At 36.8% G+C, this 576,716-nt stretch overlaps 1 long non-coding RNA gene across 1 annotated transcript; it reads left to right on the top strand.

Moving 5' to 3' along the window:
* The first annotated feature begins 240,453 nt into the window (after positions 1-240,453).
* Positions 240,454-551,812, top strand: LOC136358130 (uncharacterized). Its single transcript, XR_010743010.1, has 2 exons — positions 240,454-240,975; positions 551,742-551,812. It is a non-coding gene; the product is annotated as an uncharacterized lncRNA (long non-coding RNA).
* The last annotated feature ends 24,904 nt before the right edge of the window (positions 551,813-576,716 follow it).

The raw sequence follows: 576,716 nt of genomic DNA, 5'->3' as shown, positions 1-576,716 counted from the left end.
AACTGGTGAAAAAGTTACTCTTTTTTATAATATCTTCAATGAGAATGTTGAAGCAGTTGAAGCATTCAAAAGAAAGAGGGAAAAGAAAAAGAATAATTTATTGGGAATACCTGAAACATTCTTGAGGTGTTGTGAGAAAGGGCAACAATATAAAGAATATTTAAATCGCAACAATGAAGCAGACAAATGTTTAATGTCCATTTAGCAATTAAGAGGTTTTTATTATTATTTTGGCAACGAGTTTTTATTTTGCTAGTCCAACTTAATGAACACCATGGTGAACTTTATAGCAAATAAGAAGAGAATGATATAAATATTTCCTGTTATACAATTAAATTGGTTGCTGAGATTTACTATAGAGGAATAAAAATTATTTTCTCCAAATTTGTTGATTTGGAAATTAGGAAGATCTTGTATCACTTTCACTTTGGACCATCAAAAATTTTGAAGATGCATTTTCCTGGCTAATGTGACTTCCCTCTGTCATAAGGCTGTGGGAGGAGTCTAAGTCTAACTTAAAAAAGAAATTTAAAGACTTTCAGAAATATATATGCACATTCCTTTTCACTTTTAAAGGCTGCCTTAAAACAGCATCATTCTGTCTATATAAAAAAAAAAAAAAGAAAGTATATTAATACAAAAATATTACTTGGAGGATGCTATTTTTGCAGTGATATTCTATATTTTAAAGGCTGTAGTTCATGTTTTATTCCTGCTGCTCAGCCTGTGCAAGGTGACTTTCATAAATCTGACTTAGTTGAAATGTTATTCATGTTCCATAAGGCACTGCAAAGTTGTAAGTGTTGATTCCTTTGTAATTTAATATTCTCTTCTGATTTCTGTGTCATTTGCTCAGAGTTAATTAGCAAAAGATTGGAATGGGGAATTCATAGAAGTTTTTATTAAAATTATGTTAAAGGGTTAGAAAATTCAGTGGAGACCTCCTCAAGTGCACAATATTAGCGTACAGTAAATATATTTCTCCATCAGGTTTTAATACTAAAATTATTCATATGTAGAGTATTGATTATCTATATGTTCAATTGCTAGAGAGAAAAATTCTTTTGATGTATTATTTAGATGTGATTTGTAGTGGCCCTGTAATATAATTTTAAGACTCTTAAGCCTTAATATATTGTTTCAGTTTCAAGCAAATTTTGTGGAAGGTTCTTCTGTTTATGGAGAAAAAGAAAAGAAAAGAAAAATTTCCTGATGCAGAACAAGTCTCAGGTAAAGTGTTACTAGTCTGAGTCTGACTCATTTTCTGAGTGAGGCTTTTCAGTTAGCGTCCTGTCCCATAAAGATAAATAGCCATTGATAGTGGCTGCATTTGATTATTTTGTCAGACAGTAAAGAATTGCTAAAAGTTTCATCTGATTCATTTAAATGCATATGAATCTTTGGTTTATTCTATACACATAAGATATCTATCAGATTTAAAACTCCTATCAAACCTTCTCATATTTCTCTTGGAATTACAAAGGACAGAAATTTCCAAGATGCCCATTTTCTCAGGTTGGATATCGTGAGTAACACCAACCTTTTCTGTTCTTCTTGTCTATGTTGTTGTTCTATAGTCTTCTTCTATAGTCATCTTTTTATTACAGTAAGGGTATTTTTTAAATTCTTATAATTGTGCATCATGTAATTTGGTATAATTTGGTGGGGGTTTTTTTGTTTGTTTGTTTTGTTTTTGTTTGTTTTGGGTTTTTTTTTTCCTAGGTCACTTACTCTGAATAAATATTGCCAGTCTAAGTAATAGTTTTCAAATTGCTGTAATAAAAAGAGAAGGGCAGGTAAAGATGACAATATCCTCCAGAAGACAAAGTAGGGTGAAAGGATCCAGTCTGCGGCTTGCAATTTCTCTACTCCATAGATAATCCAGTGATATGTATGTGTCCACTCTTCTTCCAAGCTTTGAGTAAGGTGGAAGTTCTCAAACAACCACTAATTAGAACTGAGAGAAAACTACACTGCCAGTATAGTGTAGTTTATATATATAAACTACATATATAGTATATGTACATATATACATATATATATACTATATATATATGTATATACACTTCCCTTTAACTTTTTTTCCCCTCCAATAAAGTAAGCATTTAGAAATATAGCTGAAATGCATTTGTTAGGATAGGGTTAATAATTTCGGTTACCAGAGAAGCTGGGAATAGAGTCTCCGCTTCACTGCAACCAGGTGTTGCTTTCATTGTTTTAACCAAATCAAGTATAACTCTGCCTGGGTAATCGGGATGGGGGGAGAAGGAGAAAATTGGGACGACATGTAGTTGGAAACTAGGTCGGGTGAAACTGTACCTAATCATCATAAGATAGATGATCGAATTGTAATGATTTTTAGTAGCTGAACATGATTATTATTTCAAACCAGAATTGTAAAGAAGATATTTACAAAATTCATGCTTGGATGTATACAATAGAACAATGTAGGTTTAATGATTAACATGGAGTTATGTAACGGAGGGGTATAATATTGGGGCCTTCTTGGGTCCTCATTGGAGTTGGATTTGGGTTTGTACCCCAGCTCCCAGAGCTCTTCAATAAAGCACCTCATAACCATTCCGATGGTTATGCGTTTTCCTTGCTAACACATTGATTTGTGAGAATATCACTCAACAACTGCATGTGCAATGTCTGATGCTGCAAAGGCTATTTAATTCACTCTGAGCTGATTGCAAAGCTTAATGTTCCTTCCAGGATTTTATTCAAGAAAACACTCCCTGGTGAATCTGGATGATAATATGCTTTCTCCCTTCTGTGTAAGACCTAAAACATCTGTGACTGGGCTAGACTCAAGGCTGATCCCAATCTGTACTGTCCCTGTCAGTCCAATGTAAATGCCTGAGGAATGGTGTAAGAACAGGTACAAACTAATTCAGTTGTATTTCTAATTGCTTAATTTCCTTCCCTCCCTCCTTCCTTCCTTCCTTCCTTCCTTCCTTCCTTCCTTCCTTCCTTCCTTCCTTCCTTCCTTCCTTCCTTCCTTCCTTCCCTCCTTCCCTCCTTCCTCCCCTCCTTCCTTCCCTCCTTCCTTCCCTCCTTCCCTCCTTTCTAAAAAATTCTCGGTATTTATGTTTGCCATAAACTCACCAGAATTAAATGACATTAACCTGAACTATTCTATATTCAATTATTTGAAATTTATCCATCAAAACCTGTGCATTTTTTCTGCCAAAAAGCTTGAAGGATGATCCATTTTTTGCAAAGTATTGCAGCTTACCTGAGGAATTCTACTTTTCCTGTGTTGTGGCAATGTGTTTGAGTTTCACTGGGTGTCTGGAAGTGTTAACGAGGAAAACGCATAACCATCGGAATGATTATGAGGTGCTTTATTGAAGAGCTCTGGGAGCTGGGGTACAAACCCAAATCCAACTCCAACGAGGGTCCAAGAAGGCCCCAATATTATACCCCTCCGTTACATAACTCCATGTTAATCATTAAACCTACATTGTTCTATTGTATACATCCAAGCATGAATTTTGTAAATATCTTCTTTACAATTCTGGTTTGAAATAATAATCATGTTCAGCTACTAAAAATCATTACAATTCGATCATCTATCTTATGATGATTAGGTACAGTTTCACCCGACCTAGTTTCCAACTACATGTCGTCCCAATTTTCTCCTTCTCCCCCCATCCCGATTACCCAGGCAGAGTTATACTTGATTTGGTTAAAACAATGAAAGCAACACCTGGTTGCAGTGAAGCGGAGACTCTATTCCCAGCTTCTCTGGTAACCGAAATTATTAACCCTATCCTAACAGAAGCAGTCTGAGCCTGAGAGAAGTCGGGCTGCATACAGCACCTGGTTATAAGTGAGTCTTTAGACATGGGACTACTTACAGCCTGTGTTTGTACTAATGCTAATTTGGGAACACCTTCCATCATCCAGCAGATTATGTCTTTTGCTGTCCTCGGTTTTCTGTTGGTTTTTTTTCCCCTCTGATTTTCTCACTTCCTAAAACTGCCTTATGCATGTTTGAAAAAGCTGAAGAGGTCTGTTAAAGTTTGCCAATGAAATTCACTGAAAATGGTGTCTGTTTTACATTGTGGAATTTGGCCAAGACTTTGCTTCCACATATGAATCTGGCTTTCAAGATGCCAATGCTAGAAGAAAACATTCATAAAGACAACCAGGAGAGCTACTGCTCTGACAGTGAGGAGTGTGTCTGTGGAACGTGAAAGATGAGATCTGTGAACAAAGGAGAGCTGCGTGGCCTGGAGGGGAAGAAGAAAACAGGCTGACACTCAGAGTAAGGAATGGAGAAGAAGCAACATGAGCGTGTCCTGTGGTGAGAAGGGAGATGAGAAAACTGGAGCAGAAGGGAGTAAGTATGGCAGAAAATGAGAGCAAAAAACTGGGATGACTGGGGAGGACAAGAAGGCAAGGGACAAATGAGATGGATGCACCCTGAAAAATTTATAAAAATATTGTTGGGAAGACAAATTGATTAATGTTTTATAAGTACCAGCTGTTCTGGTAGAGAAACTCGTCAAAAATCAAGATGTCAATAATCATCTTTCAGTGCAGAGTTAAGATAAAGTGTGGTAAATAAACTCCAGAGTCACATATTGAATGATAGGAGAAAAGAGAAATATTGAAAATTTGTCTAAGGTGTAAGCATGTGCCCTGAGTCCTGTGAAAGAACTAAAGATTGTATCAAAAAAATTAAAGATTATATCATAATGTATGCTCATAAAGGTTAGCAAATAAAATTTGCATGGGCAATCTTAATTCTGACATTTTCTAAATCTGAGGGTTTGATTTTGCAATCTTAATGTTCTTACTGGCATTAAAATTAGAAAACAGTAAAGCTGGGTTAAACATAGAATCAATGAAATCTTAGCTGCAAATGCTTCTGCTTCCCAGATGGTTTAAAGCTATTGGTATACCTAGCTCAAACAAACAAATGAAAAAAGATATTACTTTATTCCTTAGATGTAAAACACCGATGTTTTGAAAATAAGCACAGCGTGAGGAGTTCTACTGAAGATCTAATTAGTCTCTGAAGTTTTAAATCTGTCTTATGGTGCTTCATATTTCTGTGCAGAAACTCAAGAAATAATAGCATTGCACTCAGTTTGCTTCACTGCCTTCAGAAATCTTTATTTCATGCTGCAGAGTTAAACTGTCATTAATTTGATTCACATCATGTAACTACACTTCAGGAAGAATAATACAAACTTGATCTGACATTCTTATTTTCTTTTCCAGCAATTTCCTTTTTTTTCTAGCTTTTATAGTCCTCTGGGCTCTTGTGCTACAGGATATTCTGATTATATCAGTTTTTTGACCCTTTTGGCTTTCAACTTGACTTCCTTAAGACATCTAAATAGTGGGTCTATAAGGGAAATTAGCTAACTTTCCTTGTTAGCTAATTTCCTTTCTTTCTCAGGTTCTGATTTTACCCTCTGTTTCCATTCCTTCTTGAAGAAAACAACCTCATTCTTAAGAACAGCAATGAAAAAAGGAATTTCAGAGACCATTTATAATGACCTCCCTGACATATGTAATTTTATGTTGTAACTAAATAGGCAACTCAGATTTTTCAACTGCTACAGCAAAAAAGTAAAAAAGAGAGAAAATGCTCTTTGAACAATCTGATTTTGATGCTTTGAAATGTTGAACTAAGGAAGGAAATTAGTGGATTTGGAGATAAAGAACTTTTTAAATTATTCCTTCAATCTCAAAAAATATTCCCCAGCTAATCCCTAAATGAGCCCATAAAACTACTTGTAAACAACATATCTCTGCAACATATTTTCTTGTCTATCTTTTACAATAGCACATTTTCCAGTGTGCAGTGTAGTATGAATATTTCACCATATTTTCCAACACACCACTAAAAAATTACTATCTCTCAATAAGTAACAGAACTCTTTGTAATTTCAAGCCTTAAATTCCAAAATGCCCTTTTATCTTAGTTAAGTGAATTATGTATTTGAAAATACAACTCTTCAGTCCAACTGTTCATTTGTATCACTTCCAGGAAATCTCTAACTCCACCAGTCTACTTGGTTATAATTCTCAGTGTGCAAAAAGAAATGTGATGAAGAGAGATAGAAACTTTATATTACAAGATATCTTTCTCATAATAAACTAGTTATTAAATTTCCATGGACTAGGAAACATTTTGAGCCAAATGTTTAAGAGGAAATCCCCTTAAGCCTTGGAAAGAGAAAAGAGCCATAGAATGTGTGGCAAATTATATTATTTTTAGGGATAGTTATTCATCATTCCAATAAGTAAAGATTTAAATAAAGAGGCTTACTTAATGCTGTTTCAAATTAAAATGTGTCAGCAATAATCATAGGGAAATAATACAATAAAACAACCACTAATACAAAACTTGAGAAAAGCAAGAACGAGTTCAAGATGGTTACTGAGGTAGTGAAGAAATTTTCACTGAAATATTGATGTCTGATATGGCAAATGATAATTGCAACATTTTCACTTTTACACACATGCATATGTTGAATGTCTTGACAATGGAAATTGCTGTGTTAGCAGGGACCAACAGAATGGAATTAAGATGGAATGGAAAATAATTTTTTTTATATAATGAAATTTTATATTTTTATTTTATAATGAAACTCAAAAAAAATGGTATATAATACACTTCAGATTAGCATTTGGCCAAACCTAATAGCTATGACATCTTGTAGAAAAGGAAAATTTGTGTTGGATGTTTAAACAGGCACACAAAAATACTGAGAATTAAAACTCACAAGCAAGTTCTGGTTTTCTGTGGGCTCTTTTATATCCAATAAATACATCCTAAAATCTCATTGGGCTTGGTACTTTCTGTCCTAAGAAATATAACAAAAATAGCAAGCAAGTGCTAAGAGTGTATTGTCACTTTTTCTGACAGGAGGTAATGAAACTGAATATGAGCAAAATGAAAATGGCTGTATGAGAAAGAAAAGAAGTTCATGAGGAGGATTACCTGGCATGGCTACCTGGTTATCTGTGCTAAGAGGCTTTGGGTTCCAAGAGATCTCTTTCAATGAGGTTATCATACACTGCCAAATACAAATTTGGAGGACAGAGTTAGCAAACTTTTTGCAGAAAACAGATTAGAACACAAATAATGACCGTATTGAACTGTCCAGTTAAAAACCACTTTTCCAACATATCCATAATATAGGTCAAATATCCCTCATACAGTCAAATAGAACTAGCTTTATTGCGTAAATGGATGTGGTAGTTCAAATGAAAATGCGGGCATGAGAAACCTGGAGATGAGCAAAGTAAAGATTCACAGAAAGTGTTGATAAGGATTCACAGAATATTCTGAGTTGAAAGAGACCCACAAGGATCATCAAGTTCAACTCTTAAACAAATGGCCTGTAACAGGAATTGAACTCACCACCTTGATATTATTAGCACCATACTCTAACCAACTGAGCTAATCTCAGGGTGGTACTAAATGGGAAAAGAAATAGGGAAGAGAAGAGAAGAAATAATAAAAAGTAAAGAACAAAGGTAAGAAAATTAAAACAGAGTAAGATTTTGTGTCTTATGTGAAATGAGGCAAGTAATTTTTTTTTATCTCATATATAAGATGAAAATCTATTTAGAAAGTGGTACAGCAATAAACAAAGTCTGCTAGCAAACTACTAAATCAGAATTCAAGATGTTTTGGAACCTTTTGGACCAAAGGGGACAGGTGAATATAGTACAGTCCAATGTATAAGAAAGGAAAAGTACAGGTTTCACTTATTGATGCCTACTCAATTCAGAATTCAGAAGCAGAATTCAGACTGCCTTACAAAGGAAGTCAGCTTCATTAACAATTGATGGTTATGTCCATTGGAAGATATTGAAACTTTTAAATCTTATCTGCTGGATTCCTTAGGTACATCATGTAAGCAGCATTATTAATTTATTTGTGGTGCTCTCTAACTGATTTTTCTCTGCAGATTGAATATTGCATATTGTGTCTACTCCTGTGGGCTTTCATACTGTTATTTGTTCATGCCACTGAACAGGAACAAAACAAGAGAGAGAGGAACAAAGACAGGCACCTTTTTTGAGATCCTATGCTCCCTGGTAGAGCAAAGAATGGTGAAATGAAATAAACTGCATCTTCAAAGATGCACATGTTACTGAGAAAAAGGTGTGCTTGATTATTCCATTCAAAAGTGTCCAAGAAGATGACGGCAAAACTATCAGCAAATAACACCCAAAAGAACATATCATGGTGATAAAAAGGAAGCTATTTGTTGACAGAACTACTATAAAAAGGATGTCACTGAGTCCTGCCAAGGATATAAAAAAGTGTCAGTGACATTTTAAGTTAACTAAAAGGTAACTAAAATCACAGCCAGTTCTTACTGCATTTGTAAGCAATACACAGTCTAATAGCTCTGAGAGATGGTTTGAAGGACAAGTGATGAAATTTTATGTTTCATAGTTTAACTGAATGCCTTTTAGGCTTAAATCCTCTCCCTGACAGAGGGTCATTGCTCTGTTTCCAAAGCTAGCAAGTTTAGTGTAGCAAAAGCTTTGAGATTTATAAGCTTTAAGTTATAAGAGAGATTTGACTGTGGAAATCAAGTTATTTTACAGTTAGTAGCCCTTTATCAGATTTATGCCTATATTCACGCTCAGTGTATCAAGTGTCATTAGTTCCCCAGGTAGTCCTGGAATGTGCCAAATGTTCTGTGCACAGATGTGAAAATGGACTGGCTTGAAACAACAGATAGATGTGAGGCCAGGTCATTGACTGAACTCCAAGACACATACAAAATTAGGTATTTGTTTATTTCAAGAAGGTCTCCATCTGGGAATTTTGAAGAGTCTAGAGAATCTCCCAAGACTGTCCATAGGTCAGCTTGCATGCTTAAATGCATTGATTAGCACCCTGGATAATTAATATGACAATTCCCTCTGGGCACTCTCCTAGTCATTTCCTCCTGTAAAATTGATCAAACTGTATAGAAATAAGAGTCAGGTAGTGATCCAATAAAACCTTGTAGATTGTGGCTGGATGACAGGTGCCCATCCAAGCTACTCTTTCACTGCCATTATATGGCCAGTGGTGTTTAAAAAAAGCAAAAGTCTTATGGGTAAGGACAGTGGGAGTTCACTCCCCAGTTACCATCACAAACAAAACAAACTTCACTCTGGGAAATTAGATTAATTTATTACCAGCGAAATCAGGGTAGGATAATGAGAAAGAAACACAATTTTAAGCAACACTTTCTCTCCACCTCTCCCTTCTTTCTGAGCTTGGTTTCACTCATGTCTTCCCTACTGACTCCTTCACAGAAGTGCAGAGGGATGGGGAATGGGAGATGTGATCAATTCATCATATAATTCTGCTCCTGCCCCTGAGGAGAGAACTCCTCAAATTTTTCCATGCTCCAGCATAGGGTTCCTCTCACAGGAGTCATTCCTCCACAACCTTCTTCAACATGAGTCATTCTCCTGGGCAGCAGTTCCTCTTTAAGAGCTCCAGTGTGTGTCCCTCTCATGTGGTGCAGCCTTTCAGGAGCAGCCTCCTCCAGCATGGGCCTCTTGGGGTCACAGGTCCTGCCAGCAAACCCACTCCCGTGTGGGCTCCTCTTTCTGTTGATCCACAGGTCCTGTCTGGAGCCTGCTCCAGCACAGCTCTCCCATGGGGCCACAGGCTCTTTTGTGTACCCACCTGCTCCGGCACTGAATCCTGCCCAGGCTGCAGGTGGATCTCTCCTCCACCAGGGTTCTCCATGGATGCAGGGAGCCAGCCATCCTCACCATGGTCTGCACCACAGGCTGCAGAGGAATCTCAGCTCCTGCTCCTGGGGCACCTCCTGCCCCTCCTGCTTCACTTGCCGTGGTGTCTGCTGCTCTCACACATTCTCACTCCTATCTTCTCTGGTTGCAATTGTTGTGCAGCAATGCTTTTCCTTTCTTCAATATATTGTGTTTTGCTAATTGGTTCAACCCTGGCCAGCAGTGGCTCCATCTTGCAGCCAGCTGGAATTGCCTCTGTTGCATAGGGGGGGGAGATTTTCAGCAGCCTCTTACAGAAGCCAGCCTTGTAGTCCTCTTCCTCCCAGACCTTTCCACACAAACCCATTCCTGCAGAAAAGGTCACACCTTTTCCTGATAGTTAAGGGACATTTAGGAATTATTTTGCATTTAGTTCCGATAATCAGTAGAAATAAATACTGTATCTACAGGAGAACCATGGGTCAACTGTATTATAAGAACTTATCAGAAGAGCAGCTTGGGTACTGTCATACAAACCAGATAAAGATGCAGACTCCTATTGTGATCTGGGACCATCCTGTTAAAGAAAATTGATTTGATCTGAAGATTTTATTTTTATTTTGACAATCGCTATTTGTGAATGCCTGTCCAATATCAGTGTGAAACAGTCAGGGTAGTAAAAAATATGGTGTTATCAGAGCTTACTCAATTATTTGAATTATGCAAGTCCTTGAAGAGTCATTCTCTTCACTGTCTTATTGGAGTGTCTTCCAATCACAGGTAATGAGCATTCCCTTGGGGCTTGTTGTTCTCGGGCTTTATTATCTCAGCAGCAAACTCTGTGTTATTTAGAGGGGGGTGGTTAATTCCAAGTGATCACGATAATATTTTACCCACTAAGTTATTGCTCTTGTGAGGTGTGTGTCCCTTTCATTCTTCAGTTTCTTGATAGTGTTGATGAAATTGTACCTTCCCCATTTCCTGTTTGAGCAATTCATATCTATCAAAAAGTAATCATATGTTGTTACAGAAAGTACTGGAAACCCTCTCTACTCCATTATAAGTAAATGCCCTACCCACCAGAAAGTAGAACTCTTCCTTCCCCTCATCCCACCCTTGCCCCAAATGCGCCATATTTTTTTCCCTTTCTTTATCCTACTGACTTAGCTACATATCAAAATTAAACAGTTCCCACTGGAGGGTTTGTGAAAAACACAAAGCAAGCTTTACAAAACAGTGGGATCCAGCTAGTAAAGACAGAAATATTAGTTAAAACCCTGTTTCTAGACCTGATAAGAGATGAACCTAGATATTTCCTGCAAAATGTTAGTGCTGCAGTTAGAAAGAAAAGTGAAGGGCACAGTTGACCCATTTCTCCATCTGAAAAGGCAAAAAGCTGTAGTGTTCAGCTCTCAAAATGGTTTGCAAAATATTTTCAAAGATCTTCAAAACCTCCTATATAAAAAGTATGGCAAAAATCAACAAAATTAAAAATGGAAAAACTAGCTTTTAACCAGTTCTTTGATATTACCTAGAAGCTATTTTAAAAATACTTTATCACTGTAAATGGTAAAGGTGAAGTGAAAGAAATCAAAGGTCATGGAATCACAGAATCACTGGGTTGGAAGAGACCTTCAAGATCATCAAGCCCAACCCCAGTTCTAACACCTCAAATAAACCACGGCACCAAGTGGCACATCCAGTCTTTGTTTAAACACGTCCAGGGATGGTGACTCCATCACCTCCCTGGACATAACATTCCAGTACTTTATCACTCTTTCTGTAAAAATATTTTCCTAATATCCAACTGATGTTTCCCTTTGCACAGCTTGAGATTGTGTCCTCTTATTCTGTCAGTTGCTGTCTGGATAAAGAGACCCACCCCCAGCTGTCTACAAGCACCCTTCAGGAAGTTACAGAGAGTGAGAAGGTCACCTCTCAGTCTCCTTTTCTCCAGGCTAAACAACCCCAGCTCCCTCAGTCATTCCTCACAGGGTTTGTGTTCCCAGTACCTCACCAGCCTCGTTGCCTCCTCTGGTTGCACTCAAGAGTCTCAATGTCCTTCCTGAACTGAGGGGCCAGAACCGGACACAGCACTCGAGGTGTGACCAGTGCTGAGTACAGGGGCAGAATGACCTCCCTGCTCCTGCTGGCCACACCATTCCTGATCCAGGCCAGGATGGAATTGGTGCTCTTGGCCACCTGGTCACACTGCTGGCTCATGTTCATCTGCTGTCAGCAGAACCCCCAGGTCCCTTTCTGCCTGGGCACTGTCCAGCCACACCATCCCCAGCCTATAACACTGCAGGAGGTTAATGTGGCCAAAATGCAGAACTCAGCACTTGGACTTATTTAATTTCATCCTATTGGATTCTGCACATCCTTTGGTCCAACCAACCATTCCAGATCTCTCTGCAGAGCCCTCCTCCCTTCCAACAGATCAACACACACTCCCAGCTTAATGTCATCTGCAAATTTACTAATGAAAGACTCGATACCCTCATCCATGTCATCAGTAAAAATATTGACCAGAACTGGCCCCAGCACAGACCCCTGAGGATCCCCACTGGTGACTGTCCCCAGCTGGATGCAGCACCATTCCCCACCACTCTCTGGGCCCAGCCATGCAGCCAGTTCCTAACCCAGCAAAGAGTGCTCCTGTCCAAGCCATGGGCTGTCAGGTTTTCCAGGAGTGTGCTGTGGGAGACAGTGTCAAAGGCCTTGCTGAAATCCAAATAGACAACATCCACAGCCATTCAAGGAAACTCACAAGAAAACAGATGATTTCTGTCAGCTGGGAATCCTAAAAGGGTGAACTTCCATCCTTTCCCCTTGAAACTCCAGGTTCAACATGTCACCATTGTTACTTGATTCCTCTTCTTGTTGGAATAAAATTGATATCAGGTTCTTGTTTGAAGCCAAGTCACTGAATAGCCCTCCCTTGGTCAGGGGTTCAGGAGATGCTAACTGGGCTAATTCAGTGGCAGCTAGGTTGCCCATTCACCTACAATGTGGTTTTGTATGCACAAAAAATCTGTGTGCAGAAATTCACATAATTTTTTTACTAAACTTAAGATCTAGTGACTTACAATGCCAAGGGCAGAACAGTAATAGATACCAATACTTAAAATGGAATCTTCATCTCCCGTTAAAGGAATTCATATAGGGGAAGTAGAGCATGAATGTCAGTACATCAGGGAGACATGGCTAAATTCAAGCAGATATTATTTTAGTCATGACAATCAGGCATATTTAATAAATAAATGGGGTCAGGACACATCAGCAGTGGGAACAGAGGAAGTGAAGAATGGAGAGAAAAATCAATAAAGAAACATCAAGAACTCTGGGATTTTTTTATCACTAATTTAATTTTATTTTACTTCCTGCAGGGCATAGTATGAATTCAGGCATAATTGCAGAGAAACACTGAAGTACTACTGGGCTATGAACTGCATTTGTAAGGAAACAGAAGGTCATGACTCTTAAATGGCAAACTTGCCAGGCCACCAACATGAACGCTGTAAGCTGTGTCCAACCTAACCCTACACAGCCAGTAACTGTTTACATTGTTAAACAACAACAATAACAAAAACATTAACAATAAAGCAAACAAACCCCCCAGATCCGTTCATCGCAACACAATTATAGAGCGTAGAGTTTTCTTTCAGAAGTAACAAGTGAAACAATTCGCAATGTACCCAGAGTTCAGGTGGTGTATATAGAGCATGTTCTAAAGCTGGCAAACTATAATTTTGCTGAAAGAAAATTAGCAAATTTTTTTTTAATTTCTCTGCTGTATGAGTTTATTCCCACTGCTTTTTGCTTTTCCACACATCTGTATACTTACATTGCCACAAGAATTTAGGACTGTATTGTTAATTCTGTGGGAAGAAATGAAATTACCTCTTCCAGCACTTTCTGGAACATTTAAAAAAGTCTGTCTTGTCTGACTATTATGGAATCTTACAGAATTCAGACAAATAATATACTCAAATGAGATCCATTTTATTGGATGGATTACCATTTAAACCAGTTTAACCAGATAAACCGATTAAAGTTCTGTCAACATTTGACCACAAATTCATGATGACAAATGGAAGTGACACTGCCCAACTGATTCAACAGTTCTCAGGATTTCAGCAAGTGTAACCCAGGATGCATCATCACCCACCCAGTCAGGGGAGGGCTCTCCAGAGGTTGCCTTAGGCAACATCCCAGCCCAAGGGGAGAGACCCCAGCTGCAGACCCACTGTTCGGAGGAGGCAGACCCCGGTGCCCCCCTGCTCCAGCCGGGCTCCAGCAGTACCACCTCTGACCATTGCCAACACAGGGTCGTGTCACTGTCACACTGTCACTGCCTGGGGTCAGCTCTCATGCCCCACAACACACACCCTGCAGATGTGATGGACATTGGCCTGCCCGAGGTCAGTCACAGGTTACTCTCTGTGATATTTGGCACTCTGACACGGTTGTATTGCTTCTGATTACAGACCAGGCATGACTATGCAAGGTCTCAAGGTGCTATGATTCATCCTTTGCATTCTGAAATGCACAGGGCAAATGGAAACACTTTGCTCCAAAACACTTCTGTGCTATAACACCAGCTCTTATGCAAGTCCTTCAGAGCAAAGAGACAGTGAACTTTGTGTGTAACCTCCAAACCAGGGCTGCATCTACTGAGAAAGGTTGCAACTAAAACTCTTTCATTACATTAGTGTTTCAAATTCACAATTTTTTTATGAGACTATTTTTTATGTATACACCAGTCATTGCAAAAAAGAATCAGGTTAACTTCTACTGTTAAAACATTTTGTGTAAGAGCTGAAAATACGTGAACAGTGAAAAACCAGTTTAGCTTCATTGTTAAATAAATAACACATGAGATATTGCACTATCTGCATTCTTGATTTTTTCACTCAAAAAATTTAAAAGACACCACTAAAAATTACTCATTTGATGACACCCCCACAAAAATTCAGATGCTGAACATGATTTTTTACAATCCAAGAACAAAGTGAGGAGTTAGGGTCCAAACTGACTGTGAAAAGCAGCAGTGCCACATTTTATATACACTGTTGATTTGTTTATCACATAAAATGTAGACAACATAATCATGATGGAATCTGAGAACTCCTGCAAATTGCACTTCCCAAGTCCAATAACAAATGCACCATCAGGAGAAAAAGTCATTGAAGTGTCTGTAGAGTACTGTTCTGGATATTTGGCATTACAATGGATATGCTGCTGGCTACTCTTTGTCCTTCCTAAGCTCAGGTTCATTAAAAAGATATTTTACAGCATCAAACAAACAGAGCTGTGGCTAATGAGCATGTGTGAGTTGACACAGGCAGCTGGAATAGCTACAAACTGGCAGCTGGAATGTGAAGAGTGAATTTATTCCATTATCTCCAGAACTGAGGGATCCCTGAAGCAGCACCTGGGCAGGGGAATAAAACAATGGCTCTGTTAAACTCTGTCCATGTCAGAAGATCACTGGCCTGCTGTTCACATGGGCTTGTCAAGAGTTTTCCCCAGCTGCAGTGTCATTTAAGTGACTTGCCAGTTTTCCACTTTTTAACCCATTCCTCCCAATAAAGCAGTAAAAATAAAGGCCCATCTCAACTACCCATTGTTGAAAAAAAAAAAAAAAAAGGTGTATGCATCTTCTAAAGTACTGGTGGTCCTGGAATTTATTTCTTCACATAGTATTTGCTTATGCACAGTCTAGATAAAAACAAAGATGATGTTTCTGTCATCATGGCAGGCACAGAATGTTTCTGAGGTCTTGGATAAATTCTCAAAATACTTTCACTCTATTTCACTTCTGACAAATATATTCCATAAATAGCAATATATGATAGGATAAAGTAAATAAAATTCTATATTTTAATATATATGTGTGTGTGTGTGTATTTATATATATAAATTATATGTATTTCTGGGAGAAAATAGTTTTTTAAGAATGTACAGGCAAATAGAAAGCTGTTTAGGAAATTGTTATGGCAGGCACATATTTTGAACAAGTACAAGTTTTCTTTAAGGAACCTGAATGTTTTAAATAAAGTTAATATATTCAAATGTAGATTGCAAAATGCTCTGAATAATGTGGTCTTCATTATCAAAAATTATTTCTTGGACTTCTGGTTCCACACATATGAAATTTACACTTTTGCTAAGTACACTGACCAAAATCTGGAAAAAATCATTCCTAGAAGGCCAAGAGAAGTGGTTTGGTTTGGTTTAGGGGGTGCGTGTATGTGTTTGGGGTTTTTCTAACAGGACCATTTGACCACCGTTCTTGAACTGAAAGAATTCTTGAAGAAAAAACGTGATCTGGTTTTAACAGCCAGAGGAAGAGGGATTGTTTATCTGCTCTGATCTGTCAGGCACATTCTCATCCACGGAGTAGGGGACCCCCATCCTTAAAGATCTACCATTCCTTCTTCTACACAAATATTTTTCCTTGACTTTGGGTTGAACAAATGCATTCATGTACTCTGATAAACTGCAGTTGAATTTGTTGACCTGAAATCTCTAAATATGCATTATTATAGGAAGCAGTACCATGTGTGGATAAAACCTGGTAATTATTGAGTAAAGTCTGTAAGTTCAATTTATCTTCTTAAGCAGTCTTCTGAATGCTTCTGCTTTCTCTCAGTGGCTGTCTGGCAAAGACTACTTTTTGATCAAATTAATGTCTTCCTAAAAAAGGTAATACTGTGCTTAAGTAAGGTTTGTAAGCCCCTTTTAAAGTTTAAGAAAACCTAGAAAAACTTCTTAAGAAATGCATTAAGACACTGTTCTGGTTATTCTGGACTAATGAAATATCATAGTCAAAGTAATATTCATTGACATATAGTCTTAAAATAATTTATATGGCAGAATGATACCCTGATAGCCTTGAGTTTATATAGAATTTTTGAGATAATTACAAGATATTGGTTATAGTTTTGGCTTTTTTTTCTATTTTCTCTCCTCACAGCTCTTCCTGTCTTCTCCAGCCTAGATCTTTTAGTGGGTGTGGGTATCTCTGCTGTTACAGAAATTATGGAAAACTATTTATGTCTTCCTAGCACAGAATCCCCTGAATAGATGCTAGCTGGGGTGAAATATGAGTAAATTACATCGTTTGAGAGCTTGATGAATTTACTGAAAGATGAAAAATGCATTGGTTTAAAAATATGAATTTTTCCTTCACCCATTTATAGATTCAGTATGTTTCCATAAGGCAGCTGAGATAGAAAAAATAACAGAACTTATGAAATTTGTTTATTACAATTCATTTTTTCAGCAATTGCATGCTACTTTCATAGCCTCATAAAAATTCAGTCAACAAGCATTTTTTTTCTATTATACTCCTGAACATAATGCAGTCTTACAGAGGTATGTCATTAAATGCAAACATTTTTTTTAAACTCAAATAGCTGCTGAATTTGTTTAAAACACTTATTTTAACATGTGAGAAAATGATTCTTTTTTCACAAAAACGGCTGAACTACTTTTCCAACACCTGAGAGGCAGTTTTCTTTCAAAGAGAGCACAAACTTGGTGTATTTTAAAAGAAAATGTAACAGTTGTGTATGACTAGAAGCCACTGAAAAGTGATTATTGGAATAAGAACCTGTAGGCAACCTTAACTACAGATGTTTTTATTGACCCTGCATAGGAAATCACATGGAATCAATTAATCAGATTTTAAAAAATTCCAAAACAACTCTTTCCTTATAAATGAAAACAGATGGAAAAAAATGCAGCAGCACTTTTCTTTAGTTTTGTTCATATTTTGCAGTAGAAAAGTTGTTGAAGCAGAGAAAGAAACAGAACTGGCAATTTTTCAGTGATCATGATCATAGGCAACTCGGAAAACTCTAAATCTGCACCTGAATGCTCCCCAGCATGCACATGGACACTGTGTATAAATGTAAAAAGAAAGGAATTTTCCAGACACCTTTTCAATATCAGCAAACAATATTAAATGCTTAGGACAATATCTTTATGTAGGTGTCGATAAGAAAGAACATTATAAGGCTCTCTAATCTATAAAGTCCTCTTTCTATTCCAAGACTGATGTGGTCACTGCTAAGGAGTTGAATTTGGCAGGCACAAGACAAAAATAATGCACTTCAAATTCTTTTCTAGCAGTGGCAGCTGGGTTTTGTGCTGACTTCTGGCTGATTCTGCTTTCAATTGTTATGACAGATACAAATAGTTATTGGCTGCTGAGAGTTTACACCATTTGAAGAACACTTTTTCAAATCTCACTCTATACATTTTGCTACAATGTTCAAATAAGGGATTTGCTGTAGATAATCTAGATATTCTTTAGATATTCTAGAATAAGCACAAGAGAGCTGGTTTCCACTACCTATGACTGTATTACTATTTTCTGAAAGAGTATTCATGCTGGTTGAACTCATTTTTTATTAGTAATATGTTTTGTGTCTTCTAAATTTCTTTAGAATTAAAATGTCTGGTAACTAATATAATTTGATTTGTGTCAATATGTAGGTTGCATTGTGTTTTTATGGGTTTGTACATAGGTTTGGGTTTATTTTTTCTGTTTGTGTGTAACCACAATTTTTAAATTATTTGAAAATAAATGTCAATGAAAATTACTTCTAGTTTAAAATGTCCTTTTAAAAATATGTGTATCTTTCTTCTAATGGGTCAAAATGGTTTTAACAGACACCTGAAAAAAGTTCCACTAATACATAAAGGATGTGGTTTCCCCCCACATAATTCTCATTAGACATTTTCCACTACTAGTAGTGCTGTCAGTCAGATCCTAATATTAGTATTATAGAACCATAGAATATTTTAGGTTGGAAGCAACTTTTAAAGGTCATGTAGTCAAACCCCTCTGGCAGTGGCTGCATGAAGAATATCAGGGCCATCTGATACAACAAATGACAATCACAAGGCCTCTCAATATATTATATTCAGTTTTATACTTACTGTTACAAAAATTTATACTTCCAAAGTGTCATTTTTATATGCCTCTGTCCAGGATCTGAAAATCACAGTTTGTGAGTCCAAAGTATACCTAATAGGCTGAGTTAAAATTGATAACTGTAAACAAAGTTATTTAAGCCAAAATAAGGTTGCTTGGTCATCAATGATTAATTACAGAAGAAACTTAAGTCCTAAGGGCTGCATCGTTTTAAGGACAAAGGCTATCTATAAGGAAACATTACACATTGAAACAGCATGAGAAAACTTAAGACATCTATGAAATTCTTTATGAAGATCTGCAAGAAGCTGTCATTTTCCCATCCAGTCTTTGATGCCTCTGGAGCTGCCATAGCTCAGACTTTGCCCCACTCTGCCTTCTCCTCCTGGGTTGGCCCCAAGTGCCAGCCAAAATCCCACCCAACTCATTCTCTCTGGCTGACCTCAGAAGGTTTGGGGCAGGAAATAGCAAGAGCAGTAAAAAGAAACTCCAGAGATCAAAATGTGAAGTAGTACATAAATTGCCAGATTTTTTGAAAATAATATTTATTGGGAAAAAACAAAACAAAACAAACAAACAAACAAAAAAAAAAACAAAACAAAAACAAACAAACAAAAAAACCAAACAAACAAAAAACGAAACACTCCAACATTAAAAAGATTAAAAAGTATGGGAGACACCTTTTCTCCCCCTTTCCCATGCTCATTTTTATTCCAGCCTCCTCTCACTACTGTGGCAGGTCACCCTCAGTCCTTTCAGAGAGGTGAGACACAGCACAGGACAGGAATATGTTATGGTCAGAATGTGGTGATTTCTTCCACTCCTCGTTCTTTTCTACTGCTCTTTTAAGGGCTTTCCATGGGTTTCAGTTCCTTCAGGAACATCCATCTGCCCTGGTGCTGGTCCTGCACTAGCTGCAAAGAGCACCTGCTCCAGCATAGAGCACCTTCCTCTCCTCCTCTGACACTCGTGTTCCCTCTGCTGGATTTCACTTGGTGGTTTTTTGGGGGGGGTTATAATTTTTTTTGTTTGATTGGTTTTGGGGTTTTGTTGTTTTGTTTTCCTCTCTCCTGTAGTACTTTTGTCCATTAAGTACGTTTTCACAGTTGGCCCCAGCTTGTCTGAAGGACTCATCCACGTCCTTTGAAGGCGGCTGGAAACATCTGTGTCCAGGGAAGGGCAGTCCATGCCCTCTCCTTGCAGAGGCCACCAACAGCTTGACTGATACATGCAAACACAATCCTACCTCTTTTTTAACTCAAATGCCCTCAGAAGAAGTAGAATTATCAGGGATACTGGAAGATCTGCTCTAGCTGAAATGATAGAATATTTATATACAGCTTTGAAAAAGAGATGCTTTATTGAATTGTTTAAACTTGATATTCATAATCTATTTTCAAAAACCTTAGGCATCTGAGAATATTAAAGGCAACAGCTGAACAGGATGCCTCAAATGCAATTGTGTGGCCATGGAAGTATTTGTGGCCATCCTCTTGGGTAAATAATGCATCAATATTAGATCTGCCTTTGTTTAGCCAATTACTAGAAGTTCTAGATCAATTTTACTTACTTTAAGTAATATAGAGTTCATTAATATTAATAATTTCTATAGTAATTGTGCATTCCATGAAAATATTATTGTGTACACAATTATTTTAAATGTATGTGTATATATATATATAAATTGTTTCTTCCCTGTACCTTATAAAATTGTTCTTTTTTTTGTTGACTTTAATTTTTAAAAGAAAATATTATGAAATTGACTACTTATAATAAGGCAATGATCATGCTATAAAATGTGCTGCCTCTACTACCCTTGTACTTGCCCTTCTTACTGCTTACAAAACAGCCAGTTCTCTGTTTGCTGTGACAGAGCTTACAGGAAATAACTTTGGAAACTTCTTTCTCTTGCATTTTTAAATGTTGTACCTATTGTCTCTAAATAGAAGACAATATATCTCAAAGTATGTAACATGAAGTAATGCATTGAATTATACTGCTATGCCACCTACAGCCACATGTATGCATTTCTGCCAGAAAAGCTTTTTCCTTAGGTAAAAATAATTACACAAAAAGCAATCTGATCTAACCATGCAGTGTCTTGTGTGTGTTCCCCTTTTTCCATGCAAACATATCACTGATGAAAACATACTGAGCTCTCAGTATTTTATAGAGGAAAAAGTATTGATCGATTTGATTATCTTTTCAATCACAAAAGCCTGAAAGAAAAAATAAAACAAAAGCTCCCTAAATATACTAAAGACTGCTTCTATATTGTTTTTATGCAATGAATTAAGTTTTAAGGCTTTAATGTTGTTGTCTTAAAACTGGTTATCTTTCCAGTGCTCATTTACCTGGTGCATGAGATGGGTAGAAAAAAATAGAAAACTTCAAAGGTTTATAAACTGTGTGCCATACACACTTTAAATGAGTGATGTCTAAATAAATATGTGGAGTAGTTGATATATCAGATTTTTTTCCACATTTACCATCTTTTCCCTGTTGGATGTAACATTAAATGTTATGTAAAGGATTTATTACACCAATTTTGTAGGCAATTACTTTTAAGACATTTTCTCCCCTTAAAATATAATTGCCTGAAGAAAAGTGCAGCCTAGAATAATACAAACCAAAAGCAGCATTCCTTACAATTTCACAAAGATGGTCACTCTCTACTTAGCAACGAGACAGAGCTCGAGCTATCCTAGCATTACTGCCTGTTGTGATTCTCATGAGCTGCTGCTAGTGCTATAATTTCTCTTCCTCAAAAGCCCTGAAAAACACTCTCAAGCTTGAATGTACAGTTCCTTAAAAATATATTTGTTTCCTTTACAAAAATAATGTGTCTCTGAATATGAAATGTTCATAATTTTGCAAGTAGTGGATTACAAAGGAACATTTTTGGCTTGAATAAGCTCAGTTTGCAGCACTGCAAAGATATAACCCTTAACCAAGGTGGGGTTTGGAGCTTCCAATTTTTATTTTATTAAAATTTCCAGGATGCATTTTCACAGTATGCTGTAAAATACAAAATCCATTTTTCCTTCCCTCCTCCCTTCCTTCTGCCTTTTTAGCTCAATGCATGGAGCATGAGAGCATCTTTAATACTCTCTCCTTACGACACAGATTTAGAGTTGCTGTGTAAGGAAATCCTGAATCTCCACATCAAAGAGAGAAGGCTGATAGCTTTAAGAAACTGTCAGTGTAGCAGTGATGTACTTTAAAGAAGATGTGGTGGTACCACACCCATGTCTTGAGGTCCCAGAGGGCCTGGTAAATGGCTGGGAAGTGTCACTCAAGCTGGGAGCTGCAGCCAGACAAGAGCCAAATGTCAGCACTGTTAGTGCTGTGCTGGAGAAGATCAGCCGGGGGAGCAGAGTTCAAGCATTGCTTAGGGCTATTTTATACTACCTGTGGAAATAGTCTGGGGAGTTGCTTTCAAACCACTGCAAATTATACCTGTTGAATGAAAAAAATTCTGGGGACCTCTACAAGCTAATGACATTTAGGGAGTTTGGCTTGAAGTGAAATAGAAAAGCTTTTGCAGCAAATTCGAAGATGAGACAATGAGTAGGGAAAGAGGGAGAAAATCATGCTCCTATAAGACTCAGTTATTTTTTGAGCCACAGATACTTCAGAGCTCGTTGCTGGCACTTCGTGTTTGAGAAGCTGTCCGAGGGACATAGAAATATGGAGTCTTCCAAAAGTGAAAAGAATGTGCTATGGGAATAGAAGGGAATACAAAAGATTGCAAATGAAGAAAAGCCAGATACACTGGTACATCTCTAAGGAAAAGGAACTGGTACAAAATACAAGTGAGGACAAAAGAACTGCCAACAGGTGTAATAAAGGTGAGACAAATCACAGCATTACAGAAAGGCTGGAGTCAGAAGGAACCTCTGGAGATCCTCTATCCCAATCCCCCAGCTAAAGCAAATTCACTAAGAGCAGTTTGCAAAGAATTGCATCTAAGTGAGCTTTGAGTATCTTCAGAGGTGGAGGAGTCTCTTTGCACCTCTTTGGGCAGCCTGTTACAGTGCTCTGTCACTCTCCAAGTAAAGATTTTTTTACCTTCTATTCAGATTAACTTCTGATGTTTCAGTTTGTTTCCATTTCCCCTAGTCCTGTCACTGAACACCACTGAAAAGAGTCTGATTCCATCCTCTTGATACCCACTTCTAAAATATTTGCATGCATAATGCTCTTGAACTGCTGAATGTAAATTAAAAAATAAAGAAGATATAAATGCTTCTCATAGAGGAAACTGAATGATCAAGCTTTGAGGATGTCTGCTGTTAAAAACAGGAGCTCCAAAAGAGCTCCAAGCAAGTCACCAAGAAAAATGCAGAAATTCCCTGACTGTGCTGCAGGTTGGGATCTGAGGGCCTGGGAAGCCAATCTGCAGAAAAGGGCCTGGATCACCAGGGCTTGGAAGCTGAGGTGAGCAGCATCAACAAGAGCAGAGTGGCCAGCAGAGCAAAGAAAGGGATTTTATCACCCTACTCAGCACTCCTGAGACCTCACTGAGTGTTGAGGTCCCCCAGGACATGAAAGGCATCATTAAACCAGAGTGAGTTTCTGTGGAGACCACAAATGCTGTGGGAATACAGCCAGAGAGCAGAACTGAGAGCACTGCTCAGCTCAGGACAGAAGGGGACATGTCAGCTTCAGTGGGCAGGGAGCCCTGGCATCCGAAAGCAGAAGGCTGAAGGAAGCAAGAGGAAAAGGTGTGCTTGGGTGTGCTTTGATATGCAAGTCTGTACATGCCTGTGCAGATCTGTGCTAACTTACAGTTCAGCAATGTTATTAAGAAACCTAAATATGGTTGTTATGGTTATCATTGCTTAGGCTAGGAGTTATTTTTAGCTACGTCTGAAAAGGTATAAATACAGAGCTTTGGAATCAATAGATTGGCATCATGCATGCAAACCATGTAGTCCATGTCTCTCAATCACTGTCAGTGCACTTTCAGGTAATGTATATTTTGCAATAATAGTCAGGAAATAGAGATGTTTTGTCCAGAAATATTACAAGGCCAGGTATTCAGCAGTATTTCATAGTCATGGTAGGACTTGGGAAGCAAGTCAGAATCATCAGTAAAGCTATTTCCAGGCCTTCAGATTCTGAGATAATGAAAAAACTGGGAGATTAAGACATACAGATATATCACTCTCTTTTAGAAACAAAAGTTCACAGCTTCATCTTCGAAGTTGAATAAATATTTAGCTTTCAAGAGCAATTTTTTGACATATCATCTTAATTTGAGATATAAAACTCACTGAAATAAAATATCTTTTACTTCAAATGGTAACATTTTTGAGGTTCAAACTTTATAAAGTGTTCTAACCACTTCATCTCTCTTAAAGGACATGAAAATCTTCAGTAAAGGATAGAGCATGGAGTGTGCCTATGGAATGGTACTTTTAGCAAGATAAGGTTAGGAGCAGGAGGAACAACGGATAGAAATTTTATTCCAGTAGAATTAAATTATATATAATGGTATTATTTTTTTTATCATGTTTCCTTCTTTCTTTGACTTAAATCATAGTTTCTGGCTGCCTGTGGGTAAATTTGAAAACTTGTAAGCTCTTTTTTTCATCTCATGTCAGGAAAAAAATTTCATAGGGTAACTTATCCTATTACAAAACCTGTGTCTGTCTTCAATGTCTTTCATAACTTTCTCTTGGGCATGGCTCAGAATCAATATTCCACTCTTGCTTTCCTTAGTCTATTACATGACCTTGAGCCCACGAGATAGTCTTTTATTGTTAATTTTGTCTTTCTACTAGGTTCTATATTTTTGTCCTATCCTAATTCTGCTACCATTTCAAGAGGATCTTTAAATTCTACTCGAGGTATCCCCACAATTTCTGCAATAGATCATCAAGATTTTTTCTGGAATCCTGGATTCCTTTCCATCATCATTTTCACTTAAAAAAAAAAATCACACAGTTCCTCTCCTTTTCTGGATCTGACTCACTGTGTCTGAGATAAAATTTGCATGTGTGGTCAAACTAAATACCTAAATTTCATTTGAAGAAAGCTCTTCTCCTTCATTTCACAGATACTGTGAATACAATCAACATCTTGTCAATCTGAAATTACTGCTGAGATATTACGTGCAATTTCTTCAATGACTGAAATTTTTCTACATATCATTAATAAAATGTGCATTGTCATCGTCATCTCTCTTGCCCTTTCAGGCCTTTATTATCTCACATTTCAATTTATATTCTCTCTGCTCTTGTCTGAGAAAAGTTTAATTGTACCTAGAGCCATATATCAATTGTCAGCAGTTTATCAATGCCCAGCTGTTTTCCTGCCTTTCTGATGTTCCAACAAGTACGTTAGTGAGATTTTCCTTTTAAATACTCAGATAATTGCTTCCTTGACTTATATTGTGTCTAAATTCTCTCTCTTGATATGATATCTATATGGACTCTTCCATGCTAACAGCCACAGAGAGAGGATAATAAGATCCTTCTCTGACAATTTAATTTACTGTACTTTGCCATATTTTAATTTCTTTGCTGTAGCAAGCTGTTACCATCCCTTCATATTGAAATTATTAGTTAGTATTTTCCTGAGTTTTTGGCAAATATTTGCATTATGTCTAACACAGCCAACATTTTTGTAGCATAAATAACAAGTAACAGCACTATTGCTATTACCATTAATAACACTATTAGTCTATGGTATAGATTTACAGAAGTAGAGAAAAATAATTTTCTGAGCAACTTATTACATTGTGGCTCTGTTTAGAAGAGGTTAGAGTGTGTTCTTTTGTTACCCTGCCATAGAGCAGAAAAGAATTACCTCCATTTATCATAAGCACCAATCTACAAGCAACAGAAGGTGGTGAAAAATAAAGTAGATGAGGAACAAGAAAAGGAAAGAGACAGGAGAGAAAGAAGAGAGAGGATCAGAGAGAATCTCTTGATAAGTTATTCTGACATGTTCTAGTCATTCCAAAGTGCAGATGGCATTTGACCCCTTACTTATGCCTACATTATTAATTCTGAGCAGACATATTTGAACTCAACAGCAGAAAACCAGAAATGCCATCCTGAGAATTTTTTTCCTAATGTTCATTTAATTCTAGCAAACATTTTTTAAATTACATTCTACTTCTTCAGCTCTTAAGAAACACAAAATAACAACCTTCATTTAGAATTAATAACACATTATCTTGAAGTAAACCCACAAATGTCTAATGTCTGAGTGCAGCACAAATTCCAATGTGTTTTCTAAATCAATCAAAAAATGGATTCATAGACCATCCACATGAGGCATTCCAGTGATAACTACTGGATTAGAAGGATTTCTTTCTTTCATGGCTTTGGTGAAGACCTCCACTTTCTTACCCATCTGTAATCATTCCAGCAGGAATATCCTCTATGAGGATGGCAATTGTCAGAACATTTGCTGATTGAGTTAGCCTGAAGTGTGTTTCAATAAAGGTAAAATCATGCATTATAACATTCTTCATTGTATTCATTGTAATTTATTGTGTAGACTCTCTTATGTTATTGCCTTTTCACCCATGATCTAGTAGTTTGATATAGATGAAAGCTTTGTTTTTAACCGTGGCATGTAAGAAATGTCAAGGGAATGAATCTGTAAAAGAATTATTCAGTTACAAAGACATCTCTGAAACTAAAATGTCTTTTTGTCAGGGGACATATTAGTAAATCAGTATATCTGCTGAATGTCCTTCAGGGATAGAACAAGACATTTATGCTCTCCTAGGGATTATATGAATTCACTAAATAGTCTAACACTATGTATTTACATATGACTAAAATGAGGGGACAAAAATTAATTTACAACACAGAAGTCACTTACACCACAGCAATTTTATGAGATTTGTCTTAGCAGATCATGGTACAAACATATGCCAACAAAAAAATCTGTTGCTAATGTGAAAAATACACTTGAAAAGGGAAGTTAAGAAAAAGAGAATATAAACCCACCCTTTCTTTCTGTTCACTGTTCACCCTAAGAAGCTGATCTGTTTTTGGTCCACAAACACCCGTGTGTTGAAACACAAGACTGAGCCCCAGTGAGGAAGTGAATGACTTTTCATCAAAGCCTGTTCCTGGCAGTTACAGGATGGTATCAAACTGGGGAGAATGCTGAAGAGCACCTTATTTCCAAAGGAGACACAACATCTGCACAAAGGCAGCCTCAGGTGTTCTCAGATGAAGTAGGCAAAACAAGCCCATCAGCTGGATTACATAAAGAGCCTCAGGGGAGTAGCACTGATTCCAGAGGAGCAGAAGGGTAGTGTTTACTCCTTGGAAAATCCTGGTGTATTACTGGGCCCTCTGCACAAGACCCTCTGAGTGCCAGATACAAATAGATCAGAATGCCTGTACAACCAGGCATTGCTTGTCTTTCAAAGCTTCAAAGCAGTACCTTTGAGAGAGAATAATGTCAAGGAAGACCTTTCTTCTGGCCAGGGACAGAAATCCAGAGAGGTGTGGATCAGGGCTGATGGCTTTTGATGCACACCTGCAGTCCCCTAAACACCTTTGTGGAGATGTTGGATTGTGCTGCTGTTAGGGAGAAAATGGAACTCTTGCTCTTGAATTCAGGAGTTACTTTATTTTCAAAATCAGGATGTTTGCTTGTGCTTCCATGCAATTATGCCAGTTACTTGTTTGTATTTTGGTGGATTTTAATTTTAAAAAAATCAGCTACAGATGTGTACAGACGTTCTGTGTCACAAGGAAAGTTTATGCTTTTGTGAAAATGGGAAATTAAATCCACTTACTCTTTCCAAAGAGAAGCTACTATAGGAGATATTTAAGATGGCTTAAATCATCTGTCTTTTTCAGCAACTACCATCAACAAAGACATTAAGACATCATTTGCAAGTTTTATCTTTAATGTAAAATGGCAGCAATTGATATTTAAAACTGACTGATAAAAACCCCTATATGATAGGAGCAGAAGCCACAATAATCTCTTAGGTGGAATGAAAACTTATTTCTTTCAGCCAAAACTAAAAAGGGTTTTAAAAATGTGTGCACTTTTTAGCTTGAATTTCCAAAACTGTTGCTTAGGGGTTAGGTATTTTATATTTTTTATTGTGTTTTATGAGATAAAAGGGAGTTGAAAACAGGGTAAGATGCTCCTTGTCCCAGTTTATTATTCAATAGAGGCTTTTCTTACAGTGTAGAGAACTTATAGCAAATAGTTTTAAAACTACTCACAGATTAATTTTATTTTCCTTTATATGATTAGATTTGAATCATTACTGTTTCCAGCATGAGCTGTCAGTATGGCCAAAGAAAATCCAGGCCAATGAGTTTTTTGTTTGGTTTATAAGCTTACTCTCATAATGATCATGGTTACAGTTGATACTTAACAAGTACAGGTAAGAAGATATTCATCAGTGATCACACTTCTCATTAAAAAGTAGTGATAGTTAAGCTGTTGTAGTGCAGCTTTCTGCTCTTCATAATCAAGACAGAAATGCAGCTGTAAGTGCTGAACTTTTTTTCCTTTTCTTTTTGATTTGTGCATTTCTTTCCTTAATTAACTGCTTCATCTTGATGTTTCATGAGCTTGCCTGTGTGTCTGTGTGTGGCTGTGTCCCCTGTTTGGAGCACAGGACTGATAACAGCAGCTGCTCAAAGAGAGCATTCCACTGCATCGATTAATGTTCCATGTTAAATAAGAAACCTCTCCACCACTGGAGTTATTCTTGTTATAAAATAATTAATTTGATTCAAATGCTAAATTAAGTATGGCAAGAAGGTTCTTGGAATAAAGGAGGAAGTAGACTGCAGCCTTGGGAAGCCTAGAGCATGTTTTGTACTGCACCTTGGAGCAACCAGCTTGACTAAAGAGTAAGTTAGTCCATTTCTCTGATGGCTGTATTACCAAGGCAAAGTCTTCAGGGCCTCATGAGGGCTCAGTGACAGAGAATATTGTAGTAGCTAGATGTAGGACACATAGAATTTAGGCTTTTTGATCAAGTTGTAATAAACAGCTTTAATTAACTGGGCTTCCCAGAGGGGATTAAAGAGCAGTGAAGAACTCTTTGTTTTATTATTTAAGATTCAAACTATTGCTTCCATTAGGCATATTCAGAGTTTACAGCTAGGATCCAGTATGGGTTCATTGCAGTGGAGATTGCACATGCAGTATACCTGATATATTTTCCTTCTCTGGCTTGGTAAAAATAAAAACCTTCAGGTTCCATCTGTGTTTCAGAATAGCTATTAAGTAGTCATGCTCTTCTTTCCCTTCAGACACACATCTGTTGACTCATAAGTAAAGACAAGAGAAAAAGGAAAAGAAAATAAGCATTTGGTACTGGTGATGTGCTGTATTCCCATTCTGAAATCTGTTTTAATTTGAATTTCTCTTCTGCTGGGTAACCAACCACTGGTCAAAGAAACCACAGGAGTCTGATCAGAAATGATGCTGTGAGTTACTAGAGCACACAGAACCAACCCATCATTCTCCCAATGAACATGTAAAAGGCAATGCAATGCTGTTGCCTTAGCTAATCAGTGTTTCAAAATGATGTTTCACGGGTCTCTCCTAGGCATCACTCCTCACTCATTGCCTCACTTTGCAAGTACAGGGGTACTTAATTTTGCATGCATACTGATGATTAAATAACTTGAACTATGGTCCTGATAGCAGCAATATCTTTTAAGAACTAACAAGCTGACCTGTCTGCTAGAAAGCAAAAAAAAATTCCAAACCTTTTGACATTATTTCATGAATAAATATTTGATTAAGCTGTTTTAAAAGTATTTGCTTTTTAAACACTAAAAATTGAAATTTACTAGGTAGTATGGCTAAACAGAGCCTGAAATTGGGGACTCCAAGGTGCTTCACCAGATGTCGATTGACCAGCATTGCTAGACACCCTTAAAGTCTCCATCAAATTATTTTCAAATGTGAAATATGTTAGAGTAACCACTATCTCCCTACTTGAAAAGAATTTTTGAAGCTAAAGTAAAAGGTTAAAGTATGCAGAGGAAAAAGAAATAAAGAAACAAAAAGTAGACTTACAAACATATTGCCAGTCACATTTCTTTAAAGGCATAAATTCAGTATGAAACGTCAAAATAATGGATCAAAATATTGATCCTACAGGAGTTTCCAAATGCTAATGAGGAATTCTCTCCCAGCAGAATTAGACTGTTCAAACACAACAATCAAAAAATTAGGTAGGGAAGGTAAAAAATTTTAACAAAAAAAAAGAAAAAAAAATAGAAGGTTTTATTTTATAGTCAATCAGAAAATTTAAAAAACCCCACACCAATACTGATCTCTTAATTTACCACAGAACAATTTAATTTATGAATGAGGAGTTTCTTACAGTAAAAGCTTTGATTTTTCAACACGTATGAAATTGTTTCTCTTTTAATTATGAAACAGCAGCTTGGGGGACTTAATGGGACTAAACCTAGTTAACATATGGATACAAAAAATCAAAAATAGGTCACAATAAAATATACATATTAACAAAAGTCAAGGTAAAAATTCCCTTCTTAATATTGTATTTTTGATTTTGAACTGTGATTACTAGAGATTGGTACTCATTTAAACCTGCTCTCATTGAAGTCAAAGGGAAAACCTCTTCCTGGCTCCAGGAGCACAAAACAAGTGAGGAGCACCCAGAGACTCACTAAAGGAACATGAACACTTTCCTTCTGTGTGGTGTTGGTGGTTTTTGATACTGGAATTACAGCATGAGAAAACCCACTTGTGGTTGGTATCTTTACAAAGAAAATTGGGACTGGAAAACAGAGAGAAAGTGACTTGCTCAAAGTCTTGAAGGAAAGCAGTGGAAGACGTGAGAAAGATCCTGAGCAATGATACCTGCTGGCCAACACAGCCTCCTTGAACCAGCCCTCACAGTTGCACATGCTCCAAAATAGGGGTACCAAAAACACAGACTGAGATGAACTGTAATCCTGAAAGAGGAAACTGGCATGATGAAATGTCAGTGATGAAAGGAATAGGGCTTACAGAGTCAAAAATTTTTGTAGCAGTGATGTCAGACAATCTTGCAAAACAAAAAGCAATGAGAAAGTTATTTGGCCTGAATTATTTAATGTTAAGCAGAATATTCAGAAGCCTTTCTCGGTTAAATTCTACGAAATAATTTCACAGAATTTATTTTTTTTTCTTTTTAAGATTACAAAATCTATCTACATATACTTCTTGACAGAGTCCTTCCATAAATGAGAATATAGAGAAACCAATATACAATACATTAAGAACTGCAAAATTTTTAAAATATACACATACTCCTGTTAAAATTTGAATATAGAGAAAAAATCATTAAATGGGCTGTATTATTTATTAGAAAAGACAAATACAGAGGAAAAAAGTTGTATAACAGTTCAAAGCAAATAGATAAATTACTGTCTTAATTGTAACCATTATGACAAAATAAAAATAAATATCTTTAAAAAATAATGCTAAAGGAAAAATGAATGAGCATATTGATCAGGAAGAAGGAGCTTTTTACTAGAATCATAGAAAAAGGGAAAGGCATCTAATGGCTTTACAGGAGAAAAAAAAAAAGGAAACTAAAAACTGAAAAGACAATGCAATTAATAAAAACCCCACTCCCCTCTCCTCCAATTTTTTTCCAAAAGGTCATCTTCCTTTTTTAGTCAGTTTTTATCAGAAAGGAAGAATAATTTTGTGATTTTAAGATGGGAAAAAAACCCTATCAATAATAAATACTCGCTTTGCCAAAAGTCTACTCTAGGAGCTTGGAAAAGTCATTTAGCTTCTTTTTGATTTAACTGCCTGGTGTATTAAATAAGAATGCTGTGTTCTCCTATTTGGAGTCCTTCAGAATATGGGGAAATAACCACATGCAATGGAAGAATATTGCTTAAAAAATCACCTTTCCAAGGATAATTTAAAACATATATAGCCTCTATATATTCATCAACAGTATTGTAAAAGAGATCTCTGTTTGAGATGTAATATGGAGTCAAGTAGAATAAGACAGAATTAAAAATCATAAACCATTTTTACACTGTTTAGAAGAAATGGTTTAGATGTGGAAATGGTTGGTTAATGGATACAAACAAAACAAGGTTTATATTAGAAGATGATGTCTTTTTTTACAACAATTTGATGTTTTTGAAGAAATATGCAACAAACAATCTTTTCAACCTGGAAGCAAACTTGTGTGACTGTTTTCTCCAGTCACTTTAGATGGTGTCATAAAAACTATTATCTACTCCTGCAAATCTTTTCTCTTTATAAATCTTGGTCAAACAGAATTCCTGAAAAGATGTTTTCAAGAGATATTAGACAAACTTCCATAGGAACTACTAAACAGTCAAGCTTGCAGATAAATCTATTCAGAAATAAGTAGAAACTGACAATAAACTCACAAGGTTATTATTCAGAAAATTGTATTTCTTAGGTCTGAAATAAATCAACAGGACCACCAGAAACTTCAGGTCTGTGCTAATGGTGTTTATATTTTACTGGAAAGCCTCTAAGCCCCGTGAACAGCTGATTAGAACTAATGTCCCTTTGTTTATTTAAGATTTGATGAAGCAGTTAACTCTTTCCTATTTGCAAATCTGGTTGCCACAATCTGTTTTTTTTTTTTAAAAAGTACTTATGGTTTTTTTGATAAAACCTTTACTGCATGCTTTTTTTTTTTTTTTTTTTTTTTTTTTTTACTTTCAGGTTATTTAGGAGAGCAATGTCCCTTTAATGTAGAGATGGCAATTGGCTGCTGCCTGTCTCCATCCAATGGAGAAAATTGCCTAAGAAAAATATGAGAAAAATGCAACTTGTTACACTTGTACATTTTGTGACATTCCTATTGTAAAAAAAAAAAAAAAAAACAAAAAAACAAAAAAACAAAAACACAAACAAAAAAACCCCACCCCAAACAATCACAAAATGAAACAAAATTTAGTATTTCATGGTTTAGTTTTGAAAAAGGCCAAGGATTATTTTGAATCTACCATCCAATAATCTATCAGTGATTAATTATGTCACTTTCTTTGAGAAAATTTTGTGTTAGGTATTTTCTTATTCAATCTGTGTGACAAAGAACCAGTCTTGCTTTCTGGTGTGAGAAATGGAGGAGAGGCAGTGTTACAAGCACAATGAGGGACATTCCAAAGGTATTGTCCAGTCTATACAGATTGTCTCCAGCAACAAGCTGTCACATTCCTGTCCTGAATCCCCTCATCCCGGGAGTCTGGGTCTCTGAGCTGTGTTTTCCACTGCAAACTTATTTCATCACAATCCATTTGGTTGTAGTCACTCCATTTCCAAATTGTGTTTTTTTCCAATTGCATTTTATTTTATCATATCGCCTTTTCAGAGTGTTTCTTACACGTTCTTCTCTGTTTTCAAGATTTCAATGAAGATCAATTCAGCAAGCTTTGGTCCATTTTCCAGCAGTACATGTCATGCCATACCATACCATATTATTTTATTATTTTGTTCTCTTCGGTGCAGAATTTTTTTTTTTCATCAATTTCATCTCCATTCTTCATTGACTTCATTCCCTGATTTTGGAATTTCACTGAAGTGATTTATGATAAGTTTCAGACTTTTTCACTGCACCTCGTTTCTCTGCACCACATTTGGCTGCATTTCCCTAACCCTAAGTGTAACCCTAACCCTAAGCAGACATTAAAAAGAGCCTTTGGCTGAGGCTGGAGCCAGGCAGAAAGATGTGGAGGGAGCAATGCTGGGGGCACTGCCATGTTCCCCTTGGCATGCCTTTAGTAGTTTCATCATCCCTGGATCTCTGAGTTTTTTGTTTCCCCATCCCTAACCTTAACTCAAAACAAAGCCATTTGCTGAGGTGCCAAGTACATGAGTGGTGCCAAGCAGAAAGGTGTTAAGGGAGCAATGTTGGGGCAGTACCAAGCTCCTTTTGGCATGCCTTTTGTAGTTGCAGTGTCCCTGGAACTCCAGCTTTGTGCTTATTTCAAGCCTAATCCCAAGTGTGTGACTAACCACACAGGGAACAGTAAAAGCAGCCTTTTGCTGAGGTGCCCAGCACAGGGGTGTTACCAAAATATCAGAAAATTGTATAGCAGTAGTTATGCTAAGGCTTCTTGGCTAGCATTAGGGCACTAGGCCTTGGGAAGGTAGCCTGGGAATATGCTGGGTCTGTTGTGGTTAGATAGGGACAGGCGGCGCGGAAGATTTCGGGCTGTAACGGAGAGGAAAAGAGCAAGCCCCATCCCCCTCTCAAGATAAGCTACCCCTGAAAGGAATGTAGACCCTCTACTAACATGTGCCAGTACTTTTCCACTCCAACTACTAACCCAGGAAGTGTGGCAATATCCTGTTTGACGTAGTAGAAGACCCGAGGGTATATAACCTGAACCTTTTACTTAATAAACGTCTTTTGTAACTGTCTGCCATATTGGTACAATGCGTCTGTTACAAGACCCGACCCACTCATGAAAGCAAAGTGGAAGTCGTGCTGTATGTCTAAATACCAGAGCCTCCACTGTGGCAGAAACAGCGGACTGCTACAAGTGGTGCCGTAAACCCGGGAACGATTACCTCGGAGGACGGGAGCTACGCTTTGGAAAAGGCACAGCGGGTAGGAGTCGGCCGGTCCGAACTTCTGCGGAGGAGAAGGAAAAGGGGGGACGCCCCCAGGACCCCGCGGACAGCATGAAGCCCGTGACGATGGTCGTGAGTTCAGTTGCGGTCCACTGGAAACAGCGAGACCAAAGGGAATTATTTCTTGCTATTGCAAGATTATCGGATTTTGGCGTTATAAAACGCCCAATATATATATTAAATTCAGAGGGGTGGGACAAATATACAGTTGCCCTGGCGGAAGATACAAAAGCCACCGGCAGCGGAAAAGTTTTAAAAGCATGGGGAAAAGTTGAAAAAGTGTTGCGAAAAGCAATGGAAGAACAGGAAGCTTGGAACGCTGCAAAAACGTGTTTATTCACGGCTAAGCAGCCGGGGAGAGGGGACCGAGGGGGCGCAGGACCCTCCGGAGAAGCCCTAGAAGAGACGGGGGGGGGGGCGCAGTGCGGCAGAAACCCCAGGGGAAAAGCGGGAATCAGACGCGGTAACCCCCTCCACAAATGCATGCATAAAAGCCGCGGAGCACGCGGAAAAACCCCAAATCCCCCCGCGAGAGCCCCCAGATCCGAACACCCCCGAAAAAACCGCGGCTTCCCCGACCGCTTCTCCTTGCCGCGTCCAGGGTCCGAGCGGCGACATTGCGCTAGGACCGGCGGCGGCGCCGCCCGCGCGGAGCGGCGGCGGTCCGGCGCGGTCCGAAACGGCAGTCTCTCCGGGCGCGGAGATGCAGCGCGGGCGGGCGGAGGAGCGTACGCGGTTCGTCTGGGAAGAACTCGCGCAGCAAGCGCGAGACACCGAGAGATTGGCCAATACCGCGGAGGGAATACACCCCCCGCCATATGGCCAATATGGTGCCGACGGTCCGGCGCGGGGGCGGGGCGGCCAATCGCCGCTACGCCCCCCACCATGTGGCCAAGATGGCGCTGGCCACGTGGAGCGCGCGCGGGGGAGGGCGCCACGTGGCGATGCGAACCCGGAAGTGCAAAACCCCGCGATCGAGCATGCGTGGGGGGTCGGAGGAAATCCGGAGCCACCGACCTACATGGCGCATGCGCGGGAGAGCGGGGGGGGGGCGAACACGCGGACAAGGTCCTTTACCAATGTCATCTACCAAGCGCGGGGGCGAGCAAAAAGGGGGAACGTGGGACTACCCCCGCGAAAGGCGCCGGCGTCACCCCCGGTCGGAAGGGGGGGGCCGGGCGCGGGAGGCGGAATGGAGTCAAAGTAGAGGGGATATCCGAGCCCACCCGCGGAAGGCGGAACGGGGGCGGAGTCCGACGAAAAAGCATAGCAAACCGGAAGCTTACCACCAGTTCACTTCCGATACGGAAGGGAGTTACAGCTCCACGGCGAGCTCTACAGAAAGCTCCGAGTCCGATTCGGAAACGGAGATAACAGATTTTATAAAGTTTACAGCGAAACCGAGCAAAGCCTTTAACAATGTAAGGGAACAAACTCAGTGCAAACTAACCGATTTAAGTTTGTTGCCAGAGGAACGAGACACACCACCAAGCCATCAGAAAGCACCAGAAAAAACCCGCGCGGGCGAGATCCAAGCACCAACGATATGCCTGTGTGATTTTGTTGCTGGGGTTTGTCGCCAGAGGACAAGCCAGCTCAGATTTCTACCCACACCAGCCATTCAGGTGGGTCATGAGACATCTTACCAGCGGTAAGGTGCTCAGAGACATCACCACACCAAACAGTCCATCCTTCGTGTTTCGTATTATCGATTTGTTTCCAGGACAACCAAAGGTAGACCCTCATTCTCCATTTTCATCACACACATACCTATCCTATTGGTGCCCAGCTTCAAACGCAGGAAAAAGCTATTGTAATAACCCCGGCTGGGGATATTGCGGACATTGGGGATGTGAGACCATAGTAACAGACGCCAGGCCGTCAGGGCCTGGGTGGGACCCACAAGAACCTGACAAATTCCTACAGTTCACCTGGGCACCTGCAGGTTGTAAAACACCTCTCTCTGTACACAAGAATTCCTATCGATATAGCTACAAAATCCCAAAAATCCGAAAATGCATATACTATAACATGACAGTTTTGCAACCCACTCATCCTAGCTGGACGGTGGGCAAAACCTGGACAGTGGTCCTTCAAGGGTCAAAAAAGTGGGTGAACGTGCAAATTACCAAGTCTCAACCCTCAGAACCCAGAGCTGTGGGGCCCAACAAGATAATTAAAAGCACACAAACAAAGAGAAATATGACCTACCCTAGGGCTGCACCTACAGGTGTCAGCAGAACCCCAACTAGTGATGCAAAAGCCTTTCAGATGGACAAATTAGTTAGGTCAGATCCCGATCCAATCTTTCGTATGTTAGAAGCTACCTTCCTATCCCTGAATGAATCTAACCCTAACCTAACCAATTCCTGTTGGCTTTGTTATGATGTCCAACCACCTTTTTATGAAGGAGTTGCTTTAAACACCCCATTCAGTTACTCCGCCGCTGATGCACCCCAGCAGTGCCGATGGGACACACCTCGCAGAGGCATCACCCTAAGCCAGGTCTCAGGCCGAGGCAAATGCTTTGGTAATGCAACCCTGGCTGAGCGAAAAGGGAATGTCTGCACCAGAGTTGTAAAGCCTAACAGAAAGAATAACAAGTGGGTAATCCCTGCTACATCGGCAATGTGGGTTTGTCAGAGGTCTGGAGTAAGTCCGTGTGTATTTCTTCCCAAGTTTGATGATTCTAACGATTTCTGTGTCCAAGTTCTGATTGTTCCTAGAGTCCTGTACCACTCAGAGGAAGAAATGTACAGCCTTCTCGAAGAATCCAACAGGCTCCACAAAAGAGAGATATTGACAGGTGTTACCATCGCAATGCTACTCGCCTTAGGAGCAGCCGGCACAGCGACAGGTGTCTCAGCCCTGGCAACACAACACCAGGGTCTGTCTCAGCTACAAATAACTATAGATGAGGACCTGCAAAGGATCGAGAAGTCCATTTCCTACTTGGAGAAGTCAGTCTCTTCGCTTTCAGAAGTGGTTCTACAGAACCGGCGTGGACTGGATCTCCTGTTCATGCAGCAGGGAGGTCTGTGTGCAGCCTTGAAAGAGGAATGCTGCTTCTATGCAGACCACACCGGAGTCGTCAGGGACTCCATGGCCGAACTCCGAAACAGACTGGCTCAGAGACAGAAAGATAGGGAAGCTCAGCAAGGCTGGTTCGAATCCTGGTTTAACCAATCCCCCTGGTTAACCACTTTAATTTCCACCTTGGTAGGCCCATTGGCAATGCTACTTCTAGCAGTTACCTTCGGACCATGCCTGCTGAACAAGATAGTCTCATTTGTCAAAGCTCGCCTAGATCAGACTAACATTCTGTTCATAGGCCAACATGAGATGCTGTGAATTTAAAATTGCCAGTCACAAGATTTCCAAACTTGCCTGGCAGAAATTTACTCAGGTTTCCAAACTCCTTTTTCCCTTGTTAAATCCTAACCTTCTACCTCATTTAGTGCCTATATCTATATATATATATACCTATAACTACCTCGTTCTTTTGTGAGGGGGGGGGGGGAGATGTGGTTAGATAGGGACAGGCGGCGCGGAAGATTTCGGGCTGTAACGGAGAGGAAAAGAGCAAGCCCCATCCCCCTCTCAAGATAAGCTACCCCTGAAAGGAATGTAGACCCTCTACTAACATGTGCCAGTACTTTTCCACTCCAACTACTAACCCAGGAAGTGTGGCAATATCCTGTTTGACGTAGTAGAAGACCCGAGGGTATATAACCTGAACCTTTTACTTAATAAACGTCTTTTGTAACCGTCTGCCATATTGGTACAATGCGTCTGTTACAAGACCCGACCCACTCATGAAAGCAAAGTGGAAGTCGTGCTGTATGTCTAAATACCAGAGCCTCCACTGTGGCAGAAACAGCGGACTGCTACAGTCTGTGGAAACAATAATCAAAGGGATTAGCAAAGCATGAAGAACATGCTGAAAGGGAACACCGTCTTAAAGATAAAATTTGAAATATTACTAGGAGGGGGTCTAGTGATGGGGGGAAGGTAAATTTTGGTAATTAACCTATAGTTTTAAATAAGACAAGCATGTAGAATTTATTACTTTAGAAGCCTGTTACCTAGTAGATGAATGTTTTTGCTTTGATCAAAGAATTTTTCTGTTTGTCATGTAGTATGATGAAGTAATCTTTGTAAAAAGGTATAAAAACCTGAGTCTTGATGAGGGTCTTTGGGAATCCTGATTTGGGACGTTGGTCCCCAGGTCCCCGGGCCCCGAATAAAGCACGACATAAACTGACTCCTTGTTAGTTTGTGTTTTAACTTCGTTCCGGGCAACAGGGGTGGTGCAAAGAAGAAAGGTATGAAATGTGAAGAGAGCACTCCTTGAGCAGTGAGGTGCTCTTTATTTGAAGTGGATAAAACTTTATTAAATTATAAAATTATACTTAGTAAAATCCCAAAATCAGGGAACAAAATCAAGGGAAAAGACAGGAGAAGAAATTGATGAAATGAGATGCTAAAAGACAAAAATTCTGCACTGAAGGGAAAACAATAAAATGGCCTGGGAGGACATGAAGTGCAGGGAAATAGAACAAGGCTTGACAAATTGATCTTCATTGAAATTGCAACATTTTATTTACTTTCATGAAGGGCCAGAGACCAAGACGTTAAGCATGTCCTGAAGCAAGTTTCCATGAAGTGTATCTGTGCAGCCAGGGCATAAACTTCTGAGAGTATTTCTAGAGTGGGGGAAAATAACTGCTAGAAAATCTGCAGAGTGGAGCAAGGAAAGGTTAAGAAAAACAGTGAGAGTGGCAGACAGTATCCTGACTATTGAAAATAAAGCAGTTCTCAAGACAGAGATTCAATAAGTACTATCAGAAAATACTTATAGTGGTAAGGAATCTGGATCCGGAAGACTGCAACTTAGCAACACTAAGGATGTGTTGATGCTAACCCATTCCCACCTGAATGACAACTTCCTACAGAATAAAACCATTTTGTGTGCTATAATGGACTTAAAGAAACATCTTAGTATTTATCATAGTTGTTCATTCTTCCTTAATGTCTATTGCCTGTATTATCCAATAATTACTTCCTACTTTTAACTGGGTGGCTTCTGCTTTCAAACTGTCTGCAAGCAGTACAAGCTGTCTGAATTCACTGCCCCAAACTGAAAGAGGAAGAAAACAAGCCACCTTCTTTTCTATTCTACAGAGGTGGGAGGATACCATGCTGTTATTATTGTCATTTGTCTGTTATCCCCTGCTGCTGTCCTGCTAGCAAATCGTTCCCATTACAGAACAGCTGCAGTGCTGCACTGAGGGTGGAAATAATATTCACACAGAGCAAAAGGCCAAGAGAAATTGTTTAATTTCCCTCCTCCCTGCAGATCCATGTGTTGGGAAGATTTTGGCACAGAACTGGAAAGAGGTCAGGGTCACTATGGAGTGCAACACCTATGGAGTCCTACTGATGACTAGAAAATTAAATACCGCTGATGATCAGTAAAACATCCAGGTGTTTGTTAGAAAACCATCAGGAAGCCATTTTTCCCATATGTTGCACAGGAGTGATTTTTGCTGTCCTCTTAGACAAAGATTCTCATTTATTGTGAGTTTAGTCATCAATCAGATCAGGGCCACTGCCCTGACTGAGGCTTCTACATGCTAATAATGTGCAAAAGATAGAAAGATAGAGGTGTTATTTGATGTTTGTCTCTGCCTTACAAAATTTTTGTGAACACAGCAGATATAAGCATCAGTCAGGCCACCAGGACTCACTGAATTAAATTGTTTGACATTGGAACTCCACTCCTTTTAGTGAGTATTGCACAAATGGTTCAGTAGCAGAGTATATCCTGGCATATTCAAAACACCAGATTTAAGTGGGTTTTTATTTTGAAGGGAAAGCTGTTGAAGGAGAGTGCATCTTCCAGATCTCTTTTGAGAATTACAAAGTAAAAAAAAATTATTCTGTAGATTGGATAATTTGAAAATTTCTTTTAAAATTTTAGGGACATGTTTTTGATTTTTTTTCTGAATGGCTAGAAATATTCTTTGCCACATGTAACTTTAATTGCTGTAATATTTTTAAAAATCGTCTTCTTTGAGTTTTGTGTCTAAATACCACCAGAATCCAACTGACAAAAGCACTATTAATGGTATTTATAAATTGTTTTAGTATTTCAAAATAAAATAAGTAATCACCAATATTTCCAGAAGAGAAAAAAGTTCTTGTATGGTCATCTAATGGTAAAGTCAATACCAGTATTAAAAAATACCACCAAAAATATACATGATTCATAATGTGAAATAAAATATTACTTCCTACACACCTTTCTTTTCTTCAGCAACATAAACACTCAATTTTTGTAGTGCATTACACAGAATGTGCATAGCAAGGTGTCAGAAATAAATATCTGTCAATAACAGGAAGATTAAATTGATTCAAAAACAATATTTAAAGATGTTTAAAGTATTTATCACTTCAACATCCCACTCCTAATATAGTTGAAAACTAGAATAGTACAGCAAATATTAAATAGTTATTTTAGGCAAAATAATGACTAGCATTTAAGCAATTTCTTAAAAAATCTTTTAATAGGAATGTTTTTTCCAAGGTACAAATTGATGTTTAAAAAAAAAATTGCTGAATGGGCATATAAATTAAAAATTTAAAATGTAAATTTTTTAATAATATAAAATATGACTGATAGTTTGACATTTAAGTTCTGGTTTCTAGTCAAATATTTTGAACTAGCTCTAGTGAAATAAAAGAATATATAGAGTGGAATAAATTTTTTGGTTTTAACATCGTAAAAAAAAGTTAAAAATGATGAAGAGAGGCTTTGCAATGACATCAGCAGCTCTTTGATGATTCTTGGGTGAATTCCATCAGAGGCCAAAGATCTGTAGGGATCTAACTGAAGGAGCAGGTACTACTCCTTCAGTTAGATCCCTACAAAGTTCAGGATCAGCTGGAAGTTGATCAGTCTCACAGTCTTGGTCCTCAGGGCACTGAGGCTTCCTTGGTCCACCCTCTGTGTTGAGGATGGAGGCAAAGAATGTGTTAAACACTTCTGGCTTCTCCATGTGCCTGTTTGTGAGGTGGCAATCCCATTCTGTAATGGACTGATGTTATTTCTCCAGTGCCATTAATATATTTGCAAAAACTCTTTTATTGTCCTCCTGGTTCTTTCCAACTTCAATTCCAACTGAACTTTGGATGCCCAATTTTTTCCCTACCCTGGCAAACAACATCTCTGTATTCTTCACATGTCACTTAACCTTGTTTTTATTTGGCATATACCTTCCTTTTCTACTTTGCTTCCAAGAGAAAATCCCTGCTCAGCCAAGCTGACTTTCTGCCTTGTCTGCATGACTTCCAACATTTAGGAATTTCCTGCTCCTATTCCCTTAGGGAGTAATTAAAAACTGACCAGCACTTACAGGCCCAGCATATTCAAAAATATTATCTTACTTGCTTACTAATTCTGTGAGAAGCCTGAAGTTTCTTTTTCCTCTTGTCCAGAGCTGAGGTTTTGCTGCACTTTTCCTCCTGTAAACAGGGATTTTAAGCTTGGTCACTTCACAGTTGCTGAGGCCAAGGTGGCCACCAAACTCCACTTTGTTCACGAGATCCTCTCTGCTGACAAAAAGATCCAGGAGGGCATTCTTGTGTGTTGGCTCCCTTGATACCCCTTCCATCAAGCTGTCATCTAACTTTTTAGGAATCTACTGGCCTGGTTTGGGCCAGCTGTGGCATCCTCCCAGTCGATTTTATCAAGTTGAGGTCCCCTGTTAGAACAAGACCGTTGAATTGGAAGTTTCCCTTGGTTCCTCAAAGTCTGAACTAACCAGAAATAATTTATTTTAAAATGCATTATTTGTTAACACCCATCAACACCTTTGAATAGGTACTTTTTTCTTTATGAGCCTAGAAGAATACAAAATTTAAATTAATGGAGAAATTTCTAGGAAAAAAACCCCAGTTTATACAGAAACTATATAGTTTATATAGCATTTTTAATGCTTTTTTAAATAAAACTGATCAATGTATATTTGTAAATTTGTTACAACTGATAATAATAGCTAGTAAGGGCACAATTTAAAATATGTGGTATCTCAGAATCGAGTGCTTTTCTAAGTTTGCAAATTATATGAAGGCAAAATTACAAACACTTTGCCAATAAAGCCTTATACACATTCATGAGGAACAAAATAGAAGTGTCTTTTATGTTAGGTTATCTACAGCTTGGGAAAAGTTGACTTGATAACTGAAGAGTTATAACAACCAAAATGAAAAGCAGCTGTGTCTGACTTTCCCTTTCTTCACACCTGGTAGGCTTCCAGATGACACCTGCCATCCTTGGCTCCAAATCCAGAATTCAGAGGTCATCTTGAGAAGGTTCATTAAGAGTGAGGAGCAAGTCTTCTATGCAGGAGAGTTCTCTCAGAAAGATGATGCCTAGGGATATTTACTTGTGTGACTTGTCAGAACACTCACCTGCTGGCTTTGAATGTGGTCTAAGAAGGAAATAGCAAAGACAATAATGGACAGAGAGTTAGAGATTTAGGAAACCTTCAGTTAACAAAAGGTGACACACCCTGCTTAGTTTCTAAACATAAGGAACTGGTAAGCATGGATTTGTGGCTGAGGCCCACTGAAATCCTGCTTGAAAGAACTTTTTCTTTTTTATTTTCATCTTCATTGAGAGCTTTTTCCTACTCTTTTATGAAGTTATTTCTGCTTTGAAATAATTTTAAAGGCTTATACTTCACTAGCAGATTTTTATACACACACATTTGCTAAGTTTGTTCTGGGAAAAGAACAAGGGACAGAAGTATCAGCCCTAAGGATAATCTGCTGCAATAACTCCAATGTTATGGAAAAATCAAATCAAGCCATTGTATTTCAGATGACTGCCAATGACCCGTGACAGTGAAAGCTTGATTATAACCTCACACACAAAGGAGTTCTCTTACTTGGGAGCATCAAATTATTAAATACTCATCTATCTCAACGTGGGTGTTGCTGATGCTTCTTCATTCTGTATTTCTGCTCTGAATAGTCTTAATCTCCTAGACTGCCTTCTAATAAAGCTTGTAGATTACCAAATGGATGGGAGGGATCATTATTCCTTACTCATGTAAGAATCCTAACAGATGTTATTCCCTTTATACTTCTGTAACACTTTGACAAGATCATCAAACCAATAACATTTCATGAAATTTAATTCTACTGAAGAACTTTGAAAAGATTTAGTAGAACTTCATTTTTGGTAATTATTTTATAATGAGGCAAACATCATACAAGCTGTGTTTTACCATTTTAAAAATATCTATTGTGTATTTTAGAATATGTGTTTGTTTAAATGAACTATAGCTCAGTTCATTTAACAGTTATTATAACAGTTATAATAGTTTTAGCTGTTAACTTAAAATTAAACTTGTGTATTGTTTTGATCTGATTTCCTGTGGAGAACAGTTGTAGATTTTTTGTCTACAAGACTCAGAAATAAAATATTAAAGACTTTATTATGCTTTGATGAAAAAAGCACCACAATTTGAAAGCAAATTATTCTCATTATTTAAGTCCAATATGCATTTATACTTTATTATGTAATTCATTTCTTTCAATCAGCTTGCTTATTGAATCCATCTGCTCTCTTTCTGAGGAGCTATGCTAGTTGAATAATTATAGAGAAAGAGAGCTCAGAAAAGGAATCTCAGGGAAAATCTTAGATTTAGAAGTGATGAGCGTAATGCTTTTTCATCAGAATGTATATCAGGTTTTAATGGGGTATGGAGATACGTCTATGAGTTAAAAAATAAAGAGAGATTTTATTTTTAGTCTATTCTTACTATTTCCTCTAGAAATTAAATTGTGAAGGAAACACTGTTTCTACAGAATCTTCTTAAAGGATTTTAGGATAATTTGCAGAAAATAAAAATGAAAAATTTTGCTCTTTTTTTTCTAATTTTGACACAAATTTAACTCTACTTATATAAGAACAAGCTTTGACCCACATGAGGTGTCTGAGTTGTAGAGGGCCTATATCTTTAAAAAGAGCAGGTCTAGATCCTGCTCTTGTTGAATTTTTAAAAGCTCTGTCCAGTTAAGTGTGATAGCAGTGTGGGAGCTGGAATCTTCAAATATATGAACAAGCAGAGTCTATTTTTTTCCAAAAAGATGGAACTGAAGACTTTGAGGACAAAGGAATGTTGGAGAGAACTGTGCAGGGAAGAAAGATAGAGGTTTGTGCTTCCATTGTTATATTAGGAGTCTGATGAGTCTAATATAACCAGAGGATAGAAAATAATTAGAAAGAGGAAAGACCATTACGGTGTAGTAGGTGTCTTGAATATTGATCTAAAGAGGAGGAGAAAGCAGGACAGAGAAACAAAATCTTCAGAACCATGGATGGGGGAAACCTGCATCCTGTGTTAGGAGCTCTCCCCAGGCTGTGACCTGGGGCTTTCCAGCTATGCCTGCAAAATAGTGCTGAACAAGTAACACTTGAAAACATGTTGTGTTTTCCAGACATTCTTGAGAAGATAAGTGCTGTTTCAAATATTGATTAATTTTCCAATGTAGCTGTTTCCAGTAGCAGATAGTTAAAAAATGAAGCCTGCAGTATCAAAAAAAAAAAAAAAAAAAAAAAGGTTTCTAGTACAGAAAGCCAGGATTTGAATGGAATTAAACTGTCTATAAGATGATTATTTGACTCTAATAGCAAAAAAAAAAAAAAAAAAAAAAAAAAAAAAAAAAAAAAAAAAAAACCCAAAGAAATACACTGAAAATCAGAATAATTTTATTTTCACAGAAAATACCAGGGAGATGAAAATATAAATCTATACTGTAGTAAATACAATTCTTTCTCACATCATCACTGCATTCAGATATTCTATTCTTTCTTATACTGAAGACAAATGATGGTAAGGGAAAACAGCTTGAATCTATCACAGAAAGCAAATATTTTTCTCTCTGGGAATCCATATGCAAGCTGAATAACTTTATTCTGTTTGCAGTCAACAATTAATATGAAGATTATAACCAGAACTTGAAGAGCACTGAAAGCCACAAGCTAATTAGTAAAATGATAGTGAATTACAATATCTTTCTAATGAAGACCTCTTTGTCATATATCACACATCACTCACTTTAGTGTAAATTGAGGAAATCAGAGCAATCAGGATAAAGCTTTGGCTCTAAACTGTTTCTTATGATGAATGTCAGCTCTAGTAACCACCTACTGTTTCTCTACTTCCTGCAGCTACTAAGAACTCTATCTCCCCGGCCTCTTTTTGTTTTCCCTTGGTTCAAAACATTGCAGTAGCACAGCAGGCTGCTATGAAGGTGGGCTGAAAGTGAGGAGAACCTGCCCAGTCACTTCCACCCTGTCTATGCATTCATGTGCCAGAGCCTGTTCACATCCAGTGACAGTGTCAGTGCCTGCCTGCTCTGGCAGCAGAGACATCTGTGTGAATACAAGTGGGTTGCCTTTGTCAATACCACCACAATTTCTTTCTCAGGGCTATTTCCTTGACAGGTTGCTTTCTCAGCTGATGACAACATCCTCAGTGTTTTCTCTTCTGTTACCATGTTTCTGCATTTACTGTTTGAGAACAAAATTATGTTTAATGAATATGACAGCAATGTGTTCTCCTCACATTTGTGGATCATAAGTATTTTTCATGGTACAGCTGCTCTTTGTATTCCTCAAGATCTTGGTGGGAAGCAGTATAGGAATAGCTGTTGTTACAGTCATTATAATTATTAATAGTTCATTTTGCAGTTTCTTGTTTTAAGAAAACCAACCAGACAAACTGCGACAGAATAAAATCATGGACAGAAAACAAATTCTGATATATTTAAAACTAACCATTTTAGATTGTTTCATAAGCTCAAGAATACTGCATACCTTGAGGGGATAAAAAAATTACATGTGCATCTTAATTGCTGCATAGTGTACCAATACTCTTTCTGCCACTGTTCATACCAAGGTAATCAAGGAACTCCATTCAATATATCTATTTTTCCACTCACAGATCTGTTTTAGCAATGTTACTGAGCAGGAAGAGGAAACAGAACACTGTACATCCAGAACCCTGGATGAAGTAAAATTTAGTTTCTTGTCAAGACCAAAATATACCCTGGGTTTGCATTGTTTCACCCCTGTCCTACAATAACCTCCAAAGGGAAATGTGTTGTCCTCCTTTTCCACAGTGCTCTTCCCTTTCTCCCCCAACTTCCTCCACCTCACTCTTATGTATGCTTTTGAAAGGTTAAAGTAAATAAGGTGTAATGAAGTTTTTACATGATAATGATGGCCAGAAATCTCTTGTGAGATGAAGTCCTTAGCAGAAAATCCAATTAACTCACAGGAGATTTGACCCGCCTGACATCAGCAATTCTTTTGATTTGGGAGCAGATTGAAGTACAAATATAAATTTCAGAAACAGGTTGGTTTCTTTTATTTTCCTTTCTTCTTAGAACTACTTTTGAGCATTTTTATGTCAATATAAGAAAATTATTTCTAGTTCAAGTTGTATTTAAAATGTCTATTATTGTTGTTATTCTAGCTTTCTCATAGCATAATTAATAACGTTTCAGTGATTAAAAAGAAAAACGAGCAATTACAAAGAGTTGAAAATCATATCTTTAGCTGAAAAGCTCTATGATGAAATTATTTTCTGAAAGTGCAAATTATCAAGTTTTTTGAAAGACATGTTAATTCCCAATAGCTAAAGGAGTAACATTGTTGAGATACTGTTGCAATACATTGTTGAGTTAATAATTTTAGTTCTGTAAATATAAAAGAAACATGATTTGGTAAGGCTTATGTTATGTACTTAAAAATAAAACTAGCTTGTTTTTCAGTAGTATCCATCCTAAAAGCAGCATAAATCCTTAGTTTGATTGGCTTAGATTTGGCGAAGTACATTAAGGAGAGCTGAAAAATGATGAGAGAAATTCACTTCCTATCAAGAAGCAGCCAGGTAACTGAACTTTCACTAAATGCAGTACTTTCATACTCTTGTTCTGATCAGTGTAGACATGTAGTACTGGCTTCACTTGTAAATAACAATTTATGGTCTGAAAAAGGCGATGTATATCCATGTGAATTATCTCCATATGGGCCCATGGAAAATGGCAAAGTTTTAGTTGGATTTCCAGATTATTTTTAACAGGATCTTCAAATTATCTGGCATTTTCATAAAGAGGAGTTAAGAAAAATCTTGGTTTTAAATATTGTTTAACATATTATTCAACTTATCACAAGATCAGACCCAGCATAGGCTAACAAAACACTCTGCTCTCCAAAAACACCTCTCCTATGAAAGGCATAAGAATAAGAATTCCTATTGGAAAATATTGCTTCCTAGACAATAGAGCCCTGAAAGTTTAAGACCTGACTTTTAAAAAAGTACTGCTTCCTCCAAACTCCTTTAGAAATCCAGTCTACAAAGACTCCTGTGGTAGTGATGAAACAGCCTAAATTCACACTTCTGAATTCTTTAATTAAACACTTGAGTTTAATTTGCCTTTCCCAAAAAAAAGTGGATTTCCCTAGAAAGTGTCCACTTGGCACCACACAGTGTGATGTTTTCTGCGTCTGGATCCTCCCTGCATAGCTCCAAGGGAAAAGTGATGCCAACCCTCAAGAAAGAGTCATCAGCAGGGTCTGTACCCAGAGAGATCTGTGTATTTTGCTAGATCATCACATGGAGTTTTTTGTTCTTTTTAAATTCTTTTTAAGAATTTTCCTCTTCTCCTTTGTCATGTTTACCTAATAATCAGTCCAGTATGAACTAATAATTTGTAGTATAAAATTGTATTAAAATATCTGGTTAACTCATTTTTTCCGTATGTCTTTAGTGTGCAATTAGATGCATTATTATTGCACCTGTCAGAAAAGCATCTCCAACCCCCTTTACATCCCACCATTTTGTATCTGTGTACTATTTGTACTTTGTTCCTTACTCTTTGACTGTCTCTCTCCCACAAAATTGTCTATGTTGACATAAACATTTACTTGTGTTCATTTGATGACAGTGTAGAATATCTGCAATCTCTGATGTTTTTTCTTTATTATATATTTCCTAACAGTGTGATTTTTATTATTGAAAAAAAGAGTTGTAAATTGGGAAGAATTGAAGAGGAGTTAATATTTGTTAATTTTTAGTAGTACATAAGGTTTTCTGAAAGCCTGATAGTGATTGATGCCAAATACATTTAGGGCAAAATAAAAATGCAACTCCTTTGTGATCTCAAAGTATGAAATATACTATTGCAGATTAATTTTCCTTGCTTTCTTTTTGTTCTATTTCTGTTAGAGGGTGGTGCATGTGGACTTACATCATGAAAGAGAAAGAACAATCAACACCTGAATAAAATCCAATGCCAGACATAGCATGGCATTACAAAGCCCTTCAAATATATTACAAAATATTTGTAACCAATATAGATTCCCACCTCCTCTCCCTGACAGCTGGACTTTTACTTAAGGCTGTGCCAGACAGACCATACCCACTCCTGTCCAAGGGTAAAAGCTAACATTTTTTCAATATTTAGGTGGCTGACCAGCTGAGAATACTGAATACTGATGATTAAGGCACAGTCAGTATTACAGTGCCTGTGCCTGGTCTGGATTAAGTGCCTTACAAAATTAGGCCTTCTTTATGCCATCATTAAGAAAAGCAGCACAGCATTTAATGATGAACAGAAAATGAGTAAAAGAAAAAAGGCAAAAGTCCTATTTTTCTAGAAGTTAATGGAGTTAAATACAGTCCAGAAACAGCTATTTAAAACTGAAAACTGCATTACCAATAAAATCATTAAAAATATCTTATTTGAAATCAGAACTCTAATTGTTTTCCTTAATACTCTGGGATATAAAATGATTCCATTTCAAATTCAAGTAGTTGATGCTTGAAGCTAAAAAAGAGCTATTTTCATATGCTAAACTTCCTGTAATGAAGAGAAAATTTGAGGAAAATAGAGATTATTTGAGTTGCAATCAAAGTCTTCTCTATATATTTTCTCTATTCTTGTCTGAAATAATTTTTCACTAATAGAGATAAAAGAAGTAAGAAAGTGCAATTTTACTTCTTATCAGAAATACTTAATTGTTTTTAGCACTGAAGAAGTTCAAGCAAAGCAATAGTCTCACCTTCTTCACTCAAACGAGATATGAAACAAGGAAAACAACTGAGATGGAGAAGCTTTTAACCAAGGCTCCTGAACTTGTGTCTCCCACATAATTTACATGAAGTAAGCATCAATAACAGTATTTCTGACCTTCTTCATGGGATATGACTCATGCTTCAAGACCCAAATTCACCCTGTGAAGCTACTGAAGCTACTTATTAGATTTGGAATTAGTCTGTTTCAGTACAATGGGTGGAGAAAGACATCCTCTCCCAGCTGCAGCTGTGCTGACTGCTGCCGAGATGAGTGATGCCACCCTCGCCCCCATCTGATCTTTCCCACCTCCCCGGTGGAAGTAACCACCCCTTTCCTCCCCATCTGCCGGATGAGCTGCTCCAGTGAACAGCTCCTTTCCATTTCCACCAAAATTAGCTGAGTTTCAACACTTCTAACAGTGGATTCTCTTTAAGAACCTTCATCCGGGCTGAAGCAGGACAGGCAATGCAGAAAGGGCACTTAATATAAACTGAAGACCATATCCCACTCAGAGGAGGATGTCAGACCTGAGGGGTGCCAGACAGCAACTGTTCAGCCCCAACATTGCAGATTCAGGGAGATATCTCTGCTGCAGGGCTGTGACTGCTCTAGGATTTTTTTTCCCAGGAAAGTGGCAGTGTATGGGAAGTGGCAGAAATAAAAGGCTGTGCCATGTTCTGCCTTGACACACTTGGTTTAGGAAGATCCCCACCCCAGCACAGACTCCTCCTCACCTCAGAGCCCTGCATCACCCCACTGCTGAGTAAGTGCAAAGGATTCTGGACAAAGAGGAAAGCTACCTTTGTGGGGTGGTGTGAGTGTAGTTTTCTCTGGCATACATTGTTCTTGAATTTGCTGTCAGCCCTGACCAAAGCAGTGGTCTTTTCCCTCTTAGACACTGATTCTGCAGCACCAGGATGAGTTCCCATCATGAGATCAAATGAGTGCATTTCATCTCACAGTCTGCAAATTTGAAAATAAATAATTTTCTTATTTTTTTCTCCCCAGTAATATTATGAAACTGATCCTACACCTTGAACATTGTTTTGGAGAACAGTCAGAGAATAAAAACATGCAACAGGAATGAAAGGTGCTGGTATTAGTGGTGCTACTGTGCTTCAGCTTAACATTTGAAGAGTTAAGACTCGTGCACTTCATCCAGTGTAGGAATAAATGTTTGAGATGCCTGCTTACTGAATGACTCCTACAAAAGCTGTCACCATTAAAATCTTAAAAAGGTTTGCTGGAAGTTTTACTGACTGTATTAATAATAAAAAAAATTAGAGTAGTACCAAGGACAGAAATACAAGTTTCAGTAGGGAGTTACTGTGAGAATGAATCAGAAGTGTGAAGTGAAACATCCTCAGACCTTTAACAGATATGTGATAAGTCATTAAGGCAGAGAAACCTAATGTGAAAGGCAGAGGAAGTTTCCATGACAAAGGATGTCCTTTAAACTGTAAACCACAGCATCTGTTGGCTTATAAAGGCAATGATTATCCACACTCCAAGTGTGTGACTAAATGTAAGGTGAAGTCAAAAACAGTTTTCATTTCTACCAAAATCAGAGGCAGTTCTTGTTCAGAAGCGAGTTCTTACTCAGCTGACTCCAAATATAAGTGAGCTGTCATAGCACATTGATTGGTAACACTGATTAATGGCACCACATATTTTTAAGCAATCCAGCCAGCAGGGCTGGTTATTAATCAGCTTCTGATCATTCAATTCTGAGTTACATTAAAATGTGCTGGTAAATCTCTGGTGAAAATCTAGATTCCTGGTCAAAATCCATTTTTCCAGAACATCTTTTTATAAAGTGCCATGTATAAAGTCATCAGGGCACTGAAAGATTGAGAGCAAAAGGAAAGATGTTCTTTACAGGGATTTTTGTGCCTTAACTCTGGGTCCAAATTTATTCGTGCATCAAAAATCAAAGTTTGCAGAAATACATGGTCAAAAGCAGAATAGCAAACTCTAAGCAGATTAGGACATTTAATTTCTAGTATTTTCCCTCAATTATTCCAATAACTAGGCAAGTTTGAAATTAAAAATGATGTGTTACTGAGGGATGATTAGTTTAGAAACATTCAAATAATGGGAATACATTGGAAAAAATACACTAAAATACTACACTTTGGTGTTCCTTATCCCTTATATTGTATGCAATTCAATTAGTTTTAGCTGCAAATCTAATATTCATAGTCATACTTTCCAGAAAGCAATTTATGACCTCTGGACATCTTCAGAAGCCCAGAAAAAATCATAGGCAATAATTTTCTGTATTTGCTCAACTCACATAAATTATAAAAATCAATTCTTCATTTATTAGTGCAATTTAACTGTGTATACATTTGTACAATAGTTTATTGCTAACAATATTCAGAATCTAATGTAACTATATTTTACAGGAAAAAGAAGACATGGATCTCTAATACTGTTGTGGAAGAGAATTATTTTAAAATTGTACCCTTGGCAATCATGTTGTACAAAGTAGTTATAATGGAGTATTGTCTTTTGTGTTCCTTTCTCTCTCTCTATTTGTTCTCTGCTTGCTGCCAGAATTGAGCACAAAAAGCAATACTAAGTGAATGGCTCTCCAAGGCAAACCAACAGGTCACTGCTTCAGTGACATTCCTCAGGAGCAAGACTACAGAGGGGAATGTATAACACAGAAATCATCCTTTCAAGTTGTCATGGGTAAGGGGAGTTTTATAGGCTGAAAGTCAATTTTCTAGGCAAGACATATTTAGTCATCTGACCACAGGGATAAGCAGAACTGGTTTTACAGAACTAAAATATATTAGCAGAGTCTAATAATAAATTCTGCACTGAATACCAGCAACAGTTAACCTGTAAAATTCACATATGCTGTGAATTGAAGAAAAAAAATGTCTTCAAGCAGGGTATGTAATGTATCTAAGTCCAAGATGTGTAGAATAAACTGAGCAAATAGAACAAAGAAACACAAATGTTTTACTGGCCTCCCCTGACTCAAGGGATGGATGAGAAAATGGACACCCAAAGCATCAGCATCTCCTCTCTGCACTTCTTGTGTGCACTAGCCCTTAGAAGTATGGAAGCTGTCCATTCTATTACAAATTTGGATGATTACCCTATTTTGTATGATTTCAAAGGGGTCAACACTAATTTATGTAGTCTGAGCATCAGAGCTATTTAGCAAATTTATAAAACAATAAAGCTTGAACACACTTCAGAATGATTTCAATAGCTTCAAAAAATTTTAATAGCTTATGTTTTCATGAAATCCACAAGTTAGTGATATCATGTACTTTTTTTCTTTCAGCAATTTATCTGTGTACCCCTACCTGCAAAACTGTGCTGAGTATATCCGTGGTACACAGAAGAAGTAGACAGGATGGCAGCTCCACCTCTACCACAGTTTTTTATGTCTATGCAACTGGTCTGAAAAAATTCCCTTTTTTATTTTTTAACAACTTATGGCTTCATTTATATTGATATATATTTTGCTACAGATTTCAGCAAATCAGAATTTTACCATTAACAACATACACTCAAATGTTTGAATGATATATTTATGTTAAATCCTTCATTCAAAACAGAAGATCTGGGGTTTCAGGTGCAACTTTGCACACCTGGCTATTAAAGATGTATGAAAAACACTTACTATAGCACTGCTAGGCAAATTCACTGGTACTGAACTCTGCCTATTATTATGATTTTTGGATTAATAAATCATTCTTTCTTTGCATTAAATAATTTATTTTAAATTTAAAGTGTGTGGAAATACATTGTCTTGTTGTTGATTCTAAATTAAAAATATATTAATTGGAATTATCATACTGATTAACATACTGATGAAGTAATAATGACCTGTCTTTAGCAATAAGCATTTCAAAAATCTGTGAACATTATGTACTTCAAATCAGAAAGTATTAAACAATTTTTTTTTCAATTTACTTGGAAAATAAGAGTCAGTTTACCATAAACTCCAAAATAATTTTATCTTCTCAGGTCATGAGATCAATATCAACATGAGATTAATGACAAATCTGGAATTTGATTTCCTTATTTACAATGAAACATCTGTATTAAAGTTACATGAAAATATACTATAGATAAAAATGTGGTGTAGATGGACAAATTTTCATTGACTTCAGATGGAAATCTTGGCAAAACATTGCTTCTAAATTTCTATGCCCCTCCTGCACTTTGACAATTGCTATGAACCCCATTACAGATGCCATTTTCTGTGTATGCATATTCTCAAATGTTTGTACAGTAATTTGCTTCTATACTACCACATTATACTCTAATGAAAGTTTACTTTCAATTATTTCATAATCTGAGTGGCAAAGTTTAGAGTGAAAGATGCTGCATCAGCTCCTTGATGTTGTAAGTGCAGCTGTCAGCTTTCAGGTGATAGCTTCTTGAAGTCTAATGTCAACACTGGATTAAAAAAAAAAAAAAAAGGAAGAAAGAAATGCAGATAAACTTAGACAATTTGGAACCATTATGTGCTCAGCAAATTTGCATCAGACACAGAATACGACTATCATAAAACCAAAGCTGTATCTCCTTGTAATGAAACCTTGCATTTGACCTGGGTTCTACCTGTCACAAAAAGCTGTGCAAGGAATGCTAATAAGGGGAATGTGAAACTCATTTCTGTACTAAGCCAAAGCCTCAGTGAGGTGAGGGTTTGCCTGGTTTCAGTGTAAATAGCTGATCTGTGCTCACAATTGCTGAACCTCACATAAATTAAGCAAGCAAAAAAAGCTTGATGCCAAACTTAATTTCCATTTCACTGTTACTGACATTACTGCAGAATAAGACTGAGCAAGTGAATCTACTACAGACAAAGTGAATGATTCAATTTAATCACTCTTTTATTTTATTGATTATTTCTGTTTCAGGGTATTTCCTAGAGCCTCAGCTGCTGCTCCCGTATTGTCTCTTTTACATTAAAACTCTCCCTGAAGTTGTGGTCTTAATGTTTGAGTGCATTTGAGGGTAAGACATGTAAAAACTGTAAAAGAAAGAGGTAAATATACAGAGGAAATATAAAGGGGGTAAATTTAAAAGAAAAAAAATAGCACAACATTGTTTTTCTTTCCAAAGTCTCCCACCATTAAAGAGAAAATATACAGTAAAAAAAAACCCTGAGAAGTAAAGAGGGAAAAGCAAAAATCATATTTCCATTCATTTTGATAGATGAGTGACAGAATATAAATAGGAACACATAGACTTTTTCTATTTAAAGAAACAAATGATGGATCCTCTAAAAATTCTGCCCTCCTAAAAATCCTGCTTCATGATGTGAAGTTTCTTATTTTCAACATATAGGTCTATTCACAACAGGATATAGCTTTTCCTTGAGAATATCTCAAATTCTGTCTCTTTTTTTCCCCCTTTGTGATCTTTTTCTTCTATTCTTCTGTCTGTGATAGGCTGAATTCAAAGAACTGGTATGTAAGGAACTTCTTACCACAGTCTAGAGGATGTGAAGTGCATATTGCTGACTGATCAAGAACTTAGTCTGGATGCAGATGAGTACAGGATTGTGATTTATGGGGATGGATTTGAAAATGCCAGCAGTTGTACAAGAGCTTTATCCTACAGAACTGTCTCATGTGAGGAGGAGTTTGTCATGCAGACAGTTCCTTTACCTCTGGAAATGACACAATTCAGTATATCCCAAGGGAGAATATAAGCTCCTATTTAGTTGTAATGTTGCTTTCAAAATAAAGCTAAGAGCTGAGCCTCTGTTGCTACAAATGCATTCAAACTTCTGCCAGCCAATTTAATTATTGAAGAAACAGGAGCAATTGCTGCTCAACTGTCTCTCTTGAAAATAGCTAGCATTTAAAAGGTTTTTGTACATTCATCTGCTAAAATTTAAATTATCATTATTACTGAAAGCATTACTTAGCACAGCATAACTTAGTGGAAACTTATATTTTGAACAAGATTTTCAAAGATATTTTAACCCAGAAAGTTATCAAATCTAAAATAATTTTTCCATAAGCAACATCGACACTGTTTTTAGACTATCCCAGGAGAACACCTTGTCTCCTTCCATCTCTTTCCTCCTTCCTCCCTTCTTTTCCTACTCACACTCCTTTGTTCCTTACCCCACTCTTTGCTTTCCTTCTGCTCCCTTCCCCTCTCCCTTTCTTTCTCTCCATACACCTGAGGCGTCCAAAATAGGAGAAACACATAAAACGTTCTTCTGCGTTTCTTTGTTCTCTCTTCCAGGAACATAAATAAAACCAAGTAACTGCAAGTGCCTTCAAGACTGCAATTGGATTGCCCTCAAGTGCAGCACACATAAAATGTGCTGAAAGTACACCAAATATAACACAGAACAAGATTGAAAGTTACTTACATACTCTCTTCACAGGATTTGGAAAGTAGGGGAGAGTGGAGAGGATAAAGGACAAAAAGAAGAAAGGTTATTTTCATAGCTGACATTTTGATATTTGAAAAATCTTGGAAAATTGAAACATTGGACGTTGGTTCTACCTTGCAAATAGCTGAGGCTGGTGCAACTAAATAATCTGTCAATTCATTAATCTAAAAATATATGTCAAATATTAAAACCAAAATGTATTAATGTCTGTCATGGTATAAGCCATGATTGATTATGATTGGATGGTCAGATGAAAGAGCACTTGTTTTTACAGAAAAAGACTACAGGGAACAGAACACTGCCAACATATTCACATGAAGGAATTATATAATTAGTGGAAATTCTGACAGTTTATTTTCTGCTTGTGTAGTTGCAGCAGCAAACACCGCTTTTATTTGTCTAATAAAATTTAATGGAATTATTGGAAGACTGATTTTCATGGGCTCTTTTGCCTAGTTGGGTGTCTGAAGAATGAAGTAGGCAGAGTACAGGATACTCTGTGTCCTGTGCAGAACACTCGAATATACTTTTTGTGGCACCTTTGGTGTGAAAACATATTTCTGTTGGAACCTCTACCGACACTAAATAAATAATTTATTGATTTAAAGAAATAAATTACTAGGATGTAGAGTTATTTTAATGTGAGAGTCTAGTAAAAATAAAACTTATGGTTACAGAGATCCAAGCAAATGTCTGTCTTTGAAGACAAGGAAATGGTAGTTCATATTAATGGGATACCAATCTGGTGCTGAATACTCATCTAGTCATTCTCACCTCCTACGTTTCTGTCATCCTCTTTAATGGCATATTCAAGGAAAGGATTATATAAAAGCAGTTTATTATAAAATAGGATAGAATGAGTCACCAAAGGATACTTAAAGTCAGCCTGTCCAACAAGGTGGTAATGGTGTCCTACTTAATTTGCTTGCTTATGAATTATATGTCTTCTGTGCTAAGAGGACAAGCATAATGCAGTTCCAGCTTTATGGTGGTAAGTCATTCTATATTTACTCCACTCCCAGATGTGCAGGTAACACTGGATGCTCATCATTCCTTAAAAAATTAAGGTCTTAAAATAGTGGCTCTGAATCAACACTGCACTCTAGCAAAACTGAACTTTGTAAGTGGAAGTGACTCACATATTTCAAGTCAGGAACACACTAAGCATTATCCTTTGATCATGGTCTTTGTCAAGGAGTAGTTCTTTGCTTCAATCAGAATTCGATGAAATTAATTTTCCTTTTCTATGTATGGGTTTTGTCTTTTATAAGTGAAAATTGTGAGCAATAAAAATAAAAGTAAAACATGACTCTTGCTTCATTCATTGTAAAAATTTAACTTCATACAAGTGAGATGTGAAAAAGGGATGTCAGGGTAGGAATCAAAGGATGACATTTGTTTAAGAGATCAGATTTTCTGGAATAACAGATACAGTCTGATGCCTATAATCAAGACAAATACTCCTCATTGGTAAGGAATTCTAGCACAGTTGGCATTCAGTTAAAATTTTATAAGCACTAAATATACTTTCAGTAAGTCAGAGGAGCATCAGATTTTTCTTTTGGTTACTCCACTAATTCTTTGTGACACTCTGCTCTTGATAAACATGATTTTGTTAAAAAATATAAATTCATACTGGACCTATGGAACTCGATGCTTATTTAGAAGGGTTCAATCGTTATTTCATTGTGAATGATATAAGTAAAGTTATATATATATATATCAATATGTATACCTTCTTAAAGGCATAGATTATTATTCTTCATAGCTTTGAATATTCTTTAGGGGCCTTGCTTTTGCTATCCACTCCTGTGTCTACTCAAGTAAGAAAATTTTCTAAAGCAAGTTATAGCAATTATATTCTTATAATATTTGCCTTTGCTGAAATGAACGACTTATGTAGGTACTTCGAGTGGATGGAGAACATTTTTAAATACAGCTGGTTAATTTAATGGACTCTTCTCCTTTGGAAGGGTGATTGTCTCGAATTTGGCAGTTGCCAAAACTTGTTCAGGAAACATTCAGCCAAATAAAACAGATAAAATAGAATGTCATTTATATATACAGGCATTTCCAACAGGAATAGGCCTCTGCATCTATGATAGTCACACATATTTTAACTGTGTTTCAATGTTTATTATTATTCTAAGAGATTTCCTTTCTCTACAGAAGCTCTTAAAAATATCTTCTGTTCTCATATCCCATGACAGAAAATAGGCTCCAAAATAGTCTAGGTCAACTCTGAATAGGTCTGGGGAGATATTTTTTCTTTTTCTTTTCTTTCCTTTGGATAATTTGCAGATACTAGAATAAAGCTACTTCAGGCTAACATGCTTTGATCTAAATTTCAGGCTGAAAATTTAACAGGAACTGAAACACTTCTGCGTTTTTTTGGGGTGTTTTTTTGTTTTTTTTTTTTTTTTTGGTCAAACAGAATATCAAAATCCAAATGTGCACATCCTTTGAAAGAAGACCACTGCTAAATCTGTAAGAAAATTTATTCCCCCTCATTTTGCCTAACTTCCCATATATTGAGATGGGTAAAACCTCAATCAAATGCCATCTGGTGTTTCAGGAAACTACAGTTAGTAGGCAATTGACTTTTCCCTCATAAAGATTTTGGCACCTGAAGATATTTACTTTGCCATAATGGTCTGAACATTTAGCACATAATTTCTTTAAAATCCTTCAACAAGGAATCTCCCAAGTCACCTCCAATCCAGACTGGCCCACATGAATCACAAAATTAGTCTGGGAGCTAAAAAAATGAGGAACTAAACAGAAGGAAAACCTCCAATCCCCACACAAACCACACTATTAGATATAACTGTACCTATTTTCTTAGTAAGGATTTAGTAGCCCAACTGGGATGTGGGAGAAAAGGTTACCTTCTCTCCAGTGACAGAGGGAATTAGAATTCTTATTCCCTAAGAGACAAATGCATGTCACCACATTTTCTGTGGTGAGACTCAGTTTTTCCCACTGTAGTTCTTTTATTTCATACAACAAAATGAATATTGTTTGGTAAAGACAGATGAAGTCACACATAAAAACTATTTGGTTTCATTTGTCTCTGGCATAGTACATGAAAAATGCTGATTAAAATACTTGATACAGAAGGAAGCATAAAATGATGATAGGTCTTATACACTCCTAAATAAGCCAGAACAGCACTACTTAACTGAAGAAAAAAATAGACCAGAAGAAGTTGAAAGGAGTTTGTAAAATACTATTCAAAGATATTTCAGTGCAAAGAACACAAGAAACAAGAACACAAGGAAAAAGCAAGTAAAGAAGATGCTCTTTCAGGGGAACTAAGTATTTCACGAGTGGAACATGTCATCATTATAAACTCATGCATTTCATTAAATGTAGGCAAAAAAATAATTGGCCAGAATAAGACTCCTAAATTCTTATGAGAAAAGAGCAGGTTTTATCTGATCCCTTCACGGTATTTAACTATGTAGCATCACAATATATCTATGACAAAATCCAGGATATAAGCTCAACTCATTCATGCATTGCATACCTTGTTTTGATAATTAGAATTGTGATTTGGGAATTTTTTAAATGGAAAAATATCTACAAGTTGGTATTAAAATATTCAGTATTTGCTTACAATCTGTCTACTGTTTACTCACAATACTGGATAAAAGATGAAAATTTACATTTTAATTAAACTCATAAAATATATTGTATGTTAAAGAAAAATATTAAAACTGTTGTAGTTTATAAACCCTCAGAGAAGTAAATATCTTTATTCAGATTTTAGATGATGGTTTGTTTATCTATGAAAATATTTATGAAACAGAATATTCACAAAGACAATCTTTATTCTCATAATTCACAAGTGTGCTTCAGGTATTCCTTTTACATTATTATTCTTTCAAAAAAATCTAAAGTTGGACTAAGAATAAATCATATATCTGGCAAAGCAGATACTGTAACTTTGCTCTTATATATAGATTATCTTGTGTATACAATATATATGTGATTAAAATAACTATATGTGATGAATCTTCTATACACCAGGAATTTTTGCAATTGTTCTTTATAATCCACTGTTTATAAACAAAGAATTTCCAAATGTAAAATAGGGAGGCCGTTACTGAGATAGGAGACACATTTGTAGCAGTTTTTGTCAAATTCTTAACAGATGTCACTAACGGTAACCAAATATCACAAAGGCTACAATGAGATTAAATCTTACTAGAAGATTATTTAAAACAGGAGAATTTTAAATAGACATAGAAAAAAATAGCTTTCTGTCACAAATCAAAATTCTGTTAAAATTCTTACTTTAGCACAATGTGTTATGAGGGATACACAAAAAATCAGAGAGGTTCTGGAAATCATTCATTACTTTGGGTAATTCTGTAAACAACTGTGGCATGCATAAGGACCCTAAGATTGTAACTTAGATAAAATATTTGTGAACACTGAAAGAAAAACTTTACAGGGAGAAAAGGAAATAACATAAGTAGATGACTCCCCCCTAAAATTCCTACAGATTCCTTTCCAAAGGATATATCTGTAGAATGAGCATGTATAATAGAAAAGCAATTTAAAGCAAGGAATTAGATTGGTATCAGATTCAAATTCATCTAAGTAATGAAATTCATGAGGACTAGAAATTTGAAACCTGACAGGTTTTTTGTACAAGTTCAAGATAAAAGACATGGAAAATTTGACCTATATATTTCATCTGTCCATTCTGTCTTGAATATCTGAGATGACAAGTACATTTAAGAACAAGAGATTTAAAAAGATTAAAATCAGGGATACGCTAATCATCTAAGGTGTTGGAAATTCATTGAAGTTGTAGTTACAAACTAGTGATGTATTTAGGGTATTTTAATAATTCTTTGTAAAAAAACACTCTTATACCAAACTCAAGAATACACATCACCTGTATTTCTGAAAGAAGGTCATGATTATTAATATGCTTCATTAAACTATTTCACTTCAGGAAAACTTAAAAGATTTCATCCTGAAGAACTTTATTGGAAACCAACAAACAATAAACAAATCCCATAACACTAAAAATAAACATAAGATGCCAAGATTCATTTTATGATAATGGCTTAAAAATAAAAAAAAAACCTCAAAACGAACCTACAATGTTTCCATAGCTTATCTCAGTGAATGTAGGACAAAGATGTGAAAACATTTTATAAGACAGACTTTGAAGTTTATGTTTTCATTATCGTTCATGAGAATTACAGATGTGTCATCAGTATAATAGGGGCATTCAGAATGATAATGTAGATATGGTAGTCAGAATATCTATTCTGCTCTGAATAAGAGAAATGTTCTTCACTAAAACAAAAGTTGCCACCATTTTGATGGTCTTGGGCGCTACTAATAATAGTCTCCATGAAGTAAGATATATTCTTTGGGAGCTGTGTTTAGGAGTGTTAATTTGGAGAAGTACAGTGTCTTTTCAAGATTTTGACTGTTGGAGGTGCTGTCTTTCTGTTTCAATTCGTTTGTGTGGGTGTGCATGGGTGTATGGGTGTGGACATCTTCTATGGCAGTATACCATGAGGAACACACTGGTGTCCAATGGAGTGGATGTTTCAGAGAAGCCAACACCAGTCTGGCTCTTTTCCCATCAGACACATACACATTGTATCACAGAGAGTTCTTAAAACAAAATGCTAAAAGAAACATGTTGCATCTTGCAACATCACCGTAGTGTTTTGTGAGCTAGATAAAATTATCTGCTTGAAAAATACCAATTTGTGGTTTTTCTTATGGTAAAATAAGACATTATGCCCTTATTCCCATAGCAAGAAAAACATAATTCATAAATAATTTCCTTGGTTCAACATAGATATGTCAACATAAATGTTCAATTCTTCATGAATCATGAGTATGTCTCATTAAATATTTTAGTAGAATAATTTTATTCAATTTCAATTTCATTTTTCCTGCCAATATCCTTCCAGAGCCTTCCCTTCTGACTTCCCTTTGCCACATTGACTTGAAAAGATTGATTTAGTCAGTATATATCCTTAAATTTTCATTACTCCTGTCCAGGTGACAGTTGCAATTATGCCTTCACTGAAGTGATAGATACAAATATATTTGTTGAGATATTGATTTCAATTATTTAGTGTTGTCCCAAAGCTGAAAGTCAACACTGGAGTACTATGGTACCATGTCAAAGTCCCTTGAAAAGGAGAAATCATTGTGGTTGCAATATTTCTTTCTTCTTAAGAACAGCTGTAAATTTCTAACTGCTGTTTCAAACTCCAAAGATCATCTAAGTATGTAGGGCATCGCCTAGTGTCAAGAAAAAATGAAAAATAAAGCAAAACTGAAACTATCCCATACCTGAATCAAATCACTTCTAGATCTGTTTTTCCTGGTATCCTTATGCAAATGAAGAACCACAGGAAAAGCTGGTGGACTGTAGCTGGCAAATGTTTTATACCCACTCATGTAGCTTCTCCTAAAAGGAATAATAACAAAATTAACTCAGATAAAACACAACCATATAATTGTGTACAGCAGAATTGAATCATGTTGAGAAAGGACAGAGACAAGAGTTATGGTATGGGTAATGCCTGAATATACAACATTACAGATTTTAGTCAAAAGGACTGAAGAGAAACAATTTGTAAATCTGAGTCTAGTTCAATGTCTGCAAGAGTAACTCTGTGAAATCTGCTCTCCAGTTTCTTTCTTTTAAGTACTTTCTTGAAAGGTGATAGTACTGAGGATCATTTAAACTCATTATATTTGAATAGAGAACAAACTATAATGAACAGACAGATCTTTAGGCACTTTCCTTTTTTTTCATAAAGCTTTCTGTGCCTGAGCATGCACCACAAGTGCATACGTGAAGAGAATATGCAAAGCCCTTTGTGCATTTTAAGTTAATATTCTTCTGCTGCCCTTATAAACAAAGAGTCTCTGTAAACAAACCCAAATGCAGAGGATATTCATTTTTCCTATGCTTTCTTGGCTTGACTCATTCAGCCTCTTTAATAAGAATCTTTGCAGTTTTTCCCTGTTTCCACAGTTTGCACTTAAAGCCACAGAGATAAAATAAGAACAGGCAATGGAAAGTTTATGTTTTAAAGATTTCAATAACTGTAAGGCTAACAAACACAGTGAAGTGTTCCTGCTATTAAACATGTCAAGTTCAATAAATGTCACCTATTTGCATAGGCCCTGAAGTCCTATTTGTATTCAATTGCTGTCATACACTTTGTCACTACTGGACGAATCCCTCTCATGAGAATGTTCAATACAGCCTTCACCTAGAGATCTGAGGAAGTCAGATAACACATTACCAGCAGAACCGAACACGTGTTTTTTAAGACATCATTTACAAAAATCAATGAAATTATTGTTTGGTTGCTGTGTTGAGGGGTAGATTATATTGCAGTGTCCTCCTGGATAATGGATGTTCTTTCCACTCCTATGTAAGTGTACAGAAGGCCACTTAACCTCTGATTCTCTTATTTGATTTACAGTGGAGAAGTGAAAGGAGCTTCAGCTGTTGATGGCTTGTAAAATGTGTAAGAACAACTGCTGAATGGGCTGATGAAAACCTGAGAAAATTACTGTCAAAACTTATTTTTCACAGTGGAAAAAAGTGACTACCAAATTTCTTTGGAGTGATGAACTGAGAAAACTGGGCTACAGGACTTTGCCCAGTAGTATCTTGCAGGAGATGAGGACAGATTTTCAAGTTACTTTAGAAGTAACTATATGAAGCTGGAGAACTAATACTTATTTGCATTTGTTTGGGTTTTTAAAATTTAATTAGAGAATTGCAGAAGAAACAAGTAATTTGTGTAATTTTTTTCTTTTCCTGTAGTAATTGCTCACTTTCTTAATGTAATCCTGGGATGCATTACAGAAAGAGGACAATGTGATTGACCATTCTTGAATCTGAGTACTGTGCAGTTTGCTGTACAACCATGAATGTGTATCTATGAAATCAGATTTCTGCTCTTAGATGTGCTGTTCTGGCTACAGACATTCTCTTTATCATCAGAAAAGATCGAAAAGATACAGCACAGTCAGCATGCATTTTTAACCTTGCAGAACACGGCTACTTAAGTGATTTCTAGATGGAAGAAGAGCAGTATAATTGGACTGAGTTTTCACATAAATCACTTCCAGCAAAAATGTAGCTCTCTTACTGATAATATACAGAATGTTGGTGAAAGTAATTAATTATTCCAAAAAACGTGTAGAGAGACATACCACTAGGCATAGATTTAAGAATATCTTATTTGCCTTCAAAGTTACTTGTCCAGTGTTAGAAGGAAATTGTTATGATCCTCCTTAAGTATTTCATTATAATAATCATATTTAAAGGGATAACCCATCAACAACATTGTGGTGAATGTATTATGTATGTTTCCAGGGCATGATGTAAATTTATACACACACACACAAATAAATGTATCTGTTTATGAAAATGCATGTATTTTAACTAATATTTACTAATTATGTTAGCATTAAAATATTGAAAAAAATTAAATAGAAAATTATATCTTATATATTTATATTTTTATATAATTGTATATATTTGATATATAATTATATATAAATATACATACACAAAATTATATCTTTTATATATATAATTATATATAAGAAGACAAGTGTAAAGAGTTAGGTAATATACACCTTGTTAAAATTATCTTCATGGCCATTTGCTGGGCTTGCTCCCCACTGTCCCTGCCTGCCTTGTCCTGCAGGACCAGCACAGGAAGCTGCTATGGCACAGAGGGTATGACAGGGAGGAAGGATGATCTCTCTCAACCTGCCAGTGATCCTTTGCCTAATTTGGCACAGGATGCTGCTGGCCTTCCCTGCTGCCAGGACATATCTCTTGCTCATGGTGCACATGGTGTTCACCAGGTGAATCAGAATCAGAATCAGAATCACTATGTTGGAAGAGACCTCCAGGATCATCAAGTCCAACCCAACCCTAACCTCAACTAAACCATGGCAGCAAGTCCACAAAGTCTTTTTGAAACACATCCAGAGATGGTGAATCCACCACCTCCCTGGGCACACCATTCCAATACTTTATTTCCCTTTCTGTAAAAAACTTTTTCCTGATATCCAGACTGTATTTCCATTCACACAGCTTCAGACTGTGTCCACTGGTTCTGTCGGTTGCTTCTCTGCAAGGATGCTCTTCAGCCGAGCTGTGGTGGTGCCTGGCTTTATTCCTCCCAGGGGCAGGACTTGGTGTGTGCCTTTGTTAGAGTTCTGGAGCTTCCTACTGGCACCTTTTTCCAGCCTGTCAAGGCTCCTCTGAATTGAAAGACAACCATCTGGTGCATCAACTAAATCTAATTTTGTAACATCTGCAAATTTGCTGAAATTTATTCATCAAATTTTAAAGGTGGAAGTTACTAAACCTATGCTTTTTTATAATTTATCATACAAATCTTCATCTTGCATTCACTTTGAGTAGTATTATGTATTAAAAGGCCTCCAATAAATTAGTTACATTACTTGGTGAATAAAAAATTGGGTGTTATTCATTATGCACAAAGGTTTCAGAATTTGACTGTACATTATTCATTCTCAAAGTACTTCCAGATACTGAAAGTAAAATTTGTTTCTACCTCTCCTATATGGTCATTTATTTGACAAACAATAATGTGTTTTATTCTAAACTGTAACTGATATTACATTCTACAAGAAGGGAAACACTGTGTGAGGTCACCGTAAGAAATATAGAACTTCAGGGCAGTTTAGGTGGACATACCCTGTTTTGGAGAAGAAGCAAGTGAATAATAGTATAAACATGAGACATTTATTGACATTAAACAATGCCAGGGAACAGCCTTGGTCACATTTAGCTTTGTACCATAAATGAAAAAGCCATGGAACAGGAATCCCATTATGGTGAGCACCAAAGTAGGCACAAATTCCATTGTTTTCATTGCCCAAGTCAGAGCAGCCTTACTTAAGACTGGAAAATCCTGTTGGTTTGGACAACTTCAGGTTTAAAACATTGTATGTAAAACCTGGAGACATGTTTAAAGGGGCTTCAGGCCTCTAGAGATTTGAGAATGAGACATTATATCAAGTAGTAATTATGCAGTAATTATTTCAACAATTAATAAATCAGGCAAATAAATAAATACATTTATGCTTCTGTTGCCATGTGAACTCCATTTTTACCCTTATTTTTTAGGATTTTCCCCCCGTTTTTCATGCCTTTGTTTTCATGCCTTCTGTCCTTCAAAAGGCCTCTACACTTAACAAAAAATCCAAATCTAATAATAAATTATCTCACAGGAATTCAGATTCCAACTTAGGGATTCTCAGGAAATCTCCTATTTCATTTTTGAATTGTGGCATCATTCCCAGGTCCTGCTTCCTGTCATTTTACATTTTTCTTTTTCTCCCCAGAACTGAACTCTTTGGATTTAGCCATTTGGAGAGAGCTTAATGTCTTTCTCGCACATAAATTTATACATAAACTTTCCTTCAGTTTTAGATGAGCACATAACACACACTGCATTGCAGAAAAGAATTGGAGTTGTAGGAGTTATTTTTCCAATTAGAAAGTACTTTAGTCACTTTCCAAGATAATAAAAGAAAATTTGCATTTTATAAAACTTATAAAAGGCTGAACAGGTTATTGCTTAAGAAAACATGTAGTTGATTTTCTGTGGACACTTCAGGGAATGATAATGATACAAATATGACAAAAAACACTAGGTGATACATTTTCTTCTTTAATTATGGAAACATTTCTAAGATAAATATTAAAATTTTTAATTCTTGATATATTCATCCTGAATATTGACTCAATATAATCCTCTTCCAGACTCTGATTCACCTAGAGTTGGGAATGAAAATCTAATAGCTGAAGATGTTTTTGCTTTGATGTGTGCATGCTTCTGCACTGATGGCTGTTGCTTTTCAGTGACATCCCTAAAGAGTACTGGCAGATCCCAGCCACCACCTTTCCACCTGCTGTATTAACAAAGCTGAAGATCATGGGGCAGGAGTGGGGTGACTCCAGTGTTGGCCAGGCAGCCCCTGCCCCTGTGAGCATCAGCAGCCTCTGCCATGCACAACCCAGAGGATCCAAGTGACACCTCAGGGACAGGGGTGGAGACTGTCCCTGCTGTGGGACAGGGGCTGGTGTGGGGTCCTGGACTGTGGGGTGAGTGGGTGAAGCCCCAGGAGAAGACCCAAGGGAGAGCTGTCCGGCAGCAACCCAGCTAGTGCTTCCAGGTCCCAAAATTTTGCTGTTTTTCAAGTGAGAGAAAGTTAAACACACTTCATAATTTTGTGAATAGGGCATTTGGTTAGTCATAGTGATGTGTTCATGCTTTTTTTTTTTTTTTTTTTTTTTTTTTTTTTTTTTCCCTTTGAAAGTAAATGGAGATGAACAGAGGAAGGAAGTAGGTTAGATGAATGTTTGTATTATCTCTCTCTCATAACACTGAAAATGTTTCCATCAGAAATCTGTAACTTTGAATTGGGGAGACGAAAGGCTTAAAAATCAGTGTTCCTCTTTTCTAGGTGAGCATTCTCAAATCTTTGTCTGCACACTTTTTCAAAAGACAGAAGGAGAGAAAGAGAGAGAGAATGACAGAAAGAGAAAGAGAAAGAGAGAAAGAGAGAAAGAGAGAAAGAGAGAAAGAGAGAGAGAGAGAAAGAAAGAAAGAAAGAAAGAAAGAAAGAAAGAAAGAAGAAAGAAAGAAAGAAAGAAAGAAAGAAAAAGAAAGAAAGAAAGAAAGAAAGAAAGAAAGAAAGAAAGAAAGAAAGAAAGAAAGAAAGAAAGAAAGAAAGAAAGAAAGAAAGAAAGAAAGAAAGAAAGAAAGAAAAGAAAGAAAAGAAAAAGAATGAAAACAGAAAGCTCCTCATACTTTTGTTACCCACAGAGGCTCGTGGCAGTTCAATTGTTTCAATCCAAGAGGAATGATGGAAAAGAAAATGAGGACAGCTCAGGTAGAAAGCTGTAAAATGGATGTGTTATGATTTATATATCAATAATTAGAAACTGGGCAGAGCAGATGACAGAATGGTCATATGTTAAATGTCAGACAGAGGAGAGTGCTTCTTTTGTACATGCAAACAAAGGTACCCTTATTCTGCTACAGAAAAAAAAAAAAAAAAAAAGAAAAAGAAAAATAACTTCTGTATAAACGAGTATTACTCAGGAAAATTGTTAGTTGAGGAGAGAACTTGAGGATGCAAATTATGACAGACAAGCACAGGGCCAGAATATTCACGGTTTAAGGCTTCTTAAATTTGCCTAAGCAGCAGAGCTTCAGCTGAAGCCTCATTTTCACAGTATGCCTGAGGTTATACTGAATGAGCAGGAAACCTGCACATAATGCATGAAACAGGAAAGCCCAAGGATGCCAGGAGAGACTGGTATTCAGAAAAAACCCCTGTTTTATGAGAAGAATTTACCCCAGTATTGCTGCACCTGGTTCTAAAGCTTTTGCTAGAGCACAGAAGCAAAGATAATGGCAAGAACTAAATATGGCAAGGAATCTCTTTTTTCACCTTTGATCACATTTGCTCCTTTTAAATCATAAAATGATGTAATGAGCAACTCAGAAATATAATTATGATTTCTCCAGTATTTCTGGAAAAAATTAAATATGGTAAAAAACAATATATTGGGGAAAGATAAAAGAATAGAAAAGAAAGTTAGTGAATGTAAGATCTGATAAAAGGAATAGCAGTGAGGGAGAAAGACGAGACAATTTAGAGATGAAATTTGATTATTCTAATTTTTATTAGTCCATTTCTGGCCACTGAAACTTATTATTAGTGGAAAAAAATGAGGAAGAATACTACAACAGCAGTTTGCTCCTTATTATTAAAGAAACCTCTGAAAAGGCAACTTAAACTATTTACAATATACAAACTGAATGTTGTCTAAAAATTAGTTACAAGTAGAATTTAGGAAAAAATAATTGATGAAACATATACATATTTTAAGAAAAAAAATCTCATTTTTCCCAGATCTGAACTTTTATTTTCAATGCTTTGAGTTCAGCTGTATTTTCCATTGCTCTAGCAATTTATTTTAGTAACATTTATTTTTTCTGGGTTTAGAGCTAATATTTTAACATAAAGTTGTAATTATTGCATATTAACAAATATAATTTCATTATTTCCGATAGTTTCTATAGAAGAATTTGACTGTGAGAAATAATGATATTCTGACTTATCATGCAAACTGGAACAAAAGCATATTTTGGAATGAAAATTTTTATTCTAGGAAAATTATTCCAGGCCCAAATATTTTCTGTGCTATTCTAAAGTTTTTAGAGTGCTCATGGAAATTCAAAGTAGGTGGATAGGGTTAAGGATAATGTATATTAGTGTAGGAAATTATCAGATAGAAAATAATAACTGTCTTGCCTGCTTTTAGACAAAATTAATTGAAATATTTTAAGATGTCCAACCAAGAAGTGCTCATATTAGAGGTAAAGGCTGTCAGTCATCAGATATTAGCATGAGTGCATGTATGAATTTTGAACACAAAATGTGTTTACATTCTTTTGGAAGACAAAGTATCAGTGCTAGTGAGAAAAAGAGTGATGCTGTATAAGAAAAATCAAATAGATTCAAGAAAGTGTAAGATAAACTTTATGTGTGCAAAATTAAAAAAAAATTGAGTTAATATTTCTTAACAAGCAGAAAGCGTATTTATGCATTCATTTATAATTATTTTATTTAATTATAATTTGAGTCATTTGGGCTTCTGTGTACTTCAGCAATAGTAACTTAAATGAGCTCAGTCACAACTCTTTCAGACAATAGGAAAAAAAAATCCTGCCTTTTCCTGTGGGTTTAATTAACTCAGCTGATCTCTCCAAAACACTAGTGGATGCACTGTCAAAAATGGGTTTAGAAATTTATAAATTATAGTCCTCAGAACATTTCAATGGAGTTTTTCTTTCTTTATTTAAGAGTTTTCATTTAGAATCCTAGCTTTTCTAGTCACTGAAGAAGAGTTATTCTGACTAGTAATTTTAAGTTTGTATGATTGCTTGAGGTCTAGCCTGATGCTCTTTCCTTTCTTGCTGCAGGCAAGTTCAATCACCTAAGTAAAAGAACACTGAATAATAATTGCATTTGGTGAAATAATACTGGGCCAAATGGTTGAAAGTTAATTTCAGCTCTACAGCTCCTCTCTGAATTCCATTTTGGATTTTAACATCAAGGAAAAAATAATGAAAATGCTGAATCATGTGGCTCTTTTTAATAGACTCTTTTTTAAGAAAATGTCACTAGTATTTCTATTTCAGGTACAACTTTTTCACGGATCTTAATTGCTCATAAATTTAAGTCTATGATGTTTTTTCATTCTATACTTTGTGGAACTACACTGTCCTGAAGTAATTAATATTCCTTTGGGCTGAAGTATTTGCCCTTCATCAAAAGAGACAATAATTTATTTATTGAATATCCATTAGATTGACAGATATATAAATTTCTTTAATTTATTTATCTGCACATTTGTGAGGAAAGATTATTTTCCCATGGTAGGTTATCCAAAATTATATTTCTCTTTTCACCTAAGTGTATATCACAGTCCCATTATAAGACTGGAGAACTAGTCAATCAAGAGTTGATGAAATATGAAGAGTAAATAACTTTGAATGCTTGGTAGGGTTAAGTCTTTCAGGCTGAAAGGTTAATTAAGGCTGAAATTAATCATAAGCAATTGGTTTATTTTTTATTATGCAGTGAATGACTATGTATTAGTCATTAGTAGCCATGACTATCTAAAGAAGTTGATGAGGTCTTTCCATAATATTATGAGTTTATAAAGGGAAATATTCTGGAATAAGTTTAGGATGAGAAGGGCTGACACTTCATGTCACTTTCAGTGGCAGCATTGCAATCAAGCAGGTGCTGCCTATACCAACCTTGCTTCAGTGAGAGAAATCCACTGACTCAGGTCTGTCACATCCTAACTGTCCTCTGGAAAATCTGGAACAAGTATATTAAACTTCCTACTGATGGAAGGTCAGGATGACATGACATCCTTTCTGTACAATGCTGCACTCAGTGGGGACTTTCAACCACTTTTAAGATGGAAAAGACAATAAAAAAAAGATAATAATCTCCAGCAGCTCTGGTCTATGAACACTTCTAGAAGTGCTAATAGAATATTCCGGTAACTGGAGCTTCTCCTTTTGACAAATATGGATTCTTCTGCTTTAATCAACAAATTAAAGACTTATTTTAAGCAAAATAAAACCTATATTTTTTTAGACTCTTTTGTATGCTTTACCATCTTGAGATAATGGGTAATCTCAGGAGCCAGCTTATTTAAGGAAGTCACTTAAATTTTCATTCACTTTACACTGAGAATAATTTTGGAAATTGCAAAGTGAAAATAAATATAATAGTGCATAATTATATACATATAAAATTTGAATATATGTAATGGATATGATAGAACACTTGCAATGGATATATAATAATTATATTTTATTAAGTAAAATACCTTGGTTATATACATTACATATGTTTTGTCTTTCAAACACTAATATGAACTCATATGCATTTGTTCCTGTATGTGCAATGTCTACTGTAAAAAGCTGTACTGAACAATAATTTGAAACTATTCATTTCTTTAGTAGAAGTCTTATTCTAAAGGAGAATATGAGATAGTGAATCACTGGCTTTACTATCCATGGGAGTGTTATGTTCGTAATTTTTCTCCTGACACATGTCATAGTCTTAGCCTCAAAGTAAAATGCATGTTTTATCTTTGTGTTTAAGAAAATGAGCTGCTGATTTTTGCCAATACATCTTGTCTCAGCAAACACAAGCAAAATCTCATTAACATCTTGCTTCTGCTGCCTCTTACAAGAGAATTGTTCATTACGATGAGATTGGAAATACAATTTGGTGAAGCTTGTTGCAATTCTTACAGATTCATACAATAAATTACTGAAGAAGGAAGGTAGAGCTCTTCATGTCATATTAAAGTTAGCATCTGTCATATATTCAGCTATGCAAGAAAGTTATGTAACAAAACTGGGGGAGCAACAGGCCTATTAGATTTCAGTATCATTTTAAGACCAAAAGAATAAAGGACTCTCAAAAAAAATCAGAAAGATACATTTTTATTTTATGTAATATCACTATAATTACTATTACTACTAGTAATATTATTATTAACACTAATTTTATAAATATAGATTGGTTTAATGAAGATTTTACATAGTGAAACTGTAATAGAAATCACACTTATTCTGGAAAGGGGGTAGAAAGCATCAACTCAGAAAACCTGTTCTAAATAGATTTTATACAGCATGAATAACTTTAAACAGCTGTTTTGCCTTCCTGAAAGCAGTTGAATGTAAGAATTAATACAATTTTTAACATGCATTTTATTATACGCAAATAACAAAGTATTTTCTATAATTAGGACTGTAAAAAGGTGATTTAGTTATATCTTGATTTATTGCAATTCTGGGAAGATATGGTTAATTTGCTTTTGAATATCTTGCTCATTAAAATAAAACAAAACAATTTGTCAATAATAATAATAATGGCAATTTCAAAAAAACATTACCGTTACATGCGTAACTGGTGAAGAGTTTAGCAACTTTAATTCCTTATCTTAGAGTCAAATTGCTAGAAAAAAGGAATGAACTCAAGAAATGTGTCTTCTGATTAAGTTCTGAAGTGAAAATTTCAACAGTAGTCATCAAAATTATACTATATAATAATGAAAAATAGAACCTCCACCACTTCATAGCTTCAAAATATGTCTTCATTATGCATTTACAAAGTTTAGCCCCATTTTATTTTTCTCTTTTATTTTCTCTTAAAAATATCCATGCTTTTTTTTGAATTCAGGTATTTCCTTACAGATATTCTAAAGTCCTGGTTCTAAGTGACAGGGACATCAATCCTCATATTTTTTCCCATTAACTTCTGTTGGAAATTAGTACTGTCTTTAAAACTTATCTGCTGAAATATGGAAGTGCTTTTCCTTATTAAATACTCAGGAATGAAACTAATTTACTCTATAAATTTGTTAGAAAATAATGAAAATATAGTTACAAGCATGTTCTCAGATTTATTAACCTTGAAGTGGCAGAGTTGTCAGATATGTATACTAACAAGTATACCAAGAATAGAAAACTAACTCTCTATAGTTGCTGAAACTATCTAATGCATTTCTTAAAAAAAAAATTCTCTTACAAATTAAAAGTAATTTATTATTAGAGGAAAAAAAAAAAACCATTGCTGGTAGCCTATATTTTTAAAGCCTCTCACCAGAACAGGTCTATCTTTGATTTTAGATTTGATAATACTCTTTCCTGTTGGCAAAGCTGCAAATTAAAAGGCCAAATCACTTCATGGTCTTTCACTAGATCATTACAACTTTTAGTCGCCTCACACAGATGTGCTTCTATCAATTCCACTGAGAGTGTGCCTGTTCCAGTGTTTGGTATTCCATGCAGAAACTCCTGTTTCCTTGTGTACTGGTTTGGGCTGAGTTATTTGCCATGTGCCAAACCAACGGTGTCACATGGCAAAACAAAAGAGGGACAAAAGAGAGAACAACTTAATGATATCCTGGCCTTGGTAGGATACAGGACATGGGATAAGCATCACAGATATGAGAAGAACTGGAAAAGCAGAGCATCTGCAGATATCAAGGTTTTTGAAACCATGTAGTTTTGTAAGGCTACTGAGTAACACAAACAATAGGCTAATTCTGTAACTAGTGAGAAAATCTTGCTTAAGGATGTTACAGAGCTGTAACTGCTTGGAACTGTAACAGCATATAAGACTGAACTGAGAAGAGAATAAACTGCTTCAACTTTGACTTCAATGACTTCAACTCAGACTTCGACTTCTTTTTGCTTTCACTTCTTGCTTGGTCTGTTTCTTGCACCCCTCGTTTGAAGCTCAAACTCTCAGTTGTGTGGCTGTGCCACATTTTGGGTCTGTGGCCAAGCCAGTGCTGATAACACAGCGATGTTTTAGTTATTGCTGATCAGGGATTGCACAGGGTCCAGGCCTTTTCTGCCTCCACACCATCACCACAAGAAGGGGGGGGCTGGGACAGCTGAGCCCAGCTGACCACAGTGAAGTGTTCCATGCTGTCTGGTGTCATGCTCAGCGTGTAAACAGAGGGAAGACAGCAGAAGCAAGAGACATTCTGAGAAGTGATTTGTGGCCTCCTGCTTCCCAAGTCACTGTTAATTGTGATGAGGCTCTGCTTTCCTGGAGATGACTGAACACCTGCTTGCCCTCGTTAAGTGGTGAGCGAATTTCTTCCTTTGCTTTCACAGAGCTTTTGCTCTGCCTGTTAAACTGTCTTTATCTCAATCCACAAGACTTTTGCCCTTCTGGTTGTCTCCCCATTCCGCTGTAGGGAAGTGAGTAAGAGGCTTCACAGTTGTGAGCTGCTCACTGGCATTAAACCACAACAACTCAGAACTAATTGCAACAGGGTGTTGCTGTGAGGGACACAAAAGAACAAGCGGGCAGCAGAAAGGTCAGCAGGAAAAGCTCCCTTTGATTTTCTGACTCCATCTTATATACATTTTGATGAGAAGGGAAAAGGCTCGTGAGCATCACCATCAATCATCTTTCTCCTCCAGGAGGAGAAATATGTAAACAAAGTAGATGAATTCAAAAAATAAACATAGTTTTCTTGAAGCTGCATGAGAATAAATTACAAGCAATGAAAAAGCAGGCAAACTCGGGGTGACAACAGGGTTTCTTGAGGATGGAGAAGGAGTTAAACTAAATGTTTAGCAATTATGCTTGTAGGACTAGTACCTTTACAGGCATGAAATCTAAATATAGTGAGAATCTGTTAAAAAATTTAGGCTTTTTAAAAATTTTAGAATTGTTACTCCTCTTTTAGAACTAACCTGTGTTCTACTGTAACTCATTTTATAGAAAGAGTAGAGAATGAAATAATTTTAGTTAAGAAAATTATTTATCTAGAAAAAGAATGAAACTGTGAATTGATCTTTCCTTCCATGAGAATTACATTGATTTTTACTAGTAAAGTTTACCAAGGTATTGCTCGTGCTAGTTTATCTAAGTTATCTTCAAGATTTTACCTCCACGAATATTGTATAAAATAGAAAAATTTTAGATATCTAGCATAAGGTTTCTTCTTAGTGAAGAAAGAATATTTTGTAGAATTAAAATTGGTCATAAATACATTAAATAACCCACTATTTAATTCCCCACCTCAGGAAACTGGAAGTAGAAAGTTTTCAACTCATAAAAATAATCAGAGATATATCTTTCATTACTATATCTTCAGGAGCTGTGGTACTTAGGAATAATACACTTCCTTTGTCATCCTTGCAATTCCACAGGCTTTTTTTCCCAGTACTCATGAATTTGCTAGTTAACTTAATTTCCATCATTTGAAAGTCACCTTTTGTATACACTGTATGAATTTTTTTTTAGTGCTCTGAAGATTGAATGTATTTGTATTTCTCACTGTTTATTTGATTGTGAGGGAAAATTTACACTCATTAAATACAATGAATTCTCCGGATCTATCCATGCTGACAGTCTTCTCATTGACATTGGTTTAGATACATGATTATTACTGCTCTGCAAAGGAACTATATTTTTTATTATTATTTTTAACCTAATAAAGTATTCACTATATTGTGTGCAGCTGTATCTCACATGTATATTTATACAATCTCACCAAGCAGCTAGATTACACTGGAATCTGAGCCATGAGTATTAATCTTTCCCAGTCAGCTTTCAGTATGTCTTTTTTTTTTCTCCTAATATCCTCTTTTTAAGTCTGGGTAACTTGAAGTTGAATAGCTAGAGTTTGTTAAGTCAATGCCTTGTGAAATGCTTTATTTCAATTGAATGCTGCTTTAAAATTTGCCAAGTACCTTTGTTTTGCAAACTTTTACTCACAAAGATTGTTGCACAACCTCCTGAAAACGTTGTCACATGTACTGTCTCAGGGTATAAAACCCCCTAAGCTCCTTTAAAAGATCTCATTAAGCAAGTCCTGCCCTTTACATCTTTCTTTTATTTAGAAAATAAATTAAAAAAAAAGTGTTATCTTACCATTTGCAGCATCTGCTGATATAGCATCCGGTAGTATATGTGGACTCATCTTGCAGCAATATGTTATCAAAACAGGAATAATCATTTACCTCTTTGGGTTGAGTTGGAAAGTGTCAAATCAAAGAATTATTTAATAACAATGATGATAATTTTTACTTATTTAAAAAATAAACAAAAAATCTCCAAACAGTAGATTATTTTCATATGGTTTGTACTTCATTTGGAATGCTTGCATTGTTTCTGACACATTTCTACTATTTGTTATGCTATGAATATTTTTATTAATAATCTGGATTTGGCAAAGGCAATACTAGAGTAGCATGGTTGAGAGCAGAATTGCCCAAATGTCAATATTTTGGACAAGCTACTTCATTATTTAACTTTGCATTTCAAAAGAATATGTTTGGAGTTGAGCTTATTCTGCAGCACACACGGAAATTTCCTGCATTCCAATTGTTTACCAGCTGTACTCCATCCATTCTCAAGGTTATTTTTCACTTTCACAAAATTTGCTTTTTTTCGTGTCCAGCCATTCTTGAATATTCTGACTGCTCTCTAACAGGACTCCTGTACTGAGGACACAATTTATACCCAGCATTTGTCTTCCAGAAAAGTTTGAAACAGCTGCATTGTTGTTAAATTCAGATGAAAAGATAAACAACTTGGATTTTGTCTTTGTCCCAGAAAAATGGAAAAGTTCTTTCTACTGTGTACACAAATTTTCACAGCCTTAAAATTAATTTGTGTTTCTCATTACTGCTCTACATTTTCTGTTACAGCACTAAAAACCCTGTGACACTTCAAGCTGCCTTGTGGTTACAAAATTCTCTTTGAAAGATTTAGAAAGCGAAGCTGGGGGGTCAAATCAACATTGTAAGTTCAGAAAAGATAAAATACTGTTGATTTTGCAAAGGATGCTGTCTGGCAAACAACCCGCCCTTGAGAGTCTCTTTTATGTACTCTATCATATCTATGCTGAGATCTATGAAGCATGTTCTCTTCCTAATTTTTTTTTGCCTATGCAGAAAAATGAGAGGGAAATGAAGCAGAGAGAAAACCTTGAGGTGTTTCATTTCTTCAACTAAAAATGTGGCAAGGGAGGCATCATTTGGTTAAATCAGCAGATTTTTAAATTACCTGTTATTTTTCTTCATTGTGTATTCATTTAAACAGAATTTTTTTTAAGTGCATTTTTTGTTGTAGCATTTGCAATGAATCAGTTTTATAATTAACTCTTCAGGGCAATTTTTACAAGCAAATGTAGCAACAGTGGAAGGATATCTATCCATCTGGCAGGAACATCACCATCAACTGGCATTGTACATAATACAGCTAATACATAATCCCTGAAAGAGGGTAAAATAGATCATATCGTGGACTATTACTAATTCCACTACCATAATTTGATTAGAATGCACATGCATCTAAATATAGGCTAACAAAAAACACCTAGACCACTACGCCTCCAGAATCCCCTTAAGTATGGAAACACCTACATTAGTGAACTCAGCTTTTTCTTTTGGGAGGTTTTGGTTGTTTTGGTTTTTGTGTTTTTTGTGGTTTTTTGGGTTTGTTTGTTTGTTTGTTTTTGTTTGTTTTAATATTTTATTTTATTGTATTGTATTTTGTTTTGTTTTCTCTTACTTTCCTGTACATTATATAACAAAAGGATCTACTGAATGTCAAAGATGTGTACTGGTATATACACACATACCACACACAACCAAACCCACAAAGGATTGGTTATTACCAATATGGTACTTAATTTTAACATAAATTAGACAGATTTCAGTGCATGCTGTTCTTTTCATGAGAAGTATCCCTTGCTTGACTCCAGTTGTCAACATTCTTAATACTTCATTTTCCTCTGTTATTCATCCTTTGACTTAATTATAATAATTTAAGTACTGATGTGTCTTGTCATACCCCTTACTTGGTTTGAGATTAACAATGGGGTTTCCAAAACAACTAGCAATTATAACACAGCCTATAAAACTGTGTATAAAGTAGATGCAGATGTTAAAATATTTTTAACAAATGAACATTCTTTAGAGCAATAGCATACGTTTGGAGTGCTCTTTCCCTTGCTCTTGAAGACAAATGGAGCCACTCACATCACAACATCTTTCTGCTAACCAGACTAGTAATCAAATAACACTTTAATTGGCCTCTGATCCTTTTCTTCCCCTCTTTCTTTTAAATGACATTTTAAGAATGACATTTAGATAAGATTACAACTGAGACATGAGTGAAAAATACATTTACTGCCTCAAAATATACAATACTATAGTCTCTGAAATGTGTGTGATATAAACACACAATAGCTTATATTGTTTGGCAATTGTGACACGGATTTTGAAATCAATTTTGTGAAATTTCAAAGGTATCTGACATTGACTATGCCTGGAAGTGTGACACATAAATATTTCTAGTGATGTGTGTTACCTAAAACTAAGCAGACATGTTTCCTATTTGAGAATGTTAATATAACATTTAAAGAAGTTTATGGTTACCAAGAAATACTTTAATTTCAGGCATGCTACATAAGTCAAATGGAAATAGACTTTTTTTTTTTTTATTCTGAAATAAGAAATATTTTCTTATTCCAACTGTTGAACTCAATTTTTAAGTTACACCTAGAAGCTATAAATCTATTTGATACCTACATTCTTATTTAGCTGAGGTCTTGATTTTCCTGTAGAAATGTTAGTCTTAGTTGAACGTGTTGCTTTCACCTGTAATCTTCAGGACACAAAAGTGACAGTGCTGAAGAATACACTGAGACACAGCTCTGTCTTGGCTTATTAATATTTGTCTGATTGATTTAGTTCACCCAGTTGCAGGGCCTTACAGATACAGCCAGGGATGGTACAATTCATCCATAATTTGCATTATTTTGTAAAATACTGATATTTAAAGGTGGTTGTAAATCTCCGCATGCAACTAAGTATTCCCACTCACACAGCATTTTGCAATAATGGACATAGCAGTGATTCTGATGACAAGCTACCTGAAATGAAGTTTCATTTACACCCTTCTAAAGGGTGCTGAAGTGCTGTGGAGGATTCAAAGAAGAACTACAATAGTGACTCAAGTAGACTAGTTTTAATAGACAGCTAAAAGGGGATTTGATTGCAATTTTAGGCATATCTAGAGGGACAGAACCTCTAACAACAGACATAATTTTTATTGAACAAAGGAATAACTAACTTTGGTTCAGTGAAATTTCAACTAAGAAAAGAGTAGGTTGAAAGTCAGATCAATATTTGATTTGAACAGTGTTGATTAAGAGAAGAACAATAAACAAAGTTCTGTGAATGTCTCAGAATTTTAAGTATGAAATCATAAATAGCTTTTTTTTTTTTTCTAATGGGAATGTTTCACCTCCCTAGCACAAAGTTTTTCATCATAAGAGTTTAAAAAAGGACTGAGTTCCAGGACATTCTTCCATGGTGAAGAACTACTAGATGAAATTCTAATATTATGCAATATATGGGCTAGATCATAAAAATATTTATTTTAGGAACACTGAAATATTTATTTCAGTATTATTTCAGGAACACTGATAATCTGTAAATATTAATAATTTAATTAGAAAATATAAACAAAAAGGAAGCAATACTGAAGGTTTGTTTATTACCACTAAACTGCTTGCAAATACATCTAGTGTTGTTGCATCATAGGAATTTGGTTGTGGTAATTAGCTATATGCTAAATATTTTAATTACTTTTGTCATTTATGGTCACCTTCAAACTATTTGCTTTGTTTAAATTATTAATAATACTTTAAAACATTTCTTTTGTTCTACTTCAGTTTGTGTTCAAGCCCTTTGGCTTGAAAAATAGCTGCTCATGGTTTATATCAGAGTACAGAAGAGAGTTTCTAATCTGCCTCGATACATTGAAATTGTTTTTCACCTGCAGGTCAAGTTATATAACTTTGTCTAGTTACATCAATTGAATTTCTCCCTCTGAAGCTCATAACTTGGTATTTGAATTCATCATTACAGAGCTTTAAACAGCCATCTTCATTGACTGAGGATATTATTTGTTTATCTGTTAGATAAGAGACGTGGTGAAAATATCTGAGCGAGTGAACATTCAGTAGTGCTTTGGATTAGGTTATTATGCATTGAAATCATTATACATTGACATTTCCTACTTATTCAGTGAAGTTTCAAAAAATATAAATATGCACATTTATTTTTATGCAGTTTCTAGTTTCTGTGCATTTGTGTTAGTAAGAGGGAATGCTAGTTATTGTACCTTGAATTATGACACTGTCTGGGTGTGGGTGTAGATATTGTGTTATCTTTCAAGGCTAAGAAGTATATTTAATTTTTTATGTCTGATTCCAGAGGAAACTGTTACAGCGGGCTGTGCAAGGCACATCACAAAACATCATCAGCAATACACAATATCCAAGATCTTGGTTATAGTTAATACAGGGATACAGCTGCTCCCAGACTTGAATTCAGCTATTCCCAAGATTGTGTTAGATGTTCCAAAGGCAAAGGGCATATCCAGCCACCCCTGGAGCCTTGGGCTGTGTCTCTTCCCCATGTCCACAGGATGGGGCTGCCTTGCAAAGGGCAGAACGAGGAAGCCAGATGGGTACTGGGCTGCAAGGTGGCTCAGGGACAATGCTCAGATCCTGTGAGTGCAGTGGATCTGAGTGCACTGTGAAGACCAGACTGTAAACCACAAGTATTGTCAAGGTGCTTCTGAAGGGCTCCACAACACTCTGAGGTGTTGGCCACTCCTCCCAGCTTGTCACCAGCAAACTTGCTAAGGGGGATTTGACATGGGAATTGATGATTTTTGTTTAGTATATATTAAAATAAACAAATGTATAGAAGATATTAAATATATTGATCCAGATGCAATGAACACCAGGTAAAAAATGAATTTTATGATTTTAAGTCAGGGAGAGGTCGGAGAATGGTCTATTCAGAGTAAGATGAGAAAATGATGCACAAGCAAAATGTATACAGAGATTCCCATGGGAGAACCTGGCAAACAGTTTCCTTACTAGATTCACTAAGAGAAAGCAGTGAGCAATTCAATAGATTTAACCTTCCCTAACAGAAAGGGTAGATCCATACATGCTCAGCCTTGGCAACAGACAATCTATTATTTCTCATCCAAGAGTTCAGAACTTTCATCCGACTGCTGTTACGCACTTTACAATATTTCCAGTGTACTCCAAAATACATTCTAAGAATTTGCAAAGTACATTGTAAGAATGTACTAACTACAAAGTATGAAAACTGCAGTGCAGCAAATGTCCATGTATAAAGCCTGCTAGCCATTCACTGTGTCAAAAGACTCAAAATCTTGTACCAAAATCTATCCACGTAGGGAAGAGCTAAGACTCTACATGAAACAAAAGCTACACAAGAAACATCTGGTATTATCTTGTCTAATCTGGTATTAACTTGTATTCATTGTTTGGTAATGCTTCAGTTTTCTAATTAATGTCTCAAATTTAAGACATTGCACCTGACTGGAAGGAATTTGAGACAGAGTTATGTCTCTTCTGTAGGATTAAGATATTTTTTATACCACTATTTTTGTCGAAGGTATAAATCTGTTGATATAGTGTTCTTACTCTTAAAAATCACAGAGGCAACACAGTGCCTACCAGATTTTCTTTTTAATAAACTCTTAATTTGCATGTCACTCAGCAATCTTTAATTTAGCTCTAGAGCAGCATGGCCACTTTACCTCTCTAAGCAGAGCCTAAATGGTTTTGCACACTAAGTCAAGTCACAGCTGGACTTGTTTATTTCCCAGATAAGATCTTTTACCTCAGGCACCTGAAACAGTGATTTCAGTTTAAAATCCACTATCAGTGCCTTCTTTTTACAGATTTTTTTTTTTTTTTTTTTTTTTTTTTTTGCTAGAGGTCTTATAGGGATTCTGCATTACCCTGGGGAATTGAGAAAGAACTGATCACTTTATCAGAGCCGAAAACAAGTGATAGAATAAAAATTGTATGTGCTTACTCTTCTATAGGAATCTTAGAAAATAATTCAGCAATGGTCTCATTAATACATTTGAAACAATGTATAACCTATAACAATACAATATTCCTTATGATAATTCCTCGTGTTCAGGCAGGAGAGATATAAAAATTCATCTATTTGATTCCTATTAAGTGAGTATATTACAGCCAAATCATAACAAATTATGGTGCCAGCAATGTCTTTTATACATATACATACACATTTATATACAGCACAGATTAGTTTTTTCTAATGGCACAAAATATTTCCAATTACTATAATAAGGTAAACATCTACTATGTGACTATCAAAAACTGGGTGTAGGCATAAAAACTGAATCAGCTTCTGTTGGTACTTACTATTCAGACCAATAATTTTAACCATTAAATAAATGGAATAAGTTCTACACAAGGTATTTGTAATTTTGCAAGCCATCATCTTGAATAACATATTATTTAAATTTTAAAAATAGTGAACATTTATGACTGACTTTTTCCAGTAATTGAAATGTTTTATTCATAAATAGAGCCCTATGTACTTTCAGATATAAAGGGAGCTTCTACATAAAATTGACAGAACATGGGAAAATGTAAATACATTGTATTGCCTCCGAAATTCTCTGATGGTTTAGATAAGTAAATGTGTCAAACATATGAATTTATAAAAAAAGTTCAATTTGTATTTTATTGTTAGGGAGCAAGATTATTTGCACACAAATTAATCTGGATTTCTGCTTCAATTACTTCATCCACAAAAATCACTGTATTTTTAAAATCAGTGAAATTCCTTGTATCTTTTACATATGCTAAATCATACCTCTAGAAGTGGATTCAGTGGTCCAAGAAACCAAAGCAATTTAAGCTTATATTCTTCCAGATTTTTATGTAAGTGAAAGCCATTTTAAATAATTCAAAGATACCGTCATTTTGCTAGTATTTCTTGCCAAAAGAAGAACTTGTAATGTCCAAACCCTTTCTTTACAGCTCTAAGCTGTCAATAGCTCCTGAAACAACAGCAGTGTATGTGAACTCGATAGTCTGAATCACATTTGACTGTGTCCCGTATGAACTTGTTGTCTTGTATTTCCCTAGAAGTCTCACAAGCCTAGGCAAACAGTGCTTAATTCTGACCAGACTTGAATGGAGCCCACACAGATACAACTCTATCTTTTGGAAAGCAAAAGATAATGTTAAATAGCAATTAATGTACCTTTGATAAGCTTCCTGGTAGGAAAACCGGAAACTCAGTATATATGTTTCCTTTATGGGATATATTAAAGAAAACTTAAGTCATAGACCCTAACAATAGGATATCAATGCTTGTAACATGAACATTTCTCTTGATGACCCTTTGAGACCTACACCTGGGTGCTGCTGTAGGTTCTGATACACTTGATCTGACATTGCTTTGAAATTCTTCCAGATAAATGAAGGATGATATGTCTGTTTTTACTACCTTTGAATCTGTAATTTCAAAGATCAAGAGAGAATGGAAGTATTTTGTTAGTGGGGGTGCTTGATATTAGAGAATTTGGGAGGAGCTGGGGGGAATAAGAGAGAAATCTTATCATTCCAAGTGAAAGATAGGATGAGAGGATACTGGGACACAAATTGAACACATGGATTAGGGAGGTGAACAGGGATCTCAACCTCAGCCTCAGCTGAAACATATTTGCAAACTCTGGCACCCGAAATCACGAAGTTATATGCTGCCACTGATTCTTTAAATTTAAAACATGCAGAAGTTGGAGTAATTTTTAAACTCTTCATACCCCTTAAACAGTGAGCATGTTTTGGTTTAAAATTCTTCCTGCAAGCCATCAGTTCAGTTTCAGCAGTAAGAAAGGCCCAAACACATCCATTCTTCCTATTTTGGTGATGATATCATCACCATTCATTTGGCTATGAGTGCTTTGCTTGTCTCTTTAGCAATCAAAAGTTCCTTGATGATCTCCCATTATGTGTTGGTCATATCTGCAGCTTCCTATATCCATGTGATCGGTTGGATATAACATAGTTTAGCAGTGTAGAAAGCAGGTCTTCCAATGTGTTAAAGTAATTGAAACAGGGATTATGTCTTTGGTCAGAAAGAGGAGTACTGCCTGGAGCAGTTATCTTGGCAATGAAAGGAGTGAACTTCAGTTAGAACAAAGGTAGATGTCTGTCTTCATGACATACAATATGGGCTACTGACTCATCAGGCTGTTTGTCTTTTGTCTAGTTAGATTCTCATGCTTTCATTTTTATGCTCCTTGCAATTAAGCATTATGTCCTTATCAGATGAACAAAAAAATTTTTAAGGGAAAAAATCCTACCCAAACCCATACATGCTTCTCAGAGAAGGAAAAAATACACCTATTCAGTCATGAACTGGTACTGTGGTGCATGTTTCAAAATGTTAGTCTTTGCTATCTTCCAAATTTCTATTTATATGCATGCAGCTTGTTGTAAACCAGAAGTGTTTCCACTATGTTGTTGGAGGGGTGTGTGCACATTTATTGATTTATTTATCATCTGAAAGCAAAGTTTGCCTTTTTATAAAACATGAGCCATGACACTTGAAAATACCTCACAGAAAATCCTCACCTTGAGGACAGCCAAGTAGTACTTAGGTGAAATTAAATGCTGTGACTAATGCCAGCAATTATCCTCCTTTATTAATAGCTATAAAGGGCCTGTTTGTTTCCATGTTGGTGCTTACCAAATCGATCTGTTTTAGTGAGTGCTGAAGTGCAGATTTATTAGTATTTCTCTCAGTGTTGAAGCAGGAAAGTAGCAGACACAGATCTGCTCAGAGAAAAGTTAAATGGCCTTTTTTTTGTAACTACAAATTGATGACACGGAACTGACAACCAGCAGAGGCTGCAAGGGGGATTGGGGAGAGTCTGGTCACTGCACTAATGAGATCAGAGCACAACATCATCAGTACAAGACCATCCCCTCAATGGCTGATTTAGCTGAAACTACTTGAAGATTAAACCAAAGGACCACACATGAAATCTCACAATGTAGATATTTAATGTTTCATGGAGGGAGAGTAATGTCTTATAAGTTGAAGAAGAGCTGTGTAGAGAGACCAACAGTGACGCTGTAGTTACAACCATGTTTTTCATTTAATTCTAATGTCACACACCAGCAATGAGAGGAAAATCCTAAATTCATTTAAAATTCATGTTTCAGCAGAGACAGTAGGAAGATACTATACTAATACCAAACTAATTAAGAAGATGTTAGCACATTCCCTTTTTATTGTTTTGACTTGTGCTAGAGCTGAGTACTACTCCAGTCACCTTTTACTTTCAGAAGATATAATTACCATAATTAGTTAAATTTTAAATTTTGCATTGATTAAAGTGCCTCAAAGGAATTATGTTAAGGTAGGATTCTTAAGGTCCAGACTATATATGCAAATAAAACAGATACAGGTAAAAGCCTCTGATTTGTATATCTTATTGTAATAGAATGAAGTCCTGGAAGGTGAATCTATCCAAGACACAGATTTCAATCTGACCTGACAGAAAACTTACAGATGTTCCTGGAGTAATTTTTCTTTTTAAAAGAAAATCATGCATTTAGCTAGATGTATGAACTGCAGCAAAGAAGTCTATGCTTCAGACATCTAAGCATATTTTCAACACAAGTATTTATTTTGTTATGAATATTCATCTGATTTTGTATCACAGCACGGCTTACATACCTAACTGCAAACATTACTATTGCATAAGATACAGCCCTAACCATGACAAAAGCACACTAACAGTACAGGAAATGCCAATTTATGTCCAGTACACAAAGGTGCAAAGATTACTCTTTAGTATTGTAGGGATGCATTTCCCACACCCAGCAAGTGTTTTCCAGTAAGGAAAAATTTAAGACTCAGCCCTTATAGTCAAGAACCCAGAAACTTCCATACCCTCCTGACAAGCACCAGCTCAGTGCCAGCACAGGAACATGGATTGGGCTTTAAGAGAGTAACTCAAAACCTCTTGGTGATCTTATTGGCTGCAAGCCAGGTTATCCCTCCTAAAATATTCAGTATTTAAGAAAAAGCACAAAAGGAAGTAAAAGCTTTCTGGGGTGTCTTAGCAAGGTGTTAGAGGTTTCTCCGACACCTTTGTGCAGCTCATTATTTGTTTTCTGTATTTTGATATTTTTCCTTTTTAAACCTTTTGATTTACAAAACACCTCAGAGGAGCAGTCTTGCTCAAATTAATTATAGCCATTTCTCTGCAGAAGGCTGGTCCCTCAGAGCTTGATACATTAACACGTTGCTTATTAGACTCTAGCCACGTGTTACCCAATATCAGGGTATTATGGGGGCTCAGAAAAATTCCAGTCAAATCCATGATTGCAGTTGACTGTACAGTCAGCCTTGAAGTAACATTCATGGTTACTCTCCAATATAGTCATGGTCTCCAAACATAGATTTATTTCTGGTATTTACAGTGCATGATGTACATTTCACTGCTTTCTGACACAGGTTTATGTATTCTTTTGGGAAGTGGAGCTAAGGCTGCTGCAACTTGAAGCCATTTTCTCTTGTCCTTTGCTTGTTATCTTGGAGAAGAGACTGACACTCCCCTCACCAAAACATCTCTCTCAGCAGCTGGAGAGAACAATAATGTTCTTCCTGAGCCTCCATTTCTTCAGGCTGTACACTTCCAATTTCCTCAGCTGCTCCTCATCAGACCTGTGCTCCAGACCCTTCCCCAGCTCTGTTCCCTTCTCTGGACTCCCTCCAGCCCCTCCATGCCTTTCTTGGTGTGAGAGCCCAAAACTGGACACAGGATTTGAGTGTGGCCTCACCAGTGCCCAGCACAGGGGGACAATCCCTGCCCAGGTCCTGCTGCCACACCATTGCTGATCCAGGCCAGGTGCCATTGGCCTTCCTGGCCCCTGGGCACATTTGGCTCATGTTCAGCTGCTGTTGATCACCATCCCCAGGTGCTTTTCTGCCAGGCACCTTTCCAGCTCTACTCCTGGGATTGTTGTGGCCCAAAAGCAGGATCCAGTACTTTACTTTGTTGAAGCTCTTGCAATTTGCCTCAGCCCATCAATGCAGCATGTCCAGATCCCTGTTGAGCCTTCATACCCTCCAGCAGATCAGTATTCTGACCACCTAGAGGTGCCTGGAGCTCTTGATATCCTTGTCCAGATCATTGATAAAGATATTAAACAGGACTTTTCCCATCACTGAGCCCTGGGAAACACCACTGGTGACTGGCCACCAGCTGGATGTAATTCCTCTCACCATCACTCTGAGCACAGCCATCCAGCCACTGTGGCTTCCCTGACAGAAGGACTGACTGTAAAATATCGAAGATTAGATTCCATTTAATTTGTTGGTGTCTCTCAAATTATGATTACACCATAATATGCCAGTTAATATTACTTTTACTTTTCTTGCTTTCAATCTGCTTTTTATCAAAGGAAAATTAAAGAAAATTAAACCAGAGACGAAGTGTTGCCAATGCAAAGAAGCCATGATTGTTCTGAAAGCATTATGAAAATACATGTAAAATGGCACATAAAGGTTATTCTGAGTTTCTATACAGATCAGTCTAGTAAGTCACATTAGGAAAAGGGTCACTGGATTACAGCTTGCACAAACAATTTTGAGGCTAGTTACAGCCTGAAAATAAAAATAAAAATAGGTCTTGATGTTACAAATGCTGATAAGTGTAGTCAGTCACTGAAATATCTATTTTTAACACACCTAGGTCTGAGCTACGGATAGGTTATTAAGATAAGCAGAAATTGTTAACAATATTGAAACTTACAGTACTGTCATCTAGGAAACCATTCATAGAATAGAAATATTGACTTTAATCAGTGAATGCATGGAAAAATACAGAATGTTTCATAACACTGAGTTATTTGAATGCTTTACTCCCAGATGGTATTCGTATATTCAGCCTCCTTACTTTCCAAGGTGAAAAACAAAAGTAAACAAAGAAGAAAACACGCTTGTTTGCTCTCATTAAAACCATCTTGAATACTTTAAATATAATCACTTCAAACCATGAACCCTTCCTCTTACTAAAATTCATTATTTAACACAAGAAATACCAACTGTAGGAAAACAAAGATGTTTTCACCATTCTATCCAAAAGAGTAAATCATGTCAGTGATGTTGCATTTTCAACACTATGGAAAATAAATTGGAAAGTATTTTATAGGAAATATTCATTAATTGATTCGTGAGGAAACTCAGAATTGAATGGCTTTGGTGACTCAAAGACATTTACTAGTAGCTCAGACACTTAAATTGGTCCCAAGTATAGAATAGTTTTACTCTGTGTGAGTGCTCAGTAATTAATATAAAACCAAAGTCTGTGGTGAAACTGAACCTAATTTTTGCTGAAGAAAAGTGCAGTGTAGGGCAGAACAGAAGGGACTGGGGTGCAGCAAAGAGGAGAGGAGAGTGATTTCCACAGTTTTGTTTCATTGACTATCAGAATTCTGGTCCATTAAAAGCATGCTTAAATATCCCATAGCCAGCCACCATAACTTCACCCAGAGGGTGGCTGGACACTGGAACAGGTTCCCTATGGGATTTCCTGGCTCTTTCCTGGCCCAAGGTCAGAGTGAATAAAACTCAGGAGACGTTGTTTTTGAAGTCTCACTCTGAAATTTATTATCCTTATCTATTACAAAGTCATGAGATGCGAGCTTTCTCCAACAAGTTGAGAAAGTGAGCTAAAATAGTGTCTATTCAAGGCTGTTTAAGTTCCAATTATCACAAAAAGATTTGACATCTATATTATTTATGCTTCTAATCTGATTATGATCACCCAAAACCTGTGATGTGGACTTCTTTCACCCAGTTACAGAAAACCACCCAGATTCCTGAAGAGGAAGGAAGAAGAAGGTGCAAAAAGACAACTAATCCACACCCAACGTTCATCTTGGCTCTCATGTATCACCATACACTAAAATCTCAAATCTAAGTTTTTCACCCTCCGAGATCACACAATACTATCCAAACTTTACCAACTACACATAGACTGCTTCTGTGTTATCACTCAATATTGGAAGCATTTTCCAAGTCCTCAGGTTAAATGAGGTGTTTACTTAAGGGCTGGCACCCTTCAGTTCAGAAAGGTTGAAGTTTTCAGCTTTCAGAGTTCCAAGAGCTCCCCAGGGCAGTGGTCACATCTTCAGCCTGGCAGGGCTCGAGAAGCGATTGATGATGCTCTCAGGCACAGGGTGTGGCTCTTGGGGATCTCCTGTGCAGCAACAGGAATTGGACTCAATGGTCCTTGGGGGTTCTGTCCACCTCAGGAACTGCTTCTTATTCTATGGTTCTATGATACTGTGGATATTGCTTTATTGGTGTTAATAATGTCTTCCTTCTCTGCACACACACTATCATATGTATAAGAACATTAAGGAAATTTAAATACCAGGAAAGCACCAGAAATTCTGTAACTGATTAGACATGGGGAAAGATAATATTACAATGCCATGACTTGCAGGCACCCACTAATTTTATAAGAGCAGCAGTGAGTCTGTTGTGCTGACTCATACTAATTCAGAGTCACAGCAGAACTCAGCATCTCACCATTCTACAAAGACACCTCCCTGCTATAGCTGCCACTGTTTCATTCTGAGACCTGAACACTGCTCACCATCACCATTTCCTTGCATGAAACTTAAGCAGAAAAGCTGCAGGATCTCACTCAGCCTCATTGTCCTGTCAAATATGGAACACTCAGAGCACATTGCTGAAGAAATCCTTCTACTAGGGAACCTGTGATCATTTACAATTTGTAAGGAAAGGAAAAAAGATGAGCAACTTCAGAAGTCACTACATGTATGCTCTGGGTAATGTTAGGTAAGGAGTTTTTTTAAACAAGAATTTTTGCAGAAATTCTATAGGCTCACGTCTGTGCATGGCATGACTATGGAAAGTATAAACTGCAACCCTTCCTAGCCAAACTAAAACACACAACCAAAATCAGCAGCAGCACTGAACACAGGGATAATGCTGCAATTTTACCTGGCAAGAAGCTAAACACCATACAGCCATTTGCTCAGTCCACCACTGATGAACTGAGGAGATGGAGGGGAGAATTGGGAAAAAACTGGGAAAACTCGTAAGTTGGGATATAGAAAATTTAATAGGACAGAAAAAGAAGGGAAAGGAATAGTAATGATAAAGCAATATGATGGAGGACTCACAATCAACAGCAAGAATGGTTTCAGGCATCACAACTTTATTATTCCCCAGGACAACCTTTTGTACTCTTCTCACATGCATAACACTTGTGTGCCCTTTTACCCTTTTGTGATTGGTCAATACAATCACAAATCAATACACATCATCACTCTGTGCTTCTCTGAAGTGCAGATTGCCTTCCTTCAGCACTGTCTGTATTCTTTTACAATCCATTCTCCCACAGCAATATAAAAATTTGATGCACAATGCAGTTGCTCACCACCCTCTGACTAATGCCCAGCCAGTCAACTTCCCTGAGCTGACTGGCTGGCCACTGGTCAGATACTGAGTTTTATTTTTCAGTATGATGTCATATAATGTGGAATGTCCCTTTGTCCGGCTGGGGTCAGCTGTCCTGGTGTGTCCCATCCCAACTCCTTGTGCCCCCCAGCGTCCTCTCTGAACTAGTGGAGAAGCTAAAAAGCCCCACTGTTCAGTAACAACCAAAACATCAGTGTGTTATCAGCACTATTCTCATCCTAAGTCCCAAATACAGCACTGGACAAGCTACCAGGATGAAAATTAACTCTATCCTAGCCAAAACCAGGACACAATGGTTTTTGTGGTGGAGTGTAGCAGCCATTGGCACCTTATGATCTTTCACCCTCAGCAACCACACAGCAGAAGGGTGCTCTGAGAGACTGAGTGAGGTAGACAAATGTTTTAGTTTCCTCTGTCTCCAAAACAGATATACCAAGAGTCCACTGGTACACTTTTTGGTCATTGAAATATCTTCTCCTCCATTAGCCTAAACCAGGGATTCATAGAACCTCTGTGCCAGTCACAATGGGGTGCTTTTGCCACTCATTCCCCCTCAGGCTCACATAGAGTTAGTTGCTGGGATTTCACTGTCATTCCAGAAATGTTAGGAAGTAATTATTTACTACAAGGCACTTAAATAATCTGCCCAGAGAAGCAGTGGAAGCTTCGCCTCTGGAAATATTAAAGGAAGGCTGGGTGGGTCTTTGAGTAACGTGGTCTACTGAAAAGTGCCCCTGCACTTTTATAGAAAAGTACATGATCTGGAAATCTATTTTTTTGGACATTGATATAGGTAGCATGGATGAATCTAAAGTGGGAGTGCCTGATGTGTTATTCTGGATCATCAGTAATCAAGACTGCATTTCTATCCCCCTGACCAGAACCTGTTTTCAAGAAAAAGGCAAGAAACCCATCTGTTTTTCTTTTACTGAAATCACATCTATTCAGTGATATTAAATAGATTGTGGCCTTGGTACATAGCTGACTGACAGATGATTTTTTTGTATTTTTACTTCTGTTTTAAACTTCTGATTGACCAAATGTTCTCTCAAATGCTTAGATAACTATATGCCTCTTCCACATCTCACTTTTTCAATTAATGAATTATTAGTACTGCACAGATAATTAGGTATTCAGTATTAATCAATTAAAGAAAAAGCAGCAATGCCTTTATATTTCTCTCTAATGAGGAACAAGAGATAAGAAATTATTTTGTCTATGACATGAATACCATTCTGCCTTTTGAGCTTTCAAATAGAAACACTCTAAATTTGAAGAATGGAATTTTATTGAATCAGTCTGTGTGTTCCATAGAGATACGGTGTTCTCATTAAAAAAATATTAAGCAAAGTACAATTATTTTTTATGTATTACCAGCAGAGTAAAGTATGCATTTTTAGCAAAGTCCACAGTAGGTGCTAAAGGCTTTTTTCTATACAATAATTGTAAAATGTGTCATAATACTCTTAGAAACCTAAGAATAGGTATTTGATCACATTTTACTAAAATATGTCATTTGCTTGTGTAGTGAGTTAAAACCTTTTATATTGTTATCTCACGATATCATAAGGGTTAAAAACAAGGGGTATTTTATGAGATACCACATTTCATTTGGATTCCAAATCCAACATACTCACTGAGCTAACAGAATAGTACTTTTTTTTTTCTTAGGGTTTGGCACACAAAGTATTTTCAAAGTACCTGTTGGGAAGTAGAACGGAAGTTATTTATCTGTTGGAAACATTGATTGTCTCTCTTGCTTTCTAAGAATATTAGTAAAATACTTACAATATTCCTTCAGACTTTACTAGTGTCTCCAGTTTTAAAGACTTGCCAAGTCATACAAAAGAGGTATGTATTTGTATAACATTGCATATATATATATACATACACTGAAGATTAATTTAAACCCTTTAGAATGCAAGAAGATTTGGAGCTGGATTGAATATTTTCTTTTGTATCAATTTCTTGAATAGAAAGTATATGAAAATTACTAGAAAAAAGAAAACATTAAATACATTCTAATACAGTCTTTGCTTCACAAAATTCCTAATTGCATCTCATACTTTAATTATGGCATATGTCTGGATTTTTATTTAGCCTTCTGTCCTTGGAAAGTTTCAAGAGTGCTTTAAAACAAACATAGTAAATACCCCACTGAGATAATGAGATGAACCATGGTGATGAACAGAAACTTCTGTTTCTTAGTCAAAGACTTACATAGTAAATATTATAAATATATATTGTGTTGCATAATACATTGCTTTCATAAATGAAGGTAATTGTACAACTTTATGAAGTAAAGTTACACATGTAGATAATGAAGATGCACTGCACTTTTGGAGACAACCTTATTGTCCTATGTCCATTCATTTGGTTTATTTTAAAAATAAAAGCATAAGTTTTATGCACATTTAGGAAGTGGTTGCTCATTTGAAAATATCTCCTTTTGACTGAAACTTCTCAGGCAAAGCCAAAGATTATATAAGCAAGTTCATTGGAAGGCAGAAATGATAAGCAATAAGTTGTGGGTTTTATTGACAATTTATGCTCAGCAGAGCTACATGGATGAGACTCCCTGAGCTCAGATCTTGCTGTCTGCCCCAGAAAGTCTGCCAGCTGTTATGAATGGATTTGCAATTTTGGCCAAAAATTTCCCTAACAGAACAATTTTCTTCTGATTCACAGCAGCAACATTTGAAATATTTTCAAATGGAAGTTTCAAAACATTTAATTCCAGAAAGTGTCAAAATGTTTTATTTCAACATTTTCACTCTCAAAAGTGAATACTGATGTAGGATTTGGAGCTTTCCTTCTTTCTTTTCTTCTTTCTTTCCTACTTTCCTTCTCATGAAAGATTCCAAGACTTTGACTTTCAGCTGGCATCTAGAAACTGAAGGCTGTAATCCTGGATAGAGTTCCTGAATTTCAATTACATCTAGCTGCAAATGAAATTTTGGGTGTTGTTTTGCACTGATAGAGCCAAATAATGGCAATCAACAGAGAGAACTAGTTAATGAGACTTAGGTGACCATCTTTGAGTATGTTTGAGATTTTAGGAGAACTGATACTGGAACTCTTGCATATCAGCAGGTAGGACATATTATTAGAATACCAAAATTATTTCAGAATCTAAATTTCCATCCTTAAAATATTGTCTTGGTAGCTAAAATATGCTTCAAAAAATGCTTCAAATTGATAGCATGCTTCCACAATCAAATAAAATAAAAACTGGGGGAGGGGGGAAGTGGGGAGGGAGGAAGAGAAGTGGTGTCATTTTCATAGGGTTAGTTTCTTTCTTTTTAATTTCAAAATTTTAAAAAACAGACTCATGACTATAAGGGAATGACTCATGATTCCTGAATTAATTGAGTCAGATATAATCAGAATTTCTAGACAGATAATTGTCTCAATTATGTTACTGAAGAAAAGGTTGAGTGAAACTTTTTACTTTTCATTTTCTTATAATTCTTACTTGCTTTTTTACAAACTGTAGAGAATTGGACTGAGAAACCAGGACAGTAGGAATTTATGCATTGATAATTTATGTATGGTTTATGGCTTTGGTTTACATAATTCTTTCTTTATTCAATAATAAATGCATAGTTGCTATAGAAACCGCTACAACATAGGATTTGGATTACTGCGAAGAGGCAGGGCATTTTTATAAACAAATAAACACAGAAGACACATAAATCAAATGCTAATCAGCATCATACATGTTCTTAAGACAATAAAGCTTGAGTTTTTCACTCTTTTTGAGGGTGCAGTGGGTTCAGAACACAGACTCCAATTCTGCACTGGCATTCTCAAATATATTATTGAAAGGGGTACTGAAATTACTTGATTTCCCACTCCCAGTGGCTCTACTTCCAAATAACTGTTCAACAATTTGGTTTTAGGCACAGATGGTTCCCAAACAAGCTCTTTATTCTCTAGGTGATTACTACAACATAAGGCCTCTTAGGAACTTGCAATATTAAAGTATGACTATCTAAGAAGATACTGAAGCCAGTAGCACTGCATTAAATCTAAAGGAAGGAAATCTGTGTTAACTGTATGCATAGGACAGAAGGGATAAATGTATTTTATTTTATCTATTACTCTCATTTTCAGTTCCTTTTATATCTTGCTTGTCTATTTTTTCCTCTTTTTGAAAATTCTTGGCTTTTTATTGCAAATTAAAAATAATTGCAGTTCTCCACCAACATGCACACACACCCCCATCTACTTCATAATCAGGTCTATTAAAATCCATCCCTGTTGCTATGTAAATTCTGTACACTTCTACATTTCTCTACTTCTTTTTGCTGATTGACTTGCACTTTGCAAAATAGAAATTTCATTAAAAATATTTAGAATATTTAGAAGAAATCCTGAGACCAGTTTAAATCTAATCAGTCAAGAACAATGGTGGTAAAATTTATTTATTTTTATTTTTCCTCCCGTGGTTTGGATTTGGAGGGACATTTAAAGGTCATCTAATCAAACCTCTCCTGTCATAATAAATTATATCAACTAGGTAAGGTTGCTCAGAACCCTGTTAAACCTGGCCTTGAATGCTTTCAGGAAGAGCATTTACCACTTCTTTTAGGTTAAAACCGTTGCCTCTTGTCCTATTGCTAAAGACTCTACTAAAATATCTGTCACCTTCTTTCTCATAAGCCCCTAAAAGAATTAAAAACCAAAATAAGGTCTCACTGGATTCTTCTCCCATCATGGGATTGTTCTCACTCGGGTGAAGAACCTTCAATTGGTCTGGTTGAACTTCATGAAGTTTGTATTTTACTGACAATTCCATTTTCAAATGAAAAAATATTTAAATTTGCAAAATTAAAGATCTATTTTGTCACGGTCAAAATTATTTTCTTTGTTATTAAATATTTTACTTGTCAAATTAAAAAGTTGTTTGTTTCCTGAAAAAAAATGTAATCAGCAGTAATTTTAATTTTCTAAGAGAAGGAATATTTTGTGGAGAATTTCTGCTTGGGAAAAAAAAATAGCTCAGCTTTTGCAATATAGCTCAGAGAATATCTTATTTACATTTTTCTTATTATTCATCAGTGTGATTCAGTGTTACCAGGGAACAGCAGAAACAGTCCTTCACAGTAAACAGAAGCTAATGTAGTTAATATTGTGATTTTCCTGCACTGAGATAATTTGTGGGCAGGGTTAGCTAGGGTGCTAGTCCAGATTCTGATGGCATTCTGCAGCTCTCTATTGTTTTACCATTCTGCACAGAGGGCTTCAGCTCTGCACAACCTCCCTGTTTGTCATTTCCCCTCCACTGCTAGAGGTTGCTAATTAGGCACAGCTTTCCATTGTATTTTTTGCTGAAATGGTAACTTAAATGCCTGGATCACTTTGATGCTGGGTTAGGAAAACCCCACGTGCAGATGTGCTGAGGGAGGTAGAAACAGACTTGATGATGTGAGGAAACAGCAGTAACCTCATGGCCTTTAACCAGCCCCACCTAAACAGCACCTGCTGCCTTTGTGCCATGAGAAGAATCCTCTAAGGAATGACAAGGTGCAAATCCTCTGAAGAAAGAGTAGGAAGAGCAACTATGGAGTTTTTGAACTTGAGTGTTTTGGCATTCTTCAAAAGTTCTATTCTCTCTTACATGACTATCTTTTTTCCTCTTCATTGGCTAATAAAATACATATTACACCTTAAATTTTTAGGTATCCAAACACATAGATTAATGAAGCAGAAAGGATATGTAAATTAATTACTGGTTTATAGCATTGATATCCTAAACATGGTTACGCACTAACTGCACTGCAGTTAAATGTCTAAATCTAATAAATTACATCAGGTCCTCTAAAGCTACCATCTAATTAGTGTCAAATATTTACTATAATTAAATTCTATATGTCAAATAGGAAAAAAAAAAAAGATTATATGAATCTGCTTTGCAACCAAATTAAATAGCATGGGAAAAAAAACACTAAGAGCCTGTGGAAACAAGAAAGTTACAGTAGCTTTTTCTGTGGATGGAATAGCCTCAGTAAATTTCACAATTACCTGCAAGTACCTGGGGTATCTAAGGTATCACTTCAGTAAGGAACAGAGGCCCTCGTTTATTATGATTTATTTTTCAGCTGATGCAGTTTTTCTACAGACTGCAAAAATCCTTCCATTCTGAAAGGCAAAATTTGTAACAGTAATCATTTTCTTAAACTACAGAGGCAGAATAATATCTCTAATTTTTTTTAGACAGGAGAAGAGGGTTTTGGAATAGTTTTGATGTATGGGTTTTCCTCAAATATGGTTTTTGTCAGAAAATTACAACTGTTCAAATCTTGTGTATCACTGCTTCAGGTATTTTGGTGACTGCAGTGTAGAGTTCATGTTAAGCTGTCCAATCTGCCACAAACAGCACTCTCATAACCACTTAAAACTCCATAAAAATTGCTGTGGCTGCAGTGTGGATGTATTCCTGTACCCCAGCACTCTGGCAAAACATAGGACATGGAACTTCTGCATTCAAATACAGCAATGCAGACAGAGCTCTCCAATGACATGTAGCTCACATTCTCTATCAATGGCTTTTTACAGCTTCTCCTAACGCATTTTTAATTTTTTTTTGAGCTGTTATATGTATACTGTTATATGCATGATGAAAGAAAGAGGTTTTCATTTGTTTTTAACAGAAATTCATTCTCTCCAAGGAATCTCTGTGAGGCATTAATTGTGTTTCTCCTATTCATCTGCACTACCCAAAGTGGAGATGAAGTTAATGATTGCTTCTGATGGGGTGACCTTCACCAAATGCCTGGTGGTCACCAAGTTGCTCCATCACCCCCTTTCTCAACAGAATCATAGAACCTTCACCAACACTTAAGAAATTTGAATGCTGTTGTAAAACAGGGCTCCTTCAATTTCCCTGGGAAAGACTGAGGCAGACTGATCCTTCATTACTTCCCAATAAACCTATTGTGGCAATATGTTACTGCATATCTGAAACCCAGTTTATAATCCTTATGATGTGTGCAGAGCTTGAGAATAACAGGTAATACCATTAACATTTAGGAGGATCAAAATTTACCTGCCATTTTACTTGTTTCCTGCTTACACTTATTTGTATTTTCTCATACTTGTATGCAAGGATGTGGTAACAGCATTACTTATGCTGGGGAAAAAAGAGAATAAAGAGAGTAAATGCTTTGCTTACTTCAGTAATGTCATCACAGCAATGTTTAAAGTAGTAAGGCTTACCATAAGGTTGTCATTTACAATGGATACCAAATTCCTTTAGTGTTCATCTCTTTATCAGTAAAAAGTGCATAAGGCCAGAAGGCTGCTGCAAACACGATGAAATTTTATCAATTTATAGTCAAATCACATTAAATAGGAGCATTTTTCCAGAATGATTTGCAAATGAAAGGAGGGTAGGATCTTTATGTAAGTACAAAGTATGGGATTAGGGGAAAAAGAAAATCCTGAAAAAAAGGCCAACCCTGCTTTGGGATCACTATTACAGTTGTTCCTATGGTAACCAGTTATTTGTGCTGCATGCATCATCATATATATTTCAGGAACTAGAGTGCTAGAAAAAGGGGAGGGGAAAAGAGCATGTATTACACTATATTAATTCTAAAGACAAACCCATATCGAAATACTTGACCCTTTGATACAAACCAAAACACCTTTGTATGATTTTACCCACTTGACACTTGGATGTGTGGTTCTTGGAAAAAAAGGCTGTGAAAAATTGGCATATACTTACTCATCTGCTTCTTGTTTTGTTCTGAATCATATCTCTAATTCATTGCTAAATTGCAATCTCAGTCTTGTCTGAGCTGCACACCCAAGGTGCCAAGGGGAGGAAGTGTTTGGTTGCTTTCCAGACCACATAGGTCCACAGGACCTTTAGCACTGGGAATCACCAGCAGACATTTAAAGTAACTGATTTTCAAAAAAGGAAGCCTAGAGAAGAGGTTAAATTACCTTTCAGAAAGTCACCTGGGAGACAAGATCCACTTTCAATAGTGTTCAGCCTTTTGGTACAGGTAAAATATGTTCATCTCCAAGGTTTCTTTTGTTAATGCATTCAGGGCTTTGGTGTGAGGTCTTCAAATGCTAACCCTCCTGGGAAGATTCAAAAAGAATTTACTAATTCTCAGCACCTGGACTGAATAAACTAAGCTGGCAGCTATTGAAACATGTTTTCTACATCGTATCCTGTATCTGTGAAAGAATTTAAACTTGAAACTTATCAAATTTTTGTAGTTAATTACAATGAAGGCTTGTTAATTTATAAAGAAGCTCTGTTACTTACACTTCCAAAATTATGCTACCACGGATAAAATAACCAAATCCTAAAGAGTCCCTACTTAAATATACTACAATTCCAATTGAAATCAATGGGAAATAAGACTCCCTAAGAGGTATTAGACACTTAAATAATTTTGCACATCTGTTTTTCACTCATACAAATCAGGAATTCAGTGGAATTTGGTAGAATTTATTCAAAGCATCCAAAATCAGACTTTAAATTTTTCTTCATGCCTTGAGTTTGCTTCTCTGCCTGTGCACAAGTACTGAAAAAGTCAATCTATATTTCCTATCTAGGCTAGTGTAAGCTTGAAAATGTGTCATTCCTATGCTGAAGCATCTCAGGAAGCCCAGCCTGGTGAGCTCTGAAATTATTGAATGTATTCAGGCATCCTATAAAAGGCAGCAGTCGTCGCTAATTTTTCTAAAAGTGTGTCATAGTGCCACCATCTATCTTTTATGCAAAACCTCAGAGAATTTGTCTGGAAGTAAGAGTTCAGTTCAGTCAAAGACCTATCAGAGATCCAACTCACATATGTCCCAAAAGCACCCTATCATCAATATATACCTTGTAGTGAAGTTCTCCGAGCTGCGCTGCTGGGCAAAGACAGATTGATGTTACAGAGTATACAGAGACAGAGGAGAAGTGTTACTCCTTCACTGCCTTTTCTGTGAGGAGGAAGTTCTCTCCCTGTTTTCTAAAGCTCTGTCTATATTTCAATTAAAAATATAAAATGCAACCCTGTGGGCAGAAATTAGAGTTACAATTGCCCACTCAAGGCTGAGTGCCTTTAGTGCCAGACCAAGAAATCACACCTTTTTCTCTCTTTTCTCCATAAATCTTGAATGGTTTTCAGCACAGTGCTATGGGATCATGTTGACAGGGAACACAAGTCCCTCAGTGTCCCATTAGTTAATGTGATGTCTAAATTTTTTCAGCATTTAGCTAGTGAAGCATTGTCTCAGTCTAGGCAATACAATAGACATGCACATCTTGAGAAGTTCTCTGAAGTGTGGAGAACTGAATTCTGTATTTCCTCCCTTGCCTATGCATCCCATCAAAACCAGTATGACAGGAGGCACGAAATGTGAAGCTGAATAACTGGGATGGGGTCTGCAATCGGAAGGGCAGTCTGAGGTACAGAAGAAAGGCGAGAACAGGGAAAAGTTTAGGATCCTAGTTAGGAAGACTGAGAAGTGTAGTTTGAGGAAAATTCTGTTCCACCTGTAGGATGGAACGGCTTTACAATCTTTAATACGCATTTTCCTTCCATGAATATTCTGAAATTCTTTCTTTAATTCCTGTATAAAAAGAATCTGTGAAGAAAATAAAGGGGTTACTTATACACTATTTTCAGCCTCATATGTAGAATTTCTGATTTTTTTTCTCTCATTCATTTATTTAATATGTATTTGCTCTTAGTTGCATAAATAAAGCTTAAAGCCTGTATTTCTGCAATAGTTTCTGTTATTTGCTATTTGAAAATATGCAGCATCTTTTTAGAGTAGGCACACTCCCCAATTTCTGGAAGAATAATAACAAAAATAATACATAGTAGCTTATAGCTAAAGATTGAGACGAGATGTTGAAGTGGAATCCGAATATTTTGCAAAGTTTCTTCTGATGTTCATGGAGCTGAAACACGTTAGAAAATTATGGCCTACTTACAACAGGTGATTGTATGGGATTTTTCTGGAAAAGACAAGTAACATCTCTGAAACAGGACACTCAATTTGAACAAAATTCAGACATTTATCATGTTTAAATGAAATTATGGATTCAACTGTAGCTTTATGTGTGCATGTGAGCCTTTTCAAATGTTATAAAACTTATTATTTTGAATGTTGGTGTGCTGAATACCACTTCAAAACTGTGACAGTTCTGTAGTTTCTGCTCTGCACAGACATCATGTATACTTCATTCCAGAAAAGGATTCTCTCTCACTGGTAACAATGCTTGCTCTTTTTCCAGATTTTCAAGTTAAACGTTCAAAGAAGTTCAAATCAACCATATTTTAAGACATCCTTGATCCTGCAGTATCTATTCTCTCCAGAGGGAAAGAGGTTATCACCACAATGTCAGTATGGGCTGAATATGCAGCTGATTTCAAACCCAAGTATTTTGGATCAAGACTTCCACATATTAGGTCACTTCTAAAGTCACACATATTACACATAAGAGTGCCTATAAATATAAGAATGCTTGCATGCTGGTGCTTTTTTTTAATAGATAGGAAGTTAATAGCCAAAAATGGTGTCAACCATTCTACAGTAAAGAGGAAAAAGAGTAAGTTATAGAAGGTTGTGCTGCTCTAGATTGAGATTTACTTGAAAAACAAGTTTTATTCATACACAAGTAGAAAACCACTTTTCATCTTTAAAAGTATTTAAACTTTCCTGTGCCAGCCTAGCCAAACCCAAATGTTGTTTTACTTTGCCAGTTCCAATGAATAACACAGCTACATATACCAAGAAAAATCATCTATTTAAGTTATGGCAATTAATGTTCTGTCAAATAAAAACAAAAAAAAACCCACAAAATTTGTGACACAGTAAAATCAATTTGCAATTGTCAAGCAATTTCTTTCCAATCATGTTTTAATAACTCAGAATATAGGTGAAGGCATTTAAAATATACAAGCTTCAATATTATGCCTTTCAACACAAGGGTACTGTAGAATATCTGGCTCAGTGCTAGAGCTAACCCTGAAGCAATGAAATGAGGTGAATCTGAGGAAGCAACTGTGCTGTATTTTATGGTTGAAACACTTTTGTTTGTTGTCTTGACTTAAACACTATTTTAACTTATTGCTTAAATAAGCTCTAAAAATGTCCTGTTGTTTGCTTTGATGTTTAACAGTTTTTAAGCTAATTTTGCAAACTGTTCTTTTTCTCACTCCCATCTTGCAATTTACAGTTCACCCTCCAGCTCAAGCTGCTATTTTGTTTACACCTCATCAAATTTCCTTTAATTCTCTTCATCTCCTTCTCTGCTGATAAAGCCATCTCTGTCTTCCCCCACTGACTTGAAAACAGCTCAGTGGAAAGCAGTACATGTCTTGCAAAAAGTTAATAATGAGAATAAAATGATTTTGTAGTTTGATGTTTGGCATCATGGCAAATAAAAGGACTTCCTGCAGAGCTCCATCTAACCTTGTTTCCTCTTTAGAAAGAGATTTGCCTCAAACACTGATGTTGTCAGAAGTCTACTCTCCTTACAGTGATACAGCAGAGCAGGATTCTCATTACAGCCATTACATGAAAAGAAAATTTTCATTTATTTCAGCTCACAGAATCAAACATTAATTACTCGGTAAAATCTGTGGGCTTGTGAAAGAGAGTACAATAGTTCTGTCAACTAAAAGTCTAACCTAACTCTGCTGTAGGTAATAGAAATTACACAGATCAGATCAAAGTGGAATGAATCAGTGTAGGAATATATTCTAAAGTCTGAACAGCAATACTGAGAGCTTTTCCAATGCTCAGTGGATTTAAGTGAGAAGATGTTTGTCCTGCTTATGTGGAGAGGCCCCATTTATATCACATGAAATTCCTGACTCCTTTCAAATGGAGAGAGGAGCAATGCAAACTCTGAAGGGTGACACATTTTCTGATGAAGTGCTCTCTCCAGAGGGTGTAGGTGGGCAGCAGTGGATGAGGCCATCACCTGCCCTATCCTGACCACTCCCCTCTGGAGGTGGTCTCACCTTCAGCAGCATCAGCCTTCCCTGAGGAGAAGATGAGCAAAAGCTGGATATGAAAGCTTTGAGAGGGCTGAGATGGAGCAGGCAGAGGAAGAGGGGTCTGGACAATGAGCTGCTGCTAGCACTGCACCTGGAGCCAATGAGTAGGGAGGACTTGGGAGAGCAGGGAGACCTTCCAACAACTTTAATCAGGTTTCTGGGCAACTTCTTCCTTCCAAAAACTTAGAACACACTCTAGGCAGTTAGCATCACTTTTACAGAGTTAGCATTACTTTTGCAGCTTATATATTAATTTTTTATTATTATTTCTTCTGGTCATCAAAAAATCAATTGAAAACCCCATTTTATCTATATAAATAAAAACATTTTTAACTTTAAAGCCTTGATAGCAACTTTGCTGAACTCAGTATAACAAGTTGTCTACCAGCATTGACCTCAAAGGTCATAGCAACTTCAGAGTCCCACCACACAATGAATAAAATTAATATAAATCAAACAGAATGAAAGGATTTTTTACCCATGTTGAGAGGACTGTTTTGCTTATTGCTACTCATCTTTAATTCAGTTCTAGTCATCACAGAGGAAAAGTTTGCTAGAGTTTTGCTCTCTGAGTTGGAGCATATGAGAAATGATAGGGCCAGTCATATGAATCATCAGCAAAATTCAATATATTTTGTGTGGCAATTTACTAGATTTAAGAATCTTTATTACTGTTTTGTGCCTCTAACCATTGGAAAAAAAAAAAAAAAACAAAAACCAAAAACCAAAAAAAAAACCAAACCAAAACAAACAAACAAAAAAAAAACTGCGTTAAAAAAACCCACCACAACAACAAAACTGTAAGTTGTGAACACTAGTTCTGTTTTCTGAAAGGAGCTGGGAAAGGATCCACAAAGTTTTCCCCTTATCTGTAAGCCAATCTACAAGTGAATTATGACATGAGATCCCAGTTGTATACTGTGTAGTTGGACTTTAATATCAAACACATAGCAGATCACTGCAAGGTAAACATAGGAGTTTCAACAGTTCATATTTGGATCTGCACTTTACTTCCAATGACTTTACCAAAAACAAGGAAGTCCAAAGGTTAAAATAACCAGAGACAAAGAATAAGCAACAACATCTGGCAAGATTTAGGATAAGATTAGGCAGTTACATGGATAACCACAAAATCATGGAATCACAGAACACATTGAGTTGGAAAGGACCCACAAGGATCGCTGAATCCACCTCCTGGCTCTGCACAGAATCATCTCCAAGAGTCACAGTAGTATTATGCGTATTATGGATATGTGGAAGATAAAGATTTCTTTGTGAGGAAGTGAGGTTATGATCCTCTCCTGCACCATTTGCCCTGAAAAATTGCAATTCTGGTGTGGTAAATGCAGACATTTTTAAGTGTTTGTATTCACCTTTTACTCTTTAATGTTCCTCAGTAATACTTTATGTCACTTTTTATAATATATGAATGATTAAATCATATAGTCTGAGGAATTGTTTTCCTGTTCAGGAAAACCACTCTTCTCTTGATCCTTCCCTAATTTCCCTCAGTTTTAAAAGTCTTTTATTTAATATTCCCACTAAACTTATAGGTCTATTACAGAAAAAAGAATGCAGCTTCAAGTCCCCTCTGAGATTTTTCATGTGAAACTCATCTGATTTACTAGTGAAAAAATTGGATCCTTGTACTAATATGTATATAGAAATGCTTGCTCATGCAGACTTAAAGCACAGTTCTATGCTCTGCTTAGAAAAAAGCACTGCATTTTTCTTATTTCTGATGCACTGACAGAGCTTATTCTTTAGTGCTTCTTACATGTCTTGCTAGTCTTAAGTAATTTTGCTCCCTACTCTTTCCAATTTTGTCTCTATAAATTTGTTCTATTCTTTTGCAAAATTATTCTTAGACATATATCAGTTTCCAGCATCGTGGAATTTCTTTCTGCTGTAGGAGTCTCTCTCAGTCTTTCTGCCTTTCTCTGACACCAGGTTAGTTTAGCATTGTACTCTGAAGAGTCTGTTTTAGATATCAATTATATAACAATATGTTCCTTCGATACGTGAATTTGCTAAAATCCATTTATTGGAAGCCCAGTTTTCTCTCAATTCTTTTCTCACACTTTTTCTGTTCTTGGAAGGTTCTCTGGTCTTTTGTGTCATTTGTTTTGTCTCTTGCATTCAAACAATCCTTTACATTCAAGTCTTAACAGCTCTTTCCCATTAGTTGAAGTCAGATCTAAAAATAGCTGCTTCACTAGTTTTCCTTCTCCAAAACAAAACATTGCCTCCAGATTAACTATAAAAATCCTTCCTCCTGCTCCATTCACTTTTTTAAAATATTTGCTATGCTGAAATAGCTAAGACCGTGAAAACCATAACAGAATATGAACAGTTTTAAGTCAAAAGCTGTTTTTCCTGTAATGCAGAGAATCCGTTACAGTTTTCAATATACATTAACACAATTAAAAAATGCCAACACATCACTCTTATTACAGCTAACATTCATAGATAATTATTAATTTTTTTTTATGGAATACAAATATCTTTTGCATTTCATATCATTTTATCAGTCTGTTAGTTTTGCAAGAAGATGTTCAAGGTGCAGTATAATTATTTACAGCATGGTAGTGTATGTAGAATGGTATAATTTGTCTTCATTTATCACTTAATTTTATATCTGAGTGACACATTCAAAATACATGAAATATCATGAAAGTTGAAAAGGGCTAGAATGGCTATTTCAAGCAAAAACCCAAAGTCTTGTCATTTTAATGTGCATGTCTGGTGCCCCAAAAAAAGCAAAATAGAGTGAATACTGCTGAAGTCAAATGAAATAAAACTTGCCAGTAATCAGAACAGAAAAGATGTCTTGCCTGTTTCTGGTACAATAAAATAGACTGAGAAAAGATGATATGCACCTGACATACACCTTGAACTAAAAATAATTGTGCTTTGAAACATAGAATGCATCCTTTACTGCTACTGTATTAAACATCCCATCCTTTCCTTGACAGTAAAATATTTTCCTTTTTTTCATCCCCAAATTTTCTGTAAAGCTTTTCCAAAGAGCTCATCTAAGTGAGAATGATATTCCCCAAAGGCTTCAAATGATGAGAGTATCTTGCCCTTTGCTCTACAGATATTCCTTCACAGTTATTGAGATACTCGTCCTCACTCTGTAAAACAGTTCTATTTTCTTAGATCAAAACCATCCACTTCTCTTACTCAGAAGACTGATTTGCCTCAAGAAACACTGAGAGAAAAATCTGCTTCTACTATAATGTTATTTGGCTCAGAAAGAAACGAATGTTCAAAATGAACTCTAAGTAAACCATTATATACACCCGATATATTTTAATATTTTTCTTTTCTTTTTTGTTATCACATATGAATTCATAATGACAAGGTAGAGAATAAAGCAATACAGAAATTAAGAAAGGAATGTAATGTTGCTAACATTTGAAGAATTTTAACAGTACGTATAGAATGGATATATAATTTTCCACAGAATAAATGAAAATGTTCCTCATATGACTCTATATTCTACCAGTTATGTATTGCAATAACAATCCCAAATGAAGATCAGAATTTGAGCATATTTAAACTATTTATTTGTTTGTTTGATGAAAAGGATGTTACAGAAAACACATTTGGAACCAGCATTTTTCAGCATACTGATTGCTTCCTGCTAAATTGATCATATGATAAATTTTTAAAGATATCTTCTGCTGATGGATCATTACAGAAGGAAACTATGAACTCTCTCTTCCTACCTATGGTCCAATTTTATATTGTTATGTAATTGTTCATGGCCTTTCAATTAGTGCTTACATTGTTGTCAGGACTCTGAGTGCCATTGTTTGCTTTGAACATTGTAAATTACATGTGAGGCTAAACTTGTAATGATCATTTAGAATTTGTTGTAGGCAATTCTACTCTGGGCCAAAAAATTTCTTTCTTTTGTACAGATGAATCTCTATACAGAAATGCTGCATGTAGAACTCTTATTTATTTTAATTTTAGAGGAGAGGAGAGGAGAGGAGAGGAGAGGAGAGGAGAGGAGAGGAGAGGAGAGGAGAGGAGAGGAGAGGAGAGGAGAGGAGAGGAGAGGAGAGGAGAGGAGAGGAGAGGAGAGGAGAGGAGAGGAGAGGAGAGGAGAGGAGAGGAGAGGAGAGGAGAGTGTACAAGTGTTAAGCCTATTTCTTAATTTGCTTTATTTCTCTTGCTAAAATATTTAAGAGCTAAAGAAAAATCAGTGGGCATTTTTCTTACATGAAGTGGATGGGCATTTTAACTGGAGATAATACCAACCACTGACATTTTGGTAGGACCTGTTATATGCATAAATAGAAGTTTCAGAGGCTTCAATATGAAAGATTTGTGTATTATCATACTACAAATTCTAGTTTGTATTACATGCTGAACATATGTCTCTTTTTATTTCTTTCTTTTTTTTTTTTTTTCCCCATCTGGCACCTCATTCAAGACATCTGTCTTGCCCAGAAAACCTGCTCACAGTCTCTCATTGAAGGATTATTACCATGAGGCCAACAAAATGCAGTCTATCTCTCATTTTTCTTTTGGAACAGTGATTTAGAAAAAAAAATCAAGCCCCTGCAGGTGACACAGACATAAGATAAAATGTGAGGAAAAGAAAGGAAAGGGAAAGAGGCAGAACACAGAAGAAAGGTCTTAATAAAAGGGCTCTGCTTTGTACTGTGTCTGTGCTTGCATGGGGCCTCAGTTAATATGAAGAATTTAGGGATGGAATCACAAGCTGAGATAGGCACAGAGAGTATCTAGTTCATATAATTCCTCTACAGTGGGGGGTTTGTGTGTGGCTCTTTTTAATTTCTTTCTCTGTTTTCTCTGAGGATTTTTTTGTTGGTTTTTTTTCTGTTTGTTTGGTTGGACTTTTTTTTAATTATATCTACAACTGTTCAAAAGAAGGGGTAAGAGGTGTTGGAACCACACCATTCAGAGATACATAATGAAAGAAAAAGAAGCAATGGACATAAGTGGAAAGTTGAAATTATGCCGCTGGCATAGGGAAGAATATTTTTCATTCTGTAGGATGTCAAATGATGGAAACAGCTGAGAGATTTTGTGTAGGTTCCACCTTGAAGAAATTCAAAACTCAGTTGGACAGTGCCCTGAGTGCCCAGAAGTAGGCTGGACCTAGCATATGATCCTGTGACTACATCTTGAGTGATTTGAAACAAATGTTTCCAGGGTTGAGAATTCATTTACTAAATCTGGCTTCTATGATTTTTCTTCTCTACTGTCCAGAAAAAGATTAAGTTTTGGTGGGTTATTGGGTTGTTTTTCTTTTCCAAATACATTATCTGAAATCAGTGGTGGCTTAACGCAAGTACCTCACATCTCACCATAATGCTAGATACTTTCACTTTTACCTTTGTAATTTTGCATCTCCATGGTGTACAAGCAGGGGGATGTCAGAGTTTAAGAGTACTAACAAAGTTATGGCACAATCTTCTCATCCAGCTTGTTCCAGTGTATTTCCAACATACTTAGGACCATCATATAACTAGAGATTAGACTTCTGGCTCAAAGGAGAATATCTTAAAAATCTGCACTGCTGCCACCTTCAAATGAAAAGTCATATACCAGGAAATCTTAGATAACATTACCTGATAGGGCCTCTACTAATATTTTTTAGTACGGATTTCTTTTGGATTTCTAATAAGACTGACATTTAATTTTGAGCATTGACAATTAAGTTTCATACAAGTTTTAGGTACTTTTCTATCTGTTTAGTATTCAGAAAGCTACATTCATTTGGTAAAATATTAACTTTAAAGTGATGACTGGATCTCTTTTTTCCAATCTGTACAGTATATAGACAAATGAGTTTACCTTTCACCTTCCTTCTTGCCTTAATGCCAAGAATTTTGCTTTCAAGTGAGCAAGCTTTATTTAGCTTTATCCTGAAGTGTTATATATGTTATAAACCTAAGAATTTAGTCTCAGATTTATAAAGTTTTGTCAATTTCTGTCATTGTTAAGGATAAAAAGTATACTGTTAATATATTTATTTTAACCATAGATGAGTTAATGCCACATCAGGCTTTTTTCTTTTGGATAGACAAGAAAATACAAGGATGTTAAATTGCATTTTTTAAATTATAAGTGTTGCAAGTATTGATAGCACAATTCTCTAACTTATAGTTTTTACTTTAAATAATCAACCATTCATGACTGAGCGGAAGAGAAAGGGAAGGAACAACCAGTTCAGTGGGAAGTATAGACCTTGTGTAGTCTTCAGAACTTCAACATAATAAATATTAGCAAATGGATTCAAACCCACAAAATTTTTCTTTAATGCTGGCCTTTAAAGCCAGACTGGTCTCAAGGGTGTCAAATCATTTTGATTAACGTGTGTCTGAGTGGGCTCTCAGAGCAGACTGATAGAGGTGCTGCTGAGTCACATTCCTGGGATCCCCCACGGGATGTGCAGAGTGCCTCAGAGGCTCCAGAGTGCCTCGACAGCACATGCTGCACACTGTTCTTTTCCACACTTTTCACTCCTCACCCTAAACCACGGGCCCAGGTACAGGCACAATCCTTTATATCAACCACATAAGTGTCAGCTGGCCATGTGTGCTGTTCCTGGATATGTAACATTCTGCATTATCATTAACAGGTGGTTTTCAGGGCTGATTTTGAGTCTGAGTAGTTTTTTTATATCAATATATATCTTTTATATGAATTATGTCAACATCAGTGTGCTGTAAATTCTGCCTCTTCTCCTAAGCAAGGTGAGGAGTGAAAACACTCATGGTCTCTCTGAGCTTTTTTTTTTGTCTTGAGAAAGCTAGTAGAAACAATTAATACATCTAATACTCAGTTTCCCAGTGGGAGCCTGGTGTCTCAACATAATTAAAAAAGCCAATGATCAAAAGCTAGAAAACATTTTTTGAGAGAATATACAGTGGTGTATGTCTTCTCTTCTTTACAATTTTGAGTTTTCTTAAATTTAAGCTTATTATCTTTGCTGTTTAGCAATTGCAGTGGTGGAAATAGTAGCAATAGCATTAGTATTTGTATAACAGAATGTCTTAAAACAGTAATTTTAATGAAAAACAACAAAAAAGAAAGGGTATATCATTGAGAACTTAATTGAATTTCTGTCCTTTCTCATTATACCTAAAACGTAGAACCTAAAGCAATCTACCCTTAAAATTCATTAAAATTAGGTAGTTGAAAAAAAGGGAAGTCTGTGCTTTTGAGTGTCACTCCAAGTAGGAGAGGGCAGATTCTCATTAGCCATGAGAACAGCCTCAATGGACACATCTACTTTTTCCACATCTACACTACACATTATTTTTACACATCTACTTTTAATTTTCAAAGTAGATAAACATGTTCACAAGTGTTAACTCTTCTCAGGAATAAAATTTTATCCTCAGTAGAGGGCAACACTCACTTTACTTTCAGCAAGACAGAATTTCTTTCTTTCATAGTTTATTATGGTAATTTGTTTTATCATATTAACTAGAATAAAATGGACACTTTTTATGACAGGTTTTATTACTTCCTTAATCATAAATTAAAATATTTCTTTCTACTTTTCTTCCAACTCAAGTTCAAGTCCATTAACCTTACTGAATTTATTAGATCTTGCTGACTTTTAACACAGTGAAATACAGCATCATTGAATTTGTTCTGGTATCCTTCAGGAGTGCATAATTTCCTGATTTTTTTTTAATTCAGTGTATAAATATGAAAATTAAATGGCAAACAAATTTTTAAACCTTGACTGTTCAGTATAATTGGGTTAGTAATATTTCAAGAAACCATTCACATTCAGCTCAATCAATTTATTGATCAAGACACTAATTGACCAGTAGGTAAATGTGTTACTTGGCTCTTCTGCTCTCTTGTCCCTCACAATACAACAGCAGAAATGCAGTAAGTCCATAATGTGCAATTAGCTATTCAAGTTTATACCTTCTCTGAAGCCTACAGTTCACAAATTCCCACAGATTTGCATAATTCCCACCTGATTAATCTTTGACAACAGAAATACTAGTGACTTAAAATATCAATCGCATAGGTCTTTTCTGGTAATGGCTTTGCTGGGTGGTATTTTAAAAGAAGAATATAGAAAATGACAGGATGTACAAATCAGTCTCTTTTGCTGTAAAAGGCATTTCTAGACACACAGGCTAATGAGTTCCCCAAAGAACCAGCTAGGCTAGAGGTCATAAGTTTAGCCAGTCCTAAACTTGAATAGCAAAGTATTATGGGAATTTGTTTCATTGATTAATAAAAGTATGCATAATCTTATTGTAAAACACATGCAAAGTAAAATCAATATCTAAATAAAAGTATAAGACTGCTATTCATAGATTCCACTGAGAATCAGTGAGATATTACTTACAGGTCCAAAATTTTAACTTCCAAAATTTCTAAGATATTATTCAGTGGAAGTCAAACCAAGCCAACTCTGGGGAAAAACCTTAGAATGTACTCCCAGTTTCTTAGTCCCATATTTTACTAGACAAGATATTTTCCTTCACTGAAACTATGGTTAGGTACAGTCACACATAGAACTATCTAAAAAAGAAAGCTAAAACTTTTACACAATCAAATTTTTAAAAAGCGCCAATGTAGACAAGGAAATCTTAAGATATAGCATGCAACCAAACCAAGAAAAAGCCTATCAAAAATCCTGAATACAGCAAAATAAAACCATATCTGTTTCCTTTTTCTGCCCAGCCTGTTTCCTTTTATTTACATACTTTCCTGTGTTTTTCCATATGGACTGTATAGCCAAATAAAAAACTTAAAATAAGTGCCTATTTTTAAATAGTTTTTCTTAACATGTTTAACCTGAAATACTGATGGCATGGTTAATGGTTTTCTAACAGCTCACTAGTACACTCCTCCTTTTTCTCTTTTGAAGTTGAGCACATTTTTAAAAATTGGTAAGAGCATTTTTATTTTCCCAATTCTCCGCTAACTGCAGTATATTTGATTTTAATACAAAAGTTATAATCTTCTGCTTCCATCTTGCACTGTAGAAGCTGAGTCAGCAGACCCCAGGTGTAGCTGTTAGGTTGCAGTCCTGGTTGAATGCCTGATGAGCTCTTTCACTACGCTGATAAGGTGATGAAGTGTAAAGCTTGTACTGTGTAATTTCCCCATATGCTTCTAGGATCAACAGCTTAAGAAAAGCAATCCAACAGTTCTGCTTTTGTAAGGTAACATAAGGAAGGTCATTAGTGACACTTCCTGACATATACTTTGAAAAAATACCTAAAACTCTTCTGAATAAATCCAAGCATAAATACATAAATCCAGTGGCAAACTAGTAAAAACAATTAAAAGAGCTGAATAAAGTATTCATTGCATCAGAATAAAATTATAATTTTTTTTGAAAAGCCCTTAAAATTATTTTTACTCTGGGAGATCTAAGAGAAGGGAATACAGGTGACCTCATGCCTGATAAGTAATAGCTGTGTTAATTACCCAATACAGCCTTGCTCCTGATGAGTCACAGCTATGTCCAGTATAGATAAGTGTGATAAAAGGAAGTGGGTTAGCTGGTGAGGGGGATCATGAAAGAGGAAGAACCTTGAGGAAGGGGGAAGGAGAGGATCACTGTTGTGAGGTCAGTCTCAATTAGCGCCTCGTGTTGTAACCTGCAGTCACAGTCTAGCTGGGTAAAAGCCTGCAGTCAGTCTGCCAACTAATGTATGCAGTCAGAGTTTAGCAGGAAGTAACCAGTAGACAGAGTTTGCAATGGAAACTTACAGTAGGAGCTTGCTGTAGCCAGTCAGTGAATAGTTGGAGTCAGGATGGCTGAGCTGTAAAGAGCAATAAACCAGGACCCTTTTCATGCTGTGATAAACAAGAAGTAATTTCTACATTCTAACAAGATGGCTGCTGCAACAGGGAGACATTTTAGGAATATTTCAGGAACATAAACAAGTTATATAACAGTTACACAGTTTAGCAGAACAAAATCCAGAAGAGAGGGCAACTTTTGGTTGAAATAATAAATATTCAAGGACTTACATTGAAAATGTCAGGAATATCATCAGTATAATAATCGGAAAAAATAATGGTTTAATTTTAAAATAAATATTTCAATCAAATAAACTAGTTCACACACTATGTATTGCAGTCATACTAAAATGTGGCCCCAAAAGGGCCATTCACCCCTTCTTTGATCAAAACTGGCCTTTAAAACACTAATGTTTGATGTGACTGCACAAAAGAAAAGCAATATTCATTCTTATGTTTTGATGAACTGAATCTTCTTCCAGCCTTTCTTCAAAAATAATTGTAGATTATTTCAAATATTTTCCTCAGATGTGTAAGGATTATAGCTGCATTAGACTATTTACGCAAGTAAAGACACTCCTTTCTGACAGTTTATCTCTAAACCAGAGATGTAATTTCTTATATTATGATTAAATTAAGATGAATTACATAGCATAGGAAGAAGTAACTGAACTTTGAATGACCTGAATTTTGTGTTCAGAATCAGAATAAAATCAAATGAACCAAAAAAGAATTTTGATGGTAAGGAATAATTTATGTGGAATTAGATACTTATCTGGACGGTGATGATAGTTTCAAGCAAATAAAAGGTTTTGTCTTCTGTTCAATCACTTTCTAATGAAAATGCAAAAATAATTCCTGAAGCACTAGAGAAACATCCTCAGCTGCTCAACAACACTAATTACTATGAATCATTCGGAAGTAGCTTAGTTTAGCAATCACTTCTTTATGCTAAAAACAACTTTTTAGAACAATGGACAACTATTGTTTGATGAACACTGTAGCAGTTGTTAGTCAAATCCCAGGGCCTGGAAAATCTTTTATTGTGTTTGCATTGAAAGTAAGTATCTCCTGTTACTAGATAAAATCCTGGAAAATGCATGGATTGCTAGATGGACTTCAGATAGCATTGATATTTGAACTCTCATAGTCAGGGTCCTAATTAAAAAATAAGTAATAATAAGAAATAATAGGTGACCTTAAACTTATATTTAATACTAATATATTAAATACTAATATACCAAAAAAATCATCCAATCACATTTTAAAATTAAAAAGAAATATAGAATTAAAGAACAAGAATTAATCTATTTGCAAGATACATAGGAGTATAGAATGGTTTTGGTTGTAAGGGATGGAAAAGATAATTTAATTCCAATCTCCCACTAGACCACATTAAACAGAGCCCTATCCAGCCTGGCCTCAAACATCTCCAGGTTGAGGATCCCATGACCTCTCTGGGAAATCTGTTCAGCTGCCTCATGACCCTCACAGTAAAGAATTTCTTCCTAATATCTAGTCCAAACCTAATCTCCTTCAACTTAATATCATCCCCTCTTGTCCTATCCCTACATGTCCTTCTGAAAAACCCTTTTCCAGTCTTCTGGTAAGCCATTTTTAGGCATTGGAAGACTGCTATATGGTATCCTTAGAACCCTCTCCAGGCTGAGCAACCCAAACCCTCTCACCTCACAGGAGAGGTACTCTGTTGGTATAGTCATCTTCAGAGGCTTGCTCTGGATTTCTCCAACAGGTCAATGTCTTTCCTGTGTTGGGAGCCCCAACCCTGTACACAGTGCTCCAGGAGGGCTCTCACAAGAGCAGAGTAGAGGGTTCAATCCCCTCCCTTGACCTGGAGGTCACACCTGTTGTGATGAAGTTGAGGATGAGAGTGGCTTTCTGGCCTATGAGCTTTTACTGATGAGTCACACTGAGCTGTGTGTTGATGAACACCCTCAAATTCTTCTCCTCAATCAGTTCCCCACCTAGCCCTTATCTCAGCTTGAGATTTCCCTCACCCAGGTGCAGGACCTTGCACTTGGCCGCCTTGAATTTCATGAGGTTTGCACAAATCCCTCTCTCCAGCCTGCCAAGGTCTGTCTGGATGGCATCCCTTCCACCAGTGTGGTGACGGCACAGCTTGGTGTCACTGGCAAACTTGCTGAGGGTACAATCAATCCCACTGTCCTTGATGCCAATAAAGATGTTACAATATGCCAGTCCTGATACTGACACTTAAGGAATGCCACTTGTCACTGGTTTCCACTTGGACATCAAGCCACTGACCACCTCTTTGAGTGAGGCTATCCTAATGATTTTTTATCCCCAGAGTGGTCCACTCGTCAAGTCCATGTCTCCCCAGTTTAGAGACCAAGATGGCCCTTGGTACAGTGACAAATTCTTTACACTTTACATTCTCATAGTAAGTAAAGTGACATTGTTTCATCTGCCCTAGATGTGTTTTTCTCCAAAATGACTCCACAAAGAATCTGGATGCCTGGGTTGGACTATGTTGTAACTTTTAAATGGCTACATTATGTTGCATGAAATCTCATCTTTATTCTGTGGAGCTTTGTTTTGACCTTTGTTTTTCTGTGAAGTTTGGGCTACAGAATTATGCTAAAAAAAATAATGTCTGTCTAGCCCAAACCTTTGTCTAGTCTAAAATCTGATCCCTCTTCATGGTTGTTACCAGAGCAGTAACAGGGTAACTTCTTCAGCTGTGCCTTCCAACCTTCTTTCAAATAGCAGATTACGAACTTCCTATTCTGCACGTTGCTGCCAGACCAGCAATGGAAGTGCCTATTTATACCTTGATGTTGAAACCCAACAGTAGCAGAGATCCAAGACCGAATTAGCATATTGTGAAAGAAAAAGTTCTAAATGTGCTTGCTACATCCTTTCATTAGGTGTTAGCTTTCTTTACAAAGTGAGAAGTTTCTTCCTTTTCCCTTTTTAGTAACATTTGTTTCATGCCACTATTCAATTACATCTTCTCTAGGCTGAAATGTGGTACTTTTCCATGTAAAATCGTGTTGCACAGGTTTCATCATTCTACCTTCTTAGTGAAAATCTTAAAATATAGTGTACTGAGGATGTAATTATAACTGCATATCATATTCAAAATACAGGAATATTATGTCATACTAATGTTTTCCTTTGTGCAATCCATAATAATTCTCAGAATTCTATTTTCCATTTTCTTGTCTTCTAATGAGGGAGATTATGTTTTCAGAAAAAGATACCTGCAATTGCATTTTATGCCTTTGCTAACTTCCTAATTTCTTTGAAGCCTGTCACTGTTTCTTGAATACTTAACAATTTTCTCACCCAGCAGTGAAATGGCAAGCAGATCATATTGCTGCTGCATGTATCAACTTTGAATTCTGACTGGCACTTTATCTCTCAGACACACTGCATTATCAAATCTCACTCTTGAGATTTAATTTTTCCAGAATATCTTCCTATCACCAGCAAACTTTTTATCTCACTTTCCAAACTTCTCCAAATCAATATGTTAAAAAGCTCCCTTCAAACCACAAACTCATGCAAAATCCTTCTTTTGTACGAGATACTTGTTCTTATTTCCTCCCTCTTAACATTCACCAGATTATTAATCTAAAAAGGACTTTAAGAATATAAGAGCTCCTTTCAATCAATTTTGATGCAAATTTTTATTTTTATAAACACTGTGTTGTTCATTCCCAAATAGGTAAGTTTTCTATTTTCTGCTCTCAAAAAAAGAAAATTAGTTTGTTTGCGTTCTTCATGAACAAATATATGACCTACCATCTTGTAGTTCCTGGTACCTTCTCTGGACTTCTTCGGAAAAAAAGGAAACAGAAAACCCAAAAGAGACACTTTCCACTCCTCCCCACAGAGTGGGTGATATTAAAAGAGGCATTACACACTGTAATTAACAGTTCAGCATTTTAGACAATACATCAATGGTAATATGTGACTTCAGAAGGCATTGCAATGAGGAGGCTTCCTAGATTGTGCCTGAAATCACTGAATTTAACCATACACCTTAGGTGTGAAGAGCTACATGCTGATGTGGCTGCCCTAAACCTGAGCACCTCTCCCATAATTTTTTGTTGTTTATCTTATTTTTTCCAGCTGAAGGGTATGGTTTTTTCCATTTTTTTATTATTTGGTTAGAAAGAAGATTTTTTAAAAGCTTTCTTGCTTCTAATCACCTCTCTTACCCTTGTCATATTCCTTCTGGACTTCAAGTCTTTGATAGGTGGTATATATCCTTCAGAACATCCAGAACAGTGTCTTTAAGTACACTCCATTGTGTCTGCAGAGATTTTAGTGTTTCAGCTGTTCTTCTTTCACATTTTGAAAAAAATCCCATGTAGCTCTCCTTTTTATAGTTCTCTTTCCATTTTATACTATGACAGTTAAGTTTCTTCCAGAGTCTTTAAAATTTTTTTTGTTGAAAACCTTTTGAAAAAGAACTGCATCATCTGAATCCACAATACATTATATTTATCCAAATATTTATTAGTAACAGTGTATGTTGTATTTTCTGTCGATTTGTCTGGTACAAAGGTCAAATTTACTTGGCTTCAGTTCTTAATAATATCTTAGAAATCTGATAAAGAGCAATTCTGCCCTCCAGAACAACATTTTTATGGATTATTTCTGTTTGTGTCAGTATTCAATTTAGCCTTCAAAAGGAGATAAATTCATATCGTATATTCCTGTTAGCTTGTACTCTAAATTGAACTCTAAATCCATATCCTGATCATAGAAATGTTTGCAAGTTACAAATCATAAGTATACCCTTAATTAACTCTTAGATTCCTTGTTTGCATCAACCCTCAACTGAGTAAAACTGATGGATCCAAAGCAGACTCAGAATTAGTACAGCCTCTCTGACCTCTGTCTCTAGCATATGCTTAGACACTGAGGTCAAAACTCTTTATCTTTCCATGATGATTTTTGCTGAATCAAAACCTTATCATAACTCATTGGCCTATACTTGTCTGAACACAATTCCAGCCAAAGCTGTCGGCTGCAGAATTGATTCTTGTTATTGGTCCATGCTTCAATGCTTCATCCAGTCTACTCTCCCACTTTGTAATTTCTTTTTAATAATCTCTAGTCACTTAAACCTGATTAACCTCTAGTGTTGCAGTGAAGAATATATACTGTTAATGCATTACTGTAATCTTATTCTTTTAGTTTGTACTAAGAATTTTTACATTTTCTACTACTTGCTTTCCAAATATCAACCTGTTATATTTATGTAACTTTACTAAAATATCAGTGCCGTTTTAAACTCTAATCCTTCTTTCAATGCAAGCATAAAAATTCCCAAGACCTTTGGTCACCAAAGAACCTGGGGACAGTATGGTATCCAACTACTGGTCTATTTTCCTCTATAGGAAAAACACTTTAATTTCTATTCTGCTCCAGGGAAATAAAATTATTGAACACTGAAACATTTCAAAACAGTGGAAGAACATAGAAACATAGGTCAGCTACACACTGAGATTTTAAGGGCCCTTGGCATTTCTCTAATTCAATCCTGTGCTTAAAGCAGGGAAGTCTCTGAATTCACACCAAGATGCTCAGGGCTTTGAATAATGAAAATTTCCAAGGGTGAAGATTCCATAATCTCTTAAAAAACCTGTGTTAATACCAAGATATTCTTATAGAACTGGGTTTTATTCCCCCTTATATCATGTTAGACATTTCTGTTTCTATTTGTGACTCTAGTTTTCCCCCTGAGCACTTCAATACTCAGCACCCTTGATAATCCCCATGGAGACTGTAGCAGGTGTCTCTTGGCACCCCTACCCCTGCCCACAGAAGTTCTCTCCCCTCCAGTGTGTGCCAGGGCCCTTTTTTCGGGCAAATTTTGCAGAAAACCCCCAAATGGGGTCCACCTGGGAAGCAAACCCAAACAACCCCTTCCCCAACCGGTCTGGGAAAGAACTTCCTTGGAGAAAAGCAAACGAAGTGCCCACAAGCATAAAGAATGAATAGTATGAAACAATTAAACCTTTCATTGCTCTGAAGTGAGATGGTAAATTCAGAAAGTCCTTGCTGTGGGTAGCTCAGCTCCCTCGGTCTCTTATTGGTTCCCCTGGAGTTCCAGGCCCTGCTGGGCTGTAGATGTGAGCTCCTGGTGCTCCTCTGGGCTTTTCAGTCCAGAGCACATTTAAACAGTCCCTAAAAAAAGAAAGGAAAAAAACAAAACAAAACAAAACAAAACAAAAAAAAAAAAAAAAAAAAAAAAAAAAAAAACAACAACAACAACAAAAAAACAAACAAACAAAACCAACCAAACAAACAAACAAACAATGAAACCACCAAAACCAGTCCAAGGAATCTGGAACTTCTCTGCCAAGTAGCTAAAACTAATAAAAGCACAGGAGATCGCTGTTCTATAGTTCTTCTGTGCTACAGAGAGCACTGAAAAGGGAAAGAATGCATAGGAGTCAGACAGTGTCTGAAACAAATTCCATGTGGCTTCTATCTCCCCCTTCACTCTCAGGACTAGTCTTAAAGGTGGAGAATTTAACACACAGCATAAACAGAACAGACTCTTGGGGGTACAGGCATCAAAGAGTCACCCCAAGACAGCCAGTCACATAGCTCCTTTTTCACAGTGCAGGTTCTCCAAACCCTGACCATCTTGGTTGAGGGTCCCTCTCCATTGAACTCACTCAGGTTCATCAGAATTGCTCCTGGAAAACCCAAAGCTGGGTACAGGGTTCCAGACATAGGAAGCACTGACTAAAGGGGAGCAATCACATCCCTCAATCCCTACTGCACCACAGTTGATACAGCACTGACATACTATGCTGCTTTCCTTTGTCCACATTACCAAATTTGCTTTTCCTCACAGAAGTAGGAATTGTTTATGTAGGTGAGACTTTTGCATGCAGTTTCCACAATCTAGGATGGAGCAGTAATAAAACTGCTGTTACACATGATATACTCACGATTATTTTAAAAAGTACTTTAAAAACTGTACTTCAGAACAGAAAATTGTATCAGCATTTCTTAATAGTGGACTAACATCTACACTAAATCATATGTTAGGTTTATTAATCATGTATCTCAAGAAATCATTTAACTAATTTCTAAGTTATGAACATGAATTATAACTTTGTTACTCATTTATACATTGTTTGATGGTTTGCATAAATCATATAACCTGATTATGAAAAGTATTGAGTGATTAATAATGCTGCTACATTAATTTCAGGTATGATGCAACTATCTTTTGGTTTAGGTAATAGATACCCTATGATGTGTTATTATGAGTTATGAAGTTTACTTTCCTTTAAGTCATTAAAGTATTCTGCTTTAACCAAGATTTTTACACTGTGAAGTCTTATTTGTTGATGCACTTGTCAAGATAGCTGTTCTCGCATCTCTAATTGGATTTATAACCAATATATTTTGCCTACCCCAAGTCCTAATAATAACAAAAAAATAAGAATTACAGAAATACCTAAGTATCAATTAACTAAAATTAATTAAAGATTCCTAATATTTATTGATTTTTTTTTCTGCCTGTGATTATGTCTGATCATGTTTACACCACATTGTACCATAGTAGCTACATTGTGTGTGGATCCACTTTACACTGGCCAGCCAACTGAGATTGGTCTAGATTCCTTCTTCTGTTAATCAATTTAGTAAATATGATTAGGTCAGAGTTTTCATGATCAAAATATATTATGGTATTTCAAGGCTTCAGTTTAATGGTTTACAGTAATAAAAATACTTAAAAGAAAACATTTCCATTCCTTACTAACATTTCTCTTTATCTGTAGAATTTTGGGCTTGTGTGTAGATCTATATATGCACTTGAAAAGTTTTCTTGTTCATTTTTAAAAGAAAATAGAAAAAACTGAACATTTAAACACCATGGTATAAGAATTTAGAACAAAATATACAACTTTATAACTGTTTATATAATAAAAATTTTAATTTTTTTTTTTTAATTGAGAAAATAAACCTCTAAACACTTACATATTTTGGGGTTCTATTTAAGATTCTCAATGTGTTGAAACTCAATTTTTCCCTTTTTAAAAACAGTACTAATGTGTATTTCTCTAGAGCTAATAGTGTTTCTTCTGGCACTCTCCCTGGTTTTGCTTGAACCCAATGCCAACAAATGTGGCAGCTCTGCAAATGTTTAAAAGGCAAACATCATTTGTGAGTAAATGAACCTGCCTACACAAGATTTTAGGGTTTTTTCAAAATCTTATAGGGTTCTTTTTTGTGAATATAAAGACAACAAAGCATACTTTAGTTTAATCCTTAAGTTCACTGTACTTGTAGAAGTCTGTAAGCATGTAAGAAGCACAAACACAGCTAAGTTAATAAACTTATTTAAAAAATACTTAGCTTGTAAATCTCCAACAAAATATTCCATGCAAGTATAAAATCAAATTCATGCCAACCACACTGTTCACATCATCAAAAAGTTTCTGCTTTATCTAAAACTATTAACTTTTTGCATCTCTGTAAAAATTTTCCAGTGCTGACGTCTGCAATAACTTTTATCCATTTTCTAGGATCATAAATAAGTAATATCACAACTATTTTAACAATGAGAAAATATAAAAAAATCAGATTTCTCAGCATACCTTACTTTATTACATAAACATCAAAACAGTGGTTTAGATTAAGAAAAAACTGTTTGTGTGCATTTTTCAATTTATTTGAACATCTACCCACAGCCTAATATTTTATAACTGGAAATTCAGTTATGTAAAAATAAACATTTGCTATGCTATTGGGTGCAGCCCAATAAACACATATTTGGTACTGCTAGGAAAATGCCACAGGCCTTGGATGGACCTGACAGTGCAGGATCTCAGGACCTGTCTGAGCTTGCTAAAACTCAAGCTGGTTTTCACTTGTTTTAGGAACTTGTTAGTGGGCAGCTGACTCTTGCCCAGCCTGGGTTAGTTTAAGCTCTAAAACTGCAAGATCCAAGAAAGTTCTCAAGAACTCTGCTCATCACTGTGTGACAGTGTTAGCAGATGCTGGGGGAAACCCCAAAACTTTTCAACCTTAGCTGGAACCACTGAGGAGAAGGAGGGCTGTGAGAAGAGAGTAGTTCAAAGTAAACCCAAGAGGACTCTGAGCTGAGGAAGGGCAGGACCATCCCCAAGAACACAAATGCCAACTGTCAGAGCCCTCCTTATGGATGCTGATGCCCCCTCAGGAATGCCTGTTCCCTTTTGAGGAACCTGTGTCTTTTTTGAGGAATGAAGGTCCACCTTTGGTCCCTGAGGAGTCCACGAAGGATGAAGACAACACCTGAGACGAGGGGCAGATACCAGGTTTTTTCCTGTGTATCAATTTCAGCTGTATGGCCAATAAGGCTATTTTTGTATTAAGGGATTGATTTGGACAACCACACTTAAATATCAGTTGAACTAACAATAGTTTTGTCTCCCATATGTTTATAGTGTTTTTTGTCTTTTGCCCATAACATCATTTGGCACGTAACATATGCAGTCACACTGTAATCCTACATTCATGCACCTTTTACACCTTTTACACATCCCTACATTCATGATTGGGGACATCATGTGCTCACAAGGCTCCAAAAGACCTGGTTCTTCTGGGATCATCCATGTGGTGGGGTTCCCAATATAATAGTGACATCCACAGAAGTAAGGGAACAAAGGACTTTCTTTATGCTTCTAGGATCAGAAAATTCTATGTTTCATATATTCAGTGATTTAAAATATTAGCCAGTCAAATAATATTTGAAAACTGTTCTTTGACATACACAATTAATTAGAAGTGTACTTATCCACTCTAAATATGTTGATAATATCTTAATTAATCCATAGCCTTTTAATGAAAAAATCTAATATTCATAAAGGAAATAACAACATTTTCAACCTGTGTGATATTTCTTGCTCTGTGGATCCCAGGGCTGGACACAATACTCCAGAAGTGTGATAAGAGCAGGGTAGGGAGGGAGAGTCACCTTCCTCAACCACTTGGCCCTGCTTGTTTTCAAACAGTAATACAAGATTTTGGTAACCTCACCAAATTGGCTTTGAATTGAATCAGCAATTGTCTTTCCTCCCAACACATCAGTGTAAGAACATTTGTAAGGAAAATCAGATGATTATCCCTCTATTCAGCTTGTCCCTCAGGTTTAAGACTTGCAGATGCACATTTTCCAGTTCCTAAAAGCAAGGTTCAGCTACTTACGTACTGTTGTTTTTTCATGCAGCTCATGAAAAATAAAGGTCAATGCTTTAGGGGGGCTAAAGGCAGGTAAAAGAAAATCAAAGCATGTTGCTTGGCAGGGTGGAGAATGCACACATTTGCATACAAGAGCAGGAATCTTAACTTTCTCTTTTAGTTTTAAGGACTGATATCAGCTGCTGTCTAATTATTTGACCAAGCAAGACAGTACATGTACTAGGATTTCTAATGCAATACTCTCATATTTTATCTTGGTGTGTCAGCAGCCTGCCAGCTATGAACCCTAGACCAAGCCTACACAATCCTACATATGAGTCACTGAATCCACTCAAAAACTTATTTGATTTTTTTTCCAGGAAACAGATTACAAGAGATTCAAGATCCTTCCTGAGGCAAATTCATTCTATTAATGAATTTTAACATTCTGCCTAGAAATTTTATCAATTCAATCAACAAGTTACTAAGTGACACACAAGCATAAACATCTTGTAAGCCACACATATTACCATATCAGGTGAGAAAGTCTTCAATGCAGTAGCATTCTCCTGACTCTGTTTTGAAAATCTAGCATTGACCACATTCACAACAGCTCAATCTGATCAGTAAGGGCACCCTGATCTTGACTGAAAGTGTGAACACTAAACAAACATAATTCATAAATATTTTAGGGCATGAGATGAGTTCTAAATTTTTTATTCTAAGATAAAAAAGAAGGAAAAGGTCAAATAGCCCTTTATGCGTAGTGCGTTATCAAGACAAAATATTCTTCCGAAAGCACCAGAGGTCAAACAGGAATATTAACTAGATTTATATTGCATACAGGATGGATATGGTGATTTGTGGAAGATTCTAGTACAAATAGAATGTTTCTTTCCCTAGTAATGAACCTGACCTGACAGCCATAATACTGAGGAAATTCATTGATGAACTGAACTGCTGTTTTCTTTACATGCATGCTCCACAGTAATACATCAACCTTTCAAGGAGAAGAAAATCATAGTTGTATCAGTAAACATCTATTATATCAAATCTTTTTTCTATTCAAAGCAATTTGTATTGTTGAAATAACATACTAGTTTGTTTCCTATTTGCACAAGCTGCCCTCATATATGCACCAGTATCACAATATTAAATAGTTCTAATACCAAGTTTGCATTTTGAAACTTTCATTTTAAAAACATGCAATTTCCTTATGATTATTTTATTCAATATGCCAGGTTAAATATTACTATCTTCTTCTCTGTAGCAGTTTGTCTTTTACAAGGGACTCCACACCTCAACATGCAGAAAACCTAAGAGAAGAGAGAATTGGCTTAACTTATGAATAAAAAATAAATTTAAAAAATGTCTTGTTGTTTAAGCCTGACATTTCAGAACTGTTAGACTTTAGCCTGAAGGCATATGTACAGCACAATATGGGGTGATGTACATCTGTCCAAACAGGAAGAAACCTGCTCATACTGGTGCTCAAGGGCAAGGCACTTCTGCTTTGCCCGCAAGAAGTGAAATGCATCAGAGGGACAACCAAGGTGAAGTTTACTTTACTTTCAGCACCACCACCTTAAGACAAAGCAGTTTTTTGCTGCATCTTGTTCAGAAGAGTTGTGGCCTGAAATGTCAATATTGAAGATAACATGGAAATATAGCATCTTTTTTTTTTTTTCCCTTAGTTGTTTTGTTCTGATTTGGGGTTTTATTTTTAATTAAGGGAAAACTCCATATTGTATGTTTTCTAATTTTATTTAGATTCCATAAATCTTTTATATTGTGAAAATGAAATATTTTTAAGAATTAATTTTTCTATGTCTCTCTGTACATTGCATTATGTCTAGTACTGCTCATGGCTTTATCTACACTGGGGACATTGGAGACTCTCAGCAAGTGACACTCAGGGCATGACTTAAATGCTTGGTTTTGTCTCTGCCCCACCCAATGTCCTGATTTCCTCTGCTAAGGGTGATACTCCAGTAATCTTCCAGGCTGGGAAAATGGGGAAGCTGAATTGCAAAGCAAACTGTGGACTTCAACTGGCCTGCGGCTCTGGAGCAGTTTCTTACCAACTGAATCATTATCCTTCAGAAAAAGTCCCAAATTCAGACTACTTTAAGGTCTCACTCCTTAAAAATTGTGGGGTTTGATATCTCAATGGTTTAAATTTATAGTGAAATTTTGTCACATAGCAGCAATGCAGAAAAGCAAAAGGATTTGCAATAAAATTATATCTCTATTTTGACTGGCTTAACTTCTGTTGTCATTCCATTTAAGACTGAATACAAATTTGGAATGGTTGGCTACCGAATTTCACATGACTTGAGGGCATATTTTCATAGAACCATGAAATCTTATGTTCATAGAAATGGTTTGGGTTGGAAAGCACCTTAAATACCACCTACTTCTAATCTTCCTGTCATGGCCAGGACACCTAGACCAGGTTTCTCAAAACCACATCCCCATCTCTGTGTAACCAACAGAGATACAAGTACTTCACTGAATTGGATTGAGGCACCTTTTTATTCCTATGACCTGTAAAAGTAGGTTTGAAGACCAACAATAAAACTTTACATTTTAATTTGTGTTTACAACAAATAAAAATATTTTCTACAAAAATAATAAAAGACTCAAAGATAATTGATATAGATTAAATAGTGAAATGCTCAAAAAAAAGGACTTTTATATACTCATATTGATTATTTCATATGTTGATCTAGTCTATGAAAACCTCAATTTAATGAGTGCATTTTATAAACTTTAAATGGTATGAAATTAATAGCTTTTCATAGGTGTACATATAAGACTTTACAGCTATTATTGATATTCCTTTTTAACTCTGAAAAATATTCTGTGTACTTTGGAGTTATTACTAGCTAGATGATCGTCATTGCTATGGCATCAAACAGCTCCAGTTCTGATTAGGACATCCTTACTTATACTGCCATAGAGACACAGAAAAAAAAAAAAAAACAAAAAACAAACTAGTAAAATATTTTCTGAACAAAAATTCCTACAGGTAAGGTTAAGGCATATCTGATGGAAAACTTACCTCAGATAATTATCTGTATTAATGATTTCTGGCATTTGTTTACAAGGTAAGGAGACTTATAGCAATGGAAAGGAGAAACATGTTGTGTTTAAATACCATGATGATCAGAAAAAATATTAATTTTTTTCAAGCTCCTTTTTTTGAGGACTTCGTTATTTTTAAAGATAAAGTCCCATTCAATTTAAATCTGAAATATTTTCAAGTTGTCTAAAATTTGCAAGCAATGATTTTTACCTTTATTGCTGTTTCAGCCAGTATGGAAAAACAGATCCAAAGTACTCCTTCTTCTGGGTTACAGCCAAAGTTTCCAGTCTCTTTTCTTTTCATAGGAAATGAAAGTCACTGTGGATTCCAAAATATCTGAAAATTTTTAGAGAGGTACCTTGGCATAATTTGCAGATTTTTGTTTTAATTGTAACAACAATCTTAATCAAATTTGAGGTTGTTTTTCTAGAAATATACTATTGGTTTCTGAAAGCTAAAACAGGAAAAGAGCTTTCAATAGGCAAGCTCCTGCCAACCTGAAAATCAATGCTATGAAAGACAAAGTGTGTCCATCATATGTAGGCCACCATATGTAGGCCACAGTTGCTTATGACTAAGTGCAATTATGATAGAATGGTTTAGTTTGGAAAAGACCTGTAGGATATTTGAGTCCAACCATTAACCCAGCATTGCCAGGTCCATCACTAAACCGTGTCCCAAAGTGCCACACCTTCATGTCTTAAATACCTCCAAGGGCTGGTGACTCTACCACTTCCCTGGGTAGCCTTTTCCAGTGCCTGACAATCCATTTGGTGAAGAATTTTTTCCTAATATCCAAACTACAGCTCTCCGGGTGCCATTAAAAAAACATTTATTCTAATCTATTGCTTTTTACTTGGGAGAAGAGGCTGACCCTGGCTTCACCCTCCATTCAGGCAATTGGAGAGAATGATGAGGTTTTCCTTTAGCCTCCCTTTTTCCCAGTTCCCTCAGCTGCTCCTCATCAGACCTGTGCTCCAGACCCTTCCCCAGCTCTGTTCCCTTCTCTAGACTTCCTCCAGCCCCTCCATGCCTTTCTTGGAGTGAGAGCCCAAAACTGGACACAGGATTTGAGTGTGGACTCACCAGTGCCCAGCACAGGGGGACAATCCCTGCCCAGGTTCTGCTGCCACACCATTGGCCTTCCTGGCCCCTGGGCACACCTGGCTCATGTTCAGCTGCTGGGGACCAGCACCTCCAGCTCCTTTTCTGTCGGGCAGTGGGAGAATTATAGTTGCTGATAAACCCTCAAGGTGAAGTTGATACTTTGAACCTCTGACCTGGTTTTCAGCATAATGAATTTCATCAGTCTTTAAGGCAGAGAGGAAACTACCAGATCATTGATAAGTGTTCATTTAAGCCCTTCATTACATTAGAATTTTAGATCAGTGAAGATTCAGTCTTAAAGGACAGATGTGTGTGTATTATATGTATATATAAATATGTTTTATTCATCTTGCACCGAAGTGAAAGCAAAATCTCATTAATCACAGTAGAAAAGCATTCATGTTTGAAGGTTTTCTAGATGTAAATATCTCAAAATAAGCTTTTCTTCAACCATGTTATCTAAAACCACCCAAAAAAAGCAGCAACAAAAGAAGATATTTCCAGGACTTGTCTGATCTTTATTAATTGGATATGATATTTCTTAGATTAATGCATCATCAAAGATTTCATCTTTATCATTTGAAACTGAATCTTAGAGGTGTCTTCAATGGGAATTCCACATTTGGGCAAAATAAAGCTGATGGGTCCACCTGGTAGAACATTCAGATGTCAGTGTAGCTGCACTTCATGGAGGACATGGTGTTATATGGAACAGAAGCATATGTATTTTCACTGGCATGAATAACCTCAAATGTGCTAAGAGAAATTAGCCTCAGTACTGAAAGCATTTTTGCGCATATTTACCACTGAGTTTGGAAGGTGTACCAGAGACCTCTATTTCCCAAGTCATGTGCATAAAAGCTGTTAAACTTACAGTGGGAAAATATATCAACAGGAGATTCCTTAAATGAAAAGTTAAAATCAAGCCAGAAAACTTTGAAATCAAGCATTCAGTAACATGCAGCTGTCTATATAAATTTTTGCACAAGGTGAATGCAAATGAAGACAAAAGGAATGAAGGTAATAAAATAACACAGGGAAAATAATTCAGACAGAAGAATATTTAATGAGGATCCAAGTGTTTTAGACAGTCTAGGATATATGCATGACTTCATTCTAATAAAAAAGGGAATTATGAAATTTTCTATGGCTTTAAACACAATACAGGAAATCTGATAAAGCTGAAGAGCTTGGCTCCCACCCTGATCCTCCTAAAGAAAGACTGTTGTCAGGATCAGTGAACTATGTGTGAACCTAAAACCTTGTGGGAGAGGGACAGGGAAAAAAAATCAATCTACATTATTCTTCTGTTCAATGGAACTTTAAATAATGGACTATATTTCACAACACAGAATTTTTGGAGACTGAACTTTCATCTAGTTAGTCCCAAGAAGTACAGACATTTACATAATTATTTTTGCCAGGAAATCAAAACATTTTGCTTTAATTGTAGCCTGACATGACAAAGGTGGATGAAGAAATAACTGGTTTAAATCAATGGCACTGCAGTCATACTTACTAAAATTGTTTGTTATTTCTCCTAGAACTTTTTGGGTAATGCATTCAATAAAGACTAGAATAAGTATTCTAGGACAGTGCTATTCCAAGGGGTAGAACAAGAAGATATTTACATGGATTTATTTAAAAACTTTAATAAAAGTGATCAGGAAATGATATTTTTTTCTTCCAGATGGAAATTAAATCACATTCTTACCCATGTAGTATCTAGGTGACAAAATACATTCAAGCAGAAAAATAAAGTATATGTAATTTGGGGCTTTAGATGTCAGTGAGCAAGGCCAACAAGGACAACCTGCACTCACACAGTGGTTGTCATGAAAAGAAACATGGAGTGCTCGTAGTGGGTGACTTCATTAAAGGGTACTGAGGCACACATTTTCTGGCCTGAGGGAGAGCCATGAGCAGTACACTGCCCTCTGAGAGTTAAGATCCATCATATTCTGAGAGCGTGCCCCAGCTTGTGGAGAGCACAGACTATTACCCACTACTGTTTTTTCATTTAGGTACAAATGACACTGCAAGCCAAAAAATGGGTGGGATCAAAGAAGACTAGAAAGCTCTGGTGAGGCAGAGTTGGAAAACAGCAGTGCTTAAGTCATCTTCTCATCCATTCTACTGATTAGAGAAACAGGGAGAGTCAGAAGCAGAAGCAAAGGGCAGATCAAAATTGGTCTTCATTGCTTCATTTGCCAAAAAGAAGGTTTTGGCTTTTATGACAATGGGCTGTAGTTTCATGATTGCAGCCTCTGAGAATAGGGATGGGATCCATCTGTCTAAAAAGGACAAGAGAATCTTTAGCTGCAGGCTGGCCATTTCAGCCAGACAAGCTTTAAACTGAGGGTCAGGATTCTACTTTTCACACCATCTCCCATAACAGCCTCATATGTCAGCTTGGGAAATGTGGGCTACATGAATGGGCAGTCAGGTGGATTAGGAACTGCTGAATGGCAGAGCTCCGAGGATCATGATCTGCAGAGCAGAATCCAGTTAGAGCTTTTTAGTCAGTTGCAATCCCCAGGGATCAATACTAGATCCAGTTTTATTTAACTTTCTTTTCAACAACCTCATCTAGGGATAGAATGTGCCCTCAGAAATATTGCTGATGTTATGAAACTGGAAGGAGTGGCTGATACACCTGAAGGCAGTGCTGCCATTCAGTGGGACCTTCATAGTTTGGAGAGCTGGGCAGACAGAAACCTAAAGATGTTCAACAAAGAAAGTGTACAGTCCTGGATTGGGAAGAGTATGGCCAGCAGTTTGAGGGAGGTGATTCTCCCCCTCTGCTAGCAATAGTGAGGCCACATCTGGAGTGTTGTTCTGTTCTCCACAGTTCAAGAAAGACAAGGAGATACTGGAGAGAGTCCAATGGAGGCCCACAAAGATGATTAGGAGTCTGAAGTATCTGTCCTCAGATGAGGGAGCTGGGCCTGTTTAATATAGGAAGAGAAGACTGAGAAGGGATCTAACTAATGAGTATAAATATCTCCAAGGTGGGTGCCAAGAGGATTGTGCCAGACTCTTTTCAGTGGTGCCCTGTGATAGGACAAGTTGCAATGGCCAGAAACTCAAACACAAAAATTTTCATCTCAGTGTAAGAGCTTCTTTGTAGTGAGGGTGGCAGAGCACTGGAACAGGCTGCCCAGAGAGGTCATGGATTCTCCCTCTCTGGAGACATTCAAAATCCACCTGTTCTTGTGAAACCTGCCCTAAGTGACCCTGTAGTGTCATTGAGGTTGGACTAAATGATTTCCAGAGGTCCCTTCCAACACTAGCAATTCTGAGATTCTGTGATTCCGTGAAACAAAATAATAAATAATACATTCAGAGTAATTGCCTGAGACAACCTAGTCCTGAAATAAGATTACTCAAATCATTTGTCCTCAAAGAGAATTGACTAGAAATCCCAAGGAGAGGTGAGCAAGGTTTGTGGATAGAACCTGGTGATCCAGACACACACAGATTTTTCACAAATTCTTTGATAGTTCATTTTAGAAACAGAATAATACCAGATTTATTTATTTTGTGTATTTTTCTGCTCAGAATATTAATTCTTAAAAATTTATAGGTTCTTTCAGTAAAACTAAAATCTAATTCTTTAGTCCCAGGATGATGAGAAAAGATGTGTCTCTGTGATTTTTTCCCAGTTATTAGGGAGGAAGCTTTAGGCTCAATATGTTGGCATTTTTGCACAGCCAAACTACTGCCACTGGCTGTAGCAGAAAAACTGTAAAATTTTATTGCATCAGTTTAAGATGTTATGAATCCTGAAATTTTGTCTTGCCTTTCTGACAAAGTGCCCTTTTGTCAGTGCCCTTGCTCTGCACAAGAAGGAACAAGTGTCGTGTGCTCCCCACGTCCAACACGTTGGATCCCGTACAACGTCTATCAGTGCTGGAGCTAAGAAGTCAAGATGTGTGCTGATGAATCTGTGTTCATTTTTATTACCTGCTGCAGAGAAAGCATAACAAAGCACCACCCAAAATGTTTGCAAAAGGAATTGTGCTTATCTGCGAAAATCGTCATGGTAAAATTAACTAACTAATTAATGGGGCCACATTGTTGAGTTTCACCAAATTTAAATCTTCAAGAGGTACACCATGCTCTATATACAGACAGGACCAACAAGCTCACTTCATTTATGGAGTTATTGCTGGGATTTCATATAAAACAGAAGGTTTGTCTCTTTCAGAAATGGTTATTTTACTCCATTTGACAGCATACCATTGAGGTTACAAAACACTGCTTTATTAGTCTACGACTAGGAGTTTCAAAAATTTCCAGTGTATTTTGTTTCTATCTACAGAAGTAGAGATAATCCCTTTTTTTGTTAACTGTAAAATATATCTGCAGAGACTTCCAAGAATGTGTATTTTCTTTTTTGAATTGTGACAGTCCAATTATTTTTACTATGAATTGTAGGAGAAAAATCAAGTTTATAATAGGAAAGTGTGTTTGTAAAGGGATGGATTGCAGAGTCCTCACTGCTTATCTATATTAAATTAAAGCATTTTCTAGACCATGTTAGCCAATATAGACAATTAGCAAATGAAGTGATAGATATAGTAAAAATGTGCAGATTAAAAAAAAAAAAAAAAAAAAAACCAAAAAAACCCAAACCAAAAAGCACAAAAGCAGCAAAACAACAAAACAAAATACGAACAAAAGAAGTTCTGCAAATTTAAATCACTCCAAATAGTTTTCAGATTGTATTGTGTCTTCGGATTGAAAGCATACTGAAGAACAATTTTCAGTCAGCTGAAATTTTATAGCAAAAATTAGGTTTCACTGAAAAATGCAAATTTCTGAAACACTAAATACTTTGCTTAAAATAAATTACCTCTAGTTCATCAAGTTTTGCTGAACAACAGGCAGCAGATAATGGTCTGGAGCCCTAGTGAGCTGTCAGCTGCCACTCTGATTATCTGGTCAGTTGGCAAGGTGGCTCCTGGCAAGGTGGCTCCTGGAGGCCCCTGGAGGGCCACAGACTGATCAGTCAGGAATCCCGACCTATGGATGCTGCTCCACACACTTGGCCCATTCATTTTTAGCAGGTGACAGCTTAGGGCCTTTTTTATAGGTTCTCTTTTATTGTTCTGGTGGGGTTACATTAGTCTGGTTTCTGGTAATTACATATCAAGTGGATTTAAAACTCTTCCAAAAGAGACCTGGTAGGTTTTAATTTTTTTTTTTTTTCATTTTCCTCTGGGTGTATGCAGAAAAGATATATTTGTAAGGAGAGGCCTCCTCTCCTCTCCTCTCCTCTCCTCTCCTCTCCTCTCCTCTCCTCTCCTCTCCTCTCCTCTCCTCTCCTCTCCTCTCCTCTCCTCTCCTCTCCTCTCCTCTCCTCTCCTCTCCTCTCCTCTCCTCTCCTCTCCTCTCCTCTCCTCTCCTCTCCTCTCCTCTCCTCTCCTCTCCTCTCCTCTCCTCTCCTCTCCTCTCCTCTCCTCTCCTCTCCTCTCCTCTCCTCTCCTCTCCTCTCCTCTCCTCTCCTCTCCCTTTTAGTTTTTTTCCTAAGCTAAATAATATGCAGCTATGGTGCATATTACAATAATTACTTCTTCCTACTAGGGAGGGAAAATATTGTATTTATTTTCAGTGCAAACAGATTCAGTTCAAATTTCAATCTGCTGGTTTGTGATATTCAGATAGAATGATGCATCTTCAGGGAAGATATTTTAATGCAAAGCCTTTTATTTATCCCTTTCCTAAGACACAATCATAAGCCAATTTTCCTTCTGTCTAGTTTCATTAAATTACCTGATTTGAAAACAGCACCAGCGAAGCGCCTAAACATCCTGCCTTCTCTTAGGGAATTAGCATTTTCCTTTGATGTGGTTCAAAGTGGGAAACCACATTAATGTGGGATCCAGCCAATTTCTGCTAGTGCATTAAGATCAGCTGCAAAAAACCTGCTTTGTACTGGCCTCTCCGGCCAAATGTTAGCTTGGCATATTTCACAAAAGAGAAGGAGGTTTTGGGTACAGCTTCAGAAAAATTCTGTCCTGAGGTCTGATACCCCAAAACAGTTTCTCAGGTCATAATTAATTGAATTTTGTTTGATGTGATCAAACACAGGGCAAGAAGCAAACCTTGACCTGTATCTTTGATATTTAATGACAGAAGAATGATTAAAGACAGGGATAGAGTCCTAAGGGCTTCACAGGCCCATTGGTCCTGCCAAAGGCTCTGTGCACCACCTGGTCCATCCTATGGACAGCCAGGGTACTACGGCAGGGAGTAAAGCTCAGCATCAGAGGCAAAAAGCTTTGTCTATGTATTCCCACATGCAAGAACCCTATTGCAAATGGAAGACAAAAATCAGGTGCAAAAGCTGTTTATTAAGCTAAATATTTTTAAAAAACCCTCGTGTAATGCTCTAGAACATAGTCATAGATCACAATATAAATGCTTTTTGTCACAGTCTATTTGGGTTGTTTTAAATCTTTTCATATTTAAAGGCTGTTCTGATGTACAAAAATGGAGACAGACAGAAAACTGAAGACTTATGGACACCACTATGGACAGCACTTTTCATGACCATTCTCCCCCAGAAACCAATTAAACATTTTATGAGCAGAAACATTCAGTGTCTGAGGAAGTGTGTTAGAAAAGACTAATGAAGTGCATCACTGCATTAGGCAGCAGTTAGAATGGAAAAGTTTTACCTGGAGTAGCAACATTCTAACTTCCTTTCTAATTGTCTGGCTCATGGAGGAGAAAAATACCATGTAAATAAGTTGTGAGCGGCTGTGGGTCTCTCACTCAATGGCCAGGACAGATGGCCAGCTCCAGCACTTCTCCTGTGCCATTTTCCCAAAGCATGGATGGAAGATGGTGCCTGGAGAATGCATTCCTGCTCTTTGATCATGATCCATGCTTGCTAAGCAAACACTGTGGTGAGGAAAGCACAATTCTGAGTCCTAGAATTACTTCATGATACAAGGACAAAGTCCAGCAGTTCATACCAAGACCCCTCTCTGGTTAGAGGACCTGCTCATATTTTCTGGAATTCCTCTGCACATATTCTCTGCTAAAATTTTCCAAATTGTTTCAAAAGGGAAAAAAAAAAAAAAAAAAAAAGAGAAGAGAAGCAGTGCTGTTAGCTCTAGGGTGCTTGTTGCTATAAAACAAATAACCTTTCTTCAAAATCTGTGACAATAAACAGTCTCACAACAAACAGTAGCTAAATATTTCACTAACCTTGAAGTCCTATTGTTTCATTTATAAGAAGCCTTGGGTGTTTTTTCTCTCAAGAAGAATTGTTGGAGTTACATTTTGTAACTCCTAGCAATCAAGTAGACCAATACAAAAAATAAAAAAATATTTCAGCCAAATCTTCCTCCAGTGTACAGTTAGGACTAGCAGAATAATACTTTGCATTTAACATAGTATTATCCTTGCCATACAATTCAGCAGTTCAAATTTTATATGTAATTTTCAAATAATTAGAAGGATAGTATTCAAAATAAAATATTTTCTTTGTTGCGCCACCAACCCTATTTGTAAAGAGAGAGTATGTGTATATGTAGAAACTAGTGTTTGTTTTCAGTGACCATTATGTAAGAATGCTTGGATGTGAACAAAGATCAGTAGACATCAGAAAACTGCTTTTATCTAGCTTAAAATCAGGCCACAACAGCCTGAAAGCTGGAGAGAAATTATTTATTTTTGTTATTGGTTTTAAATACATACATCATTTAAATATATATTTAGTCTAAACCAAAGGGAAAAGAATATACAAAGAAAATTCAGGGCATGTTTTACAGTAAACTAAGTTAAGACATTGCTCAAAACCTTCTCTGGGACTTTTTTTTCCTAATTAAAAGCGTTTACTATTGTCAGCTTTCCCCAAATTCTCATATTCCAATCAGTCACCAGCCTGAAGTTGTTCTGAAAGCAATTGAAAAGACTTCTTGTTTCAGTAACTAATTACACTGTGAATACTACCCTAGGGGAGGTCTGAGGCCCAATAATAGGAGTAACTTTTATGAAAACAAGCCCAGTGACTTTGCCTGCTGAGAGCCACATTGAAAGGCCTTCCCAAGCCAGGAGATAGATTTGATTCTCAGTGCTGTTGAAAAAACAGTTTGTAAGCTCCAATGTACCAGAACAGCTGAAATACCAAATAGGCATGTGAAAGTCCTAATTAATTAAATCTAATGATCCTGTCAAAAGATAGCATTTTCTAGAGCATAAAGAACTTGTTATAAATAAACAAAAGGGAAAGTTTGTGCTGAAAGACAATGCATCAGTATGGTATCTTATGACACTTCTCCTACATTTTCTTTAGTGAGGAACTGTGATTCATTTGTGAGCATGTCTATTGAACAGCATTTGCTTCCCAGAAATCCTAAAACTGTAAAATGGATTATCAGTGTTTGTTGGCAGATACTCAGTTGGCCTCTTTCATCCATATTTTTGCTGTCATTTCACATTACTCCAGTTTTTCTATGTGTTGTTTACCTCAAGATATTTTCATCATGCTAATGTCACTACTTTTCAATTATGCATGGAAATCCTTTTGTAAGAGGTATCTGCCACAAAGCACTTCCATACATCTCTCCATATGCAACAGTCGTGGCCTTCTTTACATGAATGAATTAATATCTTTCTTGAAATGATCATAACTTGAAGCAAATCTACTGACCATAAGTGACTAAAACCAAGGACAAGCCATTGCTGGAGCAGCCTGGTCTCCCAGCTGGTGTGAACTGGTGTATTTCCATTCAGCTGAAAGGATGCAGATTAGCCCAGCTTCATTGATTTTCCTGAAATTATGCCATTTAACAACAGCTGAAACATGAAGCCAAATGAGAATATGATATTACTTTGAGTCTTTCTGGTTCTTTCTTAGTGAAACTATTGTAGTAGCCATCTTGCATCAAAACATTCTTTAAGCCCCTCCTATTCCCATTAGTTTTATTTTATTTATTTATTTTATGTATTCATATCTTAACTTCGTGTTTAATACATGACAACCAAAATGAACCAAATGGCTTATTCATGTATTAAAATATGCTAGATATCACAGCTGACAAGATATATACTAATGAAACTCTCAAAAACTTAAATCAAAACTCTTATAAGGGCAGAGTAAAGAAACCAAACAAAAATTAAAACAAAACAAAACAAACAAAAAAAACCCCACTAGACAGCATTAAAAAAAACTACAAGAAAACTTATACAAAGTGAGAAGTTGTTAGCTCAGGCCTATCTGTGAGATGGGTTTGGGAAATCACAAATCTAGACACAGTGCAACATAACCAAAGGAGAAATTTTCAGTTCTCAGGAGTAAGTTCCCAGGAGTAAGTGAGATGGAACTTACTCAGGTACACTGGATACTACTGTATACTACAAATGCTGTATACTAAATATGCTGTATCCGACAGCCATACTCTGGCTTGTCCAGGAATGCAGCACACATGATGATAGAAAACATGAAAAATTAGGAAGTGCCTTTCCACTCACTTTTTCACATCTGAACCTTGTTGTGATGTAGTGGTACATAGGAACACATGAGGAATTCTTATTTCCATAGTACCATACATAGCCTTTATGTCAGTGTAAATAATGCACACTCTTGATGGGTTTAGATGGGGAAATGCAGATACCCTATAAATCATAAAATTTTTCAGCTTCAGTTTTTCCTCATTGCAGAGTATTCTTGGACTCTTTTTTTTTTGCTTACGTAACTCACCTGAGTTAGATAAAGCCTTTTGATTTTCCATTTGTATCAGCTATAATTTGTTTAGTGAAGGAGATCATAAATCTTAAATGAAATGTACTTGAGTCTTAGGTTGTGAAAAATTCCCATAGGATTCTTCAGCATACAATTATTTTATATTCTACTTAATTGACCACCTAAATTATTTGCTACTTTATGGACCTTTCACATTTCTTTGCAGAAAGCATTTATTACAGGTTAAGTAAGAAAACAATGAAGGAAAAAGAAACTAGCATTAGGGTAAGACACTCAGAGGACACATAATTAATACTTAGTAAAAAGAGTAATTGGAAATAATTTGTGATCTATATATGGCCTTGGATGAGGTGCATTATTTAATTTCTTCAAAGCTCTGTAATACACATTTAGGTAATAACAAGGCAGTCAGTATTAAACAGGAAACATAAAAATGGATCCAGATAACACACTTGTAATATAATATAAGATGTCAAATAGGTTGGGATATAAAGGAAGAATACTCAAGTTAGCATGTTTTTAGCTAACATCTGCAGACTGTGTTCAGTTCACATTTTTATGAGAGTAGGAATAAATTATAAGAATTGAAGTACATAAAAATGCCAAAAGCACTTAGGTCTTGCAATATGCAGCCAAAAAAGAATCATGCACCTTGACTGTTCTATTGGTTTTATATTTTGTTTGATTTAATATGAAAAAGCACAAATATACAAAGCAGCAATGAAAAAGCTTCCCTAATCAGTATGTTGCAGCTCCCCAAGACAAGACTGCATGTATCTTGCTTTAGTAAGCTTCCTGAGTGAGGTTTCTGAGTGAATAAGTTCCTGTTGCCTGAGGTATGGCATAGAGGTTGAAATTAATGAGATAGTCCCAGAACAGCTAAAGGGTAAAGGTCTGTTACTGGAGGAATATGAACCTAAATGGTCAGCAGTAGTAATGAGGTCCACAGGTGAAGGAGGGTGTAATTCAGAATAACTGAAGCTGGATGCTTACCCTTGCTGCATGCTGAGCCTACATCTAAAGACATCCTCAACCTGTACCAGCTACCAGAGGGTAACTCTGCTCCCTCTGTTTCTACAGTGCATGAAAGAAAAACACAGGCTTGTGAATTGATCAAAGATGAATTAAAACAAAACATAGGCAAAGGACTCAAAGGTAGAGTGGAAAAGTGAACCTGAACTCTAAGAGTAGCAGATAAGTAAAAGATGGAAGACGTCTATGAATATACCAATATGCAGTGCAACACACCTGTGGAGCAGCTATCTGTCTGTAGAGCTGTTCACCAGCTGAAGCTCAATAGGAAGAAATATTTGCAGCTGATTCCCTGAATTCATAGATGTAGTGACCTGGGCCAAAGGTTATAATCAGGGGAGATGTGTTGTGCTCTTCATTCAGTGCCAGATTGCTCTTTATTCAGTTCCAGATTGCGACACTAAGATAAACTGGTAATGCCATTTCAACACTAAGGTAATCCCATCTATCTTAGCCATAATTTTGTTACCTAGAGATTAGAAAAAATACTTCATACTGAGCATTTAGAAGCATACTTACACCCATGATTTAAATGCTGAATATAAACACTGTGATCTACACCAAGCTCAGGTGCAAATTTTGCTGCCTTCAAGGTACAAATGTAATGCAATTCAACCACAGCACATTGTTTCTAGATGTAAATTTTAAAAGCCTAGAAGAGAAAGTCTACATAAAAACAACAACAAAAACAAAAAAAAAAAAAAAACAAAAAAAAAAAAAAAAAAAAAAAAAAAAAAAAAAAACAAAAAAAAAAAAAAACAAAAAAAAAACAAAAAAAAAAAAAAAAAAAAAAAAAACAAAAACAAAACAAAACAAAAAAAAAAAACCAGCAAGCTTGGCATCTTCCTGGAGGTAAATTTTAGGTGACAGAAAACAGAATCTTCCCCCTGCCCTTTCAGTAGAATATGACACGTTTGACACCTGTGAAAGTTCTCTCAAGAGCTTTGAAAGAGGTTGTGCTACTGCCAATATTAGCCAGATACTGTGTTGTAAATCTGACACCGACTCCAGCTGAGTTACTTGCAATATTAAGCCCAAGGTAATATATTACTTTCCATAATAGCCAATGCTGATCTCTCCTTATGCAGACCTGTAGGAAACACAATAAAAAATCATGTAAATTGAAGCTGCTGCATGCTGTTCTTGTTAGGAAGGTATACAAATAAGACTGCATGATACAGAAGATTAAGAAAGGCATTTCAATAATGAGTACATGTTTTGTCTATTGAAGATATTTAAATTTTCTACATTTTTATTTATGTTCATGTTGAATCTTTTGTCAGTTTTTAGAAGATGCAGCTGACTGAGTGCAATTTGGTTTTGAAAAAATATCTTCTATTTTTATTTTAAAATTGACTTTAAAAGCAGTCTGTCTGAGCAAATCAGAATTTTTACCTTCTATCTGGTCTAGCCTGATGCATATCTTTAGTCTATCCCAAGAACAGCTGATATTAGTTACAGATATCACTGAAACAGGAAGCATGGGCCAACTCCTCTTTCTCTTGATTTTGAGAATACAATTTTTCTTTTCGTGGGCAATAATTACTATACCTGTGCTTATTTGTCATTTTAACTCCTCTTTCTCTTTTCAAATGGTACTGTCTTTGTACTTACAATTAATTCTCTGAGATGGGGAGAAAGAATTGGTGTATGGAATCTTCTGCAGAGCAGGAAGGAAAAGGCATCTTTCTGAGTTCTCTTGACCATCCTTGCACATATGATACAGACCATTCTATCCTTATGTTATTCATTTTTCTTTGACAGTAGTGAAACATTTCACTATCTCTATTTCAGAAATATGCTTGATATTAATTATGTGGGGAAAGGTGTTAAAGGAAGAGAATGGAGAAGGAAATAATTGCTGTTATAAAGAAAAATCCTTCAACACAGATCTGGTTTTTTTTAAATATTAACTCACCAAAATATCATCTAGAAATGCGTATTTTGATAGCATGAAGAAATCACAACTACAGCAGCATCATTCTTATTCTTCGCAATTATCCTTGTGGCAATTCTAATTAAAACTGATGTTACTGCCTATAAATATCAAATACATTTATCATACTCTTGATAACAAAAATAAGACATTTTCTTTATAGTTTGAAATTTTCCTGGTTTTTTTTAAGAACATCTGAAAATAAATCAGCAAAGGCCAAAAATTTAGTAGAACATTTTTCTATGCTTCAAGTTTTATTCAAAACAGTAGACAGAATTGAGAAATGAGGAAAAAATTAAGTCTGCTTTCCATACACAATATTCTTTAGAGAGGACTGTGCTTCTACCACAAGCAGAAAGCCTCTAAAATTTACAATACATTTCTTCACCTTCCAAAATCATCTTTCATCCAGGTGATTTTCTGCTAGAGATGAAGGGAAAGAGTTTTGATAGAATTTTAATTAACTTAAACCAAGACACATTCTTTTTACTTGACTTTCCATGCTCTCAGAAGCAGCTTATCTTGTGCTATATCACAAAACAGAGGGCTTCAGCAGGCTGATGCTTGCAGAACAAAGATTCTCTAAAGATCATCTGGTAGTCTGATTTTACTAGCCTGAAACACATTTTTTAAGTGACTTTTCCTGTACGGTGTTCTTTCTATTTGTACCACAGGAAGATGGTGGTTTAAATGCATGGAATACCAAACTTGAATTAAAAAAAAAATATATGTGCATATATGTGTGTGTGTTTGTATATTTATGAATATATATATATATATATATATATATATATATATATATATATATATTCACATATATATGTATATATAGCATTATATAATCAATATGGTTAATAGTTTCTTTGAATATCTTTTGCACCGTATTAGTAAAAGCAGAGACCAGTAATTCATGTACAACATACATTATGCTGCTTTCCTGAATGTTTAGTTGAAAACTAGTTTGATCTAAACATTATTTTATTTTTTTTCTCTCTACCACTTACAGTGGTAAGTTAAATTTTATATTGCAACACTGATGTTTAATGTCATTTAGCTCCACGCAAAAATTGATTGAAATGACACTGTACAGAGATATGCAATGCTGATTGAGGGACCAAAATCTTAGTCCAAAGTTCAGACACGAAGTTTGTAAGCTAAAGTCCATCATCTACGGAGCATAATAACTTTGAAAATATATTAATTTCTCATTGTTTTTCTTTGTTACAATCTTAGTTTGGTTTATTTCCATGGATTGGGTTTTCTGGGGGGATTTCAGCTGGATTCTGAGTTTCTACAATGTATTCTTCCCACTTCTGTTAGAATGGTGAATGAATGAAGATGCTCTCAGCCTCAGCAGTTTGGGTCCAGATATGCCAAGATCCAAAATTATGCTGCAGTTTTCGCTTACCTGATAATATGAGACAATAGCAATTCTTTACTCTGACTCTTTATGGTTTTTTCTTTATGTGATTTTTCTTCAAAGAAGAAAAAAATACATCAATTTTTAACTTTTGTTTAGACTATTACATGTGTAATGCATATAAACAAAAGCATTTCCTGTGAGAAATGACTGATCTTTAGCAGAAGAGCTCTATAATTATTTGGGCTCAAAACCCAATATTCTTGAAAGAACTCTGATGGTATTAAAAGAAGAAATCCTTTCAAAGGAAGAAGGGAATAAGTGTAAAAAACTAAAACAAAACAGAAAAAAATATAAATAGAAAAATAAGAATGTAAAACTATATTAATATAAAGATGCACAGGCAAACATGGAACAACAAGCAGTCAATTGTAAACTTGCTATAAGGATGTTTTGTTGTCCATGAGTGATGTAGAAAGGTGATTACTTAAAGCAGCACAGCTGATTAGTTATTTTAAGAGCAGTGGGCTAGCAGAGAAACAATGACTATAATAATAGAACAAAAAAGGGATAAATTGGATTGTGTGATCACAGCAAAGCAGTTCCTGGAACAGTGGTTGACAAAGAAAACAATGGAGAGTGATGCATTAGAAAAGGAGGAGGACTCAGATTGTTTGTCTGCTTCCTGCATGTGAGCATATCAATTAGAAATTAATGCATATAGGTCAGAGAGAAAGTCAAAGAGACTGAAAGCAATATTGTGGAATGGAAGTGGATTAAGAAAATATTAAGAAAAATCACAGCTCCTTTGTTAAAGGAATAATTTTTCAGTGTATAGAACTGAAGTTTCTGAGACTGTCCTGGTCCTGTCCAGAGTATAGGCATTAAATACTTCCTGAGTACAGCAGCACATCTACTAGCACATTTTCCTTCATGTGCCCTCTGAGGAAAAGAAAAAGCCTTCATTCATTCTTCTGATCAGGACAAACTAGGGTGCTCCATAAGGCAGACCTATCCCATAGTACAGGTGAAACATTGCTGTTAAAATCAGTTTTCCATTTCCTAGGCAATTTCTACCTTGGAATATCTATTGACAGGCTTTTGTATCTATCTAAACCTTAGGGTTAAATTCGGTGGGGTATTTGCATGGTCCAACCACACACTCTGCTAGAGGAGCTCTACCTGTCACCATGTGCACGTCACTGTATTTGCTCAACTATAATCACATTTTGGTGTACTTAGAACATCTGGAGATAAATTTGTGATTGGATAAAGGCATCTAAAAAATTTTACAGGTTTAACATCCTGTGTCTGCTATGGCAGCTATTCTCTTTATTGCCAGTGTTGATTCTGTATGTACCATTCTCTGATTGCTGGGTAACTGTGTGTCATTTATGTGTCAAGAAATTGTTTCAATCCCAATCTTGTTTTAATCATTTTTACTTTGACAAATTCCAACTGGGAGAATTCATTTAGCGATATCACAAAAATTCATTGGTGAGAGAAAACAAGATTTGTTAACTAAAAACTATATTTAAAATGATGATGTTTGCTTTATGAACTTTTCTGTTAAAAAAAAAATCAAAGAATATGATGAAAGAAAACTGAAGAAGGATAGCATCATAGTTTATCACTGGTCACTGTAGTGATTAATTATTTGATTTCCTATTGACTGTAGTCATTGTTACTGTAGAGTAACTTAGAAAACTAAAAAGCATGAAGTCATTATTCAGCACACTGTTCACTGAGGTAAGTGATTCTCTACATGTTGGTAACCTGAAACACCCTTAAAAACCTTGGGCTTGTCTCTGTTAGTAATAAAGATTGCAGGGAATCTCATTTACATGAAGGTCTATTTTTCCTTGTATGTAACTAGAGAGAATTTTTTAAGACAACTTCAGTATTTTTTAATGAGTCAATGAAAAGAGAATCTGCATTTTTAATTCAATTTTCAGGGTATCTTTAGAGCCTACTTGTTCATTTTGCTTTAGAGTGACTACCAAGTGCTAAAAATCATTAAAGTTAAGAACAATTCCCCAATGTTCCTGATAGCTCAATATCACCACTTCAACATTTCTTTCTTTCTTTGCCTCACTTTGATGATACTGTAATAAATCTCTTGGATGCTTTCACTAGATAGGATCTAGGTTGTACTTGAATAAACCAAGATAGCAAAATCACTTAAATGGATCATTATTAATTATATTAATGTTATCAATAGAGGAATATATGATACGGTAGTGAGAGAAGAGTCAGAAGAAAGAGATATTCAAGTTGGCAGGGTTTGATGAAATTCTCCTTGGCGCACTAAAGGAACAAGATGATGCAGTGTCCAAACTGTTAGTGATTAATACTGAGAGTTCTTGGAATAGAAGGATGGTTCCAGAGGGCTGGTAGAATAAAAATCCAAAACTTAAATTAGGAAAGGCAGAAAATCAGGGTAAGTAGTAATAGAGCAGTGGGTTTGATTTTGTTTTCAGAAAGAAAATTTCTATAAGTTATGAAATAAAATAAAAGTTTATAGAGAAACTTATGGCAGCAAGGGAAAGAGCTCAAACTGATGTATTTAGACTGAATTGTAAAAAACCATTTTATTCATTTGTTTGACAGGATAACAATGCTATTGGGAAAGAACAATCAGCAGAAGGCTTAAAGCAGCTCTTCAGAAAGGCTGTTGATGTTTGTATGGCAAACTCTTGAATATTTACCAGGGTAGGTCCATAATTAGGTGAAAAATCACACTCCAAAGACTGACTACATACAGTTCTCAATCAAGATGAAGAAGACACAATTTGAAAAATTTAATGAAGAATCAATCTCTACATCTTTCTGCTACTGGCCAGGTTGACTGAATAGACAATCCATGTATTATATCTGCTGTGGTTAATGAGTTCCAAGCACCCTGTAGGGAAGAATTAAAATCTGAAATCATCTCAATGATTTGGAAAAAAAATCCAAAATGAACAGTAAGAAGTTTAGTGAACACTAGTACAAAGAACTGAATTGTGGGAGGTTTCAATTAATCTGAGAAAGATTAAGATTATGTTGGACCTAGAACACACAGAATGTACAAAATGATACAAGAAGGAAAATCTTAATCTGGAGTGTAATCAGCAGGATACTGGAAGAGGAGCATAGAAAGTGTATGTTATTGTTTTCTCTTTGTCCCACTTAAGACTTCTAATAGTGTACTGCATCTGCTTTTGGTAACATCATTTTTAGAAACACAACTAATGAAAGTCCCCAGAAAAGGTTAAAAAAAACCAAATTAAAACATTCAAAAAGTAAGACTTCTTATTTTGAAAGGCTGAAGAAATATATTTTATCAAAAAAAAAAAATGGTATGGGGATAGTGCTAATGGTCTTCTGGCATATAAAATATGACTAAAAAGATTATGATGCTGAATTACTTAGGCCACCACAGGATTTACCTCTTCAGGAAATGACAAGAAAACAAATTTGCTTCCAAAATCAAGGAATTAAATTAGACATTATGAAAACTGTGGGTTTTTTTAGTCCAACAGGTGGGAAAATAATGAAAAAGGAAACCTAAAGAATATCTCTAAGTTTGGAAGTTTGGGGTAAATTTAGCAAACGTCTATCAATCACTTCTCAAAGGCTATCAAATACAGACTATTCTGAACCAAAAGACTAAAATATCCTTTGATGTCTTGGTGTTCTTTTCTACGCCTGATGCTGCCAATTTATTATTGATATTTTGGAAAATTCCTACTTATTTAGAGTAACCACAGGATTTATCTTATATATCCTTCAAATCTTAGTCAAATTGAAGTCATCAAAAGTCCATTTGAGATAACAGTACTTTATTCAGCATCACTGGTTGCACTACAATTATGTTTTTGTCCTCTGGAGAAACTTTCATAAAAACATGAACTTTTAAGTCAGTTTCAGTAATAAATATAAAAAACAATTGTACATTAAATTATCTATTTGCAGAGCATAGTGCATTAGTAATGTCTGATTTATTTGATTTGTGTGTCAATCTGCATTTTTTATCTGTATCACTTATTTTGCTAGAAAACTAAAACTAATATTAAATTTCTGGGGATCATTTTTTTACTTGTAGAAGAATATACACAAAATTATATATCTAGAGCTCTTAAGACCATTCTCAGTCTGAAAGTACTGCTTTATTGAACTTCACCACAAATGGAAAGTATCTTTTCTTGTTTACAATAATTTCAAATAAAAAGCCCAATATAGGCATGCATCTTTTTCTTTTTTTGATTGAATGTTGCTTCATTCCTGGTGTGTGTGTATATATATGTATATATACAGTCATTTTTAGTAATTAAATATTAAAATATGAAGGTCATTCATCAAAGTTTATTTATAAGGCAGCGGAGAATTAATTCTATATGTCAGTTAATAATGAATTATATATGCATCCATAATAATACTTTATAGAGTTTTGCTTAACAGTGTGCTAATACTGTAGTTTTTCCAGGGGCATATATTTGATGAATAGAGCATTTAGAAAACTTAAAAAATTTAGAAAGCTTCAGATTTGCCCATGTGATTGTGACAGGGTAAAGAGACAATGTATTTATCAAGAGCTGCAAATCCTAAGTTCACTTATTTGTAAAACTGTTTCTCAGAAAATTAAAATTAAGCAGAGCAACGGCAGAGTCCACATCTGATTTGTCAGGGTGCACTGACACATCACTAAGCCCTGGCCTGAAGTTTAGCCAAGTGAAAAGACCATGAGAAACTGTGGGATGCAGGAGTAAGGAGCTGTAATGGGTTGTCTCTATAAGAAATGGTTGGATTTCATGGGTGGTTAAGGGAGGGAGAGGCAATAGACAGTCAAACCCCACAGGTAATTAACTGGGAGAATTGGAGGCCTCCTGGGCAGTGAAATCTTTCAGTGCCACTGTGGCAACCTACCCCAACCTTGGTAAGCTGGCCTGAGCTGTGCTGCTCACAGTGCATAAGGCTGCAATGTCAGAGGTGTCTATAGCAGACGTGGCAATTTTATCTATAGATATGGCAAAACTGTGACTATTTGATTTTGAAAGGCCCTTGTACCAGGGAGGAGACAAGGATGAAGAAAGAGAAGGATCAGTGTGGATAGAGGAAAAAGAAGAATGGGAAGTGGAAAGGAAAGAGGATAAAGGGATCCAGATGAGCCAGAGAAAATGCATATCAATCCATTTGCCTAATTGAGGCAGCTGACCACTGCAGCCTGTTGGTTTCTTATTAAAAACTACTCCTAGCAACTTTATGTGTAAAGTGCTGCAACCCCTCACTGACCTCTGTGTACTTTTTTACATGTGTGCAGGTATATTTTTTGCTATAAAAATTTGAGCTGGACTAGCCAATAAGTCAGAGGAAACACTCAATATAAAACCAGGCCTGAGCAAATGAGTGGGTAAAGGGATGTGAAAAGAAGTAGAGTATGTGGTAACATTCCAGGTGTTTGAGAATGTGGCTGTGTCAGTGAGCCAAAAGATTTAGGGCATGTGTATCTTTCACTGGGTGATCCTAAACTCTGATCAGCCTGAGAGGAGGAACAGATCTGTGCTATCTTGGCCCCCTCTAAGCAGTGCCAGTGAAGACACTGTTCTCTGTTGATGCTGGTTTCTGTGGCTGCCCATGTTTGCACCATGAGTGGATGGGTGATGAGCACCTACCAGGAATATTTGCCACTGTTGGCTGGACCTGGGAGCCATGGAAACTTGGTTATATCACACTGGGCCTGAGTGAATCATGAGGTCTGAGATAAATCTGACTCTTTTGGAACAGGAAGGAAAATTTTTCTTTGTCCCAAAGCCCAACATATTTGGCTACATAATAGGGTTAGTATGAGGGGGTTCAGGAAGCGTGTTTCCAATAGTTTTCCTGGTCTGCTATGAACTCAGGGAAGAGAGTCAAGATCACTACACCCTCCTTTCAGGGAGCTGTAAAGAATAATAAGGTCTCACCTGAGCCTCCTATTCTCCAGGCTAAACAACTCTAGTTCTCTCATCTACTCTCCATGAAACTTCTCTAGACCCTTCACCAGCTTCATTGTTTTCTTTGGATGCACTCACCTCACCACCAGAACTCACAAATTCATATCCCACCTCAACATACCTTATATTCCAGTAACCCCTAAATGGCACCCTCTGTAAATATACCTTCTCTGCAGCTTAAACTAAAATGGATGCGTTACATCTACAGAGATATTTAGCTTGAGATTTTTTTCAGAATGTACCCATTTCAGGCTGAAGCCTGCTGCTTTCCCTCACCTTGCAGTAGATGTACTCACTGACACCTTGGTGCAACTTACTATGCTTTTACAGTCCCTTGGAATTCTTATCTTGCAGTCATCGGGTATAGAAAAGGTAAAGCCAAAATGGACATTGGCAAAACAATTCTCAAAGTTAAAGTCTTTGCTTATTCATGTGCCAGTTCTAAAAAGCATTTATATGAAAAATGTAAGGGATGAAGGAGCTTGTGTTCCCTTCTGTTATGCAGCAACACATCTTCTGTGAACTTCCTGGAATAGGCTGAAGGATGCAGCCATAAGAAAAAGCAAACCAGTAATTCTCTTCTGGACTGTCTTAGGTGTTCTGGCATCTGATAATGATTAAAAATCATGTATGACTAACTCTGAACATCCAGATGAACAATTTTAGAGTAGAATTTAAGAGAGCTTTAATCAATTCTATTGCCAAACTGTTAAAGATATTAAAATATGCCTTGGGTAAAAAATTAATAAAAACAATTTTAAATCCTTTGATACTGAAAGTAGGAGCTACTTTTTCAGATGGAATTGATGTGAATTTCATATATAAAATGCAAACAGATAAAAGACTTGCTGTGTTCAGGACAATAATAAATATATGATATAGCTGTTGAGGTCCTGAGCTGTTTTCATAAATGTCCAATTTTAAAAAGCCCACAGAGTAAAATAATAGGCCCTAAAGAAAGCTGCAATTAATTAGGTGAAAACTAAAAATAAGTCTGCAATACCTATAGAAGATTCTGCTGATTTTCAGATCATGAGAAAAATTTTTTTTTTGGTGTTCTATAATTTTTTTTCCTAAGGTAGATGTGGAATGAAGGGAAAAAAAAAAAAAAAGGAAAGCTATACAGCAAAAATACAAATGAAAGCAACTGAAATGTCTATCTCTTACAGCAAATTTCTATAAGAAAGGGCAACTTGAGAAGGGAGTATATTTATCAGTTTTATATAATTATAAATTCATATATTATTCTAATTGTGTCAGAAGTTACATCAATAAAGACATGGATATCAGTAATTAAGTCACTATTTCTGCTCACCTTAAGATAGAGAATATTTTCTATGGAGAATTTTGCATCTTTGTACTCACTGCAACATATGGTACTGTAGCTATAAAGTGATTTAAATATGCTCACACTGTCAGCTGAAAGAGATTGACAGTGTTGTAATGTAAAGAGCAGTTATAATATTGCAACAAACTTTTTAAAAATTTCAGTTTCTTGATAGGAAAACAGCCCTTGAGCACTATTGCATAGATCTACTAGCTAGACATTATTATGCATTTCTTGCTTTAATTTAGTAAATTGGTTTTTGTAGAAGTTTCCTTTCTATTCACAAACACTTCTTCTGTTGGTTGAGTCACTTAGTGATGTCACAACTCACTCTTTGTAGTATCATAGTTGTTTCCATGGAGATGGCCTGTGAAACCACAAGCACAGACACTTAGAGAAAATGACTCAGAAGGGAAATGCCTATGGATCATTGATATATATATATACACACTCATAAGAAAGATCAAATCAGAGCTATAACAGATGCAAATCAGAAATAGTAGGTGTTAAAGTTATCACTTACTACAGGAAGAGTATCACTTACTATAGCTATGTCTGCTGCTGTCAATTTACCCAAACTCAGAACTTGAGACTTAAGAAACATACCCAAGAGTCATCATTTTTCAACAGTTTTCTGAAAATTTTTATTTATAGTTTATTAATCAGGTACTACTGCACTTTCCAGTCTAGCACAAAGGTTGCAGAGCACAACAAACACAGTCCAGAAATACTGCAAGAGTCACAGCTGAAACAGGGTAAATTCTTAATTAACTATGAGAATAGAGGTGTAAAAGGTAACTGCAGTCGCAAGAAAATCAGTCTCTGCACATAGAAGCAATAACCACTGGGTTATTGGGGTTTTTTGATTGTTTTGGTTTGGTTTAGTTTGGTTTGGGTTTTTTTGGAATCTTTTTTTTTGGTTTTTGTTTTGTTTTGTTTTGTTTTTTGTTTTGTTTTGTTTTGGTTTTTTGTTTGTTTTGTTCCCAAACCAGTAGTATTCAAACCCCACTGGAAATTGAAATTCTAAATGGCAGTGTTTTGTTGGTGCATTTGCCCTTTTAGTTGATCCTGGTTTTTCTAAAACACAGTTTGTACACCAAAGAATAGCAGATGTCCGTATTTATGCTACAGTTTTAAATTGATTTTGATGCTGTTACTTCCAAATGTACTTTCTTTAATGTTACTTAGTTTTAATATATTATTAAGTAGTAATATGTAATTGGTATTTTTAAATGTATAAGAAAAAACATATATTCTCTCTGTCTTTCCTTTATCTTCCCTTTGCTGAAGAGGTGCCAGGCAAACCATATTTACATTAAAATTGAGCTGAAGTCCTGAAGGGTCATAAATGTTACTGGTTAGAGGTCTCCTTGTCCTTATCTCCTTATCTGTCTGTACTGTATCTGAAGAACTGTCCTGTTGATGGATGCAAAGGCATTACTGAGACCTCGTTCTGTACAGGAGGCTTATAAGAAAGATCCAAGTGTCATAGAATCATAGAATGTTTTGGGTTGGAAGGGAAATAAAAGATAATGTGATAGAGAAAGGTTTTATAACAAGGCCTATAGTAACAGACAGGACAAGAGGTGACAGGAAGCAACAGTTTTAAAATGGAGGAAAGTAAGTTTAGATTGTACATAAGGGTGAAATATTTTATGGTGAACGTGGTGAGATGCTGAAACAGGTTGTCCAAAGAAGTTGTAGATTGTCCATCATAGGATATGATCAGGCTCAGGTTGGATGACACTTTGATTAATCTCTTATAGAGAAAAATATCCCTGCCCATGGAGGGGAGTTGGAACCCATGGTCTTTAAAAGGTGCTTTTCAACTCAAAGTATTCTGTGTTTCCATGATTAAAAAATCATAGCTTGTCAATGAAAAAGAATCAATAAAAGCACGTCTAAATTGGCGAAATACATGGGCAGATGAATTTCAAGACATCCAGAATTCCAATATTGTCTGTTTTTCCTAAAGTCAATGTATTGCAGAGTTATTTTCTTTAAAAAAAAATTAGAAACCCCATGTGCATGAAAGTTTTTTCTTTGAACAGATGGCAACTTAAACTATATGTCATAAGAGTGCTCATGCATGTTAATACAGACTACTTACTCCCCCAGGCCCCAGAGGAACAAAGCAGTTGGAAAGATGTAAAATAAGGTTGACTTAAATAAATGCCACATTGTATTGTACCAAAAAACTAAATGCAGGAGTCTGTCAGGAACAGCACATCAAAATTACAAAATCTCTTTTTAAATAATCAAAAGCTCTCATTATAAAAAATCTACAGCACTGCTAAAATGGCATTGTCTTAAAAACCTATAAAGTCAAGTGGACCTCTCCAAATGATTGCTATCATATTTAATTCTTCTCCTAAAAAGCCTTTCAATCATACAGAAAATTACTATTCCAATTCTGCAGGAAAGTGTCTTCAAAGAATGCTTATTAATAAATCAAAATTACTGGACTTAATTAATGGACAAAAATTAATGTTTTGCCATTTCATTCTCCTACCAATCAGCAGCCTACTTTTACATAGTGAGAAAAACAACAGAAAGTGAGATATGTTTTACTACTTTGGTTAATAAAATGTAGCATCCTGTCAATACCAAATGCGTGGGGAAAAAAGGGCTTTATCTAATGTAAAGTTCAATAGTCATAAATTCAGGTAAAGCAAAACTCATATATCTCACACTTCACAATATTACAATACGAAATGGGCATAGGCATAAAATGAATGGACTACAGTAGAAAATATGAAATAATTTTTTAAATTTAAATCTTAATTTCATACTGTCAGAAAATAAAAGTAGTCTGGATATATGATTAAATTGTTTTAGTAGAAAATGTGAATCGCCTACAACCCCCTCCACTGAAAAAATAAATATTAAAGTTTGGATGTTCCTAGAGTTTTTGACTCCCAGTGAATGGTCAGGTAAAGAAAATAAGTGATAAATTTTCAGAGTTCTTATACTCCTATTGTATTCTAAGAGATAGGATCCCTGTTGTTTATTTGAACATGTATTTTAATGAATTAGCTGTGCAGAAATCACAGACCGAGCAGTGAAGCTCAGTTGGCTTTTGGACAGAGGCAAAGCCTCCAGAGAGGTCAGTTATGTACAACATTCCCTGTAGAAGCCTGTGAAACTGTTTGCAGTTTTGCACTTAAATAACAACTCAGCATGGACAAAGTACAGAGACCAATAACCATAAGGAAAGGGTGACATTTTGGATAAGACAATTATTTTATAATGAAAGCACTGAAGTGAACAGAATTCTCTACTGCAATAACATGAATTACTCTTACATTGACATTTTATATGTTCCATCCTCAGTGACAGGATATCATATTTTTATCCTAACCTATTCAATTTACATTATATGTTTAGAGTTGAACGCAAGAAAAATGCAAGTTTACTTTATGCACTGTACAGAAATTGCCAAGAGAACATTCCATTCTCCTTTTTGCTTTTTCACATTCTGTAGAAAGAGTGACACAGCACTGGTGTGAGGCTTATTCTGCAGCACGTTAATCACCTTAAAAACACATGCAGTGTGACATATCCTCCTGAAGTACTTCTAGTGCTGCTGAAGGGAGAGGAATATGTTCATGTGACACATTTATGCCGCTACATCTCAAAAAACCTTTGGATTAATTCTTGTATTTACCAGAACCTAGATATTTCAGCTTTGGTCCCTGCCAGATTCACACCTACCAGTCCTCCTAAAAAAGCCCAGAGAAAAAGGCTTGTGAGAAAGCAGTTCATTAAAGGTATAGCTCAATTCCCATTTTAGAGAGCTTTTTTTTTTTAACAGTGCTGCATTCTCATGCCATACCCAGGGCATGGATCAGACATCAGGGGCCAGGAGGGTTGGAGGTCACCATCAGTTGTGACATTATTTATAGGCTGGACACAACCACTGTCTTGTATCTTTGACTCTGGAGACAACCCAGACATCTCAGTTAAGGTTAATTTCTGATGTTTAGATGCAGAGGGTCGAGGCAGATACAATATTTTAAATATAATATATACATTCCTAAGAAGATAATGAGGCCAAACTCTTGGACTCTATTTCCATGTTCCCAGCAAAGTAAAGATTTCTATTTTCCACTTGTCTCGACTGGGGAGCAAGTGGTAAGACAAAAGCCATAGAAATACCTCTGAATTCATATCTTCAATTGACAGATATTTAGTTGGCAGTGGGCTCATAGACAGTTTTTGCAACATGATATTTACTTAAGACAAACAATGAGATGATGTGAGCTGCACATGCAGGGAATTGCTTTGTTTCACCCTCTCAACATACACATTATGCTACTTACACCAATTTTCCAATATATAACCTGGTGTGACCTGGTGCGAACCATTGTGATAGAAGTTGAGTAACTTTCTTTTCAGGGAATAGTTTATTATAGAAAATTTGAGAGTAGGGTAAATTGTGGGTGAGCTTAGGAAATTAGAGACTGAATAATCTCTCTCAAAAATGCTTTAATGAAGATTAGGTGCCCATAATATGATAGTATTTATTGTAGTTAAAGGGCACTTCCATTTCTGAAACTTTGATCAATGTGGGCTGTGTCTGAACTCCAACTTTTAAAAATATTTTAAAAACCTTCTTATTTATCTTTCATTTCTTTTATTGGTTTTTGTAAATTTCATAAGTGAAAAAATAAAATAGACAAAAATATTTTAGTATCCTATTAGGTATATAATTTTGTTTTAGTATGCTTTTGGAACCTTTCCATTTCTCAAACAAAGTGAATGCTAATGTAAAAAAGCACCAGATGTATGCTTTTTCTCAGATAATTCAAATCCTTTATATCTTCAGTACAAAAATAATTTAAAAATCCTCAAAATCTCCCCATTATAAGAAGAAACTGAGGGAAGGGAATTATAAATATCTCAAAGGTGGGTGCCAAGAGGATGGTGACAGGTGCCTTTTCAGTGGTGACCAATGATAGGATGAGGAGCAAAGGCCAGAAACTAAAACTCAGGAAATTCCACCTCAACATGAGGAAGAACTTGTTTACATTGAGGGTGGCAGAACACTGGAACAGCTGCCCAGAAAAGGCACAGGGTTTCTCTGGGGACATTCCAAACCCTGGACATGTTTCTGTGTCATCTGCTTTTGGTGACCTTGCCTTGTCAGGCGGTTTTGGCCGGATGGTCTCTTTTCCAACCCTAAAAACTTTGTGATTCAGTGAAGTAGTGATGAAGATGTTAATGCTGAGTACACCTCAGTGTGCAGGTACTGATCTAGCATAGCAATTAGAGTTGTGAATTGTTATATCTGTACTATTAAAAAGAAAGGTCAGGGAGAAGTCCTGACCCTGAAGGGAGATGGCCTCTGTTGGCTTTCATCCATTTGCTGAGGTCTACACCTTTCTAGAACCCGTTGTCTGTGTCCACTCCTGTGACCTCTGGGCATCACTGGTTCTTTTGTGTCCCTTATCTCAAGGTCGCAAAAATGGAAGAACTCCTGAAATCACTTGCATCAGTAAAATGACAAATTTTTAATAGACAGGCTTGTTTGGAATAAAAGTAGATTAGAATCCAAAAGAAGAGTTAAGGGAATAAGCATAATTCTATTATAAAATTCGATCAAATATCTTGCAATGCTTTACAAAGGACAGGAATAGCTATATCACTGTGGAACTAATGGAGGAACCGAATGCCTAGAGGAGGACCTGTGGCAGTGATGGAAAGAGTTATTCTGCCATGAGCAATGCTGGAATACTCATACAGCACAGGAGAACTTACTGTTAGGATAATTTCCTCAAATTAACTCTGTTACAGGCAACATATTAAAATTGCTTTAATCTGATTCCATATTCTTTAAAGAAAAGTAAACAGTCCACAGTCAAACATTTCAGATTTCACCCCACAACTAAAATAATTACCAAACAGCAACAAATTTTAAGTTGCATAAGCACTTGTGTCACCTCTACATGTTGGAGTGGCTCTAAGCTCTGCTCTTCCATTGCATATTTTTCTAAATAGTTTTTGTTTCCAGGCGTCATTCCCTCTTTTGTACAAGTTGTACAGGTAACGATGATCACAGTTACTTGAGTGGTTGCCCTAAAGACTGTTTCTGTCTTCACAAGTTCCATACCTAAAAAGTCAGTATGGTGCTCCTGGAATGAAATCCAGGCTGAGTAGGCCAGCAGAGTTTGGGATGTGCCCTCCTGTCTCCTGGCTGTTCAGTGACACTGCTTTCCTGTGGGCAAACTTTGTTACAGCATTCCCAATCTGCTACAGGGGAATGTTGGAACATCTGCCATCAGAGTGTGAACCTCATTTTACAAAAAAAGACTCTTCAAATAAACTGGTGGAGGTGATACATAAACTTTCTCTTTTCCAAGATCACTGGTTTTGGGTGCTGTTAATCAAGATTATGTTCCTTCAGAGCCTGCATTTTCTCACTCCTTAAGAACTTCTTTCTGCCAGGTTCAATAGCCAAATGGCTAAAGTGTTTGCACAAATATTTCCAAGCTCAAACAAGTAGCGAAGTATATTTCAGGCTAAGGAGTTTTATTTTTTGTGCACATTTGCTAATACTTCCCTGTTTTTTTTTCTCCTTGTGCTTTTATCCAGCAAAGTGGAGAAGTACAGGGGAAGAAACTCTGCCTTCTCATTGTGTGAAGATTTCATTTCCAAGTAAAATTGGTCTTTGATGAGGTGTCAGGTATGAACTAAACAAACACCATCTCTGTTGAGAGCCAATCATACAACCAGAGCTAGCACTACAGGGGCACTTTTTAGACTGAAAAAGAGAGAAAATGTATTTTAGATCATAATATTTACTGAATTGAAAACAAACCATGTTCCTTGGCAAAAGCCAACTACTAATATTTTAGGAAAAATATTTAATTGTTAAGCTGTTACACTGAATCTTCATGATATTTTCATTCAAAATGTTACTTTTAACTATTGCAACTGTATCATAATTTCAAATATATTTATGGATTTACAATTATGATCATGGTAAATATTTAAAAGACAAAACATTTTCTACTCCCTGATTCAAGTCACTCTAGTTTACACCTTAACTTCTTTTAGTTCATATAGAAATATATGAAGAAAAATAAAAATTGAGGAAATTGAAATAATTTCAACTTATTACAATGGCCTTTTATTGTTTTTTCAATTTGCAGTCCTTTACTGCATCAGAGCTGCCTCCTCAGGAATTGTTTAAATATTGCAGTACTTGGGAAGCATTTACTTTTGACTACAAAAAAGCCCAACAAAAACCTATAGCTTAGTTCTAATAAAAACATAGAAAATATATTAAGATAAAGGGGTGATAGGAGGCATGAGGACAGACAGAAAATCTGTGAATCAGGAGAGTCTAAAAGAAAAAAAAAACCATAAAACGTGAGCTAAAACATTTAGATGAGAAGGGGATACTCTACAAATGGACAGAAAGACAAACAAAAAAAGGAAACAGATATAAAGTCTGCAAGTTAGTGCCTATTGCTCATAATTACAGTGATTTTTCAGAGTAGCCTGAAGGAACAAAATTCTGCTACAAAGATCTTGGAGACAAATAACTTTTGTATTATATTTATATATTTAAAATAATAGGTATCCAACACTGGGTAAACATGATACAGTTAATTATCTTAATTAACAAGAGAAAAAGGAATAGTTATAAATAATGGAAGAAGGTAAGAGAAAATTGGATATTTTAACATTTATTTTGGAGGGTATTTAAATCTTTTCATTTAACAACAAGGTATTTGCGGTTAGTCACTCCAGACTTATCAGAGATTTGGAAGTCCCTGTTGTATCTCTTTTTTTTACTGCTCATCTGTTGGATTCCTCTCACAGCCAGGTGTGAGGCAGTGAAGCATGCAAATCTGCCTTCTTCTTCACCTTCTAGGCCTCCTGTTTTGTGTTTTCAAGTATTTTAAAGGGATTCCTGTTCCTGATAGTCACATGGTTCATTTCCCAAACCATTTAGTGCATTTCAAAGGTGAATGCATAAATCACCAAAGAAGTTTTTGTAGGAAATGTAATTCCATATATAAGGTGCACTGGTGATGCCAGCTGGCTGTCCAGACCTACTGCACTGCACACCATTTGCAGGATTTCTGGACAGCTCATGTTTACTAAAGAGCTTATTGCCAGAGGTTTTCTTCAGCTCCCATTTCCACTCCCTCACCACATGATTTTGTAAAAACAAAGGTGAGTGTTTTTAAGGGTGAAAATTAGGCTTTGAAATAAATGCATAGTAAATTTGAACTGAATAGTGAAAAATATTACGTTATTATATCTTACTTTCACAGTCTCATAATGTCACAAAAGTGTAACTTTTCTTGTTCTAGATTTATCCTCTGAAGTCTTTTCCTTACTCTGGAATTTACATTTAATCTTTTTCTGTGACTGTCACAGGCCCTTGTTTCTACCTCCAAAAATCTTTTGCATAGTGTCCTGGAATGGCACTGGTCTCTGCTTCTGTCACAGCTCTGCATAATTCATAACCCTGCCATCCACCTCCCGAACAGTAATGGAAAATATTCTGAAAATTAGTGGTTGCATCTTGACCCAAGCTCAAGTCACTGTTAAATTAGGAATTTTCAGATGGTTGCTTGAAATTGGTTTAAATATGGATTTTCAAAAATATTTAGGTGTGGAATCCCTATCATGAACATTATGGTATTTTAAAAGGCTCCCAGGCGTATTAGGTTTCAAACACTTTATGAGAGTTTAGGCTTTGGAAATCTTATATGGCAGATGTTTTTTATGGGTATCTAACTATCTGGAGTGCTTCTGGGCATTTTTTAGGAGTCTTTTTTGGATCATATAAAAATCTGGGTCTTGCTAGCACAACTGGAGAAATAAGCACATCAAGTGTATTTGCAATCACTTCTGCTGACTGTCAGTCAGATCCTCAGCGTGGTGCCACAGTAACAGTGTGCTGTTACTCTGTTTAAACTCTCTGCTGAGCCTCTGGAGGATGCAGTCACAGCAAAGTGCAGTGTTCCTTAATAAAACTTCCTCACTACTTGTGAAGTGCTCTCCTCTATTGCCAGAAAATAATTGTAAATAATTTTCAATTAATTTTTAAGAAGGAAATATTACATTTCCTTCTTAAAAGGAAGGAGACACTCTTTTAGACAGATATGAGCTTCCACATATCAAAGGTAGACATTAGTTGGTCATTTGTACCAACATGTGAACATATCAATTACTTCATGTGTAATGAATTACTTCATTTCTTCCAGCTTTGTATTTTAAAGATTCGAGCCCATATGGATTCTAATTTTTTGATGAAAAAAGATAAGATGTGAGACATGTTTAAATATGCTGTGTTTCACTCTGATATAAATATGAAATCAGATTTATTGGAGCATTTTTCTCTGACCTTGGCCAGATGAGCCTCAAAGCAAGAACTCTGAGGTGCTGAAGCATAACAGTTACCCTTTCCTAGTATTTGTTGCAGTGAAACTACTGCAAGAGCTGGCAAAACCTTCATTAGTTCATCCTTACCATGACATAAATCACTGTCTGTTCATTAAGCTCAACTGGTGTAGCAAAATGTTTTCTGGAGCTCACTGTGGAATTGTACAGCTATATACCATAAGAAGCAAATATATGTTTTGTGATTGGATCATTAAGATTTAAGAAAAATTGACACTCAGTCTGGGCTGAAGAGATCCAGTGAATTCTTTGGGCTTTTTAGAAGATAATTTCCTTTGGTATCTCTAGTGCTTCAGCTTACCTCTTAATATTAAAACAGTTATTTACTCAAAAATGTTATCTTTAAATTTAGTGGAAATGGAATCAACTCGTGAGTTGTCTTAGTTTATTTTCATTTACAGAGCTATTTTGTAATGTTACTACTGAAACCAAGGTTAAAAGCATTACCTCCTAGCAATCATTTCCTGGGATAAAGAAAACCCCTAATATTACCAGAAGAAGTCTTTTTCCAAACCTTAAATCTCTGGACAAAAATACTCATCTAAGGAGTAATTTTTTTCCTAAGATCTTAGATTTCCCTATTTACATCAAAATCCTGTCTGGAGACTTATAGAGGAGTACTAATATTATACTGAAGAAAAACAGCTTTCACCTTTGTCTGCAAATCTTTCCATCTCAGCAGATTCCTTTATGCATAGTATCCTGTCTTATTTCTCTGGAGTAAAACACTAATTCTATGCAGAAGACTCACAGAGGAAAAGATATCTTCAGAAACTTTAAAATGCCTCTTTCAATACACCTAAAACATCAATCTACTGAAAAGCCTGTTAGTTCTGCCCAGTAAAAACGCCATTTGTGTGGGATCGTGTCTCCATCTGTTGTGGGACTCTGTTAGTAGTGATAGGATAAATAATATAAGATGTACTGATACCCTAACTACCGAGAAATGAAACAGGCCAGTAGTTTTAATCTAAATATATACACACATCCCTTCTCTGCAGAAACAGGAAACGCTTGGCATAAACATGATTTGAAACACAGACATGCCTTAACAAATCCCAGTTTATTAAAATGCTTATAATTTATGTTTCTGTGCCAAAAATAGCTGTTGACCCACCAAGTTATAACTATCCAGACAAGCTCATACTTTGGGAAGCAGATGGCACCCTCTCTTTCTCATCTAAAAAAACCAGCTTCTGCAAAACACATATGACTTGACCAAAGAGAGGGTAGCATACACACAGAGGGTGTATAAGACAAGTGGATTCTGACTTCAGATTTTCCTGACTCCTGACATTGATTGCCTTGGGTTTTTTTTCCAACATAGGATGGTACTGATTACTCCTAGGCTTTTTCAGTGTTCCTTCAGTAAGGGATCTGTAAGGAGACATGGATATTTTTATTTCCACTGTCCCATAGTTTAGTGGGCCAATCCCATTCTGTAACTCAGTTTTTAAAGTTTTTACACACACACAGAGATTTAGTGCCTTTGTGTTTCTGTTGCGTCAAATATATAGTCATGTATCTACTCCACAGTTAGCTCCTTGGTTTTACATGCTTTAATATGTGCTCATATTTTGCTTTCTGTATGAGTTGATATAAAGAAATTCTAGCTTCAGTGATGCATTATTGACATGCCCTTCCATACAGTCTTTTTTCTGAATATTTCATATCTGATTTTCTTTCATATGTTGACACTAAAAAAGAGATATGAAACACCACATTGCAAAGACCAGCAGTGACTCTACCACAGATTTCTTGACAGCCCATGACATTGCTGCAAGATTCAGACAACATCTTACACAACTTGATGGAATTTTTTACGCCTAGAAAAATGTCTTAATGTATTTGTGTTAGGCCATACAGAATCATTTATTCCACTTGAGTCCTTCCAGCAACCTCTGTGATTTGTTAAGCCAAATTAGTATCCTTCCCATTTGTACAGAACTGCTCACATCAGCTGCTTGTTGTAGCTTTGATCTGTTTAATAGAAGAATTTGAAGAAATTGGAAGTGATTGTTTAAACACTAATGCTACCTATATTATTGTTAGTAATAATAATAATTGTTCTATTTGAAATTTGAACTGCATGGCTTAGGAAATTTCCACTAGTTTGCTTAGAGAGCTACATGAGTATAGCTATCAATCACCTATGAGACTTTCACCATTCACAAAATGTCAGCAATTATAAAGACAGCTAAAAGGGAAGTATTTCCACAGAACTGAATATATTCTCTGGAAATAAATATCACCTGAGAAATCTGTGAGCATTTGTTATTGTCAAATGCCTTAGAAACAAATTTACCTTAAATAAGAAAAATCTTATGATTATTTTATGTTTTCAAAAACAGTAAAGGGATAGATATATTGGGTTTTTCTGAGATATTGATAGTATGAAAAATATATTATCGAATTTGAATGATGGTTGAATTACTCAAATCTGCTAGGGACAATATTGTCTAATAATAGAAGCTAAGAATAGAATAGGTAAGAATAGAGGATCTCTAGCTTGTATGTGTATAGCAATTTGCCATAGAAAAAATGGCATGGATATTTAAGCATCACTGTGCAAAAGTTTTCCAAAGCTATTAGCAAGAGTAGAAAATCCCATAAAATTTACAGGCCATTGTGTACAAACTACTACTATGCTGAAATAGTTGTAACACTGAAGCCAAGTTATAGCTGATAGTTAATAATAGAGACTTTATCCCCTCTTAGAATAAAGATCTGCTTTTCCATTCAAACTTTTCACATTTCTTATTAACAGCAAAGGAATCATTTGTATGCTGTGGCAAACCTAAATCTGAATTAAGTCCAGACTTTTTGATAACAGGAACTTTTTAATGAAAATAGCATAAAGTACAAAAAAAAAAAAAAAACCAAAAACATAATGGTGACATGTGCACAAACACATACGAATATGCCTAGAAATTCAAGAAAAGATAATGAAAAATGCTGAACTCACAACCTCAGTCACTCAGATACACCTTTTCTTAATACACAGAGAAATTTATTTCTTAACTTGCATCTTTAACTTCCCCAGCTGTTCATGATGTAGAGGAAATATTTTCATTTGTGAAAAAGCTACATTTAATTTCCACTTACACTTGGAGGCCAGTAAGCAGTTTGACTGTTGTTCTCCCAGAAGATGTAATAGCACAAGTTCCCTTACAAAGACGAGCTCATATTAGCACTTAATGGTTTTTATCACTGGAGAACATGCAGTCCTGCATACGGTTTATTCTTCAGTGAAACAATGTTTTCTCTAGTGACTGCATACCTAGGACTGTATTTAGGTTCAGCACTCTAAATAGAGTTTATTATTTTTATTTCCATTCTTTGCAGCCTTGCAGAAAGTATTTTCCATCTTCTGTTACTTTTTGGTAACACAGCTTTTCTTCTTCCATCTCTCCAACCTAGTGCAACCTTTTAGTGAATCTCTACCTGAGCAATCTTCCAATTAATTTTAAATTTCCCCTGAAAAGAAAGAATGTTAGGGTTTTTCCTCTTAATTCTTTTGCTGCTTTTCTTGGCAGAGTGGATTCAAGAGCTACAAGATATGCATGGCAACTTAACCAGTTTTTAGACAAGTTAGCAATCGTGCCTTTATTCCTTCCCATGCTTGTGCTGTCCAAAACTGCAGCCAAAAAACTTACCTGCTATGAGCTGACTATCCAAACTAAAAATCATTTTCATTAGTTGTCATTTTTATTTTTAAATAACTTTAAAATAGTGGGATAGTAACCCTAAAGAGTCAGCTGGAGCCAGGACTAGAGAGTAAATAGGTTTCCATGACACTTACATGCAAGATTAAAAGAAGTTGCGCTCACTAGTGACAGGAAAAACAAAACGTGGCTGTTTCCTGGGGTGATCTAAAGCTGTATGGGCTATGAAAACAATATGATGTAAAAAAAATTATATTTTTCATATATGCTCAGATGCAATCAAGTAGCTGGGTAAACTGCATTAGGGTTTGTCTATTGTTTCACGTAAAACATGTGAAATTTATCATTTTCATTCTTCGCAAGCTTACACTTAAGACCTTCCAAGAAACCTTAAGGATTGCAAAGCTTCAGTCTGCCATGCACCAACAAGAGAGTATAGAAACACTACATAAAGCATGAATAGCTGAATTTTCTCTCCTATAGTCAAAATATTTTCTACTGCCTACATTAAATAACAGTTTTCAGTACATCTCCTTGAAAATGCTTTTTGTGCCAGGAAGATTTCCATAAAAATGAAAATAGGCTTGTAATATTTGCTTAGAAAAAAACCCTCTCTTATCAAATAATGATACTGGTAGGAAATGTTCAAAGCTGTTGAGTTTGTTCTGCTGACTCATATCACACCATTGCAAGCAACTTGTTACAGGAGACAGGATATGAGACAGAGAGGAAAGTGAGAATAGAATTTTTAGGAATTCTCTCTCCTCCAGCTCTTTTAAAACTATAACTGTCTCAGCTGATTTTTTATTCTTCCATCTCAACTAAAACAATGGATTGGAGAAAGACCCCTATATTTATTGCTGCTACTGATGTAAAAAACATCTTACAACTGGCTGCAGTGAAATTTTTCTCCCTTTTACAAGGGAGAACCTAAAGAAGTACATTAATTCCAACCCTAACATCAGAGTAATCATTTGAGAAGTTTAATAAAGACAATTACAATTGCTATGGTTATGCTGTCTTTTGCAGGTAACTTGTAACTTTTTATTTAACCTAAGCAACTGTCATGAGTTGTTTTTTTTTTTTTTTTTAATGTATTTAATGCAAATTTATAGTAGAATGATACTTTTTAACTTTTGCTTTCCTGATCAGATACGGAGAGAAAACACTTCTGTTAATAGACTACTCAAACTTTGTGCTTCATTCCACCAAACTCCATAAACAAAGGAAGGCTCTTATGTTCCTAATGATGTTCAAATAAACAGCAACTAAAAAAAGATCATTTGGAAAACTGAATTATCAAGTTTTAAACATATTAGAATATCTTTCAGATAAATTTCATGTCAGTTAAAGGAGCTGATTCTTATGTAGCTCTTGTCCTTTCTGAAATGCAAAATTATTATGCTGAGGCCAGAGCACCTGAAGGAAAAACAAGGACCAAAAAGGACTTTAAAAAGAAGAAGCTGAAGGTTTGGGTTCAAACTCTACCAGCTAACAAAAGAAGCGAAAATATAAATAAAGCAAATGAATTAGAGCAGTGCCACCAAGATTTTGTTTAAAACTAGGGGATACCAGTCACCCTGCTTAAGCCCAGCTCACTTTCTTTCTCAGTTACTGCAGGGTAACCTAGTACAGAGACAGGTTTTCAGGCAATGTTTCTCATCAGAAACACAGTAACTCAGTTTATCTTAAATGCCTGTGTTAATGGTGGCCAGATCAGCACACGTTTCAGAAAATTCAGGCTCTGTATTCCAAGCATGTTTGTTTCACTCCTGCAAGCAAATGCATGCTGGATGTGATTATATTTATAAACTGAACAGAATTTCACCTTTAACCTGGTACTGGGTTAAAAGAAGCCCGGTTAGTGTAAAGACAATGGAGAATTTCTGGAATCATAAAGCACAAAATTTTCTATTTAATTTTCTTAATTTTCTTAATTTTCTGATATTCAAAATTACACCTATTAGGAATGTTAACTTTCTAACCATACAGCAGTGCTGTGAAGAAAAAGAGATGTTGCCAATTTAGCTTCAGGCTAAATTATTTTGGATCCTAACTCATCAGGAGGCTTCTGTTCTGAAATGCTCCAAAGAGCTGGCAGGACAACCAAATAAAATAAATCAATAAACTCTTAGAGCTGGTTTTAATTGAAAACTATTAACATTTAGAAAAAAAAATAGGGACATGAGGAATTTAAAAATAATGTAGTAGAAAAAAATATACAAACAAATCAATGTAATAAAAAATAATGAAAGAAAATCAAAACAACTCAGCTTAATTCTGGCAAAATATCAAAATGGCAAGAATAAAATTTAAAAAGTCCTGACAACTGTGAAGATTGTGAATGCATAAAGTATGAGGAAATATGGGACACTAACAAAGGTTTATTTTAAAAGCCTTGAATGTTATCAACATTGTATAAACACATTTTATTAATATTTCTACAAATGCTCGTATTTGCTTCAGAAATTAAAAGAAAAGCTAGCTGAGTTGTCATGGTTACTGCCCCACAGATATAGCACATCAGCAGTGGTGTTAGCTTTTTCTTTTTGCTTTTTATCATTACAACAGTTGAAACATAATAGTAATACTATTTTCAATATTCAGTTTTCTGTCTGACAATATGCCTTGAGCTCTTGCTATGCTAAGAAATCAGTGTCAGGGAGTCAACATTCTGATCCACTCATATTAGTGCATTCAGTTCTGTAACCAATTCCTGGTGTTCACTCTGCTTACCATGGAACAGGGGGAACATCTTCCCATTCACCTGATACTAATTTTTTGTCTTTAATGGCATAGGAATTATCTCTCTATAATCTTTCCAACATAAATATTCTTAAGAATATTCTCGTTTCTGTAAACCCTTTGTCCACAGTTTTCTATTCAAAGTAAAAGGTATTCATCAATTTTTCCAAAGTCATCTCCGTTTTGGAGAGGGGAAAAGGATTTTCAGGCAATGCCTTTCTCTTTGTCTCACAGACTACATCTGTAACCAGATGTGAGGAATTTAATACAAGGTGGGGGAGTGCTAATGAGATATTTCATCATCAAATAATTGGGTGCTCCTCAGTAGGATAAACACTCAAAAGAATTTAAAGTACATTTCAAATAGAAATCAAAATTATTTTCATTTGTGCCTCCCACTTATTTTCTAGTAATAATAGTATTTAAGAGTTATAAAACCCACTTTTTCTTAGAAGACATTGTTGATCCCAGGTAAGGTAGTGAGCAGTTAATTTGTGTGGCCTCTTGGCACACTACTGCTAAACTTCTAACCTCACAGCCCAGCTGAGTCCTTGCCTCCTAAGCACTGTTTGGCTGAGACTTGTTTAAATAAAATGACCACTTCATCAGATTTTATAGTATCTGCATGAACAGAAGATGGTATCTTTCAGCACCACACTATGATTAGCAGTACAATTAACTACTTAACTATTCTTATTGCCCTAGAGATTATTACTGCTGAGATTGGTACTTGTTAAAAAGTTACAAGTCTTTAGCTTATACATTTAAGTGTTTTCCATTAGGCATGGTTTAAAAATTGTATTCAACATGAATAAGGATAAATGCAAGCCTTTATTTTTATATCCAGAACAACCAATCCAGTTGCAACTAAATGTAAAATTCATTGATGAGAAAAATATCTTTAGATAACCCTGAAGACTTTAAACCAGAGTTAGTCTTTCACCTCTATTAACTTGCTTTGTGAGGAGGTGGTAGTCACGGACTGAGGAATCACACAGTGATAGCCTTTCTTCTCCTCCTCCAAGAAATATATTTTCTCTTATGGTCAGTCTTCTTTTCAGTACTTTCCAGGGGTTCTACCCAGGTGCTTTCACCCCAGAGCTGCCCAATTCTCTTTAAATGGGAATTAGGGGTATTCAATTCCATAGATATTATTTTGATAGAGTGGAAATTCCCCCTTCTATTGTTAGATTTCCCTTTTCACTAGCATGAAAGACTTGGTATTTTTCATTGAGGAATGCTGAACTTCACAGAAAGAATCAATCTGTACATTAAAAAATACTTAATATAAACTCGCAGCCATATGTATTATATGCAGATTACCAGGAATAGTTGGTTAGTACAGACTCTGTGGCAATCAGCCACGCTGAAATGATTCATCCCCAGCCAATTCCTCTTGGCTTATTATGACAGCAAACAGTTGTATTTCTCCAGACAGAAGTGTTTTTCTGCAACTTGCAGACTATTTGCATCAGAAGCAGTCTCTACACTCCCACTACTTCAAGCATGTCTAACAGAGGACCCCAGGAATTTGATGCCAGCTGGCTGGATTCCATATTTAAGTTAGACAAATTTTAATGAAACTATAGCAGGAAGCTCCATTCTGGGGCCAGTTGGCTGTTGCAACTACAAAATCTCTGACTTTAAGGCGAGTATTGTTAGGACAAGAAATAAGTATCTATAACCCCCCATTATCGGTCCCATTGACTTGTGGTGGGAAACGCTGTCCTTGACAGAATCTGCCAAATCAGGTTGTAAAACAGACTGTGCAGCTTGGATTCATGATGTATTGATGGTGTATCTAATTCAAACTATTATTTGTAATTAAATCTTAATTGTCAGCAATCATAAACATTTGAACGATTCCTTTTATGACATGAAAAATATTATTTTGAAGAGACATCTGAAATTCGAGCTTCCTTATTCTCTCTCTTTCCTTTCTCTCCCCCCATAAATTTGAGTAGTGATATTTAATCAACTAAATTGCAATTTAATATCCCAATGTGAACTATTCATTTAAGATTTAAGTGTTAAACTGCATTTTTCTCTGTGTATCTCCAGTTCCACAATTTCATTTATTTTTGTGTCTGATGAGAAAAAATTTCCAAACCCAACCAAAATTCCACTCCCCTCAAACCATTCCTTGATTTTCCATCTTCCAAACACTTGAATCACCCTCTAATACCATAAAAATAACAAATTATGATTTTGTGTAAGAATTTCCCTTGTGTTGATCTTGAAATGCTGAATCCTGTACTAGAAAAAAGGAGTCAACTTACATATATTTGATTGAAATTAGTTACTTCTATGAAACAGAAAAATTTTCATTTTATCAGTAAATGTTTACACATAAAGCTTTTGGGGAATGCAAATTAATTTATAAATTGGGTGTATTCTCATACATGAGGAACTAAGTTATTATATAGATACTGTTCCTTTTAAAAGAGAATAAGAACCAATAGAGCAGATGACAATAAATGTAATGTCCCTATTCCAAGAAATGGAACATTTCATACAATTAGCTGCTGTACTCAACATTGTTAGCTATGGCACATGAGAACTGCTACCCAAAAGTCTCAAGTAAAGGGTAATAGAGATAGTTATTCTTCTCCTTTCAGTAATTTTAATGTTTTGAAATTATCTGTAAAAGTGGAATTTTAAAAATTAAAAAAAATGCTTATGGTACAAGACAGAAAAATGTAAAGAAAAAATACAATGTTAATGCTTTTACAAATTTCAAAATATTAAATACAGGATGAACATGAAAATATATTACACACTGAACAGCCTAAATTAGTTTTTCTACCCTTCTGCAGTTTCTCTACTATTTGGAAAGGATTTTTGCTATGAAATCTGTCTTTTCAGACTGAGAAAATAATTCCTCTGATTATGGCATGTATGAGATACCTACCTGAAAACTTTTAATGCATTCTTTATCCACCATAAGTAGTTCAATAAGGCTGAACAATAAAACCACCACATTTCACTTTTTGCTTCTAGTGTGTCAAAATATTTTCTTTCTTTTCTTTTCTTTTCTTTTCTTTTCTTTTCTTTTCTTTTCTTTTCTTTTCTTTTCTTTTCTTTTCTTTTCTTTTCTTTTCTTTTCTTTTCTTTTCTTTTCTTTTCTTTTCTTTTCTTTTCTTTTCTTTTCTTTTCTTTTCTTTTCTCTTCTTTCCTTTTCTTTTCTTTTCTTTCCTTTTCTTTTCCTAAGCATAGTATTTGGGGGGTGGGAAAAAAAAAACAGCCTACGAAGTGTTTTGTTGCTACATCATGGAAATAAATATATTTAGCTACTGGAATTCCAGATCCACCAGATCTATTACCCAGTGTTGCATTCCTTACTGGGGCAGGTGGGTAAGGCATTACCTGCAGTCAGCAGAGGCATTACCTGCATTGCCATGAGGGATTCAGCTGAAATGTGCTGTCCACATGTAATGACTGCATGAGGATCTGCCATGAGCAGGTTCCCGCTTCAGAGTCCTCACCCAATAAACAGATTTTGGTACTTTGGGTAAATTCCACGGGCTTATGGGGTAGAGTTCATTTAATGCAGGTTATCCTAAAGCTTTAATATCAGTGTTACACAATTGTCTGTCTAAAATTAGAGAAGCCCTAAAAATGTTAGCAAATATTTTCCTTCTGACCAACACTTTGATTGCTCTTAGAAGTTTTTGTTTGTGGGTATTAAATCACAAATGCAGCCTTCTCCTGCCATCTTGTATTGCATCTGTGAAAAAAACCCAAACAATACCTAGATAATCCTGTACTGTAATACCTTTATCCTAACAAGCACCATTTCTGTATTTCTTCTATATTTCTTTTTTCCCTAGTATGTTTCTAACATACTATATATACTATATACATATACTAAATGAAATAGCACAGAATATTTTTTAAGATTTTAAAGCAGCATATTCCTTAAAAAAAGATAGATTTTATATATAAATAAAGTTTTTTTTAATAAAATAATTTAACTTTTAATTCCAGCTTAAGGTAAAACTAATATTTTTTTTTTAAAGTGAAAAGACTTCTGCACATATCTGGGTGGCTGAACATGTAACAGCTTAGGACTTACCTTCTATCCATTTTAATTTTGTTCTGTTTGTTGTTTAAATTTCTACATTAATTTTCACATATTGGGTTTTTTCCTCCTCCCTAGAACATGACAGAGAGTTAACATTCAGGTGACTGTTGTTTCTTTCTGCTTTAGGTGGGAATGGTGGTGAGTTTTCTGAAAGGGAGTATGGAGGTGCTGGTTCTCTGGTCCATCGAGGCAAACAGATGCTGTGGTTTAGTCCTTGCTGTGCCTTGCCTGGCTGCTCTGCCCTCTGTGCAAAGCCCCACTGCCTCTGTTCAGGCTGGCAGGGGCAAATACCTGCCTGAGCCACAGTAGCTGCATTTTGCCAGCCAGGGCTCCCTTAGGAAGTTACCCTCACATGTGGCCACAGCAACATGAACTCTGTCACATCTTAGAAGCCATTGCTGGGAGATTTTCCAGGTGTTATCTGTTAACACAGCCTTATCTGATGCTGGGTTTTGAATAGAATATATGTTTTGCCTCAATCTAGGAGGCTAAACAGCAGCCTATGGAGCAAGAGGTCTGAATTATCTCTAAAAATGAGAGAGCCACTGTGTTGGGCTCTGTAAATACTTTCAATTAATTTCATTATTTACAGGACATGAAGTGTTGATTTATTATTCACAGTGATTATTGCATTTTTTCCTGCTGATAAAACAGGACTGTCATAATATTTTGAACCCAGTTGATGAAAACACGGTATAGATATGCTTATCAATGACAATGGAGGGAACAACGGTCTCCATCTCTCTGAAAAGACTGTATTATTGCAACAATAATGAAATAGAACCTATATGATTTTGCTCTTTTATGGTAAACATATCCCCCAAGTATTTAATAATGCAGCTTATGTCTTATGTAGGAGGAAACTTTTATCACTAACTTGACAAAACACATAATAAAGCACAGTTTCTGAATTATGCATATGTGTCAATGGAAAGTTGAACATGAGCCAGCAGTGCCCTGGCAGCCAGGAGGGTCAAGAGTGTCCTGGGGACATCACGGGCAGCACGGCCAGCAGGGCAAGGGAGGGGACTGTCCCCTCTGCTCTGCTCTGGGGCGGCCTCACCTCCAGGGCTGGGGCAGTTTGGGGTGACACAATATTAGCACTGAAACATGTAATCACAGAATGATTATACGGAGGTGCTTTTATTGAAGAGCTCTGGGAATCTGGGGTACAAGGTATAGACCCAAATCTGACTCTGACAGGGATTCGAGATGGACATGTCTTTATACCCTTTTGTTATGTTACTATATATATTAATTATTAAACTCCTATTGTTCTATTCTATACATTGATCTTAGCCAAGCATGAATTCTTGTAGTTTTCATCAGGCCCCCCCAAACATCGTTTCTCATGATTCTTAAACAATAATCGTATTCAATTACCAAATAATCACTACATTTAAGAATCATATAATTTATCATATGATGATTATACAGGTGCAGTTTCACACGATCTAGTAAAGATAAAGCCTAATCTTCATTCCTAGGGCCTACCTGGTTTTGGTTCCCTTTCCCAGGCCTACCCAGGCCCAGCCTTTCTATCCACCTCCCCTGAATCTATTGTATACAACTCCCATGATTTTAAAAACATTTTAACCCTATGCCACCACCAACAAAAAGAAGATATGTTGCAATCACAGTCCTGAAGAAAATAAAGTTTCAAAGGGTAATGATGTGTTTTAATGTTGGGTTACATGATTGTTTGTTAAAATGTTTCAGGAGTTAAGATGCCTGCTTAAGTAATCACGGTTGTTCACTGTTGTAAAAGTTTTTACCAACTGTTAATGCTCCTGCTTGCTCATCCCCCACTCCATACAGGCATAAGTTACAGTTCCAAGTTTACTAGGTTAGATTTCTTCATTTGTATCCCTTATCCTTTCAAGTTTAGTTGTTGAATATTGTTGAATTAGTTCATTTGTATACCTTTACCCCTATCCCTCATCCCTCACTCCCTATTGGCATCCATTCTGTAACTGTGTCCTCCCACAGGGCCCTGCCTCCGCTGCTCCCGCACTCCCCTAATGGCCAGGACACCTGACATGCAAAACCAGAGAACTCCCCACAGTGCCCAGAGGAAGTGGAGTGGACACCTAAAAACCCCTAGAGCCAGCCATTGCCCAGACAGGACTCCAAACTACACCAGTGAACAGGGAAAACATCAGTCTACTTGCTGGAGCTCCTTGCCTCATCGCCATGAGTTGAATAACACCTGCTCTGCATGACTACCCCAGACAGGCCTACAGTCAGCTGGAGGTCTTCCTGGAGACTCTCATGAGGTGAGTAGACATAGGTTTGCCATATCGGGACACTGAGGGACAGCATTGACAGCCTCCTCCTCCTCTGAGTCATCTGGGGAGCACTGATGGTGTGTGCTGGGCCCCCTCCCCAGGCTGTCCTTTCAATAAAGGCTGAAACATCTCTGGAGCTGGTCTGCTGGCCTATTTATATCAGCTCTAGCTCAGGGCTGCAAGCTGCAACACTTCCCCCAGAGTTCCTGAGTGTCCTTGGCACCCACCAGATAATCAGGGTAGGAATTTATGAGACGGGTGCCCCGTGCCACTCCGAGTGATGAATTTATTGACAGAAACAGAAAGAGAACTTGACTCTAAGGTTGGGCAGACATGGAGACATGCAATGCCAGGCCAGCAGACATTTATAAACAGGGGAGGTCTCAGACATTTATAAGCAGACATTTATAAACAGGGGAGGTCCCAGGGGAGGGTACAAATACAATGAGCAATGGGGAACACAAGGGGCAGGCACTTGAACCCAAAGTGGGACAAATAGCACAGAGTAGGATTGACGAGGGGATAGGAGGAACAAAGCATGGATCCAAGGGGGAAGTGATCTCTGCATGAAGAAATGCTGTTCAGACCAAACCAACCGCACGAGGAAGGAGATGGGGGGTTATAGAACGAACATATGAGGGACTAAAATTATGAAAAAACCCATCACCATAAAGATATCAAGCTGTTAGAGTGTCCAAAGGAGGCCATGAGGGTGGTGAAGGGAGGGGAGGCCGTGTGAGGAGGGACTGAGGCACTTGGTCTGGAGAGGAAACAGGGGAGACCTCACTGCAGTCACAGCTTCCTTGTGAGGGGAAGAGGAAGGATGAGTACAGATCTCTTCACTCTTGTGACCAGTGACAGAAGGTGAAGAAATGCCATCCAGCTGTGTCAGGGGAGGTTTAGTTTAGATGTCAGGAAAAGTTCTTCTCCCAAAGAGTGGCTGAGCACTGGAACTTGGTGGAGGATTTCCAGGGAAGTGGTCACGGCACCAAGCCTGTCTCAGTTCCAGAAACATTTGAACAATGCTCTCAAGTGTGTTTCTTGGGATATACTGCACAGGGCCAGGAGTTGATGATGATCTTTGTGGATCCTTCCAATTCATCATAATCTATGATTCTCAGATTCTATGATCTACTACTCTATAGTACATTGCTTTGATGTTCCTGCAAGAGCTGCTTAATGTTTTTGCATTCCTCAGCACTGACAGGTGCATCTTTCTCACATGAAGATTGACCACAGCTTTCTAGAATTCTGCCATAATCGTGAGTGCAGACCTGGGCCAGTAACCTCCAAGCTTACTGTACAATGAACAATTTAGATAAAAACAGCAAACATTTAAAAATCAGAATACTCAGAAAAACTGTCTTTAGCTTGATGTTTTCTTTAGGATGGTGTTTAAATCCAGTTTCTCTTGTTTCAATGGACATGTGTTTCTTCCTGTAGACTTTGACTCCAGATAAACTGCTGTTCATTAGATTCCTTGGCTTGTGCTAAGATTTGCTGGCATCATTTGAAATAAAAATAAATTTTAATTCAGGCATTATTTGAAACAACTAGGTGAACTAATCTGCCCAATCCCTGAGACAAAACCTATTTTGGATAATATACAGCATGAATATATTGATGGATTTTTGGCAAGTGAAATAGATTTCTAAAAAAAAAAAAAAAAATTTCTACAGTCACAGTCTGGTCAGTACTATCTATTCCATCACTCCCTTTTCAACAATAGGGGAGCCTTCCAGAGTAAGATGAGCCAGAATGGAAGCCTTCACTCAGAACTAAATCCAAAATTTAGGAAACTTAGCCCAAAATCTGACTGACTTTCTTGTTCCTAACAGGAATATCTGAGAGCTATAGTTCCTCTGTCAAGGGAATCATCATTCTGACTAGGCATCCTTTGACTTGCATGGTTGCAAGGACCTGAAGAACCTCTCCAAAGTTGCCTTTGTTATACTCAAAGAAAAAGAAAAAATCCAAAAAGGGCCATAGCCCACTCAGGTTGACTAAACAAGCCACACTGCTCTGCCTGTGTTTGTAAATCTGCTGGCTAAGCATTGAGAGTAAAAGCTGTTCTCTTCTCAGTAACCCATACCATGGGGTAAAAAGGAATGCTACTTTGCCATACCTTCCTCATGGCTGCCATCCTGTGGTTTTAAGTGAAAATTGTTGAAGGTTCTCAAACACTGCTGAGTCTCCAACTGAACTCCTCCATTTAAGGGCTGAGCTCACAGGGGTGCAACTTACAGTGGACCAACTGCACATGACCCTCGCTGGTGGCTTCTAGTCTGGATTGTCTTACCCAAATGATCCCTCTGAACATAAAGAAAAGCTGAAAAATATGAAAAGGGAAAGAAAAAAAAAATAACCTTCCAAAACCCCCAAACTCTTGCTGTCTTAAGCATCCCAACGTGTCTTTCATCACAGGGAGGGTGACAGAGGATGTGGAGGCTGGAAGTGGAATCTGGGTTTTTAACTGTGCCTTATGTTTCATCCCCTTTGAAAGTCATTTTCCAGATATGCAGCGTGGTTTCAGAGAATCTTTTTCAAGCGCAAGAAAATATATTAATTTTTGGTCTTAACATTTGGTGTTAAATTCATTCTTTTGAGCATTCTGAAAGAGTTTGGGACATCAGACTCATTTGAAGAGAACACAAGCTACATACCAGAACAATAAGAGCTACAGCAATACTTTAGAAGAAAGCTAATGTAACAAACATTGCGTCTCTTTAACATATATAAATTATATTCAATGAAAACTAGAGGTAAAAAGCTTTCAGTGTAATCAGCATAGCTGTGCCAATACCCAAATGACATGAATCAACATAAACTGTAAATCTTTCTCAATGAGAATTAACCAAAATACACCTGTATCACCATTACCATCTCTGTTTTGCTAAATGTTCCTGGGAAGTTGCTGAAGCCAGGAAACTAAGCAGAAAAGCAATACTTTCTTTGTATCTCATGATTTACAATGTCTGTTTTAAAAGCAGCCCTTTCGATTTGATGTACAAATAGTAAATGCACTCTGGGGATAGTTTCCAATGGATTTCTCAAGCTTATCCATCTACTTGAAACACTTAAAGGCAAATCACTTGACAAATATTTCCTCTCAAATACTACAAGGAAAACATTTAAAAAAAAGGCATGACATCTTTTTACAGTCTAGGAACAAATTTAAGCATTCTGTCAACCCTTAAAATAGCTATCTCATAAGCACTAAAATAGCTCAGAAAAAAAGGAACCCAAACCATTCAGAACTAAGTTAAATAAATCAAATTTCTTATTCAAAGGCTCAAGATGCCATGAAATTAGTAACCCTCAGTACCAAATTATAGTAAGTACTCTCAAATAATAGAAAGGCAAAGTAACTTGAAAAAATCTGTGCATAAATTAGGAGATGCAGAGAGAACTCTTCCAAGAAATGTCATGTGTTTTAGCACATCTGAAGAAATAATTCTTAAAATACATTAGAAAATTTGCAGGGACCAAATTGTCATAGTATGACGAACAAGACAAAGGAACTGATTAGATTTGTGGGCATGGAAAGACTTGAAAATTATGCTGGAATTCAGTAAACATAGCTACTTACAGTGGTGCTATTTTTATCTAACTTTCTACTAGCAAGGTGTATGTGCTGTGATTAAAAAAACAAGAAGAGCAAAATAAAAAATCTGGAAAAGTAGTGGTGTTTCAAGAAAAATTGGATAGCAGAAAGCATGCTTGACTGGGCTGACTGTCTCTTCTTTTCTTGTGCCAATAATCTTCATGCCAGTGAATAATAAAGGATGGCATGTATAAGTATGACTGCCAGCAGCTAGTCACTCTAGGGTTTTCAGTTTAAAAAATTAGAAGAAAAAGAAGCATTAGACTATATAGTCATGGTTATATAGCAGCTGTGAAGCAGAGTGCATCTTTCAAATGAAGACGTAAATAACAAGAACGAAATATCAATATAAATATTTTAAGTCAAGAAAAGGATTTGTAAGATTGTAAGAAAAAAAATTCTCATGCTCATCCCTCATGCTTAATATCCACCTTTTTTCTCTTTGTTTATTGACTTTCTTCTATGTTTATTAACATAAAATTGAATATTGTTAAAATTTATTCCAAAGCATCTTTAGGTCTCCAGATATTTATCCATTGCTTGAAAATGAGTATGGAAGTTCTCCAATAACCTTACTAGCAAGTATTTTGTTAGTTGATTATACCAAGATAAAACCAATTAGGAAGATGTATTTTCTAAATATTAATGACATCTAGAGACCACATTATCCCGAAATTGCATAAAACAGAAATTATATAGTCATCATCTTATCTGAGAGAAAACATTACCCATTACTTTTGTGAAAACCAAGAGAGGAAGAATTAATTCAATAAAATTATGATGAAATTGTGGCAGTTCATTTCACAGCCAGGCATTCAAAGGCTTGATTCACTTTCTTTTATTTTTCAGTAGAGGATTATACCCCCTAGATTTAGAAGTTAGGAATTAAAATTGATTTTTTTTTCTGCTAATATTACTATGAAAATGAACAGAATTGTGTAATTATTTTAGACACTATGTCTAAGTCATGAAGATGGTTTCCCTATGAATTCAGTTGTGTTCCCATGTTAAGAAAGCTGGTGTCTTAAATACTCTATATTTATCATATTATATGCTATATGCTTTGCAGAAAAGGAAGGAAAATTAAAGCTTACTTATCAATGTAGAAAGACCAAATGAATAAAAACCTTCTTTTGAACTTATGTCTCCATAATTTGAATTAAAATAATTCTAAGAACATTACAGTCAGACACTCAAAGGCATTTAGGTGTATGAAAATAGTTGTCTATAGGGTTTTTCAGGAGAGCTTAAGAAAGCTGCAAGCTTAACTCCTACCTCAGAGCTTCTTAATGCCTTTGGCAGTGCTCATTTGCTAAAGAGAGTCCAGCACAGGCTCCCTGAGCACATTAATAGATTGGAGTGCCTCTTCCACAAGGAAGAGCTGGGAAAGCTGAGGCTGCTCAGGCTCAGGAGAAACTTAATGTGCATAAACATCTGCAGGGAATGAAAAGAGGATGGGGCCAGGCTCCAAAGGTGCCCAAACTTAAACACAGGAGGATCCCTCTGAACATCAGGAACCAATCTTTCAGTGGGAGGGTGATTGAACCCTGGCATAAGATGCACAGAGAATTCGTGAGGTCTCCCTTTTTGGACATGCTAAAAATTTATCCGGATGTGGTCCTGGACAATCAGCCCATGAAGGAGGTTGGATCAGGTGGCCACCAGATGTGCCTTCCAACTTCAGCCTGTCTGTGGTTCTGTTTATGTGGTTCAGAAAGGTGAAAAAGGAGCTTAAGGAAAAGTATAGCAGACACAATAAACTTTATACAAAAATATTTTTACATCTAAAAATACTTAATTATCCACAGCACTATACTGTCATGCATTTCAGGAAGAACAAATATACACGATGACAAATGCAGTATATCTTCCTCTGCCTATGAAGATGATCTTATCCATCATCATTCCTTGAATGCATTCAATATCCAAATAATCTATGTAAGGAAAGATACAGCGGTAAAAGAAAATTAATGGTAAGGTCAGTTAAATGCAATAATTTCTAAAGTAAGGTGAGATGCTATGTTACTTTCTAAAACTACAAGAGTAAAAGCAGTGGCTAAGAGAAGACTGTAAATTAAATGTTTCCTGTAGGCAACAACAGGGATTTTTAATTTCTCCAGATGTCTGTGCAGGTGATAATCAAAGCACCAGTACTAGAACAGAAGGGTGATGTTGTGTTCCTCTCTCAAAGCCAAATAGCTCACTAATGTAACAATTCTTGTAGCTCCATAGTTTTTGGCGGTGGCCAAAAGATGCTCAGGGCAGGATACAAGGACAGGGCAAGCATGGCATAAAACTTCCTCAGTGTATACAGGTTTTGACTGCAGAACACTGAACTTCCAAAGGAATTCTTTTATTATTAAATAGTTTGATTAAAATATTAAGAACAACCTTACATGTGTTTTTCCTACTTTCCTTTTCTAGACTCTGATATAATATACAGGAAAAAAATCTGAAGTGTAACATCTTGTGGCGGAAGTTTCATTATTTAATTATATATTTTTCTAAAAAAGGTTGGATTTTTTTTAATTCACTCTGGGGTTTTGTTCCTGTTCTTTGCTTGCTACTTAAACAGCTACTTAACATTAAGCACACACATAATCCTTTCATGAGAATGTAAATTAATTATATGCTTGAATATAAAGCTAAATTACAGTTTGAGTGTATAAAAATATTTTTACACTGCAGATTAACAAAAAAGTAACAATAGTTAGAGGCAACTAGGAATTCTTGAGAATGGAAAAGTGCTGCCTAGTTTTAATCTTGCTCAAATTGTTCTGTGAGAGATTAGACCACACTCCTGCTTTGCAGCTTATCTTTTTGTATTGCTGAACTGTACAATCATTAATTGTGCAATCATTTGGAATCAATTTCTTTCAGAAATTTGAGTTTAAAGATGTTGAACTGAAGTGTAGAATCAATAGGGAGGATGTGCTGATTTTCAGAAGTTTCATTTCTCAAACTGAGTGTAACGTAATTTCTCATCACACAGGACTGAACACGACCGGGTTACTTAGTGATTCACAGAAGTAGTGCCCCTGCTTCTCTCATGTAGCATTCTGGGTGAACTGAAAAAGAGAGAATAAAGAGCTCCTTGTAACCCAGGATTTCCTCTGGTAGACTTGTTCCTGAGAGCAGCTCAGATCTAAAGTAGAGATCAGAAAGAGACATCATCATCAGTGCCTGTACCCCATTAACTTCAAATCACTTGGATCCAGGAGCAGCCTCACAAGCTGAAGGCAGAGAGTCATTCCCACTGTCCTCAGATCACGGGAACACACACACACAGCACAATGGGCTGCAAAGGTGCACTAGGGGCTTCACGAACAGTCAACCTTTTCCACAAAAACAAACACTTTGTTTCAATGGCTTTTTCATATTATTTTCCTGAGAACCGTGACAGAGCTTAATATTTTATATTTACATTAGTTTGCATTTCAATTCCTTACTTCAATCTCAACTACTCAAATGCTGTCATTGGCCATTGAAAAAAAGCACACAATAATATTCAGAAAACATGGCAAAATCCTAGTCAATACATATATTTTTTTGTTTATAGTATTTTGTAACCTTGAACTTTAGCCATAGAAATATTTTGCACCAGAGCTTGCTACTTACTGCCAAGTTCTTTTCTGGTCCCTTGCAGTTGCAGTAATGCATTGCTAAAGATGTGCATTTCTGACGGAGTTTTATTTTTGTCTCCCTACAAAATATTCTTGTATGCATTGACATCTGAGTATCAGTTTATAGGTACTTTTTCATTTGCAAATTTTTAAGTTATGTTTGGGATTTAATAGTTTCTCATGGATGATTTTTTTTTCTGAAATAATAAAAGAAAAAAGGAAAAATCAAAGGAGAAAATTAAATAAGAAGTTTATAATAATAATAATAATAATAATGACCTGAGTAGGCACCAGAGACCATTGATGCTTAGATGACTGAGGTATAGATGACTGAGGTAGAGCTTGGAAAAAGAATCTCAAATAAAAGCTTAACCAGATGCAAACCATAGAGAAAGAGCAGTGTTTAAGAGGAGAGAAAACAGGTAGATTGAGCAAGAAAAGCGGAAGCAAAAGCTACTGTGATCTGATGACAATACAAAGGACTAATAATGAGCCATTGTGATTCTAACTTATGTAAAACATACTGATCAAAACAAATCTTCAGCTAATCAGTTAATTAGTTGTACTTTTTTATCATCTTGCTGAGCATTTGATGAATTCAAGGTCTATATTTCAAAAAGTTATTAAAGAAAAGCTGACAGAGATAAGAAGGATGTGGTATGGGGTGGTTTTCTTTCGTTTGTTTGTTTGTTGGTTGGTTGGTTGGTTGGTTGGTTCATTGTTTTTTGGGGGGTTTTAATTTTTTTTTAATTGAGTCATCATGTGACACTTCACTCTTTGTGCACAGAACAGCATATTTGGGACCAGTGGAAGACAAAGCTCACTAATCTAGAGAGGTCTATTGTGTGACTCAAGTGGTAGTAATTAAATTAATAGGAAATTCAAACTGGTAGAACAGTATGATTGCTCTGCTAAAGTTCCATTGATCCACTATGCTATAGTTAAGGAAAAAAAATCAGGTTTTGCTCTAAGCAGGACTGAGAAAAATGTAGTCTATGTTTTAGTAAATATTTATTCATGCAGATTCCATCCCTTGCATCCGCATTATTACTCTCAGAAGACTTAAAATATATATAAACTGCTATTTTTCCTCTTTACCTATACTCTAAAGTACTATTTATCCAGTTTTCTGCCATATACAGCCCTGTGCTTGACCGTGTATGACATTTTCATATCACAAATCAACAATATAATAACAAATAGAGGTTGGATGCACTTTAAATGGCACAACCAAAACCAAGGTGTCTGCTTCTTTGTCCAACTGATGCTGTATGGAAGAGTAACACTTCAGATTTAGCTACTGTCCTGACCTCCACACAGATGTTACTAATGTGCTATGTAATGCAGGAGCTAGAACATTAATAAGGCATCTTTACTTTCAACAACTCTTTCTATTCACCATTGCTTTAAAGATAAAACTGCTTTGGCTTTGCACATTGCCTTTTTTTTTTTTTTTTCCCTCTTTGTCTGATTTAACTCCTTTTAGGGAGTTTTGTTATTGCACTAATGGCTGAGGCATGGAGGATTTCTAGAGAAGCAGCCTTTCGTGATTCAGTTCTTATTTCTCACGATGAGGCTATGATTGCTCTTGGGGGGACCTGGCTTTCCAGAAAGGAAGAGAACACTACAGTGGGAAGAAGGATCTATGCCAGAGGCAATATTGCTCACTCATACTACAACTGTAACACTGAAAGCCCAAATAACTGTTCATATCTCTCCTTTTGTTGTTGAGCATTGCAGCAAATCACTTGTTTTTCTTGTCCTGAGGCTCCAACTGCTTTCATGGTTATTTCATTGCTCTGTTTCTACCTTGCTGCATGCTTTCTGCAGATGGGTACTTTTCTTGACTATACTGTCAGTGCATAATGGCCCTTGGCACTTCCACTTTACTGCCACTACATTTAATGGGAAAATGCTTCAAGCAGCTGCAACTTGGCTACTGTAGATTCTTAGGGCCAAATTGTTTCCTGGTGAAAAAGAAAAGATGGACTCAGCATCCCTCTGGATTGCCATGTCAATTAAAACATACATACATATGCCGTGACTCAAAAAAATACATTTCTGTGTCCTGAGAATTGTATTTTGCATCTGTAATTACTGCAACTGTGAGTTACCAAAGACGATCTACTGGGTTCAGCACTACCTTTTAAACAACATTCTAGGATGCATTCTGACTTGAGACAGTAATCCCAAATTTAGTTCTGTTTTGCTCCAGGAGGTTCTGGGCTGTGATGATCTCAGTAAGAAAGAAACTTAGAAAATCCAATTTATTAGAACTTGCACAAGCATATAATAGTATAGCATATAATAGTATGGATAATCTTAAATCTCTATGGAACAGGTGGTTTTGCTTCTCATGGATCTTCAATCCATGTACAGTACACTGGGCAGACCCCATCCATAGAAAATTCTCCCATTTCAGTCACTGGAATTTGTTCTTACAAGATAATGCATTTATGGCACAGAGAAGTACAATACAAGCACAGCACAGGCTTGGTCACACTCATGCCAACTTTCAAGCCCTAGTCAGGATCATATGATGACTTTGTTATAGATGCATACATTTGTGCTACAACCTATATGTAATTTTATATCATTTTATGTATATAATTTGGTCATATATATATGTATAATGGAAGTTGAGCTGCCTTGTGATAGATAGATGATATGAATGTTGTCATCTTGAGTTTTGAGATAATTTGCCAATAAAGCAGGGGAAAAACAATCTTATTTCCAAATTGTTCTCCAAGTGTCAGCTTGGGTCCCTAAAAGAATGGAGAAGTATCAGAATGTGATACTGAAGAGTCATCAAGAAGGGACTATAAGGAGCAGGAGTTAGTGTGTGCTTCATGGGCTGAAACCTGTTAACGCAGAGAAAACATAAGCTGGCTTCTAGTCTCCAGAAGCTTGTATTGTTGGAACACCCATAAGTATGACAATGCCTTGAGTAAGATAATGCACTTAGTGCCAGGTGCTTTATGTAGCTGTATTTAAACAAACTGTTGCTTGGAATACAACCAGTCCCAGACTCCTGTACACAGTGTCCTTGTGACCCCCAGTCAGAGGGAGGAGCCTAAGACTTGAACCTGACCAGACTTCAGGACCAACAGGGTAAACTCTGCTCCTCAGTTCAGGTTAGGAGTTCAACAGCTCTCACTGTTCATCACAGAACACATGGGTCATGTAGTCTCATACTTTAAGAGATGGACTGAAGAAATGGTGATGAAATTAGCATTGTAACCACAAGCAGATTACACAGTCCATTTTTACAGTTCCACTCATCATAAAAAAAATTGAGTTCAGTGGCACATTTTCCATTATAACGGCTCTAACAATAAAGTTGCATATATGTGATTAAAATAGAGGCTCAAAAATGGTACCATAATTTTGAACGTTTAATAAATTTCAATAATGTCTAGTTATGCAAACAGACTCCAATTCTTCATTTTTATTAAAAAGTCTTTGGGATATCTAACAACTTGTGGTGGGTTACCTTGGCCAGCCACCAAGGTAGACTCTCTGGCAGCCCTTCTCCATCTACAAGGGGCAGAAAACACAACAAAAATGTCACAGGACACAACAAATACAGGGAGATTATGTACATGAGTAAAACAGACTTGACTTGGGGAAAATAATTCAATTTATTGCTAATAAGAAACTGAGTAGAATAGTGAGAAATAGAAACAAAACAAAAAAAGAACCCCAACATTCTTCCTACCATTTTTTTCCTCCTAGAGTGAATTACTCCTGCCTCTTCTACATCCTCCTCTCCAGGCAGCACAGGGGGACAGAAAACGGGGATTGCACTCCATTAATAGCACTTTGCCTCTGCCAATCCTTTCTCTTCTTGCTGCTCCCCTGCTCCAGCAAGAGGTCCCACCCACAAGATATGGTTCTTCACAAACTACTCCAATGTAGGTCATCCACACAAGCATCTCTTCAAGAAATATTCTATTGTAGGTCCTTTCCACAGGCTTCTGTCCTTTACGTACAGGGATAACAGGTCCTGCCAGAAAGTGTTGTCCAGTTCCCTTCCATAGGCTTCAGGAACCTGCTCCAGTGTTGGCTTTCCATGGGCTCCAGACTCCTTCAGGGCACATCCACAGCCTGCAGGTGGATTTCTGCTCCACCATCTGCAGGGGACAACCAGCATCCTCACAGTTTTCTCCATGGACTTCAGGAAAATCTTTACTTCAGTGCCTGCAGCACCCCCACCCTCTACTTCTTCACCAGTCTTTGTGTCTGTAGAGCTCTTTTGCTCATATTCTTATTCCTGTCTCCCAGCTGCTCTTTTTCACTCTTTCTTAAATAGGAAGTTGCAGAGATACTAGGACTATCACTGTTTTACTCAGGTTTGGCCAGTGATATGTCCATCTTGAAACTGGCTGAAACAGGCTCTGTATGATTTCTCAGTCACCCCTGCAGCCCCCCTGCTTTCAAAACCTTTCCCCATAAACACAGTACACTTTTCTTTAGAACATTTCTAAGGAAAACAGATAGGACTCTCTAACAGTAGATCTAACAGTAGATCTCTCTGGATCTATCTATCTATCTATCTATCTATCTATCTATCATCCATCCATCCATCCATCCATCCATCCATCCATCCATCCACGTTCCTTTCAGTCTTACATAGTTGCATTTTCTTATTTGAATCGTGTTTGCACGTAAAAAGAATTTCATCCTAATCTCAGTAAAAAATATAGAAAATTCAAATATACAATACAGAAGGACCAGATGTTTGAAATATCAATGCAAAGAAAATAGTCTATTTGCATGTTTGAAGACTCTGGTCATAACTGCCAAAATTATTCTGAGCTCTCAGTTGTCTAAGTTAAAACAAGGATTACAAATTGCTGAACTATACAAAATGACTGAAAATTCTGGCCTTTAATCCTGCTTTCCTTCATCTGCTTTATATTCCGCACAATTAGCACTCTATTCTGATGATGAATTCAGGGTAGGGACTCACTAATTTATGCTGCTACATTACTTAAATAATTATGAACTTTTTTACCAAATCTAGAATGTCACTTCTACAAAAGTGAAGATAAGTATAAAATAAAAGTAGAATAAGTGTTAATAACTTGACCCCAAAATCAGGAATGGGAATAGGAGGATACTGTGAGGGAAATTTCTATAATTAATATGTAGAAATAAGAAGACTGGAGAGAGTAAGTGAAGCAAAAAACCTGGAGAACTATTTATTACCTGCATATACATCAGACTACATCCTTGGTGCTAAAATGGAGTTTGTTTCCTTTCCTGGACTTTGGAAGAGCTTCTTATATAATTACTAGATGCTTGCTGATTTTTGCAAGGTGTGGAAGACAATGGTTTGGGACTGAAAAGAAATTAACAATGGTGTCCTGCTTTCCTCCTGATGGAGCTGTATTTCTATTGCTCTGTGTTTTCCCTCCAGTATTTCTGACATGAGGAGGAAGAACCTGGGTTAACATTATCTGTCAAGCTGAGCATGCAATGACAGGATTTTATGAAGACTCTAGGACACATGGTTAAAGTTCAGAAATGATAAGTACTGAAATGATTAGTAAAATGATTGCCTCTATTACAGAAAAAGAAAAAGGCATCGTTATTGTCATGCTAAATAACTCTGTGTTTTCATGTCTGATGTGATAACCCTTGCATACAAAAATTTGAGGAGTGTACAAGACAAAAATATGAAGCTTCAAAATTTTATTCAAGAAAGGAGTTTTCTGACTTGTTAATCAGAAATGGCCCATTACAGACCTGTTCTATTCTAATAACATTGGAGCAGGCTATTCTGTGAGGACCATTACCTATTTTGGATGTTAGGTCATTAAATCCTGTGTCTGAATATGATTTTCCATTTTTTCTTAAATACACTTACAGAAAATTAGCACTATTGATTTACAATGCCTTAATATTACTATGAATTCAAATACAATTTTTTAATTAAAAAATCAGAAAAGTCTAGAATAATTCTGGAAATTTTTAAATTATTTTTTCTGAAATTTCCAACAAAATTAATGATCCATCAAGTCCTCTGAAGTTCCTTTCTTGACTGAAAAAGAGATTGAATGTTGCACAGCTATTGCAAATCTTATATTGAATATAAGCAGTAACTCAACTAGTTATTGGTTCTGGTGGCAAGGGAAATCTGAAAAATTCTATTTGGGATACCCAAAAGATTCAAACAAAGGTGGTATGTTTTGGATTGCCGTATTAGACATTATCTATTTATGCACATTTCCATAAAAAGATAACACATACATTTATATGGAGGAGATGTAAACCTGGAGCAGTTTCATTGAAGAAAAGCTGGTATGATATTCTGAGTCCACCCTACGTGCAATTTACAGTATGTATTTTCAATATCCAAAGCCATAAAAAGACACGTGTCCCTTTCACCTTCTCACCCATTAAGCTCATTCATACATCACTGGCTTCTCACTCAAAAAATCTTTCCTGTTGGCAGAAACCAAGTGACAGGCAGCAAACCTGTAGTGTTCTGTCCTGGTTTGGAATAAATTAGGGGAGAACCTCTAAAAGGAGTCCCCTAAAAACAAACCTCCACCACTCCTTCCCCCCTCCCCCATCCCTGGGTTCAGGAAGAAAAATAGCTTGGAGGAAAAGTGGAAAAAAATGGTTTATTGACAAATGAAAAAAGAAAACCACTCCCCAACACCAAGGAAAAGGGGAAAAAACAATGCTCAAGTTACTGTGAGGGGGAGGGCGCAGAGCTTCTTCCACGGGCTCTGGAGATTCTCCGACTTCTCAGGTCAGATCAGGTCCGGAGCCGGTCCAAAACCTTCGGGGGAGAGGGGGGAAGGGAAAAGAAAAGGAAGGAAAGAAAAAAACAACCAGAAGCTGCGAAAGTCAGTGGCAGGAGCGGCAGCAGGCAGGCAGAGAGAGAGAGAAGCAGAGGCCAAGCAGCAGCAGTCAGCAGCAGCTGAGCCAGAGAGCGAGCAGCAAAAGCGGCAGGCTCCGGCAAAGGGGAGGCAGCTGTTAGACATAACAATGTAGTCCAAGATATGGGATAGAGGACAGCGTCAACCCAGAACATGTACTCATGTCCACTTGACATCTCCTTAGAGAGACCCCTGAGTGAACTCTCTCTCCCACTGTTGCTTTATCCCTGCCAGCTTTAAAAGTATAAACCCCATATTTTAAACAGCATCTAAATAGGTAGCTATTTTGCATGTCTAATATGTTAAACTATCACAGCAGACATTTTATGAACAGGTTACCTGATTTTAAAAGAAGGTAATTCTATTCATTTAAAAACATTTTCCAGAAATAATGTCTATTCTTCCAAGATAGACTCGCCCAAAAACATTGCTACAGACAGGATTTTCTCACTTGTTAACAAAATTTTTATTTTTCCCCTATCCCATTTCAGCAGGGTGTATTAGAAAAACACTGGGGGCTGGTAAAAGTAAATAAGAAACTATTATTTATATATATTATTTATATATATATAACAATAGTTATTTGTATCTATAGTTTTGTTCCCATATATATAACTTTTTCCTGTAACTTGTTAAAAGAAATAAAATATTCAAACACCTAGGGGAAAAACAAAACAAAAATATATAAAATCTCTTATACAAATGGATCAAAATAAGGCCATGGAAGAAGAACTCTTCCATCTTCTGACTTATCTACATTCCTAAAACTAGCAGAAAGATTGGAGTGGAGTAAATTAGACTAGATTAAAAAGCAGAGGGAGGAGGTAAGGAGGAAAATCTATAGAAAATGGTTGCAGAGCTCTCTGGAAGAAGTCATGGTTACATTAAGTGAATGACAATTCAGGAACAAAACTGACACCAACTTGTAAAGGACCAAAATTTTCAATCTATTGACACAAATATATACAAACTGAAATACACAGGTATAAAAAAGGGAAAGTGTGGGAAGCAAAGATTCCCCCTAGATCTCTAATCATATTTTTGTCTAAGTTATGGAGATAACACTGCAGATTTGTGGATTTTAAATTATGTTGCACTTGCCCATACATAAAAATTTGCATTACTGTCTAGAGAATGTCCTATGATTATGCCAAAGGCATTTGGGTGGCACTCAGAAATAATTGCAGTCTCACCAGAACTTACAGACACATTTTCTTAATGCTTCAACTTCATTTTGGGACACATTCAACTCCATGCATTTCATTTTCACCAAATCCAAGATGTTCTTGGGAAAAATGTGACGACCCTCCAAGATCATTCTCTCAAAACAAAAGCAAAAAAGAACCTCAAACAAAAAAAAAAAACCAAAAAAACCCAAACCCCCCAAAATAAAAAAAAAATTAAAAAAAATAAAAAAAAACCCAAAACAAAACAAAACAAAACAAAAAAACAAACCAAGCAAGCAAGCAAACAAATGAACTAAAACAAATAAAAAAACCCTCCCCTCAACAAAACCAAAAAACCCCTGTCATGTTTCTGCTACAAAACTATGTATATCTTTGTGTTTGTGTACCAAGTGCAGTGCACAATTTCACAGTCCTCTGTGGAAGTGATATGGAATATGAAATCACATGTAGCTGTCTATAAGGAGGTTATTCTAAGGTGAGTATTGGTCTCTTCTTCCAAGTAACAAGCAACAGGATGAGAGAAAATGTCCCTAAGGTGTGCCAGGAGAGGCTTATATTGGATATTGGAAAAAATTTCTTCACAGAAAGATTTGTAAAGCATTGGAACAGATTTCCCAGGGAAACAAGAGAGTAAACATCACTGCAAGTACTCAAAAAAGGCATGGATATGGTGTTCAAGAAAAGATTTGACATCAAATATGATGGTGGTGCCAGGCTGACCAGTTGACTGATAATCTCAAGGTCATTTCCAACCTTAATGGTTCTTTGATTCTGTGATATATGTCCACACTTACACTAGTCTTTCCAATTTCATTTACACTCAGTGTCGAATAATAAACTGCTCAAGAGTGTGAATATTAAGGTTCACAGCATGATTCACCATCTTAAGGTAGAAATTTAAAATTAACTCAGTAGGAATCTCTATGTTGAGATTTTGTCTCTCTGTTGATGTTAAAGAGACCATAAAATGACCAGTTCATACATGCCTGAAACTACATACTGTGCATCTATATATATACATATGTATTCTTATAAAAAGCAATTATACTTGAAATGTCCTTTGAACAGTTTCAAGAAGCAGAAACAGCTGGCAGAGATTAATTTTACATAGATGCTCTCTCCTCACTATATTTCAGATAGCCATGGTCCATTCACCAACTGCAAAGTTGAAGAAAGTTAGGAAGAGCTTAGAACTGCCAGAGACTCCATCTAAAATTATAATCCTCAGAAAAGAGACTCTGCTTTCACAGCTGACCTGATTCACAGGTATTATTCAGAATCCAGTATATAAAATTCACAATTTCAACATGCTAACAAGAATTTCTTTGATGCATCAATAGCTGTCAGTAACCATTTAGATACTAGAACTGAATGTATTTATTAGCTCACAGTTTACTCTACACCATTTCTGAGATCAAGGGGTATGTTAAAGGATCTGACTCACCTTGCACGATGCATGATCTTCTGCAGATGGAATAAATACAAGTTGTTCTCTAGATATGTTGGCTATTCTGTACATACACAGGGAGTTGGGCCCAGTTTGCTCCAAAAATCAGATGAATTTTGTCTTTAAGCTATCTGTGCCACCCTGCCTTTCAGTTCTTGCACTAGCCTAACCCAGTGAGGCACAAGCACCTAATCTGTTGCTACCAGAGAGCTGGAACATGGGTTTGTTGTTTGTTAGATAAAGTGTCTCCTCTTTAAGACACTCTGGGTACTCTTCACAAAAATAAATAGTAATTTATATATTAAAGAAAATTATCTCTTTTCAGACAGCTCCTGAAATCTTTTTCTTGTAATTAAGTAATTTCTAAAAGAAAATAAAGTAATTCTTTACAGACTACAGTAATAACGGTAGTATTTATTTGTCTTAAATGGCCTAATCTTTTCAGATACAAGTATTTCCTAGTCTTGTACTTTGTCAGAAATATTAAAATAACACTGATTCTAAAAGAAGAATTGTGGAGAGGTGTAATAATTTATGGATACTTAAGGTACATATTTGACATTTTTACCATCCGAAAGACTTTGAAAAACTTGTGCAAATTATTTGTCAACGAGAGTAGAATTAGTGAGATATAAGCATAAAATTATGCTTCATTATGCTTGATCTTGATTATGATAGTTCTGATGGGGGTGAGTTTCCCAGCAATGTTGTGCCCCTATGTGCACCCAGGGCGCCCAATTCCCTGGGTAGACCACGAACTTCCCAACTGTCCACAGCTGAGAGACAATTTGTTGATAAGAAACAAATAGATTGACTTCAGCCAAGGTGGCTGATTTAGCTCCTCTCTGCCTGCACAATTATTGGACTAATTCATACTGGATCTCTCTAGGTGGTGAATTTTAACCACTTTTAGAAATTCCCTCAGGCATCTCCTGCTGGATTTAGTCCCTTTTGTATTTTTTAGGTGATTTTCATGGCAGAGAGGACTGTGGGTATGTAAGATGCAGTCAGGTGAGCTGAAACTGTTTCTACAGATGCAGAAATGGGCAGGCAGGACATTCCTGCCAGGGGGTTGGAAGAACAGGGGTGCTCCAAGGTGGGGAATGAGCAAAGGCACAGCTTTGCTGGCCACGGCACAATCTCTCAGGGCATCAACAAGGCTGGCAGGAACAGGAGCTGGTGACACCACCTGCCAACAGTCAAGACAAGCAATTATCAATGACCTTCAAAGTGCATCCAGGGAATCTTTTCAAAAGCAGGACGAGACGGGACCAGAGGTCTGTTACAGCTTTTTACTTCAAGTTAAATTCTTGATTTATGGAAGAAGGGAGGCTTCTAAAGCCAAATAATGTGACTATTAGGTGTGGGAGTAATCTTTCTGGTACAGGAGGAGGGAGAACACAATTGGAACGGTCATTTTCTCAGGATGAGGTCCATTCTTTGCAAGAGGGCTGTGCTGGCCCCTGGAGTTTCCCTAAATACAGGAAGCTCAATTGCACAATTCATGGCAGATTTTGTAATGCAGAGACAGAGATTTTGAAATTTGCCTGAGATTGCCTGAATGGTTTCTGGTTTTGTTATGTTTTGTCAGTAACATGTTTTAGACTATCTTCCACATAAAATATCACATCACAAAAATTGAGGTAGTGGCAGAAAGGGCTTAAAACCTGTGTCTTGTACCTTGCTCTCTATCTTCCAAAATATATTCTATGCACAGCTGTATCTTTTTATCCTGGATGAATAAGGAATGGCAACAAATCTATCTAACAAAGGAAAGCAAGATAAAAATTGGCAATGAGAGGGTGACTATTAGGGCACTGCCAGTCCTTCAGTCCCATTATCTGGAATGATCAGAAACTTGCTAATTCCCACCTAACCCAAAAAACTGCTTAGTAAGTTCAAGGCTTCAGCAGAAAATAACTATGGGCTTCTGACTGGGAAACTATCTTAATAGGATTCAGTTAAAAAAAAAAAAAAAGCTACATTTAATTTCATAATCACGGTCTGCTTACTATCATTTACAATGTTTTGCTTATATCCCCAAATAAATCGAGATTAATAGCAAAAGGCTGCAGGACATAAAATGTAATTTATTAATTATCAGACTTCTGTTAATTAAGAGCTATATTTATATTACACCATCATCAATATAACTGTGTTTTTAGTATCACTGACATGAAGAAGGGCAAGATTTAAGTCTGAGACATTTCTCACCCATATGACAACTGCATAAATTACTACTTAAAGCATCAATATTCTTCCAATATATCGCTACAGCAAATATGGAAATTAATATGAATAATGTCATGTACTGACCAACATCTTATTCTTAATATGGACACATTTCTATATAAGTCATTATGAACATGTGGCCTCACATGTCACAGCAGAGGTAAAAATGGAAGCATGCATCCTAATTATTGTCTTGAATCCAATAGGGATTGAATCCCAACCCTGGATGCGAGAAGCATGTGGCTTCTTTCCAAAAAAATTTCTAGTAATACAGATGCATTAAAAGAACGACAAGAAACCAGAATTGAAGCATGGATTAAAGCAATATGGTACTACAGGAAAAGAAACTCAGTTGTTTGTCTTTTTTTTTTTTTTTTACTGAAACAATCTAAGTAAGGATAGTTTACATAATCACATGTACCCATGCCCACATTACAGTATCAAAATCTCTGCAGAGCAGTCCAGTAAATGTTTATTTCAGCTGTTCACAACTGTCTTTAACAGGTAATCCCATTTTCTTTGAAATCCCTGAGTGTGGAAAGTGTATTTTTAATGGGAGACTTAGCTATCAGCAGAAAAAACATGGATCAAAAGCTCTGAAAAAAATTCAGTGAGAGAAAGTTCCTCTGGAACTGGCATCCAAACTGCAAGCAAGTATGTGGTTATATAATAATGTGTAGTTATTATATTCATGGGTAAGGTTTTACGCTGTTCTTATTTGAATACATGAAAAGCTAGATCCAAAAATAGGCTTTTCACCACAGGCTTAAGGGAAGATGGCAGAAGACCTTTAAAATTCATTTTGGACATATTTATTTTATACCTAAAGTTCTGACTTGGTGGTTCTTCTGGGAAGATGGGAGCTAAAAAACAATGACAGGAGAATAAAGGGGCTTCATTTTTTTTTTTTTCCATGTGCATCATTTTCGTCTTTCCAGGTTCTTTTCTTCTAATCAGTTTTTGAACGAGATGAACAAAAAACATCCAATAACACAAGCATTTCCTGACCTGCTCATTTAAGTGACACAATTTTACATGAAAACAATTCCTAAATCATGTCACTCATGTGCAAGTACAACTGCAGTGAGATCAAACCGGTTTTCAGGAATATGGCCTCACCTGCAACTTCCAGGCAGATTTCTACCACTTCTCTGGGAATAACACAAAAGGCAGAAAAGCAAGAAAATTATATGATTTGAGTGCAACAGCTTTGCTTTCACCGGTGATACCCAAGAGCTGTTGACTAGAAAGCTAGAGAACAGCAAGAGAATGCTGCTGGCTAAGGGACACATTTCCTTCAGGCTCTTCTGCTCTGAAGTAGGAAAACACTTTACCTGCTGTGACAGCTAAAAAACTGGAAAATCATTTGTCTCCTGGGTGGTAGCTCAGCAATATCACACCCCAGGCAGAGAGGGCAGAGGTGCCGCATTGCAGAGCAGCCCTGGGACGGGCAGGTCGAAGCCTCCTGCTGCACACATTCCCTGTGCTGCCCCTGGGTTTCAAGGGACGTGTCCAGGGACAAACCCTGAGCTTCTGTGCTCAGCCCAGCTGTGGCAATGGCCTTGGGAAGCCTCACACAAATGGGTCTGGGCTGGGGCACGTTTTGCTTTTGTTTCTCCCTTGGAGCACAAGACCTCGGGCTTCATGCACCTCTCATCGCTCCTGGTGCTGCCGCCAGAGGGCACGAGGAGTCAAACTTTGGTGGCTTCGCTGCGAAACTCTTCCTACAGAAGGAGCAGAGTGACTAAACACGCTTTGTCACCCCTGCAGTCCCTAACGTGGCTGCTGACTGGGAAGGAAGAAACTGGAGGTTTCCTTCAGAAGGCAGGAAATCCAAGAACCTACCCTTGTGTGTACCTTTATTTCTGAGTCTTTCTGTTTGCACATGTCGTCTTCTGTACCTCAGATGATGTGTACAGGAAAGAGACACAGCGTTGTCCCTCAGCTGTGGGAATGAATTCCTCCAGGAGGAAAAGGTCACATTATGCACCTGTCAATGAACTTTTGTCTGCTGCCTTGTGGAAACACCCCCAAGGAGATGTGGCCCTGGAGCACAATGTCAGCCTTCTCTTCCATGTGCTGTATGACTACTGCCTTTATCATGACACATATGACATCCACAGCTTGGATATTCAGAAATTCTACAGGAAATTGGGACTTATCAGTTTGATGACTACTTAGCTGAACCATCAAGTAAGTTTCAACTTGATGAATGTATCTCCCCATTAATTTTTTCAAGATTCAAAACAGGCAGCTTCTCACAGCCAGGGGAACCACTTCCTTAAATTTAAGGGTATCATCATACATATCTAACAGAAACTTAAATTCATGCTGGTGTCTGTGACAAATCCATATAGTGCCATCTTTAAAAATATTTTCACAGGAGAGGAGATGACAGGAGCCATGCCCCTTCTGAAGATGCAAAGCATGGTCTGTAGGAAATAGGTAATAACTGAAAATTTTAACACCAGCCCTTACTGTTTTTCTGGTCTGTTACTGATGACCCAGAAGTTCTAGCAACACTCTTTTATCACTATTCTTGCAGGGTCACCTAGCTACAGTAGGAAAGTTTTGGGGTTTTTTTAAATATTCCCTGGAGAATGATGAGCAGTTACTTTCTTTAACATTTGAAAATACTCTATGTGCTATAGTTTCTCAGAATTAATAGGTTAGAATTTGTCAAATTTGTGGAGAACTTAATTGAAGTCCAGATAGTAAATATTTTCTTTCCCCAAATGAAGTAAATATGATTGTAATGATTTAATTAATTCTGCTTGTGAAGTGTTAAAACTGAGAAAGATTTTTCTCAGCATACATATCACAGGCATCTTAGTGTCTTTTTTAGAATTCCAAATTATTTTGTCATTTAGAAAGAGTTTCAGCATCAATCTCAACAAAATATGTAGTGCTCTTTAATAACCCCTGAGAATGCTCCAAACCTTACCTCCAGACAGATGTGTCATGGGAGGACACACTCTTCTTAGAACTGTCTAAAGATGTTACTGTGTCACCATATGGGTAATTGTTTGTTGTTTTAAACATTTATGACCAGAGGTTTTAGGCTGAGAACAGGACATTTTTACCTGCAAAAACAATTTTCCATTTTCATTTTTGTAAAATCAGAACTCAGAAATAAAAACAGATGGCTTGATCCAAATTAGTTGCATTGATATCAGGGGAGAAACAGGAGCATGATGTCCCAGTGTCTGAACAGCTTTTGCCCCTCCTGGAGCTGTTGATCTCTTCCCCACAGACAGAGGAAAGCCATGCTTTGATCTGTTTTTGATGACCTGATAAAAGACATTTCTGAATTTCCCTGAATACCTTGAAAGAAAATGTCCTCTTAATGTCTCGCCAGATACATGTGCTGAAAAGGTGTCACAAATTCATGAAAAACCTGGAGACTAAAAGGATGCTTTTCAAAAGAAAAATAATGTTAGTGAAACAAGCTGGAGGGTTTATTATCCTCCAAGTTTTAAACTTGCCCATTTCCAGGTTTTTCTGTTAAGTAGTGATAAAACATATGAATAAAAAATTACTTGGTATCTGCAAACGAGCAGGAGCAGGTAAGGACATCACCCATACCTGATGAAAACACTAGGGATGACACTTTTCACTATTTGGATGCAGAAATAAGGGACAGTTTCTAAAAACTAGACTTAACAGGATCTAAAAGAGGTAAGGTGTACAGCAGAGCTGTTCAGCAAATCCTGATACGTGGAACAGAATGATCAGGAAAAGTGAAATGAAGTTTCATTCATGTACCATAAATATTTTTCATAAACTAGCTTTTGTAATTTCTTTAATGAACTGATTGATACCACACCTCACTTTAGCTCTAGATACCTTCTTGTGCTCCATCTTTCAAAGATGTATAATATCTTTAATTTTAAACCAATGCCTCACAAGGACTGAAGATTTCACTTCCATAGGTCTGTACCTGACAGTGCTGCAGAAGCCGTGGTTAGAAACGTATCCATGTAAAAAAAAGGTGTTACATGTAAAATGCATTCACATCTTAGGCTTTACTGTCGTGTTAAAGAGTTGAGGTGGAAAATTTTTACTGTATCATTAGAAGAGAAAAGGGTGATTATTATTCTGCTTTAATATATTTTAATTTTGGTTTAGAAATTATTTTTCACAGTCAGTCTTTACTTTCTGAGGCACATGTTCCTACTAAATCTGTTTTTAAAGGCCATGGATTTTCTGAACCCATTTTGCCTTTTAAAAGTACAGTCCAGGAATACATGGATATTATGTCTGTCAGAATTATGATGTGCACAATGCTGCTATTCAGTCTGGAAAAACAATGTTTATGCACCAAATGCACTTACCTTTGAGCACACAGACCACAATCACTTTTTTACTCTCAAAGTTCTTTTTCAATGAATTGAGCAAATTGTATGTGTCCTGGTATGCAAGCCATGGTGTCAGTTGGCTTCTGCTGATATCAACTGTTCAACTTCTTAGATGTTTGAAAAATTGGAATTACACCAACAAAGCTTTCTACCTCCACAGGTACATAGGAAATGTCTTTTAATAGATATTCTGGCAGTCACATCTATAACATGCATGTAAAAACTTCAAACAGAAGGTGAAGAAACAGGTGTAGAAGAGCCTTTACTAATCAGGGACCAAAAGAGGTGATGTTATGTTTGATATTTTCAGCCTTTTTTCTTTCTTCCTTTCAAATGTTGCTGTGTTTCCTTTGATACTTAGGTCATCTTTATAAAATGGGGGTTGGCCACAAGCACATGTTCCTGGGAATTGCTCTTTTGTTTTTTTCTGGCTTTCAGTTTCTGTTAGAAATGTGACCTGTATATTGAAACAGAGGAAAGTCTCAGGCACCAGGAGGCACCACCAGCTCTGACTGTCCCTGAACAGCCACCCTGCATCTGCTCCAACTCTGCACATGGCCCAGGACCCCATGTCAGCCCCTGTCCCTCTGACACTGCAGCAGAACTTGTCTCCAGTTCCTCATAGCCCTGCCCTGACCAGAGAGGGGCCTTATCAACCTGTGGGTCTACATCCTGCTCCACCCTCAGTCCCCTCCTGAGCAGCTCATGGTGCCCAGGGCTGAAGCTGTCCATGTGCCCCAGAGGTGCCCTGCTTTTGGCTGGGTGTGACATGGACCTTGGCTGTCTCATTCTATCCCATAGGAAATCCCAGATGCTCCCAGCTCCTGGCCACAGGGTGCTGCCAGCCTGAGGATGATAAGACAAAAAGACCCCAGGCTGTTGCACCAGTACTGTGTGACGACATTACTGTGTGGCTTCTTTGAGGATGAGTGAGGAGGTGCCTGGGTCAGATTCAGAACTGTTTTCTTCCATGAACAGAACATGACGGGATGGGATGGGATGGGATGGGATGGGATGGGATGGGACAGAGTTGTGTGTTGGCCGCCTTCTTAAACTCACAGGGTTGGGCTTTACCTCACACCTCCTCCATGTCATTTCCACACAGAAGAGTTACACTGGAGTGGCAGCCTTATAAAACAGTGGCCCAGACCTTGTATTTCACAATTTAATTTTGTTTCTCAGTCAAACTGACTTTATTAGTTGCTAAATAGGTGACAACATCACTAAACAGCAGTTTTCAAGGCATAAAATACTGTGCCAGTAGTCCATATAAATTTGTAAAAAAGGCCTGGCCCTGATCTCTTTCTTAAATCTGACAAGGTCCCTGGGAAGATATCCTTCTGAACTGATCTGACCTCTGGGACACAAATGGCTACTCTTCTAAAGGCATGTCTTCCCACAGCAAAAACAATATGTTCCTTGTACTTACCATCTTCTGGAATATGAAAGGAGAAAGCAGAAAGACTCATAAATACCGTATATACAAGGGTTTCCTTCTTGGATTTCTTCCTTCTGAAGGAAACCTCCAGTTCTACCTTCCCAATCAGCAGCCAGGTTAGGGACTGCACAATGACAAAGAGCATTTAGTCAATTTCTTCCTTCTGTAGGAAGAGTTTTGCTGTGAATCCACCAAAGTTTGGCTCCTCATGCCTTCTGGCAGCAGCACCAAGAGCAATGAGAGGTGGATGAAGCCTGAGTGAGTGCAGCAAGAAGCCTCGACTTCCCTGGCACCAGGGCTGCTCTGCCCTCTCTGCCTGGGGTGTGATATTGCTGAGCTACCACCCAGGAGACAAATGATTTTCCTCTTTTTCAGCTGTCACAGCAGGTAAAGTGTTTTCCTACTTCAGAGCAGAAGAGCCTGAAGGAAATGTGTCCCTTAGCCAGCAGCATTCTCTTGCTGTTCTCTAGCTTTCTAGTCAACAGCTCTTGGGTATCACCGGTGAAAGCAAAGCTGTTGCACTCAAATCAAATAATTTTCTTGCTTTTCTGCCTTTTGTGTTATTCCCAGAGAAGTGGTAGAAACCTGCCTGGAAGTTGCAGGTGAGGCCATATTCCTGAAAACCGGTTTGATCTCACTGCAGTTCCATATATGTGAAATGATTTGGAGTATAGTGTGGTTACTTCCCTCATTTTTCCACTCTCTCCTGTTAGACAATGCTTTTAAACTGACTTTGCCAATCTTGTTGCAAGTGTGTAATTCCTTGTAGGTGGATTATTCCAATAAGCTGGCTATTGCCTCTCCCATACTCCATGTCAGAGGCAGCATGCTCTGAAAGAGCTTAAGTCAGCTGTCCAGCCCTGCTGGGAAGGGCAGACAAGGGCTGTTTCAAATGAGACAGGAATGGCTGTACATAGCATTATTATCCCACGACTCCTCAGGGATGCCTGTAGAAAATAGGATTTACAAAAAAAGTGTCACAGCAAAGAGCAGGTCAGGAAATACTCAACATTTAGGACATTTTGTCTATCTCGTTCAAGAACAGATTACAACAAAAGAAACTGGAAAACCAATAATACTGCATGTGGGAAATATCTTTTATTCCCATGTCTTTGATTCTTAGCTCCCATCTTCCCCGAGGAAATAGTAGGAAAGGGAGAAAGAAAAGAACAGCTTCTGGTCAGAATTTTAGCTATGCTGATGGCAGATTTTAAAAGCCTTCTGTCATGTACCTTTAGCCCTTCAGTGCAATGGTTTCAAACCTATCATTAATATATTCTGAAACAAACTGAGTGGAAGTAAATCCCTATGGGATTCTAGACAACTGCAAAAATGCTTATTCTTGTCATTGTCATGTGTGACTGCATATTTATTGTGGCTGACCTACTGGAATTTCACCATACTGAGTTTATTTCAAGCCAGAACATTCCTATGTTTCTGAAATGTTTACTGTCTCATTATTCTACAATTCTATGGGAACACACTGTATTCAGGCCATCATGCACGGGGCAAAAGTACCACTTGAAGATGCTTGATGTTGTTCTTGGCTGCAGAAATAATTCTCATGTCCAAAGTCAAAGTGTTATGAGCCAATAGACAGAATTAAAATCACTACAGCAAACACGATTTCTGGCCTGTCTTTGCACTATTTACAGAAGAAGTTTTGAAGGAACAGAATTTTTATCCAGACTCAAAGCCTATTACACAGTGTCCTGGTTTTGTCTGGAACTGACTTCATTTTTCACCCTAGCAGCTGGTACAACACTGTGGGTTTGATTTAGTATGAGAATAATGTTGATAAGACACTGATGTTTTGGCTGTTGCTGAGCAGTGCTTACCCTAAATCAAGGGCTTTTCAGTGCCTGATCCTCTGCCAGGGAGAAGCTGCACAAAAAGTTGGGAGGCAGCATAGTCAGGACAACTGACCCAAACTATTCCATACTGCAGGATGTCATGCCCAGTATCTGAACTGAGGAGAGTTAGCTGTAAGGGGACTCTTCGTGGCTCAGGGATGGGCTGAGCGTTAGTCAGCAGGTGGTGTGAAATTTTACTGTACATTACTTGTTTTTCTGGTTTGGCTACTCTCTCCCTACTCAAAATATTTTTTACTATTATTTTTGTTATTATTGTTACTGTTGTTGATACTATATTTATTTATTTATTTATTTGATTCTATTTTGTTTGAATCAGTAAATTGCTCTTATCTAAACCCACAATGTGTGCTTTTTCCTGTTAATTCTGCTCCCCACTGGGACAAGTAACAGGGAGTGTGGACAGTGAGCAAGAGGCTGGCTGTGGTTAAACCATGACATAAAGATATATTGCTTTTGCCAAGATATACAGAATAGAAGACTTATAATTTACTTCCTAGTCTTTGGTCCCTAAATTCTTGCATTCAATTTTATAGGAATTAAAGTTTAAAAATTCTTTCAATTGTTAATAAAATTATAAATAAAACAAGTCATAAACCCCCAGGGATTCTACCCTCTTGCTGAAATTGGGAAGAAATATTCTCCTCCCCAATGACTTTTATCTCTTCCCTTTTTTATCTGACAATGAGAATTTGCAAGCAAATATTGTTCACAGTCACACATGTGCTAGTCTATGAAAATCAGTTAGCCCATTTAAAGTAATTCCCTTAAAGAAGCAAAAATTTCATTAATGCCACAATTTCCATTGCAACACAGTAAAAGGAAATGGTGTTTGGCTATTTAAAGCATACCTGGGTGGGATTCAAGCAAGGACATTTTGATAAAAAGCCCCTTATGTCTGTTTCAAAGAGATATTGAATAAAACCTTACAATTTTTTTTTTGTATTTTCTTTGTATTTAAGATTAAGGTATAAAACTGCTACCACATGAATTTTATGTACTGCAAATACATGCTGGTAAGCTGTCATAATTATTCTTGACATGCTCCTGTATTGATATTTGTCACTAAAACAAAGCAGAAAATTTTCAGGGCATGTCCTGAGAGCTGAGAGTCCTGGGAGTTCCTCTTGGGGCAGGACTTGGCTGGGGGCAGCTGGAGACCACCCCTGCAGCAGCATTGCTGGGACCAGGCTGATGGCCCTGGGCTCTGGGCAGGGCTGGGGGAGCCCCAGGGGCCTGGGCAGGCAAGGAGGGCTGCTGGGGATGCCCTGAGGGTCCCAACAAAAACCATACTAGCATATAAAAACATACCAATGTGACAAACAACAGTGTCAGACACCACCAGGGAATCACAGATTATCCCAGCCACCAAATAATAAGGCAGAAAAAAAATTAGAAAAATCAAACAACTCAAGTGCTTACATCACATTCAAAACAAATTCCTCATTCTCCTCATTCTTCTATCATAAATCTGAGTCCTTACATTTGTAAGAAGCCTTATAAGAGTTCTTAAACATTTTGCATGAAATTTACTCTCTCTTCAATATTATTAAATCTAAAGTCATCCTGAATTTATAGTGTTATGACTGAGAAGAGAAGTTTGCCTTTCTTGAAAAGCATTTTGTGCCACAGTGCATGAAGAGTGCAGTTAAAATAAATTACATTTTAGCTTCATAGAGCACTTCCTTCTTACACAAGTGCTCCCATTAAACTGGTAAGGTTTGGATATTCAGCACTTCTGAGGACTGCATCTCTGTATGTCAGTTTCTATATATAGTTTAAAATGCCAAAATTTAGCTATTCATGTTTGAAGATCTGGCCCATTTTCAGAGATATTACTGCAGCATCCTGATTCTAATCAATACCCAGGTTAAAATTTCCTACTAACCTGAAAAATCAAAATGCCTAATGAGCCCATAAAGGGCTTGTCACCAAGAAGTAAAGGGTTTGCCACCAATAAGTATCATCTCTTAAAAGAGAAATGGTTTCCAAAGTTGACCATTTTTCTTTCTCTCATGTCTGTAAAGTAAACTCTAAAGAACTAGCTACCCAGCATTTCTTTCATTGTGCTCTTGGGTTTCCAAATTGGAGAGTGACCTTTTCAACACCTGTCTAGCTTGAAACCTAACCTTTTATAGCTAAAGATGATGTATTAGAAGGTCTGGAGGTGGGTAAAGGAAGAAGAAAATTTCTTCTTTTATTTTAGTATTACTCTAAATACTTTGGATATCTGAATGTGTTGCACACAGAAAATAACATACAGTGAACCTTCAAAATACGGAATGTGTTTGGGATTTTCTTTTAGTTTTTTGGTTTGGGTTTTGTTTGTTTCTTTGTTTTTGTTTGTTTAGGAAGGGTTGTTTTAATTTGTTTTGGTTTGCTTTGCTTTATTTGTTTCAAACTCTGGAATTGATTTAAGTTGTGAAGATCCCACATATACTTTTCTAATTTTAATAAATTTATTCCCTTTTCAAAACAGAAAAAATGTGTTTCTGTAGTTATTGCATAGCTACATCTTCTTTTACTGAAGCTTTGTTTTGATCTTCTGAGGAAACTGAATTCTATCTTTATACTTAATTCTTTCATACATAGATAAATCTAGCTGAAATACTTACAGGCAAATCCCAATTGTCTTCAACAAAAACAGACTGTGCAAACCAAACCTGCTGATTGTCTCTTTAATTCTGAATCTCATGCACTGGGAGTTCATGAATTTAAGAAACATAAAACACAACAATCCAGAGATTCTTTACCACTACTTAGTAAGAGCCAGATAACTTTTATACCTCTTAGTTTTATGGTCACTTAATATCTCCAGTAGTGAGAAATGGAAGAAATTCTTTTTCACTACTACAGGAATTATTCTCATCACTGAAAAGCCAGAAAATAATGCTGACATTGTCCACACAAGACCAATCACAGACATTGCTGAGACTGTCATGAGTTGAGAACAGCTATCTTAGCAATCTACACACCTCACTCCTAGTCATCATTAAAAAAAAAAAAAGCCCTGATGAAAATTTTGATTCTCTTTCAACATGCATTAGAATCTAAATTTACAAATTCTAATCTACACTATAGTAAAAATGGGGGTAAACAAAGGAAAAAAACCCTCACAAAACAACTTCACAGATTTTTTTTTTTCAAAGCAAAAAAAGGGGTTTTTTGGTGAATGGTATTATTTAAGTGATCAGCTTTTGGGTTTGGATGGGTTTGAAGGATTCACACAACAAAAATAACCAACTCACCTGACAAAAATCACTGTTCCATACAGCCTTAATATTAATATTTTTAACTGATTGAAAACAGACAATATCCAGTATAGGATACTGTTCAAAAGTTTTCCACTCTGTAAACAACCCCCCTGAAGTTAAACATTCAGGCTTCAAAGAATGCAATAACCCTAAAATTAAAAAAAAAAAAACCAGCATATAAAATTGCAGAGAATTAGAATCTGAGGAAATAGTAAAATGTAAATGAAAACTTCCTTCAAGACAAGGGAAACAGCCCCCAAAAGAGTTGTTGTAGAAGGTTGGCAGGTGAGAATACTTGCAATTCTCAAATAAAGGAGTTTATAACTAAGAAATATTGTTTCAGACTCTCTTTCAATTTTAACACATTTTCTCTGATGTCGCTGTTGTATTGGGGACAGCTGAATAACAACACACAGACTCCAGGTTTTCTCAGAAGGCACGAGCTCCAAGTTTATTAAAACTCTCATCTTTTATAGACTATACAGTGGAAGCTGGACATGACTGGTCCTCCAACCAACACCTTACCATTATTATCTGATTAGAAACAACACCTCTTTGTAAACATCTTGCACATAAACAAGTGCTCAAACAACAGGTGAAGAATTATTTGGACTCTTTTCCCAGGCCAGTGTATGGGAAAGTTATTAGACTTTCTTTCTCACAGGCTCTGGTGCTGTCTGATGCTTCCTCTCTGACCAGGCTGTCAGCCTCCACCCTCTGAAATCAGAACAAATGAGATACCTATACTTTTGCACAAGGAAACAGAAAGCAGAGATAACCCTGGCCTTTGCACTGCCTCTGCTTTCCCCCCATATCTCACCAGCAGTATGCCAGGGTTTAGAGGAGCAATTTCTTTTCTTTTTTCCCCAGTAATTAAATTAGAAACTGCACAAAAAATTGTGCTTTTATAACCTTCAGCCATTCTTTTCCCTTCCTTATTCTGATCAGGTCTTTGAACATGAATGAGGTTTTTAAATGCAAATGGAGGCCTGTTACAGCTCAAAATCTGGAGCTGGTTCTTGGATCACATAGAGCTTTTCTCTCTGTTCCTGGTACATCAGAATTTTTAAAAGAAATTTTCTAACAAAACTACATCACTAGCAGCAATCGCCTGCAGTGTGGCTGCACCCAGGGAGTGAAGTAACAGAAAAGAAAGGATCTCTCAAAAAAATTAGTTAATTTGATGAGTGGTATAAAGATGACACTTGGCTTCTAAACCTGACTGAAGGTAAAAGTTCTTTACCCATAACCAAATACAAAATAATAGAATTTTCCACTCCATTTGGTGCTCAGTCATTCTGCTTGAGCTCACTAGACTTCTGTTCAATGGCTGCTCACAATTATAAAGTTTTACATCTCTGTTGTGCACATCACACGGAAGACCAGCTGCAGGTTTTAATGTCAGTGAAAAGATTAATTGAATTTATAGACTCCACAAAATAGTTTCATATTAATCAGAAGATGAGTAAAACAAGATTACCAAAACTTTATTTCTCAATTCCTATCTGTATTTATCTTATACTTTCAGACTAGTTTAATATCTTTTTCTTCCCCTTTATTTGTTCTGGAACTCCACTTGTGTTAAGTGACTTTTCATAAAAATGACAGAATATAGAATAATTTCTTGGTATAAAGGAGATACTTCTTGTAAACTGGATTTGCATAATACTTCATTAATTCCATAGAAATATGTTTTTCACAACATTTTTTAAAAGCTGATGGAAAATAGGTTACTTCCAGTAAAAAATGGCAAATACTATTTTTTGCTGCTCAAATAAAAAAGCCCACTTCCTTCTTTGTAATAATAACTTTTTCTTTTTTTAAAATTTAAAAATGTCCCTCAGATGCTGAGGACACAGCTACATGCTAAGCAATGCTAGGATTTATAATAACAAAATAAGGATGAAAACTGACTTAACATCTGGATTATTAATTAAATCTAATAATGGTCTAATAACTGTCTAATAACAACTGACCTTCTCATCATGGAACTGAATCCAAAAATTCTGAAGTCCTAACTCATTCCTGATTGAGTCATCTGCTTTCAAACCCCTGAAGTTTCATTTTGAATTTCAGTCAGCTGCACTTGTGGGTTACATTTACCAGATCCAGTAGGAGCAAAGAAAATATTGTAATAACTTTGGTGGGTTGCAGGTAGATGAGGGAAAAGGAGTAACCTTTATTGGACCAACTAAGGCTAGATTTTGTCTAGAGAAGCTGAGAAAAATAGTGAATTATAAAATGTGCACTTTGACACATCTTGATTCCATAAGAATGAGGCCTACATACTTTGAAACTCTAGAGGAACAATTATTTTCTCATACAAGGACTTGTTAAAGTTGCATCGTTCTTCAGATGCTCATTCTACAAGATTGGAAAATCAAAACCCTAAAGCACAGCCTGATGTGGTTTATAATATGAAGAAAGACTGGAAAGCATAGACCTTCTTTTTTTTTTTTTTTTTTCAACTGATACCAGTTCTTATATTAAAGGTTTTTTTGGTTTGTTTATTTTTTTTCCTTTAGGAAGAAAACAAATAACAAAACAACAACAACAGCAACAAACAACCCAATTAACTTAACCAAACCAAACAGAAAAAACCCAACCCCCCCCATAAAACAAGAGAAAACAAACAGAAGTTCAGTCTCTTTTTCATGACAAATTTCTGGGTGAAACATGGGAATTGAGTTCTTGTTTTATCTCATGTACCCAGCAAAGTCAGTGGAGTCCAGGGAACTATTCATCTCATTCTAAAGTAGATATCTGCTTTGGGAGGGCTGAATAGCCTTCTTTCTCAATTGACTGTATTGAATGGATGGTATTGACCCCAACAGGAGCTTAGATCCCTGGGCCCATGTAATCATTTGTGGTGTGTATACCTAAATACAGCTGGATGACTCAGCTCCCCAAACACAGGTTCCTGGTACCAGTACAGTGTTCTCATGCTTCTGGATAAACAATTGTTAGCCACAGCTTAATACACGATAATGGCACTAGAAGCACTGTTCAAGCAGCTTTGTGTGCCCAACTCAGGAGGAAAGTCCCACTGTGTTTTTCTCAGTTGTTAGCAAAGTTCAGGTGTGGATAGGCTGATGAGCAGAGGGACACCAGAACCTACAGATGTCCACAGTCTGGCACCATGGCTGAGTATGTGCCTTGGTGTTCCACGGGATCAGGGCAGCGGATTATCCATCTGGTACAAAGTGTGGAGATACACTCTGCAGAGCTCAGGTGTTTGCACTCCTCACAGCAACCTCCTGCTGATCAGCCAGTGGTGAGGGACCCAGCTGGGTTTCTCTGCAAGAGGCAGCTCTGTAAGAACTGCTGCTGACTGGACCTACAGGAATGAGCTGCAGAGCTGCATCCGTCTGACCAAGGCAGAAGGATCTGGGAACTCTGAGCACACTGGAGTCAGCTCTGAGCACACAGAGGTGTAGCACTCCTCTGGATGGTGAAGTCCAAATGTGTTAGCTCTTCTTTTATATGGAGTAGCGAGAAGAGGAAAATGCAAACTTTGGAAGACTCATAAACCTATGAAATTGTATCCTCAAATGAAACCAAAATGAAAATGAGCAAAATAATTACATATAATTTTGATGCCTTGGGAAGGCTGATCTGAAAAAGAGACTGGACAGAGCTAGAGAACGAAGTAGGTATTTATTGAAAGGCCTTTAGGATACACCTTGGGCAGGACAAGAGCCTGACCAGGGCTACACCCAAGGTGAACTAAGAATGGTCACAAAAGGGCTGACGGGTCATGAAGTCTTACACTTTTACAAGTTTTGGTCCATTTGCATATTGGAGTTTAATTGTCCAGTTACAGCTTCAGGTTGTGAGGTCCCATCCTTCTTGTTCCTCCCTTCAGTCCCTCATTGTTTGTGCTTTTGGGCATGAAAGTTGTCCTTGGTCTTCAGCAGCAGAAGGATTTGTTTTGTCTCCCTACTCTGCGCAGAGAGCTCACTAGCACTTGATATGAGGCTGAGAACTACACCCCTGGACAGCACAGAATCTGGAAGACAAGAAAGCTAAAACTTAAAGCATCAGTTCTTTTATTTTGAATGATTTTTTTAAAAGTTTTGGTCATTCTAAACAATCCCAAACTTACTATTTACATCTGACAGTCAAATCAGTGTTGGACATGTTGTTTAGGATTCAGCGATAAACTGACATGTTTTTTTAACACTTTGACCCCTGTATTTCTACTTTCTTCCTTCATTATTCATTGTCATTGGTCACACCTTCCTTTTCCTTTGATGCACTGGTAAAATCTTCCAAATTCAGCAGGGTGGAATTACAGACATGCAATCGTGGCAGTTTCCAGCAGTGGTGGCATTGTTGATATCTCCTCCAGTCTTATGGCCCACTAGTTTATCTGTGATCATCATGGCAACCTGTCATGACAACTCTGCAACACAAACTTTCCTTCTGAACTTTAATTCCCAAACATAATTATCCATAAATGTGTATTTCCAATTCTTGATCTTATTTTAAAAATTTGACTATATCTTCAAAGCTGTGTTCTGTTGCTCTGTATCTCCCTGTTTTCTATATAACTTACTGCAGTAGTTCAGAGCCATCTCTGCTACAAAAACTGCTGTATAATAGACAAACACAATGGAAAAAGGGCTGTCTCATACAAGTAAATGAAAAACAGTTTGGAAAGAGGTGCCATTACTTCCCAAGGAATATAATGCCTTCAGCAGAATGTGTTTTCTGATATTTAACATAGGCTGCTAAATGTAAGTAGGTCAGCTTCTGTGTATACAAGATTCTTCTCCTAATCCCTGTGCATATACTAACGGCTTAAAGATGTTAAGTCTCTCCTGTGTTTTCACTGTACATTGTTGTTCATTTTAGTGATAAAACCCATGAAACTGTGCTGCTGGTGAGCTTGGGAAGAAGCAACTTTCAGTTGTGTTCCAACTGTCTAATCTTCTAGCAGTAGCAGGAAGCTGGATCTTTCCACTAGAATTCGTATGCAGCACCAGATATAGCTAATGGCAGTCTTCTCATTACAATGAGACTGTTCAGGTGTTTCAGACTAAATGCTAAACATTGCCAGAAAAAGCCAAAACAAAACTACATAAAACCAGATCAAAACCACTGCCAAACAAAGCCAGAATTCAGCAAGTGCGTAATAACCAGTTTTACTGTGCAAGGCTTTACTCAATTATTCGAGTGAATTAATGTTGGGGTGGGCGGTCGAGGAATAAATTAATGCATTTAGCAGTAAAACCTATGCTCTTCACCTCTCTTTTTATCTGCCTCTTACCTTACTTTTGAATTCCTGCACATCCTAACTTCTTACTTGTAGAGATTTACTTCATTAAGTGCTTTTTCCAGTAGGTCTTTGGTACACATTCAGATGCTCCACTTCAGTTTAATCTACTTTCCTTCATTTAGGAAGATTCTAGTTTCTCTTGACCATTACAGGATAATGTTCGTGTAACTTCAGTGATTTTCATTGGGTTACCTCAGCTTGTACTGACACTGCAGATGAGGAAGGAAATAACAGAGAAAATGAGATTGATACAACAAATCCTTAGTAGAAAATGTATTCATTTTTATTCTAGATTAAGGAATATTGTAAGATTTATGAGGTATGGATTTATATAAGAATCAAAGTCATCCAAAGATCTTTATCTGAAGGAAAAATAGGAAAACGTCTAAACCTCTGTGTCAGTGTTTTCCATCAGGTGCGTCAATTTCTACAGAATCTGAATGTGTGGGAGTTTAAGCCAGACAGCCAAGTCAAATGAGAAAAAATCCAATGCAAAAAAACCTTCAAAGTTATTGCAATTTAAATTTTTTTGTAAAAGTTTTGGGAAAAAAATCTGGACAAGGACTGGAGGGCCCAATGCCATGTCAGATTTCATTTTAAATTAGAGCCAGAGATTCTTAAATTCATGGCTTTCTGTGCCTTCAGTTTTGTTCTGTAACATAGTTATAGTATATTACATTTTTCCCAGCAATTTTTCTAGATATTTACCATTAGAATAAATATTGTGTTCCTATGATCCTAAAAGCACAAAGGACAGATTTGCACTCATTTAGATTGCTCTTGCCATCTGCTAATCTGTTAGAATTTGGACTGATCAGGTGAAATTATTCCAACAGAGTATTTCAGATATTATCCTCTTCTTCTTTCATAAAATGAACTGTTTACTTTCCCTTTATATCCCTTGACTCCCTTGATCTTATTAATTTTCATTGGATTGAGAAAATCAAAAGTAAATACTCAAGCAGGAAGGATCAGAGTAATCCACCCTTCTTATGAGAAGACAGAAGTATGGAAGGAGAATCAAAAGAAAAAAGAATTCTTACAGAGGGTGTGAAAGGTATTGGACAGTTTGGTTCTTAGCAGCCAGTCAAAAGAGAGAAGCAGCTCCCTGAAGGATTTTAGGGGCGAGTCATGTATTTATTACCAAACAAAATCCATCTCTCTGAAGGTTGACTAGGAGCCTGAGGCTCAGATCCCTGAGGTAAAAGCCTGTGCTGAGATTACAAGACAGCACCAAGTGTTTCACCTATCAGCACTGCTTCCATAGGAAAGGGCACACTGCAAAGGCAGAGAAAACCCCAGAATTTAGCTTTTGCTCTGACACCATGGCTCCTACACTGACTGTAAATACTATTGCCTAAGACAGCCCTGTAACCTCTCAGCTCTGAACTAAGTTACCTGGAGTAGGAGTGTGTCCTAGAGAAATATCACAATTTCTGTGTCTAATGCTCTTCCCAAGGATTCATTGAGGGCCGCTAGACTCATCACTGGGTTCAATCAACCTTTGATCTGGACTTCTAGAGACATTCTTAAGTTCTTAGATGTCTTGGCCTGAAAGCTAACTTGTGATGGCAATAACATGATCCCAAATAATTGCTTGAGACTGCTGCTACTCAAAACATCCAGAAACAGCCACCTGATATCTTCCTTCTTTGCTTAGTAGAGAACACTCCTGGGGAACTTTCAAAAAAGAGGAGTTGAAATTCAAAGCGTGATGAATGTTATAACTAATTGCTTTGTTTAGAGATTCTGTATGTGCACTGAATGCTGTGGGAAGGATGTAATTAAATAGCAGAGATTTTGTTTTGCCCCAGTCCTAGCTGTTGTCTTCTGGTTTAAGAAGATATTATTTTGCTATAGTTGACTGGTTTAACCCCAGACACTAACTAAAAAACATACTGTGTCTAACTACTTTCTCCATCCCTCTTCAGTGAGATGGCAAGAATAATCAGGGGAAAAAAAAGAAAAACTCTAATAGGTTGAGATAAGAAAAGTTTAAAAATTGAAACTAAGAAAAATAGAATACTAATGATAATACCGATGCTGATGATAATACTAACAATAATATCTTGAATTCACAGGAAACATTGTGGATTTCCTCATAATTGAAAAGTCATTAATTATATTGAATTTGAAAAAGTCTGCATCTGATCGATAGGCATGAGCAATAACAGGTAAAGGACATATTTGTCAATTAATTTTTTATTTTAATTTTCTCACTCACGAGATCAAGGATTTCTCTCTTAATAAATTATTGGTTTAGGTTCTGCTCTAATAATACATACTCTAAGAGACATAAAATCTATTTCTTGATTTTTACATGTGTCTTTCAACAAAATGTATGGACAATTTAGTCTTAAAACTCTTATCAATCCAGTGTCTATTTCGTGTAAGGAACCACAGAGAAAGGAGATCTGTGTGCAAAGGCTTCTTTGGGGAGTGTTCCTATTGCAGGTCTCGACTTTTAAAAGCTCTGTTTGGCCTCACTCCTCTGTGGAATCTCAGATTTCCCTGTGCTTTGACCCTGGCCCAGGCTGAGACATCTGTAATGAAATATGCCAAAGACCAAGGTGGAAAGATTGTTCATAGGAGGGTTCACATAACAGCCATTTGGAAACCTCCATGGACTGAGACTCATTTTCAGTGCCCTGAGTGCACTAACAGGCCTTAATTGTTCTGAAAATCTTCATCTGGATCCTTCACCCCAGAAACCTTTCCCCATTGGCCTGGGAGTTGAATAAAGTTTGGAGCTGGGGTTTGCCCCTCGCCTAAGTTGAATTCTGTATTTGTGCATTGTGTGTGCATGCATTAATTTTTAGTTATATATAAGCAATAACACCGAACAAAACAAATATCCTAATTTCTTAGTGCTACGAGACAGAAAGCTACATAAAGATATGCTAAAGATATGCAAAATGTGTTCCTAATTTCACTTAATGGCAATGCTAAATCTCAAACCCTAGAAGAGATTGTCCTGAACTTTTGTAACATTTCAGAGTGGCTTTTTTTCTTTTTCCTTTTAAGGAAATAAAAAAAGAGAAAATGCTAAATAGACTGAAAGACTAAATAGCCTAAGCAAAAGGAAAATGGCTTATAAAGTCCTTTATATTTGCTAATACAAGTAATGTTGCCATGGTAGGGTTTTTTGGTGGTTTTTTTCTTTTTTTTTTTTTTTTTTTTTTTTACAGAGACTGCTGTGAAAACTAAAGAGGTAATCAAGTGCAATTTTTGTTTCGTTGACAATTTTCTACTTTTTTTATTTCTGTTTTTCTCACTGGAAACAAAGAAAACTTTGCCTTATTGCCTAACTTGATTTCAGAAAACTTGATTGTTTTGAGACTGCATGGAGCATGTTTCAGGAACTTTTGTACAGGGATTTGGCTACCCAAGTGGAAATCTAGCCAGGAAGCCAGGCTATTGGAGCAGTCTGCCAGGTGGGAAGCAGGGCAGCTGGACAGCCACGACGTCCAGTGAGATGGGCAGGCAGCCCCTCACCCACTGTTGTGCCAGCTGGCTTGCAAGAGGTGCAAGGGAAGCCTCTCTGTCTGCCTGGTTTCCATAAAAAATGCAGAAAAAACAGCCTGTTTCCAAGGAAAACAGCATTTTTGTGGAAACCAGAATCCTCAGGTGGGAAATTGTTTAAGAAATCGTTCAGCCAGGGGCCCAGGCAAGGCCAGAGTCATCATCCAAGAGGTAGATCCAAGGTTCTTTTTAGAAAGATGGGGGCAGCAGGGCCCCGGGCTGAGCAGAGGCACCTCCACAGCTCAGCTCAGGCCAGAACTGGCTGTCTGCTCTACGGCTTACACAGCTCCCAGAAAAAACTGACAGATAATGCATGGGTAGGCCTTCCAGGTAAGGCTGGAAATGGCAGATAAAGGAAGTTAATGCACTCACAATCATTACAGCAGGATAGAGGGAGATTGATGCTTGTGAAGTCACATATGAATTCCATAATGGGGTGATTTTTTTTTGCATTTTTTTATAGTCTATATCTGTTATGCATTAAACATCAAATTCAAATAGGAAGAGAAAGGATTTAGAAAAGTAAAATATAATGTGAAGGTCAGTAAATCCAAAACTAATAAATATATTATCTCTGCAACTGAAAATGCAAAGTGCAATGGTCATGTACATCCCATATTTTCTATCCATGAAATAACATTATATAATGGTGTACTTTTCAGAATATGGGCTGTAAAACTGAGTATTAAAATCTATGAAAAAAACCCTACTGCATCTTCGAAGGCAACTCTGAACTGCAGTGTATCTTTCTAATAGTGAACTAGTGTCTCTCTAGGAGAGTACTCACTTTTATTCATAATATTAAGCCACTGGAGATGATGAGCGTGCACAGGGCAGCCTGTTGACTTCAGGCATTCTAAATACCATCAAAAATATGGGCTACATTTCCAAGTATTATAAACTGAAGAGATAAAGAGATTTCCAGGAGTATTATGTGAGTCATCAAACTTAATGATTCCAATGCAAACTAACTTCGCACTGAAGTCAGCAGGGTTCAAATGGATGCTTACACTGAGTTATCTTTAGCTCCATCTATTTCCCTGAACAAGAACTAATATAGGTGTATGCTTGAAAATGGGTGCTTCATTGAATCAAAGTTGAAATGAGAGTTCCCTTGCCTTCAGTGTGAATAATAGGGCTTTTGATTTGCAGTGAAATTTGTTTCACAAAAAAAGTCTGTAAACACTTAATTACACAGATGCAGCAGGATTCCCTTCCTTCCCTCTCCCTCCTTCTATTCATGTTTTTTTTCCCCCCAGATTTTCCTTCTTCATTTTCCTTTTCTTCATTTTCCTTTTTTTCTTCATTTTCCTTCTTCAGATCTTTAGCCTCCTTTCACTTAAATCTACCATCTAACGTGGAATAAAAAATGTGGAGGCTCTCTATATACAAACTTTACATTCACATATATGTAAGACTCAGTTTGAATGTACTGCACCTTTTCAGCTATGTAACATTATTCATACCAGAATTTACGATGAAATTATACAGGAGGGCAATGTTAAGGGTAAAGAGACAGCCTCAACATTATGAAATTCAGGGAGCTGCACTATCACTCAAGATTGCAGCTACTGGGGCCTGAGACCCTTCAGGTGGTTCCAATGTGGCAATAGGAGCCCCTTCTGACTCCTCCCTCACACACTCATGCTCAGATAGGATTCCTCTTTCTTCAGGGTCTACCTTGTATTTCCTGCAGAAGAGTCTCAGGTATCAGATTTTATAAAAAGAAGTATTTTAATAGTGTACTACAGCAGTAGATCAGCTCAATCTGGGTGTCTCCAGGAAGGAACCCAGAACAAAGAAATCCCTGGGCAAGTAGACCCTTGCCATTTATGCATCCATCCTTTACATTGGTCTGGGGTCGTCTAACACCTTTTGAATTTTTCCTCTTCTTTTCATTCAGGTGGGACATTTAACTGCTATCATCTTGAAGAGTAGCAGCTTCTGTGTTTTAGCCTCCTTCCTTAGCTCTGGTTTGTGCTTATTGTGTACCTGCTCTGTGTCAGAGCCTGGGAAACTAAAGTACAAATTTGGAATAATCAGAACTTACCAACAACTAATACATCAATGCATTATCAGCATTCTTCTCATACAAAAGCCAAAACACAGCACCATACCAATTACTTGGAAAATTGTTAAGAAAATTTACTCTATCACAGCAGAAAGCATATCTAGGTGAAGGTCCCCAGCTTATGGCCTAAGGCTTCAACAAATGCAGCTTCTCAGATAAAGCAAACAGAGCTAAGTAGTCAGCATACTAAACCACAAAATATCATAACAATAAATGACTCATCGTGTTTAAAGCTTATTTATTTAAGCCAAACAAATCACGTCCCACAAAAGGAAAAACACTGAAAAACAGAGTTTTATTTTAAAAGGATTTTTAAACGGGTATGTATTTGTTTTCCATAATGATCAAGGAGTAGAAACAGCTGTCTGTAAATGCCTGGCTGGTGGAGATCCCTCCAGAATGATTATTTAGACAATGCAATGCTTTGAATTGTATTATTCATCCATGTCCTAAAGAACTTAGTGCCTGAATTACCAGGTTATGGAGAGTCATATAGATCCATGTGCGCCTATCTGGCTGATGCCTCCTGAAATTCCACTGTATTTCTGATTCCCTTATCATAAAATACTGAGCAAATCAATCTAGCTGTTGCAGATCCTTCCAGTAATTTCCACTCTAAGCAGTGTGATAAGTGACAGACTTGCCAGACGAGGAGGACAGGTGGGATTCCTACAGCTACTGACTCTGAACGTCAGTCCCATGATGCTCCTACAGATGGAGGACCCTGTTTCTGCCTCAGTGCTTGGGTAAACAGAATTACCATTTCACTGGCTGTAGGTGGCAAAGGCTTTTGCAGCAGGGGGACAGTGGGAATGGAGAAATGAATGCCAGTTCCCATTGGCTGTATTGGGCCAACCACAGGACAGTTTTCCTGTTTCTTTGGGAAAACATGTATAAGAAAAAAATGATGGACAGGTGAAGGAGGAGGGGAAGGAAAGAGTGAGAAACTACAGTGTGAACACCAAAGTCAGAGAAGGAGGGAGAGGAGGAGGTGCCCTAGTACTGGGCTGGCAATCCCTGCAGCCTGTGAAGAGGACCATGGTGAAGCAGGTATCTCCCTGCAGCGCATGAAGGGACCTCATTCTGGAGCAGATGGATGCATCCTGAAGAAACTGCAACCTGTGGAGAGCCCACACTGGAGCAGAATTTTTACCTGAAGGACTTCAGCTGGTGGGAGGGACCACACTGGAAAAGAGGAAAGTGTGAGAAGGAGGAAGTAGTTGAGAAAAAATATTGTGTTCTATCTCACCACTGCACACGTTCCCCCCTGTGCTGTTCAGGGGAGAAGAGTCTGGAGTGAAGGGCTGACAGTGAGTTTTAAGAAATTGTTTTAATGTTTAATGTCTTCATTCCTTATCACTGTTTTAATTGTTAATAAACTAATGTGTTGTTTGCCCTACAACATCACTGCTAAGCAATCTCCCTGGTTTTGTCCCCATGTCCCACTGAGGAGGGGACTGAGTGAGCAGCTGGGTAGACATTTGGCTCTTAGCCAGGATTAATCCACCATTATCAGAAAAATAAGATTTAATTAATGTCCTCTTTCTAGGAGAAGGAAAAAGGCTTCTAGAGTGACTTAATGGCATAATTTGGATCCTCTTTATTTACCGTGTTCTTAAATAGTGCCTCTTCATATCTTAGTGTTGCAGAATTAAATGTATCTCCCTACTTTTCAAGAAAGATCAAACTTTTTTGCAATACATCACTTGTAGTCCTACCTGCATTTTCCAAAAATGTCACTTTATATGAATCTGATGTGAAGCCTATTATAATTTAATTTGGTAGGCTTTGAATGGAACTCGAAATTCCAGAAGAATTTTAAGAAAATGCAATTTCTAAAGAGTATTGCTAGAAGTAATTAGAGGAGTTATGGAAACAACTTATTAGTGAACATAATATAACTTTATCTAAAAGATAATGCTGTATAGAGAAAACAATCACTTCTTATGTATCTTTAGTTAATGTTTTGAAAACAAACAAAATCTGAGTTTCTATCAATGAGAATGTATTATCATTTTGCAAGTCTTGAACTTCTTGTGACTAGCTAAATCTTGATTGCTGAATGATTCCAAAAACTGTAAAGCCACTGGTTTCAGTCAAAACCAGACAGGTTTCCACTGCCACTGGGAGTATGTCTACATGAAAAAATTCTACTCATTTATTATTCTATATTTTTCTTCCCCATTTTATTTTTATGAACAGAGTGAATAACAATACCTATATAAAAGATAGGCAATTTTTCATTTGGGTAAGAATCTATCCAAAAAAGAGGAACTGCTTGTTTATTTCCTAGTCTTTTCAATCATATCTGACACGTTGCCTCAGATACTGCAGTTTCCAGAGTTTGCTCATTGCAAATATATATAGTACTCAAAAAATTCATGTAAATACTTCAGGAATACAATGAAGGTGGTTTATCCTTAATGTCTACCTTGAGGGAAAAATCATAACTCATTATCCCTGTTGAGATTCCTAGATCTGTGAACAAGGAGAAAAGAGGGGATTGTGTACCTTAATTTCATCAAGGCCTTTGACATATTCCCCAGAGTAACCTTAGAGCTAGATTGGTTAAATAAGAACTTAGTAAATGGGCAGTTGAGGGGAGGTGAGTCAAAAATTGTCTTTTCCATTGGGATCAAAGGGTAATATCAGCAATAGAAACTCCAGCTGGCAGCTGGTTACAGGTGATAACTCTCAAAAATCAAAACTGTGACCTTTTAAAATCTGGACAATAGGATCAGACAGATTCAAGGGCAGAAGCTGATATGCTGGAGGACAAGGCTGATATTCAGAAGGACCTGACAAGTGAGATTGGACAAATGGGCTGATGGGAACATCAAGAAGTTAGAAAAAAAAAAATAAATGCAAGGTTTAGCACCTGGGGAGGAACAGCTCCATGCACCAGTACCTGCAGCAGCCTGTCTGTCTGGAAGCAGCTTTGTGGAAAAGGACCTGAGTCTTTTTCCACAGGGGTGGGAGATCCTGATGGACAGAATGGGAAGCAAGGACAGTGACCCCTGAGGGGAGAGGCTCTAGCAAGCAGAAAGATCATTCCTCTCTACTGAGCCCTGTTGAGAACACTTCTTTTTCAGATCTGGGCTCTGCAGAAGAAGACAACATTGACTTCCCAGAGCTCTCCCTTGGTGCCATGACCTTGGCAGTGACAAATGCTGATGTACTAACCCTTAGAAACTTTGGCTGTAAGAACTGGGAGATGCACTGGTGGAAAGGAGTGAAAAATATTTACATGTAGATTAGTAACCACAGCAACCTAAGAGGAACATGAAGTAAACAGCACCAGTAGGTGAAAAGGCTGAATTAAATTATCAAAACTAATATGTAATTTGGTGACCCACGTACTGCATTGGAGCCTAAAGGAGGAAGCATTGGAGTTATTTTTTACAGGTGGATCCACAAAAAAGTAACCTACACGTTTTGCCCAAACATAGAGTGCAGAATCATTGACTATCCTGAGTTGGAAGGGACCTACAAGGATCATGGAGTCCAACTCCTGTCTCTGCACAGGGCAGCCCCAGGATCCCACCTGTGTCTGAGACCACTGTCCAAATGCTTCTTGAGCTCTGACAGGTTGGTGTTGTAACCTGTTTTTTCTGTTTCCAGTGTCCAATGACCTACTGTATGAAGAATCTTTTCCTAATATCTAATATAAACCTCCCCTGACACAATTTTGAGGAGGCAGCCAGCACAACCCCTCCCTTTTCACTGCTTTGAGCCAGTACAAGTGACATTTCCCAAATGTCTGATGGGGCAGGAGCAGAGAAGCAGGACTATGGATCTATGGCTGCCTCTGAAGGTAAGCTGAACCTGTAACAGATCATATGTGGAATAGATGTGTTTCAAACATTATTAGAGGTCACTGAAAATAGTAGTCGAGGTTAAATGACAAATGAGGCTGAGAGCAAAGTTCTGATGGGTGCACATGGAAATATATGTGCAAACAGAACAGGCACACTGACACCATTTATACACTGAAAAAAGATCACCAGGGTGGTCAGGACACTGGAGAATATGGCTTTGAAGAGAAGATTGGGGACCTTGGCTTGTTCAGCCTTCAGAAAAGAAAGATCAAGGCAATCTTTCTGATGTACTGCTCTACAACTGCAAGCTGATGATGGAAGGTGTAGAGCAGAGTAAGATGCTTTGCAGAATGGTGAAGTGAAGTGATGAGATGGAGCAGACATATAAAATTTTATTAAACAAATACAAAGTAAATTATACTAGTGTTTCATATAGCATTTTATCTTTACTTTGTATGAGAATTGAGAAGCAATAAAGAATCAGGTTATAGAGTGCACTTTCAACTTCTCATTTCTTTTGAAAAGGAAAGAGCCAGTGCATCAGAAAAAGACCTGTGGGATGGGTTTTTTAATACACATCTCAGACTTCCATACATTTAAATTTATATTCAAGCAGCCAGACACAACTACTTTATGATTCTATGATTTTTGGGCAAAAGAAACTGTAATTTATGCCACTTTCAAAACATTATTTTACTAAAATTAGAATAAAAGTGGTGGTGAAAATCTGACTTCTAAAATTTACTTTTCTCCTAAAACACTATGGAGAGGTTCCATTCCATGTCCTGTCAGCTTTAATACTGAAAAAAAACCCCATTTAAATATATATTAAAAACCTTAAAATTTTGTTATGCTTAGGTTTCATCATCAAAAAATTAACAACCCATTATCTGATTTGCATATTCTGAAAGAAAAATGAGCAATATATTGAGTGGGAAAGAAAGGAAGAACTTGGGTGTTATTCATTTATCCTAGATTTAGACCATTAGTTATGATTACCCAACTGTTATTTGACCTGTAATCCCACTGCCAATATTTATAGCCTCAAAACATCTTTAGGAAAGGGGCATTTTGATTTTTAAAATTATCTAATGGAGCTGTTTCCTTTTCCTCCTTACTCATGTTGTCACAACTAAAATCCAGATGAGCTGATTAAAAATATCAGACTACTTCGAGAGCACAAGCAATTTTATGAGTTTTTTCACACCATATTTGCTTTAATTGGTACATGATTGTTTTGAGTGTATATATAAGCAGACTTTAAAAGGCTTTTTCTCTAACAAGTCAAAGGTGCTGTCAAGCCCACTGCTGTAAGAGGGTCAGCAATTGATCTCAGAGTTGTGAATGACAGCATTTGATTTTCTTTGAGCAAAGACTTATGGTTTTACAGAGATCTATCTATTTACTAAAAATAGATAGAAAACTGAAATAAAGACGTAATATCAGTTCAAGGGGTGAAATTGAATTATTTTTATCTTAAAAAATGTAACATTTACTATGAAAAGAATATGTGAAAATAACATTTGAGAATTTATCTACTAATGCTTAGGAAGACAAGTTTGTTGTTTTTGTTCATGTATCAACCCAAGTTGCTTCCATACCTCTTAGTTTTGCAAAATACTCTATGGCATTGCTGGATATTTACTCCCATTTGTCCTGGGAATGTTCAAGATGATTACAGAGCATCTGTGTGAATAAGAAGGATTCTTACTGCAACTGATTTGAAAAATTTTCTCATGTTGCCAGGATTCCAAACAGGTGACAAGCTAATCACTAGGACTACATAGAGATTTGCATTCTGTGCCTTTCCACACACTATGTCTATGTGTGTCTGATCAGATGCCTGTGGAAATTAAAACACAGGAGGTTCTTTGTGTTGGAGTGTCCTCCACATGTCATCAGGCAGTGCCTTGTGCTGACTTTCAGAGCAAAAATCTTGAGAGTGCTCCTGGGCCTAAGGTTTACAGACTTGAATTGTAAAATAGCATTACATCGATAGCTGTGGAATAAAATGCCAATTCAATTTCGTATGCACAGAGTGCTATCTCAAAGCACTTGATAATCCAGTCAAATAATAAAAAGCCCAACTTTTTAGACATTTGTCACCAGTAAGTATCAGTTTCATGACCAAGTATTTGCCTGCTTGCTCCTGATGCCAACATCCTTTGAAAAGACATCAATGCTGCAGCAGTAAGCTTTATTTCTTTGTACTTTCTTACAAATTATTGCTGAAGAAAACAGGATTCTTACATTGATTTCAGTGGGTTGTAATGTGCCACTTGTTAAATAATGACTGGCAATTTCTTAAGTCGTCAGAAAATCAATTTTCATGTAGATAGTATTAAGTGTGAAGTATGGCTACCTTATTCAGGTATTTGTTTATTTGAAAGAAATTGAAATTTTGAAGCATTACTCTTTTTTTGTTTTTTTTGTTCTTGTTTAAATCCTATAGTCTCCCGATGTTAAAAAAAAATTAAAAATGAATGCAAGTTCTTGTTGCTTGAGATTATATTAGTATATGTATTTTGTCCTAATACTTTCTACTAAAAGACACTGTAGTTCTGAAGTACTTTAACAGGTACTACAACAGAACAGAAGGCAAAGGATCTTCACTGTTAGTCAGTGGCAGACCAAACAGAATAGGGAATTCTTGTTGCTAAATATAATAAGATACAGTTTGGGGCTGAGATAACTGGGCTGGGGGAAAAGTTTTAAGATATGAACAAGATTTCATTGTGCTGAGGCATATCAGGGCTGCAGGATTTAGGACAAGCCATCTAATTTATCTTCCCTTATGAGAGAAGGATCAAAGAAAGATAAAGATAATGTTTTCTTTCCAGGCCCCAGGATCTGAGGACAGAGGGTTTTTGTAACATTTATGACATGCTGGCCTAGATGAGGGATTGTGTGGGACCTCTATTCAGCAAACTGCTGAGCAGCAAGAGGACTGGCATTGCATGAGAGCACTCAGGCTGCTCCAGCTCAGTGCAGAAACCTGGACAGGTGGGGCTGCAATTCAGGGGGAATGGTTCACACACTGCCAGCATAACACACCTCTCCAATTAAATCACCAATGCCACAGAGTTCAGAGGAGATTTTAACCATGTGGGCAGGTGAAAATGGCTGGGACTTTACAACAGGTGGGACTGATGCAGGCTGGTACAGACAACCAACTTGTCTCTGTCTGTTTCTGCTCCTTCAGCCAGTGCTCCTGGGGATTTACTGACACAGATATTCCTCCTTTGGGCTGCAGCTGCCAACCATTGCCCAGCTCCTCTGGTTGCCTACCAGGAGGGAGGATGGAGGAGGCAAAGGGAAGGCAGAGGAGAGCTCTTGCTGCTGCTTTTGGGAGAGCCACGAGGGCTTTTTGGAAAGCTGAGAGCTGGACTGAGAGGCTCACACGGAAAGGAAACACCAGCAAGGGGTAAGTGTGGTGACAGGGCACAATTTTTTTTTTAGCTGGCATTTACCATTTTTACAGGAAAGTGAGGAGAACCAGCAATTATGCACTCTTTTCTCTCAACAGACAACAGCTTTGATATTTTTCCAGCTACAGTAGTAGTTGATACACAGAAAACACCTGCTATTTTTCAGACCAGAGGACAGAAGCTAACACATATTTTCTCACAGAGAAGTGTTTGCTTTTCTGTGAATTAAACAATTTAGATATTTTACCCATGTTGGGCTGTATTTTACTCCACTTGAGGAAATGCTGTCCTCCTTTTACCTCATGTGAAGTATTGTGATTGAGTTTTCTTGTGAGTGAGAATGATCTTTGTCTTTTGCATGAGGCTTACAACATTATGTAGTGTTTTCTGTCACCTCACAAATTCACAGCACCACTGCACCATCACAAGCATCAAGGAAAAGTTTTATGTCTTAAAAATAAAGCTTGAAAAAATTTAAAAACAAAACAAAAAGAACAAATTATGACAGAAATACTTGTCATACAAAAAAATACCCTGAACAACCAAACAAAACAAAAAAAAAAAACCAAACCCAGCACAAAATACTTCCTGACATGACATTAAAAGGGATATTGTTTGAAAAAACTTTTTGATGTTACAAATATATTCACTATGGATGGGTGTTAGAAATACTAAGAATCTCTAAACTTTTCCTTTGCTCTTGAGCTTAATGTCTCTTGTGACATTTTAGAATCACTCCTTTTTCAATGTTCTGCAAGCAAATGCATATTAGCAGGTCCCTACAATCTTCAGCTTTCCTAAGTTATTTTTGTATCTGTATTTTTTCCTGGAAAGCTTTAAGACCTGACATTTCTGAATGGACAAAATGTTTATTTCCTTTGTCAATAATCCTCTGTCATACACAGGCTATAAAGACACAATTTAATTAATTTCTGTTTTGCAATTCAACATGCAAATAGAAAACTAATGCATTATTAAAATGAATTCTGTTTTTCTTCACAAATCTAAAAGTTTTGTAATGACAACTACTTTTTGTTGGTATTTAGGCCTAAATTATTGATCATTTAATGCATTTTAACTTCTAGGGTTAAAATTAAATTTTAACATTTAATGTATTAACTTCTAGGGTTTCTCTTCTTTCTTCAGCCTAAATTTCTCTTCTGCCTACTTTCTAATTCATTCCTGCTACATAACCCACTGAACAAAAATGTTTTCCAACTTATTTATTTGATTTTGGTTCAGGACCTTTTATCCTTCAACCTCTTCACTCTTTCTTGCCTGACTTAATTTTCTCAAGGTCTTCATCTTTTTTTTTTTTTCCCCTATCAGAAAGCTGATAGTCTTCCTCTTTTCTGATATTCTCGTGAATTTAATATTTTTTTTCCTTTATCTGGTTATTTTATTGCCTTCAGCCTTATTTTCAAAAGGTATCTTCATCACTGCTTCCTGCTTCAAAGACACTTCAAAACCTGTCTCTCTTCTTCTGGTTATGCTGTTTTCTTACTCTATATTTTTCTTATTCGATCCACCATCCGTCTTCAAATGCACAAGTGTAAAATTCATAAATAAATTTACATAAATAATTGAAGGAAGAATTTTTGTTTGGTGGCTCCTCAGCTGAAAGTTTAATTTCTGGGCCAACTCACAGTTATTGACACTGGAAAAATTTCTTCAGGTCCTGGAGCCTCTGTCCATTTTCTTCTTCTCAGTGCCAGGAAGAAAAGTTTCTGTCTTTTTAATGTGGCTTTTAATATGAGAATAAACAGATGTAGGCTTATATCACAGTCAGACAGCACAGTAATGGGGTTGTGTAGAAACCTTGGAGTGATGAGAAGTTTGTGGCATTTTACACACATTTTATATGGTTTTAGGTCAGCAAAGTGACACACTTGTTATCTTGTGAATTCACAGAGCAGACGACTGCAAAAGACCTACTGCTACATTCCAGAGGATGCAAACAATGTCTGCCCTTACCCAGCTGATTAATTATATCAGAGTTATTTCTAATTTGTGAAGAACCCCAGCACTATCATTAATTACCCCAATCATGCTAGGTGTGGAGCTGACCCTATGAAAAGATTTATTTTAAGGTCTAAACCTTGTTGTTCTTTCTGGATTTCACAAAGTAGAGATTAAATTCATTACAGTTTGAGAAATGAGCAGTTTTACTCTTAATTTCAAACTATTGAAAAAAAGAAAATAAAGTTATGTATTATTTTTGGGTTTGTTCACCATTGTCGTCATAGTTTAAGGATGGAAAGTTTTGAAAACTTTGAAATTTGATTCTCTGAAATATTATGAAATTCCAATCCAATTCCAAACATATCATTCTTGTTTCAGACAACATTTTTCTATACCAATTTCTATTCTGTTTAAGACAATATTTTTTCTCTTCTCCAAGATATTACTCTTTCCTCTCTTGTTTCACCAAATCACACTGTAGAAACCCTTTTTTTTACAACTGATTTTAATTTTCATTCCAAAAATAGAGTTTGATAGCTTTAGATAGAGGAGGAGAAAGGAAAGCAGTAATTAAACACTTCCTCAGTAAGTATATGGCTATATACTTTTATATTACCCATAGAGGTGGTTGAATTATTTTCTGCTTTGTTTTGTTCTAAAAATCTAAGCAAACTTTGGGAACTGACCTGGAAGCAGCTTTTCCAGAGGGAAATCTGTGGTTTTTGCTCTTCACAGATGTTGACACAGCAGGTTTGACGTTTAATGAAAAGCTATTTTCAGCCGTGTAGGAAGAAGTAAAGTCATCAAGATGTAGGCAATTTGTAGGTTATTAAACCCTGGAGAGTCTTGGTGTACCAGGCACTGACCATGTCTTCCTGGTTGCAAATAAAACTGCATTGTTAGCTGTGTCCGTATGCACTCAGCTAATGAATTCATGCAGAAGTTGATTAATATCACACTGATTTCCTACCCAGTGGTTTACATTTGGAATTTATGTGTATTGCAACTATATATTTGTGTAGAAAAAATTTATTAGAAAATCATTTCTTAACCAACCAACCAACCAAACAAAACCACAAAACACAACAACAAGCAAAACTCCATGTACTTCTGCATCTCCAGTATGCTACTACTCAATATGTTAAGCAAAACCAAAGAACTCTTTCTATGTGATCACCATAAGAAGATTCTCTGGCTTCCAAGACACACAGAATAAATCGTTCCAATATACTAGCATGTCAAATCAAAGTAAATTCCTTCAAGGGAGAACTCTTTGTTGTGAAACCAAAGGAAGATGAAAAAAATGCATAATAGCTGTGATATGTAGGTCATAAATCCATTCCACAGTGTAGTAAAGTAGCATAGTATGGGTCATAAAGGAGCTATATAATTAATTTTAGACAGTTTCAATAAAAAGTTTAATATAATGTCGGGAAAAAAAACCTGTGTCTAAATTCTGACTTCTTTCTCTTCTTGTTGCAGTTTCATTTGTTTTTTTGTTTGAGTTTTGAAAAATTATATACAGTAACATTTTCACGAAGCATTTTTGACATTTGCTCACAACTCAGACAGAAAGGTCTGGGAAATAATACATTATTCTTACAATGCATTAATACCAGATGGTTGTCACAATATGTCCATGAACCCCACTCTTCCCCGCTAGAAAGGTAATGATTCCTCATTATTGTCCCTGTTCTTCCTCTTGGCTGTGAACATGCAAACCTATGTGATGCCAACATACATGATAACAGACTTTATCCCCTTCTCCAGTACTGCTACACCCAAGAAAACACATTCTGCATTATATCTTTATTTTATGTTTTGTGTTTAAGTCCACTTGAAAGCTGAGAATGGATTATTAAAGAGAGAATTAATACAACTGCACAAAACTATTTGATATGGAGTAATGATTTTCAATTATGTGGTCTCATATCTGCCAATTTGGAGTGAATGAATGAATGGTGATTGGGACAGAGGGTGTAATAGAGGGCAGTTCAGGGGAGAGTGTGGTGGTGGTGTGGATGTTTCCAACAGTAGAGGATTTTCCCCATTCGAGTCTGGACAGTGCACTGAGCTTCATGCTCCAGTGGGGACCTCATCAGATTGACTAAAGAAGTGACATGAATCCTTTGTAAGTACTTAGTGTGGAAAGATCATTCAAAATATCAGAGAATAAAAACAGGATAAGGAGATGGAGGTGGAATTAGTTTCTTTGGATCTGACTTTTTTCTGAATATAGAGATCAACTGGAGGAAAACACGATTTCTTTAGACTGTATCTATTAGCAATGGATATTATTTATGAGGAAGCTAATCAGAAGGCAGTTCTATGACATTTGCAGGTTCTGTAACTTTTTCTGTGGGATTTTTTTTTCACTGAATGCAGCAAGAGCTTGAATTTGAAACTGTATTTGATAAAATGAATGTAGTGCAACGAGAGAGCTATGTTTTTAATCAAAGACCCTAAAAAAAGTAATTAAGCCTTAAGTAAGTAGGCATATGATGGTTGTGTTTCTAGCTTTGTAAGGCACTTAACAAAAAAACCCGCTTTTGGTGAGATCTCCTTTAAGGATGACAGTTCCATAGTTATTACAGAAAATTATAGTTATAAAAAGGACAGATAAAGGTCTTGTAAAACAAGAGAGATGGAAATGTTTTATAGTGGCTTCAGATGTAAACAAAAGTGAGAAAGCTATTAAGATGTTGCTTGCATCAGTAGCACACGCCAGATCAAATAGGTGATTATGCACTGTTGGCATACACAATTTAGACTCCAAAAAGGTGTTTAAGGCAATCTGGAAAAGAGACTTCATTCTTCATTCTTTATTTTCACTCCATTTGAAAGTACCTTCTGGAAGATATTCTAGTTTACTGGCTTTTTACTGGATATGCTCAATACAATAATTAACATTTAAAATTAAACTTGGTTTAGTCAGGCCATCTTTAAATAGCTTCCAAGGAAACAAAGCTTCATAAATATTTGAATATAAAAATAAAAGAACTTGTAGAGCCTAAAACTAATTGTTTACACTGATTTCATTATAATGTTTGCTAATATATCTTCAGAAGGTTCACAGTAAAATGTAAACAAGGTAAATTTAAATTTTCCTACTTCATTTTTGTCATGTGTTAGAGGAAAATCTACCATCCCTATGGAATAATAGTGGGGCTTGGAGTGGATTTTTTTGTATGCTTTTATTCCATCTACTATGTAGGTTAACACTTACCAGCTGCACTAATTGGAAAAAATTGATTCAGTCTCAGAGGAAACTTCACATTGCATCTCAGTAGCAATGAGCTGTTTTGTAAGGTAGAGACTGATCTTTACAAAAGTTTTAGACACCTGGAGAAGATGGATGAGGAAGTGCAAAAAGACCTCTGGAAACTGACAGTGCAATATTGGAATACTAATTTCTTTGTTTTTCTTCATATCATTATATCAGGATCCCTCCAGCAACAGGGGAGATGGTTGCAATGTCAACTGCAATACTTCAGTAACAGAAAAATTATGTGTATCAAAAGTATGACAAAGAAGGAGGAATCTTTGCTAATGTAATGATTCAATAAAGAGTGAGTAAAAATTCAGTTTGTTTGTGATTCTCCAATCAGATGTATATATGCATCATATATATCTTATGTGATCTGATGCATATATATATATATATATATATATACATTCCATCTTAGGAAACTAGGGTGTCAGTTGAGGGAAAAAATTTGTAGACAGGAATAATAGCAAGTGGGATAATTCAATTTGTACATTAATGCATAGATGTAAGATTGGATTGAAGCCTAAAATATTTTGTTACTGCTATATACTTAGATTAGTTGCTCTCTCTTCCTTCACTCATATATACACACAGATGTAAAACGTCAAAAAATATTTCATTCTCTGTCAAAAGAGATGTTTTCAATATTCTTACACAAAACCATGCCAAAGGGTTAATTGTCGCATTTAATAGTCAGTAGCAAAGAGTTTTAAAGCAATATCCATAACTTGAAGTTATGGTAGAAGGAGTGTTATTAGAAGATGCAGGAGTTTATCCTAAAAAGATTATAGGGATTTTCAATTAAAATCAACAAGGTGAAAACAGTCATACCTTATTTTTGATGAATCCTGCAATACATTTGCATAAACCATCAGGCAGTGCGAAGAATTGAGGAATGTAAAGCCAGATTAAAACTTAAGAAATGGTGAAAGACAGATATTGTGGTCTGTGCTATACCAAAGTACAGCAATTACTAAACTCCTGTTAATAAAAGTGATGTACAATGCATTTAAGTCCTAGTGCAATAAAAGACCCAGTGTGTGATCACTACATAAACATCTAGTAGGATGAAGGATATTAAATATCTGGTATCAGTAGCACAAGCATATATTCTATTGCTGTGTTAAAATAACTCCCACTATTAATATTTTTAAAACACTTTTTAAAAATAATTGGTCACTCTTCCTTATACATTAGTAATGCTCATCTTGGCAAATAATACAAATGCAAATATTTTGATATATACAGAAACTGTGCACCTATATTTCTTAGACTTACATGGATCTGTAAATATAAAAGAGCTGATACCTGCACTGCCCAGTTCTGATTGTGTTCTGAAATCAGACAATATGTCTTACAGACTTGTAGAACATGCTGATTTAGTAAGGAGAGTTTATTGAAAGAAGATCACAAGGAAACTGTTACAACTTTAAACCATACAACTAAAACAATATTATTACTTTATAGTTGGTATTACTTTGGTTCTTGGCATCAATAAAGTTTGAAATACTCATTAGGAAGTGTTCATTGAGTTAGACTTGTCTTTTATTTATGAAGTGTTTGCAAACCAGTAACTTTGTTACAAATTAGATTAAGCTTCATCAATTTTCCATTAATGGCTATTGTAGACACATTGTATATTATCCTATAGATTGTTATCTCAGGAAAGTGAATATTTCTCTGTTAGTCAATATTTGAAATCTGGTAATGGAACTCTGTGACAGATGACTTGCTACAGGCATGGTTTCTCTACCCTGACTAGATAGAAAATTAGAATCCATGTCTGATGGTCAATATTTCACAAACAGCATGCAGGAAGTGTTACTATTTAAGACTTAAAAAGAAAACTAAGCTTTGTAAACTGCATTATTCAGCAATTTTTCTAGTCTTCATTTGCACAAGTAATACTATGGCTGTTTATGTGATGTGTGATGTAATCAAAATGTATCTTTCAAGCCTGTGAAGACAAGATGGTCCAATAACAATTTCACTATCATTATGAACCCCAAAACTTGGGGGGTTGTTTGGTTGGTTTTCCTCTGGGCAATAAGGATGCTGCAAATGTTAAGATCTGTAAGGACATCTTAAAAAAAATCCATTGTTATGTCTGAGCACTGCAATAGTATATTAGAGTACCTAAAACTAAAATGTTACGACAAAACAGTAAGATCTTTCTCAAGTCTTTAAAATCTTTTCTCAATGTCTGATCAAGCCTTATTGCATTTTAAAGAGATATATCTTACATGGCAAATTGCCGACTCTTCCTTAGTTTTTGTAAATTTTCTCCTGGGCATCTTACACAAATCTAGCAGGCATTCCACTGGAGAACAATATTTATCCATTACAGAAGACAATACAAACACAAGCACAGAATTAGGGCTTCCTTGTGAAATGGTAAGATTTATATGAATTGTAGGTTTTTAACAAGAAGCTGAAAAATCCTAAATGGTAAAAATAGCAGCACATTATACAGTATCTCTATTATTTAGGTTGAAACACAAGGATGTTTCTGCTAGAATATAGGCTCTCTATTCCTTTGCAGATTTCCAACGGAGTATGACCTGCACGTGTGGATCTTTTCAAAGTATTGCTGAGCAAGCATTCACACCCAAAGTTTCTCACAAATTGCCTGCCTCTCCACTCAAGGTCATGCTCTATTAAGACTTTGATATTAGAACAAGCTTCCCAGAAGGTTTGCTCTGAACCATTACAGCACGTAGCCACACTGCTGTAACATCAGCCTTTCTCCTGGCTGATCCCTTGCAGAGGAATTTTATTACAGAGTATTGTATGGATCTGTTGTAAGCACTATTATTAAGCCTGGGCTTGTTAAGGTTGCTTAGTGGTCTCTTCCATTGTAGATAGAGAGCTAGAATGTGATATGGTCTCATACAATCTCAGGTTTCTGCTTTTTTCAGCAATAGGTAATCTTTTATTACCAATACATATTTTGCATTGTACCACATCATTACCACTGATTTCCAATTGTCCTAAAAAAACATGTTAAAATAAAACTACAACTTCCTTCACAACATTTCTGAGTTTGGTTAAAGTTATATGTCTAATTTTTTTCCTGAAACTTAGAATATTTTCAAACCATATCTATTTGGGATTTTTTGTTTGGGTTTGGGTTTTTTTCTTTTGTTTCATTTTCAAATTCAAGACAATAAAAGATACTCAGTGCTCTCACTTCTTTATCATGTACAATTGATTAGGATGCTCCAAAAATATTCTGATAAGGAATTTGCTTTGCCACCGTGTGCATTTCTTCTGAAATTTTGAATCTACTACTTGGTCAATATTTGTTATAAGAACCAGAAGTCTTTTTTTTTTTGGTTTCTTATGAATGTTGTCCACAAGGCAGGTTGCAGTTCATGTGAGAAAGACAGAGGTAGAAGAGCTGCATAAATTCTGCCTTTTTAGGATTTTGTCAAAGTTCATGGAGACCTTCTTATCCTGAATTCACAATGGGAATTTCCATAAGTTTTCTAATTTTAAATTACTTCTTTCACTAAATGTCTTCCTGTGCTTGTGGTTATGTTATATCACTTATTGTATTTCATTCGTTCTGATCTTCTTTTATTTTTTAAGCCCTGCCTTGCCAAGATGAACTATTTAAAATAAATATAGAAAGGATGGGGCAGTGGGTAAGCTACTCACATACATTTTCCACTAAGAAATGATCTGCTACACTGAAATTTGAAACTGTTCTGTTTCATATTATGTTCATATCTTAACTGTCTGATCTTTTAAACAAGAATACCTTGCATTTTAGGAACTGTTTATAGACCATTTTCATTATTAGTGTTCCATCTGTCACAAAACCAAGAGAGAAGGAAGAACCTGTGCAAACGACAAATAAACCCAGCAAGTTAATTTTCTATGACCAAGTGTTGTTAATAATTAACCATGCTGAATTCCTAACCTATTATGGTTTAAATAGAATGCAGATTTGACTCTTAACTGAGATGAGAGAATGGATTAGGAAGAGGCTTAGAGAAATGGAAAAAAATAGGAAGACCATATCTGAAATTCTTTATTAGGAAGGATGAGCAAAGATGCTTATGCATCACAAAAAGTGGTATTATTTGAGAAGAGCAAAAGAAAGTATATTGAAGAATAAGCCAAATAAATTGGTGCCTATTAAAACTGTCTCCCAGGCCCTCAAAGCAAGAGCACTTTAGGTGCTGTGTTATTATCTACTTTAACAGTAGTGTCACTAAAAGACATGGGATGTGTGCTGAAACATGTGTGATTTGCTGAATATGTATTAAGAGATTCACAGCTAAGATTTCTGTCCATCTCACAGCTGTAGACATGGCAGTAACGAGAAGGTCATTGCTCAGGCATAATTGAGGTCAGTAGATTATTGCTCAGACCAACAATATAATGTGACAAGGGAAAGGAGTAGCAGATTTAGTTCAATTCCTTGTCAGCAAAGATATTGCTTTTTATCTGTTTAATGTGGGACAGGAAAATCCTTACAGAACAAAAACATGTCTGAATGAGGTTGTAAAACATCCATTCCTTTGTTATACAAATACCACCATTAATACACCAATCTCCAAATTTAATATGATATAGAGAATGCTGCAATATAGTCATAATTACCTAGAGAACCTTTTTCAGCATCATCTAGGTGTTGCAAAAGAAAAACAATGCTGCTGCTTAATGGAGATTTAAATAGGTAAGCACTATGCTTACAGCAGCTGTTTAGCTCTTTTGTAGCTATTATAATACAAGCAAAGAGAAATATTTCCCCTTCTGTGAAGTATTTTCAGTTACTGACCTACTCAAATTGTAGCATGCCTATAGAAATGATGCATCCTTTCAATACTAAAGAGGCAAATGTAAGGGTTGTTTTTAATTTTCCCCCTTTTTCATTTGGAGTGCAACTCTTTCTGCTCTACAAATTCGGTTCCGTTATGTTAATAAAACACTCATACCAAACACAGCCTGAGAACCACTTTAGATGACAATGTTAAATGACTTGATGAATGTCAAGAAGCTCTTGAAGGAAATACAGGAAAATTGTGGAGCTATGTTGCATTGAGCATCAAAAGCTGGAGAAAGCTGAAGATCAAGATCATGAAGTCTTCCTTAAAGATACTCTAAGACTATTTAGCTCTAGTCCAGATGCAATCATAATTAGGGAGATTTTCCTAGGAGCTTGACAGGAAATCCTCACGCTCAAGATCTCCGTTTCTGTTTGAAAGAAATACCCAGCTGATCTGGAAAATTAAGCCTCTTCTCTTGGGTAACACAAGTTGGTCTGACCTCTCAGAAATGGGTTGCACTTGAATTGAAAAAAATTACCTTACCTGTACAAAGAGAACTAATAACTGCAAAATCTGCTCTCTAGGGGTTACAATAATACTCCAAACAAACCCTTAGTTATGTTGGTACTCTGCCATTCCCAAGCACCTCCCAGTTGCTATCACTTATATGCATTCTGGGCATTTGCAGAGCCCAGTTCAAGCTGAAGCCTTGGAAGCCTCTCTGTGCCCCTCACTGCCTTGTTTCTGACAGGTGAGCCTTGTTGCAGAGGTTGGTGTGGGAGGAATCCCTCTGTGGGAGGAGGAATCGGCTGGCCAGCACAATGTGAGAGCTGACAGCTGCATGACTACTGGGCAACAAAGCTCTTTGGAACCCCAGATGTGACTGTGAAACAGGAATATTGACTTGTAAATGCAATGAAGAAGCTGCTGGACTGAAAAATTTTATCTCTTTAGGTAAATAGTCATTTCTGTGGTAAATATTCATTGACTGAATGACTCAACGACCTTTTTTCTTTCGCTCTTTCACCATTTCATTAGCTATGGTTCTAGGTTTAAACTCATCAATTCTGCCCACTGCAACCATTTTTCCCAAAAACCTGTTGCAGAATTTCATCAGCACTAAGGTCTGGGTACCCATTTCAGTTTAGGAACATTTCACTTTGTACTGTTCCAAATGTAAATACATTATTCAGGAATACTCTTTCTGTGTGACTGCAGTCCAGGTCACAGTGAATCCCACTAAGCAGAGGTTAACTAGTAAATCATTAAATTCTTCATGCATTAAATTCTCCTCAAATGGAAAAGGTTACTTACGGCTCAAATTCAACAGACAAAGAAAACAATAAACAAGGTATGCACTACAAAAACTGCCAAAACTTTGATTTTGTTTTGTTTTGTTTTGTTTATTTTTTTTAGCAATCAATTTTAAAAGGATATAGCTACACTGCTGCAAGTCGTGTACTTGCCATTAAATCAAACTGGCTATATCTCGTCAATATAAGACAATTTAGGAGGAAACTTCCAGAGAGGCCTTTGGGAATTTGTCATTCACAGAATCACAGAATTGGTCAGGTTGGAAGGGACCACAGTGGGGTCATCTGGTCTTACCTCCCTGCTCAAGCAGGGCCATCCCAGAGCACATGGCACAGGATTGTGTCCAGATGGTTCTTGAATACCTCCACTCAGGGAGACTGCACAGTCACCTGACAGGAAAGAAGTTCTTCCTCATGTTCAGGTGGAGCTTTCTGTGTTCCAGTTTCTGCCCATTGCCTCTCATCCTACTACTGAGCACCACTGGGAAAATCTGGCTCCATCCTTCTGACACCTTCTGGATGCCATCCTTTGTTGTGTTTTTATATACACTGAACATTGGTATCACTAACATTAGCAATACAAAACCAGGACACTGTCAGTGAACAAAAGATAGAATGAAACTGTCAACCAATAATTTTTTATTTTTCATCTAAGACAGTTGAACTAGAGTCTAGATGACTTTTCTTCACAGGATCTCCACCTACTATAGCAATAGCTGAGATGTCATGGATACACCAAATAAGAAGAAAGCCATGCAAAATGGAAAGGAGGGGTCTGCAGAAGTGAGAACTGGTGCCAAAGATCTGATGTCCACACTATAGACATTAGATTTTCATTTGTGTCGCTTCTAATCTAGTCCCATAAACTGAACACATTTGTACCTGGAATATATCTAGGAGAATCCCTGGAGTTTCCACCTTTTGTTTCCAGATCTTGGAAGACAAAGCTGTATCATACCTTGAGTTCAACTCCCATCCCTTAAAATAAGCAATACAGCATTGCTGGATGTTTTGGGAGGTCTACCTGGCCTCCAGCTGCCTTTGGAAATCATCCCAGGCCTCCTGTAGCATGTCTGCTCCCTCTGTCAGGGCCCTTGAGGTTCTTTCATGTACTCTCAGGTGTCTCAAAATAGCACTGAACACTTTCATACGAATAAGTGAATAAAGAATGGGCCTCTCTAAGTAAAATGGGGAAATAAGATGGAGAATAATCGTGTTGAGCCCACTCCTTCAACAACTTGATGCTTTTTAATATTTTATTGGCCTGGCTGTAAGATGATGAAGGGTTCCTTTAGGGCACTTCTAGCTCTGAGTACAATAATCCAGATTTTTTTTACTAGCTCTGAAGAAAAGACTGGATAGGCTACTAAGAAAATACTGTAGAGCAATTCAGAAAATAGAGATGTTTACTGAGGAATTTTAATGACCTAAAGTTTCCATACTCTAAATAGAATCTATTTTCCTTTTGGAAGCATATATTTGGATATAAGTGAAGGTGTGGCAAAAGGGACAGCATGTACCTGAATGGAGTGATACTAAAATGAATAGCCATGGGATAAAAATGTTTCAATTATCAGAGGAAAAAGTACATCTTTCATTAGAGGAAAAGCTAAGACTAAATGCATAAACTGTCCCCCCCCAATTAAGCTGTCTGTACATATTTAGTAGTATGACCATAGTGACTCCAGTACTAAACACATCCTAGCAAATAGATATTTAAATGAGTTAATTTTTTGTTTAATTATAATCCAGATAAGCTTCTCAATTTAATACATTGCTTAATATAAACAATGTTAAAAAATTGGAGCCTGTTTTTCATACTCTAGAATGGAAAGTATATTCTATCTCTGGAGTTACAAACCAATTAAACAAAGGGAGAAAAAACAAATAAGGATTCCATGTAACAAAGGACTGAAATGAAATCTCAATCAAGGGAAATTAATGAGCAGAATCACGATTTACTTATACCCATCTCTACCAAGTGAAAGAAAGTTGCCTACTGAGAGTATAAATAAGACAAATCATAAACCTCAGGATATATCTGAAGAAATTTTCCTCTTATCAGATAATGAACTTTGGTTTTGTGATGAGAATGCTAATTAATTCATTTGTAAGTAGATAGCAATAATAAAGATACAGAGACTCTCCTAGAAAGATGGATCCAATTATTTGTTGAAGTTAATCAGAAATGAAAGTGACAGAAAAAACATAATGCAAAGTCTGATATCTGGCTTAATAACAGAAGCCTATAACTTTGAAAACAAACTTTGTTAATACCAATATTTAGATGCTAAAAGACAAATATAAGGAGTTAGTCTTCAGAATTTTAGCTTATTTCTTCAACTCAAAGATAATATAATGCATTTGGAATATGATCCTGAAAAGTTTTGCAAGAAAAACTTTTTGCACTAGTATATTTTCAACCTCAGGGTTTGTTTGTACAAGACAGATTTTTATTACTATCTCTACTGCCCAAAACCTCTCCTCATTCCTCTGAAACCCATAATGGATAATTAGTCACCAGATAAAATTTAGTGAGACTAAAAATCACATCTTGGCCTTTTGTTCTGAAACCCTCCACCCCTTTCTGTATCACTGTGGACAGCAGATCATCAGATCTGGAGTCCTATTTGACTTTTATCATTCTAACTTGTCACATTGATTCTCTCCACATTTAATACATCAATGACACAGCCTTTTCTGTCTATGTAATTCTAAATTTTACCAAGTTAATGTAATTTTACTTTTCAGTACAGAAATGCCTTCATTGTGGTCCACATAAGTTGTCCTTCTAACAATCATTCAGAATACTGCTATACAATAATTTTCATAGGTCAAAATGATGTTATTTCTCCTCTGTCTGTCTTTCCAATGAGTGGTCTTCTCCATCACAAAAACCCTGTTTTGGGGTAGTTTAAGGGTCGAAATGCCATGCAGCTGTTCTCTTACCCTCCTCTGCAGGACAGGGTGAGAAAATGTAATGAGAAACCTTGTTGGTCAATGTAAAGACAGAGATGTCACTTACCTGTTGCCATCATGGGCAAAAAATACTCAGCTTGAGGAATATTATTTTTTGTAAGCTAAACTAGATTTGAGTGGTAAGAAACAGACATAAACATTAAAACAGTGCCCTTCTCCATCCCTCCTTACCAGGCTTACTTTTACTCCTTCACCTCAACTCCTCTACATTCCACCTCCTCCCACCCTGTGCAGCACATGGGGAATGAAGAAAAGGGGATTTATGGCAGATTGTAAAAATTCCTCTCCTTATTTTTTCCCTTGGTAGCACTACATTCACAAAATCAACTTCCATTCCTAACTGGATTTATTTTTTTCATGCATTTTAACATCTTTTGGGGAGATAATATGTTAAGAGGGATCACAGATTTTTTTTTTTTTTCAATAAAATGGCAGCTGCTCGGCATCAAGGAGTAGCTTTTCTTTCAGTTTAGGATAGAGGACAAAAAATTAAAGCAGTAAGACCAATTTTAGAACAACAACAGCTAAAAAGGAAAAAAAGGGTCTTGTCATTAGTGAGCTGGGATGTAAAAAAAATAAAATTTATATCATTTAAGCTCTATAATATTCAGTGATATTTACAAATTATACATGCATTGTTAAATGACAATTAATTGTTCAATCTATAAAAATTCTATAAGAAAATACAGCTGTGCCATTTCACTTGATATTGATTATCTGTTAAAAAAACTAATAGAGAATCCTGATATTTGATATTGGTATGTGCCTAAATTGCTCTATTTTGTCACAGCAATGTTTCTTATTAGTATTGGAAAGCACATATGTACTTATTTCCTTTTTTTATGGGGCAATTTCTTTAAGTTTATTGTATTTACAGCCTTTAGAGTCAACAAAGATAAAATATGTGTCTTCAAAAGCATTCATTAAACAAGGACAAGGAGTTATTCCTGGGTGAGCGTATTCAGCAAAAAGCATTGTTGCATAGTAAGCCAAGGGAAAGGGAAAGGGAAAGGGAAAGGGAAAGGGAAAGGGAAAGGGAAAGGGAAAGGGAAAGGGAAAGGGAAAGGGAAAGGGAAAGGGAAAGGGAAAGGGAAAGGGAAAGGGAAAGGGAAAGGGAAAGGGAAAGGGAAAGGGGAGCTCCAAGTCACTGGCCAATAAAATAACTGATGTGGACTGCCCCAGCTCATCTTCATCTGTTCATACTCTACATTGCAGAAGATGTCCCTCTGAGTATTTTTCACACAGTAACAATATTATTTCACCAGGACTGTTGATTTGCAGTAGAAGCCTCTGCTTTTTATCAGGCACAGATGTTGCACTTACCAATTTGCTGTTTAGCTTTCTACATGTGCATCATCAACAAATGATTACTGGCCACCTATATCACTATTTTCTACTTGAGTTATCTATTAAGATTTATGTGTTCTCTAGCATAAGGTTATCAACTAAAAACTCTGAAGCAATGGCTGGAAAAGGAAAATTCACATTTCAGTGGCAATCATTTCCTACACATCCCAACTTTACAGATGAGATAATGTTTCCTGAATCCTCCAGCATGAGGCTGTGAGGCTACAGCACTTTGGGACAAAAAAGCAAAAGGCACTGCCACAGCAGTCTGGGGTTTTGTGTGTGTGTGTGAGGTTGAATACAAAATGAAAGGCAGACTGTAGTCTTAGAAGGGAAAGTCTGCAAACTTAAAAATGTAAGTTTTCTACAGAACAAAACACTGTGCAACACCAACACTGGTGTGTGCTGGATACAGGAGACCCCCTCAGTTTCCCTCGAATTCCACTGATCTAGTCCTGAACAAAACAAGATAGAATCTGGCAGCCAACCCATCCACCAGATCCTAGAAAAGGGATCTCATTCATCATCTTTTATCTCCTGAGGAAGTGCCTGCTATGAAATTGTACACACTTTTGCAACAAACCACAGCCCACAGCCAGAGCTTTCACTGGCACTAAATCAGTAGCTCTAGTGAGCCAGGTCGTTTGCAGCAGGAACAGATAACTTCAAATGGTTCAGGTTAATTTGCAGATACAGAAGACAAACGGGGTGCATGTTGCTGGCTGACTAGACAGGAATTCATTTTCTTCCTTATACTATTGCCGATGCTTCCCTTGATATACCTCTGAATGGGATTCTCTAAGTACATAATTTTTAGGCCTATAAATTAATTCAAGTAAGCACATATCTAAAGTAAATGAGATCAGAATTAACCCTAAAATTAAAATAGCCCCAAAATTATATTTGGGTCGGTGAGCGTTGCCCTAATGCCCCCTGATACTTCAGCTGTGATCTATTTTTTTTTTTTTTAGTCATATTTATTTAGCTAGTTTAATTATATATGTCTGAGTCTCTCATTTATTCCTAGTTAATACTGGGAGGACTGGTCTTTCTTTTGGAAGTACCTAGAGGAAACTGTAAAACATCCTGGAGAGTTTATCTGCATTTAAATAGACACAAACTATAAAAAAAAAGGTCACATCCAGAGAAGTTCTCAGAATTCTCAAACTTCCTGTGATAAACGGTGGACAATGAGGCATTAAAACATGATAAGAAACCAAAATGTCTTCGTAAGCTTTGTTGTTAGAAAGAGATAAATTATACTATTTTCCGTCCTTTCCTAAACACACCACAAGAAAGATAAGAATTTCTGAAGACATTTAAACTAAAATGAAGTTTAAATAATTAATTTTTACTATAATTATACTATAAAATATTTTTTCATACTAGGTAAGATTTTACCTAATAATATTTAAGCTTAACATAAAATTATTAAATTTTAAAATAATAAGAATATGAAGTCTTAAGATTTAATAAGTAGGTACAAGGCAATTAAATGCTAACATAATCTACTTTTTAAGTTTTCATAACATGTGTAAGGCTTTCATAAATCTAGGTCTGCACATGCTTTAATTTTTTTTTTGATTGCTCAGAAATGTCAAATAAAACTATACAGTCAAAAGAAATATGTGATTCTCTGCAGTTCAACAAATGGGAGTCCACACAATGGGAACCTTGTCCCCTACTTTCACTGCAGTCAGGGGCTAGTTCATGCATACATACCTAATTTTCCTACCACTGCAGTGAAATCTGCTGCCTTGTAAAGATCATCCCTACCTACTGGCAAAACATGAGAGGAGCTGGATGCAATTTCACAGCATCTGACTGTGGCTGCCAAAGGCCCTTCACCCATCAGCTTGGGAGCAGCTACTTACAGCACAGGCACAGAATTCCTACACTCTTTCTTGTCTGAGAGCTGAAAAAAAGAATAAAATTCTTTGGCTAGAGGAGTGACAGTTTTAAAAGCCTGAAATAAACAAATTTAAACATAATGATGACTATCTATCGAGCCAGAAAGTGTGCATTGATCAATACAGTAATTGGACTACAACCCAAATATCAAAAGTGTGTTCATGCTTTTGCAAAAGAAGGCAACAGTTCAGGCCACCTCTGTAAGAATGCCATGCTTCATGTATCCACCCCTCCTTTCTTTTCAGTGACATTCTGATGGAACATGTTCTTTTCTTAGCCCAACCTGGCCTATTATCCACAAACAGTGTGTAATACACATGTTCATGATTTGGTACTGATTGAGGTTAATTAGCGGTTCTTCTTACATAGATGTCTGGAATTATAACAAAAGGTTCAAAACCTACAATTAACAGTGGCAAGTAACCTATAATTTTTATTTCCAGTTCCTCTACCAATTCTGATTATTATCCACTGCACATTTGATTCTTGCCATTTTCTTTGACCTCCTCACAGCAAAGAGGAAAATTCCATTGTTTAGGTAAGAGAAGTGCCATGTGGTTTCTTTATCACCAGAGACACTGCACGTTAACCTCTCACAGTCAATTTGGGGATACTGCCCCACCAAGACATTGACTATTACCCATCATTCTTTATCAATTGCATTGCATAAAAAAAATGTGTTTGAGTTTAGTGGCCCTGACACTCATGAGTGTCAAATGAAAAAGGTATTTTAATCACAAAGCTAGGACTGCAGAATTCAGTTTAAGACTAGTATACACATTTTTTCTCACAATGTCTATATGAACCATTCTGAAAGAAAAACTATGAAGGAGAAAATTATTTATGTTGCTTTTGCAGCAATATTCTCAATGGACAGATGCTGAGGAACTATTATCCTGTGAACATATGCAGGTATAAATTTTCCAGAAATTTGAACTAGAGATCTCTAAGGTAAATCTGAACTTTGACTGGCTTTGGAACCTTGGGATTGGCAGCCAAGTCTAGTGTGCTGGATACCCTGTCTCATTTCAGGGCCCTTTTGAACTCCTTCTTTTAATGCTTGAAATCTGCAAAATATTCAGAGAACATTGAGATATTAAAGTTACATCTAGTTAAAACAGAAGTAAAAGGCATCAATGAATCCTTTCATGCTCATGCTATCAGGCAGTCTGCATGTCACTCTCCAAAATGCATTACACTTTAAAAAATGGAAGGTTACACTACTTCTCACCTCTGAAGGCCGATGAAACAGTACATGGCACTGACATTTGTCCACTAAAGCCCATTCAATCTTTTTCAATCTTTTCAATACTGGTCAGGGAGTCAGAACTCCCTCCTGTCAATCACAAAATTATATTCTGTTGTGCTGTATCAGAAAGTGCTTGCAGCAGGTTGGTTTTAGAATTCACAGAAGATGTCTCAAAATTCTGCTCATGGTCCTGAGCTTGCATGAAACATATACAAATACACATAAACAGATTATATCAGCATAGTTCCTCCTTTCTTAGCTAAAGTCTGTAGTCTGCATCACTAGCTATTGATCAGGGGAGCTATCATACGTATTTCAGACACACAACACAATGGATCTACAACAAAGATCCTCAGACCCCTCTCAGAGTGAAAGAGAAATGGATTTGATGCAGTTTCTGTGTTCCTTCTAACTGCAGTTGCTGTATGGATGAAGGAAGCCCTTTGCCTGGTGTGGCAGTCTGGTGGGTATCCCCTGGGAGTTTCCACACTTCCTCACCTTCCTGTGTGACCTCCAGCCATCCAGCCTGACCTCATGGTGAGCTGCACTCCTGAGCCAGCAGACAACCCAGCCCTTGGCTTGCTGGTTAAATTTGGAACCATATGCAGAACCACTGATCCAGCTCTGTGAGTGTTCTGGGGTTTGTCGACTGGTTACAACAAGCACAGACACTCAGGAGCCAGTAGTTTATTTCAGGCTGCCCATACACTTGAGGGAAGTTATTGACAGTATGTTCCTCAGACATTGCTGACAGGGGACCTTCATCTTCAAATAGTAATGAAATATGAGTCAGTTCTGATTCAGAAATAGGAAGTCAGAGTCATTTGCCTCAGAAAAATGTCTTTGAGTTCCTGGGACAACAGCCATTATAAACAGAACTTTAAAAATCGCAGGTGTAATGTTCTTTTCTTTTAATAAACATGAATATTTCCATATCCATGCCTGCCTATACATGTCCTAAATTAAGCACATACTGTTATGTCAGCCATATGGTAGCTCTTAACACATAATCCTTCCTAACTCTAAGACAACTTTTGGTACATTTATTTGGAAGCCAAATAAAGCATTACGTTTTTCCAGTTAATGCAGGGAGACAGCTAAAACTAGAGGGCATTGATGATAAATGCATCATCTATGTTAGTTGCAGACAATTTAAATCTGCTTACATGCCTGTCCTTCCTAGTGATTCTTAAATAAGATTTCTCAGCATGCCACATGAACTCAGAATAGTTAAATTGATGTCAACAGAGAGGTACAGGAAAATACATCCATGAACAAATGGATTTTGGATGGACATAATGCAAGGTTCTGTTAAAAAAAATACAATTTTAGAAAGAAAGCAAAAACACTGTGAATTTTTCAAATTATACCTTTTACACCTTCTACTGCTTTTCAAGTTCTTCCCAGCCTTTATCAGAACTAACCCAAATACTTGTAGATGTCATGAAGATTGTCGTCCTTCTGTCTGTACTTACCAGTTTGAAGAAGATAATCTATCTGTGCTTTATATTTTGTCTCTCCTTGTTTCTATGGCTGTACTTTGGCTTTCTTCTCCACTTCTTAAATTTATTAAATAAAGTCACAAGAGGTAGTTTTAGGACTTTGCAAATGTTCTATTAAACTATATCCTTTTTTTTTCCTGATGGTTGTTTTTTGACACAATCATAATATTTAAAAACATTTGGCCATAATTTTCTTAGAAAAATGCATTTTATCTTATTTTTTCGAATTGCCCATCATCATTGTAAGGTGTGTAAGTTAAAAAAACGACTCAGGGTTGAAGCTTGGAATGCCAGTTACTGCACTGCATTTTCATCTCGTGTAAATACCTCTCCATACACATAAATATTCTGCCAAACTGGAAAGAAACCTAGATCTTCCATTTTCTGTTGTAGGACATGAGGGCAATTTAGATATAAAAGGTAAATTCAGTGTGTGAAACACAATGTTATCTCCACTGTACTGCTGGCACCATGAATCAACTTCTATTTCCTTCCTTATCCAGAAGAAATTTAGACTTTTTTTTGTGCAAAGTGAAACAATTTCAACAAGGCACTGGAATCTGGTGGGAGCTGGAGCTGGAGGATTTGCATGACCTTTAATTCCTCAGCCAGGGCATGGACCTGGTGCTGGCAAATGCTCAGGTGATCAGTAAAGGTTATCTCTAGGCTGAGAGCTGATTAGGCTTTCAGGAAAAGTAGACCAAGGAACAGGGAGGGTCTATATGCTGATAGGGAGAGGGCATGGTACTCTAAAGAATGAGACAGGTGTTTCATTGGTCCTGTTAAGCACGAGGGGTTTTTATTGGGAAAAATTTTGACATATGTGTGACTTTTGGTCATCTGCAGTGTAAGAGGTCATCTAAATAAAGGGGTTGAACACAGTTTTGAACAAAAGGAAGCTAAAATAGGAGATAGGTGGAATTTAACTTTTTAAAATACAAGTGGGAGTCTGGTCTCAAGTCTCTCTATTTCTGTACACAATATACCAGTATAATAAATATACCAGATCATACATCCAGCTTCTAAAGTATTTAAAGGACTTTTTGATATTTTTCTTGGCCTGGTTTCCACTTTCCATCTTATTTGACACTGTGGAAATGACAAGTTTTGACTTTGTAGTCCTTTAAATGTATCTAAATTTCTAAAAAACATTATATAAATTATATGAATGCAATATACACAATTTAATATATGCATAAATTAAAGCATGATTAAAAGGTATAGGGAGCCAGACTTTACCCTTTCAAAAGGTGCTATGAAAATTTTTAAAACTACCATATTCAATACTGTACTTACTGCTAGTGTGAACAAATACCATGAACTCTGTAAAATGCTGTGAGATATTTGTATGCCCCTTGAAAAAGCCAGATATTCAGTCATTGTCAAAGTCAGCTAACAGTCATTGGTGATAGTGGTTAGATTTAATAATATGTGAGGAGCAAGAATCAGATATTAATAAGTAGATGATAATTTATACACTAAATGCAATCATTGAACAAAGCAGAACTTAACTTGACAACATGGGGAAACTAATCTGTCTGGGTTTTTTGTGAGTTCCAGCACTTTGTTTCTTGCCAGCAAGCATGCACATTGGAAATGTAATAGAACAGTTTCTATTTCAAATTGTCCTCAAATACCATCTTGGTCTTTCAGAGAAAAGGCGCTAATTTAGAAAAGATGAAAAAGGTTTTCTTCTACTCTCCTTTCAGACTAAGTCTTGAATCGTACTCATAAACTGCAGAATCTGACATGCCTTGTCTGCAACATTACTGTTCTAGCCCATCCCAATGTATATATATATAATATATACACATATAATGAATTCACAGTTTAATTCTAGAGGCAATTTATATGTGCAATTCTAAACATTAGCTACAAATGATAAATAGCAGTCTAGATTTTTATGGAAGTCTGAATAAACTGGGTAGGCTACATAATTTATTTTGAATAATTATTTTGGATAATTTATCTCTGTGGTTTGTCAGTAGCTGAACACCAGGAAATTTCCCTAAGACTTACTTTCAGTGTTGCTAAGGGGTGTCTAGAAATGAAGCTGAAGAAAACTCTGTAAATTACACTGATTTTCAGGCAATCTGAATTTGTGTCCCAATTTCATGCTTAAAAAAAACTCTTACAGAAATAATATACTCGTAAAATACCTATAACCATGAAAAGCTTTTATTCAATGCCTTTGGAGATTTAGACTCTCATGTTTCTATTGAACATTTCTCTGTCCTCTCACTCTGCTACAAGCACCAAACCTTGTCTTTCATAAGATCTTACCATTCCTAAGTTGAACAGCTCTTAAATTAGGTTGGAAACATAAATGCAGAAACAATCTTCTCCATATAATTACTTGCCTTAACAAATATTGGGAACAAGTATTTAGGTTTAGTTTTATACTAGAAGAATCCATTATGTGTGTTTTGATACTGGTCTCTTATAAGAAAAGAAAAAAAAAAAAAAAAAAAAAAAAAAAAAAAAAAAAAAAAAAAAAAAAAAAAAAAAAAAAAAAAGAGTAAATTTCTTTGAAATGCACTCCTTTTCTAAACCATCATTTGATGTAAAAGTAACCATAGATGCACACTGGTAAAATTGATACTATTTCAGTTTTTCCTATACTGGGCAATAAATTTGTCTGCTAAAATTTATGTAAATATGACAAAGAGATCAAAGCAATACAAGACTGCTAAGAAAAATTCTATACCTCATTTTGAAAGAAATACATCTTCACAGAGATGTTTACACGCTCTAGTTTACTCCCACATAAGCAGATGGAGTTTCAAAAGATAATTTTACTTGCTCTAATGCCAGATATATATTTATATACACACACCTGTTGCTAAGTGGAAGTGGGAGGGAATTCCTCTAGGATTGCTCTGGAACTAAGTGCTCAGCTAAAAGGATTCTTGCAAGTGTAGACATATAAATAAAATAAGTCACTACCAGTTGTACATGAGGAAAATGAATTCAAATACATAGGACAAGATGTTTACAATGAATACATTATGTAAAATCAGGAAGATTTTTAACAAATCTCCATGAAATCATCAAGACACAATATTATGCTAGTCATTAAAAAAATAAAAAACCCTCCCCAAATTCTAGAGAAAAACTACATTGATTAGAAAAGGTTCTTGTTATGAGACCAGACGAGATTTTGAAGCAACCAGCTCTGCCCACAAAGCAGTGTTGGGAGGGATCCTCAGCCTCACCTGTTTCACTCAGTACATGCATTCTTTTGGTCTGTGCTGTATCCCAATGCAGACACACCTTTTCTTCTCCTTTCTCTTCTGAATTAATAAATGGGAAATTAAACTGAGAAACAGGTTTCTCCCTATGGAGGTAACAGCGTCTTCGAGAAAGCTAGATATGTATTCAAGTTTGTTTAGTTGAGCTACATTTCCTTATAAAACAACTTAAACTGCTTTATTTTAAGAGCCTGACTGGGCAGGGACCATTTTTGTCTCTCCCACTGCCCTTGCAAAGCTTTCCTGGGCAGGAGTGCAGTTGCAGTTTGGATGGGTGCCTGCATTAACATTGCAGCCCTTCCTCTATCAAGTAGGCAAAAGGAAAGCTGCTGCCTTGGCCCTTGCCAGACTTTTCATAGCCTTCTTACTCCTTCTGCTGCCCCAAGTAATTTTTGGTTCATAAGCTATAATTTCTCAGGTCTCCACATAGCTTTTTGATGCAGAGATAGAAAGAGAAATCACACACTCAGAAGAGCATCAGCCATACCAAGTGTCTCAGAAGGTGTGTGACAAAGTCAGTGTAGGGTTACTACACGCAGCAAAAACACACTGGAGACAGAGGAGTTCTCTGCCTAATTTAACAGAGGGATTGTTGTTTTCCATGTTTGGGTGTCTTTATTCTGTGATTGCAACATGTACTTTTGATTAGACAAGAGATTTCTGTTTTGTTTTATGTAGACTGATTGCTACAAGTCATGGTGGCCTTAAATATCTTGCCATGTTTTCTCACTTGACTGAACACAATCAGGTTACAAATTTATGGAATAAAACTTGATTTAATCCCCTGTTAAATCAATCTGTTTGTCAGGCTTGAATAAATGAGGAATTTTATGTCCTGAATTATGCCGAGGTCAACTTTCATATAAAGTACAACACTATTCTTTAGATAAATAGTATGAAGAGCAATTCCCCTGCTTTGATGAAAAACAGCAAAACCTCCAACTTTGCAATAAAAAGTGAAATTTCAGGACAAAATTTATTTTTCCTGGACATAAACTTCAGTGCCAATTTTCAGTCTTTCTTAGAACAAATGCACCTAAATCCCTTCCCCTCAAGACTCTTCCCAGATCTCACTTCTCTCTGCCCTAGTACCATGGCCTCTTGCATTCTACTCCACCTTTTCCATGGGACAGAAGGTTCCATTTATACTACAACTCCAGTGGTATACCCATTTGTACTGCTATTTCATACCTTCACTGTATTTAGAGCTCTTAATGGGGGGAAAGGGAGAAAAGGAATAACTTCATATTGTTTTTATTTTAAAAAAGGAAAAATACTTTAGAATTACACCATAGTTCACACAGTAGTACATGTCTCTTCTCACATGATAAAATAGCTTTCCATGATTATAAATACTATATGGTCCACTGACAAGATTTTCAATTGGAAATTCAAGATAAAATTCACATCAGAAAATGTTCCATGTTCAATAAAATGCAGTCTGTGTCTCTTGCCCATTTGTGTAACATGCTGCATTTTAACAAAACATTTCTGTCTACAGAAACAAATTCAGTTTGCGTTGTCGAAGCTGTAGTGGATGCAGTAGAACACATTTACAAGGCAGATTTGTTACTTAAACTATGCATCTGCGGCTCAGAGTGTGCATATAGTAAATCATTTCAGTAAAGAGGTGCTGTCTTTGGGCAGCACTCTAGAGTTCTCTTTGCACTGAATATCACATAATAGCAATATGCATAGTATTTCTTTTTTCCTTTCTCCATTTTTCCTCTACTCTGCAACAAAGGTGATTCTTCAGCTTGCTGTCATCTGCCTCCAGTCTTGGAAAAAAATCTGAAACTCCACACAAGATAAAAAATGAAAGCAGATGGAAGTGGAAACATGAATTTACTCTGCTCTCTCTTTTAAAGATTTTTATATTAATAAGACAAGACTGGATTATTAGGGCATAATTATGTCATTTGGGTTATGTTTTGTTCTTGTCATTAATTTCAAATGGATAATTCTTAATACAAACAAGTGTTATTATATTGATATTGTTATTTGTCTCCCTTTTCTTCATTAAACATCAAAAAAGAGAAGCACATACTGTGGAAGTATCTGTAAAGATGCCTCAATGAGCTCATTCAGGAGCAATTCAACAACCTTAAAAGGACTCTTGCCATATCAACTGTTGAAGCTAAAGATTTTGTGTGGAGAGAATTTTGAAGTTTATGATTGGAAAAAGAAATAAAATCATATTCAAGGCTTCAAAAATGTTGAAGTGTGTTTATGCTTTTGCAATGCAGCAGGTAACAGTAAAAATTCTGAGAAATCATCTTTTAACCAGGTCTTTTGCTATTACCCAAAAAATACTCAATATTGTCCTCTGTCCAGATGCCCAGGCAAGATCATTCTGGTTTGAGGTCAAACCAATACAATGACTATGTCTATTTTGAATAATATCATAAAATATACCTCAGAATGGCCAGGGCACCTGTACGTGTGCATTTTAAATAAAGCACTTTAAAGCAACAATTAATTTATTTCTTCCCACTGACAAAAATGGAAGTCCAGATAGATGGGTACCAATAAAAAATTACTGCATTCAGTCAAATGAATGTAATTTGAGCTGTTCCGACGTGTATTCTTGATGCTACACGACATGTGTTGTAGGTCAGGATCCTGGGATCTGACACACCAGCTTCTGTGGCCTGACAAACCCTCTGTGCAAAAAATAATTGCTGGTGTTCATTCACCTTGTTCAAACAGGAAAAAAAAAAAAAAAAAAAGCATGTAGCAAACCCATGTGTATATTATTAATCTTTTTCAAGTCCATGACAAATCCTGTTTATATGTCACAAAAAAAGGAACACATCTAGAACCTTTGGCTCATGGTGCTTCAACTAATTGCTCTGTTAGCAAACTGCTGCTGACTTCAAAGAGTGATGATTCTGCAGCTGCTGATGGAGAGTCTCAGCAGAAGGAAGGAGGATCGTGGGAGTAGAGGCAATTAGCAAATGTTTCACAGTCACCAAGAGGGTGAGAGCAGTATCTGAAGTTTACGCTGATTATTACATTACATTGATGTTTGAGTGAATGCCACCAGCGCTGTTTTTACAGTGCTTTTGTGGATTATTTTCTGGGGTTGGTGGTTTTGGTTTGGTTTGGGGTTTCTTGGGGGGGTTTTTTGGTGGTTTTTTTAATTTTTTGGGTTTTTTAGCACCCAGTAAAATGTTAATTTTCATTGTATTATGGCAAAATCACCGGCAGATGTGATAAAAGCTGCTTTTCAGCTGCCTGCTAATATTTGATAAATTACTTAAACCTTTGCAGCATATTTGTATTTTTTTTAGACTGATCCACTATGATTTGGCAACATGTGGAGCAGAAAAAACACAGAGTAAATCCAAGAAATTCATATGCCCAGAATTCAATATGCCTAAAAGCAAAACTACTTGGAAAAGAAATCTGTAAAAGGCTTTAAATACCTAGGAAAGACCTTAGACCTTGTCTGATTACACTGAATATTTAACTAAGCATAGATAGCTCCTGATCTGAAAGGTTATCATCAATTTCAAAATTAGAGAAAAGCCAAAGCTCAGATTCAGGAAGCTGACAATCAGATTCCTTTTACAAAGTCAGGATTTAAATACTAGGTTTGGGCATAGTATCCCAACACCTGGACATAGCACCTTGTAAATATAAGACTATACAAACAAGTGCTTCAGCTTTTCTCCCCTGAGCCTCTCTTGACTAGAAACCCAGAGAACGTGTACCTGCTGTTGCTCACACTATCAAACTGAAACCAAATATTTAATCAAGTCTCCATTTAATTAACTGTTTTCTATCATATCATATCATATCATATCATATCATATCATATCATTCATACAGTAACCTGTATTCCAGCCATATGATATACATGTTTTGTTTTGCACTTCAGGAAACTACAGCTGTCCTTTGCCCTTAGTCACAGAATATGCTGAGTTGGAAGGGACCCACGAGGATCATCAAATTCAGCTCCTGGCCCTGCACAGGAACAATCCTCTTCCGCTGAAGGACAACTGCCAAAGTTCAACATTTGAGTCTCAAGCATTTTCTTAATTCAGACTCCACTGAAGTGGAAACAAACTGTGACTATAGAATGATAAGGGGTGACAGGAATAAAATAAAACCAGGATACAAATAGAGCTTTTATTGGTTTTCCTTAATAGAAAAGCAAGAGCTACGATGGCAATACTATCATGTATTCTGTTTTCCTCTCTCATCTGACTGAAGTAACTTTCAGGTTCCTGGAAAAAAACCAAATGATAATAGGAGCATTTCAGTGGGAAAGATTGTGGAAAAATGCTAAAAGACAAAACTTAGCAAGAAATGCCATGTTGGCAATAGTTCATTAGAACAAACCTGTCTGCAACCTTAGGAGCAGAGACCTTTAAGGGAACTTGGTGTTCTGCCCTGGGAGAGGCAGGGAAACAAAGATGGAGAGGCACTGAGGGTTGTCCTGTTAAAATAAATGCAGGTAACAGGATCTAAGCCAAGGAATGACCCAAACAGCAATGAAAAGCTGAGCCATGTTTTATCAACTCTCAAATACATTTGAATTTTTATGCTCCTGTATATTTTAATGAAGTAAAAACCTGCACATGCTTTACATGTGTTACCAAATTCACTCAAACTCCATCTAGTGATAAAATTATAGCAAGAGAAACTTTCTTTTTCTCTACTCTCAAATAAAACAATAAAAATGTAGTTCAAGGGGAGAGGAAGGTCAGAAGATAATCTACGTATCCTGGAGGTCAAAAGGATGCACCCATGTCCTCCCCCACAGGAATGCTTACTGGATAAGATTTATTCTGCAGCAATATTATGCTTATGATTCTGATATCAGTGGATTTATCAGTGGTGATTCTGAACCTTATCCTGTCACACGAATCAATAAATTGCAGTATTTGTGAATCTGGAATCTTAATGAATGTGCCCAGTCTTATGGTGTAACTCATGCTTTTTGTGCATCTGGGACTGCAAATGTGCCCAGACTTATTGTGTCAATACCACCCTATTTGTGCATATTTGATCACAAGAGTTCTAATGTGACAGACTTGGAGTGTCAAATTGGTTACCCTGCAATATTATCTGTGAAATTCTCCTGGGCTCTTGCACAGACAGAAAATACACCAAGTACAAAGGGGAAGACTCAGCTGTCCTCGGGCTGGCTGTGTTTGCAGTTAACCAAGAAAATAACAGGGAGTCCCTTTCCTAAATTTATACAGCTAGAGGTGCAGACAGTCGTAACTGTGTGGTTCAACAACTGAATTCTTCTCCACATGAGCAATAATGTGTTCAGAAAATTCCAGTTAACATTGCTTTCCTAGAACAATTGCAGACATGCTCATTTTTTCAGAAGATTTTTGTATGTGAATGTCCTAGGGTGGCTTTTTGATGCCTGTATCCCCAGTTGTCTGTTCTGTTTACGCTGTATGTTAAGTTTTGCACCTTTAAGACTAAGTAACCCCTCGTAAGTAACATCTGTGTTAATTAAGCAATACAAACCTTGCCCGTGATGAATAACAGCTATATCCAGTAAGGATGACTGAGATAGGAGGTTAGCTGGTAAGAGGAGGATCATCACAGAGGAGCAATCTTGGGGGACATGAAGAGACCTAATGAAGCAGGATCCTGGAAAAAGAGAGAGAGAGAATCACTGCTGTGAGACCAGTTCCAAGAATCAAGGGGGAGAAAGAAGACATGTGGAGTTTGTTCTGAAAAGAGCATTTACTCCTCTGCATTCCTGCTCCTGGGACTGTGCTCGTCTGGAGCACGGGACAAGCAGCAGCATGGAGACCTCTTTGTTCTTAGTTAGTTTTAGCTAGCTGAGGCGGACAAGCTCTCTGGACTGTTTTGGGTTTTTTCCTTGGGACTGCTTAAGTCTGCTCCAGACTGAAAAACCCAGAGGACACCAGGAGCTCACACCTGCAGCCCAGTAGATCCTGGAACTCCAGAGGGACCGGTGAGAGACCAAGGGAGCTGAGCCACCCACAGCAAGGACTTTCTGAATTTGCCATCTCATTTCAGAACAATTAAAGGTTTTATTGTTTTATATTATTTGTTCTTTATGCTTGAGGGCACTTTGTTTTGCTAAATAAATAGTCTTTTCCTCTATTTTCTGAGGAAGTTCTTTTCCCAGATGGATTGGGGAAGGGGCCATTTGTGGTTTACTTCCCAGAGGGACCCCATTTGGGAATTTTCTCCCGAATTTGCCCTAAACCAGGACAGTTAAGAAAATTTCCTATTCAACTAACTCTATTTGCATACAATTGTATTTGCTGTTGAAATATCTTCAATGAAAAAGCTATTGAAATAAAGCTCTCCTCTTCTCATCCTCAGAGAGACCTTCAGGACTCCTCTTCATCAAAGACAGAACAGAGCATGAGACCTTGCAGCCTCAGCAAGAAGAGTAGGGAAAAAAGTAGAGAAAAACTGATCATGAGTCAAGAGTTTCAGGACAATTTGCAATTTTAAAATAAGAAATTTTTGTAACTTTTTGGGGAAATGGATGTTGTTTTCTTAAATACTTGCAGTCATATGCAGCATTAATAGGAGAAAGGTTTGAGATAATGAGAGAATTAAAGAAAACTTTTTTTGCTGTGTCTTATAGCAAGATACAGTTGAACAAGATATGCAGAGAAGTGTAAGCTGGTTTTGAAACAGTATTTTAAAGTAAAGGACTTTATGGTTTATTTCTTGTGCTGTTATTATAAAGCTGATTTGAAGAAACATACGTTTTATTGCCAGTTTTGAAACATTAAAAATCTCAATGGTAATGAAAGCACCTAAATAATGTGGCTCAGTATAAATTTACTGTACAAAATCAAAGGCAGAACAATCAGTAATAGTGAATGTTAAGGGAGCTGTGATCTGATTGGCTCGTGTTCTCTAAAGAAAGGAAAATGCCAATTCAAGGAATAATTGATTATTTCTTTCCAATTAGTCTTGACCTTGTAATCTACTGTTAAAGTATAACTGTGTAGCAAGGCCTTTTTCACTTTCCCATTTCTTGGAAAGGAAACATTAAAGCAATAGAGATGCAAAGGTCCTTCCTTTAGGATCATCTTTGGCTTAGATCACAGAATGTTTGAGATAGGATTGTATCTCTGGGGATCATCTGATCTCAAGTACCATGCTCAGGAAGGATCTCCTAGAGCCAGTTGCCCAGATCCTGTCCATACAGATTTTGAATGTCCTCAGGGATGAAGACAACAATCCTGAGCAACTTGTGTCAGTGCTCTGTCACACACAGGGTGCAGAAATGTTTCCTGATATTCAAAAAGAGCCTCATATGTTTCATTTTGTGCTTATTGTCTTTTAAGCTTCTTTAAAAAATCTAAATTGAATACTTTGGTATGGGATCAAAGTAAGAAAAATTCCTCAAAATTACAGTAACTCACCAGACTCAGTCTTCAATCAATTATTAATTTGTTAGATTTTTATATATTTCTGTCTCTGTTGCCATCCTTTTAAGTTTTTGGTTCCATACTCTCAACTGAAGTGAAATTCTGAATACTGCTGGACAAGGTAATTGTTGCAGTAATTTGTATTTTGTATTCAAATGGCATCAAAAGACATTGAATTCCAAGGATTTTCCAAGCATATTTCCCTGATGCTTGATGAGATGGCTTTAATATGTCCCCAATGTGACCTCAGTGACATCTGTAGAGTTACAGAAAGGATCATTTTAATGCACTTTATAATTTCTTAAATTAAAACAGAAAGGCACCAAAAGATTTACCTTAGCAACTCATAAAAACTATGCAAAGTAGACATTTAAAATCAATAATGTCCCTGAAATAAATGCATATCCGAAAAATCCGAACTTTTGCTAAATCTTTACCTAACATTTATGTCAAGGGTACTAGAGCATTGGAGGAAGACAAGCACTGGTAAAACCAGATGTAGATGGCTTTTCTGGGATTTGAGATGAATTGTAAATCAATCTGAAGCATACTCTCTAAGGTGGGTATTGCGAAGCTTGGATTCGACCACTGAAGTAACATTAAAAATTATTTATGTGAGTTCCTCAAGCCCAACGTTTTGAGTGTATGTATTTTCAAGAGAATAGTCTAACATAATATTTATTCCCATGATTATCTGAGGTAAAAGCTGATGGGAAGCTACTGATAAACTGTATTTTTTACAGTAATATCATGCATCCTTTTAGCTGACTCGGAAGATAGGCAATATTGCTTTCATGGATTGCAGATATCAGTAATAAAACCTGAGCTCTCTACTTAAATTAAGTAGGTTTTTTCCCTAGAACTTTCAGTGAAAAATAGCAAGCATTCAACTGAGCAAAGGGGAAGAGAAAAGAAACGAGTTTGAGAAGTAAAATGGGCAACTAATCTTTTTTTAAGGCTTCATTGAATTGCATAGCTCCTGCCATTATGCCTTGTTTGCAAATACCTTTCAATGTTATGGTACATATCCACAAAATAGGAGCAAGTTTTCAAAATTATTTACATATACATTGAAATGTATGTGTAAATTTACATTGATTATTTTAATGCAATTTATCTTTATTTGTTTGAAAAGAATGGAGTATATTCTTGGGTTCCAGTGGAGTTGGAATAGTGAACAAGAAGAAAGATAAAATGTCCTTTTTGAGTCTTCTCCAGGAAAGTACAATTCTCAGCTCTTGGAAACTACCACAAAGCACAGCACAGCACAAAGTTAAAGTGAAAATATTACAAACATTTAAAAATAGTCTCTCGCTTGTGAATCTTCATCAGATTAGGAGCTCTAGTCATTCATTGTCCCTAAAATGCTTAGTCTTAACTATTCAGAACATACCATAGATTACGTGCATATGAACAGGCAGTCAAAATCTGCCCTCAGATACATGACCACACTTTATCTGTGTGGAGGCTGGGGCTGGAGGCTCCATGCAGTCCCTGTGTTCCTTGATATTGCTGCAGTGCCTTAAGTAACACAAGTACCACAACAGGAAAGAGTTTATGTCTTTTTTTCAATTACATTAGAAGCATCTGATGTCATTTTAGGTCCCACAGTAAACCTGCTGCATTGTAGATGACATTTTTACCACACAGTAGAACCCTCCTACCTTTATCTTTTTTTTTCTGAATAAGATGAAAATAAATACATCTCTGTTCTCAGTTCTTTTCTCCTCCGCCTTTGCAGAATTAATCATGTCCTTCAAGCAGAAAAAACTGAGCTCTCCCGAGCAAGAACCCAGAGCCCAGAGCACACCACAGAGTTAATCAGTGTCAGGAGCAGAGCTGAGCCTTGCAGAGCAGAGCTTGGTGAGCAGTGCTCTGGCTATTTCTTTGCACAGTATACCAGTCTCTAGCAGCCTAGACCACATCATGCTGTGATCATACATAACGTTTTCAACGCCTACTCCTCCACCAGGATTGTTAAATAATTTCTCTCTTTTAATTCTCCTCTCAGCTTTTGGCACAACTAGAAAATAGAAAGCAAGAAAACACTATTTTTCTCATGAAAATGATAAACTTGTTTTTCACAGAACTTTATTCAGACTTCCAGATAACACAGACTTGTTTTTCCATGTTTTATATATTACCACCTTCAATGGAATGAAATAATATTACTTCATTTCTGTTTTTTATCCTCTTCTCTGTCTAAGTATTATACTGTGATGTTTTTGACTAAGACAAAGTTTTTGCAGAGACTTCGGAAGTCAAAAGTAAGAGGAAATAGTTGTAGCCGAAAACACACAAGAATTTGATCAAATCTTACATGGAGAATGAAAAAAAAAGACAGAACTTTCCAGAAGGTTAGTGACTGTTTTTCCAAATCTAGAAAGTGCAGTGCCATTTTCAGGCACTGCAAACAAGTATTCCAAGATCCCTTCAGAAGAGCCCCATGAAGCCTTTTGCCACCCTCACCAACCCATTCTGCTGAATGTTCTCATTTTTTGAGGTCAGTGGGAACACACCAGGAGACCACCCTGCAGAAGGACCAGAGAGGAATGGGAGATACCTTCCTTACAATCTCTTTGAAGAAGAGGGCATAATGAGGAGTCCTCCCCTCTTTGAAAACTCACTCTCATAAACCACTGCTATGCTACACTGCGGATTCTGTTAGCCATGGGAGGAGTGATCTTACATGTCAGCAAGAGCTGGAGATTTGTTTGTCATCTCTAGGGATCAGTCCTGTGGAGGCATGGCCCTGGTTCCATCACATATACGTGCTCAGATGTTGTAGAAATGCTGGTAAGCACCAGGGACTGGCCTATTTTATGTCCTGGTAATGCTTTTGTCTCCAGGGGCATTCTATAGGATTAAATGAGTAGGCACTCTCCAGCCAAATGCCTTACATGACCTTTTGATTTGGGAATTTGAATTCATGAGGCTGGGTTCACAGAAATAGAAGTTGTAGTTCTATGCAGATAGATTGTCCACCTAAAGACATTTTTCACTCACAGTGTGTAACGTGGATAGTTTTATTTCTGGGAGACTAAAATCTTTAAATTATAGAGCCCCTGCAGACTTTGCCTCTTCAGGCAAGTACACTGACAGACAAACTGCCCTCAATTCTTTAAGATGATATGGTAGGGCCTTTACCTGGCTTGAAATGTGATATAAATTTTATGTTTCTTACTGCAGTCTTATCAACATTCTTTCATAAGAAAGGAGTTAGATTTTGCCAAGCAAGTGTGATAAACAATTCCTTCAGGTGATGCTGCTCTGTGTGCTTTAAGAAACATGTCAATGCATTTAGTAGCTTTGACTTCTTGACATACATACATAAGTCTCAGGTTTTCTGTAAATAAAACAATATTTTTTCACTCTGGTTGACAGTGGGCTGTCTGGAAGAAGTTGGCTGCAAAAGAGACTAAGAACTGTGTCTGGTCAGGAAATCAAAAGTTTCAGACTCAATGAAGGAATTATTTCTTTCACGTAAAATACATAATATATGTCCCACAGAAGTTTGTGATGTCAATAACATGCCTTACTAGCTATCCATTAAATCAGGTTTGGTCTGTTTTAAGTTAACTATTTTTAGTTAAAAGCGGGTATGCAATTGAAGAGTGATATAAAGCATTTATGCAAACAGAAATCTCCTGGATAATTCACTGTACAGCTTCAATAAAAAGCTGTACACATTTAAAATAGGGAAAGAACTGGCTCATAGATTTTACAGGTACTAGAGTTCTCAAAGGAAGCACTAAGGTTCAGGACATCATGGCATTTCAAAATGAAGTGCCTTATGGAAAATGAATAGCATGGCACTAATACTGATCTACATCAAGAAGAATCTTTGGTGCAGCTTTACACAACTCCTCAGTCTCTCAAGTGTAAAAAGGACTTCACTTGGTGCTCACAGAGAGGCTGACAGAAGCACTGAGTTGAAGAAACCCACAATAAAAATGTCGATGTCATGGCACAGCAGTTTGTTTACATTACTGATATTGCTGCTCTCATCGTTGTGAGAGCTCAGGAAAACTACTCTGGATGAAGCATAGGTTCACAATGTCCCATTTGGGGTTGTAATGATTTTTTAATGATAGTTTGAAATTCGGCTGCACAGTCAAAGGTGATACCTACCACCAAAACCAATGAGAACACTGGCAATTCTGCTGCTGGGGTGCCAGCCTTTAGTGGTGATAAATGGCAGAAATGACCTCTGCTGTGCTGTGATGACAAGGCACTGTATAATCCCTGAATTATTTTGTTATCCATGGAGAGGTAGCCTGCTGTCTTTCATCCAGCTTGATCTCTGTGATGCAAAAGAATGAACCTGCTGAAAACAAAATGCAATACCTCAAAAAATACACCTTAGGTAAGTAATGAAGATCCAGATTTTGCAGCACAAAACTGCTTGAAGGTCCGGAAGAGGGAGGATATAGGACAGGAATATTGGGTCATTACAGTCACAGGAAGAGGATGAATTTTTGATAGCAGCTAGCAAAGATGTTTTCTGTGATTTTTTTTTTTTATTCTATCTGTAGGGTTGAAGGGATAAATGTCACCCTGTCTTAAATGTGTTTGAAGATGTGAATAGCAAAAAAAACCAAAACCAACCCAGTCTTTTTGTGGCTTCCCTAATAATAACAAAGCAGGTTTTGAGGACTCTTGGCAACCTATCCTCAAATCCATTTTCTGATGTGTTTAGACTTCATAGTAGATGCTCTGTAAAGTCTGTTTCAAAATAAGCATTTTATTTAAATAAACCTATATTTAAATGGGGAACACATGCTATGGTCTTCAGAAAGGAATTAAGGTACAAAATAGAAACATGTTTCAAGAATTTAGGAAGAGAAGAGAGAAAATTATCTGAACATTGTTCCACTGTGAGATGTCACACACTCCATGACGAGAACAGGACTTTAAAAGGCAAATTATGCTTATTCAGCCTTAAGATAGAAAAGAGATTTATATGTACATTAATGACAAAGAATATGCTTCATAAATATTTTCCTTCCTCATATATTACATATAAAAATATTTTGCCCTTATGTGTTTGAAGTGATAAACTGACTATTCTGACACATAAGCTCTCATATCACATTTCCAGGCACTGCAAACTCATTTTTCAGTGGCAAATTCCTTGAACGTGCGTCCCCATACAGGTAGTTGGGCTTCCAAGAATACACAGAATGGTGGACTATTAAATTGCAGATGTTTCATTGCAAATAGAGTGCTAAATTGGCAGTTACAGAAAGATGAATTACTTGCCAAGGAAGTTGCCAAGTGTCTTTGATGAGGAGTGTGATGGTAAGCAGGAAGGAACTGGGATGCTGTACTAAAGGTGCACTGAGTGTCCCTCTGAACTCCCATTAGACTGAGAAAATATGGGAATCTTTTCCTTATGTAGATACACCTGGGCATCTTACAGAGCACTGTTTCGGGTGGTGAGGCTTCTTTTCAGTCAGTATGCAGCAAGAATTTGGGTCACTTGCATTTTGGAAGACCACCACCACTAAGCTGTTGGTTATTCTGTGCTTTTAAGCTGTGAGACATTCTGTCTCATTTTGGCCAGGATATTCCATTATGGAGGTAAAATCCTAGTCATTGGAAGGGACATATTCTTTCAAATGTACCAAATAGTGGCTAAAACTAGAAGCATTATCCCCAACATACCTTGGTGAAAATATCACTCCTTATAGAGGATTTTAACCTCATTTTCTGTCAGGTCTTGGCTATTCTTGGAAGAGGTCACACCATAATTTGGTTAGAATCTATGTTTTCCACACTGATGTAAGAAAATTACAATGATGGCACTATTATTCTGCCCTCAATCAGTGTTATGGTCAGTAAAGAAGCAAGACTGTTCCTTCTATTCTCCGTGTAATAGGAAAATTTCCCCTGGCTTTTTAAGATGATGAAATTTGTCATAAATTTAGAGGAACTCAACACAGCCAGGATTGCTTTTGCTCAGAGGGAACAAAAAGCTAACCACAGCAAAACAGTGGAGGCTCAAAAATAATAACTCCCAGAGCTGGAGAAGAGCAAGGGGCCAGTGAAAGTCATCCAAAGGTGAGATGTAACCACAGCAGAATGAACCAAAGCTGAGCTCTCTGGAGCAGCCAGCGCTTCATTCACAAAATGTAATAAAAATATGTAATAATAATAAAAAATGCTAACTAGATCAATACCATAGTTCCATGAATCAACTCCCATGAATCTTATTCTCCCACACCAAACCTCATCATCACCTCAGAGCCTTCTCCCCAGTCATGACACATTACAGAACAGTCACATAATCAAAGGAGTGCTGGCTCAGCCATGGACCTGGTAAACCTTGCAGAGGGCATTTAAATCAAATGTTGCATTTCCTAGACTGTGATTCTGCAACCCAAAGTCATTGAATGTGTTATCAAAGAGGCTCAGGCTGCAATTCCATTTCTTTTTTTTTTTTTTATATTGATGGAGTTCCAGCTCAAGCATCTATGTTTTATTCAGGTAGGCAGCATAATATTAGAAAATGGAATTTCCTCTTCTGTGTCCCCCATTTTACAGGTGAACCCCTCAACCTTCCAAGAAACAAAGATAACCAGAGATCCCTGAACAGCCAAAAATTTTAAGATGATAATCAGGATCTTACTGATTTCCACAGGTATTACAGTGAGGTATCTGAGTAGTTTAAATCAATAGAATTGATTTTGTCACTATAAATTCATAATCACTGCTAAATGACCTAAAATGCATGACTACTGAACAAAACCTCAGCTGTTCCAATTTTGTCTGTTGTTATAGACTGTATTGCTCAAACTATCAATGTTGTACTCCACAGATAATTTTGCATCAGACTTTCTTTTCACTAAATAAACTCACTGATTCCTATGGTGAAGTTCAGCATCTGAGTTTGGTGTCCTTGGAAGGAAGGAGCTGCTGTCATAGGGAGAAAAATCATTGCCTCTTCTTTCCACAGATCAATAAAAATTCTAAATGAAAAACAATAACTAGTTCTTCCTTAAGTGCTTGCTGTTTTATTTCATTTAAGGGAGGAAAAAGAGATGATTTGAATTTTATTTTGTGTGCCAATTATGAGTTGCTTTTAATTTGTACATTTCACCACATAAATATAGATTGTGCAGATGTGTGTCAAGAAGCTGAGGACAGGTAAACTTTCTTTCTCAATCCCATTTTTCTTATGCAGGACTTTAGGGTTCTTTCATCCTTCTAATTACCTATATAGAAAAGTATGAATTTCTATGTAGTACATTAGTAGAAGCTTTCTTTTCTGTTTCGATATATTAAATTAAATTTGGAGTTGCTAATGTTTAAGCAGTATTACAATGGAAGTTTCCTTTTACTTGGTAATAATTTCTTCCCATCTTGTAGCTGTTCTGTATAGACCTCATAACTTTCCTCTTTGGAGCAATCTTAAAATTTTCTAAAAATAATTTCCCTGCAATTAACATTATTTCACTGAGTTTTTTCCTTTGACCTTGAAGCAGGTATATTTTAAAATATAAAAATAATGAATTAATCAATGTGCAGGTTATCTTATACCTTCTGCTGGAACATCCAGTAAATTTTCCACTGTATAAAATTAACCCCCTAACTATTGCGTCTGGTTTGCATCTTAAGGTAAATCAAAATGCTCCATATTTAGAAGAACTGAAATTATTCTATTGATTTGCTTATAAGCCTTCTCTCCAGTTCCTGAATCATCATGATATGCATGAGGGCCTACCAGGTGCCAAAAACAAAGTTGTGTGTGTGTGTGTGCTTGTGTGCAGCTGGTGAGTAAAGATTAATAATGGCCATGGTGATTACAGTCCTTGGTATTTTGGGGATTCTCACCTCCCTCTCAATCTAGAATAGATAATAAAGGGAGTACACACAGCAATTTAGATGTTTTCTGCCTGTAGTTCTGTGATCTGATTAGCAAAGGCAGCTGTGTCTAGCTCCTGCAGAATTCTGCATGAAATGTAGGTGTTCAGAAAATGCTTTATACGTCACATGCCTCTTTTTGTGTTTTTTCTAGACATTTACTCTATTTTAATTGTACTTGTTTACAATTACGAGTTAGTCTAGATTATCACTTGATTAGACAAATTATATAGGGCAAGATCAAACAATCTGTTAAAATTGCAATTTTACAGCTGTTATAGATAGGGCTCTGAGTCCTGTGATGGCTGAAAATGTCAGATGAAAGAAGTAAGCTCAGACTCCTTCAGGTAAATGAGAAAATGAAACCTATCTCCCATGCCCATTAAAGCATTATGCAGTAAATAAAAAATGGATGCAACTTCCTTCTCTAGAGCAATTTTAAGTTATTTCCTAATTAGAAAATTCTAGAAAAACTCTATTGAACTAAATTATTTACCAAGCGTCATGTGAAATTGTTCCAGGATGACATAAGAGAGAAGAAATAATTTTAGTTTTTTTCCTCAAATTTCCATAACTGAACATTTATTCAGTAGATCTGAGTTTCACAGAGCTGGCATCTCAGTGTTTCCCATACCTTGTATTAGGAAAAAAGAAAAAAAAAAAAAAAAAGATCATCTGAGGGCCTGACTACTCTCCACTGAAATAACTCGTGCAGATATGGGTTGAATTAACGATTTATCTTCAGTCTCTCTTCTCTGGTAGTTCAAAACATTTAGTCTTCCTCTATACAAACGAAACATTACACATTAAAGAGAAGCAAAAGGCCAAAGTACTGTCTGATACATATTTTTGGTTTTGTTTTTGGTTTTTTATTTCAAATTAATTTATTTCAGCTATAGCAGATCTAAGGAAATCCTGCAACCTGACTTTCCAAAAGATGATCTTTGGAGATCCATCTCCTGAGTATTTTCTACACAAAATATATTTTGTGCATATTTGCATAATTTTGCTCTGTGGTCCAGCAGCAGTGTACAGCTAGTCCTGCTTTCCAGAAAGCTTTCCCACACTTAGAAAAAAGAGAAACCCAGGTTTCAGAAGCCACTAGATCAAAAGTTTGCCTCACACTACTGGGGCAAGAAAGGACAGATTCTGCTGCCTTATTTCTCCTTCTACTGGCAGCAGAAAGCTGAATATATAGAAATTTAGTGATTAAACTTAACAGCAAACTTTCTGACCACTCTGTGACAGCAGCAGATCAGCATCATCATCTTCTTTAAAAGCTTGGTGTGAGAATGCACCCTCTCAGGAGAGGTGTTCAGTAACTATCTTCACATAATTACCTTGATTCAGCTAAGTCTGACACTGATTACTGAAAGAGGCATCACTTATGCTTAGAGGTAACTGCTGTGTGCCTTTTGCCACAATGGATAATTCTGCTGTTTCACCATTAATTTTGATATGATGAAAGATAAATCACTTTGAACACTCTAAAATACTTTCAGCTTACATTCTAATAAAATTCAATAATAGGCTTCAATATCAAGAGTACTACTTTTCTTGTTGCATCACCCCCCATTTCTTTGGGAAGAAAAAAAACTAAATTAAGTTTAAAGATTAGTAAATCTCAGTGTCATACAGTTGTGGTGATTCCTATCAAAATGAATGTAATATATCAAAATAAATAGTGTCCCTTTCTCCTGTGGAGTGTGCTTTAAAGCTGCTGCAGAGGTATCAATTTCCTTCACCCTTTATTTAATTTGTAAGATCCTATTTGCCACTCAGGTTGCAAGCTTTCAAGGGATCAGAGACCCTTGGATTTAGTACTTGATAAACCTTTCTAAGGCTTGTAGAGTGGACACGTGTTGTATCTTTAGCTCTGAAAGAAATGTTCTCTCTCTGCTAAAAGACTGTGTTGGCTGGTTGGATCAGCCAAAATAAAGTCTCCTGTAATAGCTTACATGACATATAATTTGCTCATTCATTCATTCATGGAGACAGAAGTCCCAGACAATGAAGAATAATTAATTTTCAGAAGATTAAAAATTATTAAAATGATGCTTTTATTGTATATGTGAACATACACTTTTACTAAAATGGAAATTAATGAGCAAGCAATAAACATATTTTCAAGAAGGAATTCATAAGAACAAAAGCCTGCTTTTCTATAGAGATATGTTAAACAAAATGATTAAGAGCCTATAGGCTGTGGGAATACAGGTGAAAAGGATTGCTAAAATGTCAATACACAGTGGAAAAAAAAAAATCAAGTTTCCTGGTAGCTGCTATTTCTCCTTAATTATTTTAGAAAGTCTTCTGATATTCATAAATATCAGAGTTTTTCTTGAAGTGATTAAAACTTTTCAATATAACTTGCAGCTTCTCTACTTCCTTATATCTGTAAAAGTGGTAATACCCTTAAGCATTTATTTATGCTTTTAGATATTTATGTTACGTAAAATATGTCCCTCCCCCCTGGTGTATCATAGAAATGTTGAGCATTACAGCTGTACACAACTGTGAAATAATATGACACATTCATTCATCTACTGTTGGAAACACTACTCTGGACAGATGAAATTTAGAAATTTAGAACTGCATAACATACATCCACAATCAAAAGAAAAAGAATTCTGCTAAATTATCTGTAGATCCAGGGAAAGCAATAAATCCTTCAGAAATGTTTTAGGTACTGTGGGATACTGTAAGAGTACTACACTAAGGATAAGAGTTCTCTCCCTAATAGACAGTACTGCAGAATTGGCGAATGCAACTAAATAAGTAATAAATGAGGAATGAAGAAAAGAAGATGATAGAGTTCAAATCTATTAGTTACAGAGAAAATCCAACATATTTAAAACCAGAGGATCATATTCTCTCCACAGTGTTTTTAGTGTGGTGTTTTTTCAGAGTAATAATCAATTCTGAAAGGCAAAAGCTATGAATAAATTTCCTCTCATAACATACAGATCTTATTTATCAGTGCATTGTATCAGTTTTTTCTCCATTTAATTCTGCTCCTTTCAGTGGAGTCACAGTGATGTACAAGGGTGGATCACCAGTATGACATTAGTAAGCATTGTCTTTCTCCTAAATTAGAGCATGGTCAATTATTTCTCCTTTCCCAAAATCGTCTAAAATTTGAGCGTCCATTTTTAATTTTGTGTTATTTGATCAGCTGCTTGCATAGATAGAAATGTGTGGGTGGGGAGAAGGTGGATCTGAGTGGGAGAAGGATTATTTCTTCTTTTATTTCCATTGATTCCAATCTATCTTTTCATAATCACAGAAGAGCTGAGGCTAAAAAGCATCTCTGGTCATCACCTGGTCCAGCTTTGCTTGTTCAAGCAGTCTCACCCAGAGCTGGTTGTTCAGGGCCATGTCCAGACAGAGTTTGAACATCTCCAATGATGGAGACTCCACAGCCTCCCTGAATAATCTGTTCTAGGTCACACTCAAAGATATTAACAAATATCACACTGAATGTGTAGGGAACTGTGTTAAGTATCTCTGATGTTTCCGACTGAGTTTTGCTTGTAGGAAGACAAGTCAAGAAAAGTCCATAATTTGCAAATTTTTAGATGTAAAATTCCTTAATTTTAAGTTTTCCAGTGAGAAAGGACAGATAAGATAGGTAAAGGTCCTAATGGATCCCCATTTCCATCCTGTCAAAGTGACTCAAATTACATATTTCATCAATATTTTTCCAAACTGAAAGAATCATAGTAAGAGTCAGAATAATGCATGAGGTGATGTGAAATAAAAAAAAAATCTCAATCAACTCTTTGTTTTAATTTAGTCTTGTTTTATTGATATGAAAGCAAAAAAAAAAAAATTTCTACTTTAAATTTGAAAACAAATTGTGATTTTTCTAATTATCATTCTTTAATATTGAAAAATATATTTAATAACTTATTTTAAAATGTAAAAATATATGTAATTTTTATGTAATGTCACTCTCATTCATCTCTTTTCTCCTTCCTTCTTTCTTTTGATCTTCCTCATGAAGAGAGTAGCGCCTGAACAGACATGGTCCTGCAAATAGCAAACTCTTCATTTCCCTTCAACACAGTGTAAAGGTTGGAAAAACCCTATAATTATGAGCAGTAAAAAAAAAAAAAAAAAAAAAAAAAGTTTTGTTTTCCATTTAAAGGACTATCCAATTTCCTCAGGAGCACACTAGGTAAATTATTAGGCAAATCTAATGAAACCACAGTAATTTGTCAGTTGTCAGGGCACTACCTGCAACTGTGTAATGGCTGATTCTAACTCCCCAGGTTACTTGACTGCTCTTAAATTTGACACAAGTCTAGATCAAGATTCACATTTACAGGAGGCCATTACTGAGCCCCTGAGAAACAAATTCCTCCAGTTAGAAATAAATTCTTCCACCTTGCCTATTTATCTGTTAAAATAGTTGGCACTGAGCTGTTCCGCTGGATGATCACCTCCAGGAGATTATATAACTTGGGACAAAATTACTCTTGGCTTGTGAGGCTCTTGCATGCTTGGGAAGGGGCAGGACATCTTCCCTCCTGCACATGGCCTGCTGGTTGTGCTTTATAGGTGAATTGTCAGATTTGAGATTCTCAGAAAGGTATGATCCTTGTTATTACTCTATTTGTGGCAGTTGGCATTAAGAATATCTTTCTTTACATCAACTCGTACAGTGTACAATCCCCTCTTTTGGTCTGCACCACTATTCCAACTTTTTATTTTTCTGGCTACTTGAATGAAACTTTCATCTTTATGTTCTTATTTCCTAAATAACATGTTATTATTATCAAGAACAGTGACAAGTATTTTTATGCCTGGAATAGGAAAGGGCATGCTGAGGGCTCTCCCCAGCTTTGGAGCTAGACTGTTGCTGAATTTAGCAAGAGGTGTGAGCCAGCAGCAGATGCCTTTCTACAGAAGGATCTTTTTGCCATTTGTGAGGGACAGGAGCTCAGTCCACCCTTCCTTCTCACTTCTGAGCATCAAAGAGACAAGGGTTTATCCTCTTTATGGGGTCTGGGGTGCCCCAGCTCTGACACAACCAGTTTCTTTCTTATATTTCACCAGGATTTCCATGAGGTTTGACCTCAGCTGAATATTTCAATTAATCCAGAAACATATATCACAGAAAAATACAATAAGCTACACAACACTGAAGATTTTCCACTCAGGTTTTCAGCCCTTTAAACAATTGCAACAGTGCAAATTAATAATAAAGACTTCTACAAAAAACATATAAATATGCGCTTTTTTTTTTCCTTTTTTTATTTAGTGATTGTATTTGGTGTCTCAAAAAACAAGATAAAAAGACAAACAGCCTTACAATCCTCTGAAATTAACAGAATGTTAATTAACTAACATTTTAAATTTTCTATCAGTGAATTACAAAATGAACCTCTGATGCCACATAGACTCAAATTTAACATAGTTAGAGTAGTTGACAACAGAAAATCTGATATAAACACTGGAATACAAATAATTTTGAGACTCAAGCCAAACTAGTACATATTCCTCAGATGCACATTCCTGATTAAGTCTCCCAAACCTCTACAATATCATCATCACCCTCCTTCCTCTCCCTAAGTAAGCATTTGAAGAACAATGGGCTCTTTGCAGCTAATAAGCACTACAGAAGAATAAATTGTATTTTGCATTCCTTGCTACCACTTTTTAGACCATTCTATGTATTGTGGCCAAAAGACTCTTTAAATCTATTCAAGAGCAGCATGTTCTCCTGACCACACACCAGCCCAGTGGAGCAATACATGAATATATATTTATGTTCTATGCAGAATGTGTTTTCAGTTACCCAGAGCCTGTGCTTGCACTCATTGTGGCTGTGCATGATGCTCCCTAGAGGTGGCTGTAAATTACTGGTGTGCAAAACAGACAAGCTAAGAGAATTCTGTTTCATTTACTACAGCCATGAGCCAAAGCAAAGCATTTGTGTAGGGTCCAGATTCTGCAGTCATCTCACATGACCCTCTCCAGAGGACTCAGCAAAGAGGAAGGTCTTTGATGCCTTAAGTTTTAGCTTTTGTATTTTCCAGATTTCTGATTTCCATTCTTCCAGATACTAATGCTGTACTGCATTAATATATAACTCTGAATTTCATATAAAGTGTTAACAAGTTCTCTTCACCGTATAGTTAAACAAAATAATCCTTTTCCAGCCTAAGAACCATGGACACCATTGCAGCTTCAGGCCCAAAAAGTATAAACAGCAAATTGAGGAGAGCAGTCTGAGAGAATGAGACTTCACAGGCATCACCTTCTTCCAGTAAGAGAGACAAACATACAGGTGCTGTACTGCCAGGTCTTTGGCCACAACTGTGTTATAATCACAGAATCATCATAGGTGGAAGAGCTATTGAAAATTATCCAGTCCACTCTTCAACTTAGTACTACCATAATCATCCCCAAACCATATTCCCAGTGACACATCCAGATACCTCTTGAACACTTCCAGAGACAATATTCCATCACCCCCCTGGGCTCCCTGTTCCAGTGCCTGGTCACTCTTCCAAAGAAAAAGAAAAATTCTAATATGTAATCTGATCCTCCCTTGACAAAATTTGAGGCCATTTCTTCTTGTCCTTTTGCAGAAGATACCAACTATCTCTTTTTAGGTAGATGTAGAGAGCAATGAAATCCTTTTCAGTAGCTGTAGAAAACAATTAAATCCCTCAGAAGCCTCCTTTTCTCCAGACTAAACAACCCAAATTTCCTCAGCCCTTTCTTACAGGACATGTTTTCTAGACCCTTCACCAGCTTCATTGCCCTTCTCCAGACAAAGTCCATCACCTCAATGCCCTTTGAAACATACTTGGAAAGCAAGAGGTTTTTGTCTGGAGTCCAAAAGGGAAGATCTCATAAACACTTTTTACTTCCTATATCACTCACAGTCTGTTTTAGTCAGCTAACCAACACCTATTGCAATGATTCATTAGAAATTTAGCAATGAGTGTCCAGAAGACATATAGAACTTAGGAGAGGTTGGGGTAACAAAATCTATAAAAACATGCACATCATTTTCATGCATTGCTGTAAATACATATGAATATGGAGTCTTAGAGAAATACCTGCAAAATATTCTCCACTTGATGTATTGCAACTATAGTTTGCTGTGTGATAAAATAGCCTAAACTTTTCTATATGATAGCTATATAACTTCCTAAAAGAGGACCGAAGAGACTGGCATGCAGATCAACTGGGCAAATATTTCATGAGCAGAAACATCAAATGTTATCCAGAGCAACGTTTATGATGATGTCACGAGACAGGTCAACATTAGTTCCCTCATTTGAAGATTTTAAAATATTGACTGTTGTTGACAGTAAGGTTTCTTATCCATATATATTAAAGCTAATCATGTTTTCCTCTAGAAAAGCATTGCCAAACACGAGGATGTTCAAAGGCTTATGTATCTCACGTTTTACATGGCAAAAGGCTGGTACCAGAGATACATGTCTAGAAGCAGATTTGGAGATGGGGCTGTGGATTTAATGGTGATGCATGACAACAAATTTCTGGTCACTGTCAAATATCATTGTAGGGGGAAATTACTGGAAGCCATTAAATATAAAACTTGCTTGCAGCTTCCCTACTAACATTCAGTCACCCACCAAACTGAAGGTAACACATGCCTTATATTAATCTACTGATAAAATCATATTACTAATACCTGGTCTGACTTTTTAGGTGAATTTTCTCAACATGCAAAAAGCTACATCTTTAATACTGCACATCTCCTGCAGATGAGCCCCTGATGAGAAACTCTCCTATACTAAGTCAACCAAGTAAAATAAATCATATCACGTGAAAAAGTACAAAATTATTTATCAAGGCATAAGAATGGTGCAGCAGAATCACCCTAATGATTAGCATGGCTCATTTTTACATAGTTTTTATTTGCTCATGAAACATAAGTATTTGAACTAAAAACAAAGAAAAAAAAAGACAAAATCCAAACCAGCACTGAGGATCACTAAGCATTGGCACAATCTGCCCCAAGAGTTTCTGCTGTTATCTCCAGCAGTTTCCAAGGCCCTACTGCATACAGCCTTGATCAGACCTCCTTTGACCAGGAGGCTGAACCAAAGATCTCCCAGGGTCCTTTTCAGGCTGAAATATTTGAGGACCATATATGTGGAATTTAGGACTGTGATTGAAACACTTTCAGTGGTTCAAGAAGGAAAACCTTCCTATTGCTTTTCGATTTTTTATAAATATGCAAAATATTTTTGACAAATAGGATTTCTAAAAAAACATGTGTAAAAGAAAATGGGATGAAGCAATGATTTGTCTAACTTTTTTTTTTTTTATATTTTCTGGCAAATAAGATTGAAAAGGTACTACTAAGGTACAATTCTGATGTCAGAGAATAAAAGGATAAAGACCTGTACTTCTGGCTGACTGATCATTTTTTTGATGCAGGCTCCCTATGTATTTAATATATTTTTATGTATTCAGATTCAGATCGAAATATCATCAGATTTCAAAGATATTTCTTGGTCCAAGGAAAGACTTAAAATTAAATATTAGCAAAAAAAACTCTGAAAAATTAATTCATAGTTTGGAATTTTAGAAATTAGACATATTTTATGAAGCATTGCAATTTGTCGCTATTTCAAGAAGGTAAGGAAAATGATAAATTTAAATTTTAATGAAGAGAAGCAGTGGAATATTTATACTTACTGAGCAAAGACCAAAAAGAGAAAATGTTGATGGTTAATACCCTGAAAGATCAGGGTGAAATAGCCCTTTCTGAACTAGTAGTTACACATTTTAGATGACCCTGTAAACATACACATGGAATGCAGGAGCATGAAACTTTTTTTTTCTGTCCTGAAGCCTAGTTATCTAAGATGATGTTATTGGATTAATAAATGCAGCTTTTGTTATCAGCAAATTACAACAGCAACTCATTTTCATTCTATTCAGAAATCACCTTACATTTGGCTGGGAGAATAATGAGATTTGAGCTCCCATAATAACATTCAGAAACAACCTCTTCAAGTTCTTTCAGGCAGCACCAGCAAATAGAAGTTGTTCAAGTGTGTCACAAAGCTGCCAGCATATGAGTCTGGCTCTGAGAATGCTTTCAGGGGTTGCCTGGTGTGTATGCAGGATATTTTGAGACCTGATTCAGTTTTAGATGAAGTACCTAGAAAACTTCCCTCTGATTTAAATGAAAGATGACTGCCTTTTTAAGATTCCACTTGTTGAGGATGAAAATAAACAGTCTCTGTTATCTTGTATGATTAAAAAAAATGGGTTTAATGTTGCTAGTCTTCAGCAAGATGAATCTTAAGACAGAGCTCCTACAGCTGTGTAAATCTACTCTATTAAGCCTACTACCAGTTTCTGTGCAGACAGAATTGACATGGAGTGTTTTGGAACTGAATTCTTATTTCCCAGCTGAAGAAATTTCAAGACATAATTACAAATGCAGCCATGTAATAAATGAAGAAAATTATGACCCAGAGCATGTAATAATTCAAACCAGATCAAATACTAATTGCCCAATAAAATTCTATTTATATGAAGAATATTAAAAATATTAGATATTTTTCATTGAGGTACAGAATTGAGGTACAGAATTCTAATGCTAAAAATATTTTTAAAAATCAAAGAAAATAATTATTTACTCTAGTGGATCATAAATATGGATAGTTCTGATGCTGAATGTCATTATGTTTCTGGAATTAACTAAGCTCCTATTTGACATTCCTTATGTACAAAACAACTTAGGCATGTGATGATTTTAAAGTGTGTCCATAAACCCCATTGAACTCAATGGTATTTAGCGATATGTGTAATGTTAAAAACACACTGAGTTGTTTTCCTCAACACACATTTGCTTGTAATGAAGGCTAAGAGGATTTTGATAACTTTGGGTTTATTGATTTAATGGAAAACAACAATAATTTTGTCTGATTATAAGTAGCACATGCGTTAAAAGGGCCGTAAAAGAAACCATAAATCTAAGGTACCACAAAGAAGTACTTAAAACAAAACAAACTCACAAGCCCTTTTCAAAAGTGACTTGAACCTGGGCCAATCTTTCTACTGTTTGCAAAAACAAATAGTTTTTATTTTATTAGGTAATTAAAAGTCAAAATAATTCTATGAATATTATTCAAATAACAATCAAATATTTTAAATTTTAAAAGACTTTTGGAAATTTTATGCAGAATTATGAGAAGAACTATAGTGTGTGTTTTTCAACATTTCAAAAGAAATAATTTGCTTACAGTAAGAGATGTTTGTGTGCTGTTACATTGCCTCTTTCTCTTGGAACCACTTTGTGGGTGTATTCATTATGTTTGTAGTATTGATCTAGAGAAACTTTATCATTGCTTTTAAAACGACAGCAAGCATTATGGCAGGACAGAAAATTCTGAAAGCTTTAGCTCTCTCTTGTTCATTTTTATGCATATTTATGTCATTTTCTACAGATCAGAACTCACCTGTTAAGATATGGCTGTGCAGATATGTATTGAAGAGTACTCAATATTCTACATTTATCTGAAAAATGTCCCTACCTCCAACTTTAATCATCTTGGAAAGATTTAGAAACCATTGACTTGATTTAGATGACCTATGCCATACACAAAATGAAAAAGGCTCAGAATAGTTCATTATAGGAAGTAAATTTGTGAAGTATTACTCACTAGTAAAAACAATCAATGCATAAATAGAAAAAAATATTGGTGGATGGTTCTGAAAGAAATAGAATATTTGTAAATTATTTTTAATCAGGATCACTTCATTGTTTTGATTTACTGGGTAGATTACCTCAAGCCTTATAAAAACAGAGCAGGGTAGGTAATAACATTTAGTAATGGAATAGGAATTACATGCCAATGATAATTACTTCTTCAATCAATTTTGTACTAAAAAAAGATGAATATCATTGTATCCTGAGGAAATGTTCAAATACTAGTTAAAGCTTGTACTTCTTGAACTAAAATACTTGTATTTCCCAAGAACAGTCAAGTGTTTTAAAGTTTTAAACATTGTCCTTTTGTGGTAGACAAAGAAAATAGATATGAAATCAAAATGTTCTTTTATCAGTTATTATTATTTACCAGTATAAAATTACTACTTTAATTTCAATTTTGTAGGTGTTCTGTAGTATTGTGAGTATATAAACTATTAAATATCACTTAGATTGATAAAAATATGGTTTAAATTTTAATTATATTAACTTAATACTAATAGGTTACATTTTTATTGTTTGAAGTATGAAAACAAATTATCACATCCAGTCTTAATAGATATTTTCACAAGTTCAAATTCATAGTAATTCTAAGGCATATTATTTTACATCTCGTTCTGACCGAAAACATTCTTGTTGGTTGTGTTTTCCCATTGTTGCCTGCATTTCTAGGTTTCATGAATTATCAAAAACTAAGTTTTGGTTAGTTGATTTGCACTGAGCTGTCAGAGGAACAAGCAGGGAGGGACTCCCTTAATTTAGTTCATTCATGGAGAAGATACTTTTTCACATGCCATTTGGGTGTTGAGTTTGTCTAGTGCAAGACTTGAGCATATTGTTCTACTGGGCATGGCTAAATTAGCCAAGCTGAGGTGGTTTCACAGCTCATTACCTGCTCCTCCTGGCTTCTGGAAAACACTGGATGGAGCACCTTCTATTTATCTCAAAGGATAAAAGCACAAGAGACAATTCATTCCCAGCAAGCCTTGAGTTACCTAGCTCATATCTTCCTCTTGCTCTGCGCACACACAGTGACAGAAGATGCTGTTGTTCTTGGTAATTATATAATTCTGTTGCCCTTTCCATGAAGCCATTAATTTTCTAAACTTTACAGGCATTTAACAAATATATTATTGCTCTTCTGTAAAAATATTAAGCACTGCATTTTGTGGTTCAGAGAAGATGTCAGTTTTTGCTAATGCTGGGTAAGGAGAGGGAGTTGATTAATCAAAACACGTGGTGTAACCATGAATGTGGTAACAGATTAAAATGAATTTAACATAAACTGCCAGTTTGCAACAGTTAAACAGCCACAAACTGTGAAGACTTAGAAGTTGTGTTCCAGTTGTTCCCCCTTGTAAAGGAAACAAGGAAAAATACTTTCATAGACAGTGAAATTTCACAACCTCTGGGACCTGAGGATGCAGCTAGAAGCTTTGATCTCCAATTTAATATGGAGAGATCATCATATGCCACATTTGCTCCAGTTTGCTTTGAAACACTAGCTCACAGGCTTGTGTCCTGCATTTGCACCTGTGTTTTAGAACAAAGATTTCTAAAGCTGAAAATATTTTTGGCTCTAAGTCCACTTTAAACTTGGAGAAGGAGCAAGCCAGGTATTTTAACCTGAAGTATCTGTGACAAATTTTTTTCCATCTTCAAATGTAATTGAAACTTTCAAATTACTGTGAGAAGAGAGTTTGCAACATTATAATAATTCTTCATTTTCAAAGATTAAGAAAAATGTGTTTACTATTTTAGTGGCTATTGCCCTCTCTTTAATTTTAATCTGTCATCCATTACTGATGCTTTTGTATTATTTCTTTATTTAACAAACCTATCCAATCCAGGGCAACATCAGAATGAAGGCATAGAAATATATATTTGAAGTGTTCATAGAGACATTAAAATATGACAACTTTTTTCTTTTAAGAACCACATTGAGGTGATGAAAAGTGAATGAGTTTTAATCTAATCAATGAGAGTGGCAGCTCTACAAGTAATCTAAGCAATGCATGGGATTTGCATACATTTTTACTAAGACAATTTCACATCCCTGATGATTTGTGTTTTATTCTACACAGTACTTTTGTCTGATGCAGAGTGTTCCCTTGACAGCTTCCCAACACATTTTGGATCCAGACTAAAAAGATGTTGAAAGCACAAATATCTGCTGATTCAAGCAGCACTGTGATAATCAAGTAACAGTTTTAGCTGTACTGATCAATGATACTCCTTACATAGATGTCACTACACACAGGTCTGAACACGTAGGAAGCCTGCTCAAAGCAGTGGGGTTATTTATTTAAAGTTATGGCCCTCTGTAAGAGATCATTGTACATATTCTGAAATAATTTTATCCTTAATGGAAACCAAGTGTTTTGGACAAACCTTTCTCTAACAGTTGATGTGTTTTCCAGTAGGAGAGACACAGAACAAAACCAGGACCATGAGCATTCTCCCTTTTGAAGTAAAATGAAAACATGCACTGATATTCTCAACATGCAACCACATAGCAGATCATAGGGAATCAGAAGATTTTCAGGATGGAGAATTCCTGCTAGCTACCACAAGAGGCAGAGTTTTTCAGGCAGAAAAGCTATGATAAACAACTTAAATCAGCACTTTGAATTCCACTCAAAAAATATCAGGCTACAGATCATGGAGCTATCTAAATGTTGTAAAACAGCTTTCCATAATGAGTACAAAATAGAGGAGCCTGAATTTTACCAGTTCTGCAATGCTGCAAGAAACAACAGTTTCAATAGGAACAGACAAGCTACATCTTTAATTACAAAAGTAATTTTCTCTTAAGACAATTTAAAGGCACCAAAATTAGCAAAATCTGTTCTGTTGCCCTCGCTTAAAAAACAGAAAAGAGGTTATGATTAAGATCTCAAACCACTAAACTCATTATTTTTACAATAAAAATATTCTAATATCCACATTGGGACAAATCAGATCTGTTGTACACGTGACCAATAGGCTGAATGCATTAGCATAAAAAAATAAGGGTTTTATAGGTAATAACCCATATCTAATTATAATAAGAATATGTGTGTGACTGCCAAAGCTCACACAAATACCAAATACATTGTTCTTGTCACTTTATAATGTTGAAATCAAGATTTTTTTAAGAATAAGTATGCATGTACATTTCTTTCTCACTCTATATCAGTCATTAAGCTCAATTTTATGATTGCCAGTTTGGTTTATATCCCTTCAGATCAGGAGCAGTTCACTAATAATTTAGATGTTACTTATAGCTTAGAATACCACCATGATCTATGAGTTATGTAAGTTAGTAATGGAAGAGCCCCTCAAATGGGAACAAACTAGTTAAGTCATGCTGAAAGCAGCAATATTTGTCTCACTCACTGAGAAATAAAACAGTATTTAAGAAAATGACACAGAATACTGCCAGCAGGAATTAATACCTTTATGTTTTCATTCATAACAACAGTGAGTGGAATTCTCTTGCCCTGATAGGAGCCTTTTCATGACAACATTTTCATCACAGATTTGGAGATGGATGAAGGAAGTTATAAGACAAATTGTTATCCAATACTGAAGTCAAACCTTTAGTACAGCTCCTTCAAAGCTTTATAAGATACTCAGCTCACTAAGTTCTATTATATCTTTCTATGTCTCTTTTGTGTCAGATCAGAGCTTCTTGAGTAAAACTATATGAGCCCTCAACTGGTCTGCTCAGAGATTTCATTTTCCTGAGTCCATCAAACTGAAATATCTATTAAAATTTCTAGCAGGACATTAGGGAATCTCCCATTATCACAATGATTCTGGAAATATCAGGATATTGGAGGATTTTTCTTAAAGGCTTTCAGAGAATAGAAATTCTTTGAAATTCTGCAAAAGAGAACTCATATTTTATATTTTGTTCATTTAAATTTAGGGCTCAAAGATTCAATGTGCTGCTTCTTAGCCAAGGAGACAGTTCTGAAAGCCCTCTCTTTTGTATGTGCACTTAAGAGGAAGACTCATCTCTACATTTAACCTGAAAAGATAGAATCCTTTTTCACTTGATGAGGAGCATTTGTGCATGTAATAGAGAAATTTCATTGGATAATTAAAAAGAAAATAATCTCTGGTACATTCAAAAAATATATTTCTCCCCTTCTTATTTCAGTATGATACAAGGCAGCTTTTCCTCCCTTCCTGCCTCCTGGAACACCCAATAGGCAAAAGACAAGTTTAAAAAAATTTGTGCACCAAGCTAAAATGTCCAGAAGCCCTTAAACTCGCAATTATCAACTCATCTATTATGCAGAGTGAGAGAAAAAAAAAAAAAAAAAAAAAAAAAAAAAAAAAAAAAAAAGTAAGCAGGAATAGGAATATGCCTGCTGATGAAAATAGAGTTACAGTGCATCAGACGTATCAGTAAGTCACAGATACTGATAATTGTTGTGAAGCCTCTGTTGAAATTCGTGGTGTCAAATAATAGTTCTCCATATGTCTCAAGCTGGCGTGCTCAACAAGGCTGCAGTTTGTGGCTGACAGAACAGAAAAGAGCCAATTTGTTTCCTCACACTTTTAATTAAGGCTCTGAAAGTTTTACACAGCAATGAGACAGCTCCCCACATTAGCTGTGCTGCTGTTCTGCAGCAAACAGCAGATTCTGACAGAGATGTATTTTACTCGCATTATTTTCTTAGATTATCTTCTGCATTTGGCATCTCTATTTTTAGCTAATCAGATCTTTTTTTCTCCCCTTGGGAAAACCACTCTAAAAATTGTATTGAGGGAACAAATAGAAGTATTTAGTTGGAAACCAATCTAATTGCTAGAGATTATTCATGTTGAAGACACAGGCTTTTTACCAGATTTTTACGCTTAAATCTCAATTATTTTTATTATTAGTTTGGGCACATATAACTTGTCATTAACTTTCTACAACAATGTTTCCATTCTGTTTTCCTAAAGGGATGTTTCCTTTTTCATGGTATATTCAGAGAATTGAGATCAAATGGAATCCTGTGCTTGCTACTTCAAAGCTTTCCCCTTCTTAGTATTGAACAGTTTCCTTGGAGGACCCTGAAAAAATGCTTTTTATTTTCCTAGCTCTTCTTGCTAATATTCCACCTAAATTTCCACTAACAGACTTACAGACCAGAAAAGGTTTTGCGTGTGGATGGCTTGCCTAAATAAACTCTTTGTATAAAACAAATTCTACATATCTATATCTGCAGATTAACGCACATTTCATCCAGTAATTGTAACTATTGAAATAAAAAATGTGGTGTTGCTTTTCTAAAAATATTGCACAAAGGTTATTTCTGACACTCTATTTATAAACATGCATGTAACAGTTAAGTATTTACATAAAAGCAGCATGCAATTAATGAAAATAAGCATATAAAATCACTGACTTCTTTAAAACAAGAAAGACTGTTCAATAACTGTGGTAGGTTAACTTTCACTAAAAAACACCCACCCAAGTGATCAGTCACTCCCACTTTGTGTATTCTTGAATGCAAAATAATAGGTGGGATCAATAACCAGAAAAAATTAAACAGTTCTTCTCTACATGTTTAAAAGAAACTCAGTGAGCATATTTAATACATATGTTCACTTTTCTTTGCTACATTTAGTAAATTGTCAAGAAGTCAGACAAGTACTTTCTTACAGCCATTTTTGCATCAAGGACTTAGGTCCAAATTTTAAAGGGCCTGAATTATTCCTGTGACGAATATTGGACTATTTTACCATCTTTCCACTGTCATAAGTGAAAGAGCATTATCACTTGTCATACCATAATCAAGAGTTTCAGAGCAGCTGGCAGAGATAATAGCGTCTATTTTTCTCTGGAAAAATTCTTGTAAATATACATACCCTTCTGAAGAAAGTGTTGCAGTCTTCAGATTGTCAAGGGGGTATGCGTGGATCTCTGCCTGAGGACATGTGAGAAGCTGACCTGGAGTTTATCGGCAAGGACTAAAGGGAAGACAGGGACAGGAGGTCTGCTACAGGCTGCCTAACAAGGAAAACTGAGCAGATGATGCTTCTGTAGACAGACAAGAGCAGCCTCATATTCACAAGCTGTAGTCCTCATGGGGAGATTTAACCATCCTGATAGAGGATAGAGGAACAAAAAAACAGGGCATAGGTAATCCAAGAGGTTTTTGGGATGATAACTGATGATAACTTCCTTCTCCAGGTGCCAGAGAAGACAACAAGGAGAGGTGCTCTGCTGGACCTTTGTCTTGGTTTGGAAAAACAGGTGTCTGCCAGAGAAAGCTGGAGCTCCCCTAAGAATGAAGAATGCAAACCCCCTCCCTCCAAATTATAATAATTTTGCAATTAGAAGCTTTCAGGGAAATATATGGGAATAGAAATTCCCAGGTTTTACTGGGAATATTAAAATTTCAAATGTAGTAGTTCAAAAAACAAGCAAAAAAACCCAAAAAATTCCTAGAAAAGTCTGAGAGAGTCCGAAATACGACCTGACACCCTGTTGGTCAGGGTGTTGCAAGCATTCGAAATAAATCCTCCTGGAATAACAGATGTGGTTCTGTTGGAGCTAATCCTTTAGAAGGGTCCAGTGTGATGAGATGAGTACAGCCTTCCTTTGGGAATCCAGTGGAAGACTGGATACTTGGTGTTCCTATGTCTCAGCTTTTATCCAGGTAGGAATGGTTGGCTCCTCCCACTGGGTGGAGCATCTACAATGATGTAATTTTATCAGTCATATGTTGAGCCATAATTGCCCATTAACAGGAGATATCCCCCTGAAGGGAGGATGGGTCCTGGAAGAGATAAGGAACATTGCTCCACCAGGTTTTAACAGCTGGTACATTAACAGAAGGCACCTGCCCCCTCCCTCCGGAGTTATGGGTTATACAAGAGACAAAGAAAACATCTCCTCAATCAGTTTCAACAGATGGAATACACATTTTTGGTTACATATTGCAAACCCAGACAACCTTGTTCTCACTAACACGGAGCAGCTGCTGGGAAATGTGAAGGACATCCTGGGCTGCAGCCTGGGCTGCAGTGACCATGAAGCAGAGGAATTCAAGATCCATAGGGATTTGAGGAGGGTTCATAAACAAGCTCACTACCCAGTTCATCAGGAGAGCAGACTGTGCGATAAAGTCCTGCAAGGAAGAGAGGTTCAAGAAGGAGATGATTGGAGGGTTGGAGCAGCTTTGACATAATACAGGCTGAGAGTTGTTCATCCTGGAGAAGAGAAGGCTCTGGGGATACCTTCTAGCGGCCTTCCAGTACCTAAATGGTGCCTACTAGAGAGCTGAAGAGGGGCTGTGTGCAACAGCATGTAGTGATAGGACAAAAACTTAAAGAGAGTAGAATTAGATCAGATGTAAGGAAAAAATGTAACTCTGAGGGCGATGAGACACTGGAGCAGACTGCCCAAAGAAGCTGTGAATGCCTCCTTCCTGGTGGTGTTAAAGACCAGGTTGAATGGGGCTCTAGGAACCTGGTCTAGTGGAGGGCTCTTGCCCATAGCAGAGACGGTTGGAAGCAGATGATCTTTAAGGACCCTTCCAATGCAAACCATTCTATGATTCCATGAGAAACTCTCAGTTCTTTTTTTTATGTAGATTAGACACAAGCTAACCAGGTTGGAAGAATTTTGTAACAAGATTAGGGCTCAGGGTCTGGGACAGCTCTTCAGCTTGCACAGGCTGTTGTATCTGTTGGAGATGTGCAGGTGACTCTCTCCTAAAACTCTCGGGGCCCAGAAGATCTTTAAGCTTAAGGAAGAACCACCAAATCATGTCAGTCTCCTGTGTGGATTCACTGTTCCTTTTTGTAGACAAATTTCCAGTCTCTTACTCCACTAAGAATTACTGGTAGTATTTATCAAGCACCCAGCTAAGACTGCAGCTGACATTGGTGTCAGTGCACCATATCCACTAAATTTAATGTTTTGTGACTACTGCCCTATTTTCTGCTCCTGATTCCTTATTTTTATACCTATGACTCCTCCAAATTCTTCTAGTATGAATACCAAAGCACAATAGCACAGAGAGCAGAAAAAACTCACAAAACTCTTGCTTCAGGGTTGTTATAACATCTATTAATCACTGGTCTTTGTTTCATAAATTTACAAGTTTGAAAAAAATAATTGTGGTGAAAATGAAATATGAGCAGCTGGAAATAAAAAGGCTGATTCCTACCTCAAAACATCCCAAAAAAATAAAGCCAAAAAACCTCCAGCATTTTCAAGGGATCTAAGTATCACTAACAGTGGTAAAAAGAGGTCAATTTATAAATCTCCTATGGTTAGTCAAAGCTCTGCATGATATGTTGAATTTTAATCTTAATTTAAAACTACAACAAAGCCATCAGGGAGCCAGTGGTCAGGAGTTAACATCCTAATTGTCAGTGATGTTGCTGATCTCAGTGACAAAGCTCCTACTGCAGAATAACACAGTTAGCAGACGAATGGGTTTACGTTGCTCAAATGCCTTCCCACTCAGTGACCAGAACATGCTGGAGATGCCACAGTCTTAGAGTGGTCCATACTTAATTCAGGCATTCAGATGAAATTTAACTCCACAGTATTCTTTCAGCACACAATTCTTTGAAATATTACTATAATAATGACTTCATAACTTGAACTATTGTATTAAATAAAAATATCTTTCTATAACAGAATATGAAGAGAAGATAATATTTTGCCCTAAAGACTTCTGGAATAAAACACTGAGCAAAGAAGAGATAATGCAAACATGAAACAAAAGAAAGGGTTTCCAGTAGGATTGTGGTAAAGCTAGAACAACATGTAAAATAGCAAAATATTCATTCTGAGAGTCTACTTTAAGGAAGTTTTTAAAACTAAAATTTATACCTTTTATAAAAGAGATGGCTGATCATTAAAAAGCCAAGCAAACAAACATGCAAAAACCCTTTCAGAACTGACAACTCACTATAGCACAGAAACTTTTCCAACCCAAAGCCATCCAGAACATGACAACTATACAGAAATTTGAAATAGAATATATAGAGATATAGAAATTTGTTTCAATACTTGCCTGTAAAAATTTCTGTGAGTATATGAATTAAGAGTGAATATTAAAGCACTGAATAAAGCTTAATGAAAATGTCCATGCTTCGAAGAAAACCAAGTGACTTTTGACAGTTTTATGGTTGTATGATATGAGATAACTTTTAAAAAGAGAGAAGATTTAAAGACTGCCATATAAGTTATTAATGCTTCTTCAGTATCATAACTGCAATAACATGTCGATAATTCTTCACAGATGCAGAGCATTTGACCAGGTGACTGCAGAAAAATGTTTACAATAGATGCTTGGCAATGTTTACCAGGTTCAACCTACATTAATGTATTTACACACAAAGAACTGTGTCCTTGTTTTTGTATTTAAACAGTCTCCTCTGAAATGTTATATAAGGCTCCGTTGACCCCTGCTGAAATACAAAGGCTAGAATAACTCTACAACAATCAAGTACAAGCAAAAAAACCACAGCTTTGCTTAAGGTGATGTGATAAAAATGTGATCTTTTGACTATAGGCCTAAGTGCATATCACATTGTACTCTTTATACAGCAGTGGCTGCTCACTTTGGTTACTCTTCCTCATAGTGTTCACATTTATAATATTATCTTTACAGATGAACGAAAAATGCAAAGTAGATGTAAAGCTCTTAAGAATCCATTTTATCAGAGTGACATCAATTATGATGTTCTCTTTGCTTTATTTTGTTTGGGTTTAGTCAGCATTATAGTTGCTGTGTATCAGGTCATAAGAAAGAACTAGGTATTTTTTTCCTGGTAAATCAATAATTATCTGAAAAAGTTTATGATTTCATTAATTCTTCAGGAAAACTAGTGGCTCGATCATTTCTGCAACCTCTTTGTCTTTTTCTTTCCCAGCACAGTAAACCTTTCAGGTTCCATTGAAGTATGGGGCGTGTTCATGGCCAGGTATTGCTGCTGTAGCTTGGGAATTAAAGGATTATTAAAGTAGCAAACTGCAATTTTTGACTGAGTCTACAATATTGTGTCATGGTTGTAATTAGTAAATTACAACAGCAGTCCTGAGGGAATCACGTATTAAAGCTATGTGATTACTCAATTTGTTCACTCATGATTAATATTATTGCACTAAACATAAAAGGAAATGATTAATGGCTTATCTACAAATTACTTAATACTGCTGGTAATGGTGCAGGATAGAAGGTAAATGCACTTGGAAACTGGTTTACATAATCAGGGAAACTAAACCGGTGCTGATAAATTTTCTGGTGAAATGATACAAAAATAATTGTCTTTGGACAATAATAAATACATACAAATTTTATGTTGTGTAATTTCAAATATATTTTTCAAAATACCTACATATAGAAAAAAGTATTAATGTTTCAGACTTTGCAGCCTCCTAAGATGCTTCACACTTAATTTCTGGCTTGCAGCAGAAACCAGCAGCAAAATATAATAAGGTTTAGAAATAGGCCTGTTTAAATAATAAATTACATAACCTAGTTTTTTTCCTAGTACATAAGTGACTTTCAAGTGTGGCTATATTAGAAAATAAGATGCGTATATTTTGTATAATTTTTTCCTAGTTAAATTGCTATGATTTTGGGGGCCTTATCACAAATTACAAAAGTGGTTACATCAAATATGCATTGTTTTTCTCATTAAAAAACTAATGTTGTCTTTCATTTTTCTGCTGAAGGCTTTTTAAGGATGAATTAGAGACTAGAGGACAACTCGGCATTCATCCTGATTAACATATGAAACCTACAGAAGAAGGCAGCAGAGCTGGTAGACTTTGTGACTCAGGGTAATCTTCCTCCTGGTCATGGAGAGAGAACTTTTGTCCTCTCAGACCTTGTGGTGTCTCCATCCAAGACTCGTGGATGCAGTCTCCCTGTGGCCATGTCCCATCACGAGCAAGGTGGGGAACAGGTTTGTGGCTAGAAACACACAGAGTGCAACCTCTCCAGTGGTTCCACACAGACACTCTCCCTCTCCAGATCTGCAGACTCTCCACACCACATCTATACACTCCTTGTATATTATCCCAGACCCCAAGTCCCTGTAACATCTTTGCCCAGATCCCAAGTGTCTCACACAGTTCTATGGAAATATTAAAGGTAAGAAGGCTTTCAGAAAGCTGTGAAAGCAGGCCCCAGAAACAGAAAGAGCAGAAAAATTTAGAATTAGCTGCAACTGCAAAGCTTAGAAGTAGGAAAAGTGACAATAGTACAGCAAGCAAGAAGATGAAACAATAGTTTGAGTTTTAGGATAGACTTTAAGATTGCAGAAAAATATACCGAGCAAGATAATAAAAAGTTTTAGGCTTAATAAGAGTATTATTTATTGCTAATAAAAAGCATACAAGCAAGCACTGCTGGCTTTCAGTGTGCTTTCAGTGATTAGCTAGAACAATTGTCTGTAACTTTAACTCGAAAGTTTTTTAAATGCCCCGTAACAAATAAATCTTTACTTACTGCTAACAAGACGTGAGCTGTTGCCATCTTTCAATTGTCTAAAAACCTTGTTATAAAACTGATGCCAGAATAAAAGTTGGAGGAATGTCTAGCAGTAGCTCCTGTTCATGCTCAAACCTCCAACACAAGTTCCTTCATCAGATACTGAAGCCTTGAGTCTTTCCAGGTGCTGGGATCCTGTGACTATACACCAGTCCAAGGTTACTTGTGGTTCTCCTCCACACCCTCACACACGATATGTCTTCCAACAGAAGCACCCAGATCTCTCATCCTACTCCCTGACTAATCCCTCCTGAAGGTCACCAGTGGCTTACACACTCATACGCAGGATGAAATGCACTTGTGCACAAACTGGTTAGGAATAGAATTTAACAAGGACAGGGCTCAGCCAGAGGAGTATTCCAGCTAGTGAGTTTCTTACACTCAATTAGCCTCTCTTGCTCCAGCTCGTCTCCATTTCCCACTCTTGTTTTCCCCATCCATCTGCATCCCTCCCTTTCTTCCCTTGTGTTTCACCCCAAATCAACTCTCTATTGCTAATTACACTTTCCCTATTGGACTGAAGTTTTTACACCTGTACTCCAGTTTGGTATCTCACAGATTATGGTTGCTGAGGGTTTGCTGACCTTGCTGAATCTCAGTTCTGAGAGATCCCCAGCTGACCCTTCAATTATTTATGAGATTTGGCCATCTCTCCCCTCACTGCTGTGTAACTTTATGGGAAATCTGGCCATTATTCACAGTGCCACCCATAACACTCCTCCACTTCTCCCTCTGTTGTCTGTCATACCCAGCAATTTCTCATGCCACGTCCAGCAGTTTCTCATGGTGAGTTTAGTTAGTTAAACCCCAGACCATGTCCTAACATGTGCATGTATACATTTATTGTGCCCACTCTTCACAAGAATTCCACTTGTGTTTGCCTGCTGGAATGAGTTAAGGATGTACCTTTTTGTAGCCAGACTGGATTAATCATTTTTAACACTTACTGCTCAGCATCAGAGCACATAAGAAATGAATTATTAAACAGTATATCTCAAATGAGCTTCATATTCTCATTTTTAAAGAATATTTTAATTTGAAAATTAGATTTAGAATAGAGAAGTGATGCATTTTGTAGGCAGAAGGAGAAGCAGATCAAAATTTGTGTATGACTAGGCATCTAAATTTCCAGAATGGATAAACATTCTTCTGAAATATCAGCATATAAATGGAAATCAAATAGTGCAAATGTATTAGATAATGCATGGGAGAAAATGAAGAAAGAATATCAATATACTAAATGTATGTCTTATATTTGAAAATAAGATATATTTCATGCTTTGCTTATATTATAGCAGTAGAAACATCCCAGCAAGTAACTTTATTGAAGAAAAAACCATCAAACTAACAAAAACCAAATCAAAACCAGGTCTAGATAATTACAGATTTATATACTCAGTTCACGTTTTGAGGTTAAGATAAGTTTGGAATACAATTAAATATAATTTCTTTTTTTGCTAATAGTGTCACTTAGCAAGGATTTTCACTGGAAAGATATTGATGCCTTGCCTAACCTTTCTAATTGCTAACTTGAAATGTCACCTATGATTTAATTATGTCCATGTACAAATTTAATGATCTTTAAGTAAGACTTTCTTGCTTTAGTCTAAGAAGAGAATAGGATTTCCATTTCATCTAAATCACAATATTTTGAAGAAATTTATACTTTTTTCAATGTTATTGATCTATCTCTCATTAAAAATATCATTCACATTTGAGATTCTACTAGCAAAAAAATAAAATAATCAGAGTTGCTATCTTTATATGCTAAAACATCTGACAATTTAGAGGGTCACTAAAGCCCTGATATGACATTGAAACCAAAGAAAAAATTATTATGGAGATCACTAGACAGTAATACCAAAAGTTTTCATCATTAGGTACCTAAATAATATCAACTAGAATATATTTTATATATGAAAATTTCACCATTGAATCCTAGTTAGCCTTACTGATAGTGAAATAACTGTGTGTATAAAAAGAAGGGAAAAAAGTCTTTTCCTAAGTACTACCATAATTTCTCCCAATAGCAATATTTTCAGAAGATTTTGGATAAAAATTCTATTTGCCTGACACAGATGACAGAGCTTTTCAATGCATACAAAGTCTCCAGTTGTGTACTTCACTGAACCCCTTGCTTGCAGGACAGGTCTGGGAACAGAATTTATTTCAACCAAGCTGCACTTGTTACTTGTAAAGTTGTTTAGATAGAGGATGATGTTATTTTAATTCTCTTTGCCTAAAACCCCATTGATAGGTCCAAATAAAAGGGAGAATATGTAGAAAGTGGAGGAGTTTGTAGGAAGTGTTCAGTTCACTAAAGCAGTAAAAAGGTGGAAAAAAAATCAAAAACTGAAATCTGAGCAGATGCAACGATGTGTAAAGTTTAGGGAGTTCACTAACCTGATTTCCTGTGCTGTACTTACCTGACACTTGCACCACCTCAGCATTTTGGTTGGTGTCTACAGCTATTAGAGAGCAGCATCATGATTGCAAGGTAATCAAGACTGCAGAATAGTCTATTAACTCCAAGGCACAAGTACCAAACCAGCTATGTGGATCTTTCCCCTACATTTTACGGTTAGCCTTATATATTGCTCAATTATTCCTACACAGTTTAAATTTGCAAGCAAGTCCATGAGCTGTTTTTTTGAGCAAACCATGTCCAGAGGAACATTAAAAAAAAATAAAATAAAGTCTGTTTTTAGAAATGAATGCTGCTGGGGGGTTTTAATTATGCTGGAAATTCTTCTTAGTTGCTTAGCAATTTTTTCATCTCTCTCTGAACCTCATGCTTGGAGCTGTGATGCTGACCCTGCACCTGTCTGTGGAACTGCAGATGGCTGGTGTAACACAGGCTGTTGACTTCAAAACAGGAAGGAGGAGGAGAACCAGATTGCTGGTGAGATGAACACACAATTCCAAAATGCTAATTATTGGTTCCCTAAAATGTTATGAAGGCCTGTGCATTTGCAACTGGGATTCGTCTTCATGCATCATTAAAGTCCTAATGTATACCTTTGGTGAAGGAAGGAAATCTGGTCAGAAATTACATATTTTAATTGTACACAAAGTGACTTACTGCATTGTTCAGTAGTATATTCAGCTTCTTTCAGTGTGGGAGGGAAAACACCATACAGAGTAGCTTAAATAATTACCCAAGTATGTATCTATTTTTTCTAGTAATGAAACAGAACCCTAAAGAAAACACAAATCAAATAAACTCATCATCTTTAGCTTTTAAAAAATGCAGGGGATTTAGTTGAAGCTAAAGGCTATGTTACTGTCCTTATGCAGTTAACAAGAGAATATTTAATTAAGAATAGTGGACTATTTAAGGCCTAGAAACAGAAGAAAATTTGGTATCTTTCCAAAGATATAAAATGGCAGAGCAATAATAGGCCTACCAAGCAAAATAACGACTGTCTTTGTAATAGAGGTTCACATTCTGAATACAAAGACACACACATAAATAGGTATAATAAAATATTGAAAAACAGTGTCTTAGAACCTTGTTCATCATCTATTTTAGTATAGAAAATATTGTTAGCCTCTGTTACCTTCATTTGAAAAAAGCTTAAAAATGTGATTGTAACATCCTGCAGAACTTCACATTTCTAAGTGTAGAATTTAAGGCAAGTTGACATAATAATATTAGGAGGTTGAAATCATCCTTAGGAATCTGAAGAAGATACTTAATTTTTTTTTTTCTTAAAGTCTACCTTGAATTGTAAGACTCATTCATGGAAGATATGTGTTCAGTCTCTTTCACTACCTTTACAGTAAAATGGAAATTAGGGAGACAGGCTTGGGTCTAGGGACATTAAATCAGCAATTTTCACCTTCCTTGAAGCAAAAAAAAGTATTGCCTGCTAGATTTTATGTGCATGATCTATGTAGGCATTTCCTGTGCCAAAGGCAACACCAAAATTAGAGGAAAGAGATGGCTCATGTACATGCTGTGCCCCACACTATAAACACAACCATTGCTTCCCATTTGAGGAAAGGAAATCCAGGTGTGTAACCTGTAAGTGACCTCTGAATGATCTGTTCAGCTTGATCAAAAAAACCTTAAAGACCAAGACATGTAATGGACTACATGTTGCCCTAATTACTCTAAAAGTAGTCTGTGAAATGAACATTGAAACAGAAATTTTCGAACAAGCATTTTTTTAATGTAATTATTATAGCTTAGGACCTAAGTTGCAGAACTTCCAAGGCCAGCCTGAACAACTGCAGAGTCCTTTCACTGGTAGATTTAGACAGTTGAACCTGACTGAGCTGCCCCTTTTTATGCCATTGAGTGTCATGGTGGAGATCCACACTGCAATTTGATGTCTACCAATATTACAGAGATATTGTGCAATCATTCATTTTAACACTTTTTTTTTGTAAATTTTCATTCAAGACTTTAATTCCTTACATGTGAAAATACACCATATTGTCATTTGATATAATCAGATATTTAGACCACATAACCCACTTTAGTTCTGGTTTTCAGTGGCAATAGAAGCAAAAAATATTTCATTTAGAGCACCTCAAATTTAACAGGAAATAATAAATTTTAAAAATACAGAAGAGAAATTATTTATTGATCATACTTAAATTTCTTGACAATCTTTTTAATTCTTCAGTTTAAAAAATATACTTGAATATTATAAAAGTAATTAGTGTAAATATAAATTTATCAACAAACTTTGACACTCCTTAATTCCAGTCTAATTATGTTTTTTTCTTTAAATCGTACCAAGGAACAAATACAAGATCTGTATCTTAAAACATTTTTTTTAAATCTACTTTTACTCATGTTTATACTTTCTCATATATACAAGACCACAGTTCAGGGAATATTATAAAGAATACACAGAACCCTACAGGCCCTGGGAAAAAGTACTTCTTGATGTTCCTTATAAACCCCTTTAAGTACTGAAAGGCCACAATTAGACCTTCCTAGAGCTTTCTCTTTTTGAGACTAAGCATCAACTCCCTCTTTGTAGGAGAGGTGCCTCAGACCTCTGGCCATCTCCTTATCTGGACCTGATCTAACTCTCATTGCTGGTTTCCATTTGGACATTGAGAATATTTAAATGCTTCCATATTGTTATGTGTGTTCATATATGAATAATAAATGTCTGGTGCTTGTCAGCTTGCACACACATATGTATCTTTAAAAAATACATGCTTTGCTTCAAGAGACATTTTTCTAGAGGTTTTAATGTAAACTTCTGCTAGGTATATTCCCCATTATTTTGGGGAACAATCTTCAAACCACAACTTAAACAGCTACTCCAGTAAATATCACTCTACCATTTGCAGCACAGTACAATCTTATTTTTCCTGTGGGTATCAAACAGAATGTAGGCTAATAAAAGACACAGAAATAAGCAGAGTTCTGACATCCAGTGAATAAGATACCAAAGTCAGCTTCAGTTGATGTAGCAGCCAAACAAAAACCGCTTAGTGAAACCTGAAACATCCAATTTCTTTATACATGCAAACCAGACTCTGCTCCTTTGTGTTCATTCCCTATCTCAGGATGCTTACAGCTCAGTAATGTCTCCTGACATAAAGTCTTAAGGTCAGCATCAAATCCCATTAAAATAATCTGAAAGGCTCCTTTGAGCTGAATGGATTTTAAATCAGACTCTTATTAGACTCACCTAGTAGAGTAATAAATATTCATAGGTGGATGAAAGAAGAGAAAATCTCCCTAGTTGTGAGTCCAGCAGGAGGATAATTTGATTGTTGAAGAATAAGCTGCTTGTTGGTCAAGAAAGACTCATGGAAATTTACTTTTAGGGCATATGCAGTAAGTACATGGGCAGGTAAATAAGGTATTTGTAAAACAAAATCATAGCAGCATGTACCTCAGTGTCCAAAGCAATCTCTGCAAGATACTTAGATTTCTTAGTCTTTTTTTAAGCTAAGTATAATTGGATTTTTTTTTAATATTAATTGATTGTTTTTAACAAGCTATTTGACTACTAAGTATCATAAATTAGCACAGTTTAGGTAACCAAAAATAAAGCAAAGACATCCCCAGTTCTTCTAGTTTTTCCTCACTGTTCACAGCAATTCCATTCATAATATGCAGCTGTCAATGATAGTATCTGTTTTATCCTCATGGCATATAACAAAGTCTTACTGACAGCAGGGAAATCAGTATTATTTTTTGTACATAATAAGACTGAAAGACTGGGTTAGTTTGACTGGAGACTTGGCTAGAAAGCCTCAGCATGCTTTCTTAATTCATGGAATTTTCATTATGCAGAGTGATTGAGATACTGAAAGGCAGAAAATTTGAGAGAAGTGGAGATTAAAACATCATATGCTATTAAGAAAACCCGAAGTTGCTGCTGGAGACTCTTTACTTCTGACCCAATACAGGCAAAAGGAGTCAGGGTGCAGAAGTTGCACAGTTTTGACAATAGTTTCACATTAGCATCATTTAAACCACTTTTAAAAATGTGGTGCTGTGTTTCTGAAGTGCTAACTTGGACAGCATAAGGACAGCATGCCATAATGGTATCCTTTGTGTAAACAGAGGATTCTTTCTTTAGTCACTCTGATCACAAAAGAAAGGCAGGTATGGAAAGAAACAATCTCTTCAACAGGCTCAATACAGGCCTGAGTACCCACCTTTGAGGGTTAGCATGGTGGAAAAAGACCTTGCATATAAGCTTCTGTTGTGGTTTAACCCAAATATGTATCTCTGCCTCACACAGCCCTTACCACTGCAGGACATGCTGCTCCCTGCAGCTCCTGGGGGAGAGAGCAAGGAGGGTAAAGCAAAGACAACCCATGGGACGAGATAAAGGCAATTCAGTAGGTAAAGCCAAAGCTACACATGCAAGCAAAGCAAAAGAAGGAGTTGATTCACTGCTTCCCACGGCTATGGAGCTGCTCAGACCCATCTCTGGGACAGCCAGGCACAATGGTGACTTTGAAATAGAGATGCCCTAACTCCAGCCATCCCCATTTTTCTTTACAAAGTGAAATATCTCTTTGGTTAGCTCTGCTCATCTGCCTGGTCATGTCCTCTCCTAACCTCTGGCACATCCCTCAACGTCCTCTCTGGCTGGACAGCATGAGAAAAAAACCTTATTTGACACTGATTAGGCATTGCTCAGCCATGGCTGAAAGACCCCTGTCTTATCAACTGCTTTGGTCACACAATCTAAACATAGCACCATACCAGACACTATGAAGAAAGTTAATTCAATCCCAGCCAAAACCATCAAGATTCTCAGAGGGCAAGATTATGTTGTGCTGAGGTTTTTTGAGACAACCTTGTAATAACAAAGTACTCTTTGCACAGCAGTGCATTTTGCATTATAGGCAGTGTGTTATTGCTTTTGTCACTTAATGCCCTTCCCTCAATTTAAATGCTATATGTTTACATAAGAATATCTGCTAAATGTATTCAAAAAATGGGTGAAAAAATATGATATGTCATGCCTAAGAAGCTACAAATTGTAATGCACACATATAAATGTAGGCTTGTCTAGGTGCAGAAGTAAATGCACATTTTATTTTCTTCTTGTCACTATTCACCCTTCAGTGGATTCACTTGGCCTAATATAAGTATATAGTTGTTAATGCAGCTCCAAATATGGTATAAGTGACTATTTAAATGTAGTCATAAACATGTATACCAACAGAAAGGGAAACTTAAATGACACTAATTGTCACCTTTTCTGCTAATCTTAGCAGAAAGAGAAAGCAACAAATGAGTCTGTCTCAGCTGCTTTATCAGCTATAGTTATCCTCCTCTATTAACAGAGAGTAATTTTATTAGTAGGATGAGAATGTTACACTAACTCTATAGTTGCACGTGCCATGGATGAGAAAACAGTTTTTCTCCTGTCATGTCTGTCAGTTCAGTGTCTGTCTATAGAAAATATTAATTAAAAAATTGTAAATATTCATTTGAAAATTGTATCACAAGGAAAAGCCCAAATTACATGAGTGTTTTCAACAGTAGATAATGATCTTCTCTACTATTGTTATTAGATTTAACTTGTTTTGATTGAAATTCAAAATTCTTTTTCATTGAAAATCTAGATTAAATACTCACAAAGTATTAATAAACATCTACCTTAGTTTTCAGACAGATTTAATTAGTATTATCTTTACTTAATTTAAAAAAGCAGCAAAGAAGCAACACAATATTCTCTTTCAGATAAGGCCCTTGAGTATACACAGACTTAGAAACAAACATAAGATAAAGACAAGAAATTGAGAGCTTGATTAATTAAACTTGGCTGACTTCTCATTGAGAATGTTCAGGATTTTATACTGATATGTTCTACACTTTGATGTCAGACATTTCTATTTTAAGCATTTGTCAGTGCTAAAGATTAAACATAGTTGCCACGCTGCCTTTCTGCTGATGAGTAAGAATTAAACTCATCTCTGCAATAAAAGAAAGTTACAAATAGGCCTTTTAAGAAAAGGACGTCATGAACAGAAGCAAATTTATTTTTGGTCCTGCCAGCAGATATTGTTGCTATGAAGACCAGCTCCTATCTCTGTGAAGTCAGAGAAGTGCTCTACAGACTACTGGGGATATGTAGCACAATAAATGTATTAGAAACTATGAGGAGTGTTAAAACAACTAGAATAAATGGAAGCATAAAGATATGAAGAACAGGTAGACCATGTGCTAAAATTCTATAGTGAGGAAAGAAATTTTCCTGAAATCCAAGTGAGGTAAGGGATAAATGCAGTGATCAAGTTTGAAAATTTCTTTTGACAAAAATTTGGGGCATTTCATAAAGAAGTTAATCCTATAAGAGACCTTATATTTTCTTATGCAGGATAATTTTGTATGATACACTGTGTCTTTGCCCACACACTTAATAAAAAATACTAAAATCTAAAACTAAAATGAAAACTTCACATGGGAAAGAAGAATTGGATTTAATAGAGAAAAAGCTCTGACTATTCTGGAAGATCCCCCTTTTGACTACCCTCAAAAAAAACCAATATAGAATTCTTGGTATTTTGGGGGAAATAGCTAAAAAAATGAATATACAAAATAATCTAAATTTTATCTGAGTTTCCTGTGGAATTTCTTAACTAACTTGTAGTTTTTTTGAAACTGAATATTAAATACCTTCTGCCCATTGAATATGTGTATATCAAATCTAAACATAACATAAACCTCTGACAACAATTTTGTTTGGAAAATAATCTATAATTCCCAGTGTACAAGGTCTCATGAATAAAGCACTGAGAAAGCACTTTTTCTAACTTGGCCTGAGTCTCTTACCATGACTTTCAATGAATTTCAAGGTCATCTTTTATTTTTCTTTGGCATTTGCACAAAAGCTGAAACAGAAATTCATTTAAAATTATCTCTCATACTATGAATTAATAGAATGATAAGGTGACACTGGTAAAGAATTATGCAATATGATTCCGTGCTTAATCTTCTGTGGCCACATTGCTGAGATGTAAAGCGATGCTGGAACCAGCTCAGTGACCTCGTTTCTGTATCTAACATTTTTCCCTCTTGTTCTAGAATTGGTCTTATATTGCTTCTGCACCTGAAGATGAGAAATTTGCTGCTTCCTTTTAAGAAGTCTCTTCAACAAGGGCCACAGCTTGTCAAATCATAGACAGTGGGAATCCACAGGATACAACCTGTCTGAACTATGTCTATTAGAAAATGAGGGAGTTTCATTCAAATTTCCTTCCTTTTCCCCTGTTAGTCTAATTACAGCAGATATATTCCTTTTGGGTTAAAGGCTATTTGTCACATATTCATAGGTCATCCATTTTGAAACATTAATTCATAGGAGAAGCAGATCCCAGCAGATTTAAAGAGCTAAAAAAATTAAATCAAGCAAATATACGAATCGTTATATAGGAATAATATTTATAAACATAATTTAATTTCTCTTTATTTTCAGATTTTATATTAGCTCAGTGTATTATAAAGAAGGCTGACCCCATCAGTAATTACAAATTCTATCAACCTTGTTGAAGAAAATAGAAAGATAAAGCTACATCATTCCAAAATTCTAAAGCAATTAGCACACAGAATTGAGTTGTCACAGATGGCAATCATAAGTCTACCCAAGCCTGAAGCAGATGTAACTACTTCATTATTGAATGCAGCTCACCAGTTAGCTTTTATTCACATTTTAGAGGAGGTATATATTATTCTAAATATCTGACAATTTGCATAATGATTAATAAAGATGCCAAATATTGCCCCTGTAATCCAATATGCAACCTGTAATTAAAATGAAAAAGATACTCCAAAAATGAAAAGCAACTTCAAAGATATTCTGCTAATGTGACAAAAATGTATTTCATTCAGAAAACAATTGGTTGTTGAAAGTGTGAAGGAAACCATCTTCTCATGAGTTTACCTTTGGAGACATGATTACCTGTATGATTCTACTTTAAGTGGTATCAATTTTACTATCAGTCAGTGTGCAAATTAACACTTTTCTTTGCTTACAAGGGACTTGTATACTGTGGTTCCAAAATACAAGGACTGTGGCCAAGGGCATCCTCATGGTCTGGGAGCTCCCAGTTCCCACAGAGTTCTCAATGCAGCAAGAAATTTGAGCTGCTCACATGGCAAAATTCTCTAAGAGGGGGTTTCCTCTGCATTATGAATTTAATGACGTCATGTCTGGTCTGACACTGGTCTGATACTGACTGTTCTGATGAGGGAAGATACAAGGACTCTGCTGGCAAAAGAGATAACAAAGGACATTACTAGAATAAGAAGAATAATCAGAAGATTGTGTTTCTAAAGGAACCGGGACAAAGAGATCAGTGTGGAAAATTCTGTAGAAACGTAGTGACCTATAAAGACTTGTACCCTTGTGCAATAAACTTGTAAATACTTGTAACCCAGTGCAATAAACAGGCTTGGCTTTGCTGGCATAAGTGGGGCCTGTGTCTTCAATCCCCACAGTGATATATTATTAATTCCATGATAGAACTAGCATTCCTTATAGTGGAATACAGAAAAAATAAGTGATTAAAAGATGCATTTCTAATGGATTTACCCAATTGCAACCTTAGATGTATACTGTTTGGTACATAAACACCTATTTTTTGAAATGTCAGGTAAGATACTTATAGATAGCTGTGTTGCTTCTGTTAATATTTGAGCCCTTGCCCCTGAGATACACTGAGCTTCCTTCAGACATAGAAGTTCTTCTATTACCAGCAAAGCTTTTTATTGTGGAGGTGATTGCAGTGATAGAATGAATTAATTAGGAATATTAAGTGCACTGGGTAGGTAAGATCAAAGAAGAAGATTCTGTAAAGAAAGAAAGCAGATCTAAACTCTGTCAGGCTGAATCAACTACACCCACCCAACTCTGCCTCCATTTCTCTTTCTGTCTGTCTGTCTGTCAGTGGTGACAGATCGGGAGCAGCTGGGAAGATGTGCAACCCTTCATACCAGCCTGAAGGAGGAAGTTTTGCTGAACCATGGAGGCTTTCAGCAGAGCATTGGAAGCCTCATTCAAAGCCTTGCTCACAGGAGAATCTCAGCAAGATCAAGAGAAAATATTTAATTTTGCTAATAAGAAAGTTCAGAACTCTGTATGGAGTTCAAGTGCATTTCTATGCAGCAGGTATAGAAAATACTTACTGTGGAGAGGCGTTTCCTGTCACTCACAGGAAAGTAGATCTGAGATCAGCTGGAAAAAAATGCCTACAGTCGCTGAATAATTGCTGTGCCCAAGGTAACAAAGATCTTTGATCATGCTTCATTCATAAATCAGGATTTTTCTTTGAGACAGATGATCCTGACTAAAGTCCCAAATATGATGTTTAAGCAAATAAAACCAATCATATGAATTTAACTCTTTACATTTGTTTCTTTTCTTCATTAAGACCTCTTAAATTGCCAGATCAAAATAACATAAATAAACCCAAGACATGTAAACATTCAGCGGGAGTTCTGTCCAGCTTCCTGCTGTTCATTATTTATCAGTAGTGATTAATAGGAAATGACATCAGTATAAAGATAGAAGTGTAATTTCTCAAGATAAAAGATTAATAATGTGCCAGTGGAGACAGTAGGTTGACCCACGTAAATATATATATATATATATATATATGATTACCATGTTATCATCCCTGAGCAGAAGAATGGAAATGATTCAATCAATACATAATTAAATTAAGAGGAATATAAGTGCAATCAATCAATAACACATGATGGAAGACAGGTCTTATCAAATAAAACTGATTTAATTTTTTTTTTTATGAGATTACAAGTTGGACTGACAAAGGCAACTACAGATGTATTATACTTACAAGTTACAAAAGCATGATTTAAAATTGTACAGACTTAAATAATTAGCACATAGTTTTCACAATCCCTTGAAAAAGGAGATAATAATAATAAGAGAACCTGAAAAAAAACTGAAAGACTAGTAAAAAATTATTTAAGACAGATTTTAGAAACTCTATTCATTTCTCTGGAAGGCCTTGCACAAGTCTTCTTCACCATATGTATTTTTTTTCCCAAAGATTTTCTTGATCTAATAGAGAAAACCATGAAAAAAATACTAGCGGAAAGGCATATTCAAATTAGGGATTTTTTTTTTTTTTTTTTAACTGAGAGTGTTATTAGCCATCAGAACTAACTAGAATGAAGAGAAAAAATCTCTGACTCGCAATTCAAGACTATTTGCCTCGATAGAAGATGACGTTGTGGGTGCCAGTTAAAGATATGCATAATAGCCATGCAGACCTCATGACAGCATGTTTACAAATCAGTCTTATGCAGAAGTAAAAAAAAAAATCATATTTTCTATGAAATATGGACATGTAGAGTTACAGGCTTTGCTCATAAAGGATGCTGGATTTCATATAAGAATAATAAAAACATTCTACAGTCTGATTTATATATGATATCAGATTAGAATAACTTGAAGTTCAATTCTGGTACATCAGATAAACAAACACTTTGAAATTTATGTAGGAATATGAGATATTTCACTACTTTTCATTTGTGGAAATCTTCCATACTGGTCTTTCTCTAAGATAAACTTCCTTATCTCATCAGATATCCAAATAAATATTTATTTCTTTTACTGGCATTTTGAGAAATTCAGTGAGTTTCAATTCTGATATGGCAACCTCACAGAGATTTTTACACTTGTCAGTATCCTTCAAAGAAGGGGCCAAAACTGCTGCCACCATGGAAATTGAATTGTTCCCATTTCTGGAGTGTGAAAAATATACTGGCAAGGCACAGTGCAGAGCATTTACTCAGGTTCTGCACGGGGCTCAAACAAATATGTCCACAAAAATTAATTTACAGTCTTCATGAGAAATATGTTGTTTAGAGATTAAATCTTATGATAACTATAGTTCTCTCCTAATGGGCTAAATTGTAAAGACTGAATTCTTGTACTCACATAACTACCCTTTTTTTGTTAAGTGTTGTTATTGTGTTTCTTATAAAGTTTGTCCATGTGAGTATGATGCAATAACTTAAATCTTCTAATTAATAACATTGACAAGGCAAAAATTAATCTCTTTAAAATATTACAAAACCTATGAAACTTTCATTGGACTATTTTTTAACATCTGCAGTGCAAAATTTTTCTTTAAATAATAGTCTCACAGCTGTTCTAAGGACTTTGCTTAGCAATACCTAGAGGAAAAGACAGAGTTTTGTAGTAAGAAAATTATATGATTCTGCAAAACTGACACTTTCAGATGTTGACATCATAATCCTTGTAGTTTTTTATAGCCTTTTTCTTGTCTCAGTGTGAGATGAGAATAAAAAATACCCAATTATCCAAGAACTAAAATGAAAACAAGTGTTAATATTACTAAACTGCATATTTGCCTTGTATGAGGATACAAGGCAAATATGCAATTTAGTAATATTACCTCTAATGCCAGAGATTATTTTGAATGGTTAGTCTTTCTGAATACTTCATTACATGTACTTGATTTGGCTGTTGCATGCATTTATGGTACCTGAATGCCACATCCAGCTAAATTTGCAAGCAAACAGATGCATATAAGTATAATTTAAGCTGGAGTCTATTTTATCAAGTGGTGAAACATTTATTCATTATACCAAGGTTAAGTCAAATTAATTTTTTTTTATTTCCTATTAGTGCTCATGTAACTGAATCTTTCCTTCACATTCTCAATGACAAAACATAATGGAAGTTCGGCCAGGTGATAATAGGTGGAGAGACTTCAATAAGATCTGGTAATGAGGTAGCTGATGAGGTTTCATGCAAGGGATGTTTCATTGAAACTGCATTAACAGATGATTAGCAAGCTTAAATTAAGAGGCAAAGAGAACAAACAGTATGAAGCCGAGCAGGTGGTAAAGAGGAAATACTAAAGAAGGAGCTAGAAATGTAATGAAGCTTAATGCTGAAACATTTCCTCTCTAATTAGAGATGGATGATACAAATCCTTTCTTAAGTACTTCAGGGGAAGTAAACATGAAAACCAATTAGCAGCAGAAGCATCAACTCTTCAGGCTGCAAAAGGAGTCCAGCTACACCACGCAAGGCCTTTGGCCACAGAAATCAGGGACACACCAGAGTATAATGAGAACTAAAATATGGGCTAATATGAATAACACAATCAAACCATTTTGCCTTTACATGGAGGAGAAAAGGAAGGCCAAGCAAAAGGACTAAAAATGTCAACTCATGTAGCACACATTTTCTTCAAAAGTCTTTGAGGTTTTTTTGTTTTCTATGGTTATCCCTAAAAATTTTTACATAATCTTGGAAGGAATAATGTCATCATCAAAATACAAAAACTGCATGCTTTGCATGACTGTTTGCACATTGGTTTGTTGAATTTATCTAATTAGGTCATCAGACTAGATTGTGGCTACAGAAATAAAAATATGCCAGTCATAATGCTTTGAATTAACAATTCTCAGAAATTGGGAATTCTTGGAGAAAACTGCAAGAAGTGCCAAAAGGAATGACAGGATTAGAAACTTGTTTGCATAAGTGGTGGTTCATGGTTAGGGTTAGGGTTAAGAAATTTTAATCACTACAAAAATCTACTTGTGAGTAATAAAAACTTGAGATCAATTTTCCTAAATTACTATAAAATTGAATAGAGCAAGTTACTTTGAAAATCATGTGGAATTACCAGTTTGAGGAATCTTATTTCTCTACTGCTTTATTTCTAATATTATACTAGAAATAAAACAAATAATAATTGTTATTTTATATTACCAATTCTATTATATTCTGCTTCAATATTTTCCAGAATTAAAAACATACAGAGCAAGTGAGTCATAAGTATTTCTATGATTTAACAGTCCAGTTGTCCTTATTCATTGTCTGAGTTATTTTGCAACTTTGCTTTTTCTTGATGATCAGGATCTTAATCTGCTGATGTGACTTTCTGGCTTGTCCTCAATATGGACTTGATGTCAGTGTCAATCACTGAACTCCAGGCTGGCACTGGTTGTCATCCCTGGACTTTATCTTGCTCAGGTCCTGGAAGATGGCAGTCCTTGCTGATGCCCCTGTGATGTCACTCTCTGCTCCTGGGTCCCCTCCCCGTGCAGAGCTGTCCAGGCTAGTGAGGCTTTTACAAACCTTGTCAGTGTCCAGCTGAATTTAGGATCAAACTTGGGTGAAGAGTCTAAGAGACTTCAAACGCTAAATTTAAGACATTCTATAGAACTAATTGTACAGTATCTCTGTAACTAAAGAAACAGTAAACATAGGATTTAATACGTATTTAATATGTATCAGTATTAGCAAATCAAATAACAGAACATAGACAAGTCAGATATTCATTATATTGTTGGGTTTTTACATACACAGGATCAAGGAAATTTTTGCCATATACAGATTCTGACATTGATTAGTAAATGTGACAGGGTTGAAAACAGGACATTCTCTTTAATATAAAATTTTAAATATTAGTACTTCAGTACATGAAGTATTTTAAACTCTTTATTTTGCAGGTGTGAATTTCAGAAATTTCTGAGAAGTCATTCTGGTGCAATCTCCTTCAGCTGCTCTCCCAGAACAGCTCACTGAACACTTTTTTGGTTTCTGCAGTTATAACCACTTTTTTTTAATGCAAAGACACATTTACCTGTATAGGAAAGTTCAATAATGGAGATGGAGTGAGGACTGATGTTGCTCCAGCCATGACCTTTACATTCCTTGATGGTCAGTTCTAATTAGTGCATGGCTGCTGACTCATCTGAGACTTCAACAGTACAGCAAGAAAAATATATATTTTTTGATTACCGAAACCACTGCCTGGGACAAAGCTACTTGTGTTATTTTAGTGCCTAAAGTTCCTCCTCTGCTCTCTAGCACTGTGAGCTAAAGAGCCTGGTTCACATCATTTGGACTCATGTTCCATGCATATTCTGAGGCCTGGTTTGATTCTGGTTCAACTAAATATATATTACAATAATTCAGATATCCAGTGCCAGAGCACTTTTCCTTTTCAAGTAGTATTTTACTGGATCAATACAAGCATGCAAATATGTAAAAACAGAAGTTCACTTATACACGGAATTTAATTAAATATATTGATGTTTATAAACTCTTCTCCAATCAGCTTCTAATCTACTAGAAACATTACTTCTGCAAATTAACCTGCACTGCTATATTTCTTCATTAAAACAATAATAAAAATATTAACAGCATATGATTCTTCAATTAATCTTAAATACAGTCCTCTATCTAATTTTCAGAACACATATGCTGCATCAGTGTTCCAAACCACTGTAAATAATGCAAGAATTTACTGTCTCTGCTGTCACAACCATTGACACTTCTTTATTTTTAAATTATTTTTAATAATAGTATTAAATTTCTGACACTTGAAACCAATATCCTCAAGTTAGACAATCAAGGAATTATTAGGTGGCAGAACCAAGCCTCTTCTTTATAAAGTGATAGCAAGGCTTGCATTTCCCCATAAAGTAACTTGTGTCTTCTGGTAAATTTAACTATGTGAAAGGTTTTTTCACATGATCTTCTTATATTTCTTTGATGAGATCCTATTCCATGTGTACGGATGAGAAAGAGGAAGGAGAAAAGAGAGACCTGAGGATGTCTAAAACCTGTTATTCAGCAAACTTAATACTAAAGTTTCAGCTTGATGATGAATTTTAAAACAGAAATGATAAAGAAACACTGCATTATGAGTTCAAATGTAAAGAAGTTCCCAGACATTATTTAGGGGTTTTAATTACTGTTTTTAATTATCATTATTAATTATGAATATGTACTAAAGTAATGACTATATAATGACATATTCATGCTTAATTTGAAATTTATTTGTCTGTAGTCATCTGCCACAATAAAATAGAAGGGATAATATTATTAGTGATTAGGAGAAAGCAGAATGCAGCTAGCTAATGCAAATAAAGATGAGGCCAGTTAAAACTTCCTCAAACCAAAACTAGAGATACAACTCAAAAAAGCTTGAACTAGGTCCTGGAGAATGAGAGACACTGTCACTATCTCCTGTGAATGGAGAGATAGTTTTAAAGGGTAAATAGTCCCACAGTCCTTATTTCATCCCCAGCTGCAAATATTTCCACCTGGAAGATATTTCAAAATGCACAATCTTGCCCTCTCTCCTAATAACGAGTAGGAAAAGAGATTTTTTAGATTACCAGAAGGAAAAAAAAATATCTACTTATATGAGTTGAGTTCACCACACTGAATTTTTTAAGCTGAAAGGAAATACAAACTGATATAACACACTCAATAAAAATTATAACAACTCAATAATCAAGAAAAAAATCTAGAAAATAAAACATCCATAGCTGTTGTAATACTCTATTAGATATCACTAATACTCACATCTGCCTTAAAAATGTTACAAGTCATAGATTCTTACAAATTTTATTTACAAACTACGTAGCACAAAACAAGCTAAACAGTAAGATATGTCTCTAGAATCCCAAAGAAGAGGAGAAGAGTAAGTATGATTAATAAAAATACATTTATATATTATTATTTTTGTATATTCAGATATGTACATATACATATATCTATACTTGTAAGTATAAACATATATTTGCTACATTCATGCTCAATATCCATAACTATTCATAGTATCATCATAGTCTATTTTTTCCAGTGAATGCAAGCCTTTACAGAGAATTACAACATGTTCGTTAGTGAGTTTTGACCCTTTGCTCTCCAACTTCCAATGAAATTCACGAAAGACGTGGAGTCGTACAAACACCTGTATTGATGGAAAATCTGTAGCCCAGGCTTAAAATTTCTGTAGGAGAGAAAATCCACTTTTAAATCCACTGCAGCCATCCCTATTTTCATTGTTGGTAAAATATTCCATTTCCACTAGTAAAGTTATGTAGATGCCTAATGTACAGAGCAGGATTTTCTAAACCTCCTGCTAGTGGTCTGATTTCTGTACAGATCAGAATTGCTGGGACGTGGTGTGATCCTAACATCAGCATGTAATGAAGACAGCCAAAATCCACAGCTGAAGTGTAAAGAGTAGATTTATTCCATCACCATTCTGGGTAAAACAGACACATACACTGCAAAGTTTATTCCATCACAGCAAGGGGCAAAAAGTGCCCAGGCCTCTCCCAGCCTCACTTATCAAAAAGGCCTGGCACATGTGCAATGTTTCCCATGTTTGTGATTATCCTTTCTGCTTTTATGATCTCTGCTTTGATCTCTCTCCCAAGATAGGGAGGTCAAGTACATCTGGAAAGGGCCTCTAAGTCTCTGTAAACACCCATGTTACCTCTACACAAACATTCTACTTCTCAAAACAGACAGAGGATAAATAGCAGTAGGCAAAGTAGATGGTGTTTACAGTGTTATTCTCCAAGCCTTGACATTCCCAGCTGCAAGACCACTTAGGCAGACCTATCATCCTCCTCACCAAATCCTTTGGTTTTAACCACTTCCTCCCAACACACTTTGTATCTGGTTTAGTTGGATTTTTTATTTCAGTTTGGGCTTTTATTGGTTGGGTGGGGTTTTTTGTCTCCTTGCTTTCTACCACTTACTTCTATTCCACATTGATTTTTGTACAGTTCTTGTTGTCTAGGGGTGGACATAGTGTTAGCTACCAAGAAGACACACTGCACTCTAGAAGTCTGTTCTACCCAGGGTACCAGGGCAACTTTCTGCATGACAGTAATAGAAAAGTGCACTCTATTCTGGTGCTGGCTATGAGGCTTCTAGCAGCTCCCCAGCCTATTGCTGGTTGCCATTGCCCCCTTCAATAAGCTGCCTCCACTACTTCTGTAACTGAATATAGAATATATTCATATGAATATAATTTTATAATGTGTTTCAGTTCAAAGAAGCCAGATTAGCTTTAGACATTTTAATGAGCAGTCTTTCCTAAACTTGATACTTTCATCTGAAATAAGGCTGAGTGTTCATATCACTGCAAACAAATTTGAGAGCAAAGTTGTTTCCTTATAGGGGACAAATGTAAAGGTAAAAGTTATCTCTGTAACCTTCTCTTAGAGGAGAGGTGCCTCCTCCATATGCTCCTTCTGTTCTGGCACATCTATTGTGATTTCTCCCAGGCTCTCACAGTTGTGTTTGGTATTGACTCCCTTTGCTTCCAGATTTACTTCTTTAAATTAAACTGTTTCCACTTTGCTTCCACAGTAGTATTTATTTTTTCCTGCTATATCTGCTGTGTTTCTAATCTGTAACTCCCACCATCTCACAGGTGTTCCATTTATGACACATCTTGTTACTGTTCTAGTCTTTATCACCAATCATAGTGACACTCAAAGGCTTTGACACTTCCAGTGTACTCTGCTTTATAACAAGGCTGTGCTTTAATGCCAGATTCTGTTTTCATTGTGTCCCAGTGTTTATGGCTGTGAATGGAAACAGTAAATTGGATTGAAAGTACACTGTCCCTTGCAATAGACTCATTTCTCAGACAGATATTAAAAAGGTAAGATGTGAATTAGAGATTTGTTTCTAAAGTTCATCTGTGTATGTAAGTTAAAATTAATGTAATCTGTTCTTCAGGATAAATTAAGTTTGCAGATCAGATAAAAATATTTTTAGCCTAATTCAGCAATGTGTATCACATGCGATGAGCTAAAAACTATTAATGCTAATTTGGATTCCATTAGATCTTCTTCTGACAATTCAACCAATATCTAATGAAACCCCAGCATATACCTTACATGTGAAGAATTTGGAACACAGGATAATTTCCCAGACAAAATGGAAGGAGTTATTTTCTGGGATATGCTTGCCACACAGAAACTGTGTAAGAAAAGTGTGAACATAAAACTTTGTGTCTCAGACTTTAAAAAGCATTCACTTGCAAGTCTGCAAAAGTGCAATGTAGAAAGCAATGTTGATTTCCATATGAGTGCAGAAAGAGAGACATATAAAGACTTTACATATACTTATACACGTAAGAAATAATTAACATATTTAAATCTATATATAAAATGTACCATACAATGAAACTGAATATAACATGGATACGGAGACAAATAAGAAAGAGGAAGATGTAAAAAGATATAAATATAAACACACAAATATGACTACACATGGATCTCTAACACGAGGATGAAGAAACCATCAGGATGATCATCAAATTCCTACTAGCAGAGAACTCCAGGTGCCAACAACCCCGTGAAATACCCTGTTATCACCATAAGTGTGAACCAACCTTAGGGCCCAGAGAACCAGGGGAAGGGGAAGCATTATACCAAGGGATAGAAACTAAGTGTATGTAAAACAATTTTAACTGTATTGAGACTTTTCAATATAGAAGGTTCTTTCTTTTTTGCCTGATAAATATGTCTGGATTATTAACGATTCTTGGATTAGATTGTTAGAATATCAGTTTTATCAACAATAAATTATTAGCTTCATATATAAAGTGTCTTTCCACTTTGGCAAGAGAGACATACATTCAGCAAATATTCTAGGCTCTTTATTAATCTCTAGACAATCTCAAGGTGTGACTGTGCTTAGCTCATCCCTACCACTGCAAGCTCTGCTGGTCTTTTCTGTTCATTGCTGCAGTCTCATTTGACACACTTTCCTTCAATCCTCCCCCTGCATCAGTTTAAAGCTGTCCATGAAGCTTTTAAATGCGCATTTAAATTGCATTTAAATGTGCGATACACATGCCTTGGAGCATGCAGACCCTGAACCTGTCATTTCCACAGAGGTCACAGGTGTCACTTTATTGTCATTAAATACACAAATGAATGATGGCAGTAGGTGTTCAAATCAGTTTGTGATTTCAATTTGAAATTCCTCCCTGAGGCCGAGAGGTATGAGTAGGCTCTCTGTCCCTGTAGCATGGCCATTTACAATTTCACTGTCAGCAGCCCAAATTTTCCGTCAGAATGTTAAAAAAATTACTGGAATTATAATGTATGCAAAAATGTTACTCAGAATGATGTAAGCAGATACACACTTTCAAATCTTGCACAATGTCACATTTCTATGCACACTGAGCATATTAAAGCCAGGAAGTGAGCAAGGGTGTCAGTGAAAGGCTGAGCTTAAGCTTGAATAGGTTATTCTGTCATTCACCATTATGCCTGCTAATTGAGGACTGCTCCTGGCACCTTTTATTTTTTTTTTTTTTAATACTTTTACTCATTTATATTTCCCTTTTTTAATAGTAATTTCCTTGATTTTTCCTATTTGTCAGTAAGTTCTGTTTAGTGATGACAAGCATGCTTTTGAGAAATGCTCACCTCTTTTCTCTATTCCATTATACCAGGCTTTCAAGAGCATTATTGTGCTGTTGGATCATGTATTTTCAGGTCATCCAGAGTAGTCAAATTACATCTTCAAAGTATTTTTTTTTAATTTATTTGCATCCTTTGTAGATCTTACATATGCCTTCTGCACCATAAGCCTGTACAAAGCATTTGGAACCTCTTGCTGGTGAGCAATGTGCCTGTGCAACTGGTGGTGATGGTACTCACAGAGAAATATCATATGAGATCTCTGAAGATTGCTTTAACAATGTGGTGGTCACTTGTGGCAAAACAGTGACAGAACAATAATGCCAGATGGGACACGATTCCTTTGCAACTCGTTGACTATAAATGCAGTTTTGTGACTCATCTAACTGTACAGAACTGCTCTGCATGCCAGGCAGTAGACAATCAGCTATATACCTATAAGGGGAGTTTTGTCTGCACTATGAATAAAGAAAAGAAAGAACTGTGCAGCAGTAACTGCAGTGTGTGCCTCTGCAGCAGAGCTGATGAGAATCACCAGTAAGTACTGCAGGAAAATCCACTGCAGATTTAAAATATATTTTAATGATTAATGCCTTGCCATGACTTCCACCCTCCATGTAAAGTGATTATAATGGAAGGCACATTTTCAGTCAACACCTCTTGAAGAGTCTTCTACTGCTCATTCAGGCTGGGTCAGAAAAGAGCATGGGCAGTGCAGCTCCTGCCTTTTTGGCCCTGGGGCTGTTCTGGGGGATAGTCATGCAAGAGGGATTGGGTATTCATCCAGTTTAATAACTCCTAATCCCCCTGGGGGAACAAAGTGTAGGAAGAAAGGGATCAGCTAATTATAGTTAATTGTATTAGCTGGGAAAGTCTGATTAACATAATTAAGATAGCCTTGTGACTAGTAGCTATACATCAGGAAAGTGTGTTGGGTATAGCAAGTGACAAACTAATTAAAAGAAGTATGAGCTGGACAACCTAGCTAAAATCCTAAAAGGTTGATTTTTTTGACACGTGTATGCCAGGGAAAGCACACAAGATTGTGGCAAGCACACAAGGACTGAGGCAGGTTTTACAGAGAGATGAAAGATTGCAGGTTAATGCACTGGAAAGTTTGCAGTGTATGAATAATGGGAAAGAGGTAAGCGTGCGTGAGTTGCCTGGAAACAGCCTGTGCCAGGAAACAGGTTCTGCTGTAGGGTGAATGTAATGATTGTGTTTGGTATTCCTGTTGTTAGAAAGTGGATCTAAGCCCTCCCCCCCACGGCCCCTCCTCCCCCAGACATCAATGTGTGTGTTATGAAAGCCAAAAACGTTTTATGGTATAATTTATCTCTTTTGCAACATGTGCTGCTTCTTGTTCTCCATGTGTTTCCTGGGGTCTTCCATGATAGAAATACGGTGTAATTTTAAATTTGGGAGGCCTGGTAAGGTGTGTACACAGAGATGAAGAATCACAGGTTTTTCAGTATTTTCAAGGCAGTACTCAGATCCTAATTTCATGACACCCAAAAATTTAAGAGCTGTGTAAGGGGATATAGGAAAAAATTGTAAAACTTTAGTCAAGAATTTTTTCCATATCTGCATTTTCCCAAAAGAAAATGCCTCCACATTCAGAAATAATAAGAAGATGGCAAACTATTTGCGAAAGGTGTTTCCACTTCTTCCACAGATACTAATTTTCCTGAGTTGAGCTTCAAGGGCTGTGACTATGTTTTTCTTTCATAAATGTCTTAGTCTGATATATTTTTAAATGAACTTTTGTCATAACTTTAATACAAAGCAATCCAGATTGTTCATACAAGAAAATTATTATTTTATTTTTAAAAAGAGGTAGCTCTCATTGTAAAGTATAAAAAATTCATTGTGATCTTTACTGTCATTTGATTTTTGCAAATTAAGAGCTTTGTAATATAGAAATTACTTTAATTTCACTTCATCTAATTCTTTTATTGTATTTCTGATTTTCTTCCCTGAAAAAAAAAATTATTAGTGTAGATAGGAATCCTTATACTCCTCTGTTGGCTGGAAGGCAGTGCAACAGAGATGTCTGTTTAAACTTTCAAAAAAAATTAATTCCTGGGCCTTGCTGTTGGGATTTTCCAAGTTCCAAGAAAACAGTTCAGCCATGCTTTTCCTCACTATGTCCTTGCAGTACCACTGAAACAAATCAGAAAGTACAGTTTTACAAAGTGGAAAACATTCTTACTATGGCAAAAAAAGCTATGGATAATGATAATTAGAAACCCTCAAGTAATCTAACCCATGAACTTAAGCCTGTTTCTGAATCATTATTAGAAAGTGTACAAGCTCTGGAATGATATTTCTTAGGGTTTCCTTTCTAGACAAGAGGATATTACATGTCTGCTGGAAAGAGACAGTGATTATGGCCAAAATACAAATCACTTATGTGGACTCAAAGCTGTGACCTGTTGGTAGATTAAATCTATAGTTGTATTTTCATTACCAAACCCAGGAGTCTCTTGGTGCTCTAAATCCAGCATATCTATTCAAAATAAAAAGTCAAATGGAAAATCTTGTGACCTCTTTTCTATCTCAGTATAAGTACAGTCCCACGGAGAACATGCCCTGTGCTCTGTGGGGCCACCACCTCATCCAAACAAATGCTTTTCAGAGTGTCAGAGCACAAATCTGCAATATTACTGATGGAGAATAACTTACTTAAACTTGTATTTGTGGCAGTCAGATATGCAGATCCAGCAGCATAGCAACATATGAGGTTTACATAGGAATACTTAAGCTTGATGAAGCCAAAATGCATATGGCTTTCAGTACACTTTTCATCCAGGTTTTGTAAACAATTCACACATGTATATTTACAGAAATATGTATTCTGTTTGGGATTTTGCTAATTCAGTGGCATTCTTGCAAATAAAAAAGAAGTTAAAGATACTTTTAAAATGAGGTACTATAACGAGTGCTTACTTAGGTTGAGTTCATATGGATGGTCAATATGTAAAGCCCAATTCAAAACAACAACAGAAAAACAACACCACAAACAAACAAAAAAACCCCAACAAAATAAAAAAACCAGAGCCCAAAATACAACTTAGTATTTGTTGTGATCTCAGAAATTGGTACAAAAATTAAAGCTAGAATCCTAATGACAAAGATTCCAGAAGCCAATTGATAATATAATAATATTATTTTTAAATTGAAAAAGCTAAGAAGTATATTATAATCATGTTTTTAGAAGTATATTATGATCATTCCATATTAAAGTACACAGGTTTTAGAAATTTTCAGTGCTTTCAGAAAAAAAACATGTACTTTACAACTATAACAAAACACTCAAAGATTTTTTAAAAACTTCAATTGGCTTTTTGAGTTTTTGTTTTGGTTTTTTTTTTTTTTTTTTTGAAAAAGCCCTTCTGCTGTGTTATTGCAAAGGCTCAGGAGAATCAGCAGCTTTTAGTATATGTGCTTTAATATACACCAGGTTGTTTATATGTCCATGTTATCCATTTTCAATTATTAAACAAGCAACAGTGAGTATTTATAATTTTTTCCAAATATAATGAATAATAGCCATGAATAATATAAAGAAGTACTTGTCAAACAAAAAGTTGAAGTTGAAATACGTAACTTAATGATTTAGCTGTCATTTCAATTTTTTAAACATAGTAATAAAAATGTGTGTATTCCTTGTTCCAGACATAAGCACATCCAATAAAGCAATAATAATTAGACTTGGCAGCCAACAAGCCGGTCTTTTCTGAAGCCTGAACTCTTCTTGGCATAGTTACCAGCTGTACCAAACTTCTTTTCCGTTTGTGCTTTCCCTCAGGAAAAGCCTATGAGAAAAAACAGACCTAGAAGGGTCACCTAAAGTCAACAGAATTGGTCTTCTGTAAACCAAATAATACTTTTGCTTTACCTCCTCACAATAAGCATATTTTCCCTCTCGCCTTATCAGAGATTAAGAGAAGGAGAAAGTAAAAAAAGAAAGCAGGTTTGAATTCTTGCAGATGGACTGACAACACTTATTCTAAGCCAAGTGATGATCTTCCTTTTCAACCAGGTATTTTGGACTTGGAGTTGAACAACTTCCCGTTCAGTTTGTATTGTGGGCATGACTGTGCAAAAATGTACATTCAGAAAGGCAGAAATGGGTGTTTGGTGAGCAGTAAGGCTTACTGTTTACTCTCTACTACTTTTAATTGGAGTTGTAGCCCACAAATAAATCTTTCTCTCTTGTGCAAAAGGATAATGATGTGTGGAGTCTTAGCAGTAAAATACATTTTTTAAAGAAATTATGTTGGAGGTAGAAAGGTAGATCAGCTACTTCCCATGAACAAACCACTTCTTCACATGGATTGACTATATAGAAACTAACTAGCATGGAAAATAGAATAAACAGTTAATCATTTTTTGGTTGTAGTGTCTCGCTTTGCTGAATCAATTGGTTTGGACTATTAAAGACTAGCTTTAAGTCTGAGTTTCACTGGTAGTTTATGGATGCTCAGACCAGAACAGAAGTGGCTCTGGGTGACATCTGGTACCTTCTGAGTTCAGTCTTCCTGCAAGAACTTTAGCCCTTCTTTCGTAAATCAGAAAATTATCTTGAAATAACTTCTCACTGCTAAGAAAGCGCCTGAGAGAACCTTTTGCACTAACAGCGCCTTACGTAAGCATAAACAATTGAACCAGTTTCCTGTTTAAAACCATGGGGTTTTTATTTTTTAAACTAAAGGAAAAAAGGTTAAAATATCATGTACATTATGTAGAACAGTGAAGTTAATGGCTTCCTTATAATAAATACTCTAATAGAAAAACAAAATTCAGAAATGTAAACATGAATTCTGCTTACAGTCCTTTAGAAATATTTACTGTTCTTAGCTGGAAAAAAAAAGGAAAAGTGCTCAGTGGGTTTTTTTGTAGAATAAGAAGAAATTTCCACTTGACTTAATAGGAAATACAGTCATATAAATTGAAATGGGAAAAGTCTTACAGTGTGAATTCTCTCAATTCACAGATAATATAGGTTGGCACTTGAAGGAAGTAATGACAAACAAATATTGAATGAGAAAATGTAAATGAGGAAGAAATTTTTTGTCAGACACAATACAGCAGAGCACAGATTGTAACCGACAATAGCATGAGTAATGAACAAAAAACCAATATAATTTCACTAAAAGTCATAGAATTAGAAAGAAAAAGGATAGGGTTATATGGGACCTTAAAGATAATTTACTATAACCCCTCTGCCATGTGCAGGGTTCTCATTCAATAGATCAGGTTGCTAATCCCATGTTTATGAAGAGTAGAAAAACTAAGCTTTTAGAAAAAAGCAAATTATAACTCCATGCATTTTGACAGGAAAAAATTGTCAAGAGAATAGAGAAAAGACAAGGAAAGTCAAAAAATAAGAAAAAAATACTCAAGAACATTATGTTCAAATCACAGCAAGTTTTGTGAGTTCATCTGTTTACAATAAGATAGATAGATAGAGATATAACCAAAGGAAGGACAGGCTCTAAGACACTTATGTAAAAATAAGGAGCTGGTATTTGATGTTATGGAAAACAATGTAAGGAGAAGGGCAGACGAGTTACAGAGTTGGAAAGATGCTAACTGCAAGAGAATTTTGAAGACTTTGAAAGCAAGATTGCAACTTTTGAGCTGGAGAGAGAGGTTCTACAATGACAAATGAGAGTCCAGTCCATTCTCTTTCCCCTAAAAATAAACTAAAAAAAAAAACAAAAAAACAAACCCCAAAAAAATACCGGCAAACCACAAAATCACCCCTCCTAATGGGAGTTTCAAACTCCTTTCAAGATTCAAGCAACATATCCCTTTAGGTACTTTGCCACCATAAATACTTATATGTGTTTTGGTGAACTTATTTTATGTCTGTAATACTGACCCCAAACAAAATAGCTATTAAAACTTCTAGATGCAAACTTTTGCATCTGCCACTGACATAAATGAAGTAATTTGAAACTGTTTAGTCATATCACTCTTTGCATGATTCCTTCATTAATCTGACTGTGAACTGAGACTGTTAATTATATCTCTCTTGAAGTTTACCTTGTTAATGCATTTATTTCCAGATTTTAGGAATAATATAAAATCAATTTATTCATCATGCATGTCAATGCTTAGATGCAAAAATCTCAAAATCTCTGCTTTTATCCCATGTCTTTGCTTTGTTGTGTCTTTAAAATTAACTTGGCACTTCTGGAAAGAGAGTATTTCTTTTATGTGTACATACACATATGTCCACAGAAATGTGTGTGTTTATACATGGAAAAAGTATAATGTTTGAAAAATTATCCAGTCTCTAGATTAAAGACAAGTTACTTTTAAAAAGTTTAAATATTTTACCTGTAAAATGAAAAGGAGTGTTGGTTTTAGAAATTATTAACTGATAAGAATTGCATTTTGATATTTCTTGTGTTGCCAGAGAGAATTGTGAAGATTGATGAGCAGGTTTGCTCTTTGCTGCGCACTGTAAGATAGGTTTGTGTAATTGTGCCTGACTGATGTGTGCAGGAGGACAAGCAGGGATGGCTGGAAAGACACAGAGCACAAGACAGCAGAAAAATACACATGTATCTACAGAGAATAAAAGTTTTTGTCCTGCACACTTTAACAAAAATCAGTGACAGGTTGTTAGAATAGATCTACTGCTGTGACCTTTTAGTGGTCATAGAAGTCTGTGTGCTGTTTGCCACCTATCTACAGAGGTTTAGTCATTTAGGCTGCATCTCCTTCCAGTTGTAAGGATAACCCTCCTCATCCTTGTACAGGATGTGATTAGCATGTTCTCCATCAGTGGACTCGATTTCCATGGAACACTGAATTGCTGCAGAACTGTTTATCACAGCAGATGCCAAAGGGCTGCACCCATAGCAGGGCGCTGCAGTGTGTTTTTATGGTGTCTTCAACGGAGGCTGTTTCAGTGGTCTGTTCTATAACCACCACCCCCTATTCCCCATTTTGTATTGTTATAATATGTTTTATCTATAATGGATTGTTCCTTTCCCCCTGCATTGTTGGATTTTCCCTGGTTGTCTATCTTTCCTAGACCTGCCCTTCCCTTCTCCTACAGAATTGTCAATCCTTCCCTAACCCTGCCCATTCTTCCAGATTGCTCCCTATCAATCCCCCAATCCTCGATGCCCTAGTGGTTCGTTTAGACTGTTCCCTCCCCCGGTGTTCTTTCATTTGTAATCCTTTCCTTACCTCCCTCCTCCATGTAACCCTTATTGATTAGAAATGGTATCCTCTCCCAGAACCTCCCCTGCTTATAAACCTCTGTAAACCCAGGTCGTGTGTCTGCTGTCCCTGACTCTCCTAAGTATAAACATCTCTGGCACCGTACAGGACATCCCTCCCTACTCTCTTGTCCTGGCCCTCAGCACTGATACATCCAGAACTGTGGAGAACAAAGGCTGCCCTCTCTGAACACCACCCAAGTCCCTCAGTGGTCAGTGGTCAGGGGGTGGCCACTCATGGGGTGAGGGGTTTTTCCTGGTCAAGGCAGCAGGGATGAGATGAGCAGTCCCCATCGCCTGTGAAGTGCCACTGAGATAAGCAAGCCTTACCAAAGAAGTGATTGGAGATGTAGCTGTTGTTCGGTATTGCATGTTGTTGTGGTGTTGTGTTCCAGGTTGTCAGTTCAGTGTCCTATGTTAACAGTTCAGTGTTCCCAGTAACCCTCTGCAACTGCTTCCCTTTCCATCCAGTCACTGCCAAGCCCTGCTGCTCCCCAAGATTGCGACAGGAGGTGAATGCAAATTAGCCACGGGCACAACGCTGTCCTGACAGAAAAACCCTGACAGACAACGAGCCAACACCCGAAATGAAAAACCAAAGAGGACTTCTTACATTCAGGACAGAGGGGCATCATCTCCCGGCTTTGCCCTTCTCGCCATGACCACGTGAGACTGACCCAGAGAGACACCCCTGGACTTTCCAGCCAACTGTGGCTCCAGGTGTTTTGCAAGGACGGAAGTCCCAGCCCTGTCCACATTTTGCTCCAGCAGACGGAGCTGCTCACCTCCTTCCCAAGGCACTTCTGGGAGCAGCAGCGGCATTGTGCGCGTGAGCCACTGGGCCCCCACCCCAAGCTGATCCTATAAGGGCGTTAAAAAAGAGAAAAGTCTCCTGCCCTGTTTTTATCACTGTGGTTGCTCAGGAACAGAGTATTGTCACCTAGACAAGATGAATTTTTGCTTTGACAAATCAAGATGTTTCAGTGCAAATGACTCGACTTTAAACTGAGACATAACCAGAGACATCCTTGTGCACTTTTATGGCAAAGGAAAACACATAAACAGAAAGAATCAGAAAGAATAGAGTCTACCACTTTTTTTTTTTTTTTTTTTTTTCTATTTTTTTTTTTTTTTTTTTTTTTTTTTTTTTTTCTGCTGAAGGACTGCTGTTTCCTCATCTACATTAGTTGCACTGCAGATATTTACAAAAGGGAGGAAATTTTGAACTTTGGATTGGTACTTAGCCCCATAGCCTTTCTGAGATAGCACACAGTTCCTTCCCTTTCCCAGAAAGGAATATATACACTCTCCCACAGTGAATAAAAGATGTACAAAGCAAGCTACAATGATAAGCAGTGATTGGAGGGGAAAAGTTAGGAGAAATTCCCATGAGGATCTGTAGTACAATCCAAGTTGTTCTGACTGGAGAAGCAATGATAATCTCAGACTACAGATAAAGACCCCGTAATTATCATTGTTATGTCACACAGCTAAGCTGGATACAGAACTTGTTTCCATTTTCATATTTTTCTACCTTACCTGCCATCAGTTAGAAAAGTTATGTATGAAAATGAGGGAGGGTTGTCAAAGCTGTTAATCTTCACACCAAATAATCTTACACAAAAAATTGAGGAAAAAGGGAAGAAAGAGACAGAGAAGCTGCTAAATGGTGTTTTATCTGAAGCACACGCTGGTCCTCAAGCTGGCACATCCTTGCAGTGAAGCACTGCCCCAGTGTGCTCTCTACTGTCCTGGTCCCCTCACCTCTCCCTGGTGAGAGGGGTCTTAGGGCTGCTGCAGGGAGAGGGTTTAGGAATTCCAGGAAAGAGAGCAGCCTTGCATTGTCCTTCAGCTGCAGAAACCACACTCAGGAAGTGGGATACTTTATAAGGAAAACCCTTCAAACTAGGGATGTAGGGAAGAGGAAAAACCATGGACACACCAAAATCATTGACCACTGGATATCAGTTTGTATAGATAGATTAGGACAAAAAGGAGGGTTAAAGGACAGTGTCCATCCCTGGCTGGTTGTAGAGGGTAGCAGACTGTCAGGGATGAGGAACAGCATGAAGTAATTTATGCTTTCTTTGCTTCAGTCTTTAGTAACAAAATAAATTGTACTCAGCATCTCTCAGAGCTGGAAGATAGTGATGGTGAAAAACTGAATGAATAATCCAGGAGGAATGGTTAGTGACCTCCTCTGCCAAAAAGACTCTCACAAGTCTATGGGCTGGCAATTGAGCTTGACAAGCTGCTTTCAATCGTTTATTTACCAGCACTTCTGGTTAACTGAGGATGTCCCTGTTGACTGGAAATTAGCAAATGGAATACCCAGCTACAAGAAGGATTAGAAGGACAATCCAAGGAATTACAGGTCTGTCAGCCTGACCTTAGAACCAAGAAAGATGATGGAGCAGATTAAAAGTGTACTGCCCAGCCTGACTACCAGACTTAACCATAGAAAATATATCTCAGTAAACTGTTCATTTCCCATTTGAATTATAGATCTAAATGTACTGATGTGAACTATGCAGGAATTTCTATTATCAACTTGCCCGGACGTGAAATCCTTGACTGTGTTTGGTCACAAAGCACTTTTGCATCTGCCTCATGAAAACTCTTGTGGTTTTTTCCCTGTGGATTTCATGAGCACGTTACATGCTTTCTGGTCCTGTCACACTGAAACAACTCATCAGCATCACAAAGAATCCTACTGGCTTTGGATATGTATCTAATAATAAAATTCCTGTAAAATCTTTCAAATCTCACTGAAGACTGGTCAGCCTGCTATAAATCTCCTCTGACATTTTATTCTTGATCTGGAATTGCAACAGTCTCCTTGCAGAGAATTAAACTGAAAAAGAAAGTGGGAGCAAGCTTTGAAATTCACACATTACCATAAAGAATGCTCATTAAAAAATACAGTTGATACAGATATAAGCATATATTTTCTCTGGTTCAAGATATTCTGCATAGCTATTATTCTAATTCAGTAAGGATTTAATTGATGCCACTATAATTACTGTAATAGATTCCTTACCGTATGCTTCCTTCAGGATTTTTAGAACCAGGTTCCTCAGTTAGTTATTAATGGTCCTGAAAAGGCTTTTACTTTTGTGTTTGATCATGTGAATAAATTGCTGCCCACCTACTTGAAATGCACCTAACTCTGCATTTGTCCAAATCGATGCCTTCCCTTGCTTCCAATTTAAGATATCTGAACTAATTAAAATATACCTTATCTAACTCCATTATTATAGCTGGGAAGTAATTTTATATCATCAGTAAATGAGTTGCAGCTAATTAAAAATTAACTTTCGTATTGTAATTAGTTTTTAGAATGAAAATAAAAGTGCTGATACACTTCAGTGCTTCTGAAATATGGTGTTCTCTTACCTAGGCGTTAGCCATACATTTTCTCAAAAGAAACTCTAATAGGTAAATACATTCTGGTAAGGAAAAACAAAGTTTGGGAATTTTTCAAACACGTACAGTTTTTTCCTAGATGTATTCAAACCCCAGGTCTTATTTAACCTGGACACCTGCCCTCAAAACATTTTTTCCTCCTAGATAAATGAAAAAAAAATTGGAAAACATTTATTCTAGATGTGTGAAGAGCACTACTTTCAAAAGCACATACCATATAACTAATAATTCATTTCATGTCAGATATTATACAGTAGGTAAGGATATTTTGCTCCTCCATCAAAAATGGTAAGAAAGTAGTTAAAGAATAATCTGATATTTAAAAAAACCTAAACAAAACAAAGCAAACAAAAACTAATTTAAAGTTTCACTTCCTTGCAAAACAATACCAGTTAATGATGGTTAACAACAATAATTGTCCTGATTATGTAAAAGGACAAAATTGATCATTTAAAAATTGTAATTTAAAACCACCAAAAACTCTTAAAATAACATCTTGTCTGAAAAACTGCAACAAAGTTTCAGTAACATTATTGCAAAGAAAAGGCATAAGGAAGAAATACATAGAAAAATTTTCAATATATTAAAAACAATACTCAGATAATTCACAGGACTTCCAAAATATTAAAGAATGTTTTTTCTAAAAATTTTGCTCTTCCACTACTGTATTTCTTTTTTCATCAATGGTAAGACTTAGACATCAAAGGATAAGAACATGGATAAAAATGAGAGCTCCAACAGTATTACAGAATTAAATCAAATAGAATCTACAGTGGAGATGTGCAATATTCCTGATATATAAATGCTCTTGAAGTACTTAAGTAGTTTAAATACTTTTATATTTCATAAATCAGTTTGTTGCCAAATACTAGGAAAGTGCTTCTGTTTCTGTTACATTTTTTGCTTTATTAGTATGTAAATAAAGTCTTCTTTTGTATATGGCACTTCCTCTTGGAGCAGGTTTTATTCTGGCCTGAGCCAGAGGAGGATGCTGGGATGTTTCTGAATCAAAGAATGCTAAACATTGAAACTCTTACCTATAATTAAGGAATTTATACTGGCTTGGGTGGTGGAAGGGAAACAGGGTGGGTAACAATCATTTTTCCAGAGGGGTAGACAAAATATTTTGAAGATGTCCTTTTGAGATTTACAGCAAAATGTTTCAAAAATATGGAGTTTAGGGGGTTTTATGCTAAAATCTGTTTTGGTTTCTGACAGCAAGTATTTTGACTGTAAGAGAGTATTTTACTGAAAAAAACAAGACAGTGTAAGAATGGCAAATTCATAGAGTATAAATTAAATTGCCTGGCCAAAACCTTAACAACCCTTACCCAATTCTAGATTATTTATTTAAAGAAAAAACACATATCAGATTTCTCTACATTATTTTGGAAGTTAATTTTTGAAATAATAAATATTTTTAAATCTTACACATTTCATTTCAAAAAAGGACAATAACAGTCAATTAAAAATGAGGCTGCTGTTGTGTTATATTCTGGCTTCTTCAGAAAATAAGAGTCACATTTTTCACCCATATATTCTGGGTTCACTACCTGGTTGGCCCAATAGGAGGGCAGTTTCTGTTCATGTGTAGTTCAACAGATAAAGGGCTTTTTGCAACCATCAAGTTAGATTGTATTAAATTTGTAGTAAGCTCATTCATCTCTCCGTGTCCAAATTACTTTTGTTCCTTTAATACAGAAACCTAAAATTCTTGTGAAAAGTGTTGTTTCAGTGAGAAAGATAATAGGATACTACCACAATTCATATGTAAATGATGTTTACATGCCATAAATTTTTTTCTAATAAGCATGCAATGATGCGATTTGAAAAACAACTTCATCTGCAGTGATAGCCTTACTTGTTAATGGCATTAAATGACAATCTTGTGAAAACATGGTTTTCATATTACCATGTTTCCAGAAAAAATATGTTTAAATAAAAATATTAGCAGAATTGAAATATTTTTTTCTCTCCTAATATTTGTATGTTTATTAAAATCTAAATATTTTCCATAGCAGTCACACATCCCCACCATCTGTTCCCAGATTCATTACTGTTTAGCACCCTTTCCTCACTTTGATGCACTTGGAATCTTTCCAACATTAACTTTCTCCCTTTAGCAAGACTGGAAAGCAATTGCAACATAACGTTTGGACTAAGGATTAAGTCTTGATGAAAGGAACTTGTGATCGGCTACTTATTCTAAAAAAGATTTACAGAGTCACTGCTAAGATGAATGCATGAGTAGGAAAGTCACATCCTAAGTTAAAGAACTTGTAAGATTTTCTAATTATTAAGCAGACAGACAAAAATGAAGAAATCTAAAAGGCTTTCATGGAAACTTGGAGAAGCATGACTGAAGGATGAACGACTCTAGTTATTGTTCAGTGAATGGCAAATGGACAATGGAAATATGTGGACAGGATGGAACACGGACATGCACCAGGAAGCATGAAATACAGAAGGAAGCTGTATAAGAGCAATGGAGGGCATGGGAATAGCAGCAGGAAGTCTTTCAAGAATAAAAGTAAAACATCTAAAAGGTTTTGCATCTGTACGTCCATTCTCAGCTTATGAATCTTCGATAAATACTGTACAAAACCTGGCAACTTAATTTACCTTAATTATGTATATGTCTGGGAGGTGGTGGACTATGCCTTCCTCTAGAAAGTGGCTTGATAGTCAAGGGAAAAAACAGGACTGTGAAAGGAATGAGAAGCAGAAAAAAGTATAGAAAAAGTACAACTAAGGTGGCAAATAGGAAAAGACATCATGTTTAAGGAACTGTGCATCTTGCATGGTGGTGGTCGGAATAAAGTAAATTAGAAGAGGAGCCTGCTGTTGAGACCAACAGTAATATTTAGGAGGGTTGAGGTAAGTGAGAGTGAAGGGAATAGGCAGAAACAGTTCTTAACTTTGCTGACACTGTGCATGTAGAAGTCTTTCTTTACATCCCTTGTCAGATGTAAACTCAAGTGGATTTTAGCTTTCACGCTTCTATCTCCATGTACTTGGACAGTATCTCTATGTCTCTTCTAGATTGTCCAGTGCTGCCTCCATCTTTTATCTACTTCCTTTGGACATTTGAGCATAGTCAGCAGATCCTGGTTCATCCACGAAGGCCTCCTGCACTGTTTTCTTGATTTCCTGTATGTTGGGATGAACCATTGCAAGTGACTCTTGAAAGTCAACCAGCTTTCCTGGAGTCTGCTTTTGTTGTGGTTTTGGGGGTGGGGTTTTTTTTTGTTTTGTTTTGTTTTGTTTTGGAGGGGTTTTGTTTCTTTGTTTGTTTGGGTTTTTGTTGTTGTAGTGGTGGTTTTTTGGTTTGCTTGGGGTTTTTTTTCCAGATTGTATTACATCAGATTCTTTAAAGCAGACCCCTGAAAGAGCCAAACTCTGCTTTTATGAAGATCAGGGATGTGATTGTGCTTTTAGCCTGGTTTTCTTGTCTGAACATCCCAACAAGACGTTTCTCCATCTTCTGTTCCCTGCTGTCAAGGCTGCTGCAGACCTTCAGTCCCTATCTTTTTCTTGGATAAACAGACCTGTCAGACTGCTCTCTTCTTGTTGACTCCTTGATCATCTGTGTGAGGAAGTTGCTGTCACTACTGTACTCAAACCTGTGTCGGCCCTCCAGCAGATACTAGATATTAGGGTGGTTTGTACCCATAAAGACCAGATCTGGCAAAAATAAGGATGGCCCCAGTTGCCTGAAGAAGGCTTCATCTATTACTACATCCTGATCAGGTGATGTGTAGCAGACACCCATCACAAAATCACCAATATTTGTCAGCCTCCTCTTGAGCCCATTCATGACTGGCTCTGTCTGTGTCTAGGCAGAGTTTTACACATTCCTACAGCTCACATAAAAAGGAACTCACTCTCCCAGCCTTCCCAGTCATATTTCCCAGAGTCTCTATCTGTCCATTTACAGTACTACAGCTGTGTGAGCTGTCCCACACTGCCCATGTCATCTGAGTGAGGTAGCAGTACTGTAACTTCATACAGATCTCCAGTGCATCCTGTTGTTCAGGTGTTTCAGAGAAGAACACAGAAAAGTTATGAGAGCTTTGCCCATGACCATATCCTCTTATTTATGTCCTACACTCAAGGTGGGCCCCTTCAGCCCAGTTTTGCTGATCACAAGGAGTTCCAGTTCACATCAAACTTTTTTTCCCATCCCAGTCTACTTTTCTTGCTCTTTCAAAAAAGGTGGAAGCACAACAGGGGGTAATAGTTGCACCTCTGCCACTCAGAGTTTGCTCTGGCAAGAGCATGAAAGGCAGCTGAACCTGAAAGGCCACTGGATGTATTAGAGGTAAAATAGCCAGTGCTAACTGTAAGAGAAACATCAAACTGCAAGTAGAAGTCCATGGACCCCTTGGAGCAAACTGATAGAATATGGCTTTCCACCTCAGGGAAGCTCAAAATGGAGCTGCTGGAAAAACACTGGGGCTGGCAGCAGACTGGAGAACCTCCTGCTCACAGCTGCCTTCCAGCAGCCAGCGCCACCAGGGACTGAGTTAAGAGATGTGATTCATCTTCTCCCTGTAATTGGAGCTGACAGAAGTTGCATGTTTTTCTGACAGCATTGGCAGAGCACTTGCTTGTTCTGCACCGGGCTCCCCAGGCGTCTGTGGGAACCTGCAGTGCAGGGCTGGTTCCTCACACAGGCTGGGGATCTGCACTCTGCCTCCAGCACTCCCACACACACACACAGAGATAACCACCCCAACCACAGCATGGCTGTAGGGTAACAAGGCTATGTGAATGCTATAAATCCTCCCCCAAACTTGTTTGCTAAAAAAGTAGCAGATTTTCTAAGTAGTTCCAGAGTCCCTTTAAAGGATGTCTGGCATCCAGCAGCATATTTTTATCACATCCATGGTTAAAATAATGTTACACTCATTTATCAGTAATTTTGCCACCGGTTTTGTTTATAAGGTGGAAATGCAGTCAAAAAGGTGTCTTTATTTCATTGTTTAAGAAAGGGATTTAAGTTAATTATTTTGCCCTGCTAGTTAGACTAAATAACAGTGCCATCTGCTGAAAGGTAGCAGTGACTTTCAGGAAAAGTTTACAGTCACTGTCCTTAACTAAGTAGAAGCACGAAGAGAGAACAAGGAAAATGGTGCTAAAAGGAAAGCGAGAATAAAAGCAGTGTGAAAAGGTAAAAATGTAGATGTACAGGAAGGATGTTCATTTAAAGGCGTATAAAAAAAAAAGACAAAAAACACCTAAAAGCCACAGGAGAAAAAAAGTAGGCTGAGAGCAAAAAAGGTGCCTCCTTTTAAGAGTATTGATTTAAAGTTTAATAAATCATGATATATTATATTCTTTGTATGACCTCTCTTTTCAAATACCTATATAGTTCATCAGCCCAATGGCACTGGTCTGCTCATGTCAATAATCTTCAGCTTCAATCTTGCAAAAAATTGCATGTCAATGTCTTTTAATCAAATTAGAACAAGACCAAATAATTAGAAAATGGTTGTGGCCCTTATTAAAAAAAATATTGTTATGTATTCCAAGCAGTTATCTGGCTTCTCACACAAGATATTTTTATTGCTATTAGATTCTGGAAAGGACTGTTAATGAAAAAAAATCCTGACATGGGTGAAAGAAGCAGGAAAAACATGGTGCATTTACTGCTAAAAACTCTGCCTCTTACATTAGCTTTGTTTACTGAAATATTTATAGGAAATTGATAAGTTACACACTTTCCATTTTTCAGTGGGAGATGAGCATGTGAAAGGAACTTAGTCATACATTTCCTTGGCTTTTGGTCATATTATTCAGGTGTGCATTAGGGGTTTCCCCCAGAACTTTGTCACCACATGGTTGTTTTAAGGAGCTTAGCCACCTTTTGGATCCCAAGTAACTTGTAAAATTTTAATTCTTTAAAAGAAAGAGGAGCTTTGATTAAGACATCAAAGCAGAAAGTTATGACTTTATCATTAGCTTGGTGATAACACTTCCTGGAGATCTGAAAATATACACACTATTTTAGCAAGAGTGAATAAATGTATCATGTAGAAGTTAACGTGGGTTTTTTCCTATTTTCTGTTGTGCTTTTAGCATACCATAAACATGTCAACTAGCAAATTTTCATTATCCTGAATAGTGTCTTGTGTTGATTTAGATTTTGCCAAAGAGAATGGTACTCATTTTTTCTACTCTTTTTAAAGAAACTGATTATTTGGCATCAATGCATCAAGTGTTACACCCAACAGCAAAATTGTAATGAAAATATGGTATACAACATGTTTATAATAGTTCAAACTCTTTTAGTTTATCTTAATATTTTAAATATTTGACATATTTTTAAAGTTTCAGTTCTTTGACTACTGGGATTCTGAAAGTCCCAGTATACTTTTTGATTTGAGGCTTAGTGCCTTTCCCACTCTGCATGAAAAACTAAAAAATTTGAGAATTTTTAAGGATAAAAAAAGTGAAGTCATGTAAGAAGTTTCCCTACCATTTTCTTGGTTTAAATCTTTTTTTCATTTTTTTAGAAATGCCTTAGCACATAGCATCATTGTAATTTGAACCAGTTAAGAATAACTTGTTTATAAATTTGCAAGATGGAAGATTAAAAGAGATGCTTGGAATAGATTGCTTATGCTTATCAATAAAATCCATTAGATAGGCAAAACTTAGGAAGGAACTTGAACTAGCCAAAATAATGATAGAGAAAAATCAGTGTCATTTGTCTACAAAATGCTAAGAACTGGCCTCTGAAATAAGACTTTTTTTCTTGATGGGACAGAAGAGTAGAAGAAAGCTGATGCTGAGAGGAGACAGTGATGATGAACCACATTTAATATGGTGAAGAACTCGAATACTTCAGAATTTTTAAAGAGGCTTTTTCCTTTGATGCTAAGACTCTTACAGGAGTTCTTCGGCCTGGGGGTTTATTGTTCAAATTTAGGATTTTCTTTTCTGTATCTAAACCAAATGCATGTAATTTACTTTAATCCATATGGTGGAAAAATATAGATACATTATTAAGCACATAAATATTTGTTTTCTTGGGGTTTGGGGGGGTTGGTTATCCAACTTTTTAATTTTGGTTCCTCTCTGCTTCCAACAAAATATCCTGAAGATTTTTCCCACTTTTTCAGCATTTCAAATAATTGTCCTCACCTTCCCCCTGAAGGAGAGAAATTAACTGGAGAAGAAGAAATATTATGCAGACAAGCTTAGTCATGCTGAAAGGTCATCATTAGTTTTCATTTCATATTGTGATCCATTTTGAAAAGAATATCATAAGATGACAGCCCAAGAGTAATGCTTACATTACCAATTAATTGTAAATTCATTGCATCACAAAATCACTGCAGCATTTCCAGGTGAAAGTGTTTGTGGGTTTTGTTGTTGTTTTGTTTGCATTCATGATTAAAATACCATGATGTTTTAGGATGGCAAAGTTATGAGATAACCCTCTCTAAAACCAATAGTGCTGGAGAAAAGCTTTCAAATAGTCACAGAATGAAAGAAACACAGACTACTCTGGTTCTACATACTGAATGTAAAATTTAGGAACAAAAGGAACTTGTAGGAAGTTTGAATATTTCATATATTTTTATAGATAAGATTTTTAATTTCCAAAAGAATTGAGCTTAGGGAATCCAGGTTTACTGAGCATAGTAGTAAGCATAATCATGGTTCAAAGAGTTAAATGATTCCAGAGCAACAAATTTGACTTGTGAGTAGTTCCAAAACTGAAAAAATAATAACGTTATTTGTATCCACAACACCTAAAGTTAAATGCAAGGTAGCTTTCGACAGGAAGGAATACTAATTTTGTTACCCTTGTTGTATTAGAGCCACTGGAATGTATTTCAGCTTGTGTTCCCAGAACCTTGTCTGATAAAACTGGAAGAAGGTGAACTCTAGTCAGTAAAATACATCGTCTCTTCCTGACAAACTTGGCCACTCCTCATCATGAAAACTCTTAACCATCCTATGAGCTAGCAGCAGTCTTTTCAAAGAAAAGAGAGGCTTAAAACACGATACTGAAGGAAATGCTCAGTCTCCCTCCCTTTCTTGCCCCTACCACACTCAGAAATGTGTTTTTCCTGTAGTGTGTGTGTTTGGACTTGCACATAAACTCTTAGTTGCTCAGTTAACTCAGAGAATTTGCTTGAAGTTTCAGCTAGACATGCACTTCCCTGCCTCCTGCAGTTCAGAAATCCATCTTTAACTCTTGAAGATAACCTGCAGTCTCTGCAGGAGATATCATTTATGTGAACAGAAGTGACAAACCCTTCCAGAACAATGAAAAATTGCTCGCAAAATGTTGAGCATCCCCACATTTTGAGCTTCACTGTTACTTCAGCTCTTTGGTTCTCAACACTCTTAAACAACACTAGAGTTTGTAATTGCATGTACTTCAGAAGTGAATATTTCTCTTGGTTGCATGTCAATAGGGAAGGTAATATTTTCTGAGAGCTGGTTCCAAGTTGAATGCAGGGTTATTGCAGAGGTAAATGGCTAATATTAAACTTATTGTTATCAGCAGTTTGACACCACAGTTCATTACTATTGTCTTAGTCTGTTATTGCTGCTTTTCTTCTTTCCTGTGTATTTACAAGTTGTAGACAGAGCCCTGCAAAGCACTGGAAGGATTTCAGATGTACTGTGGAAAAGGATTTAGACAGTACTACTTGTGGGGGAATAGAAACTCTCTTTGTCTAAATATAATAGAACTCTCTTCCTCCAAGCAGCAATTTTTCTTGTGTGTTGATTTTCGTCCTTGTTCATGTTCTGAATAAATAGACTCATAAATTGTTTTCTTGGCCTATAAAGGGAAATTTTGTAGGAAAATCACGTCCCCACCCCTCTCCCCCATGCTCACTTCATTGACTGATTAAGCCAACTTAGAAAAAACAAATTGGATAAAAATTCCTTGTTTAGGCATTTTTCTTCTCAAAACCAAACTTAAGACTAAATTGCTTTTCTCTGAGCCAAAATGAAATAACGCATTTCAGAGAAGATGTGAAAAGTGAAGAAAATGAAGGGTTGATTTCACAAAACTGACACAAGCAGCAGTGTATATGGTCAAGTAACAGTGAGGTTAGGCATCTAATCACCATGGGAGAAGGACCTTTCAAATTTTTTACTCGCCCTAAGTTAATTTGAAGATACCACCTCCTGATTTCTAGGGACTCACCGAGTTATAATCACTTAATTATAAGCTAATTCATTGTATTCTCTTGATACTTTTCCACTTCTACACAAAACTAAATGTGTTCCAGAACAGATGTTATACTCAAGTGTTGAATTTCCCAGAAAACCACTATCAACGCTTAAATATTTTTTATAGAAAGTAGAACAGCTCATTAAGAATATACAAAAATACATAACTTCAAATTAATAACTGCTAAACTAATATTCTCTGCTTTTCACCCCTCACTCTCATGCAAATGAAAAACCCAAGCATCCAAAACATAAAAATACTACTCTGCACTAACTGTAAAACTCAGGAGATGACAGAGACTCAGTCCCTCTACTACTGAATATTCATTCAGAAGAGCAAAAAACATTAACAGAGACTGAGAGAAGCCTGTAAGGACTACTGCAGTTACAGTGGTTTGAGCCCTATTCAGAAACTTGAAATACAGACTAGAAGTCCATCAAGCAGAGAAAGGGAATTCACAGAACTATGGAATATTAAAGGTTTTGAATAGAGCTTAAAGATCATCTAGTCCCAACTCACCCTGCCGTGGGCAGGGACAAAATTAATTTGGATCTCTCAAGACATGAATGTTTTCACTTAGTAAAATGAAGGAACTCCTACAGGTGTTATTTCTTGCATGTGATTTGAAAGCTACAAGGTGTTATTAGGTGATAAATATCATAGAATCAGAGGATGTTTAGGTTAAAAAAACCCTCTAAGATCATAAAGTCCAACTGTTAACCCAGCATTGTCATATCCACCATTAAACCATGTCCCTAAATGCCACAACAAGACATCTTTTAAATATCTCCAGGGATGATGACTTCAGCACTCTCTGGGGAACAGTTTTCAATTTCTGGGAACCCTTCTAGTGAAGATTTTTTTTTTTTTTTCAAAGATCCAATCTTGGAAAAAGTCTCCCTTGGTGCAACTTGAGATAATTTCCTCTTGTCCCTGTCAAACAACCCACATTCTCACCACTTTGTCTTGGAAATCATTATTTCATTACTCTAGATTTGCATTCATCTGGAGATCTCTGGAGCATTTTTAAGGTAGTTCTGTAGCTGAGATTCACAACAGAAATATGAGCTGGCAAGAGTTCACATCATGGGAATTGCATTGTTTGCCACGTGTGCAGAGCCTGGCATCATCTACACACAGCCTGCCCCAGCAATGCACAGTGGTTTAGTGTTTCCTAGCAAAAGACAGCTGTAAAACATCAGAAAGGTTGTGTGGGCAGGCAGAGCCAAAATTAAAACACTTTAATATCATTACAGGAAAGGAAGAGAGGGATTAAACCTCTTCACTCTAAGGATGTATTACAGGGACTTTAACCACATGATCATAAAGAACAGTTATACTTACTGTATCTCTCAAAACCAGCCTTTGTCATTATTTCTTCTCCAGAGCTCATAATGTGATGTGGCTTCACCACTTGTTCCAAGGGAAAAGGTTCATGTATGGACTCAAAAACTGCATTTCTTCACCACCCTGATCCACATTGCCATTCCTACATCTGGATATGAGCCAGGCTTCTCCTCTCTAATTTCTGAGTCATGCCAGCTCTGCTACCCTACACTTGGATTACTTCCCTCCACCTTCACAGGCCAGGAGCAATTCAGCATTTGTCCACCTGGCAATGCACCAAAATAGCTGTTCCTGGCAGGCAGACAAGGCATGCTGGTTCAGTACTTCCATTTGCTCATTTGCCACTGCTTTTTCATCAGGAGAACAAGATTGCTTTTCTGTCCTGTCCACAAGCCATGACCTCTGTGTGCCTGTGTTTACCACAGCAGGACATTTCTCCAAAGAACCAGTTTCCTTAGAACTATCAACTATCTACCAATGAACATGCAGATTTATTAATGGTGTAAAACAATTTCTTCCACCCCTCTACACTATCAAATAAATATTCCTTGTCTTAAATCTGTCTCCCATATTACACAGCCCTAAAGAAGACTGAGCCTAACCTATCAAATATGATGACATTCTGGAACAGTGCCAAGAAGCTGAAGAGATATTTCCATCCATAAAACAGAAGGACTGAAAGAAATGTATGGTAAATTCCAATTATTTTTGTAAAATATGTTATGTTAAAGCATTGGAAATTAGGAAACTGGAGCAGATAGGCTTTATTTCCTTTAAAAATAGAGATTGCCACAGGCAGATTTGAACAGATCAGGTTCCAGAGCTTTATAAGTCACAACACATCTTTTCTCAGAAGACAAGTGGCCATTGTAAGTTAATCAATATTAGCCTGTACCTAAGGGCTTGATTACACAAAGCTGGTGGGTAGCTTGCATGGCAGTCTGCACTCTGAGCTCTGTTGCTAGGAAGGGTTTTGATTTCTTCCGCTGGGAATAAGAGGAGGAGAGTGTTGACCATTGACTCTATTTTGATGGAGTGGATAACAATACATAAGGGAACAATATTCCATCTGCTGCCTTCAACAACATGAATTACAAAGATGTATTAATATCCACTGCCATTAATTTGCGCATTTAATCAATTGACCTTATTTGACAGGAGTCACAGGCACAAATATACCCATACACATGCACAAACATGAAGATAGGGATGTGATAATAATTCCATTTTAAAATCCATTTGGTTTAGAGTGTAGAAAGCTACTACTTCTATTGGAAAAACATAAACTTGTTATCTTAATCTTTAAGTTTTCATAGATTATTTTCTAAAGCCTTCAAAAAGGGATAGGAAAAAAAAACATTCCAAATTATACTTAAACGATGAGAAATATAATTCAATTGACTAAGCACAGTACAGGTTCATTTTTAAAAACTGCAAACCAACAAACAAACAGAAAAAAACAGTAAAGAGTATTTCTTTTCCTTCTACAAAGGGAAGAAAAATCACTTTGTAGAATCAAGGAAAAATAAACTGGAACCATAGCTACATAATTCAGGGAGAAGTGCAAACCTCACATATTTGGAAGTGCACCACATGTTTGGAAAACAGTAAGCTCTGCTGTATAGAATAAGAAACAGAAAACATTGGTGAGTACAAAATGAGAAGTGCATGAGTACATAATTCTACACAGTTTTCAAACACTGCCTTCCAGTGGGCAGTTTGCAAACAAAGCTAAAATACACTGCCTACTGGTGTTATATTCACTAGGTCATTCTAGGCACTGCAAAATTGGGTGACTGAGATCTGAATAGTCTGTCAAGAGAAAAATTTAAGAAATCATTTAAATTTTTAGTTGTTAGCGTAAAATTTATTTACATCTTTTAGAATTTACTCCCTTACAAAAGGCAACTCTAAATGCCAAGAAAAAGCAAAAGAAAGTAAAGCTGAGGTCTCACAGATTCATTAATTATCCTTGATAACCATTTCCTACTTAGCTTCACACAAAGGACTCTTAAGATTACTGATCATAGCTGCATTATAGTTTTATAACTCACACCATGGCATTACAAGCCACTGCTTTTTAATTAAATAGCCAAAAATTTCATCATGCACTCCAAATATAAAGCTTTTTACCTGAGAGAACATCTGTACTATTTTTCTAAGGAAGCATCTATTAAATGGCACAAGGAAGCCCTGTTTAACAGTGTTTGAAGTATACAGGAAATTTTAGAGCTAAAAATCCCAAAGATAAATGTGATTCCCTCCCTAGTGTCTTTTGTGTCTCTGAGTTATATCTCTGTGATAGCAATATGTCCTTTAAGACAGGTGTCCTGAGTAGTGTGGAGTTTGGGTTTTTCTTCTGTGAGCCAGCAGTGTTTAGTAACCAAGTCTAAGGTAACTACTTCGAGGAGGAACACATTGGAACGAATGCCAGTCTCATCTGTTTTATAAAAGTGCATAGCCAGTGCACTTCTCTCATCTGCAAAAGAAAGCACCACTTGATTTCTTAGCCTAGTCTCTGCTTGATGTATGTACTTTTCCTTACCCTACTCACTCCTCTTTATTACTTCCCTCTGTTTCCTTGATTCTCTCATTCCCATATAATTAATCTATCTATGCCATTTAGATAAAAAAAAAGAAAAAAAAAAAGGCTGTTTGTGGAAACGGGCTTAGGGCTTCCATTTCATAGCCAAGTTAAATTCTTACTCATTATACTGCTTCAACATAATTTATCAAAATATACACTCCCAATTAATTCTCTCAATGAGAATAATAGCTGGGTTTTATCAGATGTCAGCTGACACTGGGCTTTTTAAATCAGTTGGAAAAAGTGCTGCATTGTGGGATCTGGTGGTATTTGCCGTTGGAATGACAGGTGAAATACACAACGTAACAAAAAATTCAGAATATTCCTTCTCTTGTCCCCAAGAGAACCACTGTATTCTGATTTCAGAATACAGGCAAAGATTCACACTCAATAGATAGTCTATGAGACCCCAAGGATGACAGTAAATCCAGAAGTGTTAATCTTTTTTATAACAATTACTCTAATTAATAAAAATTTTCATATTAGCATCCTTCCCTTCCCTTCCCTTCCCTTCCCTTCCCTTCCCTTCCCTTCCCTTCCCTTCCCTTCCCTTCCCTTCCCTTCCCTTCCCTTCCCTTCCCTTCCCTTCCCTTCCCTTCCCTTCCCTTCCCTTCCCTTCCCTTCCCTTCCCTCTTTTCCACATGTATCAACAAGGAGAAATACAGCAACTTAAATATACTTTGAAAGAAATTTCTGTGGTCAAGAGTTCTTCTAATACATTTTTTCTTTCTTTCTTTCTTTCTTTCTTTCTTTCTTTCTTTTTTTTTTTTTTTTTTTTTTTTTTTTCCTATAAAGAAAGCATTCCAAGACAACCAAAGCTGTCATCAAAAATATCTGGTAAAAAAGAATGATGGTGAATGAACATCAAGTTCTATTCTGAATTTATTTTCCAGACTTGAATATGCATTGATCTAGAAGGGCATAGACAATAACAATTCAGATTACATAGTAGAGAGGGGGCTTGCAATTCACAATTATTACATTTTCCTTAATAAAATACTTGATATTATTATGATAAAATGGTAAAATTCTTCAACTTTATAATTGCCTCTGTGTTATTTGCCACAGATGTCCTACCAAATGTGGAAGATATGAGATATTTCAAGGTTTTCATTCCATCCACGGAATTTTTTTAAGGAGAATTAGGTGTTGTTTTATATCTAGGTGCTTCAAACATCACATACACATGGAAACAGGGCAATGTTTATTGAATTAAACCTATGGTCATACACTGTGTACCATGGCTGGAGAGTTTCATGTGAGCAAAGGCACTGTTGGAATGTCACAGTCAGCTCACCTGGGTGTGACTTTGGTAGGCAAAGTGTATTACATTTTGCTAAAATATATAAAATTATAACAAACTCAATTATATGAGCAACATATACATTTATCCGGCTTTTAAACTTTTTTCCTGAATATTTTACAAAGAACAAGGATAAACACAGAAGAGCAAAATGCCTGATTTCTTATTATTTTTTTTTTTTTAGATTTGTTCACCTCAGTTTTTGTTAATCTCTGGTTTTTTACATGGTGTGGTTTCCTCATGCAGCAGTGATTACACATTGGTTTCTTTGCTCTTGGTAGAGGAGGCTGCTCAGGCTGTAACACAAAACCCACACCTGAGCTGGCTCCAAGGGGTGAGAGGGAATGCAGGGATGTGATGATCCCATACCAATACCCTGGGCAAATTAAGGAAAACTCTGAAACAGGTTTGAGTCAGTTGGCAATCAGCTCTTAAGACTCATCTTTCCAATATATGTGTGGGTTCCCAAATTAATAATTTATGCAGATTAGAAATTTGGGACACAGAAATTTTCGAATTTTGGAATTCTGCCCTGTCCTTTTTACATGGGAAAAACTATAGTAATAATCTCTGACTTTCTGAGACAAGGAAAACCCAAGAGCAACACATTCCCTGTTCTAAAAGAATTTCAAACAAGTTGGGTTTTCAAAATATTTTGTTTCTTGTTCCATTAAGCATTCCCTTTATAAATTCAGAATGGATCAAAGACAACACACTTAAATAAATAAATTATTGTTAAAATATGTTGAAAGACACTGTCTGCTGCATATCAAAAATTACTTTTGATACTTTAGATAAAGGAACTACTATAAGATTACACACAAGTAGGTATGAGAATCCTCAAGGTAGATTTCAGGGACAAACTTTAAAGATGAAAGTTATTCCAATAAGCACAGCTATAACATTTTTCATAAATAATTTATTCAACTTAATAATAAGAAGAATTAGTTCAGACAATGGGAGCTATTTTGTGAGGAGCTTTTTTTGTTTTGTTTTGATTTTGTGGAAGCAGGCACTGATTCAATGTTCTTGATGGACCATCACAGGCACATACAGTGGATAGGATGTATACTACTGTTTCAAGGCTGAAAATATTTAAGAGTCATTTCAGCTATTTATGTCAATATTTTTAATAATGCAATGAAGGAAAGCCAATTGGATTTAGATTAGATCTTAACTTAGATCTATCTTATCAAAATATGACATCTATGATAATGAAATGAAAACTCAATAAAATGACAATAATTTTAAAAGCCCAAACCCAAAGCAAAACAGCAACTCTAGAGAATGATTAGGAATTAATGAGGTGCAAAATACTTTCTATCTTAATTATTTTAGCTTGGCAAAGAAAACAAGGCACTAATACAGATTTGATATGGATCTGACATTTTTTCCTCTGTTCACAAGGAGGTATGATGCAAACTCACATTCATAATTACACTCCTGGGTGCCTAGTTTGTAATGCTCAGAGAATCATGGCAGCATTCCTAAACAGATCTGAGCTAAAAAACAATGCTTTTTCACAAAAACCCAAAGACTGTTTTCACATTTCGTTCAAGTTCCTTTGTGATGAAATGATCTGCTTTTGCTTTTCCAGCAGCTGTCTACATGTACAAAATTATTAATACCTACAAGAAAACTGCTTTGTCTGTGACCTAAGAGTGGCAGCTTTACTAAGGTGGTTGAACTTCTGCTTCTTTAAACCACGGTGCTCCCAGCATTATCCTAGGGACTCCACTGAGTTAGGGGGTGACTCCAGTACTTCATACAGAGAATGCTGCATTCTGGGTGAGTTCAGAAGTAAGAAAATATGGGAAGAAATGAATGCTGTGGCTCTTGGCAAAAATTTGCTCCTCAGTTTCTTTAAATAAGTGAATCTCTTTTAAGGATAAAGCTTACTCAGAATACATTTTTAAAACACTTCTTGAGCAATTCCTGTTAAATATGTGGTTGGATAAATATCTCATCATTTTTATAAAACCAATAATTCTCCTATCCTCTTTGAATATACTGGCATTTATGTAGAATCAATTTTATATGAGCTTTGATTAACATTTGCTAAAATAAATAAATGTTCCCGTTTTACTCTTGTCAAAAGCACTAGAGAAATGTAATGAACATCAAATACTCTTTCTGTTCAGATTTCACCTGAGTTAAACTATCCATTCTGGGGATTTTAATTGTACAGCTCTGACTGTACCAGAGGGGAAAAAATACTGGGCTGAATGTTTACAGTCAGGCTGCAGGGAGTAAGGTTTTTAGTAAGTGAAATTCAGAACTAGGCTATAATTAACTGCTTTTCACTGTCTCTTCACATGTCACTTGATATGGAAAACAGTAACATATCTCTTAGCATGTGTTGCAAGGATTACATTGAAAATGGAGCTTATGGATACCATACAGTATATGTGGATTTAATAAGGTTTCTGTCCAAGCACAGAAGACTTTTAGAGCTGCTAGAATCCATTACATGGTTTTTAGAGGAAATCAATGCTTATCAATAGGTTGCCAAAGTAATACTATAATATCATAAATGAAGAAATGATGGAAAGGACATTTTTGATTCTTGAGTGCTGAGGGGTTTTTTTATTATGAATGTCATGTATTTACAGTTAAAAAATACTTTAGGCTGCAAAGATTGGTAAGAGGCTTAACAAATCATAAATCAGAGCTGAGTCCACATTGATTTCCCCATCTTTGGTGGCAGAATCATTCTACTACAGATGAGAATGCAAACTCACAGCAAGACAACAGTCTTTAGACTGAAAAATACATGTAAATTTATTTCTATAAACTGAGACTCTAGTCTGCTTTTGTTCTTTTCTTATTTTATCTATCTATTTATATACATACGGTACTTTCATAGAAATGTATTTCTGAACAAGTGTACTCCCACATCAGTGTCCCTTTCTCCACTTTTTTTATTTTATCCATCTATTATTTTCAAATTAAATCTCTGTGGTTACATATGTTCAGCAGAAGTGACTGGTAATTTTGTTGGTAGCACAGTATTACTCACTGATATTTGCAAAGAAAGGTTTCGTTTTACACCTCACATTTCAAAGAGCTTTGCTATTTCTTTATTATTTGCAGAGTATCCTGTCACTGTAGAAGCAGAAAATAAGAAACAAGATGTCTGAATTTTGGTGGAGAAGGAATGGTTTCTATATTATGTGATCAAAAGAACCTACATATGTTTCAAAAGAGGAAGTGCTATTTATTGTAACTTTGTCTTTTCCTGAAAAATTGTCCCTTCCGTATCCTGAGGGATTTGCTAAATACTTTACTGCTATAATTTTGCCCATTTATCTTGTATTGCTCCTCCCATTCCACTCGAAAAAAAAACCAGCTGAGGTCTGTGGAAGTATTTTAAACTGAGGAGCAGAGTATGCAATCTCTAACATAGACTCATCCCACCACTGTTTCATGAAATATAAATATTAGTAATGCTTGTGTTCAAAAAAGCACTCAATTTATTCTCATGGGTTTTGGTGTATCTTAAATTGCATGCCTCATGAGTTAATTTCTGCATGTGCCCTCTGCATTTGCACTGCATTTTGCCAAGGGCAAAGCTGAGGACAGCAGAGGAAGAAGTTAGACATAGAATTATTAAAGAGGAGGTACTTATTGTTTCACAGACAAGATTTGATTTGTATGAACTATATATTATTTCACATTCAGATCTGGTTATATTTTTGAAATTGCTTCCAAAGCAACCATAACATGACACTTGGTGTCTTCCTAAGTACTTATAAAGAAAAAACAGCAAAAGAAAAAACACAATTAATTTCCTGTTCTGCCATTAAGCTTTGCACTGCCATTTATCCCAAAACACACATCTAGGATTTAATTTCATATGGTAATCAAACCAAAGAATATACTTTGTTGTCCATCAGTTTATAATCAGGGTGTAATGACCAATTTACACTTTCTGTTTCTCTAAGATTTGATTTGAGCCAACAATATTTAAGCTATTTTAGAAACAGAGGTATTAAGAGATATTTTCTATTGCCTGAAAAACCAAAACACTGAAACACAAAACTTGTGTATCTGTTATGACTTTGGTATTCTCATTTATGTCATTGCCTCTCTCTATGCTCACCTTAGCAAAACATGGTGAACAAAGAATTCAAAAGTCATGATAGGGAGAATAGTCACAAAGACTCATTCCTCAGATAGGTTCCTTATAATCCAGGCTATTTATTTATCTATTAATATATTATCTGATATCTTTTTGCGCTTTTTCTTCTTTCCATTATCAAGCAAGAGAATCACTTTCAAATATCAAACCAACATTCTTAGTGTAAAAAAATCTCAGCCTCAGAAATCTCAAAAAGTAAAGTATCTTCCTTATTCTCCCAACTCATCTTAATATGCCAAATTAGCGTACTTTAGTGCTAGTGTATTTGGCTAGCAATGCCAAATGCATATTTGGCACAGTATGCCAAAATAGCATACTTTAGTACTATCTTACAGTGGAAGAAAAAACACTTCCCTTTTCTGTCCAAGACAAAATTCAATATCCTGTTTAGATCAATTTACTGTTTTTAACATAAATCCTTTCCAAGTATGTTCAGTAGCTGCCCTTTCTTTTCTAACTGATCTTCTCTAGTTCTGTGTTTGAAATTTGCTCTTTTTTTTGGTCTTTTGCCTTTCATAAGGACTTCCTATTCAGAGATATTATGTCTGATTTTTTCATTCTCTGAACTCACATGTATATTTGACCTCAGTGACATCCATTTACACCCTTGACCACTAACATCTTTTTGCCACAATGATTCTACTTCCCAGGACTGAAGAGAAGCACTGCTAATCCCTTTTGCCCCACAGCATCCTTGGTCAAGGGCTATTCCTCTCAAAGAAATTTAAAGAATCACCGGGTAGAGCTGCATCTTGGTTTTCAAGGACTGGTCATGAAAAACTATCCAGAAGTATATTCTCTATTTAAACAATCAAACAAACAGTCCAGTTTACTAATCTGTCAAATATCACAGATTAACAGAATATACAGATTTGTAAAGGATCCATCAGGATCATCAAGTCCAATGTCAGGTCCTGCACAGGACACTTCAAGAATGTCAAAAGGTAACAAACGCCAACCTATCTTTTAAGTGTCTTTACTCTCTAGCTATTTTTAGGAAATCAATGCATTCTTTTCACAAGAAATCAAAGTTAGTTTCCTATTTACAAAATGCAGAGGGGAATAGAAACTATGGACTTTATACTAGATCCCTGAAGTGTGATGGTTTAAAAGAGTAATTGAACATATTTACCACAAACACACTTTGTAAAAAAAAAATCCAAAGATGCAGCCCTGTGTGTCTAGATATGAAGTTTCTCAAAATTCATGCTGATTCTTCAAAGTAGAGTTCAGGCTTTTCAATTTTTATCCCAAATTCCTAGAGCGCTGAAAAAGTGAGATTAGGATTCAGCTTGCTTCCACTTAAATGGAAGACGCAGATAGATTTAATCAATATTTAAAAACTAAATTAAAAATGCAGACTGCCATGCATTTCTTCCAAGAGGCAATTTCATTTAAGCACCAATCTTTCTGCTCGTGTATCTGTAGTCCACTAGCACAGTAACAACTCCTTGGTGCAATAAACGTATTTGATAAATCTTTAGGAAAGGCAGAACTGATAAGAAACAGTGACATTTCCCAGGTAATATTCTGAAGTTTTTAATTTGACTTTCTCTCAGATAAGATCCCCCGCACTAATTACCTCTTTCAGTCTTAAATGTGGCTTTCTCTGCCATACCCAGAAGTTTGTCTCCCCATCTTCTACATATCCTGTTACACCTAAAATGTCTATATTTTTCTGAGATCATTGTTCCTCAAAACCTCTTAGTAGTACACCTAGGTAAACTCTCTTTGGGGAAGACCGTTTAAGTCATAGAGAATATGACTCAATGTGAATAATATCACATTTCTTTTCCTTATTACTAGTTTGATGATGTCAGCCTTTTTTTGCTGATATCCCCATTATTTTCACTTGCAGAAGCCTCATATCCAAACCCTGAAGCCTCTCCACTGTCTACATCCCCAGCCATGCTCTCTGTCGTCATCCTCACTGCTAATATTAAACTTAATTTCCTATTTTCCATAATAAAGTCTCACTCTCGATGCTTGCAGCTCAGCTGCACTTGAAACTCAGCTCTTTATGGCTCTTTTCTCAGTGTATCTCCTCAAATCTCCCTTATCCGTGCTTCTTCTTTCTTTCAAAGCTTTTTTTCAAAGCTACATCTCTACTTTCATCTCCTCCTACACTCCTTAGCTCTGGCAAATCTATTCTCTTCACCCTCTTTCATGTATATTTCTTACTTTGTGCCACAGAATTTTTTGGAACAAACTCAATTATTTATCAAGTTCTCTCCTTCTTCTTCATCTATGGTATAGAAAAATCACCATTACTAGACATACAAGCCCTTCAGGTTAGCATGGGTGCATAAAATCTTTGGCATTTGTCATCTTACTCATAATATGCAGTTGATGTTTGTGGTGGCTGGAGGCCACTTGGGACACAGTGATGATGTTATGATCATGAAGTTATGAAGTTCTTGATATTTGGTGAAATGAGGAGGAACATCAATAAGACTTTTACATCAGACTTCTGGAGGGCAGGCTTTGACTTATTTAAGAGACTTATTAAGAAAGAATTTCTTGGGAAGCAGCCCTTAAAAACAAAGGACTCCAGGAAAGGTGGGCATGCTTCAAAACAGAGATCTTGAGGGCACAGGAACAGACTGTCCCTGTGTGCCAAAAATGAATCAGTGAGGTAAATGTCCAGCCTGGATGGGCAACAAGGATTTGAAGGAACTTAGGAAAAAGAGGATGTTTCATCTTTGGAAGGAGGGTCAGATCTCTCAGGAAGTATTTAAGGGGGCTATTAGGGAAGGTAGAAAAAAAATTAGAGAGGCTAAATCTCAGTTTGAATTTAATTCGGCAACCTTTGTAAGGATAATAAAAAATGTCTTTATAAATATATTAATGGCAAAAGAAAAGGTAAGGCCAACCTTTGTTCTCTGCTGTATGTGAGAAGGAACTCAGTAACGGCAGATGAGGAGAAGGTAAAAGTGCCTAATGCCTTCTTTGACTCAGTTTTCAGTGGGAAGACAGCTCGTCCTCAGGACAACTGTCCTCCTGGGTTGGTAGATGGTGTCAGGGAGCAGAATGGTCCCCCTGTTATCCAGGAGGAGGCAGTCAGAGAACTGCTGAGCTACTTGGATGTCATAAATCTATGGGCCAGATGGGATCCATCCCAGGGTGATGAGGGAGCTGGCAGATGAGCTTGCAAAGCTGCTGTCCACCATTTACCAACAGTCCTGACCCACTGGTGAGGTTCCAGATGACTGGAAGATGGCCAGTGTGACATCCATTCACAAAAATGGTGGGAAGGAGGATCCTGGTAATTATAGGCCAGGTAGCCTGACCTCAGTAAAGTAATGGAGCAGTTTAAATTGGGTGCTATCCTCCACCACTTACAGCATGGCAGGGCATCAGACACAGCCAGCAGGGGTTTAGGAGGGGTAGGTTGTGTTTGACCAACCTGGTCTCCTTCTATGACAAAGTGACCCACCTGGTGGATGAGGGGAAGGTTGTGGATGTTGTCTATTTGGATTTCAGCAAGACCTTTGACACTGCCTCCCACAGCACACTCCTGGAAAAGCTGCAGCCCATGGCTTGGACAGGAGCACTCTTGGCTGGGTCAGGAACTGGCTGCATGGCTGGGCCCAGAGAGTGGTGGGGAATGGTGCTGCATCCAGCTGGGGACAGTCACCAATGGGAATCCTCAGCGGTCTGTGCTGGGGCCAGTTCTGGTCAATATCTTTATTGATGACATGGATGAGGGTATTGAGTCTTTCATTAGTAAATTTGCAGACTCACCAAGCTGGGAGCATGTTTCGATCTGTTGGAAAGGAAGAGGGCTCTTCAGAGACTTGGAGGAGTCGGATGGGTGGACAGAGTCCAATAAGACCAAGTTTAATAAGTCCAAGTGCTAAGTCCTGCATTTTGCCCACATTAACCTTCTGCAGTGTTATAGGCTGGGGATGGTGTGGCTGGACAGTGCCCAGGCAGAAAGGGACCTGGGGGTTCTGGTGACAGCAGCTGAACATGAGCCAGCAGTGGGGCCCAGGTGGCCAAGAGCACCAATTCCATCCTGGCCTGGATCAGGAATGGTGTGGCCAGCAGGAGCAGGGAGGTCATTCTGCCCCTGTACTCAGCACTGGTCACACCTTGAGTGCTGTGTCCAGCTCTGGCCCCTCAGTTCAGGAAGTTTGTCCAGAGGAGGCAATGAGGCTGGTGAGGGGCTGGGAACACAAACTCTGTGAGGAGCAACTGAGGGAGCTGGGGTAGTTTAGCCTGGAGCAAAGGAGACTCGGAGGTGATTTTAGCACTCTCCACAAAACCCTGAAAGGTGGCTGTGGTCAGGTGGGGTTGGGCTCTTTCTCTAGGCAGCAACTGACAGAACGAGAGGACAAAGTCTCAAGCTGTGCCAAGGGAAATATAAGTTGGATATTAGGAAAAAGTTTTTACAGAAAGAGTGATAAAGTACTGGAATTGTCTGCCTGGGGAGGTGGTGGAATCACCATCCCAGGATGTCTTTAAACAAAGACTGGATATGGCACTTGATGCCGTGGTTTATTTGAGGTGTTGGGGCTGGGCTGGACTTGATGATTTTGAAAGTCTCTTCCAACCCAGTGATTGTGTGTTTCTGTGTGAAAGTATCTGTGGCTGATGTGATCTTAAATAGGATAAATCACAAACTCTTGTTTCAATAAATCTTGGTCTTTAGGAAAAAAAAAAAAAAACATATTTAAAAAAAAATCAATCCTACTTGTAAGGCTAAGGGATACATATGGAGTCCCTCATATTCCCTGCAACATTGAAAACCAGATAAATTTAAAATTTACTTTCATATAAAATCCTTTAACAGAACTGAAAATTTTACCCACTCATATTTGTAAAAATTAACTCATCTAACAAATCTAATTCTCCTCAGCAATTTACTCTTAGGGACAAAAAATGCTTACATTCACCAAGCTCATTGAACAGGTAATAGTTGCTGGATTTCTTTAGCTTTCTGCAAGCATCATACTATGTGGTAATACCAAAAGTTGTCCTAAGATCTTAGTTCATATCTCATGGTGTTGATTGCCATTCAAATTAAAAGAAATCTGTAAATATTTCCCTAATATCCCCTATTTTTGATGCTTTCTTGAGTAATAAACAAGTGGCTTTTCATCAATATTTTAAATAATTTTCTGTTCTCAAATTTGGTAATATTAATTTTTTAACTAAGATTAGTGAAATATTAATTTGAGAATAATTAGATGTTCCAAACACCTAATAAGATTCATCAAGGTAATTCAATTCCATTCATGGGAATTATGTGAGAAAAAGAGTTCCCTTAAAGTTGAATTCCTCTGATTTAAGTCAGTCTTATAAAGAATCTGGGGGAAACTTCAGTAGCCTTCTTCAAGAAAAGATTTAATTGAGCTTTCTAGATCTATTAGATATAACTAGACATTACTGGTGTAATACGAATATTTAAATTAAGTCACCCACTGGGATACCTTTTAATTTGATCATTAATCTTAATTGCACCAGCCACTAACTGCAGTAGTAAAATAAATAGAAGAGGAGAAAAGGACACATTTTGGGGTGTTTTAGGGATAGAGAGTTGCATTATGGAAGTAAAATTAGAGCATTAGTAAATGTCTTTGAAGAGAGAAGGTGAAAATATTTTCTAAGTCTTGAATGATGTCTCAAACACTGTGAATGAAAGCAAGTAAAGATAATTTCAAATGACAGATGACTTTTTCAACTTCTAAGGAATTTATTTCAGCTCTAATTGGGTATTATTAAGTGAAAGACATTGTAACATTTCCTCTTAGTATTTGGTGGCAGTGAGTCTAGTTTTAATTTCTTACCAGTTCTGCAGCAGAACAATTTCTTTTTTTGTCTCTACCCAAATAACAATAGTGCAACTACTGAATGACACTTTACAGTATTTGAAAGTAAGTAATGTTCAAAAAAAGTGATCTTAGAGTAAAAAAGGAGGAGGAGTTGAAAAAGAGCCCTATCTGTACCAAACTGATGATATTTTTGACTATGTTCAGTAATAGTTCCAGTATTGTCTTTTTCATTTGTACAGTACATTGTCAGTCCCCCATCCCACCAGGGCTAAGTGAGCAAGGGGCTGTGTGAGGCTGAGCTACCTACTGAGGCTAAACCTTGATAATTCGTAATTTGTGTCAATGAAATTTGGCTCTGCTAGAATTTTGCTTTTAAAATGAGATTTTCTTTGTTCTTCCAAATGTGAAATTTTGAATCAGACATTATTAAAATATTTGGTTTTAAAAGTAAAATCTAAAATATCAATCTCAACCTTTAGCACATCAACAAGTAGTAAGCAAACATAGAAATCAAACACAGATGCTCAAAGAAATTTTGTGGCAGCCTGAGAGACTGCTTGAATGGCGGGTGGTCAATGCTCTAAGAAAACTATGAAATGGACGCTCACTGACCATTTCAAGGTTTTTTTAAGTGTGGTTATTTTGATGTCTACTCCAAGATTTTTCGTTACTCCAGTGTATGAAAACTCATTGTTTGAAGACAGTCCATGTAGAATCATCTGCACTTTGTCTCAATCTGACAAAAGCTGAATCATCCTGAGTCGTTTTTAAACCCTTGCAACACGAAAAGAGGCACAAGTACTCAGAAGATGCTGTTTTCAGCAGGGCGTGTCTGGGAGTTTCATCTTGTTTGTGCCACACAGACCCCAACTCCTGGCTAGAATCCATATGCATGAGGCCTGCTTGAAACTCTAGACACAGGTTAATGGGTGAAAATCACTATTCTATAAAATTATATGAGAGGAGAGGTGTATTTTTTTTTTTTTATTTCAGTCACAAGTGTTATTTGAAATTAACTACCTGGTTATTTGAAATTAACTACCCCATGTTCTGTGTGAATTGTTGAAGAGCCATTCTGGGATCGATGTGGAATTAAGAATGACCTCCATTATGAAAGAGCAAAATGAGAAAACTTTACAGTAACGGTGAAAGAAGAATCTCATATACCTTGGGTATGCCAGTGTTCACACTGGATAAAGAAATAGGCATTTTGCTCATGACTTCAGTTAATTCACATTCAGCTTATCAACCCCTCATCTTAAAAGCATTAAGAATTGAAAGTCTCTGGGAACAGGATGGAAAATTGCACTAACCCCAGAGACCAAGTTTTGCAACTCTGAGGAAGATAAGGAAATTGAGATAGCTCCAACTCTACTTCAATAGGGACCCATATTTATACAAGTAAGGTATATTCACTATGATTTAGGTATCAGTCCCTGGCTCTTAATCTGTGACTACTCAGCATCATCTACTTTAAGGCAAAGATGGCAAATTAACAGCTCTCTATGGCTGATCACGATCCTCTTTACTTCCTGTATGACCAGCATTTTGTAGGTAAACTTGTATTGAAGTTCACATTCCATGACACCTGTTAACTCTTCAGCTGCTACAATGATAATAAAAATAATTTTTAAAAAATATCATCTCTTTCCTCAAGAGACTTTTAGTTTAGAGAAGTTTAGTTTTTTCGCTAGCATATATAAAAGCATAACCTTACACAACTGCAACAAAAGTAAGATAAGTTCAGGATACAAAAAGTAGGTTAATTAAAATACATTAATTTATGACTGCACTGCTCATTTCATTTACTGAAAGCTAATTTACCCAACATATGGATAAATGTCTGGAGGTCATAAACCTAATGGCATTCTAGTAAAATTCAACATAAGGTTCTTATTTCTTGAACCATAAAGCAACTTGATACAAACAAAATACACAGCAAAAATCCCTTAGTTATTTCACAGTTTCATATTCCATACCTGAAAGTACAACTCAGTACTTTAAGATTTGCTTTCTTAGAGGATCAACTCTCTATTTTATGAAATGCTTATGTCTGAGTGTTTGTCTCCACTCTTACTTTCTTTCCTTCATTTGATTTGTTACACATTTATTTAATAAAGTGGGGGCTAATTCAGAATTTGAAGGGAAAGTTGGCTTTCCAGCTGAAAAAATGAGTTGACACTTAGCAAATTCAGGTTGGCTCTATTACAGATATAAGGAATCTTATAAGGTTTCAGAAATAAACATATGCGTAACTAAAAATTTTCTGGACACTTATGCTCACTTTTTGTTTTATTTTGTCATGATTTAAATCTCAGGCAGTCCATTTTCCAGGTCCACAATGAGAAAGGAGTGCTCCTTCTCGTGTGGGCAATCAACCTTTCAGTAAATAATCTGTTTTCTCATAGCAAACCTTCATATAATCTATTTCTGGCAGTATTTTTCAAATTAAATATCTTCAATATGAGAGTCTGGAAAATGTGGAAAAATTCACATGCGTAGCTCTGTACACATTTGATTTATTTTCTTATACTTCCTTTTTTCACCTCAAAAGTAGTGGCGAGGATTTTTTTGTCTGTATGATTTGAAAAAGAATACTATAGAAATTTTATATTTGGAGAATAATACCATTATATTTGGAGGATATTATATAAAAGAAAGCTTTGAAAATATTTATATTTTAAAAAATGAAATATTCTTTATAGTCTTGTATTAAAGAAGCTAAAGAAAACATTTATTTTAATTAGTCACCTTAATGTCTCTTTTAGAGTGTAAAATATATGTTGTGCCTCTGTATTTCTCTACTTAGGTTGAATTCTTTATTTTCCCCCTCATTAAACCATGAATTTGTCAAGTGCAGCTTTCCTGGAGTTGTAGCAAAGATCATAGGATTTGGAAATGAAAGAAAGATTCCTTCATCTCCACTTGAAAAAACAAATAGTCTCTCTGGGACAGTACCAGGACAAACTGGAAAAAATAACAAGTGCTAGCCTGAACATGGCTGGGGAACAGAGAAAAGAGGATTTTTTATTTTTATGAGAAAAAAATGGCTGAGAGGAGCTGAGTTACAGAAGCCAGAAAAATGCTTCCAGTGAGAGCCAGAGACCTCATTCTGGTGTGTCACACACTGACAGCCTTTGTGAGATGTTTGCTAGGAGGGAGCCACATACTGACAGACTGTGAACATGGCTGTGGATGCTGGATGCTGTCCTGCCTATTGTATAGCTCCATATGTGGGTGCTTGAGAGCTGAGAGCTTCTCAGTCCATTTCTGCATTTGCTTTATGCCTGAAAATAAAATCCTCCTTTGGTGGCATCAGGAATTATTATACTGGTTAGTATTATGTGGGGTTTGAGGTGCTTTGTCTCTCGGGAAGTGAGACATGGGTTCATGTATTTCTGATTCATGTAAGGATCTCCTGTTTTCCTGCAGACACAGACATATTCCAGTGCTTGCACTTGTACCAGGGATATCAAAGGGAATGCTGCCCAGTTATGGTCTTCCTATGTCAACTGTGCTTGTCAAACCTACGCTTTAAAGTGAGGGATAATAAGGATGATTTTATTAAAGCTATAGTTAAGTTATATGTCATCATTGAGAGCAAAATACAAGAAGTGCAGTTTATATTCATACATTCACAGAATGATTAAAGTAGGAAGGGACTGCTAGCAAGGTCATCTGGCCCAACCTCCCTGCTCAAGAAGGACTATCCTAGAGCACATGCCACAGGATTGTGTCCACAAGTTTCTTGAATATCTCCAGTAAGGGAGAATCTGCAACACCTCTGGGCAACCTGTGCCAGTTGCAAAGAATCACCTGCGCAGCAAAGAAATTCCTCCTCATGTTCGGGCAGAACTTCCTCTTGTTAAGTTTGTGCCTCTTGTCCTATTGCTCAGCACCACCCAGAACAGCCTGGCTCCATCCTATTGGTACCCTCCCTTCAGATACTGACAGATATTGATGAGGTCCCCCCTCAGTTTTTTCTTCTTGAGACTGAACAGACTCAGCTCCCTCAGCCTTTCCTTGTAAGAGAGGTGCTCCAGTCCCTTCGTCATTCCTGTTGTCCTCCGCTGGATCTGCTCTGGGAATTCTCTGTCTTGTTCTGAGGAGCCCAGAACTGGACACAGCACTACAGACCCGCCTCCCTGGGCTGAGTGGAGGGCCAGATCACCTCCCTGACCTGCTGGCCGTGCTCTCCCTGCTGCACCCCAGGATCCCATTGCCCTGTTGGCCCCCAGGGCACTGCTGGCTCAGGGACAGCTCATTGTCCACCAGCAGCCCCAGCCCTTCTCTGCAGAGCTGCTCCAGCCTGTGCTGGTGCCTGGGGCTGTCCCTGCCCAGTGCAGGACCCTGCATTTGCCTTTGCTGAATTTCAGACCATTCCTGTGCCCATCTCTGCAGCCTGGCAAGGCCCTTCTGAAGGGCTGCACAGCTCTGGGGGTGTCAGCCACTCCTGCCAGCTCTGTGCCATCAGTGAACTCCCTGAGGGGGCCTCTGCCCCTTCCTCCAAGGCACTGATGAATCAGGTAAATAATACTGGGACCAGTATTGAACCTTGAGGGGGCACCTCTAGTGACAGGCCTCCAACTAGACCCTGTTCCATTGACTATGATCCTCTGGGATTTGTCATTCAGGCAGTTCTCAATCCACCTCACTGCCCACTCATCCAGTCTGTAGTTTCTGAACTTGTCTGTTGGAGGATATCACAGGAGACAGTGTTGGAAGCTTTGCTGAAGTCCAGATAGACACTCCACTCATCTGTCCAGCCAGTTGACCTCCCTGGACACCACTTCACTGGATACTCCTTTGACCCCAGTTACCTGACACAGCCTTAGGGCATTTTTGAAAATCGCTCATAAATTAATATCTGCAAAAGTTACTGAAAACTCCAGAGTCAACATGAAGCCTAACAAACATTCTCCTGAGAGGGACTATAAACACATGTTAGGTATGAAGACTGTCACTATTAGTGACACTATTAGTGTATCTTGCACTAAAATATTTTTATGCAGTCTTGCAATTACTTTGGGTACCTAACACTAAAATATTTTTATGCAGTCTTACAATTTCAATTATCATTTCCAAAAAAGGACAAAAATATGTGAATTCTGCATGTTCCTTGTTATTTTATTCCTTCAAAACAACAGCTGGTATCAATGCATTAAGTATTTTATTAAAATTAAAATTAGAAGTTAAAATTGCACCTTCAGGAAACTTGTTATCCAAGAAAATTATGCCAGTGTAATAATGAGAATGTAATTATGATTTCATTTATAAGAAGTGGTGTTCAATTATTGCTTCTATTAAGAACAAATTGTTAACAGCAGTCAGTGCAGAGATTCTGAATATAGATTACATTTTTCAGTTGTTGAAAAATAAGCAAGAGGTGGTCCCTGCACTGAACATACTCATCTGATTCAGACAGGAAGATACATCTTCCATAGATCCAGCCATTTCCTTTTTTCTTCCCTAACTGCTCTTAGTTAACAGCTGTGCTTAAATTAATCAAGTTTTGTTGACTTGACTTGTTCCAGATTTTCACACATGCAGAGCCTGTGGGATTGCAGGTAGAGGAACAGAGACCAGTAGCAGAGAAACTGAAAAACAGACAGATTGAGTAACATGAGAAAAAGCTTAAATACTGGTGAAATGGCATTGAAAAACACCCTCTGATAAAGATTAAACTCTTCATCAAAACTGAACACAATGTTTTACTTTCTTAAAAAAAAAAGTGAAGAAATGCCATGTAGGGTAACTTAAAGGTTTGCAAAAGGAAATCACGACATAGGGAGGACATGCCAATTAATGTCTTGAGTGAACATGGGGAACATTGGTTCAATGACATGAGTGAACTGGGGAACATTGGTTACGCACCTCTAAGGCCTTAATGTTATCTTCTTCAAACTCCTTTGGTTTCATTTGAAAACCAGCTGGATTTGATGGGTTTTAATTTAAGTCAGAGGCTCTTTATTAACATGTTGATTGTTTGGATTCCTCAAGGCCAGCTGAAGAGAGCCAAGATAGAATGGCAAGTCAGTTAGGAAGAGATATACACATCTCTGAGCTTGAAATATTATAGCTGGGGCTTTTTTCTTTTATTTTATCCTTAATCTCTTTTATTTTTACAGAGAAACATTTCTGAAGTTGAAAGCACTGAGTCTGCACAATCCACACACATAACATAGAAGTAGTCTTGTGAAATACTTAACACAAATAAGACTGACATATGATTAGAGAATAGGGAATATCATAGAAAATGGCTGCTTTAGGGTACTTATTTTCCTTTTTTCTGAGATTAGTGAGAAAAGTTATGAAAGATATCTCTTGTACATTCCTGTATCAGCAAGTCATCAGGTGTTAGAAAGAAAAAGTTACCTTGGAGAAAAACAAAAAATCTCATATATAAATGCATCCTTTGGAAAAGTAAATTGAAAAAGACCACCAGTTAAACTAAAGTATCAGGTAACAATAGATTCTCAGGCAATGTGGAAGCTCTTCCTAACAAGAGGGTACTGAACATTGATACATCTCTTAAAAAATTTCATAAGGTGTATAAACTAAACTGAAGAGTAAGAATGACACTGAATCAAAATGACTGTCGAGCTCTGATGAGATAAATTCATTATGGAGAGGAGCACATATTTCTCCAGAATATAAACTGGAACAATATTAATTAAAGAGAGACTCTTTCAGCTGAGGAAGACCATTAAAAATTCTGCACTGGCTCTATTGTAGAATTCTCAGCACTTTAGGCAGAACACACAGTTTATTAGTATCACTACCACTATGGAAAAAACATTGTGTGATTCTGGGGGTTGTTCTGTGCAGTGTCAGGACTTGGACTTGATAATACTTGTGAATTCCTTCCAACTCAGGATATTCTATGATTCTACAGTTAGAATGTTTACAAGAGTGTAGAACCAGTCATTAAAAGGTAAATCAAGTAGAATATCAAGTCCAGGTAATATAAATCAATGTGCAGTTCCTAAGGTTTAAAATAATGGGCTTGTGAAAAGACATAAATAGGATGATACTGACAGAGATATTATAAATAATAAGCATCTAATAGATGCTGTCAAACAAAAAATTGCCCTAGAGATGACAATTTCTTGAATGAGGGCTTGTACACCATCTTTAATGAGCTACTCTAGCCCTTGCTGCAAATATTTGTCAAGCAAAATATACAAAAAAGTCACAACCATTTCCATATAAAGGAATTTTTACCATTTTCTAAAGGTCTAGAGTCCTAACAGCCTTTTGCCATGGAGGAACATCAAAGACTTTTTATTCTTCAGAACTGATCCTCTACTGAAACTAATGGTAAGGCTGGTGTTCCACTTCCTTTAAAGGTGATGGGAGTTTTATAGCTGATATTAAAGGCCAAATTCTAGCTAGGTAGTAATTAAGTGAATGGTCTTTTCCCCCTTTAAACACCTTTAAACCAGCTAATTTCTACCTACACTACTTATTTGGCTAGGTATTTGAGAATAGTACAAGAAAGAAAGGCTCATATCTGACCTTTTCTGATCTTTCTTAAAAAAACCCCAATGCATCTGTGCTGACCTGTTGTTGATAATTCCAGACAATTTCTCCTACTATGCATTATATTGTCAATATATAGTTCTCTATTAAAAAGATGTTCTTATTTTAAATGTATTAACAAACCTGAATTTCTTTCAGCCAAAAAGGGTATAATAAAGCAATGATAGAAAATCCAAGGCACTCCCTCTCCCTCCTATAAATTGGCTTCCCTGAGAGGTTTCAATAAAATAAAACCCATTTATTAACACACTTCATTGATTCTTACTAATTTCTACTTTCATTTACTTTTGAGTTCATTGTTGAGAGTAACAGGACCTTTCCTGCACATGTGAGGGGAAATGTCTCGTAGCTCCTAACCTGTACATCTCAGCCTGGCTTGATCAGACAACACAGGTATAAAATGCTCAGGCTGATGAGGTAAATAACTTTCAGTCTGACTTTTGAGCAAAATTTGATCCGTTTCTTTTATAGCAGGTATCCTTTCTACTAATTTTTCCATGAAGTTTGGCTCCTGCTGCCCTTGCTGTCCATTTTTGGCTGAGTGCATTGACTCGTGATAAACACAAAGAATAATTTTTCAAGGTGCTGCCTGGTCTATCTAATCCTCTTTGCTCCACCATGTGTCTAACTCCTTTGAAGCCATCAGCACCATCAGCTGGCACAGAATTCCCTTCACATCCTTACCTGCAGGCCAGTCTGTTCCATGCGGAGAGGGACAAGCTGGTTCAAGGGACAGGGATTTTTTGAGTGTCTTTCATTCAAAGCTGAGAATTTCTGCAGGTTTCCCAATGCAGAGGGAAGGATACTACTGCAGAAATTATCCATCCAGTGTTAACTGTTTAAGGGATTCCTGTAAGTCCATACATGCACGGTTGTGATCTCCTCTTTTACACTGATCAATAGACAGACTTGATGATCAGTAACTTTCACTGTTTTCTGAAGACTGAATCTAGAGTAAACACAGATATGCATTTAAGTTTTACCTATTTTGTGACCCAAAAGAGGGACACTGATTGGCCCAAGCCCTTATTTCCAGCTTCTTTACATCCATAGATGCTAAGGAATTTTAGACTAAATTTTTTATCACTGGCTAAAAAATTAAATTATTCTCTTAAGATATTTTAAACAAATATTAAGAGAAATTTGACAGAAGAAATTGAGAGCACATTTAATTAAGAAAATTAGTCATTGTCATTTCTTTACTGAGTAGTGCATATATAGCAAATTATACTGTTCAGGTCTGTTTGCAGCTAATAATTTGAAGCCCACTTGGAAAGGGCTCAGACAATGTGCACAAGTAGACAGGTGGAAAAACACATCAGTGTTTTCAAAATGAAAAGATTTTTAGTCCTGTAGACATGGTGTGCATTCCTGACATGCAACTGGAATAATTTCAAGCACTGAATTCTCCTCTTCATTGATTCTCTGGTTTAGGTGTTATCTCAATTTAAAACATTGCTCATGCCTGCATATTTGATTATTTTCAAGCTTTAATTAACTATTTATATATATAAATAGTTAATATTTTTATATATAAAGTATTTTTTATAGAAATATAAAGGTGTTTATATATAGGGAGACACATAGTCTATAGATATTTATATTATTGTGTGTAGGGTTTTACATTTTTGTGGGCCTTCAACAGTAACTCCAGCAATGGAGTTTTCTGAAGTAACTGAAGTTAAATCATGCACCAGTTCATTTAAGCTGATTTTACTTAATAAAACTGTCAGAAATGAGCTAAGAGATCTGTGCCAATACATAAAGTGAGGGTCAGGATTCTACGAGCTGCTGAGTACTCACTGCCAAAAGCTGCATGGCCTTGAGCTGGAGAAAATCCAGAGTAATTCCATTGACTTAAGCATGCTGCTCCAGATTCACAGCTTGGCAGCCCCCTTGTCTGTGGACACAGCACAGAGAGGCAACATTAGACATTCTGGGGTAAAGATCTCTCCCTTTTCTCATGCCAGACAGTTTCCTATACAGTCTTGATCAGTGCACAGTCACTTGCTTGTGTAAATTAGCTTTTCTAAGAGACATATTATGGCTAAATGCAGTACAGCTACATTGCTAAAAGTATTTGGCTCTGTGACCTAAGGGCAATATCTGACTTGGTTGATAGCACTGGTATAATAAAATGATTTTAATACCAGTAACTTAATGACAAAAATTATCTTGAAATAGTCCACGTAAATTCAATGTTACTTGAAATAAAAGAATATTTTTTACTGTTTTGCCTTAGTTAATAGGGCTTCATGTTACTAAAGATATTAAGTTTGTTAAGACAAGTTGGAAACATCTTAAAATGCTGAGACAATATTCACCTCTGAGTAGAAAATAAGTGAAATTGTACTGTCACACCTTGATGATCTATATTTTCTGATTCCCACTCCCTTATTTCTAGTTGAAAATCTCCCCAGGAGACTGGGAGTAAGAGTATTGTGGGGAGATTGAGTAACAGTACTCACCTGTGGTTGGGTAATGAAAAGGCTGATAATTAAAAAGCCAGGTGATCTGAAAAAAAAAAAAAAAAAAAAGAATAGCATAGTAGTTGGTTTGTCGTATCAATTGACTTTTTCAGCATACCATCTTCCTTTTATGTCTCAAGACCATTAAATTTCTCAAAAGTATTGTACCTCTACTCTTTTTCTTGTATTTCTCAAATTTACAGATAAAATCTCTGGGCTTTTAGATGACTGCAACAATTTTTAGGTAAATGTCATGCTCCCAAAGTCTTCACAAAATTGTTCAATGTTGAGGAAGTCATTAGTAAGAGTAAGGCAAACATGTCTGGAAGAGAGTAGCATAATAGCATTTTACCTTAGCTTTTCTGTCATTGTTAGTCAAAACACAAAGATATTTTGTCCATATTAAAAGCACTAATAGCTAGAGTACTAATTACCCTTTCTTCAGCAACAAGGATGCCAGATCTGCACTCTTTATGCTGTTTTTCCCCAGATATTTGAGTTGATCTCCAGGCTAAAGGACAGGTTTTCAAATTTATTTAGTCATTGAATAGCAAGCAGAGGTTCATAGCAGGATTTTCTCAGCAGGGCCGGAGTTGATTCAAGGTTTATTTCACTATTTCAATGAGTTACAGAAATAATCTGATCACTGCCTTACAAAATTTTCCAAATATTTATCTATATATATCTCTTTCTGATTATACAACTTAGAGAGATTTTGGTCCAAGACGTTTGTCTTTGGGTTGTTTGGAAATATATGAAAATTTTTCAAAATATCTAGATTGAAAATCATAACCTGAAGGATAAACCTGTAGGCACAATGAAACTCCCTACAATGAGACCAAAGCTCTTCTGCAAGATAGAGAACGTGGTTTCTTAAGGTCCATTGTAAGATGAGGTCTAGAATTATTCCAGAAAACAAGGTCTTTTCAGTTATTTAACATAGGGATTGGTGGGGGTTTTTTAACAGTGTTTATATACATATTTGTTAAAATAGAGAACAAAACATGCTGTGCGATGCAATTTTTACCTAAAATACAAGATTATAACTCTTACTTAAAAGTAATAAATATTCTGATACCTTAGAAATAATATTATAGAAAAATATAAGGGAAAGGAATTCTTTAAATCCACTACAAAAAACTATTTTTTGTGATACAGGTAAAGAATGAAACTAAATTACAACCAAGTGGAATATGAACTCAGTCCTTGATAACTTAATTTAGAAATTAATCATTCCAGGATTTACAGAGACAAGCATTTCTAGCTTGTGAAGATTAAAAGGAGAAGGATTCTTGACTTGATCAATATAAAAGAAGTATTTTAGATTATCTGCCTGAAGTATCACATGCACTGGACCAAATTCTCTGCAGACACATAAACACTTCAAAGTGTCTGGTTCTTGTAGCTGTAGCCTGAAGCCTGTCCACACTTTGAGACACACACACATGCATTAACAAAAACCCCTCCTCACCCCTGCGGGCAAATCTCTCCCCTGCACAGGCTGTGCTCACCCAGGGTTGTATCAATGGTCTTAATACAAGAGAACTGCAGTTGAAGACAAGAAAGTGAAGGAAGAAAAAATGCAGTAAGGAGGAACAGAACACAGCAGAAAAAAAAAATCTTCTATCATTAGGTGATGGATAAGCTGTGCTAAAACCAAAACCCAAATGCCATTTTGAGTAAAATTTGGAAGTTTGGGCGGAGTTCAGATCCTTAATTCTTTAAGGGGTTAGCAAGGCTTGAGGGATTTCTTTTTCTTTTTTTAAAATACTTTTCCAATTGTTTAGAAAACAAACAGATAAGAAAACAAGTAATTTTCAATGTTTTCTTTTCTGCCATTTTTATAGCTTGCTTTTTCATCTGGTCACAGTAAAAATTCTTATTAGAGAAATTAATTTTTCTACATTCATTGGTACAAATGATGAAATGTCTTTGTAAACTGTATTATGATTAATGACTTCTACATTTTAGCAATTGTCAAAGTCTTTTAAAGTTATAAGGAGACCCAGATTAGTTTGCATGTATTTTAAAAACCTCCTTAAGTGAGAAAATTCTGTGCATCAAACCCTCATCTTTTCAGCTTGATTTCTGCTGTTTTGGTATTATTTCTATTATATTTCGGCATAAAGGATTAGCTTTATAAGTGATAAACTGATTTCCTTAAGCACAAGATCACCCCCCTGTCCCCCAGATGTGCCTGCAGAGCTGCTAATCATTCTGTGTGACATGTTTCTGAAAGGGGCTGTGGATAGCCTGGAAGCTTGTTCAGACTTTTTTCTGCTCACCAGCAGTCAGTCAGCTAAGGCTGTCATATATAGCCTGGTGACCCTGATTTGAGCTCTCTGATCCTATATTTAGGCTTTTGCCTGTATGTGAGGGAGCTGGCTGACAGCTAAGCTGCATTCAGCACCTCGCAATCAATAATGCTGCTTATCCTGCAGCTCTAAGTGTGGCTGATCACTCTGTCACCCTTTCAGGCTGCATCATGCTTGATGTTATAAGGTTCTGAGTTCAGTCAGTTTAATTTTGCCAGCATTTTCACAGCAATCTCCTAAAGAAAAAGTAAGTTATAATTTATTGAAAAGGTGCAAACACTTTTATGAAAAATGATTAGTTTTTGAACTGTCTGAAAAACTTCAAAATTTGTTAAAAGGCATGGTTTCAATTCTTAAAACAAAGTAAACCTCCTTCACAGAGCTCCTTCTTTGGAAAAGAAGACCAGGGTAAGGAAGAAAAGGATAAAACTACCCAGAAATCATCAATTCTTACTCTACAGTAAAGATCAACATTATTTCTGTGGGAGCTGAGGTAAGAGAAGTAAATTGGAGTGAATCAAGACTGTGTGAAGAAGAAGGAAAGCCTACCACTGACCAACAGGAGCGAGAATAGCAGGAAAAAATAGTTCAAAAAAGATTATCCATCCTAATCCTAGCCCTCGGCCATCTTAACAACTCCAAGTGACATCCCTGATAAATCACTGCTTTGCAGATCCAAACGTTTGTAAGGTTTTTTTCAGTTAGTAATTTTTTCGAAAAGAGGCTTATTAAATATATGGCTCACTCTTTGCCAAGGCAGGTTGTTAGTATTTTGTCAGCTTTTCAGAGGTCAAAGATTTGGAATCAGTCCTAACGACATGATGATGCCAAACTGCACTTCCTGCTGCTGTAATAGATGGATACCCAGAGGTGAGCTGGCTCCCTGCAAAATAACTTATGTACATTCACACTATGTTGCAGTCACCCCAGATCAGAAATCCATCACTCAAAGCAGTCAGTGTGGTACCACCTTTCTGGTCTGAAGATCCAATTTGAAACCTGTAAATCTACTTCCTAAAAGCCAGGCACTCATGATACAGCCAAGCTTGAACACACAGAATGGGTTTATTGTTCAGGCTTTGAAACTACCCTAACCTAAGCCTCCAAATTGTAGCCATCCATAACAGCACAGACCTGACTTCACCCAGCACATGCTATTAGCAAAAATGAGCTTTGGCCAACCTAACAAACATTCTGCACAGATAAAGGAATTGTTTCTAAGGGAAGTAAACTTTTCATCGTGTCCAATTCTGAACAAAGAACAGATGTTGAAAGAATTTCACACGTAACTGAAATGTAGGCATGCAGACCAAAAACTAAAAAGTGGATGAAGGTGTTCCATTATTGCTACAAAAGGTGAATTCCACACAGCCTGCCCAGTGAATGACAGAAGTGTCTTAGAGAAAATGTAGTAGACATCTGGAACTGAAGACTGAAGAGCCAAGCTTCATGACATAAAAATTACTTTGGCTTCTGAGTATTGACAAACTAAAATATTAAAACAATTGCAGAGTTAATTGAGCTGGTCTTTCTGCCTATTTAAAAAATGTGAAAGAAAAATGAAGACAAAGAAGAGATGTTAAAGGTCAGAAGAGAGGCAAAGAAAAAGAAAATAACAGAAAGGCACCATTACCAAGGGTGTGCTACAAGATCTCAAAGACTGGAAACAGACTTTTGAAAGGTTATAAAATAAATCTTGTGCCAGCTACTGTAAAGGCCTGAGACAATGGAAGACACAGGTTGGCTTTGAGTAGCAGAAGTTTGACTGAATCACCTGGGTGAAATTTTTTTTCTAAGTGAGACTGAAGAAAATTCCAATAATTAACTTACTGGAAACTTGCTATTACAATTTTTCAGGAAGGAATATTATGGATAGATGACATGCCCTTCTTTCATTTACAAAAAGGGCTGCAAGACGTTTGACAATGCTCAAATATGGAAACAGGGAATTTACTGAAAAAGTCATTCACAAATATTTTATATTTCACAAAAGATGGCTTAGAAAACACCAATATTTAGAACTTCTAATGCTTCAAGTTTGCAGAATGTTTTGGTTTTTAAAAATCTCCACAGAATTTCCAGTATAATATTGCATTTTAACTAGGTTAACCTTAAACCGCTAAAATACTCCTGCTCTAAATAAGAAATTTAATTCTCAGTCTTACTGAGAATAACAGAAAAACATTTCATAGCTGTTTCAAATTTAATCATTAAGTCAAAAAGACACAACATTGCACCTGGCACATGGAGTGTTACATAGTCTGCATTTTAATGTTAGTGGTGCTTCTATTAATTACACTGTCAAGTCATTTCTGTTCCTACACTTGGCCAAGAAAAACCTGAAGAGCTATCTAGCTTTAAATCCATTTCCAGGTGGATCTATAATTGGGACAAGATTACCTTATGGTGGAGGTGAGATGATTAAGACTGTAGTAGTAAATCTGTGCTGGATCTTGTAATTATTTTTCCTCTAATACACTAGAGGAAACTATTTATTTTGTGTAGTTTCAATATACTCAAATGGTGAAAACTCACACTGCATCGTTTCATAGATTTGTTGCCATGTGATGGGATGTTTATAGATTTTTAGGAAACAAGTGTATTTTATATTATACTCCAGTCTTTAAATCTTCATGGTTAAAATAAAAAGTAAACATCCACCTTGGGAAGAGAACACAACAAAAGGAAATAGTATAAGAAGAAAAAAAATTATCCAAAGAGTATCTACAACCCGAGAATTTTTTCAGAACAGGGAAAGGAATTTTAGAGAAGTATGAAGAATGAGATGCATTCAGTAGCATACAGTCCAGCCTCTATTAAAAATAATTAGAGCAACAAATGCCTAACAATTGCCTAACTCAATCTTAATTTTTGGGAGACAATACATTTTGTAATGCAGATGAACTGTGATACTGATGTCATCAACAAATGGATCTTTTCTGTATCAGTGTCACTTCTTCAATTTTATTATCTAAAATTTGTCTGCATATTAAAATTGCAAAGAATACTTAATTTACTAAATTAATTCTACAAGTGTCTTTATAACATGTCCAAATTACTATGAAGCTGAAAAATATTAATATCAATATTTTTTCCTTGATTTGTTTGGAACTTATTTTTCCTACTGTGGCAAAATAAAGAACTTGAGCAGTAAGAGTAACATAAAAAGATATGCTGCTTCTAAAATTTGGAAGGCACAACAGCTGCATAAGAACTTGTGTGGTTTCTTACTTCATGTCAAACATATAAGGACAGAAAAAAAATGCAGAGAATTGATGGAACAAATGTGATTGGCCAGACTGTATTAATAAATTAGGTATTACCAGATGTTTTAAACTTTTTTGAGGTCAATTGTTACATGTGTGTAAAAACATACATTTACACTGAAGAGAAGGTTCAAGCAAGATTCAGAATATATATTTTGTTTACCTTTGAAAATTTAATCACTAAAAGATACTGGTTATAAGGAATGAATAAAGACATTTCTAAATTGCTTTGTAAAGTACAGGGTATTTTAGCTTGCTGTGGTGCATGCAAGTCACCAAATATGCCTCTTGTTTTCCTTCTTTCTCTTTCTTTCTTTTTTCTTTTATTTCTCAATTCTAGGAGTAATAAAAGTTTGAGCTACCAAGCTGAACCAAAGCAAAATCTATGAATGAAACATAAAATAAAGAATATATGTGAACATCTGTGTTACCAAAGCTTCAGTCACTTGAAGATAAAACTAGTAATTTTTTTACCTGTTTAAACCAAGTAACAAAGCGTTATTGTGCTTTTCTATAGTGTTGCCCTAGAACTGAACTCCAGTGATTTAATCTCCCTGGAAAAAATCCACAAATCCACAGGAAGGTGTTTTGTCATTGGTAGTCACTGTAATCCACTGGAATTACTATGGCAGAGCTTTGCTGGAGAGCTCCTGCTGCCAGAATGCAATTACTCCATCCCAGTGAGTATTGCCACAGCAAATTCCCAGCCTTGTAACATCTGTTTGTGTGTAGTTTAGCCCTTCTGTACCTCATAGCATTGCATCTGAGACCAGACTCAGAGTTCAACTAAGATTACTTTGGTTTAAGGGATGCTGAAAGAAAATAAGACAGATATAAGCCAAGACAATTGAGACAAATACAGCCACAAAAGAGAAACCACAGTATAACCTAATTAATATTCAGTTTAGGAACTCAGCTCTTACTAATCCATAATATAGATGTAGCAACAATTATTTATAAGGTGTTTTATAAAACAGTTCTCCATAGTTAGCTCAAATGCACTGTCCATTTTCTATTATAAAGCAGGACATTTCAAGATCACAGCAAACCTTAGTATATCCTGGCAGATTTTACTTGTAGAAATACATCAGTCTGAATCTGCTGACAATGATAATTTTTCAGAATCTTACTGCAGATGAAATATTGTTGGAGTTTTGGATACTTACTTAGCTGAAATACCATTGTGCTTCATTCATATTAAGGGAATGGCATGGGAAGTTATGGGATCTTTTTATCTCTCAATTCTGCTCTTGAAAATTGATATCAGCTTAGGAGGACAAAAGGAAAGAAGGATATAATCCTACCTCACAGAGATACAGATGACCAGTTCATGATAAATATCAGAATAATCTTTTAGAAAGACTGAGAAAATGCATACAGAAGTTACTGCTTGTCACTGCCCTTTGTTTTAAATTATAACTGGTTGATAAACATGCTAACATGCTAACAGCTAAGAGGGCATTTTGGGACAAACATTTTGATGCATCTATTTCTATATGAAGTGGTTACGGTAAAAAAATTGCAGTTCATGCTACTGTGCACTATAGTCCTCTGCACTGATAATGTGCAGAGAAATACTTGTTTCAACCCAAGGAGTTCTTCTTTTTTACATAGGTAGGTATACTTGTCCCTAAGGAGCAGACTGCATTTTTGATAAACTGAATCCTTTGGTCATTTCCACAGAAACAAGGGGAAACAAAGTCACCTTGTCCTCAAACTTCTGTGTCCAGATCAGGATTTATAATAATTACATTTTTATCTTTAACTCAGGTTACATTTCTGGAAATGTCTTTAGTCAATGTGGAAAGTCTGCCACACTTCTGGTTGAAGGAAAAAGATATTGAGAGAGAGATAGGATTTTAGAAACAAGAACTAGTACTTTATGCTTTAGCTATTTTCAAGGAGAAATTTCTCAACCAGCACTACCAAAATATTTGCTTTCCAGACATTGATTTATAAAGCTGAGCCTGCTTATTCTCGGGTATTATTCAGTTCTGTTTCTGCCTGCTTAAAAATGAGTGCATGCCTTTTTTGGAGTCCAAGCTCCAGCAGGCTCCATCCCACCTGCTCTGTCTCTGGCAGTGCTCCGGAACCCCTTGTTTTCTTTACCCTTCCCTATTACAGGCATGCTACATTTCAGCTTGTGAATCACTTCCACTGATTTGACTTACTTACAAAAATAGTTTATTTTCCTTTCTTCAGGGTATGAGACAAGACAGCAGCTCAGCTTCTGCAGGAGGTCCTAAACCACCCCCTGATCACATCTGTAGCAGAGCAGTACCTCCAATCTCTGCTCCACGGTGCTTGTCCAGCCCTGGCTCCCGTGGTTTCCCTCCCTTCCTCTTTGGGCTCTGCTGTTGCTGTTTTCTCCCCACTTGTGCTGGAGGAGGTCACAGCCCTCACTGTCTGGCGCATGTCACAATTCTGATTTATGCCACTTCTTTCTTCTCCACCTCTGCTGATTTCGTGCTTGTCTACCCACAGTGATATTCACAATAACCTCCTGCTTTAGCAGAACAGGGGGATTCAGAGATCAAGCATCTTTTTTTTTAAACATAATTTCAAAGTTCTTTCTTCTGGGAATGAGGAAATCTGGAGACCATTTCTGCCGTGAGGAAACAGAAAAAGCACAGGCTGTGTATTGCTGGTAGCAGCAGCAATCACAGTGAGAAGATTGTGCGAGAAAACAATGGAGCATTAATGTAACCAGACCACCAGCACCTATATAAACTAGATAACAAGAGCAACAGTGTGGAGATCCTCCACAGACAATGACTCTCATTTCCCTTCCTTCACGCAGAATAGTGCTTATCCTCAGCTTACTGAATTGTAAGAATCATTTATAAAGTCTTAGGAAGTAAAGACAAATGGACTGGGAAAGATGACAGAAATAAGCATGCAATCACTTCAAGAAAAATATCTCTAAGATGCATCTTTATAGCCAAAGCTGTTAACTCAGCCCTTTAAAGTAATTTTACTTCAGCAGTCTTAAATAACCCTTAGCGTTTAAATGACACTCTTTACTCTTAATGTTGTTTTCTTGCCTGCAGGCTATAACCATGAATCCTCCCCTAAGTACCTCTCTTCATTAGCAGCAGAATATCTTTCACTATTCTGCATAACACTGTGGAGAATGATGCTGAGTATGGAGCAGTTTGCTCGGACTGGGCATTCTCATACACACAGAGGAGAGGTGCAGTTGGATTCGGGCACAGTTATTGTATTAATCAAAATAAATGCATCATGCATTATCAGCAAAGCTCTTTATCTTGAGTGTCAGGTCAGATAAGAGCCCTTCTTTCCTAGTGCAACAGAGATAGATAGCACTATGTAATACAGTGTTGATCTTCCATTCTGACCCAGCTTTCAAGTTGCTTTCCTCAGGTGTTTTGCTGGGAAAGAGCAAAGCCTCAGGATGCAGCTTCAATTTGACTTTAGATATGTGCACTCCAATCTGACAGCCAAACTAAGACAGCTGAGATTATCAAAACATATGTGTTCCATTTCTGTTGACACACGACCACTCTTTTAGCTCTTGAAACTGATTGTCAATCAGATTTGACTGAAATATGGACTTTTGGAATTGCAGGAGCATTATGTCAAGAAGATACGTCTGTAGGTAGAGAAGGATTTACAGAAAAAAGGCTGCAGGATGGTCCTTCAGTTTGCTGCACTGAGACCACCTACAGACAAAGAGGAGGAGATCACTTCCAAGCAAGTGGAAAATATCAGTCAATCTTAAACAAACCAAGCTGGAAGATTGAATGGGATACGTTATCTCATTTTAAACAGAAACATGTCTCCTGCATTTTACACAATACACAGGGGTATCCTGTATATTGGATGCAACCATTTTACCTAGGGGAGCAGATTCAGAGCTTTTATTCTGTAAGAAAATCTGATAGAGGATGTTCCATTATAGTTTTAGGAAAAACTGGAATTTGAGATAAAATAATATTACGAACAGAGCAAATTGAGAATAAAGCAGGAACAATAACATTCCATTATTCTAACAGGGTGTGTAAACAAGTTTTGATTCTCAAATATCTATGCCTAAACTTTGAAACTAAAAGTATACTTTTTTTTCCTAATAGGTGTCCTTCTAACCTGAATTAGGCTTTTCTAATCTGAATTATTCAATAACTCTCTGATTTTCTTAATCTGAGTAACAGAAGATGCTTAAAGAATATTGTCATGTGTGAACGATGACTTTTAAAATGTGCACAGAAGTTTAACTTGATCAATGCATTGTGTTGCTAGCATAATCTTACACATTTTGTTCATACTACTACATTCCAAAACACATGTTTATAGCAATCATTTAAAAAAAAGGCATGAAAATACAATTAACACATGAAATAGATGCTATTGTTGTCCTTCATTTATCATTGAAACAAGAAGATAAATATATGCACAATAGATCCTGCATTTTAAGCCATGTAATTTCTTCATTAATAACTATATCAATTAAAGCTTCTGTATACTAAAATGGGAAATTTATCCCATTTCCATGTTCAATTGTCTTATAAAATTTGACATAAAAATGCATTAGTTGTCCTTCTCATGAGCCACCTTTGGGATCTACCTATCTTGTCAGCTCTTCAGATAAAGTGTATATGAATATGCAGCATAGATAATGATGCAAACATTCAACAGGCTTATGCAATATTATTCAATACTGAACAGCAGTAATTAGTTATTTTCCATTCTCCATTGTTAAGATCTGCAGTTGGTTGTCTTAGACAACCAACGGCAACACCACAGTTCTCTTTCATCTTTGCATGTCCTCCAATTCTCAAACTAATGGTGACTAAAGAGAGAAAGATGTTCATTCTAGGAGAAGCAGAACTGAGTTCTTTGACAATTTCATTTAAATGTCTGCAGCTACAAAACTGATAGCTAATGAAACATGGAATTCCTGTGAAATGTCTCATGTGTTTGAAGAAATATATGTTTACAGTAACAATCCATGGGCAAAATGGTTCACAAAATATCAAACACCATTCACCATACTGGGACACTGGATGAGATTCATGTGTGCTTCATGAAACAGGTGATTATAAACTAATAAAAGGGACAGGGGAATGGAGATATGGTATATTCACCTCTTCTTTGCAGTCCTAAATAAAGATTTATCTATTTTATGAGAAGGAAAGTTTTTTTTCTTTTTCACTGAGGCATTTGGAAAAACACAGAACACACAATAGCCACTGGATTCCTCAGTCAGTGTTGGAGACAGGTAAAAATAATTATGGTGAAACTTAGCATATGTATTTCAATGCAGCTTTCAGATAATGACTGGGATAGCTGTATTATTTATTTTTCATTGGAGCCAGTCCCCAGAGTCTTGTCACGGTTTGCAACAGGCATAGTTTCCTAGGTTAGAGGTAAAAATACCCTGTCAATAACCAGTGGTCAATAGGTAAAGGGTTTTCATGTGGCTCTAAAATCCAAGACAGACCTATAATTGTACCAAAATATGAAGATTTTTACCATTTAAAAAATAAATAAAAATATTAATAGAAAATCAACTTACTCTCTAGGTTTAAAAGAGGGAAATTGAGTGACTTAAAACTTGAGAGTAGATGGAACTGTGAATAAAAGGATGAACACCAGGAGCCTGGAAAGTAAGGTGGTAGGATCATTTGGCAGACAATATAGCTAGATGTTTAAACACAGTGAAAATCTTCACCTCTTCCAGGTAGGGAATGATGTGTGGATATGATTCCATAATTTTGGAAAACTGCTTCAGGAATTTGGGCAACAGAAGACGATGGCAAGGGAAGTGAAAGAAATAGGAACATTTCCTGGATATCACATTGAGGAAAAAGTTAGAAAGCTCATATTAGTAGGAGTTCATTGAATTACATAATAAAAAGTTAATTTTATATACTTAAACTTAGTGTTTAAAGGCAATGTTTAAACAACACAGGAGTTGGTGAGAAAGAATATGTGGACAGTGTAACTGTCCAAAGAGTGTCTGGACTCTGTCTGACCATGTAACTCTGTGGACCAGCAGAGAATTTATGTTCATAAAATAATTAGAAACCATGAAGAACAGTAAAACAAAAAATGTCAAAGATGTCACTGGCTAGAAAGTGAAGACAGCAGTAAAACTATGGTCTCGACAGCGTAAGGCTTAAAGTAGAGCTAAAAGATCACTAAAAAATGAGAGCCTGGCTCAGATTCACTATCCTCTCCATTGTTATTGAAGAAAATCTCAGGTAAGAAAAATGATTGTTGAGTCTTGGATTAGAAAGAAGCAATAATCATATGGAAACAGAAATTATCACAAAAGAGATAGTAGGAAACTCAAAGACTTTAGTCCTCTTGAGTGAGGGAAGGGACCAGGTAATCTTCATTTCAGAAATCTGAAACAATTGGTGCATGAAATTGCAGTCTCAGGAACATTTATGCTTTAAAAAGACAGTGAAGTGATCTTGGTTCTTTCAGGCTCATTATTCTGACATCTGTAATATACAGCTCTGTGCAGGGGCGAATGCAGCCCTGACCTGAACGAAGGGCTGAGCATCTGTGCAGCCACAAGGCATGTGATATCCAGAAGCATTTTCCATGCCAGCCAGGGCTAATGGAGTGAGGAAATGAAAGAAATAAAAGAAAATATAAAAATAAAGGTATTAAATCTAGGTGCTAGCATCTCTTTCTAACTGTTTTTTGTATGTGGTAAATCTCATTATTTAAACAACAATTCTATAAAATCTCAGATTAGGAAACTTGTTAATTAAGATGGAAAATATGAGAATCAATGAAAGTATTATGACACAGGAAAGGGCCTGATAAAAGGTCAATACTCAAGAGTCTTGGAAGAAAAAATATTAGGTTTAAATGAAGTTATTAATAATGTTTGCCAAGCACTGCTCTCCAATTCAGCAAATATTTGTTGATATTTTCTATTAATGATCTTGGCACAGCAAATTCCTGGAGAACCTGAGTATCTCTGTTTGGTGCAGTGCAGGCATGCATTTATTAGCCTCATTTAGATATACCCATGCTTTCAGATACCTGGAAGGAAACACGTTAACAGCTGAAGCTGACACACATTATTAGCAGACAAAAACAGCAGTAAACATTGATCTGTTCTGCGGACATACATATATGTCAGAAAAGTTGGAAAGATGGCACAGAGAAGCTCAGTTCAGAGTTCAGGCCATGCTTGCATACATTGACAGCTCAGATTACCTTGCAGTCTCTCAAAATAGGATTTTTTTTTTTTTTTTTTTGCTCTCAGACATTGCCAAATATACAGGACCTGAGACTTCCAGTCTGTCATGTGTGTTTGTTTCACTATTTCAGCAAGGACAGAAAAAGTGGCTCATTTTCTGGATTGTGTCTGTTGGACACAATATTTGAAGACAGTTACAATTTTAAAAAATCTTTAGAAAACAAACAGCATTTCATGTTTTCTCTAATATTTTTTCAATAAAGGTCATCATATTCCAGTTTTTACAGAGTATTTTAAGATTGGCCTTTGAGATTGGGTTATGTCACAGTCAGTAATCATAGATTTCCAGTTTTGATTTTCCTGAAAATCTTATTACATCAATCTAAACTGTAGAACTTATTTTCTGCTTGGGCAAAATAAATTTCTTAATAATATCTTACTTTATCAAACATCCAGCTTTAATTTGTGATTCCAGAGAAATATGTCAATTATTAAGACATCAAATTCCAAAGCATATTTCAAAAGCTATTTTCTAATGCATGGAAACCATGTAATTTAGTCCCTACAATCTCTAGAGAAAGTTGGGGGAACGTGGGCTTTATCTTAACACTGTACTGAGATGTTTGAATCATGTGTTCTTCAAAAATGATGAAAAGGATCAACACTACATATTTTAATTAGCTTTTCCTCAGAAACCAAAATGCATTAATTCCAAAATGCAAATTCAAGGTGCTACTCAACAGGGAATGGGAGCCAGTACATCATGGACTCCAAATTCATGGAGCAAAGGACAGGGCTGGAGGACACACATGTACACATGTACACATGTACACATGTACAGCCCCAGGGGTACATGAAGTCGTGGATCAGAGCCAGCTGAGGGGCACGGCCTGGGCACAGTGAGTACAGGATCTGTGTGGTAAAAGAGATCAAATCCTGTGTTAAGAATGTAATACCTGGTCAAGGTGAGGGAGGGATGACCTTAGGAAATGGGTTCTCACTGGGAACAGGGAGACAGCTACAGGCAGCTGTCTGAGACAGGGAATAGCAAGTGTTGCTGTTTCAGAAAATCAAAGGGAAATGAAATCAAGGACATTGCTGCTGCATTCACTGAAAGACGCAACTTTCAGTTTTCAGCTCCCATCTAGTTCTGTGAGGAACAGAAATTGAGGTTCTGCTAAAAGATGATGAGACTTTCATTTAAAGTGGTTGTATTCTCTCCTCCCTAGGTATTTACCACCACTTTTCCATATTTGAAGCTGTTATTCTTAACTTTCTTCTTTCAGAATCTACTTATTTGCTCAAAGTCACATCATACAAATCAGAAATTTTTAGTTATTTATCCCATTTTCACTTGGATTCTGACTACACAGTGGAATATAAGTGAATATACCAGCAAATATATTCACTCACTACTTACTCTCTCAGTGTTAATCAAAGTTATTAATATTCTTTTTTTTACATTAATCTCTCACTCCTTTCTAGCCTTTTATCTATATTTTGGTTTTTTTTAAATGCCTCAAGATTTTGTTGAAAATGTACTGAAACTGAAGAGCTTTTGTAATACATATTCCATCCTAAAGAGGAATTTCAAATGTGCCTGGGGCGTGGAATTCTAGGAGCATTTGGAAACAAACTCCTGTGAAAATCCTAATTTAGGACTTCAGGGGAATGACTCGTAATTCCATTGAAAGGATCTCTTTGACATATGGATGTCTCAGTGGGTGCAGCTCAGATTGATTGTACTGTATTTCTTTTCCTCTAAATGGCACTAAAAATGTAATTTCCAATTTGACTGGTTGGTTAGTTTGTTCATTTCCTGATATTTTCTTCCTGAAAGAATGAGGTCACAGTTATCCAAGTTGAAAATCACATTATTACTTCTAGTACATATATTTAACTCTTTGCTTTTTCTATATATTCTTTCACAGTCCAAAATACCCCTTCGTAGAATAACTTCAGTGAATCTATTACTATAATATTAACTGATTTCTCACTTCTACTTCAAAACCAAACACTGTAGACCTGTTTATCAAGACCAAAGTTTGGCTTTATGTTCAATACAAGATTACTGCCATCCACAGAGATTGTGGTACAGATTCAAACCTACAGCTAGTGGGCACAATATGTTGATGCTAATCCTGTAAGCAGTTTAGTGCTTAGCAGCATATAATTTAAAATTGTTGGGTTGGTGAGACAAATCCTGAAATCCCTCCTGAGCTACCATTACATTTTCTCAAGGCAAAATGTTACAATCTTCTGATTTTAGATTGTGGCCAAAACTGACATCTTATATAAGCAGGATTTTCATGCAATGCATAGCTCCCCCTATCCCTATGCAAACCCCTTTTGGAGACTCTTAGCACAAAAAAATTAATTGTTTCAGCACAGCTTGCAATCTTTCTAAGCTCAAAACGGTATTTAACCCACATTATGCTACTTTAGATGTAGTGCTACTTAAAATGGCTTATCTTTTGTGTTTGGCATCTTGATCAATTTTGTCCCTGGGAATAGCTGTGCATAGGCTCTGGAAATGCCCCAAAAGAGAGTAACATCCCAGGTATGGAGTGTTTGGGTGCTTGGGCAGGTCTCAGCAGTCATGCTTAAAGCCTCTGTGGAAAGGAGGAGATTTGGCACAGCCACACTCTACTGTGCCCAGCCAGCAGAGCCACTCCACACATTCACCTGCCTGCTCAAATCCCTCTGGAAAGCAAAGGCACTGTCTCAACAATTGAAGTTACTGCTAACATTTATAGTATTATTGGATGAGTGTAAAGGCTATGAAAGTAACAAACATGCTTTTTTGTTTTGTTTTTTACATGGTATCTAGGCATGTAGCTTGTAAGCCAATCTTTCCAGATGTTATCTAAAAGAGACAATTTACAAACCCTTGAAATCCAAAGTTCGTAATACAAATGTTGACAGCTTCTTAACTAGAGCAGAACACCAGTTCATTCGGTGTGTGTACACTGTCGTTTTCAACGCTGCTGTGCCATCTGTTCACTCTGTGAATTGTAAATGGTTTTTCGTCTATTGGTTTTAAAATCTGTTGGAGAAATTGGATTGTAAAAGGTGAAGACATAAATGGATGACACCCTCTCTTTCTCTTCCCCTTAATTACACTATCTCTCCTACCAGTGTCCAAATGCTGAGAATGGAAAGGTTATTGAAAGCTGTGATGTGATCTTGCAGCAAATCATTGCTATAGCTGTCACTGAGCAGGAAATGATATCATTAGGTTTGCAAAATATATTTTACAATCACACCCAGTTTTCTGACAGTGATACCTTCTTGATAGTTTTCCTTCTGGGCTGAACATTTCCATATTGATTCCTGGCCAAAGATGTGTTCTTCAAAGTAACTGAAGTTAACTGCCTTCAGTAATTGTGGAGTTTTCCTATTGTAAGATAATTGTATGTCTCTGTATATGTATTTTTAAGAAGCTATAAGGTAAGCAATAAAATCAGATTGCCTCCAAAATGCAGAACTGACAATATGGAATCTGGCAACATGGAATTTAAATATTTCTTCTAGGACTGGTTTTATGTTAACAAAATAAATACTAAATGAAAATTTCATATATACAGATATATTGGGAATTCTGTTAAGACTGTACTGGAGTGCTACCCTTAAACTGCCATTGAACTCTTATATCTGAATAATTGAGGGATTGTTGTGGTGGGAGAGAGGCCCAATCTTGTAAGGAAGAAATTTCTATTGTTTCTTTCCCCCTGTGGTTCTTATACAGACTCTGATGTCTGGAATTTGGGAAACTAGAACATGAGCACATGCTTAGCACAGCCATTTAGAAGGACAAACTTGTGCCTTGGGTGTGGAAGAGGAATGCCTTAGGAAAGGCAAGATAAAGAGGTAGCTGAACACCTGATTTGTAATGGAATGTGTGAAGCCCTGTCTTAAACATTTTCATAGGTGTAACTGGTAGTGAAACAAGTATACTCCAATTAATATTTTTGGGAGAGGTTGGGGGTGGAATGAAGTGCAATGACTTGGTTGTGTGAGTTTGTCTGGAAAACTTTTGAATTTTACCCACAGTTTTATGTCATTAAAAAGCTAAACAAGCAGTGCTTGTTTAACATTCATAATGATGACATCTAGAGCAAGTTCAGTTCATGCCCCTCTCTTTGTGGCATACATCACTCAGCTTTGTCAATTAATTAGTATCCCTCCAAACGACACATGTATGAGCTCTTTTAGTAGGGAAACTTATCAACAGCATTAGTTGAGTCCTTCTTGTAATACTACAATACTGTGGATTTAATCTTATTTTGGTTGGAAAAAAACCCTTGAGCTATGACAACCATCAGATTTGGCTTTTCAGCATTCTAAACTCAAGAGTCTAAAACAAAATACCAATAGAGAAAACAAGAATCTGCTGTTCTTTTTGCTGAGGGAGTATTCTGATGGTTTTTTCTGTGCATTATGTTGTTCATCCTGAGGCTAGTTTTGGGGTTTTTTGTACATCTATTATTGCAGCACAGAGTTTATTTTTTAGCAAAATCTGAGTTAGCAAAATGATTATGAGCACTCTCACCCAAGGATAGCCACTTGCAAAAAAAGAGAGTTACAAAACTCCTGCAGTAATTGTTATATGGTAGCTCTCTATGAAAACGCATAGTTTGACATTAACGTTCTTTTCTCTTGTACTATTTTTATTCCCTCAGCTGAGACATCAGACTAGAGCCTTTGAGTTTAAAGAGAATCTAAAAATAATCCTCCCTATGCAAAGCTGATGGGATGTTTATCTTGTTGTTAAGTATCTATTTGTTCATATTACATCTCAAAACATGTTATGATGGGGTAACTGAGAGTAATGACACTAAATTAGGATAAGGAAAATTGAGGTTAAATAGCATACTGATAATCTTCCTGACAGTAAGATCTCTGAAATCACTGAATAATCTCCCATGGGAGCAGAATGCAGCTACAGTGCTTGATGCTTTGAAAAGGGCTAATAAGCACTGGGTGTGGACCTTAGGGAACAGCCTTTCACTACCAAGGAATGGATAAGGTGGCTGAACAGGTGGCTTTTTTCCATCCTTCTATAATTTTGCATGTGGTTTTTGTTCTGTTTACAAAGATACCACTGCTTTCAATACTATTTTTTTAGGATTATGCTTTTAATAGCATTTTGTAATATGTGATATAAATTTTTCACATATTGATTTTTATTTTTTTTTATGATAGTGGGGAAAGTCTTATTTAAAGCAGAAATGTTATTTTTCTCAAGAAGTTAGCAAACAGTGCTGGCTTAGTTCTTCAAAATACTTTCTTAATATTCAGAATGAAATTGTACTTTAACCAAGAAGAACCTGAATAGAGAGCTCCAGATATCTACACTATAAACTGTATTTATGGTTTTGACAGTAATAGGAAAGTGCTAGAACTCCTCCTGGCTGAAAGGAGGGTTAAGGAATTTGGGGATTTTTTCATGGTACCTTCTAGTAAGGTGAAAACATCTTAGCTAGCACAGCAATTACTGCAATGTGTTTCATTTCTTACTAGAAAATACATTTTAGTACATTTTATTTTTATGAATGATTTCTGGTTGGGTGTCTTGGGGCTTTTCCCATTACAGAAGGAAACTAAACTCGGCATGAAGATCTTGCAGAGATCTTTTGGGAGCGGGGTTTTGTTTGTTTGTTTGTGGGTGAGTTGTTCGGTTATGTTTCTGATTTGGGTTCAGTTTTTTGTTTGTTTGTTCGTTTGTTTTCTTTTTTTCTACCGCGTTTAAAGTCTTCTGTATGCTTTCTTGAAAAGAACACCACATAACAATTTAATTCCAAAATTAAATGTCTGTTTCCAGGATCTCCACTTTACACTGCCACAGACTGCTATGAAGTGTGAAAAGTCTCCCCACTGCTGACTAAAATCAACATTAACTCCTACAGGTGCCCACTGTTGTCCTCTGTTGGATGCTACTCTTCAGTCTTCAAGGGTCAAATGAGGTTTAGCAGTAAGATGACAAAGCCCTTGATGTTACTTTCCAGAAGGGTATGATGAAAAATGACAAATAAACTGATTGGCAGTGTTTGCCCATGTTTCTAAGATCCTGATAGTATGGAAAGACCTAAGAGAGTCAGGATCATTGTTCTGTATTTGTCCTGTTCTGTGAGCAGATGAGAAAAACAGATCTAAAACATTTCTCACATGACAGAAGGGTAATTGGCCTGGAAGGAAATCAAGCAAAATTCTTTAACTTAATTACAAAAATTAACTTTTCATCATAAACTATTTCCATTTTGTCTAAGGGGCAAATCCTAAGTCTGCAGAAACACCCTCAGAACTCTGTCAAGCCATTCTTGACAGGAGACCCTTGATGGCCTTCAACCTAAGAATTAAGTGCAGGATGGAGAAGTCATGAGGGCAAACCCAAAGGCAAATATCACATATTTACAGCTAGAAGTGAAACCTTCAATTTTACTTTCTGGGTTAAGTTGCAGAAAAAGTGTGCAGAAAAACTTGCTGGAGTTAAGAAGCAATGCATTAACCTATTTAGAGAGAATGATAACCATGCTGTATGAGATCAAGGCACGAAGATTTGGTTTCTAACTCATAAGAAATAAAACCAAAAAAAAATCAAAAAAATACAAATGTACACATTTTGTCTGTATTTTTCTTTCTTTTCTTTTTTTTTTTTTTTTTTTTTTTTTTTTTTTTTTTGGCTGTTTTAATTCCAAAAACTGAGATGGATATGTTTTATTCTGCAAGATAGTGAACATAACCTTTATTACTAGAAGGCCATAAGTCTTTTATTGACCAATAATACAGGGTCTCAGCTCTGTTCTGAGCTTGCCTACATGTGAGCTATTTCTAATTTGTTTCCACAGTGTGTTTCCCTAATCTCTACACACACCATATCTCTATGAGGTCTGAAAACTCGGGCTTATCACTGCATAACAAATGAGCACTTTCTGTAAGTAATGACTGTAAAATGCTACTGCACAATTTTCAAACTTTACCTGGGACCAGGGAAATGGAAGCAGACCTTACTAAACATAAAAACAGGTCTAAGAGTGAGGAGAAATTACTCTTGCCACCAGCACATTGTTCCTTGCACCAAAGAACTAGGAATGTCACTGATACCCTTTTCCCTGCTGCTATGCCTCAGTACAACTGTTGCTGTCAGCCTAAAGATCCACAGGAATCTTTTGCAGAATGATCAAAATGAAAAAGGCAATGGGTAAACATTAGTAACTCTTCTTATATAGTAGTTTTAGATGTATTATTGGCAATGCAGATATTCTCTTTTAATTTGCTCTGTCAATTTCAGAATTATTTTAACTGAACAAGTAACTTTTTGTTGCATTTTTTATTATATTGTTATGCTTTAATTAAGCTGTCATTAAGTTCTTGGCTTCACATGTACAGCATATTGCCTCTTATTACAGTATTATTCTGAGTGCAAGATTGCACATTAGGTAATCATCACTAAATCATTTCTAAGCATTTGCCCAGTTTTCCTTCAAGCCCCAAATTTAGCAGCCACAACACTCTGACAGAAGTGCTACAGTTCTTCTATCAGCAAAATCAGATCCCTTGGCTTTCAAACTGGCTACTAGAGGCATTTTCAGGCTCATCATTAATTCTTGTGCTGGAAGAGGATGTGAAGAACAATTTGTTCACCATGCTGCTAATTATTTTGTAGACCCTACATGAAGCGTATTTTTTCCATGCTGACAATTCCTAGTTGAACTGCTTACTTCCCATACACAGGTTCTTCCATACATTTGATCAACTTTCTCTTTGAAGCTTAGTAAGAGCAAACATGGATTTCTTGAGATGAATGTACCAGAACAGCACTTTCACACTGCACTTACAAATTATTCATGGCATTGTGCAGTGTCATGATGTAGGGACTTCAAGAGCACAGTTGCCTGTCTCAAACATATAATGATAAGGTTCTCCATTTAGTTTTGTATTCCCTACCTATCAGTTTCATGGCAGCAACCTAATTCTGAGCAGCAGTAAATAAAAGAAAGCATATCATAGGAATCATCCAACAAAAAACCCAAGTTGTACCTGAGTGATAATATCAGCTCAAAGGTATTCTGTGAGTACATTATTTATCTGTAGAAGGACTTTTGTTTGTCATTGGCAAATGCACTGCTCAATGCTGAGTTCCTTTTGACATTCCAATTAGTCAGGGAGTACTATAAGATCCTTCTTCAGCTATCTAGAATTGTCCTCGTCCTTCGAACAAGAAATTAATGTCATCAGCAAAATGTTCTTACTCTCTGATATATTCTTGTCTAAGATAGTTCACAAATACAGCATAAATCCCAACAAAGATGCCTGTAGAATTCTAGTGTTCCAAATATTGTGAAAACTCTTCCTTTACTACCTGAGCTACAATAATTTCATTTCCTTAAAAGCTTTTGGTCTTGCAATCTCAAAAGCCTTCCAGGAATTCAGGACTGAACAAAGCAAATCACCCCTGTTCAACTGCTCCAGAACTATAAATACCATTACTCTCATAAAACAGGACTTACTTTAGTAAAAGTCATTTTGAACCTTTCATACTGATTATTTTTAAGCCAGTATCTACTAATTCTTTTCTTCCATTAGAGTTTCTAATTTTCACTCAGAACAACAGGACTAGAGGGCTGCAGTTCCAGGAGAAATCCATAAATTCTTTAAACAAGTAAATCATATTTCTAACATTTAGCCAGAAGTATCAAGGCATCTTAAAAGAGAGGTTGTGAGCTTTATTGCTTCAGCTATCCACCTCTCAGGTCCTACAGCCCTCTTGGATTAATGACAGCTGCCCTAAGCAGTTCTTTTAGCATCAGCTTTCTTTAACATCGTCTACAGCTGTATCAGTTTCAGAGAGACCCTCTGCTGGTGTGGGTGTCTCCTGAAGTGAACAGTGCTCAAAAGAATTGATTAACACTGCTTTTATGCACTGATAAAAAGATTCTCTGGCAGGCTTTCTATTTATTTGTTTGAAAACAAATTTGTTATTAATCTTAACTCATTTTGCTATTTAATTCTCAGTCTCTCTTTTAGACAGTCTCATTGCTTTTGCTATCCATATTTAGAAATTTTTGATTTTCTATCTTGCCTGTATTTAGATAGTTTTTATTCTAGCTAATCTCTTCTTGCTTTGAACATCTTTGCTCTTTTTTTTTTTGTGCTGGCTGCAGTTCACCTCTTCTCTAGACTTTTTAAATGGTGGTGTGCCCAGGGAGTAGTATTATTTATATTCTGATATTTAAATAATGAATATTACTCAAGAAACTCTATTAGGCTCTAACTCAGTAAAACTCATGCTCAAGTTAGAACATTGTCAGAATGGCCTCACTTAATTCCTTAGAATTGCTTATGTTCACATTATGCTTGTGTTTAACCAGTATTTTTGAACTGCAGCAAGAATTAAGATTGTTTAAACATTCATTAACAAGAAGTAGCAATCGGATTTTTGGGTTTTTTTAAATAATATGGTAAAAAAAATGTCATTATTGTAACTTCCTCATGTTGTTTTAAGTTTATTCTAGACATTTTGCCCATAAGTAATATATGTTCATTAGATTGGATCTTTGTCATTATAAAGTGCAAAGGAAGTTGAACTTCATAAGATTTCTCATTAATAGAAAATGTGTCAAAATTCATTTCAAGCAAAAGATAATTTCTGCTCAACAGCATGTTCTATGGATTTTTTTCTACTATGGAAAAGTATCAAATTATAATAAAACTTTCTTTGCAATTTTACCTTTAATAATATTGAATAAATTATGAAAATTTATACAAAATGTTAACTGAAATGAAAATGAAGAGTGGAGGTTATGTGCCTGGCTTGTCATTCTCTGCTTATAGAGGAGTAGCAGTAATTTTAGTTAAAGTGTTAAATGGCAGATGTCCTTGAAACAGTAAATCCAGTAAATTATCCACAGGTCATTCTTAAAGAAAGATTTTTCATTTCTATTCTCTATTATAGTAAAGAAATAGGTGTATACTTCTTATGCTCCTGTATGAAGGATAACAGAAGAGGTGGAAATATACCCAGAACTGTATATAAACTTCATATCACTTTTCTGAGAATTCATTTTTTAATCCCCTAACACTGTGGACACTTGTGCAGACATAAATGAAAATTTCTGGATTCATTTACTGCACTCCCAGCATAATACGCCACACAGTTCCTTACTCTTAGGCTACACAGCTACAAATTAATTCAGGTTAAGGAAAACTTTGCATTATTCTTTACTAATTATAATAAAATGACAGTTTATGGGGGCCTCTGTTGCCAACAACCAGATATAAATCCACTTCTTAGTGCATCACAGCCTATTTTTTTGGTAAAACACTCTCTTAAAAAAAGCATGTAGACACACCCCAGTGCTCTTTTTCAACTGATTCAGTATTGGTGTCATCTTAAAACAAGTCTCTATATGTAGATACAAGACAAAAGTAGGAAAATAACTTCATAAAAAAAAAAAAAAAGTTGTATTCAGGTAAAATTTGTTCATCATAAAGAACCCAGGCAGATCACGTAGGTTAGATTTTGGAAACTGATCTGTGATATGGTCTTTCAGAATTATTGATGCTTCTTAATTTATAGCCAGGATGGGTTTTGTAATTTTGGAGGCTTTTTGAGCTCAAACTGTTCTCTTGTCCTGCTTCACAGTACAGATTGCAATTAACCTAAATCAGCTAAGTCAGTATAGGCACAGATGTGTAATTGTGTGAAAATGATTATAGGTTTATAATCATTTGTTGAGAAAACAACAAACAGTCAGATTATAGTAATATTCTCAACATCTTGGATTCCCCAGGTTAATTATCCACAAACCTTATTTCTGATAATGCTAGCTTATCTGTTCAAAGCCTCTGCTTCCATGCCTTGTTTTTTAAAAGATGTTTATCAAACTTCTGAATAATGGAAAATGTCTGCCTGACCTGGAAAGCAACCTAGGTACTTCCTGTTTAAAAGTTGGATTATGTAGATTTAGCTCACCTGAAAAAAAGTATTTAAGCAGAGCCAATATAATATATATTTTGATTACTACTTGTTTAATCTCCTGGTTTTTTGGGCATTTTTGTTCGGTTTTTTTTCTGTGTAGGTTCACACAAATGTCACTTATTTCAGCTGACAGACTGTCAGGTTCTATGGTAGATATGATTCCTCTGTCTGGTTCTTTTGGAAAATCTGGGGTTTTAAGATTGCTTTCTGCAGTAATTTGCATATAATCCTGTATTCACAACAAACTACTGTGATGAATTTTCTCTTAAGGTTTAAAAAATTATTTTCCAAAAAGGAACAGAATAATAGATCACTGATTTCCATTTTTTCTGTTTGTGCACGGATGTATATAGAAATCTGTGTGTGCATGTGCCCTGTGCTGGGCACTGGTGAGATCACATCTCAAATCTTGTGTCAGGTTTTGGACTCTCACTCCAAGAAAGGCATTGAGGAGCTGGAGCAAGTCCAGAGAAGGGAACAGAGCTGGGGAAGGGTCTGGAGAGTCCTATGAGGAGCAGCTGAGGGGATGTAAAGCCTGGAGAAAAGGAGGTTGAGAGTATTTGAACTCACTCTCTACAATTCCCTGGATATAGGGTGAAGCCAGATGGAGATTGGTCTCTTCCCCCAGGCAATCAGTGACAGGACAAGAGGACACGGCCCCAAGGTGTGTCGGGCGGGATTCAAACTGGACATCAGGAAGAATTTTTTCACTGAAAGGATGGTTGAACATTGGAACAGGCTGTTCAGAGAGGTGGTGGAGCCATCATCCCTGGAACTGTTCAAGAAACAACTGGGTGTGCAACTCAGTGCCATGGTTTCATTGACATGGTGTTGCTTGGTCAAAGGTTGGACATAATTAACTTGGATGTCTTTTCCAGTCTTAAAGATTCTATCTGAAAGTACATACTTTTTGGCATTTTATTCAAATTTCTTCTGTCTTAGCACAACCAGTGTCTTTTTATACTTTACATTTTCTTTTCTATTTTCCAATATGGGCCAGAAAAAAAGGTGGTTTAGTATTTTCTAATGTGTAACTAGCATGCAACAATTGTGCCATCAACCGTGATTTCTTCATACATTTCTTCTTGTTCACATAAAAAAAAATGTTAGTCAATCAAAAATATCACATAGAAATAACAATTGTCAGAAGTATTTCAAAGTATGAAGAAAATTTTTTATGGCTATGAAAGCTCTTTGCTATAGGACTGACTGTCACTCAGATCTAGTAACTGGAACCATTCACTCTTGATCTTCCTGGGAGTGTGTTGTTTGAGAAAATGCTGATATTTGCCATAGACTTAGAGGATATAAAGAACATAACATAGTCATTTAAACATAACCTTAGGATGCTGGAAGCAGTTTTATTCCTCTGATCAACGCTAATATAGGGGATTTTGTAGTCTATTTTAAGTCAAATGGTCCCATAAAGTAGTGATTCTGTATAAACTTTGAGACCCCTAAGGAATTGATCCCTTTTTAGACCATCACTAGTTATTTTCTTCCCTTTAACTTCTACATGTACTTCATCTGTTCTGAGGAAGTGCAAAAGGACAAATGAGAGAAGAAAGCAGTTTTAAAGAAACATCTTAATGTACCTCACTACATATTTTCTCCTGAAATGGGCCAATTGGTCTCTGATGAGCTTTAGATTTAACAATCAGTAGTCAAAAGGGTTCACCAAAAGTGATTTTCTTTCTTGTAATACCAAGAGTTTCCTCAGTGAGAGAACACCTTGGCTTGACCTTTTGTTTCATATGCTATAATTATTTGGAGCTTTGCTATAATAACAGCATTTTCCCATTTCAAATGTGGTCTCAGGTAGCAGTATCTCTGCAAATTTTTGGCTCTCTGTCAAGTTATTTGACAGCTAATCTCCTAATATATTCAGGCTAGAAAATAGGAAGTAGACACCTTCTGCATTTTAATATGAGAATAACATTAATTATTCAAGTTAGATCAGCAAAAATTAAATTTTAATGCCAACAAGTCATTATCATGTTATCTTAACCAAAGAGAATATTGAGTCTTTACAGTGCTCTTCATTTCAGTTTACTCTTTATTTCAGTTCTTTTTTTCCCGAGTGAGCTGGGAAACTTGATCTCAACATTTTCAGAAATCATGTATTTCTTAATCTCGAAAGTATTTGAAAAAAAAAAAAAAAAAAAAAAAAAAAAAAAAAAAAAAAAAAACTGGAAAACTTTTAAATCTCCATTTCTGCACGTATTAATATTTGAGTGATCACAGGTCTCAGCAACCTGCTGTAGCTGGTGCTGCCCTGAGGAAGGGTGATCTCCATGGGTGCCACAGTCACCCTGTGGGCCTGGGGTATAGTTAAATTCTAAAAAATCTACTGTATTGCTAAGATGGAGTTGCATAAACAGAATGTGTGGGTATGTGTGTATGTATATATATACATATTATATATATATGTTTGTGTACACTTACGTTAATTAAATTCCAACTACTAAAGGCAAGAATTCTGTGAATATCTAAGATTCAGCTGTACATCTGAACCCTATTTGGTAGGTTATTATGAACTGCAGTACTTCACATTTAATTCTGTTTAAGGAAACCTAAACTAGAAAAGGAAAATTAGATAAAAAATTTTCAATAGACTTTTTAGATAAATCTTAAAATTCATCCGCCTGAATGTCAGTGAGTAATTTACCACACAAGAAAATTAAAGAAGAGAGTAAAATTTAGTAAAGATATATTTTTGTTACCAACCTTGGAATTATTTTTTCTTCTCAGACTTCTGCTCCTTCCAGCAATTATGCACACATCAGAATAAAGATGCAGAGTGCCAGAGCTCTTCAAGAACTGACCACAGGTAGATAGTGGTCATTCTCCAGACTCTTGGAACAGGTCCTGCTCAGCACACCTTTATACTGCACTTTTGTACTTGGAAATTTCTCATAAATCCTCAATGCTGCTCAAATGTTACAAGTGCACAGGCTATTTTTAAGGAAATCACTGGTAGAGTTTGTACACTGCACGCTGCAAGTGTTTCCAGAACCACTGGCAAGGCAGGGAAGTTGTTTCCCATGATGGGATGGGTCTGAGGAGACAGAAGGGTGAACAATTTTTTTTTTCAATACACTTTAGAATCATGAACCAGTCCCAGGGGTTCTATCTCAGCTGCACCTGTCCAAACCTGGATGAGGGTTGAATGATGTTCTCACTCTCTGGGAGAAACTAGAGAGAAACAAATTCAACAGAGAAGGAAAGGTTTGTCTTGTCCTGAACAGTCTATGTTGGTTTTGTGTAAACAGATTGTGAAATCTTTGTTAAGAGTTAAATAATGTGTACACTTAGAAGCAGTTTCCTAAGGTCTATTTTTGTAGTCACCATGAAAGTCACTTCTGTAACTTAAGACCTGTAATATCTCATTAGACTGTGAAAATTTCCTTACAAGTTAAATCTCTGGTTGTTGTTTCTGTGCTTAACAGCTTAAAGGTTCTGATTGCTGGTATTTTCCTTCTGTTTTTCCCTTATTTATGGATATTGATGGAGGGAAATAAAGAGTGCGATTAATATAGCTTTACCAAATTAATAGAGATACACCACTTTTAGATAGGGTTTATGTTTTATTTCTTTTTTTCAAAACACTTGTATTCTTCAGCTTTAATATCCAGTATCTCTTACCTCTATAAACTTTTATACTCTCTTTAAACAATGAATGTCAAAAAGACACTGTGGGGGACTTTCAGAATAATGCCACTCAAAGGATTTCAATAGCAAAACATGCTTTTTCTAAAGAACATTAAGTTTTAAGTGAGTTATTTTGTTCTGGATGGCTCTTTCAACCAATATTTTAAAGAACATTATAAGCTTCAGATGGCTTCTCTAATTTATAGTGCTGGTAAGCCACATAACAAGTCTTCAGAATATGGCCATGGTTCTGCAGCACAAACATTCAGGGTGTTAATCACTAAAGCAGTTGCTGAACTCCTGAATGAAATATTGCTAAAGAATGGAACACACACAGATTACTGATACTTTAGCAAATTCTGATTTATTAATTTCCTCTCCCTTCCCAGACTTGATCACTTTATCTTTTTTCCTTTGTGTCTTCCTGGTCCTGTCAGTTTAGTAAGCATAAACAATCAATGGTGTCATTCACCACAATTCAAAAGAGATTTTTCCTTGTATTTGAGGTAATTCTACAGTCCCAAAACTTTTCTCATTTAAAAGGTAATGCTACAGTCTAAAAAACACAGGTGTACAAGATATTCTATCAGATACAGGAAAAGCCTGCAAGGAGCCTTGCTGTGAAGAGACAGGGTCTACATCTCAACCTGAGGTGTTTGGAAAACCAAGTCACCAGAGTCTGCTGGTTCTTACTCTAATCAGATAACCAGATTTTAATACTTTAATGAATTTATATTCCAAAATTTTTAATAATATCTCTTAATTTAAAAACTATTATATGTGAAATATAAATAATTAATCCACAATTGTAATGTATTAATGAATCCTTAATATAACATTTCTTTATACATCACATCAAATAAACAGCTATAATCTCAAATTTTGTGAAATGTTGTGGAAAAGACTGCAAGATATAATGTTCACTGATAAGGTTTTTTATTAATAAATAGTGAAGGAGTTCTAATGTGGGTTTTTAGAACAGCATACCTAAGAATTTAAAGTGTTGCATATATATGAGATGTGTAATTTAAACCTTAAAAAAGTTACATATTTTAAGACTGTATTTTTAAGGTGACATTCCAATTTGTTCAGCAAATTATAATTTTCACTCCTTTTAAGGAAAGATGATCTGATTTTCAACCAGAAAGAAATACTGAGATGCTGACCAGTGCCAAATTTCATTGAAATACATTATTTTAATCAATGATGAAAGAGAGAAATAGAACAATTAAACCCCTCTCATATTCAGTGCCATTAAGTAATAATATTGTCATACTTTTGTCATATTGTGCCTTCAAATATTTAATTAACCATCTGGAGAAAGGATAAAATGTGCAGCCTATTGTGCATTTTGCATTAATTCACATTTTGCTAATGACCCATAGCTCACTAATTCATCTTGGTAGACCTTGGAGCTTTAGTTATATGACTGAAAAATCATTGAGAGTCATGAGGAGAATTGTAGATGGTTTTTCTTTATAAAAATAAAAACTTAAAGTGCCACAAAAATCAAGGTCTGTAATGATTTTTATTAAATGGGTGTATGACTAACAGGTTTTGTGCATATTAGTAATATTTGGACTGATGAATACTTTATGAGAAAATAAAGTAGCCGAAATACCTCATTTATAGCAACACTAAAGAGACAAAAATAGAAACAGCTTGGAAACTAAGTGAAAGAGAATAAAGAGACAATACGTGGTCTCAAAATAGGAAAAAAAAACCTCTTCAATTTTCTTTGAAATACAGGATTTTGGAAAACACCTTTTCATATTTCAGAGTAAGAGTTTGTAAATAATAAGACTTATAAACAGTTTTTATTTCTCATATCAAATAAGAATACTTTGCTGGCTCATGTCCCCCAGGACCCTTTTCTGCAGAGCATCACTGGGGGGTCTCCAGGACTTACTGGTGCATTGGATTGTTCCTCTCCAGCATAACTTTGAACTTCCCTCAGTTGAACTGTAAGAGATTCCTGCCAGCTGACTTTTCCAACCTGCCAAGATCCCTCTGGATGGCAGCATGACCCTCTGACGTACCAAGGAGGTAATATCCACTGCTCTTTCCTCATCCACCCGGCTAGTCACTTTACTTTACAGAGTGACTGGGTTCATTAAGCATGACTTTCCTCTTTTGAATCCATGCTGACTACTCCAAATCACCTTCTTGTCCTTTGTGTCTCTGAAAGTGGTCTACAGGATTAACTGATCAGCCTGTGTCATTTTTGTTGCCTCTCTTGAAGACAAAAGTGACTTTTTTCCTCTCTGGCCCTTAGAATTGTCTCCCAGCCATGAGATCATTTGAAGATAAGTAATAGCTTCAGAGTGACATCTACCAGCTCCCCCAGCTCTCATGGCACATGGACTTCTGTATGACCTTGCTTAAGTATTATATTATCTGATCATCTTCCATCAATGGTAGTTTTAACTTGCTCCAGACACTCTACCCTGGTCTCTATGGCCTGGGATTCCTGAGGGTTGGTCTTACAGGTAAAGACTAAAGTGAAGAAGGCACTTAGGACTTTTTTGTGTGTCCTGACTCACTGGGACCTCTTCCTAATAAAACAGTCTTCCTTTATCTGCTTAGGGGCTTGAGGAAGCTCTTGCAGATGTTTTGACATGTGCCTCCAGGTTCCATTCCAGGTAGGCTTTGACTATCATAACCACATGCTGCATGCTCAGGCAGTGTCCCTACATCCTTCCTGGGATATCTATCCCTGCTTCCACCTTTTGCATACTTCCTTTTTGGGCTGTTCTAAATTTGCTAGGATCTTCTGGTTTGTCCAGTTTTGTCTGACTTCCAGCTTGTCAGGATGAACTGTCCCTGAGGCTGTAGTAAGCTGTCCTTGAACAACAACTGGTTTTCACAGATCCCTCTTCCCTCTAAGGTCCAAATATTCCTGGGCACTGGAACCTCAATTATCTCTGCTCTTAACTTGAGAAAATTACCACTGCCTTGTCTGTCCAAGACACTCCTACTTAGGGGAATTGTGTCAGGGAGTATTTCCAGTACACAGAATGGAAATTACTGTCATATTTTGGAAGCTAACAGCTTATGGATATATGCACTTTCATAGAAGATGACTTCCATGTCAGGATTTTGTCTGCAGTGTATTTTTTAGTCAAGGCATAGTAAATCAGAACTGCAAGTCAGGAACTAGCATTCATCTTCAATAGATTCATAGAATGGCTTGGGGTGGAAGTGACATCAAAGATCATCCAAGCCCCCTGCCTTTGGCTTTCACTAGATGAGGTCACCCAGAGCCCCATACAACCTAGCCTTGAATAATGTAACCAGAAGTAAACTAATGAGCCACAGAGGAAAGAATGTGAGATATGAGAGCACTGTCTGTATCTGTGGTGACAAACTGTGAGTGTTTTCAGTTTGCACCAGATGTCATGTCTTCTAAAAGCCTCTGAGAAGAACTACTTAGCCTTATAGTAGGAAGCAAACTTCAACCTCAGCCAGTGTATATCATCTCACATACTTATTAGGGCTGTGCTTTTGATCTACTGTTCCATCCACAGGTGAAGTTCAGTGAATTTATAGTGGGACTATAGTGGACTGCAGATCCTGTAGGGCTGTATCTGAGTTCTCCCAGCTGCCTGGGTTCTGCAATTGGACAGATGATGCTGCATATTTCTGTGCTCCTCTCTCTCTGACACACTATCAGGGCCCTAAATGTAGGTGGATAACAGCTCTCCACTAAGCTCCTAAATGGAAAGCATGCAAACTAACATTTATTAATCTATGTTAAATTTCATTTCTGTATACTTTCTATGAAACTGTCATTATTTTTCAAAAAATGAAATTACTATTTTTTCCTCCTACATCAAAGCATTTAGTATTTACTAATATGCCACTATTTATCCTTCAGTGAAAAATTGAAGGAAGCTCAGCCTTAGGTAGCATAGTCTATATTGATCTGTTTCTGCACTGAAAAATAATTCTGTCATCCAGAAAATAGGGAAGGACTTATGGATATTCATGAGTGGATTGTGACTTGCTTTCCACCCTTGAAAGAGAAAATATTAGTACAATAGAATCTACTGTGCTAACATGTAATGTATTTGTAAATTTTATATCTGGAAATGCAAATACAGTTTCCACTCACCACTGTATCAAGTAAATCAAGCAATAGTTAAACTCTGTCTCATAACACTTAAAGACATGGTACTTAATTAAAGATTGCTTTGTTTTTAACATAAGTTCTAGTTAAATAACAGAGAGCACAGCAATTATTGAAAACTGCATGAGATTTATAAGGTGATAAGAGAGGAGATTTAGGACGGATCATATCTGGAACAAGATTTCTGTGTTCTGCAATTCAATTTTTTAAATCAAACTTTTATTCTTGATGATTATCAGACTACATGGTCTAATGAATTTATTATTATTCCAGCAGCAACTCACTTGCAGCATCAATATCTTCCCAATCACACTGGAACATTAAAAATCAGACACTCACAAGACAAAATAAAAAACAAATGTTACTGTCCAACATTGAAATTAGAGTCTCATCAATACATAAAAATTAATATTAAAAAATTAATGCATACATATATTTACATATATGTAAAGCATAACAGACTAAAAATTGTGAAAAGCAGCAACTACTGTTCCAAGGAAACAGCCTTAAAAGTACTATTTCTACCTCACATTTTTTTCATTTCCAAACATTTTCTAAAAACTAGTCACTTAGTAAATTCAGGTATCTAATTCTCCCTGACTGCAAAATCACTCATCTTGTGTATTTGCAGCAGCAAATGCACAAAATAGTCACTATGTATCTCCTTTACAGGTTCCTATTTAACCAGTATCTCTTTCATCTGCTCACCAGTTTAAACTCACAGATCCTCAAGTAAAAAGAGACTATCATAACTCATCTACTTAGATCAAACAGTAATTTTTTTTAATCAGATATTTTATTTTTCTTCCTTGTTCTTAAGCAAAAAGGGGGAAGGTTTTCAGTATTCTGTGGAACACCACTGAGTTCAAAGTAGAAGAATTCTTTTAATCCAACAATCAGTTTGGTGCAAAACATTTACTTAAAGTCATAAAGTGGTACTAACAACTTTGAATTCCCCTTAAATTCAGTTTATTAAAATGCCTCAGGACTGCGTTTGTCTTACTCTCCCTTCAACATCTGCTGGCACAGATGTGTTTGCTAAAGCTGTACCTGGCTTGCACAGAAGCCCACCCACGTGTTTTCCATTGACACAGAAGCTTCCAAACCAACATTAATCAAGGCAGCACACTACAAATACAAAATCTGTGAGCAGAAAAAAATTTGACATGCCCGGGCTACAGGGGCACAACTTTCAACCTAGATTATTCTCCTTATCCAGCTCTCATTAGCGGTATTTTCAGGGACTTCTGCCCGTTGTTAGGAGAGTGTTATAACATTTCAACACTATTTGATTGTATTGCTGGAGGGTAATGTGCTAGAAGTGTAGGCTTTCATTTATTCTCCCACTAGAGGCCTAACTGGTGAGAATGCTGACATGTGAATTCTGCCCCAGTCAGCTGAGACCAGAATAAATATCCCCCATTGCCACATTTCCATTGCCTTATTAGCATTGCCAGGCATGAATTTAGATTATTTTAATGAGATCCTTAAAATATCAGGTATTTACTCATAATTCTGCAGCTTTTAGATCAACCTATTAATTTCAAAATTATCTGAGATTATTTTCATAAAATCATATGAGATCACCCACTTTTTCGAGTTTTAAGACCAAACCACCATTGTTCAAGCCTTCAAGATTTATCACTGCACAGTGTAATTAAGAACTGGAAGGATTTCTTTTCCATATATTCCATATATCCAAATTCGTGTCTACTGTAACTGAACACCCTTTAGCACACAATAATTCTGATATTTCCTTTTCTCATGTATATTTTGATTTTAAAAGTTCCACTGTATGTTCACAGTACTAATGATACACTGAAACAGAGCTATCAGATGTCATTTCAAGTGCTGATCGCCATCAGATGGAAAAATTTACATTGACTTCAAACAAACTAGAGAAATCTCCAAATATGGAACAGGTTGAACACAAACTGTGGGTGTACCTCACAGAGTTTTACTAGGTTTTCACATTTAAATTTCTTTTCTATTTTAGAATTGATTCTGCCTTCAAATCTTTTTTTTTTTTCCCTCCTCTCATTTTTTGATAAACAGGGAGTCTTCATATTGATTCTAGAATCTGATCCCATGAGAGATGAATTCCCAGTTATTAAAGTCCTGCAACAAACATATCCAAGAACTTTTCCTTAAATCTCACTCTTCTCTCTTACTATGTTAACCTGATCATTCAGAGAACTGTTTGTGGGCTGAATGTCCTTACATAAGAAACCCTATCAGTCTCCAATATTTTCATGCATGCATTTGTTGGATTTCCTGATAAAAAAATTCCATTAGAGACCAAACACACAATTTGAGGAAAAACTTAGTTCAAACCACCACGGGAAGCTGCATGGTATTTTGTCAGTGGTGGTCCTTTGTCTGATATGACAGTAATGAATTTTTTGTCTTTCCATCCTGTAAAACTGCAGTCTTTCTGAAAAGCTGAGGAAATCAGAATATCTAAGTAAAACAAGAAGGGGCTACAAAAAGGGCAGGAGAGAAGGAAACAAGAAGAAAATTAATTAATATATCTGTTCTTTAGTGAAGCAATTCAGAAGTAAGGAGAAGATTTTTTCAATAACAGTTGTTTCTCCCATGCTGCCAATCAACACAAAAATGGGATGTAAGTCACAAAGCAAAGAATTCAAGGCAAATGACTTTGAATGCTTATTTAGTGTCATTTAGTCATTGATAGGAATGATAGAGTGGAATTAACAGAGTCACTGAAATGGAAGATGAAGTGCAAATTATATTCCAGTCAACTGTGGGTTTTGATATCAAGGATAAATTTCACGGGGTGTACTTAAGAACGAATAACCTAAACCAATTAAGACACTATAAACTGCTGCATTATTAGACATAGTAAGCAGATGATACAATCAACTTCTTTGCAAATCAGTCACAGAACCCAGGTTCAGATGTATTCATTTTCAGTTTTTGCCTGGTGTCATTACACACACTAGTAAATCAATATATCTCTATACATGATTTACTTTCAGACTATTATGTGATCACTGTAAAGTTCTTCATTTCTTACAGAAGCTTTTATTTGTACTAACTGCTACCTTTTTTTTTGGCATAATTCCTTCCCACTTTCAGTAGGGAGAGGAGACATGGAATAAATATTTTTTTAAAAAAAGGTGGATTTACACTGATCAGGACAAATACTGTTAACATAACTTGTTCTGAATGCATTTTCTTTTCAGAGCATTTAGTGGGCATTTTTTCATCATCTTCAGTGTTTGCTGAATAAAAATAAGTAGGAATAAGTTAGTGTATTAGTTATTTTCTTATATTTCATCCTAAGCAAGAGAAAAAAAAAAACACAAATATTTTAACATTTAACCATATATATATAACTATTTTAATTGTACACTATATTAATTATTCCATGCTTGGAGTTGGATTGAATTACTGAAAGCAATAAATAAAATTGGTATCTGCTTTAACTTCACTGACTTCAATAGAATTTGAACATGGTTTGTCAGTCAGGTCTTTGTATCCACACGGGATATTAAAAACAAAAACTATGCCAAGAGTAGCTCTATAGGCGGAAATGAGAAAATGAAATCCTAAAGTTCTAACATTTACTGCATAGTACTCAAATGTGTGTGAGAGAGAATATGGAAACATCTTTTTGTTCCTGCATGTACTTAAAGAGTTTAAGGAAATTCTCTAAATTATGGATGCTTAATGAAATTTCTAGATAGACTGTCAGGCACTTTAGTCAATCAGCAGTGAGTTTCAAAAAATGCATTTACACCCTCTATCTGCACCTACCATAGCAGAGCTCTCTCTTCCACCTTTCTCTGCTGACTGTTGCAAAAAATTATTCCATTTTCCTGCTTGTGCCGCTTTGGTGGCTGGCCTTGTGGAATGGATCTGCAGAGTGGCTTGAGAAAGCAACTGACAGATAAGCTCAGATCTACACAAGTTTTTAATGAAGAGTGTACTCCATAAATGACAGAACATGTAGGGTGGAGGCCACATATTGCTCAAGACTGGTCCAGATTCTTGAAAGCATAATTTGGGTAAACTATACCTGAAACTCCTGTAGAAATGGACATTTAACCATCCTGCCTCTGAGCATTCTCTTTATTGCTTTTTGTTAAGGTATTTTATTAAAGGACCATAAATAGAAAGTTAATAACAAAATGAAAGAAATGCTGTTGCCAATTAAGGTCTGGGAAAAGGGGGTTTGAGATTGCACTCTGTCCATACAAGTGAATGTGTGTATTCTTTCTTCCCTAATACTGTTTCAGCACCCAGGGCAATGTCAGGCAGACTCGAAAGAGATAAAGGCTAAAAGGGTGTCAGATATTACCTACAGCAAGATAGAAGAGGGAGCTCCTATTCGTGCCCCTCTGTAGAAAATCCCTCATTGTGAAAGTGCCTCCTTGTTAGAAACAAGAGACTCTAGATAGCTCTCCAGGACCCAACAACACTGACACATTAATTCCATTCTTCACTAGTCATGAAGCCTTTTCTCTGTGTATCTTGCTAATAAGCTGCTTTTTGATTGCTTTAGCATTTTGGGGTTTGAGGCAAAGTGAAGCAAAGATACCAGTTTCCTAAAGAATGCTTTAACAGGACTTTGAAATTCACACTTCATAAGAATCAGTAAATTAAAGTAAAGCAGAAGTATCTCTTTGACTTGCCTGCTATTTGTTGTTGTTTTCCTGAAATACTGGGTTAAAAGGGAAGATACACAAGCTATTTTTAACAGTTATAGGCAGCAAATGGGGAAAAAAAGAATTTTGAAAATGTGGTTCACAGTAAAAATGGGTAGCAGAAATGGGAAGATAAGTTCTTTTGTGGAATTATGCTGTGATGCATTTTAAATATATTTACAACAAGTCTACAAGTGCAACAGTAACCTGTTCAGGTGGGGTTGTTTTGAAATTTACCAATATCTACTCCACCTACAAAATCTGCCTCACTGACACTTTTCAAAATAACTGGATGAAATGCCCTGGGAGGGCATTTGTTCACTGGGAGGGAACCAAATGTGGTTTTTATTAAAACATTCCATTGAAGAGGAAACAAAAGCCATTCATTTCTGTTCACAGCAAGATATTTAATGAATTGCTAGCTGTGGAAATATAAAAGCAACAAAACTAAAAACTAATGAAGGTATCTCAGAGAAATATTGATTTGAATGATTTACTGAGCTGCAAAAAAAGTCGCATCGAAGTAAATTACTATTTGGAACTGTAATTACACATAAGAATGTGTAAATTTTGCTGTCAGCAATAAAAACTCTTATGGTAATAAAATAAACTTCAATTTTAATTACAACAGTAATTTTCTATTTACACCTAGGCAAAGATGCGGAACAAGCTATTCTTGGCCGAGCCACCCCATCCAACATTCCCACTAACTACAACACTCCGTGTATATAGTCTTGAAATTCAGTTTTAATGTCCCTGTTTTCAGAAATGCTGAATTATATGCCATACTATAGTGCAGTGCATCAATCTGCTAGAATTAAAGACTTTGTTGAATAATTACAGAGGAAGGTTTACAAAATTTAATTCTTCTTTAAGTGGTTTCTCCTCCAGTTATAGTCAGTAAATTACAGTTATGGAATTTCTCATACACAAGTTGTTTCAATTTAATGGAATTCTTTTATGTAAAGGAAACCAGGAGCACATAAGGTTTTAAATCTGATTTTCTTATTATCAGGAAAATCTGTTTTCTTTAAAAAGTTACAGTAGTTCTGAGAAGGTCATCAGAAGAATTCCAGGTTAAAAGTTTCTGCAGGTAAGGCATCTTTTGCCATTCTATTTCCCACTGATCATTAATATACTCAATAAATCTCCTTCCCTTTCTAGTCTCAAGCTGATTTACCATTTCAACTAGAGATCAGAAAGCTTTTTATCCTGTAAAGCTTCAAGCAATAAAATCATATTTCAGATGCTAGACAGTGTAACAGGTACTGTACAAAGTATTGCTTTTGCAGTGTTAGATCTGTCATTTGGTCTATAAAGACAGACTACATTTGCTGTATATTCAATATTTTGTTCTTCATCAGACAGTTTACTGAAATTAAACTCATTGACCTAAGAAGGCTCTAAACCAACTCTCTACATTGTTTTCTGAAAAATAAATGGATGCAGATGCAGTAGCCTTTTGATGATCAGAAATTGCATTATTATTGCACAGAGGAAAAATTGAGTGTCTGAGACCACAAACCCACTTGGGGACAAAATGTTGTGCTTCACACTCTGGTACCATGTCCTTAATATACATTTCAAATTTTATTAAGGAAAAAAATTAATATGGTGATAACTGTGGCCCTACATGATCAGAAACCTTTGTGATTCTTGAAGAGCATCCTTCCTGCTGTTTTCCATTATCTATCCAACACAGAGCCAAATCTCGTGAGTAGGGACCAACCCAAATATACTATTACAAATACATTGCTTCTGCAGTAGACTAAACATAGATTTCCACTGAAATTACTTTAATCTGGTTTATTTCTTTATTATTGTTTCCCTCAGAAAATCCATCAGGATGCAGATGCCTGAATGGAGGCAAGGCTGGTATTTTTCAGAGTCTCAAAACAGTACCAGAAAAAATACCTGGTCTTGCTAGTATGGGCAAGGTAAGATATTTTATCTAACTGTTGGATCTGGGTGAAGCAGTGGTGGAACTTGACACAACACAACTTCAGTATTAGCAGCGCTTCCCAAATTTCCCAGCTAGTCTCACTAGGTCTCTATGCAGCTATAGGGAAATAGTCTTCTTAGGTAAACAAATTCAGATTGTTGAAGCTCCTGCTCCAAATTACCTTCTGGAAAAGGTTCTTTCTAGAGAGACGATTCAGACCAGAGACATTAGCAATATAATATTGATATTGCAGGTCCAAAATAGAATGGGAAGGAAATTATGACAGTTTTAAACAGGTCATGAGTGTTAGTCCCACTTACTTTCACTAGCAACAATCCCAGCTCAGCTCACTTCTTTCCAATGAGCAGGTAAAGAGGCTAAAGCAAAATATATGTGCCTCCTTTTACTCTTTTCTTTTCTTCACAGTTTAATCTCTTCCTTTATCTTATTAAAAAACTTTCTGTGCTCACAGACTGTAGAATCAAAATTAAGAGAGTGAAATTTAGACAAAACACATTCCTGATCTGGGGTGTTTGTCTTCTCTTGACCTCTGTGCATTGTGTAGGACTGCAGCTATCTTGTGGACACTTCTGATATGAAGCTGGTGAGAAAATGGGTTGTTAGAGACTAATGGAAGGTGTTGACAGGATAAGAACCAGGTATTACATTGAGGAAGTAATGATATGTAATTCAGAGATGAAAGAAAAACTTCAAATAAATCTACAATATTTCAGTCTTTCCAATAGTAAAGCAATATGCCACAGATATACTTGACCCTATCACAGCCCTAATATTTCTGTTTAGTGGAAAAAAGTAACTAAATGCCAATTTCTGTCATTAGGCTTTTGCTTGGAGCATTGCTATTATTTAAAAGATACATGGAAAACATGAACCACTGTTTGTTTGTTTGTGATTGATCTTTCATCCAAACATCCGTGCAAGATGCTCTTTCTTATTTAGGAAAATTGCCTATTCTGTGAAGAGTCATTTTTACCCCAGAAACACCATGAATCAAGACTTTAACCTCAGATATATTACCTTGGAGGGAGACTCGAGGTATCAGCAAGAATTGATGACCAACCACACATTTTATAATTCCTTTAACAAGAATCTCAGGTTTGTAAAACTTTAGATGTAAAAGTTCATGCATTGGTGCTTTATGGGGTGCATGAAGGCAGCATTTGTTGCCATAGCAATATATCAGATCCTGATCTAGTGTTTCAATTTCAATATGAGTTGTTTGGTTCTGGTCTGTTTTCTTTAAAAATTTTTTGTGTGCCACTACGACAAAACCAGGAGTAGATAAAAGTGAAAACTACTTGAGAAATGGACAAAAAAAAAAAACAAACTTCATAAAATATTTAATTAACTCTGTAAACATGTAAAAATTTATATTTTGCTTTTTTCAGTCACATTCTCTCAAAACAATAGGAGATGCTGTAAATTAAAAAGCTGATTTCACAGCCAATACACTTATATGAAAACATTACTGTGTTCTCTTCCTCATGTTATTCAAACACAGTACCTTCCAAGCACATTTTGGTAACACCTAGAAAGCCTGAAATATATTGACCAGAAAATTTAAAGGAGTAATCTTTAGAAGCAACAATACAGGAAGAACACTGTTTTGACTGATCCTTTAAGACTTTTAAAGTACAGTAGTAGGGTCCATTTTGTTAAATAATTTCGTTATTTTCACTAGGTGAAATTATCACTCACAACAGAATAATTTATTAAAGTATTTCCTACAAATTTCTGTGAGGAAGGTAGAGATTATTCATCTGTGTAAATGCGAGAGTGATAAATTATTACTGAAAAGTTGCTGCCAAGGTCAAAAACGTGCCTCTGTTTTGACATGCAAATATAATGATACTGACCCTAAATGGGTGAGCTGGAAGCAAAATTGTGCAGTGTGTGTCCATCAAAATAATTAACCCATCAGGGTTTCATCATGATTTAAACTGGGAGTTTAAATACAGCAGGGTTATGACTCTCTACATATATTTTAAATATATGTTCATACTCAGAACTGCTGCACCCCACCTCTCCTCCAGAGAAAACATCCTCCCTTTGCCCAAATCTCTTCCTCCAAAAGTGCTCCAAGTCCTTCACAAGGGTCTGGCCAAGATACAACCAGCTCCTCCAAGCATCAGACTTCTCAAAGTGCCTGTGATGGGCAGCAGGTGCCCCCATGTTACAGCAGCTCTGTGTTAGCCAGGAGTGCTGGAGAGGGACAGAGCAGGAGCCACCCAGGATGGACTGGGTCCACCTGAACTGCAGCTGGAAGGATGCTGCAGTATTGGAAAGGATATCTCAAAGGGAAAATGAGACTGTAAAGAAGTAGCATGAAGGGCTGAGAAGGAGGGTAAGGTGCTGTGGGGCCACAGTTAAAGCTGAGCTCTGGAGCAGCAGGTAGGATATGAAGTTGAAATCTCAGAAAATAGCAGATTCACAAAAAAGAACTTGTCCCATTGTGGGCTGAAAAAGCAGTAACAGGTGTGGGCAGTGGTTATGTACAGCCAGGAGTTTTGTGTCTGCCCACGCTGGGCACCAATAAATGTATTTGTCCCGGTTTGGGGCATATTTGGGAGGAAAGGTCCAAATTGGGTCCCTCTGGGAAGCAAACTCAAACGACTCCTCCCCCAGCTGGTCCAGGGAAAAAAAATCTCCTTAGAGAAAAGTGGAAAAAAATGTTTATTCAACAAGTAAAATTATGCCCACAAGAATAAAAAATTAATAGTATGAAACAATAAAACCTCTCACAATTCTGAAGAGATGACAAAATTGAGAAGATCTTATCGTGGGTGTAGCTCAGCCCACTCAGTCTCCTATCAGTCCCTCCAGCACTGGAATATCGCATCCTGGTCCCAGGTGTGAGATCTGGGTGTCTCTATGGGTTTTCCGTGCAGAGCACATTTAAACTGTCCCAAGAAAAAGAAAAAAAAAAAAAAAAAACAATCCAGGGAACCTCTCTGTCTCAGCTAGCTAAAATTAACTAAAAGCACAGGAGATCTCTGTCCCTCTGTCTATCCATTTACAGAGACAGTCCAGGAGCAGAACACGTAGGAGTGAGAGCAGTATCTGCAAACAAACTCTGCCCTTCTCTTTTCCCCCCACTTCACTCTCAGAACCAGTCTTAAAGGCACATAACACAATATCCAACATAAACAGAACAAATACACACACCATAAAATCACCACAGGGATCTTCACTCAAGTATCTCATGTCCTGTTCCTCAGAGAGGTCTGTGCCAAACCCTCTTGTAAGGTCTCAGTGTGATTCTTATTAATTCCAGAAACAAAGCATGAATTCAGACAAAGATTTCTTCTAACTGTTATAGTGCAGAGACAGATGAATAAGCTGATATATAAATTTTGTCTTCTGCAATTTTCTTCAGTTCACCCAAAAATACATAAGTAGCTATAAAGTCTGTAAAACTGTATTTTAATTTTAATCTCTGTAGCTGCCTTATAAGAAATACAGCTTTAATATTTCTTTATATGGTTTGGGGGCTTTTTTTTGGTTGTTTTTTTGTTTTGTTGTTTGGGGTTTTTTTGGGGGGGGTTGCTGGTTTTGAGGAATGAGAGTAAACTGACTCTTCTGGGTGTGAATTTTACTATTTTACTTTTATCAGTATTTTTTGATTGCTGTTGTATAACATGCAAATATTAATCAAAAGTGTGAGCATCTTTCTGAAGGAAATGAGATCCTTAAAAGCATCTATTTTATGTCTGCAAGGTGTCTTGCAAGTGGAGTCTATTGTGCACACCATACTTTTTTAGGATTTTGAATTTTTAGTCAGTCGTATTTGTTGCATACTACATATCTATTTTTCAAAGTAAGCAAGCCTACTAAAACTTCTATTTTTACTCTTTTCTTACAAGTAAATTGATATGTATTCCCATGATGTCAAAAATTCAACTGAGTTCACAGGATTTTTTTTCTAACCATAGAAATGTCACAAAACACTGCATATTTCTTGATAGATATTAAAATTCAATTCTGTAGTATCTATATCCCTTTCAGATTTTCCATGATGTTAGCAAATTTTCACCAGGTAGATAAAAAGTATTTTGATATTCAAATGATTATGAAAAAAAGTTTTGAACAAAATAATTTCCTGTTCCCTTCTATTTTTTAAAGACAGAGGTGCTTTTGTTATGTTTACTTCTGGAAATAAGTATGGCAAACAGCTAAACATATTTTTTCAGATAATTTCTTCTGGTTAGAGTAAGTTTTATGAATACTCTCTATTTGTGAACTAGCCTTTTCACTTCAGAGAGAGTATAAATTTGACCTCTTCTCTGAGAAATAATATCCACCCTATTCTAGAAATATTCCAGGAAGACTGAAGAATCTATTCCTCTGTTTGTGTGTTTGTTTGAACAAGTCTCTTTGATCCAGCAAGATTAGTATTTTTAGCTCATATAAATATCAAATTACACATAATTTCTGCACTCCTTTATCTGAGAAAAAGGTCTATCAGTAGCACTTAAGAGCTCAACAAAGTAAAAACCCTAAGAGCAACTGCCTCTCAAGAGATGTTACCAATGGCTTAACTGATGAAGAAACATTCCATATTCTTCTTTTTTTTTTTTTTTTTTTAATGTGTTGAGATGGAGCTTCTCTGAGAGTTTCAGTTCCCAAAGGCAGCCTGTAATGTGGCAGAGATAAAATTCTTCTAAAATTTTCTTCAGTACCTGAAAGCTGCATTTACACTGTCCTGTTGTGCTAAGTTTGGCTGGGCATTTGTTAGTGATGAGAAGCTGGGTTTTTTTTTTTCTTTTATTCATCTCTTGTTAATTTTTAATTGTTTTGGTTTGTGTGTGTGAGAGTGGGGGGGGGGTGTCCTTTATTGTTTTCTTTTGATGCTGCTGTTGCTGTTTATTACTGAACTGTCTTTTATACCAACCTATGACTTTTGTCAGTTTTACACTTCCAGTTAATTTCCATCTCTCACTGTGAGATGAACGAGTGGTTTTGTGGGGTTTACCTGCCCACCAGGCTTACACTAGAACTCTTACCAACATCTCTTAACAAAAATGTTGTCCACAAAGGCATACTTTGAGACTGAATCCAATGGATACAGAGGGTTTTCCAGGGTGCTGACTGAAAAAAAAAAAAAAAAAAAAAAACTATTAGATTTTCATAAACAGAAATACCATACCATAACTTCTGCAGTACTTTCATATCTGAGGAAGAGAGATGTTTAAGAGAAAAATTTAACAAGACATGTTTCCTAAAGAATCTGACAGGCTGGCTATTACACAGTGGGTAAAATGCACACATTGTTAAATAAGACAAAAGATCTGGAGAACTTTATTTCATTACACTTCTGTTTCAATGTGTGTTATGAGCTTTTCTAAGTTGTACTGGGCCATCAAGACTACCAGCCACTTAAAGAAGTTTGGCATAGATGTTTCTTCAGTCATCCCTCTTTCTTATTTTCTCTGCTAGAAGAAGAATACACTATAACATTAGTTTACCAGTCACCCACCCTAGGTTTAGTCTTTCTTTGTGTGATTCTTTTCTGGACTTTTCCTGACACAGAGGTCATGTTGACAATACAGCAAAAGTAAGTAAGAGAAAATACTTGGACCCCTGTGGTTACGGTGAACATAACTTTAGTTGATGTGTGGATAACAAAAGAACACCCAGAATTTGGAAACCTGCTGTTATTCATTTTATTTCACTTTTTAACTAGTCTGAAGAGATGTAGCTGTGTTGTCATTTATTACTTTCTCAGAGGATGCCTTTCTTCCCAGTCACTGCCTTGGAGCTAAAGCAAAATTGCCTGCTGTTTGATTCAGAAGCTTTGTCTACCTCTGGCAACAACAGTGTAACAGATGGAAGATTTTTAAGGGAGACATGTCTTCAAAACCTGTACTTTGTTAAGCAATCACAGAATCACTAAAAGGGTCATGTTGGAGGGGGCCACAATGGGTGTGACCTCCCTGTTCAAGCAGGACCATGTCAGAGCACATGGCACAGGGCTGGGTCCACAAGGTCCTTGAACATCTCCAGTGAGGGAGACTGCACAACGGCTCTGGGCAATCTGCTCCAGTGCATGGTCACCCCTAAAATAAATAAGTCCTTCATCATATTCAGGTGAAATGTTTCCAAACCCTGTATTTTTTTTCTGAAGATGAGCATGCAAATGCAACTCTTTCTCTAAGCTCTCTCTTTCCTGCTCCACTTTCCTTTCTCCCAATCTGACTACAGTTTGCAGTCATCTCCATCTTCTGGCCTTTTACATGATAGCTCTGCCTTCCAGTCTGTAGGAGAGCCATGAATGGTTGCTGACTTTCATGTTAAAGCTGCTGTGCCTTGAGAAAGCTTTATCACTCCATTTTCTATTCTGCCTTGTTCTTGGAAATGTATAGAGTCTGGCACACACAAATGATCCCCTAGGAAACATTTTGTACTCAGAATAGAAGGCATTACCTAGTGGTCAATAGTAATGAATCTTCCATTACAGACCAGCATCTGTGCAGCAGCTGACAAATAATTTTTCAAGCTGATTTTTAAATTTAAACTCAGTTGCAGCCTTTGGACATCCTGCTTGCTTGATATAAATGAATGTACATTACTGAACATATATATCTTCTGTCTTCTATTACTAGTACCACTGGATAACCCTTGTTTGGCAGTGTTCTCCATGGAGTTTCAGTATTCTGGCTTAGCAACAGAACTAGGAGGATTCTCATTTCTGTTAGGAACATTTTCAGATCATTAATTATATTTCAAGGATAACATCTCACTCCTGAAATAAAAACCCAGGACTCTTCCACACTTGGATTTGTGTTATATTTTAGCTGGCATACCAGACATGGTCAGCCTTTATGGATGATTAAAAGAAAATGGGAGAGAATAAGAGAGGAATAAAAAAAACAAACCAGAGAACACAGATATTTATTAGCCCTCTGGAAATTGTCAGACCAGCAAAAAGTATTGTTTCCATACATTGAGAGAATGAATATTTGAACCATTGCTTTTGATCAAAAATGTTCACAATCACTGATCATCTCCTGGAGAGAAGAGATGAGATGAGTTACTTGTATTTGGAAATATAACAAAGTTCTTCTAAGCAGGTTGCAGACATTTGTATGAAGAAACCTTTTAAAACATCTGGGACATCTTGAGCCTCACTGAGGGTTTCAGAGGGATGAAACTCAGGATTTCAGTAATGTACCCATTCACACAAAGGTTCGCACTTAAGGGGAACTTGGTAACCCTAAAATGTACTCTGCAACTAAAGTGATAACTAGTGCAACCAAGAGGACCTGGGCAAGTATGCAGTGAATATGAACTTCTGCACTTTTCAGATCTCAACAGAAGTATGCAGTCACAGGATGACAAGAGAAAGTATCCCATCATTCAGGTTTCTACTCTTTTTTTAAATGTAAAAATATGTAGAAATTCTATGTTGTCCTTTGCAGAGAGATATTTAAAATCTGGAATGTAAATTTGTTGGCTTGAGAGTTCCGTCATTATATCTGAGTTTTCCTGACAACACACACTCTCAAATTTAGCTACTTTGATTCAAAACTTTATGTTTTGTTTGGCATTAAACAATGTGGAGAAGCTATGCAAGTCAATTCACATCTATTACAATATCTTGTCATCCAGACTTTTAATTTCTTCCCTTCAATGAAATGTTTTTAATTTATAGTAACCATATATTTGTCAGCATGCAGACGATTTTTCATGTCCTTTAGATGTAATGTCTGTACAATATAACTTATTCACAGCAGTTAAATTGAAACTAAAAAAAAAAAAATTGTAAATCTAAGTGTGGTGTGAAATCAAACACAGACGCTTATTTTCTTGTAGCTTTATAATTAATGCTCACTTCTCTGACTCTTTTCAACCTGAAAACTCTCAATTGTTAAGAAATTTAATGATGCCTCATAATTTACAGTGTGCTTATACTATTAATGTTCACTGATTATTTTACTGGAAAAAACACAGCTTTAATTTATTTGATTCATCACAATTTTTTTAAATAAACATCCACATTTGATCTTTCTTCTGTTTAACATGCGAGTTCTATGGGCTAGTGCAAGACAATACAGACATTTTAAAAAGTGCTGTGTCTATAAAATACCTGTCTTTCTGTCTGAGTGACCAGAAAGCTTTATGACTCATGTCTAAGTGTCTACAAATACTCCATGAATACTGGTGAGATATAGCTACAAACAGTAATACCACACACACACAGAATTTTTTATGATGTGTTAAAAGAAGACCTCAAGAAAAAATATGCAATGTAGTGGAATTTTTCCTGTGTCCTGAGAGATGAAAGCAGAAGAGCTTTGAAAATATTAGCTGAAAACTCTTACGTCTTTCATCACTAAGCTGAATTCAAAGCCAATTCAATTTTCCATGGAATCTGTGAAAAACTTCATGTCAACAGCAAATTTCAAAGTTTGAACCATAAACTCCCATGATTTTCTGCAGATTTTAAATGTTTTTTCTATTATTAAAGTGTGGAGTTGTTAATTCACAGGTGCAGGAGCAAGTTTGGGCACAGCTTGTCAAGACCTAATCAGTCACCAAAGGCAGTGTGGCGGTAGAGCATTTTGTGAGACCTAAGGCATGATGAGAGGAATGGGAAGTTAACAGCTGCAGAGAATAGAAGAAATCGAAAAAGAAGAAATTTTTCACCCTCTTGGCAAAGTGAAGCAGCCAGTGCAAGACAGACTTTGGAAAGTGTGCAGCAGGTAGGAATAGGGGAGTGGAGGAAGGGAGGGAAAGATCTGCACAAGGTAAATATGGAATCAGCAAAATCCTGAAGGAGGAAGTTGTAGAAACATATCTACCAGGAAAAAGCTACCTGAAATATGAAAAATGAGCTTACACATCTCTTGCAAGGAAGAGGAATGGCACCTGGAGAAGCAATACCATACTGAGCATGATACAAAAGCCCAGAGCAGAGATGTCAACAAGAGCAAACTGTGCTTCCAAAAGTGGCAGGTGAGAAGCATATGCTTTTCTGACCCTCCACACTTTGTGCAACTTGATCATTTTAAAGGGACTATTGCTGAATGCTTGGCAGTAGAAGACACACAGACAGCTGGAGAGAACAGAAGGAAGAGAGTGAAGCTGCTGTTTCCACTTCGGAAGTGCAATAGTGTCCCTTAAAAGAGCAGTAGTGTCACTTAGGAAATGAGCACTGCCAGTGTTGGAGGAGGTAGCAGGAGAGCAGCTGAGTTTCTCCTCTGAAGGCTCATTGCACTGATATAACCTGCAACTTTCCCAGTGCTCTACATTAAAGAATTCAGATGCAGCTGCTGGGGTGAGAGCATGCTGCTGCTGAGATAAAATAGTCCACTTGCTGTTCTTTGAAGAACAGAACTCTGCTGAACAGGAAGGGGTAGTGGTTACAGAGAATCATCTATTGTAAAAAAAAATAAACGCCACTAGTGTACCAAAATTCCAACACATACATTTTATCTCAACCCTTTTCTTTGTCAAATCTGGGGTGATGTTCTCAGGGTCCAACATAGGATAATCTGCTTATTAAGGCTCTTTTCAGTCTTAACCCACTCCTCAGAGCCCCATACCTGAAGGATATATTTAATGCACATCTCTTGAACCAATGTCTTTTTCCAGAGGCAAATCATGCAGGAGACAGTGCAGCTGCTACAGTTTTCTGATGATGTACTCTTGCTCTCTTTTTCCACAGGAAACTCTAAGAATGAAAAAAAATATAATTTAACATTACTTGATTAAAAAAGAGAATACAAAACATACAGGCCTGTAACTGGTTGCTGTTCCCCAGACGCTTAAAATCTTTTCAACAACAAATATCTCAATAAAGCAGTGGGAATGTCTAGATTGGTTTGCTCAGGACATAAGAAGTTCATCTTAGCAGAGCAAAGATTCAGATCCTGATAAGAACAATATGCAAAACTGGAGCAACTGCTCCCAGCAGTGAGCCTCACTAGTAGCTACAGGGTAAGTGTGATAGACAGCTATGAGGCTGTTCAGGGAAATAAACTCCTAAATTGCTTGCTTGAAATTGATGTGAGATACCATGCTGAAAATCATTGTACAGCATCATTCTTTGAACCAGATATGTGTTCTGCTTAAAGGGAAAAAAAGAATTCTAGCACAACAATAGAGAGTCCTGTTCTGAGAACCCAAAGCAGCGCCAACAGCATCTCTAAAAGACATTATCACCTAGTGATAATTGTGAGGTTTTTCAACCCACCAGTGGAAACTAAGATAAAGCTGACCTTTGAAGAAGTTAAAACACCAAACCTCATGAAAAGCTAATTTTGTATTTGACATCTTCTAATCTTATTTACAGCGACTGCCTGTTCACTACATACAGAAAAAGGAAATGCCCTTTGAAGAATCTACAGCAAGACATCAATGTCCCAGTAACACTCGGAATAAAATTGTTTGAAAGAAAGAAGACTATACAAAACATAGTACCTTTTAGACCAAGACTTTTTACATGGCTTATTTTCAGTTGTAAATAGCAGGTATGAAGTTTGACTTTTCACTGCATCACAGAAAGACACTTTAACAAAATGAGTCAAATGTAAGATTGTATTGACCACCCTAATGTTGGAGCAACCAGATTTAGATATTGCAAGAATGAAGTCTGAAATTCCAACTGTATTACTGTCAGTGGGAAATATTTGATACCATTCTTTTTCAGCATCCCTATATTCTCTTATCTTTTCTTGCAGCTTAGTACCTTTTTCATTCAGACATATTTCTACATGGTCATTGTAACCCAGAATTCTCTTTACGTGTAAATGTTCATTTTCATGCAGGTTCTGTGCTCCAGTGTGGTCCTTCCTCATTTCTCTCCATGCAGGAGGAGAGGAGAGGAGAGGAGAGGAGAGGAGAGGAGAGGAGAGGAGAGGAGAGGAGAGGAGAGGAGAGGAGAGGAGAGGAGAGGAGAGGAGAGGAGAGGAGAGGAGAGGAGAGGAGAGGAGAGGAGAGGGAGAGGAGAGGAGAGGAGAGGAGAGGAGAGGAGAGGAGAGGAGAGGAGAGGAGAGGAGAGGAGAGGAGAGGAGAGGAGAGGAGAGGAGAGGAGAGGAGAGGAGAGGAGAGGAGAGGAGAGGAGGGAGAGGAGAGGAGAGGAGAGGAGAGGAGAGGAGAGGAGAGGAGAGGAGAGGAGAGGAGAGGAGAGGGCAAGCCATAGTCACCATATCATAATGTTGGACTAGAAGGTCCACAGATGTCCATGAGGGCAAAGTGCTTTTGGCAGATACAAAACAGCTTTTCAGATTAATGTTTAAGAGCCACTTATAGAAGGTACAGTGAAATTACACAACCTCTCAAATTTTCAGTCCATTTAACAAAGTGCTTCCAATTTCTATTTTATATCAGGTGGAACAATGAATATTGAACAAAATGTTAATCTCTATCTTGAGCTTTTTGTTAATCTATATTCAGAGCAGAACATTTGTTAAACAAAGGAGTCAGAAGAATGAAAAGCAATGTAGAGCCTTTGGCTTTGGACAGCTCTTGTCCATTTAATTACTTTTCCGAGTATAGTTCAAGATGCTGTTGGATATTAAGAAAATAAGTGTTTATCTTCATGTTCCCAGTTTTCTCATTTTAGTAGACCCTCTTCATCTCCTAAACATAAACATTCATCTTTTATGACCAATATATTTTATCACGTCACAGAGTACATCTTCGCAACTCTTTTTATAAAGAGCTCAAGTAGAAAAAAACCAAGGAAGATAAAGAAATGTGATGATAGATTCAGGGGGAAGAATCACTATGGATCTTATTCTGATGAGAGAGGGGAAGAAAAGTGGCCATATGCCATAACACTTTCTCTTCCTTTTTTCCTGTAGTCTGGGTTTCAACCTGTGGCCTTTTTTGCACCAGAAAACCTGCCCAGTTTGTCAGTAAACTTGATGGCACCTTAGCCAGGATGTTGCCCCTAAGCCAACCTGACTTGCAGGACTTGCAGACTGCCTGATGGCATGAATCAGCATTGCTCCGATGGGGCTATGTACTTCTCTAGGTCAGCACTTGCCAAAATTTTGTCTTCAGAAAAACTTGAATTCCATGTAAAATTTCAATTCCGTATAACATGAACAATGTTTCAGGCTTTACAAAAGAATGCAAAGCAGCACTACTGGGGGTACCATAAAGACTACATTCAAACAAGGGCTGTGCTTACATGACTTAATTATTCCCTGCCTCCTGAAAGATGAATCCTGGGCACACATTGTTGTCTCTCCTCATCCACAGCCTGATTTAAAGTACATCTCTCATACAGACTCGCCAGCTCCCTAGCCTGGATGACTACGGAGATCTGGGGGAGATCACAAAGCACTGTAGAACAAGTCTAAAGCAAATGCTAAATTCTAAATCTAGAGCAAAACCTTTTGATTTATCCTCAGGGAACCTGCTCTTCCATATAGTTTAAAGCAGCCTGCGGTTGGATGCATTAAGTGGGCCAAGAGGTCATGAGAATTTAGAGTACCACCTGCCAAATCTTGCTGGTTGTCACCATTGTAGAGTATTTCTGTGTTTGTTCTTGTTTGCTGTTTGTTTGCCAATAAAGTTGCAAAACCAAAGAAATGATCAGTCTGAGCAGACATCTTCAGCCAACCATGAGAAACCCATACAAACCTGCATAAAGCCAGAAGAAAACTGCAAAACAAATAAAGGAATAAAAACATATCTTGAAAAGAGCAAATGTATCAAAATACTGCAGTGCAAGACACTGAGCAAAAAAACAATCACAGGATAAAGCATCAGATTATGAAACAAGTTAACAGGTTTTCTTATTTATTTATTCTTTTGTTACTCTTTTATTAAGAAAAATAAACCTAACCCAGGAAATAAAGTGGTTTTCCCTAATTTCTGGTACATAAGTACTAGCACAGTGGAACAACACAGATTCACAAATACCTGAATTAATTAATGGAATTCCTGAAAATGGGATTTATGTCATTTTAAAGCACTGAGTGCTGGTTCAGACTTAACATGTACAGAAATGCACATGAGCATATAAAAATGCAGAAAATAATATCAAATTTTTGGCATGGGATTTCGTATCTGTGAAAATGGACTGTCTGCATTTGCCTACTAATGGGTTTGATTCACCTAATAGGTTACAGTTCTTTACATTTATACTAGTAGAGCACTGCTATTTAAGGAGAGGAAAGGGGACGAAATTGAAACAGCTGAGAACTTCATTATGTGAGAACTGGCTTTGCTCATCAGGAAATGTTTTCTCCATATAAGCCACTCTACACTGTAAAATCTATAGTTCAAATCTGGGGAAACATTTTTTGCAGATCTACATTTTCTGTTCTTCAGTTTCTGGGTAATATTGCAGAATTTACTTGAAAGCCAGCTGTTTTGGAGAACTGCCCAAAAAGCTCTCCTTTCTATTCTTTCTGGACTAATTTTGAAGAAGTTTCTTGTGCCAAGCACAACAACAGCTTATTCTTCATTGTTCTTCAAAGTCACTATAAATAACAGGATTCATAAATATAATCATGTGTATAACTCAAGTCTGTAAGCACAGCAACTGTGGTGCCTTGCTGAAGTATCTGTCAATAAACATATTTGTCAGATTTAAAGCCTATTCCAAAGGTAAATGCTGAAAAATATCACATATTTGGCAGTTTTGATAATACTTCAATTTTCAGAATCTCCCTCTGGCACTTGTGGAGTCCATTCTGTGTCTTTCCAGTTAAAGCTTACTCATTTTTATATCACTACCCAAATGATCAAAGCTGGAGGAAAAGCTTTTAGTCCTACAGAGGATAAGGAAGCTTGTATTTTATCTGACTCTTCATGATGGAACTCCATGCTCAAACTGATCTAATTTTCCCAGATATAGCAAGAAGGAAAATACCTCTGAATCAGAGCTAAGAAGCTGCAGACGTCACTGGAGAAAAAGAAAGTTAAATATGATTGGGGGAAAAGATAATTTATTATTTTAGGTATTTATTTCCTTATTTACTATATTGTCATTTTGACAGTTTGTAAGAATATGCCAATAATGAGAAGCATTTGGCTAAAGAAAATACTCTATATTTTTTAAAGGACTGCAACAAAATAAAATGGGTTTTAACAGTGTCTAGTTTTAGGAGTTTCTTTTTTGAATTTCACATTATGGGGTTTTTATGGAAGTGGAAAAAGCAAGTTCAGCTGTCATTTGAAATTTTATTTTTTTAAAAAAAAAAATTCCATGATAATTTGCTAAAAATATTTTAAACTATGTATTGTGTCAGATGGTCTTCATCTGAACAGGAACATATCATTGGTTGTAAGCAGTATGAAGCATATCACGGCCACTTCGACTGTTGCATCCATACAATTTTTTTCATTGTACAAGTTTACCAGGTTGTATGAAAAGGAATTTCTATTGGTAAATATAAGCTGGTTGATATTAATTATCTCTCTGCCCCACATATATTTGGAAATTATTGCTAGGAAAATGTGCTTTGTGATCTTTTCAGAAACTTAAGTGATGCTGACTGTCCTTTCTGGTTTTACCCAAAGTATCAAAGTATGCATAGGACCTTTGCTGGTGTTTGTTCCCATCTGCTATGTGCTCCCATTTGCCTCTTGAATTCAGAATCCTCTGACAAAATTCCCAGGATTACTCCACAAAAGGATAATTTTTTCCTAATCTTCAAATCAGTTGTTCTTAAAAAATAAACAGCCTTCCTCTGTACTTTTCCCATTGGTCAGATTCCCTGTAGGTATTTTTTCTAGCAGCCTTCAGAACAGCACAGATATCCCACAGCTCGGAGCCCAAACTCTGCTTTTACCTGCCCACTTATCCTCTGGGGTCTAAAGGCCACCATTGTCTGGCTGCTGTAATCTACCCATCTCTGACCACATTTGTCATTCTTCCTTGCTTGTGAGCACTAGGCAAACAGAGTGCTACTCTGTTCCTGTTAGAATGCAGTAGTAGTAACTCCTGTTAGAGTGTTGTATCCAGAGAATGTGGAACAGGAATAGATACTGAAGAGATCATGAAAAAAAATATGATTTTGCATATTTTTATTTATTTTTTAATATTTTTCTCAGCTTACAAAATAAATTTTTCAACTTCGGTCTAGTATCTGGAAAACTTAAGCCATCCACAGTCATCTACAACACAGAATATAAGTCAAGAAAGAAAAGGGGAAAAGAAGGGATTCTTAAAACTTTTATAATGAGTTGCTGGAAAATTTCATGCCTTTGCTAAAGGAAGGTGTTTGAAACTGGCAGCACTTACAGTGTTCCACCTACAAATCAAAGGAAACCAAAGGAAACCTGTACCCAAGTAGCAGCCCCAGTGCCAGCAAGGAGCAAGAATACTAGTATCAGGAGGATAGTCTTGATATTAACCTTTTTATATGATAGATGAGAAACAAATCTCAAAAGTGAAAAAAAAAGTGCTCATAAACAAAGTAATTTTTCTGATATTCTGGTTTTTTTTCTTCTTGGTATTCATTAGTAGAAGGTTGAGTAAATGTACCTGCACAAGGTATTTAACCAGGAATATTTAAAATGGTTAAATGCCATACATCTTTATTGCTTTTAGCTGCTGCACCTTGTTTACTTCCTCTCTTCCAATGTCTTCCATTCAATGAAAAGAAAGAGAACACTAAGGAGATATTCTTGATCTTCGGTATTTGAATAACCTTATGCTTGTAAATAGGATAATTAGTGTTTTCTTTTCAAATGTTTTACAATGCAAAAACAACTATTAATATTTAGAAAATAGTATATTTAAAAATCATTGTTTATTTCCTGTACAGATGTCATTGATACTAATACTTGACCTTACGTTCATTCCCATGGCAATTAGTTGTTGCAGCAATAAATGCAGGCAACATAATCTCACAGAGAGGGAACTAGCAAAAATCTAATCAGCTCCTCTGCAGAATGAAGAAATTGGTTAAGAAAAACAGAAATTCAGGTTCTTGAATTCTCAGTTAGGGAGAGCTATGTTTCATAAACCTTATCAGAAGATATTAATAAAAATATATATATAAATCTGTGTACAACTGAACCATCAAATTTCTGTGTAGAACTGCTCCAGTAATATGGCCAACAACTGGCTTCACTGCATTTAACTGTGGCACTGTCCGAAACAGAATCCTAAAGTATAAATTTTAAGACCTAGGAGATGTTTTACTAAATATTTTACTTAAGCTGGAGCAGAACACAAATATACACTCACAACCAATTTTTAATCTGTTTCCAACTCTCCAAGTGTAGTAGGCAAACAGTAGTAAACTGTCACACCTCGTTTGCTGAAAGTGATTTTCATCAGCTCTCTGTACTTGGACATTTTGTTCTGTTGTTGATTGCCTTGTTCATTCATATAGACCTTTGCCATCCAGACTGCATTTGCACAGTAAGTTTATATGTGAAGTTATAATCCTGTTTCTAGATACAGATTTCTTCAAAACAATGCAGACAGGAGGAGTCATCACTGGATCAACGTTCAAGACATCAGTCTTGGCTTTCAAAGGATGAAGCACTTTTATAGCTGGATATCCATAAAACTCTTCTAAAGTTTTAGGAACCAGATCCTGACTTCTAACTCCCAAGTATTTACAAAGTTTCTGATGCATAAATTGTATAAATGCCACCACTCTGCTCCAAAATGGGGAAAAGATGTTTAAACAAGTTAATTACGTTTCTTTGATTTGATTCTTTTTCAGAACTTAATTTCTATATGATGCTGAAATTTAGTTTCAGCATTCTTTTTGTTAACTTATTTATTTAAAGTATGGTGAGTCCACAGAGATCTTAAAGTAGGGAATGAATAATGATTAAATGCTTATCAGTATAATGTATTCTCTCAATATGATTGATGGAGGTAGAAAAATATATACACTTTTGTAGGCATAAAATTATTTTAGAGAATTGTTAATTCTTGCAGATTCCGTTTTTTAAAAGTGCAGTTTTGAATAATTTTAGGTATAACTGTTTTACATACAAACACTTTTATCAAATGCCCTTCTATCTACTCCTGAGGGTGAAGGATTTATATTTTCATTCTGTAAAGCTGAACAATCTGCCAGCAATGATGGAGATAATCAGCTGCTTCTCTGGTAGCCAGCTACATGCACTGAATTTTATTAATATACCAATGAAAATGTATCTCCCTGTTCTGAAGAAATGAGGTGAGTCTACTGATTATTGAAATATGACTCTTTGAGCCTAGTCTCTTTAGCACAGAACAATAGCCTAATATTTTGGTCAAAATAAAATTTCTCTTTCAAAATAGGAAATTTTGCTGGACTGGAAAATCATGACAATGCACATTAGATTTTATAGCAGTGGGTCCAGCATGCCAGTGGTTTGTTGGAGGAAAATCAAGTAGCCATTGAATTTAATATGGCATCATCTGGAATCACACAATCACAGAATATTCTGAGTTGGAAGAGATCCACAAGGATCTTTGAAGTTCGAGTCCTGGCCCTGCACATGATCCTCAAGAATCACGCCATATGCCTGAGAGCATTGCCCAAATGTTCCTTGGACTCTGTCAGATTTGGAGCTGTGACCACTGCTCTGAGCAGTCTGTTCTGGTGCCCAACCACCCTCTGGGTGAAGAACCTTTTCCTGATATCCAACCTAAGCCTCCCCTGACTTACTTTAGGCCATTCCCTTGGGTCTGTCACTGGTCACAGAGAGGAGATCAGTGCCTACCCCTCCTCTTCTTCTCACAAGGAAGCTGTATCTGCAGTGAGGTCCACCCTCAGCCTCCCCTTCTCCAGGCTGAACAAACCAGGTGATCTTGACAGCTCCCCATACAGCTTCCCCTCCAGATCCCTCAGTATCACTATAAAATTAAGACATACAGAAAAGAAGAGTGGATGGCATAAAACACTAAAAAAAAGGCAGGCCTTGTATTGTATATTCATATAATAAAGTTAACGAAAGGGAAAACTTCTGATATAATTAGCAAATTGTATCACATGAGACATCTATTTCCTCTGGTTAGTTTATAATCTCCGCAAATATTTTCTTACTTTTTTTTGTTTGGTTTTTTTAACTGTCCAAATAAACAATTATTGTCAAAAAGCCAGTTTCTGAGACATTTACTTTTCAGTGTTCATGAAGTTTCTTTTCATATTCCATTTTCAAAACCCTTTGTCCACCTCTGTGTTGCTTCCATGTGCTCAGAATAGAATTTTGTCCAAATCAAAGATGGGTGCAGACTGATGTAGAAATGTGGCACTTCATATAAATCTTTTTGGTTTATATTACTTTTTTTTAATTTATTCAGATTCATTGACTGAGTTTCTGCCTAATATCAGATTTCCTGGTCTTCACTTAGAAGTTCTTTCTCTAATACAGGAATTCAGGCTTCACTGAATTCTCTAAGTATTTTTCTCAAAGCAAATGTCATGAAAAACATTTGTGCTTGGCTTTTATAGACTGCACACAAAGTTCATAGTAGTTCCTATCAAACATTGCTAGTTGTAGAGCAGTACAAAGCCTGACAGATTCCCTTCATTGAGCTATACAAATATGCTATTTAGTTTTTTATCCAGATAGGGTGGCGTCCTCAGAGCTTTACTACATTTCCTGGATTCAATAGAAAGAGAGCGGTGTGGAGAGTCTTGCTACAGAGTGGCTGCATAGAAAAGGCCACGATGCTATGCAGCTGGTTGGAATTTAGACATCAAGGTCGGAATGCAACAACAGAATGTACATCCTGCTTATGTGATAAGTTGTAGCTGCAAGATAAGGGAACTGAAGGACATGATAAGGAATTTGTGGTTGTTGCTAAGAGACATGTATGTAGTACTTAGGTAAGGATGTAGGCACCAATAAGAATGTTCGCTTTGTGCATATGTATGAGCTAATTACTGTCTGTATAAGTATGATGACTTTAGAGCAATAAATCGAGACCAGCTGACCATGATAGCATGAGGCTGGAATCCCGTGACTCCGACAAGCGGTTATTGATCTGAAAGCTTGTGCTTCCCAGAAGCTTGAACTTGTCCAGAGAAAGCCTCAGGCATTTAGGAGCTGAAGAAGATCTACAAAGGTCACAATACAAACACAGAAGGACAAGTTATGTTCTGCAAAAATTTAGAGGCTAAATTTTCAAGGATATGACAGTCTAAAAATTTCAGAAATATTATATATAATATTCAGAAATATTATATTAAATTTCAAAAATATTATATTAAATCATTAAAGCCATAGAAATACAGATAAGAAAATATTCTTTAAAGTAGTTAAGAGATAGACCTTTAGGAAGTAAAATTTCTCAATACAGCACTGAATGTGTCTGTACTCATGTGTCTTGCCCTTGCTAAACTTCACACAGTTGGTGATTGCCCATCTGTCTAAACAATCAAGGTCTCTCTGCTCTTGAGGGAGCCAACAGCTCCTCCCAATTTAGTGTTGTTGGCAAACTTAGTATTCCTTTGAGTCCTGTGTCCAAGGCATTCATGAAGGTGTTGAAGAGCACAAGGCCAAGGATGGAGCTCTGCAGAACCCTACAAGTGGCCAGACACCAGCCTGATGTCACCCCATTCACTGTCACTCTGTGCTTGGTCCATGAGCCTGATGTCACCCCATTCACTGTCACTCTGTGCCTGATGTCACCTCATTCACTGTCAGTCTGTGCCTGGTCCATGAGCCAGTTGCTCGCCCATCACATAACACAGTTATCCAGCTGTGTGCTGGACATTTTGTTCAGAAGGATCCTGTGACAAACAGTATCAAAAGCTTTCCTGAAGTCCAAAAAGATCACATCTACTGGTTTTCCTAAATCACCTAGGTGGATTACCCTGTCATAGAAAGAAATCAAGCTGGACAAGTAGGACCTTTTCTCTCATGAAGTTCTGCTGGCTGCAACCGACGCTGCATTTTCCTCAAGGTGTTTTTTAACACCTCCCAGAATAATCTTTGCCATGATTTTACCAAGCACCAAAGTGACACTGACAGGCCTGTAGTGTCCAGGGAAACTTTTGGCAGTAGTTGTGAGTCCCAAAACGTTCTAACATCTCAGTATTACTCCTACCAATTTTTTAGAGTGGTGTATGAAAATGAATTGGGATTATCCATGAGGATTCACAAGTCTAGACATAAACACTCTGACAAATTTTGGAACCTGTGAATTAGCTGAGAAGAAAATATGTACAAATTTTCTTCTCAGCTAACACAAAAGTATTAATTTTTCAATGGATATTGCCACCTGAAAAAAAATCATATTTATGATTCAAACTGCTGAACAAAATCCAAAATTTTATTTTCTGTCTTTGCTCCGTAGTGCCTTACTGTCCCATGGCAAATCAACAAATGCTTTCATCAGTTCAAAAAGAAGACAAACAAACAGGTGTGCTTCAAACATGAGAAGTCTTCAACATTTTGGTTTTTATAATTTCATAGTTTTCTAAACTGTAGGAATGCTGATTTTCAAGCTCACAGACAATCTTATTAAGTGCAAGTTTTTTGTTTTGGCGGGGGTTGGGTATTTTTTTCAAACTATTAAATACAAATTTTAGTCAAAAAACAGACACTTTGAAAATTTCTCTCGTACCACAAAACTACTCAAAAAGAGAGAATATTTTTTTCTTTATTCATTTAAAAGAGTGGCAAAAGAAAGATTTTTTTTCATTTATTTGGATGAGTTCTTAATTACTGGTTTAATAATGAACCTGTTTTCCTCTGTAAAATACTAAATTCTAATCATATCATAGTTACAGACAAAACCAAATTCTAATGAACAGTGAGAAACAATTTAGAAATATGGAATTATCATGTGAGCCATCATTTAGAAAAAATCACTAATGTAAGTCACTAAGTGAGCTGTACAAATAGGAATGTTGTATTGTACAAAACAGTGTGTATGTTTCTGACACAAAGGATGCATGAGCTCACACACTGATGTACTTGTAACTCTGCTGGCATGTTAAAATTAGGTGATCTCTGTGTCTCTCTGTTCTTTTGCATGCTTTGGACACATGCATACCCTTCAGAATTGAAATGTTGCCAGCAGTGGTGTAGCATTCAGCAATATCCACAGCAAAACACATGCAGATAAGATACTCACCTGTTTAATATGCTTAGGTCTATTTTAATCAAGCAGTACAAAACTGGCTGCATCTGGATCAAGATGCTATGCAAGTATTTAAGCACAACTGTTGAAAAAATATATCTGTGTGTTCCCAGATTTAAACTGTTTAACACTACTCCCTTGAGTCTATTCAGAGTAAAACCGGGTTCACACTCTCTTTTCTATTTCTTTGTTGGGCTGTCACTCGTGACTCATGACAATGAGCCAGTCAAAAATGTGTAAGGCTTGTGCCCAAACCTTTGCATTCTGTACAACAACACTTGAAGGGTTATGTAATTATTATGATGTTATCAAAAAATTTTACCTGTTGCCTGTTATGTGGCTGTGAAAACTATTGCCAGCCTGTCACAGCACAGAGGCAGTCAATGACATGAACCTTGATGTGAGTGCTACACATCACAGATCTCCACGTCAGACTGACATGGGCAACAGCAGAGAGTATTTGCTCCTTAGACGATGACATGTCTCAGGGGAATTTTAAATCCAAGACAAACTTCTCCATGTACTTCAAGGACACTTACATTTAATATTGAATGCCACCTATGGGCATCTGAATTGTACATCTAGCATGCATAATTATTGCATGGGATATGCTATAGTTCTGTTTATCATCTAGCCATAGTCAATTTTAAATCAGGTCATCAAATGAATTTGTCAAAATATTAATCAAGTTTTGTAAAATAGTATTCACTGAATTAATCTGCCACTATTTCTGTGCTGATACTCTCAGCCTTTCCTGGCTCTGTTCTAGACTCCACACTGGTGTATAATTCTCTTTTTATGAAAGGTTTGAAGTTGCAGGATCTCTTATTTTTAGGAGCCTATCAAGAATTTTAAATTACAAAATCTCCAAAGAGTGCACAGTTTCTTCTTATGCCTTTGAATATCTTAATGTTTCATAGCTAGAATTGTATTATTCACAACTTTAGAAATATCTATTAACTGTTTTTTTATACTTTTGAGACTTGCATAAAATAAATTCCAGCTTCTTTTGCAGCAATTAATAAGTACCTTGTAAAAGTTACAAGAATGAGAAATTAAAAGTTTATTCCAAAATAAATAAGTAGGTCACTGGCAATGAATGGTTGGAATATAAACCACTTTCTGTGCTACATGTTCTTTGGATTGCTTCAGAGCTTCCCCACCTGTGTAAGGTAGAAAACCTTCCTTCTGCCAGGCTAGGTAAGTTGTGAGAGCACATCATTTAAATCAGGACTGAAGTTGTAATCTTCATATGGGTGATTCATATCCCCCTCTTCCTCCTAAACTGTCTCTGAGGTCTGTTTGATGGTCAGCCAGAAGTTGGGATAATCAAGATAGGGGGTATTAGACAGCTGGAACTTCTCCCTCTGACCAAGACCACAGCTTGAAAAGATTGTTTCTGATGCCAAGAGATATGCACCAGAATCCCATATCTTCTTTTTGAGAGATGAGGTAATTTTACATACAAAGATAGCAATAAGGTTCATTAAAAGAATAATTTCTTTTTCTCTGTCCTCATAAGATTAGTAGCGAGTTTCTTCTACATGTGCTGTTACAATGTCAGAGAACCAGACTCCACGGCTCAGGAGATCCATTCCTGGCCTGTCTCACTCCTCTGATACAGAAAGATTATAGTTGACTTTCAAACATTAAGGTCACTACCTATTTATATTCTGCAGATCTCCTATGGCTTTAATTACGTTAGCTCTCTTACCCACACATTGTCAGTGTGCAGTTCAAGATCTATGCGTAGATAGGTTCAATAACACATTCCCTCATTTCAAAGAAGAAATTTAATTTATTTATTTTGTGAATTCTCTATCTTTAAAATAGTTTAATTATACTTCAAAATTCATGCAAACAGAGTCATAGTCTTATCAATACCAAATCTATAAAGCAATTTATGCTTTTGATACAGAGATAGACTGACTTAATGTGGGCGATTCACAGAAAACAAAACTTTTTCCATCCACCCACTCACACCAACTATATTAAAATAAATAATAATTTTCAAAAGGAAGAAAAATATATTGTTTGTAACCCCTGAAACTTAATAGCAACTCTGGCAACATATTAGTATCAGCTTTTTGTTGCATAAGGGTCCCTGATATTATCAAATTGAGAAGCTGATAAATTTAAATAACTCTACATGTTTACTCTTTTATATTTTTCTGTTACTATCTATTTGCTTTTGTAACATGCACATACTCAGTTTTCCTTAGAACAAGTAGAAATCCTATAGAGCTGTAATACAATTATACAAAAAAATGCATCAAAAACCATTTAAAAGAGAGCAACATTTTGCTACAGTCTAAAAAACAAATGGCCATACACAGCAAAGAGCTGGAGTTTTTCATGCTTGCTACTTAGAGCACGGCACACTATCATGTACCACATGGTACAATTGCAATGCTGGTTTTAAGTTTTGATTAAAGAAAATGTCGCATTTGATATTGTACATTCAAACATGCCCAGAATAAGCAGATTTTTTATCGTTGGAGGGAATTAACTTTTCAACTTATTCCTACTGATAGAGAGCCACAGGGGCAGGCAGCTTTGCAGGGGAAGTGGAACATGAGAGCAGGAATAAGAGCAGATGCACTGGCCTCACTTCCCACCCCCCAGCGCTCAGTAAAGCCAGCAGAAATTGGGGCTGCTGGGGCCAGCCCAAAGCCCAGAGCAAGTGCACAGTGTGTGCCAGGTCAGGCCACCATGGCACATCTGCAGGTCACCTGTACAGCCCAAATCAACAACATACACGGCTAAGAATAGCATAGCTGCAACACAATTGGAATGTACTCTAGTAGGATCTGGGGAAGAGCCACTGCTCAAAAGCAGTTCCTAAGTGAAGATGGACAGCTCCTGCTGAGACCTTACCAGCAGAATATTCTTGAAGAGCACTTTTCACAAAATGGGACTCCCACACCATCATTTAGGTCTGCCCTGAAGCTCCTGGAGGGGGCATATGCTCAGGGCTCTGACATTTCTCTCTGCTCTGCACAGTTCTGAAAGACAAAAATTCAGTGACTGCTTTCTTATTTCTTTCAGCTTTCCAGCTCTTTGTGCTTTCCACACAACACACCATGGACTTCAGAAGATATTCAGAAATTAAGTGAAGAAGAAATGCAAAAAATTCTTAACTCTTTCTATGCACTGCTAATAACACATAATTTTCATCTCAGCTCACTAAAGCAGGACATTCATAAGTACTTGGTGAAAAAACCTGGCACCTTCCCAATTAGAGGGAATCTTTCTAATTAGGCATATGAAGTAGTTGGAAAAGAGATGGAAGAGCAATAGATTTTTGGAAGAGATTGTTCGGCATTTTCTAAACTAGAGCAGTCTGTCAGTAGATTAGATTAGCTTGGCAAAGGCAAAAAATGGGATATAGATTTAAGGGGTAACTGAAATGATTTACAGGAAATACTTGAAGTAAAATAGTGAAAACTGTAGAGTAAGCAACAAAGGCAATAGAAGTACATGGGTTGTTACTCTGCTTTCTTGTGTCATAGGAGGAAAACTGGCTCAGGAGGAGGAATGACAGGAAGCAATGTGACTCTTCAACTTCAGTGGTGAAATACCAGATCCTGGAGTGTAATGCAAGGAATGTGTGTGCACCCAGACAGGCCTGCAGCTGCTTCTCTCCCACCAATAATAATCTCACATACCTTCAAGTGAAGGAAGTTGTCTGTGGAGAACGCAGAACCTTGAGCAATGGCAGTAGGGAAAAGCAGCCAAATACATAATCTATAACAGTAACAATAATTGGTGTATATGTTGTTTCTGAGCTTCTTGAATTACTCTTGCATCAGCAGGATCTATAGGATGAATTTTTAATATCGAACTTCTACAAAAACATTTATTCTGGACTCCAGGCAATCAAGTCTTGTGATTCTTAGTTGGAAGGGTTATTGTCCAGCCTTTAAGTAGATCAATTGCTTTTGGAAAGCTTTTCAAGAAGTATGAACACAGGCCCTAGGAATCTTTTTTTCCCTCAAATCCAGGAACTTCGTTTCTGATTTATACAGTCTGTAAAGAGCAGCATATCTTCTGATCTTATTTCTTATACAACTTAGAGTAACTCTTTAATGGAGTTGCTTCAGATAGAAATTGCTGGCAGTAAGACTGAAAGGAGAAAGTGTTATTACATTTCTTTCTTCATAAAGCAAAAGCAAGATATGAAACTGTACTTACACTGAAATTTGCAGGTTCTGTTAAAGGCCCTCAAGAAAAGTGTGTCCATTATTCCAGTTAAAAGTATTATCTATCTTACTGTTGAGGGGAGGTAGTTGAGAAATAAGCTAGCCACCCTTAGCTATGTGAACATGAAATGAATGTCTTCATAATTTTCTTCAGTTGCATGGAAAAAGTGTAAAAGGTTTAACTTTGTAACAGCACATTCCTATACTGAAATGAAGAACTTTTCTCTCCACATTTTGTGTGAACATCTTCATTACAGTATTTTTCATAAAACTCAGCAGGCAGTCTATTAAAATGAGAAGGAGTCTAAAAACGTTACCAGAATTAGTACAGCTCCAAGACAAGTTATTTAAGTGCCTAAAACATAGTAGATTTATGCAAATTTTAAAGCATTTTTAATATTAAAATATCAAAATACATCTTAATAAAAAACTCTTTTCCTCTATATAGATAGAGGAAATTAATTTCTATGCTGAAGTCTATACAAAACTCCTAATCCAACCCTTCAGAAACAGTCAGTAGCAATTTTTCAAGGAAAAGGTACCATAAGGCTGTTATACACAGGAATATTAGCAAGCAACTATTTTCAACCCCTTTTGTCCTGTGTGGCTGTGTATTGCATCAGATCAATTCTTTTACAGCAGCAGATAAGATTCTCCTATGTCTCTTTTTGGGGCAGTGAAAACCCTTAGTGTTCAGGTCTTGTGACTTATTTCATTGTGACACAAAGTTGCATCAGAGTGTCTATCAGTTGTGTCAGCCAGGGACACTCTGCTGTGCATTCCCAGCACTTTTATCCTACAGGTCTGGCTGAGAAGGATACCTGTGATTCTTCCATCACATAAGATATGCTCAGATGCACATATACATCATATACTCAAAATACTTGACTGGAGAGTATTTCAGGTATTTCAAACTTAGTTTGGATAGCAGTTTACTGACTGTAGCACCTTGCATTTGGAGTTGCTGGCTATGCAGTGCCCTTCCTTGAATAGTAAAATTATGGGCAAATTTATTATAAAGAAGATTATTCTTGTAGTTATTGAAAAAAAACTTCAAGACAATGCAGACATCAGTCACAGCCAGCAAAGTTTGTCAAACTAGGTACAATGATGGTGAAGGGTCTTTAGGGAAATCCATATGAGGAATGGGTCAGGTTACTTAGCCACTTCAGCCTGGAGAAGAGGAGGCTGAGGGGGCATCTCACTGCTGTTACAATTCCCTCATGAGGGGAAGAAAAGGGACAGGCTCCTCTCTGGGGTGACCAGTGACAGGTGACAGGATCAGACAGAAGGGCGTTAATCTGTGTCTGGCAAGGTTTAGGTCAGAGAGCAGGAAAAGGCTCTTCACCTAGAGTGTGGTTGGCCACTGCAACAGGGTCCCCAGGGCAGTGGTCACAGCACCAGCCTGATAGAGCTTAAGTGTTTGGACAATTCTCTCAGGTGCATGGTGTGACTCTTGGGGTGTTCTCGTGCAGGGCCAGGAGTTGGACTTCAGAGATCCTTTTGGGTCCCTTCAAACTCAGGACAATCTAGGATTCAATGATTCTTTCCACAAAGCCATGAAGGATTTCATCTATACACTTCTCACTGTAATTGAACCTGACAAAAATCTATGTGCTGTGTAGAAAACATTCAGTTAAAGCATACTGACCAGAATCAATAACACCAGTATACTAAACACAAAATACATAAAGCAAATTCAGATTTTTTCCAACCCTCTTTTGGTCAGTGACTTTAAATAAATGAATGAGGCAGAAGAGGAGGCATTCTTGGACCACTGTGGGGATTCTTACAGCTGGGTATTCATGCATTCTATCAGCACTCTTCCCACAGGATAACTAACCTTCAGTAATTGTAAATGCATGGAAAGAAGAAAATTCACAGATTACAGGCAAGGGGGCTTCTTAAGGGATGGAAGAATTACACAGGGAGGGAATTCATGTCTGAGCTTCCCATAGTCTTGTCTATCAAGAATAGTATTTGCATTAATTAAATATTTTACCATCAGCAAAAGAGCTTCAGTTCTTGCCCCCTCATCCTGCCTTTTCCAGCACCAAGGGCAGGCTAGCCTTTCCTGCTACCCCTCTGTGTCTGTCTGCACTGTGCATCCCAGCTAACGCAGAAGGAGACACAGCCATTGCTCACTGTGCCAGAAGCCTTCTGCTTGTCCCTTAAGGTAAGGGCAAAATGAACCATGATTACCAGGTGGGAATCCTTTGGCTTATGGATTCAGGTAATGCTTAACCAGAATAAAAACAAGTAGTGCTAGGGGCCAAACAGGGAAGAGAACAGAAGGTTATATGATATGTACAGATATTTTCCTTTCTTTAGAAAATCATTTCATGATGTGCACAGGAAGATCAGTGGGAACCACAAAATCCATTTCTTGTTTAAAAGTAAGGATGAGTTACTTTGATTTATTACAGAATAGCAAACATCGGCTCAAAAAAGGATGGAAATTCTGGGAAAGTCTCTTATAATGCAGAGAAGTTAAATGTGTAATAAACTGTATGTCATGGGTATAAATGAAACACCCTCCCTGAAAAGTAAGCTTTAATGGTGTGACTTTGCAAACCGAGTCATGATAACCTGATAGATATACATGAATGTCAGTTTGTGGCATATGGATTTAGACATTCTGATTTATACAAGAATGGTGTAATTCCTTTATATAATTCCTCTAAAGCTGAGGAATCAATAGCCAACTTTTGCAAAATATAGTGTCATGTATATTGAAAAGTTTATCCATAGCTTTGATTAAAAACCTGTTTTCTAGAAAAATCAGAAATTAAGTTGTTACTTTGGAACAATTTCTCTCCTCTTTCTCAGCTTTCCCTCACAAATAAAGTGTCAGAAAAAATGTTTAAATTCTTAGCAACCAAGCAGGAATAACAATTTCATCACAGTACCTCAACAGTAGATACAGGAGTTTTTCAGATGAACTCTAATTAGGATAATCAGAATAGGTCCAACATCCAGCTTAATTTTGCTAATGCAGAAGTCCTTAATTAGTATGTCCGATTTGATTAATACCATACCATCAAGATAAAATAAACATATATGTAAATCTACATTCACATATTGCTATTCTGTTGTAATATATTTATATTTTCAGATTTCACTCAATGCAAATCAGTGGGACACTGGAGAAACTTTCTTGATCTGTTGCCCAGCATTAAATTAGATTGAATACTCACTATTTAAATTTATTGCAACAGATGACATTGTCAGCTATCCAATTATTTTAGGACTATTTGCCACAACGTAATTTTAAAAAGAAAAAATGCTTGTAATGCAGGCAAAGCAGCTAATAATTCCCCAGCAAATTAATCCTTTTAATGCAATACTCAAAGTCATGAGTATAAAAAAAATCCTGTTTCAGATCAGCATGACTTTGCAGCAAGGACCATGTATTTGTTTCAGTTGATACCAATGATGTCTTTTTTCTTGACATTCACCTTAGTGCATAGAAAATGGATTACACTTCTTCTGTACAATGCTGTTGGAAATGCTTAACATCAGCTTTTTGAAAAACCAGGCACTACTTTTCTGTTAAAAATATATATTTAAGCTACCCAGTAAGCTTAAAAGCATATATTTAAGCCTGCACAGTAAGAGGAAAGTCCAGGAGACACTCAAAAATCTCATGCTAGCATGGCAAATATCTTTACAACTGCCCATGCTCCTCGTGAGCAGAAAATGAATTGGACAAGACAGCATTTTTGTGGAAAATCTTAAAAACCATGCAGCCTACATAAACAGCTTTATGAACCTGAGAAACTAAGAGAGGAACATGTAGAATATAACAACCCCCACAGAAAAATTCTTCTTTGAAAAACATTGAGTCAGAGCTGGCAAAGCCTTCCTAAACTACCATAAAAGTAATCAAATGCCTAGCAAGGAAAATAAATGGAAGAAAAACTGACTGTCCTAGGATTTCTATTAAAACAAATCAATATAATATATGGACATAAAATAAGACACATCCATTTTAGGATGAAAGCACAGATTCCTCAGATGCCTTCTGAATAAGAGAGCAAGCCTCTCCAGTACCAGAAATAATTTTGCTTTAAGACGTCTGCATGTTCAAAGAAATGAACTGTAAATTATTAGGAAGGTATCTGTGCAAATGACTAAATTTCATCATCTGAAAATAGACTCAGTAATATCTAGAACACCTGCAGTTGTGACCTCTACTGTGGATGCAGGGTGTGATTCTCCTACATGATGTCTAAAATATGTCTCAGCTCTAAGAAAGCATGAAGATACCCAAAAGATAGTCATCAAAAGACCTTGTACAGTGATGTACTAAAATTATACCTCTAAAACTTGTGATTAACTATTTCTTTCAGTCTACAAGAGTTCCAAGAATTTGAGATGGGGAATATAACCATTAGTCATGTCATACAGTTGAGTTATATTTGCTAGACCAACCGTAACTGGGAACCACAGACAAAGCTAAGAGCTTGTGATGAAAATTAGTACCTGGTGATAAGCATCACAGGCTTTTCCTCCTGGGTAACAACCCAATTAGTTTCTTAATCACTTCGTAAAAGTAATTTTGCTGAAAGGTGTGAATATACATGCATGCTTACAGATATCCACTGAAACACCTGACTGACATGAGACCAGTCCTAGGCAGCACAAGAAAGATACAGTTGAAAATAGGCTGAAAATTAGTATATTTTATACTGTCAATGTAGGAATATTTATGCTTATATCCATCCCATGGTGCTGCTACTCAGTGTATTAACCAGGAATTTAGGAATTTATCTTTAGTTCCTCCATTTAGTAGAGATGGAAATTCACATCACCAATTTTTTTGCATGCCACCCTGTTTGTCTGTATAGAAGCACACATTGAGAAGGATCAGGGAAAATCTGAGTACACTTCAGTTATTCCATTATTTTCTGTCCCATTTTCTTTCCACCACCTTTACTACTGAAGGGTGGGAGCACTATTTACAGTGTTCAAACTCAGTAGTGATCTCTTTCACATTAACACCCACTCAGCTGGATTGCATAGCTCCGCTCTGTGAGAAGCTGTTTACCCTTCAAATGTGCTGTGTTGTGCCCTGGGTTTGCATTAGGTCACTGTCATTTCTCTTTTTCAAGCCATTGTCATTATACAGAACAGATACTAATTTTAGGCAATCAAATTTCTCCTTAGTGTAATATTAATAACAATCCTAAATCCTTTTCTTTCTGCAAGTGCTTTGAAACTGCCACTGATTACAAGGGGTAAATCAAAGAACATTTTTACCAAAGACTTCTTTCAGTCAAATGTCAGAATTCCTCAGGAGAAATCTTAGTTTAAAATGTAGTTACTCATTTTGTTTTACAGTTTGCTTGCTCTCCCAGGGGAAAACTAGAAAGTAAAAGCAAAGCACTAAAAGGATTTAACTCCACCTTAGTGAAATTTCAAATTGCAATAAATTAGTAGGAGTTGCAAAAAGTAATGAAAACTGACAAATAGCAAGGTAGGTATTACTGAAACTAAGCACATTATTATTTTTTGGATTATATTTGCTTTGGTGAAATGTGAGCTACATGAATGTGACATGAATACTTTCCACTGATTTTAGTATATTGTTATATTTTATCACAGATAAATGTACTATATATTGTACCACAGAACAGAAATTGATGATCTATGCATGCTGCATAAAATAATCTTAAATACTCAAGAAGTAGAAATTTTGAAAGCTGCAGGATTGAAGGCGGCTTAGGAATGACACCGGACAAAAAATTCAGCATTAGTTTGCAGTGCACTTTGGGTCCACTTATGTAAATGTTTCATGCCATAAACAATAGAGATGAAATTCTCTTTTTAAATGACTGTTCTTTGGATTTTCAGCCTGATGGTTGCGGACAGACCTAAGACCTCTTTGCCCTCCCCTTTACCATAAATAAGCAGGAGATAGCAGCTAGATGTACATATATGTAAGGGGAGTTCAGCATAGAAAGGACAATAGTGATACACAAAAAAACTGAACTTTTTTTCATGAATATGTGTATGGAATATTCACAAAGTCACAGCACCCAAAAAAAAAAAAAAACAACAAAAAAAATGTAAAGAGAAAAGTAAATGCAGCTACTCTAAAATTTATTCTATTATGGAATAGACTAATGGTGGAGCTATCAGCCATGGACATATTATCTAGCCACGGAGAGTGTCCAAGGGGCTGTGGGAATGTGGCCTCATTCCTACAGCACTCATCAACCTTGGCTGTGATAGCTCTGAGCTCCCACCTCCCCTCTCACACACATTCCCAGATCCCTGTGTCTCCTGGTCACACTGTCCCAGCTGTCCCCCTGCTACCCAACCCAGCTGAGCCCCTTCCCTTCTCCTCCTCCTCCGGGCCATGACTGGGAACATCACCCAAATCCTGATGGTGCTGAGCATCCTTCTGTGAGTACTGGGGATGGGTGACCAGAAAGAAAATGTCACACAAGAGCTCTTGCATAGCATGAGGAGCAGCAAACCCAGGAGATGGCTTGGCTCCTGGAGGAGATGGAGCAGAGGGATCAGGAGTTGCAGAATCAGTCAAGGACATGTACTCCTCTCTGCCTGCCAGCACTGGTGGTTTTGGGCCTCTGCTGAAATCCTCCTCATGCTCTTTGGGCTCTGCTGGCTGCCCAGGCAGAGCAGCACTAGATCTGACAGCAGCAGCCAGGGGGAACTTACAGTAGTGCTGAGAAGGAGCGGGAAGGAGAAGAAAATGAACAGCAGGGCACTTTCATCTGGACAGTGGAATGGATCTGCTGAGGAGATGAGATGCTCCTACATCCATTCCAGAGATTCCTCCTGTCTCTAGTGACAAACTCAGCAGAAGTCAGATCCTGCTTCCTACACAGTTTCTGCACGTGCTCCCAGTTGTGGTGTTCTTCCATGCCAGGAGGCACAAGAAGAATCCACCTTTTGTAAATACATTAATGAATTTGTTTTGTTTCAAAAATCTTGTTTCTGTGAGTGTTTAGGCAAGACTTTATTGGGAAAAGTTACCCCTTGACTCCATCTCCGCCTTGAAACAAAGAGATGAAGCTTGTGCTCAGATTTACATTGGCAGTGGTTACACTGATGCTAAGATATTCAGCACCTCCTCCTTATGTTCTCTCTTTTCCCCATTTTTTCATGGAGAGTGATATTCCTGGAATGAGGATCTTTGTTGAAGTGAAAGTGAGTTTTCACTTTCTTGACCTTTTCCTGCTTCATCATTATGAGTAACTGTTTAATTTTATAATGCGTGAAATATAAATTTAGAACAATTTGCAATTGCAAAATCCAGAAGTTTTGCAATCCTTGGAAATGATCAAGAGCTTCTTCACTCAGGCTCAGATTTTCATCCAGGTGAGCAAAACCCTTCCTTGTCTACAGGACAGCTATCACTTCTGTATGTCAGCTGGTGGATGGGGTCCGCCGCTTGGGACCCAGAGAGCCACAGCCACCCCAAAGGATGTCTCGCTAGAAACAGCTCCTTGGGGGGTCAGGGGCTCCTCAGCTGGCAGAGGGGCTTCTCAGCATCGGGCAGAGCAGTGATTTTTCAGCTCAGTGATTTCAGCTTTCAGTGATTTCAGCTCAGTGCTCTTAGCTCATGCCCTTGTGAGTTAGCCCCTCTTTTAGCCAGCCGTGGTGAGAGAGAGAGAGGTCTCGTATGGAATTTCCGCACTTTTGTATAAAAGAGATGACAATGCAGCATCTATACAGAGTATAGGCAGGAAAAGCAGTAAAGAACTGAGATTGCCTTTAGGAGAAAACTGTTTTCTTCAGAGTGGCAGGAATGGTATCTTTACAGCTGAGAGGTTTCAGTGCAGTGCTCCTGCCAAGTGCAGGGAGAATGTCCCAGCCCCAGGAGCTGCAGGGCTACAGCCAGGTCACCAGACTGTTGTCACTGCCCCTCCTGTCACTGCCCTCGAGGCAGCAGCTGGTTGCCATCCCCAGAAGCAGTAGTTGGCTCCATCCCAAGGATCCAGTAGTTGGCTGAAGGAGAAAGCATTCCCTGGGCTCAGGCCAGCCTGCTGGCCTCCTGTTGAACTAGGCAGGAAAAGGAATAAAAAATAGCAAGGGTAAAATCAAAAATTTAATCAAATTTAAATAGTGTGTCGTGTTTTTTGTAGACTCTTTCCGAGCTAGAGAGGAGGAAAATTCTCCTTGATAGGCAGTGCAGTGTGTTCATAGGAAATTTCTAACCACAAATTGTTTGTTATTGTAAGAGACCTTTGCTTTCCTGAAGTCATCCTGAATTGGGTTTGGAGACCTATCTAGTCAAGCATTATTTTTCTGCCTGGTTTAAGTAGCCAAGGATGATTACCATCCTGCTGCTATTTACCTAAATTTTGAGGTTGTACTTCTGTGTCAAAGGTTATGCCAGCTTATTTCTTCTGGCGACTGCTTTTATTGAGAACTATGTCTCCTGACATTAAGTGAAAAGCCATGCAGTAGAAGGAACATCAGCAATTGCATAGAGTATTAACTTCTAATATGGGATTGAGCACCTTTTATGAAATACAGGCAGCTGATTCCAGTGTTATTCTTGTTTCAGATGAAATTAAAGCTAACAAAGTAACAATGTCATTTTGTAGCTGTAACAAGTACCATGAAAAGATCATTCTTTCCTAAAAGATAACAAATAAAGTGAACATGTGCAGCAAGCAAACAGCACCGTTGAAGGAAACTTATTTAACCAATTTTCTTTAGAAGTCACCTTTCATCTGCTCCCACTTCACAGCGCTTAGAATTTTTTTTGTCCAGCATCTATGTGCTATTCTGATTTTCTGTACATTCTCCATTCCTGTTGCTTCAAGTCCATCATTACTAAAGTAACCTCTCTGAATAAAATCTGCTTCTGTAGAATTATAGCACAGATCATGTCATATTCAACTATAAAATAGCCTTGCATCTCACAGGATCAGTAGTCACGGAAATATTCTGTGAACATGGAAGAGACCTAAGAGGAGAGGGAGAAAGAAAAGAAAACAAAATGATACCTGAAAAATTTTAGAGAAAAAGGCTTTTTCAAATCATTGAAGTCCAGAAAATATTAATTAGAATGAAAATTTTTTGCAGAAAAATAATAGACTACTCTACTTAACGATATCTAAGCTTTAGTAATTCCTTTGGCTTTCATTACATGGTACTAATTTAATTGGAAATGAACATGAATATAGCATGCATAACATGATTTAAAATGTTCTGCTGTAACCAAGCATTTTTGAATAGGTCTTGTTGATCGCTAATTTTCATAAACTATTAATTTGTGATTCCAACAAAAATATATTGAATCCTGAATGTACTCTTATCATTAATTATTTTTTATTTGCCACACTGAAAGATTTCAGTATTCAAAATAATAGGAAAAAGGAGAATATTTTTTCTTAATTGTAAAAATATGGGGAAAAGTTTGTTTCCCAAAAAGGTATTTCTTCACTTTTAGTGTAACTGAAATATGTTCTGAGTGACCATAGACTATTAAACTATACAATGACAAAGCTGTGTATCATGACCATGTTTAAACATAGGGAATAATAAACATTACTCTTTATTTTTAAGAAACCAAACAACAAAGAGTACTACAGAAACAGATATCTACTTCATCTGCTTCAACTGCAATATATTACTTTTTCTTCCAGTGTTATTGTGCTGTAAATAGGTACACCATGAGTATTTAAGAAGTTTCATATATTAAGTGATTGTTGTTTACTGTTTGCCTTTTTAAAAGTTTAAATTGGAAACTGGAGTCTGCAGCTTTAAACCAAATGCTTGTTATCTTTAAGTAGGTAACAGGGAAAATTATGTCATTTCAGTGAATTGGTCAGTATTCTTAATGATAAGATATCATAATATATGTATGCTGGAGAGGAACTTTTTAAAAGTGCAGATGGCGATAAGGATGAATGGCTTAAAACTGAAAGAGTGCAGGTTTGGATTAGATATTGGGGAGAAATTCCTTTCTTTAGGGATGCAGAGGCACAGGAACAGGTTGCATGGGAAAGCTGTGGATGCCCCATCCCTGGAAGTGTTCAAGGCCAAGCTGGGCGAAGCTCTGAACAACCTGGTTTGTGAAAGGTGTCCCTGCCCATGGCAGGGGGGTTGGAACTAAATGGTCTTTAGGGTTCCTTCTAACCCAAATATTTCAGTGATTCTATTATATATCCATATGAATTTTAAAAATCTTTGACGGGAAGCATTTAATAGTCTTCAAGAACTAATTCTACAATAAAATACTATACAAAAACTATACAGTAGTCAGTGAAATAGCAAACCTAGCTATGAATGATGAAATCTGGCACCACAGGACAAAATTCCTGGAGGAAAAAAAAAAAGAAAGAAAGAAAGAAAAAGCAAGAAAGGAAAATGCCACCTTTAGGAGACCTTTTATGGTATATAATATACCACGTAGTAAATTAATGTTAATGTTACTGCTATGGATTTATATTTTCAGTGAGTGCTAAAATGCTGCATGGAGATTTAAAACATCAATAAGAAATAAAATGGTTTGTGCAGGACATTTACAGCTCACTTTAAGATCCAATCCAAATAATTTTTTCCATAATACATTTTCCTGGAGCAAATGTTCCAGTCTCTTGCTATTAATTTTTATCCTTACATTCTTTTAGTTAATGGGATTTTTATTGAAAAAGTTTGGTTTGACAATCCAAACACATAATATTTTATTCATGAATAACCATAACAGGGAATGAACAAAATCTTAATGCAACAGTTTCATTTTAAGATATTTTCGCTATGTATTATCTAACTGCAGTATATCTTTTGGGGATAAATTTGATAATTTAATACAAAGCAGGAACTGCCTTGAAAATTAGGGCAAGGAATCCATAAAAATTTGAAACTTTTTTTTGACTTTTTATGATCAGTGCACCAGATTCTTAAATACTTTAAGACTATCCCAAATCTCAATTAATGTATCATAGCAGTGAATTAAGCTTGCAGCCAGGTGTTCTCCACCATGAATCATGAATATGTAGAAATGGATTGGAAGTGCTGAACAAAGGAAAGTCCAAGAAGGCCATAAGATATTAACAACCTCTTTGATGTATTAGTTTAACAACAATTTGGAGAAGGGAGGAAGTCAATTCCCCTATTTGTGATTATTATTAATGCAACTTCACAGTGTAGTGAGGACAGTTCTCATCAGACTTGTTTAGCTTTGTTTTTATTGAGTTTTAGTTTCTAAAAGATAATTCAAGATAATAAACTGTACTAGAAGTCTCAGATAACATTTCCCTCTGTTCTTCCTTCTTGCTTGAGCATCTTAATGTAGCCAAGGTTACAGTAGTAGTAGTAGTAGTAGTAATAGTAATAATAATAATAAGTGGTGGAATGAAACTTTTATTTAAAAATCCTTTTCAAGGGCTTCAAAATTTAAAGGTATATTCTTTTTGCCTGAATACAGTTCATCTACTCCCAGAAGAATTTTTCTTCTGTTTTTTTTTTTGTTTTTTTGGTTTTTTTTTTTACAATGATCAGTTCAACCTTTCTTGCCTTGTGTATCTCTTTAAAAAGGAAAACAACCACTCTTTTTTATGTGTCTGTCAGTAATTATAAAATACAGGTATATGCAGTTACTTGATATTCTGATAATATTACACATAATTTCTGTATGGTTTAGAGTATATTAAGATTCTCTTCTTGCATCCTTCCATGTTTTGAAGAAAGTGCAGTAAGTCTCTTACATTTTCTCCATGAGTACAGGAAGAGGACAACTGCACTGCTGAAAAAAGTGAAATGCTCACCATGTTCCAAGTGAGTGTCTATTTGATTCTCAAGCAAAGGGCCAAGACTGCTTCAGAGCAGTAAGTTTTCCACAGAGAAGCCTTGAGCTTGGGATGAGTATAAAGTGGAATTCCTGAGATGGCAACTCAACCCAAACATAAGAGCATATACAAGAAGTTATGAGTCAGAGGTACCACAGACTATTCAGGAGCAGAATAACAAACACGAACTAGCACAAACAAAAATTAGAGTAATTCAAATCTGGCCTGTTCCAAAAAAAAAGTGTTCTTGTTATTAATTTTGGTTGTATCCTCTGTCGTCTTTCTGTCTCATTTAGTTTAGAACAATTTTTTGCCCTTGTGGGTAATGTCATTGGTGTTGCAAATCTGTCATGAATCACAGTGGCATTATTCTTTCTTCTACAGAGCTGAAACCCGAGCTTTAAATTTTACTCCCAGGGATCAATAAGATATGCAGTGCCATGAGTTTGTATCTAATGAGCTTCCAAAGTCCTTTCTTTTCTCCTCGTGCATGCATTAGGCAACCATTACACTTCCCAAACTGTTGCCCCAGAATTGCACATAGAGAAAGCATCCCAGCTTCAAAAACTCTAGAGGTACCTTACAAGCAGTGTACTAGAGAGAAAAATCATTATGAAGTCTGTGTAGACTGTACAAGAAAATCCAGTTAACATGTGTACCAGCTGTGCACTATCTGGGTCGCTGCTGTTTTCATGGTGGTTAAAATGGTTGATTTTACATTGTCATTGCTGTCATAGTTATTCAAGATCCCACTTCTAAAACTGACATTGTCTCCTTCATGAAATGGTCAGTTGGTAAGCTAGGGAAAAATTCTCACAATTCTTCTCTCTAATTAATTAGATATTTTTTTTATATTTAAAATTTTAATTAGAGCAGTCTCAGGTTCTTCAATGTCTTTGCCTCCTTGAGGGAAGCGGGGAGAGACATCATGATATGTTTCTAATAGTTAAAAATTAGGAAACTGGGTTTGAGGAAAAGAAACTTCAAAGTGTGCAACCTAGCCCAAAGATCCAGATCTGATTTGTCAAATTAAAATTAGCAGAGAACATGATACATTTACATTTAACACTCTTTGGGGGCAACATTTCCAAGGGTGCCTCTGCAGTGAAAAAGCGCTGCATTCCTATCAGGGATGAACACTCTGCTCTTTACCCATCCATCTCCCTGGAAATGCTTTCTTTTAGTGAAAGAAAGCTTTAAAATATATTTGCAGTAATACAACCTACACATAATTTTTATGTCTGCAGTTGCCTTTTTTTATAGATTACCAGTCCTCCAGGGCAATCCTTCTACATGATATTGCAGTCAAATCCAATGCTGTATCTATAATATCACTGCCTCTTTCGCAGATATTCTAGGTTCTCCTGTGCCCCTTCCATTATCACTCAGCCTTAAAGCTGCTTCAACACCAGAATGAATTTATCCTTATATTACTAGACAAAACTGCTGCTATTCTTTCCATTATTTGAACAGCTTTTGAGCTGCACAAATATCATTAACTATAGTTCAACCAATAAATCGTGAACTTGAAAATGTTTAACACTGCTAAATACACTCTGGAACATTTGAATGTACTGTTTCAGTAGTTCTGCCTTATTAAGACTAGAGCACCTTTTTATTGTAGCCTTGAATTTCTAACTAAAGTATAATCTCCTAATCTCCTCAGTCCATCCAAGGCTCTTCATTTGGGATTTATTTCTAGAAAATCTTCAGACCTGAGTTCAACTATGTGAGAATCAGTGTTTATTTAATTTTGTTTTCCACTGACTTTTACAATCTAAACTTTCAATTTCTTAAGCACATTCACAAATACTAAAATAGTTATTTAGAAAGATAAGCTCACAATCTGCTGCTGAAACGTGACCTTTCCAACCTCAGTCTGAATTGTCTACTCTCGTCCATCAGATCCCTGCCTCAGATGACTAAAATTTTAGCAAAAGCAGACAAATATGACATGAACTCTCAAAAGGATTATTCTTGACCTTAACCTAAATCTAATAATCTATATTTAATATTAGTGCCACTCTTAATCCTTTGCTATTTTCCCTGTGTTTTCCATTCAGTGTATTCATTAGAGAAGATATTTGGTCTAGGTGTTTCAGGAACATCAGTGGACATGATATGCCACTTTTCAAAGACCGAATTTAGATCTTCTCTTGGTAAAATTCTTAGTAAAGGATGCATGAATAAGATGCTTAATACAAAAATGGGGGTGTCCTTTTTTACACTCATAATAAATTAAAATAAATAAATAAATAAACACCCAAAACCAGAAACCAGAAGCAAACCAAAACCAGAAGCAACTTCTCTGGCTGTTGGTTCTAACTTCAGTCTTCTGAATTGGGGCATTATAGAAGTAGTTAGTGTCAGCCACACAGAAATGTACTTGTAAAGCAGAAATGGTGGTGGGTATGGACAGCCCAGGCAGTCACAGATTCCAGGCAGCCTTAGGCTGCTGCTGCCATTAAAACACCCAACTTTACTCAGCCTTCCTCATGTCTCTCTTTTCATCTGGCATCAAGTCCATCAGCCAGCTGAGGAGTCAGGCAAACAAATTCAGTCCTCCTGGGTGGTGTTTCAGGAAATTCCCATGCTTTAGAGTAATTTCTTAGAGTGGAAAGTTTGCACAACTTAAGACAGTGAGAGATAGATCTCCACTTGCAATTTTACCACTCTGGTCACCACCCTGCCACAGATCCCTTTTCCATCACCACAGCAAAATTGAATACTGCTCTCATCAGTCAAGAAACAAAAAAAAATTTTGTTCCTCCTATTTTTTTCTTTAACATCAAAATCTGGGATCAGTCATTTCGGTTTTGTCCAGCCTTTTAAGATGCTCTTTGTATCTTATGTTCTTTAAATTGTCCTCTTCCACAGAATACTTTGATATAGAAGGTCAGCAGTGACATTATCAATCAAATTTCCTTAATGTGATCTCAGGTTGGAATTACAAGCCCTTGAACAAACTCAACATTCTCCTACAGGGAGACACAATGATCCCTGACTTGAGGACCTCACTAGCAACTACTTTGTTAGGCAGTTTCATTTAAAAACATTAATTCCTATTCAAAGGCTGTTTTTTTTATATCCAGTTTATTAAAAGTTTCTATGTATTGTTAGACCATTTCTCAAGCTTCATAGCAAATAATGTTTTTCCCAAGCCAAATAAGCATGAAATGAGATGACTGTAAATGTTCAGACTTATATTTAAGTGTAAGTTGACATTTAAGTTTTCTCCAATTTTGCTGCTGAAAGGGCAAGGACAAAAATGTTTTCAACATTAAATGTAGGTTTTGATTTGCCAGACACCATAAATCATATCAGCTATGAACAGTTCATTTTCCATCAACAACTGATCATATCTAAATACCTGTTTCTTTTGTGTAAAGCATTTTTAAAGCACTGAGCAATCAATGTATTTAATATTCGAATTGAAATTTGCTTTACACAGACACCCACACCCAGTGCATTAACACAGCTGCCTTCACCATCTGCCATGTCCTTTAGTTCTGGGAGTCGTCATGATGTAGCACTATAAGAACTGCAGTATAGTAATTCTCTTCTGTTCTCTTTCTCAGGAAAAGGAATTTCATCTCTCATGAATAATCTGATCTATGTTGTATGGCATTCTTCTACCAGTCATAGGTATAAGATGAGAATTCTGAAGCATCAGCAAATTTTTGATGTAAATCAATGGTCACAAGAGAATTAAGTAGAAGGCAGGGGAAGAGCACAATAATGGAACAATCAGCTTATCAGAAAACTCACTGCTCGAAACCAGCTTACTTTCAGCAAAGCACTTCCTAATTCAACTGTCAAGAGTCAGTTATCAAAGGATACAGAAAAAGCTTTGAAACTGCTGTATGTGATAATTGATACACATTTGAGATGGAGAGGTATTATTACAAGGTATTATTTATTTAGGAAGAGCATTTGTACAGAACATTTTCAAATGGACTAAATATCTTTAAAATATGAATGTTTCCTTTTTTTCCTTTGGATTGTATCAAGGACAGAATAGATTTTGATTTTCTTACCTTCATGATAGATGATTGTACAGGGACCATGGACAAATCCTGAGGTATATTTTCATACAAAAGTTTTCCCAAACAAGGACAAATTAGGAGAATTATTTAGCTAAACTTAACAGTTTTTGAGTCATCATTTTCTTATGTCATATGGCCTCAGATAATTTGGATAAAAAGGAAAACAAAACAACTGTAAGTTCAGAGTTAAATTGTATGTGAGAATGATTTATAACACTAAATTATACAAAGTATAGGAATTCATAATGATTGGAAAATCTATTTTTGGACCTCCCAAAATCAGCTTAAAGATCTTACCTCAGCTACATGGAGTCTTCACTATAAGCAGAAAGAACTAGTCTAATCGGCATTCAAAATCCTTTCATATTCATGTATCTGAATACATGGAAGATTGTTTTTTGCCTGAATTATAGATCTACAATTTATGGAGGGTTTTGTATAAACCTTTTTTCATATTTTTTTTCTGTAGATTAAATATGTTAACACTATAGTACTAGAGGTCAGTGAAGTCATTAAATAAATGACAACACATATTGATTGCAAACTAAGCCACACTTGTGCACTTCTCAAATACCCAAGAGCTCAGAGTTCTCTGCCACCCTTGTATTTGTCAATCAGTAGATGCAGAATCTTATCAACCACATCATCAACCACCCGGACTTCTGATCCAGGTGAAAGATGTCCCTGCCCATGGCATGGGTTTGGACCACAGGACTTTTAGAGGTCCCTTTCACCCAAAGCATTCCATAATTCTGTGATACTGTCAGGTCCTTAATACGTGCCTTTCTCTTCTTCTCTTTCTGTCCCACTCCCCTTGATCCCCTCCTCCAGATCCTTGATAAAGATGTTAAACAGGACCAGCCCCAGTGCTGAGCCCTGGGGAGCATCACTGGGCACCAGCTGGGCCAGTCTTCCCCAATATCTTGTCTTACAGCCTGTGGATGTCCTGCTCCTGAGCCTTTAAGGTTCTTGGAGAACACCCAGCCTTCCTGGATTCATCTTTTCTCTGCAACTGGTCAGAGAGGTTGGATCTCAAATAATGAAGATGAGAACATAAAATATACTTACCAGTAAAAGTAGGAAGTGGAACAAATTTAAATAAATACAATAAAACTGATCAAGTATATTTGCAATACACATGGCAAACAAAAACAATGTACCAGTAAACAATATAAAATATCTTATTTATGAGACATTAATAGCAAGCTAACATCACATTAATTACATTTTAATCAAGCTTGTTTGGAATAATGGATGTAATATGCCATAATGCAGTGTAGTGCAGATTGAATTGGGTTTGTCTTCTTTGTCCAGAATACCAAAGGGAAGAATAATTATTCTGCTGCAGCATGCCAGCTTCTATTTATGGACTGTCATTTTATTTTTCTAGCAGTTCATCTGAAGATGTGTCATATGAGATCCTCCCAGATGCATACTCACTCTTTTAAAAAACGTGTTGTCTCTTCCACAACATTGTTTCAAAAGATGTGAAGTGGTCCTAAATAACAGAACATATAAAAAATTGTTATTTGATTTAAACATTTTTACATAAACTGGCAGTAAAGTCCAGTGCTTTCAGACAAAGATTTTTATTTGTTGACTTCAGTGTGCACTTAATCAGTCCTTTTAAAATTCTAAATTAGAATTGCATGTTTTATAAAGAATGTATTTATATACTAAGAATGAAATACTGTAGTTATGATTAAATTGCAGGTTGGCTCTTGCAGAAATATCTTTGCTGTAAAATACTACAGCTTAATGATATAGTGCACCATGCAGGCCCTGCTTCTTATATTTCATAAGAAGTTATCCAAAACACACCATTAAAGTAAACTTATAGATTTATTTTGCATATAAATTCTTGAGAGACAGCAAGAAGAGACACCCAGTACTTTAAACCCTCCTGTGTCTTTTTCAAGACTGTAATTACCTGCATTCAGACCTAACTTTGTAGAAACAACTAGATCATTCCTTTTACTTTTTTGTAGTTTTACCATTTGCATACTCAATGATTTTTTCAATGTAACTTTAAATATTTAATACAATGTATTCTTTTGTCACAAGGCCTCAATATAAATAGAAATATGATTTAAGTCTTCATGACATGTATCAAAATGCTTTGTTTTAGGAACAAGCCTTAAATGAAAACAAAGGAGGGGCAGGACACTCATAGCTCCATTGAAATAAGACTTAAAAAAAAAAAAAAAAAAAAGGGATGGAGACATCATAGAATCATTAAGGTTTGAAAATACCTCCAAGATTATTCAGTGCAACCTTTGGCCAAACACTTTCATGTCAACTAAACCATACCACTGAGTGCACATCCAATCATTTCTTGAACACTTCCAGGAGCAGTAGCTCTACCACTTCCCAGGGTGGCCCATTCCAACGCCTAACCACCCTTCCATTGAAGACATTCTTTCTGATGTCCAGTCTGAACTCCTCTGGTGTATCTTGAGGTTTTATTATTTCCTCTTGTCCTGTTAGAGTTTCCTGGAAGAGGCCAATTCCTTCCTTGCTGCCATTGCCCGTATTCAAAAGACAAAACTTGCAACAGTGTTAAAGTGGTATATTAAAGTGGTAAGATAAAAAAGCAATTTTTAATGAAAGCTTAAGCACAAATGTGTCTCTGCACATGCATGATAAAGGATCTTTACAATTTTTTAAGGTTAATTAATTAGTCTATCCAATAGAAGATCAGGTATATTGGCAAGTATATCCAACAGAAGATCAGTTGGGTTTGGCCCTTGGAGTTGGTCCAGGGCCTTCTTTGCTCCATTTTTTGTTACGTCTCTTAAGTTCTGGAGGAAAAATAGACTTTCTTGTTAGGAATTCTCTTCTTAAGAACAAGACCAAACAGAATTTCAAGAATGTGTTAGTAAGGGTTGGCTTACTGTGAGAAAGAGCAGGGAAAGCACTAGAAACAATATAACGATATTTTAAAAATCTACAAGGCTACAAATATATGAAAAAAATATAAAGAACTAAAAAAAAAAACATTTAGGCATCCCTACCACCACCTTTCATTTAGCTGTAGACAACAACGAGGTCTTCCTTGAGACTCCTTACTTCCAGGCTTAACACTTCCAGCTCCCTCAGCTGCTCCTCATAGTGAGAAGTTTCTGACCTAAAGTAGCTTTGGTAATATTTTTACTTTAAATACTTTGTTTTTCTAAACTAGAAGCTGATTATCTTACATGCTTTATTCTAAAATATATGGCATTGCTGACTAGCTTCCTGGCACTCCTCTCCACACTCTGACCATTTTCCCGCCAGGAATGAATTTCCATCAGGAACAAGCTGTCATCTGTGACAGGAAATGTGTACATCTGCAGGGCATGGCCTTTTCATTTCCATTGGGTTCTGAAAAACGTATTTTGAAGGGCTGTCCAAAAACCGTCTCCAATTCTCAGTAAAGTAATATACTCAACAGTCTCCATTTTCCTATCCCATGGCTGACTGTTGGCATACACATTAAAATAAAATTGTGTTTTATACTGCTCTGTGTTCTATCTGGCTTTTCTGTTTACTCTGTCTCACATACACACAGAAGGAGCTTTGCTCACAAAAGCAAGCAGGATTCACACCTCTGGGTTTTCTTTCTCTTGACCTTCTCAAGTATTTAACATTTGGCCTTTTGCAACCTGAGTAAATGCCTTTAAGCACCTTCACTGAAGCCTGGGCTTTCCTCTTTTCCTTATAACTACTGTATGAGCAGGTCTGGTGTGGAAAGAGGGAAGAGAGTTCTTTGAACAGGAAGGTAATTCAGGCTCCACTGGGGAGACAGGAAAGGAGGAGGCATAGTCCAGGCCAACAGAGCCCAAAACTAGGAGCCAGTAGAGATGAGAATTCCAGAACCCATTTCCCTACATTCCTAAGGCAAAAAGGTTGGCTTCTGTTTTCACTCTGCATTCAGTAAATATGTCTTTCTCTGGCAGTTAATCTCCAGCCAGCCTGGTCTTTGATTATTTCTGAAAAAAATCAGAACAAAGATAAAAAACACCCTGCCACAATGTTGAAGTAAAATAATGGTGCAATGAAACTGAAGAGAGGTAGTGTAATTTCTGATGTCTGTAAAAGTCTAATTCAGGGCATTTTTCTGTCACATAGACGATACAGGACAATTACAGGGAAAATAAGGTAAGGTCTAACAAGAAGGCAGAAAAAACAGAACTCAAAATAACCTCAACTCAAGGAAGGTTTCTAACACAAGAAATGTTTGTCAGGAAAAAAAAAATCCCACAGGATTCAACATTAGCTATCTCAACTCCTTTACATAAGCTTTTTAGCTTCTTTATGAGATGGTAGCATATGCCTCAAACACTTGTGATCAGAAAGAGTGTGGTGGCACCTGAAATTAAAGCAAAATTTTAAAAAAAGAAGTTAGAAAGATTGGAGAGAGCTTTTTATTAAAAAATGCTTGATTACAGAAAGGCTAAAGAATGAAAGAAGAAATATATTATTAATTTTTATAAGTTTTTTTTTACTAAAGGCTAATCTGAGTAACATATATATTCTCCTTTATATGTAAGAAATGAGGAATTCAAAGAGCTTTGGGCGATGGGAACAAGAAGTGATACTGCTTTCAGGAAACACAAAGTAGAGAAGACTAGAGCTCTTACACCGTCTTTGCTTGTTAAGTAGTTCACAATAGCACATCCCTTAATCAGAGATACTGCTGCTTCTTTCAACTCAGACAGATCTTATAAAAAACCTAAAATTCTGCTTGAAAACAGAAAACAATGTGCAAAATTATAATAGAGAAGGAACAATTCAGACATATTGCTTCAGCTATAAATTCGTGTTCTTGATATTTATACTATTGCACTGCTCATGATTAGCCTTGAAACTGGCACTTAAGGGATCTCACAAGCAATTATTCTCTGAATATTTCTAAAGACAAAGTGAGCATATATTCAGGAAAAATGTGTCTTGATACCCTTTGGCAAAACTTTGTTCATGCCCACAAAAATAGCAGCAAGCCATTTTTTTAGAAGGGGAGGATTACAAACATTTCCCATACAGTAAAAAAATTGGTAAAAATTTTTAGATCATTATTTGTCCATTATTTTCATAAGAGCATGATTTATTCAAGTTTAAAAGGCTCTTGAAAAGTTTTTATATTAGAATAGATGCTGCAGCTGGATTAGTAGATTTTTATTCTTGTTAGATTCTAAAGCTTATTTACAGAAACTGTAGCTTTTCCTCAATGTCCCAAAATCCGCATTTATTTACTGATGTGAAAGGAATATCACAGAATCATAGAATCACAGAATGGTTTGGGTTGGAAACGACGTTAAAGATAATCTCATTCCAACTCCCCTGCCATGGGGAAGTCAGGCTCTCAGAGCTCTATCCAGTGTGACCCTGAACACTTCCAGTGATGCAGCACCCCAAGCTTCTCTGGGCAACTTGTGTCACTACACCGCAAAGAACTGACTTCCTCCAAATATCTAATTTAAACCTACTCTTTTAGGTTTAATTCACTCCCCTTCTCCTGTGATTACATGTTCTTGTAAAAGTCCCTCTTTATCTTTTTCATAGTTTGCCTTCAGGTCCTGCATCGCTGCAATTAGGTCGCCTTGAAGTCTTCTCTTTTCCAGGCTTCATTCTCTCAGCGTATCCTTGTACAAGAGGTCTAAATATCTTGGTGGCCCTCCTCTGGACTTGCTCTAACATGTTGATGTCATTCTTGTGCTGAGGATCCCAGAGCTGGATTCAGTACTCTAAATGGGGTTTCAGCTAAGAGGAGCTGTAGTGGATGCCAGGCACCCACAAAAACCACTCTGTCATTCCCCTCCACAGCTGGACAGAGGAGAGAAAATATAACAAAGAATTCATGAGCTGAGATATGGACTGGGAGAAATCACTAACCAAGCATAAAAATTAATTATATTGAACAATAAAATCTCACACTGTTCTGAAGAGATGGCAAATCCAGAAAGTCCTTTTGTGGGGTGTAGCTCAGCTTGCTCAGTCTTTTATCAGTCCCACCTGCACTAGAAAATGCCACATCCAAGCCCTGGTGGGCAACAAGTGAGAGCTCCTGGTGTTTTTATGAGTTTTCAGCTCAGAGCAGGGCTGATTAGCTCCAAGAAAAAGAAGAGCCACAGTCTGGGGAACTTCTCAGCTAGATAGAAAAAAAACTAACTAAAAGCAATGGAGAGGTCTCCCTGCTGTCTGTGCTGCAGACAGCACAGTCCTTAAGAGAGAATGTGGGGGAGCAAGTGCAGGGTCTGCAAACAAAATGCAGCACTGCTTTTCCCCACTTCACTCTCAGAACCAGTCTGAAAGGTGCAGAACTTAATATCCAGCATAAACAGAACAGATAGCTGGGGATACAAGCATCATAAAATCACCCCAGAACAGAAGTCACACTGAAATGCAGTACCCAAATTGCTGAAGCTTTATGTGCTTTCCTTTTTTATATTTTTATGAGATCAGAAGGATGATGGTACTCTTATATGAAAAGCAGGAATAGGCAATCTTGTGAGATTATGAACACTTCATGAAGTCTGCGCATTCTTCAGCTATCTCCAAAGGCTTCCTCCTTTGCACGGATCTCTATATTTTTAATCTAATATTACCTACCTTAACAACAATTTTTCTCCCAATTCAATTATGGCATTGATCCGTATTACAAATGGGCTAATGCAATGAAGCTTATTTTCACTGCAGGTTGCATGATGCTTTTACAGCTTTATCAGATTTGCTGGTTTCTGCATGTGCTTTAGTATCTGTTGTTAATGTTACAGAGAAGTTTTGTTTTCATTAGAATAATAATAATTTTAAAACAAATTTTTGCATATTTAGGGTACATGGCAATGTAGGTTGAGAGGAATCTATTATGTCATACAGTAATACAGTCTCCTGTGCTTCATTACAATACACTCCACAAATTATGAGTCATCTACATCCTGCCAAATGAAATTTGTTTTCAAAATTTTGTTCAAGCATAATTGTACAGGGACTAGGCATAGAATAGAAAAGATGAAAGTTTTAAGAAGAGCTGTTTGTTTCAGAGAGTATTTAATGTGCTTCACTAAACATTCTAAAAATGGCAGCAGTCATATATGAGAAAAAAGCAGAATATTCTGTATTTCCCTAATTACTTTTCTGGTCTACTGTGCAACATCCTTTCTCAGAGTCAGTGTGTATGTGGCAGCTAGGGATGAGATTGATATTAACTCTGAAACTTAATCAATTTTGGTTGTCTCATCCTGATAAGGAGAGATCATGAAATAAAGTTATTATGCTTTACTTGTGAGGCTTAGATCATGTATCAAGTTGCAATAAATATGTAACACTTGAATGAATCCATAAAAAATACCTACCTAGAAAATAACTAAGAATCAAGTATTGCTTTTTCCTATTTTCCTTGTCTTTTCCCTTGGTTGGAAGGAGACTAGAATAAATGACAGAAAGTAATATTAGAAATTTAAATACAACATCAATTAATTTAAGTGGTTCAACAGTTGGATTTTTTTCCCCCTTTTCTCAAGAAACTGCTGTCTGTAGATGACTAACTTGTGGGGACTAATCCAAGTGGATCCCAGCCTGGCTTTAGCCAGGACGTTAGAACAGCCAGCAAAAAATCCTCACTTTTTTTTTTTTTTTATTTAACCTACCTCTTCCCCTAAGGATTTAGATAGATACAGATTTTTTGGGGGGGTTGGGTTTTTTGGTTTTTTTTTCTTTTGGGGGCAAGGGAAAAAAGTGGGTTTGAGTGAGTTTTCTGTTATGTATCTGTATTGGTTCGGCACAGCCTGGTTTTGGGTAACGGGGTCACAAAGATGCTTCCTGTGAGAAGCTGCTGGGAGCTTCCACCATGTCCACAGAGCCAATCTCTGATGGCTCTGAAGGTAGACATGAGGCTGGTAACACCTCTGTGATGGCATATGTAAGAACAAAATCAAAACCAAGTCATGGGGTTTTTCTTCTAGTCAGAGAAGAGGAGGAGGTGAGAACATGTGAGGGAAACAACATGGAGACACCAGGGGCAGTGGAGAAGGAGGGGCAGGAGCTGCTCCAGGTGCCGGAGCCGAGATTTCTCTGCAGGCCGTGGTGAGACCGTGGTGAGACAGCTGAGCCCCTGTAGGCCCTGGAGATCCACGGGGGATGCAGAGATCGACCCACAGCCCATGGGGATCCACAAGGATGCAGAGATCCACCCACAGCCCATGGGGATCCAGTGGAATGCAGAGATCCACCCACAGCCCGTGAGGAGGTGCCATGCCGGAGCAGGTGGATGCCAGAGGAGGCTGTGATCCTGTGGGAGGCCCGGAGGACAGAGGGGCCGTGCTGCCAGGCTGGAGCAGCCTGTCCTTGGGGCACTGCACCCCGCGGGAGGACAGACCCAGGCCGCAGCAGTTTTGGGAGGGCTGTGTGCCCGTGGGAAGGACTCACCCTGCAGCAGACGGGGTTTGGCTGCTGTTCCCCACGGCAGCGCACATCACGGAGAGCTGTGTCCCCTGGAGGGACCCCCGGCCTCACAGGGGAAGAATTCCTCTCCCAGTGCAAGGCAATAAAACCTCGGGTGACAAACTGACCAAAAACCCCGTGCCCTGTCTCCATGTGCTGTCGGTGGTGTGGTAAATGTAATGGATAAATTCGTGTATCAAAGATTTGGTCTATTAGAAAGCTACTCCACGGCATCTCTGAGATTCCAAGACCTGTGGTGCAAGCTGTGAAACCACAACATTTGCAACAGAAATGACATAGCCGGACTAGAGATGGCCCATTCATCAAGGATGGGCGTCCATTTCACAGCTGCTTGACATCTGATATCAATCTTGATAAGAGATCTGGAGGATGATCAAATCTGCACCCCAAAGACGAGATCCAGGAAGACTGACAACATCTTTTCATACTTACGGGAACCCCTTTCAAGACCTCGCTTGGAAATAAAGAGATACATGAATATCTGGACTTACAATGGACTTAGCTTCAGGGCGAATAAACTGTACAGAAACCGTATGCCGAGACCCAGTGGTGTGTGGCTGAGGTTGGATGGTACCATTGTGACTGTCACTCTGCCCACCCAGCATTCGATCGATGTTGTCTGATTTTATTGTGGCTTTTAATTGGTTTTTTTGAAATTTGCTAAATAAATTCTGTTATTTTTAATTGGCTTCTTTTATAACAGTGGGAAGGAGGGAGGGGATGGGAGAGGGAAGGTTTTTTAAGGGTTTATTTTACTTCTCCTTCTCTGATTCTGTTAGTAATAAATTTCACTTTCTAACTAAAGTTGAGCCTCTTTTGCCCTTGAAATACTTCTCCTGGTCCTTTACCTCACCCATGAAGCCTTTGTTAACTCTTTTTTCCTTTTCCCTTCTTTGCCCAGCTGAGGCAGGGGAGGGTGAGCCAGCGACTCTCCTGGGGGCCTGCTGTTGGGCCAGTGTCAAACCACGACAGTATCCAAAGCTTTTTTGCTTTGCCTTTTTTGCTTTTATGCTGTAAATAAATTTTAGTCTGACAGGAAAGCCTCAGACAACACTATACAAAGTTCTGAGTCTGCTTCTCTTTTTTCAGCTGTATGGAAATTCACATGGGAACCTCTAAACCTGTGGTACAAATGCCCACAGTACATACAAAATTACTGCTTGCAGGCCAGAAATAGCATTTGAAACCACAGTGTTGATTTTTGTTGATTCTACAGCATAGAGCTCACTCGTTGTAATAAAAGCAGTGAAAGTTACCTGCATCGAATTTCGGTCCATATAAGATGAGACTGAAAGTGATGTCAAATATGCACTGCTAGACAGGCTGGAACATATAATTTTTTTCTTCCACCCTTTTCTTTAAGTATCCTAAAAATTCATTCTTTTCCCACTGTGAAGGGGTATTAAATGTGGGAGACTTTTTAATTATTTTATTTTTGAAGTCTAATAGCCTTAAGACCCACATCACCACCTGTTTTCATTTCATTTACGTAGATGGGAAGGTTCAGTGGGAGAGAAAAGGTAAATGCTCTGATACAGGGCAGGAAGACCTTCATTCCTCTGCAGCATCATCTTGCAAAGCTGCACGGCTGCTGGGCTTTCCATGAGACCTCAGCATGGACACAATGTGTGGTGTGGGCACACAGCTCAGATTCTTGAGCTCCCAGAAGTGATGTTCTACCTGTGTGCCATTCCATTTCAGTGACTCCTAAGAACAGCACACATTTTTTTCTGCAAGACACTTGGGGTCAGACATTAAGGTCTGCTGAAATAAAGGATATTTGTCAGATCAGCTTCATAATGGGAAATAGACATAATTCAAGTGCTTAAAATGGCAAAACTTAACTATTTGGAGAAAGGTGGAGAAAAGGAAGTGATAGAAAGGAAAGAAGTTAAATGCTAGCCACTAGATCCAATTCATTGACTGGATATCCTTCATATTCCTTATTCATCTGTAGAGATACTCTGCCAAGTCTAAGTGAAGAATTTGCATACATCAGGAGGCACTAGATAAAAGCAGGTAAGAATTACCTGCAATTGTTCCTTCCAAATATGCTTATAAAGTCTGCTGTTTAAATTTCTTCAATTATCCATGCCATGACTGTAAAAATATCTAATGGAGTATGAAATCCCTATTTTCACATTCTGTTTCTGATGACATCCCTCAGGAAGACACAACTTTCCTTTCCATTGCTCTTCTAAGATTAAAACTTGCCTGCAATAATGCCTTTATAGCATTAACAATGCAAATTTGTCAAATATAACTACATCATACTGTGAAGTGTTCTGAAAAAATGCAACTTCTTTTAACAGAAGACTCATGAGTGTCAAAGAATGGAGCCTATAGAAAACAAGAGGTTCTTCATGTTCTGTAACCTTATCTGTGTGAAAATCCCTGAACACCTGGACAGTCCTTGATAGAGTCCAGAAGAAACAAAGTATGCCATGCAGTCCTGCTAAAGTCATTGAGTTGGAATGAAGCAATAAAAGTTCATAACAGTGTTAGTTGATCTCTGCTGCTGTAGAAAACAGTGTAATAAATCTGGAAATCTGAAACTGTGGAGAAGTCAGTTTATGCAATGCTATGGTCATTGCTGTTGGAAAATATCAACAAGAATATTTGGAGTGTCCAAGGAAAAGAAAGCATTCTTTTTCTTTTCTTTTTTTTTCCTGCTCTAAAGTACTATAGTAAGAAAATTTATACATTAGTCAGCCTTTCTAGAAAGCATTAAAGTCAGCAGTAGATACCCCTTTTGACAGAACACAGAGCAGGATGCTCTGGACTTAAGATGCAGGGAAGATTTAAGATCCTAATTTATCGGAAAATCACTGAATATGAAATAAGTCAAAACCATCTCAAAGTATGCAAAGGAAAGCAAAACTAAAACTTTATATTCTGCAGTATGGCATTTGGCGAGAGCACAGATAGAGGCACTCTAAGTATCTCTCTCCTGATCCAAGCACATAACTTTGAACCTGCCACCCATCTCCAGCTGAAAGGCCCAAGTGCAAAGTAAACATTTGATCCTTTGACCCTTGAAGCTGAAGAATCATTAAGCAAAATATGATCCTCCCTTATACTCTTCTACATCATTTCTGAAACACTCTGTGCCTTTACAGAGCCAGTATAAGGGGTCACCTGTGGCCCCAGGTGTTACCTTCATCTTCTGCATCAGTGTGAGGACAAAATTTCAATTTTATGTTACTTGAATTTTTGTAATTTTATGCAACATGCAATGCACACACTAAAGCTTTTTATTAATGTCCTCAGAAAGATACTCTTACAGGACTTGGCTGATACTTCACATCTTCAGTGTTACTTTTGCTCAAATATCACTCCCTAATATTTAAAATATAAAATGCTGAAGGTGTTCCTTTTATGTCAAGTTCAAGAATATCATTAGTATCTTGAAGTCAAATCTGCATAAAAGTACAACAGCACCAAGAATTTTACTCTGAATTGAACCATGGGTATGTAGTTATTTACTTTATTTTATTTTTGCTTCAGCTGAAAGTTGAGATTTCAGCTTGTGGCAAGAAGTTCTGTTTACTGTTCTCATTATTGAGTTTGGTATCAACTCACTTTTAATACATTTAATACATTAGTGGGACCTGTGCTAATTCTCTCTTTTCCTGCCTTTGACTGTATAATAGGAATAAAGTAGGTGGAGTGTCAGGAAGAACCTAAAAGGAGGGAAAAGAAGATAGAGGAGAAAAGTAGAGGAGATAGTATGTGTGCCTACGCATGAGGGAGGGGGTGGAGAAACGGTAAGAAAAGAAAACAAGAATCCCACACTCCTGTGTTCCCCATCGTGTTCTTATTGCTGCCTTGATATAGGCCTTTAGTCACTCAACTCTTTCCTCAAAGCTGTAAGGAAATAAACAAATTCCTTTCACGAGATCAGAAATATTTTTTCTGTTTAACATAATTTGGGGAGACAGACAGAATTACTGCTCTTATCTGCCTTTCTTCTGTGCTTTATGTCAGTTGTAGTATCTTTAACCATGTCTGCAAGCAAAACACATCACGTTACATTTCCAGAGGGTCTCGTGTCACTGTAATGATGCATGGCATCCTGTTAAGGCCTTCACATTAAACACAGAACTGAAGGCAATCTGAGTTGTATTCCTGGGGTGGCTACAAAGATTGAAATACTGAAGATTACTGAAAGCAATGAATCAAAATGACTACAAGCTGGCTGAGCAGAAGAGACATATGAATAAAATGTGCCAGATCAACTTTGCATGCTCTGTAGCCATTTACACCATTTCAAAATGGGGCCCAGTCATTTCTATTCAGCTATAATAACATTTGGACAGTCTGACCTCCTGAACTCTGTTCAAAAGCAGATACTCACCGTCTGCCCAATTAGAGACATTATTATCCTCATACATGCCAGGAACTTCAGATTCTATAGGCCTATTCTGTAGCTCTACTTGCTGTATATGTCTTAAAGTTTCTACAGAACAAAGGAAACAAAATGTATTGCAAATTGAGCCAATATTCACTCATTATATGTCTGGTTTAGATGGAAGTAATATGATTTTAGATATACTCTTTTCTTTCTCTTTATCATTAAATGATTTAAGAGTTTTTTGCACCAACAGTGTCATTGATATTTGACCACATCTGTTGTCACATTGACAGAATTAGCCAATATTCTTGTTAAAAACAAGTGATTAATCAAATGTCAGCACAAAGCTTAACAGATTCTTCATAAAAATTCCTCAGCCTGAAATATCTCATGTAAATTAGTTAGTGAGTACTTTTAAAGAAAAAGAACTTTTGCATGAGCAGTATTGATTCATATCTTAAAGCAGAGATGTGAAAGAGCCCTAACATTTAGCAGAAAAAGAGTATGGTAGTTTGACCATATTTAGAAATGAGGAATTGCTAGGAAAAAAAAATTCTCTCTGAAGAAAATAAAAGTCATTAATATTGTCTCTATTTTTTTAATTTTTTTTTTTTTTTAATTCAGTGTTCAGGTTAAATGTGTCAGGATTTTGTATTTCACTCTTTGATAAATAAGAAGTGTTAAGGATACAAAAGACTCTCAGACATCAGACATTTAGCAACCTGAAGAATTGTGCACAGGTTAGCATTGATTCTCAGTTTTCTCTGACAAAGTAAAGCCTGTCGCTCTGCATATGTTTGTAGTTACGGGAATTTGATTCATGTTTCTTAGGCACACTAGATTTGAAAATGGTAGGCAAAAGTTCTTTCTCTTTTTGTTTGCTTGAGGCTTTAGAAATGGCTGTAGCACCAATTTCTCTATGCTGGTTTGCACCTGAATCACGGAATCATAGAATCTTTGGCTGGAAAAGTCCTCTAAGATTATTGTATTTGCTGATAAACCCTGCTCTGCCAAGTCCACCAAACCATGCCCCTAAGTGCCACACCTACCTGTAGCAATGCTACACAGGAACATTTCATTAGTCTGAGGTGGGGCAGTTTTGCAGGTCCTCTTTCTAATATTTTTAAGGACCTAAATCTTCAATTCTTGTAGGAGATTTAAAAAATCTCAGAACTCATCCATTTTCCTAAAGCTCAGTCACTTTGAGCGGTGCCTGTTGGTGTGTAAAGCAGTCAGCACTGCTTCTGAAGAGAAATTTAAGTTCCTTACTCATTGTACCATCTTCCCAGCAGTTGTGACTCAGTAGCAGATCATCATCTTACTGCTTCCTCCTCATCCATGAGCAGAAAAGAGGAACAGTTTTCTACTGACATTTCAAACTCAGCCATGCAGAGCAGCTTAACAAGTCAGTATTTCTCTCTGACAGCTGTCTTTTCAGCTTCAACATTTAGATTCTGGCAAAAGATTGATTTGTTCTTCCTTTTCAAAACTCCTCAAAGGCCATAATATCCAGGTCCAAGATAATAATTTGGTATAATAGGTGTGTACTGGACAAACATTAGAAAAGTTTCTCATTTGTCATCAATCCCTTCTTAGACCAATGTGAAGGGTATACCTGGGAATAGTCTGAATTCCTACAATCCCTTAGGGCAAGAGGAACAGAGTGTAGTTCAGAGCAGTAACTGACTTGTGCCACACAGTTTTGCTCACAGAGATTGTTCTCAGGCTGACAGAAGGCAGATCTGTCTTAAGTGTGCTCTGATGCACCCCAGGTGTTCAGTGGTACACTGAGCTCTCTCTCCCACGCCACATCTGTCTTCCCAGGTGGCCATCACCTTCCAGAAGAACATCTTTAACACAAGAACGGATGAAATGTGGGGTTTGATTGTGTAGGCAGCTTGTCATCTGTGGGATATTAAATACAATTCTTTACTCCAGGAAGTATAAACTGTAAGCATTAATTTATATTTGTGCTTACTCAGGTGTTCATACCACTCACTGAGGGTGCAACCATCAGGAGTACCAGTGATAAGAGGCAACAAAGTTAATAAACCACAAGTAATCTTTCCCTTTTTCCCCCCCCCTTCCACTGTATTTAGCGTTTTCAGATGTATCCTGACTACATTTTATTCATAGAAATAAACAGTGTGGACCACCATGATATTTCTGTAGCCTTAGCTGTTATATATGTGAGAATAGTAAATTATAGGGAGCTGAGTCATTTTGCTAAGCAAAATTCATTTGGCTAAGACACACATCACAAAATCACAGCCATTTTTCACCAGAAACAGTTTCCCAGGAGAGGTGTTAAAGGTAAGAAATAAATGTTCCCTCCTAATGTCCTGGATGGAGAGAGAGGCTTTCTGGGAAGTAGTGCTTAGGTTACAGTGCAGAGCCACTGCCAAGTTACCAGCTACCCTTCCTCACCCTCTTTATGGTCTGTGTACCCATTCCCACTCAAGTAGATCTTTATATCTTTGTGTGAGTAAGAACTTAGGTTTAAGAATGCTTACAGAAATAGAATTAAAATACAGTCTCAATTAATAGAGCACAGTGGCTGTTGTGCTTGTGAAGCAGAGGGTACATATTCTGCTGCTTCAGAGTAAAAAGAAATACAATTTTATCTTCTAAGGGAGATGAAGTGAACATCAGAGCAAGTTAAACAGAACATGCTGTGAGTCTCTACAGAGGAAAAATAGTGTCAGAAACCTTAGCCAGAGGTTAATTGATAATCGGTTTAATTATTCATTTGTTATTAATGGTTACTAATGAGAAACATTAGAATAATCAATGTTCCAGCCCAGTGCTTTGCCAGATGTCATGTTAATTGCAACTGAAGATAGCAGTAGCTTAGCAAAATACAGAAACAATTAGCATGATTGACTCGGAGCCACCTCACGCCTCTCTGGAGCATTGTTCTTGCAGCACTACAGAGCAGTATAAAATTCTCTGGGTTTGCAGAGTGGGAAAAGAACATTTCTAATAGCCTTTGTTATAACCCAGATTTTTCTCATAAAAGGTAAAAATTACAGTAAGTCTGACACAGGCAAATGTATTTGCTCAGAGAGATCACAATCACAGGCTCATATGAGAGGAAATACAAAATAACTTACAGTGAATAAAATGTTCATACCAGGAATGGCTAATTGAAATTAAAATCTACTCTTTCCCCCATGAAAAATTTGTTGAGCTTTAACATTCCCAATGAAATTTCACTTTTAAATTATGCTTTATGACCTGAAACAACCAAAAACCACTAAATTACCATGTTGTTATTCAAAATATGCAAAGTAGCTTCTTAAAGTACAGGTATTGTAAAATGCTGAAAAATTAAATTTTATTCTATGTAGAGATAAGATTTCATTCCATAGTTGAAACAGGAGCTTTCATCTGGTTTAGACAGATAAACTGCAGTATGGGATGAAACCAAAATACTATATGTATATCAAATACAACTTCCCATCATATAACAGCTCTCTCTGTCTCTCCATGTCCAATTTGATTCTCAGCCACAAGATGAAAACTAGAATGTCTGCTTCCACATCAGGGAATCCAGGTGGCACTGCTCTAAACCCAGACTTGCTTCTATTATTCAGTGGCTCCAAGACACAGGCTTTGGGATTAGAGAGTCCAAAGCAGTAGTGCCAACAACCATCAAAGAAAGAATTGTGAATGGCACATGTAACAGCAGTCCATGTGCAAATCTCAGTGAGGTTCCTGAAAGTCAAGCAAACACTGAGTCTATCTAATATGTGGGTCATAGCTGCCTATGAGGTTTTTAATCAGCCACGAGCATTTGCGAACCATACAATCTGGTGTAATCAGATTATAATCTTGAGTGATTGGGATGTATATAACACAAAATTATTCTTTAATTGACACTGACACTGAATATAGGATGAATTTTTTGTCGATTCTTATTGGAAAAGCTGGTTAAAAGTATACCTACCTTATGATCATTATGTCCAATCCTGTGCATGAACCACAGTTCCTAATCAGAAAATTCTGTGTGACAATCAAAAAATCAGCAGTGATTCTATCTGCTTCATCTGCATGTGGTGAAGGTGAGAAGTTTCCTCACTGAAAGTTGGCTTGTGCCCCTGGCATGCTCTCATGGAGCTAAGGGAGTGAGGTAACGTGACCTGCACTGAAGCTGCAAGGAAAGAGGAACATTGATCAAAGGGAAAATTCTGCTACAAACATCCATTTCTGTGATGTCTTGTGTCCCTGCTGATGTAAAGCTGGTACCTGCTGCTGAAGCTTTGTCCTTTAGTCCTTAAGTTATAATATATTATTTATCTACACAGAGGTAAGGGTTGTCAGTGCCTTATCCGTATATCAAACACTGCTGTGCTGCTTTCAGCACAGGAACATGGGAAAATTCTACAGTGGTCTAGAAAAAACGGATTCTGACAGGTCTTTCTCCACAAGCTTTCTCACTGTTGTAGTTGTGACATGCAAAAAGTCCTGGGCTTTAGGGCAAACTGCCCTAAAATTCATGAGGCTGCGCTGGTAAAGACAGAAGAGAGGCAAGTTTGCACGAGTTTCACTATGCACTTTGTTGTATTGTATCTGCAATATCTGGGGATTGCTTTTTATAATCAGTCAGGATATCTACAGTATAAGATTCAAATATTTTTTGACTTGAATATAACAAAATGAAATTGATGAGTGGAGTCTTAAAATAACGGAGAAGCTGTTCTTCAAGCACTAACAGAAATCCCTTCAGGCATTTCACTCTACCCCAGAGAACATAGAAGCACTCATCTAAGAAATAAATAAAATAAAACAAAACATGTTTATTTTTTTTACCATTTATTTGGCTATTCTCCCATGATATATCTTCTGGAATTTTATGTACTAAAGTTCACTTTATGTTGAGAGTTTCATTTTTGCCTATCAATGATGTTTCTTGTTGGTTTGTTTGGGGTTTTTTTATCTGGAAATTCGATTGTGAAAATCTGCTTACTCCCTCTGCAACATACTGACTTTCACAAGAGAATCTGTACATTCAGCAAGAACCTTGTCACTTTGATGGTCACATAATTATCAGTGTTTCACATGTTTATGGGAACCACCTGAAATAATTTAACAGTATTCCAATTGTTGCATTTAAATTACAGCATTAAAATTTTACTGAACATTTAATTTCCTTTTGATAGCAGCAAAAATCACAGAAATCAGCAAGCAGCAGCTATTAGTTAAAGGGGAAAAGAAAATAAGGAACTCTCATATAAGCATGGCTTTGAAAATCAGAGTTCAACCATACCACTAAGTGAATTTCCAAATAAAACTAGAAAGACTGACTAATGTGTCTTGGATAGGTAGGCTAAATGTTTGTCTATCTATTTTTTAAAAAATCTCCAAAAGAAAGCAATTCACAATGTCACTGTTTCACTACTAGTACTTCTCCAAAAATTAGACAGTTGTTTTTTCCACTGAACTGACTTAATTTTTTTTGATTATCACTGAGCAGATTTTAGCACCTACTTTTTTATTATACATGGAAAAAAATTCATTATGTTTCTCTTCAGAAAAAAAAGTAAAGAAATTCAAAATTTCCCTTTGGTGAAGACCTCACATATCCAAAATTCAGTCTTGTTTTCCAGCAGAATACATTTTTCTTTTCTAAAAACCTGGCATTTCTTCATGCATTAGACAAAGATGCTGCTGGGTTTTCACCATTTTACACTAAATGATAAGTTTTCTTCACAAATACCGTAATGTAATCAATAAACCTTCCAGGATTTTTGGTTCTTTTTCATTAATTGCAAATTCCTTCTGCATTCTCTCAACCATCATGTCTTCCTTTTCCTATCCTCTTCTCTCTTACACATAGTTCTGAGTCCCACCTCTTTACTACCTCCTGATACTTATGGTTTAGTAGATATCACATCAAGATTCTTTTCAGCATGTATATCTTTTATCTCAACCAAAACCTCAACAGCATGCTTTTATTTAGACTCAGGCTATGTCCACCCTGTCCCTGGGAACAGAAGGCATGGAGCAGGTGAGGCACATCCTGTTTTCTGACTGAGCTGTAAGGATGCCAACCCTGAGCACAGAAGGCCTGAGGCTTAGCCCTGCATGGCCAAACTGCCACAAAAGCAGGCTGAGCTCGCAGACCACTTCTCCCTCTGGCACTCTGTGTCAGGCCCTTCTGCAGGAGACCCTTGTCAGCCTAACATGCAGCTGTGCATATTTTAAATACACCAGGAAAGAGCTTGTTGAACTTGATTCTCTGTTACCTTTTACATCACAGAGCATTGGGCGCTGCTTCCAAATTCAATACCTTTCTGTGTGGATTCTTCACCGGCAAAAAAACATGAATGGGTTGCAGGACTGGGAAATTCCCACGAAATCCAAATACTCATCTTTGTTGCTGACGTTAGTGAGACAGTTTTGTCCTCTGCATTTTTGAGGTATATGCCTCAATGCCTATTGATAGGTTAACAGTTACCTTGCAAACACAGCCACCACAAGAAAATCAGTTCAAGTAAAATACATTACAAAACATTTTCTTATATTAACTCAATGAAACATAACAATAATGTTTGTTACACTTTGACTCATTGGGAATTATTAATATTAACTTTTCAGCAATTTAATATGTGTTGATAAAATAAAAAACAAGGTAGCTAAGAGTAGTATTTTCTCAATTTAAGAGCATTTTCTCTGACAATGTAGCTGAAAAAGATCCTATGATAAATTAACTAATGGTTGTTCTACATTTTTTGTCCTGCAGAGTTTCAAACACACAGACTACAATAAATTACCACAGATAGTCGTCTTTTTTTTTTTTTACTTTAGTGTTTTGAGGGATTGTTCAACTTTAGGGCATAAATCAGAAATTACAGGCATTCATATGCCAATCTGAGAATTCACCAAAACTTTCAAATGTAGATTTGTCAAATCTCTTCTATGTAGGAATAGCTACTGAAAATGAAAATTAATATAGTTGCAGAAAAAACCTGGTTTGAAAAAGATTTTTTGACAACTTTATGGCTTATGAACATGTTGGATTTCACCATGAGCGTACATCTCAGACTGTTAAAGAGTCATTATTGTCTTAGCAGAAAATGTATGTCACTTCAAAGCAAAAACAGAGGTCGTGATTTGGGCAACAGAGCATCGCCTTAATTTTCCGTGTGATTTTGCCAAAGGCAAGAAGATAAGTGAAGTAAAGTAGAGGTTATTGGCAATTGTAAAAATTGTTACATATTATGAGAGCTACTTTGTACAAATGTGATTTTGTACAAAAGGTTGTCCTTAATATTCCTTGTTCTATTTAATCTGCTATGCATTTATATTACAGCAGGTCTTGGAGATACATCAGTAGAGATGTGTCTTCCTTTCCATTACCCATAGATGACTAGGGTTTATACAAGGCAGTAACAGGTCCTGTAGCCCAAATTTTACTAAAACGAAGAGTATTAAATGAAGATTGCTTTGATAAACACCCCTGCTTGTGTGCAGCCATGGGAGTCAGTCCAGCTGGACATATATTGCCTGGAGAGGAGAAGTCAAACACATTCTAAGTCTCCTCTTGCCCTGCCAGCCCTCCTCCATTTCCCTTTCCAGGCTGGCTGCAGGTTAGCACCAGAGTGAGAGCCAACATAGGGACACAGAGGATAGCCAGGGATTTTAGCCTACAGCTAGCATGAAAATGTAGCTCCAACAACTAAAGTATGGGATTCATGTTTCATAACAGTGCATGCCTTACATGTAGCATAAAATTATCTTTTTTTTTCTCATATCTCTTCATGTAAGAAACACTTGGGCATAAAATTCACTTATGGAATGCAACCTTAGACAAACTCACGTCGTTATTCTAGGATCCTGCCATATGGTTCAAACGGATTTGGTTTCAAGCAGAGCAAGAAGCACACACCATATATATTTTAAATCATAATAAATGTGGAGTAATGCCATATGTGCTGAAAAGTCAAGGCACAGCAGGAAAAGGGTCAGTCTCTGTTCATCCTAATGACTCTGCTGATTTCTGCTACAGAACAACACTCTGCACTATGAGGGATTTTTTTCAGTTTTAATACAAATAAGATGACACAATGAGAGAGAGGTAAAACAGCTGCCTTTCTTTTCTCCTGGGCCTAATTATAACAGCAGGTGAAACAATATAAGGGGCTCAAGTCTAATTTGGTAAGTGAAAACTACCAGCCTACATAGCTGTTTTATTTATGAGAGATGGCAGGGTCAGTAAGAAATCCTGATACAGAAAACAGCAAGGAAATTTGTGAGCAACAACAGAAAAAGTAATTGAGTATGCAGTGGTTTTTTATGTGTGAGTAGGAAACTGATACTTGGTTTGATATTGATTTTTCTGTATTCAACATGATGTTATTTGCAACTGTGGATGTATTTTTCTCAGATATTCAGTCCTGCATGATTTATGCTGTCTCAATCACCACATTATGTTATGTAAGGCACCAGCTGAATCCTGAGATGAGTCAGCTGCCAAATACTGTACTAAAAACTATTGTTTCATAATGAATAAACAGGCTTTGAAGTAATTAAATCCCTCATTGTTTAGCTTAATACAAGCTATTTCAAAATGTAATAAAACATATTTTGGAAGAAGGTCTTACTGGGTACCATTATAATAGCATTTAGACTCTTTCAATCACCAGTAAGACACAACTGTCAGTCTAATAAGATTTATAACCACAAATGTTTGGTTTACTTATCAAGTAAGAGCTTGCAAGGCTTATTCTGCATGCCAGCCATTTCTAATTGTAACCTGAAACTCAAACTTGCTTTTGTTCGATGCTTCTTATCGTTACTCACCACTTCCCTGTGCTGCCACAACTCTTTGGAGCTTTCAGACAGTTAAGAACATCTCATGAGTGTGGCCATGGTGTAAAGCAGGACAGGAAAAACGTCCATCCACAGGAGATCTCTTGCTCTATATATAGATATTCCTAAACACTCTGTTTGTGGCAGTGATAACACTTCTGAGTCAAATGATGACAGGACAAAGACTGCCCAGTGAACTCAGTGGGAAATGAGAGACTGGGGCTGCATCCTTCTCCTTGTGGTGGACAGGTTTACACCAACTGCATAACTTGTAGGAAATTTGTTAATTCTCTTGAGACAACACCATGTATAGAACAACAGCTTGGATGGTTAGGATGTTTTGTGCTGGGGAAAGGTATTATTAGTCTTTAGTTTACATTTTGCAATGTATTTAGAGTAGAAAAGACAAATTCAAATAGTAGTACCTTATTCTGGGACCAAAGACTGCTGAATTTTGTGGTGATTTTAATTATGAGAAAAAAGTTGCTCTACAGTCCTACAGTGATAGAAGATATAAAACTCTCTCCAGAGTGTTTGTACTGTAGCTTTGAGGACTCCTTTAGGTATCTTCAGATTTGTCCATGAGTGTTACACAAGCATGGGCAGATTTTGATCTGAATTCAATATTCTCTGTCAGTTTTGATGTGCTCCTGACCACCACTGAGAAGATCTGCTGTCAAAGCCTGTGATTGCTACAATCTCCTACTCATCTAAGTAGTCATGACTTGGTAGGACACATCACTGTGGTCTGCTCAATGAGTCACCAGCCAGCATCAGGATGGCTGTGTGCTAGCTGTTCTCAAACCCAGGCCAGCCCACCTACAGACATCAAACATGACAGAGAAAATGAGAATGGATATTTGCATGTCACCACATTCAGTAGAAAGACAGAGCCATTTGTGTTCCTTCCTTGCATTACACAGCTGAGACTGGCAAATATCAGTGCAGAATGCAGGATCTTCAGAACTCATTTATGCACAAACATATCAGTTTCTGGGAGTTCTGGGGTGCTACAGGTTCACAAAGTAGGTTCACAGACGTTTACAAAGTAGGTCCACTATGGCTCTGATCTTTCAGAATCTCTTAATATCAATGTGTGGGATCTGTTAGAAAATCTGAAGACAGTGAGCCAAGAAGTTTTGGCTCATGATACATGGGTTGAACCAAGACCAATAAAGGATGTTTCTTATTGAGTTTAGGAAGACAGCAGTGGGGTCCTGTATTAATCTTTCTTCAGAAGTGAGAACTAAAATAAGCAGAAAGAACTTAGCAACAAATTTCATATTTCCATAGAACCACAAAAATCTAATGCTTTAGCTATCCATACCCCTGGCATGGCTGGTGGTTTTCAGAGAGATGAATGAAGGCCATGCCCTTCTGCCGTGAGTCTGGTCTGTAAAATGCCATGCAGGTCTGAAGGGAGGTAATCTCTCCAGTTCACAGCACAGTCTCTTCCATTCATCCAGGTCTTGATGGTACGAGCCTGCAAATGATTTAACCAAATGGTGTTGTAATATTTTTCTCTGATTGAGCCACAGATTTTACACTGACCATTTTCAATTTTACCACGAGCCATTTGCACTATTTCCAGCCCATGTCTGGATGAGAGGTTGATGCTGTTTGCAATCTGATATCTAGTTTCTTGTGCTTCCTACTTGTTCCTTAAATAAATCCACTTTTCTCAGTTTGTGATGGATTAAATGCTGGATTGCATCACAGAATACAGCGAGTAAGAGAAAAATTGTCTGAGGTACACAAAAAATGTTGAATTTATTCTCTGTGATGAACTTTGACCCAGGAATCTGAGACTATGAGATTATTTGCAGTAATTTTCATTCTACAATACAAGAAAAATGATAACTCATAAAGTCTAATTTTGCAGTTACCAAAAGCCAAGGCTTTTACCCTCCTGACTGAAATTAATAAAGATCTCATCCTCCACTCTGCTGGGTACATGAGTGGTTCCCTGGTTCCTCTGGCGAATTTTTTTTTTTTTTTTTTTTTTTTTACAGGCAGTTTTGGACATACAACTCTGAGTTGAATGTGTCATTTCCTGTCAATATTAGGTTTTTACCAAAAGCAAACAAGCATATGAGACAAAGACATTATGTTAAATGGCAAGCAATGCCACTACATTTTTAATTAAAAATGTCAGAAAGTAACAAACCCAAGAAATTGGATAGTCTGTCCTGATTGGGTTTCAAAAGAATTAGAAACCTATACATGACAAAATGAAAAATTTAATATCTAAGCCACTAATCAGTGAAAAGAAAAAAGTGGATAACACTTCATGAATAAAATTTTTGGGGGTAGAAGATATAATTTGTGATATCTAAAGCTTTCAAACTTAAAAATTTGTTTGGGCTGTCCACTTATTGATATTAATGATAGATTCTATATTACTTCCTTGCCTTAAAAAAAATCATTCTTTACCAGAGCAGTTTTCATTAATCAAATCTCTACATTTATTTATTTTATATTTTATAACCATTTAAAAAAACACCATACAGAGCTATGTCTTGTAGTCTATCTCATGAGTTGTTTTAATCAGGCAAGCCTACCCAATCATTGAAATTATAGGTGCATGTCTAATAAAAAATTAGCAATTGCAACTGTAGTTTAGAACCATCCTCATTAATGTTGTGAACTTTGTGATTTTTGTAACTTTTTGTTATTTGTTTCTGCTTTTAAGGCAATTATGTCCTTAATCTGTTTGGCTTCCAGAGCTTAAGATACTGAACACAACATTTTTATTTTACAGCTTACTATTCTCCATGTTCTCTAGAGAGCTAAGTGAAATCATTATCTAGATCTAAGAACAGGAATTATACATAAGATTACTTCACAGAGAGAATGAACCACCTATCATTCTGTACTTCAAGGACTAAAATGACTAACATATTTTTTTAAAAAAAGCACATTCAAAACACACACATAGAAAAAAAAAAAAAAAATCTGTGACACAATTTTATGTGACTAAGCCTTCTGACCACAGGTGAAATTTCTAGGGAAAGAGAAAGCCCTCAGGAGTCCAAGTCTACAACATCTGCACAGAACTTTCAAAAGCTGACACCAGAATAAACAACATTTAACCCAAACTTTCTACAAACTTGAGAAGTGTTTTTCTTTCTCCAAATCAATTTATTTCACAGGTATTATAAAAGTGTACTTTTCCAAAGCTGATTTAATTTATACCTTTGACTTTCCTTTATTTTTTTAATATATTCCCCTCTCTGCCCTTACACTACCTGTGACTCTTTTCAGACCATTTACCTCACTAGAGCTCTAGCTCTGTAGTCATTTTTCCACAGTGTACCAACCCTTCAGGGGCATTCAGTCCCTCCTTTCTAGATCTTTTGCTGACCTTTTCTACAAAATAGTTTAGGTTTTAATACAGGACAAAATTACTGTTATTTATGGCGACTGTTTGTTTTGTCTACTAGGAGCAATGTAATGTCCTCCTGTTTTCCTAGATTCTGATACAAAGCAATAAAATTTCAAACACTTGAAATTTTAATCCAGACTTTCCAATAATTAAACTGTGCTTAAATATGTCTAAGTTTACAGTAATTCCTTGAATGTATTATTCAATGAATGTATCAAAATATAGTAATGACTTGGGTCAAAACACATTCAGACATTCTGAGATTTTGACTGTATCATGGTAGATTCAATGACAAAATATCTACAGACAGAGATCACACATTTGTATTTTTTTTTCCTAAACATTCCTTACCTTAAATATTCGTATGTATAAATCCACTTGTATTCACATATACAACATGAAAGTCATCTGCTATGAGGTACACTTCAATTCCACAAGAATTGTCTTGCCTTTAGTTCGTTTACTCTGTGCTTCCAAAAACTGAGCCAACACCAAGATTCAACAGACTTTCCATTCTAAGTTAGTCACTCGTGTTGTTAGGAAATGTTTTATTTAAAAAAACACACACACGCCTCAAAAAACCCTACAACTTCTTTTTTCTTAAAACTATTGCTATAGAATATAAACAAGGCAGTTTGTTTATCTCTAGTCCTGTGTAAGCATAACTGCTACTGATTTTTCCAATTTGCATATCATTTCCATTCTGCTTTATGCTTTCATTTGGAAATGCATGACCTACTTCAGGCAACCAATATGGTCTGCAGAGCTGAAGTGCTGTGAAGCTCGAGGCACATTTCAGAGTTGTTCTTTTTATTGTTTTCATGTGACCCCACATTGATCAGGAAAGGACTTTGTGGAATGAAGGAAAAACTGAAAACTGGAATGAAAGCAGTTTTAAAGAATAGGATTTTCTTTGTATTGTCTTATTTAATTGCATTTCCATAGATAGAGGAGAAAAAAATCCAATTTCAGCAGACTTAATTTTGGCATCTGCATTATTGTAGTTCTTGAGAAAGCCTTGTGAATCTGAGACAACAAAACTACAGATAAAATCCGCATGCACATCCTCAAGCACATAGCATTTTAATCCTAAACCTCTTCTGTTCCTTGTTAGAATTTCTGAAATCTTGACGATGAAAATGCCAAAAGAAAAGCAAATCAGAAGTTCGAGCAAAAAGAGATTTATTGCAAACCTTTTGTTTACATTTATGACATGATTACCTTAAAATGTTTTTTTTCCTCAGGCCTTTATCACACCTTTATCTAGGCATTCAAGTTTTGACAGGTGGAAGGATGTGTAAGTCAGATAAAAAAAGGAAAAACAAAGACTTGACATAGACTTGGACTACTCAGAAGTATGAGCAAAGAAGAAAAAATAACAAGTTAGGATGCCAAGTCTTGTAAACTCACGAAGGCTGACAGGGAGCAGAGATCAAAAATCCAAAATTCTGCCAAAAGTTTCTTTAACAAGTGTTGAGTCATTTGTGGCATGGTGTTTGTTTGAGGAGTTGACTGGTGCATTTGAGATTTTTGTTTATTTGTTGTTGGGGGTGGGTTGTTTGTTTGTTTTTAACAGAGGATTGATTTCCTGATTTAGAAAGAGAATTCATTCTCTTTCCAATTTACTGTTCTTTTCTGTGCAAACACTGTTTGCCTTCTTAGATATATTTTCAAGTGTTTCTTTGTAACCTCAACGCCTCTAATATACAAAAGCTTTCACGGAGAGAAGCAAGGGAAAAAATGCTACTGAAGAAAATCTGACAAGTGTTAGAATGTGATTTTGTACATATTCATGCTTATTTTTTCTTTGCAGTACAGAATTAATGGAATAGAGTCAAAGTGTAATGGACATTTTGCTTTACCAAGCATCTCCCAGACAAGTTCACTGAAGAAAATCCCATGTTTCCCTCTAAAATTCAAAAGGTCTAGTTAAGAATTGGAAAGGAACATAATAACCGATGAAAGTTCAGATATATAAGTCAAAGTTTTGTTACTTCCCTCTAATATCTATCATTTATCTATATAAATAGATAGGTATATTTATCTCCCTATAGTATCTATATTCATTCTGCTTTTACATATCTTTTACTTTTCCCTAATCACTGAAAATTTGTCCCCATCTTTCCTCTTATTCATATAAACCTATTTTTTTATCTTTCTGGCATAAAATAAAAAGAGAAAGCCTTCCCAAAAACAGGTTCATTCTTCCTCCATCTCAATGTATCAACTGCAGAAAAAAATTAATCAGAAACTACAGCCTTCTCTTTTCTGATATTTCTTGGTTTTGTTAAATTTACATGAAAATGCCCCAATTTTTTAAAATCTAAGATATACGATGAACCAACACTTAAGGATGCAACGCAATCCTTTCATGAGTCAAATTGATGCCATGTTACAGCAGCCATAAGCCAGTAAATGCCTTCAGCACACACACTATTGAAGCAGACTATGCCAGAACAAACAGATTTAGACCAAGAAAAAGATCGAACACTTAGGTTTTTGCTTTGAGAAAATAATTAATTACATTTAAGATTTGTCCAATTCCAGAGTTATCTACACTAGGTGTGCAGAAGCCATAAGATGCTCAGGGCACATAGGAACTGAATAAGACACATCTTTCTCTCCAAATCTCACTTATTAGAGCTAGATGTACACTCCTACATGAAGGCCAGAACCATATTCTTTCCTTCAAATTCCAATGGTGAAAGACATTATTAATACTTCATATTTTTCTATGTTTGTAAAAGAAGTTATCTGGTAAGTCATGAATATGAGGAAAGCAGAGATATGAGTGACAGCTCAGTCTTAGATCTCTCTTGGCATTGCAAGTTTGCTATCTCATCTCGATTCATGTGTATTTGGGATCTTGGTGCCATACTATATACAGCATGACAGCAAAACAATCCATAAAACATGTGATGACAGTATTGTATACAATTCACAATGTGCCTTTTCCCCCTCAAAACAGGAGTTCAAAACATTATAAAAGAGAAGTTGCTTACAGCTGTATTTGTGTTCCACTACAGAATTTTCTGTACAACAGGACATATCAGAGGGGAAAGAGACATGATAAGAAGTTACTGCTGCAGCCTGCAGCAAATATTGAAAAATTTTAGAGTGATTTCTTTTGTGTGTATTCCAGAAAGCATGGAGCCAAGGTTACAGGAAATCAATAGCTCTCTTGAGAATCAAAACTTATGAGGAAAAAGATCTTACTTGGTGAAACTATTTTGCTCATTACTTCTATGTTTTGTAGAGTAAAAACAATGTGCTTTGATATACTCACTGCAGTTCATATCAGATCCCCTATTACAGTAGAAAACAGTCCCTTTTGTAGCTACAGCACATCCGTAAAAAAAAAAAAAAAAATCTCACTTTTGATCAGCAGTTGAATAGTTCTGAGGATTTGTGGTCTCTAAAACAACTGTCATTTAAAGATGTTCTCATTGTTTCAGTTACAATGTACATCAAAAGTTTTATGTTTTCTACTTCTTTTCCATTTTATGTGTTAATGAAAGCTGAGTCAAAATCCAAAGTTTCTCCCTCAGGAAGCTTCTGTTGTAGTTCTGCATAGTCTGAGTCATGAGATGGAACCCAATCACCAGTAGTTTGTATAGAGAGTCTGCAGAAAATTAGGAAACAATTCATCAAAATAAAATATTTTGTAAAACAAACCATATGTGACTGTCTCACCTTGTCATGGTGTTTTTGTTTTCCTTCTTGTGCTACAAACCTGTTGCTCTTCCTGGCTCAATGTGCTCTGTGTTTGTAAATCCAAACTCAGCATCAATTTTCTGCCAAAGGGCACCCACTGAACAAGAGAAACGAGTTCCCCAGCCACCACCTTCGACACTATGACATTTTCAGAAAATATGACCAAATGCACTGGTCATAGGATGACAGTAACCTTTCTTTCGTGGAGACTTCTCCTAGTAAATAACATGTCTAAATTGAATTTCTGCTTTCCAGAACAGAGATATGTTAAATCTGCATTTCGTTTGGTAAATTACAACTTCCATTAAAACTCCTGATTTACTAATTCATACCTATTATTAAAAATAATTATTAGTGTTTATTCACTGAAAATTTGCTTTTTCATTTCCATCAATTTAAAATCATTCTACTTTGGCTGTTCTGTATTCCACTGATCACAAAACAGAAATGCAAAAATATCTTCATTTTCAAAGTACCCTTTCCTTTCTGCCAACAGAACACATGAAGATGGACTTTGCAATGATAAATGCTGATAAGTCAGTGGCCCTGAACTGAAGAAGTCCTTAAAGTCTGGAAAATCCCACAAGGGAAGCTCAGCACTCTCTCTCTACCAAGAAACCTCTAGTCTGGCGTTGCCTGCTGGGCACTGTTGCAGTATCAAAAAAGGATAGGGATAAACTCTGAAGAAAAGGTCTACATTTAGAAAAGCTGAATAAAATTTAAAATATTTAAATAGCTTCATGCCGTCAAAATTTCAAATTTTGCAAATTACATAACAGCATTTACCTTCCTTTAATTTAATCTTTCACGATACACTGTCATTAAGTGTTTAACAGGAAAATCAGACCCATTGAAGGATTTACTTACACAAAATTGGAGGCTAAACTTGATTCAGTGTATGCCTGAGTTCTCCCTGTGCTTCAGGCTAGCTTTGGTCCAGAATTCCCTGGGATGTTGCAGCATTTCACTGTTCACAGGATGTAGCTCTGCCTCTCCAGTGGTCATTTGAGCACAGGCATGACTCTGTATTCATCCCACGACCTTGTGGCTCCTAGACATGACATGGTTCACACCACTGTCATTCAAACATACGTGAGAGCTCTCAACAGCTGCCTGTCTGCCTTCAACCTTTTACACCTTTTTCTGAAGCTGGCACACTCACACCTGAAGTGATTTACCAAAGACTGCATAATTAACTAATGACTTAGTATGCATTGAAACAGAAAAAACATCATTTGCATTCTCTTGGTTTGGCTATCAGTACTATCACTGAAGTTTCTGGTTCAGGAAAAGATAAATTTGAATGTACAAAATACCATTGCCAAGCAGACCATGAGACTTGTCCATACACTTGACCATCAGCTTTCATAACTATTTCATGATTGTATGTTTGTTATATGTACTACTCTGGAATTGCTATGAGGTGACATAAAGTACAGAGCAGTTATTGAAATAAAACCATTAATAGCCTTGGATTTTCCACTAAAAGTATCGTGAAGTGTGAATGCGGAGTTATGGCTTCAGTGATGCAAAAATATCTTCTGCCTTAAATGGTTTCTCACAGGTGTTTAATAACATTAATCTTCTTATCAATTTCCCATTACTGCCTCTTCAGCAGTTAAAGCAGTGAGATTAACCTCCTGAGCACTTGTAGCAGGACGTGACTGTGACTTTATGGCACAGATGTGCACTGGGACATGGTGTGAGCACAGCAGAGCCATACACGGCTGTGTCTCAACAGAGCTCAGACCCTCAGCAGGTCACTGAGAGGGGACACAGGCTGAGAGCTCTGCTGACAGCCTGCAAGGCTGTTGTTGGAACTTCCCCTTCTGGAAGGCTCTTTCTTTTTCAGAACTAACTGTCTTCAGGAAAATCTCTGTCCTCTTTCTTAAATCCTGGTTGATTTTGCTTCTCTCATCAACCTCTTCGCAATCCACATCAAATGACCACTACAAAGGAAGTGGATCAAAGGTGGAATAATACAGACAATAATCGAGCCAAAAACATAAGAGAAGAAAAATATCCTTGATAATTCCTTGGAGGGTTTTTCATCTATTCTTTATCCCCTAATCTATTTCTAAAATATTGGATTTTTAAATTCTCTGCTGCTTGCAGTTCGCACTGTGCACTGCAGTAATATCCTAACTTTCTCCAGGGATGTTACTGAGCACTCACACATCCCAAACTACCATTTATATTGGGAGAAATCTGAGGAGTGCAGCTGAGAAGGGTAAGGCCCATCCACTACAAGTAAGGCTCATCTCTAAAAGTGGGGGATCAGCTCCCAAAACCCACCACAGAGTTTAATTTTCCGTATTTTTATTAAAATCATAAAGAATACAATGGTGAATGTAAGATTTGAGGTTGAAATAAATCAAAGGATTGTTTATATTAAGTGTATGAGATTTACAGCATCTGCAGGAAATTTTTGATCATAAATTATTGCAGCTGTAAAAATGGAATTACTAAGAAGAGAACTTTAGCATGGTTCTCATAAATAAGGAGTGAACAACAAAGTGGAAATTGAGTGGTCAGACACTTGTGTATTGGAGGAAGAACTGACTGTCTGCTGAGTGAATATTAGTTGCTCCAGTGATTATTGAAAAAGGCAGTACTGTCTACACAGAATTAAAGCATATGGCTCCGAAACAAGGTGCGAAAACAGGAGAGAAATCATTTTCTTGAATCTGAGATGAGGTAGATCTTATCTTTAGAAGATTGTTCTATTTTAATCACTAAGATTTAAAATAGGCAGGGAATGTAATGAGCATGTAATGACCTTACTAGAAAAAAATTTAAAGTTAAAATTTTAATTTCAGAAAAATGTCAAAAATGAGGTAACTTACATGTTATAAATAGGCTAATCATATACAGTAACACAGCAATTTTCTGAAAAAAAAATATTTTTGAGCAGTTTTTATAATTTTTAAAAAAACAATAACTTTTCCTTTGGAAGTTATGAAGTACTATTTTGGGACTATGAAAGATTGTTTGGATTAAATATATGCCCTAAACTTGTTCATCTATAACAACAGCATTAAGTATTGTAGGCATTGGGGTTTTAAAATACAAAGGAGAAAAATAGAAGGAGAAGAGTGAGAAAATTATGAGAGAAAATAATCACAGTAGGAGAGAAAAAAAACTGAAAGCATACTTTAAAGACCATTTATTCCTATGATTTCTCTTCTTTCATCTCTAAAAATAAGTGGAAATGAAAATCAGGAATTAAAAGGATTTGAGGACCATTTTCCCAGAGAAATCACCTGTGCTGTAGCACAGTGCATGGATGAAAAACAATCCTTTTACAACAAAATGCAGTATTACTGTTAATGGTGTGATCTCTCAGATAATTTAGACTGAATATCTGCGGGGTATGGAATGCTTTAAGGTCACAGGAAAAATAAAGAAATAAACCCCACACAACAGAAACCTGTCAAGGGCAAGTGAAAATGCAGAAGGTTAATGGAGAGGAAGACACAAGAAGTGTGAAAAGTTAGAAAGAATAAGGAAAGTGAGAAGAACCAAAGGAGCAGAGAAAGGACATTTACACAAAACGTAGAAAGCCTGAAAGGCAGTGAGAGAAAACGTGAGCTCTCTAGAGACAAGGTAACATAGCTGACCTGTGAACAGCATGTGAACCGCAGCAAAATTTTTGTTTCTATGTTAATCCTTTCATGCATCAAATGGCATATCAGGCAAAATACTTTTATTTCCAGTTTTCTTCACAAAATTACAGAATATACTGAGTTGGAAGGGGTCCATCAGGATCACTGAGTCCAACTCCTGGCCCTGCACAGGACCATCCTCAGGAGTCACACCATGTGCCTGAGAAAGTTGTCCAGACACTCCTTGAGCTCTGTCAGGCTTGGTGCTGTAAGCACTTCCCTGGGCAACCTTTTCCAGTGCCCAGCCACTCCCATGGCGAAGAACCTTTTCCTGATATCCAACCTGAACCTGCCCTGACACAACTTCAGGCCATTCCCTGTCACCACAGAGCAGAGATCAGTGCCTGCCCCTGCTCTTGTCCTCACAAGGAAGCTGTAACTGCAGTGAGGTCTGCCCTCAGTGTCCTCCAGGCTGAACAGACCAAGGGACCACAGCCACTCCTCTCACACACCTTCACCTCAAGGCTCTTCACCATCTTTGCCTCCCTGCTTTGAAAACTCCCTAACTTCTTAACATTTTTCTTACATCGGGGTGCCCAAAACTGCTCACAATACTCAATAAAAAGTCTCCCCAGAGCAGAGCAGAGTGGGACAAACCCCTCCCTTGCCTGCTGGCGATGCTGTGCCTGATCTCCCCCAGGCCATGGTTGGCTCTCCCAGCTGCCAGGGCAAAAGAATGCAATTTTTTTTTCTTCAGGACACTGTTAATCTCTAATCTACAAATGTGTTCAAACAAGACAAAAAAAAAAAAAAAAATCCAAAGGTGAATCCCATCTTTTAAAGAAATGTCTTTTCTTGGAAAAGAAATATGACAGTATTTGTATGTAAAATGTGGAAAGTATCTTATTTAGGTATTACTTTAGAAACAAATGTGTATCACCAACTACATTAGAGATTTTTAATAAACAGGATATTTGGGGTGAGACAAATACCTCCTGAGATATTATTTAAAGTTTTTTCAGATTAATTTTAATCTGAAATGAGACATTGCTGAGTGTTCCAAGGATTGGAAAATTTGATGTTCATAGACAATGAATGAAAACCCTGGAGTGGTCCTGTTGAACATATCAATTTTTTTGTCGTGTTTGAGGTCATGCTTTGAGTTCTGAAGTATACTACACATCATTAATGAAGTTTATAAGGATGAACTAGAGGTAACATCATGTTTGCTGCTTCCAGAGTCCTTCCTTTGACTGCTGTCAAAGCTGAATATGAACAGTTTTATCTGCAGCTATCTTCTCCTCTGTGATGCCTGTCTCCCATTGCACGACTCCCACTATCAATGGCACAAAGAGCAGTCAGTTCTCCAGTGTTTGGTAGTGGTACCTGGCACAGTTTCCTACCAGGAAGGTGGAAGGGATGCAAATGGATAAAGATCCTTCTCTTCTTTCCTCCTTACAAGCAGAAGCATCCCACACTAAGCAAAATTCCTAGTGAGGCAGAGAAAACAATTATGTGAAGTCAGCAGGTGCCTGTGAATCTCAGGACAGGAGGGCAGGCGTTTTTCTGTGTGCCAAATACACATGAAGCAAAAACACTGCTGATGCAAAGTTCAAAGAATGTTACACAGACCAGAGACACAGCCCTCACTCACATTGTTTAGCAGAGACATATTCTCATCTGACCTCAGGCACCCCAGCTACATCTGCCTGGCCCACAAGAACATCCACTCTTTGCAGATCCTCTTTTTGACTTCTTTTTCCTTGACATCAACCCAGGCCTGACTAGTGTGACTCCTCCCTGAGCTCTGCAGAAGTGGGCAGAATTAAGGTTAGAGTTAATGTTTGGGCCAGGGCTAGATCTGAAAGTATCCTTCTTATGTATCTTTTCTTCTTAGAAGTATTCCTTCTAGTATGTCCCAGCTCTAGGCTGCCTCAAGTGTCTGAATGGTTGCTTAGAGAGTCTAAGAGATCTATTTACAGTCTAAGGAGATGTATTTCCCCTTAAAGAGCCACTTTCAATGGAGAGCCTATTCAAACACTCTCAGATATATTACTCATTTGTTTCCAGTTCTTAGACTTCGAGTCTGTCCTGTATTTTTCCTGCTGAGAGGCTTCTTAAAGCATGGTAGCAAATGGAGTGGAAAACAAAAAACCTGAGTGAGCACCTAACAGTGTTGTTACAGGAGCAAACTGTCATCTTCCCTTACCCATTGGGACTGTGTGAAAACAGTCCTCATTAAATTCTGAAATAGCACTGGATATTCACAATGACCTTTTTGCCTTTTAAAGAAAGGTCATTCTATCTTATTTCTGCCAGTAGCAGTTAATTGAGATGTGAATGTTGTGCCTAGGCTGAACCCGCTCTAATAATTTCAAGAGGGGCACTAGCAGCCATCACCTTGTAATAACATTTTGCCATTCTCACTGTGAACCTGTACACAAGTTTTGAAGACATGTTTGAGAGGAAAGGCTATTATCTTTTTCCCAGATGCTGAAATTCTGCACTGCTAATGCCTAAAACACTACATTTTTGTATCAAAACCAGAGACTTTCTGGTCAGGTTCTAGAAAACCTATAACAGTGGAAATAGTATAATGGACATAATAATATACTTGCCAGAGAACACAAATTTAAAACGATTTTCCATACTGAAATAGGATTGACATTTTTCACAATATTTCATGTATGTTACACTTATTGTATTTAGAAGCTGCTTATCTGTCAGAACTCCAGTAGAAATAGATAAACATCTCAGCTTCTTGAAAATCAGAAACCCTATTTGAGACAAAACTGTGGTTATTTCTTGAACCCCTGTATAATCTGAGCATACACCAACCAAATTACAGTGTTTAACAGCTGCAACAAAGCAAGGAATTTGCATAAAGTGGGAAAGGGACGATTAGCTGGGAAAGCACTGGGATGAACCCCAAGTCATAGCCACTAGCAACCATGATCAGGTTTGCTAGTGTCAGATGCACCAGTTTAATGGTTAGGTAATCTTATTATCAAACTACTTCTCAGTAACATTGTCACAAACTGCATCAAATAAAGTACTGTATTTAGAGGGAAATACATCATCCAAACTGATTGTTAAAGGAAGGGGAATGGTTTTTGTAATGCCAAATAATACTTTGTCAAAACTGACATGTAAGAGAGAAGAGATTAAAGATCTTAGACTTTATTACTATTATTATTATTATTATTATCATCACCATCATTTATCATTTCCACCTGTTAAGGTGTAGTATTTTCTACTTAGCTACTGGTCAGTAGCATTAAAACTAAAGTTTGCCAGGCATTGTTAATCCCTAAAAGTAAATGGGTTTTCTGCAGGAAAATACATGGAATCTTAGCATCATCAAATTATTTAGCCTGGAAAAGACCTCTAAGAAAGAATTGCATCCAACCATTAACTAAGCATTGCCAAGTCCACCACTAAATCATGAAATGTCACATCTGCATGTCTTTTAAATACCTCCAAGGAGGGTGAATCCAACACTTCTCTGGGCAGCCTGTTTGAATGTTTTACAACTTTTTCAGTGAAGAAGTTTTTTCTAATATCCAATCTAATCCTCCCTAGGTGCACCTTGAGGCCATTTCCTCATCCTATCATTTGTTACCTGGTAGGAGTAACAACCCTCCACCTTGCTACAATCTCCTTTCAGGAGCTGTGGAGGGGGATGAGATCTCCTCTGAGCCTCCTTTTCTCCAGGCTAAACCCTCACTCAGTTATGACTTACTCTCTCTTCCCCAGCTCTGTTCCCTTCTCTGGACTCCCTCCAGCCCCTCCATGCCTTTCTTGGAGTGAGAGCCCAAAACTGGACACAGGATTTGAGTGTGGCCTCACCAGTGCCCAGCACAGGGGGACAATCCCTGCCCTGCTCCTGCTGCCACACCATTGCTGATCCAGGCCAGGTGCCATTGGCCTTCCTGGCCCCTGGGCACACCTGGCTCATGTTCAGCTGCTGTTGACCAGCACCCCTAGGTCGTTTCCCAAAGAGCAGTTTTCCAGCCACTTTGCCTCAAGCCTGGAGCACTGCACAGGCTTGTTGAGACTCAAATGCAGGACTCCCCTTCACCTTGTCGAAGCTTTTACATTTTGCCCTACATCTTGCAACTGCTTGATGATAAATGACATTCAAGCAATTCCCTTTAGCAAGATCATAATACAATTTAAGGTAAAATGATTAGACAATTATTTGAGAGAATGTGACTCAAAGGCACAACAGTTTAGAAGCTTGCATGTATGCAATTATTCTGTATGCTTTGTACTTCTCTGTATACCTACCTTAGGAGACCTGGATCTATACTAGTTCTAGTTTATAATAGAATAATTGGGCTATTTCTTTGCTCTTGTTTACATATCTTCATATAAGGTTAAGGGAAGATGGTGAACTAGGTTAATTATCCCCACCTTCAGCAAAGCAGTTGCACCAACCTTTCAGTCTTGTACTATTCTGTTGTTCAAACTGGTCACTGCTATTCCAGCTTTGCCTGCTGTAGGGTTCTTTCCTGAAAGCAAGTAAAGGAATAATGATTACTTCATGGAAATGTAGATTTACTTCTGTAAATCACCCACATTTAATGATTCATTTGAGAAACTGATCTTAAATACTGAAAAAACTCTTTGATTATAATATATTAATATATTTTCTTTTAGACTCCAGGACTACTTTATTGATAATGCTGGAAATCACTATTTTCATGAGCAAAACTCATCAATTCTTGTTTATTTCCATCACAATGTGACCCACAAACAGTACTGTCCAAGGTTCTATTTCTTTTCTTGTATGGCATTTTATTCCCTTTCCTAGTAGGTTTATCTTCATTTTTATGAATTTGTTTTCGAAATCTGTTCACTTAGGCTGTGACATTAGAAGTGGGGCAACATTATCTATTGGCTATAAAAAGGTGCTTTCTCTGTCTTATTTAAATAAGTTGTGTTAACAGCTGACAGAGTTCAAAAGGAACAAACCTTAAATATACCTCTTTATTATTCCTTTAATATACTAGACTCTTTCTTGTTTTCTAATCTAAGACTTTTTCTAATTACTTGGTTTTGTTGATACAACAAGCATTCAGGCTTTCTTGAATTCAAAAGTGACATATGATTTCAATGAGTTTAATTTCAGTTCATGTGAACAATTAAGCCAATTGTTGAGAATCAAATGAAAAAAAATAGTGTGTATTGTGGATGGAAGGCAGTTACTCCCATGAATAACTGCAGTTCTAAAATTACACTGCAGGTGCCTTCCACCTCTGGAGATGCCAAAAATCAATAAACAGGATGCTATTATTTAAGGGGGTTTAATGTAAAATTCTTTACTCAGCAATTTTTCTGCTTCTGCACAAACACCTCAGCTGAGATTGTTGCTGAGCAGCTCATATCTTGCTTGAAATAAATGTGTTTCTACACAGATGTTCCAGTAGAAGGACATCTGTCACACCATAGTTCAGTAGGTGTTCTGTAACACACCACCTCCACACAGGGTCAGCTTTGAATATAAAAGCTGCATGCTTCTTTGTATTTTTTTGAGTTTGAGAGCAATTATCCAGGGTACCTTATCGTCAGTGTACACCATGGGAAATAGCTGTGTTCCAAAGACTGGATAGGACTCTTGTTTTAAAATTTAGGGTGCATTGCTCCCTATCACTCCTTTTCTTGCAGAAAATGGCACATTTATTCTATTTGTTTAGATATACAATCAAGGGAGAACTGAGCCTCATGCCTCTCCAATGACTGCAGGGACGTTCTAAGTGATTAGCTAAATGTATTTAATATTGAGACAGATTAAAAGCAGTAATATAAGTGCTGCTTCTTCTTTCTCAGATTGAAACTGAGACTGAGAAACTTTAACTAAAACTTTTGCTAAATGAGCATTAAAATGAAGGTGGAAACTTATTACTTAATGCTATTTTGCTATAAAGCAAAGATAAAATATTAAAAATTATGCCCCAACTGTGAAAAATAAAGGAAAGCACAAATTGTTGGTTCTGTGTATGAATACTGTAAATAGATGAGAATAGTCAGGTTAAGAGCTAATCAGTGCTGGAATAACATACAGGTGTTATTGTTGCTTTCATAAAGTGCAATTAACACATATTTTTTAATACTTCTACATTTGTGCCTGGATTTTAGTATTAAAAAATATGAAACTATATATTTGTTATATTGAAATAACTATGTGGGGATTTATTTGAAAGAACTAAAGTAACTTTCTTCTTTTATTTTTAATTACATTTGTAGCATCCTCTTTGAAGATATAGCAAAAATACTTCTAGCTTCATCCAAATCTTGCTGAAGTTGACAAAAAAGTCTCCTGCTGAGTTCAATGGGATTTGGATCAAATGCTTGGTAGCCTCAGGCATGATTTCTCTGGTCCATTCTGGTCTAGTCATGTTTTGAGAGTGGTTAACCTCATTTTCCTATTTTAATTAATTATCAAAAAATATCAGAAAACATAATTGGGGGGGTTTCCATCTGTAAAATGAAAATATGATCTAATTGTTAAACACCTTGTGATCCACCAATTTAAATAATATGTATTTGTATATCTCCATGTCTCATCACTATTTCTCCTTATTTCTGTATCTTATCCATCATCAAAGACACTACTTATGAGAATTTTTTAACACATTTAATAAACAAGTAAAAGTTTACATCATGCAACTCATCCTGCCAATTGTGCCACAGAAAACACATTTATTCATCTAGTTTATAGCACCAGACTGGCCATTACTGAGTTAAAAAATTAAAAAGTAGAAGAGAAGTTTAATAGCTACAAGTTTGTCGATTCATCCAAAGTGTCAGCTTATCATTTCAGAACCAGTTTCTCCCAGCATTTCTTGCTTTTCTTTGATGTTTTTCAATTCCAAACCAGAATCAAGAGTCTGTCCAATGCTTGCAGAGTAGCTTCTTTACCATCCAGACTGCCAAGCAGGCTGACTTTTTAAACAGCTCACACCACCACTCAATTATTGCTTTAATTGAGTAAATTGATTGTTTAATATTCATTACATTATTCACCAAGCTACTTACCAATATCCTAACAATATCTTACAGAATTTTATTTTTGTGATTCATGCTGACAATTTTTCAGCAAAATTTCCACTGTGTCTTCTGGTTCCTGCTGTGAAAGCAGATTCATTAATTTAACATCTTCTAAAAGGAGTAGGTTTCCCGTCTCTGATGAAAATTCATATGATAGAGAGCAGAATCCTTAATATAGTCTTTTTTTCCCAGTAGTGCTACTTTGAATGCATGTATTTATATTTGTGTGTAAGTGTAACTAGAAATGTGCATATATATGTGTGTATAAATATACATATATGTAACAAAATGTTTTTTAAACCTGTAGGCATATCACAGATTCTTCACAATTTTTGCTCTGCTCCTCCTACAAAACTGTTTTGCCTCATTGATTTTCAATTACTCTAAAAATGCTTTTGTGTAATGACTGGTCAGAATTGTACATAATTGGCTAGTGATTTAGATTCAGAATTCAATGCATTTGCTTAAAGACTAAGCACAGTTATTCTAATCCTTGGAAACAATAGTCTGTAAAAGAGTATGGCATTGAACAAATCTGATATAAAAAGCAGTACTTGGTGAGATGATGGCATATACGAAACAGCTGTTTTGCTAATCAGATCATGTCACAGTTCTCCTCCTAAACGTCCGTGTTTTTCCAAGGATTTATCTGCTGTATTGTAATCACCAACAGAACAGAAACCCAGGCATTCAAAACCAGAAAACATGAGTATGTACTTTTGAGTACAGTATATTTTTTCAAAAGTAAAAATAAAAGGTGAAGACAAATTGTGGTAGTAAAAACCAAGTACTTCAGAGGTCTTTTTCTGACTTTTGTCCTGTCCATCCTTAACTATAGTCATTTAGGGGTAGATCACATCTGCCAGTACTGTGGTTCAGCTTGTGAAACTCTCAAGATCTGTTGTTATTTCCAAACCCAAACAAAATGCTATTAGCACAACTAATAATATGTCCTAAAACCACCAAACTCTTCTCAACCAACATCCTAAAAAAACTACTCTACCCTTCTGAAAAAAATATAATGTGAGAGTGACAATAAAGTATGTTTTTATCCATATTTCTCCAAGAATTTCACAGACAGACCTCCAGCTGTGAATATTTGCAATTTTCATCTGAAAATCCATAGACTTATTTTACAAAGAAGAATAAACAGAAGATTGGGATATAAAGAAGTCAGAAAGATATTTTACTAAGATCAATTAGGCAATGTTTTTTGGCAAATAAGGAGTTTAGATCACATTCTGACACTGGCTAAGGTCACATATCTGTCCTTATGTGTAGTAGGACTGTATATAGGAATAGATATCCCTATATACCTATTCAAGATATTCTTATTTGAAAAAAGGACCTTAAGCATCTAATTATCTAATATCTTCTCTCAAAATCCTTTAATTAACCTTCAAAATCTTATTTTTATTCAATAAGAGAAATGAAAGTAATATACTTTGCCTACTTTTGAACTCTAAGAGTCAACAGCCCACATGGGAATAATGTGTTCTTCTTAATATTTACCAAATGATTAAAAGATTATGGTTTGGGGAAATATTCCATGAGTGCATTGTAAACCTGAACAATTAAAAAGTGAAACTCTGCCTGATGGCTTAGAAACTCTTTATCTTGTGATAGAGAGCTGCTTGCTTTGTGACACATACTGAGTTCACCCTAATCAGAAATCAATTTATTTTCATCTAGCACATATTCTCATGTCCAGGCCCAATTGTAAAGCAGATACAAACAGATAAAGGAGCTTAAAGTTGTCATAATTTGAATAATTTTTGTTTCTACCTGAAAGTTGATGCAAATGACAGGAGTTTTATTGTTAATTTTTTATTTTAAATATATTTTTGAGGAAATTCTAGGCTTGAACCCCTGAAATTCTAGACACATTAAACTGCCATAAATTTATAGCTGTAAGCACATAACTACTTGCTAACACAAAAATTTAATAGTTGAGATGCTAAATGAAGCCTACCTTTTCTCTGAGTGACCATTATTTTGACATTTTCAACCCAGTTCCTGGTTTGAGGTCACACAATATTTGTTCCCATCATCCTAATTATTCTCAGATTAAGTCCACATACACTAGGATTAGCTCACAAATCAATATCAAAAGTGCTGAGCAAGAATGATCTGGATAAACTATAATATCCTTACTTTGTTGATGCAAAGTATCACAAAGTTATACTTTGTCTTTGTGAATTGAAATTGAATTTTGTTTTAAGGTCCCAGAGGAACCATCTGATAATCTGATTGCAGGAAGACAGTATTTTTTTTTTATCATTGTTGTAATTACCCTGGCATCAGTGGGAAATAATTTTGGTGACCTCAGAGGATGTTCTGTGTTGCTGTGTTTCAAACCAAATCTTGCTTTGATATTGTTTAAAGTGAACAAAGACGGTCCTATTCCTTATAGAGCAAGAACTTCAGAATATGCTTACACTGGGAAACAAAGTATGGCTTTATACAGAAAATTTGAACACTCAATATCTTACCAGGGATTCCAGAGCTATTAATCAGGGCTGAGTTCTCTGTGGTCTCTGCTGCACTTCTGGTGTGCTCTGCGGAACTGCTACCCCCATTCATGTTTAAACAATCAGTGAGGCAACTCTGGACCAGGTGTCAGTCATGTAAATACCAAAAGCCTGTACTTTACAGCAGCTGAGAATATTACCTGTACACAAAGTCCCACAGGTGACAATGACAAAGCAGAGGATACCTCATGCTGTTCCCAGGTGGAGGTTTATGCTGTCAAACCTCAGTGCTCAGTGTTTTCCAGACACCAGCATGAGAAGCTCATGTTAACATCATTAAAAATGTCACAGAGGGGAAAATAAAAGTGAGAAATTTCATTAATTTCAAAGGAATAAAACCAAGGATGACTTCATTATTAAGTTTACTCTCACCTTTCTGGGAAGGATTTTTTTATCCTTGAATAAAAATGATTTTTAGTATTACAAAGCCAAAATCTGGGCTCCCTTTAAAATTCCTGGCTGTGAGGCAATCTCTACTCACAGTTTGCTGACACAAATGAAAGATGGAACGGAAATAACTCTCAGCTGATAAGACTTTCTCTAACCTGTCTTTTGAATGTGTGTTTCCTCCACCATGAGATTCAGGATTGTCTATGCTCTTTCAAAAAAAAAATTGTGGATAGCGTTGCTTGTAGATTGAGAAGTGCCAATGTGACGAGTAGGGCCAAATTTTTCCTGTAACTGTTGTTTAGCTTTCATGCCAGTATCTGAACATATCTGCTCAGCCAACTGCCCCTGACAGTCAGGAACTGAATGCATTAATAAAATTCGTGCCTTTCATAAGACAAGCAGACACAAGAGTCTCTGCCTTCTCTGTTCCTTAGTCAAAAAAGATTCTTATAATAATTATTTGTATAGGAAGAAATCAACATCATATAATTTTATATCTTTTCCACGAGCTTTTTTATTACAAAAGCATTAAAAGAATGCAATGCAAAAACAGCACTGAAATAAGATTAATTCAAATGAAAACACATACCTGGAATCTATGTTGTTTTAGTTGAGTATAATTTTAAAAAAAAATGTTACTGCAGATAGAGAATGTTATAAATACATACAAAACTCCTCTGGACCAGGAAATTGTACAAGAATTCTAAAGTGTGCTTTAAACAATGTGGGCTTTTCTCAAGAAACAACAGAAAAGATACCTTCAGGTTCTAAATTAGTTCTTGTTTCTTGCCCATTGTAAATGTATTTGATTGTTAAAAACGTAAATAAATTGAAAATGTAAGAGCAAATTGACTTGTAATAGCAAAATTGAGGTGACAGAGCAGTGGAAATTTTAGCCAAGAGAAAAAAAAATATGAAGGAGAAAGAGAGGGAAAAGAAAAGCAGGTGAGTCACAGTTAGAAAGCAAACATTTAACCTGTCACATGCATTGCTTTGCCTGGAAGAAGACACAAGTCAATTACAGAGATTTCCAAGAGCTACTCCAAGGCACATCTGGTTCTTAGAGTTTATAATCAGTGCTGGCATTGAGAGGTTTTGCAAGACATGCATGGAGGTACTCCAGCAACCCAAGGAATATATATCCTTGAAAAATGCATGGGAATTTAAGGATTATAAGCTGTTTTAGAATAATTATGTCTCTCGTATTTCTTGAATTATAAACCTATACAGCTATTTTGGACCTATTTCACTTCCTGTTATGATGGATTAGTTCAATAATTCAGATTATTAGAACTGAAAAGGAAATGCAAAAATCATGACTTCACTAGCAATAATCCACAAAAGTATTTCTTTCTTTGAATATTAAAAAGCAGTAGCTAAAGTATTGACTATCAAAACCAATTTGTCTTTCTGCTAATGAATACTCTTGGCACAATTGTGTATTAGATTATCACAGGGTTGAAGGACAGCACTTAAAGCAGTTTTCACGCAGGATTTTTCTGGCCTAAATTTAAACTATATTTAAGAAATTTATTATCTGCTACAAAGTGAAAGTTCATTAATGTGACCCACCCAGAAATACCTGAACAAATTTTTCCTATCCCTAAGGGGCCCTGGCCTACTTTGGAGTAAATAAAATGAGGTTACACAGAAGGATCGTCTCCATTTGGGAGATGGTTTAGGGATCCGTGGGAGATGGTTCAGGGTTTGTGCTGCTCTTCAGTGGTTCCTGTGCAGTCTTGGTTCTTAGCTTACACTACAAGTGCAAGGGCTGTTCACAGACACTGTTGTAGACAGTTTCTCTGGACACATTAGAAGCTTCCAAGAATCTCAATTTTGTATTTTATATTTCAATAAAGTATGACATTCATAGAACTAAATAATGGAGGACACTTGTTAGGCTCTCATAGGTACTGGAAATCTATTAGGAAGTTTTATTCTATCAAGAGGGCTCCTATAAGGATATCAAAGGAAATAGCTTACAGATGTAGTCTGCCTTGTACGATAATAAAAGAGCTTGTTACAAGAGAAAAAAAAGGAAAGTTTGAAACTCAAGGAGAATCTCAATCAATAGTGAAAAAAATTGCCAAGCATAGTTAGAACTGTAAAGCTGAAGCTCATTTTTGTGTTTTATTAAACATAACTCACTTGTACATTGTGTGAACTGCACATCAAATTTGAAATAACAGACCTATTAATCATACATGAAAAGCTAGCAGTAGACTTAAAATACCTACCACATGTGATGATGAACTCAGGATTTCCTGTAACAGGCGTATACTGTTCTGAGACAATTTGCAAATGTCATGAAGACAAAATATGACAAGTTCAGGATAGATTTATTGTAGAAAACAGTGTTTAAAGCCTCATATTTTCTTCTTATGGTGTATAACCTGCTCCTTTTTAAAGCTTTATCTTTAATAGATGTTGCAAGTCTTAGAACCCTGTCTAGCTATTGTTAAGTAATTCATCTAAATCAGACACAGTGTCTAAAATGGGAAACAAAAAGGAACTCTCTTCCAGTGGATTGATGAACTGTTAGAACTTGCTACATGGATTTTCTTTTAACTTCACAGAATCACAGAATATGCTGAGTTGGATGGGACCTACGAGGATCATCAAGTCCAACTCCTGGCCTTGCACAGGGTGCCCCAAAAATCACACCATGGGCCTGAGAGCATTGTTCAAACTATTTTTGCTCTGTCAGTCTTAGTGCTGTGACCACTTCCCTGGGGATCCTGTTCCAGTGCCCAACTCCCTCTGGCTCAAAAACATTTTCCCAATACCCAACCTAAACCTCCCCTGACACAGCTTCAGGCCATTCCCTTGGGTCTGTCACTGTCACCACAGAGAAGAGATCACAATCAAACCCGCTTCAAATTCTACTTCCACCAAAAGGTATTTATTTAGAATTGGAGAATACTTATAAAATGTTATCAAAGTTATCAAGAAATCCTGACATTTATCACAGTCATTACCAAACTTGTGTTCTGTGAATGTATAAACCTGGAGCAGTGATATGCCATTATGTCAACCATATCATAGAGGAATCAATTCAATACCATTTCCTCTGTAGTGACAAGGATGAAGAAGTTGTCTATATACTTAAAATCACAGCTGTAAGTATATGTATATGTAGAGCATCTGAGACGTCAGCAGACCTCAGTCTATCTCTACTGGCAATTGGCTGTTAAAGAGGATATCGTGGACTCAGTAGCCAAAAATAATTATGCATTTCAGTCATCTGAGCAACTAGCTGGAAAGAAATGAAATAATGGAGAATAAGGCTAAATGTCATGAAGATGTGATGGTACATATTTAAAAAAATATGGAACAGTGACATACTTTTCCTTTTCTTCACACTTTTGATCAAATTGAATGTCTTCGGAATTTCTCTCTCCCAAACTCATCCTTTATAAGTCATCATTTTCAGACTGTTATCCTGCCCCTGTAGTCGTGCTGAGAGGAAGACCTGGTAACTAACATTTCTTTCTCCTAAATATCTTCTGCAATTTCAGTGATGACACAAGAAGGACAATGAGGAAAATGTCAGGGAATGTCACCTTCACGGACAAACACTATTTTTTTAAGACACACAGTATTTGAAGAAAGCTTATTCTCTCTTCATGTTGCTTCCCATGATGAAAAACAGAATGTTCCTGCAGTAGTTACAATGAATAAACTCCTGCAAAGTTCCTGTCTTGCTAAAGACTTGTCTAATATGTAAATTGCCCCTGTGGTATATTTTATTTCTTAAGACCAGTGGCAAGTTTCACCTTTTTAAAGACATCCTTCTCTAACTATTCTATACATCAAATAAATGTATAGTTGTCAGCACTTGGTGGTGGAGACTGGGGACAGAAGCATATGTTATGCAAAGGAATTTTTCTTGGGCATTTCTTTAAAATGCATTTACAATACTTCCTTCACCCATTTTTATTTTACTTTCTAGAACTGACTTAACATAACCCAAATCTTCAGAAATCTCTGCAGAAAGTAAAAATATGCTACAAATAACCGGGAAATACATAAGAAAGAAAAAAATAACCTCCTAGGGACTTAGCTGTGCAAGTGTAAGCTGTGGAATAACCCAAAGGGTAGTTTGTAGCTCATTAATAAAAATGGTTCAAACAGAATGAAAAAGAGAAAAACTGCACCATATAAAATAATTCTAAAATCAACACAACTATTCTTTTATTCATTTTTCTTTCTCTTTTTCACTGTTGTTTAGCAGAACTACAAATCTGTAAAGCATGCATTCTTTCCCAGGGGCACAGCACATGACTGCACAACACTGGGAAAACTTAGCCTGATACAGAGGAAAAAATAAAGACAACTTGGATCTCCATAATGAACAAAACCCTCTTGATTTTACTCAGATAAAATTTCTAAACTGTCTTTGAGTAGTAAATGTAAATTATCTACACAGAATAATAGTCACCTCTTTCATTCTGAGGAAAATTTACTTCCATTTTCCTCTGATAGACTGTCATTATTTTCTTTCATTCCACTGTTACTCCTCCACATTTGCTTCTGTCTAGTTTAATCTTTCTTCTTATTTCAAACCTGCTTCTAGTCTTTTGTTTTTATTTTTTATTTTTCCCATTTCTATCTTGCTCCCAGAGATAAAGCAGTACAAGCCATTTCTGACTTTCCTTTATATTTGGTTCTGCCTTTGAAAGATGGTTGAGCCTTGATTTGAATTTTTGTTTCTCTCTGTATCAACAACATGTTTACCTGTGCTGATGTTTTAGTTCTGTATTTTATCCTTTCAGTACCATATTTATGATTAAGTGTTTATTTGTCTTTCTGTGCTTTTTCAACAATTTTTGTCTATTGTGTGTATATATATTATAGCAGCAGTACAAGAATGGTGGTGTGCATAGTACACATTGCTGTGCACTATTATTATACTACCATTTCATATATGTACATTATTAGAAAATATTTGAGATATAGGTGCTGAAAATAATTATTATAAGCCTGAAAAAAATTTCTAATGACTTGGACAATAAAAATAGATCTATGTACTTTCCTGAATTAATTTCAGTAACTGAGAAAATGACTGTTTACATAGAATAAGGGTGAAATTCACTTGTTTATCCCACTGAATATTCAATACCACATCATTATGGGCAGTTCTTTCCAAACAGGTATCTGGATGATCCCATCAGTGAAGCTAAACACAATGCAGCAAACCCAATACTGTGTCAGTAAAAACAAGCACACATGCATCTCTGAGGAGGCTAGAAATAAAACAGGTGAGATTTACTAACATCCTAAAAATTATAAAAGTCATCCTTCTGCTTGTTTCTAGCTGTATAATTGAAGCATATAAACTTCCACATTACTCCATGCCAACTTCTTCTATTCTATAAATATATTTCAATTTTTAGACTGGCCTATATTGGCTTTTTAGTGTAATTCTTAGTAAATAAAAAATTATTTACTTCCAAACACTGATATTCAGGAATGTATTTCCAGTGAAATGAGGAGGTTATTGAGGATGAAGTACTGTGTTTAATTTTAGCCACCCACACAAAAAAATTACTTTGTACTGTAAAAGCTACACAGAACAGCTACTAGAAATATTCAAGAAATGCATAACCTCTTGTATAAGAGGAGACTGAAAGGAGGAGACTCAACTGTTCAGTCTAGTAAAAATAAGGCAACTGGGAATATTATTGAGCTCTGCAAGTATAGCTGATGGGGTAGCTAAACACCAGGAAAAAAAAGAAGGGCTGAGCAAGATAAAAAAAACTGTGCTGACTTGAGAATTCGAAAGTGTAACTGTGCATGAATGAATTGAGGATGTAAGTGTGTCACAGCCTCGAGCACCTTCCAGCTTCTCCTTTAGTGGCTGAGCATCTCTAAAGAGAGCTGTGGCCACGATCTGCCCCTTCTGCCCTCAAGAGCTGTGCCAAGCTCAGTCTCTCATGCTGACCTTTGCCAGAGTTGCTCAGCACTGCTGCTGTGCCTCCCCACTCTGCAAATATTCCTCCAGAACCTCCCAGATGGAGGAGGAGAGAAGGGAGAGAAGGGAAAATTTTCATTTGTTGAGCTGTGTTGGTAGAGAGTGAAGTCTCAGAGGCCTGGCAGGTTCTGCCCAGCAAGTTGTTCCTGTGACAGAGAACAGGGCAATGACAAATGCCATAACCAATGGCTGCTGACAGATATTCCCAGGAAACCCACATGGACACAGAGAGAGCTGTGCTCAGAAGGGAGTCCTGTCAACAGGTAAGCAACGGCTCAGTGCACCCACTGAACATTTCCTGCAAGCATCCAAATAATTCATAAATTTCCTGTATTCGTTTTTTATGACTGCTTATACCTCCAACAAAAGGGGGATGATTGGCATTGCAGGAATACAATCTCCATTTATAACCCATCCCCTGACCCCAATTAACTGAGAATAAACTGTCCTAGCTCTAAAAACAGCAAACCTCAGGCACAGGATTGCAGAGACTAAACATACATCGTCCTCTGCTCCCAAACTTATCTACAACTTTCCTTCTCTGTGTAACCAGCCCTCAGCAAGTTGGAGAAAGAGGCATTTATCTGTTGGTGCATAGACCTCAGCAGTGACAATGGAATACAAGTTGTTTGTATAGTTGAGCTACAAACAAATATTTGCATTTTGTGCTGAGAACATTGTTTCCTCTAGAGGTAAATGTTATCAATTCCAAGATTACATAAACTACCTCAGCGCCTTCTGCTTTCACTCTGGATTTTTGCACTTTAAGAGGAAGATAATTTCATCATTCTGTTTATATATTCACCTTCTTTGTACTCCATCCTAGTGATTTTTTCTAATCTCATTCTGTGGCAGCTTGTCTTGAGCCAATATTGTCTTGAGCCAAGTCGTAATGTGACTTGTGAAGCTGACAGACAATGGGAACAGCTGCAATTTGCAGTGAGAGGTGGCAACGAATATCTGGGGGCCTAATGGGAAAGTGAGGAGGTGTTTTCAAACCTGTTTGTCAGTGTATAAAACCACTAAGACAAAAAATGTGCCATTCTAGTTTCATCATGGTATTTGGGGTGACACTGTCTTCTGATAGCTGAGCCAAATTTCTTTATAACTGTGCAATTTCTGCCTGTTCTTAGCAGCCCTTCAACATTTTTCTCAATCCATGATGTCAGTAGGGGATCTCTACTGCCTCTTAACTGGATCATGGGGAAAGACAGGAGTAGAGCTACGTCAGGAAGGGTGCTGCATGATTTTTACACACAAACGTAAAACCAGGCAAAAAGGATGTTTAGGTATGACAGGGGGGAGAATTCAGAAGTGACAGTATTTTGTCCCCATTATGTGGCTATTGCAAATAATTATATACCATAATGGGAAAACACAAGGAAATTTCTGAGGTGTAGTCCCCCAAAATTTGAATTCTTGACCTCTAGGTCTAAATGAAATACAGGTTACACCCATACTGGTGTCATAGAAGGGGGGGAAGGGAGGGTAGAGAAGGAATAACATAATGACAATTAATACCTGATATCATACAAACTGCTCATTGAGAGTATTTTGTAACAAAACACATGGATGTGCTAAGTGAGTTTTGATAGTCTAATTCAGATTTCAGTTTCCATTAATCAGAAGTGTGAAGCATGTGGTAGAGCTCTGTTCCAGCAGTCTTCAATTTATTATTTTTATGGCTGGGTGATTTTTACTGTGGCTGTTGCCTATCCCATAAACATCTGACTCTGTAGGATAACATATTGAGAACCCTGCTTCTGATATGATTCAATTTGTTCAAATACCATGAGACCTCCTTTGACTTTTTTTCTGTTTTAGCCCCTCAAAGCTGTGAAGAGAAAAAAAAAAAATTGTCTCAGAATTAAGCAGTTGTAATATCTACTTTTGAAAAAACAAAACCACAGTGAAAAAACATTTATAAGCAAAATATTTTTGGAAGGAAGAAATGTTGCAAAGGTTTTTGATCCATATTTACCTTTGTTCGTAGTGATAAAAATGGATTTTCATATGATTTTAAATGTCTTTGCTTTTTTTTCCCCTTAAGATACAAATAATGCAAAGAAAGCAAAATGCAACAAAATGAACCCTATAGTGTAAGGAAAACCACAATCATAAGAATCAAACAACACTTTCAACTGCTGTAATAAAACAACATTAGAACTGAGGGGGAAAAAGGTTGGTTTATCAATCTGGATTAACTCCCAGATTTTCCAGAAATGTCATATGTTGCTATACATCACTTGTTCATAAATCAAACTTAATCTCACTCTGTGTTTATATGTCAGAAAGCTGGGGTTGGCCATGCATCACCTTGGCTGGTCCCTGCAGCACACACTCAGTCCAGCCAAGCACATCTCCACCTGCAGTGCAGAGAAATGGGATTCTCCATGGATGCAAGTGTCATCATCAACCCAAGACAAAGGAATAGCTCTGAACAGGAGAGAAAAGTTTTCTTGTCACTTTGACTGATTGGTAAGCAAAAGGGTGAGAGCTGGTCAAGGCTATTTTTTTCTGAATACTAAAGATATTTTTAAATGATGTTTTCTTCTTGAGCCTGATATATATCCCAGGGTTAAGTCAAAATTTAACAGAAAATAACAGCGTCTATTTCTGAGAATGAAAGGATGAACACATTATGAGACACCCTTTCTTTCTTGTCAAATATTAGCAATGGCATTGACTCACTTAAGTTTTCAACAAACCTCATGGTAACCAAAGAACCCCAAGGGCTGATATATGCTGGGAGCCACCCAGCTGCAAAACAGCTTGATAGGAAAAACCCTGGGCATGCTGGTGGATGCCAAGTTGAACATGAGCCAGTGATGTGCCCCTGCAAAGACAGAAGGCACATATAATGCTGCCCTGTATCAGGCAAAGTCTTGGCAGCAGGCTGAGGGAAGAGATTCTTTCTTGTGGCACTGATGAAGCCACATCTGGAGTGCTGTGTCCAGGTCTGGGGTCCCCAATACCAGAGAGGCATGGCAATACTGGAGGGAGCCCAACAAAGGGACACAACATTGATTAAAGAACTAGAGAATCTCCTATGATGGGAATCCTATAAGGCAAGGTTGAGAAAGCTGGTGCTGTTCAGCCCCAAGAGAAGGCTCAGGGCAGATTTTACTAATTCATTTCCTGGAGGAATGCTGCAAAGAGGAGGGAGCCAGGCTCTTCTCAGAGGTGCCCAGTAGTGTGATGAGAGAAAAAGGGCACAGACTGAGACACAGGAGGGTCTGTGCAGCACTCAGAACACCAGGAACCACTTTTTCTGTGACTAAGGATGACTAAGCTCTGACACAGATTCCCCAGGAAAGTCATGGAATCTCCTCCTTGGAGATTAAAAAAAACATTTAGACATAGTCCTGGGCAAGTGGCTTTAGGTGGCCCTTCTTGAGCAGAGTTGGACCAGACAACTTTAAAAGATCCTTTCCAATTTAAACCTTCTGTGGTTCTGTGATTCTATGAATGTTTTACCTCATTCATTTCCTCCCATGACACAAAATGACACTGTCCTCTAGACTTTCAAGACACATTCCATGAATATAGATCCATCGGTTCATAGACCCTGTGAACAGAAAAGTATATTTCATGTACCAGGTAGAGTTTCTGGATGGCTATCAATTCTCTAGGTGAACTGAAACAATGCATCATTCTTTTATCACACATAATCTGACATGTTTTTCATAGTAACTGAATTCTTTCTGCAGAGCAGAAGAGGAATCTGACTTTCCATCTTGCTCTAACTTTGAATATTTCTGTTATTTGCTCGTCTTTTGTATTTTTCCCACCTTTAGCATAAGATAAAATGAAAAATATCAAGTGAGAATATATAAAGGAAATGCTATTGCAATAATCTGAAACACCTTGTTTCAATCATTTATTGTTTCACTTTGATTGTGGATTTTTGAAGCATTTCATGTTTTAAAACCTCTTCCACAGTAGAACTGGAGAAAATTAATTTTTGTATTTTTCAAAGAAGAACGTGGAGAGTTTTTCAAGATAAGAAACTAGACAGAACAGGCACAGTCTTCCTGAGAGAAATTTATCCCAGCTAAAATGGAAGAAAATATGTATTTCTCTTTATATAATGTGGAATTCAATAGTTCTAGCTCTGAGTGACAGGTACTTTTCCTCAACAATCACATGGCATTTGACTATAGTAAATTAAGACAACGTGGAAAGTAACAATGATCTTAGGAATGTGCCTACACTTTTCATTCTTAAATGAGCTAGAAATTCTTCTTGATGTAATGCTCATTCCAGCTCAAACAAAATGCAAAGTTTACCAGAAGACCAAGTTACTAAAAGACTTTGCAGCTGGCATCCGTGGGAGTAGTTTATCTTGTGACAATTCCCTGAAAGCATGGCAGAGAACATTTCTAGTTTATAACATGAAAAAAAGCTGTCCATTTTTTGTTGTTGTTGTTGCTATCAGGAACTGTACCTTACAGCTCTTCCTTTCTTAAAAAAAAAAAAAAAAAAAAAAAAATTCAGCTGTAATTTTTCTTCTGTGTCATTCAGTCATTCATTACTGAGTCTTGTAGATGTCATAAGCACTTCTGAAACTGGGGAAGCAGAGTTCAGTTCAAAGGAGGAAATTCATGTTTTGATGCCTGTTTGAATCTTATCTAAGCTATCTAGGTTTCTCAGCTCTCAGTTTTGCTAGGGAAATCTCAGAAGAATGATCTTTTCTTCTCTGTCAAACTACTCCTTCTCATGTGACAAACATTCAAGGCTTTGTGAGTAAGCTTCCAGTATTTTGAATCTGAGAAATATTGCATTAGATTTGAGTGTTTCTGCTTCTAAGCAGAGCTCATTAAAATTATAAAGTTTGTGAAAACCACTTTTTTTTTCTAGTGCTTTTAAATCACAGAAGTTGGACCCAAAAGATGAATGAAACAGTGTCATGCACCGGGTTTTTTTTTTTTTTTACTCCATGTTCATAGAAATTAATACACTTTTTTTATCTCGACCTCTCAGCACATACTTGTCTTCACATTGCACTTCTAAAGGAGAACCTCCTCTGCATTTGTGGGAAATGTTCCTTTGTCTGAACTCAACAGAATAATTTACTTTGTTAAACTACATGCCCTTGTCCCAAAAGCAGGAGTGCTATAATTTCCACAGCACTACCACAACTTGTCTTTTTTTACAAAAAACAAGTATTGGTAGTTGTTCTAAAACCCACATTTCATTTTGCCTTTGTTTTAGAAACACACATGCTCCAAAAAAACAAATTTTTCTCTTAAGAAAGTTTATAAACAAATTGTGTAATCTAAGATGTGCTGGTTCTCAAGCTTTTTCATATGTAGTCTCGTATTGCATTTTTTTTCCTTGTTTTTCATCTGTACTGTGCACTACAGGTGATGAAGAACTGGACCAACAGCCTGTTATGAGAAGAGCAAGTGCCAATCAAGCAAATGAAAAACAGCTATCAATAAGCCAAACCTGACTATCAAGGTAAAGCTCTTTATGCTTCTCAAAGCTTAAGGATTATGCTGAATTAATGGTAAGGTCACCACTTTTTATAAGTTCCATGTATTTATTTGCCTTTCAGTTGTAAATAGGAAGTTGCAAAAGCCACTCTTCACACATGACAATTCCTTGTGACTGTTGGGAGTGAGTTCTGTAGTTGTTGAAAGTGCTTTCCAGCACTGCTGAAAACTTTGGGACAGATTCAGCAGCATGGCTGGGCATACTCTTGAAATAAGCATTAAAAAAGGAAAAGGCAAAAAAACAGACACTTTTTTTTAATTTAAAATCACAGAAAATAATAAATGGGGAAAATAATAAAAGGTATCCTGACTGCATAACATTTTTGCATATTGCACTAATATTCCTGCATGTGGCCATTAAAGTGACTGCCTTGAAGGGCTGTTGCTTCCGTAAGAGTTATGGAGCAAACTTTGACAATGATATAAACAGCATGAAATTGTCTGTGAGCTGGTTAAAAGCTGAAAAGAGGTTTATAAAGTATACCTTGTTGGCCTATCCAGAGACTTTTACTGAAATCTTTAGATGAGTTTAGAGTTTCAGCCTCTCATGAAATCTGCCTAAACTGAGAGTAGTTATATCACACACCTCTTTGTGGTATCTGTAAACTGAAAAGTCCTACTGCCTTTTTACCTTTATTGCCTTTTACGCCTTTAAAATCTAAGGAAATCCAGGACCTAATTAGGGTTTATTGACATCCATTTATTATTACCATCTTCATACATTATTACAATCAAGTGCAATAGGTACATGGAGTAGTTATTAGCTATTGTGTTAAAATAAGTGATAACTTGTTCTCTTTTCTTGTTTGCCCTAAAGCTTTGTAAGCACTGAGTGTACAACCCAGGAGCTGGTCTGCTCATCACTAAATAAGGTCTCTGCCACAAGGGTTTTCCAGATGCTGGCTTAGCAAATAATTATTAGTCTCAAAAGAACTAGGTGGATAATCAGAAGTTCCTTCAAGTGTGCCAGGCAGAAGGGAAAATCTCCCAACAGAGGCTCAAAAAGCCTCTGAGGACAAAGAGAAATAGTGGCAATGTTTTCTCCTCCCATGAACACTCTCAGAATAAGCTTAAACTGCATTCTTCAAGTGCAGAAGGAAGCATCTTCGGGGAATTGAGTTTTGAGTTTAAAGCTAGATGGAGTGTGCAGATTTCCATGGTAAAAAAAGATAGGCAGAATTACCTAGAATTGTTTAGTAAAGGAAAAACAAAAAAAAAAAAAAAAAAGGGATTGCATACAGTCAAGAATAAATACTGAAATGACATTTCTTGAAATTAAGATGAGCTCTCTCCCTGTTCCCAAATAAGTGACTGATGCAGTAGTAGTGAGAGATTTCTATTTTCTTTTTTTTTTTTTTTTTTCTTTTTTTAACACAGTTTGTGGCAGTGGTTATCTGGACTGGCAGAGAGCAAGACTAGACTAAACTATGTAAGAGGTAGCTATATTCATCTGTATTTTCAAACGCTGGTAATTACAGTCCAGAGAGATTAGAGGTGAGTCATTATACCTCATTCACAGTCACCTTTCCTGTTTCAGCTTTCTTATGAGCTCAGGAACAAATTATAAACTTCAGTTTAGTCCATCTTCTTAGCAAGATGCTCTGTAAAGTTGCCAGGGGAAGGAAGTCCTCTCCATCCCTCACTGCTATGAGTGTGACCAGAGGTTTGTCCCCAATTCCACCTTGAGTTTACTGTGGGATCAGCTAGAATCATCTGCCACTTCAAGTCAGACGAGATGTCTTAACACTGGACTCTGAAACTGTTAGAAAGACAGATCTTGAGGAAATAGAATGGTCCCTCTTTGAGAGAAGGCAGCCACTTCATGAAAACATGAAATAGGTTTGGATTTGTTTCTTTAAAAAAAAAAAAAAAGAATTTGCTCTGACTAAAAGCAATTGTTTCAGAGTCATCCTCTTTATAGGCTGTGGCTATTCATCTAATTTTTTCTACTATTTTTTGCAAATATATTGTGTGAAGAGATTAAAAAAATTATCCCAGAAGAAGGGTGAAAAAAGACTTCCCAGATTTGTTTATTCAGGAAAAACATAGACAAAATACTGGATTTTTTTAAACAAAATGGGATAAAAGGACAAGAGGGTTCAAATCACTTTTCCTATCATGCAGAGATATCCCACGCATGTGGGGAACTGAGGTTGATTTCTTTTTTCTTCTCTGGTGAAGTCAGTCTGATTTATACACTTGAAATCCAACCCACAGTTTGTTTGGTTTGGTTTTTTTTAAATTTACTTTCAGGAAAAAAAAATTCCAAAGCTTCTAAGACACAATACAAAGAAAAGAACCACCATAAAGGAAATTACAAATTCATTGGAAGAATAGTAAAGTTTCTTACATCTTTAATTTCTTACTGAGAAGTCTTGAAATAGGTCAGATTCTAGCAAGATGTATAAATTGAATACCCATCCTTTTAGCACAGTCCACATCCTTTTAGCATAGTCTAATATAAAAGGTACAACATAGTATTGGGGATTCTTTAACTGAATGCACAAATTTTATTTCTAAAAAGTTAAAACACATACAAAAAATCTAAAATGAAGTATTTATAAAGTTATTAAGAACTTACAGAGGGTTCAGCCAGATTTGCAGAACAGGTCACAGCCACCAGCCCTCCACAAATGCAAAGAGTCTAGATTTGATCTGCTGGAGGGGCTGTCTCAGTGAATCCACCTTTGTGCAAAATCCAGGAACTTAAATCTAATGTTTGAAGTATTTCATCTAATCCAAATTGATTTATCCAGGCAGAGGTCAGGACAGGTGTCCCACACTTCTCTGCTGAGCACGTTCACATACAATGGTGAGCCTCTTTCTAGTACAGAGCACATTTTCCATTGGAACTGCCAAGCTAAAAGATCACTTCCATCTACATCCTAGCAAGACAGTTTATAAAATTGTGAGGTTAGTGACATGTAGCAAAGCATTTTACTGAAATGGCTTTGGACACTTTTGTGTTTCGCTAATGATGTAGAATTTCACAGGTAAACTCCACTTTGCGTCATTTTTCTCTACAGCCAAGCAATTTTTCCCTTCCTGAAAAAAGTTCAAATAACTAACATTTTTAATTATTAACATAATTAAGAGTCAAGCCAAAAAATCTATGGTTAGTCAGAAGAGGCACAGAAGATTTTCCACGCATTGTTGTCAAATGCAATGGACCCTCAGATTTTGCTGACTAATGCCTAATTTCCTCAAGGGCTTCAGGTTTCTTAAACACGTTTTAAATTAAACGTTTGCAAAATTCAGAGATTGGTGGGCTCATTGCCTATACTGTTGAATATGAACTTAGATTATTCTGCAGAAATAAGAAAGGCTTGTGAAGGAGTATATATGACTTATAAGCCCCAGTTATGATCAGAACAGTGTAAATAGATTGAATAGAATGAAACTGAGTCATGAGTTCCATGTATCTTTTAATTCTGTCTTAACAGAACCATTAAGGAGATGTAATTCTGTCATATCTGCAAACAACCTCTTCATAAAGAGAAGGCCACAATCATGGAAACAATAAAATTAATGACAATTTGTCACTGTTGGCATTATTTTGTGGCTTAAACCAAAAGTCTACAGGTCAGACTTTAGAGAATCAAATAATGTGGCTTTGTCTACTGCTTCACAGTGGTTCATGCTATTTGTGTATTACTTTTAGAACAGCTCTGAAACTTTTCAATTTGGAAATCATAGGAAGACTATAGACTTTTGTATAAAACCTTTTGAGAGAAAAAGTCACAGAATCTGTCCACTTGTGAGGTAAAGAAAGCTTTTAGCCTTAAGAAACAACATCATGTTCCCACTCCGTCTATAAACAGACCAAACTAAATTCTGTTTCTTGTCATTGGTGAAGTCCTCCTTCACCTAAAATCAAACTGAAATCCAATTTTTCCACAAATCCTAAGATGATGGGTACATTTTCAAAAGCTTTAAGAAGTAAAAGTTTCTCAACTTCTCACTGATAATTGTGTGTTTAGGAGAATATTGAATGTATATCTCTTCATAATCTTCATTTTATAGTTTTATAATCTTCATTTGGCATCTTCTGATACAAATGGAATAGGCAAACAGAATTGGGAATTGGAAGAGTCTTTTCCTAAATCTTCTTTTTCTTTTTATATTTTTCCATGGCATATTGCATGTTATAAGGAAAACATGCTGTTTAGATCTTTTTTCCTTGTATGATTCTCATGAACTTTTGTAGTTTTACTGAAAAGGTGAAGACATTTTTGAGAAATTCTCAAGCACCAAAATACATAATAAAATCCATTCTAGCAAATTCTCTTACATCCGCTATGGTATCTCTATAGAGCAAATGCAAAGACTTTTTCAAAGAATAATCACCTGCATTTGGTGACAAAAAGTGACTTGGCCTTGCCATCATTCAGATGGTGTAGAAACAAAATCCTTGCTACATTTTCATTATTCTACTCTTACACATACTGATTTTTTTCTTATCTCAGTCTGAGAGTTCCAACCCCATTTTCTCCTGAACCACCACAGGGATGGCTCCTCAGGCCAGATGAGGACAATATACAGATGTTACACAGGGCTGGAATAAATGAGGCTGCTTTACTGAAGTGCTGCCCTACGGCTGCTGAGCCCCTCACCTCGGGGCAGTCGTCTGGGACATTGACACCACCAGCAGCTCTGCCAGCACTCACCTGGGATCTCTGAATCGCTCTGTGCTGTCAAGTCATATGGGACTGCAAAGACCTTGTGTTCTCTTTGTCTGGCTGAGAATAAGACAAATATAAAACCCACCATCTTACCTATGGGATGGGAGAGGAGTAGAGAGGGCAAGCAAGAGAATTTCTAGTGAGTGACATCTTGGAAAGAGTCACCAGAGCTTAAAAATACTTGCTTAAAGCCTTGGGGGGATTAAGTACGGGTAAAATCCCTAAGGCCCAGAACAAACAAAGCAGTGAGTGATGTAAAGGGTGTCTGTGCAAAAACTCGATGTTCTAAGTCTGACAATCATCACAGCAAATTCTTAAGACTGATATAAAGGGTTTGAGGTGTTTTAGAACTCCTCTTCTGAAATTGATTGTTTTTCCAGAAACCAGGTGTCAAAAATGTGGATTTGTTTATTTTACATTGCTTTAATTAAACTGTGGGTATTTCTGGTCAACATAGAATATCCACATTTAAATCAACATGCTGAAGAACAGGACTTGTTGCCACAGCTTCTCAGCCAGCCTTGAAAGCATAACAAAACACAGTCTCTTCCTTCCAGCTCTGAAGTATTTTTATTTTCACAGTCATAATTGTACAAAATTGTAACTAAAAATATAGATATTAATAAAATTCAGCATTTGCTATATTTTCAATGTAATATTTAAAGTGTTTCCTTGAAAGCAGCAATAAGATTAAATCTTGAGATGACAAATCAACCTCTAATCAACAGATATAGGGAAGAAACATGTCCAATGAGATGGTCACTGCAGAATTGTATGCATTTTAATATTTTTCTCTGTTGTCTGAAGCACTGATAGCTGCTCCCTGTCAAAGACAGGATAACAGAACAAATGAATTACTGATTTAATTTGCTATGGCAGCTCCTATGCTCCTGACCCAGCTTGCCCTGCTTTTTCTCATCAGATAAGACTTCTGATGTCATTACCATTGTGTTTTCTCTGGTGATTTCTCCATATCCACATAATGGTAAATTGCAGGCTTTGCAAGCTGTCTGTTTTTTTCTGGGTTACATTTATGCTTAAAGGTCTGGGACATATTCATGTCACTTTGTATATTCTTCTTTTATAATTGACACACCTCAGTTTTGCTTCCTCAGTTTCTCTGTTCCTTCACTTTTACTTGGGGTTTTAAATATGACAATGGCAGGATTTTATTATTCCTATTTTCCATAGTCTTTCTACTTAATGAAATTTAAAAGACTACATAATAAGCATTGTTATTAGCAATTACTACTCTGTAGATATGGTATTTTTTTTTTCTCTTTGGAATTTCTCATAAATCAGCAATGGAACAAGCAGTCTTTGCTTTCCATTTTTTATCTGCTCTGAAAGTGGATTGAGTGAAGCCCTGAGGAGAAGGACTTTGGTGTGTTTGTTGATGAAAAGCTCAACATGAGTGTTCACAGCCCAGAAAACCAGGAGTGTCCTGGGCTATATCCAAAGCAGTATGGCCAGCAGAGGAAGGGAGGGGATTCTGTCTCTCTGCTCTGGTGAGTCCCACCTGCAGGGCTGCATCCAGCTCTGGGGTCCCAGCACAGGAAGGACATGGAGCTGCTGGAGGAGGTCCAGAGGAGGCCACAAAGATAATCAGAGAGATGGAGCATCTCTGCTGTGGAGGCAGACTGAGAGAGTTGGGGTTGCTCAGCCTGGAGAAGGCTTCAGGTTGATCAGTGCAGTCTCCAGAACCTAAAGAGGATCTATAGGAAGGCTGGATGGGGACTTTTGAGAAGGGTGTGCAGTGATAGGACAAAGGAGAATGGCTTTAAACAGAAAGAGAGAAGGTTTAGATTAGCTATTAGGAAGAAATTCTCTGTTGTGAGCATTGTGAGGCACCGGCACAGGTTTTCCAGAGAACCTGTGAGTGTCTCTTCCCTGGCAGTGTTCAAAGCCAGGTTGGATAGAGTTCTGAGCAACCTGGTCTAGTGAAATCTGTCGCTCCCTGTGGCAGGGAAGTTGGAGCTGGATGATCTTTGAGGTCCCATCTAACTCAAACCATGCTATGGTTCCGTGCAATAAAAATTCATCTGAATGGTCAATTCTTTATATTTATATGCATCAAACTGTCCTTTTTATCCATTATTCTCACAATGTTCTTCAACTGTCTTTATTTATCTTCTACCTTATTTTTTACTGCTATTCTTCTATCTCAACCTCCAATTCCTTTTTTTTTTTTTTTTTTTTTTTTTTTTTTTGGTCCTGATAGTTTAAGACCAACCATCAATTATTATTGGAATTTATTGCAAGTAGGAATTTACAGGCTAAGATACCCAGGTATAATAAGTTAAAAAGTCAGGAGTGTCTGTATCTTCGTGAATGTTATCATAGCCCTTCAATTATTGCAAAGGGTATTTCTAGGGTTTCAAAAATGCTTTTCCGGACAGTTTCCTGGTGGTTTCTTTGCAAGCATTGTGGAGTATACTATTGTTTTTAAGATCTCTTACCCACCTGTCCTGGTTTGGAATAAATTAGGAAAGAACCTCCAAAAGGAGTCCCCTAAACCAAACCTCCACCACCCCTTCCCCCCCCAGCCCTGGGTTCGGGAAGGAAAAAATACCTTGGAGGAAAAGTGGAAAAACCGGTTTATTGACAAAAATACACTCCCCAACACCGAATAGTGGGAAAAAGACGGGTTACTGTGATGAGGAGGGTGCTGACGCGTCTGTTGCAAGCCCGGGACTTCTCCAACTTCTCAGGTCAGGTCAGGTCCGGAGCCGGTTCAAACCTTGGGGTGGGGGGGGAAGAAGAAAGGAGGGAAAAAAACCCAAACAGAAGCAGCGGGGGAAAAAAAAACGTCAGCAGGGGCAGCTGGAGAGCAAAGCAAAGCAAAGCGAAGGGAAGAAGGCAAAAGCACCCGAGCTAGCAAAAGCAAGAGCCAAAACAGCAAAAAAAAAAAAAAAAAAAAAAAAAAGAAAAACTGCAGGCACCCACCCAAGAGGGAGGGGCCAGCTGCGAGACATAACAATGTATCCAAGATATGGGATGGATATATGGGATAGGAGGCAGCTCAACCCAGAACACCACCTTTTCTATAATTCATTTAGAATAAAACATGGTTTTGTTGAATTTAGTTTTGCTTTGTATTTGCTTCCTTACACTGAAAAGGGAAAAGGAAGTTCAGGACTCTAAGGACTTTCTAAGATCCTTTTCTCTGTGATGGCTTTACTTGAAAGACAATAATGTTTCAGCTTTTTGGGCTTTTTTCTTGTGGATCTTTCACAAAAGAAACATCTGTGGTGACCTCACAAGTTCATTTACAGCATACACTTAAAATATGGTCTTTCAATGGGACTTTATGATTTTTAATGAATATTTAACAAAACTGTGTTAGATCTTCATTAAATTTCATGATTTCTAAATATTACCAAAAAGCAAAGGCACTTCAGCACAGAATTTTCAGAATTTTGTGTGATATTTAGACAACCACTTGTGTCTACCAGAAAGAATCTCCCTGCTCTCTTTCAGCGATATTCTCCTGTCTTTCTTCAGTGGGAGTGATTTCTATGCACTCAGATTAATAGCCACTCACTTTTAGACCTCTACCTTCATTTTGTTTATCCATCTAACCAGTGAACAATACCTCTTCAGTCATATGTTTAAAATTATCAAAATCTATCACTTATTCCACACTATTTCTTTTTATTATAAAGTCATGTGAGTCCTGGTCAATAGGACAGCTCTCAGTCCATGGAATCTCTCTATCTTCTTCCCTGTTTTTATATTACTTTTCAAAAGATTCCTCTCATGCAAGAGAATTCTGGCAGGTGTTAACCAACACAGTCCATTGATGTGAAAGGACAGTGAGGGTGTGGGAGAGTGAGATTTTTTATGTGTTTATAGAAATCCCAGTGCATAATTCAGCACCATTAAGATGGTTAGTATAATGTTTAGTGAATTACTCATTTACACATTTACATTTACACAGTAAATTTACTTTAGTAAATTTATCTCTCAGAGATATGAACTGTTTAAGGCATGAAACCAGACCAGGACAACCCATGTGGATGTCATTCTGGAGCTTCTTTTCCTTGTTTCCTGCATGGAAATCATACAGACCCCCAATGTTTCCAATCTCTGTAATGTCTTAGGGTAGCTCTGACACAAGGATTCTCTGGTTCTCAGGACAGAAAAGAACAAGAATTCTGCCTCCTTTCCCTGCCACTCCCCAAGAGGAGACCACCCACCCACAGGAAGCCCTGGTGAGACTGCTCTGATCTGAGTCCTCTGTGTCTCTCAAGGGTCTCCAGCCTCAGAAAGGAGATGAGCACTGGGGCATTCGTGCAGAGATTTCCCTGGTCAATCTTTGTGACAACACAAAAGGATACAGGAGCAGTGGCTGGAATTCACAGCAGGTTAATCATCTATGAGCACTTCCAGTCAGTAGACAAAATCCAAGCCCTCCTTCCCTCCTTCCTATCTCTTTTTTTTTTCTTTTTTTTTTCTTTTTTTTTTAAGAACAAAATGATTTATGAGTCTGATGCCTCTGTGTAACTTTAAAAACTCCATTGTGCTTGCACATTCTTGTATAATAAGAAAATTTTCTACTTTTATAGGCAGGTGCTGAATGCCAACAGGATAGAACATCTTCAATAGTAAACTTTAGTAACTGTACGGCCACAAACTGACTGGTGTGACAATGCCAGTTGGTCACCCCTCCATGATGAAACACATGTGGCTGTAACTGGCAACCTCACAGATGTTTGCAGTGGTCATTTGGGGTTGTATCCTACCCAGTGTTGTCAATAAATCAGTACATCTGCTCCTTCACTAAAGTAGCTTTCCTTGGGATAAATATATCCTTTTTATTCCTATAAATTAGAAAAATACACTTTCTAAGGTATATTTTAGAATCAAATTTGGAAGGTAGTATTTGAGCTGCGCAGTAAGAATCACAGAATATCTTTATCCAGATAATATTTTAATATTTTTTTAGAGCTGAAAAAAATGCATTAATTTCAATGAAACTATTGGGCACAGAAATTCCAACATAATACCACTGCTGTGTCATTTATACCAAGGTTAACCATGTTTTGTGCCTTTGATCATAAAATTCAAAAATCTGTGACATAAATTGAAAGCATATAGCTCAAGGAAAAAAATCAGATTATTATATTATTGTTGTTGTTGTTGTTGTTGTTGTTTTAATGAATACATTCAGTCTGAGCCTTATTCAAAAGCATGCTTCATCATGAAGATTAGACCTGATAAAATTTGAAGTCATCTGTAAGAAAGTGTCAGGAATATTCCTGATTTTGACACAAATTTTAAGACAATAGAAAACAGAAATTGGAAAGATTACAGCCCTTTTTGAAAGTTCTCAGATCAAAAAGATAACACTTAGTGAAGAAGATATTTTGAGTTGACAAATCTGTTAGCAACAGCTTTTGCTCTGGATCCTGCTCTGGATCCTGCCTTCTCAAGTCTGAACATTGTACATTTTCAGGCAGTCAGAGACAATCCTTTTTATTGCAGCAAAACTTGTGTTTTAAGGAACCAAGACAAGCACAATGACTTCAGAAGTCTTTGCTAGTGACCATGACTCGTCTACAACTACACCAGAATGCAATGAGCTACAGGCAGCTCCACACCTCACATCAGTGACTGAAACAGCCACTCCTCAACCTGCTCACACCAAACAGGCCACGAGCCAGACACATTATTGTTCAATGTGAGAGGTGGGATCTTGCACAATTTATTTTCTTTTCTTAAGGGGACTGCCATCATTCCAGTGTTGCCATCCACCTACCTACACATTCACCCTCCTGATCTTCTTCCTGTGGATGGTCACCAGACAAAGGGCCTGGTTAGGGTATGAGTTTTTGGCAAGACACAAAGTCTTTCCAATTCCAGGCCCTGTTTTCATATCAAAGCTGTTCATATCAAGTACAGTTTCATTGCTACAAGCTAATAAAATCCTCTAAAATCCTACATAAAAGCAAGAAGCATTTCCCACAGCTGCAGCCATCAGCAAAACCATTTAAGAGTTTATGGTACACAGAGCCGAGAGATGAGAGAAGTGTACACTGGTCCATACTAATGCATAGGCCTGTGTTAGACTAAGGGAGCTTCTGAAAAGAATTGGCATCATTATAGCTGGGTTTTGGCAATGTCTATGGATGAGGTATAATTGCAAAGTGGAAAGAGCTGGATGGGCAATTTTACCTCATCATATTGGTGCTGTACAGAGGTATTGCTCTCACTATCAGTTGAAAACCTTCCAGAGATAGAGAATGGAGACAGAAAAGCAGAAAGAATAATATTTCAAATGAAACAAAATCATTTTCCACATTACTCCTGAGTTCACTCTTTAAAAAAAGAAAAGAGAAAAAGGAACTAATCATCTCCACCGTATTCATTCAAAAGTTAGGGCTAATTTAGAATCTGTGAGTTTTGGTTCTTTAATTTCCTGGTTTATTTATAAGCTTTTTAAACTGATTTCTGTTTTGCTATAGTTCTCAGATGACATCAATAGACCTCTGTCTGAAATACTGCCATTATCCATGAGTCCTTTTTGAATCTCTTGCCAACATTCTTTATCTTCAACTATTGTTTATGTTCTGTCAGTATATTCCTGAGTTGATCTCATGGCTCAGAAAACTGGGAGGCAACATCATTGCTCTGCCTGTATCTCAGAAACATAAGAATGTGCTGATGGAGTGCACAAATTGCTAGAAGGGCAGACCATATCATGTCCCTGTGACTGCAGCTCTGTATCTAATGTGTAAATGGCCTGGCAAAAAAAAATGAGTGCATGTTCCTCAACAATAAATTCAATTTTCCTGTCACTGAGAGAAAGCACTACCTGCATCACTACTTGGTGATTTTAAATGCAACACAGTGACTGTGGCATGTATGCAAGCCCTGATTGAGTTGCCACTCTTTGAATCTGCAAAAACCTTCAATTCTTGTGAAATTATACAGCCATTTGAAATAGAGTTGTTTGGCAGTACTTCTACTGTATCCACTCAAGAAGAATGGGAGAATATTTACTAGAACACTTCACATATTTGTAAGGTAAGAAAATCCCCATCTCAAAAAACAAGATCTTAAAAAATAACAGTATACACTCCAAACCAAGGGAGAACCTCGTTTTCTGTTCACTGGAATATTTATCTATATATCTGAGAGAGGTTTCCTTCTTATTTCAAATAATATATTTATTAATATCTATTATCTAGTAGTTTGATAGATTTTGGTTTTGTTTGATTTTGGTTTTGTTTTTTGTTTTTATCAAAGTACACAGTTGAAGCAGGTGAATGCAAAAAGAGGTTTCAGCTTTAAAGAAGCTGAATTACAATAATATATAGGGCAAAATAAAGCCATCCTAAATTATTAAATAGCAGCAATTCATATATTCAGTTCATCTCGCCAAAGGTAGCAAGCCCATGTCCCATATTTTGCCAAAAGAGGAAAGTGTTTAAGCGATGGAACCTCAGCAACTTCCTCTAAGAAAGATCAGCTTGAAATCAGCACTCCAGACTGAAGAATAACACAAAATGATCAAACTACATGATCCTTCTCTAGCTTCTTCTCCCTGGACAACATATCCATCTTTAGGGCTGTTTTGATTCTCGGGTAAAAGTTCATCACCACCATGGTCATTGTAGGCTATTTTACCTGTGCAAAATTTCAGTTCTTGAGTAATAAATGATCCAAAGTTGAATAAAGATTCATAAACTAGGTGTTTTTCAATTATTCTATGGTCACATTTGTAGGAGCACCACCCCAAAAGACATGGAGAGAGTTGACTAGAAATATTCAGATTTTCCAATAAATTTATTTCTTTCACAAGATACTTAACATTCATCCTGTGCATTACTATAGGGACACACTAAACAGAAAATATTCACCAAAAAGCAGTAAAATGCAAAGAAAGCCATCCTTTTCCAGAATCTACAGCTTCTTCAAAGTTACTTTCCTGTTGTTTTATGGGCAATAAAATCTTTAACAGTCTATTCTTCCACAGATTGCTCTTTAAGTTTAAGTATGAGCTCATAACAATGAAATATTTAACAACAAACTGTTTGTTAATGGACCAGCTCTGTGGTAGACCTGAAGCTTGTAGCATATCTAATGAGAAAAGCCACTTGTGTAAAACTGTGAGATTGGCAAAGGGGGAGAAGGGTCTTTTTAGAGTTTTGTACTAACCTGCCACAAGAACACTCTGTATTTGCAAAATCATTTCTTAATATGAATTTGCATAGTGGGTTTATTTTAATTAGCAAATTCATTGTCTTTCTTCTCTTAAATTTTTAATGTTCTGGATTTTGTAAAATTGTAGAAATCAAGAAAAAAAAAACAGATTAGTCTGGTGTTTTATCAATACAATTTTTCTAATGGTGGTAGAATAATGTACTTTTCTGAACAATTCAATATTGCCAATAAACATATTCTGTCATGCTAGTATTTGCACAACTCCTTTGTTATAGAAAACCTTTATTCCATCCAAGATTTAGTTTCTTTCTGGTAGACTCTTTCAAGACAAAACAAATTCTTTTAAACTTCTGCTTTCTGTCATTTCATCTGTAAAAGATTTTAACCTGCATATTTAGAAAGAAGTAACTTTCAAATTCATAGCTTCTTTAGGAGGACATCTTGCCAAATTGTTCTTGCAGTACTGATGACATGAATATAAAATGATGAAGAGTAGAAAAATATGTGCCAAAAGCTCTTAAACTGTGTACTTTGAGTATATAATCTCTAGTTGCTATCTAATAAGATACTCAGAGCATTTTAGACTTATTTACAGAAAAGGTTTTTCTTGTTTTCTGTATAGCAATCCTCCAACATTTATTTCCTCTAATGTAGTTTTCCATTTACATGATTCAACTTGAGCCACACCCTAATTTTAGGAATTCACTTTACATAAAAGTATTTTTAAAGCTAAAGTACCTTGAGAAATGGAAAAAATATAAATACTTTTTTCCACCAAAAAGACAGTGTTGGTATTCATGTAGTAGTGTCCTCAGATATTCCAGGCACCTAGGCTACAATACTAAACTCATACTTCAAAATACATTGTGGGTACTGGTAGCACTGCTTTCACAATCAACATAAACCTTAAAGAAGTAAATAGCAGATGCTGAACTACATTTAGAATTAAGAATGTGCAGTAGATCCTTTCCAATCATGTCTGTTCCTTGTTAGGTCTCACCTTGCTACATTCGTTTTAAGGTTCCTATTTTCCTGTATAAAATATGGGCCCTCAGACTATATGGTTTATAGATAATAACAGATAGTGGACTGCTGTACTATTGGTAGACATTCAGAAAAGAACCACTATTAAATTATGTTCTGTGCACACCATGAAGCCCTATTATTGTAGGGTAATTTTTTCCATTTCCTTTATCTGATCTCTCCAGGACTCAGATAATGTAAGTATGAAATAGCTAAAATAATTTATTCTGTTATAAAGAAATATTTTTTCATTTTAAACCACAAAATCTTTTAAAAGTGTGCAGCATTACTTGTACCACACACACACAGACACACACTCCTGATAAACAATGCTGGAATACTGGTGACAACAGCTGAGGAGAAAACTTTTTTGCTTCATTTTTCAATGGCAACCCCTCTTCCCACACCTTGGGTAGATGGAAAGCAGGGTGGGAACTGGGAGGGCAAAAGTCCCTCCCTCTGTAATTAAAGATCAAGTTTGTGACCATCAGAGAAACCTGAATGGATGTAAATCTATGGGATCTGATAGAATGGATTCCAGGGTCCCGAGGGAATTGACTGATGTAGTTGCTGAGCCTCCCACCATGGTATTTGAAAAGTCCTGACAGTCAGGTAAAGTGCCTGGTAATAGGAAAAGAGGAACCATTGTACCCATCTCCAAAAAGGACCCTGAGAACTACAGACCCATCAGCATCTGCTCCTGGGAAGATCATGGAACAGATCCTCCCTGAAGCCTTGCTAAGGCCCAGGGAGAACAGGGAGGGGATTTGGACTTCACCAAGGGCAAGCCTGACCAACCCAGTGGCCTTCTATAATGGAATGACTACATCAGTGAGCAAGAGAAGGGATACAGATGTCATTAATCTGGACTTCTGCAAAGACTTTGACACTGTCCCTCTTAAGTGAAAGACATATAGACATTCACAGAAAATAAAAAGTTTTATACCAGTAAAAGTTCTGCTATGGCAAGTGAAAACAGCACAGATCTCAGTGCAAACTAATCTTTGCTCTGTGTCCCAGAGGAGATATGTATTTGGTGCATCTGCATTAACATTTAGTTCTAATACACGTTTTGAATCCAATCTTCTGAACAACCCTTCAAATGTGCTTTGATTCACATTTCAGAGCAGTCTCTGGGATGAAAACTAGAATCTTTTGTATGAATCTAAAATGAAATACGCACTCTAGGGGTACCTCTAATGCTCTTTTAACTACTCCCAGGCATTGAGTCCATGGGCTTGGTTTAGAGACCACCTGAAGTAATAATCCTTCTAAATGCTTGTGGAATGAATGAATAGAACGAATGTCAGCTCCTGAGTGCCATCTGTTTTCTGCAGATACAGTCCTGTTGACCTGCATAACTTGTTAATGTAGAAATCATTATACTTCCATCCTATTGAAGCTCATTTGTCTCCATGGCCTGAGCTACTTTAAACATGTACCATGTCTCTTTTGTGCAGTGATTTAGAACTGGCACTTGACAGAAACCACAAAAAAAGCCTAGATGAACTACTTTCTTTGTCAGTCATTGACAATAATTATGCAAATAGGGATACTTTCTTACTAACTTACATTTAGGTTTTTATAATTATTCTGAATAATAAAAAGAGGTATATGCCTTCACTTTGTTTTTATTTTTATCCCAGCATTATATAGTTGTCATCTAATCATGTCTGAACAATTTTCCTTCTTAGTCATTATGTAGAATCCTGTAATCATTAAGGTTGGAAAAGACCTCTGAGATTATTGAGTCAAACTGTTAACTCAGCACCACCTTGTTCATCACTAAACCATGTCCCCAGTGTCACATTCACCCACCTTTTGAATACTTCCAGTGATGATAATTCCATCACTTCTCTGGGCAGCCCATGACTGAACACCCTTCCACTGCAGAAATTTTCCCTAATATCTCATCCAAACCTTCCCTGGCACAACTTTCAGTCATTTCCTCTCTTTCTGTTCCTTTTCTTGAGAGAAGGGAGCAACACCCATCTCACCACGAACTCCTTTCAGGCATTTGTAGAGAGTGATAAGGTCTCCCATGGGTCTCCTTTCCTTCAGGCTAAACACCCCAGTTCCCTCAGCTGCTCCTCATCAGATTTCTGCTCCAGATCCTTCCCCAGCTCCTTTGCCCTTCTCTGGACATGCTCCAGCCCCTCAGTTTCTTGTTGTGAGGGGCACAAAACTGAACACAGGATTTGAGGCATGGCCTCACCAGCACTGTGCATGTATCACACTGGTCTATCAGCTCATTACAGCTCATAAAATTCACCTCCTTATTTTTGTGTTACCATTGTCTTGTTCTTCTTCTTCAAATTGTGAGGTCTGCAGAACTTTCTTGCATGTTCTCTTGTGAGTTGCAACTGTCTCAGGTTTCTTTTATTTTTTTAACCCAGTGTCCTTTTCTGTTAGTCTGCTTATCATGATATGTTCTACAGTAACAAGTCATGATCTAACCAATAATTAGAGACTTGCAAAATAGAACCTTTTATCCATACATAATTACAAAAAAATACTACTTGCTTTTTGTTTAGTCTGAGCTGAACCTAAATAGGTGATGTCAATTCTGCTGCTATCATAGAAATTACTTAGAATAAAGAAACACTTCAGATTACTTTCAGGATTTTGCAATATGTTCTCAAAATCTTGACAGAGAATCACATTACTCTCTTTGGTCACTGTATTTGCCATAAATCAAAGTATCCAACTGATTGTTCCACAATCAAAGTCAGAACTTCCTTTTTTCCCAAAACCACAAGTGGGATACTATAACTACAAATTGATTTTCAGAACAGTTCATAAGTGTGTAACACCTTATTAAAATTAGAATGCACATTTTCATCAGGCGTAGTTGCTGCTTTTATTTAAAGTGGAGGTAAAGGGTAAAGGAAAACAAGAAAATAAATCTGACTTGATTTGAGTTCCCCTTACTTTTTCTCAGGAAAATTTAAAGGAGGTATTTTTTGCTATTTCATTAGAGAATGTAGTTCAGTCTTAATGTCTAAAAAGGTTTTTGTAAGTACTTAACTTCCCAGAGGACTTACCTATCTTGTAGAGACAATGGGCCAAAGCCTTGTCAAAGTTTGTGCAGACAACAAACTTGGATAAGAACTTCCGTGCACTCACAAAAAGTTCTGATGACAGGCATTGAAATATCCTGCGTCTGCCCAAAATTACTTTCCATTCCTTTAGAAGTTGGCTTTTCATTTATTCATGTACATTTTGAGGATTATCTAGTTTCACTCTTCACAGACTGTGAACCATGCTGATGGAATCAGTGCATTCAGCTTTTAGTAGTTAGCAGTAGAGCATGAACATCTACCAGAGAGAGGGGAATAGAAGCAGCTTTTTCTTTTTTACATGCATTTGCTGCGGAGAGGGAGGTTATACTTACCAGGTATTGCTGAAGAAAACAAAGAATGTTAAGTCTTCAACCAAAACAAACTGACTTAAAAATGAAGTGTAATTAACTATAGAGAAGAAATCATACCACTTCTATAAAATCACAAATCAGGTTTCAGTGTATCCTGATAGGGAAAAAAATGACAGAGACACTGAAGACATAATTGTGTGTACACCTTTGTGCTGACTTTTGGCTGGGGTAGAGTTGATTTCCTTCATAGTAACTAATGTGGAGCTATGGTTTGGACTTGCAATAGAAAGTGTTGATAAGTGTTTTAGTTACTGCTGAGCTGTGTTAGCACAGAATTAAGCGATTCTCTGACACTCATCCCACCCCACCAGTGAGCAGGCTGGAAGGGCACAAGAGCTGGGAGGGGACACAACCAGGACAGCTGATCCCAACTGATCAAACAGATATTCCACCCCACACAGCATCATGCCCAGCAATAAATCTGGGGTGAGTAGTAGAAAGGGTGAACATTCTGAATGATGCCATTTGCATTCCAAAGTTACTGTTACGTGTGAAGAATTCCAACTTTCCTGGGGACGGCCAAATACCTGCTTGCTCATGGGAAGTGGTTGTGAGCGAGGACTTAAGGAGCACAGCTTCTTGACTCAAAAACTCTTAAAGCCACAGAAAAACTTTGCCATGAGATAAGTAGAGAATGGAGTGACAGAAAGACACAAACAGAATGTGTCTGGACAGTGTACAGAAAGACACAAACTCCGGGCCTAGTGGAGGCAAGATATCCGGTGAGCACATCCTGGTTAATGCATCCAGACAAAAATTCCCACTGTGGCAAACTGTGTAGAGAAGCAACTGCTCATGTTCTCATCACCCATCAAACAAAGATCACCTCAAGTTATGGGACTCATGCCATCTGTGGCCACTAACAACCACCAAAGCCCTCTGTCAAATATGCCTCTATAAATACCTGGAATTTGAACTGTAAGTTAAGCCACCACAGCAGGAACATCAAATATGATAAAGGTGGTACTATTTGTCCAGGTATTATCTCAGACCTGGGGGGAAGTTAACAAGTCTTGGGGAGGAAAACATATTGGGCAAAAAAATACAGAATTTATGGGCCACAAGGAAAGACAACTCAGCAACTCTACTGAATTCAGCCCCACCCAGGTAAAAGGTAATTCTGTCAAAGGAGAGATCATGACCACCAACTCAGGGACTGCTGACCCAAGAAACCCACCCCAAGAAACCCAAGAGAAGAGAAAGACTGAGCAGGAGGACTAATCAGCATTAGAAGCAAGGGAATAATTTAACCAACAGAATTGTGTAGCCAAAGAGCATTTATTCCTTTGGTTGCTAAAATCTATAAATAGTGAACACTTTGAACAACCTCAGCACCCCCACCACTGAAAGGTGGTGAGGAAGGACCAATGGGATGCTACTGGTCCACAAGTGGTGAATATCTTCTGCTTGATCTATCTCTCTCTCATTCCTCCACCCTTTCTCTTTTTCCTCCCTTTTGTATTTCTTTCTATCTCTCTACCATCACATTTTACTGTTATAAAACCCATACTATTGACTTCAGCATATGGTGTTATTTGTGCCTTAATTTGGGAGAGATCGCTCAATAATAGGATCATAACAGTGGTGAATGAATTCCTTGTCTTACTTTGCTTGCATGTGCAGTTTTCACTCTACCTGTTAAATTGTCTTTATCTTGGTCCACAAGTGTTTGTCATTTTTACCTCTCTGGTTCTCCCCCCCATTCCAGCAGGGAGGAGCAGTCAAGCAGATGTGTGTGGCTGCATTGTTGGCTGGGATTAAACCACTGCAAATCCTCAGACTCTTCCTCATAGACAAGATGTAGTGTGGAAGCTAACCAGAAAAGATTATTTTTCTGAGAATAACTATTTCAGCTCAGGCTGTGAACTGTAATAGCTCAGTCTGGACTTCTACATTTTGCCTGTGCAAGGTGAGTGCTGCAAAGATTTCCTAAGTTCTCCACAAAAACAGATCAAATTAATGTCTCTTTTCCTTTTCACCTTCAGACTCCACCAGTCTTTGTATATCAGAAAATGAAAACCTGTGAAACTACTGGCAGAGCACTAGAAAAATTCCTGAGACAGTGCAAGAAAAACAAAGTTTCAACTCAGTATAAGGATATTTTTTTGTTTCTTTTCTTACTAATACAATCAGAGTGAAAATGGGATTGTTAAATATGAGAAAAGTCACAAATTCAGTGTGGTATATTCCTTTGGTGACATAAATACATTTTTAAAAAAATGTTTACCCTGTAGCAATGCAATTTATTATCTCCTTTTTATTAAAAACCCTCCTATTTTTCCATGGAAAAGTTTGAAAAGGTTTGTATTTCAAAAGAGTTCTGCTTTCACATCATATTTGATGCAAAACTATTTTAATAAGGTATTGCAGGTAAACACATGGATAACAGATGCACGAGCCTTTTATTTGTCTAATTCTATTTGATTTACACCATATATAGGCATACCTAAATAGATTATTTTGTTTAGAACTTTCAGGAAATGCCTTCTATAAGATTCAGTGTATAAACTTCGTAGTCTTGAAAATGATACATGGTATATATAGAAAAAAAATCATTAGATTATTTTACACTAAATTATTCTGTTTCTAAAATTATTCAACATCAGTATCTTAACTCTTCAATTGGCCTTAATGACTAACGTGTCTTCTGTGACACACATGGGGCACTTCTGAGAAATCCTGAAAAAAATTATATTTATACATGAAGGTAAAGTTCTTCCTTGCTTCACTTTTCCTTATCCCTTAGCTGGACTAACAAAAAGGGAATGAAGCAAACTACTTTTTATTTCAGCAAGAGTTTGCAAGGGTTTCTTCATCCACCAGAGCAGCAGTGTGGGAAACAGGCATGTCCTCTACTCCCTTAAAACCAAAGAATGGCAGCCTTCCCCTGCTCCTGCCTTGTCCCACGATGTGCTGGGCTCTGACAACATGAGCAGCACCCTCTACACTCCCCAGTGCCAGGGTTGGCAGCTGTCCCCCTGAGGCTGCCCACACACACAGAACCCTCTGTTACTCACCCACAAGATGTGCCTCCATAGGGCTCATTGGGGAGGGTTGCCTAGAAGAAAATATCTTGCTTAGAAATGAGAACTGATATTTCAGCTGGAGAATAACATAATCTCAGGAACTGAACTGAAAATCCAACACAAGCTGCTTGGCTCTGTAGCCAAACCCATTTTCCACCTGGTATCTGATAAATTTCCTGAAAAAATGGAATATTAGGTCAATATGTGTGATCAGTCATCTGTAGGTACATATTCCAGAGCTTTACAGTAAGTTTTTGCCTTGAAAGATGCTTTTTCAACAAATCTCAATATAGTGAAATCAAAGCTAATTTCCATTACGATTAGATCATCCATTTACCCCTCAGTGAAGTTCACAGTATTTTCATGCTAAATTTCACATTTCAAACTTAATCTTTTACAGCTCTAGGGCTGGTCAGGGAGAGGTCAGTCACAGCTGTTCTGTTGTAAAACAGGAAAAACATTCTTAATTGCTTTGTTTTCCAGTATCTCTGACCAGCAGAGATGCTGCAACTTTCCCCAAATTCACCAATATACCTGTGCAGGAGTGGAAGGCTTTACCCCTCCTAGATAGCTCTGAAAAATACGGTGTTACAGAAAAACATCCAGCCAGAGGGGCAGCTAGTAGCCCTCCTAACTTTTGTCCACATTATTGCATTCCCATTATTGTGCACACCAGTAGGAAAAAGTATTTTATTTGTCCAAGTGAGTACCTGGAAGTATTCACATATTTCATATTTTTATAAGCTATCACTATTATTATTATTGTAACAATACCACAGAAATAAACCAAGACATCATAAAACAGAGGGAAAAAATCAGTTGTTACAAAGAATGCCCAGATGAAATAAATCTGATTCTCTAATAGTATCTAAAAATGTGAGAGTAGAAGGGAGAAGATAAATTCAATACTAAAAGTAAGAGGAAAAAGAAGAATATGGGCTATGTGAGGGAAGCAACCATGAACCATACTATTTTCTCAGAAAAACTGCTAGAACATTTATGTTTTTTCAGAAACAAGTATATATTGGATAAGAACACTTGTCTGCAGTGGGAGCATCAGAGTTACAGAGTTAAAACAGTTTAATTAGTAGAACTTTGTAAGTATATATTTATATTACTGTGCTAGTGTCTATTAGACCCACAAAGTGTTCTGCTCTTTATTAATCTCAGACCTCAGAAGAAAAAAGACAATCTCTACTTCCTTATAAGACACAGGCCAGACCCACCTTCCCCTGGAGCTAAGGGGCAAAGAGGGAAGAGAATTGTGTATCAAACATACTGGATGTCTATAAAACAAATTTCACAATCATAGTGCATAAACTATCTTTCTGTCTCATCTTCCTACAGCACCCTGTACCATGAATTCTGCTCCAGGAGGGTCCTGACTTCTGCTATTGCCTGAATAGCAGCAGCAACAGCTAAAATGTTTTACAACCAGCCTGCACCTTTTTAATGACAGAGGTTACAGAGCAATTTGGAGACTTTGAAGTGGCATCAAACAGGGCTTAAAAATATTTTGAGCATGACGAATTTTTACCTGTAGGTTAAAGAACACGGTGCTAAGTTTAGCTTTAGAAATTCCAGACGACATTCATAACTGATGTCAGGAGCTCTACAATACCCATATATGTGTGCCCCTGTGTGTGTGCACACATGCACACTCATGTAGATCTACATATATTTATATTTATATTTATATTTATATTTATATTTATATTTATATTTATATTTATATTTATATTTATATTTATATTTATATGTCTTCCATAAAGATATACTCAAAAACAGCAGGTAAATAAGAACAGTAAGCTCAGCAAGAAAGAAATGAGCAGTCATTCCTGTTCTATCAAAATAGTGTACTTTCAAGTGCAGTCCCTTTTTAAAATATTTTTAAAGCAGTTCTTTAGGACCTGGAAGTATCTGCCAAAACTCCTTTGACATTTTTGATTTCTGTGTTACTTAGCTGACCCTAGGCTGAGAATAAACCATAATATAATTTCTTCAATTAGGTTGACATATGGCACTCAGTGGTTTCTGGTCACTACTACTACAAAAAATACATTGACTGCTTTGTGGTTTTAATGCATAGATAACAAAAATGAATACATTACTGGCATCAACTACATGCAGGTTTTGCGGTCTTATCTGATCCAGAAGCCTGTAAAACCCTGAGAATCTGATGGGCACACCCACCTGTCCTGTGCCTGCTTTGCTTCATCACAGTGACAGTGGCCTAAAGAATAAATCCATACTTGCCATTATAGTGTATTTGCACTGTACCCAGGAAAGCCTAGAAGGGCTTTGCTTCCACTGGCAGTCTACCAGTTCAATTTTCCAATAAAATCTTGGGTTTTTAAAAAGCACATCTTGAGCCATAAATGCATTCAGAGGAGTGATAAGGGTACACCAACAAATAGCCTAGTTGATAAACCAGATTAGCAAGTGAATATACCCTGCATTTAGATGAACTCCAGCCATTCTGGTTCACAGGCACACAGAATATGCTGTGGCAGGGACCCATCAGGATCATCAAGCCCAAGTCCTGGCCCTGCACAGGCATCATGGTTTAAGCCCAGATGGACACTCTAAGAATTCCACCATGTTCCTGAGACCATTGCCCAAATGCTTCTTGAGCTCTGTCAGGCTTGGTGCTGTGACCACTCCTCTGACAAGCCTGTTCCAGTGCTCAGCCACCCTCTTTGGGTGAAAAAATGTTTTCTTGATATCCAACCTAAACATCCCCAGCTCAGCTTCATGCCATTTCCTCAAATCTTCTCACTGATTCATGAGAGTGGAGAGATCAGTTACTTGTTCCTCAGCTTTCCCCCATGAGAATATCCAGTTTTTATAGGGTTAGGAAAAACATTTCTAGGAGCACCAAATTAAAACTTAATTTCTTATGGCTGCCTCATTTCTTGTTGCACTCAGTGTATGTCATCTATTCCTAGAGCTTTTCTCAAGTGTTCATTGTAGCTGCTTCTCATGCTACTTCTCTGTGCCCAGCAAGATCAGCCATCCCTTCATTCAGGAAAGCTGTGTATACTGAATTCCTGTTTCATGACATATTTCCATGAACAAACCAGATTTTAATACCTTTTTGAATCATCTTCTGAGTAATTTTCTTGAAACCGTCAACTGGATTTCATTCTTCTTCAGCGTGGCAAACACACATGGCCATACAGGAATCATATAGGAAATTAAGAGAAAATTTGAACAGAAAAATGCCTTTATCTGCAGTGATATAATTATAAATTATCTCTACCATAGCTTCTAACTGGAACTAAGGCAGTGAAGGTAAGGTATGAGGCATGCACATAGGCAGGAGCAGACAGTAACATTGAGACCATTAACAAGTCACATGAATCTGTTATTTTCATGTCTCTGTTACTAATGATCAACAAAACAGAGCCCTGCTCTCCTCCTACAGTGTTGCCATTGACATCTGCTGCTCAGCAACTTATCATATTAGAGTCTGAGTACCATTTTGGGAGGAACTGATTTCCAGAAGGAGAGGTGGAACCTTGGGTGAAACAAAGCAGGATATTTTCTATTGCCAAACCCCAGAACAGAATTTAATGTAATTAACAAGCAATATAATCTAGTGTGTACAACTGAGGAGGAGTTCTTCCTCCTACTCTTTGGATGGACTCTCTATTTGTATTCTAAATTCTGCAGGAAAAAAATGTCTTTCTGTTTGCATTGTGAAAAGCCCTGAGGTGCCTGATTTGAGCTGGGGCTAAATGTTGCTGAAAGACAAATATGTTCTCTGCTATAATATTAAAGTTCTGTGTTTCTAGCATCTGTTTGGCCCACGAAGAGCTGTGAACCCCTGTCCATATGTATCAAGGCTGAAGTGCCAAGAGAGACTTGCTTTCCCTGGTCAGCAGCACTTGCTCAGGCACTTCTGCACTTTTTAATCTCCTCCCATGTCATTTCCTGACATTTCATGCAATATTTCTTTGCTATCCTCAGTCATTTAAAAGCAGTCACGTTGATCATATTAACCTACACTTGTACCCAGCTCACATTAGTATTATATTTCTCAGAGGGGAAAGGCAAACCTGTTGCTGTTCTTGGAGCCAGAACTAGCACCACAAGGCCTCAAGAACTCCACGTTCTTCCTAAAAGTGAGATCTCTCTGATCAGAAGTCACTGGGAAAGTATTTGTGTCATCAACCTTAGAGAAACTTATCACTTTAAATTTAATTCTTTGCTAGTAGTTAGATGGCAGGTGGTACATTTATAGTTTACATCCTCAGTGATGATGTGCAAACAGCAAAGAAAACATAACTGTTGCAAATTTTAATATCTGTAGCAAACCAAGAGGAAGTAACTCAAATATGCCATGAGGTAAGAAAGACAAAAAAAGATAGAGACTTCATGTTCAACTTTTTCCAAGGTACTTTTATTCTATTTCTAAACCACAGAGGAAAAGAAAAGAAATAGGTATTGGTGATAGAGTGGCCTCTTAAATGAAATGTGTATTTACTTGGTATTTTCCTTCCTTGTCTCCATTTAATGGTTTTTATTTCGCTGATACTAAAGCATAGATATCTAAAAAATGAAATATTTGATTTATTCAGAGAAGTCTTCTTTGGAGACACAATAAATGTTGCTTTCAGGATTCTCAGAGCTCTGTTTTTCTTAGCATAAGTTTTTATTTTTACCATAGTTCACAGATATACAACTTTCACAGAACAGGCTCAGCAGTTCTGTGTGAAATGTAAGCTCAGCAGTGCCTTTAGGTCCTCAGTCCTAGGTAGGCAGCATACAAATAAGCTAGGAGAAGAGGATGCTCAGAGCTTGAAAATAATACAAGTAATTTGATGATGAAGATATAGGAAAAAAGGAAACCCAACCGCAAAGATGAGTTCGAATGCTAATAACTCAATTAATGATTTATTGAATATAATTTGAACCCTCATCCCTAGGCTGAAAGAAATAGAAGGGAAAAGTACCCAAAGAAAAATTTCATATGCTGTGCCTACTCTTCTTTCTGTTGACTTCTACTACTTAGTCATCACATATATCATAGAATGTCTGTAAAGATTTGGAGAGCACAGCAATCACACTATGCAGAGACCTGGCATATATAAATGATGCATTTGACACTAGGGCTACAGCTCATCTCCATAATCCTCATAAATTTTGGGAAGAAAGAGCAAGAGAGGCTCCTATCTGATGTAAATTGGCAAAGATCTATTAACGTCAGTGGTGCTGGGCTGATTTACAATATCTGAGGAATCAGCCTTGCTCAGCTACTGACTAAATACTGCCAGTAGTGAACAGACTGAGCCAAATAAACTGCAGCTAGCACTTGCCACAATTCATTGGATTCCTTAAGAAGTCATGATTCTAGTGCATAGTACTATTAGAGATAAATTTAAAGGCAGATTTATCTAGGAAATGCCAGCAAGCTTCAGATATATAGGTATAGATAGCTATAGATACAGACAAAATTTCTTAATCTAATCATTGTTACACTGCTGGAAACCCAGGTGGATTCTGCTGACATGGAGCTGATTTTAGCCACAGTATCAGAAACTGAAGAGAAGCACTGGAAATATCTGGTGGAGAGAAAGTGTTTTTCATCCATGTTCTCCTGTTTTCTTCTGGAAGGAGTTGTTCTCTCAGTATGTTCCCCACAGGCTTAGGCTGAAGCCCGAAGCACATATATATCCCCAGTGCCAAGGCAGCACTACCCATCACACCTGCTTTTCCTGTGGGAATGATGTCTTGTAGGGACACAACAGACTTCCAGCACAGGGAAGGAAGTGCCCTCTTCTTCTCTCTAAATGTGCAGGCAAGCTCAGAGTACACACATTGCCTTCAACTCACTTTTTCTGATATTTAGCCTCAGGCTTTCGAAAGAAAATCTCCCGGGCTTTTCTTTGCCTCTGTTCCACAGGCATCTCCAAGCACCCATGGGTATCTTATCCCTTTCTCCCTAATCTCTCTGCAGACTATAATCACCTCCTAAAATACAAGAAATTTCACAGAGGATTCCTCACAACAGTGACTGTTACCAAAGCAATGCAGGTTTTGGGTCACACCAAATTTCTTCATTTCTTATCATACCATTTCAACAAATAGTTATGAAATGAACTGCACATATTTATGCAACCACAGTAATCTCACTTTTAAAATTCGGGGAGTTTATCTTTTTTTTTTCTGGGTAACCTGTTTTTCCCTGGCTGAGTACTGATCCTCTCAAGGCATTCAGCCAGCTTCTTGCTCCAGATAACATTACTTTCTAAATCACTATACACCATTAAATCCTCACTGCTTAACACTTTCAAATTCTTGATTTTGTCAGACATGTTTGCTTGATCATAACTGTTTCTAGGTAATATTTCTGAGTTTGGGAATATATTAGACTTAACCCCTGCCCAACTCTCACCTAGTTACGTATCAAAAATAGATTTATTGTGTCTGAGATATAAGTTATTCAGGCTTCCTGTCCACCTGTCTCATTTCTGCTTGGTTGAGCAGACCTTTGAGTGTGTGGTGCAGTGTTAAAGTGTCACGAGCACTAAGGGTTACATGGGTAAGGCACGACACTTGATGTGACTCTATCCTCACACAAGGAAACCTTTTTGCAGTCCACATATGGACTTACCTTTTCCGCATTATCCAAATTCTGGTTCATGTCTCCTATGGGTCCAAGAGAAGAGTTTCACATTTCGGAAGACAGCAGAGCCAATAGACCAGCAGATGCAACTCTCTTTAACTTATCCAACTCTACTGATCAATTTACATAAAAGCAGAATTTCACACAAACCTGCCCACCAAAAATCCCCCTGTGATGGGCTTGCACACCAATAACTGACCAAGACCTGAAGACTAATAGTTGTATGGGAAACTGAAGGATTGAAGAACTTTTCAGGGAGCAAAGAAGACTTGATTTGCTTTCACTCTTTCCATACTTTCTCTATCACTCATGGCCTTTGGACTCTGAAGCTGAGCTTTGTTTATTTGATATCTGTGATGACCAGCATTCAAGTTTGCTCGTTGTCCCACAAACATGCAATGGGTTTGGGATGTGCAGCCAAACATTTAGCCTCCTCTCCAGTATCTTCAGCCAGGAATTTGTCTCAGGTGTCAGCCGTACTGGTGACAGGCATTGGGGACAGCTGTGCTGGTTTTCAGCTACTTTATCTACACATTGTGCTGAAAGGCTTTTCATCGGTAGTTACAAGTATACGGTGCATACCTACCCAACACACTACTTAAAACTATATCTATATAACTTTAACTATATAGAGAGAAAAATATGTGAGAGTGTAATTCATAAAATACACCAAATAACTATGAAATGCTGAGATAAAACACCTGAAGTCCTCTAAGAACTGCTTTTAACTGTTAAAAAGCTAAATATGCTATGATTTTTTCTGGCCTAAAGAGATGTTATTATATTACTTTTAATAAATCTCAGACAAAATTTAGATGAGTATGGTAAGAAATAAATGTTAACAATCACAGGTGAGCATAAAAATAATATAAGAGAGAAAAAGGCAATGATCTAATATGATATAGTTCAGGCTAGTTATGGTGCCAAGAACAGTTTGAAAGTATTTAACTAGTGAGATCCATAAAAGATGTCAAAATATTTTTTTTACTCTATTTGTTATATGCCTAGTTTATTGAGAAAAATCCAATGGAATGTTTTCTTAAGTTAATAAAATCTTAGATGTCAAAAGAAAATTATTAGGGGATTTGTGTTATTCAGCATTCTTTATATAGCAAAATTTTCAATTTTTAGAGAAAAATAGTTCCAACTTTCACCAGTTTATCCAGTGCCAGCAGGGTTTAAAGGTATTCAGCCATGTGCATCTAATATATTGGACAGAAAGTTGGACAGCTCACAAAGAAACAATCTCTTGTCTGCAAACACAAGATTTAAAGGGAAAATTAGGTGTATATTTTGTATCTCAAGTAAAAAGCATGAAGACAGACTCAGTACTGTAGAAAATACATTGTTATCCAAAGCTGTAAAAATCTGTCCTGCTCAGTCAGTCATTAAACTGAGATTCTGTATGTATAAACTCCATATTCCTGCCAGCAGATCAAAGGCAAGTTGGTGAACGCAGAATTGCCTACCTACTTTATCTTCATACAAATGAGATGAAGTGCCCTTGGCAGAGAATGCAAAGTCATGCCAACAGAATACAGATTTAATACGGCTGTAACAAGGTGTTTTATTAAAGCTGCAGTGAAGTCTCTGCACAGACAGAAAATTCTGATGACCAGCATTTCAAACAACAGGTACCACCTATTGTTCATCCAGTAAATTACTGTCTTATTGTAATGAGGAAAGACCCAGAAGAACACTAGGAAAAGTCGTTTTGTTTAAGAAATCCACTGAAAATATGTCTTTGTAGGGAGACAGGAGACGTAATTCATTAAAATTTTGTTACTGAGAAATTTCTAATTGGAGAAATATCTAGCAGCCAGGAGAGTCTTTTATGCTTCATTCTCATCATTACATAAAATGATAAGACTAAAAAAGCTGCCAGACTTTAAAAAAAAAATAGAGAGAGCTCTTTGTCTCCAAGATAAATGTCACTCTTATTTTAAAAATCCTCTCTAGTCTATAAATACAAGTTAAAATCAGATTGGAGGAAAACAGAAATACCTTTTATTTTGCAATTTCATTTATATTACATCCAGGTGATCCCTTTTTCTAGTATTATACATACATTTCATTTCAGTTTTCTAATTACAATTTTCAAACAAATTTAGAAAAGTAGGTATTTAATATTTTCAGAATACAAAATCTGAACTTGTCTTTGAAAGAGAAGTAATGTTGATAGAAAATCCTACTCAGCTCTATTAATAAGTAGTGTATTCTGAAGTCACATTGTATATTTTGATCAATATAGGCAAAAAGAAATAGCAATCAAAATAACAAATTTCTTTGCATCTTTTCAGCTTCTTTCAAAAGACATGAAAACTTGCTTGATTAGGTAGGTTGGGTAATTTTACTGTTCCAAAAGGTATTTTGTACTGTAGGTCTTCAAGCACCATACTACTCTGAATGTCATAGGAGGGTTATCTTTGCATGTTTTACCAGGGAATTCTCTGCAAAGCTTTTGGGTCATCTATCATAACAAAGCAAAACCGAAAAATAATTAAAGTAATAATAATAAAAAAATAAAATCAAAAAGGCCTAACCTGTGGCTCAATAGCAGATTATGTGTGCATATACCCAAAGAGGAAAATTATCTTAGAGTTTTCTTGTTTCCAAGAGCTTCCCCTCTCAGGCCCTCACAGCCTACTCATTTTCCTTCAAACCCCTGATGTCTCTGCTGGAATTACCTGTTTCCTGAGGACCTATCGCGGGGACAAGATTTTGCAGGGATGAAAGTTATCTGAGGTACAGGCTGTACATGTGAAAATATACCAATTTAAACAAGACTAAAAAGATTAATCCCTGCAGGCTTTCAGAACTGCCTGTCACGTGATTGTTGGTCTTACATGGATTTTCTGGTATACAGTAATTGCTTACTGTGCTACTGTATAAATAGCATTAGACAGATAGATTAAGACAAATATATCTCTTTTTGCTTTGGTGACAACTATAGAAATCATTAACAGTGCCTAGCCCTCTATTGCTGTGAAGCATTTGAACAAGAAAAATAATGGTACGGGATAAAAATAGTCTTTAATTATCTCTAAAATGAATTTGCTGCCCCATAAACTGTGATGGCCTTTTACAGTGACCAATTACCCTGGAGTACCGCTGTGAGTACCTGTACATATTTTGGAAAGTCAGGATACAGAAGCTAATGTTGAAAGAATGGAGGAGCAGATACAACGTAACCTTTTGGTACTTTGGATAAAAACAGGTAGAAAATGGGGTAAAAAACCCCAAAAAACCCTTGAAAATACTCTCAACTTTTTTTTTATTTTAGTATTTGCAGTTATCTCTAGTCATAAGAAAAACTGGACAGTCACTGCTCTTTATGTGCATGCAGAAAGCTCAGCATCACTCGTGTTTCTCCACAATTATTGCTCACAATTTGTACCTGTTCTTTCAGAAAGGTCAGGTAACAAGAAAAGGGTTCTAAAATGTTGTTTCAACTAGAGATGTTTCAAATTTTTGAAATTAATTTTTAGAGTATTTTTTTTTTTTAAGTTTTCATTTGTCAGCTGTGCCTCATATATACACAATATATATGTATGGTAAATCAAGTATGCACATTGTAGAGACAGTGCTTTCAGTGGGACAGCCCCAGAGAAAGTAATAAAACCTTTGTCACTGGCCTGAGTAAAATTGGGATTTCACCCTGAATATTTCATTCTGGCATTTAATTTCTGACTTTCTATGCTTTAAAATTTAAAATTCAATATGTGAGTTAATCCCACTAATCTAAAAACTCCAAATATTTTAGCCTTTTATACCTCCCAGAAGTTTCTTTTTTATATTATCTAAAAATGTGTTGATTGTGGGATATTATTTCTAGAACATCTAATTTTACATTTCTGACACAACATTTCTGCTCTTAAAATTAGCTATCTAAAAGAGTAATGACTGAAATTATTCTGCAACTATTAAAAACATCTGAATTAGAGGGGATTTTTCTGATGGACTTTTAAAATAGTAAATAAAACTTGTTCTCACATATTTAACACAAAGAAGCAGCATTAGGACCTACAAATGAATAAGCTACTGCACAGAGTTGTTCTAGTGTGTCTGCTATTTATTGAAAAAAATGTTTCTTGTCACTCAATTAAAAATTTAAACCAAAGAAAAACTTCATTTTCAAACAAAAATGTCTGATTCATTTTATTTTTGAAGGTTCATTTAACAGGACATGGAATATTCTTAAAGAAATATTTGAGAGCAATCTTGGATATTCTTGCAGCATTATTCCACAGCTTCATAAACTCTGAATGTTAAAACCAACACATGAAATGGTATGAAAACCCAAGTTTGCCCAGCATTTCAGTCTTTACAAATATAATAAATGCACTACTATATCTGACCAAGCATCCACGAATACCCAAGTTTCAGCCTAGGGCAGAGGCAGAGAAAATTCTGGTTTAACCAACCCCTCAAGCTTGGCCAGTTCTTGGGATCCCTTCTTCTCAGCAAGTCTTATATTAGGGATGCTAAATGTACGTCCCTGCCTAGATGGTTTTTGATCCATTTATGGATAAATAGTGCAAGAATTTGTCTACTTCTCTATCAAACTACTTATCTGCTGCCACATCCTTCTGTAGGCAGCAATTTGCAGATGCTATATTCCTAGAAACTATTTTTGTCATGTTGATTTTCTCTGCTAGGATTTTTCTGGGAAGATGACAAGTTTAGAAAGTCTACACATTGGCACTGCACATGGAAAAATCTGAGGATTCTTACTGCTGTGGTACAGCCACTCTTTATATTGCATTTTTATCAATAGTTTTATTTTTGTTGGTATGTTTGTTTTTATGTTTGGTCCTTGTTGGTTTGACTGGTTTTATGTTGTAAGTATTTTAGAAAAGTGAAAACCGTGAGAAACCAGAAACGTCACCAGAGTAATGATAACAAGAAATTGGTACAAATAGTTACAAGGTGTCCTCAAGATACCTTCAGGCCATAAACCATGCGACTATAAAGAATTTAGACCAATTTAAATTAATTTTAGAGCATTAAATTACACTTGCCAAGGAGGATTTAAAGAGGATTCCTAAAAACTAAATCCTTCTTTCAGGAGTTATTCCCAGCAAAAAACATCGTAATTTGCTTGAATCACTGGGAGAAGGAAAAAAATACCACAACTGCTGACAACATAACATTTGGCACAAACCACAGCATTCATTGTCCACAAAGAGTCAATAAAACTAGGAATGACTGAGAAAAGTACCATGAAAAAATATGGCATTCTGAATGTAAAATTTCTCTTCTTTCCTTCCCATGACTGAATTGAATTTCAAATAAAATAAAAAGGAAAACAGGAGCTTTGCCACAACAGAAAAATGAATAAAGTAACAAATACGCATTACTAAGACACAGAAAACGTGTATTTGCAGAACTCTGTGATATGATTTCTTATAAAAACTGTAAACACAAAAAAATCACTTGTTTTGAGGTCTCACTGCAATGAAACTGAGCTAATGTTTATTGAGAAGTACATTTGAATTCATTAAAACTCCCAAGAAAATATGGAATTTCATTGTGGTTTGTAGCTATAATGCAAAATTATAGGAGCAGTTTGGAATAATTTGGGTTTTGAATGCCAATCCAGTCGCAGTAAAATGATCATGCCAAATTCTCAGTACTAAATTCATGATCTCAAATAAATTCTACTTCTATTTTATTTTTCACAAATCTCCTTTTTAAGAGATAATAACCTGCAAATAATACTAGCAGTCTAGTATGTTCCTCCAAGTTTGTCTCAATGTACTTGGAAGCATAAGCAATCCTGGAAAACAAACATTTGTTGAACTGCAAGGGGGCTTGTGTGTATCCAATAAAAGTTTCCACCACTCTCACAATGGTCTCCCAAAATTTATTAGACCAAGTGAGCCCACTGCAGCAGTCAGATTGGAGGTGAAACTTCATTTCTCTAACCAAAAGGTGCAGTTGTGGGGATATTTTTAATAAGCTTAGCTAGAATGACAGAGAAATGAATAAAGTGAATGCTGGTTTTATCAGTAATACATGGACAGCAAAATTCAGAAGCTTTCACACCTAATGACCTCTTGCATAAAAAACTGAATTATATGACTGCAGAATTTTTAAATACTCATATTAACATTCCTGGAATGTGATTATTTTCCCCTCACTATACTGAATATCTTTTTAAGGCAAAAATCGTCCTGCGAAACTGAAGAAACAGGCTAGCAGTCTCCTATACCAATATGGACTGGAGATATATATCTAGGAAGGAAGTCCATTCTTTTCAAGTGGTTTACCTTTTTGCGGGTCTATCCTCTGTTCCCATGTGAATTACAATCTCTGTGGGTTATTTCCTCTGAAGAGCCAGTGGATACCAGGGTGCCTACTTCAGAGAGCAAAAGTATTTGCAAATACTCAGTACATCAGGCACTTCACAGCTAAGGACTCAGGGCCAGAAAGGCCCTTCAAAATTATACTAATAATTTATTTTCCAAAATATGTGATTTAATGTTTTTGGTTAAATTTACCCACTTTTTCTCCATTACTCTACTTTCCAGCCACATCCCATTTGAAAAAAGAATCATTTTTCCTATCTCACTGCTACAGTTCAAGCACAATGCTGATGATCAAAAACCAGTGTAAATCTTTTTCCTGCTATCACTACTTGTAAGACATCTGATAGAATTTCTGCAATGTAGTGCAACGTTGTAATTCAAGATATGCAGTCTGTATCACCTCATAATTGCAGTCCAACAGTGCCATCCTCTGCTCCTAGCAAATAACATTTCAATATTACTACAAGGATAATTTTGCGATTTAAGATACAAGAATTCCTATAATCAATAAGCTGTAGTCTCACAAGAATTCTTATAATCAACAAGCTGTAGTTTTACACTGTAAAAAAAAGTTGTAAAAAATTCTACTTTTCCAAATGTAAAAACAAGGCATTATTTTTTTGGTTACAAAACATATATTTCAAAAATACTAACAAATCTATGCATTGACATTGTCATGGAATAGATTTATGACATTTTTGATTTGTGTTTCAAAATTTCATTTGTACACCAATATATGCAATTAACTGTCTAGAATGTTTCTGTACTATTTTTTGGACTTTTCATGAACCCAAACATGGACCAGAAATTTATTTTCCATTATGTCTAGACGCTTGAAAACAAGCCCCTATCACTCAAAAAAAACCCTTTCTAATTCAAAATTAAGATAAAACAATGTGATAATCAGAAATAGCAGCACAAAGATAAATCCGGTACTTGTCTTCAGTGGTCCGAAAGGACACTGGCATGGGAGGGGTTAGGGATATAATATAAATATAAAAGTCCACTATTTTAAATTTGAGTAGGAAGAAACCTTGAGGGCACTTGCAACAAAATACAAAGAATCAATAATAGCTTTGCTGGTAAAATCACAGCATGTGAAAATTAGTGTCAGCAGATTAATAAAGCGCAAATGTTCCAGATACAAAAGGGCATGAGGAATTAATGTAGACAGGCACACAAAGTTATGGCCTTGGTTTGTTGCTTTTTTAAGTCAACCTACTTAAGTTCTCTTTAGACCATTGCAAATATTTGTGGGACAGTCACATGACCTTACATTAATTTCACCACCATGTTTGTGCTACCTCTCATTCTTTTTCTACAAATAGCTGTGTGACATAAATAAGGATATAAAGAGAAAAGTTCTCTTAGGAGAGAAATTAAGCACTAGAAATTATGCCCACAAGTCATAGAATACTTTGGTTTGGAAGGGACTTTAAAGATCATTTACTTCCAGTGTCCCCTGTCACAGGGGGCAGGACACCTTCCAATAGCTCAAATTGCTCAGTGTCCCATCCAACCTGGCCTTGAACACTGCCAGCAGTGAGGCACTCACAGCATCTCTGGGCAACCATGAATAAGAGCAGGCAAAACAGAATCTTAAGGATGTCTGCTTCCAGGACAGTATAATATAATATTCAAATATTAATAACCATTAGTATTCTTTTCTAGTTAATAAATGTCCTGGGGTGACTATGATGCCTCTGTATCCCCGATCCTCTGTTCTGTGTGTGCTGTAGGTTGTGTTCTGTACCTTTAAGAATGGTTCTGAGGGTGAGCAGGGAAAGAAAAAGCATGCAGTTTGTTTTGAAAAGTGTTCACTCCTCCACATTCTTCTCTCTTCTTCCTCAGGACTGTGTGTTCATCGGATACACGGACAGGAACCAGGGAGAGGTTTTTGTTCCTTTTAGTTAGTTTAGCTAGCTGAGACAAAGAAGCCTCCTGGGCTGGTTTTTTTTTTTTTTTTTCCCCCTTTTCCAGCACCGAAGGGACTGGGACTGATACGAGACTGAGAGAGCCGAGCTAACTCCTGGTGAGAATTTGCTCAGTTTTGCCTTCTCTGTTCGGAGCAGCAAGAGGTTTTATTGTTTAATTTTTTCATTCCTCATGCTCATGGGTATTTTGTTTGCTAAATAAATAGGTTTTTTCCACTTGTCTCTGAGGAAATTTTTTTTCCCAGACCAGCTGGGGGGAGGGGGCGTTTGGATTTGCTCCCCAGAGGAACCCCATTCAGAGGTTTCGTCCCAAATTTGCCCTAAACCAGGACAATAAGTAATACTTCTCTACTTATTCTTCAAAATCTTTGGTAAAATATATTAGCACAAAAGCATTCATTCAACTTGAGTATACAAAAACATTAAAAACCTGTGACTTCTTGTGTCTTACCTAATTCGCATTTACTGACAATGATGGCTTGTGGTTTTTCAATATGTTATCTCATAAATTAGCATGCTATTAAAAATATTCTATGAAATTCTCATAGTAATTTTTCCTGATAGCCTCTGCATATGTGAATGTATTTAACATCAGCATCAGAAGACAGTCCAAAGTGAAATACCGCAGATTTTTAATCATTCCCTGTAGTTGTAATAGCACATATAACACTTGGTATCTAAAAGAATAGCTTTGGTGACGAAAAAATCATAAGGCAGCAGAACATTGGATCAGGTAATACCTTTATCTTCATATATTATTGTAACTTATCCCAGCCTCTTACAGATTTAAGCAGTTTTAAAGGGCTGAGTTTTCAAGGACATTCTAGCTATGTGCCTTGCTTCTACCAGCTAGCAAAACAAAAAATTGGTTTGTGTACCATATAACTTCTCAGATAAAATTATGTTAGTTTTTAGGATCTTTTTTTTAGATCTCTCCACCCTGTTTTAATTTTATTGCTTGTGGAACACTCTTTTTTGGTTTGTGGCATTTTTTAATCTTTCCATTGTGAGCTTAAGTTGAGAAGTCTCAACTTCCTAAAAACTCTTCTATTTGGCTCTTCTTTCCCATAAAAAAATTAGTAATATTTGAGTCATCTCTATAAATTTTAGTGTGTACATATATATTCATGCACACTGAGGTATGACTACCTTCACTTCTTTAGAATGAAGAAAGTACAAGAAAGTCTTTTCCTGTTATTCAGCACTTGCCTTAGATATGACAACTCCTAAAAAACTGTGTCCGTGCAGACTGCCATGGATGCACACATGGGCTGCGTTGGTCTGAGGTTCACAGCAGGGTAATGATACACTGCTTAGGAGGCAGGTGCCTCTCTGGAGCAGCACATGTGACACAGCCACCTCTGTGGGACAACACAAGGGCTGTGCGCTTCTGGGTGGGATGAGGCAAGAACAAAAAAAGAAGCTGTAAACTTATTGATGCCTTGAGAAGACTGACCTGGAACAGAGACAGGACAGAGCAAGAGAAAAAATTAGATATTTATTGAAAGGCCTTAAGAGTACACCTTGGGCAGTACTAGAGCCTGACCAGGTCTACACCCAAGGTGGAGTTAAAATGGTCACAAAAGGGAATGACTAGTCATGAGGTCTCCCATTTTTATAAGTTTTGGTCCATTTGTATATCAGGGTTTAATTGTCCAATTACAACCTCAGGTTATGAAGTCCCATCCTTCTTATTTTGTTTTTTTCACTACACTGTTGGTGATGGTGTTGGGCCTGTAAGTTGTACTCATTGTAGTTTGTCTTCAGCATGAAAAGGATTTGTTTTGTCTCCCCACTCTGTGAAAAGAATGTACTGACACTTAATATGAGGCTCAGAACTGCATCCCTGGGCAGCACAGAATCTGAAAACAAGAATGCTAAAACTTAAGGCAGAATTTCTCCCCATAAAGGATTGACAAGGACATATTCTTGTCAAGTGTCTACTTTAAATGTCTACTAATAAACTTGTATTGCTTACAAATAAAAGGAATATTTTATATTTATGGTGATTTAAAAATTATCTCCAGTTGGGGAGGTATTTGTTCCTTACCTGTTGTAACTCCAGGAGGGAGGGGGCAGCTGCCTTTCAGGTAACAAGTCAGCTGTTAAAATGGAGTGGGGCATTGTTTTTATCTCTGATGACCCTCCCATTACCTCCCAGAAAGGAGGAGCCAAGCTATTTACACCTAGATAAAAAGGAGCCGCAGGTAGGAGCAGACATCCTGTGCTCCTATAGGAGCTGTATGCACAAAAGCTGCATGCACAGGAGTTGTGAGGAAAGTTCTTCCTCTCCTCTTCTCAACTCTCCCTCACATGGTAAATTCACATTACTAGAGTTTTTTATTGCACAAGCATGTTATGTCTGTCTTTTTCTAGCCATCACAGACAATTTCAAATATGAATTGATAGCACAGTAGTGATTACAGTTGATAACATTATTTAAGGACATAATTGTTGGGATCAAGCAGTGAAACACCATTAAACAGTAACATCAATAAATGTGAAGATAAGATTATTAACTTCTTATAAGTATGTCTATACTAAATAGCACTAAAATGGCTTGTTAGCATATTTGTAAGATGCTATTTATTCTCTTTATTACCAATTATATTTCAAAATTATTTTATTTTTTATATTACCCTCTATGTAAACTAAATGTCACCCATCCTTTCAGCTTTGGAAAATAGCTTTCAGAGACATTTAATGCAGCTGCTCAAACAGCTTGTAATAGTTAATTTATGATTAAAAATTTTGGTATTTTTTACTGAAAATTTCTTTCTCTATTCAGCAAACAAAGCTGTATTCATTAAAATTGTGCTTTATTAATATCTGCATTTGGCTATGAAACAAAATGTCAGAGTTCAAAACCTGGGCTTTATGCCAGATTAGCGTCTTATCCTGAGCTGAAGCTGTTTAGGTATTTTACTACTTCATAAAAGAAGTAGTAGGAGCAGCTTTGAATTTAGGTGATTTGTTACCTTGATTTTTTTTCTCCATTTTACTGCTTATACAATAGCTTTTCAGTGTTTATTATTTGATTAACCCAGTACTGAGGTATTTATTTATCTTCTGACACCTTGACAACAAAATGTAGATAACATCTCCTCCATGCACCATAGCATGTGAGCAAGGATTTCTAAAAGCATTGCATGCTGGTATTGTTTCATGTATAGTGCACGTGTTCTGGGATTTCTAAATCCTTGTGAAAATCCCACAGCAACAGTCTGTGAACAGCAGTCACTGTGACTAAAGGTTACTCAGATATAGACACGAGCCTTGGTGTTAAGGAGACTGTGGAGTGTGTCAAGGCCAAGAGTTCTTCACTACATTTCCCAATCCCAAATAAGTAGTTTATTGCTGTATGATGTACTAGAAGACAAAAAACTAGTTCAAAAGAAGAGTGCCCAACAAACTCAGTCTGACCAATACAACCATGTATATTCCATAGTTTTCTCACTGATAGCTTTAAAAGAAATTTCAGTGGCATAGTAAAGGAGAAAGGTAACAACCACAGTGTTCTTGTGGTAAGTCCCACAAGAGTGGCATGAGTGCCATATAGAGCCAGAGTTGATTTTGTAGTGTTCAGAAAGAACAGAAAGTAAGGTGCTCAGCTATCTCAAAGATCAGCTTCTTTGTGTCAGCTGCTGGCCTGAGCCATTACTTCTCCTTTTCAGCAAAGTCAGGGGAGCTCTTCTTAACCCATACAGCCTGCTTTAAGAATAATAGCCCGAAAAGATTTAAATATTCATTTGAAAGATAAACTGAGTTGTTTAAAAATGACATTTTTGACACCAGCCATCCCCTCATAAGTTCATGGACCATATTTTAATTTGTTAGAGCAACCCAAATCTTCATATCCCTCATTGATTTTATTAAAATTGGTGAGCAAGCAAATATTCATTTAAGAAGGCTAATTACCAACCTAAAGTATTGCAATTTTATTTAGCTAATTAGGGATGGAACAATGCACTAGTAAAATTAAGGTCATGATTAAAGTAGGCTCAATATGTCTAAGGTTTGAGCCACAAAAGTGGAATGTATGTAGGTATGCTGAACTGTGAAATTGCCACTGAAATGTGTCACTTCCCAAGAAGAGTCCATCTCCGTGAGTAGGAAGTCAAGCAAGAGTGGCAGGAGCCCTGTATGGATGAATAAAGAACTCCCAGAAAATATCAAACATAAAGGGGAAGTGAGCAAGAGGCAAAAGCTGGATAGGTGACCCAGAAAATGCAGAAAGGCACTGTCTGAGGGTTTGGGGACATAGTTAGGAAGAACAAGTCTAAGTGGAGTTGAATCTCATGAGGGTGGTGAAAAGCAACAAGAAGTTCTTCAGGAAATGCATCATTAGCAGAAGACAGGTCAGGAAAATTGTGGGCCTGCTGCTGAATGGGTCAGGAGACCTGGTGACAAAAGTCACAGCAAAAACCCAAGGACCAAATACCTTCTTTGCCTTCAGCTTTCAGCAAGCCAAGGCCCCTGAGACCAAGGTAAACATCACTTCTCACCAGAGCAGGGTCAGCTTAGGAAACATTTCAAGAGAATAGGCAGACACAAGTCCATGGGACCTACTGGGATGGACCCACAAGGATGGAGGGAGATGGCAATGTCACCAAGAAGTCACTCTCAATTATCTTTGAAATGTCATGTCAATTGGGGGAGTTTTGTGAGGACTGAAAGAAAACAAATGACACTCCTATTCTGAAAAATATAGAAGAAATACCAGAAGGACCACAGGCTGGACAACCACACCTCCATCCCTAAGAAACTGATGAAGAAAATCTTCCAAAAGCCTTTTCAAACACGTGAAGGATGGCAGTGTGATTTGTAGCAGTCAGCATGGGCTCAAGGGAAAATCATGCTCAAACAACTTGAGAGCCTTCTACAACTGGATGATTGGTGGGTTAAGAGAGAGCAGTGGATGCTGTTTTCCTTTAGTTCAGCAAGACTTTCAATAGTCTCCCATGTTATCCTCTCAGAAAAGCTGATGGAGTAGAGTCTGGCTAAGTGAAAAATGAGGTGGACTGATAATAAAAAACAGGGAGGAATGGCTGATACACCAAATGTTTGTACAGCTGAATAGAGGGACCTCAACAGGCTGGAGAAGTGAGACAACACATGAACATTATGAAATTCAACAAAGGGAAATGTCAGCCCTATCCCCAGGAAGAAATTAACCAGACACCAGTATAACATAGGGGCCAATTAGCTGAAAAGGAGTTTGACAGAAAATGTCTTAAAAGATCCTGGTTTGACAAAGCCAGCAAAGTGCTCTTGTGGCAAAGAAGGGCAATAGTATTTTGCATTAGACAAAGTGTTGCCAGCAGGTGCAGCCAGGTGGTCAGAACTTCCCTTCTGTTCAGCAGTGGTGAGACATATCTGGAATAGGCTGGGCCTTATGATCTCAAAGGTCCTTTCTAACTTAGTTGATTCTGTGAATGCTAGGTCAGCTCTGGACTCCTGAGTATGAGAGAGGGTGATGGACATACTGGAGCACATCCAGTGCAGGCTCAGGAAGGTGAATAAGGAACTGCTACTCCTGTATGGAGAGGATGAGAGTGCTGGGACTGCTCAGTCTGGGTAAGAGAAGGCTCGGGGGAGCCTTATCCATGTGTGTAAAGCTCTGATGGGAGAAGTAAGGAAGGCAGAAACCAGACACTTCTCCGTGGTGCCCAGCAATAGGACAAGAGGCTAAAGGTTCTCACTGAAACACAGGAAATGCCACGAGATTAAGAAAGAATTCTTATTGTGGGCATGAAGAAACACTGCCACAGGTTGTCCACTGCAGACTCTACATCCTTGGACATATTCAGAATCCAACCAAACATGTCCCTAGGCAATCCTCTCTCACTGACCTGTTGAACTAGACAATCTCCAGAGGTGACTCCCTCTCCCAGCCATTCTGGGAACCAACAATTCTGTAAATTACATTCTTTTTTGAGTCCTATCTGGCAAAATCTTGATAAAGACTTCTTCATCCCACTCTAAGATCCAAAATATTGTTTTAGCCATTAAATTACATTGATTTCCATGGATGAAGAAGATAACAGTGGGAAATGTAAGAGGAAAGTTGTCTATGTATGAAAAAAAAATTCATTTAGCAAATTAAGAGACACATATTTATAGGTCAGGATTCATCTGACCTTTACTTGATGTCTGTATCAATTCAGCACAAATCATATCCTTGAATGCCTAAGACTCTCCTACTAGTTTTACAGCACGTTGGCTTCTGATTGTGTCAGAATAAGTGGAAAGTACTTTACATAATGATATATATTTGCAGTTTTTCCAATCTTATCAGTATATTTACAGTTCACATATGACATTTCCTCTGCCCTTGCCACTAAAAGAAATCCTACATGCAATTATTTCCTTACTGACCTGTCCTAGTCAGCTAGAAATGCCATCTATTATTTTCTCTTCCTCACTCTGTCACTCATTCACACCCTCCTGATTGAATGTAGAGTTTTATTTTTATTCTTTCTACATTGACTGTAGAGCTTTACTTCTATTTTTGCTACTTGGTGTTATTATGTTATTAAAGTTTTAGGAATAGCAGATTTAAGTAATTGCCCCAAAGTAAATAGAACTACTAAATCTGCTCCATGTGAGGGCTGCAAGCCCATTTACAAAACCTAAAGTGCAATGAGTCAACAGACTTTTTTGTCTGGTTGCTGAGTACAGTCCTTAGACTGCAGATCACAGAGCTGGTGATGGTTGTACAGATCTCCAAAAGGTTTCAGAAACTGGGTAGCTGCCTGTATTAATACAGGATTTAAAATATTCTGTTTAAAAATTATCCATGTTGATGGATGCAAACATTAAAATATGTTGTTTAGTTTGAATTTTATTTTATCCAGAAACAGAGGGATGTTCCTGACTGACAGTTTAAAATGCTCACTTTCATTGGGGTGTCAAAGACAATTATGAATTATGCACTGGTGTGCTGTTAGTACATAATCTACCTATGCAGGGTTGAATTTTTATGCACTCATTTATTAAGCAAAAAATCCATTTATGTATTACTAGTTAACCCTATATTACTCTTGTTTGGAAGGGGGGGAGTGACATGTTGACATAATAAAGACAGACTAAATTAAAGAGATGCTAAAAGCACTGACATCTATGCAAGATCATAGGCGCATTTGAATCTGATAGCCATCCTTTTTAAGAAAGCTACTCACATTCACATTAAGCTGATCAAGAATATGGAGGAAAAACACTTTCATTTTTTTTGCATTAGAAACAGACTGTAACCCAAAACTAATTTTGAGAGCAAAATTACTTGTGTTAATCTTCCAATCTTTAGACCCCGAAACCTTGTTCCTTCAAGTAATTATATTAAACCAACTCAGAAATGTTTTTCTCTTGCTAATTTCCAGAGAGAAAAGGCAATAAAAACAGAATAACGAACCATAAACAATTTTATTTGCCTGATTATATTGAAGCTTCAGATGGACTGTTTTAAATGGCCAGACACACATGGATGCATTTTCTTTTTAACTTAGCCCTGAAGGGCAGAACCAGTATAGGGTTTTGACCCTAGCAAGTTCAACATTTCCCCTTCTTCTTCTTCTGATTCTTTTTCTAATAATTCTTTTTCTCATTCATTGCATTTATTATAATGTTTATATCATAGTTAAAGGAGGAGACACAGTCAATTTTAATACTTCACTAGTCCAGGATTCTCCAGGAAGGAAACACAGGGCTGTTCCCTTTGAAAGAGTTTAGATTTGCTAAAGAGATTTGCAATGAAAAGTCTGCTCATTATGCAGTGGGAGGCACAACAAGCTGACAATGACAAAGCAGGAAAGATAGAAAAAAAATCAGTTACCTTCATTATTTTTATAATTACAAGTCCTTGTGTTTTAAAATAAACAATTGAGATTTAAAAGGTTGAACAAAGAAAAATTACTTTATCACTTTAAAATATCATTTTTGTAGTAAACTTTGAATCTGATCTGTTTAGTTTTCTTCCCCCAATTAAGTATGCTTATCCAGGAAATGAGTTTCATACAGCCTAAAAACTGGTGATAAAAGAATCTGCACTAATACCTAAACATGTATTTCCTTCTCAGTGTTATCTCTTCCTGTTCATTATCCATTTTACTCTGATACTGTTTCTTTTCCTTCTGGTTATTACTTCCTCTAATTTCTTACTCTCTTTTACCTTGTGAGTTTCCCACAGGTGTCTTCCAGTGGACATAAAAAAGGGCCAAAGATGACACTAGATCAAAACTATTTTTGTAAGAACAAATCATCCAGAAAAGGATGAGATTTATAACTGAATTTAAGCTCAACTCTTCTCCCCTACCTCCAATTAAATAAATTTTACAGCTTTCCAAGCCAGTCATAATATATGATACCTACCTTTAGGTCTCACCTGTTTTTTTTACAAATACTTGAACTGGGTCACAACATGCTTGGACTGAGACCTTTATGTCTTTAACAGGGTTTGCAAAAGAGTTTTTTCAGCATACTTGGCTAGTATTACCTTAAACCCCATTGCTTTAGCCATGGTTTGCTTTCAATTTTCCCACGAATTCAATCAAACAGTCAGAACAAAACTCAAAGAGCTGGAACCAAAGTTAAAAATAATCCATGATAATTCCACTGATCTAGTCAAAACTTCCACGCAGTCCCCTTGGAGCATAAGCCTGCTTTGTTATGACAAGAAGAGGTGGTATTAGCAGTAATTTAAAGTTATCAAAGACACATTTTTAAGTTTTGAAGTCTTACTTTACACTTGTGAGACCGAGAGCAGAGAAGAATGCAAATCACTGTCAGCTCTGGAGCCAAAGGTAAAATGCAAATTTTAGTCAGCATTGGCTCTGTGGTAACTCTTTTGTTTCCAAAGCCAAAGTAGTTTTAGACATTTTTACAAAGAAACACACAGTGGATGACAAACAAAGCAGTGTAAGAGCGACACGTTTTCTGTAAGCACAGTTGTTACCAAGGCCGCTCATACACAGATATTTGCTGATTGTGTAGCTTCAGCAAGAATCAGAAGAAAGTAGTATCTAAATGCATGTTTTAAGAGAAGAATTGGAGGTTGATTTTGGCTGGCTGTTGTGTTTGTTCTCAAGTGAGGAAGGTGAAGATTATGGTGAAAAAAAAAGATAAGAACTAGGACTAATGTTTGCTTTTAAACAGAGTGAAAAATAACCAGTTTTCTTTTTTGCACTACTCATGAGAAAGAGACCTGTCAGATTCAACAGGAACAGCCACAACTTGTCTACTTAAACATAGGGTCTGTTTTGCTGACCCATTCTCTTGTCCTCTGCGATCCATCCACACTTCATTGGAAAAGTTTCACTTCATCTGTCTGTGAAGGAGGAGGGAACCTTCTGACATCTGCCAGCATCAGGAGCAAAGACAGATGACAATGTTTGGCAAATCCAGGAAAAGCATGGGATTTTTACAGGCAAGGTAAAACTGTAGCAGTTTCCCAACACCTGACAGTATCTTCTATTGTGTATTCACAGCCATGCCTGTCTTTTCTTGTCTAAGCAACTGAATGAGAAAAGAAAGGTGTATCTTCAAATTAAAGTCAGTGTCTGGCCCAACCAGATTTCCTGGTATATGTGTAATATTTAACAGAAAGCGGGGATATATATTATTTAATCCAGGCAGTCCATTTGGGAGTCTAAAGTAGTTTATTGAAATAGAAAAAGCTTAAGTTTAGTTGCCTCTAAATATCTGTTTTGTAATGTGTCATTTCCAAGTCAAACACAGAATTATACTCCATCTTCCCTTATTTCTCTCCCTCTTACTGAGGATTTGGTCAATTAACACTTCCCAGTATTACACCTTTAAAGAGTCAAGGAAGTGTGAAATTGCCTTATAGTAGTGACAAGGATGAAGAAATCTTCCAAAGTCATTGCCATGGCTCTAAATCTGGAGTTGAATTTAAATATAACATATACTACAAGCTGAAAGAGAAAGTATATGAGTTATTTGCTCAAAATTATTTTAAACCCATGTATATAAAACTATTTATGTTAGAATAGCAATCTGAAATGTCTCATAGTTCTAAGAAACAGTTAATAAAATTTAATTTTTCCCACCAGTATTTTATTCAGTCTTACCTTTTCTGCTTCACTGTGGTTGGGAAGGGGTAAGAGAGAAGGCAGGTATGTGGGTCTGGGATAACTGGAATAATTTGAGTGGTTTTTATGCCCTCCTTACTGAAACTGCTGCTGCATAGCAAGACTGTATTGCTAAGATGCCTCTGTAGGTATATGTCATTGTATTCCAACACAAAGTCTTCTTCAGGAAGCAGCAAATTTAACACAGTGTTGTCTCATATGTAACTTTCCACCAGGGACAAAAGTAATGCTCTTATTCAGCCACAGCACAGGTACTTCCAAGCCATGGGTCTGCTTTTTCCATTCTGGAAAAAATGAACATATGAAAGAGCCTCCACTTTTGAGTTCACAGAATAATAGAAATAATCATAGAATCAAACCAAAGTGGTTCAAAGCCACAGGGCAGTCTCTGAAATGGAGGCAGTGACACCTTTCAAAGAGTAAATATTCACAGAAACAGAGTGAAAACAATAAGGACCCTGCTTCTCAAGCCTGCCAATAACAATGCTGTTGAAGGAGATAGGTGACCTGTAGACTAGCTCCTCATCTCAGTAAGACCCCCACATGTTATTCAACACCTCTAAAAATAAAAAAGACATTTCATCCTCTTTTTCTGAAGGCATATTTCTTCATTTTCCTCATATTTTCACCAACAAAAAGTACACTGTTTTCTGAAATTTTGACATTAAATTGTAGGCTTTGAATGGATGAGATTCAAAATTAATGCAAATTCTTTCTTTTTCTATCTAATTTTTTATTTATCTTGAGGCATGTGGTTAGAGTGATGGATATTAAAAAGGAATCTATGTGAAAATCAGACAAAATTTTAGATGTCGCTTCATTAAAATTGCAGCCACTCATGGAACTTTGACAGGAAAAACACAGGAAAAATTTAAACTAGATGATAGCCAACAAAGAACTTTACGTGTGTTTCTTGGTGTAACCTCTTTAATCACCTGGCCAAGGCAATATTTGAGACTAAAGGCAATAAACAGGAGAAAAAGTAAAAAAATAACCCAATACATGAAACTCATTCACCAGCTCTGACGGGAAACTAAGCCATCCATACTTGCAAGATATTTTTTCAAGGTCCTGGATGTGGGTAATTTTCTCCAATATGTGAGATATCATCAGAAAACCCATTTAAATATGGTAAAACATGCATCCAAAGCACCTATATTTTTTAAGACTTTGAGTATATGTTCCTCTGAGTGCTGTGAATTTGCAATGCAGATACTAAATGTGGGATTTATCTCAGCTGCCTGAGAGAGCCAAGGTGAGGAAGAGTACAACAGCAATGGTCACCTTTGGCTCTGACTTTTTGAAGAGGGCAGCAAGAATGTTTTCAGGTATCAGTTTGTGGGATCTTTGCTAAAGGTCTTTATTTACTCACTTGAATCCCACCAGAAAAGACAGTAAGTTTTCAGAAAGGCTTTGCAATATGAATTGAAACAAAACCAAATCCTTGTTTACCTTTTGAGCTGCACAATATTTTTCTATAGAAGCTCTGAAGACTTGCCTATTTATTTCATTTCTGTTGTGATTTCTTTTTTATTGTGAAGATTGGCCAATTTAGAGTAAATTGTCTTGCTAAAGTAATCAGGGAAAATGGATGTCAGAGATCAATCAATTCATACAATTGCATTAAATGAGAGACAAGATTTTCTTTATTCATTTAATTATACCAAATAACATCTGCAAGACATACCTACCCTTCAAAATGAAGAGACATGTATGGAGCACTGGGATTCATTCCAGGACTATCATCAAACTTTGAGGAATTTCAATCCAAGTGAGAAAAGTTTCAGTGCTGCTCTGTAATAGGATTGTGTGCAGATTCATGATTTCTTCCCTAGTAGCTATGGGAAACAGCTCTTTTTTTCTCCAAATGGTTTTATAAAAGTGATTTTAAAAGCCAAAACAATTAAAAACACAGCATGTAGTCTATTGAGGATGTTTTGTGTACAAAAAGAAAACAACAACAAAGATTAAGAGATACTGTAAAAAAGGAAAACTTCTAAAAATTCAGAAATATCTATTTCCCTTTCTCAAGCTCTCCAAAGGGCCTTGTTTTCCTCTTTCTCAATCCAAATAACAGATCTATATCCAGCAAAAATATTTGGTATTCCAAACTCCTGGTTCGAACTTTAAGTAGTTTCTCTAAGCCTACATCCCAGGAGTGGAAAATATGTTTTTAATGGTGATTTTATGATGTTATTGGGGCAGGCATAATGAAGCAAGAAAACTAACTTATTAAATAGGGTTTGGGGAGGAATTTTATGATCACACTGTATTATAATTCTGAGATCTGAGTAGACACTAGAAGCATTAACTATGAGCAGTAGATTATGCACTCAGTTATAAATACATCAAAAAAGAAATTTCATAAAAGGCAACCATTTTCCTGTTCCCTATAGCTGATGTTTTTCAACAGTTGACCAATCTTTAGAATATATGCATATATAATCTAGTCTATAACATGTAAATTTATATATATGTACTCCTTCTAAAGTAGCAGTTCCAGGCAGTACCTGGTGGCATCTAGGTACAACATGTACTTTGTTGTTAATTATAAAATATGATGAGTAGGAAGGGACTCATCATCATCACCAAGTCCAAAGCAACAGAAATGTGAAAGATCTATAGAGTCTGTATAAATATTGGTGTGGTTTATTATAAAGAAATGTGAGTTAAAATAATTTAAAACCTACAGCAAACACTGCAATGCTTTTGAAATGTTTTTAGTGGGGTGCTAAAGATGCAGCATTGTATATCCAATTAAAAGGAGACTTTATGTTCTCCCAAGAACCCAAGCCTGTTCAATGAGTTTCATTTTATATGGAAATGCACTGTGCTAAGAACTGTTTATTGGCTTTTCCTAATACAGGTCCATCAATGACCTAATGGACCTATCTTTGCTTTTCAAAAAGAACAGTGGATGTCAAGAAACTCCCTCCTAGAAAACCAAAACCCCAACTTCCAACCTCTAGTGTCAGTGACCTCTCTTCTACAATGTTTGCAGCTGCAGACACAAACCCAAATCTAATTTGAAATGAAGTCGTACCAAGCTAAAACCAATTATAAATCAGATTGTAGAAAGCTTCTGAGAGTACCATTTTGATGGCAGATTTTACTTGCTGTTGCAGTATTGCAGCAGAACATCCTATATGCTACACCTTTTAATATGCTAGACTTCTCTGATGTGAGTGACTTAATAAACTGCCCAAAACAGTAAGGCAGAGATGCTGCTTGTCACTGTAGGGAAAATGTTGTGTGGCCAAAGCTCACCTGCAGTTGAAGTTGGTGAGAATTGTGGAGGAAAATGATGTTTTGAAATATATTAATGGCAAAAACACAGTGTAGAAATAATATCAGCTTGTTACAGGATGAGGATTGTAACCTCAAAAACAGGGACATGGACAAGAAAATAGCACCAAGCATGTTCTGGAGGAATCAGGCACAGCATCACCAATTGGGCAAGGGAAGGGATTGTCCCACTCTGCTCTGCACTGGGGCAGCCTCACCTTGAATATTGTAGACATTGACAGAAAAGACATTGAGGTATTAGTGAGTGTCCAAAGAAGGGTAATAAGGTGGTGAAGGGCCTTGAGGGGAAGCTGTGAGAAGAGCAGCTGTGGTCACTTTGTCTGTTCAGCTTGGAGGAGACTGAGTTGCAGTAGCAGCTTCCTCATGAGGGGAAGAGCAGGGGCAGGCACTGATCGCTGCTTTTTGTGACCAATGGCAGGACCCAAGGGATTTGGCTGATGGTATGTTTAAATTGAATATTATAAGAATTTCTTCACCCAGAGTGTGGTTGGGCATTGGAAAAGGCTCTCTAGGAAAGTGGTCAGAACACCAAAACTGATTTCAAGAAGCATTCAGACAATACCCTTGGACATGTAGGGAGAGTCATGGATTTGATTGTGTTGTGCAGAGCCAGGAACTGGATTCAATGATCCTGATGGGCCACTTCCAGCTCATATTCTGTGATTTCATGCTGAACACAGCAGTCCAAGTGGGTAACAAAGTGCTTGTTATTCCAGTAATTTCATGAAATGCCTACAAATTTGAGTCATTCCACAAAGCATCTTCTGAAAAAGTAATTTTTCAGGGACAGAAAGTTTTAATCATTTAGTGAAACTGACTGGTTTCACAGCATAAGAGGAAAGCCAACAAAATTTGAGACCACATTTAAGTAAAAGCACATTAGTAACAATTTCAAACAGGTAAGAAATACAATTCTCTGTATGTGAATATTTATTTGGTTTTAAGTACGTGTACTTGGGTGCATATAGAAATAAAATCCAACTTAAAGCTGTAAGAAAAATTAAGAAGGCATTTATACAGAACATATTAATGTCATACACTATGACATATTTAAACTTTTAGCCCACAACTGGACAATTGGCTTTCAGGGGAGGAAAATTGATAATTTTTGGTACCTCCACTCCATATTTAAATGTGTGCTTTTTATGTGAATGAAACAAGATAGGGACAAGAGACATGCTGTATCTAGCATGATGGGATAACACCTTCATCTTCCATGTCATAGTACTACTTGTGTACCACCTTTCTAAACATCAAATCATAATGAGGAAAATCCTAACTCCATGAAATAACTCTTAGATACCTTTGCTAGAAATGTCCTATTGCTCTTTTCAAAATTGCCATAGGACATTTCAAACTCAGTGTGGAGAGTCTTGCTACAGAGTGGCTGCATAGAAAAGGCCACGATGCTATGCAGCTGGTTGGAATTTAGACATCAAGGTCGGAATGCAACAACAGGATGTACATCCTGCTTATGTGATAAGTTGTAGCTGCAAGATAAGGGAACTGAAGGACATGATAAGGAATTTGTGGTTGTTACTAAGAGACATGTATGTAATACTTAGGTAAGGATGTAGGCACCAATAAGAATGTTCGCTTTGTGCATATGTATGAGCTAATTACTGTCTGTATAAGTATGATGACTTTAGAGCAATAAATCGATGCCAGCTGACCATGATAGCATGAGGCTGGCCATCCCGCGACTCCGACAAGTGGCGCCCAAACAGGGACAGCTCACCCTTCAAAAGAGTCTCGTTGGGGACGGGTCCTTTCGGACGGCTGCTGTGTGCTCCGCTCGCCACATCGGTGGGAACGTGTCGCCCGCTTCAGCCCGGAGGGCTGCATCGGCAGCCTCCGCCGCTACGCGCTGCTGAAGCCTGAGGGGGTACAACGGTACCGGTAAATATGGACAGGCAAGTGGCGTATGATTTATTCACTGCGTTCTTATGCAGACGGGGAATTAAGGGCTTAGATTTAGACAAAGATTTACGGCTTCTGTTAACTCATGCTGAAACACACGGGTTCTTTAAGGATCCTCATTCTGTTCATCACCTTTCTGAATGGCGTGCCTATGGTGATAAATTATGGGACTTAGTCTTAGATGATGATAAGCCTGCTAAAAAAATGTCTAAATATTGGAAGATTGTTCAAAATGAGTTATTGATGGTGCAGGCAGAAAAACGAGCGGCCGAGAATGCTCGAGTAGCTCAGGATATTAACCGAAATTACGATCCTAGCGCGCCCAACCCTCCCGTCCTTTCTACGGTGGACATTCCTCCTCCCCCGCCCCCCCCCCCCCGTCCCGTCCCACCTGCTCCAACTGCTCCCCCGCTCCCTCCCTCACTCCCATCGCAGCCACAGCTGCCAGACGCACCCTCCCGGTCTCCTTTAGCCACGGAGCCGTTCCCCGGTGCCCTTTCGGACCTCACGGAGGCTATGGCTCGTGAGAGACGGGAGGCATGGGCTGCCCTGGCAAAGCACGGCTTGGAAAACGGAGATCTTATCATAACAAAAACAACTCAGAGCCAAGTGCCGCCGCTCATGGCCTTTCCTGTTATCTTTCACCCACAGGAGGGGGGGGGCCAGCGCGCTGAAATCACACAAGTAGATTAGAAACTTTTGGCTCAACTTTGCTCTACAGTCGCACAATTTGGCGTTACTAGTGAGCCTGCAAAACAAATGTTAGATTACCTTTTCAATTCGGCTGTTTTACTGCCTGCAGACATCAAAGGCATTGCTCGTTTGATTTATACCCCCCATCAAAGACTCACTTTTGACACCCGCTGGGGGGAGGAAGGGGCAGCCTCTGTGGCCTTGCCCCGTCCGCAAGGCGATCCACTTCAAGGGGTTACACTAGATGAGCTACTAGGGACAGGGTCACGCATTAGGGTAGAAGACCAGGCGGCAATGGGTTCTGACAAATTGCGGGAGGCCATGCGGGTAGCCAAGAGAGCCATGGACAAAATTCGTGAGCCGAGAGGTCCCCCCATGTACATGGCTATTAAACAAAGTAGGGATGAGACACTTGGTGCTTTTGTAGACAAGTTAATGCAAGCGCTGTCCAAGGCAGGAATTGCAGAACATATGCAAGATGCATTACTTAAACAGTGCATTATACAGAATGGCAATCACACTACCCGTTCACTTATTGCCACAGCCCCTGGCAACTGGAATGTTCAAGATTTATTGGATAAGGCTATGACTATGCCAGTAGGTAGCCAGGTTTTTATGGTGGAAGCTTTAAATAAAATAGGGGAGGGGCTGGCTGCTCAGTCTCAGGTCCAAAATCAGGTTTTAGCTGCCCTTGCACCCCTTCAAGCGACGGTAGCGCAGAATCGCACGGCACCACCCAATGCCCGAATGAAATGCTTTCGGTGTGGGAAGCCAGGTCACATTCGGCGTGAATGTCAGGCTCCAGGCGTTTGGTGCAAGTCGTGCCAGTCATCTACCCACAATGCCAGTGCATGCCGCAGGCGCCAGGGGCCGGGAAACTTCAAAGACAGCGCGAGGACGAGCCGCGCCACGACACAAGTAGTCGCCCAGACAGCACCTGCCTCACCCCTGCAACAGCTGGCAGCCTCGGATACAACTTGGCAACAGCAGTAGACGTGACGCTGTTTAGTACGGATATTCATGCCATTCCAACAGGCATGTCGGGCCCCCTCCTAATTAACAACCAGCCCGTAGGAGGCCTCATCTTAGGCCGCTCCTCAGCATCACTATTGGGACTACGTATAGAACCAGGTGTCCTGGACCCAGATTCCACGGGCGAGATTTTTATTTTAGCACGAACTGAGTTTCCCCCATTAACTATTCCAAAAGGTGAAAGAATTGCTCAATTGGTACCGATACCACGTTTATTGCCCGCGCCCCCCCCTCGACACAGCCAACCACAGCAGAGAGGACAACTGAGTTCTACAAGCAACATAACACTACTGGTCCTTAACCTCTCAGAGAGGCCAAAGCGACAATGTACCCTCTCCTGGCAGCAACACTCTCTCACATTGAAAAAGGCGCTTCTTGACACAGGGGCTGACTCCTGTATTATTGACTCAGCCCTATACCCAAAAGACTGGCCCATAATACCAACAAGTAGCACCATCACAGAGATAGGAGGGGTACGCGTAGCACGACAGTCCCCGGTACTGACTGTTACCCTGGAGGAAAAACAAGCTCCTGCAGTCTTCTCTCTCACCACGCTCCCAAACGAGGTGGACTGTATTCTTGGTCGTGATGTACTCGCTCAGTTGGGATTTAAACTCACGGACTCCCCTTTAGTGTAACGGCCATTGCTTGGGCTTTCCCCCTGCCTCTAACATGGACTACTGATACACCTGTGGTAGTAAAGCAATGGCCTCTGAAAGGGGAAAGCCTGATACAGGCGCATCATCTGGTGGCGGAACAACTCCAGCTAGGACAGGTCTGGTAGGAGTCCCTGCTACTGACACAGAGCAGTTTGATAAAAAGTGGTGCACCCTTTATTACCCCAGAAATGTTAGCTACCTTCAGGAATTGCACCTGTTAGGCTCGGTTGCCACCAATGGGTCCTGTTTATTTTTCTGCCAACAGAGCCGTAATCAGACAGGGAATCAATGCCTTAAACAGACTAATGTTTCTCCTCTGAGATTACACAATGTCTCCTTGTATTGTAATAATGCTACAAATGCTTATATTGTCTCCCCCAACAATGTTTCCTATGCCCTGCCAGGAGGAATGTTCTTAATTTGTGAGGATCGTGCGTGGCAAGGGATCCCGGCAGGCCCTTATGGGGGCCCCTGCTATTTGGGCCGGCTTACTATGTTTTTGCCCAATATTACGGCAGTTCTCACTGCTAATCGCAACCAGGTACGAAAGCGATTTAAGCGGGAAACTTCCCATCATCAATTGGGGCCCAACTGTAATGATAATGTTAAGCTATGGGATCCTCCAGAAGTCATTTTGGCAAGTATCTTTGCTCCTGGGGTAGCCACATCTCAAGCATTGACACAGTTAAGAAGGTTGGCCTGCTGGACTGGTAAACAAATCAATATTACCTCGAACCTCTTATCCGAACTTACAGTAGATCTGGAAGGGGTTCGTCATGCAGTACTTCAAAATCGTGCTTTGATAGATTTTCTACTGCTTGCCCAAGGTCATGGGTATGAAGAATTTGATGGGATGTGTTGTATGAATCTATCTGACCACTCGAATTCTATTCACAAACAGCTTGCTCAGCTTAGAAATAACATGCATAAGTTACAAGTAATAAGTGACCCCTTTACATCATGGTTAGCTTCCTTTGGATTATCCCCTTGGCTAGTGTCCCTAATGGAAAAAATAGTTATTGTAGTTGTAATGATTTTGTTAGTGCTATTGCTGTTACCCTGCTTGATGCAATGCTTGCAACGAATGATAATGAATGCTTTTGAGCAGCACAAGGCAGTAATGCTTGCTACTAAAGAAAACGGGGGAAGTGTGGAGAGTCTTGCTACAGAGTGGCTGCATAGAAAAGGCCACGATGCTATGCAGCTGGTTGGAATTTAGACATCAAGGTTGGAATGCAACAACAGGATGTACATCCTGCTTATGTGATAAGTTGTAGCTGCAAGATAAGGGAACTGAAGGACATGATAAGGAATTTGTGGTTGTTACTAAGAGACATGTATGTAATACTTAGGTAAGGATGTAGGCACCAATAAGAATGTTCGCTTTGTGCATATGTATGAGCTAATTACTGTCTGTATAAGTATGATGACTTTAGAGCAATAAATCGATGCCAGCTGACCATGATAGCATGAGGCTGGCCATCCCGCGACTCTGACAACTCAGATTCCAACAAATAAAGCTTTTATATAAAAACAGAACATCCACTACATATGAAAACACAATGTTGAAACCATGCATCAAATATTAAGTTTTCCAACTTGGAGAAAGAGAAAATACTCATTTGAAAACAAGTTTTAATTATTTGAACAGTTGCCATTAATCCTTCTGGAAGTATATCACATTAAGATCCCATGCCAGCAAAGTTTTTAAGTGTGGTCTTCTCTTTAAGATCAAAAAGTAGACCACTGAAGTATATATCTGCCTGCTTACAAATTATTAAATTATCATAATGGTCTCAGTGCAAATTCAGAAATGTTTAGTTTAATATTGCCTATATAAAGAGGAACTGGATCATTTCAGCGCATAAACATAAAAGAAGAGCAAAATGTAATGGCACATGGCAGCACTGCAGTATTGTTGCAGAGCCAACAAATTGAATGCAATAGTTCTTGAAGTCAAAATTAAATGGACTCTCCAGTTCTTTCATAAATTCATTTCCTCACATGCACTGAAAATAAGGCCATAAACCTCAAATCCCTCATCCAGCCATGATCAAATCGTGTGAGAAGTGCCATCAGGGCTGATGTAGAAGCAGTTCACAATCCTTGTTTGGAACTGCACTTTAAGTTGAATTTAATCGTTATAAAGTCTCTGTGGGCACATGGGGGTTTTAAATGTTCATAAACTCACAGAAGATGTGCTGTACGTAGTTACAGCTTTTTTATTCAGAATTATATTAAAATTGGCTTATTTTGTTATTGTTCATATCTTGCCTACTCTGCAAAGAAAGGGGTGGGATTTCTGAACCAGTGCTATTCTGAGGCCATGAAATTGCCATATCATTGTGACACGAGCTTGAAAGATAAAAGGTCAGATTATGAGAAAAGTGATTTTTCTAAGCAAAGAAAGTGTGACAAATACCTGCTGTGAGGATTTTCAGTGAAAGATTTCATGATGACTTGTAGAAAACTATTGAAAAATCTACAAATGCTGGAGGATATAAAGGACATAAGAGGCTAACAAAAATGAGGAATCCAACACAAGTGAGAGACAAAATATCCTGCTCAAAAAAGATATGTAAGTTTTTCAGAATTACTAAAAGAACCATTCTTGCTTAGAGATTTGTTCATAACCTTTCAGTAAAACGGGAATATACCTAGAACATTTTTGGTGAAATGAAACTGGAAGTTGATATCAATATAAGGATAGATGAGGATATGATACTGACAAAAAATAAATTATTTTGTCTTATAAAGAAATGAGTGTCTAAGTATGAGCAACACACTCTAGCTTGGAAACTACAAGTTTTTGTGCCTCTAGAGAAGTCAGGTTCTGGAGCACAGAGCTGGAGTTTCCTGGAGGGAAACTGTGCACTCATGTGGGAGAGCTTCTAGGTGTCCCACATATGATCACACAAACATCTCTTTCCACATGTGCAATAATTTTGTGTGGCCAAAACCAGAAAATTTAACCAGCTTTATATACAAGTAAGGTCTGGTAAGGTCTTCAAAATGTCTGTGTGGCAAGGTGGCTCTGATGAGTATGACTGGGCTTTGAAACAGACCTAACTCAGCATTGCGTTTTTTTATACTTCCTTACACATTTTTCAATCACATTTTTCAATCCTTACACATCTTTTTCAAATCATAAATTTAACATTCTTGTGCTGTATTTTATTTACATATAAATAAACACATCTTAAACAGTATAATATACTTAGGTATAGTTTATGTTGTTAGACAGCATTATAATACTCCAGATATTTCACTATCCTGATTACACCATCAGGTAAGAATAAATAAAACTTTTCTCCATTTCCAACTTGCATTATAGCATCAAACACAATTAAATCAGAAACAGAAAGGTGTTAAAACTAATAGCTCAGGTTGGGTTTATTTCATGAAGATCAGTCCAGAAGTTTATTGTGTGTTTTGTTGAATAGGTTTAATCAATACAGTACAACTAGTAAGAAATTAATTGATTTTTAAGTCCTGTGAGCAGTTCAGATCTCATGCATTGCCATTATTCTTAATTATAAAAGGTTACAGTTGAATTCTTTCAATATATGTGACTGTAACAAAAACTAAGCCTAAAAAAGTAGGTCAGCTTTTCATCACAAGTAAAAAGGAATGTTCTTATTTCAGTACATTGTGAAAACTAGGATAATTTGTGGTGCAAACCTTATATTCATGTAAACACAACTTTTATAACTGATGTGATTGTCATATCTCCAAACATTTTCCATACAACCACAGTATGCATTCTTAATAGTTATTTTATTATAGTTATTTATAAAGTTTTTCATGAGCAGGTAAAGCAATAGTACCTATGCCTATAGTGTTTTCCTCACAGATTCATCTTGAAGAAACTTTGATTTAATAGATCTAAATTATTAAACACATCTTTACATTAAATCTGACTTGCATTTAGCTGACCTGATTTTTTCAAAAACATTATAGGTGGAATTACATAGTCCATTACAGACTTAGTAACTGGTTTCATATGTTTTGCTTTGTTTGATAATGTTTTTGAGAACTCTGTGGTTGATCTTGGCAGCAAGAACATTAAATTTGTGTTTAAAAGAGTAAAGGTTCCAAAAAGCTGCCTGAAAAATATAAATCAAATTGGATGAGTGGTTTTTCATGTAAGATTTCCTAAAAGAGTTTCATTTTTTCCATATTTTAAAAATACTACTTCAATTTGAGTTTACAAACATCTCCTGAAAAGCTCACAGGTGTTAAATTCCCATCTCTCATCAGCTCAGATCTCATTCTTCCATTTTGTGCAGGAGATGGAGATCAGAGTTAATGCTGGTTTTATAGTTTTTATCCACTAGAGACAGCTCAGAGATTGTTTTGCACCTTTACCATGAAAGTGTTGAGCAGTGTCCTACACTAGTTCCTCATAACCTGGGAAATTCCCTTGCATAGAGCAAAATATTAAGGATCTTGCTGTATTTTACTTAAGTCACAAGGAGATTCACCTGCTGTAATCTTCTTTTCCTAATATTTTTCTCTTTTTTTTACATCTAATTTTTAACTATATATTTCTACTATTTAACCTTATGGTTTATATTTCTATAACAGCAAATTTCTACAATCTTCATTGCATTTCCTCTTTTATGCAATGCATTCAGGGAAATTTGCCAAAAGTCAAACAGAAGAGCAACAGGAATGATTTGAACTCAAGAGTTCACACTCTCTCTTGACCTAAACCTCTTCATTTTCAATTCACTAGAGATGCAGATATTTACCAAAACTCACACTGAAATCAGTAAATGCCAGCAAGCAGTAGTATTCCACTAATTTTTAACTGCAGTGGAAAAGTAAAAATAAAAAAGTTTATTTCAAAGGAAATAAAGCTCAGAAAGAAAAGGAAGTTGTATACAGTGAGAGGAAGCATAGGGCTCCACCAGCAAAGCAGCTAGGACAGCATTCTATGGCACTTAAGCCACAATAGTACTGTGACATATTGCACGTCTCTGTGACTCAGAAGAAGGATTGCATTTCCTTAACTTTTGGGTTGTTTTTGAAAACTAACCATTCAGCTGTACCTACAAAAAAATTAGAAAAAAAAAGAAAAACTATTTGTTTTTTTCCATTTTGATAACCAAGACACCTACTAGTGTAATAGAGTTGCTGAACTGAGGCTGTACAGGATGAACCATGAGGGGTGAAAAGCAGAAAAACTAAAAAAGCAGAATGAGAAAATAAGAGCAGATGAAAAGACAAGGGCATTTGTGCTGTGCAATGTGGTGCAATATCAGCTTCAGCCTCACTAATACAAATAGTAGAATTATATAACACATAAGATCTGAAACTGGATACCCTGAGTGTATAGGAAGGTTGCTCATTGTGCACTGATGAAGAGCATGTTGCTAAACCAGAAACCTGGAAGAGGAGAAACCCTGTTCCTTCATGCTCCACGTAGTGGAGTCCACTATGTCTTCATGGAATCACAGAACCATAGCATGAGTCAGCCTGGGGGTGACCACAGTGGGGTCATCTGGCCCAGCCTGCCTGCTCAACAGGGCCATCCCAGAGCACATGGCACAGGATTGTGTCCAGGTGGGTTTTGAACATCTCCTGTGCTCACAGCCTCTCTGGGCAAGCTGCACAGACTGCACAGTGACACCAGTCACCTGCACAGGGAAGAAGTTCTTCCTCACATTCAGGTGGAACTTCCCGTGCATCAGTTCCTGCCCATTGCCTCTCTCCCTGTTGCTTGGCAGCACCAAGAGGAGCCTGAAAAATGCCCCATGCTTTCAATACCCTCTCTTCAAATACTTACAGACAGTGATGAGTTTTCCTCTCAGCCATTTCTTCTCAGGGCTGAACAGGCCCAGCTCCTCCAGCCCTTCCTCATAAGAGATGTTTCCATCAGCCTGAGTACCTGGCAAAAAAAGGAATTCAGAGAAAAAAGATGGCTGAAGGACAGCTACTGTTCAGCAGCTGTGTGCAGCTTATAAGAAGAGTATTTAAGATGTTTTCTGCATTTCATTTGAACCAGATGTTCTTTGATTTCATTTTTAAACAACATGCCTTTTCTGAGGCTTTCCTAGAAAGAGCATTGTCTTTTGCCATGTCTGATGACTAATTCAAATTGATAATAATTTCAGGAAATGGTTAACGTGTGTTACAAAGATTTTAATTATTCTGTCTGTGACTATCATGTATTAATAAGCCATTTCCCAATCTGAAACTGGGAAATCAGTAATTCAAAGAGGAAAACACTGAAGTGCATGAAGTAAAGAAATTAAACAAAACAAACTAAACCCACAACTTTAATTTAGATACTCTTTCCCTGCACTTACTAATCTTGAGTAAAACGCACAAAATAAACTAGATATAATCTCTCAAATTCTCAACAAAGATTCTTATTAAAACAGCTGCAAGAAGTGTGCACAGGGCACAGGGAGGCAGAAGATCATATCTGATTATAATCATTGCTTTCCTGCCTGCTTCAGTGCACCCAACATGGTCATACAAACACCACTGAAATGTGGCAGGTTTTTTTTCACTGCAAACCTTTTCTGTATTTTTTTCCCTAATGAGGAACATACAAAGCTCATATAAACTCAACAGACAAATGAAACTTGAATTGCAGAAAAAGCAAATTTTAAAACTTTAATGCATCCTATTCTCCCACAGGTACTTGTTCATCGAATTTTCCTCAAGACCTGCAAATCAGAGGTTTTTCATCACAACAGTCTCTATAAACAGCTACAGTCTATTTTTTTCACCAGAGAAGGAAATGTTAAAAACAATAAACCAAAGCTTTTTTAGATGCATTGTTTGTTTTTTTCTTCATATCTACTTGAAAAGAAAACAAACCAACCTACCATCCTAAGGGAAAATAACAATATTACAAGAAAATATATTATGTGATGGAATGAGAAATTTGATCCACTTTCCAAAACTGGACCATTACAAACTGAAGAATTATATATATCTTGTTGACACAGTCATTTACAGAGATTCAGATTATGAAACCACTGCAATGACACCAAGCTCCTAGTTGGAAGATCTACCTGTCAAAAGTGCTCAAAATCCATCATGCTAGAAGTGTTCTAAGGAAAAACTGAGCTAACTTGCAACAATAAGATAATAACAATATAAAAAATATAATAAAAATAAAATAAATTTAAATTAAAATAAAATAAAATAAAAAATCCCCAATGCATTACCCTGTCAATTATAAATTTGGTGGGTTTCTCAGAGGAAAAGGAGCTTTCAGTTTGTGAAGACTTTGCTAGGTGTGATATGTCTGATATGTTTATGTGAAATGAGAACTTGGGCAGCATTACTGTACTCCAAATTCATGGGTGCCTTCCCATCTAACACACCTGAGAGAGTCCTTTCCAATCCATCATACACTCTACACCAGCAGCATGTTTGTCCTTTCTTTTGTCTGAAAATAATATAAAAATTCTCTTTCTTTAACTGTCTAATTGGTGGTAGCAATCTCCCATTCTCATTCCCCCATTGCCATCCTACACATAAAACAACATTTCCCTTCCCTGCCCAAGGTTTGACACTCCAAGAAAAAAAAATCCTCAGAGAACAGAAATGAGACATTTCAGTACACAGGGAAGATGATCAGACACTATCAGTGAGATGCTCATTCTACATTTTGTCTCTTTAATTCTTATTTATAATTGACAAATTAACCTTGGGACGATATTGCAGAGAGCGGAACACAAAATAAGAATGGCAACAGAAAAACGGAAAGAAAAGCAATTATGCAGCATTGTCACATTTGAAATAAGGTTGTATAATAGAGTCAAAACAGATGAACTCATTTTGTGCACCTTGCAACGCTTATATGCACTCCCTCCTCTGTCAAAACCTGCATCCTCTCAGTTTACTCACCTTCATGCTATGGACACAGAGATCACAGCACAAGAGTGAGGAGACAACTGAGCCAGCACAAAACCACAAACCAGCTCAGCTGCCAGCAGCTCTTCAGCCACAGAGACTGCGAGCCCCTGCTGCAGCTGGGCAGCCCTGGGGGGCTGCAGGGCCTCGGGTTCCTCTGCTGCCTGGGACAGGAATCCAGGTCTTTTCTCAACGCTGCTGATGTGAGCACATGTCCAGTAAGGTGAAAAAAACTGCAGATGTATTATGGGGGTTCCCAATACCTCTGAGGGTCCAGCCCTTGCAGGGAAATGGCTTAAATCAATTAGCGAGACAGAATGATCAGATATGTCTTGAAAAATCAAAAAGGTTTTAAAAAGGAAAGAAAATAATACAAACAGAAAGACCAAAGCCAAGCACAGTATAGGGACAGGTCCCATACACTTTCTATAACACCCCGAAAATGTACCAAGCGTCTTTGTTCTCTCTTTTCAGTACTCAATAGTTCAGGTGGGCTATTTGGCCCCTGTACCAATGAAATCAGCAGCAGGCTTTGAGCTACACTTTCCAAGGCAAATCAATGCCTCTGTGCCAATTACTGTCAGGACAAAAAGATGTTTCTGGCTCCTTTACTTTAGAAGAAATGCAAGGGATGAGTCTTAAACATTTCCCTATGTAGAAACACCTGCTGAGGGTATGGAGTGCATGCCAACAATGCATGTTTGAGAAGGTGAAATGACATCATATATGACATCTGAATTTAATAGTATATATTGCATAACATATAGCTTTAGACTGAAGTTTGCCTCCAACAAAAAAAAAAACACAAAAAACCAAACTAACTACTTTAAGAATATTTTTCGTAGTATTTTAATTCATTAATTTAGAAAGAGTCTGGAAGATTACATTGTATGACGTAAGATCAATAGTAAGGTGAATAAACTGTAGACGTATGTTTAAGATGAAATTATATCATATATGACATCTAAATTTAATAGTATATATTAAAATTGTTGAGCACTGTCAAAAATGTTCAACATCCATCATGCTAGAACTGTTCTAAGGAAAAACTGAGCTAAATTGTACCAATACAATAATAAAATAAGGTAAAATATAAAAATCCCCAATACATAACTCTGTCAATTATCAATCTGATGGGTTTCTCAGAGGAAGGGAGCTTTAAGTTTGTGGAGACTTTGCCAGGTATGATACATCTGATGTGTTTATGTGAAAGAAAGAACCTGGGCAACATTAGGCTCTCAACTGTCACTGTTGGAAGTATTTGCTTACTTTATAAATGTAAGTCTCTAGATATTCAAAGATATAAATGTAAGTCTTTAGATATTCAAAGGCTTTTTGGGAGCCTACATTGAGGAAAGAAGGTCTTTCCTTCTCGGGAAAAGAGATTTCAGAGTATTCTTTACAAGGTAATGACCTGAGCTTTCTGTCACTTTTTAAACCCATTTTAAAACACTTGTGTGTAAACTACACTGTAGTATCAGCAGAGGTAATTATTTTCAGTCTTCAATGTCAATACAATGACAAGGTGTCATTTGTTATCTCTATGGCTCTATATAACTCATTGCAGAATTTAACAATATATTACCCATTTGACTAAATTAATTATGATACATTAGCAAAATATATAAACAAATGAAACCAGGCACAAAATCACACCTATTTTACTAACAGCTCTCATTTTAATGATGTGTTCCACTTGTTGCGATTAGCACTTGGTAGTTGGGGAATTAACCAGTTCTAGGCTATCAGTACGAATTACAATAACTTCCAGCACTATTTTTATTTACATCTTTGTTGTCTTCTAGATGCAAAAATAGTTTTGAATAGTTCCGAATAAGGCCTTGAAATTCTCAAGGAAAAGTTAATAGCTTTCTGAGCATCCTTTGACTTGTTTTTCAAACATGTAGATTTTAAGAACACTTCTTTATAGAGTAAGAAGATTCTTACATATAAGTACTTCAGACTACATTATGTATGATCTTATGTCATACAGTGTAATCTTCCAGACTCTCTGAATTAATGAATTAAAATACGACAAAAAATATTCCTGAAGCAATTGGTTTGGTTTTGCTTTGGTTGTGGGGTTTTTTTTGTTGGAGACAAACATAAGTCTAAAGCTACATGTTATGTCATATATACTAATAAATTTAGATACCATATCTTATATACTATAATGCCTTTTACAACAGCATGGATCAGAAGGGCACATACAAAGCTATCAATTCAGAAAGAAAAGTAGATTAACAATACACAATAAAATTAGACATAAAAGATTTAGCTTCTCTGCTGAATTTTCAGTGGATGTGGAAAGTTAAGCAAAAAAAAAGGCACACAATCTGAGTTCTCATTCTTAATAATGACTCAGCAGAAATTCGTATGTCTTATAAATTTATACTCTTATTCTGAACAAATAATAAATATATTATGCCACTCAATTAAAAATATATAAAACCACACAAAACAAATGTCCAGGGGAATAGTAAAGCTAGCATGACTAAGACAATAAAAGGTAAAAACATATTACAAAGTCCCTGGCAAAATACAGAATGAAAATTACTATTATCTAATGAAACTGTTCCTTATCCTACTCAGGAATATTATAAAAATAAAGAAAAAAGACATAAGAGAACTGAGCTGAAATATGGGTCAGTGCTGATTTACATGTGTGTCAGAATTTTACTTGATCAGATTCTTCATTGAGCAGTTTATTTATCTAGCATGCTTTTTCTACACAACCCATGCAAATTAAGCAGTAAACAGTAGTAAAGGCATCATAAATTTCACACTGTCGACAGCAAACATAAACTTCATCTCCATCTCTTTACATTATCTTCACAGATCTCTTTGTTTCCAGTCTGGAAATGGTGGAGTTCCTTCAGGTGGCAATGGAAATAGCCAAGATGTTCCTCACTACTTTTTGGACCCTCTGGTTTAATCTTCAGTGTGGGTTTCCAGACCATACACTTTATCAACACATGACAAGTAAAGCAGTCACTTGCATTTCTAGAGAACAAAGATACAAAAGTTTCTTAAATCTCCTTTTCTGGAAGCACTCAGTGGTTTTGGTTTAAGAATAGAAAAAGGATAGATGGATGGATGCAAGGACGGATGGATGGGGAGAGAGACAGATAAATCAATCAATAGATAGAGAGATATGCACTTATTTTTCCTTCTCTTTTATGAAAGATAGAATTTGCAAAGAGGAGTAAGATCCACGTTAGACATTTTCATCTTAGGTCTTTATCCTGGCTTAGCTTCAGATGGCAACAAAGTGCCAAACAGCTGCTCAACTCACCAGTGGGATTACGATGAGAATCAGAAGAAAAGTATAAGAACATTTTAATAACTGAAATAAAATAAAATCCAATAATAAATATAGAACCAGAATTATTTGAGTTGCAAGGGACTTTAAAAATCATCTAGTTGGAACCCCCTGTCATGGGCAGGGGCATCTTCCACTAGATCAGGTTGCTCAAAGTCCCATTCCCCCTGGCCTAGAACACTTCAAGAGTTGGGGTGTCCACAGTTCCTTTGGACAACTTCCTGACCCTCATCCACTCTCAGAGAATAAGAAATTCAAATAAAATGGTATGCTAAATTTTCAAGGGGAGGGGTATTTTCTGCCAAATTTCTATACTCTTAACAAGAGAAGGGAAAAAACAGAGATAAATAAAACATAAGAAAGAAAAGTGATGCACAATGCAATTGCCCACCACCCACTGACTGATGCTCAGCCAGTACCCAAATAACAATCAGCCCCTTCTGCCAAACTCTCCCCAGTTAATACACTGGGCATGACATTTTATGGTATGGAATTTCCCTTTGGCAAGTCTGGGTCAGACATCCTGACTGTAATCCCTCACAGATTCTTGTGCACCTCCTCAATAGCAGAGTATGAGACATCAAAGTAGCCATGACCTACTATAAGCACTGCACTGCAAAACTGAAATAACTGTGTGTTATCAGCATTAGTCTCATAAAAAAAAAAAAAAAAAAAAAAAAAAAAAAAAAAAAAAAAAAAAAAAACACCACAGCACTGTAATAGCTACTAAGAAGAAAACTAACTCTATCTCGTACAAAACCAGGACAATTTTAAAATTCTGTAATCATCCAATGTTCCAATGATCTAATCTGTTTAGCTTTCCACTAATACCTACCCAGACTGACTTCGTATAGTCAATAAAATTGTCAGGTAATTTGAGACGCTTCTATCACTCATAGCAGTTGACAAGTGTAAGTGAAGAAAGAGGAAATACTGAAAAAATCTTTCTTCTCCAGATTGCATCTGGATTGGTTTATTCCTTCCTATTTATGCATCAAGATGGTGTGTGCTCAATCTCAGATCTCTGAATTTGGTTCATTTCCCTGGACTTGCAGTTCTGTTGAAATTAATTTTGAGTCAAGTGTTTTTATTAGCATAACACACTGTAACTGAAGAAATTTTAGAGCTATATCCAGCTCTCTGTGTAGGAATATACTAATTTTCAATTAAATCAGTGTAGATATCTTTATATCTTCAGGGCCAGAGACTTCAGTGTTTCTGTTAGGTGAGACTTGACTTGCTTTTGGCTCAGACCACTGGGGTGAGATCAAGTACAAGTGGGCTGAGTCAAGCCCTAGAAACACACTGTTAAAGTGAACTAAATTTTTCTTTAAAAACTCTGATGATCATCGCTGAACAAAATCTCGTGTGTCAGGACAGTATATATTAGTCTGAGGCAGGATCCCATGGGAGGCAGCTCAGAAGGACAGTGGCACAGAGCAGCTGATCAAGAACAACCCAAAGAACACAGATGAACAGCTACAATGTGCAGAAATCTAAGTAAGAGTGGTCAAAGGCAAGCATGGATAAAAAAGGCACTTAAGAATGAACTCAAAAAAAGAAGTATTCAGGAGTGTGGACAAGGACAGGACTCCTGGCAGGAATGTGGAGATGATGTTTTAACTTAAGGAGAAGATTTAGGAAAGACATATCTCAGCTGGCACTGAAACTGGGAAGGGATGTGAAGGGCAACAACCAGGCATTCCATGTATATGTCACCAACAGAATTAAATTACAATAAGTATAGGACCCCTATTTAATGGGGCCAGAGACCAAATGGCAAAAGACATAGAAAGGCTGACTTTCCATCTATGCATGATGTCATTATTTTATACAAAGGAATTACTGGATTTGTGAACAAGAGTACCAGAGTTGAGGAAATTTACCTTAAATGTAGCAAGGTCTTCCACACAAATTCCCAAAAGATCTTATTACCAATAGGAAATAAAACTTTGATGGGTGGACAGTTAGGCAAGCAGAAAATTATTTCAAAATTACCAAACTGAAAAGGCTGTAATTGGAGGTTTGATGGAAAATTGCCAGCAATACTCAGAAGGAGGAATTATACTGGGGCAAACACTGTTTTTTGTTTTTATAACTGCCCTGAATGGTAAGATGCAGTGCATCATGAGAAAGTTTATGGATAACATCAAACTAGAGGAGTGTTAATGATACCAAACCAACAAGTTTTCTGCAGAGGAGGACCTTGTAAGTCAGGGGAAATGAATTTACAAGAAATTTATCAGGCTCAGCCATAGGAAATTTCAACTTCTGCAGCTCAGAGGACTAACTCAAGAACTGTTACGGGCTGGTGGATGACTGGCTGTAAAGTAGCTTTGCAGGGAGCAAAGAAAGCAAACCACATCCTGAGCTGTGCTGTCAAGTGTACAGCTGGCAGATTGAGAGATATGACACTCCTGTTTTCTCAGCCCTGGTGAAAGACATCTGGAGTGCTCAGTCCAGTTGTGGCCTCCTCAGTTTAAGAGAGATGAACACGTTGGAATGAGCCCAGCTCACTGTTAGGGGTGCGGGGTGCATGGCATACCAGGAGAGATGGGACAACTGGGTTTGTTCACTCAGGAAGAGCAGAGTAAGGAAGAAACTAAAGAGAGAGTACAAAGGATGTAAAGCCAGGTGCTTTGAAAGTGTGCAGCCAAAGCACAAGAGACAGCTGACACAAATTGCCCCATAAATGGAAGTTCTGTAAGAGAGAAAAGGTCTTAATAGCAAGGGTTTTAGAACATTGAAGCAGGTACACACAGAGGAGATTTAAATTATATCCTTGGACATAGCAAAAATCAGGCCGTCTCACGCAGGGAGTTGAATTAGGCTTCCCTCTCAACCTAAATTACTCCTGATTCTATCACCTATTTTTTTTTTTTTATTTTTGCACTGAAAATATATTTGTCTTCAAATTTTACAATAAAAAATACATATTAATTTAACATGAAGCAAAATATATTCTGACATAGCATATGATGGGAAAACATAGACAGAATTATTTATAGCTACAGTTTCATAGAAGAAAACAAGGATGAATTCCATGGGATTTGATCCCAACACTGGAACCACAAATTATTTTTATTTATTTATTTTCAAAGATAACTATACACTTCATGTTCTAATTCCTAAAAGTTTAAAATTAACATCTAGCTATTTTTCATAAAGCAGCTAGTATAGTAAATAATTCATGAGGATTTTCATTTTCAAATTTAACAAATAATATTCTGGATCTCTTCTTATAGTCATAAAAACCCAGAGAAAAGTTCCCACTGTAGCACATCTACACTTCCTTCTTTCTGAACAACAACTTGACACTTAGAATGTCATCCCATGCAACTGAAACTGTCAAACTATTTCTTCTTTTCTTACTTATTTATGTGTGGATTTTGGAGTGTTGACTGCAAAATTTCTCCATGAAAAGCATTTCAGAATTATTATTCAAACTTACCGTGACTACACAATGATATTTAAGATCTTTTTAAAGGACATTTTAGAAAACAGGTATGCTAATAATAATAAAATTCAAAAGTTCTATTGCAGGTAAATTCAATGAACTACTTCACATTTATGTGCTGAGGAGTCTCCATGTGGATCTTGAGCTTAAATATGGTACTCAGAAATTAAAGGAACAACCAGTCAATGTGCTGTTTGTGTTGAAGAAGAACAACTTACTTTAAAAATACTGAGTAACAAATTTGTTTAATGCGTTAATCACAAAGTAGCAGCAAGCCCTGTCAACAACACAATTCAACAAATAAATCTGAATAATGAAAATGTATATGCTGATATTGCACTCCATTCATACACAGTGCATTAACAAACAAATTACATAGAGTAAACAAATTAAGTTTTGCTGACATATTTCCCAGGCATCAGTTATCACTGACAGAATATTTACATTTACAAATAGGTTTCTCTAAGAAATATGAGGAATATTGTTTTGTACAAGGGTACACTTCATGTCTGATCTGTAATAAAGCCTGTCTCTATAGGCACCAAGGAACTTGTGATTTTGAGGACATACTTATCTTTGTCCTTAAAACAGAATTGCATCCCGGCTCACCAGAAAAACATGTAAAATGAAAAGATTTCTCAAACATATTTAAAAATCATCTATACATTTTCTCCTCAGCCTTCTGAGAGTAAACAATGAAAGAATAATAAGAAAATCAACCAAATAATTTTGCAAATAGAAATCAAGATCCAAGAACTTTTGCTTTCATTGGCGTAATTAAGGATAACCCTGAAAAACTGCTAGGTGTAGAATTATATCATCAGCTGTGTCATTAGGATACCTGATTACATATTACACATCATGAGTTTTAAGATGGATGTGTACTTGTAACAAGATTAGACACACTATGCTGACCTTTCAGAGGTAGTCATTCTCATAAATTGACTTTCCCCAAATGAAATGCCTTTTAGTCATTTCTCAGAAGCCCTAGGTGAATTTCCCTTAAGTTCTGAGTCTGCAGTGAAGATGGTACTGTTCACATCATGGAAACTTGCTTACAAATTTGGAGCCATACATTTTGCTTCCTTCAAGAAGAGAGATTCCACAGAGGCACACTTCATAAAGGTCACCAAGCTCCTCCAGTCTTTACAGGTCTACAGCTTTCCTTCTCCTCGCCTAACACTTCTCCCACAGTCTCAACACTATTTTGCTCCAAAATTTCTAGAAAGAGAGGAAATGTACTGCCTTAGCTATGAAACTCCTAAGGGATTCTAAGCCTTTGAGACAGAAACATATATCCTTGATGTCATGGGTTTAATGTGCAAGTACTTCTCTGCATCCTGTGAAATGACAGATTTTCAAAACAAATGTTACACATTACAAAGGAACATAGCAAGCTCCATAAAATATTATACTTCCATTTATAACTGAAGGACTCTTAAGATACAGGGAGCTGAAATTACTCCAGAATTATTAACATGATTATTTATTAGAATAATAATTCTAAGCAAAATTGATGGGTATGCACTTTCTTTCTCTTGCTGGTATAGACATCAGAATATGTCCCTTAGCAGTAAACACAAAAAAATTAATCATATTTCTATACAGGAACAGAAGTATATAAAATGTGTTGTGAAACAAAGAATGCATCTTTACTCAGAGTAATTTAAAATACAATTTGGATATGACAACAACCAGCTCTAATGCTTCTGTTTCTTGCATAAACCTCAAAAGCACAGTAGATCTTGCTTTAATATATTTGTCCTCCTCCATTAAAAAAGTTCACCTGTGCCTTTTTTCTTCTGAGGCAGAGAAATCATTCAAGAGGCATGTATTTCTGAGCTTAATCACAGTCCTTGCTAAATCCTCTATACAGAAAGTCAACAGACTGTGTTAATTGGACCAAACCTTTGTACCACACACATCTCTCTGAACTGCTTAGCTGTGAACAAAGTATATTTATAGTTCTACTTGTGGTGTACATAACTACTCACCCAGGATCAGATCTCTCCTCTGTGGGCTAGAGGACTCCACAATGAACTTCTTTTTCTCCAAAATCTAACTCTAATAAAGCTTTCCAGTTATTTCCATATTATTCAGGTTCCCATCACTGTTGATCTTCTTTCAGCTTTAGCCCCTTGCAAATCACACAACTGATAGAATAAGAATTCAAGGAGAACTTCTTAAACACAGCTTTTTCTGTTGAGTCTCCTAAAAAATATTGCAGAGCTACAAAGCAATTAATTTCTGCCAGGACCCCTCAGAGTTTTCACCTGTATTTTGTTTGAATTAAGATTTTCACGGGAATTACCTTGAGTACCCGTGTCTTCAGGTGTTACTCCTGATGTATCTAGGCTGATTCCCTTGCTGTGGAATTACTCCAGGTGGGGAGAATTGCAAATTAAAGAGTAAAACTCATGGATTGAAATAAAAATTTTATTAAAAAAAGAAATATACATATATTATAATAATTAGTGGCAACAATGCTAACTATAAATTTTAATAACAATAAATGTAATGAAAAAGGAATATAAAGAAGAATAAAATCCAAGAGGAACAAGTGATACATAATATAATTGCTCAGCAGCTGCTGACCAATGTCCAGTCAGCCCATTCCTGAGCAGTCATTGGTGGCTGCTTGATGTTTTCTCCCAATTTATATACTGATGTTCTATGGTATGGAATAATATCCAGGTCTTTGCCATGACCACATGGCTCCAGGCCCTGCCCCCTCATGGCCACCGTGAAAATTTAACCCAGTCCTTGGCCAAAACCAGGACATGCACACATGGTATAAAACAGAGTCCAGAGTCAGTAGCAGCTCCATCCTTTTACAATCCTTTACCACTCCATCTGCAAAGCAAACACTCTGTTTTCCCAATGAAAATTAAAGCTCTAAAGCTGTGTCAAAAGTGTGAGAGGAATCCATAAAGTGACAGTGCACAGTTCTTAAAATAGCATGTGCCTCCTGGAAAAAGTGAGTTATTGGGAGGAATTATATGAGGAGAACTATAGCTTGTTAGAGAAGGATACACAGTGTGTAGCTAGAAATAGGATTAGAAAGACTAGGGAGTCAGAGAAAGAAGGAAAAAAAAAAAAACTTCAACCATCCATCAGCTGTTTATCAGACAGAATGAAAAAATCAGATTGCTTATAAATATTTGAAGTAGAGATTAAAGAAAGAAAATATAAAGTTTGCTTATGCAAGACTCGTATGACAGACGCAAATAGCTCTGTGACAGGCAGGAATGTCAACCTTTGGACAACATTGATGCAGAGAGTTAAGAGTAAAGCAATGCTTTACAGCAATGCAGAAAAGTCAGACACAAGAGGCTATATGCCATGAAGTAGATCACCAGAAGAGGAGTTTGTGCTTTAGTTTTCAGGACTGCAATAAGAGGTCAGGCTGCCAGAGTGTAGCTGAAAAAGCAAATGTATCTGACAGCTCCAGTTCTCTACAGTCACTGAATCATAAGGTGATCTGGGAGTGATCTGGGTTATAGAACCCAACAAGACATTCACAAGGCTTTCTGTCCCAGGCAGAGAGATCAGGCTGTATCTTGGTCTTGCTAACACCTCTGATTGTGACAAGAGCCTTCAGGACCCAGGATACTGCAGCTTGTCTCTCAAAGAGGGCTCAAAGTGCATTTGAAATTGGCTCTCCCACAAAGCTCATTACCAGCTCAGCTAGGGTAGAGAGATACACAAAGCCACAGCCTCTCCTGACCCTCTCCTGACAGTTCAGCAGCAAGCACTCACAAGGACACCAAATATATTTACCCAGTGACACTTCTCTGGGCATCTTAAATCTTCAGCAATGCAGTGCAATTAATTGTGAGGACACCCAACACAGTAAAGACTGCTGACCTAGGAAAGATAAATGAAAGGCAGGAGTGTTTAAGAGGTATTTGTTGATGCCTTAGCTAAAACCAGATAGAAGTCAGAGGATTTGCTTGACCAGACATACTTCAAGATAAAATGCTGGGCTCCTTGAACAATATATTGTTAAGATCTTTTATTATTCTGTGACAATTCAGAAACTGTTAGTCAAGAAATGATATGTGATATCAATACATGACAAGAAGAAAAATGAATATGTGGGTACAGCACATTTTGATAACATCAGTAGTTCAGACGAGGAAAACCCTGGGTGTGGTGGGAGAAGAAGGAGATTGCAAATCTCGTTCGATTATTCATACACAGGTGGGGGACAGGCAATCTACATAATAATTTTTAATCCCATTTTCTCATAGAAAGAAATCATATCACATATGGAAGTGAAATACCTGCAGGTGTCAGTTTGGAAAAAAAAATTAGAGATTCACGAAGAGATAGAAGTGAAAGCAAAATCTGTTTCCTCATAAAAGTGGACATGATATTTCTGGGAAAAAAAAGTGTAGAAATTAATTTTGTTTCAGCAAGGGACAGTTATATAAGGGTACATAAAGATATAGCCAATGGTGTGATCTGAAGAAAGCATGTCCTCCATCACAGCCCAGATGGGTATTGTTGCTCTTTTGACAAAAATAACTGCAGTCCTCATGTCCAACAGCATGGGTATATAAAAATGGGAGTATGGAACAGGCCTATTACTAAAGGCCATTGCCTGTACCAGGATCTTGGAAACCATGGATTTCTAGAGCTATTGATGGAAGGAGAAATGGTGACATAGGGTGCAGCCACAGCAGTCAGAAGCAAGATCTACCCAACAATTCCTTCCCTGCAATCTCCAGGTGACATTTTAGCTCTCCACCACCTTTCAAATAAGGAAGTTTTACAAAAACTGTTTCAATATACCTCAATTCATTGCCGTGATCAGTAGCACAGCTAGTGAATTCTTAGTTCATAGGTGAACGTAGCTTAGCCACATAGGATTTTCTTTCCCTACACTCCTTGTTCTCCTCCTTGCTTTTCAGCAAAGATTATTTTCTACAACATGCTTATATTTGGGACAACCCTGAGGGAATTTACTACAATGATTTTTTGTTTAAAAAAATTAAAAGTAGGGATTGTTTTTTGTAGCACAGAAGAAGAAAATTTTAAATGTTGAAATCGTCAGTGAAAAACATTCAGTTATTTGATACCCAGGAAACATCACTGGGATGTTGATGACTACCAACTAGTGTGTGTTGATTAACAGGGGCACGTTTGGAATCACAGTAGCTGTTCTCATTGGTTACCAGAAGTGAAAATAGCAGCCCAGTGCTGTCATGGGATTCATAATTTTGTGCAACGTCTCTGTAGCACACAGCCCTGAGCCCTCCTAACATGGAACAGGTTGAGAAAAAAAAAAAAAAAAAAAAAAAAAAAAAAAAAAAAAAAAAAAAAAAAAAAAAAAAAAAAAAAACAAGAAATCATCCATGGAGTCATTCAGATGAGTGGGGGTGCCAGTACTGTGAAGAGGCACTTGTGCCCACATCTGTTCTTGGACTCTACTTATGGTTTTCACAGTCCCTCAGGTTTCTTTTCATGCACAAGTCTCTCCAAAACTACCAGCGACATTTCCCTCTGTCCATAGGCCATGCATATAATTTTCCCTCAAAAAGACAGGTTTTGACTGACAATTACTCTAGCCTGCTTATGCACCTCCAAAAAGAATGGTATAGAATATGTTTCACACATCCAGCCTTCACTAAGTCAACTTTTCAGACTATAGTTATCTATTATTTATTCCCAGGCTTTTCTCAGTTTACTGAAAATATTATTTGAAATATATTTTTTGCTTCTCTGCAAGATCATTCTTGAGTTAAATTATTTTTCTCTGACACCACTTGATGTAACCAAGATTTTCAAAGTGCTTGTTTTCAATTACTTATTTGTAAAGCAGAAGCAAGAGTTTTTCAGCCTTGTAGTTATATACCATAAAGAATAATAAATTACAATTTGCAGGATGCTTGAGAATGATGAGTGAGTTAAGTGGTTTTGAAAAAATTTCATTTTAAATTGCCACTTACTTTTGGCTCTTCAGGTTTACTCCTAAACCTCTATGGTCTGAATAAAGCTTTTTTTTCTGTTCAGAGACACCTTTAGAATGAGCCAACAATAATTAATTTCTTTTTATTCTTACTGACTTTTTTTTTTTCTGAGAAGTAGTTCTGAAAATGTTACTATTATCTTGTTTTCATACTGGATCTGAGTTCTTCCTTGTCTTTATCTGTCTTTATGCAATCTCTTCCACATCTTCAATATGAATTTGATAAGAAATGAGTTCTTGATTCACAGCAGGAAAGTGGAAATATACAGAAAAAAAAATAAGAAAGGAATCCAAAAGAAAAAAAAGCACATAATTCTTGACAAGGGGAACTCATATGAAGCTCACTTTTCTTCTACCTACTTTGCTCACATAAACAAGAGCATAAATTAATTTTTATATGATATCATTCCATTCCTTTCATTGAGATGGTTTAGTTGAAATTCATAGATGAGAGAGTGTCCAGAGTAACAGAAAAAAAAACAGTTCCACTAGAGGCTGTCATCTTTACCATCCTCAAAGTAACAAGATTTTGATGTGATTTCATCCAGTTCCATTACCTTTTAGTTGTCAATGGGTTATCTTAATTAAAAAGTAAATAAATAAATAAATAAAAACAGTGCAAGAACTCTCACAGTTGATATGTAGCTTGCTGAAGCTTGTTCAGCATCCTACACGTTGCAGAGACATGGCACAAAATAGTTAATTGGAGTGCTGACATGAGTTACATGGCTATGACTAGAATTCTGCTGCCATCAAGAGCATTTTTCTTTTATAGCAGATCACAGACATCAGTAATTGGATTATTGTCATGGTGAATTTTCACTGAAACAATAACTTCAGCTCCCTCTATATAGAAAAGCCTCTAAATGATAAATTACACTTTACTTACTCTTTTTGTAGTGAAGTAGGTCAGTGTATTTTATTCTAATATTGATGTTGCTGGCCTCTTGCAGAAAACATTCAGTGTGTTGACTGCAGAGAGGCTCATTAGCACAATAAGGGGTGAAATTGCATGTGCTCTTCTCTTAAAGACATTTTTGCAGCCTCATTTTTGCTTTTAAAAAAGAAATTTCACACATAAAGGCAATATTACTGGAGAAATTAACCAAATCAAATCAGAACATATTTGTTTTCTTCTGCTCTGAATGTCTGGGACTCAAAGGAATTATTTACAGCTTTGTTATACTGGTGTAGAGAAAACTGATAGGATGCAGAACAATCTCTTCCAAAGCATCAAAAGAAACACTAGATCCCGAGGAAACAGGCACCTCATAATAACCTCAGCCCTGCTGTGCAAAATTCATCTGGACTGGCCACTCACTGACTTTTTGTACACTGCAAAGTCTACTAATGACCTTAAAAATATGTGACATGGCTCTCACTGGATGCTCTAGCAGTCTAAAATCAATTTATGTGAGGATTTTATTAATAAGCACTGTGGATGTCTTCCCTTTGGCAGGACAAAACCCTGGCAACACTTAAACAGCACCTTTAGTCAAGAGATGGTTGTTCACATATCAGGAAGGAAAGACTAGACAGCAACAATAAAAGGTGGTACATGTCTTATTTCTACAGATTGAAAAACTGAGACATAGAGGAGGAAAGGGATTCACTGAACCACTCAGCTTCTGGTGGAGCTTGAACAAAGCTTGGTATTCCAGCTTTCCACATAATGTCTTAACCACAAACTGGTCAGAGTTGCATCCATCCTCTAGTGAATTAGTCATTCTTTAAACTTTTAGTAAACATAAGGATAGAGAAGAAACTATCAATTTAAAACTCAAATAAATTGGAAATGTTGATGATGCTACCTAAATTCTGTCCCTTCCTCATCTCTTGGCTAAAGGTGTTCATCCACATATCATCAAAATCCTTTGCTCAACACCAGAAAAATTATGAAAAGTAGCCAGTCTTCGTGGCACTTTTCTGATGTTCAACACATCCAACTTGAGTGATGATTTTTCTTCTAAAGGTGGATGAGCTTCCAGCCCAATCAACAGAATAACACCATGGCCACACCTGGGAGAGGACTGTCCAGCTCTGCTCTGCACTGGGGCAGCCTCACTTGGAGTATTGTCCACAGTTTTGGGCAACACAATGTAAGAAAAATATTCAGCTGTAAAGAGTATCCAAAAAAAAGGCAACAAAGATACTGAAGGGCCTTGAGGGGAAACTGTGTGAAGAGCAGCTCAGGTCACTTGGTCTGTTCAGCCTGGAGAGGACTGAGGACAGACCTCACCGCAGTTACAACTTCCTCGTCAGGTGAAGAGGAGAGGCAGGAACTGATCTCTGCTCCGTGGTGACAGTGACAGACCCAAGCAAATGGCCTGAAGTTGTGTCAGAGGAGGTTTAGGTTGGGTATCAGGAAAAGGTTCTTCAACCAGAGGGTGGCTGGGCACTGGAACAGGCTCTGGAACAGGGAAGTGGTCACAGCACCAGCCTGACAAAGCTCAAGAAGCATTTGGAAAATGCTTTCAGGCACATGTGTGATGCTTGGAGTGTCCTGTATAGGGCCAGGAGTTGGACTCAATCCTTCCAACCCAGAATATTCTGTGATTCTATCACCCATCACCTTATTAAAGGAAATATTCCCATAACACTCAGCTGTTTGTAGTCTGATGTCCTTCAAGTATGTATTTCTGGAATCCAATTGCTTCAGAAATTCAAAGGCTCAGAATTTCAGACATTTCTATCACAGTGCCAGAGCCAGGCTTGCATCCAGACCTTCTGAAACAATGGATTTTGTGTCAAGTTAATGAGAGGAATGTGAGTGAAAGAGAGACTGTAGCTGTAAATACATTGTTATCTGGTAATACCGAGATATTCCTAGCTCCAATTCAGAGGTGGTCTTTCTGAATATAGTGACAGTACTGATCTTTATAATACAATAACAGCAAGCTGGAATAAAAATAATATAACCAAATAAATTGTACAGTTCAAAAAAAGGCTTTTGAGTTGCAGTTACAAAAATTAGATTGGGCTGAAAGACCAAACCACAGAAGCTTGTAAAAGCTTAGGCCAGACTAAGTGATAATACATATTAAGGTAGTTCAGTTGTGCTAAAATATTTGCAGAATGCTAACTAAAATGTAAGAACCAAAAGCAAAACATACTTGGAATACAGTAGAAGAGAGTGGCACAGAGGTCAGACAAAAAAATTCAAAATTATCCAGGATAACAATGAAAGCAAAAAGGTTGTACAGTCTGTGACAAATATCAAATCATATCTGTGAAAGGAAAGGAAAATAAGGAATTTGGAGGATAAACTAAGAGCTGGGATTCAGAACAGCACAAACATGCAGACAAATTGGACCAGATGGCTCTTTTCTGTTTCTGTCATAACTAATGTTCTTGGAACCTGCAGAGCTTAAAACTGGTTTTGGAGACAAAAATTCCCCTGTCTCAACTGATAGCCATTGATGCTTGTGGCTTTATTTGTTCCATTTCCTATCCCCTGTAATTACAAACCATAAAGACACATCTCACCTTATGGCCTCTGTGGAAGGAATTGACTTCCAGAGACAATAATTTCAAATTTATAATGACAATAAAGAAAGGACTAGCCTGGATCTGCAGGCTGAAACCAGGAGTTTTGCATAAATAAACAGACAGTGGCATTACCCCTGGACAACATGGATGTCCCTACCACGGATGGCATTTTCCAAGTGGTCGTAGCAGTGAGTGCTGTAATTATTGTTTGTGATGGGGAATATCAACAACTGGTGATCATGCTGACTGAGTTTCCATGGCTCACTGAATAGCTCTGAAATACATTGGAGTAGGTGACCTGAAATACTCCATATATCCTCACCTGGGATATGTCAGTACCATACAGTACATATATCCTGGATGTCAGGCATATTCAGATAAAAATCATTTCCTATTTTGGTTCAGAAAAAAAGCACAGGTCACCATCAAAGCTCTGAGATTACCTCCTACAGGTTAAGAAAGACCCTTTTAGACATACACCTGTTGAAATGTTTCTGTATTTTGCTTAGTGCAAAAACATTTCCTATAATTATGGATTAGAAATTTCACATGGACATTAGCAAAATTCTTTGGAAGTACAGGACAAGAATAGCTGCTAACTAAGCTATCTTAAAGTATTGCCAATTTCTAAAAAAAACACCAAGTGATTTGGTGACTTTTACCCAGATGCCAAATATCTAGTTCCTCAGAGAAAATCATTAATATAACCATTTTCATGTGTGCCTCCCTGGGCTCATGTGAGCTTCTTCACCTGTTTCCTCTATGTGAAGGAGAAGAATTTTCTCCTGCTAGGATGGAGGAACTCTCCTATGCAATACCATGGTGTTTTTGCATTGTGAAATAATTTTATGAAAGTAAAGCATGTGCCTGTGTGGCATCCAGGCTCATCAAGCTTGACTCCCAAATGCACTGCCAACTGGCTCCTGTGCATTCTAAGACCATCCTGCCAGAACCCAGGGTGTTTGGCATCTAGATGTTGTAGTGACATCCCTGTGGGTATGGGTTACTGACATGTGTAGCAGGTACTACCATTTAGGACAGTGCTTTATCTCCTCATTGTTACACTGAGACCTAATAGAGGATTACAGACTACAATAACTAAATCCTATTGCACTTCAGACTTCTTTGTGAGACGTGGTAAAAGAAAAAGTAGATGAGTTTGTCCTCTGTTAAGCAGGTACATTTATAATTCTGTCTGAGGAAGGTCACAAACAACAGTTAGAAGAAGAAAAATGAGGATGAGGAAAAGGTGTTAGAATGCATATGCTCCTACCTTAAATGGATACATTCCTGGTGAAGGCTGTTTGAGTAAAACCTTTTCCACAAGTGCAGAATTTGGTGAATGGGTTGAAAGCATGTACAGTCTCAAGACTCTGCATCAGGAACATACTCGATTTGCTCATGACTATTTAAAGTGGGATTTTCATATGAAATATCTGGGGTTAGGAAAAAGGGAAATAAATTGTATGTGTAAGCAAATATATATGTACATGTGTGTGTACTTAATGGTTAGTATTAATCTATCAAGTTATCACTCATAAAATTACTTCTGTATTCAAAGATATCTTTGAGAAATAAAACTATAAAGTATCATAAATTCATTCATTAAATGAGTGAAAACAGGTGAGAATTTCCCGTTGTGCTAATTTTGCTCTTTGTGCCTCCAAAATTCTATTAGTAACTAATCAAAAGGGCTGAGGAACATAGGCTTCATTTTATTGTTGTTTTCCACTAGGAAATTCCCCTTGTAAAGGAAAATTATGCTTTTCACATTCTACACTCTAGCTGCAAAGCAATCTTTAATTGGCACTTATGCACTATCAAAACTGATATGACACCTTATGAGCAGCAGGCATTATGCCATCTAGACAGATGGGTATGAGCATAGGTTCAAGGCATGCCAGAGAACAATGTGTGCATCAGGGTTGTGTGGAACAGCCAGACTCGTCCCCAGAGATACAGAAAGGGCAGGCTGTGCAGATATCAGCAATTTTGTGAGGTTGGGGTGTGATATCACATGCCAGGGTGGCCTGCACTAACACTGAAAATGCAAAAATTTGTTTTTAAACGATTTAAAGTGAGTTTTTTGCTATCTGAACTACTGTTGAGGGGAGAAAAAAGATATTTTCCCTTTTGGGCACTTTGCTGGAACCTCTCAACGTAGTCTTATCCAAAATGTTTCAGCTGTGGAGTTTCCTGCCAAAAGCCAATGTGTGACCTTCCATTAGCTTGTATACCCTGGATACCCCTTTAGTGTCAGGGGTCTTATTTACATTTTGCACAATGGTAGACTCTATTTAATCTGTTACTTGGAGTAAATAGGGATGAAAAATTACCTTCTTTGTCACTAAATAGTTTGCAATTAACACTGAACTGCAAATGAGGAAATAATGTGTCTCTTTGAGGAAACCATATGCTTTGTGCTTTAAAGTAGTTGTGGTAATATTGGTCGAAGAGTAAATGTACAATGAATGCCATCTGCTGACTAATACAGAGTATTTACAAAGGCAAATAGTCCAGATAACTGCTCTTCTTAAATTACTATACAATCTAACATGATATTGTTTGGAGAATTACCTGAATTTAGACCAACTTTTTCCTTTGTTCTTACCCTCCTGTACCTGTTGTTAAGCAGAACACCACTGATGGTTTGTAAGAAACACTCCAGTCGCTCTGTGGAAAAGAAAAAATAGTGGAAAACATCACACAGCAATTCTGGCTCATTCAAAATTAGGCCTGCAGTCTTAAATGTGGTGGGCAGAAAAGCTGTATTGGGAAACTGGTGAAAAAGAAGATACTGAGCCCTGCTTACTCAGTGAAGTGCACTGAAAGCAGGCACCAGCAGCACAGCAAGGATCTAGGGTAAGTCAGCAATGTTGACCAGGGAGCAGGGTATGCTTCCTGAAAATAAGAAATAGAATTCTTTGGCTTGCACAGTGCCTGGAATTTCACTGAGAGGAGGTATTGCTGCCTGATGTTTGCTTTTTGGCTTTGTTCAGAGCAGCAGGACCTTGTGTACATTGAGGACTGCATAAAAAATGTTGGAATCCATCACCACTTTCTCCCTCTGGCAGGCACAGCTTGCTTTCCTTTAGTATTTGATCTTATCAGAAGAAACCAGACCAATGTCTGTGGGATTATAAAGGCTCTTAAATTATTTCAACTGATGGTAAAAATCATGCAACAATATATGAGAAAAAATTGAAGGTGAACCAGACCTGCTTGTCACCTGCTCTGCTATGGCCTGTAAAGCATTTGGTTGAAATGCACATTGTACCCCAGGCTTCATGAAGCAAGATGCCTTTCTGCTGGTTTGTCTCTCTCCAAATCATGCTGAACTCAGTTATCTTCTATTATCTTAGCAGTAGAGAATGACAGGTGAATACAAACACTTTGGGTATATAGCTTGTGTTATAAATCCCTCAGTGTGTTTTGCCTACAAACAAGCCATGCCCTTGAAGGCATTTAAAGCCATATATTTTTACACAGGGAAAATTTGCTTATTTGCTGCTTCGAGAAGATCTCTATATTATATGGACAGAAGCTCTCTGTTCAAAAGTCTGAGTTGCTACTCCAGAGACAGACTCCTGCTACAAAGCAACTGAATGGCTCCCAGCATCTTCCCATAAAAGTCAAGAGATCAGAGCCTATTTATCTATTTCAAAGACTTGTGTTCCACCTTGAATCAGCAGACTTTTAGAGGTTGCAAGCTGGGAACTTTTAAAAAGAGCACCTTGCAGTGTCATCTTTGGAAAGCCACCAAATGGTAGTACATGAATCTGAAACACAATCTCCCAGATAAATGCCCTGTCCATTCCTGACAATATTTTCCCATATAATTTTATAAGCAATATTATAACAATAATTAAAAATTAGATATATGATATCCATCCATAAGAATTTATAGCTGTCTTCCAAGTTCTCCATAGCACTCATTTCTCTGACTCTTTTGATCACAAGGGAATTTTGGGGTGACATCTCTGCAGAGACAGAATCATGTCATTCAGCAATACAACATTCAAATTTTTTTCTTCAGGTTAACTGGATAGAATATTGACAGCTATTTCAATTCTGAAGTTTCTATTTTATGTCAAATTATAAAGAAGAGAGCCTCACACCAATCTTTACTTCTGCCTCTCCAGCCCAGTTTAGACCATTGTGGTGGGTTGATCCCAGCCAGGAACTGAGCACTCACAGCTACTCACTCACTTTACCTCCTCTATAGGGCATGGAGGAGCAGGAACAAATTAATGAGCTGGCTTTTGATTTCACAAGAGTTAAATCAGTTTGGACTTTGAAGTCAAAATAAATCTCTGCCTCAAATTCATTTCTGTGTAGGGTGCTATTTTTGTGACCAAAGCACTAAAATAAATAAATTCTAAGATACAGCCCTGCAGGTATAAAGTAGAAATTAATAGGATTTTTGCGAAGGTCTAAAAAATAATATATCTTAGGTTCTTCAGTTAATAGCCTCTATTTCCCAATGTTATATCTATGGAGAGAAGTAGATGTCTAGAGAGTGTATCTGAAAAATATTGGTAAGACCTTGACTTGCAGGAGTCCTGAGTCATCCTAAGGACCCCCTTTTTCTCTCCACTGACCATGAAGTGAGGCTCCTAAGTTACACAGCTAAATATAGATGGATTCTAATGAAAATTGTACTTCTTTTCCTCCCCCTTTCATTTTAACCTGATCAAACCCTTTGGCAGATCTGTATTCCCATCTGTGATGTTTTATGCCAGAACTCATTTGAAAAACTGTCCCTGGAGCCCAAGACAGGTCACAAGTCTCTTATGAAATTGATTAGCCAAAGCTAAAAGTATTCCCTAGAACCACACGGTGATGTTACTCAATATCTGTTGCACAAACATGTTTACATTGATACTGAGTATTTTGACAATTCCATATTAGTCCAACAGATTGAGAGTCTTTAACCACTCAGCAGCATCCAGTTTTAGGAAAGAAATTAACATCAACAAACGAACTGATATTTTTAAACATATTAATACTTTTTATTCAATTTAATTAATTCAAAATGAACACCATACATTACAGAGCTGTAAAGTCCCAACAATTCTGATAATTTGGTGCACAATGACATTGTTACTCTGAGATTTTGTCCCTATCATGATATTTGCTTTTGCCTAGTGTTCACTCAAAAAATTCTCTTTTTAAAAAAATGAAGAAAATATTAATTCAGGGACAGTTGGAGCAGTTCTGTGGCTTTAACATCAAAGCTTTATTCTCCCTGCCTCCAAGTCTGGTTTATTCCCCCACATTTTCCTTCTCTCCTTCAGGGAACATTGACAGCTTTCTTGCCTGTCTTCCATTGGGAACAAGAAGCATAAATTATTTCTTCATTCTTGCTTCAGTCTTCCTTATACCTTCCTCTATTGTTCTCTGAGGAGTTTTAAGCCATTTAAGTTCTGTATGCCCAGGTGCACCAAGAAAATTATGTACCTTCCAAATGTGTTTCATCCATCTACATCACTCCTATTAAACATCATCCTTCTGATTAGCTGTATTCATTAAGTTTAGCTCTCAGTCATGTGGAAAAGTTTTTCATTTGTGTTCTGCATTTTATATAAGCTAATACTTTCCCAGAACATATTCTTAAAATCCATTTCTCTTGTTTTCCTTTGTACTCTACAAAGTTAATTGAATTCCATCACTAGTTTTTCTTCTACCATAAAACTGTTTAACACATCCCAATCCATCTCAGGCATATGATTATTTTAGCAGCATAAGCTCACATGAAGTTGCTTTACATTGCATTTCAGTATGTCAGAGGTCGAAAGGGATTACATGTGCTGCTCTGTCATTAGACAAAATTCCTTTCAGGTGAGGGTAGAACACTGCATTGAAAAGTGACTTTCCTGGCAAAGCTGTGTCAGAAGCCCTGCCAAAAATTATCAAAACAGAAAAATGGACAGCCTTAAATTGCCTCTGAAAATTCTAACACTTTTAGTGCCATGTTTTAGTCTTGCTTTAAACTATCACAAATTGTGGCTATTCCTATCAGCTTCTGAATTTTTCTTAGTTACCATCCTAGGTAATTTCAACAGCAGACAAGGTCTTAAAAGGGAATCATTCCAGTCATCAAAGAAAACAAATGAGGACAGAAGGAAGTGGAGGAAAGCTTAAATAAATTTCATGCATAGATAAAAAAAAGCATCTTTCAACACAAATCTGAAAAAAAACCCTAAGATGCAACTTTAGGAAAAAAGGTTATTATACAATGCACATGTGTGAAATGCAATCTGAGGACTGCATTCAGTTTAAGGTATTTTTTCAGACAGATTTATGCAAGTATATTTACAGAACACAACAAAATTTTTGTTAAACTGCCCTCAGCTAAACTCCAAACATGCGTCTTCCTATTCTATTGAAAGATGAGATACAAGTTTCCATCTAATCTCACAAGGTGTAATTAACCTTGCTGATGAAAACACGAAACATGATTAACAGCTTCAAGAAACACCACTAAACACTGTCCTGTAGGAGCTTTCAGTGTGAAAACTCCAAGTTGTTCAGCTGCTTTGAACCCAGAGAAAATGAGGCTAAGTCTGTATCAGTAAAAGGACTCTGCCTTCATTAATCACACTGTCCAATACTTACTTTCCAGTGGCAACATCTGTGTACCAACCAACACAGAATCTGTCTGTACCATATTAATAAGAAAAAAACCTACAAGACCGTGCAGGAGTAGGTAAGGCACTTGTGGACACTGAGCTCATTTCACTGTTGTTGACAAATGCACTGTTATATTAAAACAATACTGTCTAAAGATGAAGGTTTGGGTTCCAGCTCTTTCTGCTAACAAATGATTCCAGGGTAAGAATTCCTTTTCCTCACATGACAAATCTCAACAATATTAGCAACAGACACCTGCAGGCAGTGTCTCAAAAGTGACCTAGGAATCTGCCTCTTTCAAAACTATCCCTCATTTCTATGTATAGACCCATGGAAATGCCTGAGATTGACATTTGGCTTTTCTTACTGATGCTTTGATTCAGCCACCAACTGGACATATACAGTTTAGGTGTTTAAATCTAGGTAAATATATGGGGGTGACTTTCCCAAACACATGTTCCAGATTTGGGGTCCTGGAGTATCTGACACCCCTGCCTGACACTGACAGAGAATATACAAGACCTGCAGAAGACCTTTGCCCTCTGGACTAGTTAAGCACCAGGCTAGACTCCTCTGGGAATTTTTTGTGGAGGACTGAGTCAAGTCTCCAGTGTCTTTACTTTATTCTGCTGATTTTGTTTGGGGGAAATTCTCATAGCATGGAAAACCTGACAAGGTGCTAAAAGCAAATGATGTACTGACGGGATTAATCAGACACTGAGACCCATTTAGTGACAGTATTTTCTCATTCACATTGAGACTGGGATTTTCCTCAATAAGTGATACAACTGATATGAGTGAAGAATATCAGGTTCATAATGTTGTGAGCAAGAGAAAAATCAGCAGCCCTTGTAACATTTATAATGCAAGAAACCCAGTTAAATTATTTTGATATCTCAAGCAAGAATGTTGGATTTACCAAGTCAAATTATATTCAGTGTTTACTTGCTTGAATTCAGAAGTTATAAATCATTTCTTTGGCAACCATCCCAGATAGCAATAGGTTATGAGTATTAAAAGAGAATTAGATTATAAACTCTTTTTAAAAAACTAAATATTTTCCTTATGTCTCAAAATTTCCAGTAAACAGTTCCCAAAACATTTGGAATTTCCTACAAACATCACAGTAAGTTAACAACCTTTGTACCATGGGTAACCTACCTCACAAGTGACCAACTTTGTAGGTATTTATTCAAGTGGATATTCATCTTCGAGTATAAGTTGGAACAGCTGTTAGTGAACAAATACAATTTTATTTTCTAGCATGTTCACAGCAGCAAGCTTGAGAAAAGGCAACAACTCCAAAATCAGAAACATGGTGTTTGCTGGTACATTCACCAGGTGTTCTAAGAGTCTCTTTTCACTGTCCTGACTGAGCAAAAACCACTTAATCTTACACTAGCAGACACAAATATGAGTAATGCCTCTGAGACTGACAAGGGGAAGAGTTAATATAAAGGTCAGATAACAAAGAGCAAGGCATCACCTTGAATACAGAGTAAAAAATCAAGTTGCATCTTTCTAGACTTCAAAATGAGTCCATCAAGGAAAGTAATGATATAGTTCCCAAGAGCAACATGCAAATCAGGGGATTCATCTCTAGCAAAATGTTTTATGTTATGGAAACCCAAAAATAGATTTGATTCAGTGATAGTAAATCAAACAGGTTGGATAGTTCTGTTTGACTTATGAGTATACATGCCACTGGCAGCCGGGTGATGACATACACAGGATTGCAATAAAATACTCTCGCTGGCAGTTCAACACCCATTGCTCAGTCCCACAAAAAGGAAAAAAAAAAAAAAAAAGAAAAGAAGAAGAAAGCTCCAGGCAAAAATGCAATCCAGATAACAAGAATATATCTTTCTTCTCTGCTTTTCCCTTGCTACTCTTTTCTGCTGATCAGGGAATTAGCAACTTATAAAGATGGGTAAAAAAAGAATACTAAAATCTGTCTACAAGGCTTTTTTCTGTTACTGATTTGTGCTATTAGTGACTTTCTGCAGCTAATGCACACCTCCATAATAACTTTGGTATGTTATTTGCAAGTCTCTTCTTATCCTTTATTCAACTCTCAAGCTCTACTGTATCTGACTCTGACCTTTCCACTCCCTGTTAAAGTAGTGTTTAAGGTAGAAAGGGACCGACATTAGTGATATTTACTGTCAATGGAGAAGGAGAGGCAATTGCCAGGGTTTGCTGGTTTTGCATTAATTGATTTTTGGACATTCAGAAGAAGATGAAGTTGCTCTGAATCACACTCTGGTGTAGTTTGTGTCGTTGTGCATGGGGAGCCTAGGGAGGCTGAGGCTGGGTTATTCCACACTCCATCAGCCTGATTGCTTGGCTCACCAGCCCCAAGCTCTCCCAGCTAGCAGGCTCCTTCAGCACATGCCAGAGTACAAAACTGGAAACAGAAACATCTGTGCCACTAAAGCCACAACAGCAGCTACAGCAGAGCCTACTGGTGTCTGCTTGGATTGAGGAGTGCCTTGGATATGCTCTGGAAAGTATAACTTCAGACCTTTAGACCTCAGAGTTACCTGAGGTAACTTCAGACCTCACAGCTGAAAGAACTCTGCCCAGTCTTGCCAGTGGCTGTGGGTTCCATACCAGGAGGGGAGGGCAGGAAGGAGGCAAAAAAGAACACCTGGGCTGAGGAGGAATAGGTGCTACCAGAGCCTTAGAGCACTTCAGGCCAACAAGAGATCATTTATCACAAGAAGAAAGAGATCCATGATAAAAGTATGACAAAATAAGAGACACTATATGTATATATATATTAATTGTTTGATTTGGGAAAAGAAAAAAAAATAGATAGTAAACAGAAATTATAAGTGATAAACAGTCTGAGCTTTTAATGAGAGTAAAAGGTCTGGAGAAGAAGGTGGACAAGTCCAAACCCCACCACTTTTTGAATAAACACAGAGTCCAGAGCAGTGATAAAGAGCTCCAGACCTGATTATCTTGTCATTAGCCATATGAGTCACATCAAATCTATGCTGGCTTCCACTCAGCCCTCTCAGCATCTGTTATGGGTACAGATGGAAACCTCTGAGCTTCCAGATAGTAAAGGCTGTTTCCTATGGCAGGGATCAGGCTACTTGGCTTCCCAAGAGACACTCTTGTCTAATGATGTTGCCAAGTAATACTCCATCAAAACTTCCAGTATGGCAACCAGTCAGGATGTTAATTCTCTGATGTTTCAAAGGTTCTGTTCTTCATCTCCAGGCTAGGCTTGTTTTAATGAGCAGATTAACTGCTGTTCCTGGGGATCCTGTTTCTCCTCACTTTTGTGGCTCCTAACCAGCTCACTTTTTCATTCCCAAGGGTTCAGAAGAGACATATTGGGATTACCTGGCAGATTTTGGCAGCTGGAGGACTGCAGGTGTTGCCTCTGTGAGACAAAAACAGAGAGTAGCTTGTGCTGGATACACACTTCCATCCAGCACCCATGGACCCAGCACAGGACACAGCTGAGCTCACCAGAAAGGAGCTGCTCCAGGCCCCAGAGCAGAGGTTCTCCTGCAGCCTGTGAGCACCATGGTGGAGCAGGTACCACACTGCAGCCTCTGGATACCCCATGCTGCAGCAAGTGGACGTGTTCTGAGGGAAGCTGCAGACTCTGGAGAACAGAGACCTGGCAGAAACTGTGGCCTCTGGAGAGGAGTCCACACAGGAGCAGGTTTTCTGCATCTGTGGCCTGTGGGGGCCCCACACCAGAGCAATCCATTCCTGAAGGACTACACCCCTTGTAAAGAATGCACTCTGGAGCAATTCTTCAAGAACTGCAGCCTGTGGGAAGGAGTCACATTGGAACAGTTCATAAGGAGCAGATACCATGACAGGGACCCCACACTGGAACAAGGGAAAAGTGTGAGGAGGTATTAAAAACAAAGACAAGGCATCGTGGAGTGACTGCAATTCCCATTCCCCATCCAAATGCTCACAGGGGGAGAAGGTAGAAGAATCAAGAATGAAGGAGTTGAGTCTGGGAAGAATGGAGTTCATGGAGAGAAGATATTTTAGTTTCTCTCTTTGATTTTCATAATTCTACCAATAAATTACATTAGTCTTTCTCAAATCAAGTCTGTTTTACCCATGACAGTAACTGGTAAGCAATCTCCCCATGAACTTTTTCATCTTATTTTCTTACCCTGTCCTGCTGCAGAGGAGGACTGAGAGAGCATTGCTGGGCATGTGGCAGCCAGCCAGGTTTAACATACCCCAGTGTGGGTTAGCTCATTCAGCTGTCAAGACCAGATAATGAGAAAAGCACTGGCCTTAACTCAGAAGAGCCCTGGGTAAAGAAAACAGTGAGTTCTGTTCTTCCCCCAAATAGGGTCAGTGGTCAGGTTGGTTGCAACTCCCAGACCACACAGGGAAGAGAGATCAGAAGAGGTCAGTTATGTGGAAGCCGTCTTGAACATTCAAAAACTTTTCTGGTTGTGCTTATTTTAAAGTTTGGCAAGCAATAAGAAGCTCAGTGCCCAGGAAAAACTGCTGTTTCAGAAGTATATGTTGGTGACAGAAGTCACTGGAGGACCGTATACATACAAGGCAGCCTATGGTTTTGTTAACAGGGTAACTTATACAGAATTAATGTGTTCAATTATTACAAGGCTAGATGAGGCAAGAGTGAGATTTTACCACCTCATATTCTCATGAAATACTGGTGAAGTCAGGATGTGATGATGACCAATTTTTTAAGATATTTACAAGATCTAACTTTGATAATGATAAAGTAAACTAGAGTAATTGGCATACTAATGTAGAAACGCAAATAAAAGGAGGAGAAGTCTGAGATAAAAGTATTTATATTTTACAAGGTATGTGAAAGCATACCAAAACCTTTAACAGGTCCTCCAAGCCTCCTTAGTAAAACCTCTTCTGCTAGAAAATGGAGAATGCACAAAATAACATTTAACCCAGATTACCCTCCAGCTCAGAACAACACATCTAAATCCCCATCTTTCACTGGGTAATCTTTGGATAATCTTGTCCAGTTAAGTAGTGCCAGCAAGGATTCATTTATGATTTTTATTTTTCATTTCTCAAGTTTACCCAAACTGATTTTAGTGCCTGTGCCAAGATATACAAGAGTTTGCTGGTAAAAGTTGTAAAAACTTGCTAGCCGTAACATTTTGTTGAGATTTTCAGTGTGCAAGCACTGCTTTAAACACGTCAGGCAAATCTTTCTTCACTTGGGCACAGCTGTGGGCCCTAAGGTGAGCTGGATTTAAACAGAAGAGATGCCTCCTTGTGTTAAAGACCAGTTCTGTGAGCAGATGCTTGAAGGTGTGTACAGCTCTCGTGTGAGCCAGCTCAGGGACACTGCCCTGTCCCTCCCACACTGCTGCAGCATAGGAGAAAGAGGAGAGATAATCTGCATGTGAGAGCTGGTTGAATCCATATGTGCTGACTGCCTTGGGGAGGAAACAATCCATTGCAGGACAGCAGATACAAATCCAGAGTGAGAAGAGAAAATTAAAACCTCTTCTCTTCACACACTATTAGCAAGGTTTCTTCTTTTGTGTAAGTGCCAAAGCAAGAGATCATTGCTGGGTGAGCCATGTACATTTTCTAGTTGTATCCAGCTGCTCATAGCCTGCTCTCCACTCCTCAGGAGACTGTTATCACAGTCCTGTAGCTGCCATGATTGTGAGCCTTTATCTTTCCTCTCTAATAAAGGCAGTCCCAAGGGCAACCAGCAGCACTCCCCACTCCACCTCCCACCTGCAGCTGTCCACACAAGATCTTCAAGTGTCCACACAAGGGCTTCAGTGCCTGGGATAGCTGGTGGACAGCCTTGTGCATCTGCCCCTGGCAGCTCCCTAACCTAGCAGGAAATTGCAGGAACACACTCTCTGGGCTACATTTCAGCCTGCACCCTTGCCCACAGCCGTGACAGAGCATACACAGTGCTTGGTCTTGAGGGTGTCTTTATTACAGCTGCAACAGGAACTGCACAGAGCCAATCCATCTTGCATTTGTGGATGTCTTTTGCTTGTGGGGATAAAAATGTGATGTTATTACAGCTACTGTTCTTTGACCTGCTGTTTTTTTATGGGAACATAAGGACAGATGTACTGGCCTGAGTTAGCTCTATAAACCAAAAAACTTGTATTTAACTGTGACCAGTCACACTGTCCTTTTGTATATCTTCTCTTCTAATGTTGCTTGTTCTGTTATGTTGTGGTTTGTCGGGTTTTTTTTGCCTTGTCCCTGTTTCAAGTACCCTTAAGGGTGAAGGAACAACAGAAAAAAAAACCCAAAGTGAAGACTTTCACAAAATCTGGAAAAGTTGTTGGAGAAAGGTGTGGAAATTTCAGAACTCAGTGTCAAAAATTTGCTATATAATTGTATATCATTCCAGAATAAAGGCTAAGTTATATCACTTTGTGCTGGTTCTCTGTGTGTGGAGACTAATGGAGCTTATGGATTGTTGTAAAGTCCAACAGGCAACTCATAAAAGTGCTGTACAATGTTTAGTAAGTAACCAAGCATCAGGCTCAACAGCTGAGAAAATACAAGGATTCTTTTTATTAAATAAATACACAAAGATTCTGTTCAGTTTGAGTCTGCCGAGGCTTTTGGAAAGATTTAATTTATATTGGACCCGTTCAAATGGTCAGCAAAGGATTTGCCAGCCCTAATCTTATTTGAGAAGTGATCTTAACACTGTTTCTTTAGCTGAAAACAGCTAAAGGTAAAGGCTGAAATTACATTAAATGCAAGTGGTTAGTAGATTTTGCAACGCTTAAAAAGTATTTTTTAATGATAGTGATATTTTACTCTTACCTGTGTGCATGTTTCTGCCTTTTGAGGATTCATGTCCTAAGAAAAGTTTAGAAATGAATAACCTGGGTTTTTTAAACACCATTTAACAGCTGATTGAAAATTTATGCATGCTTATGACCAGTTCTAAATTACATATAGTGAGCTTCATATTTTATGTGTGTGTACATGTGTTCATTTAAAAAGTTCTTCAAACTTTGCCTGAAAATTCATGCTAAATTTCTAGGTATGCCTGATTTGGATTGCCAGAAAAAATTACTTTATACTGGAAACGCTATAGCACGTTTTTCACGTGTAAAAATCCACTATAGCTCCTTTAGACTCTCTTGCTTAATCTTCACTTGTTTTGGCTGACAGAGTCTAGTGTTTGGCCAATTAAGAATGTTTAGTTACACACCTCATAGTTCTTCATTATGTCATGTTTGGTTAACATCCACACAAGTGTTTTCTACCAAACCAAGGGTATCCCATTTTCTTCTGAGCAAGCAATACTACATCTTTCTGTTGCCAAGATTAAGACAACACAGTGAGACCATTAAAAGGGAAATAAATAATTTTCTTTATAATTTAAAGACTGGAAATCTGTCCTTTCATGTTGCTTAACTTTTGTATCTCTTGGTGCAATAAATCATTCATAGGCAGTGCTTGGACGGAAAAAGCAACAACTCCAGACACTTTTACTTTCCAGAGACTGCCTATTTACCATTAGCTGTCTCACTACCAATGCTTGATGAAGGCAATAAAAACAGTTAAGTTTATGTTTCCTACCATTGTCAGGGATTTGGGAAGTGAATAAATTACCAGACAGAAATATTGAAGTTTTCAGTCAGGCAGCACATTTCTCAAATTACTGGGACTCTGTACAGGGAACCACAGTATTTATGCTCCATCAGTATGTCATGTTTACAAATACTTAATCTGCATTTAATATACAGCTTTAAAAAGACAAATACTATGCACAGTTCTTGTTGCTGTTTGAAGCAGGGTAGTTTTTACTGCTAAGAATAATGCTGCCTTAACATCATACTGAAGTCTGTTTCCCTTTGCTTTTAGCAAAAGGAAATGTTGAAGATTCTGTTACTCAGTAGTTCTACAACCTCATTTTGTTTTAGACTGAATGCCTGAACACTAAGGCAACTTCTAAATTTTATTTTATTTTACTTAATTTTTTACTGTATTTTATTTTTGTTTGAGTATTTGATTTTATTTTATTGCTACATGTACTGGATTCTTGTACTTCTTAGTTAACATTCCCTTGGTGAAAATGATTTGGACCTCATTTCTAGGATTTAGTTACCTGGAGTGGAAGTTAAAAAGCACTGTTTCATCCTAGTGAGACATGAAGGAGCCCATCAATATTTTCTGTGCTGAACGATTTTCAGAGCTGATGCAGTTCTTCTTCACATGGGTGTAGATCAAGAGCAACTCTACTGATAGCAATTCATTTATAGTCGAGGAAGGATATTTGACTCATATAACATTTTTCACTTAGCATTCTTCTCCCCCTGTTAAGAATTGCAAAGGTAAGAATTACATAATTTGTCATGCACAGAAACCAGCACTGGTTTATATGACAGCTCTTGATCTGTCCAGGGGCCCTACAAGCCTGGCTGCATGCCAAAGGTGCCCAAGGGCTCAAATCTTGCTGCTAGTCTGTTGCACATATTTGCTGCTTAGATCCTTCTTCCAATTCAGTGTGAAGAGAAAACTCCTGCTGACTTCAAAAACAGGATGACTAGACCTTGGGGTGAAGCCAAACTCAACAAGCAATATATATTCCTAGAGTGACCCAACTGGATACCTCTCACTGGAGATTTTTCGATCCTAAATTTTCAGTATCATGGTGAGGTTGGATTTCCAAGAGAATCTAAGTCTCTGTGCTCTGTATAAGGCCCAGGAGCCCACATCTCAAGGACAGCATAACTGTTTACATAAAAAGTGACACCAGTTACTTGCATCCCCATCAAGTAACCAAGGTCCAACAAAGGACCTGAGGACCCCTCTCCACCTGTCAGCAAGATTTCCAGGGCATGAGGCTTCCCTGGGGCAGTAGATCAGAGCTTCCAGATCCAGATTAGACACGGGGCCTACCCAGCAAGAGCAGCCAGTGAGCAGGAGGAGTATGACATTTCTAGTTCATCAGTGAATAATGGAATATGAAGCTCTACTTCTTCTGATACTGTCACATTTGCAGAGCTTCCCTTTTCCTTTCCCTGTTTTAATGGTCATTACTCTTACAATCTATTGTGGAAAGTTCAAAGCCAGACTTAATCTCTGGCCATCACTTTATCACCTCAGAAAATGGGGTAAAAAAGTGGTGATAAAGAGACAAAGAAAATTAGCAAACCCAGCTTTGCAAACTACAAAAGTAAAATACTCAATAAAAGCTAGACAAGTAGGAGGTGACAAATTATATGAAAATAAATCAAAGACACAGTGTTAAATAATGAAAAATTATAAAATTCAAGGTGTCAGGCTTTCAAAGAGACTTTTTATAGACTAATTTGACAACTTTTCTGGTAAGGGCTGATTTTTACTAGATCAGGGAAATTCAGCAGATCTCATCTACATGTGCTTCAACAAAGCATGGGGAGATACAGCAATTAATTCAGCTGGGGAAGATGGAGAGGATGAAGACAAATACAGGATTTATAACAATTCTATTAAATTGCCTGATGAGGAGGCAATAATGTTAAGCTGAAAGCAATCTACTGGCATGGGATAAAGGTTCACAATCCTGAAGAATTTGCCCTTAGAAATGTTTACAGTTTTGTTAGGTACCTCAGTAAAACCAAGCAGGAATGTGCTAAGAATGTTGGACATCAGCATAAGAGATTTTGTCTGTACAGGAGAGGATGAAGGTATCATATTGTGGGATGTGAATGGACTTTGATTTGGATGATGTGCTACCCTAAAAGTATGCTGAAAGTCTTTAAGGAATAGTAAAAACAATATCTGCTATAAGCAGAAATTTCAGAAGTTAGAAATTATGATGGAGAAGAAATTACTGCGTGTACAATATTCAGCCCTCACAGCCCTAATCAATGAATCTTAATTGGAACAGATGTATAAAGAAAGCCACAATCTTCCCATGACCACACCAGTCTTTATCACAAAATAAAATCAAATCAACTAGGCTGAGTTACTGACAAAGAAGAGACAATGTAACTGTTCTCTAAGAGCATTTGTAGTAGCTACCCACAAGCATACCTCTGAAATATGTCTTTAAGTAGCTAAATCCTTGAATGGATCCCAAATATCTTCTGCCTTCTGTATTCCAATATTTTTTTTGCACAGACCATGTCTGGCTTCAAGATCACAAACCTTGCTCTCTGCTAAACAGAGCAGCATTTGTTTACAGTCCAAATGCAGAGCTATGCATGGGTAATACCATGAGTCCCACAGCACTGGGAACTCAGGTACACCTTTGTTCAACAAATTGTAACACCTAAACACTGTCATCTTTATTTTGGCCTCTCATAAGGTCAAAGCAATATGTCTGAGCTAATGTTGGGCTGTCAGCTTACACCAAATAGACTCCATCTGTTCCTTCAGAGGCTGTGATTAGTAGTTATCCTCTGTGGCTGAGAAGTTATACTCCTACAGTTGTGCCTTTGGCTTTAGCCCGTGTCCAATACACCTGTCAAACCACATTTTAAACAAAAAGCATTGTCAAAAATTGAGGTGATCTCTGCCTCTGTCAGGTGTAGCAGGCGTTATTTTCAGCAAGATGCAGACTCAAAACGGGCACAACATTTTTAAAGACAGTTATGTTAGGAAATGTAGAGACAGTGGTGGGAAAACAGTAGGAACAAAAGAAATTCACCAACTGAATGGGATTGAAAAAAAAAATGCTTTGATTTTAGGACTATTCTTTACCATTCTCACTTCAGTCAGGAATCACCCTTGGGAGGTCATCAGTGAAAAGAACCAGTATTTGATACAAAGAAAACCTATTTTCTTTCTCCAGATATGTATCATGATACTTCTTAGTTTCTAGATTTGCCTTTATACAAAACGTCTGACTCAGGACAAGAAAACAGAAGTGTATAGAAAGGAACAGGGAAGAATATCTAACGGGGTTATTGCTTCCTCTTTAAACATTTGATGTATTGAACTTCTAGTCATTCAGAATTCAAGTTTCTCAGCAAAAAAGTTCTTACTTTACCTCCAGTGAAATTGAATATCCAAATGTAAACTCTTTGACATTTTTCATAAGTTTAATGTCCAGCTATATATTGTCTGTTGTTTTAAATTCATTCATCTTGAAACTTTTAGTGCCTAAGGATTTAATTTTTAGTTTATGTTAATTTACTTGAGAAAATACACTGCCTCAAGATTCTTCAATTTACTTGCAGTTTCCTTTTTTAAGTGTACATTTTACTGCTTTTTATGTACATATATCACACTGCATATGAACTGGTCATTTACCCCAAAAATAAATATAAAAACAAATGTTACCAAAAATAAATATTCATATAAGTAGTTTTCTCTAAAACATAAGTGTTTGAAAATTTAAACCTTTCATTATGCCCTTCAGTAAATTTCTAGTTCTATCAAATATTTATGTAAGGTTGAATCAAGCCCAGTCAAGGGCTTTACAATTATAAAAATCTGCAGCAACCACCTGGTGTTGAAATTGAGAATATTACTTTCATTATACTGTAATTTCATCAGTGATAGTCTTTTTGGTATTTAACACCAATACAGCTTTCCACAGTCTGAAACAAGCATCTTGAATTTTTTCCAGAAAACAATATGAAGTTCATTCATCTGGGAAAGAACTGAGATAATATTTTACATTTAATATGATTAAGTAAATAAGCAGCTGTGATTTCTATGAGTTGTAACATTTTCTTAGGCTTCAGGGTTAGCCCAGTGCAGAGCAGATGGCTGTACTCTGATCTGTTAAGGGGGCTTAGATAATTGCAATGGCAAAATAATATTTTGAGAGGGCTGTTAATAAGTACCTAGCCTGACGCAAATGTAAGATGGCATGCTTGGATGATTTGTGCCATTTGAGATCCTCGAGTAATGAAAGGATTCAAAAACTGAAGCTGCAGGGCTTTGAAAGGAGAAAAAGAAGAAAAAAGTCCTGTTACTTGGCAGAAAAACAATCTTGCCAGAACCTTAGTCTCTCTGCTTCACTTCTCAGCTGAAGATCTACCTTGTATTACAGATCTCTTGCACCTATCCACATCCCAGAATCTAAGGAATAGTGTGATATGAGAGGTGTTGCACTTAGTTTCCATAAAGGTAGGGCCATGATCTTTTTGTCACCTGTGCACTGCTTTCCTTAAGTCACACCCACTCCTGCAGCAATTTCAGGAAAAATCTTGCTTATAAACATCTAGAAAGCCACCAGTAAAAAATAATGCCGATTTTAAGTCAGCTGAAATTTCTTTCGCAGAAACTGAAATTAACAACATAATTCAAATGTCATCTTTCTCAAGGAGAGCTTTGATGAATCTTTTTTTAAACATAGTTTAAAGAAGAGAGTCTAACTGCCAGAGAGTGAGAGAGTTTGGCTTTGGGTTTTGGGGCTTTTTTGCAGTTCTCCTATTCCAGATTAGTGAGAAAGGATAGGAGTGGTGCAAGAGGAATCCCTCTGGAGTGTTGACTACCTGTTAGCAAAAAGACTAATGGACAGCACCACACCAAAAGAAACTCCTAACATTATCAATACTTTGGCTTCTTTGCTTCAATCTTGTAATTTGATGCAAACTAATGCAGCATAAACAATTTATTAGCACGGAGGGATGGTTTCTCAGAACTATTTCTTCATACCTTACAGAGTATCACTTCTTTCATTTCTAAAATTGGCAATAATATGAGAAATGTACACACTGTGTGGTAAATAGGTCCTAGTTTTGCTTAGTGGCAGCACAATGAGATGTGATTTGATGCATCTTAATAACAGAATTGATAATAGAATGATACCTTAGGTGGCAATGCTTTCAGCTTGTGAGGTAAACTGGGACAGCTATGTATCCTCACAGTAGGGTTTCCCTGTCCAACCTCCTCTGAAAACAAAGTGACAAAGGGAACAAATATATTTCCCTGACTGACAGGAACAATTGGTCAGTGGCAGTGGACTTTGGCTGGTGGTGATGTGCAACAGGCTCAGGAAAACTGCTAGTGACTATTTCTCTTTTTGTGTATTTCTAAGAACTCTCAGCTACATTTGCATATTATGATGGTCAGAGACATTTAAGCATGAAGTCTTCAGCACTTTGCCAATGCCATTTTGCAGAAAATATCACAGGACCTTCTCCTGTTTGGAGATAAAACATGTTGCTTTCTAGACAGCATATGACTGTTGAAACCCTGGAAGCTGAGAATTTCGGGCTTTCTGTGCTAAAAGGCACTGGCCCTCAAGCAAGCACTACATTTGACCTGAGGCCGTGGAACAGGCTTCTGAAATTGAGTGATAGCACTGGGATTATGGTGTGTAGTTTGAATAGAAGTGTGTGATATCACAGGGTGCAAAACTTAGGATTTAAGGTTTTAGTATATAGTAAAATAGAGAGAGCAAGATGGAGGATTTGGAGTGTTGGCTAAGTTCTTCTTTCACCTTCTTCTTCATGGGTTTGGGTGGTGTTTCTAATTGTGTGAAAAGGTCTGCATTGTGGACCACAGGTGGTTGGTTATTGAATCAAAAGTAAAAATAATATAGATGTCATCTTGTTATTGGACAAATTATGCTTAAAAACCTTGGAAAGAGTTAGAGCCATTTTCTACCCCGTTAGCTAGAACTCACAACTTGTGAGACTGTGCTTTAGATTAGAATTAATAAACAACTGAGTCCAAACACAAAAAACTCCATCTCCTGTGCATTAATCCCAGCTCAAACAAGAAGAAAATATAAAAGCCTCACATATGACAATTTTGAGAAATAGTATAAATTATGAGGGAACAAAATATGAACCAGGATCAGCTATTAGGCTGTGGTTTAGGAATGACACTCCTCAGTTCAGGGCTCCCACTGAGTCTCTCCAAACCTGCCACTCACCCACCTTCCTTCTCCCCTGTGTCAGGCTAGGAGAGGAGAACAGGAAGCACAAAAGGTGAAGATCACAGGCTGAAATAAAAAAAAAAAAAATTACCTGGAAACAGCAACAAGATAAAAAGACAAACAGTAACAGGAACAATATTATAACAAAACTGTACAAAGGAGAGAGAATGATTCACAAGTTATATGTTCATCAGAGAGCCTGACCCAACCCAACCACAGCCACATTCCCCTGGCCAGTCCCCCCTGCTCAGAACCAACATCACCCAACAACTCCCTCTGCCAGTCACAGACCAGAAGAATCCCCTTCTCCCAGGAAAACACTTCCCTCTCCCTGCTTTGGCAATGATGT

The sequence above is a fragment of the Sylvia atricapilla genome, chromosome 2 (genome assembly GCF_009819655.1).
Source record: "Sylvia atricapilla isolate bSylAtr1 chromosome 2, bSylAtr1.pri, whole genome shotgun sequence".
NCBI lineage: Eukaryota > Metazoa > Chordata > Aves > Passeriformes > Sylviidae > Sylvia > Sylvia atricapilla.
This window is presented reverse-complemented; position numbering and strand designations above follow the sequence as displayed.